At 44.0% G+C, this 576,716-nt stretch overlaps 2 protein-coding genes and 1 pseudogene across 14 annotated transcripts; 1 reads left to right on the forward strand and 2 right to left on the reverse strand.

Moving 5' to 3' along the window:
* Positions 1-35,067: 35,067 nt before the first annotated feature.
* Positions 35,068-268,549, reverse strand: LOC140190165 (tyrosine-protein kinase Fyn). Of its 10 annotated transcripts, XM_072246710.1 has the most exons (15): positions 268,372-268,549; positions 216,285-216,403; positions 174,300-174,358; positions 139,538-139,641; positions 90,251-90,520; positions 88,375-88,474; positions 82,362-82,460; positions 66,486-66,589; positions 60,963-61,112; positions 55,513-55,677; positions 53,605-53,784; positions 43,896-43,972; positions 43,641-43,794; positions 37,895-38,026; positions 35,068-36,832 (listed from the first exon to the last, which is right to left on the reverse strand). In XM_072246710.1, the coding sequence occupies exons 5-15, from the start codon at positions 90,507-90,509 to the stop codon at positions 36,624-36,626; spliced, it is 1,629 nt and encodes a 542-aa protein (XP_072102811.1). In that variant the 5' UTR covers positions 90,510-90,520; positions 139,538-139,641; positions 174,300-174,358; positions 216,285-216,403; positions 268,372-268,549; the 3' UTR covers positions 35,068-36,623. The 10 variants fall into 10 exon arrangements, with proteins under 10 accessions (XP_072102811.1, XP_072102787.1, XP_072102803.1 ...); XM_072246686.1 differs by lacking the exon at positions 216,285-216,403; XM_072246702.1 differs by lacking the exon at positions 139,538-139,641.
* Positions 268,550-367,279: 98,730 nt separating this feature from the next.
* thumpd2 (THUMP domain containing 2) lies at positions 367,280-412,297 on the reverse strand. 4 transcript variants are annotated; one of them, XM_072277618.1, is made up of 10 exons: positions 412,017-412,297; positions 400,722-400,854; positions 386,248-386,534; positions 380,396-380,473; positions 376,078-376,130; positions 375,770-375,857; positions 373,417-373,488; positions 371,272-371,386; positions 370,341-370,461; positions 367,280-368,514 (listed from the first exon to the last, which is right to left on the reverse strand). In XM_072277618.1, the coding sequence occupies exons 1-10, from the start codon at positions 412,227-412,229 to the stop codon at positions 368,199-368,201; spliced, it is 1,476 nt and encodes a 491-aa protein (XP_072133719.1). In that variant the 5' UTR covers positions 412,230-412,297; the 3' UTR covers positions 367,280-368,198. The 4 variants fall into 4 exon arrangements, with proteins under 4 accessions (XP_072133719.1, XP_072133718.1, XP_072133717.1 ...); XM_072277616.1 differs by having other exon boundaries at positions 367,284-368,514; positions 386,248-386,654; XM_072277617.1 differs by lacking the exon at positions 380,396-380,473 and having other exon boundaries at positions 386,248-386,654.
* A 108,238-nt stretch (positions 412,298-520,535) lies between these two features.
* On the forward strand, positions 520,536-522,791 carry LOC140210851 (uncharacterized; annotated as a pseudogene).
* The last annotated feature ends 53,925 nt before the right edge of the window (positions 522,792-576,716 follow it).

Raw genomic sequence — 576,716 nt, forward strand, 5'->3', positions numbered from 1 at the left:
ATTTTAGTAAACCTCCTCTGTACAGTCTCAATTTTATTGATATCTTTCCTATAATTGGGTGACCAGAACTGTACACAATACTCCAGATTTGGCCTTACCAATGCCTTATACAAATTCAACATTGCATCCCAACTCCTATACTCAATGCTCTGATTAATAAAGACCAGAAAACCAAAAACTTTCTTCACCACCCTATCCACATGAGATTCCACCTTCAGGGAACTATGCACCATTATTCCTAGATCCCTCTGTTCTAAAGCATTCTTTAATGCCCTACCATTTACCATGTATGTCCTATTTTGATTAGTTCTACCAAAATGTAGCACCTCACATTTTTCAGCATTAAACTCCATCTGCCATCTTTCAGCCCACTCTTCTAACTGTCCTAAATCTCTCTGCAAGTTTTGAAAACCTACCTCATCATCCACAACACCACCTATCTTAGTATCATCTGCATACCTACTAATCCAATTTACCACCCCATCATCCAGATCATTAATATATATTACAAACAGCATTGGACCCAGTACAGATCCCTGAGGCACACCGCTACACACCGTCCTCCAATCTGACCCACAGTTATCCACCACCACTCTCTGGCATCTCCCATCTAGCCACTGCTGAATCCATTTTACTACTTCCATATTAATGCCTAACGATTGAACCTTCCTAACTAACCTTCCGTGTGGAACCTTGTCAAAGGCCTTACTGAAGTCCATACAGACAACATCCACCATTTTACCCTCGTCAACTTTCTTAGTAACCTCTTCAAAAAATTCAATAAGATTTGTCAAACATGACCTTCCACGCACAAATCCGTATTGACTGTTCCTAATCAGACCCTGTCTATCCAGAAAATTATATATACCATCTCTAAGAATACGTTCCATCAATTTACCCACCATTGACGTCAAACTCACAGGCCGATAATTGCCAGGTTTACTCTTAGAACCCTTTTTAAACAATGGAACAACATGAGCAATACGCCAATCCTCCGGCATCATCCCCGTTTCTAATGACATTTGAAATATTTCTGTCAGAGCCCCTGCTATTTCTACACTAACTTCCCTCAAAGTCCTAGGGAATATTTTGTCCAGACCTGGGGACTTATCCACTTTTATATTCCTTAAAAGTGCCAGTACTTCCTCTTCTTTAATTGTCATACTTTCCATAACTACCCTACTTGTTTCCTTTACCTTACACAATTCAATATCCTTCTCCTTAGTGAATACCAAAGAAAAGAAATTGTTCAAAATCTCCCCCATCTCTTTTGGGTCCGCACATAGCCGTCCACTCTGATTCTCCAAGGATCCAATTTTATCCCTCACTATCCCTTTGCCACTAACATAACTGTAGAAACCCTTTGGATTTATTTTCACCTTACTTGCCAAAGCAGCCTCGTATCTTCTTTTAGCTTTTCTAATTTCTTTCTGTGTGAAGGCATTGTGATACAAAAGGACAAGCAATGATATGTAATTTGGCAACTTATTTTATAGTTTAAGAATAGAATATGAGTGCAGACACGAGGGACTGCAGCTGCTGGAACCTGAAACAACAAACAAATTACCAGAGGAACTCCATGCGTCCAGCAGGTTCGGTGGGGGTGTAGAGAGGGGAATTGTTAATGCTTCAAGTTGAGAACCTATATCAGAATATTAGTGTGATGCCTAAATGCAGGAATGACTTTTTGAGCAATTCTCATGCAGAAGGCAACCCCTGTTTCCCATCGATAGGTGAGAGTATACCAGTACTGTGCAAAAGTCTTAGGCACATATGTATAGCTAGGGCGTCCAAGACTTTGCACAGTACTGTAGTAATTTTATATATTGCACTGCACTGCTGCAAAACAAAAACAAATTTCATTGCATATGTGAGTGATGACAAACCTGATTCTGGTATGGGTCTCTATTGTGACTGGGAGTGGGAAAGGGGACAGGGAGAGGGGAATCAGTGGCTGGGTAAAGAGGGAGGGAGTGTGGAGGGAGCGGGAAGCAGCAGAGAGATGATCTGTAATGATCAATAAACCAATCGTTTGGAACCAAATGACCTTGCCTGGTGCCTCGGCTGGGTGTGTTTGCAACCACACCACACACCGCTCAAGCACTCCTTCCCGGCCATCTGCCCCACAATCCTCCTGTGGCGCTCCACCCTCGCCATTCCTAACATCCTTTGCTCCCACCAGATTTACAAACCCGCTCGCCACTCCATGTTGACTGTGGATCCAGCATTTTCCTGAATACTGAATACATTAGTATTCAGGAAAATCAGAGTTCCCTCTTTTCTCCTTAAATAGTGGAGTTACTTTTGCTGTCTTCCAGTCTGTTGGACACTTTATGGAATTTTAGAAGATGGCAACTACTATCTTCATAGCTACGTTTTTCAAAGCCTTGCAGAATTGGACATCAGATCCAGGGGATTTCTCTCATTTCAGTCCCGTTAACAGACATCCCACCCTGCAAAAACTCATTTCAGGGAGGTAGCACCCCCGCCCACCGCAACCCCATATTCCCCCCCCCAGCCCCCAGTCGACCTCCAAGGGTGTATGTAAACATAGAAACATAGAAAATAGGTGCAGGAGTAGGCCATTCGGCCCTTCGAGCCTGCACCGCCATTCAGTATGATCATGGCTGATCATCCAACTCAGAACCCTATACCTGCCTTCTCTCCATACCCCCTGATCCCTTTAGCCACAAGGGCCATATCTAACTCCCTCTTAAATATAGCCAATGAACTGGCCTCAACTGTTTCCTGTGGCAGAGAATTCCACAGATTCACCACTCTCTGTGTGAAGAAGTTTTTCCTCATCTCAGTCCTAAAAGGCTTCCCCTTTATCCTCAAACTGTGACCCCTCGTTCTGGACTTCCCCAACATTGGGAACAATCTTCCTGCATCTAGCCTGTCCGATCCCTTTAGGATTTTATACGTTTCAATAAGATCCCCCCTCAACCTTCTAAATTCCAATGAGTATAAGCCTAGCCGATCCAATCTTTCATCATATGAAAGTCCTGCCATCCCAGGAATCAATCTGGTGAACCTTCTTTGTACTCCCTCTATGGCAAGAATGTCTTTCCTCAGATTAGGGGACCAAAACTGCACACAATACTCCAGGTGTGGTCTCACCAAGGCCTTGTACAACTGCAGTAGTACCTCCCTGCTCCTGTACTTGAATCCTCTCGCTATAAATGCCAGCATACCATTTGCCTTTTTCACCGCCTGCTGTACCTGCATGTCCACTTTCAATGACTGGTGTATAATGACACCCAGGTCTCGTTGCACCTTCCCTTTCCTAATCGGCCACCATTCAGATAATAATCTGTTTTCCTGTTCTTGCCACCAAAGTGGATAACCTCACATTTATCCCCATTAAATTGCATCTGCCATGAATTTGCCCACTCACCTAACCTATCCAAGTCACCCTGCATCCTCTTAGCATCCTCCTCACAGCTAACACTGCCGCCCAGCTTTGTGTCATCTGCAAACTTGGAGATACTGCATTTAATTCCCTTGTCTAAGTCATTAATATATATTGTAAACAACTGGGGTCCCAGCACTGAGCCTTGCGGTACCCCACTAGTCACTGCCTGCCATTCTGAAAAGGTCCCGTTTATTCCCACTCTTTGCTTCCTGTCTGCCAACCAATTCTCTATCCACATCAATACCATACCCCCAATACTGTGTGCTTTAAGTTTGCACACTAATCTCCTGTGTGGGACCTTGTCAAAAGCCTTTTGAAAATCCAAATATACCACATCCACTTGTTCTCCCCATCCACTCTACTAGTTACATACTCAAAAAATTCTATGAGATTCATCAGACATGATTTTCCTTTCACAAATCCATGCTGACTTTGTCCGATCATTTCACCGCTTTCCAAATGTGCTGTTATCACATCTTTGATAACTGACTCTAGCATTTTCCCCACCACCGATGTTAGGCTAACTGGTCTATAATTCCCCGGTTTCTCTCTCCCTCCTTTTTTTAAAAGCGGGGTTACATTAGCCACCCTCCAATCCTCAGGAACTAGTCCAGAATCTAAAGAGTTTTGAAAAATTATCACTAATGCATCCACTATTTCTTGGGCTACTTCCTTAAGCACTCTGGGATGCAGACCATCTGGCCCTGGGGATTTATCTGCCTTTAATCCCTTCAATTTACCTAACACCACTTCCCTACTAACATGCATTTCCCTCAGTTCCTCCATCTCACTGGAGCCTCTGTCCCCTTCTATTTCCAGAAGATTATTTATGTCTTCCTTGGTGAAGACAGAACCAAAGTAGTTATTCAATTGGTCTGCCATGTCCTTGTTCCCCATAATCAATTCACCTGTTTCTGTCTGTAAGGGACCTACATTTGTCTTAACCAATCTTTTCCTTTTCACATATCTATAAAAGCTTTTACAGTCAGTTTTTATGTTCCCTGACAGTTTTCTCTCATAATCTCATAATGTAATACTTTGTTTAGTGATTTTGTCTGATCTGTAAACCAAGTTGGGTATATGCAGAAAATGTGACATTAAAATATGTGCTTATATTATATTATCATGTTTATTCTATTACAACTTTAAGCAAGTCTACAGGGAGTTTGGCCTCATCACGTAGGACATCAATAGCGTAGCTCCTTAGCAGCCAGCCAGCTAGTTTAAATAACGTTAGCCGTGCTGTAATGACACCTGTTAAACTCACCTCAACATGTCTTTTACATTTTAACCCACCATGGACAATAGAAATGTCTCTGTTGCAAACGGTGCAGCGAGCAACACTGTCATTATTTTTGAGGTCGACTGTAAAGCCCGCCCACAGAGAAAACTGATAAGTCTACTTAGCAGGGGTCCCCAACCATTTTTGCACCGCGGACCGGTTTAATATTGACAATATTCTTGTGGACCGGCCGACCGGGGGCGGGGGTGTTAATCACGACCAGAATATAGGTGATAAGTCAACTACAAGTCAGTTGTAAGTGACTAATACACTCAATTTCATTTCTAAAAGGGTTTATCTAATGAATTTAATATTCAACACACAGCGCATATTTTTCTCGCATGAATATAGTGATAAGTCAATAGCATCATAACATTTTAAGTAATGTTACGTACCCGTAACTGGGTTGCCAAACCAGCAGAAATGGATCACTCAGTTGGAGCCTGGATTACTAGAACTAAGAAAGTTTTATTAAAGAAACAAGCAACACAGTACTCTTATCGAAAGGATAATAAATGCAACAGTTCAGCAATGATAAACATACATGTACACAGAATTAGGATAACAGGATCAATCAAGCTCTATCGTTGTCTAGGGGTAAATGACCAATTTCAAAGTAACGCAAAGTTCAGTTCAGTTTGCAGTAATCGCTGCTGTGGCGATGGACAGTGGGGGGGAGGAGAGAGAGAGAGCAAAAACGAATAAATATTCAAAACAGCTTCCACACACACAGACCTTCGCAGTCAACTTTCGGGCAAGTCCTTTGTGATGTCATCTGAGGTCACCGACCGTGACCCCTCCGTTTCCAGATACGACCGTTTTTCTGCGCTGAACCTGGCACCCAGGCAAGGGTGGACACACACCAGGTTCCCACCGATCGTGCCTTTCCACCCTGTGCGTTTATGGCCCGGTACTTCCCACCGCTTGTGAGAGGCGCACCGCTTCCAGGGTCTTGTTGCCTCGGGTATCGTGTGTGTGTTGCCTTAGCGAACCTGTCCCTTTTTATCCCCCTGCTGGGGTATCGCCTGTCCATCACTTCAAACAGTTCAGGGTTCAAAGGGGGAGCCGCTCTTGACAGCTCTCCTTCCCCTTCATTACACATCTCCAAATGCTACTCCATTGTTTTCCTTATCTCTCTCTCTCCTGAAGAGAGGTGGCAGACCAACTGCTGATCACACAGGACAGCTAACATCTTATCTATGTCTATTCTTGTCACAGTAACGTTTGGATATTAAACACATGGCACATATTTTTCTGGTATGAACATATAAAATCATTGCAACACACCAATATCGCTGAATCAGTGGGAGCCCTGGGCTTGTTTTCCTGCAACAAGACGGTGCCATCGAGGGGTGATGGGAGACAGCGATACTCAAAGGGGGTTCCTTGTGTCCAGTCTATTCCGCAATTTAGTTTTTGTTGCACTCATTGCAGAAAGCACCGTTTCGCAGAGATATGTCGGAAATGGAAGCAGCGTTTTCAGTGCTTCCGTGGCTATCTCAGGATATTCAGCCTTGACTTTGATCCGGAATGCCAGCAGAGATGTTATGTCAAACATACCTTTCAGCCCGCTGTCATTTGGAAGCTCGAGGAGTTGATCTTCCCGCGCTGACATGGATGACACGTGTGTAATGACCTCGTGTGCGTTCAAGTTCACAGTGGGCGTGACAGGGAATGAGGAAACGAGCAGCTGACTCATATCGTTTCATATCGCCAAATCATATCGTTTCCTCGTGGCCTAGTGGTTGGGGACCTCTCTTCGCACAAAGAGAGACCAATCAGGATGCTCGATCTCCCTCTCAAAAAAATCAATTTCTGGGATATTGTATATCATTTCTGGGTGTCAGGGAGCCACTATCAATATGCAAGAGACTCCCAGAACTTCCGGGAGAGGTGGGATGTCTGCATTAATTTCTCCAAAACTAGATTTTTAATAATGCTAACTTCTGGCTCATGCCACCACATTGAAGAAAAACAGTGAAATTATACCTGTACATTAGCCAGTATTTACCTTTCAATCAACAATCCTGAAAACAATTGCCTGGCCAGGTTTCATGCTTTACTTGATACTACTACACTGACTACACTTTGAAGACAGTCCTTTGGCTGTGAAGTACTTTGGAACAAACAAGGTCATGATCCTACAATATAAATTACGAAGTCTGGAATCACTCAGCTGGTCAGTCAGGCAGGTCTAGAATAGGATTGAGAGAAAAACAGTTCGCTTTCAGTAGGAAGAAAGGTGGGGAGGTATAGGTAGGGAGTATCTCCAAAAGGGTGGATCCAGATGGGTTAATGGAGACAGTTAGCAGTACATTATAGTCATAAGCATACTTTATTGATCCCGGGGGAAATTGGTTTTTGTTACAGTTGCACCATAAATAATAAATAGTAATATGTAAATTATGCCAGTAAATTATGAAATAAGTCCAGGACCAGCCTATTGGCTCAGGGTGTCTGACCCTCCAAGGGAGGAGTTGTAAAGTTTGATGGCCTCAGGCAGGAATGACTTCCTATGACGCTCTGTGCTGCATCTCGGTGGAATGAGTCTCTGGCTGAATGTACTCCTGTGCCCAACCAGTACATTATGTAGTGGATGGGAGACATTGACCAAGATGGCATGCAACTTGGACAGCATCCTCTTTTCAGACACAACTGTGAGAGAGTCCAGTTCCCTCCCCACAACATCACTGGCCTTATGAATGAGTTTGTTGATTCTGTTGGTGTCTGCTACCCTCAGCCTGCTGCCCCAGCACACAACAGCAAATATGATCGCACTGGCCACCACAGACTTGTAGAACATCCTCAGCATCGTCTGGCAGATGTTAAAGAACCTCAGTCTCCTCAGGAAATAGAGACGGCTCTTTATTATCCTTTATTATCTGTATAATATGTTGTAAATGGCAAGGCTATGAACAACAGAATGTGTCCAATATACCAGATTACATCTATAAAATAGGTGTGACTGAGCAGAACTAGTCCGTTCTGAGGATACCTCCACACCAGACAGGATAAATCCGTAACCAAAGCTTCTTCTCTTCGTTTTGACCCTCCATCCACACTGAAACGACGTTTTCCTCCCCCGAAAATGGAGCTTTTCTAAAACTCTCTCCAGAGCGTTTAAATCTGAAAATGTCGGTTGGGTGTTGTAGTGTGTACAGGGTAACCGGAGGTTTTAAAAAACCTGTCGTCCCTTTCATCGGTGAAGAGACTATGGCTGTAGGAAATGTTTCCAGGGTGACCCCTCTGTGGGAGTGGGGAAGATGTTGGTGGGGCCACCCGGGGGTCTGTGTGTCCGTATGTGTAGCTATTGTAGTGGCCGTGAGGCTGGTATTGTGGTGGTGAAAAGTACTGGAGGGGAGCCATCATATTCCTCATCATTGCAAATCCCTCTGCAACAGAGTTGGTCAGTTTTTCAATGTTCATCGGCAGCCGGGTCATACTGTCCGTGAACTCCCTGCCAGTTGCCTCCATACGCTCCAGTATTTGTTTTTTTAGTTTTAAGTCCTCCTGTGCGAGAGCCAACAGCTGTCCGTCATTTGGCAATTTCCTTTTAAGTTTTTCTGGTCTGTAACAGGACAAACGCACACCCAGTACACCTTTTCCACTTCGCTTGTTTGCTCTGTGTCCTGCGCATGCCCAGTAGGAGGAGATTCGCCCAAATACCCGTTTTAATGTCCGATCTAGTGTGAACGTAGCCTGATATAGACAGAAAGAAAGAGGGCTACATAAAACTTGTAGAAATCAGTCCTGAAGATGGGTCTCGGCTCTAAACGTCAACAGGTTTATTCATTTCCATAGATGCTGCCTGATGTGCTGAGTTCCTCCAGCCTTTGTAGTGTATGTTGCTTTGAATCCAGAAGACAGCAACGTGCCCACGTGGACGATGAGGTGTTGTTCCACAAACTCGGATTGTGCCTCAGTACAATAGTGCACACTTCAGAGTGGGATTGGAATGGTAATTTAGTAAGTACAGACCTTCTTTCCTTAAATTAATAGAGAGGTTGTTGTTGATGCTCGACAACATTTATTTTCTATCACAACCGTCCCAACAAGAGATGTGAGAAAGCTGGCAATGAACAGAAGACTTGGTTTTATTACTATTTATTATTTATGGTGCAACTGTAACGAAAACCAATTTCCCCCGGGATCAATAAAGTATGACTATGACTAAGACTTGTATTAGGTGACATTAAAGCAGGCAACAGAAAGATCGGTGAACATATACTACTGCTGTTGTGATTTTGCTCACTGACGTGCTCCTAACCATGCTGAAGCCGGGGTTTCCAACCTTTTTTATGTCATTAACCAAGAGGTCCGCGGACCCCAGGTTGGCAACCCCCGTTCTAAAGCCAGTCCAGGATTGTGACAGATATGGCTCACCTTCAGTTCTTCTTGACCATGGGGCAATTTAGAAAATTAAGCTGTCAGCTCCCACAGCCCATGGTTGGGCCCATGCATACGCTTGGTGCCGTCTGTGAACGGCAGCAGAAAAGGCAGCAGGCTGTGCAGATTAATCAGAATCAGGTTTATTAGCCCTGACATATCCCGTGAAATTTGTTCCCTTGGGGTAGCAGTAACATAAAAATTAAGATGTAAAAATTACTATTAGCTACAATAAAAAATAACTGAATAGTGCAAAAGTGGATAGTGAGGTCACATTCATGGGTTTGCGGAGTGTTCAGAAATCTGATAATGGAGGAGAAAGAAGCTGTTCGTGAAATGTTAACTGTACCTCCTCCCTGATGTGAAGAGGGCATGTCCCAGTTGGTGAGGACCCCTCATGATGGATGGGGCTTTCCTGAGGTACCACTTTTCGGAGATGTCCTTGATGGCAGGGAGGTTTGTGCCTGTGATGGAGCGGTCTTGAGTCTAAAACCCTCTGCAGCCTTCGGATCATGTGCCAGGCAGTTAAAATGCTCTCCATGGAACCTCCGCAGAAATTTGCTGGTTATCGATGATATACCCAATTCAAACTCCTTATGAAGTGTAGCCCCTGGCATGCTTTCTTCGTGATTGCACCAATACTTTGGGCTCAGAGACGCTGGTACCGGGGAACTCCAAGCTCCTCGCCCTTTCCACTGCTGACCCCTGGTGTGAGTTCTCCTGGCTTTCCCTTCCTGAAGTTCACAATCAATTCCTTGGTCTTGCTGACACCGAGTGCAAGATTGTTGCTGTCACACCACCCAACCAGCAACAGCGACTGTTTGAGGAAGGAGTGATACCTCTCTCTTCCTCGCTAGTGAAAGGGAGAGCCTGAGGGATGTTGAACTGTTAGGATAAATAGTAGTTACTGATGGAGTGTAGACCATGGTCTCCCTTTGGGGCTTTGCTGTTACTTGCATGGTGGGAGGTAGGAGTGGTGATGCTAGAATAAGGGGGGAGGGGGTAGGGTTGATGCTGCATGCACATGGGAGGAGGACAGGGGGCTTTGGGGCTCCTAAGTTTTTTTTCCCCTGTCATTCATACTTTGGGGTTTTTCTTATGTATTGAGGATGTCTGTGGAGACGAAGAATTTCAGGTTGTTTATTGTATACATTCTCTGATACTAAATGGAACCATTGAACCCAACCTCAGTGGAAAGATCCTGCTCAGAAGAAAAACCCTATCGATAGTCCTCAAAATTTTGTACATCTCTATCAAATCTCCCCTCGTTCACTCACACTCCATGGGAAAAAAGCTATTCAATGTTGAAAGGCCTCGATAGCGTGGATGTGGAAAGTGTGCTTCCTGTGCTGGGGGAGCCCAAGACCAATTGGCACAGCCTCAGAAAAGAGGGACATTCTTTTAGAACCGAGATGAGGAGGAACTTCTTCAGCCAGAGAGTGGTGAATCTGTGGAATTTGTTGTCACAGGCAGCTGTGGAGGCCAGGTCATTGGGTATATTTGAGACAGAGGTTGATAGATACATGATTACTCAGGGCATGAAGGGATGCAGGGAAGAAGGCAGGAGATTGGGGCTGAGAGGGAAAATGGATTAGCCATGATGAAAGGGCAGAGACACTCAATGGGCCAAATGACCTAATTCTGCTCCTATATCTAACGGTCTTATAAAGTCCTAACATATTCAGCCTTTCCCTGTGACTGAAGTCCCATGTCCTGGCAACATCCTCTCTATGTGTCTTATTCAGTGAACATTTTCTACAACCTAAATGCAATTCTAGATAATCCTAAGTTTAAAAACATCTCTGAAGCTGACTGCGGCCGTGGGATTTCAATGTACAAAATCAGACAATTAAAAAAATGCTTTTCAGTTGCATTTCCAATATACTACTGACATTTTACTCCATGAAACGCGTAACATTCCACATTGACTTTCTGAATGACCTTTGCCGCTTTTGCTCAATACAGATTAAACATTTTTGTAGCTAAGTCCCTAAACACTGTAATCTTCTTGGAGAGGCAAGCATGACTTGATGACTTGGTATTCACTGACTCAATTGTGTTGTGTAACTAGCCTGCTGTTGGAATGACAACATTCAGACTAGTTCACTGCCAATGGTAAACGACGTATTTTATTGCACAAGACTGGACTCAGGGTGGAAGTATGGGATGAAGGAAACAACGAGGTTGTCTTTGCCTTTAGGATATATTGGAGTTGTTCATTGTTAGTGGAAAGAGCGTTCACCAGTAGTCAACCTCAACTAAATGACATCTCGTTGTCCGAGCAGGTGTATCTCTTCCTTATTTACAAGTCATGACTCCATGTCTCATAAAACTTTTGGAAAGAGAAGAATGCAGTACAAGTTTGAGCCAACTTAATGCCAGTCAAAGTTCAGGCTTCCAGATCCTTCCTTGTGATCTGTTTCATTTGTCACATGTCTACACATGCAAATGGTCCAGGCTTCATCCGTATAGCATTTGAAGATGAGAGAGTCACTACCCAAAAGTATGCAAAGGAGCCTGTCTGAGACAGGCAACAAACAATGGAAATCCAGATGCTGAAATTGTGAAAAGCACATTGAAAACAGGCAAGTATTTTTAAACCAGGAAGCTGCCAGGAAACCCAGATTAGAATGTTGGGTGCTGCTGTTTCCTGAAATACACTGCATCCTACAGTTCCAGCAATATTCCTCCCAGTCCAGGAAAATATGTGTGATACAAGCATTACACATACCTGCAAACCCAAAATAATAAAACCTTAGCCAATAAAAGGGATGACGTTGATCAGAAAACCTGTTTTTCCCCCTTCTTTCCAAGTTTATTGCTAACTAGCTGACTTCTATTTTAAGCAGTTTTTGTTTTTAATTTAAGGCACAGCAATTTTACAATACTTTGAAAACATATTGAGCTCCCAGTGCTCTGTTCACAGAAATGAGTACTACATCCGGGGATTTTGATCAATTTAACTGAGAATTTTTATTTCTGAATCACATGCTCTTTTCTTAGTCATCACCCCCCAAAAAATCAGGGAAAATTGTGCAGCATGTAAACCCAAACCAAACGTGTGTCGTTTTGCGACCTTAGTATTTTCAAAACAGTATCAGTCCATGAGCAGAGCTTAAACATCAGCAAAGATGTTCACGTGCACTGGAACAGGCACATAGGCTTTCAAATGTGATAAGCATCCATAATGTAATTTGGCACCTAATTGGAAGTTGCATGTGGATTAAATCTCTGCCTTCAGGTTACACAATAACAAAGGGACATGGGATGAAAACCGTTAGAAAATTACACGCATCTTCTCCTAATCTAAATACAGGGACACGGGCAGGACCGATGGGCCTGTTCACACACCTTTTAATATGTTTTTTATGCATCTTTTATTACCCATTTTCAATTGGCCCCAGAGCTGAGTGGATTGATAGATTAGTAGTTAACAACATTATTGATTTTATAGTCACGTGTAAACCAGGGAAGGTAAAGGTGATTGCGCTGGAGAGGAGTGCAGAGGGGATTCACTAAAATGGGATGCAGTGATCCAGTTATGAGGAGAGATGAGATGGGTTGGGTTGTTTTCCTTGGAATGGAGGGCTTGGGGTGAACCTGATGGAGACATGTGGAATTATAAGTGGAAATGATAGGGTGGATAGTAGGAAACTTTTGAAGCAACTAAAATTGCAGGAAAGGTGGGAGAGGGGTTGATGCTACAAAAAGGAAAGTGTTTGATAGGTCAAGGGTTGGATTGCCGTGAGTACAAGGCACAAGTGAGGTTATCCGGCTGGGAGCAGTTAGGGAAAGACATAATGTTATTACATTTATTGAAACAGGCAGTTAAGAGAGTGATAATACATTGAAAGTAATAGAGAAGTGGTGAAACGTAGGGCTGTGGAGTAGAACAAAAAATTAGGCTATGTTAATAGAGAAACAGTGAAGCAATTTCAGAGATAGGTGGCTTGTCCAGTCCTGATACAGTCTCTGACATTCAATTGACCCTGTTTTCATTCTCCTCTGACTGCCCTCACTTCACACCTTAACGATTGCAGGACTAAGTTCACTCTCTTTACCTGTCCCAATTAACTCATCAACCAGCGACCCTCATTAACATCTATCCTCCACATTTATCCTATCAGAGATAATTCCATGTCCTCCTTTGTTCTCCTGGCAATGTTATACTAATTTGTCTTCTCTCTCTTCAGTTCTGACGAGGGGTCTTTGAGCTGAAATATTAACTGTTTCTCTTTGCACAGATGCTGTCTGATCCATTGGGTGTTTTTGGCATTTTCCGTTTTAATTTCAGATTTATAGTCTGCACACTTCTGTTTTGATTTTCAAATATCAAACGTTTATGAATTGAAGAATACAAAAGGTATCACGGTTAATTTAAAAAGGAAATTAGGAAAGCAATATGCTGACAAACAAAAGTCAAAGGAAATCCCAAGATGTTTTCTAAGTATGTAACAAGCAAGAAAACAGTGTCTTAGACCATAAGACATAGGAGCAGAATTAGGCCGTTCACCCCTTTGAGTCTGCTCCACCATTTCATCATGGCTGATCCTGGATCCCACTCAACCCCATACACCTGCCTTCTCGCCATATCCGTTGATGCCCTGACCGATCAGGAAACTATCAACTTCTGCCTTAAGTTCCACCCACGGACTTGACCTCCACCACAGTCTGTGGCAGTGCATTCCACAGACTCACTACTCTCTGGCTAAAATAATTCCTCCTTACTTCTGTTCTAAAGGGTCACCCCTCAATTTTGAAGCTGTGCCCTCTAGTTCTGGATACCCCTGCCAAAGTAAACATCCTCCCCACATCCACCCTATCTAGTCCTTTCAACATCCGGCAGGTTTTAATGAGGTCCCCACGCATTCTTCTAAATTCCAGTGAGTACAGGCCCAGAGCAGCTTCTTGTATGTTAACCCCTTCATTCCCGGAATAATCCTTGTGAACCCCCTCTGGACTCTCCAATGACAACGCATCCTTTCTGAGATATGGGGCCCAAAACTGCTGACAGTACTCCAAGTGCGGCCTGACTAGTGTCTTATAAAGGCTCAGCGTTATCTCCTTGCTTTTATATTCTATTCCCATTGAAATAAATGCCAACATTGCATTCGCCTTCTTTACCACAGACTTAATCTGTAAATTAACTTTCTGGGAGTCTTGCACGAGGACTCCCAAGTCCCTCTGCACCTCTGATGTTTGAATGTTCTCCCCAGTTAGATAATGGCCTGCACTATTGTTCCTTTTACCAAAATGCATCATCATACATTTCCCAACACCATATTCCATCTGCTACATTTTTGCCCATTCTTCCAATCTAAGTCATGCAGCAATCGCATTGCTTCCTCAGCATTACCAACCCTCTTTGTATCATCCTCAAACTTTACCTTTACCATAAATCCATCAATTCCACTATCTAAATCATTGACAAACAGTGTGAAAAGTAGCGGTCCCAATACTGACCCCTGAGGAGTACCACTAGTCACTGGCAGCCCACCAGAAAAGGCCTCTTTTATTTCCGCTCGCTGCCTCCTGCCTGTCAACCATTCCGCTATCCATGCCAGTATCCTTCTTGTACCACCATAGGATTTTATCTTGTTAAGCAACCTCATGCATGGCACCTTCTCAAATGCCTTCTGAAAATCCAAGTAAATGCCATCCACTGCCTCTCCTTTGTCCACCCTGCTTGTTACTTCCTTGAAGAGCTCGAACAGATTTGTCAGGCAAGATTTCCTTTTACAGAAACCAAGCTGACTTTGATTTGTTTTATCATTAGTTTCCAAGTACCCCATAACCTCATCCTTAATAATAGACTCTAACACATTCCGAACCACTGATTTTAGGCTAACTGGCCTATAATTTCCTTTCTTTTGCCTTCCTCCCTTCTTAAAGAGTGGAGTGACATTTGCAATCTTCCAGTCCTCTGGGGTCATGCCAGAATCAAGTGATTTTTGAAAGATTATGACCAATGCATCTAAAAAGTATTGAAAAGGTATTCAGCCCCCACAACTATTTTCACATTTTACTGTCTCATTTCCTACATTTAAAATATATTGAAGTAGGATTACTTGAGGTAATCTGCAAAACAAAGTGCATCATTTCAAATCAAAAGAAAACTGTCAAAACCTGTCAACAATTTACTAAAAATTAAGTGGAAAAAGTGGAAAAAATATGAAACCTCAACCACACCGCCTAGGTCAGGCCATCCCTCTAAACTCAGTCACTGGAGAAGAATTGCACTTGTAAGAGAAGTTACTCTGACACAACAGTCACTCTGAGTGAGCTGCAGAAGTCTGTAGCTTCAACTGGAGATGAAGTTCATGGTTCCACCATCTTTAAAACCTTGCACAAAAAGGGTATTTACGGAAGAGTGGCAAGGAAAAAGCCCTGTCTTGAAAAAAAACATTTCCTTCCCAGTAAAGACTTTGCAAAGCATCACTTAGAAGATACTATAAAATGTGGAAGATTGTGGTCGGATAAGATTAAAGTGCAATTTTTTTGGCATCAACACCAAGCTGTATGTGTAGTGTAAATCTAATACTGTGCATCAGCCAGGTGAAGTATGATGGAGGTAGCATCATGCTATGGGGATACTCTACAGCAGCAGGGACTGGAAATCTGGTCAGGACTGATGGGAAGATGAACTACTAAATATAGAGAGATCCTGGATAAAAACCTGCAGACCTCTGCCAGAAAGCTTAAACTGGGAAGGAAGTTTGTCTTTCAGCAGAACAACAACCCAAACACACTGCCAGAGCAACCATGGAGTGGCTTCAAATGAAGAAGATTGATGTCCATTTGTGGCCCAGTCAGAGTTTGGCTTTAACTCGAACGTCTCTGGCAAGACCTCAAGAATGCTGTCCACTACTGCTCCCCAATTAACCTGGCTCCATCAGAACAACACAACAAAATGCTGGAGGAACTCAGCATTTATGGAAAGAAGTACAGTTGACATTTTGGGCCAAGGCCCCTTGGCAGGGCTCCATCACGTTGTGCAAAGCTAAAAGAGTCTTGTCCAAAAAGACTAATAGCTGCACAAGGTGGTTCAAAAAAGGACTGAGCAAGGGGGAACAAAGACTTTTGAACTGCTGACATTTCAGTTTTTGAATTTTTAGCTTTTCTGCTTTACAATTTTCCCTCTGTTTTGGGCTCTACAGTGAAAAAAGGAGCATGTGATTCACAAATAAAAATTCTTGGTTAAATTGATCAAAATCCCTGACTGTGATACTCATTTATGCGGACAAAAGGTTGGGGGCTGAATACTTTTACAAGCCATTGTATAAGAAAGAAACGAGTATCAGGTATCAAAAAGGTAATTCATGTGGAGGCAAGGATGTGGGGTAGTTATTATTGTATATTTTCCCAGTGCTTTTGCTGCTAAGATGGCTATGTGTGCAACAGCAGATGGATAAGCAGACTACAAGAGGAAACAGTTCTGTATTGTTTGAAGGTTGAGGTAGAAGTCCGTTATGAAAAACAGAACAACCACCATAGTCGTTCAACTGACTTCAGAGTCTCCCACATGCCTTCTGACAAATCTAGCTGAGATCTCATGTGAGTTTTTTTTCCAATAGTGGCTCTCTCTTAGCCACTCTCCCATAAAGATGCTACTGGTGAAGCACCCGGGCAGCAGTTGTTGTATGCACAGTCTCTCCCATCTCAGCCACTGAAGCTTGTAACTCCTCCAGAGTTGTCACTGGTCTCTCGGTGGCCTCCCTCACTAGTCCTCTTCTTGCACGGTCACTCAGTGTTTGAGGACAGCCTGCTCTAGGCAGAGTTACAACTGTGCCATACTCTTTCCATTTCTTGATAAATGACTTAACTGTACTCCAAAGGATATTCAGCGACTTGGAAATTTTCTTGTATCCATCTCCTGACTTGTGCTTTTCAATAACCTTTTTGTGGAGTTGCCTGGGGTGTTCTTTTGTCCTCAAGGTGTAGTTTTTGCCAGAATACTGACTCATCAGCAGTTGGACCTTCCAGATACAGGTGTATTTTTACTACAATCAATTGAAACACCTTGACTGCACACAGGTCTCCAAAAACAGATCTCCATTTAACTAGTTATATCAGCTCTGAAGCCAATTGGCTGCATCAGTGATGATTTGATGTGTCATATTAAAGAAGGGGGGGGTCAACACTTATGCAATCAATTATTTTGTGTTTTATTTTTGTAATTAATTTAGATCACTTTGTAGAGATTAGTTTTCATTTTGACATGAACGTGTCTTTTTCTGTTGATCAGTGTGAAAAAAAGGCAAATTAAATTCACTGTGATTCAATGTTGTAAAACAATAAATCATGAAAACCTCCAGGGTGGGGGGGGGGAAACTTTTTACAGGCACTGTACATATATATTAAATAAAAGTATGCATGCGGGAGATGGCCTTAACTGGTGTATTCACGTTGCAGTGAGAGAGAACAATGTGCAAGTGAAGACAACGGATCAATATGTAGTGCTAAGAGGGGGTCATTGCTTTAAAAGAAATAGATATATTACACTTCCTCCCCCTTTAGATTAATGCAAATAAAACTGTATATGTACAAAAAATTCAATTTCCCTTTCATAAACCCGAATTCCAAATAAATATCTTTCATAATAACTGTCCATAACTAACTTGGTGGCACTCTGTTTCTTTCAGGATAGCACCTCTGGACCTGTGGAGTGGTATCAGATTTGGCAGGTGTCTTGCCAATGACAACGTTCTCATTGCGCCTCTGGGCCTGTGGACTCACAATTTGTTCTGGTAAGCCATTTCTGGTGAAGACAGTCCTCAGAGTGGAGACGGTCTTTGCTGAGGTGGTTGACTTCACTGGTATAACCTCCAGCCACTTCGAATGAGCATCTACAGAAATCAGAAACATAGCGTTCAAGAATGGCCCAGCAAAGTCAATATGTACTCTGTTCCATGGCGGTGGCAGCCACTCCCACAGGTGTAATGGTGCTTGTGGGGATGCAATTTGAACTTTTTGGCATCCTGAACAGCTTTTGGCCAAGTCTTCAATCTGTTTATTTGTTCCAGGCCACACACGTAGCTCTGGGCGGGACTTTTCATCTTGACTGTACCCAGGTGTCCTTCATAAAGACTTTCTAACACTCTGGTATGTACTTGTAGTTTCGAGGGAACCACAACACGAGATCCACACATCAGCATTCTTTGACATACAAAGAGTTGATTTTGTCTCACTGAGAACTCTGGAAACATAGCGTTACCATAAACTGGCCATCCTTGCATGGTGATTTCATAGACTTCTAACAATGTTGGGTCATTCCTTGTTTCCCTTTGTATTTCCGAATTTGTTACTGGTAACTTGTTCACCAATGTGGTGTGCTCTACTTCGGCTGGGTCACAGTATGAAGACTTTTCTTCTTTAGTTGCCAACAGTGGAAGATGTGATGAGCCATCAGCATTGCTGTGTTGTTTGGTACCATAGGAGTGGATTCCTAGTAACAGTGCCCAGCATTGTAACCGGGTAGCAGTCATCACTGGAATTCCCTTCCTGGGATTGAAAATGGATGCAAGGGGCTGGTGATCTGTCACTAGGGTAAACCTTTGTCCATAGAGGTAGTGGTGGAACTTCTTTATTCCCCATACTAGACTAATGGCCTCTCGATTGATCTGTGCATAGTTGCATTCTGCAATCATCAGTGACCTTGAAGCAAATGCAATCGGGCATTCAGACCCATATTTCATAGTGTGTGATGTTACGTACCCCGTAACTGGGTTGCCAAACCAGCAGAAATGGACCACATAGTTGGAGTCTGGATTACTGGAACTAAGAAAGTTTTGTTAAAGAAATAAGTAACACAGTACTCTAATCATAAGGATATAAATGCAACAGGTTAGCAATGATAAAACACACACATGTACACAGGACTAGGATAATAGGAATCAATTAAGCTCTATCGCAGTCTAGGGGTAAAATGATCAGTCTCAAGTGATGCAGAGTTCAGTTCAGCTGAGTACAGTTCGCAGCAATCGCTGTTGTGCCGTTAGAGAGAGAGAGAGAGAGAGAGAGCGAATATGCAAATTTCTGATTCAAACAGACCTTTGATGTTCCTCGCAGTTAGCTTTCGGGCGAGCCCTTTTAATGCCTTCTGAGGTCACCGACTGTGACCCCTCTGTTCCGGATACGATCGTTCTTCCGCGGTGAACCCGGCACCCAGACAAGGGCGGACACACACACCAGGTTCCCGCCGATCGTACCTTTTCACCCTGTGCGTCTATGGTCGGTCCTGCGACCAGACCTCCAAACTCCCACCAACTTATGGGGGCACACTGCACTTCCAGGGTCTCATTATCGCGTGTTCTCGTGGTGTCTGTCTTGCCTTAGCGAACCTCTTCCTTTTATCTCCCTGCTGGGGTATCGCCTGTCCATCAAACTTCAAACAGTTCAGGTTCAAAGCAACCGGTCTATCAATACTTGGAACTGTGTCTCTTTTCGTTAATCTCTCTCCTCTCTCATTAATATTTTGAACGCTTCTCCCTTTTGTCTCTCTTATCTCTCCCATCAGCATCAATCTTCTGATAACTTGGTTTTTCGTCACACCCCTACCCTTCAAAGGATTTTTACCGGGTTAAAAATTATAGGCATGAATACATTATTAGATACACACTAATATACAGGGTCATCAGCTATTCGGCTAATACAGAGAATTTTAAGTTGTCAACAACTTGACAGACAGTCAGCAATCACATTTTCCGTTCCTTTTATATGTGTTATTTTAATATCAAATTCCTGTAGCAGCAGACTCCAACTTAGCAATCTTTTGTTTTTATCTTTCATAGTGGCCAAAAACACTAATGGGTTTGTGATCAGTGTAAATTACCAGTGGTTTTCGTGCCGGGCAAATATAAACCTCAAAATGTTGTAATGTTAGTATGATGGCCAGTAACTCTTTCTCCACAGTGGAATAATTTCTCTGATGGATATTAATTTTCTTAGAAAAATAAGCTACTGGGTGATCAACCTCCTCTTTGTCTGTCTATAACAGCACCGCCCCGGCTGTTTCGTCGCTAGCATCTGTTGCTAGGGAGAAGGGTTTTGAAAAGTCAGGCGCGTTCAGCACAGGATGGTGACACAGAATCGCCTTCAGACTCTCGAAGGCCTGTTGAAAAAGGTCGTCCCACACAAACTTCACATTCTTTGGCAAGAGCTTAGTAAGAGGGAGGGTAATATCCGCAAAGTTTTTGCAAAACTTCCGATAGTACCCCACCATCCCCAAGAACCTTCTCAGGGCTCTCTTGTCCGTCGGGATGGGAACTTCAGAGATAGCCTGCACCTTAGCCTGCATCGGAGCCAGCTGCCCCTGTCCTACCACAAATCCCAGATAAGTGACCCTCGCGTGGCCGAGTTCACTTTTTCCGAGGTTTACTGTCAGGTTGGCTTCAGACAGCCGTTTAAACAGTTCCTCTACTGTCACAATGTGTTCCTCCCACGTGTCACTCCAGACCACTAAATCATCAATATACGCTTCTGTGTTCCTTAATCCCTTTATCACTGAATTAATCATCCTCTGGAAGGTCCCTGGGGCATTTTTCATGCCAAAAGGTAAAACATTATACTTGTATAAACCGGAGGGAGTGACAAATGCTGAGATTTCTCTAGCCCGGTCGGTTAAAGGAATGCACCAGTACCCTTTTAGCAAATTGATCTTTGTGATGTACTTAGCTCTCCCCACTTTATCGATGCAATCGTCTACCCTTGGGATGGGGTAAGCATCAGTTTTTGTGATGGCGTTCACTTTTCTGTAATCTGTACAGAATCGGATGCTCCCATCGACTTTCGAGACAACCACGCAGGGGGACGCCCATTCCGACTTGGATGGCCTAATAATATCTGTGGCTAGCATGTGTTCAATTTCTTTCTCCACTAGCTTGCCCTTCTCCAAGTTCATCCTATAGGGGTGTTGTTTAATAGGCTGGTCTGAGCTGACAACAACATCATGTACCGTCCCTTTGCATCGCCTCGGGACATCGGGACATCGGGACATACATCTGCGTGCCGGTTAATTAGCTTTATCAACAGCCTGCTCTGTTCGGGGGTTAGGTGAGAGACCTTATCAGCAAAATTAGCCAAAACAGTAGAGTTCTCCAATCTGGTCGGCACCATATTTATCTTTTCAAACTGGGTTTTCCCCGTATCATTCGACACCCCAGTCTCAATAATTTTCGTGATAACACCAACTAGATCTGCTTTCTGATCGTGGTAAGCTTTTAACATGTTAATGTGTACCAACTGTGTGGGTTTACGCCTGTGCGGCGTTTCGATAACATAATTCAAAGGGTCTATCTTTTTAATTACCTTGTATGGACCGTGGAATCTCGCCTGGAGGGAGTTGGTTACCACTGGGAACAGAACTAAGACCCGATCGCCCACTTGGAACACTTGTTCGCGGGCACACCTATCATACTATTGTTTCATTTTAGTTTGGGAGTGTCGCAGATTTTCTTTGGCAAGGTCACAGATCCTTTCAAGCTTCTCACGAAATTTTAAAACATAATCAATCACATTAACTTGGACTGCCGGACTGGACCATTGCTCTTTCAGTAAGGTCAGGGGTCCTCTGGGCGATGACCGAAGACAAGCTCGAATGGGCTGAACCCCAATGACTCTTGAACCGTGTCCCTCACGGCAAATAACAAGAGGGGCAAAGCATCATCCCAGCCCCTAGCGTTCTCTTGACAGTAAATTTTAATCATGGTCTTTAATGTGGCGTGGAATCGTTCCAACGTTCCTTGGGACTCTGGGTGGTACGCGGAGGCCAAAATCTGCTTTGCTCCCATCTCATCCAACATCCGTTGGAATGTGTGATATGCAAAGACACTCCCCTGATCTGACTGGATTTCCCTGGGCAGCCCCACCGTAGTGAAAAATTTCACAAGTGCCTTTACCACTGCGGGAGCCTTGACGCTTGCCAGGGGCACAGCCTCCGGAAACCTGGTGGCGGCGCACATCATAGTCATCACATACTCTCGCCCACTCGCAGTTCTGGGCAGGGGACCGACAAAGTCCACAGTTATTCGGGAAAAATGTTCCCCGAAAGCGGGTATCGGTCGAAGGGACGCTTTTGGCAGGACCTGATTTGGCTTTCCTACCACCTGACATAAATGGCATCGCCTGCAATATTCAACAATATCTTTCCTCATGTTCGGCCAGTAAAACTCTTTCATAATTCTGTCGACTGTCTTCCTCACCCCAAAATGTCCACCGAGGGGTATCTTGTGGGCCAGGTTAAAAATCTCACCCCTATAAATTTTCGGCACCACCACCTGGTGTACAACCCCCCATTCCTCATCTGTGGGCACGGTACGTGGTCTCCATTTCCTCATGAGTACTCTCTCCTTCACATTATAGCCCACTGGCTCCCTTTTTAATTCTGCTTCAGAGAGAGCTGTCTCCGTCAAAACCATCAGCTCCTCGTCTTGCTCCTGTGCCTGTACAAATTCCTTCCTTGCTAACAATAAATCTACCTCAACTCCCTCACTTCCTCCCGTTTTACTATGCTCCTTCTTTTCACTTTCTAACCCCCCCCCCCCGGGTACATGGTTGGTAAAAACGTCTCAGCTAAATCTATATTCACTTCGGCAGCCTTTCTGGACACACGCCGAATCACTGCGCAAACGGGATAAACCTGTGAGTCCATGGGCGGGGCCTCAATGCTGGCAGGCTTTCTTGTCAGCTTTACTGCTGGATACACCTCTCCGCCGGCAAGGTCATTACCGAGTAAGACCTCCACGTCTTCCATCGGTAGTTCGGGCCTCACCCCGATTGTGTCCAGTCCGGAGACCAAGTCGCTTTTTAGGTGTATCTGGTGCAAAGGTACTGTTTCAGTCCCTTTCCCAATGCCTTTTATCACACTGACCTCCCCAGTCTCGGTCTCTGAACTAAAGTCTAAAACACTCCTTAAGATCAGTGACTGACAAGTTCCCGTGTCCCTCCAGATCTGCACTGGAACTGGGTTTGACCCCTCCTACACTGACACCAATCCTGCCAAAATAAACTTCTCGTGCCCTTCCTGAACTTTATCAGACCTCTTCTCCCCTAGCGGTTTGTTTGCCGGCTCAATACAGCCAGTCGGAGCTGTTTTTCCTTTCCCCGTCTCCTTCTTTGGGGCGAAGCACCTGGACACAAAGTGACCAGCTTTCCCACAATTATAGCATACGACCCCAGGAGACTTCCTACCAAACTGCTTCCTGTCTACCTTATCCCTCTCACTAGTCCCCGGCTTACTTTCTGACCTTTCTAGCGGACTCTCCCTGCCATCCTGACTACCCTTCTGGTAGCCTTTACTCGGGGCAAACTTCGTTTTATGTGTCAACGCATACTCACCCGCTAACTTAGCAGTTGCGGCTAAGGTGTCTGCCTCTTTCTCATCTAGGTAGGGTCTCATACCTTCAGGGACACAACCTATAAACTGCTCAATCAGTATTAGCTGTAGCAGTCTGTCATAATCCCCATTGACCCCTTTCGAGGCGCACCAACGTTCACAATATATCTGCATCTCACGGGCAAACTCTAAATACGTGCGGTCCCACTGCTTCCTCACATTCCGGAACCTCTGCCAGTATGCCTCCGGGACCAACTCATAAATCCTGAGTATGGCCTCTTTCACCACCTCATACCTCTGGGCATCTTCTGCGGACAAGTCCGAGTAAGGTTGTTGGTCTTTTCCTTTAAGTACACTCTGAAGCAAAACAGCCCACTTATCCCTCAGCCAGTCCTGACTTGCAGCAACTTTTTCAAAATGGAGAAAGTACCGATCAACATCGGTCTCGTCAAATGGGGGAACCAGCCTAACCTCCTGGGTCGCCCTGAACCCTCCACCTTGGTTCGGCATGGGCCCCTGCGCTAGCGTCATCCTTAACTTCTCCAGCTCAAATTCCCTTTCCCTCTGTTTCTCTCTAGCTTCTCATTCCAACTGCCTGTCCCTCTTTTCTCGCTCCAACTGTTTTATTCTCCCTTTGTGTTCTAACTGCTTCTCTTCTTGCTCCAGCTGCTTTACTCGGAACTGGTACTCGAGACTCAATTTTTCAATCTGCAGCTGTACTGCTTTTCCACCAGGTTTTCCCATTCTTTCCCTTTCTTTCTTTCGGGAATTTTAACCCAATCAATTTACCCAGTCCCAAATTTAGCATTCAAAATCCTGGACGAGAACCCCACTTATGTTACATACCCCGTAACTGGGTTGCCAAACCAGCAGAAATGGACCACTTAGTTGGAGTCTGGATTACTGGAACTAAGAAAGTTTTATTAAAGAAATAAGTAACACAGTACTCTAATCGTAAGGATATAAATGCAACAGGTTAGCAATGATAAAACACACATGTACACAGAACTAGGATAATAGGAATCAATCAAGCTCTATCGCAGTCTAGGGGTAAAATGATCAGTCTCAAGTGACGCAGAGTTCAGTTCAGCTGAGTACAGTTCGCAGCAATCGCTGTTGTGCCGTTGGAGAGAGAGAGAGAGCGAATATGCAAATTTCTGATTCAAACAGAGCTTTGATGTTCCTCGCATTTCGGGCGAGCCCTTTTAATGTCTTCTGAGGTCACCGACTGTGACCCCTCTGTTCCGGATACGATCGTTCTTCCGCAGTGAACCCGGCACCCAGGCAAGGGCGGACACACACACCAGGTTCCCGCCGATCGTACCTTTTCACCCTGTGCGTCTATGGTCGGTCCCGCGACCAGACCTCCAAACTCCCACCAACTTGTGGGGGCACACCGCACTTGCAGGGTCTCGTTATCTCGTGATCTCGTGGTGTCTGTCTTGCCTTAGCAAACCTGTTCCTTTTATTCCCCTGCTGGGGTATCGCCTGTCCATCAAACTTCAAACAGTTCAGGTTCAAAGTAACTGGTCTGTCAATACTCAGAACTGTGTCTCTTTTCGTTAATCTCTCTCGTCTCTCATTAACATTTTCAACGCTTCTCCCTTTTGTCTCTCTTATCTCTCTCATCAGCATCAATCTTCTGATAACTTGGTTTTTTCGTCACAGTGACAAAACAGCACCAGTGCCATAAGGGGACACATCACATGCCAGTCTGATGGGCAGGGATGGGTCATAACGGGTGAGCAGTTCATCTGATCTTATTAGTCTCTTTGTTTCCTTGAAAGCTTTTTCACATCTTTCCGATCATTCCCACTTTGCTCCCATCTGTAACAGTACATTCAATAGGTAATGTAACAATGTTTGGGAGAAACCAGTGGTACTAGTTTACAAGGCCCAAGTATGACCTGAGTTAAGACACATTTCCAGTTTGGGTGCCTGTAGTACTGCTTCAATCTTCTCTTGTGACTTACATAAGCCATGCTTGTCAATGACATGTCCATAATATGAGATTTTGTTCTTGAAAAACTCACATTTGTCTCTCTTGGCACACAGACCATATTCACTCAGCCTGGTAAGCAAGTTGCCAGTGTTCTGGAGGTTCTCTTCATCATTTTTGCCAGTAATGATGATGTCATCAAGATAACATTGTGTTCCAGGATATCTTTGAGTACTTGGTCCATTGCTCTTTGCCAAGTTGCTGGAGCTGAAGTGATGCCAAAAACGAGACGATTATACTGGGATAGTCCCAGTGTGAGCATTAATTGTGAGCAACTTCCTGCCTGACTCCATTTGCAGTTCGGCTTCTGGCAAGTCAATCTTTGAAAACTTCTCCCTGCCTGCCAAAGATGCAAAAATGTCTTCTATTCGTGGCAGGGGATACCGTGCAGCACACAGCACTGGGTTGATGCTCACCTTGAAATCTCCACATTATGCCAATGGCTCCCGCCTTCCCTTTCTTGATCACTGGGACAATGGACTTGGCTCAATCACTCCACTCAGTCTTGGAGGGAATTCCAGGTGCATCCAAGCTCTGCACTTCAGCACCCACTTTAGGACCTAGTGCATAAGATACTGGACGTGATTTATGCAGTCTTAGTGTTTTTGTTTCATCCAGCTCAATTCTGGCCTTCATGCTTTGAGTTTACCAATCACCTTCTCATTAGCATTAATCAGCCTTTAAGGCTGATTTATACTTGTGCGTCAACTGGAAGCCCGCAAACCCTACACAGAGCCTTCGCGGATCCCTACGCCGTAGCCTGATGCGCACCTCTCCCAAAACGTAATTATGCGTCGCGGCAATGCAGACCGCAACAACTGTGATTGGTCCACCTGGTAGCATCGCATTTCCTCCTACGCTGCAATAGCTTCCCATTGGGCGACTGAAGGGCAGGGAAGGAACTCTGGCTGCAATGCCTTCCATAAAGCTTTACAGACCTCTGAAATTATGGAGGACACATTTCACTTTTATGAAAAAAGACACTCGCTTTAAACTTGTTTACCCTGAGAAAGACTACCATGACCATGAAGCCTTGCGCGGGCAGGTGTGTGCGCATGCGCGACGTGCCCAAATTGCAGAGTGATGCAGACGCACCAACGCACAAGTATAAATGCTCACAACGCATGTAGGCCACTTGCGCAGGGTACGGTGTCCATTTGATGCACAAATATAAATCAGCCTTAAGTCTCTTGTTAGTGCCATTGCCTGTTGATGTCACACTGAGAGCTTTGATTTAGTGCTAGTCTAGTTGGATTTTTCTAAACCATTCACGTCCGAAAAGTGCTGGCCCTGTACTTTTCAATATATAAAGCTCTAACTGTTGTGTTTGGCCTCCATATGTCACATTTACTTTCAGTTTGCTTTTGAGAGACACTTTTTTGCCTGTGTAAGTCTTTAGCATTACTGAAGTCTTCGCTAATGGTATCTTAGAAAACAGTCTGTTGTAGTCAGCCTCTGGAATTATGGACAAAGCTGTCCCTGAATCCAGCTCCATTTTCAGTTTTATGCATCTAGTGTGATCCATATTATATTGCGTTCTGCTTCAGTAATACTATGCGGTTCTAGACATGACAGCTCACGTTTGTCAGACTCTATGTTGTCTGATTCTGTTTTACATTCGGTCACTTTGTGCATTTGCTTAATTTGTGTTTGAGATGTTTTACTTGGTTGTGCTTTTTATCTGCCACGTGACCATGTCTGTGACACTTCCTGTGGACTTTTTCAATGAACCAACAGTCATTTGCAATTTGGGAAGCTTTGCCACATCGATAACATCTTTGGCTTTTTGCATCATTCAGGAACTTTTTGTGCACTTCACATTCTAACCTCCTTTTCTGTAGTTCTGCGACATCCTTTGCTGCAATCTCTAACAATATTGTAATGGCCATTGCCTGTTCCAAGTTTAGGTCTCTTTCTGAGAGTAGCCTCAGTTGAATGCTTTGACTTTCTTGCTGCATACAAGCCTGTCCCTTAATGCATCAGAAAGTCCATCTCTAAAGTCACAGTACTGGGAAAGCTTGCACAATTCTGCAATGTATTCAGAAAGGCTTTCATCTTTTCACTGGTTTCTCTTGTAAAATCTAAGTCTCTCAGGTATTACCAGCCATTAGGGCTCAAGCAATTTTGTAAAATTGTAATAATTTCGTCAAACATCTTGCTTGTTGGCTTTTTAGGGGTTACTCAGTTGCGTGAGAGACTGTACGTTCTTGAACCCATTAAGTTAAGTAGTGTGGGGGCTTTCTTTTGCTCCTCTGCGTTGTTCACATCACAATACAGTTCAACCCTCTCGATACACGATTCCCAGCCTTCATTAGGGCTATCAAATTTATCAACTTTCCCGACTGAAGCCATTCACTTATTTTCACTTTAAATTCAGCGCGTCTTTCACTGTTACTACGCACTGTACTCACGCGTTGGTTAGTGTCTGTGACGGCCTTCTCACGCTGTTTACCTCTCGCTGTTTTGTCCTGTAACTGTCGGTACTGTTGGTGATATTCTCTGACATTTAGGTTCATACTAGTCGCCAATTTGTTGTGTTTGTGCAGATCGATTAGGTAAAAACACGCAGACAGGAGATGGCTTTAACTGATGTATTCACGTTGCAGGGAGAGGGATGGTGGATAGGGGAGAGGGAGAAAGGGGAGAGAAATGCGCATGTACGGACAATAGATCAATATGTATTGCTAAAGGGGGCATCGTTTTAAAAGAAATAGATCAATATATTAAGTAAGGCATCCATTAGTCTTGCAAGACTGGGCAAGACTGTGGTTAAGTGCCTTGCTCAAGGACACAACACGCTACCTCGGACTCGAACTCACGACCTTCAAGTCGCTAGTTGAATGCCTTAACCACTTGGTCATGTGCCCACAGGGTCAATACATTATACCATGACAAAACACAAATGTCAGAAATCTGAATTAAAGACCGAAAATGTAGCCAATGCTTAATAGGTTAGATTGCATTACTGATATTTATTTATTTATTTATTGAGATGAAGTGCAAGTAGGTCCTTTTGGACCTTCAAGCTGCTCCACGCAGCAACCTTCGATTTTACCCTAGCCTAATCATGGGACAATTTATAATGATGGCCTACGTGTTTGGAGTGTGGGAGGAAATTGGAGCACCTGGAGGAAACCCACACGCTCACAGGGAGAACGTACAAAGACCTTACAGACAGTGACGGGAATTGAACCTTGGGTCCCTGATACTGTGTGCTAACCACTACATGACCGTGTTGTCCTATTCTGATGAAGAGTCTCTGATCAGGAACGTATGCAACACTTGACCCAATTGTGTTTGGGAAGAGGATGCAAAGGGACCTCAAGGGATGGTTACAAGTTAACTGAGATGGAGAGAATATGGTTGATGGATTCTCTTGTTATGGTACCATCTACTTTGATACAGAAAAGTTCTTTTAAAAAATGAGACTGGGAAGTGTTTATGTTCAAGGGGACCCAGGTGTCCTTATACAACAAGTTACTGAAGGCCAACATGTGGGGTGAGCAAGTAATTAGGAAAGGGTAGTATATGTTGGTCTTTGTTACATAGAACACAGAAATCTCCAGCACATTACAGGCCCTTTGGCCCACAATGTTGTGCTGACCATGTGACCTAGTCTTTGTTATAGAGGATTTAATACAGATAACTTACTGCAATCACATAGGGTTCAGTGAGACTACATTATTGTGAATGTTTCCATCTCCTCACAAAGCACACATAGGCAATCCCTAGGGTTATTTCAGGGCTCTTTTGCTGAAAGCTATCTGTTAGCCATCTTCTCTGCCCAGTAACATCTGGGTTTATTGCTACCCCTATCATATTGTTCCAGTTACACTTGGGTAGTTATTTGTTTAATTGAACAATCACCCTAACACCACCCATATTTAAGTGGATGAAACACTTACTGTAACCAGACATCAATGAATACCATGAAATATTGTATGACTATCTCCACCTAGGAAAAATATGCTTTAGAAATGCATGGGGGAATTTCCATGTAAGTAGTTGGATTTCTGCAAGTCAGGCCATCTGTAACTGGGGAATTCCTGTACGTGGTACAGGTGGTCACAGAAGATTCAGGATGGCATTGATGGGCATGGGATGGAATTGATTACCAGGAAACAAGGAGAAAATGGGATTGCACTGAATGGTCTCCTCCTACACACAAGAGAATATGAAATTCACTTGATTGATTGTAGGGATGGTGGGTTTGCCATATGAGGAGAAATTAAGTGCATTAAAAGAATGAAGATGAGAAGATTCTCTGGATTTTAAAGTAATGAGATCTCACTGAAACATAATGCTGAGATAAATCCTAGGGTGCGCTGGGACACAGAACATTCTTAGAGGACTTAGCAGAGTGATTCTAGTAATGAGTTTACCAGGTTGAAGCCTCTGCACTCCAGAATGGGGTGGGGGAAAATGGACCAGTTTGGATAATTCTCCAATTAGAGGTTGGTGCCTTTCTGAAAATCTCAAGTCACCACCCTCTTCTGAAGTATGGAGCCTCAGTCATTGAGTCAGAACACAGCAACAAACAAAACACTGGAGGAACTGGTAGCATCTATGTAGGGAAATGGTCAGTCAACATTTTGGGTCAAGACCCTTCATCTGGATTGAAGTCTGCTGTGTTTTCATTTAAAGCAGAGCTCAAAATATTTCCGTTTATGAAGGAGGTCTAAGGATAGTGCCGGAAAATGACTCAGAGGTAAAAGATCTTGATGAGTGGTGGATCAGGCTTCGAGGGCCAAATGATCTATTCTTGCTTCTGTTTCACCTGTTCCTTCTGCTCCTAAAGGGATTCAAGTAGTTCGTGCCATTCCAGATGCTCCCAGTCCAACAGAGTGCAATAGAGTTGTACAGCACAGAAACAGCCTCGTTTAGTCCATAACCTCCATGACAACCTTTAAACTATCTACACCAGGGGTGACCAACCTGAGGTCCATGGACCCCTTGCTTAATGGTATTGATCCGTGGCATTAAAAAAAATGGTTGGGAACCCCTGATCTACACTGATACACCATTTGCCCCATACACACCATATCCTTCTATGTCTGTCTAAATGTCTCCTCAGATCCCCTTTAAAACTTCTATTTATCCTTCTAAGCCAATGGCCTCTAGTTTTTGATAGCTTAGGTAAAAGGTTAAGACCATCTACCCTATCGTCATCATTATGTGCCATGCCGTATGACGTGGACGAACATGGTCTTTCAACTGTCTTTAATCTGAGAAGTTCTAATAAGCTCTTCAAAACTTTTGCCTGTCCATCACTTGATGTATTTCATGAATGTCATGCGCCATCGACCACGACTTTTTCCTCCGTTCCATCAATTTTTTCCTGTCACTGCAAGATGTTTGAGCTTCCCTTACCCTGCCCGACATGTTTCTCTATCAGGTCATCTCTCAGCCTCTGGAGAAAACATGTCCAGCCAGCCTAGACTCTCCCCGTAATTCCAATCCAGACACCGTTCTGATGAATCTTCTTTACATTCTCTTCAGCCCTATCACGTGCTTCAAATAGTGTTGCAGAGTAGAACTAAACTATGCCATGAGCAAGCAAGTGTCTTACATTTTCTCAAAGAGTCTTGGAAAATGTCCTTGGACTGTTTCATAGTCATAGTCATACTTTATTGAGCCCGGGGGAAATTGGTTTTCATTAGAGTTGCTCCATAAATAATAGATAGTAATAAACCATAAATAATTAAATAGTAATATGTAAATTATGCCAGGAAATAAGTCCAGGACCAGCCTATTGGCTCAGGGTGTCTGACCCTCCGAGGGAGGAGTTGTAAAGTTTGATGGCCACAGGCAGGAATGACTTCCTATGACGCTCTGTGTTGCATCTCGGAGGAATGAGTCTCTGGCTGAATGTACTCCTGTGCCCACCCAGTACATTATGTAGTGGATGGAAGACATTGTCCAAGATGGCATGCAACTTGGACAGCATCCTCTTTTCAGACACCACCGTCAGAGAGTCCAGCTCCATCCCCACAACATCACTGGCCTTATGAATGAGTTTGTTGATTCTGTTGGTGTCTGCTACCCTCAGCCTGCTGCTCCAGCACACAACAGCAAACATGATAGCACTGGCCACCACAGACTCGTAGAACATCCTCAGCATCGTCTGGCAGATGTTAAAGGACCTCAGTCTCCTCAGGAAATAGAGATGGCTCTGACCCTTCTTGTAGACAGCCTCAGTGTTCTTTGACCAGTCCAGTTTATGCTCCTTTGTCTTAAGGTCTTAAAAGATTGGGGAAGAGGTCTCCAGCCTACTTTTTCCAGAACATTTACCAATTAGAGTAGATACCCATATTTCTTGAGATACTGTAAAGCATGGAATAAACCCCTCGAGCCATGTCACCTAGCAACCCCCTATTTAACCCTAGCATAATCATGGGACAACTTACAATGACCAGTTAACCTACCAACCAGTGTATCTTTGGACTGTGGGATGAAACTGGAGCACCCGGAGGAAACCCACACAGTCATGGGGAGAATATTCAAAATCCTTACAGGACAGTGGCAGGAATTGAACCCGGGTCACCTGTACTGTAAAACGCTGTGCTAACCACTATGCTATTCCCTCAATCCACATTAAAAGATCTGCTTAATTTTAACATGACTCCAGAGGGCACGTTGACAGAACCTTCAAAAGTAGGAAAACACATTGAGTTGCTTCTCTGGGTCGATTGCGATACCAATGAATGATGAGCCACAAAGAAAAGTGGGGTGACTGAATGCTTAGTGAGAGGAGGTTTTTGAAGGAGATGAAGGGATTCCATTTGGTACTCCCAAAGGGCAATAACTGGCACCCAGGAACGTACAACTCTGATGATTTGCTACCAATGCTCTCCATATTTAAAAGGTACATGATGTACATGCTGGAGCATATTCTGGAGTTAGGGTATATGGCAAATATTAATTACAGCACAACCAATCTTCAGACTTGAATGTGTATTGTAGATCGGATTTTAAATGCAGCTGTGAACAATGGTGTTCCTGGAACTGCAAACTGGGGTTGATTACAGACCAGGAAACACCCATTGACTTAATGTATGCATATACATGGATCCAGAGAGAGACAAGGCTGATTAACATTCATTTTAGGTGTCTGGTGTGTGGATGTGAAGAAGGAGGTGTTTGAAAATTACACATAACTCAAAGGAAGCATTGTAGATATGTTGTACAGTGCCTTTAAGTATTCACCCCCAGTGGAAGTTTTCATGTTTTATTGTTTTACAACATTGTATCACAGTGGATTTAATTTGTTATTTTTTTGACACTGATCAACAGAAAAAAAGACTCTTTCATGTCAAAGTGAAAACAGATCTCTACAAGATGATCTAAATTAATTACAAATATTAAACATAAAATAATTCATAGCATAAGTATTCACCCCCTTCAAGTCAGTATTTAGTAGATGCACCTTTGGCATCAATTACAGCCTTGAGTCTGTGTGGATAGGCTCTATCAGCTTTGCACATCTGGACACTGCAATTTTTCCCCTTTCTTCTTTACAAAACTGCTCAAGCTCTATCAAATTGCATGGGGATCATGAGTGAACAGCCCTTTTCAAGTCCAGCCACAAATTCTCAATTGGATTGAGGTCTGGATTCTGTCTTGGTCACTTCAGGATATACCTATGTAGCTTTGGCTTTATGCTTGATGTCATTGTCTTGCTGGAAAACAAATTTTCTCCCAAGTCACAGTTCTCTTGCAGACTGCATCAGGTTTTCCTTCAGGATTTCCCCATATTTTGCTGCACTCATTTTACCCTTCCAGGGCCTGTTACAGTGAAGCATCACCATACCATGATGCAGCAACCACCATGCTTCACGGTAGGAATGGTGTGTTTTTGATGATGTGTGGTGTTTGGCTTATGCCAAACATTGCATTTAGTCTGACGGCCAGAAAGCTCAATTGTTATTTCAACAGACCATAGAACCTTCTTCCAGCTGACTTCAGAATCTCCCACGTGCCTTTTGGCAAATTTTAGCTGAGATTTCATGCGAGTCCTTTTCAACAGTGGCTTCCTCTTTGCCACTCTCCCATTATGCTGTGGCTGGTGAATCACCCGGGCAACAGCTGTTGTTTGCGCAGTCTCTCCCATCTCAGTCACTGAAGTTTGTAACTCCTCCAGAGTTGTCACTGGTCTCTCGGTGGCCTCCCTCACTAGTCCCCTTCTTGCACGGTCACTCAGTGTTTGAGGACAGCCTGCTCTCGGCAGATTTACAGCTGTGCCATATTCTTTCCATTTCTTGATAAATGACTTGACTGTACTGCAACAGATATTCAGTGACTTGGAAATTTTCCTGTATCCATCTCCTGACTTGTGCTTTTCAATGACCTTTTCACAGAGTTACTTGGAGTTTTCTTTTGTCTTCATGGTGTAGTTTTTGCCAGGATACTGACTCACTGGCAGTTGGACCTTCCAGATACAGGTTTAATTTTACTACAATCAATTGAAACATCTTGACTGCACAGAGGTCTCCAAAAACAAATCTCCATTTAACTAATTATGTGATTTCTAAAACCAATTGGCTGCACCAGTGATGATTTGGTGTGTCATATTAAAGGGTGGGGGTGAATACCTATGCTATCAATTATTTTGCGTTTAATATTTGTAATTAATTTAGACCACTGTCGAGATCTGTTTTCACTTTGACTTGAATGGGTCTTTTACTGTTGATCAGTGTCAAAAAAGCGAAATTAAATCCACTGTGATTCAATATTGTAAAACAACATGCAAACTTCCAAGGGGAGGGGCGATACTTTTTATTGGCACTGTAACTCTATGATTGATCTTTAGTATATAAAAATGTCATGTAGTATTTACCCAGGCAAGCTTCTTCTTCCAAGAGCGCCTCTCTGGTGACCTTGCTCACAGTCACAACAGACAGAGCTGAGCAATGTGTAGCTGCAGACAATCTTACAATTCTGGATGGAGTCACAGAGGAGTTGCACAGCACAGACACTGGCATTTTGGCCCACCCTGACAATTTTGCTGACCTACATTATTCCCCTTTGGCCACATTCGGACAATGGAGTCCACAGCCAACATTTATAATTCTGAATGGTGATTGCAGGCAACTTGTCGTGCTCGAACAATGACTGCAGCAGATGAGATCATTAGAGTCTGGAGCCATTGTGCACATGCCTGAGTGTAGCCAAGAGGTGGACTGGAGAAAGAGATTGCAGTCAACCTGTAGGCCCTGAACAATAACTACGGCTGGCATGCAAGATTCCCAGTGGAGATAACAAGCAGATTGTGGTGTTATGAATGGAGATCACTGTTATAAATAGTGAATGGAGCCACCAGTGTCTGAGTACAGACTGGGGAACCATGCAGTCTTCTGAAAAGTAAGTGCAGGCAACTATGGTGAAAGATTATTGCAGTCACTGTCCTAAATTTATTCTTGCAGCTGTTCTGCAACTGAACTACTTCAAACCCTCATTCCAAATCACTGTACATCAGTTGTATATATCACTCACACAACAATAGGCTACACTCAATTAAAAATATCCTATCGTCACATATTAGGATGTTGCTGTAAAGAGCACATTAACTTTGGCCACAAATCAAGGCCGTGGTACTTGTATTTAATAGTATTGTGCACGTCTAATTTTGAACACAGGATGAACAACTCCAGATGTGGGCTGACCTGGATAAGATCTTTATTACATGGGTTTGAAAATGACCAGAACTGGATTAGGAAAATTGAATAGCTATGTAAAATGTCAACTAGTGCAGAAACTGTAAAATGCTTACACTTTAAATGGCAGCTGAAACATTAGATTCATTGTGAGTGTCGGAAGGGAGAAAAAAAATATTAATGCAGAGGCATCATCTGGTTAAAATGTACAAATACCAATAATCCAACGTTTGGACCACATGGCCAATTCAAGGAATGTAGTAACATCCAAAAACACATTTTGTGCATCTGCTATCAAAGTTATTGAGTGCATAGTCATTTTCTTAAAATAATTCTTTAGGATGTCATTGGCTGCACAGGAAGCAATCGGGAAATGCATTAATTACTGCAACATTACATGTATAAAGGCATTAAAAAAAATCAGCGTAACGTTAGACATAAAAGGACATTCTGGAACAGCTCTGTCATTTCATCCTTTGAAGCACGAGTGACCGTATTCTCATTTTACTGGTGCTAGTGGAGGTCCTTTGTTTTTCTCGGGTAAAGGATTAGACTCCCGTGCTCCTGGATGTCCAGTACTACAGTGAATTGTCAGACGTAGCAATGCACAGTTCTCACTGGGTGCTGTCTGTATGGCTGATCTCCAACCCCTGCCAGTCCTCAGTGCTGAGCCACAGGTTCCCCAGTGATGTGGGCAATACCATCACCCGGTGGGTCTGTTCCATGTTAACGTTTTGCCACGTGGATGGTGGCCTGATTCACGCTGCCCTGAAAGTTTCCCCATTTCTATGAACGGTGGGGGAAGGGGGAGACCAAGAGAACGGTACGGAGAACTTCTTAAAATAGATTTGCTCAGATGACAAAACATTACGTCACCACCTTTAAAAGGACATCTTGAAGTGGGAATCAAAAGAAAGCCGCACATTGGTGCAAAGGGGAATTGGCAGAAACAAAAAGGCAATTGCTTTTGGCATCATTTAAAGTTTCCCAAGTGGCTCTCAAACACGGCAAGGACTCTTAATGCCGAGGGTTCCTGGGACACGGGTGGTGAGGGACAGTAAACACCAGTCTCAGTTTCATTACTTTGCCGGATTCTCAGCTGCAAACGGCTTCTCTCCTCTGCCGTCACATTGAAAGTTTATGCAAAGGCTCCTCGAGAAGGTGACGGTGGTCCTGCTGCCAGTGCTCGCTCCGTGCCACCAGCTTTCATCAGTGGGCGAAGGCCGGCCACAATTCACTCCTCGAGAGGTTTATTAACAATGGAAGAATTCGTTTGAGCCAATAGGCAGAGGGGAGGGGAGGGAAGACAATATCTGAACAATAAGTAGCATTTTAGAGATGGTATTCCATCATTTTTAACAGTGATTATTATACAATACTAGCATTCGGACATATTCAAAAAAATAGCCTCGATAGTCTCAAGGTACCCATTCTGAAAGGGCTGGGGAGTTGGGACTTGACATTAGAAGACACCAGTTTCTGGAGAATGGCAGCCAAGACCCAGCTGCTCAATGTCTAATGGCAAGGGAACATAGCGAGGAACACCCAACAGATGGTCACAGGTTGTCTCCTGGCTGGTACTGAGGCTCGGTTGCAGTGAAGTAGTCCTCGAGGAAGGCCTGCAGGTACTCAAAGGTGGGCCTCTCCTCTGGGTCTTTCTTCCAACACTGAATCATGAGCTCATGAAGGGAGCTGGGACAATCCTGTGGAGATGCCATTCTGTATCCACGCTCGACCTGCTCCAGCACCTCACGGTTATTCATACCTGATACGGGACACAAGTGGTGGTCAGAACAAAAAGCAAATAAATTGGAAGTGTGGAATTAAGTCAAGTGTAATAAGGCAATGACTTCCCATGCGTGAACTTGGAGTATTTCCCTGTGAATGTTGCACCAAATCTGACAATTAGCAGAAATAGAATACCATTCCTATCATTCACAGGTTTTAGCTGTGTTCGAATCCATATCCTACAGCTGAAAATGCACCTTATCACCCTTAGCGATAGCAATATTAGATCTGCGTGAACCAATTACGTATTAACTTGTTGCATCTGGTAAGATGGTTGCGTTGAAAATCAGCCTGGCACCTTTAACAAGCATAAGATTTTTTGGGTTAACCTTCAGATCCTAAATCCAGCCGAAAGACTGGAAAGGGCTATTCAGTGGTTACCTTTGTACACTGGGAATGAACTTCGGAAATGCAAAACTTGCATGGTAAATCCATGGCTAAATTAAACTCTATGATCATCAGGAAGTGGAACTTTGACTTTTACAAAATGGATTGTTTATTGAAATGAGATGGATTCATATTTCTTTTGTTATTATTTCAAGGAAATCAATGCTTCATCCAACTATAACATGGGTTCTTTTGTTTTTAAAGGGCTATTGAGGTAGTTGAGTGGTGGGGTGGAGATGTGTCTCTAACTGACGAGGTATAAACTGCCCCTTCCCGCTGGTAGGCTGCAGGTCACTTTTGGGCACCTGCTTAGCCCCCCCCCACCAATCAGAGTCATGTGAAGCCATGGGAGCAGCTGGCGGACGATCGGAGGAGCAGGCGGTGCACATTGCGAGTCTTGGTTATGTGACCAGACAATCTCTACAATCTCTGAAGAGTACTGATAATGGCTGGGGTCAAACCTCTTGTAAAGACGCTGCCCAGAAGGTAAAGGCGAACCACTTTTGTAAAAAAAATTTACCAAGACCAATCATGGTCATGGGAAAGACCATGATCGCCCAAGTCATAAATAAATGGCACATTATGATGATGATGATGTTGTGTTGAAAGGCAAACATATTCCACAAGACCACTGTCTGTTTATAGTTCTTACCAGGGTATGGCACTCTCCCCTTCGTTACCAGCTCTGTCAGTAGAATGCCGAAGGACCAGACATCAGACTTGATTGTAAACCGGCCGTACAGAGCAGCTTCTGGCGCAGTCCATTTGATGGGAAACTTTGCACCTGAGTGAGGAAATTAATCTCTTTAATTTCCCCTTTTTTTTTAAAAAAAACAAACCACCTTCAGGACAAGCTGTTTCACAGAATATTGTTGCTTCCTCTTTGGTGGTCATTCTCTCTTCTCCCCATTCCATCAGGCAGAAGACATGAAAATGTGAATACACACACCACCAGGCTGAAGGGCAACTTCATTCTTACCATTACAAGACTCTTGTACAATAGAGACGAATTCTTGATCGTGGCCCCTACCCATTATTATCTACCCGCACTGAACTTTCTCTGTAACACCAGTTTTTGCATTCATTTCCCTTTGTACTACCGCAAAGTGTTTACTGTATTACCCTCAGCATTCAGTCCTTCCAGCAATGATGGTGCTCACTAATCCTGGAACTCCCTCCCAACAGACTGTCCTGCTGATGAAGGGACTTCCAATGGTTTAAGGTGGCTCACCACCATATTTTCTGGGACAATATATGAGAGAGGGAGAGAGAGAGTGGGAGGGAAGAAGAGGGGGGAGGGGGGAAGGGGGGGGGGAGAGAGAGAAAAAATGCCTGTTATGCTGCTGACATCAAGGACAGCAATGATAGTCCTCCATCTCTGTCTGTCCTTGGCCACCTTCTCTATAGTGCCCCAGGTGTTGCACATAGTTCATACATTCCAAAAAACAATTTTGGTCTTGATCCTGGCAGCGTTCAGGGCTTTCTTCATTGTGCCAGTAGCTTCCTCTCGGTTTTCAGTACTACCAGTCATGCAAGTCCCAGGTGGAAACTCAGAAGTATCATTGCTCACCGATATAGGATTCCTCATTGTTCGTCACTTTTTTTTTGACCAGTTGGGGTTGCTAGCACTCAGCTGAACCGCTGAACCTGAACACCAGTGGACCATTTTCAAGTCTGGCCTCTACCCTTTGACTTGTTTGACAAGGGTGACCCTACGAAGAGTAGCCAACATAGCCCTCCAGGTCATTGAGGCATGCAAGCCTCTAAACCCTATGACAAGGTTGTGGTCCTTTGGGAGGAGGACAGTAAGCTCTGGCCTTGTCAATTGCATCTAGGCTTCCAAAAACTCGTCCTGGCTGTCAACAGGTGAAGGGAGATGGTCTACTGGAAGTTGAGTAGATGTTGAAAACCAGGATGGAAGCAAGGTGAATCTACGGGAGCTGATACTCACATTTCAGGTGAACAAACTGACTAAAGTTCATCCATCTAAAACAGTTACTGATCCAGGGTTTTGATCAGAAATGCCGACAGTCCCTTCCCCTCCACGGATGCTGCTCGATCTGCTGACTTCCTCTGACACATTGCTTGTTGTGCTGTTCCCTCCTCTCTCTGGATCAGGGGCTGTCAATCTGTTTTAAGCCATGGACCCCAATCATTAACCAAGAGGTCCACAGAGCCATGGTTGGGAGCCTCTTCTCTATATCCTGCTGAAATCCTGTGTATTTCCAGCAGTTATCATCTTTCAGATTTCCTGATCCCTGGTGCTTTGACAGTCGGATGCAGTTAACTTTTCATCCAAGTCTATGCTGACAACTAATCACATTAATTTAGACCCCGTACCCTGACAGCACCAGTAAATTTACAACCAGTAATAATTATTGCTGACGAGTTGTGAGATAACTGACTTGTTATATGCTGTTGTATACTTGTTGACTGATGTATCTACTAATTTTCAACATCAGCAATTAGCTGTGATATCAGTATTAATAGAAAGTAGTTCGTTTGCAGTTTTGGTGCCTGATAATGGCATGGAAAGATTCTTCACTTGAAGAATTTCTGTACAGAAATAGTCTGGTCGCTGAAATTTAGGCAAAAGTTAACAGCTCAACATTGAAGTATGATAAATCTCAGATAGCGTGTCATTCAGAAATGAGACTTAATTAAGGTTGAGGATTCATCTAGGTGTATCTAGGGAAGCCTCTGCTCCCGCACCAGCAGGCACAGGAAGAGCTTCTTCCCTGAGGCTGTGACACTGCTGAACTTCTCATCACAGCGCTAAGCAGTATTGCATCCGTATTGTACTGTCTCAGTACTTTCATATTTGTGTGCTGTAGGACTTTTTTTTATTCGCAGTTATTTTATAAATAACACTAGTCTTTGCATTTCTGGTCAGATGCTAAATGCATTTCATTGGCTTTGTATCTGTACTCGGCACAATGACAATAAAGTTGAATCTAATCTAATCTAATCTAATCTAGTGTATTGAATATCCTCACAAAGGCAGCCCATAGCCATTTGCACATGAAATATTGCATATATCTTATCCTTGCAACTAGGAACCAAAATTACTAAATACTAAATGGGGAAGAAAGCTTTATAAAAATGTTGATAAAGAAAAAAGAACTGCATTTATATAATAATTTGCAAGTGTCATTCAGCAAGTTCCAGAGTGCTTTACAGCCAATGGAGTATTTTTGAGATACAGTCATTATTGTAATGTAGGAAATCTGGCAGTCAGTTCTCACACAGAAACAGCTACGAGCAGCCATGTGATAGCAATCAATCTGCTTTAGTGAAAAGAGTTAATGTATAACCTTTCCCCAAGACACCAGGGAGAGCTTCCTCGCTCTGCTGATAGACTCTAGAACCACTCAATTGTAACTGAGAGTACAGTATTGTCTGGATCTCAGTTTAAAAGTCTCATCTGAAAATGCAGCACGCTCTCATCACTCCGATGGAAGCTCGACCTCACTCAGAAACCTCCAGTCCGTTTACGCTGACAGAGCAGCTTCACCGGGATGACTGCAGTGGCCCAAGGCGGCAGCTTGTTCACCTTCACTTACACTGCGAGTGCGAGCCCCACTCTTCCTCGAGCGAGTTAATGCATCTGCCAAATCTCCAGCGCAGAAGAGGGGCTTTGCTCATTTGTCACGTTTGGTCTTGCTTAGCAGTTTCCTGTGTTCAGCCAATGATAATTTATTTTGCCTTTTCCAATTACGTTGGCCAAAGTCATGATTAAATGAAAATGCCCCACAAAACTGGGGAGCTAAATGCTGCACAAGTAATAAAGCACCTGGTAAAGCACTCACACTTTAATGCAATAACAGTGTTTAATTCACCAATAATTCTTCAAGTACTTAATTCAATGTTATATCCAAGGTTTAACAAATCAATATTTCTTTCACTGATATTAATCCAATATCAACTCACCCAAACTGCAAAAGTGATATTAAATTACATTTGATCACCCATGTAATCTTGTTATTTGAGCTTTATTCTTGTCTCTGGTTTCTTTTCACTGATCTAGTACTATACTGAAAATTCCAGGCGCCTAAGCAGTTTCATTTTATACAAGACACTGGTGAAGTGATCCTCCCTCAATACGTACAATGCTTCACCATACCGGTGACCGCTGCTGCCCATAAGGAGTTTGTACGTTCTCCCTGTGACCGCATGGGTTTCCTCCCACAGTCCAAGGCTGTGCCAGTTGGTTGGTTAATTGGTCATTATAAATTGTCCCGTGATTAGGTTAGGGTTAAATCTGGGGATTGTTGGGCGGTGTTGGTTGAAGGGCTGGAAGGGCCTATTTCACCAACTTTAGAGCCTCAGGCATCTTGGTGTCATGAACTTAATCCTGGAGGCAACGTGTAGGTGAGTAGAAGATTTGGGGTGGGGGTAGGAAAAGTAGCATCCACCATCAGGGAGCCTGACCATCCAGGTCATATTCTCTTCTTGCTTCTGCCATCAGAGAGGAGGTATAGGAGCTTTAGCTCCCTTACCGCCAGATTCAGAAACAGTTATTACCCTTCAGCAACACGGCTCCTGAACCAGCGTGGATAACTTCACTCACCTCAACACCAAGAGGATTCCATAACGATGGACTCACTTTCAAGGATTCCTCAGATTTGCTTGTCTGCCTATTTATTTATTTATTTATTTGCACAGTTTGTCTCAAACTAAACCCCCGCAACCCGGAAACAATCTCTCTTTACAAACAGCTTTTTAGCGAAAATATTGCTATATTACCATTATCCTAATTAGTATTACTTTTATAATGCTCACATTACAACAGTATTTGTGTATTTATTTTTGATTTTTCTTCGGGATCGACTGGGAAAGTCTCAAAGATCGACCTGTCGATCGTGATCGACGGGTTGGCGACCTCTAGTACATAGCAACATATATGTACTTTGATAATAAATTTACTTTGGACTTTGAGTTGATGGAAATGTGGGGGCAAAATAGTACAAATGTGATCAGTATGGACTTAGTGAGCCAAGGGTTCCGATTTTGTCCTGGATCATTCCGAACCCTGAAGATAATATTATATCCCAGGTTTAGTGTTACTCACCAGAGAGAGTTACGTCCCCCTTCTGTTTTAAAGGATTGAGTAGATTATTAAACTCCAACAGCAGATGGGGCTATGCTCATTTTAAAATGCATTTTTTTGTTGGGAGAAAAGTCCGAATGAGTTTTCAAGGTGGTGTAACAGACCTAGGTGAGGGCAGTGCAGTTGATGTTGTCCATATGTACTTCAGTAACATATCTGACAAGGTCCCATATGGGAATCTATCCAAAAGGTTAGAACCCACTAACCAGCTGGCAAACTGGATCTAAAGTTGGCTGTGTAATAGGAGACAGGGAGTGATGGTGGAGGACTGATTACAAGACCAGCAGCAGACCAAAATGATTATTGGCGCTGGGATTCCCATTGCTGTGCGTATCAGCATCTCGGACGTAAATGCAGGAAGTGTGGTTGGTAAATAATATTAATTGAGATTGAAAGGCACAGATGGGTGTGGAGCAAACCCAGAATGTAGACAGTCCTACCAGAGAAGGAGCAGTATGAACCTCCTTTGGGAATGTAGCTGAGCAAGTCAGCAGGAAGATAACATTCATAAGTTTAATGATAGTTATGAAGAAGACCAATAAATTTAAGATCCTGTCTTGAGAGAAGGCTAATTTTAATATAAGATAGGACCCGGCAAGGATTGATTGGGAGCAGCTACTTGCAGCTCAGTCTACTGCTGAGTAGTCCTGGTATTTTAAAACAGACACAACACCATGAGTTGAGGACTGATATGTTCCTATAGGCTCAAGAGGCCAACAAGTCCAAGGAACCCTGGATGTCAAGGAACATTGAGAGTTGGATAAAGGCAAAAGTTGTGACAACTAAAGAGAAATGAAAATGGCAAAGACCTTAAAAGTGTACAGAAAATACAGGGAGGATGGGATGTAGGAGGGCACAGAGATCATACGATGAGCACTGACAGGCAAGATAAAATAGAACTTTACCAAGTATTTCATAAATATATTAACAAGCAAGATGGGAATCAGGGGAAGTACAGTCAGCAAAGAGCAATTTGTGTGTGGAGGCAGAAGACATAACTGAGGTCTTAAATAAAATCTGCTCATCTGCATTCATTATGGAGAAGGACAATGTAGTTAGGGAATTCAGGGAGGGGATGGTGGAATTCTAGACCATGGTCACAGGGAGAACTTGCAAACTCCACACACAGGTCCAGGTTGAACCAGAGTCCTTGGAATTGAGAGGGAGAAGCACAAAGTGCTGAACTATCATGTCACTCCCCCAGAACAATGTTACTGCTTTAGATCAATTGTGATGTGGCACAAACTTTTCCTTAACTATAAAGAAACCTTATGCATAAACATCCCACCTTGACGAGCTGTGTACTCATTGTCTTCAATCAACCTCGCTAATCCAAAATCAGCAATCTTGCACACTAGATTGTCTCCAACCAGAATGTTGGCTGATCGCAGGTCCCTATGGATGTAGTTCATTCTCTCAATGTAGGCCATACCAGCGGCAACCTGGTCCACAGAAAAGAAATACAAATGTTAATTTAATTACATTGTGGAAACAGGAGCCAAATTTAAAAAAAAATCTGCTCTGGAGTTTGTTTGTTTCTCACCTGTGCTGCCATGTCTACAAGATTGGGCAACTTTAAAGCTCTTCCTTCCCCATCTTTTAGGAAATCTAACAGGCTTCCTGAAATTGCAAATTAATTACATTATTTCACAGATATTTTTAAAATACAACTTATGAAACAAGTTATATATTTTTACAATCAACTCATTCTTAGTGATAAATAATAAAGGCATTCGTTAGTCTTGCAAGACCATGGATCTGCGCCCGGAAAGTCTTCACTCTCCAGGGCGCAGGCCTGGGCAAGGTTGTATGGAAGACCGGCAGTTGCCCATGCTGAAAGTCTCCCCTCTCCACGACACCGGTGTTGTCCAAGGGAAGGGTAAGGGCTGATACAACTTGGCACCAGTGTTGTCACAGAGCAATGTGTGGTTAAGTGCCTTGCTCAAGGACACAACATGCTGCCTCAGCTGAGGCTCGAACTAGTGACCTTCAGATCACTAGACCGACGCCTTAACCACTTGGCCACGTGCCCACAACATCATTCCTAGTGATACTATTTAAAGTAAAAACAAGATACTGTACATTACACAGGCTACCCTCAGATACAGGGATTCACAACCTGCGTTCCATGGACCCCTTTGTTAATGGTATTGGTCCATGGCATAAAAACGGTTGGGAACCCTCACAAGATCACAGGTCCTGTTCACTCAATCGAAGGCATTGTGGAGCAGTTGATACTCATCATGGAGACTCCTGAGCTGTCCAGCATTCAGGGGTGACCAGGAACAGTTAATCAGTCATGTCACAGGCAAACGGTGGCTTCCATACCGAGGCCCTGAGTCAGTGCCTGTGCAGTATGAACAACACTAATGGTTTTTAATGTATCTGAAACATCAACTCCCTGTGATATTAACACTGAGGTTAGAATCACGGAATTCATACAGACACCAAATAATGGACTAAGATCCAGTCGTCAAATTCATGTTTTGGTATTTTAAAAAAAAAACACAATTTAATTTTTTAATAAGCCAATGTGGCTTTGATGGAAACATGGGCTCTGGTTGTCTACATCACTGCACCATTAATAATGAAGGGCTGTTGCTTTGATATGCTGTAGTTTCTAGCATGCCTTGGTTCATGAAAACATTTCCAATAAAAAACATGTTTTTTCTCACAACACACATCAAAGTTGCTGGTGAACGCAACAGGCCAAGCAGCATCTGTAGGAAGAGGTACAGTTGACGTTTCAGGCCGAGACCCTTCGTCAGGACTAACTGAAGGAAGAGTGAGTAAGGGATTTGAAAGTGGGAGGGGGAGGGAGAGATCCAAAATGATAGGAGAAGACGGGAGGGGGAGGGATAGAGCCAAGAGCTGGACAGGTGATAGGCAAAAGGGGATACGAGAGGATCATGGGACAGGAGGTCCGGGAAGAAAGACAAGGGGGGGACCCAGGGGATGGGCAAGAGGTATATTCAGAGGGACAGAGGGAGAAAAAAGAGAGTGAGAGAAAGAATGTGTGCATAAAAATGAGTAACAGATGGGGTACGAGGGGGAGGTGGGGCCTTAGCGGAAGTTAGAGAAGTCGATGTTCATGCCATCAGGTTGGAGGCTACCCAGACGGAATATAAGGTGTTGTTCCTCCAACCTGAGTGTGGCTTCATCTTTACAGTAGAGGAGGCCGTGGATAGACATGTCAGAATGGGAATGGGATGTGGAATTAAAATGTGTGGCCACTGGGAGATCCTGCTTTCTCTGGCGGACAGAGCGTACCTCACCTCCCCCACCTCCCCCTCGTACCCCGTCTGTTACTCATTTTTATGCACACATTCTTCCTCTCACTCTCCTTTTTCTCCCTCTGTCCCTCTGAATATACCTCTTGCCCATCCTCTGGGTCCCCCCCCCCACCTCCTTGTCTTTCTTCCCAGACCTCCTGTCCCATGATCCTCTTGTATCCCCTTTTGCCAATCACCTGTCCAGCTCTTGGCTCCATCCCTCCCCCTCCTGTCTTCTCCTATCATTTTGTATCTCCCCCTCCCCCTCCAACTTTCAAACCCCTTACTCACTCTTCCTTCAGTTAGTCCTGACGAAGGGTCTCGGCCTGAAATGTCCACTGCACCTCTTCCTACAGATGCTGCCTGGCCTGCTGCGTTCACCAGCAACTTTGATGTGTTTTGCTTGAATTTCCAGCATCTGCAGAATTCCTGTTGTTTATGTTTTTTCTCACTGTGGGATTGCTATTGCCTTGAATTCTATGATTTTTTTGCAAGCGCGTTAAGAGCTCAGGCCCATGTTGAATAATGGGCTACACAGCTCAGGAAAACAAGTCAAGATGATGTCAATGAGCCAGCTAGGGATGGACAATCAATGGCAACCTGGGAAGTATCACCCATCTCTTGGGGCGGCATGGCAGCGTAGTGGTCAGCACAGCGCTTTACGGTGCCAGGGACTCGGGTTCAATACCTGCCACTGTCTGTACCGAGTTTGTACTTTACCCCCAAAACCACATGGGTTTTCCCCCCACAGATCAAAGACATACCGGCTGATTGTTAACTGGTCATTGTAAATTGTCCTGTCATAAGGCTAGGGTTAAATTGGGGGTTGCTAGGCAGCACGGCGCAAAGGGCCAGAGGGGCCTACCCATGCTGTATGTCAATATATAAATAGATAAGTATCTCGTGTAATCAACTGGGATGGATGACATCCGACCTCAAGGTAGGAAATTACGTGATTGATCCCAAATTGTATAAAATAATTGCTATCAAATGATTGTTTTATAAATTGGGTGTAAATTATGCGGATCTAAGTAGGTTAAGCAAAATGTTTTGGCAAATGGTACAGATTTGTGTGTTTGTGGTTGGTGCCAGTGTCCGTGCAGTCTTGGCTATAAACAAGGGAAAGTCTGCAGATGCTGGAAATCCGAGCAGCACACATACAAAATGCTGGAGGAACTCAGCAGGCCAGGCAGCATCTGTGGAAAAGAGTACCGTCAACGTTTCGGGCCGAGACCCTTTGGCAGGACCGGGGGAAAAAAGTTGAGGAGTAGATTTAAAAGGTGGGAGGAGGGGAGAGAAACACCAGGTGATAGGTGAAACCTGGAGGGGGAGGGGTGAAGTAAAGAGCTGTGGGAAGTTGATTGGTGAAATGAGGTGAGAGAGGGAAAAGGGGATGGGAAAATGGAGAAGGTGATGGGGGAGCACTACTGGAAGTTTGAGAGATCGATGTTCATGCCATCAGGTTGGAGGCTACCCAAGCAGAATATGTTGTTCCTCCAACCCAAGTGTGGCCTCATCACGGCAGTGGAGGAGGCCATGGACGGACATATTGGAATGGGAAGTGGAATTAAAATGGGTGGCCACTGGGAGATCCTGCTTATTCTGGCAGACGGAGCGTAGATGCTCGGTGAAGCGGTCTCCCAATCTATGTCGGGTCTCATCGATATACAGGAGGCCACACTGGGAGCACCGAACACAGTATATGTCCCCAACAGACTCACGGGTGAAGTGTTGCCTCACCTGGACGGACTGCTTAGGGCTCTGGATGGTGGCGAGGGAGATGGTGTAGGGGCAACTGTAGTGCTTGTTCCGCTTGCAAGGATATGTGCCAGCAGGGAGATCAGTGGGGAGGGACGAATGGACAAGGGAGTTGCGCAGGGAGCGATCCCTGCGGAAAGCAGGGGATCAGGGAAAGATGTGCTTGGTGGTGGGATCCTGTTGGAGGTGGCGGAAGTTTCGGAGAGTTATGTGCTGGGCGTGGAGGCTGGTGGGGTGGTAGGTGAGGACAAGAGTAACCCTATATCCCTGTTAGGGTGGCAGGAGGATCCCATCCCCTTTTCCCTGTCTCATCTCACCTCACCAATCAACATCCCAGCTCATTACTTCATCCCTCCCCCTCCAGGTTTCACCTATCACCTGGCGTTTCTCTCTCCCCTCCCCCCACCTTTTAAATCTACTCCTCAGCTATTTTTTTCCCCAGTCTTATTGAAGGATTTTGGCCCAAAACGTCGACTGTACTTTTTTTCCCTAGATGCTGCCTGGCCTGCTGCTTTCCTCCAGCACTTTGCGAGTCTTGGCTATTGCCTGGTTATATTTCAGAGAGGCACACGAGGCTGCAATACTGGAATCCGCAGCGACAAACAACAGGCTGGAGGAGCCCAGCATCTGTAGGGTTTTAGACAAATGTTGACAATCCCTTTCCCTTCACAGGTCCTGCCCGTCCTGCTGGGCTCACCCAGGAGGTTATTACTGCTTACACTTTTCTCTACACTCGCTCATCACGTCGGGGTTCAGCAGATGAACCCCAGCAACAGGAAGTCCCTCCCCCCGTGCAGTTAGTTCTATGAGGGCAGTACCAGTGCTGCCCAGATTCACTCATAGCTAATCTTCTCCGAGCGGGGAGCAGTCAGGAAATCACTGACAGAATTATAAAGCAAAGCAAAGGCAGATTGAACACACTCTGGGTGGCAGACAAATGGAAAAAAATTGATTGTATGCCGTAATTTAGCAAACTGACAGTGCTTTTATTTGCTCATGTTGGATGGGAGGACATTTTGCTTTTTCTTTATTGAACTGAACAACCACAATTACTCCTGTGATGGGCTATAAAAAGTATTACTCATGCACATTGTGCATAAGGTCAGTTGCTTTCTCTCTGTTTTTATATATAAGTAAACAGCAGCAGACGAGGTAGCTCTCAAAACCCCTTCTTACCTGCTGCAGATTTAAAGACTATCTTTCTGCTGCAGTCTTTACAATCTGCTGACTTGAGCAGACTGTACTTGCAATTTCCTTTGTCAGGAGGGTGGGGAAAATATTTGTCCATTCTCTCATACAACTGGCTTTTCCACCTTCCTCCACTGGAAGAAGATAGCTTACTTCCACTGGCAAATGCCCAGCAACTGGTCCTGTTCAACAGTGTGGCTGTGTGGTGCTGCTTCAATGACGCAGGCTTGAATTTGACCTCTGCGTGCTGCTTGCCTGGAGTTTTTGCATGTCCTACCCGTGACCACATGGGACCCCCCTCCCCCAGCTCCACCCCCACCATGCTCTGGCTTCCACCCACATCCCAAAGATTTGTGGGTTGCTAGGTTCATTGACCACTTAAAATTACCCCTTATGTAGGCAAGTTTCAGGAGAAACAGGGAGAGTTGAGAGTTGAACTGGCTGAGCTCCAGCAAGATGGCGGCACGCCTAGTCGCAATAGCTTCTATAGGGTCAACCAAACTAGCTATTGTCTTTTTATGCGCTTTTTTCTATGATCGCAAGATCATGCTGGACACTTAGAACTTAAAATACAGCAGGTCTACCCCATCAGAGAATTGTTGTTTGGTGGAGAAACTGAAGGAGGTGGACTTGGTGCAGATCGTGCTGCTGCCTGTGTTGGAGGAGTCAATGCATGAAGACGGTGCACAGTCTTACAGCGAGAGATTAGTCTTAGTTTCTTTTCTTATGATCACAAGACCCCGTTGGACTTTGGTGGTGTGGAATGCTGCAAGTTTAATTCATTGGTTTATTGACAAACGACAGAGGGGAGGAGCTGTGTTCCTCGGTTGTAGCAAGGACTAGTCCTCAAGCTGCGACGTCACCTGTTTGCAGCCGCCCGGGGGGAGCATTGGGAGTCTGGCGTGCCACTGGAGTGCCAGAGGTGGTGTGATGCAGCACCCATGATGGAGCTGGTGCTGCCCCCTTGTGTTCACTGTGCAGGAAACAAGCTGTATTGTGTTCACTGCAGACTGCTGCAACATTAATGGACTAAGGGACTTGGGCAATATATTTTTTTGTGTGGTTGTATTTTACTGCTCTCTTATATACGCTTGCCATCTTATATATACTCTGTGCTGCGTTGACTGTTGGTACTGTATTTTGCATCTTGGCCCCAGAGTTTGGTTATACTCATGGGTATTCGTAATAGCTGAATAATAATTAAATTTGAACATGAGAGTGGATTACAGGGAAATAAGTGGGATTTATGGGATTGCTCTGAGGGCCAGTCGAGACTCGGTCTGCTGAATGGCCTACTCCTATACCGCAAGAAATTATGAGATAATTTGTTCCTTTTTTCATAAGGAATAACGGTGCAGAGTGGGCTTTGCAAATTGAATCAAAGGGCACCAAGCAAAACTCTAAGTTGACCAGGTGGAGATGTTACATCTGCGATCTAGGTTCAATCCCAAGAGGGCGAAGAGTTCAGCAAATAGAGCTCAAGCTCTGTGTTTGACTTAGTAAAATGAGGCAGCACAAAGGGGGTGTGTGACCGATGCCCGGATAATAACATGGGCTTCACCGGCTAAACCACCTGACTGCAGAAAGCCCCAAGGGGAGATAAAACAGGAAACAATAAGCAAAGAGGGAGCATGAGTTACTACCTCATAACTCCAATGTGCTGTGTGTAGGCAGAGTAGGTGAGGGCTTGTTGCTCCTATTGGTGGAGGAGTCAAGGATGAGGGCAGACACAAGTGAAGATATAGGCAAAAGAACCAAAAGTGGTCTCAGGAAATATTTATCCTGCAGTAAGCCGTCAGGGTCAGGAATGCATAAGTATGGACAATTGTCGAGGCAGATTAATTTTTTTGTATTGTGAAGAGGAGTTGGTTGAGGACTAGCTGAATTATTCTAACATGGAACAAGCACAGCTTTGACTGATAAACAGCCTTCCTTCCTTCCTTGTTGAAACCATTCACCAACACAGCCCCAGAATCTGGACTCCACCATTCAATAAGATATGGCTTCCTGATCTTGTCCTCAGCTTCACTTACTTCCTAACCTTTGGCTTCCGTGTAGATTAAAGTCTATCTTGGTCTGAAATACATTTTTGACGACTCCACCTGATCTGATTCCTGGGGTAGGAGACCCCAGGATTCTGGTCCAGTGATAACGTAGTTTGGTTGATGGATTTCTAGATCAGGGTAATGAGAAACCTGTAGGTGATGGAAGCTCCTGTGCACGTGCTGCCCTTTGTCATCCTGGTGCCTGAAGTCACAGTTTGGAGCAGCCTGGGCGAATAACTGCAGCTCGTTTTGAAGACAATACATACGGCTGCCACTGTGCACCAACAGGAGAGGGAGATGAAACGGACAGGCTACCATTCAGTCTGTTCTGCCCTGGATGATGCCAGTCTTCTTAAGAGAAAGCTGTCCAGGCATGTGGAAGGTACCCCGTCACCTCCTAAATGGTTCTTAGCAGATGCTCCAGGGTGACAGGTGTGAAGCGGGCTGAGAGGGACTTGATAAAGGTATGTAGACAGGTAGGAGGCAATGTTTCCACAAAGAAAAAATATCGAAGACTATTGTGCGAGGCAGCTGTGGAAACTGGCATATGTTCAGAGTAAGGGGACCATAAGATATAGGAGCAGTATTAGGCCATTTGGCCCACTGAGTCTGCTCTGCTACGGGTGATCCAATTTCCTCTCAGCCTCAATCGCTCACCTTCTCCCTGTAACCCTGACTAATTGAGAATCTATCAACCTTTGCCTTAAATATACCCCATTCCTTGGCCTCCTTAGCCGCCTGTGGTACGGAATTCCACAGATTCACCACCCTCTGGCTGAAGAAATACCTCCTCATCTCCATTCTAAATGGATGTGCCTCTATTTTGAAGCTGTGCCCTCTGATCCTAGCCTCCCCCACCATAGGGAACATCCTCACCAAATCCACTCTATCAAGATCTTTCAACATTTGATAGGTTTCAATGAGGACACCTCTCGTTCTTCTGAATTCCAGTGAGTACAGGCCTATAGCATCAACCTGTCCTCACAGGGAGGATTTGGAGGAAGAATATTCTTTTTCCCCCAACCAAAGGGTGGTTGAAATCTGGAACACACTGCTTGAGGAAGATGTGGAGAGTCTCACATCATTTAACAAGTATCCAGATAAACAGCTGAATTGTCAGGGCAAAGTAGGTGAATGGCCAGGTGCTGGTATATAGATAACAAAAGCTGGGTGCTTGATGTGGGCCAAAAGGCCTTGTTTGGAGTTTATATGACTCGATGAGATGAAGCACTTGCTACAGGATACATCGGCTCCAACCTGCTCTTACAGCAGACACACTTCTGTGGCTGAAGACACAAGAGTCTGCAGATGATGAAATCTGGAGACAAAAGGAAAACTGCTGGAGAACTCGGCAGACCAGGCAGCATCTGTGGGGTGGGGTGGGGTGGGGGTAATGGCAGTTAACGCTCCAGGTCAATGCTCTTCATCTGGACTGAAGAGAGAGAGACAAACAAAAAAGGTGGAAGGAAAGAGTGGAGCAAGAGCTGGAGTGTGATAGGTGGATCCAGGCGAGCAGGAGTGACAGGCAGACGGAGGGGAGAGTGGGAATAGCAGAGGGTGCAAGGTGATTGCTGGAGGGATCAGAAGGCTGCAGGTGATGGAATCTGATAGGAGAGGAAGGTGCAGCACAGAACCAGATAAGGGAGGTGGGGAGTCAGATGGGAACACTAGTGGGAGGAATGTGAGGGTGTTGGGCAGAAGTGAATGGAGGAGAGGATGCTACTGTTGAGTAGCATAGCTCCTTATCTTCAGCATGACGTACCATTCCATTCCCATAAATGCAGCTCACTTTCTTCACAAGGAACCAGTATGCCACCCGATTAGACTGTGAAATTTTGTGTTAGGTTATCTTGTCCACTCTCCTCCCCTATCAGATTCCTCCTTCTCCAGCTCTTCACCTTTCCCACCGAAATGGCTTCACCTATCATCTTCTAGCTAGCCTCCTTCCCCTCCACCCAACTTTTTATTCTGGCGTTCTCCCTCTTCTTTCCCAGTCATGAAGGAGGATCTCGGCCTGAAACATTGACTGTTAATTCATTTCCATAGATGCTGCCTGACCTGCTGAGTTCCTCCAGCGTTTTATGTGTGTTGATCTGTTGTTGCAGAACCATTTAAACTGCATACTTTGAGAACTTATCAAATTACTTTTGGACATTTTTTTGTAACAATGTGGACCTTGAGCATTCTGCAAACCTCAGGCAGCTTTTGCTGAAAGAGTCAGATGTCAGATATGACACCCTTTAATACAGATATTTCTTGATTTATATAATTCATTATAATACTATTTACTCTGAGCAGGTATTTTCAATTTACAAGGCTGTTTTACATTACAATGAATAGGTATCCAGTCTTCACCTGTGGAATACACTGTGACCAAAATGCATTTCACCCAACCTTTTAGACTTACAGAATTTCAGTTGAGGCATTTTGAAAGGATGGCAGTAATTTGTTACATGGTATTATCGCTGGAAGCTTGGAAGGAATTCTAGATCCTAAAAACCATTGGTGTGGAGAGACTACGGGGACAGGTGTGGGATACCACCCAGAATGACTGGACTTTGCACCAGCCAAAGTCTCCTCTCCTCTTCAGAAATCTGTGACAGGTTATAGTGAGATTGCTCCCCTCATTTATTGTATCAGCCATTTCAAAATTCAAGCAGTGAATTTAACACAATATTTCAGGTGTTCCCAACCTTTTTTATGCCATGAACTCCTACCATTGAGGGGTCTGTGACCCCCAGGTTGGGAGCCCCTGCGTTATTTCTATGGCTATATATTTATTTTAAGCTTAAGGTGCAATTATACAAAATGCAAACTTCAAGCCTCAAAGTTTTCTTACTCAACCATCGTCTACAATTAAATATATCAATCCAGGATGTGGAAGTGTATAAATTCAATGGGATAACTATCCTGGAACCATACAGAAAACAAGATGATTCACAAGCAATACAAATAAAACGACCACTTAACCGCACTCTGGCAACTTTACCTTTGCTCATGTATTCAGTGACGATGTAGATGGGTTCCTCCGAGACGACGGCGTAAAGCTGAACTAACTTATCATGCCGTAACTTCTTCATGATCTGAGCTTCCTCGAGGAACGACTCAGGAGACATCGTGCCGGGTTTCAGTGTCTTCACTGCAACTTTTGTGGTTCCATTCCATGTACCTTTGCCACACCACACACACAAAAGGAGCACTCACTTACAGAAAGTTAAAATAATTCAAAATAAAAAATGGAACTGATGAATTTACAATAGCCTTTTTTTAATGGTTAGCTTTAATATCAGGATGGGTGAGGCACAACCATTTATTCTGCATGCACATGGGGTTTTGAAAGAGTTTTTCAGCCATACTAACACATACTAACTAATAGCAATGTGCATGCATCATCTGAGTCAGATGTACAGCCATTTAGGATAATCATCCATTTTAGTTATCGGGATGAAGCTAAGAGTGGTTTTTTTGTTAAGCCAATATTACATGCTATTAAAACATTGTGTGTGGAATTGATCACAGGAAATAACCTTAGTGATGTCAATCCATTGGCAAACATCTCCGAAAATGTTGGCTTCAGCTGGGCTTCTACGCAGTCAGCGGGGCGCGCAGAGTTTGAGAGTCTGTTTTACATCAAGCAAGTGGGTGAGTGAAGTGCTAACCCACCACCTTACAGAAGCAAAACTGCTGAAGTTTGAAATTATTGAGGTGGGTTCCGTAGACTGCCGATGGTCAGGGATGTTGTGTATGGTTTGCCAAACTAAGGTGGGTACATACCAGTTTGGAGGGCAGAAGCAGCAATGAGCGCAGGCTGCAAATACCATCACCAGTTCGATGGTCTGGTGATTTTTTTTTAAAAGGGAACCTGATCTCTTGCATTCACCATTATTAGGACAAAGGAGCAGAAGGCCATTCAGCCCCTCTGATCTATCCTGCCTTTTCACACAAGCCAGTCTGCACCCCAACTCCTTTGATATTTCTGTCATATCTAGCAAACATTCTTTAGTCTCCTTCATGAAATTTTCATTGACCCTGAATCTCTACAGCTTTTTGAGGGTCAGTTCCTGATATCACCTGAAAAAGCCCATCTCTGTCATGTTTCCTTGCTCCAGACTCACTAAATGGTAGCTAGCTGGTTCGGTTGAAATAGAATGTTTCCGATAACCACTGTTCTCTGACATTTAATGGTCTGCATTAAATACCAATTCAGTAATAAGTAACTGCAGATGAGCTGCTACTCAAGACCGACCAGCACGCGGGGGTCATCTCTTGCGTAAAGGACTGTTCTGTGTTTTGAGTAAACCCCTACAAAGATCTGAAGATTACAGGAGAAAGCTTCTTGTCCACCTTACCATACCACACGTCGGCGAAACATCCCTGACCAAGCTTTTTCTCCAAGTTTAGGGACTCGCGTAAAATTTCCCATGAGTCTTTGGCTAATCCAACAGTTTGCGGAGTTGAGTTAATGCAAACCATTGTTAAGTTATAGCACAGGCCGTCAGCTGACTCTGAGGAGAATAGATGCAAGGGAAAAGGTCTTAAAATCCAATGAAGCTCATGCATCCAGGAGGATGGAAACTGAAGTGGTCAAGTGAAGCTCAAGGTAAAATAAAAACTGCAGGATTTCCCAAGGCACAGTCTTGCTCTCTGACTTTTAGGAAAGTGACCAACCAAACCTCTTCATTGCGAATATCTCTCTTGGAAATGATCCAATTGGCAGCTAGATATTTTTAATTGGGGCCGTCACGTTTTCTGGTTAAATTTACTACCCGGACATCAGACTGTGTGCACTTGGATCGACTTCACTGAACCCCTTCTGCCTTCCATCGCTCCCCGTGTTCAGTGTTGCTCCTCTCCCCAGGTGTCTGGGGATAGGCACAGAGTCATTCCGGTTTCATACCCATCCAGACTTCCCCAAACTGCCCATTTCCAAGCCTCTTGATGAGCTGCAGAGACTCCCGGGAGATCTCCCACACGTCTTTGGTTTTCACAGATAGGTCAGCAAGTCTTGGCATGCCCTTGTGGCAGGGGACGACCAAGCGGCAACACAGACCGGCAGCGCGCTCTGCAGGGGTGGGGCACAGGGTGTGGGAAGGGTTGGTGTGGAGTCACCGGTATGACAAAAAAAAATGCAGATAGCCACAGGGGAGAGAGATACACACACACACGAGAGAGAAAGAGAAGCGAGTAAGTTGTCCAGGCTCTGCGACATCAACAAGACCAATATGCAATGAGATAGATCACCTGTCACATTGTTTACATTATTTGGTCAGTGGGGTTTCATTCATGAAGGCTAACGAGCTGCTTAATGAACAGAAATTATACACGGTGCATGAACAAATTTCTACAGAATTACCATGGAGAGCATTCTGACTGGTTGCATTACCGCCTGGTACGCAGGCTGCAATGCATGGGATTGAAAACGGTTCAGAGGCTTGCAGACCCAGCCAGTTCCACCACGGGCATTGGCCTCCTCACCATTGAGGATATCTTCAGAAGCTGGTGCTTCAAGAAGCCAGCATTTACAAGGACCCTCACTGTCCTCTTCTCATTACTACCCTCAGGGAGGAGTTACAGAAGCCTGGGGACGCACGTTCAGGAATAGCTTCTTCTCCCCTGGCCTTTAGATTTCAGAATGGTCCATGAACACCACATCACTATTTTGCTTTCTTTTTGCACTATTTTCACGCATTTCTTGTAATTTATTTTTATGGAAATGACAGATTTCATGATGGAACTCAATGAAACTAAAGCTGATTCTGATTCTGAACCAGCAAAATGGACAATGTCTCCCATCCACTACATAATGTACTGGTTGGGCACGGGAGTATATTCAGCCAGAGACTCATTCCACCGAGATGCAACACAGAGTGTCATAGGAAGTCATTCCTGCCTGTGGCCATCAAACTTTACAACTCCTCCCTTGGAGGGTCAGACACCCTGAGCCAATAGGCTGGTCCTGGACTTATTTCATAATTTACTGGCATAATTTACATATTACTATTTAACTATTTATGGTTTTATCACTATTTAATTATTTAAGGTGCAACTGTAATGTAACGAAAACCAATTTCCCTCGGGATCAATAAAGTATGACTATGACTATGACTAAATAAAATAAACCTGATATGTCCTGAAGACATTTAACTAGTCCTGAAAGCTCTCTGGGAGACTGCATCAGACCAGAGGAACCGAAAACCATCCAGAAGCTATCTGGAAGGCCATCTGGCAACCAGTTAGGAGTTTAAATGCATCTTCCCTTTGGACAACAGAGTAGATCTGCAGCTGACAACAGACTGGGTCATAGAAAGAGGGGAAAGGCACATCGCATATTTCTAAGGCAGCAGATTTGGTTATATACGTGCTACATGGATTAGGGGGCACGTGCTACATGGATTAGGGGGCACGTGCTACATGGATTAGGGGGCACGTGCTATATGGAGAGGTTGGACAAACTTAAATTGTTTTCTCTGGAGGGGCAGAGGCCAAAGGGAGACCTGATAAAAGTTTCTAAAATTATGAGGGGCAGATACAGACCACTGGTTTCTTTCCCCCGTGGTCTCACTCTCTCATAGCAAAGGTGAGAGAGTGTAAGTCCAAAGGAGTTGGGCAGGGTACACTTTTATTTAATACACACAGAGTGTGCTGGGTGCCTGGAATTCATTGCCATGGGTGATCCTGGAGGCAGGTATTACAGAGGCATTGAAGGGCTCTTAGATGATCATGTAACTATGCAGAGAATGGAGGGATGTGGGCCATGTGCCAGCAGAAGAGATTAGGTGACGTTACTTTGGCGCAACATTGTGGGCCGAAGGGCTTGTTCCTCTGCTGTACTCTTCTGTGTTCTTAGTCTTATGCTGTGAGAGGGACGGTCCCCCGGGTCTGGTCTTCTGTTTCCAACAGATCATCTGAGCTATACAAAGAACGAGCAGAGGCTGGGAATCTAAAACAACAACAGAAAATGCTGGTATCACTCAGCTCAGGTAGCAACAACAGAAAGAGAAGCAGAATTAATGTTTCAGGCCTTTAAACTCTGCTTCTCCTTCACAGATGCTGCCCGACTTGCTGAGCGTTTCCCACATTTTCACAGCATCTCTTCAGAGACCATAGGGCAGGGGTTCCCAACCTGGGGTCCATGAACGCCCCGAGTTAACGGCGAGGCTCCGTGGCATAAGAAAGGTTAGGAACCCCTGCCGCAGGCGGCCATTACACCGGCATTCTAGCACGTCGCTGGTTGAAGAACCTTGCTGTGCACTCCACCATGACCAGCCCCACCCCCCCATTGCAACACTGGTCAAAAACAAACTGTCACGGAAAGGTACAATATAACATTGTCCGAAATCTAGGAACGCCGAAGTGGTTCAAAGAGCAAACATGTACTCTGTTCCTACACCGCACTGGCCCAAAGGCTCTGGTTTTCCCTCCCATAAGATGTGCAACTTCTTTTCATAGAAAGCACCATTAATCAAGGGAAAAAATGGTAGTTTTGTGTGATTTATCACAACGCCGTCCTTATCCCACCATCACACGTCAATCCTATGTATTTCTTTGCCAAAAGGAAGACACTTACCACAACACAAACAAAACAAGCAGCAGAACAGCAGGTGTAAACAGATCAATACACATTAAGCAAGGAGTCAACAGGATCACATTTGAAAAGCTCTCTGCAGTGATATTGATATGCAGCAGAGTTTAATTATCCATGACTTCAGATTAAAACATCGACGGTACACAACGCTGTTTGCGGTTAGCACTACGCTTTGCGGTACGGGTGACTAAGTTCAATCCCTGCTACAAACGTAAGGAGTTTGTACGATCTCCCCGTGTCCGTGTGGGTTTTCTCCGAGTGCTCCAGCTTCCTCCCACAATCCAACTACACACTGGCTGGTAGGTAAATTGGTCACCGTAAATTGTCCCGTGATTAGGCTAGGATTAAATCGGGGGTTGCTGGGGCTGGAAGTGTGTGTATATATATATATTTATTCAACCCATCCACTCAGCCCTGGCCACGGAGCAGGGGAGAGAGATGGACAGCTCAATCCATGGCCAAGATATAAACAGCGGCTTCCATCAGTCAAGGGAGCAGTCCATTGCTTGCAGTTATAGGCTTCCTGTGGGAAATCGTTGGAACTGCACTGATTAAGGGGCAAAAGCTCATTGAGCAGAAAGTCAAAAACACTCATTTTAATTAATAGGATGATTTTATTTTGTTCTAATTCATTCTCACTTAGAGTTTTCATCATTGGCAAGGCTTAGGATTATGGTTTGCTGGGCTATTTCGGAAGACAGTTAGGAGCCAACCACACTGGTGTGTCGAGTCACATACAGGACACAAGTGGGCAAGGAAGCCCGGTCTGATGAACCTGACTGAACCACATGAGAGATGTGGGCATACTGCAGCTTCTGATTCCAGACTCACTGTGAACTCCCCCTTGGTGGGACTTGAAACTGCTCTCCGGGCCTATCAGTCACTTGTCTGGCAACATCACACGGTGCTACCTTAGCCATCTGTAATGGGGCGTTGCATGCCAGAAGTTCCAGCATGGAAGGGAACAAAAACCAAACTGCTCTCCTGAAGGTGCTGGAGTCGGACTCCAGGGTGTCCTTGAAAACTCTGTCTGAGAGGCAGCTCCTGCAGTTTGAGTCTAGTTCACCAGAGGATTAAGAACCAAAGAACCAACTTATGAAGGAAACATCCAGCAAGTCACCTCACAGTAAAAAGGAGGCTAAATTAACTACCTCAGTACAAGAATTGGGACATCATGTTACAGCTGTACGAGACACTGGAAAAGCCGCATTTGGAGCACTGCATAGTTTCTAGTCATTAAAAGAATATCATTAAACTGGAAAGGGTCCATGGGCGATGTACGAGGATGTTACCAACACTGGAAGCTTGAATTATAAGGGGAGGCTGGACAGGCTTGGGCTACCTCCATGGAGCCGAGGAGACTGAGAGGTGATCTCTAAAGTTTATAAAATCATGAGGGGCACAGGTTTGTACAACCACATGCTTCTCCCTAGAGCAGGGGAGTCTAACACCGAAGGGCACAGGTTTAAAGTGAGAGGGAAAGACTTAAACGGCAATATTTTTATACAGAGGCTGGTATAGATATGGAACAAAAGGCTTAGAGAGCAAGGTTTCCCAACCTTTTTTATGCCATGGACCAATACCATTAAGCAAGCCGTCCATGGACCCCAGGTTTGCGACCCTGGTTTCGAGGGACATGGACCAGGTGCAGGCAAATGGACTAGCTCAATTAGGGAACTGGGCTGAAAGGCCTGACTTCTGTGACATACAGCTAGACGACTATGACTCCTACCCGATCCCTTTTCAAAGGCAATGCTCAGCAACTGGGGTTTTGGGCAATGAGAGTCTGGGAAGCCAGCAGTTGAGCTGCTGTTGTGGTCCTGGGTGACTAGTGCAGCGTGAAGGTCCTGGACTAGGCAGTTTGATCCAGCGTTCAACAGTACCCTCAGTTGGTCATGTCACTGCTCAAACATCAAATGATTTGCTGCTGTTGCTACATGAGGGGTTGCAATTGCAACAGCAGCGGTAAGGAATTATATAAAAGCAAACTATCACTTGTACCTGAAATCGGAAATGGGAAGTGAAGTTTATGGACAAACCTGGGTCAATGAAAGGCTACTTGTCTAAAACTTTAACTCCAATTCTCACCTCAGCTGCTGAGTACTTCCAGCATTTTCTGGATTTATTACTGTGATCAATGAATTTATTTATTTATTATTCACAGTGTGGAATAGGCCTTCCAGCCCTTTGAGTCCTGCTGCCCAGCGACCTTACCCTAATCAGGGGACGACTTACAATGATCAATTAACCTGGGTCTTTGGACTGTGGGGGGAAACAGGAGCACCTGGAGGAAGCCCACGCAGTCACAGAGGAAACTTACAAACTTCTTAGAGGACAACAGGGGGAACTGAACCTGGGTCGCTGGTACTGTGGTAAATGCTACAATACCATGCCGCCCCAGTGTGGCCGAGTAACATAAAGCACAGAAACGAGGCACTCAGCACACATAAACAGACCTGGATCAGATCAGACTATTACTTATTCCTTGACAGTTTTATGGAACAAGAATCCTCTTAGTGGTGAACTTCACATCCTGCACTGACTACTTACCCCACAGTACAAACATTAAATACACTGCATTTTAAATATTTATTAAAATAACACACTCATGATACTACTTGGCCAACTTTTACATCTTAGTAAGGTTTCACATTTCCAATAGACATTTTTTTTAAATTAAAGTTTTATCCACAAAAATATACAAGGAAATTTGGTTATATATTTAATTGTTACTGTTAATAACTCTCAGAATTACTGCTTACCGGCATAATGTTGAACCAGTTGTTGCAGGGTTTCAAACTGCGCCCGGGTCGTTATATAATACCCACCGCTGTCCAGTTTGCGAATCTTATAGTGTTTAACATGGTCTCCTTTCGTATCATCCCAGTCACGTATTGACAAAGAATAGGCACCTGCATGCATCAAACAAAGTGGTGTTAAGGCATAGTTCAGTGAAATATTCTTGTGCTTTTACAATCACGTCAAGCTACACAGTTAACCTGGCAATTTATCAAGTCAGAGTATTAATTTAGGTCAATCTTACTCCTCTTGGATGTGAGAAAAGTTAATAAGGTTAATGCGGTTACAACAGCAGCCATGTTTCCGATACACTTACATGACATGATGTCTAAAGAAGCACTACATATGAGTTATCAAACAAAACTGTTTGACATTGAGCCATGCAGGGAGATGGCCAAGAGCTTGATCAGAGAGATATTATGGAGATGACCAAGAGATTGATCAGAGGGATATTATGGAGATAATCATGAGGATGAGCAAAAGCTTGATCAGAGAGGTAAAATGGAATTTTGTAAAAAGAAAAAGTGCAGAGAACAGATTAAACTGTAGATGTTGGAATCTGAAACAAAGCAGAAATGCTGGAAAAGAACAGGGCCACTCAACAGTGTGTGTAGAAAGATGCCTGGTTTCTTTCCCTCAAGTTGTTTTTTCACTGGCTGAGTTCTTCCAGCACCTCAAAAGGGCAGAAGGGTTTACAGAAAGTAATTCCTTTAATCTCTCTGCCCTTAGCAGATGAAGGTAAAACCAGAGATGGTGCAGTAATTTATGAGCCCAGAACCAAAACAGAAGTATCTGGGGGCTGAAGGAGGGTGTGTGACCCTGGGGGGGGGCAGTGTCTGAAAACAGGTTACCACTGGCACTGTGGATAGAGCTTTGGCCTTTCCGCTCCGGAGATCTTGGTTCAATTCTGGCCTTGTGTTAGTGGTGTGGAGTTTTTCTGTAGTCTCCGTAGCTGTGTGGGTTTCCTCTCACATCCCAAAGCTGTGCTGGTAGGTTAGTTGGCCACCACAAGTTGCTCCAGTGAGGCGAGTGACAGAAGAATCAAGGTGGAGATGGACATGTCAGGGAGTATGGGTTACAGAGAAATAATGTTGGGATCCCCCTGGGAGATAGCATGGACACAATAGGCTGAATGGCCTCCCATGTCATAAGCAAAATATGAACTGTGAGAAATTCTCTGTCGATTCGCTGCGATAGTTGATGACTAACGTGACACTCATTTATGCTTGTAGGCATTTGGAAACATTGATTTCCACAGTCAAAATATTTCAAAAAATCATAAAATGAGAGAGTTTATTAATAACCAACTTTCATGTAGTTATTTTGCTGTTCCTATCAAAGTTCCTGCAGGTCCAAATAATAACTGTAGAGCCAAAAACCTCTTCAAATTACATTAAGAATATTGGTGTCATGACTTTGAAGAAATAAGAATCTAAGAAATAAGAAGAGGAGTCAGCATTTGGCCCTTCAAATGCCCTACATAATACCATACCCAATCCTGTGCCTTGACGACTTTTCTGTCTGATTCACAAACCCCGATCACCTAACTGCAACTAAATCAATCATAGTTTTGAAGGTCCTCGCCAACAGAGAGGACTTCCCTCCAATGCAGAGACCCTCCGCCTAACTGAGTTTATGCTCATTTCTATTCTAGATGACCAAGACCTTATCCTGAGACGATACCCCTAGTTTTCGACACCCAGCCTGTGGAAACAGTCCCTCAGCCTCTGCCCTATCAAAATAAAGAGATTAGAGTTAAATGTCCTGGGTATGACTCTAAACTGCAACTGGTGATGAGGCTCTGATTGGGGACTTTCAGAGCTTTGGGGAAAGTGGAGTTACCCCTTAGTCATTCATTGCTCCCAGGGCTGCTCTGACCTGGAACGGTAGCACCTGCAAGGTTACGAGTGAAGGCCAACAGCAGATCCGGCAGGTTCAGTAACTGAACTTATGACGGAGAAGGCGGATGAGCTACAACCTCAAACGTCAACGGTTATAGCACAGGCGGATGAACATTTGGGAAGAGAAATGGCGATTTCTTTAGTTCGCCCAACAGTAAGCAATAGCAAACCACCGTTGCTATTTGCTAAGAAAACCATGGTCAAACTCACAAAATGTATCACACAACAACAGCGTCAAGAGGATCTTCAAGACAATTCTGAAGATGCTTCGCTCGGTAAGGTTGATTCTGGTCAGCAGGGGATCCCCGACCATCATCAAGCTACTGCTCATAAAATTCAAGTAACACAAAAGAAAATTATTGCCACTTGGAACGTAAGAACCCTATATCAAGCAGGAAGATTGGACAATGTGATAAATGAAATGGAAAGACTAAAGATTAACATCATGGGAATTAGCGAAGTTCATTGGATAGGTGCTGGAACATGTCAGATTAGAAATAAAACACTAGTTTATTCTTGTGGAACATCTTATACTAATGGAATAGGAATTCTTATAGATGAAAACATGGCAAAAAGTGTTTTAGGACGTTGGGCAATATCAGAAAGAGTGCTCCTTGTTAGATTCAGAGGGCAACCATTTGATTTAGTAATTATACAGGTATATGTACCAACAACAGATGGAACAAATGAAGATATAGATAAATTCTATGAAGAGCTTGAACAAGCAAAGAATGGATGCAAATCTCAAGATATTGTTATTGTCATGGGAGATCTAAATGCTGAAGTAGGACAAGGTGCTGATGGAAATACCATAGGAAAATTTGGACTAGGGGAAAGAAATGAAAGAGGTGAGAAATGGGTAGAATGGTGCAAGATGAATAATCAGGTCATTATGAATACCTACTTTAAAAACCATTCAAGGCGCTTGTGGACCTGGAAATGTCCAGGTGATAACACTAGAAATCAAATTGGCTTTATTACTATAAACCAAAGATTTAGAAACTCAGTGACTCAATGCAAAACATATTCAGGTGTAGACTGTAATAGTGACCATAACTCAGTAGTATGTCATGTAAAAGTAAAACTTAAAAAACTAAAGAAGCCAAAACCTGAACAATCCCTTGACTACTTGCAATTAATTAAAAAAGAAAAATTAAGACAAAAATTTACAATTGAAGTAAGGAATAGATTTCAAAGTCTAGAAATAGAATCTGTTCAAGATGATAGCAATCATGTAGAAATGAAATTTAACTCTCTGAAAGATGCCTTGGTAGAATCATCAAAGTCAGTGATTTCTAAAAAAGAAAAAAGCACAAAGAATAAATGGATGACAGATGAAATCAAAAATCTAATGGAAGAAAGCAATTCCTATAGAATATAAGTCCTTAGATAAAAAAGTTAAAAGCTTTATGTCAAAAAGCCAAAGAAGAATGGTTAAACCAGGAATGTGAGCAAATAGAAAGAATCCCTATTACTGATCCAAAAAGGTTACATCAACAAATCAAGAATATTCTATCACTGGTAAAAAGCTCCTCTGTTTTTCAGGTGGATGTTTGAAAGCAAAGGATGGTACCATTATCATGGAAAAAGAGGAGATTATGAACAGGTGGACTGAGTATATTCAGGAATTGTTTGAAGACGATCAAGGCAAAAACCAGAAATTCAGAAAAACATTGAAGGTCCAAGTATTTTAAAATCTGAAGTTCGTAATGCAATAAATAAGATGGAGAAAGGAAAGGCAGCAGGTCCTGATGAATTAGTAATAGAACAAATTATTGCCCTTGAAGATTACGGAACTGAAAAACTTACTGATTTAATCAATGACATTTATGAGACTGAAATAATACCAGAAGAGATGAAAAAATCAGTATTTATCACTCTTCCTAAGAAACCTGGAGCAAGAGAATGTGAATTACATAGGACCATAAGTTTAATGAGTCATATCACCAAGATACTTCTAAGAATTTTGATGACAAGAGCTAAAAGTAAGATACAAGCTGAAATAGGCAAAGAACAATGTGCTTTTGTGAAAGACAAAGGTACAAGAAACGCAATATTAATGTTAACAATACGATAAGAACGAGCTATTCAAGTGCAAAAAGATTTGTTTGTTTGTTTGTTTTATCGACTACACAAAAGCATTTGATAAAGTGAAGCACAATAAGTTATTTGAAATATTACAGAAAACTCTAGATCTAGATTCGAAAGATCTCCGCCTAATCAGAAATCTGTACTGGGAACAAACTGCCGCTGTAAGAATAGATGGAGAAGTGAGTCAGTTTATGGAAATCAAGAGAGGCGTTAGACAAGGGTGTGCTTTCTCCCCTCATTTATTTAATGTGTACAGTGAAACAGTATTACAAAAAATAAAGAGACATTTTGGGAATCAAAGTTGGCGGTGAAAACATCAATAATTTCAGATATACAGATGACACTGTGTTAATTGCAAGAATGGAGGAAGAACCACAAAACTTAATTGATACAATTGTTGAAAAAAGTGCAAAAATGGGTCTATCAGTTGCAAAAAGACAGAATGTATGGTGATATCCAAAAAGAAGGAGAATCCTATCTGTGGGCTGAGAATAAATGGGGAAGACATAAAACAAGTACAGAACTTTTGCTACTTAGGAAGCTGGGTGACATCAGATGGCAGGTGCGACTTGGACACCAAAAGAAGAACAGGGATGGCAAAAGACACCTTTACGAGAATGAAGGGTATACTGACCAACACTAAACTAGGCATGACAACCCACCTCAGAGTACTGAAATGTTACATTTATCCAGTTATGTTATATGGCTCAGAATATTGGACAATATCTAGTAACATGAGGAAACAAATTGTAGCAGCAGAGATGTGGTTTTTGAGGAGGATGCAAAGAATATCATGGACGAAACAAATATCTAACGAGGATGTCATGAACAGAGCAAACACAAAAAGAGAAATAATGTATGAGATCATGAAAAGGCAACGTAACTTCATTGGACATGTGATTAGGAAAGAGGAGTTATGGGATGGTAATTATGGGAAAGTTTGAAGGGAAGAAAGCAAAAGGAAGACAAAGACAAAGACAAATGATGATGGAGACAACAGCCAGAGAACTGGAAGTGAATACCAACTAATTGATCCACTTGACCCGAAACAGGAGTGTGTGGGCCATGGCAGTCAAAGCTCAAACTGGGCACAGCACCTGATGATGATGATGAGAGTTCAAAGCAGTTGAGAACTCATTAAATGGCAGAGTGGCCTTAATGGCTACTTGTGTTCCTAACTGTGGGTTGGTATCCCACTCAGTGTTTCGAGACTATCCTGCTAGTGGCTGGGAAAGAGGTGAGTGTAAAGAGAACCATGTACTGATAGGACACTTGTGTGGAACATCACTGGGAATAAATTGTATTTAATTTACAACAATTACACATGGGAGATTTCTTAATGCTACACACCAGCAAGAATCTGGTCAGGAAATACAATCCTGCTCCATGACTCTTGAACTCGAAAGTAGAAGTTTTGTTTGGAGTAAAACGATTAGGAGGGTGTGGGGAATTGTGGAAGAGGGGCAAGGGGAGGGGTTGGCGGTAAGTCCTTACCTTTGGTGGTTTCACTTTCACGAATAAGGAATGTCCCTCTTGGGTTGCAGATGGACAGGAGTTGCCTCTCAGCTTCTTTGCGGCCAAGCTTGCCAAAGTACCACCTGTTGAAAGAGGGGATTTATTATAAGAAGTGGGAAAGTCTGTGCATGGTTCAATGCAGGAACTCCGAGGAGTAAACTCAGCCTCTTCATATCACACATAACTGTCCAAGGCAGGAGTGGAAAGCCTTTCCGTTTTGTTCTGCATTGAGTCCCACACCATCAGGTTCAGGAACATCTATTTTCCTACAACCATCAGATTCTTGAACCAACTTGCACAACCCCAACTCTACCCCAGCAATGGACCACCTCTTTGCACTGGCATAGACTTGTCTTTGCTAGTCTCTTTAATTTTTGCACTAAGGTTTAGCATTGGCAGTCTTTTTTTCCACTGAATGACGTTAACTTTTTTTTAATACAACTTGTGTATAATTTATATCCAGGGCATTGTCATTGGTGAAGACCATGAAACTACCAGGGTGGGGCAAAACTGATTGCAATGGCACAACAATGTAGCCGGAGAGCAGTATCATTGTACCATTGTGCAGTAATCTAGGATCAAGCCTGACTTCTGATGTTGTATGTTGGGAGTTCCCACATTCTCCGTGACTGTGTAGATTTATCCAGGGTGCTCTACCTCAAAGACGTGGATCAGGTACGTTAACTGACTGGTGTAAGGGATCCTGAGTGTGTTGGTGGGTGATAGGAGAATAGAGGGGAGTTAATGGGCAAGTGTGAGAAAAGTAAGTGAGGAAATGAGATTGATGTGCGGACTGGTACAGATGTGATGGGCCGAATAGCTTTTTATGTCATAAGGAACTGTTGATGTTCACAGATCTCCTTTATGGAAGGAACACCAGCATCACTTGGGTTGATTTTGTATATGACTCTGGGCTCACAGTGCCAGGCTGCCTTCTAAATGCCCCCAGAAAGGGGCAGATAGTGGTGACAACAAATGCAAACCTTGGCAGCACAGTGAACATTTCCTCACCGAATTCAAAATCAAAACAAACTTCAAGGAGGTGCCTTAAAAAACAGCCAGGAATCTGACACTGAAGGGTTGAAAGCGACTCCTTCTCCATAAAACTTACTGAAAAGATGCCAGCGGTCACCGATTCCAACCGATGGGGATGAAGCTACTGGTTGAAAATTATTTCCAGGTTAGCTTTCATCTCTAGCACCCCCTAACCAGGTTAGCTTTCTACTTGAAAACACTCATGACCAGGCTCGGGATAGCCTCTATCTTGCTGTTGTCCAACTCGTAAACAAACCTCTTGGACGTTAAAGGTGAGCTCTTGACCTGACAATCAAGCTCATCGTGGACCTTGTACCTTATTGTCTACCTGCAGTGCACTTTCCTGTAACCGTAACACAGTACACTGAGTTCTGGTATTGTCTACCTGCAGTGCACTTTCCTGTAACCGTAACACAGTACACTGAGTTCTGGTATTGTCTACCTGCAGTGCACTTTCCTGTAACCGTAACACAGTACACTGAGTTCTGGTATTGTCTACCTGCAGTGCACTTTCCTGTAACCGTAACACAGTACACTGAGTTCTGGTATTGTCTACCTGCAGTGCACTTTCCTGTAACCGTAACACAGTACACTGAGTTCTGGTATTGTCTACCTGCAGTGCACTTTCCTGTAACCGTAACACAGTACATTGAGTTCTGGTATTGTCTACCTGCAGTGCACTTTCCTGTAACCGTAACACAGTACATTGAGTTCTGGTATTGTCTACCTGCAGTGCACTTTCCTGTAACCGTAACACAGTACATTGAGTTCTGGTATTGTCTACCTGCAGTGCACTTTCCTGTAACCGTAACACAGTACACTGAGTTCTGGTATTGTCTACCTGCAGTGCACTTTCCTGTAACCGTAACACAGTACACTGAGTTCTGGTATTGTCTACCTGCAGTGCACTTTCCTGTAACCGTAACACAGTACACTGAGTTCTGGTATTGTCTACCTGCAGTGCACTTTCCTGTAACCGTAACACAGTACACTGAGTTCTGGTATTGTCTACCTGCAGTGCACTTTCCTGTAACCGTAACACAGTACACTGAGTTCTGGTATTGTCTACCTGCAGTGCACTTTCCTGTAACCGTAACACAGTACACTGAGTTCTGGTATTGTCTACCTGCAGTGCACTTTCCTGTAACCGTAACACAGTACATTGAGTTCTGGTATTGTCTACCTGCAGTGCACTTTCCTGTAACCGTAACACAGTACACTGAGTTCTGGTATTGTCTACCTGCAGTGCACTTTCCTGTAACCGTAACACAGTACACTGAGTTCTGGTATTGTCTACCTGCAGTGCACTTTCCTGTAACCGTAACACAGTACACTGAGTTCTGGTATTGTCTACCTGCAGTGCACTTTCCTGTAACCGTAACACAGTACACTGAGTTCTGGTATTGTCTACCTGCAGTGCACTTTCCTGTAACCGTAACACAGTACATTGAGTTCTGGTATTGTCTACCTGCAGTGCACTTTCCTGTAACCGTAACACAGTACATTGAGTTCTGGTATTGTCTACCTGCAGTGCACTTTCCTGTAACCGTAACACAGTACACTGAGTTCTGGTATTGTCTACCTGCAGTGCACTTTCCTGTAACCGTAACACAGTACACTGAGTTCTGGTATTGTCTACCTGCAGTGCACTTTCCTGTAACCGTAACACAGTACACTGAGTTCTGGTATTGTCTACCTGCAGTGCACTTTCCTGTAACCGTAACACAGTACACTGAGTTCTGGTATTGTCTACCTGCAGTGCACTTTCCTGTAACCGTAACACAGTACATTGAGTTCTGGTATTGTCTACCTGCAGTGCACTTTCCTGTAACCGTAACACAGTACATTGAGTTCTGGTATTGTCTACCTGCAGTGCACTTTCCTGTAACCGTAACACAGTACATTGAGTTCTGGTATTGTCTACCTGCAGTGCACTTTCCTGTAACCGTAACACAGTACACTGAGTTCTGGTATTGTCTACCTGCAGTGCACTTTCCTGTAACCGTAACACAGTACACTGAGTTCTGGTATTGTCTACCTGCAGTGCACTTTCCTGTAACCGTAACACAGTACACTGAGTTCTGGTATTGTCTACCTGCAGTGCACTTTCCTGTAACCGTAACACAGTACACTGAGTTCTGGTATTGTCTACCTGCAGTGCACTTTCCTGTAACCGTAACACAGTACACTGAGTTCTGGTATTGTCTACCTGCAGTGCACTTTCCTGTAACCGTAACACAGTACATTGAGTTCTGGTATTGTCTACCTGCAGTGCACTTTCCTGTAACCGTAACACAGTACACTGAGTTCTGGTATTGTTTTTCCCTTGTACTACCTTGTTGTACTTAAGTTTTGAAATGATTGTTCAATGGCATGCAAAGCTAAGTTTTTCCACCGTGTCTCGGTACCTGTGACAATAATTAACTAAGTCAGTTCCAGAATCCAGAAGGGGCTGCCTTGCTCGGATGTCCTGGGTCATCCGACCAAGGTGTGAGAGCAATCCCTTTGCAAAGGCACAAGTGCAGTGTGGGTGTACCTTGGCCTAGCACTACAACTGTTCACTGTCCAAACAACAGCACAATCCTTTTCTTTTTATTCACCCAAACACACCTTTGGACAGAAAGAAACACATACAGAATACTGTAGGGACTCAGCAAGGCAGGCAGCGTCTATAGAAATGAATAAGTAGTTGATGTCTCTGGCCGAGATGCTTTTTCAGGGCTGGAAAGGAAGGGGGAAGATGCCAAAAGGACAGCTAGAAGGAATAGGTGACGGCAGGAGGTTACGTAAGTGTTATATTTGTTCTTGATAAAAAATTTATTAAGACAATCACGGCTTCGAGCGCCACACTTCAGCGCGTGTTCGCAGTTCATCAACGTCACCTCCGGTTCTGGGTGAGTTGCCCTCATTGCACACTGGGAACTGAAACTCCTTATCATGTAGGCACATAACACAGAAATACAAAGGGCTGGAGAGGAAGGAATCTGATAGGAGAGCAGAGTTCATCACAGGAGAAAGGGAGGGAGGGGACCCAGGGGGGAGCTGATAGGCAGGTAAGAAGAGCTAAGAGGCCAGAGTGGGGAGGGAGGGAACTTTTTTTTTAAAGCAGGAAGGAGAAATTGATGTTCATGCCATCAGGTTGGAGGCTACCCAGGCAGAATACAAAGTGTTGCTTCTCCTCCTCGAGAGTGGCCTCATTGTGGAAAGGGAATCGGAATTAAAATGTTTGCCCATCCGGAAGTTCTGCTTTTGGTGGATGGAGTGGAGGTGCACGACGAAGCGGTCCCACAATTTACGACGGGTCTCACCAAGGCAGAGGAGGCCAAACTGGGAGCACCCCAAAAGATCCGCAGGTGAAGTGTTGCCTCACCTGGGAGGACTGTCTGGGGCCCTGAATGGAGGTGAGGGAGGAGGCTGATGGGGAAGGTGCAACACTTTGCCTGCTTGCAGGGATAAGAGCCAGGAGGGAGGTTAACAGGGAGAGACAAATGGACAAGGGACACATACAGGAAGGCTCAGTAACTTCCAATCCATGCACCTCATCAAAGCCAGTTTCATTCAAGAAAACTTTCTGCCCTTGCAGGAGCCTTGATCCGGATCAAGTTTATTGTCATGTGACTGTACAGGTATACAACCAAATGAAACAATGTTCCTTCAGACCATGGTGCACATAAAACAAAAATTACCATAAGATAATAAAATACAATTCAAAATGCATGCAGTGCTCAGCACAGGTAAACAGTAAACAGCTTGCTATCCTTGTGATGGGACCGCAGTAGAGATACCCTGCTTGCGGTGTCAGGGTATTCATTACTCACTTCCTGAGGGAAGAAGCTATTGCCCAGTCTGGCAGTCCTGATGCTCTTGCACCTCCCTCCTGACAGTAGTGGGTCAGAGAGATTGTGGGATGGATGGTATGAATCCTCAACTATGCTTTGAGCCCTCAGTCTGCAACGCTCCCCGTAAATGTCACAAACAGGAGCGGGGTGCAAATGATGCAGCCAGACAGGGAATTATCAGTGGTGCTCCTGTGGAAAGTCGAGAAAGGGGGCAGGGAGCCTTGTATGCCTCAGTCTCCTCATATAGTGTATTGCTGCTGAGCCTTCTTGACTAACGAGGAGGCGTTGTGAGTCCAGTTTAGATCGTCCATTGTGCGCACACCAAGAAACTCTTCGCTCTCTCCACGGCAGAGACATTGATGTGCAATGGAGAGTGGCCAACCTGTGCCTTCCTGAAGTCCACAATCATCTCTTTTGTCTTGTTTATGTTGAGACTCAGGTTGTTCTCGCACCGTTTGACAAGCCTCCCAACCTTCTCTGCACGCCAGCTCATCACTGTTGCTGATGAGGCTAACCACTGTATTATTATTAGCGAATATGATGCAGTTTGAGATGAATCTGGTAGTACAGGTGTGAGTCAGCAGCGGGCTCAGCACACAGCCCTGGGGGGCACCACTGTTCAGCGTGATGGAGGTTGAGATGTTGCTGCCAACTCGGACTGACTGAGGTCTTTCCATCAAGTCATCCACGACGAAGTTGCAGAGAGGGGTGTTGAGTTCCAACAGGGACAGTCCACCCACCGACCTCTGAGAGATGATAGTCCACCCACCGACCTCTGAGAGATGATAGTCTTAAATGCCAAGCCTCATCCTGGTGTATGAGGCATCGTTTTCTAGGTGGAACAGGTTAGAGTGGAGGGCTAAGGCTATGGCGTCATCAGTGTACTGCGTTGAGCAGCAGGCAGACTGGACAAGGTCCAATGTAACTGGAGGGTAGGATTTTATCCAATCAGCCACTCACAGCACTTCATGATTGTTGACAATAATTGTTTAGGCCAGTTCCTGTTGCTCTCTTGGGCATGAAATGATGGTGGCTGCCTTGAAGCCTGCAGGCACAATGGATCGTTCAAAGAGAGTTAAAGGTATCTCTTAAGGCCTCTGTTGACTGGGTTGCACAGTCCCTCAGCACCTGATCAGGTATGTTGTCTGGCTCCACAGTTTTGCATTGGTTTATCTTGGCCAGGATTCTCCTCACCTTGGCTGTGGCCGGTCAGAGTGCCTGTTCCTCAAGAGGAGAGTAGGCTTTCCTCGATGGCACATCATTTATTTCGTCAAATTATGCACAGGAGGCATTCAGCCTGTCAGGAAGGGTGGAGTGGCTGTTGCTGACATACAGGGTGGACTTATAATAGGTTATGGTCTGTATACCTAGCCACATGTGCCGTGCGTCCCTGGTGTCATAAAGGTGTCTGTGAATTTTCTGTGTGTACTCACGCCTTGCCTTCCTAATGGCACGGGTGATTGTGGCATACAGGAGTGAGATATGCCAGCTAGTGGAATGGTGCCGCAGCAACAACCTGGCACTCAACGTCAGTAAGATGAAAGAGCTGATCTTGGACTTCAGGAAGGGTAAGACAAAGGAACACATACCAATCCTCAGAGAGGGATCAGAAGTGGAGAGAGTGAGCAGCTTCAAGTTCCTGGGTGTCAAGATCTCTGAGGATCTAACCTGGTCCCAACATAGTGACGGAGTTATACAGAAGGCAAGACAGCGGCTATACTTTATTAGGAGTTTGAAGAGATTTGGCATGTCAACAAATACACTCAAAAACTTCTATAGTTATAGTGTGGAGAGCATTCTGACAGGCTGTATCACTGTCTGGTATGGAAGGGTTACTGCACAGGACCGAAAGAAGCTGCAGAAGGTTGTAAATCTAGTCAGCTCCATCTTGGGCACTAGCCTACAAAATACCCAGGACATCTTTAGGGAGTGGTGTCTCAGAAAGGCAGCATCCATTATTAAGGATATCCAGCACCCAGGGCATGCCCTTTTCTCACTTTTACCATCAGGTAGGAGATACAGAAGCCTGAAGGCACACACTCAGCGATTCAGGAACAGCTTCTTCCCCTCTACCATCCGATTCCTAAAAGGACCGTAAAGCTTTGGACACTACCTCACTTTTTTTTTTAAATATACAGTATTTCTGTTTTTGCACATTTTAAAAAATCTATTCAATATACATAATTGATTTACTTGTCTATTTATTAATTATAATTTTTATTTAATTCATTATTTTTTTCTCTCTGCTAGATTATGTATTGCATTGAACTGCTGCTGCTAAGTTACCAAATTTCACGTCGCATGCCGGTGATAATAAAGCTGATTCTGATGACCTTAGAGTATTCCCGTCCCTCAGTCTGAAGGCAGTGTCTCAACCGCTAAGCAGTGCACGAACCTATGCAGTCAGCCATGGTTTCTGGTTTTGCCTGGCAGTGTAGCGTTTAATCATAGGAACATCCTCAGTGTACTTTGCTATGTAGCCAGTCAGCGATCCCACATACTCATTGCTGATGAGATGATTGTAGGTAGTTGCCTCTCTGAATATGCTCCAGTCTGTGCTTTTGAAGCAGTCCTGTAGCGCTGAGGTGGCGTCTTTTGGACAGGTCTTGATCTCCCTGGGAACTGGTTTGGCTCGTCTGCATGCAGAGTGGCGATGTGGTCTGAGAATCTGAAGCAAGGGCAGGTTTGTAGACTCCACGAACGTTGGTATAAACCAAATCTAATATATCCTTTTTTGCACAGATTGTGTGTATTACTTTGATTTCCAGTACCTGCAGATTTTCCCTAGCTAACATATTCTCCCCACTGGTTGTGAAGTTGACATCCTGGTTGAACTTTGGCAGGACTGTTTTTAAGTTGGCATGATTGAAGTCCTCAACAGCAATGAAGACACCACTGGGGTGAGTGGTTTTTGAGGTCACAGATGGTGCTGTGGGCCTCCTGCAGCACCAGCCTGGGAGGATGCAAACGTCAATAACCACAATGGCAATGCGCCCTCTCAGTCAGCAGAAAGGCCTGCGCTTCACAATTAAAAACTGTTGGTACACTGTTTGGTACGTTGACCCCAGAGTAACACTGTTTTGTCTGGCTGTATTCATGTATGGTTGAATGACAATTAAACTTGAGCTTAACTTATACCCCTTCTCCCATTAGTTGTGTTCTTTGCGGACTCCTCCACTCCAGGGAAATTACTGAAGGTAACCTTACAATTAATACATGAGTCTCACTGCAAAGTGTCTAGAAAACACTATACTTTGTTGCATGAAAGTTGAGTATTTAGTGATATTTAAATCATACACAAATAATTTTACATTTATGAATTATAATTCCCACACAAAATATCGCAGAGTACAAGGAATTTTAAAACAACACTTTTCATGCTTGAAAAAAATATTTTGACGCTTCATTTTAGATTTACATGCAAATGACCATATACAACCCTGCCCACAGGAAAATTAATATCAGGGTTGCATATGCTGATATGTTTGTCCTTTGATAACAAGTTTACTTTGAACTTTATATTAAGTTCAAGATTCAATCATTACTCTTTCATTACTATTGAGAACACACTAACAGGAGAGCCTGGTTGACTAACCAGAGAGCCCATTAAACTGAGCCGAACAGCAGTTGACATTGGGAGTAAAAAGGGGAAGCTGCCACCACAGAAATACTGTGAGGTCTTTGTGGGAAACTTTCTTCATGGTTAATTGCCAGCATTACGGCTTCACCATTGACCTCAGATTCTGTGTCACAAATGAAGAACTGGAGTAGTAAAAGCTACAAAGTTTCCCTCCAATTTCAGGGCTTTTCCACGGATAGAATCAATGCACAAGTTCAGATAGCGGGGAGCACCAATGCCTAGTAGATGTGATAGCCTTGACAGAAACTAACACCTGTGCAGGCCTGTGCCTACCCAATTTCAGACACAATGCAATACGTGGCCTCGGCTTAAGAGTTAGCCTACCCTACTCCCAACAACAGAACTCAAAAGAGACACCCAGGAGACTCAGCGCTGAAAGCATTGCCATTAAAGGAGATGCAAGAGACTGTGAAACCACAATCTGTAGCACAAACAACCTGCTGGAGGAACTTAGCGGGTTGAGAAGCATCTGAGGGAGGAAAAGAATTGACAATATTTTATTCACTTATCTGTTGCCATAGAGTGTGGAATAGGTCCCCCAATTTATCCCCGGCCTAATCATGGAAGAATTTACAATGACCAATTAACCTACCAACTGGCACGTCGTTGGACTGTGGGAGAAAACCAGAGCACTGGGGAGAAAGCCGAGCGGTCATGCTGAGAACGTGCAAACTCCCTGCAGGCAGCAGCAGGAAATAAACCTGGGTCACCAGTACTGTAAAATGTTGAGCTAACCAGCAAGGGCTGAAACCCTGCAACAGGTTCAGATGCAGGGTTACAAGCTGAAATGCTGGCTCTTCCTCGCACCCCCCCCCCCCACTCCACCCCACAGACACTGCTCAACCCGCTGATTCCCTCCGGCACATTGCTCGTTGCTTTTTCCCCATTACTGGTGGACTCTTAAAACAATGAAAAGGTGGCTATTTAGCATGACTTAGTTGTGTACAAAATGGGTATATTACAAAAATAAATTACTCTTTTTATATAATGGACTGACAATGGAAAGTTTTCATTACATGAATCAGTCAATAACTTAGTTAAAGTCAACAAGCAGCAAAAATACAAGAAATTAGATCTACAAAGTCATTAGAAACTGAATTATCCAATAAGCATTATGAAACAACAAGGTCAATGCAAAGGCTGCAGGTTTATTGTACGAAAAACTGGAGACATGGATAATGCTGTGAGATGAACAATCTGCCCACAAGATGGCTCTAGGTACCAAAATATGGAGAACTGGGGAAAGTGATATTTTTACAATCACTGCAAGTGCCGAATGCGTATATTTTTGGATGGGTGCTGCTGTGCTGCTCATAAGACTGTGATTCATACACAAAAGCATCGGGGAGAGGGAGACTGGGATTTCAGAGGAATTGCTTCTGGCCAGTTGTGCAACTTCAGTTTAAGGTCTCAAAAGGGAAGTAACTTGGATACATTTTTTAAAAAAATCACACATAGAGTTTAGGAATTTGCCACAATTCAGTAACCTGGGTGGAACTCCTGGGTCAGCCTCGGCGTTGGAGATATTCAAATGAAAACTGGGTAAGGTGTATCTGTGTCCCTCTGTGTATATGTATTTTAAGGAGAAACCCTTACAAACAGTCCCTTTGTAACAAACTGGTTCTATTTTATTGCTGTCAATATGTCAGAAAGTACACATAAATCACTTGATAGAGTACCAAGTGGTTCCTGTAGTGTTGTAATGAATAGCATCAAACTTGAACAGTTACTGAAACGTGCAGAGGGAACAGTTCTGCTGTCGTCACATACATTGATCTTTCGAATTTAACGATGACAGGAGCTCGTTCATGCGTAGAGGTATCCATAAGTCCAGTGTTTATAACTTTGGGGCAGCCTATACTTGTATCTGGTAACCAGCCTGCCAGAGTAAACCTGTGTTTTTTCAGTCAGACATGTTCAGGAAAGTTACCTTAATCAGTAATTTTATCAGTACATAGAAGTCCCAATGAGAGAGAGTGCTATACTCGACCTCCTGTAAGGGAATGAGACAGTCCAGATGACAGAAATTTGTGTAGGGGAACACTTTGCAGCTAGTGATCACAGTGCCATTAGTTTCAAGGGAATTATGGAAAATAATGGGTCTGGCCCTCAGGTTGAGATTCTAAATTGGAGAAAGGCCAATTTTGGTGGTACCAGAAAGGATCTGGCAAGTGTGGATTGGAACAAAGGTGTATCTGATAAGAGGGAGGCCTTCAAGAGTGGAGGCCTGTGACTAGTGGTGTGCCACAGGGATCAGTGCTGGGTCCATTGTTATTTGTCATCTATATCAATGATCTGGATGATAATGTGGTAAATTGGATCAGCAAATTTGCAGATGACACCAAGATTAGGGATATAGTAAACAATAAGACAGACTATCAAAGCTTGCAGTGGGATCTGGAGCGGCTGGAAAAATGGGCTGAAAAATGGTAGATGGAATTTAATGTAGTCAAGTGTGAGGTGTTGCACTTTGGGAGGACCGACCGGGGTACACAATGAGCGGAGGACTTGAGTTATAAAGAAAAGATTGAACAGGTTAGAACTTCATTCCCTATAATGTAGAAGATTGAGGGGAGATTTGATACAGAAATACAAAATTATGAGGGGTATAGATAGGGTAAATGCAAAAGGGGTTTTTCCACTGAGGTTGGGTGAGACTGGATCTAGAAGTCACTGAAAAGTGAAATGTTTAAGGGGAACATGAAGGGGAATTTCTTCACACAGAGTGTGGTGAGAGTGTGGAATGAGCTGCTAGTGGAAGTTGTGGCTGCAGGTTCAACAATTTCAACATTTAGAGGATATTTGGATAGGTACCTGGATGGGAGGGCTATTGTCCGGGTGCAGGTTGATGGGATTCATAGTTCTGCATGGACTAGATGGGCTGAAGAGCCTGCTTCTGTGCTGAAGTGTTCAAAGACTCTATGACTTCTAAGTGTGTCATGTACGGGCCAAAACTAATTGAGACTCATTCACAATTTTAGAGGACAGCCAGTCAACTCAAAGAGAAGAAAATGTAAGAAGTTCTATGAGGTTTGTGACTGCAAGCCGCACAGCTGAATGAAACTCGCATTTTGAATGCCACGACCCTTTGCAACGCTCCTGATGCATTTGGTAGGTCCGCTCCCACTGTAAAAGGAGGATTTACTGGAAAACTTTAGTCTTGTAATGACAAATTAGGTCCTAATTCAACATTAAGTGATGGCATGGTAGTGTAGCAATTAGTGTGACACTATTACAGTGCCACTGACCCAGGTTTAGCTTCACCGCTGCCCGTAGGGAGTATGAATGCTCTCCCCATGACAGTGTGTGCTCCCTCTGGGTGCTCTAGTTTCCTTCTGCATTCTAATGAAGCATGAGTAAGTGGGTTAATTGGTCACATGGGCATAATTGGCCAACCTAGGCTCATTGTGCTGGAAGGGCCTGTAACCTCTGTATCCCTAAATTTAAAAAATCAATTAAAATTTCCCTGTTTGCTGGGAGAGGACAGGTCCAATTTACAGGATTTTAATCAGAGCTCCAGTCTACAGCAGGATTAGCCCAGGGACCCCAAACAGGTAGCAATTGGACTGAGATGCAGAGTTTCCAAAGGATCTCCTCCAAATCCCTGCTTCTGGAACAAACCACTTAGTATTCTAATGGATAACACTTAATTACTGTGTGAATACCACTGCCAGGGTGGTATGTGGCAGGGGGGAGGGTTGTTGCTTTGCTGCTGCTTGTACTTGTGCGTGGCAGGAGTGGCTTTCGGGCTCTAATGTTCCTACTGTCACTCATTCTTCGGGGCACTCTACTGTTTTCGTGGATGTCTGTGAAGAATAAGAATTTCAGGATGTATAATGATATTAAATGAAACTACTGAACTATTAAAACTATTGAAAATAACATGCTCAACCAGTGAACCAAGGCAATATTGTTTACTTCTTGCTTTCAGACAATAATATTATAATTGGCTTGTCCTAGATTATTTAATGCTGTCTGCGGAGAAAGCTTAGCAGCTGAAGATCGAGGGTAATGTGCTTAAACATCACGTGGATATCTGACAGGTAACAATTCTTTCAAAAAATGTGAAGATGCTTCCACACGGCCTCGGTACCACTGCAGCTAGCTGAGACATTCTGCTCTCACAGGAAATAGAGAGCTTGCTTTCACCATTCCCAAAAGCCACTGTTAGGCAACAGAAGGCAGCAGGAGATGGACGAGTGAACTCTTGTGTTCTCCACTGCCTGTCAAATGTCACTCTGCGATCATTTTTCTGTCATAAGGTTTGAGCTAGAAACTACCAAGTATCTCTGCGATACACACCATTATATATATTGTTTTTTTTAAAAGACACATCTCTAAATCTTTTAACAGTGAAATTATTTTTCTTTCTTTTGCACTGTCCAGCAATGACCAGATAGCCCTCATACTCAGCTGGGAAGGTCAATCCTAGTCACTGAACAGCATCAACTGCCCTTCCTGCCTACTGTCCAAGAGCAATGGACACAAAAAAAAACACAGTAGCATAGTGGTTAGCACAACGCCTTACAGTACAGGCGACTGGGGTTCAATTCCCACTGCTGCCTGTAAAGAGTTTGTACTTTCTGCCCGTGACCATGTGGGTTTCCTCCAGGTGCTCCGGTTTCCTCCCACAGTCCAAAGACTGGTAGGTTGGTAGGTTAAATGGCCAATGTAAATTGTCCTGTGATTAGGCTAGGGTTAAATTGGGGGGTTGCTAGGTGATGCAGCTCGAAGGTCTGGAAGGGCCTATTCTGTGCTGTATCCAAATCTAAAATAAATAAACAAACACACCAGGGCTTGAACTGAGCTCTTCACAGTTAGTTCCAACCATGGGAAACTGTGACCAGACACAAAAGAACAAAATTCACACCACATCTGATTAGTAAATCTAATGTGGAAGTAGAGGGACAATCATAAAACGCTGGAGGAGCTCAGCAGGTCAGGCAGCATCTCCGGGGAGAAATAAGGGGTCGACGTTTCAGGCCGAGACCCTTCACCCTTCATGCTGCCTGACCTGCTGAGTTCCTCCAGCATTTTGTGTGTGTCACTCCGGATACCCAGCATCTGCAGAATCTCTTGCATTTCTGAACTAGAGGGCATAGGTCAAAGGTGAGAGGAAAAAATTTAACGGGAACATGAGAGGCAAGTAACTCACACAGAGGGTGTTGAGTATACAGACTGAGGAGGAGGTGCTTGTGGCAGCTACAATTCTGTTTAAAAAGGCATTTAGACAGGTACATGGGTAGGAGAGATTTGGAGGGAAATAGGCCAAATGCAGGCAATTGGACTAACTTATGTTGGTTACCATGGACAGGAGGGGCTGATGGGCCTATTCCATTCTGTATTTTCCATGACTCTAATGATAAAGACTAATCATGCAAGATGACACTATACCACTAATAAAATACTTAATGTATGATAATGTAGCTTTCTGTTTGTGGCATTGAGGTATTGGTGCAAGGATAGTATCCACTCATAACAGCTCCTGAACCAGAATGCTTTGCTAGTCCATATCAGAGGGCGATGAAGAGTTGACTAAAGTTCTTGTACTCCAGTCAGGGCAAGGGCAACCGATCTCCAATGAGTGCAGCTTCAAAGACACTCAGGTGCTAGGTGTCACCCTCAGAGTCCACTTAATTGGAACCTCCCCCTCATCCCTCATCCCTCCCACCTCCTCCCCCACCACACGCAGTGTTTGCAGTGAGGCCCTTCAGCTCACTCCAACAGCAGTTCTCAGTTCTCAGGCTTCTACCACCAAGGACTGCAACAAGAAGCACATGGGAACACTGCCAACTGAAAGTCTGTTTAACAAGTCACAGGCCACCCTCACTTGGAAAGCTGGCACTCTTCCTTCTTCGCCAACAGATCCAAATCATGAAAACCCTACTCCACAGCTCCGCACATCAGAAGGGAAGCAGCAAGATCCACATCCAGCGATGAATAAAATTAGCTTTCCTGAAGGGTGGTTAAAATTTGTACTAGCTAATACATGAATATTTTAGCATGAATATATATGCATATAAATGCTTCGAGCTCAGTCACTGCAGCAAATTCAGCCAGCTACTTGCGGAAAGAAGAGGCTATTTTAAACAGTGCTCCTTATCCACACGCAGCAGCAGCGACACTCTTAAATTAAAGGTGACCCTTCGGAACTCAGTGCTCTTTGTATCTGACGTGCCTGACGTTCAGGTGAAAGCTCTGCTCCGAGGCTGGAAAACTGATTTTTTCTTGAGAAGATTTGGATCTTGCTCCCCGCCAGTATACTGAACACGCTTCGGCCTGTGCAGAGATTACTATTGCTTTTAATTAGCTAATGACTGGGGGGTAGCTGGGAGAGTAGAGGTCTTGATTTGATGCCTTGAGGACACTTCCCGTACAGAGCACAATGTTATAGATATTATGGTCAGTTTCAGGTTAGGATAGCATTATTCCTACAGGTATACCAATGACATTATTAGCAAACCTGTGTCCAATAAAGTGAGGAGTTAAATGTGATCATCTGCTTTAAGACATGGGGCAAAATGTGCTCAAATGTTAAATCTTTGACTGCCAGCTCACTCAGCACCCAAAGTAAATCTACCCTCTTGGTTAGGATTCCACTGTGACTTCTCACTCTCTGGATCACCAATACATCGTGTCTGCCGTCTCCACGCCTACAACGTCCTCGAGAACAGCCTGCTACAGCCTCATCAGGACACGGGCAGCCATTGCAGAGGAAAGCCCCTAACTCTAGGCCTCCCTCTGAGCTACACGCTACTCTGACTTGGAAATAGGTTGCCCGTATGTTATCACCTCTGGCTTAAGACCTTGAAACTCGCTGCGTAACCTCTCTGAGGAAGATGGACAGCGGTGCCTAAAGGTCCTGCCTCACCAACACCCCACCAACACCCCACCTCCTCAAGGGCAAAATCAGGCAAGTGGTGGCCTTGTCAGCAATGTCACCATCCCTCAGAAGAATAAACGCTTAACCCTGCTGTATAAATCATTCCCTGCAAATACTCCTAGGAGGGTTAATGAAAACGCATCCAGCTCAAGCTTTCTTTTGATAAAAAATAACAGTACAAGTTAAATTTCTGGCGTGGTATTTTATAACACAATATTTTGCCTTCTGTCAGCTTCATTAGCATTAGGGTTACACAACCTGCCTTGCCCAACTTCCACAAGAAACCCAGTGATTTTAATTTAAGTGGTCCTGTGAGATTTCTTTTTCCCTCCCAGCTGGCCTCTGGGCAAGGGTGGAGACTGACCCCCCCCCCACCTCCCCCCACACTCTAACAACCATGTCAGGTCAGTAACTGTGAAAGTGATGCATCGCCAGGTGTGAAGCAGATTAATACTTACTCCTCTGCTTGGATGGAATCAACTGGAGCCACGTAATTACTGGGAATGTATCCTGTGCCCCCAGTCTGCAAGGACCTGGCTTCCCACCAATCTCCCTCTCTGCAAAAAGACAGAAACACCGTCAACAAAGGAACAGATTGGAAGTACAGCTGACAGGAAGAATTCGATATACGATTATTGAATGATAACGCTGCTGATGAACTGATATGCAAATAAGAAAGCAGGTCTGACACGCAGCACCACAGCTGTTTGACAGTTGACTGCAGCAAACCTCATTCTCCCTCGTCTGTACCTTGATGGCAACTTCACTGTGATGGGCCTGCTGTCCAGCTTTAACTGCGGCCACACTCCCTGACGGGGGCTGGCCTGGATCTGGGGACATATGCAGCTGGATATTACACCAAGAAAAATCACAATGAGCAAAGAAGAGGAGGAGAGGCGTGACAGAGAGGCAGCAGGAAGCAGAAACTTATCCAGGGCTAGAGTAAAAAGCCAGTAATCCAACAAGGAGAACCTTTATCTTTCGGCACCTTAATCGATGGGTTTATGGGCTCAGCAGCTCCATCACGGGCACAACCTCCCTGTCATGTTCACGAGAAGGCAGCATCCATCAGTAAGGACCCTCCCCTTCCAGGACATGCCCTCTCCTCCTTGTGACCATTGCAGAGATAGTACAGCCTGAAGGTGAACACGCAAACTTTCGGGGACTGCTTCTTCTCCTCTGCCAGCAGATTTGTGAATGGCCTGTGAACACCAACTCCTAGGAGTACTCCTTTATTTGCTCGTGCAATTGACAATAATTTTATTTATTATTGAGATACAGAGCCGATTTGGCCCTTCGAGCCACCCCCCGCCCACACCCCCCAGCCATCAATCCCCCGATCTAATCCTCAATTAGGTTAGATCTAATTCTAACCTAATTACAGGGACAATTTACAAAGACCAATTAACCTACCAACTGACACGCCTTTGGTCTGTGGGAGAAAACTGGAGCAACCAGAAGAAACCCATGTGGTCACGGGGAGAAGATACAAACATCTTGTTTTTATTATAACCCATGCGGTCATGGGGAGAAGATACAAACTCCTTGTTTTATATAACCCATGTGGTCACAGGGAGAAGATACAAACTCTTTACGGGCAGTGGCGGGAATTGAACCCGGGTCACCTGTACTGTAAAGCGTCGTGCTAACGGCTATGCCAGCGTGCCACTTCTTCATATCTTTGTACTAAACCGCTGCTGCAAAACAATAAAATTTCACGCCTTACAAGTCAGTGTTAATGTATCTGACTCTGAAAGTCTAGATAATTCTTAAATATTGAAGGACTGTTTCCCTTCATCAACCACTTGAGCAGTGTATTCTGGATTCTGATCACTGTGTGGATGAAATGCTTCCTCCTTAGATCCCCTTCAAATCTCTCACTCAGAACATACACACTCCAGTTTTAATCACATCTTCAATCTCTGCTCCACAGCTGCTAACCTGTACTACTGACATGAACCTTCCAAAAAGGGTCACGGTACTCAAGCCTGAGCAAACAAAAGGAAATGAGGAGCACCAAATTAAATATTAACGCTGCCTGTTCCTGCAACTATTTCACACAGAGCCAATTAACCTTGGAAATCTGAAACGCAGAAGGCACTGGGAACACTCAGTAGGTCGGGCGGCACCCGTGGTGAGAGAAACTGAGGAAATGTTTCAGGTTAATCTTTCTGATTTTAGGCAATAAGCTTACTTTATCAGGGCTCGGATATTAAGAACGACACTGGTTTTCTAAGACGAAGAGTTTGGATAAATCTGACTGCATTTTAGTTTTGGGGCTTCATTACTTTTACTGACTGTGTGGACAGAGCCCTTCTTCACAGCTGCTTTTCCAGCGTGTAGTCCTGATCTTCCCGGTGCTTTTGGGATCAGGCAGCCTTGCTTGTAACCACCACTTACTCCCGAGGAAATTGGTAATTTAACTCCGCCCAAGGCCACCGTGCCTCTTCTTCCAAACTTCCCCATGTCCAGGCCACTTGTCTTTACTGTTCCACAACCTGCTCCCTGCTCCCTGCTCCTCTTCGGCGCAAACATGCTCCTCAACTTGAACCCAGCTGCCCACTGTCCTCCATTCGAAACATGCCCGACTGGCAAACCCTCCCCTGCGGAGCTGTGGTTTTCAGTGCAAACACTCATCTCCCTTCCCACCCACCAAAGTGCTTCAGACTTGGAGCTTGGCAGTTTCAGCAAAGACCATTAAGTCATCGCTAACTTATAACTCACACAGGAGGCTACTACACCAAATGTTCAACAGATTTCAGAAATCCTTTCATGCCCAGAAGCAAACCAAGTCAGCTGGTTTTGCTCAGGGTGTCTAGGCAACGTGATCACACATCTGGTGTTTGACAGATAAGCAGAAACAAGAGGGACAGTGTCCAACTCTTGCTATGCACTCCATCAATCCTGCCAAGTAATCCTGGCTGGTATGGGCCTCAAGGGCAGAGCACATAATCCCAGACTTTGAGCTGGTCACAGAAAAGGCAAGGGCTATGAATGGGGACCATACATCAAAGAACATAGATCATTTAACCTAGAGACCAGAGCAGTAGTGTTGATGAGGAAAGCTTATCCAGCACTGTGACACCACTATCAACAGCAAAAAAGACTTCTAATTCCTTTTGGTGTTGCTGTTTACAGCATTGCTCCGGGCAACCATGCAAACCCTTGCTTATCCCATGGTAGGTGCGGCAAGGGACCTGCGGGGACATCAGCCAGGAAGGCTCCTGTCTTCACAGTGCTGCACCATACAGCAGGGCTTCGTGAGCTGGCTCAGAGCTGACAAAACAGGGCTTGTGAACCAGAAATTCTTCCATAGTCACAGCCACACTCCATCCAATGGGCTTCAAACAGCCTCGCTTTTTTGCGTTCTTCAACTGGTGGGTGTAGGAAGTGGCCAACCACCGGTAGCAATGGCTCCCATCTTTACTCTCCAGGTGGACAGCTATCTGAAACCAAAGTCCCATCCTTCTCTTCCCCTTTACTCCAACCCTCTACCCATCTGTAAACATCAACCGAATTTCAGCTGTGATCACAAAAAAGTCCCCATGTTTATTTTGTTTATTTATTGAGATACAGTGTGGTAGGCTCTTCCAGCTGCCCAGCAACCCCCAATTTAACTCTAAGCTAACCACAGGCCAATTTACAATGAGCAATTAACCTACCAACCAGTACTTTGGACTGTGGGAGGAAACCAGATCACCCAGAGGAAACCCCTGCAGTCACGGAGAGAACGTACAAACTTCTTACAGAAAACGACAGGAATCTCACAAGCTGGCGGAGTAAACTTACTTCCCCCTTTGCTCTCTGCTCTAAGTTTTTAGCATTAAATTCTACATTTTATCTTCTTGGCTTTGGATTCCATAATCACTGAAAACAGCCTGGTTCTGCCTTCAAATAAGCTGCTGGGGAATCTAGCAGGAAGGCAACAAATCCAGATGAAAAGTCTCGACCCAAAACGTTGACTGTCCATTTCCCTCATCAGATGCTGCCTGACTGGCCGAGTTCCTCCAGCAGCTCATTCTCCAGCACCTGCAGTTTCTTAGGCTTATGTTTTGGCCATTTTACTTCCTTTGTTTTATTGCTCTATCAGCCATTAGATGTTGCAAAATGGCTCTTCTTCACAAGGCAGTGGATTCAAGCTCCTTTCCCCAGTGAAGGAGTGAGGTGGTCATCAGTGCAGTCGTTCGCCTGAGATCCGATGGCACTATTGTGAAGAAGTTTAGCCAGCAAGGACTGGTGATATGCACCGGCTGCTCATACGACCATCCACCACCTGCTCCCATGACCTTGATCTGTTGGGGGGGGGGGGGGAGGGCTAAGCAGGTACTACACCTTGCCCAAGGGTGACCTGCAGGCTAGCAGAGGGAAGGAGTGCCTTACACCCTCTCTGCTAGAGACACACGCCACTCCACCACCCCACCCCATCTATGCCTCTCATAATTCTCTAAATTCCGATCAGGTTTCCCCCCAGATCTGTGGAAAACAACCTAAGTTTGAGTAAACTACCTTTACAGCTCATACCCTCTAATCCAGGAAATCTCCTGGTCCATCCGCTTCTGTACCCTTTCCAAAGCCTCTACAGCCTTCTGATAATGCTGTGGCCACAATCACACACAATATTCCAGACACATTTGCCAAGAACAGTCATGATCATAGATCACGACTGCTTACGGCACACAACGACTCCGTGCAGCCTAACCCAAAGTTTACATGAGCATAAGAAACATTTTCCACCATCATGTGTACGACACCTACAACGAGATCACCTCTGACCTTTAACTTGCACCTACTCCACATCCCTTGATTCCCTCGGTAATCAAATGTCAATCTATCTCTGAAGGAAACTTGTCTGTTTATTTCCTCTATTGAGAATCTAACTGCCCAAATATATATTAACACATGCTGGGGGTGGAAGGAAGAATGAGAAGCCTCAGGCCCCCAATAAGTGAACAATTGCTGATACCAGGTTTCCCTAATACAATAAATTATGGAAGACTAAATACAAGTGTTTAGAAATAATTCAGAAAATGCTGGCAATCCTTAGCAGGTTAGGCAGCATCTGTGGACAGAGTAACAGGTTAACGCTTTAGGTCAATGACCCTTTGTCAGTTCTGATTCTGTGCATAACATCATCCTCAGCAGCACACACAAAGTGCTGGAGGAACTCAGCAAGTCAGGCAGCATCTAGGGAACTGAATAAACAGTCGAAGTTTCGGGCCGAGGCCCTTCTTCAGGGCTGGAAAGGAAGGGGGAAGCCGCCAGAATGAAAAGGTGGGGGGAGGGGATGGAGGCTAGCTGGAAGGTAATGGGTGAAGCCAGGTGGGTGGGAAAGGTAAAGGGCTGGAGAAGAAGGAATATGATAGGAGAAAGGGAAGGATGAGGTGCCCCAAGGGGAAGTGATGTGCAGGTAAGAAGAGGTGAGAGGCCAGAGTGGGGAATAGAAGGTGGGGGGGTGGGGGGGAGTGGAAATTTTTTTTACTGGAAGGAGAAATTGATAATCGTGCCATCAGGTTGGAGGCTACCCAAGATTATCGGTGACTCATCACCACCCTCTCACCACCCTGACCGTCAGGTAAATTAATGGCTGGTTTGCTGCAAGCATTGTCAACACATACTGTACACATTTTCATAAGCTTGGTGATGTTTTATGTGGAACCAGGCATTAATTAGGATGGGATTAATGACTTCTTAGTGCTGTCACAATAAGGGACGGGGAAAAGCACCGCTCAGTTTAGTCCACAGAGCCGACTGTTTTGGCACAGGCTTGGACACTGGAGAACCGCTGAAGGTTCAGGAGTCATTTCAGCTGCGGAGATGGATTAAAATAGAATTACACAAACCACAGTAAGGAGACTGACACTTTGTCTTGTACTCCACAAGTCTCCTCCGAATCTAACTACCTCCACTGCACTCCCCCCCCACCCCACCAAAACTCTCTACCGGTTAATCCCTCACGTTAATATCGATGCTTTCTCTGGCTGCACATTCCACATTTAAATTCCTTCCTTCTTGAAGTCAGGCTGCATGGCTGTTACCATGGTGACAGAGGACAAAGATTCCTTTCAATAGTTTATTTTAAAATATGGCACCGTGAATATAGACAGTGTATACTGTGCGTGTGTGAGTATAGAATATGTAATAACCAAAAGGGATCCTGGCTTCCCCACAGAGGAGAAATGCCGTCAATGGCCCCAGGAAATAATTTAAATTGCCCATCAGTGATGTGAAGGAAGTCACACACTCAAAGGCTTGAGCTGCGGATTCTGTGCAGTTAGACTGCGATTCCCTTACCTGCCGCTTTCATTACTCACCCTTTGCTCTCCCTTCCACAATCGTCTCCATTCACTCTCCCCTCTCCATCTTCCCTCGTCCACCCAACCCTCCCCTCCCGCCCATGCCACACTTTTCTCAGCCTCCCCTTCTCCCCTCAGACTCTATCCCCGCCTTATCCCTCTTTCACTCCATACTTACGTGTTATTAAGTATCTGAAACTTCTCCCCTTTCTGAAAGCTGAGGTCATCGTCTGTCCTGGCATCGTAGTCGTACAGAGCCACAAACAGAGTTACCCCTACTGTAGGCAGAAAGCAGAAAGGCATTCATCAGCACTATATCCCACTCATACATCAGGACTCTGTGGAACAGAAATTCATCCCCTGAAACAAACATATTGCCTTGTCGTGGTTTGGAGACTTGCATGCCTCAGTGACCCAGAGATCTATGTTGGCTGGAGTCTGGGCTTCATGTTTTGGCTCCTGGTAGGGTCATGACCCATGCCAAACAGGTCAAAGGTAGAGGCCAGACTAAGAGTGGTCCACCGGTCCCCCAGGTTTGGGGGTTCAGCAGAGGGCCAACAAACCTGACTGGTCAAACAAAACTGTTACGGAACAGCAACGAAAAATCCTTCTGCACCTGAGTGTGATGGTACCCCTAAACTTGAGTGGCTGACAGTAGTGAAAACCAAGAGGAAGCTGCTGGCAAAATGGAGGAGACCCTGAACGCCTCCAAGGACAGAGAGAGATGGAGAACCTTCAAGAATGCCCCAAACGCCAGCAGGTGTGAGGACAGTAAGTAGCTAAGATCCACATAGTAACATCAGCACAATGAGCTCTGTCTACGCGACTTAGGTCAACTTGGAGGAGAATCCTGCTCTTGCCCCCCCCCCACCCCAGTGAGAACAAAATTCAACTGCAGTACCCATGACGGCAGTCTCACTTTTAACAACGTGGTCAAAGGGCACCACCAGTTGACTTCCCTCGCTGGCGGTCTTCCACAAACCTTCCAAACTCGCACCACCCTCCTCATCATTTCAGCCGCTCACGTTGGGAGCTTCTCACACGGTCTGCAGTATGCACACCATCTGAGTGTGGATTCACAGACAAGGTTCAGAAAGAGCCCAGGATAGTTTGGAAATTCACTTTTGATGCACGTGTCTGAATTCTCTTGACATTAAAGGGCCATTGGATGCAAGCTGGGAGCTCTCTCACGACTGAGCTTGGCATGAGGGCAACATATCCCCTGGCTGTGTACTGCTCCACACAACGGTCCAGACCATGCACAGATACATATCTGAACTCAGCAGAAAGTTCTGATAACATCATTTTCAACCCTTTGGTCTCAATATACGAGTTAAAGATCAATTTAAATTTTGCTGTTGACAAAGTTCAGCAATATTATAAAGTATTGTAGATCAAACCCAAGGCACTAACTTGCATTTACATTTACTCTTCAATGCATTTCATGGGGGCTTTTGCATGGTGGAGTCATTATTGTGGATTCATTTGCAGGACGTAAGCTTTACGAGCAAGGTCAACACTTGTTGCCCATTACTAATGGGCTTCAGAGAAGAGCCACCCTCCCAAACTGCGGAGGTCTGGGAAATTATTCTTGAATTATGCGCTGGACTTGATGGGCCATTTCAGACTGAAGTTAAAAAGATTTGCTACATTGCCAGCTGCTCAATGAAGGACAACAGACTCACTTCCTCGAAGAGGTATCAATGCTTAAATTTATTTTTAAACAGTAGCTTAGAACTTCATGGTCGCCATTTCTAAGATGGGCTTTTAAACAAAAATCTGGGTTTATTTAATTCCCCAATTTAAGTGCTGCAGCTCGTGATGGGATGTGAACTAGTACGGTTGGATCAATAGCTCAGGTCTCTTAACTACAATCATGATTTGCATAAAAATCCCACTGGCTTCAGAGCAAAGTCCCTCTCTGGTGAGCATCACTGAAAGCAAGCCTGATTCTAGTGAAGGACAGATTCAATACGAGAGTTGGTATTAAACTACACATCAACTTTAAGAGGAAACAAAAGTATCAAAGAGAAAACAGCGAGTATTTTCCCTACCAGTTAATGACCCTCCGCCACGGGTCCGCAGTGTCCCGGTGTGGGAGGAGGTATGAACGCCTCCAAAGACCGTCAATGTTTGTCCGCTTGTCCCATGGAAACTGTTGTAATTGGGAATCCCCGTCACACTGAAGTTGGGGTAATGCTGAGGGGAAGGGTCAGGCCCATACCGATAGCCTGGGTTCTGGGGGATGGAACCAGCCCTCTCATCCACCGTTCCTTTAGTTGTCTCTTTGTCCTTGCATTGCACACAGCCCATTATCTAAACACCTGGAAAAGAGGCCAAAGACAAGTCTCAGTACACAACAGCATTTATGTAAATTGATAGCAACTGGTAGAGCACACTGCCATTTACACATCACTCCAACTACAGCAGGAATACTGGGACAGTATCTGTGCACAGCTGGAACCTGGCTTCAGGGCACAGCTGGAATAAAACACTTCCTTTCCACACTGGTTTGACTGCACTATTAGCGGGGCTAATGCTTTGCCGTTTTCTGCATCATTTCTCTTTGCATCAGTATAAGGGTCAAAACAATAGATTGTTCTCAGGTAGTGGATAATGTCCTTTCTCCAGGACATTAATGAACTTGACAGGCTTCTATAACAATCCAGCAGCTTTACAATCTACTAATATACTAATAACTGCGTTTCCCCCCCTCACTTCACAGTGATGCAATCACAACGAAGGCACACCAATGGATCTACATCAGGGGGTCCCAACCTTTTATATACCATTAACCGAGGGGTCCGCAGACTCCGGGTTGGGAACCCCAGGTCTGCATCAATAGCAGTCTGAAGAGGTTTTCTATGTCACTGAAGACTCTTACAGATCCCTATAGGTGTACAGTGTAGACTAGCATTCTGACCGGGTGCATCATAGTCTGGCATGGGCACTCTATTGCACAGGATCACAAAAGGCGACAGAAGGTTGTCGAGTCAGCCAGCTCCATCATCGGCACAACCACCCCACACCACCCAGGACATCTTCCAGAGGTGGTCCTCCAAGAAGGCAGAATTCATTACCCAGGGCCCTCAACATCTGGGACACACTCTCCTCACGTTACAATCATCAGAGAGAAAGCACAGGAGCCCGAAGATCCACATTCAATGATTCAGGAAAAGCTTCTTCCTCTCCACCATCAGATTTCTGAATGCTCCATGAACGCCATCTCGTTACTTGCTATTCTTTTGTTTGCACCATTTATTCTGTGATTCATGCCTTTGCATTATACTGCTGCCTCAAAACAACGAGTTGTGTGGCATAAGTTAGTGACAATAAATCTGATTCTGAGGTTTTATGAACTGAATTTAAATTCCCTTTACAGCACGCTGGGATTTGAATTCGCACCCTTATCACAGCTCAGGCCTCCGGATAATGGAACAAATAACAGATTGGTGTAATAAGTACTCGCACAGCTATTGCAGGTGCAGTTTGAAGATTAATCAATAGTTTATGGAAACTGGATACGAGTCCACAATCAGAAGGTCACAAGGTTGATGTGATGACAGTCCAGTCACTTTAACTGTGGCTGGAAGCCTGCCACATTCATAGTCCAATGAAATTTCAGACAATACCTACCCAAATGGAAGTGAACATCCAACACTTTCTACATACCTGGCCTGCACTTGCTCTTTCTCAACTCATCCCTGGAGACTTTGACCTCAAGGGATTTGGTTTACGGCATGCTCCCAAAGGATGAGGCAACTGATCGCACTGCTTTTTATGTAAATGTGCTACTAACTGACAAGATGAATTATTGCTTGGATTTTACAAACAGAAGCATGAAATTGAAGGAGCAATTCCATGTTATTTTTACACAAAACCACATTGGAAACTAAGTCATTGATCAGCTAGGGTAAATTAATGATAGTGGAGTTTGAAGAATAGCATCTTAAAAAACAGCTGACTGATATCAGGTCCTCCCTTAGCTTCCATTGCTCTGATGAAAACACATCCAATCTGTTCTCAGGACTGGAATGTTCCATGCTAACCAATCTCCTTGTTCATCTCCAGTGCATTTATGTCTTTTCTGCAGTGTGTCAACCAGAACTGCACACAGCACCAAGACCTTCCTGCTCATATATTCCATGTCCCAGATGACGGCAAGAATCCTGTACATCTACACCAGCTCGTGCACCTGTGCCGCCACCTTTGGAGATCTGTGACCTTGTAAATCGAGGTTTTCAGTCCTCCAAGGAACCCTGCCGTACATAGCAGAAGACCAACGTTTATTAAATCTGTCAGTTATTGGGATTAAATTTCATCTGCCTTTGCTCCATAGAATTTAGCAGCGGATCAATAGTGTGTTTTTTTTATTGAGATACAACGCAGAGCAAGCCTTTCCTGCCCTTTGAGCTGCACGGCCCAGCAATTCGCCTGATTTAATCCGAGCCTAATCACAGGACAACTTACAATGACCAATTAACCTACCAACCACTGGGAGGAAACTCGGAGGAAACCCACGCGGTCACGGGGAGATCGTACAAACTCCATACAGGCAGCGCCGGGTATTGAACCTGGGTTGCTGGTACTGTAAAGCGTTGTGCGAACCACCGCGCTACCGTGCCGCCCCGCAGCTCACTCGAAGACCATCCTTCTCAATACCAGCACCACTAGTTTTAGTGAAAGCCGGCCCTCATTCTCCAAACATACGGACTCTCGATCAGAGCCCTCTTGATGTCCTTAATGGTTAGTTTCAGGAAATGGGTCTTTAGACCTCTGAATGGTAATTAGCAGCTCATACAGGGAGATGCAGTGAAGCAAGGGGACATACAGTAAGTGGCAGAGTATAGAGTGGTGTAGGGAACAGAGGGCCTTCGGAGTACATGTCCACACATTTTTAGAGAGAGTGAGCCAAGCGAACAAGGCATGAGGGATGCTTCCCTCGATTAGGGAAGGCATACAACACAGAGCAGGGAGGTTAAAGTCCAAGGTAAATTTATTATCAAAGTACATATATGTCACCATATACATCCAGAGATTCATTTTCTTGCAGGTATATTCAGTAAGTCCATAATAACCATAATAGAATCAATGAAAGACCGCCCCAACTTGGGCGTTCAACCAGTGTGCAATAGACAACAAACTGTGCAAATACAAAAAGAAATACATAATAATAATAATAATAATAATAATAATAAATAAATAAGCAATAAATATTGAGAACATGAGATGCAGAGTCCTTGAGAGTGAGCCCAGAGGTTGCGGGAACATTTCAGTGATGGGACAAGTGAAGTTATCCTGCTTGGTTCAAGAGCCTGATGGTTGAGAGGTAATAATTAAGCATGCCGCCTGTGCTGAAGGAGATTGTGGAGGAGATGTTGTTGCGATCTGAACTGACTGGTAATGTACAGCCGCTATTTGTTCTGTTCACATTACAGGAAAGACATAGGTTCAAAAGGGATTAAATTTTATCTATCCATACAACTTAACAGCTGAATAATATCACCCTAAGACTATCAGGCTCCAAAAGGGCGACAATCATACCAATGCCCAAGGAGAACAGAGTAAGCTGCTTCAATGACTATCATCCAGTCGCACTCATGATGATGATCATGGCCAGGATCAACTCCCGCCTAAGCAAGGATCTGGACCCGCTGCAACTTGCCTATTGCCACAATGGGTCTACAGTGGACACAATCTTACTGGCTTTCCACTCAATCCTTGGATCACCTGAACAATAGCAATATCTACATCAGCTCGGCGCTCAACACCACCATCCCCTCAGTACTAAGCAACAACCTCCAAAGGGCTTGGTACCCTCCACAACTGGATCCTTGACTTCCTCGTTGGGGAGATCACACTCAGTGCAGATCAGAAATAACATCCCTTTCTCGCTGACGATCAACGCTGATGCACCTCAAGGACTCCACTGCTCTCCTCTCTCTATACCCACAACAGTGTGGCTGGGCATAGCTCAAATACCATCCATAAATTTGATGTTGACACAACTACGGCTGGCAGAATTTCAGATGGTGAAGAGGTGGGTGTACAGGAGTGAGACAGATCAGTTGGTTGAGTGGTGTTGCAACAACAACCTTGAACTCAACATCAATAAGGCCAACAACGTGGTCTTCAGGAAGGGAAGTCAAGGGAACACATAATAGTCCTCATCCAGAGATCAGCAGTGGAAAGTTCCCGGGTGTCAACATCTCTGAAGATCTATCCCTGGCCCAACATATTGATGCAATTACAAAGAAAGCATGACAGCAGCTAAATTTTATTAGGAGTTTGAGGAGGTTTGGAATGCTACCAAAGACTCTTGCAAATTTCTACAGATGTTCTGTAGAGAACATTCTAACTGGGTGCATCACCATCTGTTATGGAGGGGCCACTGCAAAGGATTGTTAAAAGCAGGACAAAGTTGCAAACTCAGCTAACTCATGCAGTATGACCCATAATCTAGTCCAGAAGATTGTAACCTCTTTTTATATACCGGGGTCCCCAAACATTTTTGCACCGCAAACCAGTTTAATATCGACAATATTCTTGCGGACTGGCTGACCGGGGGGGGGGGGGGGGTGTTCAAGTAGGGTTAAACTCACCTCAACATATCTTTTACAGTTAGGGTTGCCAACTTACTCACTCCCAAATAAGGGACAAAAGTAGCAGTCAAATACGGGACAGTGCTTACCCCGGGAAAGACTACCATGACCATGAAGCCTTGCACGGGCACCTGTGTGCGCATCCATGTACATGCCGATTTTTTTTCCCACAAATCGATTTTGACTTAATCTTCCCCACTACGCTGTACATACATTATTTCTATAGGCTGTGTATTTATCATATCATTCCTGCTTTTATTATATGTTAGCGTTATTTTAGGTTTTATGTGTTATTTGGTAGGTTATTTTTTGGGTCTGGGAACACTCAAAAGTTTTTCCCATATAAATTAATGATAATTGCTTCTGCACTTTACGCCATTTCGGCACGAAAGGTTTCATAGGAACGCTCTACCTTAGTGGGACAAGGGTGGTCCCGTATGGGATAAACCAATTTAGCCCAATATTCGGGATGTCCGGGCAAATACAGGACAATTGGCAGCCCTATGTTCAAGTTCAACAGTGCGTGACAGGGAATGAGGAAAGGTGCAACTGACTCATCGTTTCCTCACGGCCCGGTAGCACATGCTTTGCGGCCCGGTGATTGGGGACCGCTGTTTTATACCATGAACTCTTACTGGACCCCAGTTTGGGAACCCGTGCTCTAGACCATAACTGGACCATAATATAACCTTTCTAATGAACCTTTTGCAGTCCTCTGTACAGAAGCTTGCACCAAATTCAGTCACCACCCATCTTATCTCTTTTAAGGGGGTGAATCATTTTCTTTAAAGTGAGAAAATTAATCATCAGCCTCTAATTTTATTTGTTGGAGCTGAAACTCATTAGGAAACGACAGAATCTAATGGAGTGTGTAGATTGTGTTGGAGAGTGCAAAGCAATCTTGCTTGGCACATTAAAAAAAACTCTTCACTGTCTCAGTGTTTCTCTAATGTTTAATTATCACACAGAAAACTAAAAAATCAGCTGAAATTCTGCATAGCTTCCAAATACTATTCCACCTCTACAGCAATGCACTGCATCAATAGTGGATGGGCAGACTTCTGGCACAAATTAATCCCCATTTATCCCTGCCCTGGATTATATGGATGAACATCAGAAACATTAGGATGAGCATCAGTCCAATCAGGACGAACAAGGCTACATTAATGCGGCAAGAAGATTTAAGCAACCATTCCCGTTAAAAGCCACAACGTTACCTCAGCAGTACTGAGACTCTTTGTTACCAGGGACCAGAAAAGCACTGCTTACAAAGGTGCTGGCAGCCAGCAGAGCCACAAATTAATCAATGCCCTTGAGAGAGACTGAGGAGGAGAATTGGCTCACATACAATGCCATTTCCTGGTTTTAGAAGTAAACCTTAATCTGCCATTGCCTGCACTAGACCCAACAGAGGACCAAAAAAAAATCAGACAGTAAAATGGATTTTTTCCCCCAGCTTCCCTTTAATAGCACTGGGTATTTTTGCTTAAGGTATGAAGGTATTCTTTTACCGTTCTGGATGAGACCCCCACAGCTCATGTTGTTACGGTGCTTCTTATTGAAGCCAACCCTGCGTACATTCACTCACATAATTTAAATGCAGATCTGTAGGTTGAAGCAATTCTTTTGTCTCTTTCCAATAACTCACTCTGAGGCTGAATTTTGGAAAAGGTTGTGCGAGTTAATTCTGCTAGTAGGAGCACACTGAAATGCCTCCTTCAGAAAGTTGGCTCCAATTCCCTCAATGTTTCCATTGGCAACCATAGTTTTCCCTGCAGGAGGAAAGTTTTGTTACCAAGTCCCCTGCCGACAGCTTCCTGTTGAGTGGCCACTTTGTTGGGCTTCTATGCAGTTCACAGGACACAGGAACAGACAGTTTGGCCACTATGTACACCGGTTATGATTCTAATTTAAAGTAATCCCAACTGCCTTTACATGATCTCCATCCCTCCATCCCCTTTTAAATATTGCTATAGTATCTGCTTCCAGCATCAGCTCTGGCAACACATTCTGAGTTCTACCACTTCCTGGGTAAAAAATAAAACTTTTATTTATTTATTTATTGAGATACAGCACCACCCAGCCACTTAACCCTAGCCTAATCATGGGAGAATTTACAATGACCAATTAGCCTATTATCCGGTACATCTTTGGACTGTGGGAGGAAACCAGAGCACCTGGAGAAAACCCACGCATTTCACGAGGAGGACATAAAGACTCCTTACAGATGACATCGGTACTGAACTCTGACGCTCTGAGCTGTAATTGGGTTGTGCTAACCACTATGCTACTGTGATGCCCCCAACTTGCCCCCATACATCTCCTTTAAAGCTTCCCCCTCAAACCTTAAGCCTATGCTCTCTGGCATTTGGCATTTCCACCCTGGGAACAAGAGTGATTACTTACCCTACCTTTGCCTCTCAATTTTTTAAACCTCTATCAGGTATCTGTTGTCCAGAGAAATCAATCCAAGACTGTACAACCTTCTTTGTGGCTAATGCACTCCAATCCAGGCAACATCCTGCTGAATCTCTTCTGCACCTTCTTCCAAAGTCTCCCTATCTCTCCTATAAAGTGGTGACCAGAATTGCACACGATAACTGAAATGCAACTTCACTGAAGATTTATACAGCCGCAACATGATTTGCCAACTTTTATCACAAACAGGAGAAACTCTGCAGGCGCTGGAAATCCGAGCAACACACACAAAATTGCTTGAGGAACTCAGCAGGCCAGGCAGCGTCTATGGAAAAGAGTACAGTCGACGTTTCAGGCCCAAACTCAGTCCTGCCGAAAGGTCTCGGCCCGAAACGTCAACTGCACTCTTTTTTCACAGATGCTGCCTGACCTGCTGGATCCTCCTGCATTCTGTGTGTGTTGCCAACTTTTACACTCAATATCCTGAGTGATGAAGGTTAGCATGCCGTATACCTTCTTTACTGCCCTATCTAGTTGTGTTATCACTTCGAGCAAGCTATGGACCTGAACCTAAAGATCACTATATACATCAGTACTGCTTAGAGTCCTGACATTTACTGTATACTTACATCTCAAAACACTGGTTAGGTCACATCTAAAGTACTGCATATAATCCTGGTCGCCCCACTATAGGACGGATGTTGAGGTTTTGAAGAGGGTGCAGAAGATGTTTACCAGGACACTGCCTGGTTTAGAGGGCATCTGCTACCACGAGAGGCTGGACAAACTTGGGTTGTTTTCTCTGGAGCGTTTGACGCCTGGGGGGAGAGAGGTTTACAAGATCATGAGAGGAATAGATAGAGTGGATAGAGAGTATCTGTTTCCCAGGATTGAAATGTCTATTACCAGAGGGCACGCATTAAAGGTGAGAGGAGGTTGTGAGGGGTAAGTTTTTTTTAAACTCAGAGTGGTGGATGCCCAGAATGCACTGCCTGCTATGGTGGTAGAGGTAAATACATCAGAGGTTTTTAAGAGACATTGGGATAGGCACATGGATGTGAGGAAGATGGGGGGGGGGGGGATATGGACATGGTGTAGGTAGGAGGGATTAGTGTTTGGGTGTTTTTGATTTGTTTTTTTAGCTGGTTCAGCACAACACTGTGGGCTGAATGGCCTGTTCTGGGCTTCTATGCTCCATGTTCAGAGTGCAACAGCTCACTTGTCCAAGTCAAACTCCACCCACATTGCCAAATGATCTAATTTCTGCCATTTTATTTAACAATTTCTTTACTACCCAAACTTGCACCAATTTTTGAGTCATTCTGCAAATTACCACAATCAGCCCACCCACATTTTTTGTCCAAATCATCTTTTTTATGCCCTGGAACTCCATTAAGTGAGAGGTGTGTGGACTCCGGATTAGGAACCCCTGATCTATTATACTGTATCACAAGCAAGAGAGGTCCCAAGACTGATCGCTATAGAACACTACCTATAGACAGGCTTGCAGTCAGATTTATACCACTCCACCTTCTATGCTTAAAGCAACTTTGAATCCAATCTACGCAGTCACCTTGAATCTCATGTGCCCTAACTTTCTGGATTAGCCCAGTATAAGATCTTGTTGAATGCTTTACGAAGGTCCATGAATACGCCATCCACTACCCTTTCCTGATCAATCATCAGCTCATCTCCTGAAAAAACCTCATCGTTCATAATGACCCCATCACAAATCATGCTGACTATCTCTAACAAATCTATGCCTCTCCAAATGTGAGTAAATCTTATCTCTAAAAATCTTCTCCAATAGATATGGTTTTGGAAGATGAATGATCAGCTACACAGCGGCCTCAGAAAATTGTCTATGCACGTGTGCGCTCGCCTGCACACGTGCATATTCGTTCCTCTCTCTGACCTGGAGCTTGTTAGCAGCACTCTGCACCCTGACACAGTGGTGTCAAGAAAACAACCTCTCCCCCAATGTCGCAAAAACAAAGGAGCTGGTTGTGGACTACAGAGGAATGGAGACAGGCTAACCCTTATTGACATCAATGGATCTGGGGTTGAGAGGGTGAACAGCTTTAAGTTCCTCGGCATAAACATCACCGAGGATCTCACGTTGTCTGTACATACCGGCTGTGTGGTGAAAAAGGCACAATAGTGCCTTTTTCACTTCAGGCGGTTGAAGAAGTTTGGTATGGCCCCCCCAAATCCTAAGAACTTTCTACAGGGGCATAATTGAGAGCATCCTGACTGGCTGCATCACTGCCTGGTATGGGAACTGTACCTCCCTCAATCGCAGGACTCTGTAGCCCAGCATGTCTGTAGTTGTGAACTTCCCATGATTCAGGGCATTTACAAAGGCAGGTGTGTAAAAAGGACCCGAAGGATCACTGGGGACCAGAGTCACCCCAACCACAAACTCTTCCAGCTACTACCATCCGGGAAATGGTACCGCAGCATAAAAGCCAGGACGAACAGGCTCCGGGACAGTTTCTTCCAACAGGCCTTCAAACTGATTAATTCACGCTGACACAATTGTATTTCTATGTTATCTTGACTACCCTGTTGTACATAATATTTATTACAAATTACAATAATTGCACATTTAGACAGAGATGTAACGTAAAGACTTTTACTCATGTATATGAAGGATATAAGTAATGAAGTCAATTCAATTCAACCTAACATGCAACTCATTTTGGCGGGTTAAAAATGTCTATTCTGTTCCCTAAAAAGTTAATACAGAAATTCAACAGGACCGACACTTGAATACCATGGCTCTGAAAGAAGGTCAGACACCGTACTCACCCACTGATACTCCGAGGCCTAGCCACCTCCTACGGAGGAACAGTCAGGACTGTGTTGGAGTATTCTTCACTTGACTTGATGAGTGTAGCACCGACAATTTTCAAAAAACAATTCTAGCCAAGAAAAAGCTGCCTGTTTGATTGGTATCCCATCAATTATCATTCATGTCCTGGCATTCAAAGGCAGTGATGTAGAGCATTTACTAAATGCAGTCTGGTTATTTGGCCAGGATACTCCTAAAGCATCTGCCAAACCCACAGGCCCACCACTGATGACATAGGAACCAGGTGCATTGGTTTCTCTCCAACACCCACGCCATTTTGCCTTGGAAATGGACAATTGTTGCTGGGTTTAAGTCTGTGAATGGTGCTGTAATAGCAGGCGAGTGCCTTCACCTGGAATAGTGCAGCTCACCAGCAAATTCTTGAGGACAATAGGGATAGGCAACAAATGTAAAAGTACTCTTTCACCAATAAGCAGACTGAATTCCTGAGAAAGGATCAGAATTTGTTTCACCAAAAAAAAAGTGCAGAAGGCACCTTGGCTGGCATGGATGAGTTGGATCAAAGGGCCTGTTGTATAACTCTAAGACTCTAGAAATGCCAAAGTCTAGTGTACGCACTTACTTGGGCTGCTGACTTCTCTGTAGTTTGGTTAGTCCAGTCTGAACATGCCAGGCAACTTGTGTAGCTTCTGATCACACCTCGGTTCCAATTTCATTTGCAAACAAAAACATAAACCTTCCTTCAATGGTAATCTTACAACGATTTGCCTGCTACGTCACCATGTTCCAGAGCTGACAGCAGGATTGGGACAGGCGCAGAGTATCACTTTCTGCTACACTGCGTTAAGCATGGAAAAGTGGCCAGCTGACAACCGTCAATGGATCAGATACACGTCGTTAAGTAGGTTAAATTTGCAGACACACTGGGAAAGAGCTGAATGAAGAGCTATTACGAATTGCTAGCCCAGGCACAGTGGGCCAGATGGTCCCTTTCCCCATTGCATGACCAATTCAGCCAAAACAACTAAGTTGGATTCATTAATAACACTGAGAGTGCGATGGAAACTGGGCCCTTGTTTGAAGACTTCCAGATAACAATCTGCGTCTGCCCACCACGTGGTGATCTGTCTGCAAATGCTCAGTGACAAAACGCTAATGTCCCTTTGCCAGCAATATTTCTCAAAGCAAAACTGCAGCCTGTGATCTGCAACAGTGTGGTAAAATGTGTCGGAAATGTTGAAGTTCTAGAAGCACGAGAATAATTCTCAACATCCAGTTACCAGAAATGTGCTGCGTGACACTCGTATGGTTGCTGCTTTGCTGTGCTTGAAAATGCTGTTTCTTTCCGTAACACGCAAGCAATAACCTCACATTCAACAGAAAAAGCAAAGGTTAAAAAACACTATTTAAATGAGACCTGCTGAGATACAAATTTTATTAACTTGTGTTTCTAAGTGCAGAGTAATATTAAACCAAGGTACAGCACATGTTAAAAAGGGTATGTACATTTCGTTATGACACTCTAAATGCCAAAAACATTTAACACTATCTTAAAGGCTTGTCATACTTGAGTGGGCAGATGTAACAAGATAACAAAATTAATGACCAGTTAATCAGTTCTTGGCAGGCGTGACCCATGCATTGAACATTTGGTCAGATCATCAGAACCTCCTGGTGCCCCCTGTTATTCTAATACCACCATCACCTCACAACCCATCAGAACAAATGGATTAACTAAAAAGGAAAAACATGAAGACCAGTCACTCACAGCATACCAGGCACCCATCACCCACTGTGTGGACAAAAGCTCGCTCTGCACATCTCCTTTGAACATACATCCTCTCACCTTAAATTGCATTAGACAATTTGGCCCTGGGATAACGATACCAGCTGTCTACTCTATCCTCTACCTGTGCCATTCACAACGTTACAACTTTCCACCCCCAATCTCTGCCACTCCAGAGATTATGCAGGAGCTCCTCACAATGACAGCCGCCATTTCAGTAACTGTCTCCCTCTCCACTGGCAGGACCATACCAGATGACCCAGAGTAAAATATAGAGGGGTTGGTGGGTAGAGGGACAAAGTGGTGCACAATTTGGCACTGTAACAAAAGAATCAAAGAGAAATTGGTTAGTATAGGAGAGAAAACTACAGGGAAATGGGGAGGGGAAGTGGGATTGTCCTGGATCTAAGGGACTGAATGCCCACCTCCTGTGTTTTAATAAAAAAGACGGTCTGAAGTAGTAACTACCTCACATCCTCACCCTCACGCAGGCTGATCTGCAAGGGGGTAGCCCCTTAAAAGTTCAGCAAACTGAATTCAGCATTGTCTGACTGGGAGCCATTTCAGATTGGAATTCAATCGGATGAAGCAAATAGTCACTAGACACTGATGAGGAGAGAAACCCAGCAGGCAAGAGCAAGAGAGGGAACACAGAACGAAGGGAGGAGGACAGGCAAGTGGGCAATATTATCTAATATGCTTGTGAAATGCTTCCTTTGGACAAGCAGAGCCTTAAATATGTTTCATATTACACTGCACCGGGGAGAAATAACTAAGGGCTGGGAGATGACTGATGGGCTTGGGAGGAGGACCAAAGGGTAGAATGCAACATGGAGTGAGAGGGAAAACCAAGAGTTTTTGGGTCTGACCTTACAGATTGTAATGATGGCCCGATTAACTGAAATCTACCGTAACTTGAAGCAATGAAGGGAGATTGAGAAGTCTGCGTCTGCTCTCTGTGGAGAGTGAGGATGATGTTGAACTCACTGCAATTCCTAAGGGAACAGGCAGATTAACAGACCCAAAGCTGACCTGATGACCAATCTGAATGGCACTCGAGCAAGAGGAAGTAACTTTCTGATACCTGACCACTGATGACCAAAATCCTAGTCCAACGCAGCATGGCAAGACACTGACCAATATGTAACAGTGAATTGTTTTAGTATAGTTATACTTATTTATATAATCCCAAGTATTTCATCATGTAATGGATCTATAAAGAATCAATTCAACCAAAGGCCAAGATCCTTTAGACAGGATCTTTTAGATGTAACAAAAGAGCTGTGTTGCTTCAGGCAACCAGACTGCAGCTGCAGATGAAACATGAACAGGATAGATACATACAAAATATTTAATATATAACATTTTATACAAAATATAAAGCATCTTACATTCAGTCTGGGTACCTTCCAAACTGATGGCATGAACATCAATTTCTCCTTCCAGTGAACACAGTCCCCCCACCCCCAACAACCACTTCCTTTATTCCCTACTCTGACCTTTTACCTCTTCTCACCTGCCTGTCACCTCCCCCTGGGTCCTCTCCTCCTTCCCTTTCTCCTATGGTCCACTCTCTTCTCCTATCAGATTCCTTCCTCTCCAGCCCTCGACCTTTCCCACCCACCTTTTTATTCTGGCACCTTCCCTCTTCCTTGGCAGTCCTGAAGGAGGGTCTCGACTTGAACTGTCGACTGTTTATTCATTTCCCTAATTGCTGTCTGACCAGCTGAATTCATCCAGTATTTTGTGTGTGTTGCTTTGGATTTCCAGCATCTGCAGACTTTCTCCTCTTTAATATATATGCACATAATCCACTAATTATAATCGGAACACCAACCTTTATTTTTCCTTCATTTTATATATCCACGTATGCATACTCATGCATGTGTATGTAAAAGGAAATTAAAATAGATATTCTGATTATAGTTAGTGGATTGCAAACTCAAAGAACAATGAATTACTAAGTGATGAGAATGGGCTCTAGACTAGGTTATCTACATTTGGTTATCAGGTTTCTCTGCAGCCAATTAAACAAGAGCACCTACAATTGTTAACTAGCAAGATGATAACCAAATCACAAGAGCGTTTATTGAAGGAAATGTTCAGCATTTTCTACAAGATATTCCACAGCCACACTTGGGTGGGTGGAAACTGATATTATTTTCCATGCGTCCTGTCAATAGCACCAGCTCGTTGAATAATGATTTTAGTAAAGGGAGAGTGCATATAGTTTTTTTTAAAAAAAACACCTGCGGGGGCACACAATCTACCATACAAGTGCAAAAATATTTCAAAGAGAAGGAAGGAGAGGCTAAGATTTTCGGTTACAGAATATTGCACTACAACTTTCTGCAGTCTGATGGAGCAGCCAGTAAAACACGGCCACAGGGCAATCTCTGTTCCACCCACACTCTGCGAAGAAGAAAAAGGCACACGAGAAATAGTAGCTGAAGCTGGTCATAAAGCCTCTCGAGCTGAACAGAGCCATTAATTCCGGGGAGAGGGAGGAAAATTTTGAGGGGGGGGGGCTGAGGAGATGGGGATGTGTCGGTCTGCTTGACACAACATTTATTGGTCCCTAAAGCTCCTGTTAGTTACTAAAGGACAAAATATTCACAGCAAGGGTCGCAGGAATGAGAAACGCTGGCTCCCACCTTCAGATTCCCCTAATCTTCAATTTTGCTACTTGGAATAATATCAGCTCAGAACATGAGCAATACTGAATCACCCACAGTCCACTGAGAAACAAAATTCCAAAGAGTTTTTAAATGCAATTTTAATTTAACATTTTATGTATTTTTACTGTAAGTTACAGCTTTTATTATGTATTGCATTGCTCTGCTGCTGCACAACAACAAACTTCACGACACACGCCAGTGATATTGAACCTGATTGCAAGTTAACAGCCTTCTAATCTTTGTGGGACCCGGGCACCCGTTCACCTACTTTGTGTTAGACACGCTAGCCCAAGGAAGCAGTCCTTCCACTGAGAGGGACAGCAGACTAGATGTGGGTAGGATGTTTCCTGAGGCTGAGGAGTCTAGGAGCAAGGGGCATAGTTTCAGAATAAGGATTTAACCAAACTGGACTGAGATGAGGAGAATTTTTTTTTTAAAAACTGAAGAGTCAGGTGGACCCTGTTGAGTTTCCTTTATTACAGTGCTGTAACCAGTCAGTCACATTTATTCAGAACACAGATCAGTCAGTCTCCAGACCAGGGGTTCCCAACCTGAAATCCACAGACCCCTTGTTTAATGGTATTGGTCCATGACATAAAAAGGGTTGGGAACCCCTGCTCTAGACATTAAGGGGCCACCTCTCTGCACTGCCATGGACTTGTCTTCAATTACACCTTCATTTTTTCCTTTGCACTAAGATCTTGCTTTTGCAGGTTTTTTTCCCTCCCAATATATGGTATAATTTAATGCACAATTTGTGGACGATTTAGTCTGTGTGTTGTGTCTGTGCTGGCGCTGCCGCAAGTCTATCCATTGTATCTGTATCTGTTCCTCAATATGCTTGTGCCTGTGGCAATAAAGACTTCTGCTCTGGAAGAATGGTAGAACAGGTACAAAGGGCTGAATGGCCTACTCCGACCCCCTACTTCTTATGTCTGTATGTTCTGAACCCAAGGCCAGCCAAGTAGAAACATTTCAGTCATGATTCTGTTTGCAATTGGTAGGCAGGGGTTCAGCAAAATATGGGGGACTAGCAGGGATAGAGCTACTCCTGGGTTTCGTTGTATCCACAATGCCTGCCAAAAATGAGCAACCAAGATCGCATGCAAAGTCTGTGAGACGGTGCACGGCAGCCAGAGAACACAACACCAGATAGAGATCCAACCTCCAGTGAAGGGGAATGAGAGGCATGTGGAATGAGAGGATGTCTCACCAATGGGGCAAAGCTACTGGCTACTCCCTTTGTCCCGCCTGCCTCCCTAACCAATCCCGACAGCAGCAGCAAAATCTGGCCGTCATCACTCGGAGGAAAGCACAATATGTCAGAACTGTTGGATTGCGCCTCTCCATCGACACAGAATAAATAGTGTTCTGAGAGAAAGCACACATGGGAGTACTTTAATTTGAAATGCTGCCGTAGAGATTTAGTGAAGATCAAACAGTTACAAGCACCTAGTGCTCTTGGCCATCCTTTCCTATGCTTAGAATTGCTGGGAGATTCTACCGTTGGACTGCCAATTGCAATCAGAAAGATTAAAAAGATAATTATTTCAGTGTTTTGCAAATAGTGAATATTTCCAGCTTTATTGCTAATTGTGTACCCTCTCTGCAGAGGATAACAGCACTCCTTTCCTTCCAATTATAACCTGTCAAAGGAGAATTGAGTCATTTTGCACAAACCTCAAGAGATGCTGAGGGCGGGAACCAACCATTGCATCAGGTAGATGGTGCCAGAGTTTCATTTAACACACATACAAGGGCAAAGTTACATGCATCTGTGCATTACAGGCTTTCCACTCCTTAACTTGGATGGCCCACATACACTGGCCTTGTCAACAATACCACGATTAAATAGTTTTAAAAAAAGTCACAGGCACAAGTAATCAAAGATTAGCATCACAAACACTTGCTTTGCTGGGGCTCGTGTAATGTGGACTCCCACCATCTATCCTTGTTCATCAGAGAATGCGGAGATGGTTTAACACTCAATTTCTGAGTATATTGCTTCAGTGGGTTGTGATCGCTGTTGCTGTTTGTGGTGGCGGTGGTGTGCACGCAGAGGCGCAGGACAGTCGGGCCAACTAAAGGTCCATGGAGACCCAATCCCCATCAGTCAGGAGCAAACTGTCTCCTGCTGCTTCTCCAGGGATCCTGCTCTCGGAACCATTATCACGGGATGCGCCCTGATGGCCTGGGTCCTGCGCAACCCACTCTCAAATGCTCGATGGGTATATTGTTCAAAGAGATTACAGGGGGCATTAATGCTTTGTAAGGAGCATGATATCAGCTTGATATCAGGATGAATGTAAAAACATGCTGATTGCAGAGCATGTACTTCCTGCAGAAATGTTTATAAATAAATTCTATTTTTGAAATTTTACAAAAATCGTGTGACTATTCCCTCAGTCTACAGCTGAAATTACAACTAAAAATACAAGCCCAACACTAACACCGACTGCATCATACAGCCGCATTTTTCTGAGCAAAATAGTGTAGATTACAAGCTTGCAGGATCTGTCTGGTGCCACAAGTGACCATTAGGTACCATTCACGGGCATCAGCTGTTCCAGTGTAGAGTATGTAAGACACACACACACACACACACACACACACACACACACACACACACACACGTGTTTTTTTGCTTCATAGTATCTATAATTTTGTAGACAAACTCTGCAACTAATCTCTGTGCACAATAAGATCTCTAAAACAATGTAATAAAACATTTGGATTCTATACGTGGTGAGACTGGCTGATGGGCAAGTTTTGACCAGAGTTCAATGTTCAAAGTTCAACATATATTTATTATTGAAATACATACATGTCACCATATACAACCCCGAGATTCATTGCCTTGCGGGTGAAACAACCCGGTTTCCTTGGCTGTGCTAAGTCCAGGGAAGACAACCTCTGGCCCCGCAAAACTTTGTGAGATTGGGGTATGCTCGACCCCACCCCAATCCCCGGTTTGTGTGGATGCTGTGTCATTCGCTACCCTGTTACAAATTAATGCCACGTAATAACAGATGGTACACTGCATATGATTAAAGGAATTATATTTATGAATCTTAACTGAAGGGTTAGTAAAGAATAACAAAGAGAAAAGGGCCCATTCTAATTGAACAGTCAAATGTGCATAAGTTAGAGCTCATCTTGAACTTCTCTGTCACTCACGAGCTGGGCCGTCATCAATGTGAACGGCCACACCACCTTCCGAACGTCGCTCGCAATCCATTTTGAACAAATGGGTCTCCCGCCGGATCGTATGCTACGACCGGTTCTCCCCAGCGTCTTCTCTCTCCTCACCTCCCTTCAAACAAAAGCTCCAAGCCCAGCCTCAGTGTCCCTCACCAGAGAAACCTCCTCTTAATCCGACCATCCTATTTGGATGCACACATTTCTCCTCCCTCTCATCTTCAACAGAAACCCAAACAAGCATGGAAGCAGAACAGACTGCTCTTACAGAGCTGCCAAGATGAAATATATACAGCATAACAGTAAAATTATGAACCAGGGCATTACACGGGCATACTCAATAAATCCATCAGAGAATTATAACCATAACAGAATCAATGGAAGACCACTTGTGCATTCAACCAGTGTGAAAAAGACAAACTATAAAAAAATACAAAAAAGAAAGAAATAATAATTATGTCTTTCCTGATCTAGATTGTTACCGCATCTCTAATGACTGGATCTTACTAAGTGTAAACTCATAGCTGTTGATTGCTCATTATCACTTTGTTAAACAATTAGCTTTTGTCATCAGGGCGGCCATTTTATATTGTTGGCAGTTTTCAGTCAGTTAGAATCAATTTGTTGGAAGTTGAGGGAGTTTTGATCAGTGTTTGAATCTGCCTTTCATTCACAATGCTAAGTAGTACTGTCTTTTTACACCAGCTCCTTGCATACTGTAACGTGCTGGCGAACAATGAAAGCACCTTCAACTACAACTGCTCTGGGACTGGAATTATCTGTCTCTCTAGCTTGAGAGAACCAGCAAAACACTTGAGTAAGGGCAGAATAATAATAATAATAATAATAATAATAAATGAATAAGCAATAAGTACTGAGAACATGAAATTAAGAGCCCTTGAAAATGAGTCCATGGGTTGTGGGAACATTTCATTGATGGGGTGAGTGAAGTTATCGCTTGATGGTTGAGTGGTAATAACTGTTCCTGAACCTGGTGGTGCGAGTCCTGAGGCTCCTGACTGCAGTAGATAAACTGGGCGGTGGGGGTCCCTGGTGATGGATGTTGCTTTCCTACATCAACAAATTTCAATTATGTCCACTCTCAAGATGCAACTAGGGCCCTGGATTTAATACCAGCGTCAAGAGGAGGCAGTTCAAATGGTGTAGTGCACTCTCAGTACTACACTGGGGGGGGGGGGGGGGGTCAAGCTAAATTCTATCCTTGGGCTCCTGGAGTGGGGTTTGAACCCTTGACCTCCTGTCATCAAGACAAGACAATTTCACCACGGAGCTGTGGTTAGCTGATTAGCATTAAAAAAAAAGAACATTTTACTATTTATTTTCAATTTGCTTTGAACTCCTGATGGGAATAACGTCTTTAACATCATGTGAACCTCCTATGGTGCTCCTTAAAGATACAGGCAATTGCAAACTGAACACTCTCTGACTGGGTCAATCTGTGGATCACTTATGTCTGGAATGTAAGAGAGTCATCACGTGCTCAGACCAAACCCTGGCACATGATCTTCACTGCTCCTCGTACTTCCCACAAGCACCTCACCCTTGACACACTAAATGAAATAGGTTTTCCATCAACTGTGTTAACTATTAAATTATTAATAACACTGCCAACACAAAACACGGTGAGAATATATAACCAAGATTGCAACTGAAAATGTGAATAATGGCAAAATAAATCCCAAGGAGATTTCTGAACGAAATTTCCCATTAAACTTGTTAAATCTCAGAAGTGCACAGACTAAACAACGACTCTGTTGTGTATTTGATATTTCAGTGATATTTGAGTAATATTGTAAATATATCCATTTGATTAAGCATTCTTGTTTGTTTAAATAATACCTTGTAGGTTATATGTAAAAGCAAGCACATGACGTACGTTATCACGACATCACATGATGTGTATGTGCCTCGCTTAAAGTAAAAACCAAAGTATACACGTTTATCTCCCAGCTCCCTTGTTTTCCTTTCAATTAGGTTTTGTGTTTTGAAGTTACAAAACATACTGGACCCCATGACTGTTCCCATGACAACATCAGACTGCAACTTTTACGGTGCAAGTGCACACCATCAGACAGGAGAGAACATCTCAAAGACAAGGTCAAGTTCAATTTTATTGCCATTCAACTATACACATGTATACCGCCAAATGAGACAACGCACCGCCGGACAACGGTGCACAACGCTGCACAAGTACCTCACACACATAACACAAAGTAATATTACCGCAAATAAATTAACAAATAAGGTACATATACAAGTAAACAATATTACACTACTGGCACTTCAGAGGTGGTGAGACCTGGATGGTGGCTGTGCGTTCAGCAGTCTCACAGCCTGGGGATGAAGCTGTCTTGCCCTAATGCTATGGTAACGTCTCTTTAATTATTCTTGAAATACTGACTTCCTCCAAGCTTACTTCCTTTGATAACTGACCTAAATTATTGATTGGCAACAATCCCATCACTAACAAATCACCACCACTTTGCTTTGCAGGGAGCACACCATCCGGTGCTTCTCAGGAGCTTTAGCCTGGTGAGAAAGGGAGGCTTCAAAGGTTGTTTTGAGGGAATGAAGACAGGTAGAGATGTGAGGCTGAGTGAATCTGCTTGCTCGTGGCTTTGGCAGGTGGCGATCTCACTGTCAAGGTGGAGTAATTAGATAGCAGAGGTTTGTGGGGCTGGAGGAACAGCAGCAAAGGGAGAGCTGAGACAATGGAGAAGCAGGAGAAGTTTAAACCAGGCATGCTGTTCAACTGAGACCCCGAGCTGGGCAGCAAATCTCGGGGTGACATGGGGTTTAGTACAAGTTAGAAACGTGTATACACACACACTCGTCATAAGCGAAAGCAACCTGATGAGATTGGGAATCAGCATCACTGCTCAAAACTTTCTCACCTCTTTCCACCCCGACCTGTGGAGAAAGCCCACGGTATAACAAGCAAGCAATAAATATTCATTTGGACATGGGAATGCTTGCAAAGATAACAGGCTATCTGTAGCCAGGGCAATTTGCTATTAAAGATTTCACCAGCTGTTGACGCTACCAAGGCCTACTTTCAGATCTGGACCGAGGGTAGGGCAGGGGAAGACACAGGAGACTGCATAGTCCTGAAGTGGTCTGTGCTGTTGATCCACGAAGGTTCTGAATGGGCACTGTGACACCAAGATCAGCCAGACCACCTGATTTTGTCCAGTTTCCCCCCCCCCCATGCAATTTGCCCATTCCTTCACTCAGAAACAGGGAGTTGCACTGTCAATTTTTAATCATAATCCACATTTAGGACTGCAAAGATAATAATTAATTGTTTTAAGAGGTAACCAAGATAGATTATTTCAGCTGCTGGGTACTTCTAGCATTTTTGGGTTTCCCCTCGCCCCCCTTGTTCCAGATTACAGCACCAGCAATTTCTGGTCTCTACATTATTCCTTCCATGGATCACAGAGTGGTTACAACAGAGAAGGCCATTCAGTTTGCCATGCCTGTGCCAACTTTACACCAGAGCAATCACACATGTCCTATCTCAGCCGCCTGACGTTTGACAGTCTGGTACTGTAATGGGAATCGTTCTGCCTGATCTTAAGTACATCAGCTGCCCTGGTAGTCTCCTCTGTTCCAACCCCATCTTCACCACACAATTTGAATCTCTCAGTCCTGGAATAATTTCAGAGCATTTCTTTGGCACCCTTCCCAAAGCCTTTTATTTCTTTCCTAAAGAGTAGCTTCCAAGTACTCTAGCTGTAGCCAGTGTGTTATAAAGAATCACCATGGATTTCCTTCTTTTGCCCCAAATGCATTTCAACCACTTTCTCATCTTGCTATACCACTCTCACTGAATTTCACACATTCACCCCCCGCCCCGCCCCAAGATCCTTGCACACCTACAGGACTGCATCCTCTAGTCTATATTCTCCCACTTCACATTTCTATAATTCAGTTCCTCAGTTTTCACACTGAGATGATCTTTGGTGTTTGGTTCAGATCTCTGACGGTTTCCATAAAATCAGAGTACTGGCACAGGATTCTCACCTCATGCATCTTTCATGTGCAACCCCTGAGAGTCAAGAGTTGAAGCCTCTGCTGCTCCATGCAATCTCTTTGGCTCCGTCATCAGAGCACCAGGAAACCCGCTGTTAAAGCCACGCATGAAGCTGGAGCCAGAGATTATTGTGGCTCTCTTGCTGGCCACCACTGTTGCAAGTCTTTTTGTACTGCAGGCCACAAAACTTAATCGGTTAGCAAAGTCATAGTTTCCATCCATAATGTGGTTGGCGCACCAAAAGCAGCCTTTGCACCGTTTGCTAATTCTGCATGATGCTGCTTCATCTGCTTGGCCCCAAAACCACACGATTTTCACTGGCTGGACTGCTCTTCTCTTCTCCACTGGGTGAGGTGGCTTTCCCTTATTAAGTGCTGAATTAGAAAGAGGGTTTTATTATCACCGACCTATGTGGTGAAACTTCCTGTTTAACGGCAGCAGTACAGTACAAGGCATGAAAGTTAATACAAATAAGTGAAAAAGAGAGCAACGAGATCGTGTCCATGGACTGTTCAGAAACCTGATGGCGGAGCGGAAGGGGTTGTTCCTAATACATTGGGTGTGGCTCTGCAGGTTCCTGAAGATGGTGGTAATGTGAGGAGGACATGTCACGGATGGTGAGGGCCAGTAGAGATGGATGCTGCCCTGTTGAGGCATGGCCCTTTGGTGATGTCCTTCATGGCCGCAAGGGTTGTGTCTGTGATGGAACTGGCCAAGTCTACAGCTCACTGCAGACTCTTACGAACTTACAAGTTGGAGCTTCCATATGAGGCGGTGATGGCACAAGCCTTGGTATCATTAACTGTTTCTCTTCCAACACCCACCCTGACCCTCCAGACGAATGCGAGCTGTGGAGATCTGACACAAAAGAGGTCAGGCCCGGGGCAGGTCAGTGGGCATGAGGTGCAGGTAACCCACTCCTGCTCTCCTCACTGGAAGATTTTGCAGTTGTCTGATTACTGCCAGAACTTTGGAGTGAATTGCCCTAGATTAGATAGATTAGATAGATTATATACAGCCCTCAAGGAGGTGACGGCCAGCCTCCTTGATAAACCACTGCGGTCTTGCCGGTAATGGTGCTGTTGGGTAGGGAGCCCCAGGGTTTTGACCCAGCTTCAAAGAAAGACCAGTGACTAGAAAGGGAGCTGCATGCTGTGGTGTTCCCATGCACCTGTTGCCCTTGCCATACTTGGTGGCAGAGCTCTTTTGTGTTTAAGGCAGTGCAAGGGGTACCTCTCAAACAGGCTACTTTGACCTGGATGGTTTGGAGCATCTTGAAAATTAACGGAGCCGCACTCACCAGTTCCAGACTTGTAGAGTGGTGGAAAGGCTTTGGGGTGTCGGGGGCAAGTCACATGCTGTAGTAGTTTTGCTCTTGTAAGCACAGTATCCAGTTGAACTGAGGTGTTTACTGAGTCCCTCAGTATTGACGGGTGATTTGTCAATGATAATGCCATTGAGCTGGCCCTTGCTGGGGATAATCAGTGCCTGGCTTCTTTGTAAGACTTGGGACAACATTCAGGATTGGGCTAAGGGGTGGCGAACAATATTTGCACCAGAAAGACAATCATCTCCATCAGGTGAGAATCTAACCAACTACGTTCAACATGACAAGTAGAATTAAACACCATGAAATTGTCAGTGAATAAATCAGGTTCTGAAGACACGAGGTACATTGTCTACCATCGCAATGCCATTCAGCAATACTTTACTGAAAGTGATGTCAGCAGATAACATGACTTCTGTTATGATGTCAAATTCAAAATGGGCAGCCTGAAGAGTCAATAATATCTATTGAATTGAATTCTAGCTGAAATATAATTAGATCCTTTGGTGTTATGGAAAGAGGCACATAAGTACCTCAAACATAATACTGAGATCATGAGTACGATTGGGCCACGTGGTTACTTGCAACTTTTAACAAAGATCATGATATGACAAGTAACCTTCACTCCGCTTTCCATCTGCAATTCACATCCACCCTCTTCTCACATCACCACCACTGCTTTACAATATCCAAAGGCTCTGATTCCTCTGTCTATTGAGGAGCAAGCTTCAAAGTCCCACATTCCCCCAGTAAAAGATTTGCCTCACCTTCATTTTCAAACAGTGATTCCTAGTTCTTGGTTGCCTCATGAAAGGGAACATTCTTTTCACATCCAACCAATAATGCCCCTTAAATGTTTGAATCAAGCTCCCTCCACCACCTCCAATGATACAAGCTCAGACACCCTCACAAGCCAATCCACCCATTTCAGCATCAGTCTACTAAATCTTCGCAGGCTGCTTCCAACATACTGATATCCTTCCTTAAACTAGGAGATAAATTCTTGATGCATTATTGCAGACGTAGTCTCACTACTGCTCCATATAACTGAAGCATAGCTTCCATCCTTGTGTATTCAACTCCACCTGCAATACCGCTTTATATTTGTTTAGCTTTTCAATTCCCTTGCAGTACTTGCGCACCAGCCTTTCATGGAGCAGGAAAATGAGATCCTTGCCTGTCAGTGGCAAAAAGGGGAAGTTTCTAAAACAGTGTGTCAAAGGAAATATACAATTGGTAGCCTGTTTGCGCGCTGACTGACTCTATGTTTATATGGGGAAACAGTGTGCAAGGGCAGGTGGACCACGTATTGGCTTTAAGGTGATGGTGGTAGTAATATGAAGAGAGATAGGACACAGCCTCTGTGATGACAGAGCCGAAGACAACTGGAAAGCTGTGCTGTTAGCAGCTGTGTCAATAAAGGAGGATTTCATGGGCAAGCCTGGCTTGGAGAGGCCAGTCGGAATTGGAGGGGTGAGAGAGAAAAGAAAGTTAAGACCGAGTTCAATCTTTGTCTACAACTCACCTCCCCAAGTATCAGCGTGCACTTAGGCTGAGAAATCACTCTATTACAGAGATCCAACTATTCGCAAAAAGATTCCCTTCACTTCAGGGCCTGCACTGCCATTACTGCCCAGTTCCAACAGAGTGCTGGCACCCAGCTAAGCCTAGCAATGTCATTTTCTGAACATCCTTTCCGCCTACCACTCCCGCCTGACCCAGCATACAGAGGGGAAAGAAAAATGGAGAGGGAAAGAAAAGAGAAACCAGTTCACAGGAACAGGAAAATTGCTGTTGAACCCAGGCTGCATTTAAAATTGACCGCACTTATCTGAGGGACAATTGTTGTGGTGCATCTGGCTTAAAGCCAAAGGGTTAAAGGTCAGCTGGCACGGAAACACAATAGCACAAAGCCTGATAGAGGCCATTGCAATCAAAAGCTTCCTTTCTTTGGTAAATGAAAGGGTGGCTGGCCCACCCTCTGAGCCTTGGCCGAGGACCATGTTCCGAGAGCTGTGTGGGAGGTTGCTTTTGCAGTCCCCATTACCCACTGCAAAACAGCTCAGTCTGGGAGAGCCCGGCTGCTGCACAGATTTTAAGAGTGGGAGAGCACAGACCACAAGGCCGCTCAAAACCTCTCTGCCATCCATTAAGATGGTGGCCTCCGATCCTGCCTCGTCCTCCACGATGCAGAAATCTGACCTGAACGCTTGAAAGTTCAATGCCACAATTTACCGTGTCTGAACACATCACACCCACTGATGCTTAGTCGCCTCTTCACAGTGGTAAGCCAAAAGCACCACAAAAATCCATCCACAGAAATGCATCTCAGCAAACGTTGGCTGGGAATCTCCACACACTCCGCACACGAAGTCATAATACTGTTAGTGGTGAATGTCCTGTGACCTCTTACCTCTCAACTTCTCAGGATCGTGGCCTCTGCTGTGAACGTCTTTCCTGCAATGTGACGTTGTTATTTCCGATCACTATCAATACAATGCCCACTACTCCCTAAACCCACCCACTGACAGAATTCCCCACCAGTACTGGCTGAAGTCAAACACGAGGTCTGCCAGCAACAATCACAGACTGCACCACCAGACATAAATGGTTACCGTGGACTGGGGCCGTATGCTGGAGCAGAACCTCCACCTGCCCTTCCAGCTGTAGGTACAAGGTAAGAGAGGCCATTCAGCCCACTTTGTTCTGGCATCACATGACCATTGGTATTGCATAGATCACTTATGTCAGGGGTTCCCAACCTGGAGTCCACGGACACCTCAGTTAATGGTAGGGGTCCATGGCATAAAAATAGGTTGGGAGCCCTTGGTCTAATCCTTCCCTCCAACACAGCCATTCATTTTTCCATCATGTGCCTACGTAAGAGTTCCTTAAATGTCCCTGATGTATCGGCCATATTACAGACGCTCCCCTTTTCATAATACCAATGAATCCTACTTCACTGGGCAATGAAAGGGCTGCAGAACTAAACCACAAGTAAAACTCTTCCCAATGGACAGGAGAGGCCACTGTGACCCTCACCCTTAAATGGCTCCAAAGTAAGCCTGGGAAATCCCTCGTGAAGATCTCCGGAGGTTCAGGCATGCCAGGTTTCCTGTTACCATCTGATCAGTGGCCAGTGGCCAGTGACGTGCAAGAGCTAAGGAATAATATTAGCTGGACTATTCTTCCAGGAGCCAGTACAGATGCAATGGCTCGAACAGGCCTGAGAGTCGATGATTCTACATACTCCCCAGCAGCGAGGAATGCTTAACAACACTGCTGAGCACTGATGTCAGCCTGAGGGAGGAACCAGTTCATTTACCTCTGGAAATGATCCTGTAAACAATTATTGTATTGTACATGAGTGTTGTGATTTAAAGTGTGTCTCCGCCAAGTACTTACATCCGTCTCCACACTGTTCTCAATTTCATTTGAGTACTTCTGTCATGAAAAGTTAAATCAGCTTTTCCTGCCACATGCAAGATTTAGTTAATTATCGAATTCCTACAAATCACTTGGGCTGACATGATATCTCCTTTAGCCCATTATAAAGTGATAAAGATGCTGCACTATTCAGAGTCCTTTCCCTACATATGAAACACTAAATAGATAAATTGCATAACTTCCTCCTGTGTTAATGTGAAAAACCCCATTACAATGAGTGGGCTGGGGTAGTAATTTTTGTAAAACTGTGCCAACCAATTTTGTTTTAGCTCTAGCAGCATGAAAGGAAGGCTTTGTGTCATTCCTGGAATCAGCAGAGAGTGCGAGAAGGTGCCCTTTGCAAAACGCTTCCTCGGGGCAGATGCCAGACACTTCCAAAGAGCTTGGAGAGCTCAGAGCAGATTTCCAGACCGCAGGTTGCTCCCCTCTGATTCGCGGTTAAGCAATGGATTTGAAAAACAGAAATGCCACTAGAACTCGGCCAGTCAAGTAGCATCTGTGGAAAGAGAAAACAGGTCAAGTGCTTCTGAGGACGCCACGGACTCAGAATTAGAGCTGACTTGCCTTCCTACAGATGATGCTGACTGGCTGAGTTCTTAACGCGTTTCTGTTAACAGCATCTGTAGTTTTCTTTAAGACACAAGATGCTGGAGGAACTCAGCAGCTCAGGCACCATCTACGGAGGGAGGTGGACAGTCTCTGTTTTGGGTCAAAACCCTTCATTTGAACTGGATGACTTGAGATGCCAACGATTTCCTTCTATAGATGCTGCCTGCCCCAGAGTTCGTCCAGCATCTTAGCTATTACTTCTGATTCCAGTACCTGCAGTTGCACTTGCTTCAGGCAGAGAGCTGGACTGCACAACAGTGGCAGTAATGGAGGAAACATCACTCCATTTGTACGCAACAAGGCCCAACAAGCTGCATCGAGAAGGTGACTAATGTTACTGATCAATGCATGGCATAAAGCTTCATATTTTTACATATCCCATTAGAAGGGCCAATTATCAACCATAACTTTCATCAATACATTGAGATCTCTGGTGAATCACTGGCATTGACTCCTTACCTCCATGGGGGCCTTGACCAACATCATCACTAGGGGAGCAATTTCCTTGACATTTCTGCCAGCTCATCCTGTGTTCTGGATCACACCCTTTGCTCGCAGGGCCCGCTCTCACAGTATGTCACTCATCCTACCGTGTCCGAAAGCTCTTGGCAAAGCGGTCCCACTCACCTGCAGTGGTGCCTTTTAGCGTAGTTTTTACCTGCCATGCATCTTCCTGGAGGCACGAGGCCCACCTGGCAACGCTGGCTTTTCGAAACCGCTGCGCCATTAGCTCTCAACCCTGCTCACGTATAATATCACAGAAATTTGGTTTTCTAGCAGCTATCCAAGCTACCTCTCAATCTGGCCAAGGATCTGTTTAAACCATGCATTCCAGATTAAAGTCACTGATTAAACAATACTTTCCTTCTCTCCTTTATTGATCTTTTTTTAATCATCTTAAATCTCTGTTCTCAGCTTACTGATCCTCCTGAAGCAGTTTCACCACATTTATCTCTTTGAAACCTTTTATCAACTTCTGTTAAATCTCTTATTAACCCTCTGTATCCTAAGCAGTACTTCAGTGTCTTCTAATCCTTGGCAACACTCCAATAAAAGCTTGCGACCACCAGTGTGTTAAGTTGCATTTCTTGCTTGTACAGTGGATAAATGAGTTAACATTCAAAGCCCAGCCATGATGCAATTAAATGATTGATGACTTGCCCACTAAATCCCAAAACAGCAAGGAGACCTGGCAGGAGAGAATAGGGGCCCAGGTGAATTGCAAGAGGGGGACCTGGCGGGGTGAGAGACGAGGGTGGGGACCTGCGGGGGGAGAGAGAGAGAGAGAGAGAGACAGGAGTGGGGACCTGCGGGGGGGGGGGGGCGGGGGGAGGAGAGAGGGAGACCTGGCAGGGTGAGAGAGGACTGGACCTGGCGGGGAGATGCGGGCCAGGATTGGGAGTTGGGGATGGTGGTTTTTGAGGCTGATATGAAAAGTAAGTAAACATAAAGACTGGGCTGGGCGAGAGCACAACAAAGAACTACTTTTATTAAGGAGTTTTCAGAAGTGCTTGGATCCCAGAGGGAGTTAATACCGTACAATGCTTTGTCATAGATAGAGAGACAACGGGAGCTAGGAGTGATGGGCCGTGATCCAGAAGGCACATTGTGACTGTGGAAAGCTCACTCCGAACAATGATACCAACATAGGGCAAAGAATCAAGGCCAGGGAATCCCTAGCACTAACGCATTGAAATCCTTGCGGTTGACAATTGGTCCAAGATTCTAGAAGCTATCAGTAGCATTCTAAGACCGATCAGAAAGAATAATTGCTTAAGAAAGCTCAACCACTAGTTTATTGTCTTACATCGTGCAGGTTAGTAAAAGCAATTGGATCACTTTTATTCTTCCTCTTTTTGGTAAGACATCTGACATTGCACAAGATCTGACAGTACTCCAGTCTAACAGTCTAAAATTGTAATTACAAAAATAATGTACTGCAAGAAAAATAATCGGTGAAAGAAATTAAAACCCCCCTAAATCTTTGGAACTCGTTGCCACAAGCAGCTGTGGATGGAGTGTCACTGGGTATATTTAAGACAGAGGTTGATTAGTTCTTCATTAGTCAGGGCATGAAGGGATATGGAGAGAAGGTAGGAGACTGGGGCTGAGAGGGAAAATGATGAAATGACAGAGCAGGCTCGATGGGCCAAATGGCCTAATTCTGCTCCTATATCTTATGGTCTAACGTGCAGGTTGTTTTAACATTCCTGATATTGAAACCAAACCTCCTCTGATCATGATAAACACCTGCTGGTTTCTCTTCATCATCTCTATTACACAGGGAAGACCATTGGGATTATTTCCAGAATATTAGAATGTGGAAAAAGTGCTCAAATGATAAATTAGAGGTATCTTATTACAAACCTCACATTTAGTTTATGCGATTTCACAGCCACATTTATTTTATTAAAATGAGTGTTTGTATCCCAGATATTGGAAATTATTATGCAATTAAAATTCAGTTGAATATGCCTCACAGAACAACCTCTACTACTGGAATAAAGAAATTTCAATGGTGCTTTCACATACCTTACAGAATGTTCTAATGTGCTTCACAGGCCATTGAGTGTTTTTGAAGTATTGTCATTGTTGTAATGCAGGCAACTGGACAGAGCACATTCCCACAGCAAGCTCCCATGAACAACAATGTGGAAACGGAATATTGATTAAGGAATAAATACTGTGCAGGAAAGGCATTTTCCAGTGGATTTGTCATGGTGTTATGACAATCGGCTTCTATATATGGTAAAACAGAGGTCTTCAACTGCAAGAGGAAGGGGATTTGGAAGTTGTGGGGCACAAAGAACAAAATAGTTCCCTGTGCCAGGACCTGCTCAGCAACCACCTCTAGCGGGCCCAGTCTGAGCTACCCCTCACCTATTTCACTGTTCAACAGTCCTCCCTAATCGGATACAGTAGGGGAGAGGAGTGATCCATGAGGCAATCTGCATACCAGTCCACTCATGGGCTTCAAATGCTATGCCATCTGATCGACCGTGCAGCAGGGGCAGGAGGGCCTGTGGCAGAGAGGCAAGGAGGCCTGGAGAGTTAGAGAGAGGGAGTGCTAAATGAAGGAGGAGAAGAAGAGGCAAGAAAAGGGAAAGATGGAAAGAACAACCCGGCCACCAGAACAAAAGGAAACCTTTCACCCTTGTTCTCTGCTTTACCTTCATTAATAAGACCAGTCCTGGTCTCAATGGTTCCTCAGCCCCCTTCTCATTCAAAATAAAAATGATTAGCACGAGTGATGGCTTTACCCCGCCAATTCTTCTTAGAAACTTAAAACAGGTCATTCCTCATTCCCTTAACCTCCAAGGTCTACAGTCCTAAGGTGGCACGGTAGTGTAGTGGTTAGCACAATGCTTTACGATCCGGTTTCAATTCCCATCACTGCCTGTAAGGAGTTTGTATGTTCTACCTGTGACTGCGTGGGTTTCCTCTGGGTGCTCTGATTGGTAGGTTAATTGACTATTGTATGGAGTCCTGTGATCAGGCTGGGATTAAACTGAGAGATTGCTGAGCGGCGTGGCTCGAAGGTCTGGAGGAGCCTACTCCGCAATATATCTCAATAAATAAATGAATACACGAGCAAGCTACAAGATAATAAGCCATAACTGTGGCCAATCTGTTTCATTTGCCCCATCTACACTTTTTGACTTGTAGAGGCAAAATTAGTACTATGGAGGATATATTATTGAGCTGTCACAATTCACTGAAATTTCTCAGAAACAGCTCAGAGAAATACCTTCCCAAAGGAAATGGAGTCCAGAGATTGGATTAATCAGACTTCTGTGCCTCAGACTGTAGCCCTGTCCCATCTATCAAATGACCTTCAGGAAGAGATGGGAACCAAGAATTAACATTTCAGCTTAAAAAACCTCTTTCTCCCCACTAACACTGCCTGACCTGCTGAGAGCGTACGGTATTTCTACTCCTGTTTCACACTCCCAGCATCAGCAGTTGCTCTGATGCTGAGGTTCACACCAATGGGACAGTGAAGGTTCAGCTTAGGGAACACTCCTTGCAGAGTTGATAAAGGGCCTTGACCAGAAATACCGACGGTCCATTTTCCTCCATTGATGCTGCCTGACCCTCTGAACCCTTCCAGCATTTTGTTAATTATTCCAGAGACCAGCAACTCTTGGGCCTCCTTGCAAGAGTTCTGGATTAAAGTCGGCACAGGATATACCGGCCAGCTCTTTTACCACTTGGTCCCTGTTACGTGTGTGCAGTTGGACTCTCTGCACTGGCCGCGTTAAAGGTCAGCCACTGGACCCCAGGACATTAACCTCATCAAAGTCCCCACAAATGTACAGACTGCCTACAGAGAAACAGAGGGAGCTTTCACATTAACACACGACTTCCCCCTTCTGCGTAGAGTTTGCCGAGCTGATATGTGCAGTGTGGGTAATTAACATTGCAGAACCCGGTTTTCAGAGGCCAATATCTTGAGCTACATTTGGGTAAAAATGGCAAATTCCTGATAAAAATTATGACGGGGTGGTGAATTGACCCTGAGGGTTGGCCAATCATCATTTAATTAATAGTTTGCTTTAAAAATGGATTCAATTCCACTGTGGGCCTTGAACCCAGATCTCCATGTTACAGGTTCAGTAACTTAACTGCAGCATCACAACAACACATTCCTGATGGATCACCAAAATTAGATTACTTTCTCTGGAGCATCAAGGCTGAGAGGAGACCCGATAGAAGTATATAAAGTTATGAGAGGCAAACTTAAGATTTCCGCAGGGTAGAAATGTCAAATATGAGAGGGCGTGCATTTAAGGTGAGAAGGGGAAAGTCTACAGGGGATGTGTGGGGCAAGTATGCTTTAGGGGGGAGAAAAAGAGTGGTAGATGCCTGTAACAGGCTGCCAGGAGTGGTGGTGGAAGCTGACGTGACAGTGACATTCTAGAAGCTTTTAGAGCAGGGGTTCTCAATCATTTTTATGCCATGGAGCTTTACCATCAACTGCGGGGGCCCATGGACTCCCAGACTGGGAACCCCCATTATAGCTAAATAGTTAAATACACAGGGATACAGTTCACATGCAAGCAGGAGGGATTAGTTTCATTTGGCTGAGGGGCCTGTTCCTGTGCTCATCTGTTTTCCATTGATAGCAAATGGACAAGTAATGTTTTCTGTACCAGAGCTGGGCTGACTGAACAAAAGTAAACCAGGAGAGATTTGTGTTCATTCCATTTGATTTATAAGTGGACAGAATGCTGGTTCAACTACTTTTTAAAATATGCATTTATTGTTTATTTATTTATTGATAAATTGGCCCCTCAAGCTGCTCCGCCTGGCATTTCCCAGTTTACCTCCAGCCCAATCACACAAACATTTACAAACACCAAGTAATCGACCGATCGATAGGCCTTTGGAAAACAAGAGCATCTGGAGGAAACCCACGTGGCCACAGGGAGAACTTCCGGGCAGTGGCAGGAATTGAACCCCGGTCGCTGGTACTGTAGAGCGTTGTGCTAACCACTACACTACTGTGCTTCCCCCAGCCATACATTGTACCCTCTAAGCTGCATAATGTCTGCCTCCGGTGGTACCTGGTTCAGTCAAGCTGGAAATCAGAGATTTCTGAAGCAGCGTTCATGATGTTTAAAGTATTTTGTGATTAGTGGCTGATAGAACAAGCACAGTCGAGTGGCTTTGCTTGCAATAGTGACCTCTTTATTCTTTCTGCCAAACTGAGGCACCTCCCAATTATTTATAATTACTTATATAAATATTTCTGTGTTTAATTAACAAATAAAAGTGTTCAAGAAATTAATAAAACATAACACTGCTGCAATGCATGCACAATTTTTCTGCAGATTATCCCCATTTCCCAAAATTCCCAGAGACAATCCTGGTGGTTTGGCCTCAGCCGTCTTCTCTCACATCCATAGTGCCTATCTAAATGTCTCTTAAAGGCTTCTAATGAATCTGCCTCTACCAGTGCAGTCCAGGCATCCACCACGCTCCGAGTTAAAACTTATCCCTTACATCCCGTCGAACCTAACCCCCTCTCATCTTCAATGCATGCCCTCTTAGACTTCTTTATAAATCACGGTGAATTGTTGATAGCTCACATTAGCAGATTATAAATTAATCTGACAGACAATCTGAAATGCGATTTTGTTTGAACTTAATGATATCCAAGTAAAACATGAGAAAGTATGCTGTGGTTAATTAGACTGTGATAAATTACTGGTACAAACGTCAACATCAGTACTTGCACAGAGCTAGCAAAAGGTCTTCGGTTCACAACTCTGAGCAGCACGTTCATGCAAAACACTTGCTCCGAAGAAACACTTCAGCTACTGGAAAGAGTGAGTAATCTCACCTCGCAGAACTTGTCAACGGGATTCCTCACAACTTCCATTTAATAACAAGACACTTGCATCAATTCAGCCCCCAGACTAAATTCCTTTGCAGCCATTGTTATATTTTTATTTTACACTATTCTTTGCAACTGACTTCAAATGCTCGCAAGTGTGAAGATGGTATTTGGACGATTCTCTAGACTATAGGCAAGCCCTCTCAGTCATCCGGGAAACATGTGGTACATGGTGCAACTTTACCCATTACTGAGCACACCACCCAGATATCATCATCATGTGCTGTGCTGTTTGACCTGGGTGTTCACGGTCTACTGACCATGCTTGCTCTTGGCAAAATTTTTCTGCAGAAGTGGTTTGCCATTACCACCTTCTGGGCAGTGTCTTTACAAGACAGGTGACCCCAGCCATTATCAATACTCTGCAGAGATTGTCTGCCTGGCATCAGTGGTCACATAACCAGGACTTGTGACATGCCCCAGCTGCTCGTACGACCATCCACCACCTGCTCCCGTGGTTTCACGTGACCCTGATTTGGTGGGGTGGGGGGGGGGCTAAGCAGGCGCTACACCTTGCCCCAGGGTGACCTAGAGGAGGTAGAGACAAATCCAACCCCGTCACCCATGATATCAGAAATGCCAAAACCAGAGGACATATTTTTAAGGTTGGCACATGTGCCTGAGGGTGCACCGGGGTGGAGGGGGGGGGGAGATGTAGTTTAGAGGTGACATAAGGGGCAAGCTTTTTTCTTAAAAAACACAAGAGAGTGGTCAAATAGTAGAATAGAATGGAAAGTGATACGGAATGGTTCTGGAAGCAGGCAGTTTGGTGCAGCGTAAGAGGTTTTAGAAAGAGAATGGAGGTATACATATGATATACAGGAGGAGGACATTTAGTATAAGTTGGCATCAAGGTTGGCATAATATTGTGGGCCTAACGGCCAGCCCAGTGTTGTAATGTTCTTGGCTCTATGTTAAACGGTAAGATCAGCTAGAAAACATCATAGTAATGTTGCATTAAAGCCCTTGGGTCAGGCAGAGTGAACTCTGTTGACTTTGGTGAGAAGCACTTAACTCTGTCATGGGTGACAGACGAGGAAACGACAGACTGTTCATCATTTAACTCAACAAACATTAAATTGGAAAACCTTCTGCTCTGTAGCACTGACAACAGAACATTTCACACATGGCATAATAATAATAATGAGCTTAGTACAAAACATCCTCTCTCTCCTGCTGCCAGTGTGAATCCATTAACAACTTTGGTGATTGAAAGAGGGATCTGAACAGTCGTCAGACGTGAATCACCCCCATCAACCTGCGCACAGGGCAGCAGAAGGGTTAAGTACATCCAGGACTTAAAAAATGACCAAAGGGGGAGTCCCGGGACAGATCACTAGATGTACATATCAGCCAGTCCAGCCAAATCCAAAGGGAACAAAATATCAAAGGAGACCTTGTCTCCCTCACCTCCCCAAACCCTATTCTATGATTCAAGAGCTATATGCAAATGTATGGTGTTATGATCTGGTCACCCAAATTCCAAAGAGGTTAAATGCCAAGTTGTGTGCATTTCATGAAGCAAATTCACAGTGAGCCTTTGACAGTCATACTTGACACAATGCAGCTAAGGCACAAAGCCAGACTGCTTTACGAACAAGTGGGAAGTTCAGTATTTGACACAAGTGGGAAGGAGGTGCAGAGGGGGAAGGAAGCAATTAACCGGTTTAAAATAATCCAAGTGAATTAATTGCATGAAACTGCAATAGTGTAAACAGAAGTGCAACAGAGGGACACGATGGAGGAGGCAGGTTATCCATGCTCTGTAGTGGTGATGGTAGAGAGCTGTGTGATCCCAGGAACTCTTATCCGTATTAAGTGTTGGCAAGAGCAAGCTTGTCTCAGAGTTGCTGTAGGGTGAAACCTTAGAAGAGGGTAGGGGAAAGTCACCTACTTAGTTTGACACTGGTGCCAATCACAGCCCTGGGTTAGAGGAATGGTTTAATTTGTTAGTGGTCAGTGAGAGCAGCTCAGGTAGGCGATCAGGCAGTGAAGGAGTCTCATATTACCCATGAGTCATGCAGCACTTGCATAATCAAAGAGAGCAGTCCCACCATGGAGCAGGAGACCAGTCATGAGGGACAACGTGACAACAGTGGGCAGATGTCAGGGGAGGAGATGCTGCTCTCCGCTACAAGCACCGAAGAATGGGATGCCTGAAGGATATCATCCCACCAGGGCAGGAGAATGAGTTGGAAGGAAAGGGGTCAGGGCAGGATTCACTGCTGTGGTCCAATAAGGAAGTAACAGAAGTGGTGCGTGCAAGGTCGATTTCAACGTTTAAGCCAAGTTTGGATAGGTACATGGATAGTACAGATATAGAGGACTATGGTCCCAGTGCAGATCGATAGAGTAGGCAGTTTAAATGGTTTTGGTATGGACTAGATGGGCCGAAGGGCCTGTTTCTGTGCTGTACTCCTCCATGACTCTATGTCTAGAATTATGATGGTCCAGCCCACCAAACTGCATCCACCTTAAAGTTGTTCTCATGGTGATTTACGTCTGAACCTCCTGGCCCAATATGAAGCAACATTCCAGAGATTCCTGTGACAACCATGGACTTCAGTCTTCCCCTCAACTTGTCCTCCATACAGAAATTGTTCACTGTATTTTGTATTCACACTCATGCACAAATCACTCATTGCAACATGCAGATACCATAAGGAGCTAGCGCGAAACCATGGAGACTCAAGAGGGTGCAGACACTGGAACCCGGCAGCGTGCATTATTGACTGGCATTGGACTTCATTTCACTGTTGTGAAACAGTGCTGATATCAGGCAGCAAGACCAAGTCGACAGTCAATCTGGATGGAAGTAGATCAGAAATCTCTCCGTAGAGTACGAACATAGCAACAATGTCAGACATGGACACTTGCTATAAAGTTGCAGTCAAACTGAACTGGTTAGTGCCAAGCAGACAGGGGGAAGCATGCTGGACTTCAGGTCTGGAATGGTGGGCAGAGGAACGTGGGAAACAACTCTGGTTGTCTTTTAATTCAAGTAAATCTGGACGGCTGTGAAACATGATGCTTATTTGGTGCCTTCCTGGACAGTTTCAGTTAAAGCGGCTCTGGAAATATGTACTAAAGAGATGGTTGATGCTGCGAGTATAATCTATGCACTGAGGGACCAGGCACAGGGCTGGAAATGACATCAGGTGATAATATAACACAAATTCCAAAAGATGAATTTTATTCATTTTTCAGAAGTGCGATGTCAACACCAACACTTACTGCCCATGCAAATTGAGAGGTGAGCTCAGACAGCGACAAACCCTTTAGGGTGTGGAATCACAAAGGTCAGCCCAGAATGGCAGGTTTCCTCTTCTTAGAGGACTAATCCACCACTAACGATTGATTTCTTTTAAATTTGAGATAACCTGTATGAGCTTAGCTTGCGTAGATGCCATGGTGAGAATTCAACCATAGTCTCTGATGGTTAGTCTGGGCCTCAGGATTACTACTCTGGTTCTTTGAATGCGTCGTTATAAAGATACCTTTGGCAAAACAATAAACACCATAATATTCTCATGAAGTTCAAATGCTTAGGTAGAGTATCCTGTCACCATTGGCTAATCTCATCTCACCACTTCCACCCCGATACATTGGGAAATCCTCAAGCAATCGTTTTATTTTGCTTTCTTCTGGGATAATTTGTTCCAAATGCACATTCCCGGTTTACAACCAGCTTCTCAGTTACTACCCTTGGTCTTTGAACTCTAGTTTAACAAAAACGATCTGCTCGGTCAGCAAGGGTTGGGATGCGGGAGGAGGAAGGAGGACAGGCCAGCAGTTGGTTCATCCATAGCTGGGTCTTTGGAACCTCTGCTGCTAATACTTCACTTTCAGTTCTTTTATTTACTTGTAGGGAAAAGCTTGAGCATTTCCAGACATCATCTTTTACCATCTGCGGAAAGTAGAATTGGCAGGTAGATTGTAAAACTGGATTGACACCCACAATGTTGGAAGTCCTTGAGCTACCTATAATATTGCAAAGAATGCACAAGGATTCCTCATTGTTACAGATAAACATTTTTATTCATCTTCTTACAATAAACTTGCATATTTTGTTTTGAAAAGCCCATTACAACCTAACATTAGTCATCAGACAAGCCTCCAAATGAGTTTCTAGGTTTCTGTTTTTAGAGCCGAAAATATATTTTTTCCAAGTCATGCTGAGGTTGCTGGATAGAGGCAATTGCTACATTACAAGTTTGCTGCACACTCACTGGTAGATCTTCAGAAATTTAAATCCTCTAACTCGATGCCAGCATAGATACAATGCCGCTTGCTGTGCTATAAATGTTTACCAGCTTCCACATGCGCTCGCTCCTATCTCCCTATCTCATTCCCCTTCCACTGTGTGTGTGTGTGTGTGTGTGTGTGTGTGTGTGTGTGTGTGTGTGTGTGTGTACGCGCGCAAAAATGATTATCGAAAGATCATGAACAATGCATCCGTTATCTCATCAGCAACCTCTCAGGACTCTGGGATGTAGACCATCTTGTCCAGTGACTTATCCACCTTAAGACTTTTGAGCTTGCCAAGCACTTTTTTTCTTTGTAATTACAATGGCACTCCCTCCTGCTCCTGGACACCCAGTGGCCTCTGGCACACAGTTAGTATTTTCCACGGTGAAGACAGATGCTTAAGTTCATCTGCCATTTCTTTATTCCCCATTACTACCACACCAGCATCATTTTCCAGTGGTCTAATATCAACTTCCACCTCCTGTTTGCTCTTTATATAACTGAAATAAAATCTTTTAGTATCCTGATTTATATTATTGGCTGATTTGCCCTCATATTTCATCTTTTCCCTTCTTGTAGCTTTTTTAGTCGCCTTTTGTTGGATTTTAAGCTTCCCAATTATCCAACTTCCCACTCACTTTTGCTACCTTGTGTGCCCTCTCCTTGGCTTTTATGCAGTCCTTAACTTCCCTTGTCAGCCTCGGTTGCCTACCCCTACCATTTGAGAACAACTTCTTCTATGGGACATATCTATCCTGTGCCTTGTAATATATTTTCAGAATCTTCAGCCACCTCTGCTCTGCCTTCATCCCCACAAGTATTCTCCTCAAATCCACCTGGGCAAGCTCCTCTCTCATGCCTCTGTAATTCCCTTTATCCATTGCGATACTGATATACGTGACTTAAGCTTCTCCCTCTCAAACTGCAATATGAATTCAATCATATCATGATCACTGCCTCCCAAGGGTTCCTTTACGTTAAGCTCCCTAATAAGACCTGGGATATTATATATCTATACAGCGTTTCCTATCCTATTAAAGAGCAGCCACGCGAAAGTTACTCCTGAGGCAATGCAGCTACACATGGATTCTGCTTTGGTCTGATGTGCACAGGAGATTCTGCAGACGCTGGAAATCTTGAGCAACACCCACAAAATGATGGAGGAACTCAGCAGATCAGGCAGCATCTCTGGAGGGAAATGAACAGTTGGCGTTTTAAGCCGAGTCCTGATGAAGGGTTTCATCCCGAAATGTCAACTGGTCATTACCCTCCATTGCAGATGCTTGACCTGCTGAGTTCCTCCAACATTTTATACATGTGGCTCTGGAGCTGAGTCGCCATCTTCTATTTATTGCCCCTAATTTCACTGTCCCTCTCAGGTGGAAATTGTTCCCCACAGTCTCACACCAATTACTATAGCAACTCTAAATGTAAAGGCACTGAATCCCATTTTCAGTTTGAAGGTTCCACTTCAGTAATTTTTTTGAGCAAATGTACCTTCAACCCCCCGCCTATTTGTGATTTCAAGATGTGAATAGAAGCTCCATGGTGATTAATGAAAAAGACCACACATAGTGGTTGAAAACCAATCTGAAGGACTTTTATTGGTTCTGTTAAAAAGCATGCTTTGTTTGATGGAGTTGATGTGAAGTACAATTAATGGGCTTGATTAACTGCTTTTCCTTTGGGAATAAATGCACCAGAAGTTAAATAATTGAGGAAATGGAATCTAATAAAAGCAGAAGTGTATTGTTCTTGGGAATCCATTTCTCTGTGAACGTGTTCAATCCTCTTTTAATGATTTGTAGTTCCCAGGAATTAAAAATTAATCCCTTGTGCAGTGTTATAAGCAATGAAGGAGAAAAATCCAAAAGGCTTTAAAAATATTGATTGGATACTTTCAACGTTTCTGTTTAATCATCATCATCATGTGCCGAGTCGTATGATGTGGATGATCATGGCCTTCTATCTGCCTTTAAGCTGACGACTGAGCGAGGGATTGTTACCTGCGAGGAAAACCCCCTTCATGCTGTGGCTCTAGCCATCACCATGATTGTTCTTGGCAAGTGGTTTGCTATTGCCTTCTGGGCGGTGCCCTGACAATTCAGCTGGCCTCCGCCACGACCAATACTCTTCAAAGATTGCCTGCCTGGTCACATAACCAGGACTGGTGATATGCACCGGCTGCTCTTACACCATCCACCACCTGCACCCATGGCTTCACGTGACCCTGATCGGGGCGGGGGGGGAGGGGGGCTACACCTTTCCCAAGGGTGTCCTGCAGGCTAGCGGAGGGAAGGAGCACCTTACACCTCCTCTCCATCCCGCCACCCGGTTCAGTTTAATAGTTATAAAATGTTGGATAAACACAACCGGAAGGAACAAGTACTTGCTTGCTTTCCAATGGCAGAGGAAGGCAGTGCAGTGTGAGAGAGAGATTATGGTGCTGAATGCAGGAGGACAAGTGACAAAAGCATCATTACTTGCGTAGGTTATATGCACTGCGTTGTACACCTTGATCCAGAGGAACATTGTTTCTTTCGTTTGGCGGTATACATGTACTGTAATACATGTATGTAGTTGAATGGCAATAAGCTTGAAGTTGATTAAGATATTCAGAGATGTCACAAACATTTGCAAAAGACATTCACCACTCAATAACAATAGTCATAGAAAAGTACAGCACAGAAACAGGCCATTCAGCCCATCTAGTCTGCACTAGTCCCATTGACCCGCACCGTTGAAAATGGTGCCAACTTCTCCATAACTCAGTCCCTCAAAGTCCTGTAGGTCTTTCGAAAGTACAGGTCCCCATGGAAAAGCAGGTCTGGGAAAACCAACCCTACAGAGCTCATTATCATGGTGCCAAATGCCAACATTCAAAGCCAAAAACACCTCTGGCTGTCTGAGTCACCTTCCACAGGGCACAGACCACTTGGAGCAAACACCTGTCCCAGCAGAATGAAGCTGGTTGCATTTGGCGTAATTCAAGAAGTGAACTAAAGAACAGAATGGCAACAAAAATTGGTCACCATGGAACATAGAACAGTACAGCACAATACGGGCCCATTTACCTACATTTTTGTACCTTTTAACCTACTCAAACATTAATCTAACCTTTCCATATCGAACTCCGTTTTTCCTTTATCCACGTGCCTAAGAATTTCTTAAAAATCACTCAGGTATCGGCTTCTACCGCCATCCCCACAGCCAGTTCCACGCACTTACCAGTCTGTGTTAAAAACTTATCTCTGACATCCCCTCATACTTTCTTTCGGCATCTTAACATTACGCCCACTTGTATTAGCTATTGCCCCCTTGAGAAGGGGGTGCAGGCTGTCCACACTATCTATTCCTCTCATCATCTGATCTCAGGGGTTCCCTTGAGATCCTTTTTTTTTAATGCCATGGATCAATGCCATTAAGCAAGGGGTCCGCAGACCCCAGGTTAGGCATCCCCCATCTTATCTGAAGGTTGACATTTTCTTCCTATGGACTGTTGGATGGGGTAGGACAAGGAGACCCTGGAGTTACACTGCTGACTCTTCTGAAAGCAAATCCCGGCAACTGTTTCCTCTGCCATTGCTCGTGAACAAATTGGCTGTGGCCCAGGAATGCAACAGAAATGAGTCACTGAATTAAACTGAATGCTGATGTGCTGCAAAGGGCTACAGATATAACCATGACAATACACTAAAATTAACCCCATTTCCACAGCCATTGCTGTCAACACGATCAACAGCTCTTAATTTGAATTATCAATGTAACTTAAACTGTTAATATCCTGTCTAATTATATTAGAATACTTATTTTTGTAACTGCTGCATAATTTCTTTTAAGGAAAATGTGAATTTTTTCAAACTCCCTCCACAAACTAATCTAATCCACGCAGATGGACAAATTCCAGCGCTTCATTGTGATTCAGACTTCAACACAATCAAAGAATTGTTGGCAACATTCCTGGATGTTGGTTGCGACCATCTGCAGAGGATTTCTGGGGAAGGGCTGCAGTTCATGCTTAAGCCGTGCTTTCCAGTGCACAGACCGATTTGGAATTCACATTAACAAAAACCTTGTGCTGTTTAGTCACAGAAAAGATCTGCGCAATACATGAAAGAAAAAGAGACGTCACACTGGTATTTTGTGAATCTGACTGATCTGCCCTGTAACTTGGATGCACTATAAATAGTCCCCGAGAATGGACGGCAGTAGTTTGAGGTAAGAGTGTTCAGAGGAGATCGGAGAAAGAATCTTTCACCCAGGGTGAGTTTGGAATCTGTACGCACTGCCTAGTGGATAGGAAGATGCACAGACTCACAATATTTAAGCATTTAGGTGACTACTTGAATTGGCAAGTTGATGGCTACGGGTCAAATGCTGGTAAATGGGATGATGTTGATGGGTAATTGACAGTTGACATGAACGTTGTGGCCTTAGGGGACTGTTTCTGAGCTGTGTGACACCGTAGCTCTAAAAATGCACTGTATAATATACAGTAATTGTATATTTTATTAGGAGATTAGGGATTTAAAATATTCATAATATTGGATGTTAGACGCTGATATCCTTTTGCAGCGTGTTCCTTTCTAGGAAAGGTTACGCTCGAGCAAGGACAGCCACCTTAATGGATAATAGTAGCCAGATGTGTAAGTGAGGCCCCCATTAGACGCTGAGCCGAAAGAGACAAGGAACCTACCACTTTCCCACAGGGCCAACATCAGCACATTCCTAAATTCAATCGCTTCACAATCACTTGGCAGCTGCCAAGGCTTTGCAATTTCTCTTCCTAGACACCTTCAAATTTGCCTCTGAATGAGCTGGAGTCAAGTTGCCCTAACATTTCCTTGCACGACTCAGTGAATATATCTTCCATGATTATCTCTCCCACGTAGCAAGTTCAAGTTTGATTGTCATTCAACCATACATGAATACCCATGAATACAACCAAATGAAGCAGCGATACTCTAGGGCCAAGATGTAATACAGAGCACCAATAATATCAGCACAAGACACATAGAGCACATAAGGTATCAGTAAAATCCAGTCACGCAAAAAAAGATTGTCCAAGACCCCGACTCCATGAATGTTGCAGCAGTCTGCAGTCCGAATACAATACAGCTTGTCTTCTGCCAAATGAACACTAGGGGTAGTACTGACTCTAGCTTGGACACCACACCACACCACCTCCAGCGGAGCGCACTGACTCTGACACCTCTCTCTTGGGTGGCTGTAAACAGGTGACACCACGGCTTGAGGCCTAATCCTGGCTACAAAGACCAAGACCACACAGCTCCCTTGCCATCTGCCTCTGCTGTACGCCAATAAGTCAGCTAATACATTCCACATTAACAGGGTCTTGACATCAGAAGTGACTAAGATGATCTCTCGCTGTTAAACTGCACGCCGCCTTTACGCAGCGACCCCTCCGACGCAGGCAGCAGCATGATCCACACCAAGTCCAGCTCCTTCAGTTTCTCCACCAACGAGCAACTCGCTGATGGGACAGACCTGCAGTACTTTAAGATCCTAATGTCCAGCAGGCACATGAAGACTTTAGTGTTCCCGTGACAAGTTTCCTTTATAAATGTTATTGTCACAAAGCCTCACATTTAAAGTGTCCCAGTGATCCTTTAGATAATTCTGAAAATTGAAGATCTTCCAACAAACATCACATGTTGCTTGCTCTTACTTAACTTTCAGCTTGTTTCAATGTGATGAACTTCAATTCTGAACATGCATGACTAAGTCTTGATGTGCCAAAGTCGAGTGAATATCTTTGTTTTGTATGTTATCCATACAGATCATTTCATCCCATCAGTACAAGAGAAAATTAATAACAGAATGCAGAATATGGTGTTACTGTTACAGAGAAAGTGCAGTGCAGGTAAACAATAAGGTGCAAAGACCATGATCACCATACGATATAGGAGCAGAAGTAGGCCATTCAGCCCATCGAGTCTGCTCTGCCATGCAATCATGGGCTTCCAGTCAACCACACTCCCCTGCCTTCTCCCCATACCCTTTGATGCCCTGGCTAATCAAAAACCTACCTACCTCTACCTTAAATACACCCAATGACTTGGCCTCCACAGATTCATTCTCGTGAATTTTCTCTGGACCCTCTTCAATGTCAGTACATCCTTTCTAAACTAAGGAGCCCAAAACTGCATACAATACTCCAAGTGTGGTCTTACAAGTGCCTTATAGAGCCACATCACACCCCTGCTCTTATATTCTACATCCCTAGAAATGAATGCCAACATTGCATTTGCCTTCCTCACCACCGACTCAACCTGGAGGTTAACCTTTAGGGTATCCTGCACAAGTACTCCCAAGTCCCTTTGCACCTCTGCATTTTGAATTCCCTTCCCATCTAAATAATAGTCTGGCCATTTATTTCTTCTACCAAAGTGCATGACCATACACTTTCCAACACTGTATTTCATTTACCACTTCTTTGCCCGTTCCCCTAAACTATTTAAGTCTCTCTGCAGGCTCTCTATTTCCTCAGCACTACCCGCTCCTCCACCTATCTTTGTATCATTGGCAAACTTATCCATTAATCCCAGAGTCCAAATCATTGACATACATCGTAAAAAGCAGCGGTCCCAACACCGACCCCTGTAGAACTCCACTGGTAACTGGCAGCCAGCTAGAATAGGATCCCTTTATTCCCACTGTCTGTTATCTGCCAATCAGCCAATGCTCCACCCATGCTAGTAACTTCCGTGTAATTCCACGGGCTCTTATCTTGCTAAGCAGCCTCATGTGCGGCACCTTGTCAAAGGCCTCCTGAAAATCCAAGTATACCACGTCTACTACATCTCCTTTGTCTACCCTTCCTGTAATTTCCCTCAAAAAATTGCAGTAGGCTTGTCAGGCAGGATTTTCCTTTCAGGAAACCATGCTGGCTTTGGCTTATCTTGCCATGTGCCTCCAGGTACTCCGTAATCTCATCCCTAACATCGATTCCAACAACTTCCCAACCACTGATGTCAGGCTAACAGGTCAATAGCTTCCTTTCTGCTGCCTGATGACCATGAAGCTGAAGATCACAGAGAATGGGTGTTCAAGTTCATTGTCAAAGGCAAGTACCCACATGCACAGGTCCAATTAAAATTCTGCGACAGAGCATCAGAAATGCAGCAGTAACAAGGAAAAAAAGATATTTTTCCAAGAAAGAGCACAATTAGAACAGAAAAAAAGACCATTGCAATGCAAAGTGATCCAAGGGCTACACTCAGATACTGATTATGGTTGTGCAGGTTGGTTCAGGAACTGAATGGCTGAAAGGAGGTGAGTTTTCTAGTACTTGGTTGTGTGGGACTTCAGGTTTCTGTATCCCCTGCCCAGTGGTAGCTGCAAAGAGATGCCATGTCCTGGATGGTGATGTTCACACTAAACGCATGCCTGATACTAAAGCTCTGTATTTAGCCACAAAACAACACAAATAAAGAATATAATCATAGCAAGTATGACATCACCAGGAGTATTATCTGGTCACTGTTCTCACCATCGTCTTCCCACGGGAGCACCACGAAAGCTCTTCCATAAGACTAGAACCTGGTCCTCAAGCACCCTGTTCCAGTTGCTGACCACTCACCCATCATTCCACCCACAGCAAAGGCACCGTGCACCCCCTCACCCCGGGACATCTTCAATCCACCACACCAGAGTGGGTAGAACAGTGATTAGGTGATTGGACTGGCAGTCAGAATTCAGTATCACTGATGGAGAGACATGGGTTCCGCCCTCACCTTAGCATCCGTGAAGTTTAAATCCAAGTAATTAAATCTGGAACTGGGGAGCAATCTGTCTCCCTTTGCTAAAAGTATCCCTGAATGAAATGGGCTACTGTTTTACTCAAAATCTCATCATTTCACTAAAGGGAGGTAATCTACCCTCCACACCTGGTCTGGCCTACATGTGACTCCAGACCCAGCAAGACAGCCTCCTCAATTCAGCAGTAGTTATGGACAGACAGTTAAAGGAGGAAGATATTCAGCCCATTGAGCCTGTACCAGCAGTCAGCAGTTAATCTGCCAATTCTATTTTTGCTTTTTCCTTTAGTTCTATACAATATTTTTCTCAAGGCCGGAGAATGGCCAGACTAGTACAAACTGAAATGACCAGGCTGGTGCGAACAAGCTGCATCTCACACAAGAATGATCTCCTGTTTCCGACCTCTTTGGGAGCAGCCTTGCTCCTGCTAACAGGTGCAGTAATGACGCGGCGTAGACGGAAAGCGTGCCTGAACCGGAGAGGTTCGGCTGGGTGCCCTTGGCCAGTAAGCGAGGAAAGAGCGGAATGCGTGTTGTATCCGTCCGAGCAACGCGATTGAAGATGCCACATTCAGAGGCAGCCCATCAAACAGACCTCACTGACTGTGGCACAGTCACACGCTAGAATCACAACACAGGGCCTCAAGGCATACCACGCTGTGAACACAGGCATCCCTGTTTCCAAGCAGAACACTGTGCTCCATTCTGCATTACACTGCATGCTGGAGCGGTCAGACGGTTGTGTGCGCGTGACAGACAGCAGCAGCAGAAAATAGTAATCAACAATGAACAGAAGTGGTCAGAAGAATCAGACCGATGATTTACAGTACGGTAGGGTTGCACTTGCAAATGTTACTCAGGAACAATGGAGCTCCATTCATACTGACTAAGCCGAACGTTTCATTAAAGAGTTTCTGATCTACCCATCCCTTTTATACCAGCAATCGGAAACAGCCAAAGCTGTTTATCATTTTAAAGTATTTTACAGCGCCCGGAACCCTGCCTGCTGTAGGAAAATTTGCCCCTTGCTTCTTTCTGCACTGTTCCATCACTCCTTGCAGATTTACAGTCCTCATATTCAAGATCTCACTGTAGACAGTACCTGTTCTTCCGCAATTTCACACTCTAGTCTTCAGAACACCAATGCTCAGGGTTGCTCGGGGCTGTGAACTCAGCCAGCTCTATTACAGACACAAGTCTCCCAACCACTGAGGACGTTTTCAAGAGCTGGTGCCCAAGGAAGACCCTCACCATCTGGGAAATGCCCTCCTCTCGTTCTACTATCAAGGACGAGCTAAGGGAGCCATAAGCCTCATTCAGTAGTTCAGAAACAGGTTCTCTTCCTTTGCCGTCGGAGTTCTGAACAGTCCATAACTTCTTTTCTTAAAAGCACTATTTGCTTATTTTTGCAATTTACAGCCATTTTATGGATTTGCACTGTAACAATAGCACAAAACAACAAATTTCATGCTGTTTAAATCGGTGCTAATTTGATCTGACCTCCCCACGTCCTGGCTCCAGGCCACATACTTCCCAGTGATCACTGGAGGGTGTCCTTCCAGTTTGCCTTGATTCCTTATCTCCCTCACTGTCTCCAACAAGGCTGGCCTGATGCGAGAACTCTATCCATGCAACTAGATCTGGCCCCAACTGCAAATGACAGTCCCACCAGATGTCCAAAAGAAACACACAAAATGTGCTGGAGGAACTCAGCAGGTCAGGCGGCATCTATGGAAATGAAGTAACAGTTGACGTTCTGGGCCAAGACCCTGCTTCAGGACAGGAAGGGAAGGGGGAAGATGGCATATCCAGAGAGCCATGGCTAGGCTGCCCAAGGGGAGGACTGAGCGGACAGACAACTGCCTGTACATGCGAACCAAGAGCAGGAGCGGGATTTTCAGCCTGTGATACTGATGACTGATCCGATTGCAACTTCAACTCCACAGCCCCATCTGCCTTGTCAGCAGTTCACCTCCTGTGCTGTACCAGTATAACATTTTGACTCTTTTACATGCAGCCTAGTCCACCACGGACACAGCCTTCCCCAACACCGGCAGCACCTGCAGCGAAGCACTGTCTCAAGAAGGCGGCATCTATTTTCAAGGATCCCCACCATCCAAGGCCATGCCTTCATCTTGCTGATACCATCCTGCAGGAGGTACAGAGGCCTGATGTCCCACACCACCAAGTTCAGGACAACCCTTAGGTTTCTGAACTGACTTAGACAGCTCTAACCTTACTTTAGCAACTGAACTTGACGGACACATCATTCACTGCTGTCGACCTGCCTTCGATTTTATTTTGCATTAAGAATGTGCTCTTGTGCAGTCACAATATCCCCCAGTGCCTGGCATTATCTTACGTAGAACTTGCAGTATATTCTGGCTGTTGTCTGTGACTACTTGCCCGTGACGCTGCAGCAAGCTTTTCACTGTACGCTGCCTCACCATACTCGCTCACGTAGAGTTACAGACCAGTGCAGCACAGAAACAGGTCTGCCAGTCCCTACAGTTCAATTAACCTGCACTTGGACTATCTCCCTCCCATCCACACACTAATCTAAACCTCTCAAGGGCTGCGATCGAATGCGCATTCAGCACTTCTGCTGGCAAGCTCGTTCCAACTTCTGAGTGAAGTTCCCCCTCAAGTTCCCCTTAAACGTTCCGTCTTTCACCCTTAACCCATGACCACATGCCAATAAACTCGACTGATTAAGTGTCAACCAATTAAATGCCTTTATAACAAAAGGGGACCTCTCAAATGGTGACTGTGAGAGATTCTCCAAAGTCCAAGACGTGAACCTGTCCCTTTAATCAATCTGGTCACTCCAGACCAACACAACATACTGACCATCCAACCATAACTTGCCGACTACCCAACTTCCCTCTCAAGTACCATAACGCTACAAAGGGCAAACCAATTGCTGAATGAAAGCAGAAAAAATTGGAAACACTCAGCAGGTCAGGCAGCATCTGTGGAAGGACAAACAGAATTGACGTTTGAAATCAAAGACTCTCCGTCATAGAGTGTTACTTCAGAGTTCCGGCCCCAAATGTTTTAAAAATATGTTAGCCTTGCCTGTGACACCACAACCTATGAGCTGAGCAGATAAATATCAAGTCTTTTCACCTCTACTATAGTCACGAGGCTTTAAAATCCAAACTGCTTCCAACTACTATCAAATCTATAACATTGGATTTCAAGGCTGGGTCATTAGTTCCTTCTAGATAGATGAGGATCATGGTTCAGCTCAGACTCACAGTTACAGAAGTTTTCAGGTCCTCAAGGACATGAAGAACAATGGCTCCCAGTTCACGAGGGGCAAGTTCATGACTTGTTGTCTGAAAGTTGTACCAGTCACGGACACTGCAGTTATTGTTATTTAATTTGTGCATGATGCTGTAAGCCTCCCAGAAGACTTGTGCAGCTTTTCGTAGTTGCTAAGCAATAAAAATAAATTAAAGACAACATTCTTGCAGGATTCTTGACAAAATACAGCACAGATAAGCTCATACACCCTCAGAACCAAATAGCTTGACTGAGAAAAGGCACCACGGACCATAGAAGGAGTGAAGGGATACGGTATTGGCATGATGCATGGTCCCACTGAACGGCAGAACATTCTTAATCAGCTCTTAGGGTTCAGTTCCTACTGCTGTCTGCAATAAGTTTGCATGTTCTCCCCGTGACTGCGTGCACTTCCCCTGGGCACTACAGTTTCCTCCCATATTCCAAAGACGAATGGGTTAGGCTTTGTAAGTTGTAGGCATGCCACGTTGGCCATTGACGCAAAATGCGCCTTTCACCTTATGTTTCGATGTACGTGTGACAATAGAGCTAATCTTTATATTTATAGGTTCAAAGTACTCTTTGCTTCTGAGTGAATATTATTCCCAATGATTCCCAAATTAACAAACATTTATTTGTTCCTTTCCTCTGGAGAGCCTGAGCTAAGTACAAAGTCAAACCAATCACCTGCAGCAGATGGCCACCAAGCTTGATTGACATGCAAATCATCCAATTATCTCCATCCTAGTGAGCTATTGCATTTTCACTGCAGGCAGCCGGAACAATTATTTCTGTGAAGAATGAACAAGAAAATAGATCAGGAGAAAGTGTACTCGGAGAAGGAAGTTTGTGATGATGATATAACAGCAGGAGCACTAGGTAACTGCAGAAAAAGGACAGAAACTATATCCAGCCATCTTCACTTGAATACCTTTCCCCCCAAGTGCCAAGATTTCCATTTTCAAGATAATAATGTACACCTCAGCCACAGCTTCCTCTCTCAGATTCAAAGGGTAATGAATTCTTTTTGTACTCGTGCCATATTCTTCCACTTTTTTTCTGAACCGAAGAATTAGGCAGGTAGCCACACTTTATGGCCATTCAGTAAATTACAAATACCTGGGGATACGAATTGACAATAAACTGGACTGGTCAAAAAACACTGAGGCTATCTACAAGAAGAGTCAGAGCTGTCTCTATTTCCTGAGGAGACTGAGGTCCTTTAACATCCACCGGACGATGCTGAGGATGTTCTACGAGTCTGTGGTGGCCAGTGCTATCATGTTTGCTGTTGTGTGCTGGGGCAGCAGGCTGAGGGTAGCAGACACCAACAGAATCAACAAACTCATTCGTAAGGCCAGTGATGATGTGGGGATGGAACTGGATTCTCTCACGGTGGTGTCTGAAAAGAGGATGCTGTCCAACTTGCATGCCATCTTGGACAATGTCTCCCATCCACTACATAATGGACTGGTTGGGCACAGGAGTACATTCAGCCAGAGACTCATTCCACCGAGATGCAACACAGAGCGTCATAGGAAGTCATTCCTGCCTGTGGCCATCAAACTTTACAACTCCTCCCTTGGGGGGGTCAGACACACTGAGGCAATAGGCTGGTCCTGGACTTATTTCCTGGCATAATTTACATATTACTATTTAATTATTTAAGGTACAACTGTAACGAAACCCAATTTCCCTCAGGATCAATAAAGTATGACTATGACTAAATTCACTCAGCCTTTCCGAATACACAAAGCACAGTACATTGAGATAGTATACAAGGAAAAACAAAAAAAAAACAGAATAGTCTTATAGTTACAGGGGAAATGCAGAGCAGGCAATCAAATAAAGTGCCAGGGCCAGGAGAGGGTAGATTGAGAGATGAAGATTTCATTTTTACTGTTAAGATGTCTACTCAAGAGCCGTATAACAGTGAGGGTAGACACTGTCCTTGACCCTGGTGGCACATCTTTTCAGGCTTTTGAACCTTCTGCCCTACAGGTGGGAATGACCGGGATGGGAGGGATCCGTGATTGTGTTGGCTGTTTCCCGAGGCAGTGTGAAGTGTAGACAGAGTCCATGAGATGGAATTAAACCATCCGGCCCACTGAGCATTGCGGAGGAGAGGCTGGTTTACACGATGTATGGAGTGTGGTCACAAATACCTACAATTTCTTGCAGTCTTGTGGATGGGAATGTTCTGAAAGCTAGCAGAGACTTGCTTAATGGGCCAAAAGGGCCCCCCTTCTCTATTGTAAGAAAAAAATGACCTATTTATCCCTTCCAGTCTGACACAATCCATGCTAATACATTCTCCCCAAGGAGAAGGCCAGGGAATTTCAACACCAGTGCTTCTCCAATCACAAATTCTTCAAGGCAACTTTCCAGTTCACACAGATGTCGGGAGACTCCAGAATTGGTCAACACTGGATAAAGTTCCTTGGTTCGTTATTCTATTTTCCTAGAGCTTTGAACAGCTCAGACTGAAACATTCTTGGGTTGAAAGATTACAAGGTAATTTCAGTACTATTTCTTCAGCTCCTTGGAACATACCGTTCAGGATCCTTCACTGAGCACATTGTATCTGCATTAAAAGACTGACAAGGGCATGTGCCTCACCGTCACCTGTACCATGGGAATTGTCTCTCCCCCACACCCGCGTATCATCAATGCAAACTCTCCATCAGTACAGTGCAGCACACGACTTCTCCACATCAGAGGCTGTCCTGTTGAAACCAATCGCAAGTTGGCGGGGTCTTGGGAGGGATCCAGTGCAGTGCCCCTGAATCAGTGTTCTACCAACTGCACCACTCTGCTGTGTCTTTGTGCTCATTCCACAGTGCTTTCAGTCAGTTCTTATGTCACTTCTGCATGTGACAGCGGCCACACCCTGGGCAACGGCTTCGACAAACTGGCTAAACCAGGTGAGGGTAGCCGACGGGTCTCAAACCCTTGGTGAGATAGGGAGTTGGCTATCCCAGCATGTGAAGACAGACTCCGGCGGATTGAGCGGACGAGACCAATGGAAGGTCCAACGGTCAAGAAGACGGTCTCTGCAAGCGTCGTGGAACTGTAGAGCAGGACAAGACACAGAAGACATCCTGGTCATCCACTGTGCCTAGTCCCATCTCCAGCCATCTCGACTCTGTCTTGCCACTGGATCCAGGTGGGAATTGGGAAGAGAGAGTGAGGCTGACGCTGCACAACTCTCCCTCACTTAAATCCAAATCACGCGCTAGTCTCGACACCATCAAATGACATTGACCATGGATGAACACGTCACTTAGCATTAGATTCTTGCAGTCCAAGATCTCATAAGATAGTTTATATAACACTCATAAATATTTCCACTTTATATCTTCTTTAAAACATAACTCCTTTATCAACAGCTTTTTTTCTCACCAGTGCCAGTGTGGCTAGGAAGGAAATATTTTTATTTTTTTCAATGCAGAAATCAGCGCCATTAATAATTTAAGATGCATGCGATGGTTTTTAAGCACAAGCACTTACAGTACATTCCTACTTTAATTTCCCTGAAAATGATAAGGTCATCAAAATGTCGCTGGCACAGTGGTGTAGCGGTTTGTGCATCACTTTACCCTGCCAGCAATCTGGGCTCGATTCCCGCTGCTGTCTGCGAGGAGTTCGCAGGTTCTCCCCGTGACCACGTGGGTTTCCCTCCCACAGTCCAAAGATGTACCAGTTAGTAGGTTAATTGGTCAATGTAAACTGTCCTGTGGTTAGGCTAGGGTTAAATAGGTTGCTAAGCGGCAGGGCTCGAAGTTCTGGAAGGGCCTATTTTGCGTTGAATAAATAAATAAATAAGAGAGAAAGACAGAGACACAGAAATATATTTTAGAAATGCTGGGACTTAATAGTTTCCATATCCAGAAACCACCACCATGGTCAGTGTCTGCATTCTATGTCTCAGCAAGGAAGGGTGAAGCTAAGGTTTGGATCTGGTGGAATTTGATTATTTTCTATTTCATCAAAGCAGACTGGGAGATTCACTGGGTACTTAAGGAGCTTGAAGGAATAATCATTGCTGCTGAGTTGTTAATATTTGTTCATTACCAAAACATTATCATCTTTCTTGGCAGAAATCCAGCGTTTCAAAGAACTCCTAGATTAGCACTGATTTTATATTCTGTCCGTTTAGAATTAAGAAACAATAGAGGTGTGATTGCACTACTGGAACTGCTTGATGGGTGACCAATTGATGAGAAGGATGCTGGGGAGAAAATTGGTAGGGAAATTACAGAGGTGCGACAACCACACAATGATAACAGGGGAATTCAATGCTCAAAATGTAGACTGAGTGAGCAATAACTTCACTCAAGTGGAGGTGCTGTCGGTGTTCATGAAAACTCCTGGATCAGTACACCACTGACTCAGTGAGGAAGGGGTGGTGGCGGCCTCCTGGGGATTATATATTTGGAAAAGGTGACCACAAGGCTTGCAGGTAACCTTGGAAAATGACCCAGACCATTTCATGGTGAAAACAGCCAACTGCAGAAGAGCTGATTTCAATAAGCTGAGGAGACGACTTGACCTGAGTAAATGGGAATGGAGGGAAAACTGTAATTGAACTACAGGAGGACATCAGGATGGAGTAGTTTCACAAACAATTGAGGTACAATTCCATAAGGGTGCAGGATGGGAAAATGAAAGCAAAAACTCCATGGGTGATCAAAAAGGGACGGTAAAGTAGAACAGGTGAAAAAAAGAGAACAATGGTAATAAACCTGATTCAAACACCGAGCCTTCCCCATCCTTATTAATGCTTTGCACGTGGGCGTAAAGGGTACAGTTTGCAAATGCATAGTGGACGTGAAGCCCAGCGACAGTGTGAACTGTGAGCAGGACAGGAATAAACTACAGAGACGACAGACAGGTTGGTGGAGTGGGCAGATAGGCAGCCGATGAAAGGCAACACGGAGAGGCATCAACTGTCACATTTTGGCACAAAGATTGAAAAGAGGCAAGGTAAACTGGAAGTGGTTTTATAAAAATAGACAATGGGAACAGAGACCTGCATATTTGTGGGATAAAAGATACTTCCCTACCTGGCCCAGAGACATACAACATGGAACAGTACAGCACAGTACAGGCCCTTTGGCCCACGATGTTCTGCCCATCGTTTAACCTGCTGTAACTTCAATATAACCCTTCCCTCTTAAATAAACCATTTTCTTTCATCCACATGCCTAGCTCAGAGTCTTTTAAATGTCCCTAATTTATATACCTCTACCACAACCCCCTGCAGCACATTTCACTCTGTGTAAAAATCCCACCTCTCTCTTCCTTAAAGTTATGCCCCCTCATATTAGCCATTTCCACCAGTGGGCGGCGGGGGGCGGGAGTCTTTGGCTGTCTACTCTACCTCTGTCTTTTATTTTCTTATACAGCCTATCAAGTCGCCTCTCATTCTCCTTCGCCCTAGCTTGCTCAACCTATCGTCATAAAACATGCGCTCTAATCCAGGCAGCGTCCTGGTAAATTGCCTCTCCTCTGCACCCACTCTGAAGCTTTCATGCCTTTCCTATAATGAGTCCACCACAACTGAACACAATATTCCAAATGTGGTCTAATCAGAGTTTCACAGAACTGTCGCGGTTCTTGAACTCAATCCCCAGACCAGTGAAGCCCAACACACCATATGCCTTCTCAACAACCCTATTATCAAGTACTGCGGCTCTGAGGGATCTAAGGATCCCCCTGTTCCTGCACACTGTGAAGAATCCTACCATTAACCTTGTATTCTGCCTTCAAGGGTGATCTTCCAAAGTGAACCACTTCACACTTTTCCAGATAGAACTTAATCTGCCACTTCTCAGTCCAGCTCTGCATCCTACCAATGTTCCACTGTAAGCTACGGCTATACTTAACACCAACAGCTTCCGTGCTGCATGCAAACTTATTAATCCACCCTTCCACTTCCTCATCCAAGTCATTTATAAAAATCACAAAGAGCAGGAGTTCCAGAAGAGATCCCTGTGGAACACCAGTGGTCACTGACCTCCAAGCAGAATCCGCTCCACCTACTACCATCCTCTGTCTTCCGTGGACAAGCCAGTTCTGAATCCATGCAGCCAAGTTTCCCTGCATCCCGTGCCTCCTGACGGTCTGAATGAGCCAACCTTGTCCATTTGCACCTATCAGCACTGTACTCCTCTTCTCCCCCTTCCCTTCTGAGTCATAGATCCATACTCTGACCTACAGACCTGCTCGCTGAAGCTTTCCCCTGGTAGGCCATTTCCTTCCCTCCTCCCCAACAGCATCAATGCAGTATAGTTGTTAGTAAGGAGAATGGGGGTACTCCACACTATCTGCCTGTTCCCTTTCCCTCTCTTAACAGTCGCCCAGCTACTTGCCTCCTGCATCTTAGGTGTGACTACCTCCCTGTAGTTCTTATCTATCACCTCCTCATTCGCCCAAACGAACTGAAGGTCATCCAGCTCCAGTTCCCCAACACGGTCTGTAAGGTGCTGTGCCAAGGTGCATCTTTTGCAGACACAGCAATGCAGGAGATAGAGTCTCCCAGAGCTCTCTCACCTTGCACAAGGAGCACATCACTGACCTGGGATCCATTCTCACTACTCTAGACTAAGAAAGAGAACCCTGACAGAAACCTCAGCCCAGCCTCTGCCTCTTCTCACCAGAGCATCTGTTCACCACTCTAACCCTGTCCCACTCAAACAATGGCTGCTCCACTTAAATCTAACTTACTTTCATTAGCCCTTACCAAGTGCCCAATTATCTAAATAATCTTAAGCCCCATGGAATGTTCTAACAGGCCCTGCTCACTTTTTAAAACGTGACACTTAAACTCTACAATCAACTGTCTCTGCAATCTCAGTTTCTGCAGAGTCCCACTCGTTCTTTAAATGAGACATCACACACTCAAACCTTGACATAGAGTCTGGTCAGATTTCCAGTATCACCACCTTTCACTTCTGGTCACTGATGGCAAGGACTATTATCCCACTTGAGAAAGCACATTTTGACAACTTTGCCCTGATTTCTGAATACAGTAAAACTCTGATAACCCAGAGTTATCACAGAGTTTTTGTGATGCTGAACTGGCAGCTTTTACAGGTTGTTCAATGTTACTCCTTTTAATGCACCAACATGCTTATAATTCACTTTATTACGTCACATGGTATAACATATTTTAAATTTTGCATAGAACATAGAAATTTACAGCACATTACAGGCCCCTCAGCCCACAATGTTGCACCGACCATGTAACCTACTCTAGAGACTGCCTGGAATTCCCTAGCGCATAGCCGTCTATTTTTCTAAACTCCATGTACCTATCCAAGAGGCTCCTAAAAGACCCTATTGTATCCGCTTCCACTACCGCCACCGGCAGTTCATTCCACGCACCCACCGTTCTCTGTGTGCACACCTCTCTCCAATTTTAAAATATAGTTGGATTTAAAGGGAGCCTGGTGAATTTAAAAGTCTGTAGGAAACAGAGACTCAATGAGTCAGATGCTAAACCATCAGGTTTCCAAACAGTTGGAATTTAACTGTAAATTAACATATGCCTGATAGTAGCAATGTACATAGTACCTTACTCATTTTGCTGTAAATGAGCTACAGTTCTGGAACTGGACTAGTTAGATCCCTGTCACAGTATGGCAACCTGTTGAGATCTCTACAATACAGAAAGGCATGCTGGTATCAATCTTCTTTTGCTCTGTCTGGTGCAGATGATGTTTGGGTCAAAGGATTTTAGTTACATGGGAAAAATTGTTCTAAATAAAGCATGCCTGAAGGAGATTGAGGGGAAATTTAATTGCATACGTTAGATTGAGAGCTTTGGACAGTGAATATGAATGAAGCAGAGAGGTAAGTAGCTGGAGGCGCAAGGCAATTAGAGGGAGGTTGCTGGAAACTAAACGAAAATCACTCAGAGTTTGGTGTGGGTCTGAAACTTGCTGCCTGAAAGAATGATTTAGGTATAAACCTTTAACCTACTCAAGTATGCACCCAAGCAGTGACAGCATCACACCCTGAGGGCTGGGATCAGGATATAACCCTTTATTAACTGGGTTACATAGGGCAGCCAGAATGACCACATCCTGCACTATAAACGCCCGTAATTCTATGATAATTTCTGCGAGTAAGCAGTGGACAAGGCAGGTGATCACTCTCTGCTTAAATTAACTGCATCACATCCACCAAGGTGCTCAGGATTTAACTTACCAGGGTATTGACAACCTTAGGTCATTATTATTGTCAGTACATGGTGAGAGCCCACCTTCTCTCTCTCATTTGACCCAAAAATTAAAAACAAAAAATTTTGTTAAAATCTAGAGCAACACATATAGGTTCCTGAAACATTTCAGTTCGACCTGTCAGCCAGCCCCTTACAAGTCTGATGACTTTTTTTATACGTGCAGGGAGAGCCTCTCCATATAATGCGACCATGTAAAAAAAAAGGCTTCAGAAATATGCTTGTTGGAGGTGGGTGAGAGAGTTTTATTGCATCTATGTCAGGAGAAAGCATTTCAGAGCTTTGTAAATGTGATGAAAAGTAAATGAAGCTCAATCGTCACAAGTAGTAAAGGACTGCAGAAATTGAAATGGAGTATTCTGCAGATACTGGAAATACTCAGCTGGTCAGGCAGCTTCTGAGGAGGAGCAGCAGAACTGCGGCTCAGAACAGTGATCTTTTTATCAAACTTCAACTTTCTGAAGTTTGATCAGTACTCTTACAGAACTAACGGGGGTACAATTACCAATGGACCCTGCTGTACATCTTCTAAATGATGACTCCCCCTTTTCCCTTACGGAAAAAAACATGCAAAATCTGGCTGGTAGGCCTGACTGCAGCTAAGAAGATTGTAGTCCAGCGCTGGAAACCTCCCCATGATATTTCAAATACTCACTGGCTTCGGAGCTTTTTGGACATTTCTTACCTGGAACTTTCATCAGCAAGAGTAAATGATGCACGACCAAACACAATCTTAATGTGGACAAATTTGATATCTAACTTAAAAGATCTTTTGTTAAAATAGGAATGCTTTGTCTGTGTATGCACTACTACTTGGTTGTTTGGTGGAGGAGAGAGAGATGGAGGGAGAGAGGGGTAGAGGGGGGATGGCGATGAAGGTTGGGGAGGTGGCTGGGTTAAACAGTCAAATTGTAATTGGCAATTGGTTGTATTGAATGTAATTTGTTGGTGTTGTAATAAAAAAATTAGTAATAAAAAAAAGTTGAAAATGCAGGAGCCCGAGAGCTGAGGGTGTGAGGTGAGAGCGGGAAAGAAAATCCCTGGAACTTGTGAACCGAGGTGTCCTGCACAGCATTCACTTGGCCACCAAAGAGAGGATCATATCATGAAAGAATACCCACAAACTGTGTTTTCACCGGGGAGGCGGATTGACCGAAGATGGAGAATGGGGTTTCAAGTGTTATGGGAGGGGCTTAGTGCTCTAGAAGAAAGGGAGGAAAAGGTATGCCCCCAACCAGCTGCTATCCCATATGCTCATCTCTTGCACAGCTGAGGTCATTTGCGACAATCTCAATTAGAGGATAGTTATAAAGTCAAACATGGGTAGGCTGGGTAGTTCTGGGCAATTTATTTATATAACCACCAGTTAACCCACTCAGACCAATCCCAGATACAAATCATTTGAAAATGAAGCATGTTCAACCAGCTGAGGCAGCCTATCCAAAAAAAGAACTGCAGATGCTGGGTCTAAACTAGAAATGACTGAAAATACTCAGCAGGTGAGGCTGCATCTTCGGGCAGAGATGGGAAATACTCTGGAAAAAGTTTTATCGAGGGTCTTTCACCTGAAACCCTGTTTCTGTTTCTCTTGCCACAGATGTGTGCCCAGCACTTGCTGCTTTTACAGGATATCCTATGTGACAGTCCTGCATAGTTTTAAGCTTGAAACCCTGGCTGCTAAATTGGTTTCAACTGCACTGTTACGCTGCTGGGTGTAGGGCAGGAAACAGATATTGAAATTCAGCCCAAAGCTGGCATCTTGCGGCTTCCATTCTGTTGGCAAGAGGTCATTGTTCAGCTCAAGAGGGAAATATCCAACACAGATTTATTGACAACACAACCAAGTTTGCTTCACTGGAGGAAGAATCATACAACTGTGGCCAATGCTAACTGACTACAGTATGCTGACAGAGACAGAGACAGTCTGAGACAGCATGCCTTGCTTTCAATCACTGCCCCAATCCAAAAGCCTGCTGTAACACTTGCAACTCCATTGCTCACCTGCAGCCGCTTCTCCCTTTATAGTGTTCAAGTTTAATCGTCATTCAACCATTCATGAATACTCATGAGTACAGCCAAACAAGAGAGCATTACTCCAGGGCCAAGGTACAAAACACAGTACCAACAGTCATACACAGCACAAGGCACAGACAGCATATATAGAACAGCAGTATAGAACAGCAGTAAAGTACAGTCACACAGAGAAAAAGAATAGTCCAAGTTCCCGAGTCAATGAATGTTGCAGCAGTCTGCAGTCCAACACAACAATGTGTCGTGTATGGTGCATTACAGCTTTCTGTTGGAGTGGAGCTAATCTAGAGGACTTAGCGGGGAAACTGTTCAACCTGTGCTACTCCACTCCAGAACCGAGGTCACTCCCCCCTCATTAATTGTGCTGCAGTGTGTAAACAGAGCTTGTACACGTGTTCAGAAGCTGGCCTCTAAGTCACGTCCGCTCATTCACTGAAGCATACAAGAGGATTGCTCTTACACTCAAAGTCCACAAAACCTAGGTTAAAAGTTCAAAGTAAATTATCAAAGAACATCTGTGTCACATATACAACCCTGAAATTCATTTTCTTGCAGGTATTCACAGTAAATACATGCAACAATAGAATCAATAAAAGACGGCTGCTAACAGGATGGATGAACAACCAATGTGCAAAAGACAACTATGCAAGTACAAAACCAAAAAAATGATGATGATAATAATAACAAATAAATAAGCAATAAATATCAAGAACATGAGAAGTATCCTTGAAAGTGAGTCCATAGGCTGTGGGAACAGTTCAGTGATAGGGTGAGTGAAGTTGTCCCGCTCCCCCCCACCCCCAGTTCAAGAGCCTGATGTTCCTAAACCTGGTGGCATGGGTCCTGAGGCTCCTCCTTCCTGATGGCAGCAGTGAGAAAGAGCATGGCCTGGTTGGTAGGGATCCCTGATGATGGATGTGGCCTGGTCGGTACGGATCCCTGATGGTGGATGTGGCCTGGTCGGTATGGATCCCTGATGGTGGATGTGGCCTGGTCGGTAGGGATCCCTGATGGTGGATGTGGCCTGGTCGGTAGGGATCCCTGATGGTGCTTCCACTCTGCTCCCTCTGCACCATACTACACCTCAGCCCTTCTACTATCCTACGAAGTTCCACTTGAAGCTCACTTCTCATTTAGCCTCTGTCAAATGCATTTCTCAGCTGCTGAGAAAGCCAGGGCTTGTTCTGGCACACCTCTCCATGAAGGCAGGCATCAGTCATTTCCTTGAGTGTCTGAAGATAGACTTCAAACTTGGAGCAAAACAAATGGTTGACTGGGCAGCAACAACCCCTGTCCCCCATGATGCTTCTGAGACCTGGCTGTTTACAACAGGCATCTCAAGGTATTGGAGAGATACCACAAGCTGCATCTGCAAAATTCTCCAAATAAGTGAACTAACATCAATGTCTTCCCCCGGGCCACCGTTCCCCGCAAAGAAACATTAATTACGCTCAGTCAGCTCCATCGGGCCGGCCATCTTCTCAATGATTTGTATGCTCAATGTAAAGATGGCAGCACAAGCATAAAATGTGGTCATGATGATGTACAGGATACTGGCCTTCACTAGGTGCAGCAGAGGGTTCAAGAATAGAGAGAACTTTATAAAATGCTGGTGAGGCCACAACGGGAGGAGTGCAGCATCTCTGACCGTCACACTAATGGACAAACATGATGGCAGAGAAGAGCGTGCAGAAGAGATTCACTAGGGTGCTGCCTCAGATGGAATGTGTTATTAACATGGAGAGACTGGATAAGGCTGGGTTTCACCAGAGGAGACGGAGGGTGGAAAGGAGTTCCTAACTGAGGGATACAAAATTATGAGGGGCATAAACACTGTAGATTGTGAGAAGCCCTTCCCTATTGCAATATCAATAACTAGAGAGCACACATAGGCTAAAGTTAAAGTGATACATGGAAGCACTTTTATCCACCAAGAACGTAGTTGGGTTTTGGCTGTGAGAAATTATGAGAGAGACAGAGAGACACAGAGAGAGACACAGAGAGAGACAGAGAGACATGGATGAGTTTTCTTCTCAGGTTTTGAAAGCTAACTAGAAAGGACTTTCAGTAGCTTTGACAGCTTCAGCAGAAGTTAGGGAAGAGGCTTTGCCATCTGTCAAAGGTTCCCTCAGCTGGTTAAGAGCCAGGATGTGTTCTGACCCATCCACGTGACCCCATTATGTTCATCAAGCTACTGGTGTTGCCTTGTCATTGGTTCCAAAAGGATTTTTTAAAAACGTTGTTGGTTGTTCTTCAGAGAAAGGTACAAGCTTAGGTTAGGCAGATTAACTCTATCAGTGGCAAGACCTGCTCTGTGAAATCTGGACCACTGTCAAATCCCCGCGTTCCATTAATTAGGCTGAAGCAGGAAAGGTTTTGAGCAGTACTGAGTGGCTATTGCATCCTTGGCATATAAAGGGACCAACCACAGGTACAGAGGATTCATTGTAATGTTACAAGGATAAAGGGGATATGGCAATGAGTGAGGGACAAGACTCACTTGCATTAGAGTCAAGCAGGTTAAAAAGACATTGGGAACTCTTTATCATTAATCTCAGTACATAACAGAGCAGGGAGGTTAAATACACACTTAGTAAGCCACAGCTTGGGTACCGCATGCAGTTTTGGTTACCACATTACAACCAAATGTCACGGCAATGGAGAAGTTTATAAAAATGTTGCCAGGACTGTAGCTGTGAAGTAAGGTGTGAGAGACTGGGCTTGTTATCTTTGGAACAGAGGTAGCCCAGGGGAAACTTACTTCAGGTGTATGAAGTTAGCCAAGGTAAATTAAGAAAGACTTCCTCAAGCAGAGGGGTCAAATAGATCAAAAGTAGCTGGTGGAAGGAATAGAGTGGGAGATGGAAAATATTTTTCCACCTAGATGACAGTGTCTAGAACTGTGTTTCCCAAACTTTTTTTATGCCATGGAGCCTTACCATTAACCGAGGGGGTCCGTGGATCCCACGTTGGGAACCCCTGGTCTAGAAGACCACTGATTGAAACAGTTTTGGATGCAGGGCATGAGGGTTGTTCCTGAATAGCTACGACCTGTAGGCGTATGGACTTCATTCTGGAAGGGATAGTGGGATTAAGTCATGTACCTCAACAAAGGACTCTCATCACAAACTTTATTCTTAATATTTTCAGAATGGGGATTTTGTCCAGGTCCACGAAGAGCCCTGCTCTGGGGTACACAGGCATGGTGGTTGAAGTACTGGAATAGTAGTCAGCATTCTGAACCACCCATCTTGAGGCATGAGTTCAAGTCCCAGTGCGGGAGGTGGGGGATTAAAATTTGAGTTTAATTCAGTAAAACTGTGAGGTAAAAGCTGGGTTTGGAACTGGTGTACTGTTGTAAGCTCCCACCTAGTTCACAAACGTCACTCAGAGGGGGAAATCATTTGTCTTTCCCTATTCTGTCTGTGCTCCTGCTAATGTGGTCGATTTAGTCTGGGGTCCACTGGGGGCAGACAATAAATGCTGACTGTAATACTGAAGTCCACATCAGAGGCCTGGATAAATAAACGTGCATGCTGGGCTGGCCTCACTTCTGAGAGAGTCCATTATGAGAGGTTTCACGTTCACAGCATCATGAAGATTAAAACAGCAATGGGAAAAATAAAACTTTTCCCACAGAAACTGTAAATTGAAAACTGCCATAGTCAGAAAGAGATACAGCAGGAACAGGCATTTTGGCCCATCAAGGCTACACTGACGGTCAAGCACCCATCTTCACTAATCCTGAGCAACACGCACAAAATATTGGAGGAACTCAGCAGGTCAGGCAGCAGACAGTCGATGCTTCGAGCCAAGAACCTTCTTCAGTACTGAAAAGGAAGGGGGAAGATGCCAGAATAAAAAAGTGGGGGGGAGAGGAAGGAGAATAGCTAGAAGGTGATAGGTAAAGCCAGGAGTGGCAAGAAAGATAAAGGGCTGGAGAGGAAGGAACCTGATAGGAGAGGAGAGTGGAAGGGTGAAAAGGAAGGAGGAGGTGACAGACAGGTGAGAAGACATAAATAATCTTGGTTTATTTTATTCTCATATCGCATTCAGCTCTCCCTCCCCCAATTAGTCTTTTAGGATGTAGGTGGAAACTGGAGTTTCCCTGCCAGAATACACAAACTTCACACGGACAGCATGAACGGTCAGCATTACAGCAATCCTACCACCACTAGCATCAAAGCACATTTCTGAAATCAGTCAAGCAAAACGACAGAGGGAGAGGGGGGGAGATCTAACAGGAGACCATTCTCAGTTCATGATTCACCTGCAGGTGAACGACCATCTCTTGAGCTGTAGCCCACAGATCCTCTTGAGAAACCAGTCAGACAGATCTAGTGCACTCTACTGTGGAGCCGCTTCTTGGACAGACCCAGGTGGACAGAAGGTGGAAAACACCTGAATTCTGGATACCCCATCCTCATATAATATTAAATCACATCCAACATCAGAATCAGGTTTGATGTCACTGACGTAAGTCATGAAATATGCTGTTATGCAGCAGTACAGGACAATACATAATAACAAAACTATAAATTACACTGAGTATAGAAATATTGAAAAGTTAAATTCAATAAGGAGTACAAAAACAGAAGAAAATAGCAGTGAGGTGGTGTTCATGGGTTTACCTAAGCAATGTCTAAACTAGCTTTGCTTCTCTCTCTACTTTCAATATTATTATTTGTTATCAGTTTGGTGTGTTTTTGATGCCATTCAGTACAATACCATGGAGGCATGGCAAGTGAGGAAGAGTGCTAACTCGGTGCACAAGTTAAACTTCCGGGTGTGCTGTCTCCTTTAAGTTATGCAAGTGATTTCTACTGTTTGAAAAAAAACCACAGCTCAGGATAAATATTACCTGAAGCCTCCCCTCTGTGCGCCAGGAGTCATGGACAACTAAATTCATTCAGCGTCCTTACAGGGAAGTGCCAGCAACATGGACGCCGGCCTCCGCAGCCAACTCTCCAACCTATGCTCCAACGACCGAGACTCCCCACTGACTGGCACCTTAGCTCAGAGATCTATAGATGTAGGATTAATAGCCGGGTTATTGATCACTATAAAATGAAAAATATTCACGCCTTGATCCTCTTGCGCAGAATTCTTCTATAAAAAGGCCCTACTGTTCCATACTTGAAGAACAGATTGTCAGCAGCCTCATCTGACAGTAGATTGCATCAATGGTTCAGAATCTAGGAAATTATAATCACAAGAAAGTCTGCAGATGCTAGAAATGCAGAGCAACACACACAAAATGCTGGAGAAACTCAAGAGGTCCCAGCAGCATCTTCGGAAATTGGGCCAAGACCCTTCAGAATTGAAAATGAAAGGGGAAGATGCCAGAAATGATGTTGACTTTGAGATGTGGGGTGGGGCAGGAGAAATAAGATGTTTGATTAACTTAGTATTTCCTTTACAAGTTATGAAGGGGGCAATAATCAGCAATGGTAGCAACATCCTTTGCAGGCTCAAAGTACTTAACAAACGATTTTGTGCTTTATAAGACTGAGCATTTATTTAATACAGATCATATCCAAGTAGCAAGATAAGAGCACAGAAAGATAGGAACTGGTCTAGAAGACTCAGCCCTTCTAGTGGTTGAGTTCTGTTCATCTGCGCTACGTAAGCATTTGGTTGATACGTGCACTTCCCCTGATAAGGGCATGTGCACTTTCCCCAGTAAGGGCAAGTGTGCGAGGGCTGGAGGGAAGTTGCGGGCAAGAAGATAGCAGCCTTTATACACTGAACTATATTGGAGAAAGCAAAGTTGTTAAAACGAAAGAAAATCTTGTCTTCATTGCTTGAGCATTAAACGTGGTAGCAGAGGCTGGTTCCTAATTACAGGACCCCGCCAGCACTCGACGAGAGTAAGCCTTACGAAAGCTGGAAAAATGAAATTGGAACATGGACCCGCGTTACAGAGTCGAGAAGAAACAGCTGTGCTGCCGCTTTTGGGAACCACTAGAGAGAGACTGGGAAGGGAACGTCGGTGGAGGACTTGAACAAAGATGATGGTATGAATATGCTAATAAATACACCTGACTCAGCTTTTCTGAATAATGAAAAGGATCGGATTTATGAGGCATATTTAGACTGCGTCAAATTTTCCAGAGACTGTTCTAGAAATATGGAGTATATTATTGATTTTGAACAAAAGTACAGTTGCATACGCAAACACAAAATGGTACTTTCTGATGCAGTATTAACTTTTAAATTGTTGGATAATGCATGTCTAGACACAAGGACAGACAGCTAGTATTAACTGCACGCACAGAACTTATATTTGCATCTAGGAAATCGGCATTGAAGGGGATTTTTGGAGAAAAGGCTGCCAAGACAACAAACAACAGGAATTCTGCAGATGCTGGAAATTCAAGCAACACACATCAAAGTTGCTAGTGAACGCAGCAGGCCAGGCAGCATCTCTAGGAAGAAGATACAGTCGACATTTCAGGCCGAGACCCTTCGCCAGTCCTGACGAAGGGTCTCGGCCTGAAACGTCGACTGTACCTCTTCCTAGAGATGCTGCCTGGCCTGCTGCGTTCACCAGCAACTTTGATGTGTGTTGCCAAGACAACAGATGGAATTAGTTTGAGTCAGGAAATGGCATACTTCACTGAGCAGAAACGAGAGTTTAGCAAGAATAGGTCCCAGAGTGACCAGACGAGAGTACCATTACCTGGAACAAATCCACTAAACAAGCTTGGCAGGAGATCGAAATGTGCGGTTTGTCAAAATGCTTAAATGGGACAAGAAACTGTCCACACAGAACTGAACTGAAGAAAATAACATAGAAGACTGTCATATCACATTGATTGTGAAGGAATCACTTACTAATGCAGAGACATCTGAGGCAGAGATTTAAATGACAGAATCTCCAGGACCTGCTGTTATTGACAAGAGCATGCACATGCACAGTGTGTGGAGAAAAATGGCTTGAAAGCTATGTAAGTGAACAAAACCAGAATAACGTAAACTAGTGAACACGGATACACCTGGTAACAAAGCATTCAAATTTGGAGATGGAAAACTGTGCACTCTACCAAAAATGTGAAAATTCCCACAAGAGTAGGGCCGACAAAATGCTTCATCAAAATGGAGATGGTACCAGTGAACATTCTATTATGCTTGAGTAAATCTTCCCTAAAGAAAGTGGGAACAATATTGGATATGGAGAATGACCAAACAACGATGTTGCAAAAGCCAGTATCTCTTGAGCTCACCAGCTCTGGACATTACTGTGTGGACACTACAGATGAAGAAATCACGGAAAACCAATGTGAGAATGAAGTACCAACTGTAACACAAAACATGACCACAGATGATAAACACAAAAAGTGTTGCTCAGACTTCACAAGCAGACCTCAGGAGTTCAAGAAACAAAGATGCAGGTTATTTTTGCATTCTAAAGCAGATAATAGACAGCTGTGAGACATGCTAAAAGTTTGAAAAGCCCACGCCCAGGCCTATGGTTGGTCCGCCACTAGCATCTGAATACAATGAAACAGTAGCTGCAGACCTACCTGAACTCAAGCAAGGAGTGTGATATCTCTACATCACTGATGAGTTCACACATTTCAGTGCCGGTAGCAAAGTAAACACACAAAGACACTCAAAAGACAGTAAAAAACTTCATCAATTCCAGGATAAGTGTGCATGGCCCACCTCGGAAAGTATTCAGTGATAACGGTAGTGAATTTAATAATGATGATTTCAGAGATAATAAAACCTTGAAACAAAGACAACAGCGGCATATAGTCCTTGGAGTAATGGACTTCTAGAGTGACACAATCAAATACTTACTGAAGGTAAAGAAAAGCAATGAAACACAGCCCTGGACTGGGCCATTATGGTGAAGAATTCCAAGCACAATGTACACGGCTATAGCCCGTATCAACTTGTGTTCAGCCAGAATCCAAACCTTCCATCTGTAGTGGTTGACAGACCACCTGCTCTAGAGGGCACGACACGGAGTGAATGGGTTGGGAAATATACTTCAGTATCAAGGAAGCCCTTCACTGAAGCAGAGTGTTCAGAGAGAATTCGTGGCACACCAAGGGCACAGGTCACCCTACAGATGAGAAACATGAGACAGGGGTCAGAGTGCATTACAAAAGAGCAGACCGTACAGAATGGAAAGGTCCTGGAGTTGTCATTGGTCACGATGGAGTTGTGGTATTCGTGAGATAATGAAGGTGCATATGTGAGAGTGCATCATTCCAGACTACGTAAAGCACAAACTGAAGATCATCAGAACTCCGTGGAGAATGACACAAAAAAATGAAAAACACTTACCCCGCACACGGTCACATAGCACGGACAGGGGTGAGGAGAGTGCAGCTAAGGACCCAACAGAGTAGCTTGAACAGAAATCATCAAAAGTGCAAAGACAGCATGAAAGTCTCAGTCTTAAAAGAGGGCAAACTGTGAGACTTGTAGACCAAGCCACAGGTATCTCATACAAAGTTGAAGCAAAAGCCACTGGGAGAAGCAAAGGCTAGTACACCCTGCATTACCCAGAACCAGTTGCGGACGCTGGTACTGCAGAGTCAGTTGACATGTCACGTGCAGACAGACTTCATATTGAATCAAGTATAGATCAGGCTGGACCATCTGAAAAATGTTAAGATGAAGATATCCTAGTAACTAAGGAGGTGTCATTTGAACCTGCAAATCAGGATGAAATTAGTAGTTGGAGAAATGATAGAGTGTTTGAGGAAGTCAGAGACATTGGCCAAAAGACAGTGTCTGCAAGATGTGCATGTACTCTGAAAGAAACCCTGACAGGAATTATACCAAAAGTACGTCTGGTGGCTAGAGGTTTTGAGGAACTGAACGTAGAACTCTGAAAAGACTCACCAAGATGCGCATCAAAGTCTCCTCGACAACCTCTCTCAGTGATACATCAAAAGCATTGGCAAGCCCATTCCACAGACATAAAATCCACATTCTCACAGAGAATGGAGCTGTCAGGTGACATTTACATTCAACCCCTGTTTGAAGCCAGAAGTGAAGGAACACTGTGGAAACTCTAAAAGTGTATGGTCCAGCAGATGCGTCACTCAACTGGTATAAAAACATTGATGAAATAATGTTGAAAACAGGTGGAAAGATGCCACAAGTGGATCCAGCTGGTTTTTTTTTTTGACAGGCAAGATTCAGGATGTCATGAGATTGGAGTACTTGCCTGTCATGTGGACGACTTCATATGGGGAGGCTCACAAAACTTGGCTATAACAGTTATCCCTCAGCTGAAGTCAGCCTTTCTGGTTGGACCTGAGGAACATGACAGATTCTGCTACGTAGGGTTAGACATCCTTGCTGCTGATGGAACTGTACAACTGCACCAAGAAAGCTACATCAGGAATCTTCAGTCAATCAGCATGGAATCATCACATGCCACACAATGGGATGCACCCCTCAGTGAAGCTGGAGCTGAGCAACTCAAGTCAAAAAATTGGTCAGATTTTATGGAAGGCAAGACAGAGCCGACCTGATATCATGTTTGATGCCTGCAACTTGGCAACCAGCACAAAAACTGCCACAAGTACAAACTTTACATGAGGCAAACAAGATAGTGCGCAGAATTCTATCTGAAAAAGTAGTCTTGAAGTTTCAAAGGCTTGGAAAGGATAGCTCACTGAAGCTTGTTGTCTTCAGTGATGCCTCACTTGTAAATCTCTCTGATGGAGATCCTAAAGGAAGACATTTTACTGTACCAATGGGAGAAGAGGGAAGATTTTCCCTCACTGTTGCCAATCAAGAAGCATCCAAAGAGTTGTACGTAGTATGCTTTCAGGAGAAACTCTTGCAATGTCTGAAGGTCTTGACAATGCTGGTTATCTGGCCACACTCTATTCAGAGATTTTCTATGGTGAGCCAAAGAAGGACAGTCTACAGATAACTTGTGTCACAGATAACTATTCTTTGGTTGATGCTATCAAATCCACCAAGTCAGTGACAGAGAAGAGGCTTCACCTAGAGGTAAGAAGCTTCAAGGAACTCCTCTGAGCACATACAGTTCATCACATGCTATGGTCAACTACAAAGGAACAACTCGCTGACTGCCTGACAAAGAAGGAAGCAACAGCTCTTGTGCTGCTAAAGGCACTTAGTGAAAGCATTTGCTACCTTAAGAACTGTAGTAACATCAAGGGTCGAAACTGATTCCCATATCCTAATGGACATTGGAACTGTTTTTTGTTAAATATTTTTTAATATACAAACGTTTGTACATAAAAAGGATGGGAGATTGTTGAGTTCCATTCACTTGGGCTTCGTGAGCACTTAGTTGCCATGCGCACTTTCCCTATGCTCTCAGGCCTGGGAACTGCTGCCTCAGTTCACCCCAGTGCTTTAACTGGTCAAACCTCAGCTCCTTCTTCACACTTGGGCCCAAGCCCTGCTGCTTCAGCTCTGCCACTTCCAACTGCCTCCAAGTCTGCTCCAGCAGCCAAACATTGGCTCATTCCCCATTTTTCAACCCAGGCCCCGCTGCCTCGGTCTGGCCTGTATGTGCCAGGCCACAACCCCCCATCCTAGACCTTTGAGACTCCAGTTCAGACCGCAAAAACGCCATGCCATTCAAAAGCTCGACTCTGAAAGGGAAGTTACAGGCTACTGATTGAAGTGAAACAAATTATTAAGCGATCTGAAACAAATTAGAAGCTATCAGTTTTTCGGAATCAAACAAAGGGATGGTAAGTAGTCCACATTTTTCATTAAAGGTTTCTAAGTGGCACTTTATACATAAAAAGGGCAAAGTGGGTAGCTATGGAAAGAGTAGCTCCATTCGAGGACAAAGGAGGGATTTCATGCATAGAGTCAGGATGTGGGTGAACTCCTTAGCATTGGTATTCTCCAAGCAGGAGGAGAGGGATGATGGCGAGATTAGGGAGGAGTACAATGGCACTCGTGAGGTATCAATATTAAGAAGGCTGTGATATCTTGAAATACATTAAGATGCATTGGGTCTGATGGGATCTATCCCAGGATACAGAGGTGGAAAAAGTGAAGAGATTGCTGGAGCCTTCACAGAGATCTTTGTGTCCTCCAGCCATGGGTGGAGTGCTGGAAGACAAAAAAAAACAATAAAATCCCCTGTGTGTCTGTGTCAAACATTCTCTTTGCTTTTTTCCCCGAGGAGCCAATGAAGATGTTTGATGAGGGCAGGACCGTAGATGTTGTCCTGGTCAGAGTACTTTGGTAAGGCATTTGACAAGTTCTCTCCTTGTAAACTGGTCCAGGCGATTAAGTCACATGGTGATTTGAAAACTGGATCCAAAATTGCCTTGGTCATAAGACAGAGGATAGTGGTGGTGGCGGGGGTGGGTGCGGGAGGAGTGTTTTTCTAACTATTGATCACCAACCTCAAGGATTCGTACGAAGAGTTCTGTTGTCTGTAATGTAGGTGGTACAATTAGTTAGTTTGTTGAGGACTCAAAAAGTGGTGGCGTTGTTGATGGTGAAGAAGGTTGCCCACGGATATATCGGGAGATAGATCAGTCAGAAATTTGGGCAGAGAAATGGCAGATGGAGTTTTATCTGGACAAGTGCAAAGTTAGGAATCTCAGCAGCATTGATGTACACTGGGATCTTCAGATGCAAGTCCGTAGGTCCATGAAGGCAGCAGAACAAGTAGATAGGGAGATAAACGAGGCAGCGTGAGGCACACTTGCCTTCGTCTGTCAGAACGTTGGCAAGTCATGTTACAGCAACAGGAAGCTTGTTAGTCACATGTGAGTACCAACTGTGGAGGCCTGAGAAGGTGTAGATGTCCACCAAGATGTTGTCTGGTTTGCAGTGTATTACTGATGAGGAAAAGTTGGACAAATTCAGATCATTTTCTCTGCAGTGTCAGTGGCCAAGGGGCAACTCGATAGGAGTATGTAAAAAAGTTATGAAAGGCATACAGTACTGTGCAAAAGTCTAAGCTACTATAGATTTTTTCTTTGAAGCATGGTTTCAGATAGTATGGTCTCCATACAGCCCTGATCTCAACATCGAGCTGGATGAGATTACCTGGAGAGACAGGAGCAAGAGAGCCAAGTTTACTGAGGAACTGCTGCAAATTCTTCAAGATGCATTGAACAAACTACCAGCCAATTTTCTTAATAAAAATGTACCTAAGATAATTGATGCCATTTTAAAAGCAAAGAGTGGTCACCCCAAATATTAATTTGATTTAATTTTTTTTCCCTGCTTACTGCTCTTTATAGTAATTTTTTGATATTTAGAAACTTTTCATTTCATTATTTGGAAGGCATCTTCACTTTACAGAATTTTTTTATTTACAAGTTCCTAAGACTTCTACACATGGGATAGACAGTAGTGTTCTCTTCAGAGTGAAAATGCCAAATTCCAAATGGCATAGGTTTAAAGTGAAAAAGAGGAAAGTTTAAAGCAGATTTGAGGCAAGGTTTTTTTTTCTTTTCACATAGAATGATGGTTACCTGGAATGTGGCATCAGTAGATATGACAGCAATGCTTAATAGACATTTAGACAACGTATGAATAGGCAGGGAATAGACGGATATGGCAGATGGGAGTAGTTTCGATTAGCATCATGGTTGGCACAGATATGATGGGTCAAAAGACCTGTCCCCATACTATTCTGTTCTATGTTCTATTTTCCAAATGCCAATCAGGGGCATTTGAGTTTAGGAGCAGCACTTTGATCGCTAAATAACTATTTATGAAATATAGAGTTATACAAGCCTAGCTGCTTGATGGCCTAATTCTTCATTACAGCTGAGATCAAACACTAGCAATAGGCCGTCTCCCAGAAATCATATGACTTGCTCACTCCCTCGGGTTCATCTGAACCTAAGTGGCTGTTGTGTAATTTGGTCGGACATGCAGATGACCTCACCTCTTCACAGCACACACAATGGACAATCGATGCCATTGGCAAACACATGGAAAACAGCTGGATGATTTACTGGCCCAGCTGTTAAATGTCAACTTCAATTCGAGCAGGCGTTGACGTCTGGGTGTAAAAGCACACACAGCACTTATCTGAGCGCGTAGTCAGAGATGCAGCAAGTTCTCCTCAGGGTTATTAAATTACATCTGGGGGCTGGATAAAGCATAAAGTTGCTCCAGCACAGAGACCATTGTTTGGCCATCAAATCTCTGCCAGCTTCTAGCACAGCAATGTAATCAGTACCAATCATCTTGGACCTGCAGATTATTCCCTCTCAAGTACCGATCCATGATGCTCCTGACTGAATCTTTTCTACCAAATCTAAAGGAAGTTTCAGAAACACTGCTTTGTGTGTCTCATTACATTCCCCAGAACAGGGGTTCACAACCTGGGTTTCACAGATGCCTCAGTCAATGGTATTGGTCCATAGCACAAAAAAGGTTGGGAACCCCTGCCCTAGAATCATTTCAATGGGTACAGCTTCTCCCCCACCTGAACCAGAGAAGACTTGGTAACACTACTTGCACAACTACTCTGAACCATCTTTGACGCAAGACTAGTCGAGCTTTTCCAACTCTATACAAATAGATGGGATTACTTGAGGTTGACATTGTGGTCAGCACAGACATGATGGGCTGGAAGGCCTGTTCCTGTGCTGTTCAGTGCTCATTCTGCTTTTCTTCCAAAGACAATTCAGAAAGGGCATGAATGACGGCCAGTGTCAGCAGCTGAAAAAAGTACGGCTTCCCCAGCTCTCCTCAACTTCAGAAACTCATCTCCTCGGAAAACCCACCTATCTGCCACCTCCCACCAATCCCAAGTCCACCTGCCTTTCAGTGCTAGGAAAAGGTGAACGGGGACCTGCTTCTGGGCAAACTACTGGCCTCTAGAAAATGGCGGCTTCTGGGAATTTTCTAGGCTACCATCGGATCCTGACCCGGATCTGGGCCGTACTCTCCAAATATCTGGATCTGCATCTCAGTTTTTTTTTTGCACTACCTTACTTCCCATTTTTCTATTTTCTATTTATGATTTATAATTAAAATTTTTAATATTTTGCTATCGATTTGTAATCCAGGGAGCGGGAAGCGCAGAATCAAATATCGCTGTGATGACTGTACATCCTAGTATCAATTGTTTGGCGACAATAAAGTATAAAAGTATAAAGTATAAGGATGAAAGGATTTTCAACAGATTTTCCTTTCTCCTGTGGTTCACTCTCCTCTCCCATCAGATTCCTTCCTCTCAGCCCCTTGTCTTTCCTATCCATCACCTTGTAGCTTGACCTCCGACCCTCTCCCCCAACTTTTTGTTTTATTCTGGCGTCTTCCCACCTCCTTTCCAGTCCCGAAGAAGCATCTCGGTCTGAAATGTCAACTGTTCATTCGTTTCCATAGAAGCTGCATGGCCAGCTGACCTCCTCCAGCAACTTGTGTGTACTTCTACAGATTTTTCCTGATTCCCACAAGGTTTCTCCATTTCTCCGAGGGAATGAGAGTGGGGCAGGGCCAGATGATTTGAAGTCACAGTGGTCATGTACGAAACAGAGCAGAAAAGGGACTAAAGTGCTGTGACCAGATACCCAGATTTACCTACGCTGGTGGAGACAAGCAAACAGGCGAATACAGTGGGAGAACTCTGCTCTTTTCAAGACAATGCAAAAGATTGCTTACAAGCCTTCCTCAGGTATGAGCATTGGACTTTAGGATGGCCCACACAAACAAACGAGCAATTTGGAGACCGACAAATTGAATTTGAGGGCTGCCGGAGGCACCTTCTGCCAGATGGGACTGGGGCATTTCTCTCCTTATCCCACCCACCTCAAGCCACAATAGTCAGGGGCTGGGATGAGCCGGGCAGAACTGGGCATGCTCAGAAGACTCACTCTCTGGACAGTGAGGCTAGGTGGCAGCTTCTCCTCCTGTGCCCTCTCACTCTCCTATTACAGCTGGTTCTCTTTACTTCCTACTTACAATTAGCATGGCTTCTCAGGAATGGAACCCTGTCGTCACCTGGGGACTTCCATTGATCCGATTCATCTCCACAATTAAACCCATTTCAGAGTATTCAGCTGGTCATTTAGTTGCACGGCTTCCAACAGCTAAGCTTCAAATTCTTTTCCCATTGAGTTCCGTAATACTTGCAATTTTGACAATGTCCAAAACACACACAGGCAACGAGTACACATTCATTTTATGAGCTCGCTAATCACCCCCATGCTAAAGGCAGACAGACAAAGCAATAACGAAAGCAATTTTCTACCATGAAGACACAATTCAATTCACAGCACACTTCCAACTGAAATCCCCAGGAATTTATAATCGAGCAGAAGAAAATTGGACTCCAGGGCAAAAAACCTCGGCACAGCAACAAAATGGAGCAAAAAATAAATCAGTTGGTATTATATTCTAAAATTTCCGAAGTGGGGTTTCTCATGTTGTTCTCTCGGGCAACTGGTAGAATTTGCAGTAATTACTAGTGCTCGTTCAGCTCACATGACTAGCTTCCAGAGAGCTGCCAACTGTACAGTTTACGCAGAAATAAACGCAGGGCCTGTCGCAGGAAGTGAGCTTCCTCTTCAGCACGAAGAATGACTGCAATTTATAGTTTATTGGAACAAATTGGCCATGACGCAGCCCTAAGAGATTGTGTGATACGGTACTTAACCAAGTGCATCTGACCACACCGCAAACCTGTCATGCAGTGCCAAGCATTCAAGACCAAATTAGCCAGTTACACAAACAGAAACCCGTGGTGCTTTACCTGTGTAACCACTGACTGGTCGAAGAATTAGGCCATACATAACCAAGATATAAAAAGAATTTTCTTTATCCATTGAGCTGGTAGCATCTTGGGAGATGACTTTTTAAAAAAAAACTACTCCTTTACGAGACATTCATAACTTATCTCCAATTGTCCCAGTGAAGAATTAGTTATATTAGCAGTTCTAGACTCCTGTCCAGCCAATCTAGATCCTAAAATATAAATAATATACCTTCTGTCACAATCATTATGCTAACTTATTAGGTTAATTTCTACATTTATTTAACTATTTGTATTTATACTTCTCATCTGTTAAGCTGGATTTGTAATTTAAATCTCCAGATCAGGAATGGAAAAGCAGCAATCTGCACATTCTGGAAATGAAAACTGAAAGTGCTCGAAACACTCAGCCAGTCAGGCAGCACCTGTGGAGAGAGGAACAGTTTCAGAAGGATGAGTTTTCCTCAAAACTGGTCCTGCCAAACTGGAAAGGCTGGCTTTCTGAAATAGTTCAGTGCTACATCCCAAAGGCCGGAACATGCCTGGCTGGAAGGTGAGGCACTAATTCCTCAAAGATTAGACTGTGTTTCAAAGAAACAGTGCAGCGGTCGAAAGACAGAAGTCAGAAATGCAGAATTCAAGTGCAAGCTACACTTTTATGGGATGAATGGGGATATTCTGCACAGCAGTCACTTCACTTCGAATGAGTCGTTGCTTCTTCCTTGACAATTCTCCATCCCACTTTGACCTGTCTTTGATCTACACTCTCTCCACGAAGTCCAGTGTAAATGTGAGGAACACAGCAACTCAGTGCCTAGCCAAACACGATACACAGCTGCCAATGGATTCAACAACCAGATATCTAGTCTTTCCGAATGCTGAAACTCCATCAGTCTGTAACACCATTTCTGCTTCTACCTCCACAGATGCTGTCTAACCGGCACTGTGTTTTCTCCAAATCAGCAATCCAGGCCTCTGCACACTTGAGGAAATCTGCAGATGCTGGAATTTCAAGCAACACACATAAAAATTGCTGGTGAATGAGGCAGCCAGGCAGCATCTATAGGAAGAGGTACAGTCGACATTTCGGGCCGAGACCCTTCGTCATGACGTATGTGTTGCTCTGCACACTTGCTCAGTTCTTTGAACACTCAGCTACCCCAGTCGAGTGAATATACCAGAGTACCCACCACTGATGGGAACTAGGGGACTTTTCTATGAGGACCTTTAATGGTACATAGTGACTTCCACATGTTACTGAGCAGAACAGCAGCAGCAGGACAAGTCTGTAAGTGGGACGAGGAACAACCTGATTTACTCAGCACCAACTCCACACTCCGATCAGTAATGGAAGATCATCTTATTTTGCAGATGTTGAGATCTTGTCCGATCCATCATCCGGTCAAATTGCTTATCTGATGACATCAACCATAGACCAGCAGGGATTCCCAGGTCTGAGGTCCACAGTTCACAGACCCATTGGTTAATGGCAAGGTTCCACGGCATAAAAACAGGTTGGGAACCCTTGGACTACAGCCTTTACTGCTCTGTAGGCAATAATCGACCCTGTGGATGCCAGGTACCATTAACCTGAACCCACTCACAGTGCTGCTCAAAAGACAAGCAACATTCAGATTTCAACCTGGCCCGATGACAGTTAAAAACCCCTCTCTAGCAATGATTCAGGGTGACGTGATCTGAAGTGCCCTTGTGTCAAGTTTGAACGAGGTTAAACTGCACAATGAACTACTCTGCACCCACCACCTGGGTAACAGAGATTAAAATTACTGGGACTGAGACCGTGATAATTATGGATAAAACTGCAAAGTGTGATTCTCCCATTGAAACAATGCCCAAAAAGGATCAGCTGGAAGAAGTGTTATGAAAACTTGTGACACGACTGGTTTTTCAGCATTAAACAACCAGAGTAACTTTCCCCGAGTCAATCGCAAAGAATGCTATAGGTTATTCAATACCTATACCTGACGACAATACACTGATTGGCTAAATCTCAAATAATAATGAGGCAGCCTACAGAGAGGAAGTCATCAGCTTGGCACAGTGGTATTAAAACAACCTCTCCCTCAATGTTGCAAAATCAAAGGAGCTGGTTGTGGATTAGAGGAGGAATGGAGACGGGCTAAACCCTATAGACATCAATGGATCTGGGGTTGAGAGAGTGAACAGCTATAAATTCCTCAACATAAATATCACCAAGGATCTCATGTGGTCTGTACACACTAGCTGTGTGGTGAGAAAGGCACAACAGCACCTCTTTCACCTCAGACCATTGAAAAAGTTTGGTATGGGCCCCCAAATCCTAAGAACTTTCTATAGGGATACAACTGAGAGCATCCTGACTGGATGCATCACTGCCTGGTATGGGAACTGTACTTCCTTCAATCGCAGGACTCTGCAGAGAGTGGTGCGGACAGCCCAGCACATCTGTAGATGTGAACTTCCCACTATTCAGGACATTTACAGAGACAGGTGTGTAAAAAGGGCCTGTAAGATCATTGGGGACCTGAGTCACCCCGACCACAAACTGTTCCAGCTGCTACCATCCGGGAAACGGTACTGCAGCATAAAAACCAGGACCAACAGGCTCTGGGACAGCTTCTTCCACCAGGCCATCAGACTGATTAATTCACGCTGACACAACTGTATTTCTATGTTATATTGACTATCTTGTTATACATAATATTTATTATAAATTACTATAATTTCACATTGCACATTTGAATGGAGACGTAACGTAAAGCTTTTTACTCCTCATGTATATGAAGGATGTAAGTAATAAAGTCAATTCAATTCAATGATGTGCACTTTACAAGGGCAGAGATTTATTTTATACTACTGTTTGCACACTTGCCACCAAGTGAAACCTAACATCACAAATGGCTCCCCAACAAGATGAATGCCTTTTATGCAGGCTTTGAAAGGGAATCCCTGCAGCATCTGGTGACCCTGGTGATCTTTGTCTCGGAGGCTGATGTCAGATCATCTTTCAAGGGGGTCAGCCCTCGTGAGGTGCCAAGCCCTGATAGTGCCTGGCGGGCAGTGAGAACCTCTGCTAACTGACTGGTGGGAGCATTCCAGGGCATCTTTGATCTGTCACTGCTGCAGTTGGAGGTCCCCACCTGCTTCAAAAGGGCGACAGTCATACCAGTACCCAAGACGACCAGGGAGAGCTGCCTCAATGACCAGTGCCCAGGAGGCACTCACATCTACTGTGATGAAGTGCGTTGACAAGCTGGTCATGGCTAGAATTAACTCCTGATAAGCAAGAGCCTGGATCCAGTGGAATTTGCCACAACAGGTCTGCAGTGGATGCAATCTCACTGGCTCTTCTCTCAGCTTTGGATCACCTAGACAACAGCAATGCCTCCTTCAGGCTGCTATTTATTGATTACAGCTCATCACCCCATCAACATTAATAATCCAACTTCAAAGCCTCCACAACTGGATCCTTGACTTCCTCCTCGTGAGACCATAGTCAGTACAGATCGGAAATAACCATTTCCTCACTGAAAATCAACACCGGCGCACCTGAAGAATGAACACTTTGCCCGCTGCTCTACTCTCTCTACACCTGTGCTCGTGTGGCTTGGCACAGCTCAAACGCCGCCCATAAATTCGCCGCTGACACAGCTATTTCTGGCAGAGCCTCAGACGGTGACGAGGAGACGTACAGGAGCGAGATACGTCAGCAGCTTGAGTGGTGTCACATTAACCTTGCACTCAGTGTCAGTAAGACCAAGGAACTGATCGTGGGACGAGGAATTCAGAAGGACACATACCAGTCCTCACTGAGGGGTCAGGAGTGGAAAAGGTGAGCAGTTTCAAGTCCCTGGGTGTCAAAATCACTAAAGATCTACCCTGGACCCAACATATCGATGCAATCACAAAGAAGGCATGCTGGTGGTTATATTTCAGTCCAAGCTTAGGGAGAAATGGAGAGCATTCCGACTGGTTGCATCACCATCTGGCATGGCAGAGGATCAGAAAAAGCAGCAGAAAGTTGTAAACTCAGCCAGCTCCATCATGGGCACTGGCCTCCCCAGCACTGAGGACAACTTCAAAGTGCTGGCATCCATTGTTAAGGACCCCCATCACCCAGGACATGCCCCCTTCTCATTACTACCACCAGGGAGGTGGTACAGGAGCCTAAAAGCACACATACAACATTTTAGGAACAGATTCTTACCCTCTGCCATCAGATTTCTGAACAATCCATGAATCCAACCTATTTTGCACTGCTTTTGTTTCACTTATTTCTATTTTTCTATTTCTTATTGTAACTTCTATGAATTTGTGTTTTTTGTATATTGCACTGTACCACTCCATAAAACAAGAAGTTTTACAATGCACATCATTGATAATGAACCTGAGTGGAAAATGGTGAGAATCGCACTCTTAAGAGTGATGTGATATCAAATGTGAGAGAATGTGTTCCAACCACAGGCAAGGTGCAAACAACACATGCACCTACAACCCCTGCTCTCACCCTTTCTTCTCGTACACATTCACTGGCAGTCCAGCACACTCTTTCCACTGAATGCTGCAGAATGAAATGCACCAAATCTGGGGCTGGAAGTTGTGGGTGGGGGAGGGGGTGAATTAGTAGCCGTGGAATTGATTAGGGACTGATGGCGGAAGTTGCCAAGCTGCGTATGTGGCTGGTTGATAGACGACAAGACTCAAGACCGGATAAGTTACTGAACTGAAGGGAACGTTCTTGGCTGAACATCTTGGTTATGTCCAAATGCTGGGGAAATATAGAGCATCCCTGCACAATGTACCCCAACTACTGTTTACACACTAATAACAATGTCAGTGTGTGTGCAACCGATGCAGAGTCCGCAGCAGGCACCTGGGGTGACTCACTAACACAAGTGCTCCATTGAATATTGGGGTGGTGTGATTCAGCCCAAGACTTGTCGCCATCACTGTCTATTCAGAAACAAGCAATATTTGAACTCACATCCCTGAAAAGTTATTTATTTCTGAAAAGGTCTGAATTTCTAAACTAGCACTTCTGACAAGGCAGAGCAATATCACATCATAATACCGGTCACAGTTTATTTAAAAAATCACTCAATGGCATTGGTGAAAAGAGTATTAACAAACTGAATTAAGAAAAAAGAATGGCCTGCAATATAATGAAAGAAGGAACACTGTTCAGTTTTGAAATGTTCAAACAGAAACACTTATTTGAAAAACAAGACTTTTATCGATATTTACAGATGCGACAGTATGTTAGTAGGACAGTTAAAAATGTAACCAAGGCAAGTACATGTCTGATAGAGCTATTTAGAAAAGCATATAATTCAGACAACGGTAGTAGAATCATTTCAAGCGTGTATAAAGGTTTGTCAAATCTTAAAAACATGTTCCACTTCATACATTAGAACAAAATGGGCGAATGAAGGAGGGATAATAATATCTGAGGAAGAATGGACAATAATATGGAGGTATCAATGGAAGTGTACCAGTTCATAGAAATGGAGGGAGTTTGGGTGGAAAAACTTGATAAGATATTTTACTATACCCTCTTAGAAATCCCATTATGATAGTAACCTCCCTGTTTGCTGCAGAAATTGTGGAAATCAAAATGCAAACTATTATCATATTTTCTGGGACTGCCCTGTTATCAAAGACTGTTGGAGTGGGATACACAATGCCCTACAAGACATCTTTAAATGTGAAATACCCTTAGAGAGTAAGACCATATATTTTGGGTATATACCTCAAGAATAGTTGAAAAGAGATAAATATTTAATGAATATACTGCTGGTGGCTGGTAAAAAGACCCTGACCAGGAAACGGTTATCACAGGAGAGCCCAACTTTAAACGCATAGATGGAAATTACAATGGACATTTACAAAATGGAGAAGATAACAGCATCTGTTAATCATAAGTTGGAACAATTTGATTCATACTGGGAAAAATGGTTTAACTACATAACACCTCATAGGCCTGATTTTATTCTCACAAGTCAATGAATATGTTGTAAAAAAAAAATTACTCCCTACTTTGTACATAGTTTTCTTCTTTCGATTGTTCTTTCTTTCCTCTCCTTTCTATAAGTGTATACCTCAGATAAATATTATGTGGAGATTTTTACAAATATGACTATATGATATATATGTACAGTATCTGAAATACATCTTATGGAAATGTTTGTTTGATGATGAACTTCAATAAAAAATAAATTACAAAAAAAAGAGAAAAGAATGGCCCAAGGTAAATAATTTACATAAAGGTTAAGCAATAAGGAAATGTGATGACAGATTTTGATATGATCCAGCACCTCCTCTTGCACCAATACACCTTTGCTTCATCATAAGTAACATCAAGTTCCAGATATCACAAAGTTTAAGTCAATCAGCTCAAAGAACAGAAGAGCATTGTGGGAACTCTTCAGCAATGAGACAGGCTACAATCATTACACAAGGTTTAACTGACTGGTAACTTGAAGATAATAGATTTTTTTTAACCAAGTCAATCACACCCTTAATTAGCCACATTAAAAGCTGGCACAAATGCATACAATCTAAATACTTGAACTAAGCCCATGGAAGAAAACACCAAACAGACAATGTCTAAACCTGCACTCAGTCATGTTAAAGGACCAAAATAAAACATTTGTATTCTTCTCCCAGGTTGGTGCAGCCTTTCATTGATTCTACTAAAGATTTATTGAGTATGCCCACAAGAAAATGACATGGACTTTGATAATAAATTTTCTTTGAACTTTGGTGTCATAGCTTCAAGGTCCATCGCTACAGCATTGCTTCTAAATGAGGGCACTTTCAGCAATGTGAAGTCAAGATATTACACAGTGCTTCCTAACAGGAACTGTGGCTGTGTCTGACACAGAAATGGTTTATGTGGGCTGGTGAATCTGGGATTGCATCAATGACAGAATAGGCTCTAGAGGGTAATTAGCCTTCTGAAACCCCTGTTCGGATTTCAGCAAGATATTAAATTTTCTTGGGACAGATTGAACAATAGCTCCAGTTCCCACAGTGATGCTGTACGAGGGCCTAATTATGTGACCATGCTTGCTGAGGTTGCAAAGGTTGGCCATTAGCAAGTTGCAAGGAGCATACAAACTCTGTCAAGGGACAGTCAGGATATAAGTGAGCAAATGGAGGACAAATGAAGCATAACTAATAGGAAATATGAAGTATTCACTTTGGTAAGAATAGAAAAGTGAATTACAATAAGTCATTAAGGCCATTGGAATTTTAGTCTTGGTTGCAAGCAGGATGGGATACAAGTATTGCAACCATAAAGAGGCCACATACTGAGTACTACACAGTACTCTGCTGGCTTTAGAAAGCATGTATATACTTCATAGACATGAAAAAGGTTCACAATATTTAATGCTTGGGTTGAAGGGTGTTTATGTTTTCACAAACAATCAAGTAAAATGAGCCCCTATTCTCTATAAAGTTGGGAAGAATAACAAGTAATATTGAAACATACAAAATGGTGAGCGGCTTACCAGAGATGTTTCTCATAGAATTCTGCACTATCTCGGGAGAAAGAATTATGAACTTTTATTGAGATAAGGAGGCTTGTGAATCTAAAATATTCTACCCAGAGAGAGGTGGCGATCAAGTCAGTGCAAATTCAAACTTTAGATTAATCTAAAGTTTCAGACTGCAGTGGAGCTGAGCTATATTGGAAGCAGGCAGCAAAATGGAGCACACACCAGCATCAGTTGAGCATCTTATTGAATGACTGATAGTCTGGGCAGGCAGAATGGCGTATCCCTGCTTGTGCAGGCAGAATGGCGTATCCCTGCTTGTGCAATGGATACTAAAAAGTAGACATGGTTAGGGAGCCTTCCGGAGTTATGTGAATACAGCAGATATTAATTCAAACAAGAACCAAGCTTCAGTTCTTATTGTAAATAAGAATAAGAACTTTCAATTTTTGTAAATTGCAAGCAGTAAATTGAAGTTAAAACTACAGACCGCTCCGCAAACTAAGAGGTTGCATATGCAAGGGCCCAGACGATGGGGTTATGTTAATTGGCTCGCGTCAAACCAGGGAACTTGGCCCAGTTTATTGCCACCATTGTGACTTGAGTTCAGACTGGCAGACGAGATGGATGTTGTCACTTAGCATATCAAATATGGTCGCAGGTATAGGCAATCAATAATTTTTGTGTACTCATCATATTTATGAACTTAGAGACAGACCTGATAACATTGATTTTGGGTGCTTGGCTCTCTGTCATCAAAAGGTTTTAAAATATTTGTTAGTTTCTCCCAAAGGCGCTTGGGCCTTCAGAGGAGTCTTATCCATCCAAATGAGCTTCCATTATGTATTTCAAAGGAGCCATTTGTCAACCCAAAGTATTGAAGTAAACAATGTCCTTGTAACCATTGAAGCTGCATTGAATCACCTACTATTACCTTTGATCTTAAGGGTATAAAAATGTGATGTACCTTTGGGTGTGAGCCTCTGCCAAGTGTGTCTCCAGAAAGCTGGCTACCTGTTGTGCTGAGACTTCTATATCACCATTTTCAGTGTCTCTCTGGTGATTTCGATCAAAGCAGCAGTCTGCAGGAAGGGAGGTTTAGCTTGCGGCTAGAATGGACCCAAGTAACTTTGTGTGCTGTCCGAGTCTACAGATTGTGTTTTGTGATGTGGCTACAGGTTTTTCCATTGTACCTGTACCTCACCATGTTTGTGCTTGTGATTGTTAGAGTGAATTTTTTTGGGTAGATGATTTGTTTACGCTTAAATGACTTTGGCCACCAGACTTCTATTTGACAAAGTACTGTGGATTGAGTTCACAACAATGCGCTTCCTAAACAGGTGTGAATACCTGATGCTTCTGGTGCTGCAGTTTGACCTGATGCTGTAGTTTCAAAGACAGTATTATCTATACTTTATAAATATTAATTGTCTTCTATGTTAGCACGTAAAATGCCAAATAAATGTATTGTGGATTTAACTCGCATTCCTAAAGGCTGTGGGTAGCAACCCGGACATTTTGGTGTCGGAAGGAAAGGATGGAGTTAGGTGGTGTGATATTTTGTATGTAGCTTCAATAGGAAGCATTGTCTATGCATTGTCTATAACTTTTTAAGTAGCGATTGCCTTTGTGTCTAGCATTTAAATATCGAGCTCACATTGGACTAGCAGACCTTTCTACGGAAAGCGTCTCCATCTGTATGATGCCTGCTGTACTTTGGTGTGTCAAATAAAAAAGCTGCTTTGTACCTACCAGTGACTCTGTCCCTCTGCTGATTTCATCCACACTGTACAACACTGATCATAAACTCATCTTGACTTGACAGGGTAAGAGCCCTAGCCTCTTACTCTAGATATTCAGCACAACAAAAAACCAAAGTGAAATGGACCACAAGCTTACAGACATTGCAGAATGGGAAAACATAAATGACCAGCTCTCTCTTCCCTATGCACAGACAGGCAATATGACCAGGTTGCTACTTACCAAGGGCTCTCTAACATTCAGGATTTTACATTGCTTCACATACAAATATGATGGAAGACCTGTTGGAGAGAGAAGAGAGAATATACTTTAAAGGCTCCAAAGAAATGTTACATTACGTGTAGAAATTTATCTTTCTAAATTAAGGACTGGTTGAAGTAATTAATTCCAAGCACACTCAATGCAAGAAATCAGATTCACAGTTGCTGATGACCTGCTGGGTCTCATCTACATTCACAACCAGTGAGGGGTGTGAAGGTAGGATGGATGGGGAAATGGCTGGGATAGCATCTGAGGTTTGGAGCTTTGACCAAAGTCAATCGCACAGCAAACAGGCGCTGCCAGTAGCAAACACAGATTCTGTGCAGAGAGAGAGCAAGCGATCCTTGTTGCAATGGCCCTTCACTGCCAGCTGCTCACAGCTGTCAGGCAGTCAAGGGAACACTGCCTACTCCAGTTTCTCCGATCATCCCTGCAACCAACCCACTAATAACACAGACAACAAAAAATTGTCTTTCTAATTAGTACTGCTTCCTTTATTAACAATTCCGCAGATGCACAGTGGAAGGCATTCTGACTGGTTACATCACAGCCCGGTTAAAAAAAAACTCCAATGCATGAAAAAGCAACCGGCTGTGGAGCGTGGCAGGTCCAGGCAGTTTCATCACAGGTACAGCTCTTCCCACTGAGGACATCTTAAGATAAGATGTCTCAGGAAGGTAGCATCCAGCATCCTAGCCACACTCTTTTCTCCATGCTGTCAGGAGGCAGGAGCAACAGGAGCTTGAAGACCTTCACCTCAAAGTTCAACAACTTTCAGGTTTCTGAACCAGTCTGAAAATCCTTAACATTGCCTCCGATTGTTCATTCTCATTTTCTCTCTGTCTCTCTCCACACACACACACACACACACACAGAGCCACGTACAAGTTTCGTTACATTTATCCTGTTTATTTTGCACGTCTGTAATTTATGAGCATTTAAGATCAAGACAACTTACGCCTGCCTCATCTTATATGTGCTGCAAAAAGCTAATTTTCATGGCATTCATTCTGTGTACATATGCCAATGACAACAATAAGCTTGCACAAACTTGCTCAGTTTTCCTATCACTTGTCACTTGTGAGTTATCACTGGGATAGAGCACATGAAGTAAGACTACATTCACACATGAAGCAAAGGAAGCTCCATGATGCTATCCCATAAAGGAACTAGGTGAAAGGGTAGGCCATTTGGCACATTGAGACGGAGACAGCCATTTTCATCATGGCATAACGCTCTTGAACTTCTACTTCATTTCCTGTCCCTCTAATCCTTGAGATTGAACAACCAATGGTTGCGATAGAGAATTCCAAAATCTGTGGCCTTTCAAGAAATTTCTCCTCATTTCCTACTTGATCACTCATTGTTCAGATGTGACATTCTCTTAGCAACAAAACCCTCTCAAAATTCTTATAGTTCAAAAAGATCATCTCTCAAACTGATACAAGTAGAAGCTCATCTGACCTGCTTGCTGTGCAAGCGTATATCTTATGTGGACTCTATACGTTTGTAGAGACTCTTCCTACTCAACCCCCCCATGCAACAATGGCTATCATTTCATTTGCCTTTCAATAACTTGGTGCACCAGTTTGCTCAGCTTATGTTTCTAGTATAAAATCTCAATCTGGATAATCTGGCATCTTCTTCCACTTGACACAGTATTTGCTTTTCTCTTTATCGTTCCAGACTGGATCATGTTGCACTTCCCCACATTACACTCCACTTGCTTAATTTGAGTTCATTATTTACCTCCATCTGCCAATTTTCTGTGCACTTCCTGCCTTGTTGCAAGTTATATTAATAAAGGCTGTAAATGGCAGCAGTCCAGATCCAACCTTATAGCAAACCACTAGTTATCCTTAGCCAATCTCAGGGTAACCTATTTATTAGACTCATTTTCAGTTTAACCAATCATCTACCCCACAGTGCAATGCGCTTTTACCTTCTACTCTAGCTCAAATGTACCCCTATTAAATGCCTGTTGGAAATCCGCACACATTTATTGCTTCCCTTTTATCTGTCCTGTTCAAAAGATCCTCAAAAGAACTCTTAAAAGGTCTGTCAAATACAATTTCCCTTTCATAAAATCATGTTGGCTCTACATAATTGCACTACAATTTTCCAAGAGTCCTGCTATTATTTCCTCAATAGCCATTTCCAGCATTTCCCCACTACAGATTGGCATACAATTTCTTGCATTCCATCCCCCTCCTTCCTTAAGGATTTATACTTGTGGTCTTGCAGTACATGGGGTCTTCTCCAGAATTTAAGGAACTTTAGATAATCACATGCAGTACATCCACCATCTCTCAGCACCACTTTTTGTGAAGAGAACATTGATCATCAGCTGTGAGTAGTTCCATTACTTGCCCAGTACTTTAATTTTCTATTGTTAGTGATCGTTTTAAGTTCCAGCCTCTCTTTGTCCCTGAGCTTTCATCTTTTAATGGGATGCTTTTAATATCTTCTACCATGAAGATAAACACAAAACACATGTTCAAAGTCTCAGCCATTGTCAACATTAATTCCCATTCTCATCTTAAGTCACCAACAATTACTCGACAAACTGTTTTCCTTTTCATCTACTTGCAGAAGCTCTTTTTATTTGTTTCATATGTTTTTCAAATTAGATAATTTTTGAAGTTGGGGTTGGCACAGTAGTGATGTTAGCGTAATGCTATTCCAGCACAGGTGACCAAGATCTAGCGTGGCCACTGTTTGTAAGTTCTCCATCGGACTACGCGGGCTTGCTTTCCCTTCCAAAGATTAGATTAGATTATGAAGACATGCAGTCCGCTTTTATTGTCATTTAGTAATGCATGCATTAAGAAACGATACAGTATTCCTCCGGTGTGATATCACAGAAACACAGGACAGACCAAGACTGAAAAACTAACAAAAACTACATAATTATAACATATAGTTACAACAGTGCAACAATACCATAACTTGATGAAGAACAGGCCATGGCACAATAAAAAAGTTCAAAGTCTCTCGAATGTCCCACATCCCATGCAGACGGGAGAAGGAAGAAAACTCTCCCTGCCATGCTCGACCACAGTCTGACTCTGAGTCGTCCGAAAACTTCGAGCCTCCGATCAGCCCTCCGACACCAAGTACCAAGCACCATCTCTATCCGAACGCTTCGACCTCAGCCTCAGTCGCCAGCAGCAGGCAAAGCCGGGGATTTTGGGGCCTTCCCTCCGGAAGATTCTTGATCACACAGTAATAGCGGCAGCAAACCGGCATTTCAGAAATTTCTCCAGATGTTCCTCTGTGCTTTCACATCTGTCTCCATCAAATCAGAATTGTCCACGGCCCCTATTTAACAGATACGATATCATTTCACCAGAGAGCTGCGCACGCTGTGCCGTGCTGCCATCTTCTCCTCTCCAAAGATACACGTTAATTGAACACATGAGTGTAATTGGGCTGCGTGGGCTCACTGGGCCGGAAGGGCACGTTACCCTGCTGCATCTCCAAATAAATAAAGGCGATTTCATAGGTAAGAAGAGAGAATTGGCTAAAGTGAACTGGGTAAATAGATTCCCTCAAAATTCAAGCATCTCTGTTTGCAAAATACGAAGGAGAACACCTCACTCCAACATCTCGGCTTGGTTCTTCTCCATCCAATCGGACCACACACTGAAATCCAGAAGACCGATGAAATACACGCTGAGGGGTTGCTTTCCCCATTCCAAATCCTTTCAGCATTATACAACAGACTCTACTATTCTTAGTGAAGTGCTGAACCATGTGCTTAGCAGGGAGGAGGAGAGATATGGAAGTCAGCAGGGTGAAGGTGAAGGGTGGTTTTGCAGTCAAAGGGGTGCCCCCACTAAAATGCCACAAGTTAAACAAGACATAACAACATGATGAAATGTCTCCTCAGTGGGTGAACAGCAAGGCTGGTTACATGATTGAAACGGCTCTAATCTAGGATGAACAATCTGGGTGAGAGTGGCAGGGGAATACTGATAAAACAGAGCGAGACACTAGGTCAGCTACTGGGAGGAATGGACCACCATCCGTAGAGAAAGCTCGATCAACACTCACGTTGACGTTACTGACACCTAGAGGGAAAATGCACAGAAACCTAAGGCCCTGGTGCATTTCCCATAAGATCAGCACATATCCCAACAACGTAACTGAGAAAACTGGCTCCACCCAGGACAGACAACAGAGTTCAAATCCTATCTGAGGGAACAGAACACAAAATTCTTGGCTAACTCAAGGACTTCTGTGGTGACAGAGAGATCACCTTCTGTCCAGTGGGTTTATACCAGGTCCTATTTATTCATTGAAGTGGATGTAAAAGATCCCAAGGCACTGTAGAAAAAGAACAATGGTGATTTTCTCTATTGTGAATAAATAGTAGACTCCTAGTCTCCTATACCTTCTATTAGGTTGTGGGCTGATCTGTCAGTAACATCAATTCCAGATTTCTGTTTTCTTCCAAACTCATAGACCACAAAGGATAGGCAGCAACACCTCTGCCATGATTATCCTCAGTACCGATGCTCCACAGGTCACATCCTCAGCCTCTTACTCTACTCCCTAAACACTCATGACTGTGTGGCCAGATTCTGCTCCAAGCCTTTCTACAAGTTTGCAGGTGTTACCATTGCTGTGTGCCACATCTCAAACAATGATGAGCTGGAGTACAGGAAGGAGATAGACAGCCCACTGGCATGGTGTCATGACAACAGCCTTCCCTTCAAAGTCAACAGATGAGCTGGTCATTGACTTCAGAAAGACCTTACAAAGACATTTTGTGGACAAATATGTTCCCATAATAATTATTGAGAGTCTTCCCCAACCAGAAGCCATGAGTGAACAAAAAGATTCAAAATATTCTGAGGGCAGGCAAGTACAAGAGGTCCGGGTATGACCACAGAAAGTTCTCATTTGGGAAATGCAATTCCAGACTAAACTTGAATCACAGAGAGATGCCCGACAACTGTGTCAGGGCTTGGATGCCATCACCTCCTACAAAGTACAAACGTTTGTAAATCCAAGCAGTAGAAAGACAACGAGGTTTCTCCCTCAGAAGAGCTCAATGCCTCTTATGCTCACTTTGACTGACAGAACATGGAGGCAATTTCACGCATCCCCACAGACCCCAGCAACAGTGTAATCTCAGTCCCTGAGGCCGACGTGAGAGCATCCTTCAGGAGGGCAAATCCACAAAAACCATCTGGCCTGGACAACGTACTTGGCCGAGCACCGAACAGCCGTACTAATTAACAGGCTGGAGTGTTTGTGGGCATTTTCAAGGTCTCAAGTCAGCAGTGTAAATAGCCATCTGCTTCAAGCAGGCATCAATCGTACCTGTGCCCAGGAAGAACATGGAAGCCTGTCTCAATGACCATCATTTCAATGCACTTGCATCCACGGCTTCAAAAGGTTGATCAGGAGGCATATCAGCACCTGTCTGAGGAGCAACCTGGATCCACTTTAACTTTCCTACCATCACAACAGGTGAACTGCAGATCCCACTTCATTGGCTCTTCGCTCAGCTCTGGAGCATCCGGACAATGAAGATGATTACGTCGGGATGCTCTTCACTAACTATAGCTCAGCATTCAGCACCATCATCCCCTTGAAAGTCATGACTACGCTCCAAGACCTGGGCCTCAGTACCTTCCTGTGCAGTGGTATCCTCGGTTTCCTCACTTGCAGACCCCAGTTAGTTCAGATTGGCAGCAACGTCTCCTCCACATTCATCATCAGCACAGGCGCACCCCGAGGCTGTGTGCTTGGCCCCTGCTTTACTGGCTTAATATCCACGACTATGAGGCTAATTACAGCTCCAATGCCATATTTGTTTGCTGATGACGCCACTGTCATTGGCCAAATAGGAGGGAAAAAATCTCACTGAGTGCTGCCACAACAACCACCTTGCAAAACCAAAGAGCTGATTATTGACTACAGGAAGAGGAAGCCAGAGGTCTACAAGCCAGTCCTCATTAGAGGGTCAGAGGTGGAGAGGGTCAGTAGCCTTAAATTCATTGGTGCTAACATATCAGAGGATCCATCTTGGAAACAGCGCATTAGTTTCATTACAAAGAAGGCACAGCAGCACCTCTACTCTCTTAGAAACTCGCAGAGATTCAATGTCATCAAAAACTTCGCCGAACTTCTATCGATGCACAGTGGAGAGTACCATAACCGGGTGCGTCATGGCCTGGTATGTAAACACCAAAGCCCAGGAATAGAAAGTGGTGAATACAGCGCAGTCCATCACAGGCAGAGTCCCTACACCGTTAAGTACATTAACAAGGAGCGCGCCTCAAGAAAGCAGTACCCAGCAGCAAAAATGCCCACACCCAGACATTCTCTCTTCTCCTATCTATCGGGTAGAAGATAAAAAAAAAAGTCAGAAAGCACGTACCACCTCTTCTATCCCTCAATTATAGACTCTTGACCTTTTGTACGATCAGATGGACTGCACCTTTTCGGTACCATTTACAATTGCATTCTTATTGTATTGCCTTATTTTACCTCCATACACTGTGTAATGATTTGATTTGTAACAACTGCATGCAAGATTTTTACTGTATCTTGGTACAAATGACAATAACAAACCAATACCGATAATCTTGCTTGTCAAGAATCCTTCTACCCCCTTTAAAAATATTTTAAGATTCTGCTGCTACGATCGTTTGAAGAAAAGGGAGGTCCAATGACCTGCCACCCACAGAAATGTTGCTTTTTTGCTACAGCTGTCTTAAGTGGGCAAAATTCTTTTTGCTTAAACTACTATGATTCAACCGCACCAAAATAGATCTGGTCATTGTCACCTTGGGGAGGCATGGTAGTGTAGTGGGTAGCACAACACTTTACAGTACAAGCGACCCGGGTTCAATTCCCACCACAGTGTGAGGAGTTTTATGTTCTCCCCGTGACCGTGTGGGTTTCCTCTGGGTTCTCTGGTTTCCTCCCACAGTCCAAAGGTGTACTGGTTGGTTAGGTTGATTAGTCGTTGTAAATTGTCTCGTGTTTAGGTTAAGATTAAATCAGGGATTGCTGGGGGGCTCAGCTCAAAGGGCCAGAAGGGCCTAATCCATCCTGTATCTCAATCAATACACATTTGATTGTGGGATCTTGCTGTGTTCAAGTCTACTGAGTCAACTCAAGCACAGCAGTGCTAACATTTCTGACCATAAGATCAAAGTTGCTTGAATTTCCAGCATCTGCAGAATTCCTCGTATTTCTGACCATAAAGTCCTTTTCAACACCACAGGCATGGAAACAGATGTCTTTTGTTTTTGAAGAGGGATATCACACTGGAGTTTAATAAAAGTGCAGGTTTTTCCCAAGAAGTTCTTAATTTTTTAAAAAAAGAGCAGCTAGCGTGATCTGAGAGTGAACAATAGATAACTTACTTCCCATCAAAACATAACACTTTCTTGATGGCTTTTCTTTAAAACCGAACCTGCTTAATACTGAGCCAGCAGCTCCTGTCACTGAACTCCATCGCCTTGACACATTAAGGTGATCGCACCGAAGACAGTCAATATTAGGAAATGACAAAAAAAATGGTGGTCGTCACATGGCAAAGTCTCCAGGGTTTCCTTCATCCGTGACGTATATAGAAGACAGCAGCACAGCCTCGAGATTTAAGAGGAGGTTTCTATTCCGATTTACATTATAACAGTAATTCACTAGACGATGAAACAGCAATGTATTGGGGGGGGGGGGCCACGGGATCCGAGCAGATATTGCACAAAGAAAACCCCCAATCTTCATCTAATTCTCCGTCTACCCGCAGGGTAGGTGTAGGACCTGGTTTATCCCAGTTGTAAGAAAATATCAAACATTCAGCTTTGCCCATAAACAGAGTTGTCTAACTACAGCAATAAACTTCTCCATCAATTCATCTACCATAGACCCAGGGGCAAGACAAGGCCAACCACAGAGCTATGGGAGAGATTGATTCAGAGTGTATTTCTTCATCACAGCGTAGTAAATCTTTACAGATTCGTACCTCAGAGGGCCATGAATGCTCAGTGGTTGCTGCTTTCAAGACCAAGATCAATAGACTTTTTTTTCCCCCAGTTTCCAAAGAAAGCAGAGATCATCAAACCTGGTTTGGTGTATGAGAAGCAGTTATGGGGACTGCATATATTCAGTGGGGGCGGGGGTGGGGGGAAGTGAACACAACATTCTGACAGGGCAAGATTGCATGCAGAGAAGTCACCAGAGACTGGAGGTGCTGGAATCTGGAGCAGCAAACAGCCTGCTGGAGGAACTCAGCAGGTGCAGCAGAGTCTGTGAAAAGAGAGAAACTGTTGATGTTTCACACCGAAGACCCGTATTACGACTTCAGAGAGTCTGAGTGATGAGAGCATGGGGACATAACCTCACGTTTCAAGACAGGAGATTTTGGGCAAAGATAAGGGGAATTTCCCTTCCCCTCCCCCTCCAGTCAATTAAGTGGTGATTGTGTGGAAGTCACTACCACAAAGAGTTGGACGCCAAGTCACTGAATATGCTTAAGGGGAAAGACAAATTATAGATGAACAAGGTATGGAAAGCAAGCAGAGATAAAGATTAGAGAGAGATAATCAGCCAAGATACTCTTCAATAGCAGAACAGGCTGAATAGACTACTTGTGTTCCTATTTTTTTTGATGCAGGGTAATGTTAACAATGCACAGAGTCTGCTGGACCTCATTAAATGATGGAACAGACTTTTTGGGTCACGAGTCCCACTCCAGATACATCCTTAGATCTCTCAGGCCCTCAACATGACTGGGATTGCTGATATCGGGAAGCAAACTTTCCCTTCATCATAGATGATGGGGGCCAGAGGACTCGATACTCTAAATCGGCCATTCTCAACAGGGGCCATACGGTCCTCTTAGGGGGCCTGGCACATTTGAAGGGGGCCACTGACTGAAAACTGTGAGAAGGGGAGCCCCAAAGGTTTATGGGGGCCCTGGTAACTGAACCGATAAAATACCCAAGCAGCAACCTTCACTGGAGTCAATAGTTTCCCTCCTATTTGTAATATCTTTCCAACACACCGTTTGAATTCAGCGCACCTGGTAAATTCATTGCTTAAGCTCCTCCCACACAGCCTCACTTCAGAGTCAGTCGCGAATCAGACTGCACCGGGTCAACATATTCAATCAAGGGTTCTCGCATCTATTATCGCCAACCTTCAATCTCCGAAGATCAGCGTGTCTTGCTAGGCCTTTTTTAGCCTAGAAACTTTAACGTATGTGTGTTTGAATATATTATACGTTAAGGTAGGTTGTGAAAAGTGTTCATTACTGCACATGAAGTCACACAGTCTAAATCACATCAAGGTCACTTTCCTGTTTCAGCCCTGTTTCTTGTGGAGCTCTGTTCCCAGGCACTCTGCACTACAATTCCAAATTGTAAAGTATCTAGTCCCAAAGAAATGATATTAATTTGAACTAGGATTAAGATCTTACAACTGTTGGTCACCACAGATTGCTTGCTACGGCAGCACAGTGATTGGCATGATGTTATTACAACTCGGGGGGGGGGTCAGAGTTCAATTCCAGAACTGCTAAGAAAGTGTGTATGTTCTTCCTTTGTGCATGTGGGTTTCCTATTGTAAATTCTCCTGTGATTAGGCTAGGGTTAAACAGGTGGATGCGTGACAGGGTGGAGCTACCAAAGAGGGTGTAAGGCACTCCTTCCTTCAACTAGCCTGAAGGTCACCTTTGGGCAAGGTGTAGCATCTGCTTGGAGCCCCGATCAGGGTAACGTGCAGCCATGGGAGCAGCTGGTGGATGCTCGTATATCACAAGTCCTGGTTATGCCATCACTGGTGCCAGGTAGACAACCTCTGAAGAGTATTGATCATGGCTGGAGTCACCCATTTTGTAAAGACACTGGCCAGAAGGCAGCAATGGCAAATCACTTCAGAAGGAAAATTTGCCAAGAACAGCCATGACAAATGGAAAACCATGATCACCTATGTCAGCAACATGGCACATGATGGTGATGAAATAGATGGGTTTCTAGATGGCATGGCTTGTTGGGCTGGAAGCACTTATTCTGCACTAAATAGATAGATAAATAATTAAAACATATAAATGTTTCTTTTAAACAAGGAAGGGAGTTGGAGGTTTGATGTTAGTGTCACTTTCTTTTTTTGCAAGAGAAGGATTTGGGGTTTTTGATGTTCTTGCTGCCGTTTTTAGGGTAGGTGATCTGTTAGCTGGGGTTTAATGCTCTAGGTGCCTTTTTCTGTGTGAGCAATCAGTTAGCTTTTTGTGTGTGGGAGTGGGTTGGGGGTTTGGGGTTTGATGCTGCTGTTTTCCGTGTGGGCGGTCTGTTAAGATTTTTGTGCGGGGGAGGGGTGGGGGGGTTGGCATTTGCCAGTTTTGATTTTTTTTTTAATGTGAGGGTGGGGGTGGGTTGATGTCTTTTCTTTCAACAACTCCCACGGTTTTTTTTCTGTATTTCATGGCTATCTGGAGAAGACAAATATCAGAGTTGTATTGTACATGCATACTTGGACAATAAAATGAACCTTTGAAATCAGGGCCACTGGATTTTCAGATCTAACTTTGTAACAGTTGTTTGAGAGGTGGATTCTGCTAATAAAGCGAATACTTACTATCCATTTCCAGTTGCCCTTTGAAGTGGTGGCGAGTCTCCTTCTTCGACCGCCTTTCCAGTGACGGTTATTTCTCAGGATTGTTGGATGGTGGAACACCATCAGTTCAGTGTTAAATGCACAAGAAATAGTTACAGTGAATCATGGTGATAACCCATGGATGGGCAAAGTCTGGACTGTGACAGAGCAATTTGGAATTTATACTTTGACTGCATGTTAAACCTATATGTGCACCCCAATTCTCATCATCTCATTATTAAACAGGCAGTTTCTAGTGCAAGTGGAATTTTTTGATGTAGTACTCTAGCAGAGAGCTGGCTGGTGTCTACCACACAGCCTGGCTACATGAGAATGCGTGCACACTCAGGATTAATGAGTGCAGCAGGAGACGAAGCTTGCATCTTGCAGCCTATGGTCTGGCACTTGGCAGTGCTGGCCCCAGGAACCCACCGTGGTTACAGGCTACACGAAGGAAGCCGTTACCGCTGCTGCATTCCGACCTTGGTGCCAAGGTTGGGTGCGTCAGCCGAGCGGTAAACGAGCTCCACTTTGCAGCGTTTACTGGCCTCGCCTGCAGTCGTTCTTGCTGGGGCTCTGAAAAGAGAGCAAGCAGGCCGAGGGGTTCCTCCCTTGTGCTTCAGAGTTAATCTCGGTTCTGTGGTCAACATCACATGCTGAAAGTAAGCATTCATGGTATGTGCTTTATTGTGGCTGTCTATCTCTTTAATTGTCTCAAAATTAATTACATGCTGCAGCTGTATCAAATTTGGGTGCTCACTATTGAACGCTTGGTCAGCATCAACGTGCAGCGACATCTCTCTCTCACCTCGTGCTGTTAAAGTTCAGCGAGAGCATAATATCAGCATCACGTGCGGATATAATTGAGCGAAAAGATTAGGGGCAGAAAGGATGCTCCAGTTGTCTGAGGAATCGGGAACCAGGAGTCAATGTCTAGGGACAAGAGGTAGGCCACATAAGACAGAGGTGAGGAGATATTACTTCTACCACAGCTGGATGAACCAGTAACCATCATCATCAAGTGCTGCGCCATATGAGGTAGGTGATCATGGTCTTTAATTATGATTGTTCTTGGCAAACTTTTCTATAGAAAATGATTTGCTGTTCCTTCTTCAGGGCAGTGTCTTAACAAGACAGGTAACCACCTCCAGCTGTTGTTAATACTCTTCAGAGATTGTCTGCCTGACGTCAGTGGTTGCATAACCAGATGCTCATACGACCATACACCACCTGCTCCCATCACTTCACATGACCCTGATTGGGGGGCTAAGCAGTGGTTACACCTTACCCAAGGGTGACCTGCAGGCTAGCGGAGGGAAGGAGCACTTTATACCTCCTTTGATAGAGATATACACCTCCACCCCACTTATCCAAGAACCAGTGATATTCCCTATTATAGTTAAAAAACAAATCATTAAATATATTCAAGAAACAATTAGATAGTTCTGTCAGGGGTAGAGGGTTATGGGGAATCTGGATGATTAGCTACGACTACATTGGATCGTGGAGCATGCCCAAAGGGCTCCTCCTCCTCCTCCGATGTTCCAGGCTTCTATCTGCTATACTGAAGATAAAACTATCAAAAACTAATCCTCCGAGCCCATGACTCATCCTACTCTTCATAGCATTGCTAAAGGTGAGGAAATGCATTGAACTATTTCAACGGTTCTAAGCTCAGTGCACACATTTTCAAGCTCTTTCTATATTCTGCACACATCTCAACACCCACTCTCGGTTCGCCTTGCTTAAATTAAGAAGCAGACATGTTAAACACACAGAGGTTTGCAGGAATGGCTATTTACATGCTGACATTATTTTTCTTCTGCACTTTGAACCAAGTTTGTCTGCATAAGAGGTCAGTCCTTGCATCCTTCTCTTCATGTCGGCAGTCATTAGTTTTCCAAATACTGCCAATTCTGTGTCTAGATCTTACGTCAAACCCTCCACTGCCCCATCTGCCATTTTTTGACGAAACACAAGACTGTTATAAAAATGCTGGTTTACTTATATACCTCTCAAGCTCTTGAAAATTGATTGCTTACAACCAAAACCCATGAGTGGTTTTCTTATATGAAGTCCTTAATCACAACTCTGTAGGACTTACACCATTGAATTTCATCTCATTAACACAGGTAGGGAACAAGTCGGTCTCCCCAACCTTTTTTATGCCCTGGAGCCCCTACCATTAACCAAGGGCCCCACGGACTGCAGGTTGGGAATTTCTAGCTTAAAGGAAGCAAGGTTCACTTGGGCAACTCTAGACCTCACTGCAACCGCTTCAAGCCCTGTACGCCAACACGAGCATGCAAGAAGGTCTCAAAGCCCAGTGGTTAGTGGAAACAGTCAGTATCATTCAGGAACTGGACATACAGGAGGAAAAACTAATTTAACAGGCTATGTGCATAGAATAACAGTGAGCAGATCAGATGAAATGCTGTGCACAGGCAACTTGTAATGCTTGTGTATTAATAGCCGTCAAGCCAATAAATTCTAAATGCCTAAATTCTTGAATAGACTTGTTCTGGTTGCTAAATGTCTAACCCATTGTCCTGAGATGAAGCTCTCCATGTCTAGACATCACCCCATGGAAACAGCTTCTCAATATCTACTCTGTACATCTTTCACACAATATTTTAAGGCTCAATGTCTGTTGGACATTGGTGCTATTATTAAAGCTACATCTACAGGTCCTTTCGCAATCGAACAAACACACCGTGCCCTCATGGAACTCTACTTTGGTCTCCTGCTATTCTGCATGGGCTAGAACAGAAAGGGAGTGCCACAAGATTAATTCCCAGTTTAAATAATCTCAAGCACCCAGAAAGACAGAGCTGGGCCTCTACACGGACCCTCTCGGTTATTGGTAGAGGTCCATTGCAAAAAAAAAGTTTGGAAAACCTGATTTAGAGATTTTAGGTTTATACAATGAAAGGTTCAGATTGACTAATTTGCCCAAATATAAAGGCATCAGAATTTTTTTTTTGCTAACCAGGACTGGGTTAGGTGCTAGGAACCAGTTCTTTGCTCCGCAAAGTAGCAGACCTATGGAGATGGCTGACATCCATCAGACTGAAGACAAGCAGAGATTTAGTGTGGTTTGGAGCTTCTGGCTATAACTAGGGTGGAACAAATGAAATTGGATAGGCACCAGGAGAGTACGATTTATTGAGCTACTGGAGAAAGAGCAGGAGAACAGAACTGAACTGAAAGCCCCACCGGAAGCTGCTTTGAACTCAATGCACCGAATGGCCCCCTTCTAGACACAAAGGCTCTTCCGAGCCCATGATTTAATTCCTTCAAACGAGAGGTTAATGTTTCTTCTCAAGGACACAACCATTTGCATGAGTATACACGTTACTCTGTTAAGTGGGAGCTAAGCTGGTCCCTTGGGCTGGTATGCCCAGTGTCAGCACAGAAATGGGACCTTCGTCCCACTATTTTCAGGTCCATCTACACTAATCTGATTTGCCTGCATTCCTTCTGTATTCTTAAATGCCTTGCAGAGTTGAATTTCATAGCTCACAGAGAAACAATCAGTGGCCACTTCATTATGCACTTCCTGTACCTAACAGAGTGGCCACTGAGTATATGTTTCTGATCTCCTGCTGCTGTAGCCCATGAACTTCAAAGTTCGCTGTGCTGTGCATTCAGAGATTATATTCTGCACACCACTGTTGTAATGCATAGTTATTTGAGTTACTGTCACCTTCATGTAAGCCTGCACCACTCTGGCCATTTTCCTCTGACCTGTCTCACTAACTAGGCACTTTCACCCAGAGAACTGATACTCACTGGACGAAGGGTCAGGACGAAGGGTCTCGGCCTGAAACGTCGACTGCACCTCTTCCTAGAGATGCTGCCTGGCCTGCTGCGTTCACCAGCAACTTTGGTGTGTGTTGCTAGATTACATCTCATTCCATTCTGATGTTTGGTCTGAACAACTGAACCTCTTGACCATGTCTACATGCTCTTATGCACTGAGTTGTTGCTATGCGGCTGCATTCACGAGCAGGTGTACAGGTGCAGTTAATAAAGTGGCCTTGTCGTCACTTGGGGGTACATCAGACATTGAAAGAAGCAGCTTCAACGACTGGTGACCTTTATGTCTTTTTAATCGGGAGGGGCAGAAAGGGGTAGATTTGTAGGCGCAAGGTGTTAGGTTTGGATAACTTCATTTGCCCCATCATTGAAATGTTCCCACGACCTATGGGCTAACTTTCAAGGACTCTTCATCTCATGTACTCTATATTTATTGCTTATTTATTATTATTTTGTATTTACAGTTTGCTGCTTTTTCCCATACTGATGCAACACCCAAGTTGGTGTGGGGTTTCATTGATTCTATTATGGTTATTATTCTATTATGGATTTATAAAGTATGCCTACAAGAAATTGAATCTCAGGGTTGTATATGGTGACATACATGTACTTTGACAATAAACTTACATTGAACTTTGGTCTTCCTCTTGTAACTTACTAAGCTTACAAATGTATACACAGGCTCCCAATTAGACCATGTGAAACCCGCTGCAACAAAACACATACAATAGCAGATGACCATGAGATTACTGGCACAGCGCAAGAAATTCTACATTACCTTTAAATATATGAAGTTAATGGGAAAAGGCTGGAAAACAGTATGTAGGAAACTGGAACAATGGAATGTGGGGGAAAACAGAACACATTGGCTGCATTTTCTGTGGAAAATGTGCATAAAGTTCATTTAATGGGCTTGTTCATTAACAGCGAACTACACCGTGCGTATGGATGGTTAATGCTCTGAATGAGACCAACACACAGATACCACCTCAGCTCATATTTTTGCATGAATTTCAAGTGGGATACAAAAATCTGCTTGCAGAAGTAAATATAAGGACCAAAGCCCAGCTGGATGAATGGGAGGCTAAAAAGAAAGGAGTCAATGGAGATATGAAAACAGAGGATTGGTCAGATGTTGCAGTGGATGAGCAAACGAAGGCGAGATCAGATTGGAAAGGGAGCAATAGCAGGATTAATAAGAGAATATGCCAGTGAACTAAATTCATCTTCCCAAGATCAAGACATACAAACTAGAACAAAAGTGTCCAATGCTGTCTGAGCCATTTCCTGCAGCCTCAGAGTCAACTTCTACAACCATCACAGAGGAGATCCCAGAACCTGAGACTGCTTTCATAGAAACAAATCTCACCTGCCAAGCACAGTGATTCCCACTCGTTACAAAAGACGCTATCCCACAAGAATAAGAAATCTTTGGGCCCGAATGGGACAATTTAAAATTTATTATGCTGTGGATATCTGCAAAGCAGTTGTATTATACCACATACTGTGTTGAAATGCATTCTTTTATTGCGTTGAGAGTTTATAGCTAAGCAGGGAGGAATTAAGTGTATATAATATTTCAGTAATAATTGAGTAATCTTGTAAATACGTTGATTGATTACATATTCTTTGTTGTTTACATAATGTACAGAGAGTTACATGTACAAGTACGTAAATGACATATGTCATCTCAACAGCACTTGTTATGTGCATGCCTGAAGTAAAAGTGAAAACAAAACATACACAGTTTCTCCCAGCTCCACGTTTTTGTTTTTATGCTTTGGGGCTACAAAGCATAACACAAACGATGCATTTCACTAACGAGAGAATCTGCAGATTCTGGAAATCAAGGTAATACACGCAAAATGCTGGAGGAACTCAGCAGGCCAGGCAGCATCGATGGAAAGGAGTAAACAGTCGACGTTTCAGGCCGAGACCTTTCATCAGGACTGGAAAAGAGATGAAAGGTTAAGGTATGAAGATTGGGGGGGGGGGGGGGGGAGGAGAGGAAGTAGTACAAGGTGGTGGGTGATAGGTGAAACCAGGAGAGGGGAAGGGGTGAAGCTACGTAATCAACTGGCGAAAGAGATACGGGGCAGGAGAAAGGGGAATCTGATAGGAGAGGACAGAAGGCCATGGAAGAAAGGGAAGGGGGAGGAGCACCAGAGGGAGGTGATGGGTAGGTAAGGAGATGTGGTGAGAGGGAAATTAGAATAGAGAATGCTGAAGGAGAAGTGGGAGGTGGTGGGGGGGTGGTAAATTACTGGAAGCTTGAGAAACCGATGTTCATGCCATCAGGGTGTAGGCTACCCAGACAGAATATAAGGCGTGGCTCCTCCAATTTGAGTGTGGCCTCATCACAGCATTGGGGGAGGCCATGGACTGACATGCCAGAAAGGAAATGGGAAATAGAATTGAAATGGATGGCCACTGAGAGATCCTGCTTTTTCTGGCAGACGGAGCAAGGTACGCGGTGAAGCCGTCTCCCAATCTACGTCAGGTCTCACCGATGTGCATTTCACTGTATGTTTCAATGTACATGTGACAAGTAAAGCTCATCTTTAATTTCCTTAAGGGGAAATCTTGCTTGACAAATTTGTTGGAATTCTTTCAGGGTAGATAAAAGAGTCAGGCTGTTGTCTACTTCGATTTTCAAGTCCTTTGCTGCACACGCGACTGCTAAACAAGACTGGCTGGCAGTAAGCAAAGAGTAGGAATAAAAGAGCCTTTTCTGATTGGCCGCTGGTGACTAACGGTGCCCTGCAGGGGTTAGTGTTGGGTCTACTGCTGCTTGTATTACATTAATAACCTGATGGCTTTCTGGCCAATTCTGCAGATGATACAACAATAGGTGGAGGAGCAGATAGTGCTAAGGAAGCAGGGAGTCCGGAAGGAGGACCTGGACAGATTAGGAGAATGGGCAAAGAAGTGGTAGATAAAATGCCGAGGCTTTATAAGACCACACTTCTTTAGACCATGGACCAATACCACTGAGCAAGGTGTCTGTGGACACCTAGGTTGGGAATCCCTGACCTAGGACAATACTCTGATGTTGTGAAATGATCTGCTGGATGGCATGCTAAACAAGATTTTTCCATCGTACCCCAGTACGCGTGACAATCATAAGCCGATTTACCAATTATTTGATAAGCAGTTCATGGTGTCTGTCAAATAAAGACGAGCCACAGAGTGACACCAGAGTACACCATCAAAGACTTCAATCAGCTTCTAGGTTTCAAGGGCAGTCTCACAGGAGGAAGGGCTGCAGGAGATTTCTGCAAGTAATTCCAGAGCTTCGTATCTTAGCCGCCCAGGCTGTGGCCACTAATAGCCGGGTGAATAAATCTGTGGATGGTCACGCAGGCCAGAGTTGATAAGGTCATGCGGGGTGGAAACTCAAACCATTGACTGAAGCCAACCACAGCGGTTCACTGCTTAGAGAGGGATAAAACTCTGACTGAGATGGATCTACATTCCAGACCCAACAGAAGGACAGCATCCACAATGATATGCAGATGATGAACAACTTGAAGAGGATCCCATCCCACGAACTCAGCCTATGCAGCTGCTGCAGGAAGCAAATCACCAGGAGGACCCTCCATGCAAGCTACCTCTGTAGAGTTCAAAGGGTAAAAGGCAACACCCATGTCCAAGCACACATGGACAATTGACCACTCATCACGTAGGAGACTTGGAGTCACAGCAGAGACCATTTGTCTCAAAGTGCGACAAGTCTCCTTTGATCTTTTCCCTGGATTTGTTTCAAAGCGACCAACTGATCCTGTTTCACTGCAACCAACATGTGTCCTTCCCTCTAATCTTCAACCAGATGTGGGACCCACACACACTTCCACAGATGGGGCAGCAAGGTATGAGCGTAGGTGGCCATTTTCTGTGTACTTTCTGGAAGATGGTGACTTCGTTGACCTTTTAACACTTCACAATCATGTTGATTGGGTCAAGCAGGTGCTTTGGGAGATGCCTTCATCTACAGTTTAGCGTTTGGAGCCCAGAAGCCTCATGAATGAAATGTTGTCAGCATCATACCCCAAATGCTCCTCCTATTTAAGGTGATGGAGTCCCGTAAGTCAATGGCGATGTTGCATTTTCTCAGGGAGGGCTTGAGAACATCTGGGAATCATTTCCACTATCCACATGGCAATCACTACTCAGAATATCTAGAGACAGGCATGCATGTGACGTTGTGTGGTCAGTGATGTTAACCACGTGAAATTAGGACCTTGATTCTAAATATGCTAACATTGCTTTCCTTACACTTTGAGCACATTTGGGGAATTTTGCCGAGATGGTTTTGTCTCAGTTTCTCTCCAATGCTTCCAAGTGTCCATTGTAGGTAGCTCAAGGAGAGAAGTGTCAGAGTCAGACAGCAATGGAAAAGACTCTTTGGCCCATCACATCCACGCTATCTCTTGGATCTGGTGAATTTGATCTTCAGAAGTCAAGAATGAGGCACAGAACTCAGTGGTTACGAATGTTTTATTAAGGGTTACAAGAATGAACAAAGACAAACAGTAGTTATGGTCGTGTCATGCTCAGACTAAAGTTAAATACATTCCATTGATAAGATGTAACCTATCAAGTGGCCAGATGCATGTGGTGTGACACCTACTACCGATAAAGTAAGAAGCTTCTAGAAAATACAGAATCAGCTACAGTACACCGCAATTACTAGAAAATTCCCCAATGATTATATAAAAATGATATAAGCACAGAAAAGTTAAACTACAAAAAAATGCAAGATATCAATTCTCACCCTAATCCTACACCATCAAGCCCAGTTTTGTTTTTCCCATATTCTCAATGCCATACCCTAGATTCAACCTACACATAGGGGCAAATTTATTTTTTTTTTTATAGGCATCCGTTAGTCTCGTGAGACCACAGATTTGCGCATTGGAAGGTTTCCAGAGCGCAGGCCTGGGCAAGGTTGTATGGAAGACCGGCAGTTGCCCATGCTGCAAGTCTCCCCTCTCCACACCACCGATGTTGTCCAAGGGAAGGGCATTAGGACCCATACAGCTTGGCACCGGTGTCGTCGCAAAGCACTGTGTGGTTAAGTGCCTTGCTCAAGGACACAACACGCTGCCTCAGCCAAGGCTCGAACTAGCGACCTTCAGATCACTAGACAAATGCCTTAACCACTTGGCCATGCGCCAACACTAATTACAGTGGCAAATTACAGTGACCATTTAACCTACACATCTTTGGGATTTAGGAGAAAACCAGAGCATCCAGGAATGTCATGTGGTCAGAGGGAAACTCTCTATTTTAAAAAATACAGATATTTTTCCAGTACATGGATCATTTTCAATGACCCCCCCCCACCCCCAGCTCTAAAATGGAAGGATTGAAAGTACAGGTTCAATACCCCTTAGCTAAATCAGAATTTAAAAAAACACTGACATGATAACACAACTGGAAAATTTAACAAGGTGTTGGGAAGGTTCCTAGACAATGCACAGGTCTCAACGCACCACAAATAGTTCTGAGAAGTGACCTCACAAATGTAATGTACAGAAGTTAATGAAAATAGAAAAACACTGCACATAGCGAAAAATGAAGATCTTGATCGTGTATTGAAAGAGTGGATTCGTCTGCATTCAAGTGACAATTGCTGCTTAATGGTATGGTAACCTAATCATGAAACAAGCAAAGATCTATCACAACAGACTGAAAATCAAAGGCAATTGTGAATATTCAGCAGGCTGGTTGCAGAAATTTCAGAAAGGCACCCAAGTGCAATTGTGAAGAAAACATGGCAGTGCTTCTACTTCCTTAGGAGTCTGTGGAGATTCAGCATGACATCTAAAACTTTGACAAACTTCTAGAGATGTGTCGTGGAGAGTGTATTGACTGGCTGCATCATGGCCTGGTATGGAAACACCAATGCCTTTGAATGGAAAATCCTACAAAAGGTAGTGGATTCGGCCATACATCAACCATTGAGCACATCTACATGAAATGCTGTCGCAGGAAAGCAGGATCCATCATCACCACCCAGGCCGTGCTCTTTTCTTGCTGATGCCATCCGGAAGAAGGTACAAGTACCTCAGGACTGGCACCAAAGAACAGTTACTACCCCTGAACCATCAGGCTCATGAATAAAACTACACTCACTTGCCCATCCACTGAGATGTTCCCACAACCAATGATCTCACTTTACGGACTTTTTATCTTGTAATTTCATGTCCTCATTATTTATTGCTATTTATTTATATTTGTATTTGCACAGCTTGTTGTCTTCTGCACTTCGGTTGATTTTTCATTGATCCTGTTATAGTTACTATTCTATAGATTTGCTGAAATCCCCACAGGAAAACAAATCTCCGGCTTGTATACGGTGATGTACGTGTACTTTGATAATAAATTTACTTTGAACTTCAAAAAAGGTACGGCATTTTTTTTTTAAAGATTTAAAGATTTTAAAGGTATTAAAATTTTAAAGATAGAGCGTTGTTGATCACAAGCTTCAGGGAAATTCATTAATGTGTTTGCCAAGATCATCACTGATGAAAATCTAACACCAAAAAAGTCTACAATACGGATTGTTTTTATACCTTACATAAAACTTAAAAAAAGAAAAAATACAAATACATACAAATACAGTGTACTGTAATCTTTTAATCAAAACTTGGCATCGTAGGTGGAGACTGAAAGCCTGCCGTTGTTTGTTGTTCACTACCTGATTCAGGTATTCATTCTCCCAATGCTGTTGTGCTGCTTCTATTACCTTGCACACAATCTATTTCATTATATTAATGGTATGTAATAACTTTTACCATTAAGTACATATGCTCTATTGGTAAGCAGTCTTTGTCTTAAACTTTTTCCATCACACTCAAAGTCAGAGTTGGAAATGATGGCGACCCTAATATATCTCGTATATTGCACAATCTGAAATACTTTCGGTCCCACGCATTTCGGGTAAGGCGTACCCAACCTGTACTAATGAAAAGCCTTAAAGAAATATTGAGATATCACCGATGGCAGTGACTCACATTGTCCATTAAACAAACCTCTAGAAGAGATGCACTCAGCTCTTGCTCCTGCTTCAAAACTCTGGGGCCTTCGTCATTACAGCCAAGTGATTTGTTAATACTTAATTCTATGATTTATTTCTTTTAAATATATGGCTGGCTGATCTTAGCAGACATTGTGGATTCATCATCAAAAAAATCCAGGGCAGGGTATGGTTCACACAAATTAAATTCAACCTCACGAGAATTCACTGGACATTTTGGTCATTTTCCAAATCCTGACATTTCTATCTAAAAAGTCACTTAGGGTCCTCTCCTTTACACTCAGCCTGTCACAATCCATTTCACTTTCAACTCTCTCTTGCATTCTCTTCGTCTTTCTGGCTTAGGTTCATAAGAATGATCCCAGGAAGAAAAGGCTAGCATTTAACATCCCTGTACCTACACTCAATGGTGTCCGAATGGTGAGAGTGGGGGAGAATGGGGGGGGGGGGGGGGGAAGAGGAAAAATTTATTTAAACTACCAAACACTGAAAGAACTGGATAGAGTGAACATGGAGTGTGGATGGTTTCCAGTAGTGGGAGAGCCTAGGACCAGAGGACACAGCCTCAGAATAAAAGGGCATCCATTTAGAACTAAGATGAGAGAATTTCTTTAGCTAGAGGGTAGTGAATCTGCAGAATTTGTTGTCACAGAGGGCTGTGGAGGCTAAATCATTGGATGCACTTAAGGCAGAGACCGAATGACTCTTGATTGGTAAGGGCTTAAGGTTTACAGGGAGAAGACAAGAAAATGGGGTTGAAAAAGGAAAAGAAATTCAGTCATGATTGAAAAGGTAGAGACACACGATGGGCTAAATTGACTAATTCTGCTCCTTCACTTTATCACATTATGATCAGCTGAACCATCTCCTTCCAATGCTGCTCCTCTGGGGACACTGCAGCCAGTCGGACATTCCATGGCTTTCTGCCAATCACTCCACACATCATCATTCTTACTATCTCAGGCCTTTCAACTTCGACCAGATCCATCAGTGACTTGCATAACTCAAGTCCAACTCTGACCTGTGACTCACTGCGCAGCTCTCTAGTAAAACCACAATTACTCAGGACACCAGTGGTATGGGACGAAAGCCCAGACCCAGAAATGATAGCAGGCTTGCTTCCCAAAGACAGCAGTAAAGCAAAAGGATTTTCTGACAGGCTTTGTACTTTAACAAGCAAAAGTTTTACTTCATTGTTTCGTTAATACACCTCACATACTGACTAACATGCACTTCGGCGAAGAACAGCCTGCTGCCTGTATTGGCACAGTGCTAAACTGAACTAAACGGAATACAACTGGTTTGATGTTTGATATTCTGTGTGGTCTGGTCACTCTTTGTCGTTTGCGCAATGTGCTCTCCCCCCACCCTGGCACATTGGAGGTTTGAAGTTTTTCTGAACCGGTCCCATGGTGTTTTCTTTGTTTCATGGCTGTCCGCAGGAGGCTGAATCGCAGTTATATTCTGTATGCACACTTTGATAATAAATGTGCTTCCAATTAAATAATGCGGTGGTGTGATTCAGTTATTTACAGACAATAGTTACCGATGCAGTGGCCCAGACCAACAGCAGTCAGAATCGTATTGTATTTCTGCCTACTTTAGCCCTCTGCATCCATGCCAAATGTCAAACACCAACCAAAACATATTCCATTCTCATACTACTTCATTCCCTCCACATTCCCATCAAATTTCCACAGATTCTATCACCTACCTAATACACTAGTGGTAAATTAACCTTCTAATCCAGAACACCCACATGATACAGGGAGGACATGCAAACTCCACACAGACAGGACTGAACCTGAGTCTCTGGCACCAAGAGCCAGCTGCACCATCACACCCAGCCAGTGCACAGAAATCCAAGTTCCACACTTTGATAAAACACTGCCGACTTGCTGGACCATGCCAGAGGGCAGTTAAGAGCTACCTCACTGCTGTGGGACTGGAATCAAACGAAGAGGAAGGAAGGACGCCTGGTTTCCACCGCTGGAAAGATATCAGAGCTCATGCTGGGGTTTCACGACAACCCGGCAGTTTTGTGGCCACCGTTAACGAGACAAGTTTCTCCTCGTGAGCAGATCAGTGAGCACGGGCAAGTTGGACCAAAGGGCCAGTTCCATTTTGCAAAACCCCGTGATAAGCTTCTCCTCAAGACAGAAAAAGAAAACCCGAGATAACTTAATTAACTACGTACCAGTCCTGATGAAGGGTCTCGGCCTGAAACGTCAACTGTACCTCTTCCTAGAGCTGCTGCCTGGCCTGCTGCGTTCACCAGCAACTTTGATGTGTGTTGCTTGAATTTCCAGCATCTGCAGAATTCCTGTTGTTAACTACGTACATGGTGGGATTTGAACTGGTGCTTGGGTAGTTATTTCAGGCCCTGGATTATGAGTAATTTAGGCACAGTGGCACTGTTCCACAGCCAATACAAGACCTCATCATTGTGGAGTGTTAAAAGGTTAAAGAAATCACCGTGCTATAAAGAAAATTAATACCCAGCTGCGGTGCCCGCATCCACACTCTATAGGGTGGCTTGGTTAATGGCAAAGCTTGATGAGATGATGATATTTCTGGTGAATGCAGCAGAGAGGGGTACATTAGCTCATTAGTAATAACTTCTATCAATTCTTCGCTCCAAGTCATCTACCGTGGGGGTCTCACAGTCATCGATGTAATTGCTAATGACACACTGCCCCAGCGACAGCAGTTATTTTCGCACAGCAATTCTCCAGCCAGTGAGAACTCACTTATTGTACAATGCTCGCTTGCAGATTAGGAAGTTGCTGCCAGCTCCATCAGAGAGGCCTTTCTCGCGCAACCGGAGCTGGCGAACGCAGATGGAAACGTTCAACAGCAGAATTAGAATCGGACTCGCGGCAGGCCCTGAAGGAAGAGCTTGCAGTTCATGAAGCTGAGGCAGTTCCCACACGGAGCACGGCACTGGCTGCACCACTGAAACCCAGTGTTGCTTCACTGATAGCAAACAGCACCGAAGGACAGAAGGGCAGACAATGAAGCAAGGCTTCTTCTTCAAATACAGAGGTTCCCAGTATTGTGGAGGGCAACACACCTAGTTATATTCACTTGCTGACCACATGCAGAATGGTGAAACTCAGTCACTCTTCAAGTGAACTTTTCCTTCACTGTCTCTTTTCCTCTCTCCTGATCTCACCAGGTCCTCCTAATTCACTCCGGCCCTCATTACCTTTTCCTTCCCTCCTTTACGCACTCCATTTGCCCATCACCCAGTCATCCCAATAGCTCCCCACCTCCCCACTGTTCCAATGTCTTCTCCACCTTCATTCCTCGCCACACCTTCCTTTCCCATCAGTCTCCATCGGCTACACTCCTTTGTTGCCTCCAATCTTCCGGGATCTGCCACTATTCCCCAATCTCCCCTCCTCAACCGCATCCACCCATTACTAGCCAACTCTTACATCACCCCCTTCCCCTCCACCTCTTTAAACCAGTCGCCTGCCTTCCAACTTCCAGTCCAAACCCATGGGTCCAGCACCTCTCCCATAAATGCTGATTGACCTGCCAAACTCCTCCAGCACGTGCAGACACTGACATCTCCAAACCCAGTCACTCTATACCGATGTGGGGAGAGGCTTGCTTCTTGCTTCTGAAGCCCGTTTGGTCTTTTCATCGGGGGAGTTTGGTGGCGTTCACAGATACTTCCCTAGTTTCCTTTTGCTCTCGGTCACCACCACCGTTACAATCACCGGGATTCACTGGGAACCCACTGTCCAACATCACTTGGTGAACGGTAACCGATGCAGTCGCAAACATCTCATTACAGCAAGGCGGAAACCCAGGAGGGATACAGTGAACCGTCTGTCTGTGAAGATTGCCAAACTGTTCAAAAAGGCATTCATTTTAAAACACATACATGAAGTGATCCATATTTAAACCTCGAAGACCGGGATGGCAGAGTATAGGAGCAGGCCCTTCGACCCAATTCTTCCATGCCGACCCAAGTTGTCTAATTGAATTATAGGGTTAGAGTTGGTCATTCTGCTCCTCCAGGCCGGTCTCTTACAGCTACAAGGAATGATGGGCAAACATCAACAAGCACAGGCCAAAATCTGACACACATGTCAAGATTTATATGGAAAACATCCACAGAGTTATTGAGGCCACACTCCCACATTGACCATTGAGTCAGACTGTACGGCACAGCCAGCATTGTTTGACAGTGAAGACTAATCTACGACATAACACCCACAGCCTCTTGGAAAAGAGAATCGGTCACAGAATTTATTTATTTACTTAGCAATGCAGAGAAATAGGCCCTTCCAGCCACGTTCCCCCAGCAACAACCGACAAGCCCAATTAACCCTAACCTAATCACAGGACAACTTACAATGACCTATTAACCTACCTGGTAGGCCCTTGGACTTTGGGAAGGAATCAGATGACCCAGAGAAAACCCACACGTTCCACGGAGGACACAAGGAGATTCCTTCCAGGATTGAACTCAGAGCCCTGGGATGGCCCGAGCTGTAACAGCATCCCGCTTACCGCGAGGCGACCAAGGTGCCCCATTGTCTAACAGGAACTCCCCCCAAACTGAGGAGCCAGGTGATCAATTGAGTCTGTAGTTACACACAGGGATGAAGACCGAAGACCTTCCCCAAGAAGCGGGGTTTACTCCTGTACAGCAAACCAGTAACTTTGTAATTGCTACGAACAAAATTTCTGTTATTCTGGGTTTAGTCAATGAATGATTTTCTCTTGCTGCCTTGGTGGGATTTAAACTTTGATCTCTAGATTGAAAGCCACAGGATGGGGATACATGTCCAACAACAGAAATCACACTACCACATCATATACAATTACGTAGCAACAATGCTGGAGTTGCTCACGGCTTGAGGCTGCCTGTAGGAGACAAATCTCAAGCTTGTATAACGTATACATACTTTCACAATAAATGCACTTTGAAATTTGAGGTTGGCACAATCTGATTCAGAAACATCTAGCCCATGGAAATGGAAATACCATAGGAGCTTGCAAGGTAGTCGAGAAAATGGGACAAAGTAGGGGCTTTTCATAGAGCTAGCACAGACACATTAAGTCGGGTGGGTGGTCTCATTACACAGTTCTTAAAAGTCGAACATGAAATTTTCATTCCAGCCCTCCTTTTTAAAAAATTACTACATATGGCCATTTGGCCCATCAAATATATGCTAGCTCTTAGATCAATCCCACCAGTCCTATTCCACACTTGTTTCTCCGTAACCTATCCCATCTCACATTCTCATTTAGTCCTCTCTAACCAGGAGGAATTGATAGCAGCCAATCAACTGGCATATCTTTGGCATGTGGAGGGAACCCACGTGGTTACAGGGAAGTTGGGAGCATACTGAAAGGTATGGGAGCAGCACTAACTACTGCACCACACTTACACCCAAATTATACACTAGGTTATGCATCACAGATAACAATCTGCACCCAACATGCAATTACAAGCCACATGGTCTGGGGCCACTGGTCAAATTATGTTAGTTGAGTGCACTGAAAGCAAGGCCCATGTAAACAGTTCCATTATTCAGTCCAGCTTCAATGAAAACTCAGCAGATTACGACTCCCCTCTCGGCTGTCAGACCAACATACTGTGTTTGATCCAACTGACTCACACCCCTAATCATGGCCAGTGAGAGAAATTAATCTCCTGCCAAATTGCAGCATTTTTTTTGGTCCAGCCATCTGTTATTGATGGGGGTTGAGTAGGAGGATTACGTTGAGCAGGTTTCATTCAGCAGTCACAGAAAACAGTGCACAACACCATGATGATAAATCAGTCCTGTAATACCCCTCCATCCACTGTTCGATTTGTTTTGGCAACAACCCTTTGCTCCATTTTCTCCTGCCTTTTCCCATTGGTTGGTGCATTTTAAATTGCCGGTTATTTCACTGGAAGGAGGGAGGGAACATTGACTCAGACCATGAGAGGCCTGCGTCGGGCATTTTCATGCCTTACAAGGCGCAGATTGGAAGCCTGTGTGGGGCGCCACTCCTCGCTCAGACACTAGAGCAATGTGTGGTTAAGTGCCTTGCTCAAGGATACAAACACGCTGCCACAGCTAGCGACCTTCAGATCACTGGACGAACGCCTTAACCACTTGGCCACATGCCCAACACACTACTTATTTCACTACTCCACTTCAATCCAATTGCATTCATTCATTTATTGAGATGCAGTGCGGAGCATGCCACACTGCCCAGACTTAACCCTGGCCTAATCTCAGGACAATCTACAATGACCAATTAATCTACTAACCAGTATGACTTTGGACTGTGGGAGGAAACTGGAGCACCCGGAAGAAACCCACACGGTTACGAGAAGAACGTACAAACCCCTCACAGGCAGTGGGAATTGAAACCAGATCGCTGGTAACGTAAAGTGTTCTGCTAACCACTATGCTACTGTGTCACCCAGGTTCCCAAATAATGTTCAGCAGAGCAACATGGCAATTGGGAATTGGGCCTGGATACAAGAGTTCAAATCCCACCACTGCACCTGGGGAATTTTACTTCAGCGAAATAAAAAATTTGGATCGGTGACCATGGAACGTCCAGACTGTTCCAACAATCCATCTCGTTTAAAGTTCAAAGTTCAAAATTAATGATCAAAGTACATACATGTCACCACATACAACCCTGAGTTTCATTTTCTTGTGAGCATAATCAATAAATCCTTATAGAATAATAACCATAATAGAATCAATGAAAGACCACACCGATTTGGGCATCCAACCAGTGTGCAAAAGACACAAACTGTGCAAATACAAAAAAAATATAATAATAATAATAAGTAATATTGAGAACATGAGATGATGCGTCCTTCAAAGTGAGTCCATTGGTTATGGAAACAGTTCAGTGATGGGGTGAGTGAAGTTATCCCCTTTGGTTCAAGGGTAATAACTGTTCCTGAACCTGGTGGTGTGAGTCCTGAGGCTCCTGTACCTTCTTCCTGATGGCCCCAGCAAGAGCATATCCTGGGTGGTGGGGGTCCCTGATGCTGCTTTCCTGTGTAGATACTTTATACTTTATTGTCGCCAAACAGTTGATACTAGAACGTACAATCATCACAGTGATATTTGATTCTGTGCTTCCCGCTCCCTGGATTACAAATATTAAAATATTAAAAATTAGTAAATATTAAAAATTTTAATTAAAAATCATAAATAGAAAATAGAAAAATGGAAAGTAAGGTAGTGCAAAAAAAACGAGAGGCAGGTCTGGATATTTGGAGGGTACGGCCCAGATCCGGGTCAGGATCCGTTCAGCAGTCTTATCACAGTTGGAAAGAAGCTGTTCCCAAATCTGGCCGTATGAGTCTTTAAGCTCTGGAGGGAAGAGGGACGAAAAGTGTGTTGGCTGGGTGGGTCGGGTCCTTGATTATCCTGGCAGCACTGCTCCGACGGCGTGCGGTGTAAAGTGAGTCCACAGACGGAAGATTGGTTTGTGTGATGTGCTGGGCCATGTTCACGATCTTCTGCAGCTTCTTCCGGTCTTGGACAGGACAACTTCCATACCAGGTTGTGATGCACCCCAGAAGAATGCTTTCTACGGTGCATCTATAAAAATTAGTGAGGGTTTTAGGGGATGTGAGATGTGCTCAATGGTGAGGAGGGCTCTACCTGTGGTGGACTGGGCCGTATCCACTATTAGTGAGGAAGTCACCTGCTCTTATCCCATCGTTTGGTTGAACATTGTCATCAGTAACATCACCACCTCTGAACCTTCCTTCAAAATAACCCAGCAAACTAATCCCTCGGGGAAAAACTTTGAAGATCCTGGGCATGCATCAAGAATGGGATTGAGTGTGTAACCAAGGTGAAACCAAAGCTGGGGATGTGGGGAGCAGGGTGCTCCCTCTCGACTCTAAGAACCTACTTCTCAGACAAGATGATCGTGATGTGGCTGAACGTAGCACAGACAGACTCACGTCACTGCAGTCACATATGCAGCCTCCGACTGCATCTAGCAATCTGAAGTGGACTGTCTGCAGAAATCCACTGCACATGCTTCCAGAGCGGAGATCGATGTACTCACATTGCCTCTTTACCTTACAGCTACTTCGCGTGGCTGCATACAACTGCGCACAGAGACTGGGCATGTAAACACGAAGCGTCACTATGCGCTGAAGCTTCATCAGTCCCCAGTCCTGAAAACGGTGGGTCTGGCCACGCTGCCACAGCATGCTCCCCACGGCTAGATTATGACTACTGCCTGGCCTGCACTGAAGAGGTTATATACAAGGCACGACCTCTGATTGTGGAACGCAGGTAACGCACCATGGGGAGAGGAGACTGGGTCACATTGGATGGTTCCCTGACTGGACTATGGGCAACTTGGTGGGGAAACTAACTGAGCTGCTGCCTCACAACTCCAGTGAGACCAAATGTGTCAGTTTTCTCAGAGACATACCAGTAAAATTAAGCGGTAACTAAGTGATTCCTCATTGTAGGATAGTGGCAAAAAGAATCAAATGGAGTTGATGAACAAGCGAAGGAATAAGCTAGGATTAATGCACTTGATTAACAGCCGGTGGCGTAATGGCATCAGTACTGGACTTTGAGGTGGATGGTCCCGAGTTCCAATCCAGCCAGGTCCCATCCTGGGTAGCAGCAGTATCGGCACCTAGAGGCCTGGCGATCTACTTCCGTATCTTCCCCTGTGGACAACTACACTATCCACAGGGTCACCACGAGTCAATGATGACTCAATGGCATTCCAGCAGCAATGTACCTGATAGTCAGCACTGACACTTTGTCAAAGGGGTGTTTAACCCTACAATCATCTCTAATGGGAAGAGCCTCACCTGTCAGATCCTAACTGCATGGCTGGAACCTCCACACCACTGCACACTGGCCTCGAAGCAAGAGCGGCAGGAACCAGATTGGCATCCACCTCCATCCCAAAGGCACATTTGCCGAGGTCTGCAGAGGGATGCACTGGTTGTTGCTAGGGATCGCCTTATACACTGTGTAATGCAGGGCCCAAGCCCGATGGTCTGTTCCCAACGCGGCAGAGCAAAGCCAACTAACTGCTGCTAAATGATCATCAACTCGGTGAAAATTGCCCTGAGAATGATTGCACTCCAGTGCGAAAAGCATCCAGTTGAAAAGTGATAACCATTGGAGAGTGTCAAGGGCGACGGACATAATGGGCAACAGAAAAACAAGCCCCATTCCTCCCTCCCACCCACATACAGTCCTCTAACCCCAGGACAGGCCATCTTCAGCCTCCAGCAGGCTTGAGGATTCACAAACATTAGGCCTTCAACTTCCCTAGTGGAATTGCAGAGAGTTGCTGACTCGGGGCTCTGGTCATTGTGCCTCAATCCGTCTCCCCGATCGACTGTCGGGCCTCAAACTTTGGTACTGCCCCAGGACTCAATGATTACAAACAAGGACCTGAACTCCAGGCCTCAAAGCCCAGGCTCGCCGATGATAGGACCTGAACACTTGCCTGCATCTCAAACTCTGGTCCCGCTGATTCACATTCCTAGGGGTTCTGTAGTGGCCCTCATGCCATCATTCGATCGTGTCCGTATCACTGGCCTTTGAATGCAGAGCAAAGACTCCAGTTTGAATTCCCCCACATCCCTGTCCCTAAACTCTAACTTGATCCGTAAATCCCTTCTATCCCCAAAACCATCCCTACAAACCCCAAAATAACACAAAAAGAACACCAAGTCTGGGTTGTGACCTCAATGTTTATGAAGTACACTGCATTTTAGCTTTAAGAAAGGAACGACAATAAACACCAACCATTCCAATATCCTCGGTATCGCATGAATGGATTAAACAAAATACAAACTGCGTGCAATCACCTGTAAAGAAATGTTTGCTTTTTTCTCGTTGCCAAACCATCCAAGTGATGGAAACAAGCCGGGCTATAAACCGCTGGAGCAAGACAATTTGTGAGCTGCAAGGTAGGATTTTAAATCTACTTCTGGAGCACAAACAACTGGAAATTATTTACATGGATAACAAATGGCAAAGTTGCCATCTATCACCCACTCCCAAATGCTCCCGAGTTAACCACAGTACTGGCAAGTGTACGCATTTCCTTATGCGAGTAGCAGGCTTTCCCTCTAGGACTTTTGTAAACAGATGGGGTTTTAAGCAGGTCAGTGCTTTATTTACTCAGACCTGTTCACAACACTGATAATGCCAGCACTTATCGGCCATCCCTAATTGTCCCTGAACTGAAACAGATAAAGAATCATGACATAAACAGGAGAAAGTCTGCAGATGCTGGAAATCTAAAGCAACACACACAAGATGCTGGAGGAACTCAGCAGGTCAGGCAGCATCCATGGCAATGAATAAACAGTCAACGTTTCGGGCCGAGACCCTGCTTCAGGTCTTCCAGAGCCCTGATGAGGACGATGGATTTCCTTCACTGAAAGTCTCCAGTGAACCAGATGAATTTCAACAATCAGTTATTATTACCGAGATTAGGGCCTTACTCTTTGGAGAGGAGGAGGATGAGAGGAGACATGATAGAGGTGTACAAGGTAATAAGAGGAATAGATAGAATAGATAGATTGGATAGCCAGCGCCTCTTCCCCAGGGCATTTCTGTTCAACACAAGAGGACATGGCTTTAAGGTAAGGGGTGGGAAGTTCAAGGGGGATATTAGAGCAAGGTTTTTTACTCAGAGAGTGGTTGGTGCGTGGAATGCACTGCCTGAGTCAGTGGTGGAGGCAGATACACTAGTGAAGTTTAAGAGACTACTAGACAGGTATATGGAGGAATCTAAGGTGGGGACTTATACGGGAGGCAGAGTTTGAGGGTTGGCACAACATTGTGGGCCGAAGGGCCTGTACTGTGCTGTACTATTCTATGTTCTATATTAACTCTTCCCTTTCTTCTAAAATTCCACATTTGATAATTTGATTTTATACCCAACGGCTATTTCAATAGATACACCTGTACAACTGCAGATTAACGCAAATATCTAACCAGCCAAGCACGTGGCAGCAACTCAGAGCATTAAACTATGCAGTCATGGTCAAGAAGTTCAGTTGTTGCTCAGACCAAAGAGAATGGGGAAGAAATGTGATCCAAGTGACTTTGACCGTGGAATGATTGTTTGTGCTGACGGGCCAGTTTGTTTTTCCAAAAACTGCTGATCTTCTGCAAAACAGTCTTTAGGGTTTACAGAGAATGGTGCAAAAACAGCCCCTCCCCCCCCCAAAAAAAATCCAGTGAACAGTAGCTCTGTGGGCGAAAACACCTTGTTAATGTGAGAGGTCAGAGGACTGACAGCTGACAGGTAGGTGGCAGTAACTCAAATAACCAACAGTGGTGTGCAAAAGAGCATCAAAGGTCCAATTTAGTGTCCGAGAAGTGTATACAATATACACTCTGAGATGCTTTCTCTTCGCAAAACATCCATGAAAACAGCCAAGTGCCCCAAAGAATTAACTGACAGTTAAATGTGAGAACCCCAAAGTACCCAACCCACACGGCTTCCCCCCTCCCACTCGCAAGTAGCAGCCAGGCAACGTCAGTCCTCGAAATGACTGGGCCACAGCAGCAGAAGACCACAGCAGGTTTCACACACGTCAGCACAGAGCAGGAAGCTGAGGTGACAGTGGGCACAGGCTCACCAAGACCAGACAGCTGACAATTGCCCTGTCTGATGAACCTCCATTTCTGCTGCCACGCACAGACGGTAGGGTCAGCAGCTGACATAAATAACATCAGTGATGTGGGGGAATGTTCTTTTTGGCAAACAATAGGCCCCTCAGATGCAGCACTGGTTAAATGCCACATCCTGCCCGAGTCGTGTGCTCCCTTCCCTTAATGGCCACAGTACCCACCTTCTACTTCCAGCAAGGTAGCACACCATATCACAAAACACAAATCATCTTGAACATGACAAACGAGCTCCACACACTCCAATGGCCTCCACAGTCTCCAGATCTCAATGCAATGGAGCACCCTTGGCACGCGATGGAAGGGAAGATTTGGGGCACGAATGTGCGGCCGACAAATCTGCAGCACCTGCATGATGCCGTCATGTTGGCATGGACCAGAATCGCTCAGGATGGCTTCCAGCACCTTCATGAAGAATCCAAGCTGTTCTGGGAGCAAAGTGAGAGAGGTGGGGGTCCTACCCAGTACTAGGAAGGTGTACCTAATACAGAGGCCACTGAGTGTACACAGAGTCCCCAGCTATAGTGATGGGATTCAAAAACTTGTTTCTAGACCAGTGGTCCAGACCTTCAGTTGCAAACACAGTTTGTTAACCCCTGAGCCGACACACCTAGGTGTAAAAAGAATGGAAACAAAGCTCTCCAGCCTTCAAGCAGGGCATCTCCGAAGGCTGTATTGATTAAATAGACAATGTAATCCAGTATGAAGCTGGGAAGGGGGGGGCAGGTGGTGTGGTAGTGGTTGTGGGTCACCAGAATCGCAGAGTGCCTAGCCCCGCACCTGAAGGCAGCACTGTCCGGTAGGCCGAGATGGGAAACGCAGGTTCCCCGAGCTGCACTTGGTGACCAAGTTTGAGTGAGAGCCTCAGGTAGAGGCACTGGGGGCGTTTGGCAGCAAATTAATACCGATTCCTCTCACTAAGTGGTCTAGGCGCATGCTTCTGCTCCAAGGGCCCTCCCAGCCATCTGAGAAGCTGCAAGGATAGAAGCGGTTTATTTATTAATGGAGATACAGCATGGAAACCCACGCGGTCACGGGGAGAATGTACAAAGCCCTTACAAGCAGAGGCAGGAGTTGAACCCGAGTTGTTTGTACTGTAAAGGGTTGTGCTAACCACTACGATACTGTGCCATCCCTAGTTGCAAAAAAACACACACACACACACACACACACACACACACACACACACAAAGTGGAGGCACCCTAACTACAGCTTTATTGCCTTGCACGTTACTGCAATCGCTCACAGCTGCTGTCCAAACTCTCTGCTATTACACACAATCTCACAGTACGGGACCTCTGAATCTGAAAGCTGACTAACCCAAGTGTCACTCATACTTCCCTGCAATACCAGTTGGAGTTGTGGAGGCAGAACTGGGATTGCCTTGGGCAGCCACAACACCTTACAAAAAAAAAGGGCCACTGGTGATGTTGGAGGGATACCACAGGGACTCGGGTCCCAGCTAATGATGGCACTGTTTGTGTTCACTGACTCATAGAGCTGTTACAGGGGCAACAGGTTGCATGATCCTTTGAATTACTTGCCCAGCCTCCCTGCTAAACTTTTACTGTTTTGAGATTCTAGCGCGTGAGCGTGTGAACCCAAGGACTGTCCAACCTCAAGGTGGCGTTGCAAAAAGGACAGGGAGTTAATGTGCCCTGCTTCCGACTGAATTGGGAAACATTTGCCCTCGGAGATTAAAACATGAACAGACTGCTTTTCAGAAAAAGCATCCAATTTTAATTTTCAAGTGGTTTGGAGCACTGCCTTTAGATGTAACCCTGAGATTTCGGGAACGGATAACTGTTCGGTCTTGTATTATATTCTTCCCATTTCACTTATTCAATATCATTTCACATAATGTCCTTGATACAGGAAGTAGCTTGGTTCTTGGAGCACAGTTTCCCAAATACTGTTCCTTCTGATACAAATGGGCTCATTTTAGCTCCAATGACGAAAGCCCAAGAGCACTTCCAGGGAAAGTTTTGAAAGACAGACATGTTCTGCCCCTGCCTGTGTTTCCATCGCGAACCAGGTCTGTTCTAATGGTTAACAGCTCCACCCTTGGTGGCACGGGGCACAGAGGGAGGTGTACAATTGGGAAAATGGCTGCAGTGTGCACCATCTGCAAAGACACTGCAGTCCCCAATCCAATTTACTCCAACAGCAGCTCCCAAACCCACGGCCTCTGTCACTAAGAACAGCAGCAGGTAGGACCACCACCACCTGGGGGTCTTTCACTGTCCCATTGTTTGGTCGATTTAAATGCTGGCCCAGATAGACTGAAAAGAGAGTGGGCTAGTCGGGATGGGAGCTAATTTCACTCGTTCTCTGCAATGGTCACCTCCATAGCACTGAGGCTATGAAGACCACCCTGACTGCTGCGCTCCGTGCCCACTAATATAATGAATTGCTAAGCAAGGCTTTGGGCCTACTCCGGCCTGCTCCAGGGTTTGGATCCGAGGACTCAATTTTGGTTCGGAATGTTGCTCACTTCAATTGTTTGCATGATTTGTGTTTTTTTTTCCCTTTCCTTGCGCTTCGCATGTTGGCCTTTTATTTTTATTCTTTTTTGTCTTTAATTGAGTTCTTTCAGGTTTCTTGCTTTGTGGCAACCTGTGAGTAAGCTAAGCAAGGTTGTATAATTTATACGGTCTTCAATAATAAATGTACTTGAAGTCGCGCACTATAACAACCCTGAAATCCCTTATTATTGCCGAGTTTATATCCTGAAACTCCCCGCTCAACACAGATGTGGGAGTATCTTTACCAGAAAGACAGCAGTATTCTGCATGAGCCCCCAGATCCTAAGGACTTTCCACAGGGGCACGACTGAGAACATCACTGCCTGGTATGGGAACTGTACCTCCTCCATCGCAGGACTCTGCAGAGAGTGGTGCGGACAGCCCAGCGCATCCGTAGATGGGAACTTCCCACTATTCAGGACATTTACAAAAACAGGTGCACAAGAAGGGCCGAAGAATCATTGGGGACCCGAGTCATCCCAACCACAAACTCTTCCAGCTGCTGCCATCCGGGGAACGGTACCGTAGCATAAAAGCCAGGACCAACAGGCCCCAGGACAGCTTCTTCCACCAGGCCATCAGACTGATTAATTCACACTGACACAATTGTATTTCTTAGCAATATAGGCTGTTCTGCTGTACATCTGACTGTACATACTATTTATTACAAATTACTATAATTTGCACATTACACATTCAGACAGATGTAACGTAAAGATTTTTACTCCTCATGTATGTGAAGGATGCAAGAAATAAAGTCAATTCAGGTTCAATGGCAGTTTACCATCACCTTCAAAAGGCAAGTAGGTAGACGCAATATAATGTTGGCCTTGCCACCCACCCCTAAAAAACAAATTAATCACAGGACAACCATAGTACAGATGAGTCTGGTCTAGTCTATCCATGGGAAGCCAGCAGTAACAATACTGCATCCGTGGGAGGGGCTGGGAAAAAGGGAAAGATAAGAGTCATCACACTGCTGAGTGAGTGACCAGAGTTTGTCAAGTTAAGGTTTATAGGAAAGGGTAGCAGAAATCTCTCTCCAAGCAACCGTGCAGATAACTACGTGTACCGCAGAACCCTAAAAGTAGAACACCATTTTTTTTTTTAAAACGCAGAAAAATATGCAAAGGGGAGTATAGAGTTTATAGAGAAATTAGAATAAGTACTGCTAGAAATCTTAAAATTAAAAGAAACGCTGTAAATATTCAACCAGGGAGTCAGTATCTGTGGTTTGAGAAACAGAGTTGATGCTCCAGGTCTGATATTCCATACTGGAACTGGGCTAAGGGAGAGACGGAGCCGGGGGCAGCACATGGGTAGGCTCGAACCCTGCGCACAGCTCCGTACATGGCGAGTCCCAAATCCAAAGTCAAAAATAGATATTTGGGAAATAGAAGTGCAGAAGCATCCAAAACAGAAGCACAGGAGTACAGGACTCAGCAGGAAGGAAGTGGGATGATGATGGTCAGAAAGCATTTCCCACCACACTCAAACCAAAATGTGTTGAGACAGATTCTGCATTTTAAAAATACAGGATTTAATGCCAGGCACAATATGCGGTGCTGAGTCCGGTTTCTATCCCGCTGTTATAAGATGACTGGGCAGTCCCCTAGTACAGCAAGATGGATTATGGATGTTACAGTCTACCTCTCATTATTTTGTCATGGTCTGCCACCTTATTGCCTGCCTACACTGAATTTTCCCTGTAACTAACACTATATAGCATTCTGTTATCGTTTCCCTTTTCACTACCTCAATGACCTGTTATAATGAAGTGATCTAATCATTAAACACTACAGCACAGAAGCAGGCCCTTCAGCCCATCTAGTCCATACCCAAATCATTAAAATCCCATCGACCGTAGCCCTCCATACCCCTCCCACCAATGTACCTATCCAAATTTCTCTTAAATGTTGAAATCAACCTTGCATCCCTTGTGCTGGCAGCTCATTCCACAATCTCACCAACTTCTGAGTGAGGTAGTTCCTCCTCACGTTCCCCTTAAACATTTCACCTTTCACCCTTAACCCTCTAGACAAGACCTCTAGTTCTTGTCTCACCCAACTGCTGTGGAAAAAGCCTGCTTGCACTTACCCTCTCTGTATCCCTCCTAATTTTGTTTGCCTCTATCAAACCTTCCCTCATTCTTCTCTGTTCCAAGGATAAAGTCCTAACTGATTCAGCCTTTCCCTACAACTCTGGTCCTTGAGTCCCAGCAACATCCTTTTAAATTTTCTCTGCACTCTTTCAATCTTATTTACATCCTTCCTGTAGATAGGTGGCCAAAACTGGCTACAATACTCTAAATGAGGTCTCACCAACATCTTATAGAATTTGAACACAACATCTCATCTTCTGTACTCAATACATTGACTTATGAAGGACAATGTGCCAAAAGCTTTCTTTATGACCCTACCTACAGTGATGTCACTTCAAGGAATTTTGGATCTGTATTCCCAGATCCCTCTGTTCTACTACACTCCTCAGTGTCCTACCCTGATTGGCCTCCGCAAAGTCCAACACCTCACACTGTCTGCATTAAATCCCAACTGCTATTTTTCAGCCTATGCCAGATTCTACTGCAAATTTTGATAGTCTTCCTCAGTGTCCATTACACCCCCCCCCCCAAATCTTGGTATACATCTACAAATTTGCTAATCCAGCTAATCACATTATTATCTAGATCTTGATCCAAATGCAAACAGACACAGCATTAATCCCTGCAGCACGCTACTGGTCACAGGTCCCCAGTGAGAGGGGCAACCATCTACAACCGCTCTCTGGCTTTTTCCACAAAGCCGGTGTCTAATCTAATTTACTACCTCAACTTGAATGCGAGCAACTGAACCTTCCTGACTACCACCCATGTGGGACCTCGATAAAGGCCTTGCTGAAGCCCATGTAGACAACATCCACCGCCTGGCTTTCATCCACTTTCCTGGTAACTTCCTCGAAAACCTCCAAGATTGGTCAGACATGACTTAACATGCACAAAGCCACGTTAATTGTCTTTAATTATCCAAATACTATATATCTGGTCCCTTAGAACAGCGGTCCCCAACCACCGGGCCGCAAAGCATGTGCTACCGGGCCGCGAGGAAACGATATGATTTGGCAATAGGAGTCAGCTGCACCTTTCCTCATCCCGTCACGGCCACTGTTGAGCCATTACACATGCGAGGTCATTACCCGTGCGTCATCCATTTCAGCGCGGGAAGGAGATCAACTCCTCGAGCTTGCAAATGACAGCCGGCTGAAAAATATGTTTGACATAACATCTCTGCCGGCATTCTGGATCAAAGTCTTGGGTAAATATCCTGAGGTAGCCACGAAAGCACTGAAAACATTGCTTCCATTTCCGACATATCTCTGCAATGAATGCAACGAAAACTAAATTGCGGAATAGACTGGACATAAGGAACCTCCTTTGAGTATCACTGTCTCCCATCACCCCTCGATAGGACGGTCTTGTTGCAGGGAAACAAGCCCAGGGCTCCCACTGATTCAGCAATATTGGTGTGTTGCAATGATTTTATATGTTCATACGGGGAAAATATGTGCTGTGTGTTTAATATCCAAACGTTACTTAAAATGTTATGATGCTATTGACTTATATAACCATATAACAACTACAGCAGGGAAATAGGCGATCTCTGCCCTTCTAGTCCGTGCCGAACGCTACTCTCACCTAGTCCCACCAACCTGCGCTCAGCCCACAACCCTCCATTCCTTTCCTGTCCATATACCTATCCAATTTTTCTTTAAATGATAATATCCAACCTGCTTCTGCCACTTCTACTGGAAGTTCGTTCAACACTTACTTCAAGCTCCCTTGATAATTGACTTATCGCTATATTCATGCCAGGAAAATATGCGCTGAGTGTTTAATATTAAATTCATTAGATAAACCCTTTTAGAAACGAAATTGAGTGTATTAGCCACTTATCACCTATATTGCGTTCGTGATTTACACCCCCCCCCGACAGAATCGCCAAAACCGATTTGTAGAAAAAAAAATCAGCACATACACGCATGCGCAAATTACGCATGCACACTGGTGCCCGCGCAAGGCTTCAGGGTCATTGTAGTCTTTCTTGGGGTAAACCCAGTGTATTTGATGGCAACCCTATCCCCCCTCCTCCCACCGGCCGGTCCGCAAGAATATCGTTAATATGAAACCGGTCCACAGTGCGAAAAAGGTTGGGGACCCCTGCCTTAGAATACCTTCTAATAGCTTTCCCACTACTGATATCAAGCTCAGCAGCATCCAATTTCCTGCGTTATTCTTATAGCCTTTCTTAAACAACGGAACAACATTAGCTACCCTCCAATCTCCCATGCTGCCAAGTGTGCTGATAACCATAATATAATCTCTCCAGCTATCACAGAATTTCCATTTGCTCCTCCCTTCACCACTTTGGAAAGATCCAAGGCTTCTGTAGCCAGCTAAACCAGTCTTATCCAACTATTGAAGTCTGTCTGATGTTTTGAAGGACAGCCATGTTCTGCCCCTTGCCTTTGTTTCTGTCACAGAGCAGGGCTGTGACTCCACACTTAGCAGCACTGGGCACAGTGGTCTTGATGTGGACCTCTCTCACAGGTCAGGACTGTGCACTGTGGCGGGCAGTTGCAGGAAGTTCAGACACATTTTCCTGAGGGATGAGGAGACGGACACATCGTTCTGCACCCACAGAGGTGAGCCACTCTTTTTAAAGAAATTGTGGAACAGGATAACTAAAACTGGTTGTTTACAAGAGGAAAGAGCAGAACAAAAATGTTTACAAAGGGAAAGATGGGAGGAAATACAAACCCAAATGTAAACCTGACGTGGGAAGTTGTACAAATAACCAAATCCGCAGCACCGTTCAAAAGTTTTAGGCACATGTATATAGTGAAGGTTCCTAAGATTTTTGGACAGTACTGCATTTGCCAACATGGAGTGGACAGCAAGTTTGTAACTCTGGAAGGAGCAAAGGATGCTGGGGATGGCGAGGATGGAGCGCCACAGGAAGGGTGTGGCAGAGAAGGAGTGCCAGAGGCAGGGCACGGGTGGCACAGGTGCAGATGCACCCAGCCCTTAGACCCGAGGCACCAGACAAGGTCATTTGATTCGGAACAACTGGTTTAGTGATCATTACAGAACGTCTCTCTGGTGCTTCCTGCTCGCTCCCTTTTCCCTTCCCCTTTTCCCAACATTTCCTTCTCACTCAGCCCACAATAGAAACCCACATCAGAATCAGGTTTATCATCACTCATACATGTCATGAAATTTGTTTTTTTTTGTGGCAGCAGCACAGTGCAATGCACAAACTTACTACAGTACTGTTCAAAAGTGCCTAAGACTTGTGCATAATATTATACATTGGGGAAATAACTTGCCCAAGTTTCTGACTTCCATTATTTACAAAGAATACGAATCCACAAATCCAAAAAAAAGTACCAGTCAAGCTCCAGACATACAGAACTTTCTAGAGGCTGAGCTTCATGCTGCTCCGGTGACTAAAGCTCATCAGAAGAGAATCCTCACACCGCATCCATCCACAGGTCTGTCTCCAGCTTCAAGATGCAGGCTGAGGGTGGCGTGGGCTAGAATTGTCACATGGCTGTTGTGTCAGTGCCTCTCTGTTAACTCATCAGCCTCCCCCCATCTCTAAATCTGGTACTGTCGGGAAGGCTAAACCTTAAATAAACCCCTTGGCACCAGGACTACGATCAAGTTGTACTTTTCTAACATCCCATTTAAACTGTCAAGAGAGACACAAAGTGAAAAGTGGAGTGGGGGTGGGGGAAGAAAAGATGCTTTAACTCATTTGGTTTAAGTGTGATTTTTCCAACAGCACATTCCCATAATGAATTCACGTGCTTCTGCAGCAGACAAGCAAGGAGTTGTAAGACTTTTGCACCCCCCCTGCAGAGAAGCAGAACTCTTTCAAGAGGACCACACACATGAGACCTTCAACTTTTGTTAGATGTGAACTTTAACACCAAGCCCCAGCTAAGGGAGTGTCTGCCTTCTCCTTTTGACTATGGGACTTTCTTTTAAGTGCTCTGGTTTCCTCTTAAATCTCAGAAGATGTGCTACCAGGTTAATTGGCCACAGTGCAGAGAGGTGGCAGGAAGGGAAGGGATGGATGCGGTTTGAAAGACATACAAGAGTGCACAAGTCAGAGTCGTGCAGTACAGAAGCAGATGCTTTGTTCCACCATGTCCTTGTAGACCATCAGCACTCTCCTCTACACTAATCCCATTTACCAGCACTTGGTCCATTGCTTTCTTCATCTTTGCAATTCAATTGTTCGTTCAGAGTGGGAGAACGGAATTGATGGTATTGCCCCAAGCGCTAGCATAGACTCTAACCAAGTGGTTTCCTCCTGTATTGTAATGAAAATGACAACAGAAAATAGGTTAAGTACAATCTTTCCATTTTTTCCCCCCTGTACAATGCATTCTCAGTTCTGGCGAAAGATCATTTTCCATCCTGATAAGTGTCTGCGGCTACCGCGCCGTGGAGGAATTGCAGGCGCTCTTGCTTAACTTGTAACAGGACAAGTTACACCTATGACTGCACATTAACCACTGTCAATAAAAAAAAACAAATTTAATAGCACCAACGCTGATGGCCTTTTAAAGCCCAGAGCTCTAGAATCCAATCCCAAACTCACCCCATCTCATCAGTCCTTCAGACAGTCCTCACACCTGCAATCCTCCAAGATTTTGATAATCGTCCCAATATTTCCCGACATGGCGTGGTGTCAACTCTTGTTCAAGGAACAATAAAATAGAGCGGGGATAAGAGTTGGCCACCAGGCCCTCAGTTCCGCCCTGTCATTCAATATGATTGTAGCTAATCTCCTCCGCCTCAACTCCTCTCTGTGCCCCAGTTCCCCCAGCCCTCCATCCCGATCATTCAAAATTTATCTACTACATCCTCAAAGATCCTAATGATCCTGCCTCCACAACAATCCAGGACAGGAAATTCAGAGATTTACCAATCTTGCCTTGAAGAAATGAAGCACCTTTGCCAATGGAGGGTGCTATCTAAAACAGAGTCAGAGATATGGAAGGCTGTGGTCCAAATGCAGGTCGATGGGACTGGGCAGCATGGACTAGATGGGCCAAAAGGCCTGTTTATGTGCTGTAGTGTTCGATGACTCTATAACTCTTCTATAGAAAACACAGAAATAGGCCTTTCAGCCCAACTCATTCATGCCAACCAAGATGTCTATTTGAGCAAGATTTCCCCACATTTGGCCCGTCTATCCCTCAAGGTCGGCTGATGGCACAGTGATGTCAGCGTCGGACTGCGGAACTGAGGTTCCCGGGTTCGAATCCCGTCAGGCCGCTCCCGAGTACGCTTTCCGTCCGTGCCGGGTTGAGTGTTGAGCTCGCAACTCAACTTCGTAAAATAAAGAAAAATACTGCGAAATGTCTGTGTGAGGAGTGGCGCCCCACACAGCCTTCTGATCCGCGCCTTGTAAGGCATGAAAATGCCCAACGCTGGCCTCTCAGGCCTGAGTTGACATCATCATCGTCATCATATCCCTCTAAACCTTTCCAATCCATAAACCTGCCCAAAACACAGTAAATAGAAAATATCTAAGTAGAAGATGGTGCTGCCTGGCCACTGTTCCCGTTGACCAAAAAAAAAACATCTTAATCTTCCCGGCATCGCTATGAAAAACAGCAGTTATCACTACTTGGAGAGCAATTTACTTTCAAATTTCCATGTTGCAATGAGACTGTAGCAGTGTCATGCTGAATTCTCTCACTGCACAGCAAACGACAAAATCTTTATTCCATCCTCGGCCTCCTGCTGACTCACAACCCCCCATCAGCGTCAAAACGATCTTTCCTGCAGGAGCCCACGTTCACAGGAGATTGCTACTGGGATGCAGAGGCTGATTAAAAGCGCGGGTGAAGGGGCCAAAAAAGAAACAAAGAAACATGAACTGAAAGTGGGGAATGAAACAATTTAACAAATATGGAAGTTCAATTAACTAGGGAGCACGATAACATCTGACCGTAGGGCTGATGTTGAAATTAGGAGGAGAACTGAGACTGCTAAATGCACGTTCGAGCAAGATACTAAAGAATAACGTCATTTCTATGGGTACAAAGCTCAGTGTTGCGGTGCTACATTCATTCCCCACTAACACATGGAAGCGAGCTTTGGACAATATCAAAGCAAAATGAGAGAAGACTCGAAGCTGCAGAAGTGTGGTTTTTTTGGGAAGAATGATGAAAATATCGTGGAAGGACAGAGTAATAAATGGGGAAGTGTTGCAAAAAGCTGGAATAAGAAGAGCGCTGATATCATCAATCAGGAAATGGCAGCTGGAATTTCTGGGAAATGTACTGAAGAAAGAGAAGCTCAAATATCTTGCAGTGATGGGAAAACTTATTGGAGGAAAAAGTCGCAGTCGACGGCACATGACATTCATGAGTTACATCAACTGATGGACAGGCAAAAGTTTTGAAGAGCTTTTTAGAACTTCTCAGATTAAAGACAGACGGATGACCATGAGCACATGGTGATGATGAGGAGGCCCAACCAGTGACTGATGAAGCAGAAAGTGCCAGCATGCCAGCAGTCAGTCATCAAAGAGCACCTCCCCCTAATTCATCAGCTGCAGGAAGAAGCTCAGTCCAATGATTGGTGACCCATCAAAGGACACATGGATATTGCAGGACTGGACATTAGAGAACAAGAGCCCATTTGCTTCCACACCTAAACCAAACATGTTGCAATTTTCCCAGGGCTGGAGAAATCAAGAACTAGAGGGCACAGGTTTAAGGTGACAGGAGAGAGACTTAATGGGAACCCAAGGGGTACTTTTTCCCCACCAAGAGAGTAGTCTATAAATAGACTGAGCTGCCAGAAGCACCGGTTGAGGCAGGTGTATTTAAAGCAGACTAGGACAGTTGCATTGGTACAGAACATCTTGAGGGACATGGGCAAGATGTGGAGAAATGAGATTGGTTCAAATGGGATCCTTGGTGGTGGTGGACCCATGCTGTCCTGTTCTTTAAATCTGGGACAATAAACAATGGCCAATTAACCTGCCAGCATATGTTAGGGGCTGCAGCAAAGAGAGACATTTGGGGCAGGGCTTGTGTGAAAAGCATGCATTGGGTGGAGGTCAGAATCAGATTTATTATTATTGGCAAATCTCATGAAATGTCTTTTTTTGTGCAATCGCACAGCGCAAGACAAAAAAATTACATAAATAAATTGTTATAAGGTTACTGTTCATTTCAGAAGTTTGACAGCAGAGGGGATGAAGCAGTTTCTAAAACACTGTGCGAGTCACTATAGAAGGCGTCTTAAATGCAGATTCTGCAAACAAGCGTTTTGCTCCGCATGCCCTTCCTACCCTGACTTAACATTAGATTGGGACCGAATTATTAAACATCTATTGCTACCAGAAAGAGCAACTTATTCCTCAGTCTTGTCAAAATGAATTACAGTGCAGAAACCCAAGCTCCAGTTCAAACTGGAGTGCTTAACGTTTACACTGCAGTGGAATGGGTTGTGGTTAAACACACTTTCAAGTAAGCAGGTCTAAAACTACAGCAACAAAATTCAAAACCTATTTCTTTATATGAAGAAGGTATCTTTTGCAGTATCCTTTTTGCAGATGAAGGGAGAAAATATTAATGCTACCCACTGATTTAAAAAAAGGTGAAGGGAGAAGGTTTGGAAATGTATTACTGCAACATCTTTTGCTACAGGATTCAGAGGTTTCCTGTTTACAGCATTATGTTTTAGTCAGATGAAAGAACACAATTAAAAAAAAGACCAACACTCAATGTGCAGAGAGGAAACAAACAAATCAAATCACGCAAACAATAAAGCAAGCAACAGCGTTCAGAATGAAATTGAGTCCATAAACGTGAAGCCGGGAGGAGCCAGAGCAGGCCTGTCATCTCAGTTCCTCACCGCGAAGCTCACAGACACTAGGCCTGGAGCAGCCAGGGCTCGACACAGCCTCAGCGCCGAGGAGAGCCAAGTAAAACATCACAGAACAAAACTGTTCTACCCTCACTGCCAGTCCTTTCCAATCCATCTGGACTGGCACCTAATTTGTGCGGTTTTTGTGTAAAACCATCAGCAATGAAACAAAATTTAACCCTCACCAATGTCAAATTTTCCATACTCAAATGCAAGTTAAAAGTGATTTAGCAACAATCACAATTTTATGCGAGTGGTGGATCAGGAGGTAGAGCACCTGCTTGAGAATCAGAAGGTTGCAGGTTCAAGTCCCACTCCAGCAACTTGAGTCACTCCGCTCCAGGCACACTCTGCTGTGCAGTGCCAAAGGAGTCAGAGGCTACCAATCTGCAGCTAATCCAGTTCCCTCAGGCGAGGGGAAAATCTGCTACAGCAACAAGTTCAAAGAAGAATACAGATCGCTGATGGGTGGGAGTTATTTCCAGGTGTTCTGGAGAATATCTATCCCTCCACCCACTGACACAAAATTACTTGTTCATTGACATTCAATGACCATACTTAACTACAAATACATTGGATTCCGGTTAATTGGGACATGTCGGGACCACTACATTCTGGCCCAATTAAGTGGCTGCCCGAATTAGCAGAAGTTTCATGGAAATAGTGAAGAGAGAAAAATGAGTAACGGATTATGAAATACAGAACACATTAGAACGCTACCCAATAGTAGTGCAGTACTATAAAATTGTGCGTTAGCTCCTGATAGTTATTGATGGAGGGATTCGGGGGGCTACGGCAGTGTAGTGATTGGTGCGATGATATTACAGCTCAGGGGATCAGAGCGGAGTTCAATTCTGACATCATCTGTACGTACTCCCAGAGGCACGCGTAGGTTTTCTCCGGGTGCTCCGGTTTCGTCCCACAGTCCAAAGGCGTACTGGCTGCTAGGTTAACTGGCCATTGTAAATTGTTGCATGATTAAGCTAGGGTTCAATAAGGGGGTTGCCGGGTGTCCCAGCTCGAAGGGCCGGAAGAGCCTATCTCATGCTGTATCTTAATAAATAGGCTCATCCAGTATATGCAATGAACAAAATCAGCGCAGGCACCTAGTGCAGATAATGGACTGTCTTCATACAATCCTCCAAATCTTCATTTTCATTATAACATTCAAGATGAGTGTCAATACCTTCAAATTCTTCATTGTTCCCAACTTCTTTCATTTTCAGTCCTGTCCATTTCTTTCTGGATTGTCTTACTGCTTATTCTTCCAGTGGCAAAAATCACTGCTTTTTGAACACAAACACACGCAACTGACACTATTTAAAAACAGTTCGCTCCAAGCACAAGGTAGCGTCTAATGGCTGCACAAATGTGCACAACCGAGCCAAGTGAGAACCTGTTTGGCAAAAGTCTCCTGTCCCAATTAAGCAGCATAGTGTCCCAAATAAATGAAGAGAACCCCGGCTGTTTTCTTAATTGTTCTTTAAGAATCGTTCCAAATAAGCGGCTGTCCCGATTAACCGATGGCCTAGTGAATGGAATCCACTGTATATAATATTGCATCCACTGATGAAAACAATCTACCATTTCACATTACGGAAATAAAAATCAATGTATCTGAGGTTCTCAGCAGCTTCCAACAAGGAGTGCTCGCTTACACACAGGAATCAGTGGGTGGCAGTATCCTGGGAGAAGGTTACGAGTCCAGAGAGTTGAACACTATGGCAACACAAGCAAACAGACTAATATCTATTTAAATGCTTCAAAATGCTATATAAAAAAGGACATGGAATCTACTTGATAGTAGAGAAACTCTCTCACACATTTTATTTGGATAAAATTATTTATATGGAGTAGACTGATTGAAGAGCCTATTTCAATGTTCAGTGGCTCTTAGCTCTGTTGTTCCAACAGCCAATGCCAAAATGGGGTGGGGGGGGGAATAAAAGATGTCTGCTTGATATCTTACGCCACGCTTGGGGATTAGGAGCAGCAAGTGGCTGACTATTGCTGGGCCTCCCTACTGCTCAGAAGGCTGGGTGAGTGAGGACATTACAGAGTTAGCTCATTAATTGCTCCACTGCTGATCGTGACAAGCCACAAACTCGCACCCTCCCTCTGCTCCGAGATGCGGTGGCGGAACTCATCTTTTGATTGGATCGTGTGTCATTCTCACAATGGCATCTCCGCCTATTCCCTTTCAGGTGCCAGCACAGAGCTCAGATCCAAAGAATTGCTGACATTTCACAGAGAGCTCCCACCGCCACCAAACCCCAACTGTGCATCAGGTGCCAGCTGTTTGCTCAAGACTGGCAAGGTGGAAGACTGCCAGTGCAGGAGTTGGGGAGGGGGGGACAGAGGATATAATCTCACACTCTGACCCTGACACAGACAGTCTCATCTCTGCTTAGCGAGGGCACAGAATTCATTGCTTCACAACAGGGGAGAAATAAGTTCAAAGCTCCAGAAACGAACGAAATTCTCTTACGTCAACATTCAAACACTGAGAATAATTATCAATTTCAATCCCTGCTTTAATCCACAGCAGCAGAGGTTGGAATATCGACAGTAATTTCCCCAGGTTCTGAAGAAGATGGTGTTTGTAAACAAGTCATACAACAAAGAAAGAGTGCTGGATAAACTCAGGTCAGGCAGCATCTGTAGAAACGGTTTATGCTTCAGGTTCATGACCCTTCTGCTTCTCACTCCACAGAAGCAGACTGATCTGCTGAACAAGTTTCAGCATTTTGATTTTATCTCAGGTTCCCAGCGTCTGCGTCAATTGATTTCCACTTGGCCTGCAGCACGTAGTGGTGGGCACCAAGCAGTGACCCATGTCTCCTAGACACTGCTCCCACACAGAAGCAGAGAAGGAGTTGGGGGTGGGGTGGGGGGGAGAAGAGAAAGGTCTGCAGGAATCTTCTTGGTGTCTCCCCCAGCACAGCAAACACCTGCTGTTTGAACAGGATTTACCACACAGCAGAGAAGGCCCCACTACAGAACCTCACGTGCCATTACTTTACCAAACAACATCAAAACAGGCGTTAGATCTCGGCTACAAGTTCCCTCTCCTTCCATAGCAATGAGTGCTAACCACAAGTAGAAATGGGAGTGTTAGTGCAGTAGGGGTCCTGCTCCCACTGTGAGACCACACCTGAAGTACTGCGCCCAGATTCCTTGGTCTTGCCTCAGGGGTACCTTTACACTGAAGGTGGGTCAATTCCTGGGGTGAAGGAGTTGGCTTACGTGGAACATCTGAGCATGTTGGGCTGATGCCCACTGGAATTTGGAAGAATGAGGTGACCTATTGACACAGAGGGTCTGATTGCAAGAACCTCCCCCTTGTCGGGGGCATCTTGTAGGAAAGTGTGGGTGGGTGGGAGCATTCAAAGCAGACGAACAATTTGTTGTCAAGGCTTTGTGACTCTTTGGGATTCCCCACTCCAAACAGCAGAGGAAGCCAGAGCTATTGAAGTTATTCTACTAGACAGATTGTCAGCCTACAGGGGAGTCAGGGATTGCCGGCAATAGACAGGAAAACAGAGCAAAGGCATAGATCAAATCACACCATCTTCGAGAAGGGGAGCAAAAGGCTACTCCTTTACGTCCTTCCATTGTAAGAGTGGGCAGGGGGTGGCAGTGTGTTGGGCGAGAGTTGCTGTGGGTGGTTCCACAAGTGCTGGCCCACAAGAGCTCTCAGCTCATACTGCTTCAGTCTCTAAAAGTTTGAAAGTTTAGAAAGTGAAGCGCTCTCAACCCCAATCCCTTCCCATGCCCACGCAGAAACAACAGCAGCATCAAGGTCACAAGAGGATTATGCTTGCTAATGGTTAATAAATGGTGAGGTTTTAGCCACAAAGAATTAAGTTAATAAACTGCTAATGAGACCACTATACCATTTTATACATATTAAGTGCAGTTATATTTTCTCTCTCCACTCTTCCTGTTTTGAGTTTGCCTTTTCATTTTTGACACACTGCTCACACAACTCTCTGTATTTTACAGATTACACAACAGAGAACACCTTGCATCTTAATGGGGTTCAGGTTGTGGCTTCCTACTAGTAACACAAAACATTACCAGCGTCAGCTTCTGTTAGTCATCCCCACATTCTGCTTTATTACAGACAGGTACACGGGCAGTTCTACTCACAGCATGTGTTTTCATAAAGGAAATTACTATGAACATTGCAAACATTACAGTGCAATTACAATGGAGGAAAACTGATTAAATCCATGTTTGAAGGCAACTACCACCTGTTCTGATATAACGTGACCATCTATAGCATGAGGCTTCTTAGGAATGCAACTATTGTCTTACAGCATGACTACAGTCACAATTTGAAGGCAGATCTGGATGACTTCTAGGGTATTTCCTAAATGTTTTTAAAATGTGGTTTTATTTTATAATCTTGGCTTCAATCCACTTAATCTCGTTTAGCCCTGCCAATTCTCTTCTCCAACCACTCTACATTCCAAATATCCCCACTACTGGATCGATAGCATCACTTGCAGAAGACGAGCTCTGGAATTCCAGAAGACCTTAAGATATAGGAGCAGAATTAGGGCATTCACCCTATCAAGTCTGCTCCCAGAACCTTTGACAGCCTGACTAATCAAGAACCTATCAATCTCTGCTTTAAATCTGCCCAATGACTTGGCCTCCGCAACCATCTGTGGCAATGAACTCCACAGATTCACCACTCTCCAGCTATAGAAATCCCTCATCTCTCTAAAGGGAGGTCCTTTTAATCTGAGGCTGTGCCCTCTGGTCCTAGACTCTCCCATTACTGGAAACATCTTCCGCACGTTCACTCTATCCCGGCCTTTCAATATTCAGCAGGTTTCAATGAGATTCCACCTAACCACTCTTCTAAATTCCAGTGAGCACAGGCCCCGGAGCCATCAAATGCTCCCCATAGGTTAACCCTTTCATTTCCGGCTTCCTTCCCATTCCAGCTGGAAGCTACTTAATTTGCTTCCTCAAGTTGGCCCTTTGTTCGAGCTTTTCATCACATTCCCCAGCACTTCCCGACGTGTCAGGGAGTCAATTTCTGCACGAAAGTGATGCTTAACAGATTGATGATGCAGAGTTACTTTGTATGCAGCGGGTTGCCACTGACTCCAAATTAATTACACGTTCACCCTGTTGTAGGTTGAGATGTGATAGCGGAACAAAGATGGGGAGAGGGGACAGGTTAGGAAGCAAAAGGGGGGAAGCAGGGAGAAGTTTTATGGACATAAAATCAGTCTATGCATGCAAGCTATCTCATGTATTTATATTTATTGAATTTCTTATTATTGTGTTCCACTGGTGAATCGGCTTACTGATACAAGCCAGGGAATTCTGCATTTATCTTGGGAAGTCCCAGGCTGGGACACAGTAAGGAGATTAAGTTTTGTTAGTGCAAAACTATCTCCCTTTTCTTCCTGCTTCAGCTTTACTGGAAGATGCTCTGATCTTTGTCTCCGGTCCCCAAAGCCGAGGATGAATCTGCAGACGATGTAGATGTAAATGTCTATCGTGCATAATGTGAAATTAAGGCAAAACCATCAGTTCCTATCCCTGTATTAATCTTGCTGCCTGATACTTTGCTCTGTAACATGCCTGTGGACTGATTTGCATAAGAACATGGGTTGCAAAGTGTTTTGAGGTTAATGCTGAGTGCCTGAGCAAACATGCTGTCTGAACCTTGAGATGCAACTCAGCCTTGCTGACTAAATCCTGCATGCATCTCGGGGAATTCGTGTTAGGAAATAGACAGGGACAAGACCATTAATGCCTTTCAATTTGTACCTTGTAAGAATGTCCAATTGTGAAGTGAGACTTGTCTGCAAGTTTTCAAAACAGCAGTGTTTTCTCATTTTAAATGCTCATCTGCTGCCTGTTCACAGTTTACCCAGCTGAACAAGTTTCAATGTACTCTGTAATACCTTGAAGTAAAATAGCCTCTGTGATATTGGGTATAAATGATTTGGACCACTAGTTACAAAACTCTGCAGATGGAAAAGAGCCTTTCCAATCGTTAAATCAAGCTCCCATTTCTCCCTAGGAGTCTAAAAACAAAAAGTACTTTTAGGAAGCCACAAGATTTCTACACTTAAGGAACTGCATCCAAATGATTCCTTTGGAGAACATTCATCTGTTTAGTACCATCGGCAAGGCAAGGCAGATTAGTTGTACTCCAGTAAAATACTGATAACTGGTTAGCTTCTTCCACCAGGCCATCAGACTGATGAACTCCCGCTGATCTGAATGTAATCTATATTACATTGGCTGTTCTATTTATTATAAATTACTATGATTGCACATTTAGATGGAGACGTAACCTAAAGATTTTTATCGCTCATTTATGTGAAGGATGTAAGAAATAAAGTCAATTCAAATCCAAATTCAAATCTAGAGGCAAGGGTGCACGATTCACATCACGCATAACAGGAGACCATTCTGCACTCCACCCACACTTCCACCCACTGCATTACAAACAGACGATTCATTTTACTGCCCCCAGAGCCGATTTGCACAGCCAGACCCACACTTGGCTTTGGGTGACCTGCCAATAAAGGGTCTCAGTAACAAGGCAATCTTGCTCAAAAAACTTAATGGTGACCTCCCTTTGTTCCGTGAGTAGTTTAAGGCTTAGATCACAATGTACGTGTGCTTGATTTTGAGAAGGGAGAATGCATTCCAAAACCTTCACTAGGCCTAGAGCGCGGTTATTTCCCCTCACATTTCTGCATCTCATCTGCAAATTACCACTTCAGAGCAACCAGCAAGATTACTAACAAGGGTAGAAATAACAGAAGCAAAAAACAAAGGAGAAAAAAATCACTTGTACATTTTGATGCACCTGGCAAACTCCGTGCAGAGTTACTTTGGTAATTTACACTTGAACCTCAACTTGAGAAGAAGAAAAATTTTTTTTAAAAAGATGAAACAAACATCAGTGATGAGTTTAACAAAACCACCAAAACACATAGAATAACAGTGGTGCTCGCACAGGCAGGTTTTACTCCTGGGTTAGATCGATGACTCCTACATCAGCCAAGACCCAGTAATCTCAATCAATTTCCAGGAACTGGGTTAGCTGGCTCAGAACGTGTCTATTAAGAGCAACAGAGCACAAACTGCATTGCTAAAATTCAGCTGCCAGGGTCGGGTTTGTCTAAGTCAGCACCGAGATTATGAACTCTTGTCCTTTCTTGGGCCCCTGTTAGTATAGGACAGTATTTCTAGACCAGTGCTTCCATATTCCTCACTATTGATGTTACACTCAACAGAGAAGACATTATTCAGCTAACTGGAGCTAAAACAATAGTTCCACTATTTTCCCTGTATCCCTGATATTTATTCTCTCTCATTTATGTTTACCTGTACTGCACTCTCTCCAACACTAAATTCTGCGTTGTTTCTTTCCCGAGTCTCCTATCCTCAATCATGGAGGGAGGATTCAAACACTGTACACAGTCAGGACCAAGCCTGGGAATCTGAAACTGTGAGGCGGCAGCACCTTGCATCATGCATTATGTGATATAATGCTACAGAAATCTAACTGCATTTGCAAACTGTGCAGTCAACAGGGTAACCAACCCACACCCAAGTCTGTTGACAAAGACAAAAGACTGCAGATGCTGGAATCCCCAGCAGTAAATAAACTCACTGCCCAAAAGCAGAGAATGAGAGGGCAAAGACAAGCCGAAGTTTTGAGCACTAATGTAGGCTCGACCTGAAATGTGAACCATTTCTTTGCCTCCAGGTGCTGCCTGACCTGCTGAGTTCTTCCAAGAGGCTTTTGTTTGGCTCCATACGGGTGACCTGCTGAGATGCAAATAGTGACATTCACCACTTTTACAGTCATGAGTCTTTGCATCACTGCTGGGCTCCATTAGCCCTTAGCACAACACCAACCTCCCAGTAGGGGAGGGAGAAGCACGGGCAAGAGGCCATCACAATCCATAAAAGGTTTGTTTCAGTAAAACTTAAAAGGGTTTAGATACTGGAGCAACACACAAAACCCCAGCAGGTCAGACAGCATCTATGGAAATACATGAGCAGTCGACGTTTCGGGCAGAGATCTTTCATCAAGACTGGAAAGGAAGGGGAAAAATACCAGAATTAAAAGAAGTGTGGGGAGGGAATGGAGGATAGCTAGAAGTTGACAGGTGTGGCCAGCTGGGTGGGAAAGGTAAAGGGCTGGAGAGGAAGGAGTCTGATAGGAGAGGACCATAGGAGAAAGGGAAGAGGGGAGGGGGACCCAAGGGGGAGGTGACAGGCAGATGAGAAGAGGCAAGAGGCCAGAGTGGGGAAGGTTCTCTCTGAAAGATCTAATGAAGCGTCATCCTAATTATTCCAACTTTTGCCCACTGAGTCCATTAGCTCTTCATCGTTTGAACCTGACCCCATCACAACACAACCCTCTAGTGGCCAACGGCGACCTCGACAACCCCTAGCTTGTTGAGGCCCAATCTCTTCACCCCACACCCATCGTGACCAAAGGTCCCACCCTACGTAGGCTATGTTCATAAAAGCTTCAAAGAAAACGTATTATTGAGATACATTAGTGGAGATTCATTTTCTTGCATTCACAGTTTTTGCTGTCCCTCTCTGTACCTTTGTGGCACATCGGGCTGCAATGGCCGTTTCTTTAGCATTTGTTTGTTGCCTTACAAGGCTGAGTTGCTAGCTCGACGCTCAACCCAGCACCGATAAATGGAAAGCCTGAAAGGAGCTGCCCAGATTCGAACTCGGGACCACTCGTCTCGAAGCCCAGTGTGGATGCCACTACGCCACCGGCCGGCTGAGGCATTCACAGTAGGACAGAGAAAGACAATAGAATCAATGAAAAACCTACACACAATGACTGGCAAACAGCCAATGCACAAAAGAAGATAACCTGTGCAATACAAAAAGATAATAATAAGTAACTAATACTGAAAACATGAATTGTAGAGTTCTTGACAGTGCGTTCAGAGTTCAGTTGAGCGAAGTAATCACACCGGTTCAGCAGCAGGGCCTTTCCTGGATTCCCACCTCCCACAATCCCTGTAAGCAGATGGGAGGAGGACGATTGAGTGCACAAGACATTGTAACTCCCATTTAGCACCCACCATAAAAGCACTTTTCCAATATAAATGTACTTTTCCCAGCACTGGATTTAAAAGGCTTTCCTGCATTTTATACAAGACCACAAAAGAAAGAGTAGGCCTGACAGCCCATTTTTGCCCACTCCATCACTCACTAAAGTAATATTTTACCTCAGGGCCACTTTCCTGAATTAATCCCATAAATCTCCAGGATCTTTTGATCCTGGTCACGAATTCATAATGTGGTTTTGTGGACTGTACCAAGGGCCGTAGAATCACAGGATATGTATTCTCGAGCAAATGGAGAACATAACATCAGTCTGAAGCCACTGAAGTTTGTGCAATTTTCCGTGCAATTAAAGGAACGCAAAAGGGGCTTCAACAGCTTAAAACTAGAGGAATAGGTTCAGGTAAGGCAATCTGAGGAGCAACTTCTCTCTCTGTCCCCTGCTCCCACACACAGAGGGTGGTTGGTAAGTGGAACACAGACCTGAGGGGAAGGGGGGAGGTAGGGGCCTGTAGCATTTAGCATGCCAACAAGCACCTGAATCACCACTGCACAGAAGGCCACGAACTATCTCCTCCTCGGGTGCACAAACTCAGCCGGTGGATCAGCAGGCAATGAGTTTCATTTTGAGACTCCAGTCGCACTGGTATTTGTTGGAGGTACCATCGACTGCACCGGGAGCTGTTCACCTCCTGCAAAGTGACAGGACACCAGCCAGGAAATGATTTACAGTACTGTGCAATAGTCTTAGACACCTATATATAGCTAGGGTGCCTAAGACTTCTGCACAGTACTGTATTTGTTAACGTGAAGCGGAGAGCAAGTTGGTAAGTCTGGTGGGAGCACAGAATGTTGGGAACGGTGAGGGTGGAGCGTTGTGGGAGGCAGCGAAGGAGTGCCAGGAGAGGGGTTGATGTACATTCAGACACACCCAGCCCTGAGACACCAAGGCAAGGTCATTTGATTCTGAACAACTGGTTTATTGATCATTACAGAATGTTTCTCCAGTGCTTCCTGCTCTCTCCCCTCTCCCTTCCACTTTTCCTCAACCATGATTCTCCTCACTGCCTCCTTTCCACTCTCAGTCCACAAAAGAGACCCATATCAGAAATCAGGTTTATCCTCACTTACATCTGTCATGAATTTTTTTGTGGCAGTACAGGGCAATACATAAAATTGCTACAGTACTGTGCAAAAGTCTTAGGCATCCTAGCTACATATGCAGGAAGAGAAGATTTTACAAACTACATCATTACAAAATTCTTCAATGAGTTTATGAGCTGAATACTGATCAATATTATATTGGTAGTGAAAAGAGAAACTTCCGGAAACAGTGGGTCAGGCAGCACCAGTGGAGAGAGAAAAGTAGGTAACTTTTCAGGCTGGGAGCCTTCATCAGAATGGGAAAGGAAGTATAGTTTAAGTTGCAGAGTTGGTGTGGGATGGTAGCAACAAAGGATACAATGAGACTGTTTCACCTAAAATGAGAGTTAAGAGGCTCTTAGTGTAATGTTTCTCTAATGACCAAAAGGACGATTTCTTTCACTATTATTCTCCACTCCACACTAAACTGCAAAGGCTCTGGTGTTTCCTAAAGCCAAATAAGCTACTTAGATTTGCTTGGCTTCAAAACTTTACTAAAAAAAGCCAGTTAAGAAGGCAGAGCTTAGGAGGGCTAATGGCGCCTAACGGCAACTCCTTTGCTTGTATCTTTGGGAACAGCTCTATTTCCATCTTTAATAGCTCTATTTTTCCCTTTCAGGGTTCTTTTGAAGACCCTGACCTGGAGTTACACACTGACTACCATTCTTTGCAGGAATGGGATATGCTCTCGGGGTTTCACAACTGGCCGTTGTTCGGCACGCCAAGGACTCAGCCTAAGAGCTCCGTTCGCCTTCGGAGGGCCGAGATCTCATGGCTCTGGAGTCGGGCAGGTTGGAGGTCGGTGTCACGGCAGGAGACCAGTGTGTCATTGGGGGAGTTGGAAGATCTATGACTGTGTGCCCAGAGTGCTGAGATCTTTGGGCATAGAGCTCGGAAAAAGCAACGCATCGGACTTTTAACATCATAAACCAGCCGAGTTGTTTGTCTCCCCTCTTGCTGTGAAATGGAGGCACCTCTTTCTTCCTTATTAGGGAGAGAGAGAGATCCTGTGGTATGTTGAATCCCGGGTGAACAATGTAGTCTTTGGAGTACTGCAAGTCTGTGTCTTTGCTGTTGCCTTGCTCACGTTTGAGTGCTCAGTAGCGGGTGCCAATGCTTGAGGTGGGGGGGGAGGGAGAAGGGGGATTGCTGCTTGCTGCCGCTTACGCGCAGGAGGGAGGGGAGCTGTGGGGGGGGGGTACTTTGGGGCTCTAACATTTAACCGTCGTTCATTTTTTGGGGGCACTCCTCTGTTTTCGTGGATGGTTGCGAAGTAAAACCATTTCAGGGTGTACATTGCATACATTTCTCTGACATTAAATGTACCTTTGAAACCTCTCAAGTTACTTTGGATTAGGAATGCTACCCTGCTGAAAGATGGATCAAACCAGATATTTTCCCATTTGATCCAACTTGTGTTACTATGAATGGTAACTGCTATAAAGTTCAAATGCCGCATTACTGGGTGTGTAGGGGTGCCCAGCCCTCAGGTTTAAAATTATAAGGGACATTGATATTAATCAAAGAGTTAGAAAAGAAATCCTTGGAGTATAGGAGGAATCAAAAGGCTTTTATCTGCAGATGATGAACTATCCCCCACGGAGTAATCAGGCTATAATTAAGTTGAATTACATTGAAATTACAACAGAAGCAAGCTGAGCAGACCGTCAACCCACCCTGGTATTTATCATCGAGTACAGGTTGGGTGAGTCTGGGCATGCACTGTCCCACGTCTCTGATCTCATCTCCTGTAGGAACATTACAGGTACGAGCTCTACTACCCTCCCAAATACAGCAGTCCCGTCCACGGCAGCTGACACAACAGCATCCTCAAGGGGTAGCTGGACCTCGTGTCAGAAATAAATGGATGGCGAGATAGTTGAATGAGCTGGGAACTTCAGAAAAGTTAAAACCTGAGATTCAGGGAACAGTTTTCCAATCCAATTTCTTTATTCAAAAAAAAAAGGGAGACAAAGCAGGGAATAAGGTAACCCAGCATCAGTCATCAGGAAAACATCAGAACCTATTATTAAAGAAGCAGGGCACTTCAAGTTCAAGGTTTGCGAAAGCGAAATCACATCCGACCAATCCACTGGAGATTTAAATTAGTAACATGTGCAGATAAAGGGGAGACAATGGAGACACTGTATTTAGATTTCCAGAAGACATTTGAAAAGGTGCCATGAAGGTTATTACTACACAAAATAGAATCTTGTAGTGCAGGACGGAACATCAAGTTCACTGTCATTGCAACTGTACATGTGTATACCACCAAACAAAACAATGTTCCTGTGGACCAAAGTGCACAACACAGTAAATTGTAACTCACACACACATAACACAATTATTACTACAAGGTACATTTATGATACAAAGTTAAAAAGTGAACAGTGTGAAGCTACTGGCACTTCATATGTGGTGAGGGGTGGTGGCAGCGAGTTCAGTGGTCTCACAGCATGCGAGAAGGCATGTTCCATCTTAACAGTTCTTCTGCTATTGCTACAGTAGCTCCTGTTTGATGGTAGAGGGTCAAAGAGATTGTGGGACAGATGGGAGGGATCACTGAGAACCCTGAATACATAGTGCTCCTGATGAAGATCTCTCATGGGTGGAAGAGAGGCCCTGACGACCCTTTCAGCAGTCCACGCAATCCTTTGTAGGGACGAGGTCAGGTACCTTGGAAGTCTGATACCAGAAGGTGATACAGCTGGTCAAGACGCTCTCGATGGTGCTCCTGTAAAAATTGGTTAGAATGTGGGGCGTGGGGGAGCATATTGCTGAAGGTGAAGATTGTCTGAATAACAGGAGATAGTAGGCAATTCTGATTGGCAAGATGTAATACACTATTCCGATCCACAGAGAATGGTGAAAGAGCCTCAACTTTTGACATTTAATATAAATACCTTGGATGAAGGCACAAAAAGGTGTGACTGCTAAATTTACCAATGACACAAAAACACGTGAAATAAAGTTGTGAAGAGGGTGAATGGGGTTAGCAAGGTTATAGGTATGTTACACGAGTGGACAACAATCCGGAAAATGGAGTAAAATGCGTAGGAAAATGTGAAATTGTCGATTTTGGCTGTGTGTCTGAGAAGAGACTACAAGTGTTTGAAGTAAATAGTGAAATTGACATACTGGGAACTTCAGAAAATTAAAACCAATATTCAGGAAAGGTTTTATTGCAATAGTGACTTGGATCTACTCCAATTTGCCTTCCGGTGCAATGGGTCCACAGCAGATGCCATCTCATTCCTGGACTCTTCACTCAACTGTGAAACATCTGGACAGCCAAGATGCATACATCAGGATGCTCTTTATCAACCACAGCTCAGCATCCAATACTATCATCCCATCAAAACTAATCAGTAAACTCCAAGACCGCGGCCTTAATACCTCCTTATGCAACTGGATCCTCATTTCCTCACTTACAGACCCCAGTCAGTTTGGACTGGCAACACACCTCCTCCACAATCTCCATCAGCACAGGTTCACCACAGGGCTGTGTGCTTAGCCTCCTGCTGTACGCACTTTATACTTATGACTGTGTGGCTAAGCACAGCTCCAATGACATTCAAGTTTGCTGACACCACCACTGTTGTAGGCCAAATCAAAGGGGATGATGAATCAGCATATAGGAGGGAGATGGAAAATCTAGCTCAGTGGTGTCACAACATATACTTTATAGTTTTATACTTTATTGTCACCAAACAATTAATACTAGAACATACAATCATCACAGCGATATTTGATTCTGCACTTCCCGCTCCCTGGATTACAAATCGATAGTAAAGATGAAAAATGTAAATTATAAATCATAAATAGAAAATAGAAAAATGGAAAGTAAGGTAGTTCAACAAAACCGAGAGGCAGGCCCGGATATTTGGAGGGTACGGCCCAGATCCGGGTCAGGATCCGTTCAGCAGTCTTATCACAGTTGGAAAGGAGCTGTTCCCAAATCTGCCCATATGAGTCTTCAAGCTCCTGAACCTTCTCCCAGAGGGAAGAGGGATGAAAAGTGTGTTGGCTGAGTGGGTCGTGTCCTTGATTATCCTGGCAGCACTGCTCCGACAGCGTGCGGTGTAAGGTGAGTCCACGGACAGAAGATTGGTTTGTGTGATGTGCTGCACCGTGTTCGCGATCTTCTGCAGCTTCTTCCGGTCTTGGACAGGACAACTTCCATACCAGGTTGTGATGCACCCTACAAGAATGCTTTCTACGGTGCATCCATCCACATCCACCATTTATTCAATGTCAGGAAAACCACAGAGCTGATTATTAATTTCAGGAGGAAGAAACCAGAGGTCCATGAGCCAGTCCTCAAGGATCAGAGGTGAGAGGGTCAACAAGTTAAAATTTCTCAGTGCTATCATCTCAGAGGACCTGTCCTGGGCCCAGTGTGTAAGTGCAATTACAAAGGAAGTATGCCAGCATCTCTACTGCCTTAGGAGTTTGCAAAGGTTCAGCATAACATCTAAAACTTTGATAAAATTCTATAGGTGAGTAGTAAAGAGTATATTGACTGGCTGTATCACAGCCTACTATGGAAACACCAATGCCCTTGAACAGTGGAAAGCAGCATCCGTCACCAAGGACCATCTCTCTTCCTATTACTGCCATCAGGAAGAAGGTACAGGAGCCTCAAGACTCAGACCACCAGGTCCAGGAACAGTCGTTACCCCTCAACCACCAGGCTCTTGAACCAAACTACACTCACCCCAACACTGAACTGTTCCCACAACCTATTGACTCACTTTCAAGGATTCTTCAGCTCATGTTCTCGATTATTTATTGTTCATTTATTGCTATTATTTCATTTTGTATTTTCACAGTTTGTCATCTCTTACACCCTGGTTGAACACCCAAGTGGTGTGGTCTTTCATTGATATGATTATTCCATTATGGATTTATTAATTATGCTCACAAAAATGCATCTCGGGGCTTTGTGTGGTGACATACATGTACTTCGATAATAAACTTACTTTGAACTTCGTGTCATCTAACCGACAGAGCTCTGAGGAGTAGAGGGATCAGGGGGCCCAAGTGCATGTCTTGCACAAGGCTTATATGGAATTAATAAAGTAAACCAGCAGAATATCATTTATTACTAGTGGAGTTGTTCACAAAAGTAGGGAAGTTGTGCTTCAATTCTGCAGAGCATTGGTGGCATCATATCCAAAGTCCTGTGTGCCTTTAAGATAGATGCTTTATGAGTCAGAAGTAGTTCACAGAGGGTCTACTGGCCAATATGTGGAACGGACAGATGTCTCATAGATTAGATTAGATTAGATTAGGTTCAACTTTATTGTCATTGTGCCGAGTACAGATACGAAGCCAATGAAATGCAGTTAGCATCTGACCAGAAGTGCAAAAGAATAGTATTATTTACAAAATAACTGCGAATAAAAAGTGCTACAGCACACAAATATAAAAGTACTGAGACAGTACAATATGGGTGCAATAATGCTTAGCGCTGTGATGTGAGGTTCAGCAGGGTCACAGCCTCAGGGAAGAAGCTCTTCCTGTGCCTGCTGGTGCAGGAGCGGAGGCTCCTGTAGCGCCTACCGGATGGGAAGAGAGTAAAACTCCATGGTTAGGGTGAGATGCTTTTCGCTCTGCCCAGGCAGCGTTTATGGTAGATGTTCTCAATAGTGGGCAATTGGGTGCCAATAATCCACTGGGCAGTTTTCACCACATGCTGGAGTGCTTCGTGATCTGATACGGGACAATTGCCATACCACACTGAGATGCAGTTGGTGAGTATGTTCTCAGTGGTACAGCGGTAAAAGTCCGTCAGTATCCTGGGACAGAGGTGAGCTTCCTTCATGCTCCGCAGGAAATAAAGGCGCTGTTGTGCCTTTTTGATCAGGATGGAGGAGTTCAGGGACCAGGTGAGATCCTCGGAAATGTGGACACCAAGGAATTTGAAGCTTGATACACGCTCCATTACAGCTCCGTCGGTGTAGATGGAGACGTGAGTGTGGCTCCTAGCATGCCTGAAGTCCACAATGATCGCCTTGGTCTTCTGGGTGTTAAGGGCCAGGTTGTTATCAGCACACCACACAGCCAGATGCTGAACCTCGTCCCTGTAGGCTGTCTTGTCATCCCCTCTGATCAGGCCAACCACCGTGGTGTCGTCTGCGAACTTGATTATGGAGCTAGAACACTGTTCAGGAACGCAGTCATAGGTGAAAAGGGAGTACAGAAGAGGGCTCAGCACACAGCCTTGAGGCACGCCGGTGTTCAGGGTGAGAGTGGAGGAGGAGAGGTTGTCTAACTTAACTGATTGGGGTCTGTCAGAAAGGCCAAGGTCCAATTACAGAGGAATGAGCTGATACCAAGCTGGCGAAGTTTGGCGATCAGCTTGGAGGGGATCACAGTATTGAATGCTGAATTAAAGTCAATGAACAGTATTCTGACGTAAGAGTTGGGGCTGTCCAGGTGGGTCAGGGCAGAGTGAAGTGCCGTGGAGATGGCATCCTCTGATGACCTGTTGGTGCGATAGGCAAATTGATGGGGGTCCAGGGTGGTGGGCAGACAGCATTTCAGATGTGATAGAACCAGTCTCTCAAAGCACTTTGCAATGATGGGGGTGAGTGTAATTGGGCGGAAGTCATTCAGGCCCGTGGCAGTGGAATGCTTCGGCACTGGCACGTTGGTGGTGATCTTGAAGCTTGTGGGGCCAACTGCCTGGGCCAGGGACAGATTGAAAATATCTGTGAAGACCCTGGCTAACTACCCTGCACAGACTCAGAGCACACCGCCAGGTATTCCATCTGGACCAGCTGCCTTCCGTACATTCACCCTGCTCAGGGTGGCGCAGACATCGGAGGTGGAAAGTGAGTGAGGCAGTTCACCAGGTGGGAGATCTGCTTTGAGGGTGACCTCCTTTCTCAGTCAAAGCGACCGTAGATGTAATTGAGCTCAACAGGGAGGGAGGCAGAGCTGGAAGGGGGCACAGTACTAGGTGGTTTGAAGTCTGTAATGACCTGTGTGCCATGCCACATGTGCCGGGGGTCCGAGCAGTTGAAATGCTCCTCGATTCTCTCTTTGTATATGTGTTTAGCCTGAGAGATTCCCCTCCTCAGGTTGGCCCTGGCTGAGCTATAATCCTCCCAGTCTCCAGACGTGAAGGCTGAATCTCTGGCATTGAGAAGGAGGCGAACTTCTCTGTTCATCCATAGTTTCTGCTTGGGGAAGACTTTTATTTGTTTTTGTGATGTCACTCTATCTACACACTTGTTCATGTGCTCAAGGACAGAGTTGGTATATAAATCAATGTTAACCTGAGAGTCTGTGTTGGCATGGGCAGCAAACATGCTCCGGTCTGTGTGCTGGAATTGGTGCTGAAGAGCAGAGTCAGCACCCTCCAGCCAGATCTTAATAGTCTTCATTGTGGGTTTCACATGTTCAATGACCGGGCTGTACTTGGGAAGCAGAAACAATGAAAGATGGTCAGACTGACCCAGGTGGGGGAGGGTAGTGGCTTTGTAAGCGTCAGCCACATTTGTGTAGACATGATCTAAGGTTTTACTTCCCCTTGTGGTGCATGATACATTTTGGTAAAATCTTGGAAGCATGGTACGTAGGTTGTAATGATTAAAGTCCCCAGTGACAATAATGGCTCCGTCTGGATGTAATGTCTGCAGCTTGCTAACAGCAGCACTGAGGTCTCTCATGGCTACTTTAGCATTAGCATCCGGTGGCACATAAACTGCGACAGCAATGATGCGTATAAACTCTCGTGGTTGATAAAATGGTCTGCACTTAATAATCAGGTATTCCAGGTCAGCAGAGCAATAAGTGTCAGCAACGGTAGAGTTAGTCTACCATGATCAAGTCACATAGATGCATAAACCACCTCCCCTACTTTTACCTGTCGCTTTTGCAGCTCTGTCAGCCCTGAAGACCGAGTTCCCTTCCAGTTCCACCATGTTGTTTGGGACATCACTGTTTAGCCACGTCTCCGTAAAACACATGACGTTGCAATCCATAAGCCTTCTTGTGTGAGGGTCCAAGTCCTTAGTTCGTCCAGCTTGGTCGTCAGAGACCGAACATTGGTGAGAAAGATGCTAGGTAGCGCTGGCCAGTGTGGATTTAGCCTTAGCCTAGCACGCAGACCTCCACGCTTCCCCCGTCTTTGATTACAGTCTCAACGCCGGTGCCGGCCCTTCCGGTCGGAGTGAGTTGAATGCAGGTTCGCGGTGTCCTTACTAACTCCGGAGGTAGTTGGTCGAAGTTGAATGGATAGTCCAAAACTGTGCTGGTGCATCGGTAGTTAATGACCAAAAGTGACTGTTTGCTGTGAGTGTAATTTGCATTGCCGAATCGAGCGAACATGCAGGAAACAAGCAGATAAATTAACACTATTTTTCGAAATCTGGTAAGACACTGAGCCTCACAATACACACTTGCCGCCGCCATCTCATAGGTGAAAAGCTTACATTTGCTGCCATTTGGAAGAATGAGTGGAGACTTGATTGAGATGCACAAGATTCTAAGGCAGGGATACCCAACTTGGGGTCCATGAACCCCTAGGTTAATGGGAGGGGTACATGACATCAAGAAAGGTTGTGAACCCCTGTCCTAAGGGGATTTGATAGTGTGGTGGTGGAGGAAAGGGTCTTCTCTTCTTGTAAGGTAACCTAGAACAAGGGACACACATTCAAAACCCAGAAGTAGCAACAGCTTTTCTCTCATCCGGTGGGACGCAGGAGATTCTCTACAATACAGGGGTGTCAGGGGAAAGTCTCTTCATTTGCCCGTACAGAGGCAGCACAAGCTCAAATGCCACCAAGAACACAGCCACCCATTGACTCATTCCCTTCACCACTGGGGAGCAGTGACTGCACTGCATATCGTCTGCAGAATGCCCAGGCCACCGAGAACCCAGTTTCCACCAGGGTAATGAAGCCCATCACCATTCACATACTGGGGGGGGGGGGGTGCTATGGTGATCATGTAATGGGCCCTTACTTTTGCTTTAATACATTACATGCAGCTCAAAAAGTGCATGTTTTTAAATCAAAATTTTTAAAAATGTGACATTATGCATCAGACTCCCAGTAAAAACTTGTGCTTTATACTGCTTGAAATAAAGCACAAGCTTTTTAAAAATGATCATTTATACCTTATAATGCCAAATTTTAAAACCATTCAAACCTCAGTTTTAAAAAAAAGAATTCAGCCTCTTTCTCAGCTCATTTCACCATCTTATGAACATCACTAACTTCCATTAAATGGTTGTTCAATTATCTATTAAATTGAGACCTGCATTTTGCTCATTATCCAGACCACTGATGTACACATGCAGCTCCAGAACAAAACCTTTTACCCCTTTCCTGCTACTTGGGAAAAAAAATCTTCAAATTCCAACCGTTTCCTCAGAAAGAGTTTGAAAATCAAACTTGCTACTCTTCCCTGCTTCCACATCCCATAAATCAACTGGAGGAGTTCCTTGTGTGTTGACTTGACAACAACATACTTGAAAAGACTAGGCATACAAATTGCAGTTTGCCATATCTCTGTCACTATCGTATTTACTTCAGAGATTCGAAGTTCCCAGTTTTAAGTCCCATGACAGCCATGCGCATAAGGGGCTGCCCCTATTTGGAACAGGCAATATAGACACAGACAACACCTTAGTTTAAAGATCCTAAGGCACTATTTCCAAGCAGAACCGGGAGTTCACATCTCTCCAAGCCAATATTTATTCTTCACTCAACATTACTAAAAATAGATAAGTATTAAGTAGCTATTTGTGGGCGAAGTTAGCTGCTGGATTTCCTAAAAACACCTGAATAGTTCATCAGTTGCAAAGCATTTCAAGAAGTGTCAAAATGCAGGTCTTTCAGATTGGATACCTCATGTATCAACAGGAAAATTGTTGACTAGGATAAAGGAAGGAGCGTCACACATTGAAACAAAAGTTTAGGATCTCAAAGTTAAGTAAAATGTATCATCAGAATACATACGCGTCACCACATACAACTCAGATGCTTTCTTTTCATGCAGGCATATTTGGCAAATCTATAGAACAGTAAACAATAAATATAGAAGCATAGAAAACCTATAGCACAATACAGGCCCTTCGGCCCAGTGTTGTGCCGAACATGTTCCTACGTAGAAATTACTAGGCCTGATGGTTGAGGTGTGGCAACTATTCTTGAACCTGTTGGTGCAAGTCCTGAGACACCTGTACCTTCTAGCTGATGGCAGCTGTGAGGAAAGAGCATCGTCTGGGTGGTGAGGATCTTTGATGATGGTTGCTGCTTTTCTATGGCAACGTTTCATGTAGATATGCTCCATGGTTGGGAGGGTTTTACCCGTGATGTACTGTCTTCCAGCCACTTGAAGAGGTAATGACCAGTTTTGATTAGATATTTTCCAAAGTCTCACAGCAGATACTGTACACACCAGTGTAACCCTTAGAGTAGGTTTTACAGCCTTACCCTTTGGAATTGGACCACTAAACTAGGCAAGGTGATGCTTTTGGCTTCTCTGACAAAAGATCCCATTGGTAATAATACTGACAAGAAAGAGAGGGGCAATGTGGCCTAGTTGATATTAACCAGCCAATTAAAAAGCAAATTAACCGATCTCCACTCTCACAATCTCTGCAGCTGCAAGAACAAAATTAAAATCAACAGTAACAGGCTAATTAGCCTCTTGTGCCTGCTCCAGTGTCTACAGATAATCCTTCTCCATAGTGCCACTTCCCAAGTCTAGCCCAACATCCAGAAATACATTCGGTGACTGAGCAACAAAAGATTTCCGAAGGCTCTCCACCCTTTGGGAAGAGGTATCTTTTCTCACCTGTCATAATGTCGGTTTTTGTGCTGTCTCCCTAAGCCTTTTCTATCCGTGTACCTGCCAAAATATCCTTTAAACTTTGTAACTGCATCTACCAATTCATCTGGTGTTTCATACCCACTACCCTTGGATGAAAATGTTGTCCACTGGGTTCCCCTCATTGTAAATGTAATGTCCTCTAGTTTCCCACTCCCCTTCTTTGGTGGGGGGGGGGTGCGGTGGAGGACAAAGAGTGGTCGGCACCTTATCTTTGCTGCACACGATTTTGTAACCCTCTGTAAGGTCAGTTCTCAGCCACCTGCACTCCTGGGAAAAACACCACAACCTACTGAGTCGCTCCTTTCAACACAAGCCTTCCATCCCAGTTGCCTCCCTGTGACTCATTTCTGCACTTTTCCAGCTTAAAGACATCCTGCCTATAGATAGGAGTCTAGAACTGGTCAGAATAATGTCTCACCAATCACTTACACAGTTGTAAATGGCATCCCAGCTCTTGCACTCAAAGCCCTGACCAATGTCGAGTGCGGCTGACTCATTCAGAGGCTGTGGACTTGACCATGCAGACAAATGGGGCACCAAAACTGCCCTGCTGAAGTTCATCAAGAACCACAGACAAGTCCTGATGCCCAAATATAAATTGTGTCCTGGGACAGACAGCACACTGAATAGCCCCACAACCTGTGATAGCATCTTCCTCCTATTTGTCTCCAGTTCTCTCCAGTACCAGAGTGAGCGACAATTTCTGCTGCAGGATTTGGATCAGAGTCAGGGCTGAAAAAAAAACGAATGCACGGTCACTGTGGCCAACTAGTCCAATTCTAGAATTTTAATTCTCACCCTTGTTTACTGTTGGCTGCGCTGGGAGATTCCTCAGAGTAATCCCAGATACTACTTTCCTCTTCTGAACGTGGAGGGTCTTTCTAAATTCAGCATATTAATATGTTCCTTCTCTCCCCCACCTCAGGTTTGGCTTTGCCAAGGTTCCACCTCTTAGCTTTGCAAGATCTTTGAACTTGCTAGTGCTAAAATGCCATGATATACAATCATTGAACAGAAATGCCTCCTCCAGTACTGAAGCTGAAAATGCTCTTTTTTTAAAAAACCTTTATTACATTCTTTAGTTGGGTTTGAATAATTGTCACTGTGCCAGATTCCTGTCCGAAAGGCAGGCTTTTCCTTACCCGGTTACAATTTCTTCTCCAATCCAAACACACAATACTTTTGAAGGCCAGATATATGATCCACCAAGCAGGAAAAGACAGGTCTACAACTGCTGGTTTCTGATTGAAAACAAGCATTCTTCTGACACCATGTAGCAAACTGAACATGCCAGAGATTCTCCTATCCATTACTTCCTGGTCCAAGACCAGTGGCTGACATGCTATGGAATCTCACCTCAATAAAAAAAATCAGTCTTTCAGAGCTGGTTTTAAAACAAACTTTAGGTTTTCTTTTTAAAAAAGCACGATGGAATACACAAGACACCTCAATTTATAGGCTATCCTTGACCAAATATAAACATACAGCTCTCTAACTGAATGGAACGAAAGCAAAGGCCGAGATTAGAAGAGGCTCTGAAAATCAGAATTAATATCACTGGCATATGCTGTGAAATTTGTTAACTTTATGGCAGCAGTAGAATGAAATACATGATAAATAAATATAGAGAACTAAAACTAAGTAACATTAAGTAGATATACATGGCGGTTGTTGTCAGATCTGGGCCTGGACGAAAGGAGTGAAAAACAAGCAGCTCGTAGGATGGGGGAAGAGGCAGAACGAGCCTCTTGTTGGATTTGGAGTAGGCGAGAGGAGGGAAGCTGGAAGCCAGGAGCAGATGGGCAGTGATTTGGCCACCAGTGCCGGCCCACCAACTGGAGAGTGTCGAGGGTAAGGGCCGAAACACTCGGTGAAGGTTGGGAACCACCTGATGACATCTGCTCCTGGCTGAAGGCTACGGTTACCTTATAAGGTAACTGGAGAATGCACCCTAACAGGTGTATGTAACAAGTAACAAGTGTCTATTAAATAGTGAAGTTAAAATAAGAAGTGCAAGAAAAAAAACAGAAATAATTAATAGTAGTGAGGTAGTGTTCATAGGTTCAATGTCCATTTAGAAATCTGATGGCAGAGGGGAAGAAGCTGTTACTGAATCGTGAGTGTGTGCCTTCAGGCTTCTGTACCTCCTTCTTGATGGTAACAGTGAGAAGAGAGTATGTCCTGGGTGTTGGGGTCCTGAATGATGGATGCTGCCTTCCTAAGGCACCGCTCCTTGAAGATGTCTTTGATACTACAGAGACTAGTACCCATGATGGAGCTGACTAATCTTACAAGATTCTGCAACCTATTTCGATCTCGTGCAGTAGCCCCTCACCCCCATACCAGACGGTGATGCAGCCAGTCAGAATGCTCTCCACGGTACATCTGTAGAAGTTTTGAGTTGACAAGCAAATCTCCTCACAGAATCCTGCGTCAGAGTAGCTTGGGGGAGTACCTGGTGGATTTTGTAGACGGTGCGTACTGCAGCCACAGTGTACTGGAGGAAAGGACTATCTGGGCGGGATATCAATCAGGCTACCCAATGTGCCTTACAGATGCAGAAACTGGTTCATTGTTGCCCAAAGCCACATAGCTCCTTAGGGCACCTCAAAGGAAAGACATGATCCAGTCTGCTTTAATGGTTGTTATGCAGTAATTCAGCATGAAAACACGAATATGGAGATGAAATACAGCCGAAATAAGAGAAGCAGCCCCTTCAGATAATCAGAAGCTGCAACCATGCTGGCTCCGTATGTACATGATACACTGACTGGTATTGTTCCCATTGTGATTAGTCACTATGGTACAACAACCCACGTCTGCTTGGGTCAGAACACTCTTCTCCCTTCGCGAGAGGGCCACTTCTTCCCTGGTCTTCCCTGCATTTATCCGGGGAAAGTTTCAGCTCATCCAGTCGGAGATGGACAAACTATCTGCTGTTTTGGACGGCTGGTAAAGAGACGGAGCCAAGCATCCACAACGGACATGTGAGAATTGTGTTTTTGGATCGTGAAAGTCAGACATGCAGGTGGGTCCTGGGGATGGGTGGGGGATGGGGAAAGAGGGAGCAGGGGTGGTGATGGAGGTGCAAGAATGGAACAGTCAGCCTGTCGTAGAAGCCTACAGACCCTTCCATTGAGCTGATTAGTCTCTGCACCAACTGAGCTTTGTACGTGAACACACACAAGACCATGGATGCTAGAATCTGGTGCAGAGGGAAAAAAAGAACTGCTAGAGGAAGTCAGCAAGTGTCAGGCAGCATCTGTGGAGGGGAACTGAACAGTCAATGTTTTAGGTTGAAATCCTTCACCAGGATTGAGTGCATCCAAGCTGAAATGATGATTGTCCATTTCCCTCCACAGATGCTGCCTGAGCTGCTGAGTTCCCTATTAGGGAGTATTCTGAAGCTAAGTGAACATAGCAGGTATTCACTCAAGAACCAGCCTTCAGTACTTATTGTACAGTTAATTTCAGGCAGGCCCAAAGACTAAGAGAGATGGTTCATAAAATGATGACTATGAGACATGTGCATATGCATCCGCCAAGTATTAAGACAATGAGGTTGTGTTAATTGGCCTACATTAAACCAGCTAACTATGGGCTTAAGTAATTTGCACCATTACAAGTTCAGGGAATCCTGCAATTAGTTTGTCCCAAAGGTATTTGAACATTCAGAGGTGCCTTCCACAACAAATATGCAATTCAAAGGAAGCACTGTCAACCCAAAATATTGAAGCAAACAATGTCATTGTAACTACTGAAAGTGTTTTGAATCATCCAGGGCCACTTTTGATGTTAAGAACATAAAAATTCAATGTACTTTTGAGTTTGGGAGAGAGACACTGCCCAAAAGACAGCAATGACAAACGGCTTCTGTAGAAAAAATTACAAAGACCTAAATTCTTCCCTTTCACCTCAACCCTATGCTCGCTTGTCTTTAACCATTCTGACTCTCCACGGCTTTACAATTTCATACATTTGCCAAGTCAGCCTTCAAACCCCTCTGCTCCAATGCAGTCAGTCGCAAAGGCGACTCCATTCAATGAAGAGTCCAGGTTACAAGAACAACATAAAGTGGCCCAGAAACAGTGGTCACTGTGTCTCACTGCAGGCAACGTCAATTTTCAAACATGTGACACATTCGGTCTTAGCACCAAGGGACTTAGGTACTCGATATATCCAGACTGAACAGTGGATTTACAGGGAAAGAACAGGTGCAGGAAGAGAACAAGAAACAAATAGGCAAGAGACTACTTTGGCCTGTAAACACTGAAATCAAGCCTCAGGAGTGAGTGGCTAGGAAGAGTGTGATTAGACTTGCAAATTTCTCAGCTGACCATTCATCAAAGGCAGGGCCTCCACTACCACGGCCCTTTGCATTTCTTACCGTCACAGCAGCTGGCAGTTCTGCAACTTCAGCACTTGGGTTTCTGTAGACTGTAAATCACACACAGCAACAGAAGTCAGCCGGCAACCGGCCCGGCATTTATCTCCTCCAGCAAGTCACAGCACAAATCCCACCGGTCTGTTTCCACCTCTTATCAAATGCTGACAGATTCCTGCTTCAGTCACAGCTGCAAGCCACGAACCTGCCCTGTGCAAAAGCCTCCCTACACCAATCGCTTGAATTGAACTTATCGTCAAGTAGACTTTGCTTTGCGAGCCCAATTCAACTGTCCTTGATGCCACAACTGCTACAAACACATAGGCTTTGAGATTTTAAACACAGAGTTAAGATTCACTTGCAAGGGAGGGTTTACATCTGGCTTGTGCAGGGCCACCTTGCTCCCCGCTGCATCACGACATCTAGAGCAGAATCGGGAGAAATTTCTTTACTTTAATGTTGAACACGTGGAATTTTCTATCACAGAAGGTCATGGCGGACAAATCAGTCTAAACATTCAAGGAGACAGGTAAACTTTGACAGCAGAAGATCTGAATTTGGAGAGGAGGTGGGAAGAGGGTAATTAAGTGACAGTTAGCCACAATGGCATTGAGTGTTAGAAGAGGTTTGAAAAGCCGAATGCCCCATTTCTATTCCTATTTTGTAGGCTTCTATTTGCCAGAGAACTAGACTCTTCTGAAGCACAGCCAATGTTATCACACAGACGAGCACAAAACAGCGTACAGATGAAGAAGACACACCAGAGAGTCTGGAGCAACAAATTGCAGGGAGAACTCAGCAGATCAAGTCCAGATGGAAGTCTTCAATCAAAAACACTGACTGTCCATTTTCTTCTGTAGATACTACATGACCTGCTGAGTATTGTAAAACTAATTACTAGGTGAGGGAACTGTTAGGTTCTGTAACTCCAAAATGAATCCAAAAAAAAAACACTGGAGCCGGGAATTTGGGTCTACTTAGTTTTCTCTTAGAGAGGTGCTCACATACTTCTTACATACAACCTATAATGAATTATGTAAACATCGAATGCTTAATCAAACCATATAGTTTTTTTTAGGCATCTGTTAGTCTCGTGAGACCATGGATTTTCGCCTTGTAAGGTTTCCAGGGCACAGTCCTGGGCAAGGTTTATGGAAGACTGGCAGTTGCCCATGCTGCAAATCTCCCCTCTCCACACCACCGATGTTGTCCAAGGGAAGGGTATTAGGACCCATACAGCTTGACACCGGTGTCGTCGCAGAGCAACGTGTGGTTAAGTGCCTCAGCCAAGGTTCGAACTAGCAACCTTCAGATCACTAGATGAATGCCTTAACCACTTGGCCATGCGCCAACACAAACCATATATTTACAATATCAAATATCACTGAAATATCCAATACACTACTCTCCTCCCTGCTTAGCTATAAATTCTAACTGAACACAGTAAATTTTAAGTTATCCCATTCAGACCTAAAGATTTAATCGCCGCGGAGGATTTATTACTCGTGAAGATGATGTCTTTCCTGCTTGGCAGGTGAGACTAGTGGCTGTGAAAATGTCTGGTTCTGGGACATCCTCCATAGCAGTTGACTCTGGGATTACAAGTATTTCGGACAGCTCCGGACACACTGGCATCCCAAACAATGCACGGCAAGGGCAAGCTGCTCAATCAGCTGATCTATCCCAAACCACCAAAGCCTTGAGCCAACCCGTTCATTTTGACCACGCCTAGATGACTAGCATGGACCTCGTCCAATGCTTCAGCTCTCAGCTTGGATGGTGCAAAAACTCTCAATCTACATGAGGCAACCACGTCACGGGCAAGTTCATCCCGGTGCTGGTAAAAACGAGGGAACTGGAATTTCTGCTGTGCATTCCAGCCATTTTGGGTGGCCATATAGAACTGAGACAGTGTGGGGCTGTTCTGGTTTGCCTTTGGATCATCTCTGCCGCAGTACAGCAACGTTAGATTTGCATTAGGGAGAGTACGTCAAGGGGGAATGTCCTCTTTTGTAAATTGTTCAGCTATTTCCTTTTCCAAAGGTAAACAGGGCCATCCATCAGAATTTCCATGATTAGTTGTTCTCAAGTTCGATCTTGCAATTGTGTCCTCTAAGAAACAGAGCCCCTCTCTGCATTCATGCTGCTGCTGTTAGTGGAACACCCTCTATTGGATTGAAAATGGACACCAGCGGCTGATGATCAGTAACGAAGGCAAACTCTCTCCCAAATATTTAACACCCCAAACCAGACTCAAGGCCTGTCAACCTGCGCGAAATTTTTCTCTGCAGCGGTAAGGGAACATGATGCAAAGGCTATGGGGCGTTCACTTCCATCACTCATAACATGTGACATGACTGCACCTATACCATAAGGCAATGCATCACAAGCAAATCTCAATGGACGTAGTGAACCATAATGTGCAAGTATCGTGTTTGGTGCCACCATTTTCTTCGCCTTTTGGAAAGGCGCCTCACACTGCTTTGTCCATTGCTATTTCTTCCTGATCTGTAGTAACGAGTTTATGGGGTAGAACACAGTAGCCAGGTTTGGCAGGAACCTGTTATAGTAATTGACAAATCCCAAAAAGGACCACAGCTGTGGCACGTTCATTGGCCTTGGGACACCACCACTGCTTGAACTTTCTCAGCACACTTGTGTAATCCTTATGCATCAACGGTGTGACCACAGCAAGTGATGCTTGGTTTAAAGAATTCACATTTGTTTAGCCTATAATCTTCTAATCTTTGTAATACTCAAGATGTGCGAGAAGTTGAATTTTTATTAGTTTGCCACTCACTTCAGGTGCAAGCCATATTGTTAGCTTTCACATTGTAAAATTCAAGGTTACATGGTTGGTATCACCCTCATCATTATCAGAATTTTCCATCAACAGCATACAAATTAGCGCTCTTTCTTGAAACTGAAACTTGGTTTTATTAGATTTTTCTCTTGCCTGTGCTGTGCTTTTATTCTTGCCTGCCTGACGTACGCTTTGTATGTGCCCTACTTTGTAGCATTTTCTGCCAGACTTCCTAACCAGATTACCACAATCTGTGCGGATTGGAAATAACATCTCCACCTCGCTGACAATCAACACTGGCGCACCACAGGAATATGTGCTTAGCCCACCGCTCTAGTCTCTCTATGGCCTTGACCGTAGGACTAGGCATGGCTCAAATGCCATCTATAAATTTGCTGATGATACAACTATAGTTGATAGAATCTCAGATGGTATTATCTTGCTCTTGTACACCCTCTCATCACCATTTAGTTGAGTGGTGTCATAGCAACAACCTTGCACTCAACAATGACAAGATCAAAGAACTGACTGTGGATTTCAGAAAGGGTATAACAAGGAAACACATACCAATCCTCATAGAGGGATCAGAAGTGGAGAGAGTGAGCAATTTCAAGCTCCTGGGTGTCAAGGTCTGAGGTCCTAACCTGGTTGCAACATATTGATGCAGTTATAAAGAAGGTAAGACAGCATCTATATTTCATTAGGAGTTTGAGAAGATTTGGTTTGTCACATAGAACAGTTGAAAACTTCAGTAGATGTACCATGCATTCTGACTGGCTGCATCACCGTCTGGTATGGGGGGGGGCGAGGGGCTACTGCACAGGCTTGAAGCATGATGCAGAAAGTTGTAAGATTAGTCAGCTCCATCATGGGTGTTAGCATCCATAGTACCCAAGACATCTTCAAGGAGCAGTGCCCCACAAAGGCAGTGTCCATCATTAAGGAACCCCACCACCCAGGACATACCCTCTTCTCATTGTTACTGTCAAGGAGGAGGTGCAACCTGAAGGCACACACTCAGCATGGAACAGCTTCTTCCTCTCTGCCATCTGATTTTTAAATGGCCATTGAACACATGAACACTACATGAATACTTTTTTATAAATTAATTTCTGTTTTCACTATATATGAAACACAAGTAAATTTTTTAAAGTATGATGTACATACACACACACACACACATACTTGCTGTAATTCATCTATTTTCTACAATTATCATGTATTGCATTGTACCGCTGTCACAAAATTGACAAATTTCACAACATGTACTGAATTTCACAACATGTACTCGGTTCTGATTCTGAAGCCACACACAAAATGCTGGAGGAACTCGGCCGGCCAGGCAGCCTGTATGAAAAAGAGTAAACAGTCAGTGTCTTGGGCCAAGAGTCTTCAACAGGGCTGGTGAAAAAAAAAAGATGCCCCTGATTCTGACATTTAATTTTAAATCTGCATTGGTCTCATGTATGCAAGGCCCTGCTATAATAGTAACACATTTTTGTTCAGCCAGGCAGGTTTTTACTTAGACATTGCAATTTTGTTCATGATCACTTTCATTCCTGACTACAAATCAATTGCGTCTTTGACTACTGTTTCCATTGTTACAGCAATTCCAACTGCTCTTTTAAAATGTGATTTGTGCTCCAGTTAGGAGCCATTTTTGAATGCTTCTTTAAGGTTCCACAAACTAAATAATTTCTCAGTACATCATTAAGCCCATCACTGAACTGACAATGCTTGGACAATTTCTTCACTTCAGACTTGCAAGCTGAAATGGACTCCCCTTCCTTTAGATTCAACTTTTGAAATCTAAAGCGTTCTGCAATCAACAATAGTTTCAGTTCTAAACATCCCTGCATTACATTCATGATGTCGGCAAAGCTCATTTCATCTGATATGATTGGAGCAGTTAAACCCTTAAGCAAATTGTGTGCTTTCCCAACGATTACAGTCAGCAAAACTGGACCTAATTTCTTATCGGTCATTCTATTTGCTTTAAAATACTGCTCAATTCATTCAGTATACATTGTCCAGTTATCTGTTGTGCAAGCAAACACATCTATCTTTCAGATGTACCCAGCCATTTCTGTTTGTTTATTTATTATCAATTATCACCCAATACTCACTGTTTATGAACCTGTTTAGTACGTTTTCTGCCTTTTTTAAAAAAAACTCAAACGTTTCTCTCCCCCTTCCAAAGAAAAATGTTCTGCGCTTCAGCAAATAGGTAGTCATCTGGGGTTGGTTTCAAAACTTCCTCGTCACCACTGTTATATTTTGTAACTCTAAAACTAATCAGAAGAACAACACAGGAGCGGGGATATGGGTTGACTTACTTTTATTCTAATGAGGCGGTCACATATGACCTGGTGGCATAATGATGTATGCCATATACGTAATTCTTACATACAACCAAAAATGAATTTTCTAAACAAACAAGAAATGCTGAATCAAGCTATACATTTACAATATTACTCATATATTACTGAAATATTATAAACACTACAGGAACTCTTTTTAAAATGCTAGAGCCTCAGCTCCCTCTGGGGCCCCAACAAAGCATCAAACCAGATCAAGAACACCTGGAGCCAGAGGAACAGACTGCTTAGCACTCCCACACATTCCATCTCATGGACATTTCTACACCTCAAACCTGCTTGCACATTACATAATGTTACCTGTGGAGTGTGGAGGAGACCGAATCAAGGTGTATGAAATTAAGGGTCTACATAAAGTTGGCAGTATCCAGCACTTCCCAATTATTTATTGTAGCCACTCCCGGAAACTTGCAAGTGCAAGAACAAATAACCACACAACACAATGATACAACTGGATTGAAAACACTGTCTGAAAAGGCCAATGCAAGTACAAGTTTGTTGTTGTAAATCCTCTTGCACATGCTTGGAATACTTTTCAACCCCCAAGACTAAAGTCTTCTTTTATCTGATTAAACAATTGCACAAAACACAGACTAGAAACTGAAGCAAATGTTGTTTTGCAAAGCTGACTAAGGTCTCCAGTGTCACACAATGGTGGTCACAGTTCCTCTGCATTTTGTGATAAGACTCAAGGCCAGGCATTGTCTTACAAAACATACAAATGCTTAATGGCAAATGCAATTCAGTGGAGTCTGGTTAATTGGGACACATCGGGACCAGTACATTTTGGCCCAATCAAGTGGCTGCCCCAGTTAGCCAAAGTTTCATGGAGATTAGTCAAAAGGGTATAAAAAGGCAAACTACCATTTAACTAACAAATTATGTATTTAAATGAAATACAGAACAAATTAGAACACTACTAATACTATAAAACTATTAGTTCCTAATTGACACTGGAGAAATTCATCCAGTGTATGCTGTCGTGTTCTGCTCATTAACTGTCAGTGAACAACATCAGCCCAAACATCTAGTGTAGATAGTGGACTGCCTTCATAGTAACACTTCTGATGATTGCATCCTCCAAATCTTCATTTTCATTGTAACATTCAAGATGATTGCTGACGCCTTCAAATTCTTCATAGTTCCTAACTAGTGAAATCATTTCATTTTCACTCCCAGCCATTTCTGGCATCCAAAGCCTGAACGCTTGACACCACAGTGAGCAAAATAGTTCCCGATTGTCTTTCTGCTGATTTCTCACCATCTATCAGTTACAAGTATCAATGCTTTTTGAAAATAAATACATGCAACTGACGCTATTTAAAAACTGATTGCTCTAAGTATGGTGTACAGTCTAACAGCTGTACAAGTTAATATGACTGACACTAGTTAGAAATTGTTCGGCAACAGTCTCCTGTCCCAATTAAGTGGTATAGTGTCCCAAATAAACAGAGGAAATCCCAGCTATTTTCTCGAGTAATTTTTGTTCTTTAAGAATTGTCCCAAATAAGTGGCTGCCCAATTAACTGATGGCTAATTAACTGAATCTACTGCAACTTTAAGCAACAAAGGGAGATTGCGAAGTCTACATCTGCTCTCTGTGGAAAGCGAGGGTGATGTTGAGCTCACTGCAATTCCTAAGGGAACAGGCAGATTAAGAGATCCACTTGTGTGGATAATTAAACACAGACCCAAAACTGACCTGATGACTAATCTAAATGGCACTCAAGTAAGAGGAAAAAACCTCCTGATACCTGACCATTGATGACCAAAATCCTAGTCCAACACAGTGTGGCAAGACACTGTCCAACATATATTTATTTCTATAATCCCAAATACGTGATCATGTATCTAAAGAATCAATCCCATCGGATAACCAGGCTGCAGCTACAGATAAAATATAAGCAACAGGTTATGTTTCAGAGCACTGCATAATCTAGGACCAACCTGGTGTCCACAGATCCCTTGTTTAGTGGTCAGGGTCCATGGCATAAAAAATATTGGAACCCCTGGACTAAGGGACGCATGAGGGCATGGAAAGTTTCCATTCAGCAGTTTTATGCAGCGAGTGGTGCATCGTCATTATCACATGCAGTGTTGTATGACGCAGGTGATCATGGTCTTCCACCTCTCTTTAATCTGAGAAGTTCCAATAAGCAATTCAAAACTTCTGCCTGTCCACCCCCTGATGTAGCTCATGAATATCATATGCAGTCGACTGCAACTTTTCTTCCATCAGTTTTTCCCACCACTGCAAGATGTTCCAGCTACTCTTTCCTCAGTACATGTCTCAGGAATCCCATCTGCCATTTCCTGATTGATGACATCAGCTCTCTTGTTATTCTGGCTTTTCACAACACTTCTTCATTTGTTATTCTGTCCTTCCATGATATTTTCATTATTCTTCCCAAAAAAAACACATTTCTGCAGCTTCGGGTCTTCCCGCATTTTGCTCTGATATTGTTCAATGTTCATTTCCATGCGTTAGTGCGGAATGAATGTAGCACCACAACATTCTCAGAGGTGCACATGACACAAAATGACAGGGAAGGAAAACTCTTTCAAGCAGAGCTTCGCAAGCCTCTTGCAGTGTTGCAAAGCACTTTACAACCAATGAACCCTTTCGACGTGCAGTCAGTGATGCCTAGGCAGATAATGGAAGTAAAACCAGTGGTGAAAAAAGTCAAGAGAGGAGATCAAATGTTGTCTTTTGAGATTCACCTCAAATGGAATGAAGAGACTTTGGAGATTTTGAACCAAAGCTTCATAACCAAAAGATTTCGTATTTTCACATTTTAAATTTTTCCTTGCGACACAAAGGAGGTGATTGAGCCCAATGAGTCTATGCCGACTTTCACAGCAACTTCAATTCCATACCTCCATTTATTTCTCCTTGTAAGCCGTGCACTCATCTTAAATACTAACTCTTGACCAAGATTTTGTCCCATCCAAGTTTCAATGCATGTGAATGATGCTCAAAGTGAGGTATCTTGTTGAAACAAAAACGTATCCAAGGAGCAGAACCCAACTCAGACAGATTAACCTTTCTAAAGCTTGTGAGACAACAAGTTTATCTGGAAAGACTTTAGTAATCCCCAAAGTAATTGTCCACAACAATAATTCCTTGCATTAGAGATAAAGTTACCCTTATTATGCCTTGAAATCTTTACTGGCTGTTTTACAAAGTTATCCAGAAAATCAACCCATTGGGACAAAGGTGAAGGTTTACTAAAATGTCTGACTTTTTAAAACAAAACATATAGAAATACAGTGATGTTAGGCTGGGGGTGAGGGAGAAAACGGGGGGAAAAAACAAGCTTGTATCAAAAATTAAGTTCTTTCAACTACAGTTATTAAACAGATCATTGCGCTCTTTTATTTGGGGCTTGGGAAAGCCAAAGGTTGAGGTCTCAAAAGTACCGCTGGTTGAGATGCGGAGGCGACCAGAAAGAGAGAAAAAAACCCCAGCCTGCCACCAGAAGCAAGCAAGCAGCAGAATGATGTCAAAACATCGGACTGGTACCATCTGCAGGCAGGACACATCCTCATTCAAGCTGACAAACTGGGCTGAGGTAGTACGAAATGGGGGGGGGGGGGGGGAGGGCGCGGTGGGATTTCTACCCAGTGAGTACCGGAGGTCAAAGTGAGCCTTCGATCATACCAAATCCTGCATCCTGGAAACTGTTGCACCTAATTTAAACCCACATCCTGCATCAGCAATCTCACTTCAGCAAAAGTTAACATTTCAAAGGCCACAGCCCTGTGGTAAGAACATCCGGGTTGCATTTCTAAAGTACTCTGTGATAGCTTTCAACCGAAATGTGTGGGGCCCCTCTGGGCACTGTGAAAAGGTGGTCAGAGTTAAAGTTCGAAACAACTGAGTGAAAGCATGGGTACAATTTAAAGATAATAAATAGCTCACAGAAAGCTGTATTCTTACAGAAGATTCGACATATCAAATTATCACGAGATGTTTCTGAAAAGTGCAGTGAAAGTGACCTGACACCATCACACAAGGGCAGAGGACTGAGTTTGGCTTTCAGAAAGACAGGGAGCTGGTAAACTCAAACATTAGAGTGTTAAAAGATGCTACAGTTAAAGTAGGACAAAGAGGTTGTCAGAGGGTGACAAAGAATGGAAGAGTGCAGATTCCCCTCCGAAGTCTGTGGCTGGGGGAATTGACCAAGTCATGGACAGCCAAGGCCAGGGTAGCAGTTCAAAGAAGGGTGAGAATCTTAAAGTGGAGGTTGGATTAACCAGGCTCAGCAAACAGAGAGGGGAAGGAAGAGAAGTGTGCGAGTCCGAGGATGTAGGCATGCCACAGGGTGATTGAGTTGGAGGGGGAGAGAGTGTGGGAAGCAGAACTTTGGAAAAACATGTCTGAAGGTAACGTATGGAAACAGCTGAGGGAGGCCATGAATATGGAAACAAATGGTGTATTGTGCCGTCTGAGAGGCATGGGGAGTCTGGTTTAGTTCCAAAGGTAGATCTAAGAGACCAAAAATCGAGAGGGTGAGTGCACGACAGTCACACATCAGCCTCATACAGCCTTTCTGCATCACTATTCTCTCACTGCCCTCTTAAAAGCATGCTGACATTCAAACTGAAGCTCTGGTGAGCAAAGCCCACACAGAGTCTGAACAGCCAACCACACCAGGCCCAGGAGGAGAGACCTATTAGTTGGGGTTCTCTGTCAGGCCATGGCATTTCATTCCCAACTGAACTCTGCCATTAGGAATTTGTGGAGATTTGGCATGTCACCATTTCTACAGATGTACTGTGGAGCACATTCTAACTGGCTACATCACCATTTGGTAGGATGGGTGGGATAGGGGGCTACTAAATAGGATTGAAATAAACTGCAGAGAGTTGTAAACTTAGTCAGCTCCATCATGGGCACCAGCCTCCATAGTATCCAGGACATCTTCAAGGAGGTGGCATTCATCATTAAGGACCCCCATCACCCAGGGCATACCCTCTTCTCATTGCTACCATCAGGAAGGAGGTACAGAAACCTGAAGACACACACTCCCGATTTCTGAATCGACCTATGAACACAACCTTACTAATTTTATTTTTACTTTTGCACTACTTAACTATTTAATATATACTTACTGTAATTCACATTTTTTCTATTATTATGTATTGATTTCTACTGCTACTGCAAAGAAAACAAATTTCATAACGTATGTCGGTGATATTAAACCTGATTCTGATTCCAAGGGAGCCATCTGTGTACACCCCTCTCCCCTTGCTCAGGGAGAGTGCAGAGGCATCCAAACACACCCAGGAGGTTAATGCTAACATGCTGGTATCTGGGACTGGAGCACGTGAACAAAAATAGGACCTCAGTGTGCAGGTGCCATCTTAAATTCTTGCGCATTGAACTGATCGTCCTGGCTTTAACAGAATTCCAGACAAGCAGAGGATGACTCACAGTCCAAACTTGATCGCAGCCTCTAGGCAAAAGACAAACTGTGTTTAAAGCTGCCCCATTGAAGAGCTGGGAAGAGAATGTGGTTAAGAAGCTACGTCGAGTAGTAAAAGCAGCTCTCAAATCTACATAGGCCTTAACATAGTACCTTAACTTCAGTGATTCAGTCTCTCCCTCAGTGTCATACACATGAAAACAGGTCCTTGGGCCCAAGTCAACAATAATCAAACACCATCTGCACTAATCTTAGATCAATCCCATTTGATTTCCAACACAAAAAGAATCCGCCATTTATTTACATTTGGGGCAATTTACAATTATGTTTTGAAACTCCAAGACACAAAACTAACTGAAAGCAAAAACGTGGAGCCAGAAATAACATGTCTTAGTTTCATTTTTTACTTTACTGAAAAATACACTTATGATGTAGTGGTATGATGACGTATGCCATTCATGTACTTTTATATATAATCTGTAATGAATTATGTAAACAAAGAATGCTTAACCAAACAATATTACTGAAATATTAAATACACAACAGTGACCAATTAACTTGCCAATGCATGTCTTAGGGATGCGGTTGGAAATTGGAGCACCTAGGAAAAAGCCACACAGTTGTACAGACGGTGCTGGAAATCAAAATTGAACCCAGGCCTTTGGAGCCACAAGCCAGCAGCTCTACTGTGTCAATGAGCCACCTCCTCCCTCCACACTATGGATCTCTATCTCCATCAGCTGCCCCATTTCACCAGAAAGCAGAATCACAAAACCACAATTCAGTCCCAGACAACTTTTTGTAAAAGTTCCATATCACCACACATGACTCAAACCAATTCTACAATTCCCAGACAGCTAACCCATCATCTGTTCAAACTAAAACCTCTCCGCTTATTAAAAAAAAATCCAACTAATCAGATCCAAAATTCTTTGCAGATGAAGGACGCAATGGGAAAGGACCAGGGTTTGTTTTAAACAAGCAATGTGCATTTGAGTAGCAAACTTAATTCAGCAAACCACCCCACAGCCTTGACCACAGGAACATTCAAAGTTCAAAGCACGTTTATTATCAAAATATGTATCCATTACACAACCTTGAAATACATCTCCTTACAGGCAGGCACAAAACAAAGAAACCCAAAAAGTACCATTAAAACAAGACTGTCAAACAACTAATGTGCAGAGAGAAAAAAAATCATGTAAACAATAAAAGTAAGTAAATAGCATTCAGAATGAAAGTGAGTCTACGGACACAAAGCCAGGCATCACTACGGCCGAAGCAGGCCACAGCCTCAGTTCAGCACAGAGCCGAGTAAACATTGCAGAACAAAATTTAAACAAAATTTCTTAAACGAACTTTAAAATTTGGCATCATGATCTGCACAGACATCACAGAACAGCACAGCAAGAGGGCCTCAGGCTCCTTTAAAGTCTTTCCCCTCTCACCTTAAACCTACCCTCCTACTTTTAGGTTCCCTTTCCCTGGGAAAGGGAGAGTGTACAAATACCTTAACAATGACCCTCAAGATTTTATACACCTCAGTCTCCTAAATTCCATGGGATAGTGTTAAAGCCTCCGATGGAATGAATAAATTCAGAGTGGAGCAGAAGCTGAGCAGGATTTCTCGGGCCAGCGCAGGTTTCAGAGACAAAAGGATGGAGGGTGGATAGATTGGACAGCCAAGGCGGATGGCAAACGTGGACAAGTTGGAGGTTAGCTCAGAATGACCTCAGGTTTTCAAATATACCTGCAGGAGCAGTTCAAAGCCCCAGAAAATCCACCACCATTTGCTCCAAGCTTAAAAATGCAGTTTGACTTGATAGATAAATTGCAAGACAAGGTAACTTCCATAACGGAGTAAATCTTTTTCCAATGCAGAATCGCAGGAGGCAGCAGATGGAGTTTGCATATTTATGTGGCACTTACGAACATCTACGGCTCTCTGACTGAATTTTTACAAGTCCCGCGGCTTCACGTTGTGCCACGGTTAGCTATTTCAGCTCGGGGCATTCTGCAGTACGGAGTTCAATTCCAGTGCTGATCCGTAAGGAGTCTCTGTACGTCCTCCCCGTGGAATGTGTGCTTTTTCTTCAGGTGCTCCACTTTCCTCCCACAGACAAAAACATTCCAGGTAGGTTAACTGGTCATTGTAAATTGTCCTGTAATTAAGTTAGAATTAAACAAGTTTGCCAGGGGGTTGCTGTATCGCCAAATAAAAGATAAATAAGTGGTCCCAGCAATTTACCAAGCAATGAAGGACAGATTTCCTTCATTGAAAACCTTGAATAATTTATTCCAGATCCATCAAAAGATTGATGTTACATTTCTAGCCTTTCATAACCAAGGTAAAGCAACTCCCAAATGGATGAAGAACATATTCTCCATTCTTCACTTTGAGGTAAAATTTAAAAGTAATATGGCAAGCACGCCCCAGTTTAGAATTAAACAAGTCCTGATTCAAGATCTCAACAATTCCTCTACCTCCCCTACTCCCTCCCACCTTCTTGGTACTGCTTGACCTGCTGAATTCCTCCTACAGTTTGTTTATTTCCACTAGAAAAATCAAAGCCAGCATTTATTGCACATCCCTAATTGCCTTTGAGGATGGTGAATTACCTCCTTTGCCATCCTTGAAGTGTGGCTGCTCGCACAATGGTGTTAGGAGGGAGGTTCAGGGTCTTGACCCACCGATGCAGGAACAGCAAACCATTCTTGAGTCAGGATGGTGTGTGGCCTGGAGAACAGTTCCCAGTGTTCACACACTTTTGCTGGTTCCGTGGTGAAATTTTTCCAGAGGAGTATGGAGACTGGCCCCTCAGCCTGGTAATGTATTCAGACCATCAAGCCCCCATTTTCATCAACCTCATTCCAACCTAGCCACATTCTCACAGCTCCCCGCAGACTCAGCCAGGCAACCGGGGCAACCTACAGCGGCCGATGAGCCTAGCAAACCCGCATGTCTTTGTGATGTGGGAGGAAAGCAGGGGCCTGCAGCTGAGTTTATGCAAGATGGCTGAGTTGATTGATTGATGAAGCTTGTTCAAAGAGCCGCATCTTACACTGGCTGATTGTTTTTGTCTTTACAGCTTCCTGCTCCTACCCACGACACGGACTCTTACCAACGAGAGGACGTGCTGTTGTGACTGCTGCACCAACTCCTACCAGGGCAATGCGTGGCTATGAATAGGGTGAGAGAATGACTTCAAGGAGCGATGCTTCAACAAGCCGGCATCCATCATGAAGGGCTCCCATCACCCAGAACATGCCCTCTTCTCATTGCTACCATCAGGTAGGAGATACAGAAGCCATAGGGCGCACACTCAGTGATTCAGAAACAGCTTCTTCCCCTCAGCCATCCGATTCCTAAATGGACATTGAACCCATGAACACTACCTCACTACTTCTATTTTTAATTTTTGTACTATTTATTTAACTATTTAATATATAAATATACCTACTGAAATTCACATTTTTTTCTATTATGTATTGCATTGTACTGTTACCACAAAGACAACAAATTTCACGTCAGTGATGTTAAACCCGTTTCTAATTGCTGACACTTGTAGTCGAAGGCCCTGCAGTAAGGCTTGAGCCAGGGAGGAAGTATTGGGAGACTGAAGCTGGAGAAACACACCCACAGGCACTGGAAAGAGATGAGAGATGAGGGAGATCATTACTCAGAAGACGAAAGAAAACAGATTTAAATGTTTGATACAGCATCGTAATTGGTGGCAGGAAAATCCCTCACTGGTAGTAATATTTATACAACGAAGGCCAGGACGCAGAAACAGTGAAGAATGGGCCATTCATCACTTTGAACCTGACGAATCTGTTGAGTCAGGAATATCCGTGGCAGACAACTGTTGCTGAGCGAAAGGAGACAGGAGATTCACCAGGATTGAAATTTTGTAGGAATGAGTGAAGATTGGATAGAGTAGGGCTGTTCTCTTTGGGGGGGGGGGGTTGAAAGGAGTTAGGAAGACAGTTGTTTGTAAAAAAACCAGTGCATAAAATCAGGTGAGGCTCAAGAGCAAATAGGAAAGGCTCAGCTTCCGCTGAGGTAAGTGGTTAAAACCCAAATAACATAGACTTAAAATAGCTGGATGCATTAGTGGAAAAGTGAAGAAACATTTTTTGACACAGGTGGGGTGGGAGTTTGAAACTAGAGGCAGACACTCTCAATAAATTTACAATTTACTTAGATGTATGTTGTGTATTTAACATTTCAATAATATTGGAGTAATCTTTTACATGTATTGTTTGATTAGGCATTCTTGTTTGTTTAAATAATTAAGCATTATATGTTAAAAATATGTTAGAACACAAGAAATAGGAGCAGGAGTCGGCCATCTGGCCCATTGAGCCTGCTCTGCCATTCAATAAGATCATGGCTGATCTGACCATGGACTCATCTCCACCTACCTGCCTTTTCCCCATAACCCTTAATTCCCCTACCTTGCAAAAATGTCAATTGCTTACATCATCCTGCTATGTGATATATGCCCATCTCGCTTAAAGTAAGGAATGAACTAGACCCATATCTTTGGACTCCTGTGTTTCCTGTGAATTAATTTAATTCTCTGAAGTTACAAAACCACAATGTGCACACGAAGAGCCTCGAGCTGCAGGGCAAAGGAGGTGGAAGGCGTTCCTTCCCCCTGTTAGCTTACAGGTCACCCTGGGGCAAGGTGTAGCACCTGCTTAACCTCCCATCCCCGGATCAGGGTCACGTGATCACAGGTCCTGGTTATGTTGACTACCGACGTCAAGCAGACAGCCTCTGAAGAGTATTGGTAATGGCTGGGGTCACCTGTCTTGTAAAGACACTGCCCAGAAGGCAATGGCAAACCACTTCTGTAGAAAAATTAGTCAAGAACAATTATGGTTGAAAACCATGATTGGCCATCCATATGACATGGCACAGAATGATGATGGTGATATGATAAGGATATCAAGGATTGGATTCTCCTCACATTCCGTATTATCATAACTCTTACTCCAGCCAGAGGCCTGGCTACATTCCTTGTACTCGGCTGTAATACCGTGAACACAAGAACACACTATAGGAGAGGGCACAAGTCAATTGCCCCAGCACTCAACATGATCAAGGCTGGCCTGCACCAGGCGTCAGCTCCTCCTCCATGTCAATCCAAATGTCCACTGCTTCAACCTTTCACGAATTAATCTCCCTCATCTTTAAATACAGCTGGTGATCTAGCATCCAGAGCTCCTCTGGGGTAGGGATTTCCAGAGATTCAACAGGCTCTGCAAGAAGAAATTCCTGCACAGCCCAGTCTTTAAAATGTCTTGCAGCTAAGTCTCTCATTTGAGACTCTCCCACTCGTGGTAGCATCTCAACATCCACTCCCTTCCGTTCCCTTAGGAACTTTTATTTTTCAATAAGATCATTTCTCATTCTTTTAAGCACCGCATAATGGCTTAAGGCCAGTTTAAAGGAGCCCCAGCTAAGTACCAATGAGAGAATTTTTTTAAAACACCAAAGCACATCTGCTGTGGACTCAATATTACTGATCTATAGCCGATGGGAACATGAAGCTAACAATCTATACTCAGCTCCTTCAAGACCACTACAGCAACGAGAGCCAAGACCTTCATACCAATCATTTGGATCTGACATAGCACTGTCTCCAGGGATGAAGAAGTCCAACAACTGAGCAATCCAATAAAATCAGCTGATGTAAAGGCTGGTCACAAATGCACACGTGCACCATTTTAAATCTGATTTCTAAATCCAGCTTTGACTTGCAGACCTCCGATTTGGCAAGCCACAGTTTCACTTTGTAAGCAATGAATTCAAACCAACTCCAACATCTCAATTAAAGATTGGCACTCTCAAGATAATTTTATATTTAAAAAAAAATAAAATAACCGCAGATATTGGAAATCTGAAATAAAAAATGCCAAATACACTCAGCTGACAGGCAGCATCCATAGAGACAGAAATAGAGTTAATAATTCACAAACAGGAGAATATCTGCAGATGCTGGAATTCCGAGCAACACACACACACAATGCTGGAGGAACTCAGCAGGCGAGGCAGCATCTATGGAAAAAAGCGCAGTCAACGTTTTGGGCCGAAATGCTTCGGCAGGACTTTGTCCTGAAACGTTGACTGTACTTTTTTCCTATAGATGCTGCCTGTCCTGCTGAGTTCTTCCAGCATTTCATGTCTGTAACTAGAGTTAATAATTCTCTGTACTGAAAAGCTTCTTCAACGCCCCCCCCCCCAACCACTTCCTTTCAAGTTCTGATGAAGGGTGTCGGCCCGAGATGCCGACTGTTTATTCCTCTCCATAGATGCTGCCTGATCTGCCGAGCTCCTCCAGCATTTTGTCTGTTGCTTTGTGTCAATAATCAACTTGAAACATCAAATTAAATCAAAAGTCTGAGGTGCAAAGGGAATTTGGAGTCCTCACGCAGGAGCCCCAAAGGTTAATTTGCAGGTTGAATCGCCGGTGAGGAAGGTGAATACAATGTTAACGTTGATTTCAAGAGGAGTAGAATATAAAAGCAATGATATAATACTGAGACTCTATAAAAGCACTAGTCAGACCACATTCTGGAGGATTGTGAGCAGTTTTAGGCCCACAATTTAAGAAAAGATGAGCTGACATTGGAGACGATTCAAAGGCAGTTCACAAAAATGATTCTGGGAATGAAAAGCTTATTATATGAGCAGTGATTCAAGGCTCTGGGCCTGTACTTGCTGGAATTTAGACAACTGAGGGGAATCTCATTGAAACCTATTGAATGTTGAAAGGCGTAGATAGAGTGGATGTGAAGAGGATGTTTCCTATGGTGGTGGAGTTTAGGACCAGAGGACACAGCCTCAGAATAGAGGGATGTCCACTTAGAACAGAGGTGAGCACAAATTTCTTTAGCCATAGGGTGGAAAATCTGTGGAATTCATTGCACAGGTGGCTGTGGAGACCAAGTCACTGGGTATATTTAAAGCCAATGTTGGTTGGTTCTTGATTAGTCAGGGTGTGAAAGGTTATGGGGATTAGGTGGGAGATTGAGATTGAGAGTGAAATGGATCAGCAACGAAAAAATGGTGGAGCAGTCTTGATGGGCTGAATGGCTTAATTCTGCTCCTATGTCTTATGGAATTTGAGCTGGTGTCAAAATCTACTCATTTTTAAATGTTGAGTTCTCAGAGTTAGAGTTATACGGAACGGGAGTAGTCTCTTCAGCCTAACACATCCACGCTGACCAAGATATCTATCGAAGTTAGTCCCATTTGACTATGTTTGGCCCACTGCAAGGATTAGTGGAAATACCGCTCATTTCTTTGAAGTAAGGGAAGACAAGAGGGCCAAGGGATGGAACAACAGTTACAAATTTCTTTCACTCCTCCAAACAAGACAAAATTCCTGTGGCTTTCTTCTACGCAGTAAATTTCCACGGTTTTGTAAATGGAAGTCCTGAACTTCCATTTAATGAGAGATTGAGAAATACTTCATTGCAAAACACCAACATCGTTAAAAACTTCCTGCTCCAATTAACCAGTGAATCTGTGCAAACATAATGGGTGCAGTACTCTTAAGACATGGCTTCTATGTCATGCAGTCTTCAGTACTCTACAGCACAGATAGTGGGAAATACTTCCCCAAAGTTCTAAAACTTGAAGCCATAAATATTGATTGAGAAGCAAGAGGTTTAGAGGTCATCAAGAAGAATTTTTTTTCCCCACACTGGTGGTCAGAACGTGGAATGCACTGCCCAAGAGCTTGATGTAGGCAGGTATTTAAGTATCAAGCACTTGAGTCATCAATACATAGAAATCAATGGACAAAGAGCCGATAAATATCAAATATAGGTATCGGACGGTTAGCATGGATGTGATTAGCTGAGTGGCTGCAAGACTAAATATAGGTGTAGCATTGCAGAAAGCAACAAAGGCTGTGTTGCTGGTTTACTAAGATGTTCCTTGGAATAAGAACATACAAGTGCATAGAATGATTTGTTTTATGGGAGGCACTTGCATGAAGGAGGATGGAGAAGTTGGAAATAAACTCAGGCCAGAACAAGGGTTCCCAACCTGCAGTCTGCGGACCCCTTGCTTAATGGTATTGGCTCATGGCATAAAAAAAGGTTGGGAACCCCTGGTCTAGAATTTAGTAGACTCAGATGACCAACAGTCCAAAGATGCGCTAGGCATCCTGCAAGTGTCACTATACTTCCGACACCAACATAGGATGCCCGCAACTTACTAATCAATGTGTCTTTGGAATGTGGGAGGAAATCAGACTGCCCGGATCAAAGGAAGAACCTATAAACTGCTTAGACAGCAGTGGGAATTCAATCCTGACCACTGGTATTGTGCTAGCCATTACCAAATCTACGCTAGATGCAAGAGATTTTGGTAAAAGAACAGGAGAATGTTTCAACATGATTACCAAGGCAGTGGAGTCCACATTGAAGGATGTTGGAAGATGTGTGTGAATGGATCACAGAAACCACAAGGGACATGGCTGCTGATTGTATGGAAGACTACCAATAACCAAATCACAAAAAGAGTAGCATTGGCAGCATGGTGGCTAACACAAGGCTCTACAATGCCAGCGATCTAGGATTCAATTCCCAATGCCATCTGTTAGGAGATTATAGGTTCTTCCTGTGATCATGTGGGTTTCCTCCGGACGACCTGGTTTCCTCCCACATTCCAAAGACATATGGGTTAGGAAGCTGTGGGCCTCCTACGTCGGTGCTGAAAGTATAGCAACACTTGCAGGCTGCCCCAGCACATCCTCAGACTGTTGGTCGTCTACACAAAGGACACCTTTCACAGTGCGTTTCAATGTTTCAATGAACATGTGACAAATGAATCTAATCTTCATCAATACAAACTTGTTGGACAGAACACCCTTCATGTAACACAAGCAGTCTGGAATTTACATGTGTTTCTACTCGTGTCTCCCCCAACTTACTGGGTTTGAGACAAATGAGGACTGAGAGGCCAAACGTGGAGACCTGTCTGCTCTCTGATAAACAGAAAGATGGTGTTATTTTGAAATTATCACAGGTGTACAAGATGATGAGAGGCATTGATCGTGTGGATATCCAGAGGCTTTTTCCCAGGGCTGAAATGGCTAACATGAGGAGGCATAGTTTTAAGGTGCTTGGAAATAGGTACCGAGGGGACGTCAGGGGTAAGGTTTTTTAAAAAACAGAGAATGGTGGGTGTGTGGAATGCACTGCCAGAGGCGGTGGTGGAAGCTGATACAATAGGGTCTTTTACGAGCCTCTTAGGCACGTGGAGCTTAGAAAAATAGAGGGTTATGCGGTAGGGAAATTCTAGGCAGTTTCTAGAGAAGGTTACATGGTCGGCACAACATTGTGGGCCGAAGGGCCTGTAACGTGCTGTAGATTTCTATGTCCTGTGTACCCTGGACAATTGCTTAGAACCAACATGACTGAAAGATCACCACATCACAATTGTTGTAATATTGCTTCTGGTTTTGGCAGACTACATTTCAAGAATGATGCTTCATCAGTTGTGAAGGGTCTCAAAACATTCTTAAATTGATACAATTAATGTTATATAAACACATCTTCCTTTAATATTGAATGTAGTAGGCATAGCAATGCAAGCATACAACAAAGGTCTAGTTATAATGGCCATTTCCCTAGACATAGATAATCAGTACTAAGCAGCAACCAACAACTTCAATAAACCACTCGATCCCAAATTGCTTTTTATTCTGATTTAACACCAATTGTTTGTATCATCAGTGTTACACTGAAATATATAACCAGTAAGGTTAGCTTCATTGTCCTTTTACAGATAAAGCACTAAATGTTCAGCAGCTAATTTATACATTAGGAAAACCATTTCAACACACATTTCAAGTTCTCTGTGGGATGTATAAAGGTCTCATGGCAAATGATATCACACTGAGAATAATTTATGTGCATATTGATTAGGTGGAGTCCAATGTATTTCTCTTTAGCTACACCTTTCCCAGTAATCCTTCAGAAATGCTAATTTACAGCTATTAACCGACTGACAAGCAATACACAAATTCACCCACGCAATTGCACAAAGTAGAAATCCAATAAAAGACCCACTTCACATTGGGCAGGGTGTCTACTTAGAGGATTCAAGAGGAACTTAATTGGAAACAAACAAGTAGATAGATTTGGGGTGTGTGTGTGTGTGTGTGTGTGTGTGTGTGTGTGTGTGTGTGGGGGGGGGGGGTTGGAAATCTTTCCCTGAAGCAGAGACAGTAAACAAAACCAGGACCAACATTTGGAGAGTCACAACCTGTGGGATCTACGGACCAATAACTAGAAAGTGAGAGTGATCTGAACACTTTGGCCTTGTAACCATGCAAGCTAACTCAGCTCTTTAAGTGCATTTCCAGTGCCTACAGTCAAGAAGCACAGACACAGGTTCATCAGGCCACTATACACATCAACTTCCTTCTATTCCAAGGGTTTTCCAACTTTTTTCCCCCTCCTGCCATGAACCAATACCATTGACCAAGAGCTCTGCGGATCCTTGGCTGGGAACCCCCTGTACCATTCCCATCTACCAGTACCTGGCCAGCAGCCTTGCTGATTCAAATGCTTCTCCAGATACTCCAGATAGTGGAATTCCAGGCTCCACTATCTTCCCAGGAAGTGTGTTTCCCATTCCAGACACCAGGGAGAACCTTTGCTCCTAGATCCCCTCCAACCCTTTTACTTATTCATCCTAAACCAATGCCCTCTGGTTTTGAACTATAGAAGAAAATTACGACTATGCACCCCATAATTTCGAACATCCCTGTTGTCCCCGCAGAAGGTACGACAGCCTGAAAGCGTATACTACCAGGCTGAAGGGCAGCGTCTACCCGAATGCTAAGACTACTGGACGGACCTCTTGTACCACAAAAAGGACCACTGACCTCGATCTACCTCATCATAGCCTTGCACTTTGTTGTCCGCCTCTATTCTGTCACTGCTTGCCCTATTGATGAAATTTTCTTTATGAACGACGTGCAAAACGAAGTTTTTATTCATTGAGACAGTAACAGACCAATCTTCTCCTCAGCCTGGTTTGCTCCAAGAAAAATACAAACCCTAAATCATATAAAGTTTGGGCTTTAAAAACAAGCGCAACTTTTTTTTTAACCGAAAGACTCCAATGAAAAGCAACGCGAGCGAGGCTGGATGACCGGAGCCCGCCGCTGTAGGGTGACGGCACAAGGGCTGCTCATTATCGGCCAGGGGCCAGGGTCCGGGGCAGCAGTGCGGAGAGGCATTCCCTCCGGAGAGGCGGGAAAGGACCGTCAAAGCGGCGTTCACACGAGAACCATCAATTATTTTAATACTGAGTACACGTCAAACGGACTGAGATCACCACGAACAACAAAAGCTCGTACCCAACCCCGGACTAAAATAAATCAAAACTGTTAGGGAAGGGGAAAGCACGAAGCCTGAGAGACAATGGCTTGAAACAAAATGTGTCAATTGGGAGATACGGGGATGCAGTCAAAAGCTAAACAAAATGTCAAATTGGGAGCAACCAGGAACACCACAAACCCGTTTTGAATAATACAAGTTAACACAAAAGGAATCTCTGCTGGGCTGACAGCGAGAGCGAGGGGGGGAAATCGTGCAGGCTTTCGCGGGTGGGCTGGGAAACAATGTAGCAAATCGCTGTTTTCAACATGAATGTATCCGCAGGTTGATCATCTGTAAAGTTTGGAGACTTCACGCTGCCGCTGCAAGCATGCCGTCGCCTCCGAGCCGATGTTCTCAGCATCGAAGGAACCTCAGAAAAATAACGGGGCTGCTAGGCAGAGCGAGTGAGGATAAGATCAACCGAACACAACTTGATGCCCGTCGCCACCCTTCTGTCAATCGGGGAGGGAGAGCAGTGTGGGTGTTATTTATTTATTTATTTATAACGGTACCCAAAACCTCAGAATAACACGGCACAACAACAACAACAACAGATCACCTTTTGTCCAAAAACATTCACATGGAAGTTGCGATGCATAATTGCGTAACGCCGAGGGGTGGGGGGATTAACAAAAACACAGTATTTCTAATTTTAAACGAGACACGCAGTAAAATCTGCTAGGTGTAATGCCAAATGCATGTAGAGTGTGGCTGCCTGGTGTGAGCAATCTGGTGCAGATTCTCTCTCTCTCACACACACACACACACATTCCGAACCTCTGTCCATCTCACCAACAATTCCCCTGCCCAAAACATTCAATGCCAAACTTCGAATTAAACAACAAAGTCGTTGGTATAAAAATACAATTAAAACAATTTCCTGTTCTTGCTTACCTGAAGAGCCTTGGGGCTTGCATTCACATCTCCCTTTGCAAATCCCCTCCCTTACTCTGACGCCCACCCTTTGCGCTTCCTTTATGTTGAACCTCCAGCTTCGCCCCGACTCACTCTTTGTGCTGGGGGCGAGAGCTCTTACGTCATTAGGCTCACCCTCTCACACGAACTCCGCCGCTCGGCGTGCAACCTAAACTGATGAAAGTCCGGAAGTGTCGTCACTGCGGAAAGAAACAAATGGATGACGTCATAATGGTAATCGAACGGGGCTGGGTTCTGAGTCTTCCCTCGTGGCGGGAGATGATGCTTTAAGTCATCCCTGGATGGAGATATTGCTGGGGCTTTGGAAAAATTAAAATGCGAACTTAAAACCGTGTGTTAGATTGCCATTCTGACATTACTTGGCCGTTGCATTTAATACATTATACTTATTGAAATGTATTTTGGCATTGTTTGACTTATATAGTTTTAATGGACTAGAAATTCACAAAATAAATCTTCGATGTTTTCAGCCCGCTTCAGCCTCCATGGATGTTGCTTGACCTAAATTGTAGATGTTTAAAAGCGCGATGGCAAGAGTTCAGGATTAGATTCAAAGATTCAACGCACATTTATTATCAAAGAATGTATAAATTATACACCTTGAAATTTGACTGCTTATAGGCAGGTACAGAGCAAGAATCCTGAATAACCCAATATTTAAAAGACCAAAAGTACTACTGTACCGAAAGAGAGAGAGAGAGACAACAGATGTAAGCCAACGGCATGTCCCTGTTGACGTTAAAATTAGGGAAACGTGGTTATTAAAGAATATTGTGGGTTTAATCAGGAAAAAGGACAAGACACATTAGGCACAGGAAAGTGGTATTGATATAACTTCATAGGGTATATCGTCAAGTTTATTGTAGAGTCAAACTTCCACAGGATATAAAGGCCATGAAAATGAGCTTTCTGCAGTTGCAGCACAGTAGATTACAAACATACTGTAAATTCACCAACCCCTCTAACAAACCTCCGCAGATGTATTGTTGGGAGCATCCCCATCGGTTGTATGGTGATCTGGTAATGCAATTCAAATGTGCAGAAATGTAAGAAACTGCAGGAGGTAGTAGACTCAGCACAAAGGCTCATCCCTCCCCACCTTTGTGAGTATCTACATGAGGTGCTGTCTCCAGAGGCAACATCAAAGACCCTCACCATTTGGGCTATGCCATCTTCTCACAGCCACCATCAAGCAGGGAGTGCAGAAGCCTGGAGTTCTACCTCACCAGGTTGAAGAGCAGCTACTGCACCCACACAACCCTAATCACCTTAGTATGCAACACTTCAACCAATTTGCACTACAATGGCTTTCTAAAAAATCTTCTTTCTTAATGCTGTATAATTTATATTTAATTCACATTTTTGTCATGAATGCTTGTATCAGATGCTCTATGTCTGTGATGCAGGTGCAAGTAAGTTTTTCATTGTACCTCTGAATACATGTACATCTATTCATGTGACGACAAACAAGTCGCATCTGGAATTTCCAGTTGGTGGACGATTTTCCTCCACGCCGCTCTGACATGTTGGGAAATCATGTACTCAGCAGGTTACAGCAGTAGTTTGCCTTTGCCTTCTGCCGGGTGAGTTTAAAGAGATCACCAACTCTTGCAGTGGATGACCAGGATGCCTAGGTGCCTCCGTTGTGCGCTTAGCACTCCACCACGCCTGCTGGCCTGCCTTCTTGACTGTTGGACCATTAATCAGTCTCTTCCGCTCAATCCGCCAGGGCCAGACTTCACACGCTGGAATAGACAAATCCCCTACCTCACCAAGGGTCGAAGACCCGTCGGCTACTCTCACTTGGTTTAGCCCGTCTGCCGAGACGGTTTACCGGGGTGTGGCTGCTGCTTGTGTTACAGCTACTTGGAGCCACAAGTGAGAGCTGTGCGCCAGGAGGGGACCAAAGGTGGACGAGCTGTCCTGAAAAGGGCATGGCAGGCCCACCCACCAGAGGTGCTACCCCTCCCTAGACACCCCATATACCCCAATGTGAATTATACATAACGTATATGACAAAAATATATACAATGACATTAGTGCATTGAAAAAGAGATTTGGACAAACGCCGTGCTTTGGTTTTTCAGGTCAGTTCGAGAACCAAATGGCAGTGGGGAAGAGTTGTTGAACCTTGAGATGTTGGTCTTCAGGTTCCTGTACTTCCTGTCTGATGGCAGCATTGAGAAGAGTGCATGGCTCACACACTGAGAGTCCTGGATGATGGTTATCACCTTTCTAAGATATTGCATGCCACAGACATTCTCAACAGTGGGGAGAACTGTAAGCATGGTGGAATTGACTGAGTCCACTACTGTCTGTACTTGCTTGCAATCTTGTTCTTTGGAGTTTCTGGATCAGGCCATGATGCAAGCGGACAGACTGCTTTCGGGTGTCTGCCTGTAGAAGTTTGTCAGTGGTACGCCCAATCGCCTTAACCGCTAATGAAGTAGGAAGTCTTGTACACCTTCGTCACGGTTTGCGCCTCTGTCCTGGGCCCAGGGTAGGTGTTGATACCCAGGAACTTGGAGGTGCTCACCCTTTCCACCACACACACCTTTCAGTGATATAGGAGAAAATTTGAAAGAAACTAGGAGGGCATAAATGGGCCATGAAATGACCTTGCCACGTAGGACTTATCATAAAATCTTTTATCAGTATATTAAAAAATTGGAATTGGTTTATTATCACATATGCCAAGATACAGTCAAAAACTAACCTTTGCAAGCTCACGATACAAATCATTTCAAAGGTTATGTACATTGAGGTAAAACAAAGAAAAACAAAATGCAGAATATAGTGTTACAGTTACAGTTGCTGAAACAGGTGCAGTGCAGGTAGACAATAAGGTGCAAGATAGGTTAGATCTCAATATCAACAGTTCATCATTAATATTTATTTATTTATTGGGATACAGTGAGGAATCGGCCCTTCTGGCCCTTCGAGCCACGGCATTGAACAATCACCCAATTTAATCCTAGCCTAATGACGGGATAATTTACAATGACCGATTAACCTACCAACCTTTGGACTATGGGCAGAAAACAGAGCATCCAGAGGAAACCTACACTGTCATGGGGGAGTGTATGAACTCCTTACAGACGGTGGTGGGAATTGAACCCGGGTCACTGCTCCTGTGAAGCGCTGTGTTAAACACTACGCTACCGTAGTGTTTAGCACAGTGTATACCTTCTTGATGTATATGAAGTAAGTTCCAGGGTTGCAAGGCAATGAGTAAGAGGCGGTCCTTGAGCCTGATGGTGCACGTTCTGGAGCGTTTGTGTCTTCTGCACGATGGAAGGGTTTAAGGCTTTAGAGCTGATATATACCCACGAATTGATGGGGTCTATCCCAGGATGTCAAAGGAAGATTGGGGCACCGCTTCGTCGAGCACCTCCGCTCCGTCCGCCACAACAGACAGGATCTCCTGGTAGCCACCCACTTCAACTCCACTTCACATTCCCGTTCGGACATGTCCATACATGGCCTCCTCTACTGACGTGATGAAGCCAAACTCAGGTTGGAGGAGCAACACCTCACATACCGTCTAGGTAGTCTCCAGCCCCTTGACACGAGCATTGAATTCTCCAACTTCCGGTAATTCCCTCCCCCTCCCTTCCCCATCCCTATTTCACTCTGCCCCCTCCCCCAGCTGTCTATCACCTCCCTCATTGTCCTGCCTCCTTCTACTACCCATTGTGTTTTCCCCTATTCCTTCTTCACCTTTCCTGCCTATCCCCTCCCTGCCTCCCTTCCCCCACTCCTTTATCTTTCCCCTTACTGGTTTTTCACCTGGAACCTACAAGCCTTCTCCTTCCCACCCTCCCCCCACCTTCTTTATAGGGCCTCTGCCCCTTCCCTCTTCAGTCTTGACGAAGGGTTTCAGCCCGAAACGTTGACTGATCATTTCCACGGATGCTGCCCAACCTGCTGGGTTCCTCCAGCGTGTTGTGCGTGAAGATTGCTGGAGTTCTGATGGAGAATTTGTATCTCTATTAGCCATGTGTGAGGAACCAGAAGATTTGGAGATTGTCCCCTTGTTCAAAAAGAGCAGTAGGGAGTAGAGAGGATATCCCAGATGGGTGGGGGGCTTGATTATGTTGGCTGCTGTTCCAAAGCAGTGAGAAGAGTAGAGAAAGACCACGGGGCGATGCTGGCTTGTGTGTTATGCTGTGCTGTGCCCATAGGTCTCTGCAGTTTCTTGCAGTCCTGGGTAAAGCAGTTGCCATACCCAGACATCCCACCTTTCCCGGAAGTTCCCGGAGTCTCCCGCATATTAATAGTGGCTCCCTGATGCCCGCAAATTATATACAATATCCCGGAAATCAATTTTTTTGAGAGCGAGTGAGAGAGAGAGAGAGAGAGAGAGAGAGCGTGCAATGGCAGAATGTTCCAAAAAAAGAAAATATAAAACATACATCACCCCAGACTACACTAAAGTGTACCCCTGCCTAATAGGGGTCAAAATAATGACAGTGTTGCTCGCTGCACTGTTTGCAACAGTGACTTTTCTATTGCCCATGGTGGGTTAAGACTGTAAAAGACATGTTGAGGTGAGTTTAACAGGTGTCACTCATTCATCAGCATAGCTAACGTTATTTAAAACTAGCTGGCCAGCTGCTAAGGAGCTACTCTATTGCAGACATCCCACCCCTCCTGGAAGTTCTGGGAGTCTCCCGCAAGTTGATGGTGCTACCTCCCTGAAATGAGTTTTTGCAGGGAGGGATGTCTGCATACCAAGCTCTGCTGCATCCATACTGGATGCTTTTTATGGTGAGTCTATAAAAGTTGTTGAGAATCAACAGGGACATGTCAAATTTTCTCAGCATCCTGAGGAAGTAGAGACGCTGTTGTGCTTCCTTGGCCAGAGAGTTTATGTGGTTAGACCAGGACAGGCGATCGGTGATGCTTACACCCGGGAACTTGAAGGTTTCAACTATTTTCACATATTAGAATCAAGATGCCAGTGAAAGAAGGAGCAGGTTGCCTAAGGGACCAAGTAGATACTAAAAGCAAGGATATAATGCTGAGCTTCTGTAAGGCAGACCACATATGGAAGTATTGTGAGAAGTTTTAGACCCCTTATCTAAGGAAGGATGTGCTGGAATTGGAGAGGGCTCAGAGGAGGATTACAAAAATTATTCTGGGAATGAAAGGGTTAATGTATGAGGCGTCTTTGAATGCTCTGGGCCTGCACTCACTGGAGTTTAGAAGTACGAGTGAGGATCTCATTGAAACTTATTAAATATTGAAAGGCCTAGATAGGGAAGATGTGGAGGGGATGTTTCCTAAAGTGAAGAGTCTAAGGACATCACAGCACAAGGACATCCCTTTAGAACAGAGATTTTGAGGAATTTCTTTAGCCCACAGGTTTCCATCTGGAGTTCATGGACCCCTTGCTTAATGGTATTAGTTGGGAACCCCTGCTTTAGCAGAGGGGGGTGAATCGGTGGAACTCATTGCCATAGATGCCTGTGGAAGCCAAGTCATTGGGTGTACTTGGAGCAGACGGTGATAGGTTCTTGATTAGTAAGGATGTCAAAGGGTACAGGGAGAAGGTGGGAGAATGGGATTGAGAAGGATAATAAATCAGTCATAATGGAATGGGAGAGAAGTCTCAGTGGGCTGAATGGCCTCATTGATCTTGTGGTCTAATCTTTCTGTCGAGTCAGAAGATATGAGTAAGGTCTGAATCGTTGTTATCAATATTTAGCAGGATGTGGAGATTGAAGAGTTATGGGGGAATATACTGGAGGATATCTGCATCAAGTAAGAGGAAATATAAGAATTACTGATACTCTTCAGGGCTGATATATACACAGAGCTTGATGGGATCTACCTCAGGATGTCAAAGGAAGATTGCTGGAGTTCTGATGGAGAATTTGTGTCTCTATTAGCCACGTGTGAGGAACCAAAAGATTTGGGGATCGATAAAGTTGTCCCCTTGTTCAAAAAGAGTATTAAAGATAAGTCTGGAAACCCCAGGCCCAAGAGCCTGTGGTAGGGAAGTTGTTGGAGAAGATTTTGAGGATTTATGTTCATTTGGAAAGGAAAGATCTGATTTGGGGGAGTCAGCATGGCACATGCAGGGTTGATCACACCTCACAAATCTGCTGTTCCCACTGTATGAGAAGTTGGTCAGAATGCGTTTGGAGTATCGTGTACAGTTCGGGTCACCCCAGAAGTATGCGGTAGCAATAGGGAAAGGGAGCAAAAAAAAAAAATTCACTGTGCTGTTGTCTGGAATGGAGAGCTGTAGTGGTAAGGACAGTTTGGATAGATTGGGTTTATTCCCTTGGAAGATAAGAGGTTGAAAGGTAACGTAGTAGATTTTGTATGATTGGCAGAAGGTGGTAGAAGCTGACACAATGTTCAGAAGGCGCTTGGACAGGTACTTGGGTAGGAAAGGCATATAGGCCTAATGCAGATAAATGGATTGGCCCAGAGAGACATCAGCTGACAGCTCCATTTCTGTGCTGTACAGTTCCATGGTTCTTCAGTTATTCCAATAATGAATGGGGATCTATTTCATTACAGGGATAGGTATCCTATTTGTATTTATCGTAATGCAACACTCTTCATTTCACTAATTAATGTTTAAAGTGCACGTTGTACCTTTCATTAGTGCAAAGTGAACACAATACAGTGCAGATCTGAGTCCTAAAGTGGAAATAGGAAAGAGAGTTCCAGGAAGAACAGGATGTAAAATGGTCGCAGCCTGGTATCTCACCGTAAGGAAAGCTTTTGGCACATTGGCCTTCATAAATCAAAGTACTGAAGTTCATAAATCAAAGTAAGATGTTGGCAAGGCCTAATTTGGAGTATTCTGTGCCATCTTGGTCACCTACGTACAGGAAAGATGTAAATAAGGTTGAAAGAGTACAGAGGAAATTTACAAGCATGTTGCCAGGACTGGAAGAACTGAGTTATAAGGAAAGATTGAACAGGCTTGGACTTTATTCCTTGGAACATAGAAGATTGAGAGGAGATTTGATAGAGGTGTACATAATTCTGAGGGGTATGTATAAGGTGAATACAAGCAGACTTTTTCCACTGAGGTTGGGTGGGACTACAACTAGAGGTCATGGGTTAATGGTGAAAGGTGAAAAGTTCAAGGGTACATGAGTGGAAACGTCTTCACTCAGAGGGTCATGAGAGTGTGGGACAAGTGGCCAGCGCAAGTGGTGCACGCGAGCCTGGTTTCAGTATTTAAGGGAAGTTGGGTAGGTACATGGATGGTAGTGGAATGGAGGGCTATGGTCCCGGTGCAGGTCAATTGGAGTAGGCAACTTATTGGTTCAGCATGGAATAGATGGGCAAAGGGCCTGTTTCTGAGCTGTACTTTTCTATGACTTTAATGCCAGAAAAACAATGTGGATACTGAATTAGACTGTGAAAACACAAACAACTCTAACCTGCGGTAGCTTGGTGCTGGGAGTGTGTCAAAGATGGCACTACATTCAGTGATCAGCTGAGAGAGCAATGATGTTGTGGAGATGTTGAGAAAATACAAGCAAACGTGTAAACCGACACTCAACAGGTTTCTAAAAGACACAGCTGATGAGAATACAGAGTCAGCAGCATTCCTTTGTGAATCAGAGTGAAAGGATGGGACTTTTTTCAACAATCACGTCAGAGAGTAAAAGTACGGAAAAGATCAGATTGGCAGATCCACTGATAAGAGACCAAGGGTAAGAACCAGTCGGGCTTGTTGACGATTTCCATTCAAGGTTTCAAGACAGTACCACTGAATACCTAGTGACAAACTGATTGGGGCTCAGTGTTCACTTTGCTGGGGAAGGGGGGAGTTGTAGATGCCGCCGGGACACAGTGAGATATGACAACCCAGTGAGCCATTCTCTGGGAAAGAAGCAGGGGTGATGGAGTTAGGAAACAGATAAAAGAAGGAAGACTAGATTGAACAAATACCGTGGAGAAAATCAAAAGGAAAAGAAAAGAAAGTCCTACATACTGATCAAACTGTAGATTATGTAGATCACATACCGTCTAGGTAGTCTCCAGCCCTTTGGTATGAACATCGAATTCTCCAACTTCCAGTAATTCCCTCCCCCTCCCTTCCCCTATCCCTATTTCACTCTGCCCCCTCCCCCAGCTGCCCATCACCTCCCTCATGGTTCCGCTTCCTTCCACTATCCATTGTGTCTTCCCCTATTCCTTCTTCACCTTTCCTGCCTATCCCCTCCCTGCTCCCCCTCAGCCACCCCTTTATGTTTCCCCTTACTGGTTTTTCACCCAGAACCTACCAGCCTTCTCCTTCCCTCCCTCCCCCCACCTTCTTTATAGGGCCTCTGCCCCTTCCCTCTTCAGTCCTGACGAAGGGTTCCAGCCTGAAACGTTGACTGATCGTTTCCACGGATGCTGCCCGACCTGCTGAGTTCCCCCGACATGTTGTGACTGTAGATTATGTGGTAGGTCAATATTTGGGGAAATAACTGAAAGTGAAAGTGAGCAGAGAAAGAATGAAAATAATAGAACTGAACACACAAAGCTCGAGAAAGGTCATAGGCTGAGGATGTACAACATGGAGGCGTGCATTACAACTTTGGCATTCTCTTGTTTTTGCGTAATCTTTTCTTTCTCTCTTCACTGCCTTGTATAATTTATGCAGAATTTATGGTCTGTGTGTTATCTGTACCTATGTCGGCTGCAAACAAGCATTTCATTGTACATGTACCTGACCATACTTCTGCACATGACAATTGTCGTGGCTATCCCTCGAGGTCGAGGATGATGGTCTTCGTTCTGAAGAAGTGGCCCACAGAGCGAAGACGCCTGTGCGTGTATTTGTTTAACGTGTACTTGATGTTGCACTCCAAGAAGCACACGATACTTCACAAATCAACCAACTGGTTCCAATGGCATGGAAACCACAACAGCTGGAGCTGATGGATTTGTTGCAGCCTTCATCAGACTTCACAGCCATTGAGTTCAAAGTAACTTTGTCCGCCTGTTCCACCGTTGAGGTCTTGGTTGGATTGTTCTTTGTCAGGGACCCCACCCTCGACCTTACCGCCATGGGTGACCCTACCAGGAGCATAGCTCCAGACGGCATCACTCTCAGGATCACAGGACCACACAAGCTTCTCCACCGCGACAAGGTGACAATCCACAGAGAAACACATGACAATAAACTCAGCTTGACACCTCTACCGATGTGGCTGTCACCAGGGAAATGAAGTCCCCCCTGCCATCCAGGTCAGTGAAAGGATGAGCAGTGACTCCATAAGCACAAGCTGGACACAGGGCCATAGAGTGACTTCAAAGTAGGATAACTACGGCAAAAGATCTCCCTCCAAAACCCTAGGGACATGACTATCTGATGGGAAATGTCATGAAACAAAGTAGGTGGTATGCAGAGTGTCATCTCCTTCATAGCTTTGAACAACCCAATTGAGAGAGGACATCAGGCATAGCATAGCAGTTAGCACAACGCTATTACTGCTCGAGGTGTTCCAAGATTTGGAGTTCAATTCTAGCGGCCTCCGTAAGGAGTCTGTATATTCCACCCCCCCCCCCATAGAACATGTGGGTATTCCTTGAGTGCTCCGGTTTCCTCCCACAGTCCAAAGACCCTCCTGGGTAGGTTAATTGGTTATTCTAAATTATCCCACGATTCAGTTTGAGTGAAATCAGGGTTGCTGGGGCAACGTGGCTCAAAAGGCTGGCAGGGCCTGCTCCACGCTATAGTGTTAAATAAGTAGGTCAATAGATAGACAAATAAATAAATAAATAGATAAATACAAACGTTTGTAGATACATAAATAGACAAGTAAATAAAAAATGAATGAATGAATGAATAAATGGATAAGAAGAGAGAAGGAAGTTAACTGCACATTCTTTATTACAGAAATGAAAGCACCTGTTGTCCTGGGTGTGAGAAAGGGCCATCGTTGAAGAGACGACACTAAGCACCAACTGCAAGATACCAGCTGAGAAACTCCCTCCAATAAGACGGGCACCAGTGCAAATCCAAATGTATCCAGACTGTAATGATGAAGTGGTTGAATACTTTGACAATTTTGAATCTCGGGTTCAATATCACAAATGACCTGACTTGGTCCAACCAAGCAGAGTTCACTGCCAAGAAGGCCCACCAGTGCCTTTACTTCTTGAGAAAACTAAAGAAATTTGGCCTGTCCCCTAAAACCCTCACTAATTTTTATAGGTGCACCGTAGAAAACATTCTTCTAGGGTGCATCACGACCTGGTATGGAAGTTGTCCTGTCCAAGACCGAAAGAAGCTGCAGAAGATCGTGAACACGGCGCAGCACATCACACAAACCAATCTTCTGTCCGTGGACTCACTTTACACCGCACGCTGTCGGAGCCGTGCGGCCAGGATAATCAAGGACACAACCCACCCAGCCAACAACTTTTCGTCCCTCTTCCCTCCGGGAGAAGGTTCAGGAGCTTGAAGACTCGTACGGCCAGATTTGGGAACAGCTTATTTCCAACTGTGATAAGACTGCTGAACAGATCCTGATCCGGATCTGGGCCTTACCCTCCAAATATCCGGACCTGCCTCTTGATTTTTTTGCACTACCTTACTTTCCATTTTTCTATTTTCTATTTATGATTTATAATTTAAATTTTTAGTATTTACTAATTTTAACTATTTTTAATATTTTTAATATTTAATATTTGTAATCCAGGGAGTGTGAAGCGCAGAATCAAATATCGCTGTGATGATTGTACGTTCTAGTACCAATTGTTTGGCGACAATAAAGTATAAAGTATAAAGTATAAAGTATCTCACATTAGTGTTAAGCTCCATGTAAAGCCAGTGACACACCCTCCACTGCTGTTCTGATAAGGGGTCTTCAACTTGAAATATTGTTTCTTGCTTCCCCTTCTGCAGATGGTGCCTGAACTGCTGAGTGCTATCTGACTTTATTTCAGATTTTCATCTTTTAGTATGTTGTATTGAATTTTGAGGTATAGTGGAAGCTTGATGTGGTGGTCCAGAACGTGGAGCAGAATAGCACAAATTACTGAAGCTACTGACTGTGTGAAGTCCATTTGGAGAGAAGGTCTTTTTGATGAGTAAGTTTGGGACAAAGAGGAACCATGACCCAACTCTTCAAGTCCGGGACAAATCATGCCAAAGTTGGCAGGGGCCATCAGTTTTAGCAAACCTGATGCCAGGGATAGGTACTAGAATGTGGAGCTTGATAACATTTAAGCCTCTATTTGTTTGATGCAAGATCCAACATCTACCTATTAGCCTTAGGGTAAACTAGGCATTGCTTTGGCAGAGAATGGAAGAGATGTTCAGAGGATGTGAAGGAGCATAGACACAGCAGATCTTTAGAATGGGTGACAAACCCACGATTGTCATTACCATTGTTGTCGTGTGAATAAAGTCACTAGAGAGAAGTACTGGTAGATATGAAGTGGTCTCTTTATTTGGCAAAATGAAACACTGTAGGCATCATACTGACATTTTGGAGGAAAAGGCCTACTCGACCCAACAATACACAGCATTTTATGCACTAAAGATCAAAGGACAACTCCATATTTACAATGCATCCACAATGCTTCCTTTAAACTACACACAACCTTCACACCTCCCGCTTCGCACCCACATCACAGACATCGAAATTTAAAACCAGTGTTGGCTGGTTCCCATTAGCTGTGTTTCACAGCTCTTAGGAACCCACTGTCCAGAGCTGCTTTTTACATTTAATCTAAAGTCCATATTCATATTTGAAGCTTGGTGGCTGAAGTTAGTTGCTGAGGGCCGGCTGGTGGCGCAATGACATCGGCGCCGGACCCGGGAGCGGAGGTTCCCGGGTTTGAAACCAGTCAGGTCTGCTCCCGAGTACGCTTTCCATCCGTGCCGGGTTGACTGTCGAGATCGCAACTCGACCTCGTAAAATAAAGGGAAAAATACTGCGAAAATGTCAGTGTGAGGAGTGGCGCGCCACACAGTCTCTCTCTCTCTCTCTCTTTCTCCGCGCCTTGTAAAAAGCCATGAAAAAGACATCATCACGGACGGATGCATGCACACGCAGACGCACACGCACAGACGCGCATGCACGCAGGCACTCGTCAAAAAAAAAGAAGTCAGTTGCTCAAGTTATTTGCTATATGTGCTCACCCCCCATAATGCCCTAACACTGTGAAGGGAATGGAAGGACCTTGGAAGAATAGGCTCCAGCTAAGTGTTGCCAAGTGCATCGTAAAGGAGAAAGAACGTCAGTCTTTGGAATGGCGGATGCATTGGATGGAGTTACAGCAAGTTCAGCTACTACTGAGATGGAAACATTAAAGGACAGGAAAGAACTGCCAATTTTCTTAGGTAAATTCGGTCCATAATTTTTCACTCCTTGCATATTGGACCATAGGACAAAGCTGAGAGAACTTGTCACTGAAGATGTCAAGTCACTTTGTCAAAATCCTACAAAAGAGCGGGTGTGTATCAAGATGAACCTGCGATACTACCATAGGAAATAAACTTTGAACAAAATTCCATGGGTGAGAACAGAAAGGGAAATAATGAAAATCACAAAACCTGGGAAACATGTTGGGAAACTAAGTGGGTTATGTTGTCGTCAGCCCAGTAAGTCCATGTTAACTGTCAAGCACATTAGTACCAATTCTACACTAATTCCAATTTGCTTTTCACCGTATTCCCATCACACTCTCTCCAACTCTTCTCCGCTCAAAACAGAAAAGGGGCATCTAGATTTATGAAACAGAAATAGACATAGACATAGACATAGACATACTTTATTGATCCCGTGGGAAATTGAGTTTCGTTACAGCTGCACCACCCAAGAAAAGAGCATAAATATAGAAATACAAAAACCACAAACAATCAAACAACAATATGCAAACTATGCCAGATGGAAATAAGTCCAGGACCAGCCTATTGGCTCAGGGTGTCTGACCCACCACGGGAGGAGCTGCAAAGTTCAATGGCCACAGGCAGGAACAACCTCCCGTGACGCCCAGTGTTGTATCTCGGTGGAATATGGCCGGAGTCCAACAGCAAAAAATTCAATATCCGGTCTACAAACACGTTCCTCGATCGTAATATGACCCGGATTGCACCATCCATTGTTAACCAGAACAGCAAGACCCCAACTCCTTCATGCTTACTGCTCTCAGTGAACTTCCGGTCAGCCCGAACGATAATGATAATGATAGATTGATGATAGTTTTTGAGATTATTACTAGAAGGAAAGAAGAGACCACACCAACTGATGTGGTATATTTTGACTCAGAAGGTTTTATTAGGTGCCACACAAGATATTATACAAAATATGAGCTTAGAGTATAGGGGTTAAAATACTGGTATGGACTGAGGAAAAGATAATTGCTGGAAAACGGAGAGAAAGAATAATTGGGTCATTTTTAGTTGGGAAGTGGTGACAAGGGGAGTGCTAAAGGCATCAACCTCAGAGACCCACTGTTGATGTCAGTGATTTGGGTGAGTGGATCAAGTGATAGTCGGTTTGTTGATGGGCAGGGACAATATGATGTGAAAAATAGGTTATCAGCTCTAGTAGGAAAGACAGCGGGTGATGAAACGTTTTAAGGTGTTGGTGTTCAGAGTGACCTTGCATGCAGGTACAGTGAGCAGTAAAGAAAACAAATGGTATGTTTGTATCAGATGCAAGCAGGTTTGAGCATAAGTTAGAGACATCTTGTTCCAATTATACATATAGGGACTGGGTGTAACAGCATCTGGAATATTGTGTGCAGGCTTGATTTCCATATCAAAGGAAGAATATACTTGCAAGAGAGGGAGTACAACGAAAGTTCACTGAAGCGATTTCTGGACTGACTGGTTTATCATAAGAGATTTTAAACAGTCTCGGGCGTTTACTGGGGAATTTGGAAGAATGAGAAATGATCTCATCGAAGCACAAACATTTATGGAGATATAAAGAGACACAGAGTTGGTGTTTCATCTGGCTCTTCATGTTTAGGACCAGGGGTGGACTACGTTCAAAACAGAGATTGCTAGTTTGTAGGTGTTAAAGGGTTTAGAGGAAAGTGGCATTAAGGTGAAAGATCAGCCATGAATTTGTTGAATAGTGTATTTGCAATGAAGGGCTAAATGCTTTCATTTCCTATGTGCTAATGCAGGCCACTGCTTCGCCTGTCTTGGCCGACATAGACCTTCATATTTTGCTCAAAATTGTGGTCAAGCTGAGGTTGCGGCTCAGTTTTAGTTGTTTATTGGTGTTTTTTTGGGTTAGTGGGGATGGTTTTGAGGATAGAGAGAGGAGTTAGGGGACAGGTTAGGGTTTTCCAATCTCCATCAGTACAGATGCACCACAAGACTGTGTGCTTAGCTCCCTGCTCCACTCACTTTTTACTTATGACTGTGAAGTAGAGCGCAACTCTAATGCCATGTTCAAGTTTGCTACTGACTCCACTGTCGTCTGCCAAATCAAAGGTGGTGACGTTTCACCATATAGGAAGGAGATTGAAAATCTGGCTGAGTGGTGTCACAACAGCAACCTCTCACTCAATGTCAGCAAGACCAAGGAGCTGATTATTGACTTCAGGAGGAGGAAATGAGAGGTCCATGAGCTAGTCCTCATTGGGGGAATCAGAGGTGGAGAGTGTTGTGTATTTAATGTTTCAGTAATATCTGAATCATATTGTAAATATATTACTCCTCCTCATCTTGGACACCTTGTGCTGGTTCTCTGCCTGCCCTGGATCTTTCTGTCTCGAATTGCCGGCGAGACAGCAACCAGCTTAACTTCAGCACTCCTAACTCCTCCTCAAATCTTACCCCCTCTGGACACACTGCCTCCACTCTTTCCACACCAATTCCAACCCTACCATCAAACCCGCAGACAAAGGGGATGCTGTTGTAGTGTGGCTGACAGTCCCATACCCTTGCTGAGGCCAGATAGCAACTCTCAGACACTTTCTCTTACCTACCCCCTTGAAGAAGACCCCACTCTGGACCACCAGAAAACTGGCTCCAACCCCATCACTTACCTCATCAACTCTGGAGAACTCCCATTCACAGTTCCCTTACCCCACACTGCTCGCTTCTACCTCCTACCCAAGATCCACAAACATGACTGTCTGGGTAGGCCCATTGTCTCTGCCTGCTCCTGCCCCACTGAACTCGTGTCCTCATACCTCGACTCCATTCTATCCCCGTTGGTTCAGTTCCTTCCCACCAACATCTGCGACACATCTCATGCTCTTGATCTCCTCAGTAACTTTCAGTTCCCTGACCCTGACTGTCACAGTTTCACCATGGATGTCAGTCCCCCATCAAAAAGGCCTTAACGCTCTCCACTTCTTTCTCAATAAAAGAACCAACCAGTTCCCATCCACCACCATCCTACTACGCCTGACAGAACTGTTCAACAATTTTTCCTTCAGCTCCTCCCACTTTCTCCAGACTCAAAGGGTAGCCATGGAATTCAGCATGGCCCCCAGCTATGTTTGCCTTTTTTCCTGGCTACGTAGAACAGCCTATGCTCCAAGCCTTCCCCGATAATGCTCCCCAACTCTTCCTGCATTACATTGACGACTGCATTGGTACTACTCCAATTCAATTCGATCCAAGTTTAATTGTCACGCAATTGGACTTGCAGCATTCCACATTAACAATGTCCAAAGGGGTCTTGCGATCACGAGAAAAGTGACTAAGGTGATCACTCGCTACTAGACTGCATGCTTCCCTCGCACACCGATCCCTTGGATGCCTCTCTGTCGCAGGCAGCGGCACGATCCGCTGCCTGAATTTTGCGATCATAAAAAGATGCGTTCAAAAAAGGACAGTAGCACCCCCTGTTGACCCTGTAGAAGCGGCTGTGATCGAATGTGCCACCATCTTACTGGAAGGATCACCCTGCCTGGCAATCTTAATAAGCTCATCAATTTTACCAACTTTGCCTCCAACTTCCACCCTGCCCTTAAATGTGTCCTGCCAAAGGGTTTTGACCCGAAACGTTGACTGTACTTTTTTCCATAGATGCTGCCTGGCCTGTTGAGTTCCTCCAGCATTTTGTGTGTGTTGCTCGGATTTCCAGCTTCTGCAGATTTTCTCTCGCTTGCCAATTTTATCAACTTTACCTCCAGCTTCCATCCTGCCCTTAAATGAACTTGGTCCATTTCTGACACCTCCCTCCCCTTTCTTGATCTCTCTGTCTCCATCTCTGGAGACAAACTGTTGATCGAGATCTTGAATAAAACTTGTGATTCCCACGACTATCTTGACTATACTGTTTCCCGCAATGTGTCCTGTAAAAATGATATTCCCTTTTCTCAGTTCCACGTCTGTTCCCAGAATGAGGTTTTCCTTTTCAGGACATCAGAGATGTCCTCCTCTACAAAGAATGGTGTTTCCCTTCCTCCACCATTGATGCTGCTTTCACTCACATCTCCTCCATTTCCCGAAACTCTGCGTGCACCCCATCTTCCCGCCACCTTAACAGTGATAGAGTTCCTCTTGTCCTTACCTACCACCCCATGAGCCTCTACATCCAACACATCATCCCCCACAACTTCTGCTATCTCCAAAGGGATCCTACCCTAAACATATCTTTCCCTCTCACCACCCTCTGCTGTATGCAGGGATCACTCCCTCCGTGATTCGCTTGTCCATTCATCCCACCCCACTAATCTCTCACCCGGCACTTAACCCTGTAAGTGAGAAAAGCTACACCTGCCCATTCACCTTCTCCCTCACCTCCGTTCAGAGTCCCAGACAGTCCTGCTAGGTGAGGTAGTGAACCTGCTGGTGTAATCTATCGTGCTCCCGATGCAGCCTCCTCTACATGGTGAGATCGGTGAGATCGGTGAGACCCATCAAAACTGGGGACTGCTTTGCTGGGTTCCTCCACTCCATCTGCAAAAAGTGGAGCTTCCCACTGGCCAAACATTTTAACTCTGATCCCCATTTCTGTTCTGACATGTCAGTCCATGGCCTCCTCTTGTACCACAACGAGGCCACCGTCAGGGTGGAGGAGCAACACATGATATTCTGTCTGGGTAACCTCCAAACTGATGGCATGAATATCGATTTCTCCTCCTTCCCCCTCCCCTCTTCTTCTATTTTCCACTCTGGCTTGTTAACTCTTGCTACCTGCCTATCACCTCCTCCTGGGACCCCTTCTCTTGTCCTTTCTCCTATGGTCAACTCTCCTCTCCTATCAGATTCCTTCTTCTCCAGCTCTTTATCTTTCTCACACACCTGACTTCACCTATCACCTTCTAGCCATCCTTCTTCCCATCACCCCACTTTTTAATTCTGGTATCTTCCTTCTTCCTTTCCAGTTGTGAAGACGGGTCTTGGCCTAAAACATCGACTGTTTGTTCTTTTTCATAGATGCTGCCTGACCTGTTGAGTACCTCCAACATTTTGTGGGTGTTGTAAATATATTGTTTGATTAAGTATGCTTGTTCTTTTAAATAATTAATTATGGGTTATGTGTAATATGTGAATTGCATACATCGTGACACTACCACGTGATATGTGCATGCCTCACTTAGAGTAAAAACGAAGTTGGACTTGCATTCTGGATTTCCCATCTTTTCCTTCCAATTCGTTTTATGATTTGAAGTTACAAAACATAGCAGTGGTGACGAGGAAATTTTAACTGAACCCGAGATGACTACCTACCTGTTGGAGTTCAGCACGAGGTTCGAGTTAAAAAAAAAGCACAGTGAGAAACGGATGAGCTTAAAAAAAACATTGCTGCATGTTTTTTTTTCTCGTGGCAAGGGGACAACATCGGCCGAGTTAAAAAAGGCTGAAAACGGATGAATTCATGGGTTCATAGACAGAGAGTACTGGGTGATAATAAAAAAGGCACTTATCTGCATTCTGTTCATGAAAAATCTGATCATGACGAGAGTGATACAAGTTCGGACAGCCTTGAGATTTACAATGTGAAAACTAACCAGAGGAAAACAATATGGCGTACACCAAAATGACAAATCAATGAAAATGGAATTGAACACTGGCTCGGCCATTTCAGTCATTCCACAAAATGAGTTTCAACGGCCTTTCAAGATACTGAACTGAAGCCTGCAGATATCCAACTAAGAACTTATACTGGAAAAAAGATAACTCCTGTGGAAATGACATTTGTGACACTGAAATGCAACAACCAACAAGCCACGTTGGGCTTCTGTGTAGTTAAAACAGGAAGGCCACTGTTGCGGGGCCGTGATTGGCTGAGACAACCTCAACTTGATTGGAGATCCATCCACCATCTGCATCAGAATCAGGTTTACTATCACCAGCATGTGTCTTGAAATTTGTTAACTTAGCAGCAGCAGTTCAAGGCAATACATAATATAGAAGAAAAATAATAATAATAATAAATAAGTACCATTTGTAAATCAATTACTGTATATATATATCGAATAAATTAAAAATTGTGCAAAAACAGGAATAGTATGTATTAAAAAGTGAGGTAATGTTCAAGGGTTCAATGTCCATTTAGGAATTGGATGGTAGAGGGGAAGAAGCTGTTCCTGAATTGCTGAGTGTGTACCTTCAGGCTTCTGTACGTCCTGCCAGATAGTAACAGTGAGAAAAGGGCATGCCCTGGGTGCTGGGGGTCCTTAATAATGGACACTGCCACGTCCCCTGCAGTAGCGGCAGCTGACAGTGAACTAGGAAGGATACTGGATGATGCCACAGCAGTGTTTGAGGATGGCACTGGAAAACTCAGACATATTAAGGGTAACATAGCGTTAAATGGAAATAGCACACTCAAAGATGAAAAGCCCATCCAGCTCCTTATACCATCCATGATAAAGTAGCTAGTGAGCAATACTGCATGGAGGCTGAAGGAATTCTTTCCACGGCCACCTCCAGTGGTCCCACTAGTTATGGAGAATGTTTGTCAATATCTGTGGTGATTTTAAGTTAACCGTCAACCCAGTATTGAAAGTAGATCAATACCCTTTGCCCAGGATAGAGGATATCTTTGGAGTAACACTGCAGCAAAATGAACTTAGCTGAGGCCTGCCTACAGGTGGAAATGGAAGAAGAGTCCAAGGTGTTTTTCACCATAAACACTTACAAAGGGCTTTATGACTATAATAGGCTTAGATTATGAGAACACTCAGTCCTCTTTTATTGTCATTTAGAAATGCATACATGCATTAAGGAATGATACAATGTTTCTCTGGAGTGATATCACAGAAAACAGGACAAATTAAAGACTAACACTGACAGAACCACATAATTATAACATATAGTTACAGCAGTGCAAAACAATACCATAATTTGATGAAGAACAAACCATGGGCACGGTAAAAAAAAGTCTCAAAGTCTCCGAGTCGATCGACTCCCGAGTCCCCTATAGCAGGTGGCAAAAGAGAGAATCTCGCTGCCATAAACCTCCAGGCACCGCCAACTTGCCGATGCCTTGGAAGCAGCCGACCCCAGCCGACACTGAGTCCGTCCATCCGAAAACTTTGAGCCTCCGACCAGCCCCTCTGATACAGCCTCCCAAGCGCCATCCTCTGCCGAGCGCCTTCGACCTTGCCCCGGCCACTGAAACAAGCAAAACTGAGGATTCGGGCCTTCTGCTCTGGAGATTCCGGTTACCACACAGTAGCAGCGGCAGCGAAGCAGGTATTTCAGAAGTTTTCCAGATGTTCCTCCGTACTCTTACGTCCGTCTCCATCAAATCAGAATTGTGCACAGTCCCCTACTTGACAGATTACAGATATCATTCACCGGAGAGGCCGCGCCGCCATCTTCTCCTCCTTATACCTGGAGTAGCATCTGCACCTGCACTCCAGCAGAAAGCTTTGGACCAGGTGCAGCAAGGCTATCGAGTTACCCAGTGTTACCTGAATGACATCGGTGTTACCGGTAGGAATGACAAGGAACATCTCAAAAATCTCGAGACTGTTAAGAAGCTTAGAAAATTACAGGCACAGAGCATGATGCAACAAGTATGAATTCTTCAAACCAAGCATCACTTACTGTGGTTACACTATTGATACACAAGGATTACACAAGTGTGCTGAGAAAATTCAAGCAGTGCCCCAAGGCCAAAGGTCATGCCACAGTTGTGGTCCTTTACAAGACTTGTCACTTACTATAACAAATTCCTGCCGAACCTGGCTACTGTGCTCCACCCCTTGAATTCATTACTACATTCTGGGAAGAAATGGTAATGGACAAAGCAGTGTGAGGTGGCTTACCAAAATATTATGGAAATGATGATGTCAGACAGTGTACTCTCATGTTATGATTCATACCAACCAGTGAAGCTTGCCACGTACTGTTTCAGATGTCAACAGTCCAGAAGAAAGCTTGCAGAGCTGTCAGAACTACTTCCTGCAGTCTTCACAAACACGAGGAAATCTGCAAATGCTGGAATTTCAAGCAACGCACATAAAAGTTGCTGGTGAACGCAGCAGGCCAGGCAGCATCTCTAGGAAGAGGTATAGTCAACGTTTCAGGCCGAGACCCTTCGTCAGGACTAACTGAAAGAAGAGCTGGTAAGGGATGTGGGCCACTGGGCCTCACATTTTAATTCCACGTCCCATTCCCATTCTGATATGTCTATCCACGGCCTCCTCTACTGTAAAGATGAAGCCACACTCAGGTTGGAGGAACAACACCTTATATTCTGCCTGGGTAGCCTCCAACTTGATGGCATGAACATTGACTTCTCAGACTTCCGCTAATGCCCCACCTCCCCCTCGTACCCCATCTGATATTTATTTATATACACACATTCTTTTTCTCTCTCTCCTTTCTCTCCCTCTGTCCCTCTCACTATACCCCTTGTCCATCCTCTGGGTTTCACTCCCTCCCCCTTTTCTTTCTCCCTGGGCCTCCTGTCCCATGATCCTCTCATATCCCTTTTGCCAATCAATTGTCCAGCTCTTGGCTCCATCCCTCCCCCTCCTGTCTTCTCCTATCATTTTGGATCTCCCCTTCCCCTTCCCACTTTCAAATCTCTTACTAGTTCTTCCTTCAGTTAGTCCTGATGAAGGGTCTCGGCCCGAAACATCAACTGTACCTCTTCCTAGAGATGCTGCCTGGCCTGCTGCGTTCTCCTGCAGTCTTCATACCAGCACGGAGCAGGCCTCAGAACCTGATATTGTTTCACAGCCACAAGTCTCTCCCACCAAGCAGAGTCACCCCCCCCACCACCAAGCCCCTTGTCACAAAAGTAAAAAGTCCTCCACAGCAATTAATTTTTTAGCCCTGAATTGGAAAATTTTAAATTTACTATGCTGTGGATGTCTATATTGTAGTCGTATTGTGTAATGTACTGTGTGTGTGTATAGGTTGTGGTGCATTCTATATTGTGTGGAAATTCATAGCTAAGCAGGAAGGAGTGTGTGTATTTAGTATTTTAGTAATATTGTATATATATTGGTTGAATAAGCAATCTTGTTCATTTCTGTTTCAATATTTTTATTAATCTCCACATAGAAGAATACAGAGTACATGAAGATATATATTATGAATCAAAAAAAGACAGAATAGTACCAAATACATTATATTTAAGTCACACTTACAATCGCAGTACCCCATATCCATAATGAAACACATAAATTAAATTAAATTGTAATATTGAAATGTGATAGTTTATTATAGAGAAAATCTAAACCCCCTACCAAGATTGAAGCTGTTTGGTAAAGAAAGAAAGACGGAAAAAAATCCTTACCACATAGTGATTTATGTCATTAGCCAACATCTGTACTTTAACGCCAATCAAAGATTTTGAAAATAGTTCAGAGATGGTCCCCACAATGTTTGAGAGTCTTGGTTAGAATCAGAAATTGAACAATGGATCTTCTCTAAATTTAAGCGTGACATAACATCGCATAACCATTGAGCGTGGTTAGGCAGGGCAACATCCTTCTACTTAAGCAATACCACCCTCCCAGCTATAAGAGAAATAAAAACCATTATATGCAAATCCGTTGTCTCCAAAGTTAGGCCTTTTTCTCCAACAATACCAAACAAGGCAGTCAAAGGGTTAGGCTTAAAATTTACTTTAAAAAGTTCAGAAGAAGTTTGGAATACTTCCTTCCAGTATTTTTCAAGACTCGGACATGTCCAAAACATATGAATTCGTGAAGCCTCTCCATTGTTACATCTATCACAATAGGGAGATATGTCCGGATAAAAATGAGATAGTTTGTCTTTGGACATGTGGGCCCTATGGACCACTTTAAATTGTAGGAGGGAGTGGCGAGCACATAATGATGAAGTGTTAACTAATTTAAAAATTTCATTCCAAGTCTCCTCAGAAATTGAAATCTGTAAATCTTGTTTCCAGGCATTTTTAATTTTGTCTAAGGGAGCCTCTCTCATTCCCAACCACATGCAATAAATATTGGATATTGAACCATCATGAAAAGGTTTCAAATTAGAAATTACATCTAATAAGTTCTTATCAGGACTCATAGGAAATGTATGTAATTGAGATCGCAGAAAGTCTCTAATTTGTAGATATCGAAAAAAATGGGTTTTTGGTGAGCTATATTTAACTGACAATTGCCAAACAAAAAGAGACTTCCTCCAACAAACAGATCCTAATACATAATCTATCCCATTCTTTAAAAACTACATCGGTCATGGAAGGTTTAAAAAAACAATTAGAAAAGATGGGATTAGGAAGAGAAAATCTCAATAAACCAAAGTATTTTCTAAATTGCAACCAAAATATTCTTATCAGATAACAAAGTTAGATTAAAATGCCAAAATCTATTTATTTGAGGGAGACCAGGGAGAATTAAAGATAAAAACACAGGAGCATGATCTGAAACAGCAATCTCTTTATATTCACAGGATCCAACTAATGGAATCATTTGGCTATCAATAAAAAAATAATCAATCCTGGAATATGGATGGTAGACATGAGAAAAAAATGAGTACTCCCTATCTTCTGGATATAAAAAAATCCCAAGCATCAACAATATCGCATTTCATTAGAAAGGATTGAATGAATAAAGCTGATTTATTGAGGGTAGCTGGTTTGGAAGATGACTGATCTAAAACTGGGTCTAACCAGCAATTAAAGTCTCCTCCCAACACTAATGAATAAAGACTTAAACCTGACAAGAATGAAAAAAGATGCTCAAAGAATCCATTAACTTATTATCTAATTTTCCTGACACTATGTTTATTTAAATAATTTATTATGAGTTATATGTAAAACTACATAACTTGCATACAGATGATGCTACCACGTCACGTGCACACCTTGCTTAAAGTAAAAACTAAGTTAAACTCACATTCCTGGCTCCTTTGTTTTCCTTTCCATTAGTTTTTATGTTTTGGAGTTGCAAAACATAACAGAGAGGGTGATTAACTTTAAACTCCTCAGTGTTATCATTTCAGGGGATCTGTCCTGGGCCCAGCACACAAGTGCCATTACGAAGATAGCTCAACAGCGCATCTACTTTCTTTGAAGTTTGCAAAGATTCGACATGACATCAAAAAATTTCCAAACCTCTATAGGCATGTGGTGGAGGCTATAGTGACTGGTTACATCACGGTCTGGTGTGGAAACACCATGCTGTTGGATGGAGAAACCTACAAAAAGCAGCAGATACAGCCCAGTACACCCTCCCCATCATTGAGCACATCCACGCGGAGCGCTGTCTCAGGAAGGCAGCATCCATCATCAAGGACGTCTCCACCATGCAGGCCATGCTTTCTTCTCTCTGCTGCCATCAGGAAAAAGTACAGGAACCTCAGGACTCACACCATCAGGTTCAGGAATAGTTATTACCCCTCACCCATCAGGCTCTTGAACCAGAGGGAATAACTTCACTCAACTTTACCTGCCCCATCACTGAATTGTTCTTGCAACCTATGGAGTCACTTTTTAGTACTCTTCATTTCATGTTCTTGATATTTACTTGTTTTTTTTTAGTTCCAGCTGGTAAAACCTGAAGTACAGGCATAGCCAAGTACATTCATTTCTCAATTGTTAGGAATTTTCCAACTATTCGGTTAATTCCAGGGATGGCGGGACTGTCATATGTCGAAAGATTGGAGCGACTTGGCTTGTATACTTTGGAATTTAGAGGCTGAGAGGGGATCTTATTGAAACATATAAAATTTTTAAGGGATAGGACACGCTGGAGGCAGGAAGCATGTTCCCGCTGATGGGTGAGTCCAGAACCAGAGGGCACAGTTTAAGAATAAGGGGTAGGCCATTTAGAACGGAGTTGAGGAAAAACTTTTTCACCCAGAGAGTGGTGGATATATGGAATGCTCTGCCCCAGAAGGCAGTGGAGGCCAAGTCCCTGGATACTTTCAAGAAAGAGATGGATAGAGCTCTTAAAGATAGTGGAATCAAAGGTTATGGGGATAAGGCAGGAACTGGATACTGATTGTGGATGATCAGCCATGATCACAGTGAATGGCGGTGCTGGCTCAAAGGGCCGAATGGCCTACTCCTGCACCTATTGTCTATTCTAATGGTATTTATTATTGTGGCTTTCTGAAGATTTACATAGATATTGCTGTATAGCTCTAATTGTTTAATGCTATTGTGTGTTGCCTTTGGGATGACACTAGTCACAGATATTACAATTGGGGCAATTGTTCATATTCAATAGTCTTCCAATTTTCTCTTTTAATTCAGCATATTTCTGGTGCTTTTCACTTATTGATTTCTGTATGCTGTGGGTGTTTGGAATGGCTATATCTATTAAGTAAGTTGCAATTGCTTGTTTTTCCTGTATAATTATAACCAGGTGCTTATTATGGATTGTCCTATCTGTAATAATAAATCAGTTGTAATATCATGTATGGAACTCTGACTCTAAACTGGATCAGGCTTGTACTTATAGTAAGGTATGATTTCTTCTATGAGTTTATATTTTAAAGCAACATTAAAATATTTGCCACTTGACAATGTCTGTGTAAGTAATCAGATTGTGTTAAACCACTGCAGGATCCTATAGTGTGTTGGATTGCTTCTGGTTTCTCTTGGCATTTTCTGCATTTATTGTCTTCAATTTGTTGGTCTTTTATTATGTATTTATGATAATTTTTTGTGTTAACCATGTGGTCCTGTAATGCCAAAAGGAACCCCACTTTTTCTGAGAAGCGGTTTCCAACTCTGAGCCAGGCGTTCAACGCTTCCTTGTTGACATCTAGTCTGCTCAGATCATGGGGATGTCTTCCATGGAGAGTCATGCTCTTCCATTGGTTAACTTGCTCTTCAATAGTGATAATTTCTTCATTTTTCTGGGTTGTGCTCTCATTTAAGCTTAGTGGTGTATACTTCTTATCAAAATTGCATATGCTCACATGGAGTGCTGAATCCTGTTTTCTTTTTTTTTGTAATTTTTAAAAATTGGATTTCATCATCAAACAAACATTTCCATAAGATGTATTTCAGATACTGTACCTATATATCATATAATCAAATTTGTCACAAATCTTCACATAATATTTATCTGAGGTATACACTTATAGAAAGAAGAGGAAAGAAAGAACAATCGAAAGAAGAAAACTATGTACAGACTAGGGAGTGATTTTTTTTTTACAACATATTCATTGACTTGTGAGAATAAAATCAGGACTATGAGGTGTTATGTAGTTAAACTATTTTTCCAGTATAAATAAAATTGTTCCAACTTATGATTAACAGATGCTGTTATCTTTTCCATTTTGTAAATGTCCATTGTAATTTCCATCCATACATTTAAAGTTGGGCTCTCCTGTGATAGCCATTTCCTGGTAAAGGTCTTTTTACCAGCCGCCAGCAGTTCAATCATTAAATATTTCTCTCTTCTCAACCATTCTTGAGGTATAAACCCAAAATATATGGTCTTACTTTCTAAGGGTATTTCACATTTAAAGATGTATTGTAGGGCATTATGTATCCCACTCCAATAGTCTTTGATAATGGGGCATTCCCAGAAAATACGATAATGGTTTGTATTTTGATTTCCATAATTTCTCCAGCAAACAGGGAGGTTATTATCATAATGGGATTTCTGAGAGGGTGTAATAAAATATCTTATCAAGTTTTTTCACCTGAACTCCCTCCATTTCTGTGAACTAGTACACTTCCACTGATACCTCTGTATTATTGTCCAGTCTTCCTCAGATACTATTATCCCTCCTTCCTTCTCCCATTTTGTTTTAATGTATGAAGTCGAATGTGTCTTAAGATTTGACAAACTCTTATACACGCTTGAAATGATTTTACTACCGTTGTCTGAATTATATACTTTTCCATATAGCTCTATCAGACATGTACAAACGTTTGCACTTGCCTTGGTTACATTTTTAACCGTCCTATTTACATACTGTCGCATCTGTAAATACCGGTAAAAGTCTTGTTTTTCTAATAAGTGTTTCTCTTTGAGCATTTCAAAACTGAACAGTGTTCCTTCTTTCATTATATTGCTAATAGCTGTTATTCCTTTAGCTGTCTAGTCCTTAAATCTAGCATCCAGTTTATTCGGCGTAAAATCCGAATCATATGCACACCATTTAAAAATTGCAATGTCTCTCTCTAGTTTATATTCTCTTATAATAGTTTTCCATATTTTAAGAGTCCATTTCACCCATGGGTTGTCAATATTATTTATATAACTCTGTAGGTTGTTATCAGCCAAAATTGCCTGTATGGGGATGGAAAGTATCCCCTCCTCAAGGTCTTTCCATTGAGTATCATATGATGGGTTGCACCAGCGTATCACAGCTCTCAACTGTGCTGCAAAATAATAATCTCCAAGAGAAGGTAGGCCCCATCCCCCCTTTTCCTTGGCTAATTGCAAAGTTTTGAGATGAACCCTAGGCCTTTTACCTTGCCATAGATATCTTGATAGCATCTTGTTCCATTCATCATCCTATTATTGATTTTGGTTAATCTCTATTGGTAGGGTCTGAAAGAGATATAGTAGTCTGGGCAGTATATTCATTTTAATAGATTCAATCCTTGAACTGAGACTAAGAAAAGGAATTAGGTTCCACCTTGTTATATCTTCCTTAATTTTTTTATATATAGGCTGATAATTGCATTCTGATAATTTTGCCAAATCTTTTCGCATAATGATGCCCAAATATTTGATGGACTCTGTTTGCCATGCCCAAAGATACCTACTTTCAATTTCTCTTAGTGGGCTATAGTTATATGAAAGTAGTTGGGTCTTATCTATGTTGATCTTGTATCCTGATAATTGGCCATATTGTTCTAAGGATTGCATCAATTTAGGTAAAGAGTCTGTTGGTTGCCCTAGATAGATCAAAATATCATCTGCGTAAAAGGCCAATTTATGCTCTGTCCCTTTAATAGTAATTCCCCTGATATCTTCATTTTGTCTGATGTATTGAGCTAATGGTTCCAGATATAATGCCAAGAGTAGCGGTGATCATGCACAACCCTGTCTCGTGTCCCTTCCTAGGGTAAAACTATTGGATAAATATCCATTGATTTTAATCCTGGCAGTAGGATTGTCATATAGTGCCTGTATAGTTTTAATAATTGTATCATGTAGACCAAATCTATGTAAAACTCTATAAAGAAAATTCCAATTAACCGAATCAAACGCCTTTTCAGCGTCCATGCTTATCACTATTGCTTCAATTTTATTTTATTATATGATCCATAATGTGAAATGTCCTTCATATATTGTCTTGTGTTTGGCGTTGCTGTATGAAACCTGTCTGATCATTATGTATCAGTGTGGGTAGAAACTCTTCTAATCGTTTGGCCATGATGGAGGTAAATATTCTATAATCCACATTAAGAACAGATATTGGTCTAAATGACCCACATTCCATTTTATCCTTGCCTTCTTTCGGTACAGCTGAGATTATTGCCTCCTTCCAGCTGGGTGGCATTTACACCTTTCTCAGCGCCCAGTTCAGTGTGGGGAGTAAAACAGGGATTAACTCACTTCTAAACTCTTTATACCACTCTGCCGTATATCCATCTGATCCTGGTGACTTGCTTAATTTAAGCCTACTAATTGCAGTTTTTAATTCAACTTCAGTTATGTTAGCAATCGTCTTTCTATTTTGTTCTTTGCTTAAAGTGGGTAACTCTAAAGAATTCAGGAAGGTGTCAATTTGGGTTAAGTTTCCCCCTGGAACTTTGGAATATAGAGTTTTGCAAAACATTTCAAAAGCTTCATGAATTTCACTTAGCTTATTTTTTATCTCTTATGTTCTTGGATCCCTAATCTTTTTTTCAGTTTCCATACCAGTATTTTCATAGATTTAGATCCACTTTCATAGTGTCTCTGTTTCAGAAACATTAATTTTTTTCTAATTTCTTGTGTAGCCAAACTATTAATTTCATTCCTAAATTTTTCATTTCCCCTAGTGTATCCTGTGCCAAACTCAATTTGTGTTTTTTTTTCTAGTTCCTTCAGCTTATTTTGTAATTCCTCTAATATTTTATTCCTTAATTTTTTCTTATATGAAGATATTGCTATAATTTTCTCTCTTAAGACAGCCTTCAGAGTATCCCATAGAATGGGAGGTGAAACCTCTCCATTATCATTGAATTCTCAGTAAAGACCAATTTCTTTTTTAAATTTTTCCTTAAAATAGGGATCATTGAGTAGACTTGCATTTAGTTTCCAAATAGTATTTTTTGGTTGTAGGTCAAAATCAACAGATAAATATATAGGTGCATGGTCACTTACATCTATTGTCCCAATTCCATAGGTGACTATTTTGTCTCTATCTTTTCCAAATGTTATGAAATAGTCTATTCTTGTATATACAGAATGGGGAGCAGAATAATGAGTGTAATCCCTTCTGTCAGGGAAAATGTCCCTCCATCCATCAATTAGACCAACATCCTCAAAAAGAGTGTTAACTTTCTTATGTAAGGACTTTGTTTCATAAGTTTTTCTATTGAAAGAGTCTAACTTTGGTTGTAATTGTAAATTTAAGTCTCCCCCACATATCAAGAGACCTTCTGTTTCCGTTACCATAATATTAGTAATTTTCTGGAAGAAACTAATATCACTTCCTGGGGGTGCATATATATTCAATAAAGTAACTGGATTTCCATCTATATTCCCCCTTACCAGAATATATCTGCCCTCCTTATCTCCCATTTCGAATACTTTTTCAAAATTTAGCTTGCTTGGGATGAGAATAGCAACTCCTCTTCGATGTCCTGACTTATATGAGGAGAAAAACAAATTAGTGAAGCCCATTCTCTTTAATTTTCTATACTCATTATCACTTAAGTGAATTTCCTGTAAATATACTACATGGGCTTGTTCTTTCTTCATTTTTGATAGAATTTTACTGCGCTTGACTGGATTCAACAGCCCATTGACATTAAAAGAAATGAATTTTACTTTGTCCTTAGCCATGTGTATTTATCTGTTAGTATATCATTGAAATTTGCAGAATATAATTTAATCGATCTACTCCCTGAACAAATAAGAGCTGAATCCTGTTTTCATTGATGAAAATATATCCTTCGAAGTTTCATCTAACTTGTGTAATTTTTTTATGTCTGTTATTCCTCTTGCTCCTTCTGTCCTAGGTAGTGTTAAGCTAAGTGCGTTCGAGTGTACATAGTGCTTTCTAAGATGACATTTCAGTTCTTACATTTCTTTGTAACTTTTCCAGATCTGTTTTCGACCAAGGTATTATGCTAAAAGAACGTGTTAGTATATACTGTATAGTAAAAGTGTTTATTTCCTTTGTAATACTTTTACTAATAAGCTCTGTTTGGAAGATTTTCTTAAGCCTTGAGGTAAATTCTGTTGGAAGTTTTCCCTTTATTCCATGATGATCTGTTTTCTTTGCCTGTTGATATCCCAAATACTAACATGTTTCATATTTACCATCGGTTGTCTGTTTTGTATTCTATTAGCTCGACCGCACCTTCCTTTATATTTAATGCTCTGCACTTATGTAGCCTAAAGTTCATGTTTACACCTTTAGAAAGTAGTTCTACTATTTAAATTAATTGCTTTAGCTTTACTAATGAAGGAGCATATACCTTGACATTGTCTGTGTATATGTGGTATCGAGGTAAAATTCATTTTGCTATTTCTCACTTGATATCCTATTTTCATCCCATTCAGTAAATGAGAGAGTGGGGTTTAAGCTTGGCAAAACTATAGAGGACTTTGAGAGTTGTCCTGGAAAATGCCTCGGTTAATTTTGATAATGTGATAATTCTGATGATAATAACATTAACATTATTATTATATTCATTTTGTATTTACAGTTTTTTGTCTTTTAAACATTGGCTGTTTGTCTGTCCTGTCAGTTGTGGTCTTTCATTGATTCTATCGAGTTTCTTGAATTTACTGTGAATGCCTGCAAGAGAATGAACCTCGGGATACATATGGTGTGTTACGTAACCGGCAACAATGAATATTAATCGAGACAGGTTTTATAAAAACAACCGAACATTTAATAAAACAACAGAAATTCTGCAGATGCTGGAAATTCAAGCAACACACATCAAAGTTGCTAGTGAACGCAGCAGGCCAGGCAGCATCTCTAGGAAAAGGTACAGTCAACGTTTCAGGCCGAGACCCTTGGTCAGGACTAACTGAAGGAAGAGTGAGTAAGAGATTTGAAAGTGGGAGGGGGAGGAGGAGATCCAAAATGATAGGAGAAGACAGGAGGGGGAGGAATAGAGCCAAGAGCTGGACAGGTGATTGGCAAAAGGGATATGAGAGGATCATGGGACAGGAGGTCCGGGAAGAAAGACAAGGATGGGGGGACCCAGAGGATAGGCAAGGGGTATATTCAGAGGGACAGAGGGAGAAAAAGGAGAGTGAGAGAAAGAATGTGTGTATAAAAATAAGTAACAGATGGGGTACGAGGGGGAGGTGGGGCATTAGCGGAAGTTAGAGAAGTCGATGTTCATGCCATCAGGTTGGAGGCTACCCAGACGGAATATAAGGTGTTGTTCCTCCATTTATTAAACATTTATTAAACATGTATAAATGATAAGGAGAAAAAACAAAGGAAAACTTTGACCGGAGGTTAAACAGGTACCCAGCCGTTTCATCAACTCCACTCGGCTCTGGTTCTTAAAGCGTTAACTGCGAAAACAGTTCTTAAAGCGATAACTTTGAAAGTCCAACAGTTTTACGCATTCAATTGGGAGAGACTTCTCTGGAGAACAATTTCTTCACCAACGCACCTTTACTGCTGGTTCTGTCCACAGGATTCCTGATGCCGAAAATAAACAGTTTAAATCGACTGACCTTAAATTCCTTTTAGAGAGAGAGCACCTTTGTGCATGAACTCATTGCGCTTTTACAAGAGTTATCTCAATGCAGCTTCTCTTCAACGAAGACTCAATGAAGTCGATCCTTTATTAAACTGCCAAATGATGCCGACTTCTCTCGATCCTTCACTTCGACGAATTCTTCACTCTCCCTTCAAAACTGTCGGAATTGAGTAAATTGGCACTTCCAGCCGCAAATTCCCAGTTCAATAATACAAATCTTGTAAGAGAACGCACCTTCCGTTTTATAAATGAAACTGCGTCACAAAAACAAACACGCAACAGAAATGGAGGGACAACACATTCTACCCGGAAATCTACAAACTCAAAATCCTACTACGTCACCTGAGTCGACCCCTATATAGTCACGGGGCACATGTCATCACGTGACCTCACAATGGCGGGAAAATCACATCAGGTGACCTCCAAAAGACCATTACAGCATTCTCACAAAAAAAAACAGATCTCCTTGAGCATGTAACAGGTGACATATATGTAGTTTGATAATAAATTTACTTTGAACTTTAAGGACAGAAATGTGGAGGAATTTGAGGACAGGCTGAACTTGTAAGTCTCCACTTGGCATTTGAAGTATAGTGACATAGTCATCAGACATCAGCGGACCTGGTCAGATGCTGGGCCGGAAGACCAGTGTGAATAAACACTGGTGGCTCCCCCGGGGGTCAGCGAGTGAATGGTGGGGTTCTAGAGTTAGAGTTTCACGCTGGCAGGAAGGATGAGTTCCGACGACCCCTGGGTTTTTGATTGGGTGAGACTGCAGTTCGAGGCTAGTGTTCTGGAGTTCAGGACCTGGTACTCAGTGATCAGCAGGTCCTGTTGTCAAACTGTGGATTGAAGTCTTGGGGTCTAATCAGAAATTGAGAAGTCAAGGCCTGTTGGCCAGAGACTAGGGTCCGCGAATCTTGCATGTCCTCTGGGGTAGATGAAGGTCCAATGCCTGCGTGTCTGAGCCTAAACCCAAGACTACTGGAGACTAGAGGCTGAAGTAGGTGAACTTCCTTATTGTCAGAGGACTCTGTGTGTGTGTGGGTGGAAGGGAGGAGCAGGGCTTGCTTGGTTGTTGTTGTTGTTTTGTTGTTTGTTATGTTCTGTTTTGTTGAGCTCTATGTTCTGCTGAACATGCTGTGCTGTGTACCGGAACGTGTGTTGACACTTGCAGGCTGCCCTCAGCACACCCTTAGGTGTGCTGGCTGTCAATGCAACTGAAGCATTCTACTGAATGTGTTGATGAACACGTGAAAAATAAACATGAATTTTGAGTCTTGAATATTTTTGTTAACTTTCCTGTAGACTTCTGCGCATTCTGAAGTGTTTCAATTTCCTATTTATAATGTGGTCTCCAAAGATGTACCAAGTACACTCAGAAGGATCAATAAGTTTCAGCATAACTTACTTTCTTTTAATTCTTTTCCTTCTCAAGATAAATCTCAGTAGCTTGGTTTGTTGGCTTTTAATTTTGACCTGGCTATCTAGCGGCGTAGCCTTTATAGCACTGGAGAATGGCAACTCTTTGCAAGCTGCTCTCAGTCAGAGTATTCATTACAGTTGTTATAATAATTCTACCCTTTCCAGTTCTGTAACTTTAACATACATACTGCCGGGATCAAGGGCAGTTTCTATTGTACTGTTATAAAACTCTTGAGCAGACCTCTTGTACAATGAAGTTGTACTCTTGATTTCTCAGTCTATGTCACCATTGCCCTTGTATCTTATTTGTCTGCCTGCAGTGACCTTGTAACTGTAACACCTTATTCTGCAATCTGTTATTAATTTTTCCTTTTGCACAATACACTTATCTTTGGAATGATCTGTTGAATGACATGCAGGGTAGAGCTCTTCACTGTATATTGGTACATGTTGACAATAATAAATTAGTTTCTGATATTTGTACTCTGAGATCCCCTGTTCAAAAATTCAAAGTACGTTGATTATCAAAGTACGTATGCAATATCCAAGCCTGAGATTCATCTTCCGATAGACAGCCACAGAACAAGGGAACACCAGGGAACCCATTCAAAGAAAACATCAAACACTGAACATATGTAAAAAAAAAGAACAGATCGTGCAAATGGCAAAAAACGAGTGAGAAACACAGAATATAAAACATCAAACCACAGTCATTGAAAGTCTAGGAATGTTGAGCTTAGTCCAGTTCAGTTCAGCTTAGCGCTGTGTTGTTCGTTGACTGCAGGCAGCAGAGCCAGTACACTCCGATCACATATAGCATGAAATGCAGAGTCCAATCCACAAATCATGTCGATTAAACCTTGTCTTGTCCAAAACCCAATACTCCAGCACCATCCTCCGGCAGAATCGAGTGAGAGAGAGAGAGAGAGAGAGAGAGAGAGAGAGAGAGAGAGAGAGAGAGAGACCAGTCAAATGCAGGCACCTTCCAGTGGCAGTAGTGAGTGAGCGGGAGATCGAGAACGGTTCATCTACACAACCTAGACTTGCGCATTCTGAGTGATGAGCAACCCCCTGTTTTCGCTATGAAAGGATATTATTTACATTTATCCATGATGACCTTCATTGCTAATCATCTAACAGGTTTATTAATTTCCTCCTACAATTTGTTGCAGTCCTCTTCAATGTTGAATGTCTCTCTCAGCCCAACTCTAGATTTAGAATCATCCATAAATCCAGAAATCATGTCAAAGTCTAAATTATTAATATACATCATGAATTATGTGAGTGTATTGGTGTCATTAACCAGTAAGTTATATAATGATGATTATTTGCAAGAGGCTGAGGTCTGAATTGCCTCTATTCCTCATGTTCTTTTGTATTGAGTCGTGAAGCCATGGGTAAGGCTTTGGCAGTAAACCCTGAGGAAAATTCCTATATTGCATTCAATGCCGAATGGCGCCTCCTGTGTTGCCGCTGGTGCCAAACTGTATCGGTCTCTGCACTAACCAACCCTTCCACAAGCATATCACTCCCCTCCAGTTCAGGTGGATTCATCAACTGCATGGAGGGGGAGCCTGCTGCATGGGCAACAGCTTTCTCTCCATATCACAGAGATCGCTGGGACACAATATCCTTGGTCAATGGAGGGTCTCGTATGTCCTTCCGTTTGTTCGATAACAATTCTCCACGTCTCCCTTTGGCCTTTTATTAGGTCAGCTTGAGGAACATCACCTCACCTTCTGACCTCGGGAATCAACATTGAATTGAGCAATTCAATTCGCCACTCGGACTGTATTTCACATTTTGTTTTTGTTTTCTTCGCCCCTTTTCTGGTATTTTAGATTTGATTCATCATTGCTAAAAAGTGGGTTATGATCTTTAATTTTGCAGAACAGTATTCCGCTACCCTCAGCCTTTCACTTCCTGTCTTTGTATGTGGGCTTCACAACATCTTTCCCTGCAACCACTCCACCAGGAACTCTGGTTAAAACCCACCCCTCTTGTGCTGCATTAACCAACCCTTCCACAAGCATATCAGTCCCCTCCAGTTCAGGTGCAAACCATCCCATCTATACAGTTTTCACCTTCCCTGGAAGAGAGCCCGATGATTCAAAACCCTGAAGCACTCCCAATGATTCAAAGCTCTGCACCATTTCCTTAGCTACATGTAAAACTGTATGATCTTCCTACTTCTGGCCTCACGAGCACATGACAAGGGTGTCCCTTCTGGAGGTCCTGTCCTTTAATGTAGAACTCACTTTGCAGGATCACGTCACCCTTCCTACCTATATCATTCATACCGACGTAGACCACAACGTCTGGTTGCTCACTCTCTGATGTAAGAATGGTATGGACTCAATCCGAGATGTCCTTGATCCTGGCACCTGGAAGACAACATCCAGTAATCTCATTCTCATCCATAGAACCTCCCGTCTGTTTCCTTAACCAATGAATCCCATATCACTACCTCTTGCCTCTTTCCCCCTCACCCCTCCCTTTCTGAGCCTCAGAGCCTGACTCAATGCCAGAGAGCTGGTCCCTGTGGTGTTTCTCTGCTGGGTCCTCCCTACCCTCCCCCACAACAGTATCCAGAATTATATACTTGTTATGGAGGAGAAAGGCCACCGGAGGAACCCTTCCTACGCTGCCCTTCGCTCTCCTGATGGCCACCCAGTTACCTGTGCCCTGCACATCGGGTATAACTTCCTCCCTGTATTGCCTGTCAATCACCCCATCAGCCTCCCAAATGATCCAGAGTTCATCCAGCTCCAGCTCCAGTTCCCTAACAGTCTGTACACTGTCTACATGGGCTTGTAAGACCTTTAAGGAGGTCCCAGGTGGGAGGTTGGTCAAGAAAGGTCAGTCACTTGGCATTCAGGATGAGGTAGTAAATTGGATTCAGCACTGGATTCGCAGGAGAGGCCAAAGCGTGGTAGCAGGTGTTTGCCTCTCTGACTGGAGACCTGTGACCAGTATTATGATGCAGGGATGGTTGCTAGGTCCACTGTTGTTTTTTTAGATTAGGTTATGAGGACATGCAGTCCTCTTTTATTGTCATTTAGTAATGCATGCATTAAGAAATGATACAATGTTTTTCCAGAATGATATCACGGAAACACATGACAAACCGACTTAAAAACTAACAAAAACCACATAATTATAACATATAGTTACAACAGTGCAAGACAATACTGTAATTTGATAAAGAACAGACCATGGCACGGTAAAAGTCTCAAAGTCTCTCGAAAGTCCCATCATCTCACGCAGACGGCGGTAAACCTCCAGTGCCGCAAACTTGCCAATGCAGCATACTGGAAGCATCTGACCACTGTCCAACTCCGAGTCCATCCAAAAACTTCGAGCCTCTGACCAGCTCTCCGACACCGAGCACCGAGCACCATCTCTGCCAAGTGCTTCGACCCTGGCTCCGGCAACAGGCAATAGGCAAAGCCGAGGATTTGGAGCCTTCGTCTCCGGAAATTCTCGATCGCACAGTAGCAGCGGCAGTGAAGTGGGCATTTCAGAAGTTACTCCAGGTGTTCCTCCGTGCTTCTCACGGCTGTCTCCATCAAATCCAGATTGTGCACAGCCCCCTAGTTAACACATATCGATATTCATTCGGAACGGCCGCGCGCGCTGCATCGCGCCGCCATCTTCTCCTCCCTCCTCCCTTTGTCATCTATATCAACGATCTGGATGATAATGTAGTTAACTGGATCAGCAAATTTGCGGATGACACCAAGGTTAGGGGTGTAGTGGACAGCGAGGAGGGCGATGAAAGCTTGCAACAGGAATTGGTCCAGCTGGAAAAATGTGCTGAAAAATGGCAGATGGAATTTAATGTCGGCAAGTGTGAGGTGTTGCACTTTGGAAGGACAAACCACAGTGGGCTTAGTCGGTGAATGCGAGGGCACTGACATGTGCGGTAGAACTGATGGGTCTGGGAATACAGATCCAAGATTCCTTGAAAGTGGTGTCACAGGTAGATAGGATCACAAGGAGAGCTTTTGGCACATTGGCCTTCATAAATCGAAGTACTGAGTACAGGAGCTGGAATGTTATGTTGAAATTGTTTAAGATGTTGGTGAGGGCTCATTTAGAGTATTGTGAGCCCGTCTGCCTACAGGAAAGATATCAATAAGATTGAAAGAGTACAGAGAAAATGTACAAGAAAGTTGCTGGGGCTCGAACACCTGACTTTATTCCCTGGAGTGTAGAGTGTAAGATTAAGGGGAGATTTGATAGAGGTATACAAAATTATGAGGGTGATAGGCAGAGTAAATACAAGCAAGCTTCCTCTCCTGATGTTGGGTGAGATTAGAATTAGAGGTCATTAGTTAAGGGTGAAAGCTGATATGTTTAATGGGAACACGAGGGGGATCTGCTTCACATGGAGGGTGAGGAGGGTATGGTACAAGCTGCCTGTGTAAGTGGGGGATGTGGGTTTGATTTCAACAGTTGGATAAGTACTTGGATGGGAGGGGTACGGAGAGCTATGGCGAAGGTGCAGGTCGATGGCACTAAGCAGAATAATAATAATGGGCCGAGGGGTCTATTTCTGTGCTACAATGCTCTACGACTCTTTATTCATTTACTGAGATACGGGCCTTCTAGCCCCTCAAACTTCACCGCCCAGCAACACCCGATTTATTTATGGGACAATTTATAATGACCAATTAACCTACCAACCGGCACGTCTTTGGACTGTGGGAGGAAACTGGAGCACCCGGAGGAAACCCACGCGGTCACGGGCAGAACATAGAAATTCCTTACAGAGAGTGGCGGGATAAGGACCCTAGTCGCTGATTCTGTAAAGCGTTGTGCTAATCGCTATGCCACCCCTATAAATGGAAAGTTTACATAAGTCAGGTCATCTGTAAGCCCAAGGACCCCGCCCCCCCTGCTTGTAATTTGTCTTAGACATGTATTTTCCCAACAAGCAATCTGCTGGAAGAACTCTGTGTCTCAAGCAGCATCTGTGGGAGGAGAGGAATTGTAGATGTTTCAGGTCGAAACCTTGTTCTTTGATTATGTTCTTATCAAGACTTGCTACTACATCCACATATTCTTCCTTCTCTTTGACTATCTTTATCTTCACATCTGACCCATCAAGTTAATGCTGGCTCTCACAGCACCCTCATCTGTCCAATTCCCCTCATTCCCTCCGACCTATTCTCCTTCACAAGTTCATCAGCCCACCCTCTCACCTGCAATTCACCGCAGACACTCCACCCTCCAGCAGGATGACTTTGGGATATGGGAGGAAGGGAAGCTAGCCAGGAAAGTCTGTGCAGACAAAGGGAGAATGAGCAAATTCCAATCAATGTACGGTCCACTTCATAATTCAAGTTTCTGAAAGAGAATGGGGGATGGTGGAAATGGAAAGAATAGTGTTGCCTCAACCTAATGGGTCCAAAGGCTGGTGAAGGTGAAAGCCAATGGAGAGCCTGGGGAGCCAGGAATATTTCTGCTTGTATTGTCAGTTGTGAAAGCCCTGTTCTGATTTAAACTGACAAGCGGAAAAAATGAGGTCATGTTTCAACCAGTACACTTGCATTAACCAACACCATTCCCCCCACCCCCCACCTCCAGTTCCAATATGAGAACGTTCCGGAGCTACAGCTCAAAGGATGCTCTGTTCTTTCCAAAGGCAAAACCACAATGTTTGTCCTTAGTTTCTGAGATTGAATGTTCTGGCATTAGGCAGAACAGTGGTTGGATTTCCCCAGAATGATTGCTGGCCAGTCTCTAATTGTATCGCTTTGGGAGAAAACACAGCATCGTGCCATGTTGTAATAGCAATAAAATTTTCTTGCTCGCTCCACACCCAAGTCATCTCAGTCCAGCGTAGATCGAACTAATTTCAGGAGAGGAGTAATTCTGCAGCAAATGCCATGATTGTACTATCAGATTCTGTTATACGAGTTGCTGCAGAGTGTAAGTGAGCCCAGCAGAATTAATATTAACCACTTCTTTTTTTTTTCACTGTGCATCTTGTTGTAGTTAGTGCTCCAGACAGCTGGAAATGTCAACTGCAGTACAAATCACCCGTGTTGCAAATCTTCTGTAGTACAACCATCTACAGTGTTGCAAATCTGCAGTACACGCCAACTGCAGTGCATATCAACTACAGTACACACCAATAGGGGTGTATGGGGTGTCCCGGGAGGGGTAGCACCTCTGCTGAAGGGGCTTGCCGTGCCCATTCTGGGGCAGCTCGCTCACCTTTGGTCACTCGGACACTCAGCTCTCACCTGTGGCTCCAAGTAGCTACTTGCATGCGACAGCGACCACCTCCCGTTACACTGCTTGGACAGATGGGGTAAACCAGGTGAGGGTAGCCGGTGGTCTCATACCCCGGTGAGACTGGGATGTGCCTGCACTAGCAAGCGAAATCAGCTCCGGCGGACTGGGCGGATGAGATCAACAGGTGAGATCTATCGGTCAGGAAGCTGGTTCTGCAATGCTTCGTGGAGAGAGGAGGGCACGGCAAGACACAGACGACGTCATGGTCATCTGCTGCAACCAGGGAAGAGCCCAGTTTGTGACGCTCGTTCGTAACACTGGACCTGGACTTCTGAGGTCGAGGGTGCAGAACTGCCCCAGTGCGACAGCTCTTCCACTTTAAAAACTCTCCCGCAGGGGCTTCTTGCTATCGTTGGACCCGATGGACAGCCGCAACACACCAACAGTAGTACTCACAAACTGCAGTGCGTATCAACCGCAGGACACACCAGATGCAGCACAAATCAGCTGTTACAAGTCTGCAGGACAGGCCAATGGCAAAACTAACCAACTGCAGTACAAACCTTCCGCAGTACACGTCCACTGCAAAGCAGATCTTCTGTAGTATAAACCTCCTGCCGTGCAGACCAAGTACAGTACAAATGTGTGCTACCTCCCAGCCTAGAGATGGCTTTCCAACGGAAATCTCGCTTCATGGAAGTTCTTCACCTTTACAGTATATTAGGGAACTGAGGTGAAGAATGTTACCCAGAGCACTGCCGTGCAATAGTGTTTTTTTATCGAGGTTTACAGTCTCCCAGGGCACCTGCCATTTCTGTAGCCTTATGTGGTCAATGTTCTATGTCTAAGTGGAGTGAGAGATGGTGTAGTATTTGAAGGGATTGTTTCTCAAGTACTGGCTGCACTTCAGTTCCATCTCTTGATCGTTGCCGTTGCTGTTGTCTTGTTTATCTAGATGAGCTACGTCGGTGCTGGAACTCCCCCCAGCACGTCCTTGTGCGTGTTGGCTGTTAACTCAAAGGACTCATTTCACTGTATGGTTCCACGTACATGGGATAGACAAATCAGTATCTTTGGGCTCCTGGTGTAGAAGGGTGCGAATCAGTCAGGGCATCTCCTGGTTTGTCTGCTCCAAGGCCCATCCAACCCAGCCATTCACAGGTCCAGGCGGAGGGCTTTCGAGGGTTCTGCCTGCCCCGCCTCTGAGAAATGTCTGTGCCCGGATGTGAGGGGCTGGATAAACCTGGGTTGTCTTTGGAGCTGCAGAGGCCGAGGGGAGGTCTGAGAAGAGATTTATAAGATTACGAGAGGAATAGGCAGGGAGACAGGGAGTATCTGTTTCCCAGGGTTGAAACGCATGCACTCCATGCATTGAAGGTGAGAGGGGTACGCTTAAGGGGGATGTGAGGAGTGAGAATTTTACTCAGAGAGTGGTGTGTGCCTGAAATCCGCTGCCTGGTATGGTGGCAGGGACAAGTGCATTAGATATGTTCAGGTGGGCACACGGATGTGAAAGGGATGGCGGGTTATGGACGTTGTGTAGGAGGGAGGGATTAGTGTTTGGGTGTTTTTGATTTGCTTTTTAGCTGGTTCAGCACAACACTGTGGGCCGAAGGGCCTGTTCTCTTCTATGTCCCATGCTCTGCTATGTGTTCTATGACCTTGGTGAAAGAGCACACAATGTCCACTGGTTCTCTGGAGACCTTCCTGTACCACTGAGCACCACATTGGCTGGAGTGAGTCCTGCCCAAGCATGATTATGCTTCAATCTGAGAACCATGCAAATAATCTGATGAAAATTATGTCAATGTATAAATGAACCTATTTAAAAAACCAGTACAAACCAACTGCAATACATGTCAAATGCGATACACATCGAACTGCAGTAGAAACCTCCTGCAGTACTCAAGTGATCAGCACTGAGAACAGCTGTTCGAGCCACAGTACCAACTGCTGTATGAACCTAATGCAGTGCATACCAACCACTTATACAGTACAGACTAATCATACTGGAAGCTTCATGCAGTACAAGCCTTCTGTGATACTCACCCACTGCAGTACTCTTCGACTGCAGTATACAGCTGCAGTACTGACCTTACCCAGTACTCACTGACTTCGGTGCAAGGCTGCAGTAGAAATCCTCCACAGTATGAATCGTGAGAGCTGGGATATTTAAAGCCATTGCATTAAAAATTCAGTACGTTACAAACAAAACTGGAGGGAAGGCTGGCATTGTTAGTAGCCTCACGTCAATGCGACTGTCAGCAGCTTCCCCTGGGGCGGGGAAGGGCACCTGCTGTGTTCACTTGCTCCGACCCTCAGGTGAGTCTTGACCACAGCTTAACCAATTTCTGAAATCGCACATCTCCGGGTCGGAGAGTCAAGGAGCACTTAGGGATGGGTAATAAATTCCGACTGCGGCAGTGACAATGCAGAATAAAAACAATCAATTGTTCTTACCTGTGAGCGCAACATGGATGGTCATTGGCAGTAAAACATCAGGGACAGTTACGGTATGGATAGCAACAAACTTTGCCAAACACTCTACAAGGTGGGACTGATTCCTGTTGGGCACTGGGAACACACAGGCGGGAGACACTGGAGCAGGGATAGCGAATGTTCTGCTGGTGGAACACCGCAGGTCAGGCGGCATCTGTGCAGGGGAGAGGAATTGTCACTCTTTCAGATTGAAATCCCTGCATCATGTCCGACCTCCTGTTCCTCTGCCAGTTCCCCATACCCTCACTTCACTGATAGAATATAGAACAGGAACAGGCCCTCCGGCCCTTGATGACTGTGCCAATCATAATGCCAAGTTAAACTGGTCCCATCTGTCCGCACACGATCCACATCCCCCCCTTCTCTGTCTCAATGGCTCGTGAATGCCCCTGTTTCCATCACCAGTCCTGGGGACCCATTCCAGGCATCTACCACTTACAGTCATAGAGTCATTGAAAAGTACAGCATAGAAACAGGCCCTTTGGCCCATCTAGTCCATGCCAAAAGCATTTAGCCTGAACACTCCCATTGACCTGCACCGGGACCATTGCCCTCTATACCCCTAACATCCATGTACCTACCCAAACTCTGCATAAACATTGAAATCAAGCTCGCATGCTCCGCATGTTGGCAGTTCATTCCACACTCTCACAACTCTCTTCATGTTCCTCTTAAACTTTTCACCTTTCACCCTTAACCTATGATCTCTGGTTGTAGTCCCACCCAACCTCTGCGGAAAAAGCCTGCTTGCATTTACTTTATCTATCTTTTTTTAAGTTAAAGTCTGTCTCGAGCCTTGTGACCCATCAGGCCGGTGCTTATGCCGCATTCTGTGGCATGAAGCGACTGAGAGTACGAGACTCCCCCCCCAGTCTATCGGATGCCAGTCTATCGCGAGGTTAACCCCCAGCATTTGCCGGTACCCTGGAGCAGTGTGTGGTTAAGTGCCTTGTTCAAAGACACAACACGCTGCCCCGACCAAGACTCGATCCCATGACCTTCAGATCGTGAGCCCAACGCCCTAACAACTTGGCCATGCACCACACTACCTTATCTATACCCCTCATAATTTTGTATACCTCTATCAAATCTCCTCTCAATCCTTTATGTTTTAAAGAATAAAGTCCTAACCTATTGAACCTTTCCTTATAACTCAGGTCCTCCAGACCTGGCAACATCCTTGTAAATTTTCTCTGTACTCTTTCAACCTTATTTACATCTTCCCTGTAGGTAGGCAACAAAAGCTGCACACAATACTCCAAATTAGGCTTCACTGGCATCTTAGACAACCACAACATAACATCCCATCTCCTGTACTCAATACGTTGATCTATGGAAGCCAAAAGCTTTCTTTATGACCCTTTCTACCTGTGATACCACTTTCTATGAATTATGGACCAGTATTTCCAGATCCCTTTGTTCTATCACACTCCTTAGTACCCTACTGTTCACTGTGTAAGGCCTACCCTGGTTGGTCTCTCCAAAATGCAACACTTCGCACTAGTCTGCATTAAATTCCATCTGCCATTTTTCAGCCCATTTTTCTAGCTGATGCAGATCCCTCTGTAAGCCATGATAGCCTTCTACCCGCCCCCCCCCCCAATCTTGGTATCATCTGCAAATTTGCTAATCCAGTTAACCACTTTATAGAACATAGAGCATAGAACATCATAGGATCAGACCATTCGGCTTGTAATGTTGTGCCAAACCAGCTAAAATTTATCTGGGTTAAACTTCATCTGCCATTTCTCAGCCAATATCTGGAACTGATCTATATTGTGCTGTATTATTTACCAGTCTTCTGTATTATTTACCAGTCTTCTACACTATCTACTACTCCACTGATCTTGGAATCATCCACAAATTTACTAACCCACCCATCTATAATTTTATCCAGGTCATTTATATACATTAGAAACAGCAGAGGTCCCAGCACAGATCCTTGTGGAACTCCACTAATTACAGACCTCCAGCTCGAATAAATCCTTTCAACCACAACCCTCTGTCTTCTGTGTGGAAGCCAGTTCTGAATCTAAACAGCCAATTCTCCATGGACCACGTGCATCTTTATCTTCTTGATCAGCCTCTGATGAGGGACTATGTCAACCACCTAAAATCCATGTAGACAACATCCATACCATCGATCCAGGTGACAAACAACAATGGACCCAGTACTGGTCCCTGTGGCACTACACCCATCACAGACTTCCAGTCAGAGAGGCAACCATCTGCTACCACTTGCTGGCTTCTCCCACAAAGCCAATGTCTAACCCACTTTACTGCCTTATCTTGAATACCAAGCAAACGAACCTTCTTGACCAACCACCCATGCGGGACCTTGTCAAATGCCTTGTTAAAATACAAGTAGACAACATCCACTGCCTTGCCTCCATCTACATTCCTGGTAACTTCCTTGAAAAAGCTCTGTAAGAATTGGCTAGACATGACCTACCATGTACGAAGTTATGTCACCATATACTAGAGGTTCATTTTCTTGCAGGCATTTACAGTAGAACAAAGAAGTACAATAGAATCAATAAAAAACTATGCACAAATACCCACAAACAACCAATGTTCAAAAGAAGACGATCTTTGCGAATACAATAAAAACAAACAGTAATAATAATAATAATGTAAATAAATAAATAGATAGATAAGTAAGCAAATAAATAAATAATGTTGAGTACATGAGCTGTAGAATCCTTGAAAGTGAGCGTGTTGGTTATTCAGTGTTGAGTGGAGTGAAGTTATCCCCTTTGGTTCAGGAGCCTGATGGTTGAGGGGTAATAACTGTTCCTGAACCTGGTGGTGAGAGTCCTGAGGCTCCTGTACCACCTTCCTGACGGCAGCAGCGTTGAGAGAGCATGGCCTGGGTGGTGGTGGTCCTTGATGACGGAAGCTAGCTGCTTTCTGATGGCAGTGCTCCTTGTAGACGTGCTAGGTGTTGGGGAGACTTTTCCTCGCCACATCCCGGTCTGGGTCCACTATGTTTTATGGGTTTTTCTGTTGTTGGACATTGGTGTTTCCATACCAGGCTTGTGATGCAACAGTCAGGATATTCTTTTAAGAAATTTGTCAAAGTTTTAGATGGCATTGCTAAGAAAGCAGAAGCAAAGCCTTGCCTCCTTTGTAATGGCACTTACGTGCTGGTCTCAGGACCAATCAAATGCAAGCTGGCACCAGCACCCAACAGCGACATGTTGGAGACAGCTCACAAAACAACGAGGGACGCTTCTTCTTCCAGATATATTTCTTCTGAACTGCGATCAACTACAGCCTGCTATTTCCCTTTAAAGGATGCACTTCTGAGCTGACCAAACAGCCCTGTGCTTTTGCGATTTGGCATGGAGGAGAGCAGAGAGAGATTCTATGGCGGTGTCTGCCGTTGCTGGGGGTGGCTGTGTCAATCCCCGGTGGCAGAGCGCAAACCTGCCTTCGGCTCCATTACTCTGCCTCGATTAAGGCGTCGAGCGGGATTAAAATCATCGGTAACAAGAGTGGAAAATGACCGGGCGCTCGGCACCGTCTGCCTGCGTTTGACCGGTCTCCTGCTCTTCTTGCTGCTGCTGTCGGGCAGGAGGTGTAGGAGTCGTGGGCCCCACTCCACCAGGTTCAGTTGGCCTGCAGCCATCGGACTCCTGGACTGGCTTCACTCACGTCAGCGCTGAACGGGCTCGGGGACTCTGCAATTCACGATTCATGTGTTTCCGTTTACTTTTATGAATAGATGCATGATTTGCTCAAGGCACGTTAATGCTGAACTGACTCTGCAGCTGTGGCCTGCAACCAACAGCACAGCACAAAATTGACTCCATCAAGCTCCTGGACTGGCTTCACTCACCTCTTAGCCTAGGGTGAGGACTCACTTTTGGGGACTCTGCGGTTAATGTTCACTGTGTTATTTGTTTCTTTTTATCGTTTGCACAATTTGTTCAATTTTTCACACATTGGGTGTTTTTTGAGTGGGGATTTTCTTTAATCGAGTTCTGTTCTGTTTTGTTGTTTTGTCGCTGCCTGCAAGAAGACAAATCTCATGGCTGTATTCTGTATACATATAGTAGTTTGATATTAAATATACCTTGAACTTTGAACTTTGAAATCCTCTGATACGATAATACCAAGGAATTTAAAGTTACTGACCCTCTCCACCTCTGATTCCCTCCGGTGACAAATGATATCGTATCCGTTAAATAGGGACCATGGACAATTCTGATTTGATGGAGGCAGCCATGAAAGCACAGGGGAACATCTGGAGAAATTTCTGAAATGCTAGTTCACTGCTGTTGTTACTGCATGGCCGGGAATCTTCCGGAGGGAAGGCCTCAAAATCCCCGGCTTTGCCTGCTGTTGGCGACTGAGATTGAGGTCGAATCGTTCGGACAGAGATGGCGCTCAGTACTCAGTGTCGGAGAGCTGATCGGAGGCTCGAAGTTTTCAGATGACTCAGAGTCGGACTGTGTTCGGGCATGACAGGGAGAGTTTTTCTTCCTTCTCCCGTCTGCGTGAGATGTGGGACATTTGAGAGACTTTGAACTTTTTACTGTGCTCATGGACTTCTTCATGAAGTTATGGTATTGTTGCACTGTTGTAACTATATGTTATAATTATGTGGTTTTGTTGGTTTTTCAGTCTTGGTCTGTCCTGTGTTTTGTGATATCACACCGGAGGAAATATTGTATCATTTCTTAATGCATGCATTACTAAATGACAATAAAAGAGTACTGCGTGTCTTCATAATCTAAAAAAAATGAGGACTGGCTCAATAATCTCTGGTTTCCTCCTCCTGTAGTCAACAGTCAGTTCTTTGGCTTTGCTGATGTTGAGTGAGAGGTTGTTACAGTTTATTCTGTTCTCAACTCCTCTTCTGTGCCAGTTCCTCATAACCCTTGATCTTTCAAATAGTGATCTACCTCCATCATAAGTATATCTAATGATCTGGTTTTCACCACCCTGGAGATTCACTCCCTCTAAGTGAAGAAAGTTCGACTCACCTCCGTTTTAAATGTCCAGTCCGTTATTTTGTCGTACTGTCCTCTTGTTTGTCACTTTTCCAACATTTACCCTTCCAAGTCTCCTGTATATTCGAATGAGGTCACTCCTCATTCCTTTAACCTCCAAGGCCTGCAGGGTGGGATGGTAGCACAGTGGTTACCACAACGCTTTACAGTGCAGGCGACCAAGGTTCAATTCCCGCCGCAGTCTGTAATGAGTTTGTATGTTCTCCCCTGTGACCACATGGGTTTCCTTTGGGTTCTCTGGTTTCCTCCAAAATCCAAAGACATCCTGGTTGGTAGGTTAATTGGTCATTGTAAACTACCCCAGGATTAGGCTAGGATGAAAGCAGGGGTTGCTGGGAGGCAAGGCTCAAAGGACCTGCAGGGCCTATTCAGCGCTCTATCTCAATAAATAAATAAAATTAACTCCCTGCCATCACTTGATCCTCTCCTTCTAGGAATTAGACTGGGGGTAAATCCCCTTTAAACTGCCCCTAAAGCTACTGCATCTATTTTTAGGCAAGGGGACAAAATCTGCAGTGTGGTCTTGCCAGCATCCTGTACAACTATCACAAAAACAGCATTCAGCATTTGGAGCCCAAAATGATCTGGGCATTAACAGACTGTCACCAATGCTGTGACAGTAATCAAAAGCTGTCAACATCAGGAGGAGCCTTATGTAGATAACCCCCCCCCCCCGGCATCACTACCAGTGACAGATTTGCCCCTTGAGAGCACAGTAGAAAAGTGAGCTGGATATACAGTGGTGGAGGAGTGATAATCATATCAGACAAGCAGTGGGATGCAACCATTTCCACGTTACTTTGGAAGACATCAGATTAAGAGATTTGGCACCTGGAAGTGCGTCCTCCCACAGAGCCGTAGCACAGGGTCTGAAAAACAGAACGCAGCGCCCACAAAGCACAGTGTGCAGTTGCTGGGAGCGTTAATGGAGCAGAAGATTTCACCCTGCAAAAGGCCAGTGAAATGCCCAAGAAAAGGAATTGCTATCGCTCCCAGAAATGGGAAGGTGGTTGTTGACAGGGAAAGAGGCCATGAATGCAGTAGGCTTAAAGATGTGGCTTTAACTTCTAAACCACTTCTAAACGGGCTAAGAGAACATTAATGCTTTCACAGTCTTATTCACAGGCACACTAGAGCCAGGTGTAATGATTAAGACAATCCTAAAACCAAAAAGCTGCTTTGTTTCAGCACATTAAATGAGCATTGGCCTCTCAGCGTACTGTAAGGGATAACATTCTCAGAGGACGTCACTGGGCAGTGAAATGCAATACCTCATGTTAACATTTGGATCCCCCCCTACCCCCCCACATCACCCCTACCCAACATCTCAGTCTCATTTTATATAAACTTTGTGATTAGAAGCTGACCATTTGGTAAAGTTTCTCACTGATAGCACACATCATCATTATAATGTGCCATGTCGTATGATGTGGGCAATGATAGATAGATAGCTACATTATTAATCTCAAAAGAAATTACAGTGTCACAGTAACATTACAAGTGCGCAGATATACAAATATTAGAAGAGAAGTAAGAATTTTTAAAAAAAATTACCTTAAAAATAAGTTGTGCAAGATTTACAAGTCAAAGATTTCAAAATTTCCAAGTTCACACTGATGAGACATTAGTGCAAGAATTTCCGTAATGTTATAGAGTAACGGGTGCACATTCACACCATCCAGATAAGAAGTGATGGTGGTATTGCACAGTATTGAATAGGGTGTCTGCAATAGTAGGATGTGGTAAACAGAGTTAAACAGAGCTCTGGTAAACAAGGGTCTAACAGGAGGGGGTCAACACATCCCTGGCTATAGGCTGATCCATTATAGACCCTAATGGCCGAGGGTAAGAATGACCTCATATAGCACTCTTTGGAGCAGTGCATTTGTCTTAATCTATTACTGTAAGTACTCTGGATTTTCCAGAGGGTCCTTTGTTCTACCACAGCCTCCAGTATGTCCAGTCTCATGACCACGATAGTTCTTGGGAATTTTTTCTATGGAAGTGGTTTGCCATTGCCTTGTTCTGGGCAGCGCCATTACAAGACAGGTGACCCCAGCCATTGTCAACACTCTTCAGAGATTGCCTGGTATCAGTTGTCACATAATGAGGACTGGTGACATGCACCGGCTGCTCCCATGGCTTCATGTGACCCTGATCTGGGGGGAGGGATGGGGGATGGGGGGGTGTTAAGCAGGTGCTACACTTTGCCCAAGGGTGACCTGGAGGGTAGTAGAGGGAAGGAGCACCTTACACCTCCTTTGGTAAAGACACATCTCCACCCCTGCAACCAACACAGCATACAACATATTGATAAAAAGCAATAGCCAACAATCTACTGTTGCTAATTTCGTGGAGGTCACCAATCACTCACTTAAATTAGGAGGAGAGAAGCTTTGAGATGTTTTATTTATTGTAAAGCAGATGATTAAACATCTGGTATCTGTAACCATAAAAACCCACTTGGTTTACTAATGTCCTTCAGGGGTGTATATATCTTTCTCTTCTGACTTAGAGATGACTGTAGACCCAACAATGAGGTTAGCACTTAAGCTCCTCTTCATTTCAGGGACAATCAGGGATGCACAGTAAACACTGTCATTGCCAGGAACATTCTCACACTCTGAATAGATGACTAAAAAAATATATATGAATGGACTCCGATATTTCTTCAAAGTGAGGCAAAGGGTGGAAGTAAGTACATGTTTGGCACAGCATTGTGGGCTGAAGGGCCTGTATTGCACTGTAGGTTTTCTATGTTTCTATGTTTCTGCGTCCATCAACTGTGAAGCTGGGGACTTGCAGCTGATCTTCTAACCGGTCAAGGACTCAAGAGATGGCTGATGCTGGAATCTGGAGCAACCAACAACCTGTTGGATGAACTCAGCAGGTTGAGCAGCATCAGAGGGGTGATGGTGGTGGGAAAAGGGATTGTTGATGTTTCAGGTCAAAACCATGTGTCAGGACTCATGTGAGCAACTGTCTGTTGTTCCTCTAACCAACTGCATTGTTTGGATGATATTTTATACTTACATTAAGGAAAATATGACAACTAAGGAGCAGGTAGGCCCACTTAAGGATAATGGAGGGGATTTGTTCTTGGAAGGAGCTGAGGTACTAAATGAATACTTTGCACCAGTGTTTACTGAAGAGAAGGATTTGGAAGATAGTGAAAACAGAATGAGAGATGCTGATGTGTGCTGATATTTTGAGATTAAGGAGGAAGTGGTGGTGCTGGATCTTCTAAAAAGCATTAAGGTGGCTAAGTCCCCATTGCACTTATCCCAGAATACTGAAAGAAACAAGTGAGGAGGTTTCCGGACCTTTGACAATGATCTTTGTGTCTTGACTAGCAATAGGTGAGGTCCAAGAGGACAAGAGAGTAGCAAAAGTTGTGCCTTTGCTCAAGAAAGGAAATTGGGATAATCCAGGTAATAACAAACCAGCGAGCCTCACATCCATGGTAGTGAAGCTATCAGAGAGTATACTGAGAGATGGGATTTATGTGCATTAGGAAGGGCATGGGCTGTTTAGGGACAGTCAGCAATGCTTTATGCTGGGCAGGTCATGCCTTGCAAACTTGATTGAGTTTGTTGAGGAGGTGATAGAGGTGCTTGAAGAGGGTAAGGCAGTGGATGTTACCTATACGGACTGGTAAGGCATTTGGTAAGGTCCCTAATGGTAAGCTGATTCAGAAGATAAAAATGTAAGAGATTCAGACTGAATTACAAGCTTGGATTCAGAACTGGTTTGTCCATAGAAGTCAGAGAGTTGGAAAGTTGTTATTCTAGCTGGAGGTCAGTGACCAGTTGTGCTCCACAAGTCTCGGTGCTGAGACTTCTGTTGTTTGTGATATTTATAAATGATTTGGATAAAAATGTAGATTGGTGCATTAGCATATTTGCGGATGACACCAAGATTGGTGGAGTTGTGGACAGGGTAAAGGACTGTCAAAGGACATAGTGGCATATCGATCAGTTACAGGCATGGGCAGTGAAGTGGCAGATGGAGTTTGATCCAGGCAATTGTGATGTTTTGCATTTTGAGAGGTCATATGAAAGAAGGAAGTATATAGTTATTATGGGTGGCGGTGTGGAGATACGTCTCTACCAAAGCAGGTGTAAGGTGCTCCTTTCCTCAGCAAGTCTGCAGGTTACCTTTCGGAAAGGTGTAGCACCTGTTTAACTGCCCCCCACCCCTTCCAGTCAGGGTTAAGTGAAGCCATGGGAGCAGGTGGTGGATGGTTGTACGAGCAGCTGGAGCATATCACAGGTCCTGGTTATGTGAACACTGGCGCCAGGCAGACAATCTCTGAAGAGTATTGATATTGGTTGGGGTCACCCATCTAGTAAGGACACGGCCCAGAAGAAGGCAAAGGCAAACCACTTCTGTAGAAAAATTTGCCAAGGACAATTATGGTCATGGAAAGACCAATGTCGCCCACATCACATGACACAGAACATAGCGAATGAACAATACAGTTATTGGGAGGCCCCTTATAGAATTAAGGTACAGAGGGATCCTGGAGGTCCAGAAGCATAGTTCACTGAAAGTGCCTATGCAAGTGGATAAGACTGTGAAGAGGTTGTATTCATTGGTACGGATGTTGAGTGTAAGGTTAAGGAAGTCATGCCACATCTATATGAACCTTCAGTCAGATTGTACATGGAGTATTGCATGCAGTTCTAGTTGTCTCATTATAGGGAGGATGTGGCGACTGTGGAGCGGGTGTAGAAGAGGTTTACCAGGATGCTGCCTGGATTAGAGGGTATGAGCTACAAGGAAAGGTTGGGTTGTTCTCCCAAGAGAATCGATGGCTAAGGGGAGACCTGATAGAGGTTTCTAAAATGATGGGAGGCAGAGATGCGTAAACAGTCAGACTCTTCTTTCCAGGGTAGAAACCCCAAACACCAGAGGGCATGCAGGGGGAAGTTTAAAGTCAGTGTGACAGGCAAGCTTCTTTTTTTAATGCAGTGAATAGGAAGTGCCTGGAGGTAAACGTGGAATCAGGCCATTTGGTGGAGTTTGAAAGGCTTTTAGATAAGACACACAAATATGAACGGAGTGGAGGAATGTGGATGATACACAGGAGGAGATCATTAAGTATAAATTGCCATCGAGATTGGCACAACATCAAGGGACCAAAGACCTGTCCGGTGCCCTATGGTTCAAAGTTCTATGTTCTAGCTGTTTAACATCTGTTTGTTGCTGGGTGTCAAGGATCTCAGGTTGACAAGGCTAAGTGTATTGCCTATTCTCAAAGTCAAGTCCCTGTGTTCTCCCTGACCACCTCAGATTCTTTCTTCTCAGACCAGCTTCTTCCCTTCCATCATCAGTTTTCTATATAGTCCATGAACTCATGCATTATTCCTTACTGTTCCCTTCTTCTGTACTATTTGCATTATTTATTCATAGTAATTTATAGAAATTTTATCACTTTACACTGTACTGCTGCCGCAAGACAGCAAATTTCATTTCAGACGTGAGATTCTGGAGATGCGGGATTTCTTGAGCAACGCACACAAAATACTGGACAAACTTGGCAAGTCAGACGGCACCTATGGAGGGAAATAAATATTTCAGGCCGAAGCCCTTCATCAGGGCTGGAAAGGAAGGGGACAGAAACCAGAGCAAGGAGGTGGGGGGAGGAGGAGGGACAAGCTGATAGGTGGTAAGTGAGACCAAGTGAGGGGAACATGGGTTAGGCTGGGCAGGGGGGAATGAAGTGAGAAGCTGGGAGGTGATAGGTGGAAGTGGTAAAGGCTGAAGAAGAAGGAATCTATAAGAAGAGGATAGTGGATCATGGAAAACAAAGGAAAGGAGGAGGGGGACCGGAGGGAGGTGATGGCATGAACGTGTAACCAGAAGTGGTTACAGAAGTTACCAATTCATAAAGACTTCAGGGTTACGGATGTATTTCCTGAAGGATTGGATGAGGGCAGATGTAAAGGAAATGAAGGAGATCTGGGTGAGGGCAGCACTGATGGTGGTGGAAAGAAAGCCCCATTTTTTGAAAAAGAAAGGGTATCCGAAATGCTCTGGAATGGAAAGGCAGATAGTAAGAAACTTATTCTCACACCAGAGCTTCATGGAAGTGCCTGAAGATGTAGATTACCCAGCATGGAAGCAAGCCCCTTGGTCCAACTAATCCATGCCAACCAAGTTACCCAGTTGTCTATGACCCAACGAGCAAAGGATTAAAGTGAGGAATGAGAGGTTTTAAAGGGATCTGAGGGTGACTATTTTCACCCCGAATGTGGTTGGAATCTCAAACCACACAACTGAGGAGTGTAGAGGCAGCTTTGAGACTAGTTCTATACTGTCCAGATCTTGCCTGCTCATCGCAGTGGCGTTGACAGGTCTGATCCAACAAAGCTTTCGGACGATGGAGAAACTGAGATCGGAGAGGGGGAGCACGGCCTGCAATAGTTTTTAGTTTTGTCTGTGCAGGAAGGCTCATGAGTGTGACATGGGGTCAGAATGCAATCCAGGGCCCTTCATTCACCCAGTTAGCAATCATATCTGAGATTCCTACTCTAATCTAGAGATGTGTGAACAATGTTAATGAGTTCATTCAGTGCTCTCTAAAATCATTGTACAGAACGTTTCCACTGGCAGGGTTTGATGATAGTGAAGTCCACTGAATAATATAGCCAGAAATGCCTACTAAACAATCCTATGCAATCCAGAGAAAAGCTATCTGTTTCAGTACACTATACTAACCAACCTGGAGAAAAGCCATCAGTTTACATTACACTATTGATCATATTGTAAACCAATTACTCATGTAACCAATATAGTGCTGAGGATAATATGGGATGAAGAACAGACTTCAGATTAACATTTGCCCAATTGACAGACAAAATTAAAGATAATGATATTGAAAAGGCTCTCAATCTGTTTGACATTAGCCTGCCATAGAAAGATAATTGAATTTTATGACCTTTTGCTGATATGTAAAATCAGAAGTACTTCCAAACTTGGTATAACCTGTATCCCAACTGTTACCCCTGTAGAATGGATTAGTGAGTGCATGTGTGTTTGTTTGTGTGATTTTCTGGTTGTTTATATAATATGTCATTGAAGGGTAGCACATACTGTAGACCCATAGAGTCATACAGCACAGAAACAGGCCCTTCAGCCCAACACATCCATGTTGACCAAGATGTCCATCTAGGCAAATCCCATTTGTCTGCATTTGACCATGTCTCTCAAAACCAGGTGTTCCCAATCTTTTTTTATGCCATGGACCTAGTTGGGAAACCCTGTCTTAAAGCTTTCTTATTTTAAATGTTCTTATTTTACCTGCCTCAATCACTTTTATCACATAATAAACATTAATGTGGCAGAAGAAATGTCTTGCATTAACATCACACATGTATAGCACTTCTTTGCAAATGGAGGAGATGGTAGGGTTGAAGGAAGAGAGCCCTGTAAATGGCCTGAACTGGTGGGACATTAGCATGTCACAACTAATACAACCCGGCTTATAATTCACTTATTGGAAGGTTAGAGTGTGAAGTCTGGAGTATTGCATACAGTTCTGTTTGCCCATTATAGGAAGGATGTTGAGGCTTTGTAGGAAGTGCAGAAGAGATTCATCAGGATGCTGCCTGGTTTAGAGAGCATGTGCTATCATGAGAGGCTGGATACACTTCAGTTGTTTTCTCCGGAGCACCGGAGGCTGAGGGATTTCTGATAGAGGCTTATAAGATTATGAGAGGCATAAAATAGAGTAGACAGGAGTATCTTTTTCCCAGAGTAGAAATATCCAATACCAGAGGGTATGTATTGAAGATGAGAGATGGTAGGTTCAAAGGGGATGTGAGGGGTAAGTTTTTTACTCAGAGAGTTGAGGATACCTGGAATGGTGGTAGAGACAAATACATTAGATGCTTTTAAGAGATGTTTAGATAAGCAGTTGAATATGAGGAAGATGGAGGAACATGGACATTGTGTAGGTAGGAGGGATTAGTTTTTGAGTTTTGTACAATTTACTTTTTAGCTGGTTCCGGTTCAGCACAACATTGAGGGCTGAATGGCCTGTTTCTGTGCTGTGCTCTTCTATGCTGAAGTTAATAAAAATGGAGCTCGATCTGCTAGGAACTCTGCTTCATTAACTTTGACACCTGATGACGTTAGACAAGACTGACATCAAAGAGGTAAATGTCTTGGCAACATGGGTCTGTGAAGAATCAATTTTAATTAGGTGGGGTTTTCTCTGCATTTAAGATCAGAGTTTGCCTAATCTCTTTAGCTGCAATTCCTCTTTGTTCGTTAGAAGACCCTCTTGATCTTCTCTAAATGTTAAAGCAGCACAGGCATACAGCTGTTTGAGTTGCCGCTTCACACTTCCTGCAAACCAGGTTCAATCTGAACCTTCTGTGCTGTCTGTGTGGAGTTTGCACGTTCACTCGGCTCCAATTTTCTCCCACATCCAAATGACAAAGAGGTTAATTGACTGCTGTAAATTGCCACTAGTGTGTGGGAAAACAGTGGAATCTGTGAGGAATTGGTGGGATTGTGGGGAGAACAAACAGGATTAATATAGGATTAGTGTAAATGGGTGTTTGATGGTTGCCATGGACACAATGGGCAAAGGACCTGTTTCCTTGCTGTGTGACGCATTGACTCGATAACCTTTATCTGGCAGATTTGGGAATACTTTTATCCATGTACAATATACTCCAGGAAAACTCCAAGTTTATAAAGGTCAGGTTATGCACTGTACTTGTACTGCTGTCGCAAAACAATTTTCAAGTCAGCATTCATAAACTTGATTCAGATTCTGATTCTATACCAATCAGTTACGGACGAAGATAACCATGAAACCTAATCAGTTCAATAAACATAAAAAGAGATTCTGGAGCTTGCTGTGTGTAAATTGGCTCTTGCACAGCTGCAGGAGTCACACTTACATATTAATGCAATGGCTATAAATCGCTCTGGAATATGTTGAGGGCAGACAAGATTCCATATAAATCTGTGTCATTTAAAACACTGCAGTCACTAGAAATACAAATTTTTTTAAAAAGCTCTCAATAGTTGGGAAGCAGTTGAGTGTTTCTGTTTACTGTGAAGTTGATTTCCATTTTTTATAGTACAATGACTTTCAATGATGCATTTCTACAGAATACTCAACATGTAAAACATTTGAAGATGTAACAGTAGCTGATCTGAAGCTCTCAGGCAGATGCTTGATACATGCAAGAGTACTTTACAGCAGTCTGAGTATTTTACAATGTTGTGGGAAACAGTGCATGAAATTTCTGTGCAGCATATTCCTGGTGGTGTATGGGGTGTCCAGGGAGGGGTAGCACCTCTGGTGGAGGGGCTTGGTGTGTCTGTTCATTCTGGAGCTCACTCACCTTTGGTCCCCACCGGGCACTCAGCTGTCACCTGTGGCTCCATGTAGCTGTTGGCATATTGTACGACAGTGGACATACCCCACTACACCACTTCACTAGGCGGGCTAAACCAGTTGCGAGTAGCCAATGGTCTCATACCTCGGTCCTGTCTAGCATGTCCTAGCACAAGAAGTTGAACCTTGTAGTCAGCTCTGAGTGGGAGAGATCCAACAGGAAGGCAGCTCTGCATCGCATTGTGGAGAGTGAAGGGCGTGACGAGGCACAGGAAAGGTCATGGTTACCCACTACAACCAAGGAAAACCCCAGTTGTGATGCTAGTTCAGGGGTTGAGAGTAGAAATACCCCTGTACAATGGCTTTTCTATTTTAAAAACTCTCCTGCACAGCTTTCCTATCATCTTCAGTCACAACAGACAGCCACCATTCCTGTCAATGGCACTGAGGTATCCATAAGATAAGGTTTTAATTGTTTAAGTTGTCTGAGATAAAGGACAATGGGGATTGGGTCAGCTTTTCCCAAAATTAGCACCTCCATCACCAAGAAGGACAACAGCCACAGGCATGGGAACATCACCAACCTACAGGTTCAAAGTTCAAAGTTCACATGCCATCTTGGCCTGGAAACATATCGCTGTCCCTTCAATGTCACTGGATCTAAATCCTAGGATTTCATCCGTGCTATCCACTAAAGCGCACTTTGTTAGCACCTTCACTGGCGGTTCTCTGCATTCAGACCGGTAATGGCCCAGGGACACAGTTCAATGACAATTAAGGATGAGCAATGAACGCGGCCTGGCCAATGATCCCAAAAGCCTGATAAGTGAATTAAAAAGAGTAGCATGTTGAAGGGGAATTCAGCAGCAAGAGCTTCATCAATTCAAGGAGCGCCTGGAACTTTCCCAGAGGGACAGAAAGATCAAGGTTGGTATAAGGACAAGGTCATATTATCCCAGTGGAACTATTAACCATCAACTCAAAGATTCCAATGTATTCATTGAACTGGCTTTTTAATCAAATCCTAGTCTGGCCACATCAATTTGCAGCAGCCTCAGCCAACACCAGTCCCAACCGTACACTTGTCACACCTGACAGGACTGAATTCCAGCAATGTACGGGGATGATCTTACAACCCCTGTTAATCAGTTTATACGGTGGAAGTTGCAATAAAGCAAGGGTTAAAGACATTGATAGCCTGGGGCAGTCGTAGTCAAGTGAGACCACTGGAGACATCTCTGCTTACTACAGACTTGGCAATGTGTACTCAAGCCAAACGAGTGAGCCCTCTGCAGTGAGAATTTTCCAGAAATGTCTTCCTAAAACAGTGTCCCTTTACATAATGGCAGGTGCCGGAAGCAGGCAAGATAAGAGTACCAGAGGGATCTGAAACATACCCATCAACTGAGGCTCTATTGTCTTTCACAGTATCATCAGTTGACTGATTGAAGTTTCAATTGACTTTAATACCTCTTTTGTGAATGGCGATTGATCTTGGAATAGGGAATTCAAACACGTACAACTTACAATGATCAATATCCATAACAGATAAGCCAATTTTGTATAAAAATAGTAGTTTTTGAGAATGTGATTAAACACATTGATGAAGGTAGAGCAGTAGATGTAGTGTATATTGATTTCAGCAAGGCATTTGATAAGGTACCCCATGCAAGGCTTATTGAGAAAGTAAGGAGACATGGAATCCAAGAGGACCTTGCTTTGTATATCCAGAATTGGCTTGCCACAGAAGGCAAAGAGTGGTTGTAGACGGGTCATATTCTGCATGGAGGTCGGTGACCAGTGGTGGGCCTCAGGGATCTGTTCTGGGAACCCTTCTCCATGATTTTTATAAATGACCTGGATGAGGAAGTGGAGGGTTGGGTTAGTAAGTTTGCTGATGACACAAAGGTTGGGAGTGTTGTGGATAGTGTGGAGGGCTGTCAGAGGTTACAGTGGGACATTGATAGGATGCAAAACTGGGCTGAGAAGTAGCAGATGGACTTCAACCCAGATAAGTGTGAGGTGGTTCATTTTGGTAGGTCAATTATGATGGCAGAATATAGTATTAATGGTAAGACTCTTGGCCGTGTGGAGGATCAGAGGGATCTTGGGGTCCAGGTCCATAGGACACTCAAAGCTGCTACGCAGATTGACTGTGTGGTTAAGAAGGAATACAGTGTATTGGCCTTCATCAAATGTGGGATTGAGTTCAAGAGCTGAGAGGTAATGTTACAGCTATATAGGATCCTGGTCCGACCCCACTTGGAGTACTGTGCTCATTTTTGGTCACCTCACTACAGGAAGGATGTAGAAGCTATAGAAAGGGTGCAGAGGAGATTTACAAGGAGGTTGCCTGGATTGGGGAGCATGCCTTATGAGAATAGGTTGAGTGAACTTGGCCTTTTCTCCTTGGAGCGATGGAGGATGAGAGGTGACCTGATAGAGGTGTATGAGATGATGAGAGGCATTGATCATGTGGATAGTCAGAGGCTTTTTCCCAGGGCTGAAATGACTAACACGGGAGGGCACAGGTTTAAGGTGCTTGGAAGCAGGTACAGAGGAGATGTCAGGGGTAAGTTTTTTATTCAGAGTGGTGAGTGCGTGGAATGGGCTGGCGGCGATGGTGGTGGAGGCGGATGCGATAGGGTCTTTTAAGAGACTCCCGGACAGGTACATGGAGCTTAGAAAAATAGAGGGCTATGGGTAACCCTAGGTAATTTCTAAAGTAAGTACATGTTTGGCACAGCATTGTGAGCCAAAGGGCCTGTATTGTGCTGTAGGTTTTCTATGTTTCTATGTTTTTTCTGTTAAGAGTTCAGAACAGTGTGGGTGACAGGGGCCCATGCTGATTTCCTTATTCTTGAGTTGTAAGAGTGCACGTGTCCTGGGCCCAGTTAGTTACTTTATTTTATTATCAGTGATGGCATTTACTTTGACAGTGGAGTAACCCTTCCTTTCCCACCGTAACCCTTTCATCACCACCTTTGCTCAATGTTCACTTCTAATTGGTGAATTTGCTGCCAATGAAGCCACTGGTGGGGGACTCTTTCGTCTGTTTTGCCATTGGTGATGGGGCAGGCTTCAGCTTCAGTCAGGTATTGGTGAACGTCCGAGCCAATGGTCAGTAACTACTTGAGTGGACAGGATGGCAATGGCTAATATGAGAGGGGATTGGAGGAAAGTGCAGGGGCGATGTCAGAGGTATGTTTTTTACACAGAGTGGTAATGCTTGGAATGGACTGCTGGGTGCAGTGATGGAGGCAGATAAATAAAGGATATTTAAGAGTCACATGGGTGAAAGAAAAATGGAGGGTTATGTGGGAGGGAAGAGTTAGATTGACCTTGGAGTAGGCTCAAAGGCTGGCACAACATTGTGGGCCGAAGGGCCTGTGCTGTGCTGTACTGTTCTGTGATTTGTGTTCTACTTACGTTCTAATCCAAGTCATTTATATATTTGATAGAGAATAATGATCCCTGCACTGATCTCTGGGGTAAATGAATCATTACCGACTTCCAGCCAGAGAAAGCGCCCCACACCAACTACCTACCACCACGACTACCCTCTGCCTCCTAAGGCCAATCTGATTTAGTGGTGTTGACGTTGAATTATATATTGGCTAGGATATGGGGGAGCTCCATGCTCTTCATCCACGTCGGCCCTGGGATCTTTAACATTTACCTAATCCACAAGGCAGGTCGTCCGGCAGTTCAACTCGCCATCAGCTAAACCTCAGCCTAAGCTTCTGTGCCCAAGTCTCTACCCTGAGTCCTGAGCCCATGGCCTTCCGACTCACAGCATAAGGATATACCAACAGTTGACACTGAGTCCAGTGTCCAATCCTAGTGTGTACTCGGGAAGCTGGATTCCTTCAAGTAGGAAGGAAGGAGATATTATCTCACCATGTGTTCTTTGGGCAATCTTCACACTATATATTTACACTTGTTTTTTTTTAACACAGATAGCCTTTGCAGGCAAAAACAAAATTTTCAGTTATTTAATATTGTAACTACTTATAAATATGTAGCTTGGCAAAATCAGTTAAATTGCAAATGAATTCTAGATAAGATTAATATGGGTTGAAATTCAGTACACGTTAACCATTGCCTTACAACCATCGGAACTCAGAGTGTGTCAGTGCTGTTGTGGATAGAGCTGTTGCCTCACAAATCCAGAGACCTGGGTTCAATCCTGACCTCAGACACTGTCTGTGTAGAGTTTGCAAATGCGCACAAGTGTGTGTGTGTTCATATTTGTATGAATGTGTTTGATAGTCTATTTTTTGTGCCTGCATATCTGTGCACACACATCTTTATGTGTATTTCTCTATGCATAATTATGGGTGTACTTATGTTTGTGTTGCTCACACATAGAAGCAGTAGCCTTAAAACAACAATAATTACTATAGGTGGCAGAGTGGCACAACTGGTAGAGTTGCTGCCTTATTAGCCCTGACCTTGGGCCTGGTCTGTGACCAGACCACCTGAGTTTCCTCCAGTGTTCCATATTCCTCCCACATCCCAAAGGTTTGTTAATTTTCCACTGTAAGTTGCCCCTGATGTGTGGTGAGCAGTAGAACCTGAGGGGGGAAATCAGAACTGTGGAGTAACACAACAGGAAAACAGGCCATTCGGCCCAACTTGTCCATGCTAGCCATGGGGCCTACCAAGCCAATTGCATGCTTATCGGTGGTCTTCTTCTTTCTTTCTTCCCAAGCCTTATAGGGTCACCAGGCCGGTGCTTATGCCGGTTTCCATGGCGTGAAGCGATTGACAGTATGAGACTCCCCCCACCCCCAGGATAGGACGCCAGTCTATTGTGAGGTTAACCCCCAGCATTTGCCGGTACCCATTTTTAGCTGGGTGGACTGGAGCAGTGTGAGGTTAAGTGCCTTGCTCAAAGACACAACACGCTTCCTCGGCTGGTGCTCGAACTCAGGACCTTCAGATCGCTAGTCCAACGCCTTAACCACTTGGCCACACGCCACACATGTTTATAGGTGGTTGATGGGAATGTGGGGATGGTGAAATGGGGTTAGTGTAGGATTAGTTGTAAATGAAGGCTTGATAGTCTGTGAGGTAGGCTGAAGGCCTGTATCTGGGCTGTGTGACTCTATGACCTCTATGACCCCCGCAAACATTAGGGACCGTATGTTACACACAGCACTTCTGTGCTCTGTGAGCCGGCCTGAAAGATGCAGCACAGGGCACAGTGGGTAGTGCTGTGCCTCACGGTCTCAGGTGCTCTCTGTGCGGACCTTGCTTGTTTCTCCAGGTGGTCTCCTTTCCTCCCATGTCCCAAAAATCTGCGGTTTGGTATATTAATTGACCACTGTAAATCCAATCCCTACACCCCCAGAGTGTAGGTGAGCAGCAGATCCTGATGAGAATGTGGGGGCGGGAGTGCTGGGAAATAAAGATCGGTGTAAATGGGTGGTTGATGGCTGGCACAAACTCAATGGGCTAAATGGTCTGTTTCTTTGCTGTATCAGTACTTTTTCACTCTAGTTTACACTTACAGATGAACACTCATTGTGAAAATAGGATGACCTTTGTGAAAACTACGCATGGAAAATCATAGAACAATGCAACACAGGAACAAGCCAGTTGGCCCACAAAGTTGTGATGAGCTAATTATGCTAATGACATCTAATCACTTCAACTTGCACATGGTCTACAGTAAATCTCTCCATCCTCAGCATATTCATGTGCCTAAGAGGTTCCTAAACACTACTGTTGTATCTGTCTCCACTACCAGCCCTGGCGGTGTTCTAAGCACCATTATTCTGTGTGTAAAAAATCTTGCCCCTCACATCCCCTTTGATCCTTCCCATCCTGACTTAAATACATGGCTGCTCAAATGTTATCATATCATCGAGTATTAGGAGGAAGCTCTGAAATGTAAGAGCTGGGAGCCCCCAACAAGTTACCAGGACTCGAGGGACCACTGTTCCCTCTAAGCTGAGTGGATGCACAGCTACGCAGTGACAGAAATGCTCCCGAGCACATAGCTTTCATTGCCATGCAGCTGGAATTTTCTTTTATTTACTCTTAATATAATTCTGAAATTATGGTAATATAATATAAAAGGAGAAGAAGATGGCGGTGCGATGCAGCACACGCAGCCTCTCCGGTGTAATGATATCATATTTGTTAAATAGGGGCCGTGCACAATTCTGATTTGATGGAGACAGATGTGAGAAGCACGGAGGAACATCTGGAGAAACTTCTGAAATGCCCGGTTTGCTGCCACTTCTACTGTGCGATCGAGAATCTCTGGAGGGAAGGCCCCAAATCCTCGGCCTTGCCTGTTGCTGGCGGCCGGGGTTGGGGTCGAAGTGCTCGGCAGAGATGGTGCTCGATGCTCGGTGTCAGAGGGCTGGTCGGAGGCTTGAAGTTTTCGGATGACTCAGAGTTGGACTGTGGTCGGGTGCTTCCAGGATGCTGCATCGACAAGTTTGTGGCACTGGAAGCTCATGGCAAGGAGAGTTTTTCTTCCTGCTCCCATCTGTGTGAGATGATGGGACTTTCGAGAGACTTTGAACTTTTTTTTACCATGCCCATGGTCTGTTCTTCATCAAATTACGGTATTGCTTGCACTGTTGTAACTATATGTTATAATTATGTGTTTTTTGTCAGTTTTTCAGTCTTGGTCTGTCTTGTGTTTCTGTGATATCACACCGGAGGAACATTGTATCATTTCTTAATGCATGCATTACTAAATGACAATAAAAGAGGACTGCGTGTCCTCATAATCTAATCTAATCTAATATAAAATCAAAAGTATGCGATTTTTCAATTTTCGTTCTAAATATTCATAGCATACATATTTTTAAAAAACATTTAAAGTACCATGCAGTTTTCAGGCTGTGTAAAAATTTCCTGCTCAGAGCAATGGGTGCCCCGTGCAGCTGTAAAAAAAATTAGAGGGAATGCTGCAAGGGACTTTTCTAGAGCTCCTGTCTCGCTGGTCTCAGGTGATGGCTGCTGCACATAATGTCAGGGGTTGTTCATGCACCAGCTGCGGCCTCTGACCTGTGACCTGAGAGGGCATGGGGGCTGATTCGTGGAAGTTGCCAGTGATGGTCATACAAAGCAAACTTTTCCTGGGAGCTTGGTGTAGTTTAGCAATTCACCTGAATCTGTGAGATAACTGGGAACTGAATCATCGGATTTTAAATCACAGGACTTCAAAACCTGAAATAGTTTTGTTTTCTAAAAGAGGGAGATTTTCATTGAAGATCTATAATTTAAGAGGATAATTTTACCGTTCCATTTTTAGCTCCACAGTAAGATAAATCTTTTGATGATCCACTTTTAGCTACATAGAATGGCGCAGAAAAAGAAAGGCATTTAGGATTTAATCCAACACACCAATAGCAATTAATGCCGCAGTAATTAAAGGGACAGTTTTAACCCTCTCAATGCCAAAGGTTCTCAGAATCATCAGTTCTGTGGACTTTTACACCACTGGATCCAATTCAGTCAGCAGGGACAAAGGAGTGCACCATAATTCAGATGGAAAGATATATGTGTGTTCCTTTAATATTATGGGATAAATGTGTACGCCACCATCTACAACCTCACATTTTGTGCAGTTCTTTGGGTGATTATTGATTGGGGCTGGAGGACACGTACCAGTTGCTTTTGCCTCCAAACGGGGATGGCGTCAGTAATTGTCCCATTTGCAGTTCACAGCTCTGTCAAGTGTGATCTTGCTTATCCTATGGTGACTTAGAGGCCATCTGGAGATGCTTGTGAGAGACCTTAATGATATGCTGAATCTTTTGAGAAAGCAGAAATGCTAGAATGCATTCTTCATGGTTACATTTACTGTAAGTGCTGGGCCTGGGATTGAACATGCTACGATAGCAAGTGTTATACTGTCGTATTTACAATAATGGACATTTTGTTTATGAAAAACAATTACAAACCCTTACAGTCAGTTTGAGCTTTGATTGGTTGTGGTAAACCATATATATATATATGTTGTAATTGGGTTACCTGTCTGGACACGCCCCTCTGCTGACTGCTCCTGTGGGTCCTCCCACAGAGCCCTGAATAAGGCGATTGTGCCACTGCCCCTCCTCTCAGTCCAGGGGCAGATACTCAGCATGGTCGAGGTCACATTTTACTGCTAATAAAAGCCTTTCAGTACTTACTGTACTTCCAGTCTTTTGGAGTAATTGATAGTGCATCATTGGTTGTGGTCTGCTGCGAGTCTAACTGAGCGATCACAGATCAATGGGGTTAGTTTATATGGAGCCACACACTCTCATTGTTGATTCCAGGTGGCTGCACAAGTTGCCAAATTCTTCTCACCAGCTACCTGCAGAGAAAGGTTATTATTTGCTAACTGTGTTTCAGTTGAACATGGCGGAGCGCATACCACACACCCCCAATGAAGTTAGCGTCTGGGCAGTGAGAATTGGGATACTTTAACCCATTCATCGCTTGTCACAAGCTTTTATTCAGCATCATCTGTTCAGCCTTTTGGACAGGACCATATCTCTCTTCCTAATGCTTCCTCAAGTAGTCCGTTCAGCTTGTGGTGCAATTACGTATAAGCAGGTAGACACAGTAGTAAGCTGTTCAGCCCCTTGTGCCCGTTCCCTTCAGTCTTCCACAGTGCTACCTTCTTTCATCAACCTTTTATGCTTCAATTCTCCTGATTTCTAAAGACCTGCTGATCTTAAATGGATTCATCCATACCCCTCAGACAAAGATTCATCACTCTCTGTGTGAAGAAATTTATTCTCATCTCTGCCCCAGATAACCATTCCCCTTACTCCAAGACTGTCAGCCCTGGTTCTAGCCATTTAAGTCACTTCAAATCTCTCCTTTATGTAGAAGTGTATTCCAGATCAACCCCATTCTCCTGCCAGTAGGATGGTAGGTTTAGGACTTCTTTTTGAGGCTTAACAACCCATTTTCTTGTCCTTTCTTGAGGCTGACAGTCAACCTCTGCCTCCTCTCTTCGTGGTCCTACTTGTAACGATCTCCCTTTTTTTTCAGTTGGCCATGAGCAAAGCTTCTCTTATCAGAGATGATATTGCATCAGAACAGGCCACTCAGCCCATCTGCTTCATCCCAATCTTTCTGATCCAGGTGAGCCTGCTCCCCCCTTTTTTTATCAGCATAGCCTCCTACCTCCTTGCTCCTTGTGCAAATGCCCCATAACACACCCGTGCAGCAGTGCAGAAGCCTGGAATCTCAAACCACCAGGTTCAAGAACAGCTACTTCTCTTCAGCCTTTTGTTCATGAATCAACTGGCAAAACTCCAATCACAACCTCAGTACAGCAACACCATGTCCACTTTGATCACTTTGTACTAAAATGGACTTCTGCTCAAACTCGAAGTTCAGGGCTCAAAGTACATTTATTATCTTCTCCATGGATTGTCACCTTGTCGTGGTGGAGAAGCTTGTGTGGTCCTGTGATCCTGAGAGTGATGCCGTCTGGAGCTATGCTCCTGGTAGGGTCACCCACGGCGGTAAGGTCGAGGGTGAGGTCCCTGACAAAGAACAATCCAGCCAAGACCTCAACGGTGGAACAGGCGGACAAAGTTACTTCGAACTCAATGGCTGTGAAGACGGATGAAGGCTGCAACAAATCCATCAGCTCCAGTCGTTGTGGTTTCCATGCCATTGGAATCAGTTGGTTGATTTGTGAAGTTTTGTGTCCTTCTTGGAGTGCAACATCAAGTACACGTTAAACAAATACACGCACAGGCGTCTTCGCTCTGTACGGAACAAAGCCAATCATCCTCGACCTCGAGGGATAGCCACGATGATGACATTTATTATCTAAAAATATATTATACAACCTTATGATTCGTCTCCTTACAGGCAGCCACGAAACAAAGAAACCCAAAAGAAACCATTGGAAAAAAGACCATCGAACACCCAATGTACAGAGAGAGAATAAACAATCATGCAAACTACAAATGCAAGCAAATAGTATTCTGAACTGAAGTCCACACCGAGTCCATCCCCAGAACCTTAGTTCAGTGCAGAGCAGCCAGCTGTACCTTTCCGTCCCTTGCCTCAGGCCCCGACACCCTGACCTTTTCAACCTGGCCTGGTGCCTAAATCGCTGCCCGAACATTGGGTTCAGTTGCTGTGATGTGCTCTGGGGTCTGGAGCCCGCCGCCTCGATTCGGCCTCTACCTGACCTTTCCGATTTGGCCCACTGCCTAAGTTGATTGAACCTTGGGTCTTCCTTGCTCTTCGCAACTGCCTCCTCTCAGCTCAGTTCTGCCACGTCAAGTTGCCTCCAAGTCCAAAGGGAAGTTACAGGCTACTGTTTGTGACGATCGTTGACCAGAAAAAGAATAATTAACAAAGTATTTAGTTGTTTCCTTTACTTCGTTGGCCACCAGCCAGTAGTCTCTGAGATTCACCAGTGCCATCTTAAAATTGGGTTCTTTCTTGTAGAAATTGGGTATAATTGTGTTTAGTATGTTTCCCTCGTGAACACTGCCAATGCGATGCTATGTATGCACCTGTGACGCTGCTGCAGGAAAGGTTTTCATTGCACCTCTGCATGTGACATAAACTCGACCTTGACTTTGACATTCTCACCGCCCTCTGGGCAAAGGCAGTCTCCGTCATTCAGTGAGGCTGCAGGGAGAAACCTGTGTCCTTCAGGCACAGTCTGTGGGCAGGTCTGGAGAGACAAGAGGGTGCAAATGCTGGAATCTGGAGTAAAAAAATTCAAACTGTTGGAGGAACTCAGCAGATCAGGCAGCATCCGTGGAGACAAACGGATAGCTGACATTTTGGGCTGAGGTCCTGCATCTAAACCCATGCACGCTCTAGGAGTAACTTTCCCTTCGTTGCTCTTGTCAGCAAGCTGTCTGAGGACTCTCACAGTCAATAAAGAGCACTGTGGTGTTGTTGGAAACAGTTCGAACAGTGGGGAGCCTGTACTGATATCAGCTCTTATTAATTAGAGAAGCTGGGTGGTGTCCCGGGGTGCACCTGGAAATGTGTAGGGCCCAGTCTGATGAACGTATTTGTACAGGGATTCGACGTATACTGTCCATTGCGATAACACTTCCCACCCTCCGATGCTGCCTGACTTGGTAAGTGTTTCAAGGGTTTTTCTGAGTGACCTTCCTTCCTGACCTTATCCATTTCCTCCGTTGAAGCAGGTGAGCCCTTGTAGCCTGCCCACACTGGTCCTTCACCCTTGGACAGGTTGGGGAATAGCAAAGATCCATTAACCATGGAAAGGGCCTCAATCGAGCACAATCCTATCCTTACCCACACATCAATTCTAACAGGTTTCCCAGGAAGAGAATCCTGGATGACCTTCCCCCACACCCCAGGTTTGTTGTGCCAGCCCCGTGGCTGCATTAGTTAAAAAAACAAACCGCCAGAGGGACACAGTGCCAGGGCCCAGGTCCAAGAGCGAAGGGCGAACCAAGGTTTGGATGGCTTAAGCACCCGGCCTGATCAACAAGGTCAGGGTGTCAGGGCCAGAAGCAAGGGATGGACCGGTGTTCAGCTCGCTGCTCCACGAGGTTTACTCGTCTCTGTGCTGAACTGAGGCCGCGGCCTGCGACTAACGGGCTCCTGGATCGGCTGCAGTGATGACCGGCTTCGCGGCCGTGGACTCACCTTCGTGAACTTCAGCTGTTTGCTCAATTTTGTTGTTTGCACAATTTGTTTTTATTTCCTGCTCATTGGTGGTTTGATGGTCTTCTTTTCCTTAATGGGTTCTATTGGGTTTCTCTGTTTTGTGGCTGCCCGTAATGAGACAAATCTCAAGGTTGTTTACAGTACAGATACTTTGATAGTTAACATACTTTGATTTTGACTTTGTTCTACTTCAGTGCCGTTGTCCTGCATTAACACAATATCCATCGATTCCCTTTATATCTGAAAACTGATTGAATATACTCAGTGATTAAGCATTCGCTGTCCTCTTGAGTAGAAAATTTCAAAACTTCACTCTTATGTTTAGTAACTTCAAAACATTAAACATTTTTAAAGGAAGATACGGGGAGTCCGGGAATAAGGGTCTTGTTCGAGTTTAAGCGAGGTGCGCAAGTATCACGCAGTAGTGTGATGACGTATGCAATTCATGTATTTATATGTATTTAAATGAATGAGAATGCTTAATCAACAATATATAGGTACAAGATTACTCAAATATTATTGAAATATCAAATACACAACATTTGCCACTGAATTAACATAGAAACTGCTTTTCATTTTTGTCCTCAGTGAATGCCCAGGATCTTATTTTGAGAGTGTAACCACTGGTTCTAGATATCCCAGCCAAGGGCAACAGCAAATCTACATTGGATCCATTAAGTAGGGGAAGAAATTTCTAAGTTTCAACTAGATCTCCTCTCATACTTCTAAACTCTAGAGTCCAGACCTTGTGCATTCAATCTCTCTTCATGGAACAAATTCGCTGTCTTTGGAACCTTCCTGATGAACCTTCACTGGGTTCCATCATGAAAGCCAGCCGCCCTTCTGTAGATTCTGTCTAAATTTCCTGCTGCCTTGGGAAAGGAGCCAGTCTAACCTAGGACCCCTCCCATTCAGTCATTCTCTTTTCTCCCTCCTCCGACCAAGTGGAAGATGCAAAATCTTGAGAACATGTACCATCAGGATCAAGGGCAGCTTCTGTCCTACTGTTGTCAGACTCTGGAATGGAGATCTCATAAGATAAGCTTGAACTCCTGAGCTCCCGATCTACTTGTCATCTCTCTTGCACCTTATTGTTACCTGCACTGTACTTTCTTTGGAACTGTAGAGCTATATTCTACATTTTGTTATTGATTTTCCTTTTGAACTACCTTGATTCCTTATGGTTGTCATAGCCAGGGGGTGGTAGTGGGGACAAGCTCCCACCATCTATTAATTGCTCCCAATGGCGTGCGTCTCAAACCTCTGACAACCAAGTCCCGTTCCCGGCCTTCACATGTGGTAAGCCTGGTGGAACTGTTTCCACTAACAGGAGAAGGGGCAAAGATGGGTTAACGGAGCCTTAAAATTTATTGCTTTGGGCAGATAGGGCTTGTCAGCTATGGTTGGCAGTTCATCTAGGAGAAGGAAAACTCCGGTCTCAAACCTCCACTGCCTTACAGCTATGGGGGCGGCTTCGGGCGTAAACTCCGAGGAAAAATCTGGAGCTGAAGTCCTAAGGCAGTCTTATATTGAGTTCAACGCTGACTGGCAACTCTGGCAATGCTGCTGGTACTGAACTGAATCAGTCTCTGCTGTTTGTTTGGATTCATCAGCCGTGTGGAGAGGGGAGCATGCTATGTGGGCAACAGCTTGTTCACCATGTTGTATTGCCCAGGCTTGTGTAGCTAGACAGATAGGACACAACACCCATGTCGACCCTGACCGACAGAGGCCTCATGATGATGTAACTATGAAAATGGACAAAGGAGAGCCAGTGGATGTAGTGTACCTGGACTTTCAGAAAGCCGTTGATAAAGTCTCACATAGGAGATTAGTGGGAAAAATTAGGGCACATGGTTCTGGGGACAGAGCACTGACATGGATTGAAAATTGGCTGGCTGACAGAAAACAAAGAGTAGCGATTAACGGCTCCCTTTCGGAATGGCAGGCGGTGACCAGTGGGGTACCGCAGGGTTCAGTGCTGGGACCGCAGCTGTTTATAATATATATATTAATGATTTAGATGAGGGAATTAAAAGTAACATTAGCAAATTTGCCGATGACACAAAGCTGGGTGGCAGTGAGAAATGTGAGGAGGATGTTATGAGAATGCAGGGTGACTTGGACAGGCTGGGTGAGTGGGCAGATGCATGGCAGATGCAGTTTAATGTGGATAAATGTGAGATTATCCACTTTGGTGGTAAAAACAGGAAGGCAGATTATTATCTAAATGGAGTCAAGTTAGGAAAAGGGGAAGTACAACGAGATCTAGGTGTTCTTGTACATCAGTCACTGAAAGCAAGCATGCAGGTACAGCAGGCAGTGAAGAAAGCTAATGGCATGCTGGCCTTCATAACAAGGGGAACTGAGTATAAGAGCAAAGAGGTCCTTCTGCAGCTGTACAGGGCCCTGGTGAGACCACACCTGGAGTACTGTGTACAGTTTTGGTCTCCAAATTTGAGGAAGGACATTCTTGCTATTGAGGGAGTGCAGCGTAGGTTCACAAGGTTAATTCCCGGGATGGTGGGACTGTCATATGTCGAAAGATTGGAGCGACTGGGCTTGTGTACTCTGGAACATAGAAGGTTGAGAGGGGATCTTATTGAAACATATAAGATTATTAAGAGATTGGACACGCTGGAGGCAGGAAGCATGTTCCCACTGATGGGTGAGTTCAGAACTAGAGGCCACAGTTTAAGAATAAGGGGTAGGCCATTTAGAACGGAGTTGAGGAAAAACTTTTTCACCCAGAGAGTGGTGGATGTATGGAATGCTCTGCCCCAGAAGGCTGTGGAGGCCAAGTCTCTGGATGCTTTCAAGAAAGAGATGGATAGAGCTCTTAAAGATAGCAGAATCAAAGGTTATGGGGATAAGGCAGGAACTGGATACTGATTGTGGATGATCAGCCATGATCACAGTGAATGGCGGTGTTGGCTTGAAGGGCCGAATGGCCTACTCCTGCACCTATTGTCTATTGTCTATGACCTTGATGTAGTTATGTATGGAATGATCTGTCTGGATGGATTGTAAACAAAACTTTTCACTGTGTTTCAGTACATGTGACAATAGAAACCAATTACCAATTATTTATTCAACCAACACACACAAAAAATGCTGGTGAACGCAGCATCTATAGGAAGAGGTACAGTCGATGTTTTGGGCCAAGACCCTTCATCAGGACTAACTGAAAGAAGAGCTAGTAAGAGATCTGAAAATGGCAGGAGGAGGGGGTGATCCGAAATGATAGGAGGTGGAGGGATGGAGCTAAGAGCTGGAAAGTTGATTGGCAAAAGGGATCATGGGATGGGAGGCCTAGGGAGAAAGAAAGGGGGAGGGGAGCCCAGAGGATGGGCAAGGAGTTATAGTGAGAGGGAGAGAGGGAGAAAAAAGAGAGGGAAAAAAGGGAAAAGAACAAACAAACAAACAAATAAATAACAAACAACAGGAATTCTGCAGATGCTGGAAATTCAAGCAACACACATCAAAGTTGTTGGTGAACGCAGCAGGCCAGGCAGCATCTCTAGGAAGAGGTGCAGTAAATAAATAGGGATGGGGTACGAGGGGGAGGTGGGGCATTAACGGAAGTTAGGGAAGTCAATGTTCATGCCATCAGCTTGGAGGCTACCCAGACAGAGTATAAGGTGTTGTTTCTCCAACCCAAGTGTGGCTTTTATTCACAGGAATGAGAAGAAATTCCATTGAAATATATAAAATTCTCAGGGGATTTGACTGGTTGATGTTTCCCTTGTCTGAGATGTTTAGAATCAGCAGCCAAAATCACAACTTCAAAGTTTGGTTATTTGGGCCAGAGATGAGAAGAAATTTCTTCATCCAGTGGGCTGAGAATCATTAGAACTTCCTAATGAAGAGGGATTTGGTGGTTCAGTCACTGAATATATTCAATAGATCTGCAGACACTGAGGGGCTCAGTTACTGAGATGGACCAGCTTTGATAGCACAGCAAATGACCTTATTCTTGCTTCTATTTCTTGTGTTTTTGATGTTCCAGCATTAATACGGAGACATATGAGGAGACAATAGAGCTATGCAGAAAATGCTGGAGGAACTCAGTAGGTCAGGCAGCACTTGTGAAGGAAATTGGACAATCAATGTTTTAGGTGACGACCCTTCACCTGGACTGAAAGATTGAGGGGAGATAGCCAGTGAAAGAGGTGAAGCAAGAGCTGGCATATGCCAGCCGGAAGCTAGTGAGGAGGGCCGATTGGCAGATAGGGGAAAAGAGAGTGGAAATCATGGCAGAAGCTGGGAGATGGTAGGGGGAGGCAACAAATGTTGGAATTTCTTGGGATAGGAAAGTGGAACATGGAATCAAGTGAGCTGCTCTCAGAAGGTCTATTAGTAACCAAACCTATAAGTAAGAACTACTAATAGCATTGGCCCTCGCACCTTATTTGCCTTCCTGCACTGTACTATAACACCACATTCTGCATTCCGTTGTACCTCTTTGATGTACTTAGTATGTATGGAATGGTCTGTCTGGATGGTATGCAAAACATGTGATGTATGACAATAATAAACTAATTATCAATTACCTCCGTGTGGTTATATCCTTCATTAGATAAGGAGTCAAGTGCACAGCAAGTCATGTCTTACTAACGTAATGGAGCGTTTTGACGAGGGTGATTGTTGAAGGTAGAGCTGTGGATATTGCCTACATGGATTTTTGTGGGGTGTTTGAGAAGGTCCTTTGTGGAAGGCTCATCGGGAAGATTAGGACACAGGGGACCCGTGGTGATTTGGCCGTTTGGATTCAGAACTGGCTCGCCCATGGAAGACAGAAGGTAGTGGTTGAAGGAACTTATTCTAGTTGGAGATCTGTGATTAGTGGTATTCCACGGGGATCTGTACTGGGACCTCTGCTATTTATGATGTATATAAATGACCTGGATGAAAATGCAAATGATATGAAGGTTGGTGGTGTTGTGGATAGTGTAGAAGACTGGCAAAGAATACAACAGGAAATCGATCATTTGCAGATATGGGCAGAGAAATAACAGATGGTGTTTAACTCGGCCAAATGTGAAGTGTTTCACCTTGTAAGGACCCAGTACACTGGTAGGGGCAAGACCCTAAACAGTGTTGTTGATGAGCAGGGGGATCTTGAGGTCCAAGTTCATTGCTCTTTGAAAGTGGCGACGCAGGTTGATAGGGTGGTTAGGAAGGCACATAGCATGCTTGTCTTTATTAGTTGAGACACTGAGTTCAAAAGTCAGGATGTTATGTTGCAGCATTATAAAACTCTAGTCAGCCTAATCTGGAGTATTGTACAGTACACAGTTCTGGTCGCGCCATTATAGGACGAGTGTGGAGGCTTTGGAGAGTGGAGCAGAACAGGTTAACCAGGATGCTGCCTCGATTAAAGGTCATGTGTTACAACGAGAGGCTGGACGGACAAACTTGGTTGCAACACGCATCAAAGTTGCTGGTGAACGCAGCAGGCCAGGCAGCATCTCTAGGAAGAGGTACAGTCGACGTTTCAGGCCGAGACCCTTCGTCAGGACTAACTGAAGGAAGAGTTAGTAAGGGATTTGAAAGTGGGAGGGGGAGGGGGAGATCCAAAATGATAGGAGAAGACAGGAGGGGGAGGGATGGAGCCAAGAGCTGGACAGGTGATTGGCAAAGGGGATATGAAAGGATCATGGGACAGGGGGCCCAGGGAGAAAGACAAGGGGGAGGGGGGGTAAAACCCAGAGGATGGGCAAGGGGTATAGTCAGAGGAACAGAGGGAGAAAAAGGAGAGTGAGAGAAAGAATGTGTGTAAAAAATAAATAACGGATGGGGTACGAGGGGGAGGTGGGGCATTAGCGGAAGTTAGAGAAGTCAATGTTCATGCCATCAGGTTGGAGGCTACCCAGACAGAATATAAGGTGTTGTTCCTCCAACCTGAGTGTGGCTTCATCTCTACAGAAGAGGAGGCTGTGGATAGACAAACTTGGTTGTTTTCTCTGGAGCGGCAGTAATAGAGGGGAGATCTGATAGAAGTTTATAAAATTATGAGAGGCACTGGTAGACAGACGGCATCTTTCTCCCAGGGTCGAAATGTCTAATATCAGGCGGCATACATCTGAGGTGAGAGGGGGTTAACTTCAAAGGAGATGTGAAGAGCCAGTTTTTTACACAGAGAGCGGTGGGAATCTGGAACGTGCTGCCCGGGAAACATTACAGACTTCTAAGAAATGTTTAGGTAGATGCATGAATTTGAGGAATATGGAAGGATATGGCAAAAGAGATCAGCTTATTTAGCCATTTGATTTCTAATGTAATTGGTTCAGCACAACATTGCGGGCTGAAGGGCCTGTTCCTGTTCTGTACCGATTCTATGTTCTGTGTAACAGGTGGATGGCCTTCACAATGTCTCAGCCCTCTTTGCCTCCCTTTCTTGCACGTTAATGGCTCCCAGAGGCAGCTTTAAAAACAGAACGAAAAGGAATCCCAGGCCATTTTGTGAATGAATTGCAGATGTGTTTCCAGAAAGGCAGGTCCAGAAAACAGAGAAACAGTATTTAATTTATTCACATTTACTGAATGTTATCGGTGAGCAATATGTCCTCCATTGCTTTTTGCTTGTTGCACTCAGACAACAAACTAGAAATTACTGACACATTTTCTGCAGCCATCTTGGGCCATCTTGGAAACCAATAATTTTGTGCATAATAACAGGGTAAGGGTTTCTCTGAGGTCTGCAGGGAAGTGTTTGTGTGGTTACGCAGAGTGTCCCCTTAGCAGAGATCCAATGTCCTCCCATGACTCATCACCACTGTTGCAAGCAGGAGCGTGCACGGTCCCAGGGAGAAGCAGGGCACGCAAGGGCAAAACTGACAGCAACAAAATTCATTTCGTACAGAGCCTCCAACGGCTGCTTTAGAGGAGCATTGTTTTAACCTGAGCCAGGAGGAGTTAATAGAACTGGTGACCAAACGTTCGGGCAGAGAGGTAAGTCTTCAAGGAGAACAAGAGGGAGGGCTTTGACAGCTTGGATAGTGAGAATATCCGGGGAAGTTCAAGAGGAAAGGGCTGTGTGATGGCAGTGGGTCATCAACCTTTTTTGGACCATGACCACTTTTGCATCGTCAGAGCAGAACTTCGGGAAAGGGGTCAAGGAGAAAAAATAAAATGATGTGCCCCAGCACACTTACAGAAGAGTCACAGATGTAAAGTTAATACAAAACTGCCGAACCACATCAAACCCAACAACTTGAATATACGTGGAGGTTTTAAGGTTGTAAGCCTTGTGGAAGGCTAGAATTGGGTTACAGGATGGAGAGGTTTCACAAACCCTCAGAAAGCAGCTCCAGACTCCTCTAACAATGCAAGACTAGCCAGAATTTGCTGATAACACTTAGATTAGGCATGCATATGATATGACTTTCAATGAAAGAAATGGAACTCATTTAGACCTGTGGGATACTGGCAGAGAACAGAAATGTGTGAAATCCTGATGTTAACTCTGCCCCTCTCTCCACAGATGCTGCCTGACCTGATGAGTGTTTGCAGCATTTTCCATCTTATTGAAAACTGTTTCTCTGGGATTGGAGTATCACTGGCAAGGCCAGCATTTATAGCTCATGGCTACTTGCCCAGGAGAAGGTGGCAGTGAATCTCCCTCCTGAACCAGCTGCAGCACCTCTGGTGAAGGCAGTGCCGTCAGGTGCAGAGTCCAAGCATGTAGATACAGTGACAATGAAGGACTGACGATATACGTCTGGTAAGGTGGCCGGGCGCTGGGACGCAGCGGCCTCTCCGGGTCCAGCCAGTGGCGTAATTGTTTGAGCTTTGCTGCTTTCTTACGATAGCAAGACACGCTGGATGTTGAGAATGCCAAGTGCTGCAGGTCTGCCTCAGCAGCGAGTTGCTGGGTAGCAGAGGAGCTGTGCAGCACAGGGTTGTCGTGTGCCCTATCACTGCCTGCTGCAGCCATCCAGAGAAGCAGGTGGTGGAAGCAGTGCGCAGCCTGACAAAGGTGCAAATGTTTTCCTTGTGATCACGAGACCCTGTTGGACAGTACTGCGACTCAGGTCCATTGGTTTATCGGTGAGACTGACAGTGAGGGAGCTGCAGGGCCTCAGCTGTTGCATTGACCAGGCCCTTGCGCCCCAGCGTCACCTGTTACAGGCAGCCAGGGGAGGGGGCGCCGGAGGCGGAGTACGAGGGAACCGAGGCACCACGGGAGGGAGCCGAGGCATCATGGGAGAGAACTGAGGCACCACGGGAGGGAACCGAGGCATCATGGGAGAGAACTGAGGCACCACGGGAGGGAACCGAGGCACAGCAGGAGGGAACCGAGGCGGAGCGGGAGGGAGCTGAGGCATCATGGGAGAGAACTGAGGCACCACGGGAGGGAACTGAGGCACAGCAGGAGGGAACCGAGGCGGAGCGGGAGGGAGCCGAGGCACAGCGGGAGGGAGCCGAGGCATCATGGGAGAGAACTGAGGCACCACGGTAGGGAACCGAGGCACAGCAGGAGGGAACCAAGGCGGAGCGGGAGGGAGCTGAGGCATCATGGGAGAGAGCCGAGGCACAGTGGGAGAGAACCAAGGCACCACGGGAGGGTACCGAGGCACAGCGGGAGGGAATCGAGGCACCGCGGGAGGGAACTGAGGCACAGCGGGAGGGAATTGAGGCAGAGCGGGAGAGAACCGAGGCACCGCGGGAGGGAACCGAGGCACAGCGGGGAGGGAACCGAGGCACAGCAGGAGGGAACCGAGGCACGGCGGGAGGGAACCGAGGCACAACAGGAGGGAACTGAGGTGGGGCGGGAGGGAACTGAGGCACAGCGGGAGGGAACTGAGGCACAGCGGGAGGGAACTGAGGCACAGCTGGAGAGAGCCGAGGCACAGCGAGAGCGAACCGAGGCACCGCGGGAGGGAGCTAAGGCACAGCGGGAGGGAACCGAGGCACCGTGGGACGGAGCCGAGGCACCGCAGGAGGGAGCCGAGGCACGGCGGGAGGAACCGAGGCGGGGCGGGAGGGAATTGAGGCGGAGCGGGAGAGAACCGAGGCATCGCGGGAGGGAACCGAGGCACAGCAGGAGGGAACTGAGGTGGGGTGGGAGGGAACTGAGGCACAGCAGGAGGGAGCTGAGGCACAGCTGGAGAGAACCGAGGCACAGCGGGAGGGAACCGAGGCACAGTGGGAGGGAACCGAGGCACAACGGGAGGAACCGAGGCGGGCGGGAGGGAACTGAGGCACCACGAGAGGGAGCTGAGGCACAGCGGGAGGGAACCGAGGCACGGCGGGAGGGAACCGAGGCACAGCGGGAGGGAACTGAGGTGAGGTGGGAGGGAACTGAGGCACAGCAGGAGGGAGCTGAGGCACAGCTGGAGAGAACCGAGGCACAGCGGGAGGGAACCGAGGCACAACGGGAGGAACCGAGGCGGGGCGGGAGGGAATTGAGGCACCACGAGAGGGAGCTGAGGCACAGTGGGAGGGAACTGAGGTGGGGTGGGAGGGAACTGAGGCACAGCAGGAGGGAGCTGAGGCACAGCTGGAGAGAACCGAGGCACAGCGGGAGGGAACCGAGGCACAGCGGGAGGGAGCCGAGGCACCGCGGGGGGGAACCAAGGCGGGGTGAGAGGGAGCTGAGGCACAGCGCACCGCTATCCGTGCTCGGTTAGAGGCCGGCTCTTCCCACTGGAGCTGCTCCCCAGTGTTCGCTCCGTGGAAGACAAGTTGGATAGTTTGTGTCTGACCCAGCACGAGACAAGCTGACCGGCATTCATCTGCTGAAGCAGCCGAGTGAGGAACAGCTATGTACTCCAGGCCAGCAGCATCTTCAGGCATGCCACACAGGGACTTGGGTTGACATTATTTTTTTGTGACTATTTGTGCTGTATATACAGTGTTTTCACCCTGGCTCTGCAGGAACTCTGTTTCATTTAGCTGTATACATGCGTATGATTGAATGACATTCAAACTTGAACTGGATATTTCCAAGTCGTGGTGATGCGTGGCCTGGAGGACAACCTGCAGGTGGCAGTGTTAATCTGCATCTGATGGGTCTGGATCGGATGCCGGAATTCCCTGGTGTGATGGTCAAAGCTGCAGACACTGTACTCTGCTGGTGGAGGAGGGAATGAATGCGGAGGGTGGGTGATTGTCTCTTTGTCTGAATGGGGTTACAGTCTTCAAGCAGCTGGAACAATTGCTTAGAATCTCACATACTGAGCAACTATAAAAATAATTGCTAACTCTTTTTACACTAGAGACATAATGCACGCAATTTATACCCTGGAAGGTATCATTATCTTGTCTGAACCAATTTGACAAAATGAGAAAGGAAATTTTGATTTCTTCCCTCTGACTAACATAAATCCCATGTTCAGAGCCATCTGGTTGGCCTGTACTCCTGACCACCAGAACCCACACCCAACCCTTGGGAACTGTGTGCTTACGTCAATTTTAACCCACGCCTGCAGACTTCATAGTGAAGAAAATCTTACAGCATTGTAAAATAGAGAGAAGTTAGTACATACAACATTGAACACGGCTCAGAAACAATCCTTTCAGCACATGTTTTGTACTGAACTAATTAATTAAGCTAATCCCTTCTTTTTAACACAAGGTCCATACCTTTCCATTCTCTGCACATCTGCATGCCTAGCTAAGAGACATTTAAATGCCTTTCACATCAAAGTTGCTGGTGAACGCAGCAGGCCAGACAGCATCTCTATGAAGAGGTACAGTCAACGTTTCGGGCCCAGACCCTTCGTCAGGACTAACTGAAGGAAGAGCTAGTAAGAGATTTGAAAGTGGGAGGGGGAGGGGGAGATCCAAAATGATAGGAGAAGACAGGAGAGGGAGGGATGGAGCCAAGAGCTGGACAGGTGATTGGCAAAAGCGATATGAGGGGATCATGGGACAGGAGGCCCAGGGAGAAGGAAAAGGGGGAGGGGGGAAAAAGACCCAGAGGATGGGCAAGGGGTATAGTCAGAGGGACAGAGGGAGAAAAAGGAGAGAGAGAGAGAGAGAAAGAATGTGTGTATATAAATAAATAACAGATGGGGTATGAGGGGGAGGTGGGGCATTAACGGAAGTTAGAGAAGGCAATGTTCATGCCATCAGGTTGGAGGCTACCCAGACGGAATATAAGATGTTGTTCCTCCAACCTGAGCGTGGCTTCATCTTTAAAGTAGAGGAGACCGTGGATAGACATGTCAGAATGGGAATGGGATGTGGAATTAAAATGTGTGGCCACTGGGAGATCCTGCTTTCTCTGGTGGACAGAGCGTAGGTTTTCAGCAAAATGATCTCCCAGTCTGCGTCGGGTCTCGCCAATATATAGAAGGCCACATCGGGAGCACCGGACGCAGTATATCACCCCAGCCGACTCACAGGTGAAGTGTTGCCTCACCTGGAAAGACTGTCTGGGGCCCTGAATGGTGGTAAGGGAGGATGTGTAAGGGCATGTGTAGCACTTGTTCCGCTTACAAGGATAAGTGCCAGGAGGGAGATCAGTGGGGAGGGATGGGGGGGATGAATGGACAAGGGAGTCGCGTAGGGAGCGATCCCTGCGGAAAGCAGAGAGAGGGGAGGAGGGAAAGATGTGCTTAGTGGTGGGATCCCGCTGGAGGTGGCGGAAGTTACGGAGAATAATATGTTGGACCCGGATGCTGGTGGAGTGGTAGGTGAGGACAAGGGGAACCCTATTCCTAGTGGGGTGGCGGGTGGATGGAGTGAGAGCAGATGTGCGTGAAATGGGGGAGATGCGTTTGAGAGCAGCGTTGATGATGGAGGAAGGGAAACCTCTTTCTTTAAAAAAGGAGGACATCTCCCTCGTCCTGGAATGAAAAGCCTCATCCTGAGAGCAGATGCGGCGGAGACGGAGGAATTGCGAGAAGGGGATGACATTTTTGCAAGAGACAGGGTGAGAAGAGGAATAGTGCAGATAGCTGTGAGAGTCAGTAGGCTTATAGTAGACATCAGTAGATAAGCTGTCTCCAGTGATAGAGACAGAAAGATCTAGAAAGGGGAGGGAGGTGTTGGAACTGGACCAGGTAAACTTGAGGGCAGGGTGAAAGCTGGAGGCAAAGTTAATGAAGTCAACGAGCAACAACACCTTATATTCCGTCTGGGTAGCCTCCAACCTGATGGCATGAATATTGACTTCTCTAACTTCCGCTAATGCCCCACCTCCCCCTCGTACCCCATCCGTTATTTATTTATATACACACATTCTTTCTCTCTCTCTCCTTTTTCTCCCTCTGTCCCTCTGACTATACCCCTTGCCCATCCTCTGGGTCTTTTTCCCCGCTCCCCCTTTTCCTTCTCCCTGGGCCTCCTGTCCCATGATCCTCTCATATCCCTTTTGCCAATCACCTGTCCAGCTCTTGGCTCCATCCCTCCCCCTCCTGTCTTCTCCTATCATTTTGGATCTCCCCTCCCCCTCCAACTTTCAAATCTCTTACTCACTCTTCCTTCAGTTAGTCCTGATGAAGGGTCTCGGCCCGAAACATCGACTGTACCTCTTCCTAGAGATGCTGCCTGGCCTGCTGCGTCCACCAGCAACTTTGATGTGTGTTGCTTGAATTTCCAGCATCTGCAGAATTCCTTGTGTTTACGTTTTTAAATGCCTTTGTCAGTTTTGCCTCCACTACCGCTCCTGGCAGTACATTCCAGGCACCCATCACCATCTCTTTAAAAAACCTGCATTGCACATCACCTTACACTCCCACCTCCCTGACCTAAATGGACATCACTCTAATATCAGACATTTCGACCCTGGGAGGTCAAACCAAGTAATGAATCTACAACTGGTGATGGAGGTGTGGTTACAGTTTGTTTGGGGGTGTGGTGCAGGGGCAGGATTTAAAATGAAGAGTTTATTATGGGGGGGGGGGCAGGGGTTTAAAGAGGCCAAGAGCTTACACACTCAATTCCAAACAAAGTGGTGCTGTCAAAGTGAAAGCTGCATTAAAGCGAAAGAAAACAATGTCACAAACGTTTCCGGGTGCCTTAGGTGACTTTGATAAATTTGTTTTGGAGGAGTTTTGTTGATCCCTGTCCCCTGTTTTTCAATGCGAGTCCCACTCCTTCCTCACCCTGCCCACATCAGCTCTCTGGTCCAAGAAGACACAGTTCCTAATTAATCATGGAACCATCAGCTTTTATTAGTCCAAGTAATCTTGAAATGGTGTTGTCAACATCCAAACCTTATTTGCAAAATGCTGGAAGTACTCAGCAGGCCAGACAGTATCCCTGGAAAAGAGTGAACGGTCAATGTTTGGTCTCGGCCCTGAACATCGACTGTTTACTCTTTTCCATAGATGCTGCCTGGCTTGCTGAGTTTTGTGTGTGTTACTTCGATTTCCAGCATCAGCAGATTTTCTCTAGTTTGTGATTCAAACCTTACTCTTCGGAATGGTGCTGTGAGTAAGCTTTTCATTGCACCCGTGCATACATGCACTTGTGCTGATGACAATAAACTTGACTTTGACTTTGACATTGACGTTGACGTTGTCCTCATTGGCACCCAACCTTCTGCAGCCTGAAACACAGTCTCCCTTCTGCATCTTCCCTTGGGGGTTTATCTCAAGGCCACCCTCAGCTCAGGACCATTGCAGACAGATACCACCGATCTCTCCCATTATGCTGCCTTATGGACGTCATCCAAACCCCATGCCGAGGGACATGCAAACATATAGACCTCAGAAGGTGTAGGCCACTCAGCCCATCAAACCTCGCCATGTGGCTGACTTCACATTTCTACATCATACTCAGCTTTTCAGATCTCTGCCACTACCTATCCTGCCACAAGAAGTTGCAGTTGCTGGGACCTAGAACAACACAACAAATGCTGGAGGCAGTTTCTCTGGAGGGACGGTTGACATTCTGGGTTGAAACTCAAAGACTGAAAGATAAGGGGGAAACCAGCATCGCCATTACCGTGTTGTATGATGTGGGTGAACATGGTCCTGCTTCTGTTTTTAATCTGATTGTCGCCAGTGGGGAAGATCCCCTTTATATTGATGTTCTTATTCTTTTCTCTATCCATGACCATGATTGTTCTTGGTAAAATTTTCTACAAAAGTGGTTTGCCATTGCCTTCTTTGGGACAGTGTCTTTACAAGATAGGTGACCGCAGCCATTATCAATACTCTTCAGAGACTGTCTGCTTGGCGTCAGTGGTCACATAACCAGGACTTGTGACGTGCACCAGCTACTCGTACGACCATCGACCACCTGCTCCCATGGCTTCACATGACCCTAACTGGGGAAGAGTGGGGGGCGAAGCAGGTGCTACGCCTTGCCCAAGGATGACCTGCAGGCTAGTGGAGGGAAGGAGCGTCTTACACCTTCGGTAGAGACATACCTCCACCCTGCCACCTGAGAGGAGATAGCCTGTATAAAAAGGTAGAGGGAAGGCGTGGAGCAAGAGCTGGAGGATGATAGGTGGGTCCAAGTGAGGGGTATGGTAGACAGTTGGAGAGAGGGAAGGGACTGGGAATGACTTCAGAAGCTGGAAGGTGATAAGCGGAAGTGACAAAGGGCTGAAGATGATGGAATCCGACAAGAGGGGACAGTGGACCGTGGATAAAGAGAGGGAGGTGAGGAGGGGAACTGGCGGGAGGAATGTGTGGGTAATGGATAGACGGAGAGCTTCCTTCACAACCTACACTAATACCTATCCTGGTCATCAGCAAATTTAGCAACTATCAGTCCCTTTATCAGATATATTTAAAAAAAACTGATGCCCTGGCACTGATCACTGCGGTACACCAGTCATTGACTTTCCTATTAGATAAAAAACCTTTTATCTTTTGTTCTTGGGATGGCAGGGTGGAGATACCAAAGGAGGTGTAGGCGTTGTTTCCCTCTGCTAGACTGCTGGTCACCTTTGGGCAAGGTGGAACACCTGCTTAGCCAACCCCAGCCACTGATCGAGGTCATTTGAAGCCATGGGAGCCGCTGGTGGATGGTCGTATGAGCAGGTAGTGCACATCATAAGTCCTGGTTATGCGACCACTGACACCAGGCAGACAGTCTCTGAAGGGTATTGATAATGGCTGGGGTCACCCCTCTTGTAAAGACACTGCCCAAGAAGGCAATGGAAAACCACTTCTGTAGAAAAATTCGCCAAGAGCATTCATGGTCGTGGAAAGACCATGATCACCCATGTCATACGACACGCCACATATAATGAAGGAATGAGTATCTTACCCTTACATCATGAGCTTTCATTAACCTTTGATGCTGCACCTTACCAAATGACATTTCAAAATCTAGATACAGCACGTCCTCCACTTCCCAGTTATCCACAGCATACGTTACCTCTCCAAAGAATCCGAACAAATGGGTTTTTATAAAGGCATGGCCTGCAGGTCATATGGGAAGGAAAAGGGCAGAAACACTGATCTGCACTGCAGCTTCAGACTGCTCTCACGTGCTTACAGAGGTCTATTGATTTCATAGTAACACGTCCACCCCCAGCCCTGCCCATGAGTGGAATGTCCATTTAAGAGCCAGTTACTAAGACAGCATATCCTGTGTCCCATTGCTGAAAACTGCAAGAGCTTGCAACACGATGATAGGGAATGCTTCACTACTGCTGACAGTGCCAGGCTCAGCTTAGAGCAGTCCTGTGAAGCTCTTCCTCAACACCGCTCTCAGGCCCTCAAATCTGGATGACTCATTCTCTGCGCTACCCATGGCAAGGGTGAACCATGCTGAACGTTGGAGCAATTTCTAGCCCAAGGAGCGGCAAGGTCTTGTAGAGGAGAGCTAAAGTCTTCTTTGGCAGACAAGGTAAGGGGAATCCTGAGGGCTTTTACAGATATATTGAGAGAAAAAGATAGCAGGGGACAAAATTAATCCACTTGACTACCAAGGTGGTCATCTATGTATGTAACCGAAAAAGGTGAGAAATCTTAAATTGGCTTTTTGGGAAATGAACACAGAGTCTATAGGACTGAGGCAAAACAGCAGTGAGATAATGGGCCATATCAGGGTTACAGAAGGTGTTTTCTGTCTTGAGGCAAATTCAGTCCCCAGTGCCTGACAAGGTGTCCCCTAGGTCTTTGAGGGAGTCTAGTGCAGAAATTTCAGGTGCTCTGGCAGAGGTATTTAAAACATCCTTAGCCGTGGGTGAAGTGCCAGAGGACTGGAGAAGAGCCAATGCTGTTCTGTTGTTCAAGAAAGGCTCTAAAATAAGCTTAGAAATTATAGGAGAGACTGATGTTAGTAGTAGATAAATGATGAACATTTTCTAAGGGACCAGATATATAAGTATTTGGATAGTCAAGGACTGATAGGGGTAGTCAACATGGCTTCATGCGTGGAAGGTCATATTAACCCAATTTTATAGAGTTTCCAAGGAGGTTGATAGATGTTAGCCAGACCTTTGACAAGGTCCTCTTGAGAGTTTGTCCCAGAAGTTTCAGTCACTTGACATTCAGGATGAATTAGTAAATAGTATCCAACATTGGTTTTGTGGGAGAAGCCAGGGAGTGGTAGCAGAGGGTTACCTCTCTGACTGGAGGCCTGTGACTAGTGGTGTGCTGCAGGGATCGGTGCTGGGTCCATTGCTTGTGATTTATAATCAATGATCTGGATGATAATGTGGTTAACTGGATCAGCAAATTTGCAGATGACACCAGCATTGGGGGTGAAATGGACAGTGTAGAAGGCTGTCATGGCTTGCAGAGGGATCTGCATCAGCTGGAAAAATGGGCTGAAATGGAATTTAATGCAATCTTGGACAGGTATGTGGATGAGAGATGTATGGAAGGATATGGTCCATGTGCAGGTCAGTGGGACTAGGCAGAAAAATAGTTCAGCACAGCCAAGAAGGGCCAAAAGGCCTGTTTCTGTGCTGCAATGTTCTATGGCTCTAAGTGTGGGGTTTTGCACTTTGGTAGGACCAGCCAGGGTAGGTGTTACTCAGTGAACAGCAGGGCACTGAGAAGTGTGGTAGAATAAAGGGATCTGGGAATACAGGTCCATAATTAATTGAAAGTGGTATCACAGGTAGATAAGGCCATAAAGTGAGCTTCTGGCCACCATAAATCAAAGTATGGCGTACAGGAGATGGGATATAATGTTGAGGTTTTATAAGATGCTGTCGAGGCCTAAATTGGAGAATTGTGTGCAGTTCTGGTCCCCTACCTACAGGAAGGATATCAATAAGATTGAAAGGGTACAGAGAAAATGTACGAGGATTTTGCTGGGACTTAAGGACCTGAGCATTTACATCCACTGTGATGAAGTGCTTTGAGAGGTTGGTGATGAAACATATCAACTCCTGCCCGAGAAGCGACTTGGATCCGCTCCAATGTGCAGATGCTGTTTCACTGACTCTTCACTCAGCTCTGGAACATTTGGATGGTGAAGATGCAAGCATCAGGATGCTCTACATTGACGACAGTTTGGCAGTCAATATTACCATCTCCTCAAAGCTAAGTAATAAGCTACAAGACGTATGCCTTAATACCACCTCATTCAAATGGACCCTTAAGTTCCTTACTTGCTGAATCGAGTCAGTGTGGATTGGCAACAACATCTTCTCCGCAATCTCCATCAGCCCCCTGCTCTACTTGTTTTGCACTTACGACTGTGTGCCTAAGCAAAGCTCCAATGGCGTATTTAAGTTTGCTGACGACACCACTGTCATAGGCTGAGTCAAAGGTAGTGTGAATCGGCATATAGGAGGGAGATTGAAAATCTGATTTAGTGGTGTCATAACAACAACCTCTCACTCAATGTCAGCAAGACAAGTAGCTGATTATTGGCTTCAGGAGAAGGAAACGGGGGCTCCCTGAACCAGTCCTCATCAGGGATTAAAGATGGAGAAGGTCGGCAACTTTAAATTCCTCAGTGTTACCATTTAAGAGGATCTGTCCTGGGATCAGTACGTAAACGCCATTACAATCAAAGCACGGCGAAAATTCAGCATATCATCTAAAGCTTTGACAAACTTCTTATGGATGTGCAGCGGAGGGTGCATTGACTGGCTGCACCGCGACTTGGTATGGGAACGCCAATGCCCTTGAATGGAAAAGCTGACATATAAACTGACAGGATACTGGAGCTCAAAGACAGTCCTCTGAGAGGGGCTGCCTGTAAGGAGTTTGTAGCTTCTCCCCGTGACCGCTTGGGTTTCCTCCCACAGTCCAAAGTCGTACTGGTTGGCAGGTTAATTGGTCATTGTAAGTTGTCCCGTGATTAGGCTAGGGTTAAATAGAGGGGTTGCTGGGCGGTGCGGCTCGGAAAGCCAGAAGGGCCTACTCCACGCTATATCCAAATAAAAACAATTTTACAATGTTAGCAGGTTTATCAGTAAGCAGTGTGGGAATGTAAAGGTTAAGCTACTGGATCAGCAGGGAGATTACTGTATCACTGAGCCGGAGACATGAGTGGCTGCTGAAAACATATTCAGGTAATTAAATAAATCTGGAAGTAAAATAATAATCATAAAGCTACTGGATTGTTGAAAAAACCCATCAGGTTTATTGATATCCTGCTATCCTTACTCGATCTGGCTTAACTCCAGACTCAGCACCCTGACTGAGGCTGAACTCCTTCCTGAGCCCAGCGACTATTGGAGATGATCGATCAATGCCCGCATTCATGGGAACACCCTGATTCCGTGACTGGGAGATACAAACAAATGGTGAATTGCCAATGAAAAGCTGCTTCACTGACGTGAACAGCATTGAGCTGGACGAAGCTCACAGGGATATCGGAGGACAGTGTTTTATAGGGGTGTGGAGGAAATAGGAAAAGCAGAAATGTAATTAGTTAAAAGGCTGGCTGGAGCACAAGATGGATATTTGTTGATTGTCTGTGATAGAATGTGCTGTGATTCGTTAGGAGGACAGCAAGAAATATTTGTCCAAACAGGGAACTATATTAACCTTCCTGTATAAAAATACGCAAGTGAAACACCCTGGTTTCCTCAACTGCGTAAGTCTTGGGAAGATAATCTGCGGCCCCACCAAACCTGTGAGCCCACCCCAAACCCCCGGTTTGTGTGGATGCTGCGTGATTCGTTACCCTGCTACAAATGAGCGCCACGAAATGACAGACAGGACACCGCATACAATTAAAAGATTTAGCTTTATAATTCTTAATTTGACTAAAGGGTTTGTAACGAAAAAAAAGGGCCTAGTTTAATTAAACAACCTAATGTGCACCAGTTGGAGCTCACAGTTTTCCCCAGGACACCAATCCTCAATCGATCTCACCCCGGGCTTCGTCAAATCACAGTCCCAATCCGGTTCGAATCCTACGACCTCTCCTCCCCGGCATCTTCCCTCTTCCTCTCCCTTGAACCAAAAAAAATCCCCCAAGCCCAACCTTAGTGATAAACCTCCCCTTCAATTCGACCATCCTAATTGGACGGCACACATTTCTCCTCATCTCTTATCTTCAACAATAACCCAAATATAAGCTGCAAACAAACAGCTCGCATAGAGCGGCACAGAATGAAATACATGCAGCATAACAGCAAAAAATATGAACCAGGGCATTACACAAGTGTTTGGGAAGAGATTTAAAAATAGAAATGATGGAGAGCAGGAGCTCAGCTTAATCTCGTGCCTGAACTGAGATGGGAACTTCAGGACGGTAGAGAACTGTTCTGGTTTCCTTGGGTTGGTACGAGGGCCATAAGGGTCAGTGGAATCAATTGTAGGGGAACATAATTAGCATAGACTACTTTGCATTTTCTGTTAGTGCAGTGGTCTGCTAAAGTTTGGCATTAGTTTGTGTCCAGCAGGGCTGCAGGATGTGGGAGGAGACAAAGTCCCAACAGTGATATTCATCTGCTTGAGTTTCATTATCTTGGCGACAGCTATAAAGCGGGAGGCACAAAAAAAGTTGTCCAGACGGGCTGGAACTTAGCAAAACAAATTGGAGGGAGATAAGAGACAATGGACTCTCTTTGGAAATATCTCCGGTTAACACCCAAGGCCACTAGAGCTGGCTGTTGCCATAGTAATCAAGATAACAGGATGAGGCCTACCCATGAGAGCACCGGACTTAGAGGAGGGAACGGGGTCCCTCTGTGGGGTCAGGAAGTCAGAATGAATTACCCCAACGTGGACTTGTTCAGGGAAGAAACAAGTTATGGATATGTAAATTGTCTCAAGCGTGGTTAAAAGGGATGGTTTTGAACCTATGGGAAAGAGCAGGGCAGGAGTCTGGGTTGTTGGCTCCGAGCCATCTCTCCTGTACATGACGAACCATTCACTCAATAAAGACCTTCACTTGGAATTGGAATTAGTTTATTGGTGTTGAATATACTGAAATACAGTGAAAAACTTTGCCATCCATACAGATCATTCTATACATAAATATACCAAGATAATACAAAAGGAAAAAAATCACAAATGCATAATCATAATGTTACAGTAACTGAGAAAATCATCATCACTATGTGCCATGTCGTATGACATAGATAATCATGGTCTCATGACCATGATGGCACTTGGCACATTTTTCTACTGAAGTGGTTTGCCATTGCCTTCTTCTACACAACGGCAAAGTACTTCAGCTATTATCAATACTCTTCAGAAACTGTCTGCCTGGTGTCAGCGGTCACATAACCAGGACCTGTGATATGCACCAACTGCTCATACAACCATCCACCACCTGCTTCCATGGCTTCACGTGACCCTTATTGAGGGGCTAAGCAGGTGCTACACCTTGCCCAAGGGTGACCTATAGACTAGCGGAGGGAAGGAGCACCTTACTTCTCCTTTGGTAGAGATGCATCTCCACCCTGCCAGATGCACCGCAGGTAGACAAAATAAAATGGAAAATCCATGACAAGGTGGACTTAGAGATGCAGAGTTCATCGTATAAGTGGCCCATTCAATAGTCTTATAACAGTGGGAGATGCAGAGTTCATCGTATAAGTGGCCCATTCAATAGTCTTATAACAGTGGGACAGAAGCTGTCCTTGAGCCTGCTGATATGTGTTCTCAGCAATTGCGTCAATGGAAGGGAGAGAAGAGTGAATGACTGGAGTGAGAGGCGTGTTTGATTATGCAGACTGTATTGTGACAGACCATGTTGAGTCTGTTTATTGAATCTCTGCAACATCACCAACCCCTCTTACGGAAGGAGACCTGAAGGAATGAATTATTCAAGTTATATTAGGAATGGGGATTTTCTTGAGCCCTGGAGAGACTGCAGATTCAAAGAGAATATCATTGTAATTCACATGGCCCGTGGAACAATCCGGGAGATATGGTTCAGAGATCAGTGTTTGGTGACCTCTAGTGCTTTATTCAGCTCATTACAAGAGATCACAGCGTCAGGAAGAAATGGAAACAGATTTGTGTTTCAGATTGAACATTTTCTGTTCCAGCATTTTCTCTTTTATTTCAGAATTCCAGCATTTGCAATTTTATTTTTTTTTATTTTCATAAGTGGAAGCTAACCTTCTATTGGAATAGAGAAATACAAGGAAAAAGTTCAAAGTAAATTTATTATCAAAGTACATACAGTATATGTCAAAGTATACAACCCTGAGATTCATTTTCTTGTGGGCATTCTCAATAAATCCAATAACCATAATATAATCAATGAAAGATGGCACTGAAAGACAGGCAGCGTGCCAAAGACAAAAAAACTGTGCAAATACAAAATGAAAGAAGAAGAAAGAAATAATAAAAATAAACAAATGCCAAGAGCATGAGGTGATGAGTCCTTAGGTTGTGGGAACAGTACAATGACAGGGCAAGTGAAGTTGAGTGAAGTTATCCGCACTGGTTCAAGAGCCTGATGGTTGAGGAATAAAAACTGTTCCTGAACCTAGTGGTGTGGGGAAAGTAGTATTGATCTGATATAAATAACAGAAAATTCTCCAAAGACATGTTAGAAGTTTATCTTCATAGTTCAAGGATACAATGAGAAGTTATATTGCAAAATTACAAATCTCTAGTTGGGCTGTTTTGGAACTGTATGCTCTTTAAGAAGAATATTGTTGTACTGGAAAGAGTGCAGAGGAGATTCATCAGGAAATTGTACGGGCCCTGGCAAAGGTATTTGAAATATCCATAGCCACAGGTGACATTCCGGAGAAATGGAGGGTAACTTATGTTTTTCTGTTGTTCACGAGAAGTTCAAAGAACAAGCTGGGAAATTATAGACCAGTGAGTCTGACGCCAGTAGTGGGTAAATTATTGGAGGGTATTATAAGAGATCAGTTATACACTTAGTAGCCACTGTGTTAGTTACACCTGCTCATTACAGACAGCCATGTGACAGCAACTCTGCATAAAAGCATGCAGACTTGGTCAAGAGGTTCAGTTGTTCAGAGATCAGAATAGGGAAGAAATGTGATCTAAGTGCCTTTGAATGTGGAATGATTGTTGGTGCCAGGCAGGGGGGTTTGAGTATCTCAGAAACTGCTGATCCTCTGGAATTTTCCTGCATAACAATCTCTAGAGTTCATAGAGAATGGCGTGAAAAGAAAATTAAAAAACATCCAGTGAGCGGAAGTTCTGTGGGTGAAAATGCCTTGTTAATCAGAGAGGTCAGGGGAGAATGGCCAGGCTGGTTCAAGCTAACAGGGAGATGACAGTAACTCACATAACAACATGTTACAAAAGTGGTGTGCCGAAGAGCATCTCTGAACACATACAGGTCGAACCCTGAAGTGGATGGGCTACAGTAGAATGCACTCATTGGCACTTCATTCATTACCAGAGATACCGAATAAAGTAGCCACTGAGTGAATAGGCATTAGGATAGACAGGGCCTAGTCAGGGCTAGTCAACTTGGCTTTGTGCATGGTATGCCATATTTTACATCACTCACCTTATGTATACTCTGCTGTCTCTTTATGCACTTACAATCAATGTATATAAGCTATCTTAAGTATTTATATTTATTGTGTATTCTATTAGTATTATTGTTGCCACCTTTATATTTTGTTCTGTTTTTGTGCTGCATTGGATCCAGAGTAACAATTACTTTGTTTTCCTTACACTTGTGTACAGGAAATGACATTAAACAGGAAAGTTGATAAAGGAAAAGTAGTGGATGTTGTCTACATGAAATTTAACAAAGTCCTGCAGAAGGTTCTGTTGCTTAGCGTTCAGGATGAGGTAGTAAACTGGATTATCTCCTTCTCCTTCTACCCTAGGCCAGGAACTTATCAGTCATCCCTGATGAGTTATTAACTCAAACTTTCTGCATAATCATTCAGAGTTGACCTGCATGTGCATGTAACGAGAGCTCTATAACTCATCTCCTTCTACCTTAGGCCACAAACTTATCAATCACCCCCGCTGTGGACACTTTCTGGAGGTGTATGCTCCACGACCGCTGGACTAAGTGTGTAAATGTCGGAGGGGACTATGTTGAAAAATAAATGTGCTGGGTTTTCTAAAATCGACTCCTTCTGCCTTAGGCAACAAATTTATCAATCACTCCTTGTAATTGCATTTGCCTTCCTCACCACCGACTCAACCTGCAAAACTTTAGGGAATCCTCCATGAGGACTCCCAAGTCCCTTTGCACCTCAAATTTTTTGAATTTCCTCATCATTTAAAAACTAGTCTTTGATTTTAGCCCTTCTACTGAAATGCATGAGCATACACTTCCTGGCACTGTATTCCATCTGCCACTTCTTTGCTCATTTTTCTAATCTGTCTAACTCCTTCTGCAGCACTATATGCTCCTCCACTTATTTTCCTATCATCTGAAAACTTGGTCACAAAACCATTAATTCCATCATCTAAATCATTGACATTCAACATAAAAAGAAGTTGGACCAACACCAACCACAGCCGAACACCGCAAGTAATTGGCAGTCAATCAAAAAAAGCTCCCTTTATTCCCACTGTTTGCCTCCTGCTAATGCTCTGTCCATGCTAGTATCTTTCCTGTAATATCATGGACTCTTGTTTTGCTAAGCAGCCTCATGTGTGGCACCTTGACAGAGGCCTTCTGAAAATCCAAGTATACGACATCCACTGATTCTCCCTTGTCTATCCTGCTTGTTATTTCATCAAACTTTCAACAGATTTGTTGGGCAAGATTTACCTTTAAGATAACCATGCTGACTTTGGACTGTTTTTCACGTGTCTCCATATACTCAGAAACCTCATCCTTAATGATCGACACCAACATCTCAAGCATTGAGGTTAGTCTAACTGGCCTATAATTTCCTTTCATCTATCCTCCTCCCTTCTTGAAGAGTGGAATGACATTTGCAATTTCCTAGTCCTCTAGAACAATGCCAAGATCTAGTGATTATTGAAAGATCGCTACTAATGCCTCCACAATCTCTTCAGTTACCTCTTTCAGAACCCTGGGGTGTACACCAGTTGGTCTGGGCGACTTATCTACCTTCAGACCTTTCAGCTTCCAAAGCAACTACTCCCTAGTAAAAGCAACTGCACTCACTTCTGCTCCTGGTACTCACAACCTTCCAGAATACTGCTAGTGTCTTCCACAGTGAAGACTGATGTAAAATACTTATTCAGTTTGTCTGCCATTTCACTGTCCCCCTTCACTACCTCTCCAGCATCATTTTCCAGTGGTCTGATATTTACTCTTGCCTCTCTTACTCATTATATCTTTGAAAAAAATGTTGGTATCTTCTTTGATATTATTGGCTAGCTTACCTTCATATTTGATGTTTTCTCTCCTTATTGCTTTTATATCTGCCTTTGTTGATTTTTAAAAGGTTCCCCATCCCCTAACTTCCCACTAATTTTTGCTCTATTATATGCCCTCTCTTTTGCTTTACATTGGCTTTGATTTCCCTAGTCAGCCATGGTTGTGTCATCCTCCCTTTAGAATACTACTTCTTCTTTGGAATGTATCTACCCTGTGCTTTCCAAATTGCTCCCAGACACTCCAGCCATTGCTCCTCTGCCATCATCCCTGCTATTGTCCCCTTCCTATCAACTTTGGCCAGCTCCTCTCTTATGCCTCTGCAATTCCCTTCACTCCACTGTATTCTGATACATCTGATTTCTCTCTCTCATATTGCAGAGTGACTTCTATCATATTATCATCACTTCCTCCTAAGGGTTTCTTTATCTTAAGTCCCCTAATCAAATCTGGTTCATTACACAACACCCAATCCAGAATAGCTGATCCCCTAGTGGGCTCAACCACAAGCTGCTCTAAAAAACTAATTGGTGGGAATTCTACAATATCTTGGGATCCAAAATCTGCACCAACCTGATTTTACCAATCTACCTTCATATTGAAATCCCCCATGGCTATCCGTACATTGCACTTTTGGCACACCTTTTCTACCTCCCATTGTTGATTTGTAACCCACATCTTTACAACTGCTTGGAGGCCTGAATATAGCTCCCATCAGGGTATTTTTTTTTTACCCTTGCAGTTTCTTAACTCAATGCCCACAATTCCACATCTTCCAATTTTCTTCCTCAGGATTTGATTTCATTTTTTACCAACAGACCTACACTACCCTTCTGCCTACCTGCCTGTTCTTTCGATATAATGTATATCCTTGTATGTTCAGCTCACAAGTAAAATCTTCTTTCAGCCATGACTCAGTGATGCCCACGTCATACCTGCCAATCTCTAACTGTGCTCCAAGATCATGTCTTATTTCATACACTGCATGCATTCAAACATCTTCACTCTAGAATTCATCACCCTTTTTGATTTTGCCCCCGAATCACTGCAACTCATCCCGCTGACTGCAATTTGCCCTATCATCTGCCTGTCCTTCCTGACAGTCTCACTACACACTCTCTGCTTGTAAACCAACTGCCCCATTCTCAGCCTGATAGCTCAGTTTCCCATCCCCCTGCCAAACAGGCTTAAACACTCCCTAACAGTTCTAGCAAACCTGCTTGCAAGGCTATCAGTCCCCTCAGGTTTGGGTGTAACCTGTCCCTTTTGTACAGGTGGTACCTTCTCCAGAAGAGGTCCCAATGACACAGATATCTGAAACCCTGCCCACTGCATCAGTTCCTCAGTCACTCATTCATCTGCTAAATCATTTATTCTTACCCTCACTGGTGTGTGGCACAGACAGCAATAAAAAGATTACTACCCTGGAGGTCCTGCTTTTCAGCTTTCTACCTAGCTCCGTAAATTCTCTCTTCAGGATCTCCTCTTCTACCTATGTCATTGGTGTCTATATGTACCAAGACTTCTGACTGTTCACCCTTACCTTTTAGAATCCTGTGGACCTGATCCAGGACATTCCTGACCATGGTACCTGGGAGGCAACATAACATTCACAGAATTTTGTGCCTACTCCTCTAATTATGGAATCCCCTGTCATTACTGCAGTGCTCTTCTACCCCCTTCCCTTCTGAACCACAGTGCTAGAAACCCGATCGCTGCGGTTTCTCCCTGACAGGTCACCCCCTCAACGGTATTCACAGTAGTATATTTATTACTGAAAGGGCTACAGGGGAACTCTGCACTGGCTGCCCACTTCTTTTTCCTCTCCTGACAGTTACCCACATACCTGCCTCCTGCATCTTAGGAGTAACTGCCTCCTTGTAGCTCCGATCTATCCCCTTCTCAGTTTCTGAATGAGCTGAAAGTCATAAAGCTGCAGCTCCAGTTCCTTAACACATTCTCCGAGGAGCTGCAGCTCAGTCACCTGGCGCAGATGTGATTATCCATGAGGTAGGGGCAAAGGGGATGTCAAGGGTAACGGATGTCTTTGATTATACTGGTGCTTCACCAAGGCAGTGTCAAGTGTAGAAAGAGTTCATGAGGGGAGGCTGCTTTCCATAATGTACTGAGCTGTTTCCACAACTCTCTACAGTATCTTGCAGCCTTGAGCAGCGCATTGCCATACCAAGTCATGATGTATCCGGATGGAATGTTTTCTATGATGCATCAATAAAAACTGGTGAGGGTTAAAACAGACGTGCAACATTTCTTTTGTTTTCTGGCGAAATAGAAGGGATGCTAAGGTTTCTTGGCTGTGGTACCTACATGGTTCAAAGGTTCATTTTATTGTCAAACTATGCATGTATAATACAACTCTGATATTCATCTTCTCCAGATAGCCATGAAATACAGAATGACCATGGGAATTTATTGAAAGAAAAGACATCAACTCCTACACCCCCAGTGCAAAAAGGACAAAGAAACAAAACTTGCAAATCCCAATATCCCCCAGCAAAACAGCAACAATAGCATTAAATCCAAAACTCCTTCCCACCGAAAAAGAGACAATAACAATCATAGAAAAGAACAGCAATAGCCTCAACCGCCCCCACACAAAAAAAAGATCACCCACCAATCAACTCCAAAAAAGAAAACACTGAAAAACTGGAGACCAATATAAAGTACAGTCTAATAATCACATAAATCCCAGAATATCAAAAACATCATTTTGTTAGCATGCGATGAGATCAGCCATATGAACTCAGTCTTTCTGTGAAGAGTGACTGCCATGCTGGGTCCGACTGCCGCCAACCGGGTCCGAACGCCACCAGCATGAACGCTGGTAGCCTCTGTTGGGAGTGATAACTGACCCCCTCTGCATTCACTTTGATGCCTCAGTCTTCCTTGCTGCTTTGAGATGGAGTCGTTCATGGCTCCATGCCGTCTCTGATCTTCTCCACGAGGCAGCTGTCTCTACACATACGAGCACCAAATAATTCGATCGAGTTCCAAACTGCACGTCACAGGCTCCAATAATAACACAAACAAGACTAAAAGAACCAGCAGGAGGCATAGAAAAAGTAATTGGAGAGATTGGCTATCTGAAGATGTCGCCTGAGTAATCGTTGCTCACTGGAGCCATCTTGACTGAAAGCATGGGCCAGGGCAGGCTATCAGTTCTGTTCACTCCTAAGAATTTGAAGCTCTCAATCCTCCCAACCTCAGCAGCATTGATGCAAATAGGATCATGCGCACTATCCCCCTCCTGAAGTCAATGACCTGCTCTTTTGCGGTTTTTTTACACTGAGGAAAACATTGTTGTCACAACACCATGTCACTAGATTATCTCCTTTCTTTACTCTAACTTATTGTTATTTGAGATATGACCCCCTGTGGCATCGGATATCAGATTATGTGGAATGATGTGAAGCCATCCACTTTGGCAGAAAAATTGGAAAGGTAGAGAATACTTTAGTACTGAAAGATTTAACAGAGTTCGTGTTTAAGTGACACATGTATCCTTGAAGACAAACCACTTATAAGAAACATGCAGGTACAGTAAGCAATTGTGAAAGCAAATCGTACATTGGCCTTTATTGTGAGAGCATTTGTGTACAGGGACGGAGACCATTTCCCAATTATATAATAAACTGTTGAGACTGCATTTGTTTAGTTCTCAGCTTGTTGTATCAAGAGAGATTAAGCAGACTGGGTCATTTTACTCAGTGACAGAGAATGATCTCATTATGTAGTGTAAAAGGCACTCTTGAGGTTACTGTCTAATAAGGGTTTGGCCATTCAAAATGAAACAAAGTGCAGGGGATCTGGAATTCTCTACCCAAGATAGGTATGCAAACTATATTTTATTCATTATTCAAGATAGAAATCAACACAATAGCGTAGTGGTTCGTGCAATGCAATTACAGCTTGGGGCGTTGGAGTTTGGAGTTCAATCCCAGCATACTCTGTAAGGAGAATCTATACATCCTTCCCATAGAATGTGTGGGTTTCCTCCTACAGTAGTCCAAAGACATACCAGGTAGATTAATTGGTCATTGTAAACTGTCCCATAATTAGGTTAGGGTTAAATCAGTGTTGTTAGGAACTGCTCTGCAGTGTGGCTCCGAGGGCCAGAAGGGCCTAGTTCACATAGTATCTCTAAATAAAAGTGCCAAGATCTTATTGGATGAAATAGCCAGCCTGAGAGGTTGAATGACTGGCACCTGCTCCTATTTATTTTGTTCTAAAATTAAGTAACAGACAATGATACTGACAAAGTGCCCTTTTGCTTTTAGCTGTTTTTTTTAGTGAGCTCTACAAAGAATAGTTATATTCTGTAAAAGTGACCAACCCAGTACTTCTGCATCAATGAAGGCAGTCTTCAAAATAACGAGCATACCTTTCAATGTATCTGAGGACAAACCTTTCCATTTTCTGTGAACCACAGGGTTGGTGAGAACAACTCTGACATCCATATGACGATCCAATTCTGTGCACATACTTGGGAGGAAAGCTGACCAGCTGCTTTTTCATTGGCTACATGGAACAGTCCGTGTTCCAAACCTTCACTGCTAATGCTCCCCAATTCTTTCTGTGCCACATTGACAACTGCATTGGTGCTGCTTAATATTAATCAATACTGAGCTCATCAATTTCATCAACTTTGCCTCCAACTTACCCCCTACCCTTAAATTCCTTTGGTCCATTTTCAACATCTCTCTTCCCTTCCTTGATGTCTCTGTCTACACCTCTAGAGACAGACAAGTGATATCTTTTATAAATCTACTGACTCTCACAGGTACCTTGACTATACTTCTTCCCACCGTCACTTGTAAAAATGGCATTTCCTTTTCTCAGTTCCTCCGTCTCCACCTCATCTGTACCCAGGATGAGGCTTTCCTTTACAGAACATCAGAGGGATGTCCTCCTCCTTCAAAGAACAGGATTTCCCTTCCTCAACCATTCACGCTGCCCTCACTGGCATCTCCTTCATTTCCCAAAAATCCACCCTCATCCCATCTTCCCGCCACCTTAACAGGGATTGAATTCCTCTTGTCCTTACCTGCCACCCCATGAGCTCCGCATCCAGAACATCATTCTTTTTAACTTCTGTCACCTTCAACAGGATCCTACCACCAAACAATTTACTTCCCCCACTCTCCTCTTTCCACAGGGATTGCTCCCTGTGATTTCCTTGACCATTCGTCCCTCCCTACTGATCTCATTCCTGGCACTTAGCCACACAAACAGATGAAATAATAGATCTGCCTATTCACTTCCTCCCTACATTTCATTCAGGGCCCCAAACAGTCCTTTCAGGTGACTCGCTTCATCAGCAAGTCTGCAGGATCATCTACTGTATCAGGTGCTACCACCTCAACATTGGTGAGACCCGAAGTAGATTGAGGAACCACTTTGTTGAGCACCTTTGATCCATCAGCAACCATCAACATTTCCTGGTGGCCAACCATTTTAATTCCAGTTCTGACACATCGGTCCATGGTCTCCTCATCTGCTGAGTCCACTTTCAGGTTGGAAGAACACCTCATATTCCATCTGGCTACCCTCCAACCTGACTGAACAAACATCGATTTCTCTAACTTCAGGTAATTTCTCCTCCCTCCTACTTATCTTTTCCCAATCCATCTCTCCCTTATTTCTTCTCTTCACCTGCCTATCATCTCTCTCTGCCACCCTCTTTCTTCCCTTTCTCCCATGGACCACTCTCCTTTCCTATTGGATTTCTTCTTCAGCCTATCACCTATCCACCTTTTCCTCTGTTTCTAATCTCATCCCTCCTTCCCCACCCATGTACCTTCCCCCTCACCTGGCTTGACTTATGACTTTCTTGCTTGTATTCCTTCCCCTCCACCCACCTTCTTATTCTGGCTTCTTACCCCTTTCTTTCTAATCCTGATGAAGTCTTGGACTCTTTATTCCTCTCCATATTTGCTGCCTGACCTGCTGAGTTCCTCCAGCATTTTGTGTGTTTTACTTTAGATTTCTAGCATTTGCAGAATCTCTTACTTTTGTGGGAATGAGAGCCTTGATATTTTCAATTAATTCTTCTCTGGAGAGAACTGTGCAGAAGACGAAACTTTGCAAAAGATACAAAGTCTGAAGGTAATAAATCTTGCAGGTCTGATAGTGCATTCATTAATATGACCTATGTGTACAGGATATGTTATCTGTGTATTTATAAAGCTATCACCTTGGACAAGCCAGAGCAGTAGGGAAGGAGATAGGGTGTTGCAGAGAACTATATTCAAAGTCTGGGTTGCCATTTCTCTTACAATGTGTATTCTGTGCTCAAGCCCAGGAGTATGAGGTATCCTACAATTCCTTAATACATATGATCAAATTGATTGGGTAGGAATATAAAATGATTTAAACAATTGAACACAATATACAGATAACAATATAAAAGATCATATACCAAGCATGAAATGTAATTTCACAGTAAGCCTGTACCAAAAACACTGAAGCATTTTGACTTATTTCCACGAAGCATGCAATGCACGAGCAGAACTGCTTCCAAAGACACTGATTCAATGTAGAGCATGCTCAGTACCAGAAGACATTAATTTCACTAAACACAAGAGAACCTGCAGATACTGGTGAAGGGTCTCGGCCCAAAATGTCGACTGTTCATTCCCCTCATAGATGCTGCCTTATTTGCTGAGTTCCTCCAGCATCTTCTGTGTGTTGTACATTAATCTGACTGTCTCCCTAATGTCAAGGCTGCAGAATATGCTGCTTTCAATGCAAAGATATTACAGGACACCATTACTATATTTTTCCCTCAATGTGAAACCTTAATTTACAAATCATCAACAGGAACCTGTTTGGATGCTGTTGTGCCAGACAAAACCTAGTGGCCTTTGTAATGAAAAGAACAAATAAACATGCTATAAAATCTTCACTCCTTTATTCTTAAAATACTAAGTGCTAAAAATAAAGTGCATTAAAATTGTACAAATGTCTGACATAATGAAAGCATACCATATAATTGTGATAACATGTCCTGCTGTTCATAAACAGAGGGAATCATTTATTTCAGGAAATATAAGTTGATTCAATAGGTTTTCTCTTCATTCACAAAGAAATCTGCAGTGTTCAATGCAGTTCTTATATTCTGTCCTCTTACTGGTTGTGACTATCTACATCAATATACTAACAAATATGTAATCTCTTAGACTGCCAGCAGTTCAAGGAACATTTACCAACAGAGCTCTAAAATTTCAGCTTCTGTGTTAAGATATTGGAACAGCATCAGAGAAAACTAAAAAATATAACAATTATTTAGATTCAATCTGTTTGAATAGCATTTTCTCACCCTATACCCCACTTTGTAACTGCAACTCTGTTGTTAATAGAGTACAATATTGGGACTGTTGACTGAACATGCCTGTAAATGGCTGTACTTTCAATGGTACGTTTTAAATCATTGTCACCAGATAAAATTGGCAGATCCAATTGAGGTTAAAATCATAGCAGCATGCCATGTTACCTTCCATTTCACTTTGTACCATAAGCAATCTTAACAGGTGAAAGTCAGAACATTACATGAGGTCATATTCCCTACCAACTTCAGATTTGACTTCTTAATTCTGATTGATGTTGAACACTATTTTAACAGAGCTCACAGCCATCACCTGCATATTTATTGTTCATATGGACATCTGGCTAAAATTTGCTGTGATGGTTCCAAGAAATTACTAATTTTATCTTTTTGAAAACCTCTGCTCACTCTGGATTCTTGCATTGTGCATAACAAATTGAAATATATTCTGTCTATGCCATTGTTTTCACTCATGTTATAGAGATTTTCTTGTACTTGTGTATAGCGGCTTCTGTAACACCAAGACTGACCGGGAAGATACCCTTTGGTATCAGAGAGGCTAAAACTTCCAGTTTAACTTCAGAGTGCTCATTTTCAGCTACTGCTAAGTCCTTCACATTTTCAATTGGTTCTGGACTTTGCTTTGTTGGCAAAGGATTTCCATCCTCCTGGACAGCATATTTTCCTTTATTAGTCTGGTGACTCTTTGGTTTCTGCCATTGCTGTATATCCAGTGAGAGTTCTTGGCTAAGTAGTAGCACAAGGGTCCCATCTCCACGTAGTACCCTATTAAAAAATATAACTAAAGGTATTAGAGAATTGGCTATAATCATTGATAATTTTAGAAGACTCATCTCAAGGAAACAGAACTGAGGTCTATTTGGTTCCATTTGTTGGGAATACGGTACTATTATGGCTATATTGCTGAACCTGGGTTCACAGAGCTCCGCACCTTTGATCTACAAGTAAGTTAAAATCCCAACATGGCACCTGGCAAATTAAAGTAACTAAATTACTCTAATTAAAATAAAAGCTAGTATTAGAAATGGTGACTGTGAAAGTACCTGAATGTCACAAAATCCATTTGATTTACTAATGTCCTTCAGGCAAAGAAATTTGCAAAAATTGCCCAGCGTTTCTATGTTTCTTTACGACAAAAGGGAGGACATTTCAGCCTAACAAGCCCATGTTAGATCATAGAAAACTCCCATTTCCTTCTCTGTAATCTATTCTATACCACCTCCCCTACCTATATTCTAATAACCTGCAGATTCTACCACTCACTCTCAAATTGGGGCAATTAACCTACTAACCTGCATGATTTTGGGAGATGGGAAGAAACCAAGAGAAACAAACAAACCATATAGGCAGCACTGGAGGTCAGGATTGAACCTGGGATGGTGAAGCCCAGAGACAACAGCTCTACCAAATGCACTACTGTGCCATGATTTACATTTGCCTCCATAAGTACCAACATAACTGCCCTAGCAAATTATATTGTGCAAGGACGACAAACTGCAGCTTTAATAATGACATCCATAACCTGTGAATGAATGCAAAATGGCAGACCATTCTCTATCACTAATTCCCATGAACACTTTTCCTTGCTGCTAGTTGCATTGAAGTTATTAATAGCAGCACCTCCACTAACATTCAAAGTTCTGATAGGAGAGAATAATTTGCATGGAAAACACAGCTTTTTGGATGCTTGCCAATTCTTTGAAGAACCAATATTTTGGGTGAAAAGCATACAAGCTACAGAAGGCACTACACAAGCTCACCAAGGTTATTCTGACAGCCCCTTCATCACTTGTGACCTTTCACCACCACAACATCACAAGGTAATTATAAGCAAGTTCCCCAGTGAATCACATCTACCCTGCAGCAGCTTCACAAGTATTACAGATGGTAAAAGAGGACTAATTCACCAAGGTGTCAGTAATAAGAAAACGGCAGAAAAGTGCATTTAAATAACTAAGTCTGCAGTCAAATAACAAAAAAAACCAAGCTGAGTCTATGTGCTAGCATGTTTTTCATTTTTGTTTATAACTTATAACATCCTAAATCTAAATTAGTTACAGATCAGGATTTATATGCTGCTGATGAGACAGATTTTATGTTGTACATGAAATTGTTCACCTATTTAAATAAAATAAGTTTTCCAAAAAATTAGGTTGCACATTATTATTTATTTCAGTTCTATGCAATAGTGCCATGTCAGCACTAAGGCAAAGACAGCATTACCAGGGGACAAAGACTAGCTTGAATGCTTCCATTAAAATAAGAAGTACAGACTTAAAAGGTTCAGAATTGGTAGGAACCTTCATGCTACAATGCCTCAGGGTTAGGCATGACCACAAACAGTGACCCAAATAATGTCTTACAAACAATGGAGGAAAGGTTACGGGGAGAGAAACTAATTTGAACTCCCAGCAAACAAAATGAAGGCAAAATAAGTACTCGAGGAAACAGCTGATAGCTTTGAAGATATCCCTTAAATGTGATAAAATATGAAGTAGATTGTTTATACATCTGGAAGATTGAAGAATTTATTTCCTTCCTAGCCATATCAAATTTTCAATTTCAACAGAACAGTTGAAGAAATAACATACCTCACCATCTCCTTGAGGATACAGGGCATCATTGCTTTTGTGTCCTGAGTAATTTTAAATTTTTGCCCAAATGGAATATCACAGATGACCACATCAATACTTTCTGTAAGTAAAGGTAATTCTGCAACACACAAATCAGTCGTCAGAGTTACAAATTTTAAGCATTACAAATACATCATTTTGTAATGCACCAATATTGTATAAAGTAATTCATTTTTCTATATATTACTAATACTTTTTTTAACATCCTTTAAAAAAACTGATACAAAACATTAAAAATCAACTTTGTATTCTGCCTTCATTAATTTGGAACAAGATTTCTTTAAGCAATGATAAGGTTGAGTCTTATTAACTGTCCCTGTGAAAGGAAAAATACTTTGAGACACAACTACAATATCATATATAATTTAAGCTACTTTACACAGGCAAGATTACTGAAGTTATTTATCACATCTAAGCTGACACCAAATGTACATTTAATAATGCTCTTAAGGCTGCGACTTATAATTAGAAATTACTGTTGTGGATTTATTATATATTGTTTAATTTCACAGTGGCAATTACCACCATATGATAGGGCTGTAAATATATTAGTTCCATGGAATTTTTCCAAAAACAATTCCCTCTCCCACTAGTTAATATTTAAAAATTTGAGGAAAGTCAAAGGTACTTCCACATATTTAATCCTCAATGAAATTTAAATCAACCCTCGGTCAGGTTGCACTAGAAATAAGAGCAAGATAACTGCATCTAAAAAGACAGGAAGCAGCAACCATCTAAGAATAGAATTTAAGACTACTTAGAGGTTTCCACAGATACAATTTGACCAATGTTGCATAAAATATTTCTTCTGTTAACCATTCACATTCATTAATATGACGGATAATAACAAATGTCCACTGCTGCTTTGATTCTTAGAACTCCTTATTACCTGTGACAGAAGCTCTTGTTAGGTCAATGTTGCTCTCTAGTTTTGCAAAACACACATTAACAGATGCCATCTGCAGTTGTATGGCTGTATTGTCTATTCCATGATAATATGCATTCTGAGGGAAACAAGAAAAAGATAAGGTAGCTACCCTGAGAGAATAAAAAAGCTCATTTGATAAAGAGGTTAGAGTTACACTGAGATTACTAACAAGATAAAAACATTTCCTTTAGGTTGGGGCTGCATGATATATTGCAGTGGTTAGCACAATGTTTTACAGAACCAGTGACCTGGGTTCAATTCCCGCCACTGCCTGTAAGGAGTCTGTACGTTCTCCCCATGACTGCGTTTCCTCCCACAGTCCAAAGAGGTACCGATTGGTAAGTCAGTCAGTCATTGTAAACTGTCAACTAGTTAGGCTAGGATTAAATTGGGGGATTCTAGGTGGTGTGAAACAGAAATATTATTTACAAGCTATCTAAAAGTACAAATGAATGGTTAGAACGATATGCTCAATGATTTTCCCTCCAGATGGATAAACATCTGGTCTATAATCAGCACTTTGTTGTAATACAAGATCTTCAGGGGAATGACTCCTGTTTGAGAGAGCTGTTCAGTGAAGAGGGATCGAGTATGATTGGGCTATGCACACTAGAGTTTTAAAGAATGAAAGTATGTCTAATTACAGGATATGCAAGGAAATGGCAGAGAAAATGTTATTTTCTTTGAATGGAAAATCTGGAACCTGCAGACATAAAACTTAGATTAAGGGGTTGCTGTCTGGAACTGAGATGAGAAAAAACTTACCTACGCAGTAGCTTGTAAGTTTTTAGAACTCTATCTCAAGAGCTGTGAATGCTCAGCTGTTAATGAGATTCAAGGCTGAAATGGTATAACTTCTGGAACTGATGGCTAGCAGATAAGTAAGGCAGAAGATAAACCATGACTTTTAGTGAATGACAGAGAAGGCTGCCTGTTGAGCAAAACAATACGTGCAGTTCGGCAATAATTTGAGGATACACTATGTAAAATCATGGCAGGATGTTAATGAAAAGTGGGCCAAAAGGTGGCAGATGGAGTTTAATGCTGATAAATGTGAGATGTTACATTTTGATAGCACTAATCAAAATAGGACATACATAGTAAATGGTAGGGCATTGAAGAATGCAGTAGAACAGAGGGATCTAGGAATAATAGTGCATAGTTCCCTGAAGGTGGAATCTCATGTGGATAGGGTGGTGAAGAAAGCTTTTGGTATGCTGGCCTTTATAAATCAGAGCATTGAGTATAGGAGTTGGAATGTAATGTTGAAATTGTACAAAACATTGGTGAGGCCAAATTTGGAGTATTGTGTACAGTTTTGGTCACCGAATTATAGGAAAGATGTCAACAAAATAGAGAGAATACAGAGAAGATCTACTAGAATATTACCTGGGTTTCATCACCTAAGTTACAGAGAAAGGTTGAACAAGTTGGGTCTTTATTCTATGCAACGTAGAAGGTTGAGGGGGGACTTGATAGAGGTATTTAAAATTTATGAGGGGGATAGATAGAGTTGATGTGGATAGGCTTTTTCCATTGAGAGTGGGGGAGATTCAAACAAGAGGACATGAGTTGACAGTTAAAGGGTAAAAGTTTAGGGGTAACATGAGGGGGAACTTCTTTACTCAGAGAGTGGTAGCTGTGTGGAATGAGCTTCCAGCAGAAGTGGTTGAGGCAGGTTCGGAAGGGCCGAGATGGCCTGTTTCCATGCTGTACTTGTTATATGATAAGATAAAAGACAAATAATTTGAATCGCCACATACATCTAGATTTAGAACACAATAGTGCAACTCTATAGAGCTTTAACATTCTTTCAGCTGACACAAGAAAAATGAAGCAATCTTCACTGTGTGAGATGAGTACATCCACTCATTTGTTTTGCATCTCTTGGAAGTGATTTTTATCAGACTTTTAATTTTTTTTGCAGTAGCTGCAAAGGGCACAGCAGCTTTTAATAATTGCAAAACATTATTTAAAGGTGCACATGAATGTAATACTTGCAAAGCAATGTGATTTTTGATACTGTCAGAAGAATGTTAAATCTTGCCTTCTCTATTACAGAACTGTGTTGCAATCTGTAAGCAAGCTGAGTGGGAAGTTACTTACAGGCCACTCTTTGGCAGCTTCCAGCAAAATGGTCCCTAACCCACACATTGGGTCAAGCACAAGTGAGCCAACCTAGAAATAAATATAAGTGAATTGTACGTTCAATCACAGCATGGCTGTCTCTCAAATCTTAAATTATAATGAGTAAAATCTGATCCTATAGTTCAGCAACTGCATGTTAGAAAAAACTGGCTAGAACATTTCACTTTATTTCACTACTTTGCACATTGTGGATTTTTAGTAAAGGAATCTGAAAACAAAAATCAGTGAACATGCTTGGGAATGGCATCCTTCTTTTTCAACTTTTTAAAGTGTACTTATTATCTAGCATACAAGATCTTTGGAAATTATTTCCTCTCCAAAGTTAAAGGATTCTTCAAAACCAATTAGATCACAAAATGTCTAAACACTTGCAAGGTTAACGTCCAGCTCATACAATTACATATTTAGAATCAGAGTTGTATAGCACAGAGATGGGTCCTTGAGGCCAACTTATCTATGCTGCTCGTTGTGTCTATCTACACTAATCCCATTAGGCCTATATCCCTTTATTCATTCCTATACAAGTACCTGTCCAAATACCTTTGTACCCTTCTCCATCACTTTCTCTGGCAATTTGTTCTACATACTTACCAGCATGTGCGTGGGAAAATTTGTCTCTTCGATCTCCTTTAAAGTTTTCCCCTCTCACATTAAACCAATATCCCCTAGCTTTAGACTCTTCCTCTCCTCCCCCCCACCACACCCAGGAAAAAGACCACCCACCCTATCTATGCATTTCATAAACCTCTATAATAGGGGTTTACAGACCCCATTTTAACAAATTTCACGACATATGCTGGTGATATTAAACCTGATTCTGATTCTTAATGGAATTGTTCCATGGCATAAAAAAGATTGGGAACCCTAGCTCTATAAGGTCATACCTCAGCAACCTACTAGAAAGCCTAATGTAATCCATAAAAGCTTCAGCCTGTCTATCCATCACTCTCATGCCTTGTTGCTGACATTTTTCAACTCTTGGCTTAGCTATTGTACATGGATTAAACCAAATTAACTTTGCACTAATTCCTTCTATACTTAAAAAATTTTTAAAAGTAATTCCTCAGAGATGACATCAGAACACTGAGAGCATATCGAGTCATATCTGTCTTAAAATCCACTTATATTTAATTATGTCAAAACAGACTTTAAATAGCACCCAATAAATGATCATGGAACATAAAATTTTATAAGATAGTATACTGACTCCAAAGATGACACTTCAGTACAGATTACACCAGGTACAAGAGGAACAATTTTAAAGTTTTGCTAAAACAAACTAAACTACCCGAGTTGATGATGGGACTTAGTATTTTCACAATACTTAAGCAGAATATGGATGAGTGCTTGAATCACCAAAACACAGAAGTCTATAGACCAAGTGCTGAAAACAGGAATTAACATAGATGGTTGCCATGGATATGATGGGCTGCAAGTCCTATTTCCATACTGTTTGACCCAAAACATGAAGCTATAATAAACAGTGAAGGAGATGGGATACAAATTAGCTTGACGTGGTAAACGAGGAGGAAGCATGGAGAAGCAATATACTGTAAGTTACACAGAAAAAAGAATGCATGAATAAAAAGATTTGGGAGATTCATAAAGATTTCATATAGATTACACTTTAAAAAGAAATAGAGACAATAAAAACAAAAAAAAAAGATATACTAAACTTGCATAAGACCCATTAGCAGGAGTATTTTTTTCATTTTTCAACAGTATATTTTAGAAGATGACTAAAAGTAGTTGCAGAGGAGTTTTGCTAGAATGGTATTGCAATATGGTCATTGATTATATGCCAAGAAATGATTTTTATGTTCCTAGGAGGAAGCTTACAAGAATTAAAATTGTACACACAATGTTACAGGTATACATAGTTTGGATACAAATAAATAAGACTACTTGTGCTTGGTTCAGTAATCTGAAGACAGGCTGAAAGTCGAAAGAATGAGAGTGGACGATTTGTCCTTCTTCTGAATGTAGCAATACTTTATGATTTTGATTGTATTACATTTCAATAAAGTAAGCGCAAATTCACAGTAATTTAGAAGAGGAATGACTATATGCCAAATGAAAATACTGTATTGTTACGGTAAAAAAAAACAGGGAACAGAGACTAATTCAATTAATCTTAAGAATCACCTGTACAGAGATAATGGACTGAATAGCCTCATTCTCTGTGATTCATGGTTCTATAATTTCATTTTAGTATTGGATTACCTATGTATATTTACCCTTCAAATTGCAATTGCTTTGTATGCCTATCATTCAACATATAAACAGAAATTCTAATTACTGGATTACCTACCTGAATATCACTAAGAGAAGCCATGGCCCATGCCACTGTAGATCTCAGTCCTGTACTTTTAATATAATCCCTGCTGGCTAAAGGAAGTCTAGAAATACAAAGACTTATTTTGAACCGTGTGGGTCATTAGTGCAGAAAAAAGAGATAAATGCAAATACATAATTATACTATTCTCCTATAATTTTCTTTAAAAGCTATTAAGATATAACTACACTTTTGTGCAAATGACATTTTATAAATTTGTATGCATATTAAATATTCCTGATTTTCAGAACAGTTTTAATTGATTAGTAGTAGAAAATGTCTACCTTAGAATAGGAATTCCAACCACACAATGATTGTCATTGAAATGAATGTAGATCTGCAAAAAGAGATGAAATATAGCTTAGCTGGTGCGATAACATGCTCAGCCTCATTTGGTTCTGAGAAGCCATAGCATGACAATCCTTTAAAACCCTGAACTAAAAATATCCCAACTCCAATTTATTATTCATGATGTTACACTTGGGATGGCCAGTGTGGGGTGGGGACAACCCGTATAGGAGGTCTTGATGATCCAGTGGAATTAGTGAAGCAGGTTAGGGCAGCAGGAGTTAAATGGATCAGTGCATAGTTATAATCCATGCTCATTTTAAATTTAAAATTTATATTGCCATCACTTTTACATTTCATCCAGTTGGGCTGTTGGAATGTTAAACACAAAAGATCAAAGCACTCATTAGGTATACACTTATGGTCTGAGGTCAAGTGAGGTTAGAGAAATGAACTGGCTGAAGCAGGTTTAAGTGGAGTGTTGTTTAGGAATAATGTGAAGCATGCATGTTAAAGCAGAACCTTGGTTAGGCCTAGTTTCACATTTTGGACTAAAGAGGCAGGCAGATCTCACAAAGTCGTATTTGAAATCTTGATGTTCTTAGGGCCCATATGACTAAGGATAAGTTGTCTCGTTTTTAGTTAGATATATCTCTGTATGGTGATAAATGTAATAATGGAGAAGCTTCACTCATTCATATGTTTTGGACATGTCTGAGTCTTGGAAAATATTGGAAAGAAGTATTCCAAACCTTTTCCATACTTTTTAAAGTAAATTTCAAGCCTAATCCTTTGACTGCTTTACTTGGTATTGTTGGAGGAAAGGATATTATTTTGGAGCCATCTGATTTGCACATTTTTGCTTTTATGTCTCTTATGGCCAGAAGGACGTTCTTGCTTAAATGGAAAGATGTGGCCCCTCCTATTCACGCCAATGGTTATGTGATGTCATGTCATGTTTAAATTTAGAGAAGATTCGATGTTCAATCTTTGAATCTAATCAAGACTTTCAAACATTGTGGGGCCCTTTTCTGAATTATTTTAAAAACCTTTGATTTGCTGTTAAAGCACAGATGATGACTAATAATCTTTTTTCTTTTTTTTCTACTAATCAGCTTCGGTCTTGGTAGTGGGTTAGTTTTTTTATATAATAAAATTATTATTTTTTAATGTTATGAACTAATTGACTTGTACGAATATAGGGTAAGGAGTCTTTATATTCGATTTAGCTTAATGTATTTACATTTTTTTTCCTGTACTCTGTATTCATATATATATATATATATATAAAAATAAATATATTGAAAGGAAGAAATCTTGATGTTTTCATAAATAGTCTTGAGAACATAAGAAACAGAAGCAGGGGAAGGGCATTTGGCATGTCCTGTCTGTTCTATATCTGCCTTTAATATTTGAGCCACTTTTCTACACCAAGCCACTATCGCTCAAGTCCCTTAATATCAAAAAATATATTGATCTCTGTCTTGAATATACTCTGCAAATGAAGCCACAACGATCCTGGAAAAGAGAATTCTAAAGACTTATCATTCTCCAGATGAACAATTTTTTTCCCTCAGTAGTGTACTAAACGGTTGAACCTTTATTTTGAGAAGTGAGCCCCAGTTTTAGACAACACATTTGGAATGAAGAGATGGGAGGAAGGAATGTAAGCTTAGAGAGAGAGAAAAGTAATGAAATCACTGAAGTTAACCTTTCACCCCCTCCCCCCCCCCCCCGCAGTCTATAAGAGATTCAATCATAAAAAAGATCTAGATTTGGACTACAGTGCATAGAAACAGAAAATCTTGTCACCAGCATCGAAGTTACCAGCTCTGTAGAACACAAAATGCTGACAGTGGCCAATACAGGAAATAACTTTTCCATAAAATTGGAAATACCCAAGAGTGTTTGCTTCTAAAAGGTTAATCAATCTTGGTTCATCCTTTTCCACTTACATCCACCATAATTCACATATTCTCAATCTCAATAGCTTTCAATTCCTTGTCACTGACTACCTCATTTTCACAACGGATGCTACATCCACCAAAAGCAGAATTCCCCAACAGTCAACCATATTCTTATCCCCACTTCCTATTCTAACATGTCAGTCCATGGCCTCCTCTTTTGTCATGATGAGGCCACTCTCAGGGTGGAGGAATAACACCTCATTTCCCATCTGGGCAGCCTCCGACCTGATAGCATGAACATTAATTTCTCCTTCCAATATTTTTTCCACCCCCCCACTCTTTTTCTATTCACTACTCTTCTCCTCATCTACCCATCATCTCGCTCTGGTGCCCCTCCTTCTTCCTTTTCTTCTACGGCCCACCATCCTCTCCTATCTGATTCTTTCCCACCTATCTGGCTTCACCAATCACCTTCTAGATAATCCTCCTTCCCTTCCCCACTTCCTTTCCAGTCCTGAAAACAGGTCTTTGCCTTAAAATTCAACTGTTCATTCATTTCCATAGATGCTGCTTAACTTGCTGAGTTCCTCCAGCATTTTGTGTGTGTTGCTCTGGGTCTTCTGCATCTGAAGAACCTCTTGTGTTTATGTTAATCAATCTTTGTTACACACAATGTACTTGGGTGTTCCCAGTACATTTCCACTCAACTTCAACAGATATCACTACTGAGACATGAATCTGAATTTCTGCTATTCAAGTGCATTTTTATTCTGACATGGGAATCCTTGCTGTGACATTGGGCATGAAAAAGTATTTCATTTTTTGGCCATTATATGCTTCAACTCAGATGCATACATTTAATAATATTCTAAACTTGTTCAGCTAAAATTAGGATAGTAAATTATTAAAGCATACATTCTGCTTTTGCAGATAGATTTTACTCTCCACAATGTCTCAAATTTCACAGTTACATGTAATAAAGATAGAAAGTCTTAATTTATGTAAACTAAGGCAGAGAGATAGTCATTGATCAGTTCTGATGGAAAGTCATCAACCTAAAACATTAACTTCGTTCTTTCTCTATAGATGCTGCCTGACCAGCTAAGTATTTTCAACATTATCTGATTTTGTTTGAGAGTCCATTTGAAGTTTTAATTTTACTTTCTATTAACAATTACAAGCCATCTTTTCAAAGTGATTTAATTTTTGTTCAAGCACCATAAACTCCAGGGCCAATAAATTTGACATTGTCAAATTGTATTCTTTTGAGCAATCATGAAAGATTCTAATTACAAATCACAGATCATTCCTAACTGATGATACTGTATTTCCCCACTGTACTTCACAAAGTGCAACAACTGTAGCATAGCCGTTGTTGTGACTCTATTATAGTGTGGGGCATTCTGGAGCTTGGTGTTGAAATTTGGCACTGCCTGCAAGGAATTTGTATGTTTTCCCTGTGATCAGAGTGCGTTTCCTCCGGGTACTCCAGTTTCCTCCACAGTCCAAAGACATACCAGTTAGTAGGTTAATTGGCCACTGAAAATTGTCCTAGGATTAGAGTGGGGTTAAATAGGTGGGTTGTGGACAGCATGGCTCATTGGGCTGGAAAGGCCTGTTTTCTGAATAAGATAAAAATAAACTAATAAATAAATACATTTTAAAACAGGTAAGACAGGAGTTGTTTTCATTGGAACAGAGTAGACTTACCTGAGCTGTATAAAATTTTGACAAGTCTAATAATAGAAAGGACCTATTATCCTTAGCAGAATGGTTCAAAAGCCAGGGGGAATTGTTCTAAAATAATTAGTAGAAATATTAGAGGGAAGATTAGGACATTTTTCCTTCAACTCTAGGGTGATGGCCAAAGCTCAATGTTCAAAGGAACAGAAGAGACAGAAACCCTCATCACATTTGAAAAGGTGTATTTGGCTGCATAATTGAAGAGAAGGAACCTACAAGGTTTCTGACTTTTTGCTGGAAAATAATATTAGGCTAATAGTTCCTTTCCAAACGGCACAGAAAAGGTGTTCTGAATCACTTCCTTTTGTGTCATTAACATACAATGACTTTAAAATTCTAACGTTTTCTCAAATTATTATGTTTTCCACTCCATGAAATCTACTGTGGTATTTTTACTGTGACTTAACCTAGAGAACATATGCAAAACAGTTAATGTGTTTACCTTCAGACAGGATTCTTCAAACTCAAATAGGAGGTTCTTTGTTGCTATAATAAACACTTTCAATTATATCATTATAATTATTCTTAAATAGTCAAAAATAGTTCAAATAATGAAAAAGAGGGTCATACAAAAAAGTAAAAGTAGATGTGACACTTCTGCATAAAGTTTTCTTTGAAGTCTAAACTTTTGCACATCTTAGCCATTATCACAAGTCCACCAAACCTCCAGCATGGGGTTCCTCAATTCAGCTTTCCAACCAAATTCTCTGCTGAGTGCAATCCCAATTGCTTTCCCTAGCTCCTGTGGAAAAACAATTGATTCCTGTGAGTAATTAATATATTTCCCTATTTCCAAAGAGACAAAATTTTTAGCTACTGTAAACTTCACTTTCTACTATTATGAAAATGTATTAAACCATGATGTCTTGAGTGAATGAAGATAACTTCATGGAAACTTTTATATGGGAGATTTAATAACTTGGATGAAATTCACATTGCGGTAACTTCATGGATTCTTAAGTATTGGAATATTTTCTTAAATGTCCTTTCAGTATTTCAGTTCTAAACGATCCTGTTTAAAGATATACTCTATTGAGCTTCACCAATCTGGCTCAAAGGTGATACATTCCACAGATTTGTCACTCTCTAGCTAAAGAAGTTCCTCATCTCTGCTCTGAAAGGATGCCCCTCTACTCTGAGGCTGTCTCCTTTGGTCTTAGACTCCTGTACCATAGGAAACATCCTCTCCACATCCACTCTACCAAGGCCTTTCAATATCCGATAGTTTCAATGCAATCATCTCTCATTCATCTGAATACCAGTGAGTAGAGGCCCAGAGCTATCAAACACTCCTAATATGACAAGCCTTTCAATCCCAGAATTATCTTCCTTTTCTCTCCAATGTCAGCACATCTTTTCTTAGATAAGGGCCAAAAACTGCTCACAATACTCCAAGTGAGGCATCATCAGTGCTTTATAAAGCCTCAACATTAGCCTTGCTTTTATATTCTAGTCCTCTCAAAATCAATGCTAACATTGTATTTGCTTTCCTCATCACTGATTCAACCTGCAAATGAACCTCTAGGGAGTCCTGCACGTGGATCCCAAGTTCCTTTGCACCTCAAATTTCTAATTTCCTCTCTATTTAGAAAATAGTCTATGCTTTTATTTCTTCTACCAAAGTGCACGGCCATACATTTCCCGACACTGTATTCCATTTGCCACATCTTTGCCCATTCTCCTAATCTGTCAGTCCTTCTGTAGCCTTTCTACTTCCTCAAATCTACCCGTTGCTTCACCTACCTTTGTATAGTCTGCAAACTTGACCACAAAGCCATCAATTCCATCATCCAACACTAACATGTAATGTAAAAAGCAGTTCCAACACAGACCCCTGTAGAACACCACTAGTCACTGGAAGCCAGCTGGAAAAGGCTCTGTTTATTCCCACTCTTTGCCTCTTGCCAAGCAGCCAATGCTCTATCCATGCTAGTATCTTCCCCGTAATAACATAGGCTTTTAACTTAAGCAGTCTCCTGTGTGTCACCTTGTTAAAAGCCTTCTGAAAATCCCAGTACACAATATCTAGCGATTCTCCTTTGTCTATCCTGCTTGTTATTGCTTCAAGGAATTCCAACAGATTTGTCAGGTAAGATTTTGCTTCAGGAAACTATGCTGACTATGGCCTATTTTATTATGGGCCTCCAAGTACCCCAAAACCACTTCCTTAACAAATGACTCCAGCATCTTCCCAACCATTTCCTTTCTCCCGTCTCTCTCCCTTCTTGAAAAGTGGAGCGACATTTGCAATTTTACATTCCTCCAGAAACATGCCAGCATCAATTGACTCTTGAAAAATCATTACTAATGCCTCCACAATCTCTTCAGCTACCTCTTTCAGAACCCTGGGGTGTACACCATCTGGTCCAGGTGACTTATCTACCTTCAGACCTTTCAGTTTCCAAGAACCTTCTCCTTAGTAATGGCAACTTCACATACTTCTGCCCCATGACACTCTTGAACTTCCAGCATAATGCTGAAGTTTTCCACAGTGAAAACTGATGCAAAATACTTACTCAGTTCAACTGCCATTTCCCTATCCCCCATCACTACCTCTCTTGCATCATTTTCCAACTGTCTGATATCTACTCTCGCCTCTCTTTTACGTTTTTGTACCTGAAGAAACTTTTGGTATCCTCTTTAGTATTATTGGCTGGCTTACCTTCGTATTCCATCTTTTCCTTCCTTATGACTTTTTTAGTTGCCTTCTGTTGGTTTTTAAAAGCTTTCCAATCCTCTAACCGCACTATTTTTTGCTTTACTATATTTTGGTAGAAGAAATAAAAGCATAGACTATTTTCTATTTTGCTTTATTATATGTATTTGGCTTTTATGTTGGTTTTAACTTCTCTTGTCAGCCACAGTTGTCTCATCCTGCTTTTAGAATACTTCTTCCGCTTTGAGATCTTCTTCCTCTCTGGCCCAAGATGACACCGTGTACGGCAGCTATGTTGTGTACTCCGAATTGGCATTGTAATTTTATGCTTTTCTCTCTACTTCTTTCTGCACTTCTCTTACAAGAAGCTGAAAGTCACATCAGGTTTGATCAATTGACTCTTTTGAACATTGGAAAGGCTGCATTCAATCATAATGTGCCACCCTTCTACCACTGGAAACCCCTGCTTACACAAACCATGGGAGGTTCATTCACCACACCAGCATTACTGAGGAAGCGTCATTGGAGGCGAGGAAGAAGAGCTGGCGTCTTGGTTAGGTTAAGATGGCGCGCAAATCAACTGCCACTCCCTAGCAAACTCCTGGACAACAAGCTGTGTGAGCTGAGAGCCAGAATATCCTACCAACAGGAAACAAAGCACTGTAACATCTCATGCTTTACCAAAACCTGGTTGTCAGAAGAAATACCAGACCAAGCCATTGAACCCATCAAGTTCTCGGTGTTCTGAGCGGACAGGTCTAAAGACTTCTCTAGGAAAAGTAAAGGTGGGGGAATATGTTTCATGGTGAACAATGCTTGGTGCGATCCAGGTGGCACACACACCTTCAAATCCTTTTGCTCCCCTGATCTGGAGTACCTTATGCTGCTATGTCGACCTTTCTGGTTGCCTATAGAATTCACGCTTGCTATTATTACAGCTATGTACATTCCACCATAGGCCAATACCAACCTGATTCTCAATCAACTTTGTGAAACTATCAATATCCATGAAACCACACACCCAAAGGCTGCTTTCACCATCACTGGAGACTTTAACCACAGTTTACCCGAAGTTCTGCCAACACATCAAGGTGAGCACATGGCAAGGAAGCATACTTGATCACTACTACTCTCCCTTCTGCAATGCCAATGCCTACAAAGCATTTCTCTGCCCTCCATCCTTCCAACTTGCTCCTACCCACCTATAGGCAGAAATTGAAGCACGAAGTGGCCATAGTGAAAACTATCCACTGCTGGTCCAACCGATCAGTCTCAATGTTACAAGACTGCTTTGACAGCGGCACCTGGGAGGTACTTCGAGATGAGAACATCTCCGAATACACAGAGGTGGTCACAAGCTTCATTCGCAAGTGCACTGAAGACATTGTTCCCCAAAAATCAGTCCGGGTCTACCCAAACCAGAAGCCTTGGATAAGTAGTTCAGTGCGTGTTGCTCTCAGTGCAAAGGATAAAGCCTTTGCCTCTGGAGACCAACAGGAGCTCAAGAGATGCCACTATTACTTATGTAGAGCAAGGTGGCCAAACAGCAACACAGGGACAAAATCCAGTCACAACTCTTGTGACAATGACACGCAGCGTAAAGCAAGGACTGCACACCATCACAGACTTCAAGAGGAAACGCAGCATTACAGCCAACATTGCCGTCTCGTTCTCGGATGAGCTAAATGTTTTTATTTACACTCTATTCAAGACTGATAGCACTGAACCCCCGAGGAGAGCCGTCGATGAGACCTGCACCTTGGTCATTTCCACGGCTGAGGTATATAGAACATTCCAATGTGTCAACAGCCACAAGGCAGTGGGCCGGACGGCATCCCAGGACGTGTTCTCAAAGTGTGTGCTGAACAGCTGGCTGGTGTGTTTACGGACATTTTTATTCCTTCCCTCTCCCAGTGTGTAGTGCCCCCGTTTCAAATGGTCCATCATTGTCCCTGTACCTAAGAAAACCAAGGTAGTATGCCTGAACAATTGGCGCCCTGTCACACCCACCTCTATTATAAGCGAGTGCTTTGAGAGTCTGGTTAAAGACTAAATCTGCAGCACACCGGACCCACTATAATTTGCCCACCGATAGAACCAGTCTACCGATGACGCCATAGTCACAGCTGGAGAAAAGGGATGCATACATTACAGTGCTGTTCCTGGACTACATTTCAACATTCAAAACCATAATTTCCTTCAGACTTGACAGGAAGCTCAGAGAACTAGGCCTGCACCCTACCTTGTGCAGCTGGATCCTCAACTTCCTATCTGATTGCCAACAGGTGGTAAGGATACAATGATCTCTGTTAAGATCCCAGCAATTTCCTCTCTCAGTAACCTGGGACAGATCCCACCAGGCCCTGAGGATTTATCACCTTAATGTTCTTCTAGAAACCTAACACTTCCTCCTCACTTCTGCAGCAGATCAAGGTGGCAGTTCTCTAGTTTTATGTCAAGGAAAATCAAGGTTGGGTAATAAACACAGAACTTACCAGTGACATCCCTATCCTATGTATGAATAAAACCAAACAAAATACAAAACATCCACAATACTATTTATTCAATGAAAAAAATAGCTTGATTGAAATTTGCAACAGATTTATTTTACATATCACACGACATTTGATAATTCAATATGAGGAGATTATAGCATCATAATCTGTGGACAATATTCATGAATCGTTAGAAAACGTGTTTCAAAATATAAAACTGTAATTTTTATAGTGTTTTCAAAGTGATTAAATCACTCATTCGCAAACTATATATTGAGTTTTTTAAAAAACTACCAGAAAATGATACAAACTGAATTTAAAATTAGTGGTGATGGAATGATGGATTTTTTTTTCAGTATTTCCAATCTGCTCTTGTTTATGTTCTCTGATCAGAGACCAAAAACAATTCTACACTATGGTGACTAGTAGATGTCTTGCTTTCAGAAGGTTACATGGTATTATTTTACAGAATTTCAAAGAAGGTTAATACTCTGTCAATAACTAATATCTTGAACTCATTAATCTACCAACAAGTTCCACACAGTGGATTTTCTATACTCCGATGCCATTGTGTCTAACGTACCATTAACAGCAAGGTCAAATGATATAATGGAAGAATGATGTATGAGTGAATCTACTAACTTCAAATGGTACAGTTGATGATTTACTCACCTAATCAAATCATTCATACCTGGTATCTTATATTAGCAAGCTATCTGAAATGGCCATTGGGAATCATTGAATACCATGCTGATCATCAAGCTGTCTATCTATTAGAATGATTTCAATGGGGCTGTGATTTATTTTTAATGTTTAATTATGCTCATGAATAGCAGTTCTTCCATTAATAGCTTTAATTGTGCTTTTAATGATATGCTTTTGCGATCAACATCAAGCACTGAAAGTGGATAGAGGCAACTCCCCCAACAATCAGATAACTGGCTTACTGTTGTTGACTTTTAAGACTCAAACAGTGCATAACTGGGTGAGGTGTTGAGTGCCACTCTTATCCATGGATCAGTAAAAAGTCAACAACTTCGAGAGAAAAAGAGAAGAAAGCAAAAATAAATGAATATAAAATACCATACCTGCTTACTTTACACCATTATTCGGTTTGGAACTGTTTCGTTATTTAAGAAATTAACACCAGTACAAGCAGAAAAATCCTAATGTCATCACAAGAACTTATTCAGATACATGCAGATATTTGACATAGTAAAGGATTTAAAAATAACATTGCTACCCAAGTTACAAATCTACCTCAGTTTGAAAACCTGCAATACACACAGCATTTCTCTTTGAAGCTTTGCTTAAAAATTTGAGTGTCTTAAATACAGAAGTAGCATTAAAAAAAATAGAATTTACCTGTGATGTAAATTTTTTAGCAATCTTCCCACTACAGCGACATGATACTCTGAAAGGCATGTAGGATACAGCACTTTCACTCTTGGGATTATGCAGCTTTGCAGGTGAAGATGTCTGTACCACCACATTATTTTGCGTGCTTTTTTGATTTACTGAATGAAGATCATGGTGTCCTGTTAGACTTACATCAACAGCAATGGCATAAGGTATATCCAGTTCCAATTTTGGTTTTTTTCTTCTTTGGCTGTCATTCTGTTGTGTTGACTGTTCTCTCCTAGTTTCTGTAACTTCCAAAGTACATTCATGTTCTTTACCAATATTCCAAAGAGACTTCCATTTGGAAACAACATCCAGCCATTTATTCGGTTCTCCAATCACATACTTCTGAATTGTATTAATTCCCTTACCTAGGAATTCAAAGAAAAATCTTGTTCACTTTTTTCCTTGTGAAGTATACAGCCAAACTGAAATGTAGCAAGTTATAAATCCAATAAAAACATTAATGAACTGAAATAACCAAGACTGGTGAAACACAAATTCCTCAACTTGCAAGTTTAAAGAAATACTGTGAAAATACTATGTCATCATATGCCTTAATACCTCTAATTCACTTAGATTTAAGTAACCCTCACCTATATACGTTTAAAAGATAGCATTGTTTTCTACGTGTTGATGCTAGAAGCTACCAGAAACTCCAATTACCAAACCCTACAGAGCACACTACCATTTATTTCACTCAGGCTACTACTGAGTTTCAGTAAAAGTCACATACCTTAGAAAACTACAACAGGGAATATTTTTACCAGTGTAGCTGTTAATCTAATTCTGCCTTCACTTACTGATATTCAAAGAACACCAGATAATAATCAAAAAGCATGAATGATTAATCTCTTGTTAATTCAGATCATGATTAGCTAACTCAGCAACTATCAGCGATCAATTTGCTGCCAAATAGATATGGTTCAACCAACTGATCTAGATCAATGGGATATATCAATTTGAAAAATAAATCTGCTTTCCAACTTGAAAATTGTCAAATTAAAACTGGAATATTCCTGAACTCTTCTGATTTTGTGTTTTATATTCTGTATTTTTCTCTTTTTTTGCTGCCGTTTGAACAATTTTTTTGGGATTGCATGGGGGGGGGGGGTTGATGTTGTTTCCATGGTTTTCTTTGTTTCGCGGCTGTCTGTGGGGAAGATGAATTTCAGGGTTGTATACTACATACATACTTCGATAATAAATGTACTTTGAATTTTAAAAAGACACAACCACATCATGGCATTTCATAGGATGTTTTCATATGTTTCAGGATGCTGGTGTTGACAAGGCCAGCAGTTATTACCCATCCCGGCTGTTCTTGAGGAGGTTAGATGAATCACGTCGGTGTGATGAACGTACTCTGACATCAGTTTGGTAGGGAGTTTCAAGATTCTAACCCATCAACAATGAAGAAACATGGTGAAATTAGTTGTTTTGCGGCAGCAGTACATTGCAATACGTAAGAATAAAAAAGTATAATAATATATTTAAAAAATCCAATTAACTCAGTACTGAAAAAAAATATTGAGGTAGTGTACATGGGTTCATTGTCCATTGAGAAATCGGAAAGTAGAGGGGAAGAAGCTGTTTCTAAAATGTTGAGTGTGTGTCTTCAAAGTCCAAAGTAAATTTATTATCGAAGTACATACATGTCACCATAGACAATCCTGAGATTCACTTTCTTGTGGGTATTCACAATAAATTCCTTAATGATGTATGCCACCTTTTTGAGGCATGCCTTTTCAAGGTGTCCTCAATGCTGGGCAGGCCAGCGCACATGATGGAGCCGGCTGAGTTTGTAACTTTCTGCAGCTTTTTCTGATCTTGTGTTGTCACCCCTCCACACCATATCGGTGATGCAGTCGGTTAGTAAGCTCTCCACTGTACATCTGTAGAAATTTGAGTCTTCGGGGTCAAACCAATTCTCCTCAAACTTCTAGTGAAAAATAGCTTTTGTTGTGGCTTCTTTGTAATTGCATCAAAATGTTGGGCCCAGGATAGATCCTCAGAGATGTTGGCACTGAGGAATTTGGAACTGTTCACCCTTTCCACTGCTGATCCCTTGATGAGGACTAGTGGGTGTTCCCGCGACATCCCTTTCCTAAAGCACACAATCAATTCCTTGGTCTTGTTAATACTGAGTGCAAGGTTGTCACTGCAAAACCATTCAACCAATTGATTATATCACTCCTGTATGCCTCTCCTTGTCACCATCTAAAATTTCACCAACAATAGTTGTCATCAGCAAATTTATAGATGGTGTTTGAGCTGTGCCTAGCCACAGTCGAGGTTGTAGAAAGAGTACAGCAGTAAGCTAAGTACACATCATTGAGGTATGCCAATGCTGATTGTCAGAGGGCTGATATTATTTCTATCTGCATTGACTGTGGTCTCCCATTGAGGACATCAAAGGTCCAGTTGCAGAGGGAAGTACAGAGGCCCAGGTTTTGGAGCTTATTGATTAGTAAAGAGGTGTTAAACTTGTTGAGGAACCTATAATGGCAGTGTTCCCATGTGCCTGCTGCCTTTAGCTCTCCACGATGTTAGAGGTCATATGAGAATAGGAGAGTAACTGCAGTTCATTTGCTGCAACTAAACTATTCCAGTGGATGTAGGAATGAATGTTTAGACTGCTTGATGAAGTGCCAATCTAGCAGATGTTTTGTCTTGGATGGGGTTGATAATTTGTGGATGTACAAGCTGCACTCATCTAGTCAAGTGAACATTATGTGAATAATCAGAAATCAAATAGAGATCTAAATTTTGGAATCCAAATTCAAACTTACTTTGAAACTTTTTTGTTATAATTGTGTTTAATTTAATCATACTAATTACATACCGAGTAGATAGGATGGCAATTACTATTACAAAATGAACCTTTGATTTATTCCAGCCCAGTGAAGAGATCAATAGTCAATTACACAATCCCAAGTTTTGGGGTCTCGATGTCATGCTTACCAGAAATTCATTAGTCCTGTATGCCATCAGCTTCATCATGGATTTGAAAGCATACCTAATCATATAGCACAGTATTTATGCTTTGTTTACTGGCAATTCAATACATTAGCAATGGAGAGTAGCTTGTGAGTTTACAGAGATTTACTAACTTTAATTCTTTCTCATTCTACAATAACAATTCCATATACACTCCATAAATTCCTCCTCTAAGATATTGTCACTAATTCAGTTGATGTGTAGTTAAGAACCACCCACAAATTACAGCTGTATCCTTATTTTCTACACCTCTAATTACATGCTTAATATCACTCCTACAGTTTGCAGGGCATGTTTTTTCTGCCCAGTAGTAATTCTTAGCTCTGCCCATACAGATGCCACATTATCTGAGCTAACATGCTTCTTCACCTATGCATTAACCTCTTCTTTACGTAGCAACACTCTCCTAACTCCTTTTCCTTTTTGTCTTTCCTTCCTAAATTATTGGAAAATCTCTCCATTGATAGCTATTAGGAATTAATACACAGTTTTACAGTACTGTAGTAATAGAGGTAGCAATCTAATTTGTTCTTTATTTCATTTAAATACATAACTTGTTGCTCAGTAAAACAGTAGTTTGCCTTTTTAAAATTATTTCCATAAAACTTCAGCTAATTGGGGCAGCTGGTTAATTGGGTCAAAATATACTGGTCTCGATGTGTCCCAATTAACTGGAATGTGCTATATTCCACAGTACAGGTGTCCCCTGCTTTACGAAAGTTCACTTTACACCACTCCGCTTTTATGAAAGACCTACATTAGTACCTGTTTTCGCTAACTGAAAGAAATCTGAAGAGGATTTTCGCTTTTACAAAAAAAGGCGCCCACTTTAAACTTGCGTTTACCCCGAGAAAGACTACCATGACCGGGAAGCCTTGCGCAGGCAGGTGTGTGCGCATGTGTGTACATGCCAATTTTTTTCTACAAATCGGTTTTGGCTAAATCTTCCCAATTCTGATAAGTGAAATTACACTGTACATACATGATTTCTACTTTATATAGGCTGTGTATTTATCATATCATTCCTGCTTTTACTATATGTTAGTGTTATTTTAGATTTATGTGCTATCTGGTATGATTTGGTAGGTTATCTTATGGGTCTGGGAGCACACAAAAATTTTTCCCAATAAATTAATGGTAATTGCTTCTTCGCTTTATGCCATTTTGGCTTACGAAAGGTTTCAAAGGAACGCTCTTTCGGATAGCGGGGGAAACCTGTATTCCACAATCAGTAGCTCTGGCTCTATATAGATTGCAGTTGATCATTAGCTACATCTTTGATACTCTAACTGCACAAATGTGTACTAATGACAGTGAACATGTTGCTGATCGCCCATGTAGCCTGAATGAAGCATGCCAACATTTAGAATTCTCCTGCCATGATTTATCCTTCAATTGCTTTAAACTGAATTGTGTCCAAATAACACTAGGGCCTTATTTCACTATTAACACTCCCCAAGACAAAAACCATGTAAACTCCTTGTTTCTGTAACCCCACCATTTTTAAACTCCTGGGGTCTCTATTGCTCCTCCTTTTAAGCTTCAATTGCTTTCAAAAAGGCAATTAGGAATGTATTAGGGTTGAGGAATCAAAAACTGCATAGTATAAGTTTAAAGTGAGAGGGGAAAGATTTAAAAGGAACCTGAGTAGTTAGTTACTGCCTGTTAGGTTGCTGACATTTAGGGAAGCAATGAAGGTCCTCCATCGCTGCCTGTCCTTGGCCATCTTCTCTATTGTGCTCCAAGTGTGGAATGGCAGCAGTTTGGCAAGGTCATTCTCTGTCATACACCAGCTTTCTGACCCATACATCGCAGCTCTGGAACAGTTTTATCTTGGTGTGGATGCTGTACTTGGTAGATCCCCATATGTTGCTTATTGATCTGAAGACGTTTCTAGTTTTGCTGAGTCTGCACTGAATGTGGTCCTTGGTCCCTTCCATTCTGCCAAATGATGCTGCCCAGGTAGATGAATCTGCCCGTGCTGGGTAAGCTGATGCCATATGCCTTGACGGGAGGAAGAGACTCTGTCAGGAACATGAGGGGCAATCTGTTTCACGCAGTAGGTAGTGCATATATGTCAGAAGAAGTGACAAAGGCATGTACATTTACAGCTATTAAAAAACATTAGGACAGTTATGTGGATAGGAAAGATTCAGAGGGATATGAGTGAAACCTGGGCAAGTTGGACTGGCTTAGATGGGAATTTTGGTCAGTGTAGACCAAGTGGGTTAGACCAAGTGTAGACCAAGTAGACCAGTGTAGACCATTTGTAGGTTCCAGGGAAGAGCTTGGTCTGGAGAAACGCAGACAGATAGATACCTTATGGGAATCTTTTTACCTGTCATACCTATAAACTAACCTTTTCTGTAAGGAAGAGTGAAGAATAATTATTGCAATTACATAGTATATAGAGTTTTTGGTCCATCTGTCTACATAAGGACACACGGGGCTTAGACAGGATGCAATATCTCTGGGATTGGAAAGCTTTCTTACAAAGAAAAATAGGATGGCCTTACAGTCCCTAGAGTTGAGTAAGAGAGGTGATTGCATTGAAATACATAAAATTCTTGAGGGCTTAGAAAGATGAATATTAAAAGGTTCTTTCTTTTCCCAAGCTGAAGAGTGTAGAAGGGTCAATAACAGGATAAAATATGTATCCATTTAGGGCCAAGATTTTAATCATTCTATTCACTTAGCTTGCTGCAAGTTTTTGGAACTGACCTAAAGACCATGGATGCTTAGTCATTCAGTGCAGTTAAGAGAGAGAGATAGCTTTATTCAGCATTGAGCTCATGAAGACATACAGTGACTGGAAAATAATGATCTTAATTGAGCAAATTCAAGGGATGTTATTGTTTTATTCAAATGTCTCTTTCATATACTTGCCCTATATTAAATTGAATGGTCCTATCTGGTCATTCTATGCTAAGATATTAACATTTATTATCATCCGATGATTCATAGAAACATTGAGCTTAACTAAGAAAAAGCCATCCTTTCTCAAAATATACTTGCCATTTAAGGTATTACTCTGCTTCTCCACTTTGTGTCCATGATCCTCATAGTTTTACAATTATTTAGCTTAATTTAATGACGTACTTACTATTATTTTGACTACTGTATTCCTTGAACATGTTTTCTATCAGTTAGATCTGTGGAGGTTAGTATATAAAACAGTTCACAAATTTCTTTAATTTCAGTGTTTACTTGTAGCTAATTCATCTACCCCATGTTATTTCAGTTCATGCAACACACATCAAAGTTGCTGGTGAACGCAGCAGGCCAGGAAGAGGTACAGTTGACATTTCGGGCCGAGACCCTTCATCAGGACTAACTGAAAGAAGAGCTAGTAAGAAATTTGAAAGTGGGAGGGGGAGGGATGGAGTCAAGAGCTGGACAGGTGATTGGCAAAAGGGGTACGAGAGGATCATGGGACAGGAGGCCCAGGGAGAAGGAAAAGGGGGAGGGGGGGAAACCCAGAGGATGGGCAAAGGGTATAGTGAGAGGGACAGAGGGAGAAAAAGGAAAGAGAGAGAAAGAATGGGTGTATATAAATAAATAACGGATGGGGTACAAGGGGGAGGTGGGGGATTAGCAGAGGTTTGAGAAGTCAATGTTCATGCCATCAGGTTGGAGGCTACCCAGACAGAATATAAGGTGTTGTTCCTCCAACCTGAGTGTGGCTTCATCTTTATAGTAGAGGAGGCCGTGGATAGACATGTCAGAATGGGAATGGGACGTGGAATTAAAATGTGTGGCCACTGGGAGATCCTGCTTTCTCTGGCGGACAGAGCGTAGGTGTTCAGCGAAACAATCTCCCAGTCTGTGTTGGGTCTCGCCAATATATAGAAGGCCACATCGGGAGCACCGGACACAGTATATCACCCCAGCCGACTCACAGGTAAAGTATCGCCTCACCTGGAAGGACAGTCTGGGCCCCTGAATGGTGGTAAGGGAAGAAGTGTAAGGGCATGTGTAGCACTTGTTCCGCTTACAAGGATAAGGGCCAGGAGGGAGATTGGTGGGGAGGGATGGGGGGGGACAAATGGACAAGGGAGTCGCATAGGGAGCGATCCCTGCGGAAGGCGGGGGGGGGAGGGAAAGATGTGCTTAGTGGTGGGATCCCGTTGGAGGTGGCGGAAGTTAAGGAGAATAATATGTTGGACCCGGAGGCTGGTGGGGTGGTAGGTGAGGACAAGGGGAACCCTATTCCTAATGGGGTGATGGGAGGATGGAGTGAGAGCAGATATGCGTGAAATGGGGGAGATGCGTTTGAGAGCAGAGTTGATGGTGGAGGAAGGGAAGCCCCTTTCTTTAAAAAAGGAAGACATCTCCCTCGTCCTGGAATGAAAAGCCTCATCCTGAGAGCAGATGCGGCGGAGACGGAGGAATTGCGAGAAGGGGATGGCATTTTTGCAAGAGACAGGGTGAGAAGAGGAATAGTCCAGATAACTGTGAGAGTCAGTAGGCTTATAGTAGACATCAGTAGATAAGTTGTCTCCAGAGATAGAGACAGAAAGATCTAGAAAGGGGAGGGAGGTGTCGGAAATGGACCAGGTAAACTTGAGGGCAGGGTGAAAGTTGGAGGCAAAGTTAATGAAGTCAACGAGCTCAGCATGCGTGCAGGAAGCAGCGCCAATGCAGTAGTCGATGTAGCAAAGGAAAGTGGGGGATAGATACCAGAATAGGTTTGGAACATAGATTGTTCCACAAAGTCAACAAAAAGGCAGGCATAGCTAGGACCCATACGGGTGCCCATAGCTACACCTTTAGTTTGGAGGAAGTGGGAGGAGCCAAAGGAGAAATTATTAAGAGTAAGGACTAATTCCGCTAGACGGAGCAGAGTAGTGGTAGAGGGGAACTAGTTAGGTCTGGAATCCAAAAAGAAGTGGAGAGCTTTGAGACCTTCCTGATGGGGGATGGAAGTATAAAGGGACTGGACATCCATGGTGAAAATAAAGCGGTGGGGGCCAGGGAACTTAAAATCATCGAAAAGTTTAAGAGTGTGAGAAATGTCACGAACATAGGCAGGAAGGGATTGAACAAGGGGGGATAAAACCGTGTCGAGGTTCATATTTACTTCCCCCCCTTTGTTTCACCACCATTGTTCACAACTGTATACATTATTATTCAGATTAATTTACTTATCACAAGTACATCAAAAGAGACAGTAAAATGTACCATTTGCGCTAATGACCAATACAATCAAGGATGGGCTGGGGCAGCCCACAAGCGTTGCCAACATAGCATGCCCACCATGTTCAGCATAACAACACTTCAAGAAAACAACAACAGCAAAACAAGCCTCTTTGCCACCCTCCTACCCATCCACCCACTCATATACACAGACAGGCCTCTAAACCCAGAACAGACTCCTCTGGGCTTCTGACCACCAATCCTTGGCCCAAGACTCTCAGAATTGCAGGCATTGGGCTTCCAAGCTCCAGTCACTGGCCAGGACTTGCAGACGTCAGGCCTTGAACTCTGAACATGCCAGCCCAGGGGTGGAGAGCGTCAGCAACTTTAAAGAGTGTCACTGTTTTAGAGGACCTGTCCTGGACCCATCATATAAATATAATTGCAAAGAAAGCATGACAGCACCTCTACTTCCTCAGGAGTCTGCAGAAATTCAGCATTTCATCACAGTTCTTGGCAAACTTCTGTAAATGTGTGGTGGAAAGTGTGCTGACTAGCTGCATTGTGGCCTGGTATGGGAACACCACTGCCTTTGAGCTGAAAATCCTATGAAAGGTAGTGGATTCAGCCCAGTATACCACAGGTAAAACCCTCCCAACCATTGAGCACATCTACATGAAGCATTCTTGTAGTAAAGCAGCATCCATCACCAAAAACCCTCACAACCCAGGCCATGTTCTTTTCAAGCTGGTGCCATCAGGTAGAAGGTACAAGTGCCTCAGGCCTTACACCACTAGGTTCAAGAACAGTTACTACCCCATTGTCTTGTTATTTCATACTCTCATTATTTATTGCTATTTATTTATATTTGCATTTGCACAGTTTGTTGTTCATTGATCCTGTTTACAGTTACTGTTCTATAGATTTGTTAAGTATGCCCGAAGGAAAAAGAATCTCAGGATTATATGCAGTGACATGTATGTACTCTGATTATAAATTTTAATTTGAAATTTCAATCTTTAGGCATGCTGGCCCAGGGTCTTCGAACTTCAGGCCTCAACTCTCAAACTTGTTGACTTTGATCTTTGACCTTCAGGCTTTGACCTCTGGACTTACCTGAAGGTTAAAGATCAAAATCGGCTTCAACTTCTGGTTGCCAATCCTTAGACTCGTTCTCTTGCTTTTGCCGATCTCTGGGTATCAACCCTAGCACTTGTCAATCATGTGACGTGACTTTGACCTTTAGATTTACATGGGCCTCACCATGCAGCTTGCTGACCCAGGAGGTCACTGGCCCTCATACTTCCTGCCACCCAAACCTCCGACCCTGGGACTTACCAACTTGCGTATTGACTGTACGCTGTTCTGCTCTTTTGATTAACTATAAATGAACAAAATCAGCACAGTCAACTAGTGCAAATAATGGACTGCCTGCATACAATGCATTCAATGATTGCATCCCCCAAGTCTTAATTTTCATTGTAATATTTAAGATGATTGTCAATACCTTCAAATTCTTCATAGTTCCTAACTTGTTGAGGTAGTGAAATTGTTCCATTTTCACTCCTGATTGTTTCTGGCACCTCCAAGCCTGAATGCTTGAAACAGTTCTGATTTATCTTCCTGCTTATTTCTTACCAACTATCCCAGTGACAAAAATCACTGCTCTTTGAACACAAACACAACTGACACTATTTTAAAAATTGTTCGCTCTAACAGCCATAAAAAGTGACAGACACTATTTAGATACAACAATCTCCTGTTCCAATTAAGCAACATGGCTCTCAAACAAGTGAAGGGAATCCTAGCTATTTTCTTGATTTGTTTTTGTTCTATATGAGTTGTCCCAAATAACTGACTGTTCCTATTAACCGAAGGCCCAATTAACGGAATACACTGTGTTACATCTAAAATATGTAAATGAAAAGTGTATTGGGGTAATAAGCATAATGTCCAACAGTGTTAAAAAAACAATGCCTTGTCTGGCACCAAAGTGACACTGATGCAGAAAATTATTTTCAAATATGAATGCGTACATATATCATATTTTTTTGCAGGTGTCTTATGTCAGAAATTAGAATCAGAATCACAGCAAGAGGCCATTCAGCCCATCATGTCTGTGCTGGTCAACATTGATCTAGCAGCAGAATTGTACTCTACTACAATCTGTAACCTCATGGCCCAGCATATCTCCCTCTCTAACATTACCACCAGGCCAGGGGATCAACCCTGGTTCAATGTAGAGCGCAGGAGGGCATGCTGAGAACAACACCAGGCATACCTCAATATGAGGTGTCACTGTGATGAAGCCACAATACAGGATTACTTACATGCCAAACACCATAAGCAGCAAGTACTACACAGAGCTAAGTGGTCCAACAACCAGTGGATCAGATCTAATCTCTGGAGTCCTGCCACATCCATCCGTGAACGGTGATGGACAGTCAAACAACTCACTGGAGGAGGAGGCTCCACAAATATCCCCATCCTCAATGATAGAGCAGCCCAGCACACCTGTGCAAAAGATAAGGCTGAGGCATTTGCAACAATCTCCAGTCAGAAGTGCCAAGTGGATTATCCAGCTTGGCCTCCTCCAGAAGTCCTCAGTATCCCAGATGTCAGTATGCAGCCAAGCCCATTCACTCCACGTGATATCAAGAAACAGCTGAAAGCACTGGATACCTCAAAGGCTATGGGCCCAGACAAAACCCCGGCAATAGTCTTGAAGACTTGTGCTCCAGAACTTGCCACGCCACTAGCCAAGCTGTTTCAGTACAGCTACAACACCGACATCTCCCTGACAATATGGAAAATTGCCCAAGTATGTCCTGTACACAAGAAACAGGACAAGTCCAACCCAGCCAATTACCGCCCTATAAGCCTTCTTTCAATCACCAGCAAAGTAACGGAAGGGGTCATCAACAGTGATAACATGCAGCACCTACTCGGCAATAACCTGCTTATGACGAAGGGTCTCGGCCTGAAATGTCGACTGTACCTCTTCCTAGAGATGCTGCCTGGCCTGCTGCGTTCGCCAGCAACTTTGATGTGTGTTACCTGCTTATGAATCCCCAGTTTGGGTTCCGTCAAGATCACTCAGCTCCTGACCTCATCACCTCCTTGGTCCAAGTTAGGGCCAGAGAGCTAAATACCAGAAGTGAGGTGAGAGTGATAGTCCTCCACATCAAGGCAACATTTAACTGAGTATGGCATCAAGGTGCCCTAGCTAAAATGGAGTCAAAGGGAATTAGGGGGAAAACCCTCTGCTGGCTGGAATCATACTTAACACAAGGGAAGATGGTTGTGGTGGTTGGAGGTCAATCATCTCATCTTCAGGAGATTCTGCAGGAGTTCCTCAGGGAAATGTTCTAGGACCAACCATCTTCAGCTCCTTCATCAATGACCTTCCTTCCGTCATAAGGTCAGAAGTGGGGAAGTTTGTAGATGACTGCACAATGTTCTGCACCATTTGTGACTCCTCAGATAGTGAAGCAGTTCATATCCAAATGCAGCAGGACCTGGAACATATCCAGGCTTGAGCTGACAAGTGGCAAGTAATACCTCCACCATCGATGAATAGTTGTAGCAGTGTGTACCATCTACAAGATGCACTGCAACAACACACCAAAGTTCCTAAGGCAGCAACTTCCAGACCCACGACCACTACCATCTAAAGGATGAGAACAGCAGATACCTGGGAACACCACTATTTGGTAATCCCCCTCCAAGTCATTCACCATCCTGACTTGGAAACATATCGCCATTCCTTCATTGTCGCTGGGTCAAAATCATGGAATTCCCTCCCTAACAGCATTGTGGGTGTACCTTCACCTCAGGGACTGCAGCGCTTGAAGAAAGCAGCTCATCACCAGCTTCTCAAGGGAAGCTAGAGATAGGCAATGAATGCTGCTTTAGCTGGCAACACCCACATCCTGTAAATTAAAAAAAAATAAAAATAACCTACCCAATGTAATCCCCCATATTCCCTCACTAGTTTCTTATTACTTCAGTTATCTTCAAATATAGCCCCAAGATCTACCACAATTTCAGATACCACGTTCCTATGATTGGGAAAAAAAAATTAGGCTGGACATGTTTTCACATTAATGACTGATTAGTAATCTCTTTACTAATCCATCTTTTAATAGGAAAATAAATTCAGCCTAACTAATCTATTCGAGTCACGCATAATTTTAAACCTCACAATTAAATTTCACCTCCATTAATTATTGAATGCATAGCTGAGTGCTTTCTTAGAACTGTAGAATATTTGTTTATTATGGAATATATATAAGATGTTAACTTTTTCTTAATAAAAATATTGAAGTGTGAAAAAAAAGAAATTTCACCTCAGCCTTCTCTCTTCCAAAGAAAACAACTGCAGCCTCTCCTTCACAGCTACAATCTTCCAGTCCTGGCTACAAAATAATAAATTTCTTCTACATTGTCACCAAAACAATCACATTTGTTAAAGCATATTTCTGTAAGATATTAAATTAGGTAATGTAACCCACCAAATTAATGCTAGTTCTTAGAGTAAGACTATCAATTACACTCTCCCACTTATTTCTTTGTTACCAGGGAGGATTGGACAGCTAGTCAGAGCCTCTGTTATTGGGTGATTTGGATGCCTCGGGTGTATTTCATCAGGGCCAAATGCTCTATATTTTAATATATTTATCTCACTTAATGTTTCACACTCATTCACTTCAACTAGAATGAAATTCATCTGCAAGACTCCATCTTCTGTGAAACAACTAGACTGAGACATATTTAGACAAGGGAAACATGTGAATTTCCCCAAGTACTTCAGATCATAAAAATAAATAAAAATAATTTACATTTCCAAGCATTTGTATGCTGTTCACTTGTTAAAAGCAAACCAGAAAATATTTTGCATAAAAATATTGTCAACTAGATTGTGAATGAAGAAAATACTTTAAGGACAGTATTCTCTCATAACTCAGTATATATTCTTGACCATCTCTAAAAAGCTTCCTCAATAATAAGATCACATGTTTGAGAAATACCAACACTGTTCAAAGGGCCATAGTTTGGGTGAGATGTTAAATTGAGGCCACGTCTGCATTTTAAATGGATGTAAGAAATCCCTTGATTGTTTTGTTTTTTGAAATCAAGCAAGGAAGTTACTCCCAGAATCCTGGCCAATACTTGCCCCTCATGGGCCAATTAAAAATTAGTCAATGCAGAGCAGGGATTCCCAACCGGGGGTCCATGGACCCCTTGCTTAATGGTATTGGTCCATGGCATAAAAAAAGTTGGGAACCCCTGTTGCTGAGCAACTGAAGATCTGACTTTCACCTCGACCTTGACCAGCATCATTATCACTCATTCATCTATTTGCAACATCTGGAAGGTCATCATTTATCAAAAGCTTTCCTGGAACAGCAAGGTCAACATCAGGGCTTCAAAAATAGGAACAGAGGATGGACAATTAGAATAAGTGGTTCACTCCACTCAAAGGCTTGGCATTATTTACAAGCACTAGAGGGAACATATTTTCCTTCCTTTGATTGCTGCAGGTAGAATTATACTTTCAATTCAATACTTTCTAATTTGGCTAAAAAATTGATTGATGTTTGAAGAATAGGCAACCATGACTGAATTTCCGATCGCTACCTGGCACTAACGGGATTCAATTTTTACTTGCCACTTGACAATCCAATCCTATAGTTGAAATGGGCTGCTTCATTATCAGAAAAGTTTCATATGTCACCTAATAATGTCAGTAAATAGCACAAACACTGGAAAAAAAACAGTAGGTCACCAGTAGCTGTTGAAGGGCATGTGACAAATGACCTCTAATAACTGCCATTGTCTTCCTTTGCAGAATGATAAAGTTGTGGCCACCAGAGGGCATTTTTCTATTTTAGAATTAGCATTCTCAGTTTTTGTGGGGCTACTGAAATCACCTTCAACAAAAGGTTGTCCTGACATCGAGGTAAGCTACTCTTTCCTATTCCAAGATGATTAGGCTTCGCATACATACCTGGATCAAATGTATGGGGCAAAGTCAGGTTGTGGGTGAGCTGGTATTATTCCTGAATTCCTGCGATCATTACACTCTTACAGAAAATTGACAGAACAGTACTTCACCAAAGTAAATGCATTTTCCTACATTTGTTATACCCAGATAATCGACCACATTATCTACAATGCCAAAATCTACTTTATATATTGCAACAAAAACTATTTAGAAAAAAATGCACAAACAAACCACGTCTATTTTCACAGAACCACAGATAATGTTAGAAACAAACGTTAAAGATATTTTATAGCACCTTTGTGTCTTGGCACCTGGATTGGGGGCAGCTTTTTCACCAGTAAAAATAGTCGCTCTGCACATTTCAGACTCTTCAGCTGTTTTAAATCTGTCTCAACTGTAAAGAACACTTTGCCTGATATCTGTTCCACCTATAAGCATAAGGGAGGAGGAATACAAAGTCAGTATACTTTTGCCTACAGACCATTTTTGTTGTATTTCCCTGTTTTTCTTTTGCTTCAAAACAACTTTATTTTAAAATACCTTAAATTTACAGGTTTCGTGGTCTATAGCGTAATGCTCTTGAATATCTACTGGTTGCGGTAGGCCCGTGGGAAACCAGAGGATGCTACATATACATTCCCCAGGACACCAAAGTACGAATACAAACTTGGAAGAGGGGCAGGCAGATACCCGAGTCACCCTGCTCACCCAGGCTATTTAACAGTGTATCTCCATGATGCCATACTAAATTAATTGCAAAGATTCTACAAGCTTCTACAAAACAGATACATTTGCACACATATTAACAACTTAATACAATAGTGATAAGTACATAAGACAAAAAGTTAGTTGCAAAAGTCTGTTTGAGGGAAATTTCAAATTATAGTGTATTCAAAGGCTGCAAGAACTCTTCAAAACTCATGTAATTCATAAGTGCACTGATGTAATCCTACAACTTGCATGCAACTAATTGTTTAAATATTCAAAAGTCATTTAAAACATAACAATAGGTTAGTACAGAACTCTCATGAGGAGCTTCAAATCAACCTTTTGAATGGTATTAGACAGCCCAGTGACCCGTTGGGGCACCCTTTGAGAGAAAGGTAGTGCAGCCTTGACCATAGTGTCCCCCTTCCCTTTCCACGCAGCATAATTAGGCTATTTTTTTTTTACCTTAATGCTGGATAGAAGATATGAAGCAGTAACACCAAAGGATGCTGATTATTCCTGATGATGTGGTTGGCGCTCTCCTAAATGGACGTGATATAGTCACCGCTGTCTTTTGACTGCAGCAAAGGGTTTTATGGGTATCTCAAAGTACGTCATTACAATAAGATTTAATTATCTCTTATTGATGGGTGGCAGTTAGATCTGTCCCAATCCTGCACATGCTGATGGTGATTAGCAGAATGTGACCCCTCGAAATAGAGCTGCCCTGACCTTCTGCTCTGGTAGGTGTCGCTGCTGAGGCTGGCCGTGTGCATGCGTCGGGCTGTCGCGACCCAATTTCCATGATGGCCAATCAGCTCTCTGGTGAAAGGGAGTCTGTTGATTTTTGTGAATGAGCAATTTTATATGAATATATAACCCTGAACTTTGCCTGTATTCTGTAAGTTAGCACATTTTAATTCGATTTAGCCAAAAAAAGTGCAGCTGTAAAGCACCGTTTGCGCTAATTGGAGGTCACAAACAGACAGACAGAGCATGAGCGTTTTAGTAGTAGACAGATGTATCAACCATTTCTCAATAAACCAATCTTCTTGGATGAGGAACATTTACTTCACAGTCCAAATGAGGTACCTATCAAGTTATAAGCATTCATCACTTTTAACAGAAATAGGTTTCAACACGTGATGACAGGAAAATCAGTGGTTACATGTAGTTTTATTTTCCTGCAGCTTTACTTCATTAATGTCAAATTTGATTCCAACTCAAAATTATGCTCTCAGTTATCTACATTCTCAGAATTTCAAACTATATAAACAATGTAATTTCATTAAACTGTAAGGTCATGATTGGACTGGTTTCAATCCATGGGAGTTTCATCAGGATATTGTCTGATTCGGGAATTTCTGCTAAAAGGAGAAACTGGACAGGCTGGGTTTCAGTAGACTGTAAAGGAACCTAATAAAAGGTATACAAAATTGTGAGGGACATGGATGGGGTAGATAGTAGGACCTTTTCCCCCACTAAAGTACAGAGATCTCAAGGCCCACACCACCAGGTTCAGGAACAACCATCAGGCTCTTGAACTGGTGTGGATACCTACTCTGAACGATATTACAACCTACAGACTCACTTTCAACTGTCCTTAGTATTTTTTTTATTTGCATAGTTTACCATTGTTTGCACTTTGGTTGTTTATCAGACTTTTATATATAGATAAAGTGGATAGAAATTGGCAGGTATGACGTGATCTTCAGAGTCATGATTGAAAGCAGATCACAGCTGGGAGCTTAACATTCAAGATACATATTGTAGGAAAAGCACCAGTAGGTGGGCAGAGGTTTTTTTTGGTTAAAAAAATCAAATCCTTCAAAAGAAGTAAATAGGATCAGAAGATATAGAAACCTTGTAGGTAGAGTTAAAAACCTGAAAGGGTAATAAGATCCCAAAAAAAGTTACTTACAGGCTTCTGAACGGTAGCCAGGATGTGGATACAAATTACCATGGGAGACAGAAAAGGCATGCAAACGGGACAATATTACTCTGGTCATAAGGATTTCAATATATAGGAAGATTGGCAAAAATCAGGTTCCTTCAAGATAAGGAATCTGTAGAATGTGTACAAGATGGCTTCTTAGCGATACAGACAAAATGCTGGAGGAATTCAGCAAGTCAGGGAACATCAATGGAGAGAAATAAACAGTTTAAGTTATAGGCTGAAAAAGAACCATAAAAATGGAATTCTAGTCAGTAGTAGGTTGGTAGTCATACTTTATTGATCCCGGGAGAAATTGGATTTTCATTACAGTTGCTGCACAAATAATAAATAGTAATAAAACCATAAATAGTTAAATAGTAATATGTAAATTATGCCAGGAAATAAGTCCAGGACCAGCCTATTGGGTCAGGGTGTCTGACCCTCCAAGGGAGGAGTTGTAGAGTTTGATGGCCACAGGCAGGAATGATTTCCTATGACGCTCTGTGCTGCATCTTGGTGGAATGAGTCTCTGGCTGAATGTACTCCTGTGTCCACCCAGTACATTATGTAGTGGATGGGAGACATTGTCCAAGATGGCATGCAACTTGGACAGCATCCTCTTTTCAGACACCACTGTCAGAGAGTCCAGTTCCATCCCCACAACATCACTGGCCTTACGAATGAGTTTGTTGATTCTGTTGGTGTCTGCTACCTTCAGCCTGCTGCCCCAGCACACAACAGCAAACATGATAGCACTGGCCACCACAGACTTGTCCGGCAGATGTTAAAGGACCTCAGTCTCCTCAGGAAATAGAGACGGCTCTGACCCTTCTTGCAGACAGCCTCAGTGTTTTTTGACCAGTCCAGTTTATTGTCAAGTCATATCCCCAGGTATTTGTAATCCTCCACCATGTCCACACTGACCCCCTGGATGGAAACAGGGGTCACCGGTACCTTAGCTCTCCTCAGGTCTACCACCAGCTCTTTAGTCTTTTTCACATTAACCTGCAGATAATTCTGCTCACACCATGTGACAAAGTTTCCTACCGTAGCCCTGTACTCAGCCTCATCTCCCTTGCTGATGCATCCAACTATGGCAGAGTCATCAGAAAACTTCTGAAGATGACAAGACTCTGTGCAGTAGTTGAAGTCCGAGGTGTAAATGGTGAAGAGAAAGGGAGAGAAGACAATCCCCTGTGGAGCCCCAGTGCTGCTGATCACTCTGTCGTACACACACTGTTGCAAGCACACGTACTGTGGTCTGCCAGTCAGGTAATGAAGAATCCATGACACCAGGAAAGCATCCACCTGCGTCGTTGTCAGCTTCTCCCCCAGCAGAGCAGGGCGGATGGTATTGAACGCACTGGAGAAGTCAAAAAACATGACCGTCACAGTGCTCGCTGGCTTGTCCAGGTGGGCGTAGACACTGTTCAGCAGGTAGACGATGGCATCCTCAACTCCTAGTCAGGGCTGGTAGGTGAACTGGAGGGGATCTAAGTGTGGCCTGACAATAGGCCGGTGCAGCTCCAGAACAAGTCTCTCCAGGGTCTTCATGATGTGGGAGGTCAATGCCGCCGGTCTGTAGTCATTGAGGCCGCTGGGGTGTGGCGTCTTCGGCACAGGGACGAGGCAGGACGTCTTCCACAGCACAGGAACCCTCCGGAGCCTCAGGTTCAGGTTGAATACATGGCAAAGTACGCCACATAGCTGAGGGGCACAGGCTTTGAGCACCCTGGTACTGACGCCATCTGGTCCTGCAGCTTTGCTTGGGTTGAGACGTTTCAGCTGTCTTCTCACCTGTTCAGCTGTGAAGCCAACTGTGGTGGTTTCGTGTGGGGAAGGGGTATAGTCATGAGAGCAGGGTGGGGGACTGTGAGGAGGGGTAGGACGGGAGAGTGGAATATGTGTTGGTTGGGGGCAGACAACAGATGACTCATGTGGGGAATTGCCAGGGGCCACAATGTCAAATCTGTTAAAGAACAGGTTAAGTTCGTTGGCCCTGTCCACACTGCCTTCAGCTCCTCTGTTGCTAGTTTGCCGGAACCCAGGCAAACTTCTGTGAGAGTCTTTTTAGGTCAATAAAATAAAATAGTATTTTACAATTTACCACCTAACTTTATTGAATGTCTCTGAGCAAACATGTCTGTCCATGGCATCCTCTACTGCGAAGATAAGGCCGAACTCATATGGAAAGAGAAACACCTCAAAAACAGCATAAAAGCAAAAGACAGGGCATACAACAGAGCAAAAACTAGTGGGAAGCCAGAGGATTAGGACGCTTATAAAAACCAACAGAAGGCAACTAAACAAGCAATAAGGAGTGAAAAGATGAAAAATTAAAATAAACTAGCCAACAATATAAGAGGATACCAAAGTATTTTCAGTTATATAAAGAGTGAAAGAGAGACAAGAATGGACATCGGACCACTAGAAATTGATGCTGGAGAGGTAATAATGGGGAACAAAGAAATGGTGGACGAACTGAATAGGTATTTTATATAAATCTTCACTCTGGAAGACACTAACAGTATGTCAGAAATTCAGGAGCATCTGCAAGCAGAAGTTATGTGCAGTTGCTATTAATAAGGAGAACGTATTTAGGAAGCTGTAAGATCTAACGATGGACTACATCCTAGGGTTTTGAAAAAGATAGGTGAAGATTGTGGAGACATTATTAATGATCTTTTAAAAATCACCGTATTCTGGAATGGTTCCAGAGGACTGAAAAATTGCAAGTATCACTCCACTCTTTAAGAAGGGAGGGAAGCAAAAGACAGGTCAGTTAGCCTGACTTCAGTGCATGGAGAGATGTTAGAATCTATTGTTAAGGATTAGGTTTCAGCATACTTGGAGGGACAGGATAAAAAAAGGCCAAAGACAGCATGGGTTCCTTAAGGGGAAAACTTGCCTGACAAATCTGGCTGCAAATCTTTGAAGAAATAACAGGCAGAATAGACAAAAGAGAATCAGTAAATGTTCCTTACTTGGATTTTCAGAAGACATTTGGCACATGAGGCTCCTAAACAAGATAAAGAGTCCATGGTATGACATGAAAGATATTAGCATGGACAGAAGGCAAAGAGTGGGAATAAAGGGGAGATTTCTGGTTGACTGATTATGAACAGTGTTGTTCCATAGAGGTCGGTATTTGGCCCATTACATTTCACGTTTATATGTCAGTGATTTAGAGGATGAAACTGATGGCTTTGTGGCCAAGTTTGCAGATGATACAAAGGTAGGTGGAGGGGCAGTGTTCAGGAAGTAAGAAATAGGACTTGAACCGATTGGGATAATGGGCAAAGAAATGGCAGGTGAAATAGCGTAAGGAAGTATATGGTCATACACTTTGGCAGAAGGAATAAAGGTGTACACTATTTTCTAAATTGGGAGTAAATTGAGAAATTGGAAGTGCAAAGGGACTAGTGAATTGTGACTGACAGCACTCAGTGAAAGCACTCCTCGCACACACAAACAATGCCTTGTCATTCTGCTGTTGTTGCCCTGAATGTACACACTTCAATATCTTCCCCGGCATATTCTCAAAATAGGCCCTAAAACAAGATGGTGTGCTCAGGTTGGCTTTGTGGTGCCTTTCCTGCCAAACACAACAGCATATTCCATTTCTTTAGTAATGGGGATGTGTACATGTGTATATGTTATTTGTATTTCAATGGACTCAGGGCCTCAAGCTGTGAGGCTACTTGATTTTCAGTCACTGGAGGAGAGGCCTCCAACAGATTGTGCTCTACTGGGGGCGGTGCAGCGCAGTTGCGGTGAATGAAGATTTAAATTGGACTGAGGGGTCTGGACTATATACATTTGTCTAGTTGGGTTTTTACTAATATTCTATATATGCTTGTATATGTGAGGACTGGGTGGGGAGGTGGGGCCTCAGGACTCTTATTACGTGATTGTGATCTTGTGCATGCTTACTGTATGTGACTGTTGGTAATGTGCTTTTGCACCTTAACCCCATCGTAACACTGTCTCACTAAGCTGTATTCACGAGTATTCATATACTGTTTGGTTAAATGACAATCTAATGAAATTTTGGTTAAATGAAATGAAATTTAACTCTCTAAAGGATGCCCTGGTAGAATCCGCAAAGTCAGTGATTCCTAAAGAAGAAAAAAAGCACAAAGAGTAAATGGATGACAGATAAAATCAAAAATCTAATAGAAGAAAGCAATTCCTATAGAATATAAGCCCTTAGATAAAAAATTTAAAAGCTTATGTCAAAAAGCCAAAGAAGAATGGTTAAACCAGGAATGTGAGCAAATAGAAAGAATCCCTATTACTGATCCAAAAAGATTACATCAACAAATCAAGAATATCACTGGTAAAAAGCTCCTCTGTTCTTCAGGTGGATGTTTGAAAGTAAAGGACGGTACCATTATCATGGAAAAAGATCAGATTATGAACAGGTGGACTGAGTATATTCAGGAATTGTTTGAAGACGATCGAGGTGAAAAACCAGTAACTAAGAGAAACACTGAAGGTCCAAGTATTTTAAAATCTGAAGTTTGTAATGCAATAAATAAGATGAAGAAAGGAAAGGCAGCAGGTCCTGATGAATTAGTAATAGAACAAATTGTCGTCTTTGAAGATTATGGAACTGAAAAACTTACTGATTTAATCAATGACATTTATGAGACTGGAATAATACCAGAAGAGATGAAAAAATCTGTATTCATCACTCTTCCTTAGAAACCTGGAGCAAGAGAATGTGAATTACATAGGACCATAAGTTTAATGAGTCATATCACCAAGATACTTCTCAGAATTTTGATGACAAGAGCTAAAAGTAAGATACAAGCTGAAATAGATAAAGAACAATGTGGTTTTGTGAAAGACAAAGGTACAAGAAATGCAATATTGATGGCAAGGATCAGAATGAGCCATTCAAGGGCAAAAAGATTTGTTTGTTTTATCGACTACACAAAAGCATTTGATAAAGTGAAGCACAATAAGTTATTTGAAATATTACAGAAAACTCTAGATCTAGATTCGAAAGATCTCCGCCTAATCAGAAATCTGTACTGGGAACAAACTGCCACTGTAAGAATGGATGGAGAAGTGAGTCAGTTTACGAAAATCAAGAGAGGTGTTAGACAAGAGTATGTTTTCTCCCCTGATTTATTTAATGTGTACAGTGAAACAATATTACAAAAAATGAGAGACATCTTGGGAATCAAAGTTGGCAGTGAAAACATCAATAATTTCAGATATACAGATGACACTGTGTTAATTGCAAATACGGAGGAAGAACTACAAAATTTAATTGATATAATTGTTGAAGAAAGTGCAAAAATGGGTCTACAATAGCAAAAAGACAGAATGTATGGTGATATCCAAAAAGAAGGAGAATCCTATCTGCAGGCTGAGAATAAACGGGGAAGACATAAAACAAGTACAGAATTTTGCTACTTAGGAAGCTGGGTGACATCAGATGGTAGGTGCAACATGGACATCAAAAGAAGAACAGGGATGGCAAAAGAACACCTTCACAAGAATGAAGGGTATACTGACCAATACTAAACTAGGCATGACAACCCGCCTCAGAGTACTGAAATGTTACGTTTATCCAGTTATGTTAAATGGCTCAGAATGTTGGACAATATCTAGTAACATGAGGAAATGAATTGAAGCAGCAGAGATGTGGTTTTTGAGGAGGATGCAAAGAATATCATGGATGAAACGAATATCTAACAAGGATGTCATGAACAGAGCAAACACAAAAAGAGAAATAATGTATGAGATCATGAAAAGGCAACGTAACTTCATTGGACATGTGATTAGGAAAGAGGAGTTAGAATGCATGGTAATTATGGGAAATATTGAAGGGAAGAAAGCAAAAGGAAAGCAAAGACAAATGATGATGGAGACAGCAACCAGAGAACTGGAAATGAATACCAATGAATTGATCCACTTGACCCGAAACATGAGTGTGTGGGCTATGGCAGTCATGATGATGATGATGATGATGATGAAATGACAATTAAACCTGAATCAAATTGAATCCTGGAATTAAGGTCGATTCTTCTGTTTATTTTGTAAAATGATTGTAATTACGTTGTGGAATGCATCATATTCTAATTCATGTGTAGTCTTAAGTAAACTTTGTTGGTAAGTAAAGATGGTAAGTAAAGATTCCAGTTACCTTAAAAAAATCTTCGCACTCAGTGGGAGAGGGATATGGGAGCTGCCAGATCACACCGAATAAAGAAAGTATGAAGCTAATATTGTGTTTTCTGGTACATACTTTTCTGTAAATATTGGCAGTTTTCTTTTCACTATCTTCATTAATTTATGTAAGTTTGATTTATGACGCGACTCCAGCCATTTTCCCTTTGGTCATAACCCAGATATCTAACAGACGTCTTAGTGCAGGATTCCCTAAAGGTTTATTTGCAAGTTGAGTCAGTAGTAAGGAAGGCAAATGCAAAGTGAGCATTCATTTTGAGAGGATTAGAATATTAAATCACGGTTGAAATATTAAGGCATTGGTCAGACCACATGTCAAAGTACATTTTTTCTCAAAATATTCTGAGCAGTTTAGGCCCCTTATCCAAGGATGTGCTAGCATCGGAGAGGTCCAGAGGAGGTTTATGAGAATGATCACAAGGATGAAAGGGTTAATGTATGAGGAGCATTTGAATGTTCTGAGCCTGTACTCACTGGAGTTTCGAAAAATGAGGGAGGAGCTCATTTGAAACCTACCAAATATTTAAGGGCCTAGATAGAGGCAACGTGTAGAGGAGGCTTTCAATAGTGGTAGAGTCTAGGAACAGAGGGCACAGCTCAGAATTAAAAAAAATCTCTTTTGAATGGAGAAAGGAAGAATTTCTTTAGCCATAGATTGGCGAATCAGTGGAATTCATTGTTGCAGATGCTGTGGAGGGCAAGTCATTGGGGTATGTTTAACGTGGAGGTTGATTGGTTTTGATAGGTAAGGGTGTCATAGATTACAGGGAGAAGTCAGGGAAATGAAATTGATACGATTAATTAATCAGTCACTATGGAATGGCTGAGCAGAAACAATGGGCCTAATGGCCTACTCCTGCCTTATGGCCTCACAGTTTTTTGTAAAATTCTATTGCATTTCTTTTTTTCTTGTAAATGTCTGTAAGAAAATTAATCTCAAGGTAATACATAGAAACATTTATTTGATAATAAATTTACTTTGAACTTTAAAAATCAGGAGGAATAGATTTAGAGTAAGATGCAAGAGGTTTAGAGAGGGAATACTTTTCTTACCCAGAGGGTGGTTGAAACATGTTTCTTGTGGGTAGTGGAGGCAGATATTCTCACAACAACTAAACACTTGAAATGTCAAGGCACAGAGGCTATGCAGCACACACTGATAAATGGGATGACTACTGACAGGTACTTGATAGTCCGTATGAACATCACTGGATGCTTCTTGCTTTTCTATACTACTCCAAGGCTCTGCAAGCTTAAGAGCTGTGTAAATAGCCATTTTTATTGCTGGTTTGTATGGCTGATCCAAATCTTGTGAACAGGTTAAACCGAAATCTTGTGAAACTTCACAGTGAAGACAGAGAAAGAAAAGAGACGAGGGTCAAGGAAAAATCAGAATGGTGGGAAATAGGAGGATAGGGAGGAGATCATATAAAAGGAGAGGATGAAAAACTAAAGAATCTGTGCAATCCATGCAGAGGGATGGATAAGCCCAGCCAGGGTTCAACTTAAAAGATAAAAAAGACACCTCCTGTGGGCAGAGTGGAAATAAAAGTTGGAGCAGGATTGATTAGGACCCATCATTGTTTGAAATGATCTGGATTTTATGGTTTACATTGTTTTTGACTTCAATTTGATTCAATACAGCACTGGCAGAGAATCATTAGTAATAACTTCTCTTCCTGTGTCCAGCAGGATAGCTAAATGGGCACACGTCCTTTTATTGCATGTCTGTTTCATCCTGTCCATGAGTGGCATCCTACAGGCACAAATGGGATTACAGTGCAGCTGAAACATGGCTGAAAATAGAAGACAGTGTTGGGTAATTCAAATCGCCAAGTATTGAGAAAAAAAATAAGGTTTAAAAAAAAAGGCAGGGCAGTACTGATTAAGGAAGACATAATCTAAAGAGAGATGTCGCTGATGTTTTAAGGACAAAACAAATCAGGGTAAATTTCAGAAACAAGAAGGTTGTCATCACAGAGTTGGTGGTTTGTGGAAAGTCACTACATAGTGAGAGGAAGTTATAGAGAAAAATTGGTATGAAAGTTCCAGAAAACAGCAAAAAAAAAATCCAAGTAGTGATATTGGGAAACATGAACTACAAAGATATTAAGGAGAGGGACGGTAGGGATTTTTGTAATATGATCAGGAAAACTTACTTGAACAAAAGATGTTTGACGCTGTGGAATAAGATAGGACGGACCAAGAGGAAGGCGCTTTGCAGACAGTGCCATTGTATTATACGCAGTTAGTGAAGAAACTAGCTGCAGTGTAAATTACTAATTCAAGATAAGTAGAATTGTAAAGACTAAAGTTGTAATTTATTTGCTTATCAACAGTGTATACTCGAATTATGTGGCTGGTATTTTTTTTATACATTCATTGTGAGCAACAGACACAAAATGCTGGATATTTTGTGTGTGTTGCTCTGGGTTTCCAGCACCTGCACATTTTCTGATATCTAACATTATGTTGTATTTACATGCCGAGTAATCTATGGGAGCTATAGCGATGAAGAGACAGAAACCAGTGATTAGAAGGGGAGACCCAACATTGACTGGCAGAAGCACAATGGGCCGAATAGCTCCCATTGCGGTCAGTTTCTGCGAGTGCCGATACTGATCGAAACACGGACTCGGGATCACAGCACGGGCCCGGTCAACGCCGCTGTGGCCCTAACCCCCGTTCATCGGGGAGCTCAGAGGCCGGGGCCCGGTGCGGGAGGCCTGCCGCCTCACTCACCTCGTTGGTGCCCAGCTTGGCGCGCACTTCCTCGGCCAGAAAGCGCTCCAGTCCCCGGCTGACCGTGCAAAAGTAGCGGCCCGCAGCACTCGGGGACCCGACCATCAGCCGAGCCGGTTCCTCGGGACAAAGCATGGGCGGCGATCGGCGCTGGCCCGCGGGAGGGCGGTTGCCAGGGAAACAGACCGGATCTCCCGTGACCAACCGGTGCATGCGGTTACCGGGAGCGCGGGCAACCGTGTTTGAAATTCAACCGCCCACCGGAGCGTACGCGCGCCGGCAACCGGCAGACAGAAAGGACGGAAGGGGGCTGTGGTCATCTACACTGGGGAGGGATCAGCGGGCTGAAGGACCATTTCTGTGCTCCTATTTCAGTTTCTGTGCTGCTGACACGGGGCTGGGAATTGAGCTGCACTAGTGAGAAACTGAGAGCAATGCACCAGTGGGGAGCCGCACTGTTTGCACTGGAGCGGAAGGATGGGGTTGCACTGAGGAGAGGAAAGGAGGGTCAAATAAAAAGGGATGGAGATTACAGAAGGGTTTTCTATAACCTTTTGATATTCATTATTTACAGGGGAAATAGGAAGCTATGAAGTATCTATGTAACACTGTTATTAAAATATTTGGAAGTACAGGACCACCAACAGCAGACTAATTAATTTAACTTCATTGGAGGGCGAAATTAATCAGAACTTGATGCATCTTTGCACTAAAAAAAAGTAGGCCAGCAGCTTCCTTAAAAGCAAATCACATTTGATCAACTTGTGACTTTTTTGATGATGATAGCTGAAACGACTGCTGAAAGGAGTGCATTAAATATCTAATTGGATTTTCAGCAGACATTTGATTTAAAAAAAAGACCGATTAGTAAATTGTGGCTCAATACAGTTAGTGGTAGCAAGGATAATTGGCAAAGGCAGAAATTAGAATAAATGGTTGTTTTTTTGACTGAGAATAGTGAACTGTGATGTTCTCCAAGGGTAAATGCTAGAGCAACTGAGGATTTCAGTATTTACAAGTAACATAAATAGCTGAGATGCGGTTGACCATGTGGAGGGTAATAATGGACTACAAGAGGCTGGCAGAACAGATTAATCCGTGGAGCTGAAATTTAGTGCAGTGTGGATAGCATATTTTTCGAGAAAAAAGAGACAATGCAGACTAATATTAAACATTATATAATGAAATAAACATTATTCATAATAAATATATTTATGAGAATAAACATTGCATGCCTTTTCATTCTTTACATTCAAAGTCAATGCTTTCAGTACCGTTCTATGACATTCCTACATACTCCTACAGAGCTAAGGAACTGCAAGGGTAAAAAGACCCCCATGTGAGTTGTATATAAACCCCCAAACAGTAGCAAGGTTGCGGTCTACAAATTACAATGGGAGATAGAAAATACATGCCAAAAAGCCAATGTTACAATAGTCAAGGGGAATTTCAATATGCAGGTAGATTGGGAAAATCAGGTTGGTGCTAGATTCCAGAAGGGGGAATTTCTAGTGTGCCTATAAGATGGCTTTTTAGAGCAGCTCATGGTTGAGTCCACTAAGGGATCTGCTATTCTGTATCGGGTGTTGTGCAATAAACTGGAATTGGTTAGTGAGCTTAAGGTAAAAGAGCCCTTATGGGAAAGTGATCATAGTATGATTGAATTCACCCTGAAATTTGAGGAGAAGCTAAAGTCAGATGTATCAGTCTAACAGTGGATTGAAGGGAATTACAGAGGCAAGAGAAAAGAGATGGCCGAAATTGATTAGAAAGGAACACTGGTAGTGATGATGGCAGAGCAGCAGTGGCCAAAAATTCTGGAAGCAATTTGGAAGACACAGGATATATACTTCCCACAGAGGAAAAAGTATTCTAAAGGCAAGTTGACACAACCTTGGCTAACAAGAGAAATCAACGCCAATATAAAAGCCACAGAGAGAGCATACAGTATAAGAGAGCCAAGAATTAGTGGGAAGTTAGAGGATTGGGAAGCTTTTAAAAACCAACAGAAGGCAACTAAAAAAGTCATTAAGAAGGTAAAGATGGAATACGAAGGTAAGTATTATTAAAGAGGATACCAAAGTTTCTTCAGGCACATGAAATGTAAAAGAGAGGTGAGAGTGAATATTGGACTGCTGGAAAACAATGCTGGAGAGGTTATAATGGGGTAAGGAAATGACGGCTGAACTGAATGAGTATTTTGCATCAGTCTTCACTGTGGAAGACAGGAGCAGTATGGTGGAAGTTCCAGTTGTCAGGGGTCATGAAGTGCGTTAAGTTACCATAACTAGAGAGAAGGTTCTTGGGAAACTGAAAGGTCTGATGTCACCTGGAGCAGATTATGTACACCCCAGGTTCTGAAAGAGGTGGCTGAAGAGATTGTGGAGGCATTAGTAATGATCTCTCAAGAATTACTAGATTCTGGAATGGTTCCGGAAGACCGGAAAATTGCAAATTTCACTCCACTCCACACAAGAAGGGAGAGAGGCAGAAGAAAGGAAACTATAGGGCAAATAGTCTGACCTCAGTGGGAAGATGTTGGAGTTGATTGTTAAGGATATGATTTCAGGGTACTTGGAGACACATGATAAAATAAACTGTGGTCAGCATGGTCTCTTCAAGGGAAAATCTCGCTTGTCAAATCTGTTGGAATTCCTTGAAGAAATAACAAGCAGGATAGACAAAGGAGAATTGGTGAATGTTGTGTACTTGGATTTTCAGAAGCCACACATAAGGCTGTTTAACAAGCTACAAGTCCATGGTATTTCTGGTAGAAATGGTTAAAACTCATGTATGATGGGATACTTGACCATTCTGGAGCAGCTGGGCTTAAGATTGCTGACACGTGTCAGGAATAACCTTGAACAATAAGCGCAGTATCAGGAACTCCAATAAACAAGATACAAGGCACCTGGAGTCGGGAGGGAGGATGCCTCTGGGGATAAATTAGAAGTCCTGATAACAGGAAGCAGGAAGAATTGTTAGACTCACGCTGAGAGATAATTGACATGTCTTTTAAACGATTGATCATGTACTGACCGTGAGATATCAAACAAAGTTATGTGAAGTTGTTTGTCTTGCTGTATAAATATGAGCTCTGTACAACCTAAAAATCAGAGTTCTGGTGGCGGTGGAGACTGCTGCAGGTTCTCCATGATATCATGCTAATAAACTCTTAAAATGAAACTCGAAGTCACTCTAGGTGTTAATAGTTAGTGTTTTCCATGATAGTGTTACAAGAAAGGTTCTAGCATGGATAAAGTAGTGGCTGATTGGCAAATGGCAAAGAGTGGGAATAAAGGGAGATTTTTCTGGCTGCCTGTGACTAGTGGTGTTCCATAGGTGTCTGTGTTGGGACTCATTCTTTTTACATTATACATCAATGATTTAGATGACGGAATTGATGGCTTTGTTGCAAAGTTTGCAGACAATATGAAGATAGGTGGAAGGGCAGGTAGTTTCAAGGAAGTAGAAAGGCTACAGAAGGACTCAGACAGATTAGAAGAATGGGCAAAGAAATAGTAGATGGAATACAATGTTGGGAAGTGTACAGTCATGCACTTTAGTAGAAAAAATGAAATGGAGAGAAAATACAAAAAATTGAGATGCAAAGGGACTTGGGAATCCTTGTGCAGGATTCCCTAAAGGTTATTTTGCAGGGTGAGTCTGTCGTGACGAAGGCAAACACGACTGTTAGCATTCATTTCAAGTGAACGATAATATAAAAGCAAGGATGTAATGTTGAGACTTTATAAAGCATTGGTGAGGCCTCATTGGATTATTATGAGTAGTTTTGTGACCGTTACTTTAGAAAGGATATACTGAAACTGGAGAGGTTTCAAAGGAGGTTCACAAAAATGATTCCAGGATTGAATGGCTTGTCATATAAGAACGCTTGATAGCTCTGGGCCTGTAGTCACTAGAGGTCAGAAGAATGAGGGATGACATCATTGAAACCTAACGAATGGTGAAAGGCCTTGATGGAGTAGATGGGGAGAGGATTGTTTCCTATGAAAGGAAAATCTAAGACCAGAGGGCAATGCCTCAGAATAGAGGGGTGCCCTTTTAGAATGGAGATGTGGAGGAATTTCTTTAGCCAGAGAGTGGTGAATCTGTGGAATTCTTCGCCACAGGCAGCTGTGGAGGCCAAGTCTTTATATTTAAGACAAAGGTTGAAAGATTCTTGATTGATTAGGGCATGAAGGGATACGGGGAGAAGATGAGAGATTGGGGCTAAGAGGAAAATTGGATCAGCCGTGATGAAATGGTGCAGCAGACTTAGTGGGGCAAATGGCCTAATTCTGCTCCTATATTTTATGGTCTTATATCTATCAATAACTCTGCTGCCGCTCATTAGGCCCTATTGTGGTACCCAATTTCAATAAATGAGGGGCTTCCCAACCCAACCCAGCTCCTCCCTCTCCAGTAGCAGAAGAACCCTCCACAGTGGTCCTTACCTGCCGAGCCCATGTGTGAGTTGCACTAAGCTCCGGTGACAACAAATTTGTGTATTTGCAGTTTGTTGTCTTTTGCACACTGGTTGGGCAGTTTTGCCCAATGCCGGCCCCCTAGGCCTGAGTCAACATAGTAGTAGTAATGTGCACCCAAGTTGGTGCAATCTTTCATTTATTCTATTATTGTTATTATTCTATTATGGATTGATTGAGCAAGTTCGCAAGAAGATGAACCTCAGGGTTGTACATGGTGACATATATGTACTTTGATAATAAATTTACTTTGAATGTTGAGCAGTGAGTCCCTCAGCATGTATTCCTGCAGCCTGGAAAGTGAGGTCTGGTGATGAGGCATTTTGACAGATAGTCTGGACAGTCTGCTGAGGGAACCACCCTACTGTGTCCAGCAAGTCCTTCTCCTGCAGGGACTGCATGACTTTCTGTGCCGGCCAGTGCTGGATGGGTCAAAGGTCAGGAAGAACTTTTCCATGAGGGACAGGTAGTGTGGCAACGTCCAGCTGACTGCGATGTTGCAAGACAATGGGGCCAGACCCATCCTTTGCAACACTGGGGAGAGGTAGAACTTTGGCTCATAGTGGTACTCAGTGCTTACAGATTTAGGGTCCACACACAATCTGATGCAGCCACACATGAACGTGGTCAGCAGAGTGAGGGTGATATTCGGTATGTCTTTGTCCCCGTTGTCCAGGGACTTGTGCATTGTGACCTATTGGGTGATTCCCAAGCTGGAACAGTAGGGGTGAGGCCACTCTTCAACAAGTACAGCAGCTCTGAGAGCACCACACACCTGTTGGCCAGCTTCTTCCCCGTTATTGAGAGGGAGAGCTCTCCTCACAGCCCCAATTTCTGTTTTATCTTCCCAATCCACTCCAGCCAATTCTTGTTGCAAGCCTCAGCCCCTCTGAAACAGATCCCCAGCACTTTCACATAATCAGGCCTGATGGTGAAGGGGACACTGGATCAGTTGGGCCAGTTGCTGAAGAGCACGACCTCAATCTTCATGTGGTCAACCCTGGCCCCTGATACCAACCAACTCAAACTGGTCACATGCTGATCAATCTGTGAACTGATTTCAGGTCTGAGCAGAAGACGGTGATGTTGTCCATATACTGGGAGGTTTCACTTAGGTGCCTCCACAGCTGGGCAGCATCACCTCCTTTGGCTTTCGTCCTTCCTGATGGCTTTGGCAAAGATGGCTACAGCATACAAACCAAACAAGGGAGAGTGGGCAGCCCTGCCTGACTTTAGACTTGATGGTGAAGCTGTTTCCCATCCATTCATTTGAACTGTACTACAGATGTCCCTGTAGAGCAGTTGGATCCAATTCCTGATTTCCTCCCCAAAGCCTAATTTGGAGGGTATGGATAACTTGTCAAAGGTTTTCTCCTGGTCTGCAGAAGTTGCTATAACTCTGGAGTTTACACAGTTCCCTCTGACCCTGCCTTGGTTTCTGAACCATTCTGCGAATGAAGAACCCCTTGTGTCTCCTCGGTCGCTTCTCACCAGTGAACAGGTTTCAGGTTTCAAACTGAGGTTTCAAGGTTCTCCAACCTGCCTAGTCCTTCCCTAGTTCCTTAATGTTCTCTGGGGTCAGCAGTTTAACGTTCAGATTCCGCATATCCCTGTCTGCCTTCTGGATCTCCCGCAGGTGACAGGAGACAGTGGTCAGCGGTCAGAGACACCGACGTGATGTTAATGGATCTGACCATGACGGGCTCTGACACGGAGGGGAAGCTGATTTGGGAGCGGGCTGAACCGGGTGTGTTGCGGCCGTGCTCCGCCCGCCAGTGTGCCGAGGGCTATTTTAACCGTTTCTAGCATAAATCTGGAGGCGCTGTCCAGTGTGCAGTCCGCACTATCGGATCGCCCAGCCGCATCGATGGGAACTGCTTGAGGACAACCAGCCACTCGCCCCGCACGGGTGAGCCGCAGTTGGCCGAAATTAGCCAGAGCGGAGTGTTTTCGTCCATTACATCTGCCACAAGAAGGCGCCCACCAACCACCTCCCTGATGTGGATGATTAAGAAATTGTCTCCCCATCGCGGAATATCCAGGCCGGAACCGCGTCAATCATTATTCAGTAGCCCCCCCCCCACCTCTCCGGCCACACAGACCATCCATGAAGCTACCTCCGGTAGCGGTGGAGGTGTGATACCCCGACCTCCTGTAAAAGTGTCACACCGGCCTTGACCTTGCCCAGGTACAGGTATTGTAAGACGCTGAGACATCGCAGCGTTCTCTTCACAAGTTACAGCCCACTTCACTCATTCTGAGCCGCACAGCCTTGGTGAACTTGTTATGTGGACCCGGGTACTGAGGATGAACTTCATCGGGTGCGGCGATGTTGGTGGGTGTGCCTGGGAGGAGGTTGGTCACTGCTCCTCCTCCGACATCCTGCTCTTGTGGAGCCGCACCATCCACCTCTCTAAGTTGTGGGGGAGGGTGGGACGGCTCCTGTGCTGACCTGGTCGCCCGGAGCTGGGGAGTGATGCCCCCGCCCTCTCCCCGTCTTCCCGGACTGGGGTTTTGCTCAGCAGAATTCCTTCCCTATCCGTAATTGGGCCTTGGCACTTTCCCACCATTTTCCCCTCTTGTTCGGCGGTCCTTCTGTCTGCGTGGCTGGCTTCATCCTCTGACAAGGGGGTCGCTGGCCTCTGTCTGCTGCCCGGCCCTTTTCTTCACATTCCATTTATTCTCGGCAGCCCGTTGTCTTTGGGGTGACATCTTCTGGGACTTCGTCCTCTTCACCACTGCCATTTCTCTTCTTGTCCCTCTGCCCTTCCCCTCCTCCGTGGACATCGTCATCTTATGGAGGGGCCTGGGTTGTTTTTTTTTTTGGCGGGGTGGTCAGCCTTTCCTCAGCCGCAGTCTGTGTTTGGGTGTGTGGTGACCTTCCTGTTTGCACTTCATGCAGATCACTGCACTCCATTGGGCCACAACATGGCCAGACTTGTTGCAGTTATGACACAGACTGGGTTGACTGGCACGCCTGGCGTGATGGTGGTGCCCTCCAGTGGCAAAAACTGAGGGAAGGTGGATGATGAACCCACCCTCAGCTTGACCGCTACCTGTGGCATCTTGTGCTGCTGGGGCCCATCCACTTCAAGGTTCAAAGTGTTGTGCTCTACTGCACACCACTGTTGTAACATGTGTTTTTTTGAGTTACTGTCACCTTCCTGTCAGCTTGAACCAGTCGGGCCATTCTCCATTCTCTGATTACCAAAAGCATTTTTGCCTACAGAACTGCCACTCACTGGATTTTTTTTGTTTTTTTCTGCACCATTCTCTGCAAAGTCCATAAGACCATAAGACATAGGAGCGGAATTAGGCCATTTGGCCCATCGAGTCTGCTCCGCCATTCAATCATGGCTGATCCTTTTTTCTTCTCCTCAACCCCAGTTCCCAGCCTTCTCCCCGTAAAGTCTAGACTAGAGGCTGTTGTGTGTGAAAATCCCAGGGGGTCAGCAGTTTCTGAGATACTCAAACCACCCTGTCTGGCACCAACAATCATTTTACAGTCAAAGTTAGATCAGATTCCTCCCCCCTTCGAATGTTTGGTCTGAACAGCACCTGAACCTCTGACCATGTCTGTGTGTTTTTATGCATTGTGCTGCCACATGATTGGCTGATTATATATTTGTAATAACAAGCAAGTGTACTGGTGTACCTCTGAGTGTACAACCTTGAGACTCATTTCTTGCAGACACTTATAGGTAAAAAAAATACAGAATTTTGTGAAAAACTATACATAAACAGACAAAGACTGACAAACAACCACGGTACAAAAGAAGACAAACCATGTAAGTAATAAAAAATACTGAGAACCTGAGTTGTAAAGTGTCATTGAAAGTGAGTCTGTGGGTAATAGTATCAGTTAAGAGTAGTGGTGAGTGAAGTTACTCATGCTGGTTCATGAGCCTGTTGGCTGTAGGGCAATAGCTGTTTCTGAACTTGGTGGTGTGGGAACTAAGATTTCTGTAGTTCTTGCCCAGTGACATTGCTGGACAAGAGTATGGCCTGATAGTGAGGGTCTTTGATTGATGCTGCTTTCTTGTGAAATCATTCTCTCTAAGTTTACTCAATAGTGGGGAGGGCTTTGTCTGTGGTGGACTGGGCTGGTATCTACCACTCTCATTAACCTTTTCTGTTCCTGGGCATTGGTGTTTCCATATCAGGCTGTGATACAACCAGTTAGGATACTCCCCATGATCGTTAGACAAGATAAGTGAGCTGTCCCCATTGGTAGATTGTTCAAGGAACAGGAGACACTGGTTTAAAATGGTGGGCAAAAAAAGCACGCGGGGGGGGTTAAAAAGATGTTTTTGAATATGTAGAGCACTTAAGACTTTGGGCGTACAGTATATGAAAAAATAGTACGCAAACCTATTTGGAAAGGGTGATAAAATTTCACCGGCAGGATTGGTTTACAAATTAAAAGGGGTTGATGAGTCAAATGGCTGCCTTTGATTCTGTGACAATTTCATGATGCAGATTCATTCTTATTACACTAATTAGAATTATCCAAAGCTGTTTTTTTTTAATGCAGCTAGAAGAGGATGTTGCAACAATGTTGAATTTGAGGCTAATCGATTATTTGGAAAAAGTTTGGAGGTGAATAAATTATTGAGCTCATGTCATGAGACGTGCCCATTACAATGCTGGATACGAGCTCGTGAGTACTTTTTAAAAGAAAATGACGAGGGATGAACAGGATAGTACCAGGTCTTTCCACCCATGATACCTGTGCCAAAAATAATGCCAGCTTATACTATTCCTCCTGTCTCCACATGATTTAGATCCTTCCATTCCATATATATTCTCTGGATGACGACCAAGAACTTTACATTTTCAAGGAAATAGGATTGAATAAATAATGAAGTATGACAGGTCCTTAATGTGGTACCAGTTTTTAATAATGGACTTACGAAGGCTGTAAATTTTAAGCCTTTGCGGCTGACATCAATGATAATTAGACTGGTCTATCAAAGGCAAGGCATTAAAGCTAATAATGTTTATAAGACCATAAGATATAGGAGCAGAACTAGGCTATTTCGCCCATTGAGTCTGCTCTGCCATTTCCTCATGGCTGATCTATTTTTCCTCTCAGCCCCAGTCTCCTGCCTTCTCCCCATATCCCTTTATGCCCTGACCAGTCAAGAATCTATCAACCTCTGCCTTACATATACATAAAGACTTGGCCTTCACAGCTGCCTGAGGCAAAGAATTCCACAGATTCACCACTCTCTGGCTAAAGAAATTCCTCCTCATCTCCATTCTAAAAGGACACCCCTCTATTCTGAGGCTGTGTCCTCTGGTCTTAGACTCTCCCACCATAGGAAACATCCTCTCCACATTCACTCTATCAAGGTCTTACACCATTTGATAGGTTTCGATTAAGTCACCCCTCATTCTTCTGAATTCCAGTAAATACAGGCCCAGAGCCATCAAACACTTTTCGTATGAGAAGCCGTTTAAACATGGAATCATTTTCATGAACCTAGTTTGAACCCTTTCCAGGTTCAGCACATCCTCTCTAAGACAAGGGGCCCAAATCTGCTCACAATACTCCAAGTGAGGCCTCACCAGTGCTTTATAAAGTCTCAACATTACATCCTTGCTTTTATATTCTAGTTCTCTATGCTAACATCGCATTTGCCTTCCTCACAACAAATTAACCTTTAGGGAATCCTGTACAAGCACCCCCAAGTCCCTTTGTGTCTCAGTTTTTTGTATTTTTCTCTCCATTTAGAAAATAATCAACTCTGTCATTTCTTCTACCGAAGTGCATGACCATACACTTCCCAACACTATATTCCATCTGTCACTTCTTTGCCCATTCTCCTAATCTGTCTAAATCCTTCTGTAGAAACCCCCTCAACACTACCTGTCCCTCAACCTATCTTCGCATGATTTGCAAACTTTGCAACGAAGCCATCAATTCCATCATCAAAATCATTAACATATAACATAAAAAGAATCGTTCCCAACACAGTCCTCTGTGAAATGCGACCAGTCACCAGCAGCATAGAAGGCTCCCTTTATTCCCATTCTTTGCCTCCTGCCAGTCAATTATTGCTTTATCCATGCTAGAATTTTCTCTGTAACACCATGAGCTCGTAGCTTGGTAAGCAGTCTCATGTCTGGCACTTTGTCAAAGGCCTAATGAAAATCCAAGTACACAACATCAACCAATTCTCCTTCGTCTATCCTGTTTGTTATTTCTTCAAGGAATTCCAACAGATTTGTCAGGCAGAATTTTCCCTTGAGGAGACCACAGTCTATTTTATCATGTGCCGTGAAACCATATCCTTAACAATCAACTCCAACATCTTCCCACTGTGGTCAGGCTATTTGGCCTATAGTTTTCTTTCTTCTGCCTGTCTCCCTTGTTAAAGAGTGGAGTGACATTTTCAATTTTCCAGTCTTCTGGAACCATTCCAGAATCTAGTGATTCTTGAAAGGTCGTTATTAATGCCTCCACAATCTCTTCATCCACCTCTTTCAGAGCCCTGGGGTGTACACCTTCTGGTCCAGATGACTAATCTACCTTCAGACCTTTCAGTTTCCCAGGAACCTTCTCCCTAGTAATGGTAACTTCACACATTCATGACCCCTGATGCCTGGAACTTCCACCATCCTGCTGGTGTCTCCCACAGTGAAGACTGGTGCAAAGTACTTACTCAGTTCGGTCGCAATTTCCTTGACACCCCTATTGCTACCTCTCCGCCATAGTTTTCCAGTGGTTCAATACTCACTCTTGCCTCTCTTTTACACTTAATGTATCTGAAGAAACTTTTGGTATTCTCTTCTATATTATTGGCTATTTTTATGTGAGAGATTGTGCATTATAGTATAGAATTTCTGAGGACGTGGCCAAATAAAAGATGAGGCTGTGCAGTTGGTATTATGTACCATGACTTTTAAAAGGTATTCTACAAAGGCCTGACCGGAGATTGGAAGCAAGCCAAGTAGCATTGAAATTTAATTTAGGACACTCTGGAGCCATTGAGTACGTTACAGCGTGGCCACTGATATCATGTCGGAAACTGACCAGTTGATTTGCACATTGCAAGCTGCCATGAAGAGTAAAATGATTACGTATAGAAAATCTGCTAATGGTGTTCTTCAGTAAAAGATAACTTGGCTTGGACTCGTGGCATAACAAAATGAAATTACAAGATGTTCTATATCCATCTAGAGAGCAAACTTGGCCTTGCTAAGCATCTCCTCAGAAACAGCATCTCTGGCAATGCAGCACCTCAGTAAAATTACGTTAGAGAGCCAGCTGAATTTTTGGTTGCACGTCACTTGGATAGATCTCAGAACCTTCTAATACATTCCTTGAGCCATTATGTTTGCTTCACTATTCCCATGGTCTCAGTAATGAATAGAGCCATATTTGATCACTCTCCTGTACCATTCCTCAACTACACTTCCTCAACTATTGGAGGGTCAGACACCCTGAGCCAATAGGCTGGTCCTGGACTTATTTCATAATTTACTGGCATAATTTACATATTACTATTTAACTAATTATGGTTTTATTACTATTTATTATTTATGGTGCAACTGTAAAGAAAACCAATTTCCCCTGGGATCAATAAAGTATGACTATGACTATAAACATTTTCTTCTCTTTCCACCCTAGAGTATGCATGTTAACAATTCATCTACCTCTGTAGTTCCATAATTTCAATTGTCAAGCCTTGGCCTTACAATGACATTAATTTTCTCAATTCATCGTGCTCAACTACACCCTTTTACTGCTGGTGTTCCTCTTCAGCTAATTACTGTCTTAACCTGACTGCTTCTTCACCACAGCCCTCATTTCCATACTTTTAAGTCCTATGAGTGCATACAAATAGTTCTGACAAACATCTGCTTTAGGCACTCATTTCCATGTTTGGTTGGTGTCATAAATCTCTAATCGGTTCTGCTCTAATTTCCTGTGACAGCACACTAATTTAGGATCGCTTTGGAATACCAAGTTAAATCCTTGTTACTTCTCTCAACAGCAAATCATCTTTTTTAAAACTTGTTACCATATCCTCTACTCTGACAACTTTCACATTCTTGCTGGGGACTTCAATCAGGCTAGCTTGAAGAAATCGCTGCCCAATTACCACCAGCATCAGAGGACCCAACATACTCGACCGTTGCTTCACTACCATCAAGAATGCCTATCGTTTCATCCATTGATCATGTTTCATGAAATCTGACCATCTGGCAGTCTTCCTCCTACCTGTATATGGACAGATACTAAATATCAAAGCACCAGAGGTAAGGACAACAAAGGAGGCAGTGGAGTGGCTACTGGACCGCTTTGGGTCGGTGGACTTAGCCATGTTCCGGGTCTCATTAGGGACCTGAATGAATACACTACGGTTATCATGGACTTTATAAAGAGATGTGCCCCCACAAAATGATTCTGAATCTTCCCCAACCAGAATCCTGGATGAAATAAGAGAGTCACAATCAGCTAAGAACTAGATTGGTTTTGTTTAAGATTGGTGACCTGGGAAGGTACATGAGATCCAGGTATGACCTCCAGAAGGCCTTCTCATGTGCAAAGTGGTGATTCCAGATTAAACTAGAATCATAGAGGGATGCTTGAAAACTGTGACAGGGCTTGAATGCCATCACCTCCTACAGAGTAAAACTGAGCAATGTAAAAGACAAAAAGGTTTTGCTCCCAGATGAGCTCAAAAGCTTTTATGCTTGCTTTAATTGACAGAATGTGGAGAGATCTTCATGAACTCTCACAGTCTCTGATGAACCTGTGACTTCAGTCTCTGAGGCCAACGTGAGAGCATCCTTCAGGGGGATGAATCCATGGAAGTCAACTGGCCCAGAATGTGTACCTGGCCCAGTACTGGACACCTGTGCTAATCAGCTGGCTGGAGTATTTGTAGATATCGCCACCCTCTTGCTTCAGCAGTCTGAGGTACCCACCTGCTCCAAGAAGGCATTAATGTTACTGGTGCCCAAGAAGAATGTGGTAACCTGCCTCAATGACTCTCATTCAATAGCACTTACATTGACTGTGGTGAAGTGCTTTGAAGTGCTTGGTCAAGAAGCATATCAACTCCTCCCTGAGGATCGACCTGGATCTACTCCAATTTGCCTACCGTCACAACAGGTCAACCGCAGATGCCATTTCATTGACTCTTCACTCAGCTCAGGAACATCTGGAATATGAAGATGCATACATCAGGATGCTCTTCATTGACAAAAGCTCAGCACTCAACCCTATCATTGTCTCGAGACTCAACACTAAGCTCCAAGACCTGGGCCCTGATAATTCCCTGTGCAACTGGATATTTAATTTCATCACTGGCAGACCCCTGTTAGTGTGGATTGGCAATAGTACTTCCTCCACACTCACCATCAGCACAGGTGCACCACAGGGCTGTGTGCTTAGCCCCCTGCTTTACTCATTTTATGCCTAATATTGGGTGGCTAAGTACAGTTCAATCTCATGTTTAAGTGTGCTGATGACATCACTGCTTTTGGCAGAACCTTGCTACTACCTCTGGGCAGGAGGTATAGGAGCCTTGGGTCCCGTACCACCAGGTTTAGGACCAGTTATTACCCTTCAACCATCAGGTTTTTGAGCCAGTGTGGATAACTTCATTCACTTCAACACTGAACTGACTCCAAAATTATAGACTCACTTTCAAGGACTCTACAATTCAGTCTTACTTATTTACTTTAAAAAAAGTATTTGCAGGATTTATCTTCTTTTGCACATTGTTTTAGTCAGTCTTAGTTATTATAGTTCTAAAATTTCTACAAGAAAATGAATCTCAAGATAGTATATGGTAAAATACACGTACATTGTTAATAAATTTACTATGAACTCTTGCCTCCACCAGTTAATGAGAGGAGCAGTTGGACTTCTTTATCACGAAGAACAGCCATCAGCTGTTATTTCATTCCCTCCTCTTCCTTGGGATTCCTGGGCCAACACTGTAGGTTCCCCAGTTCCAGATTCAAGTTACATCTTTCTCATTTTTGTTTAGCCCTTGTGGAAACCAAGGGGGAATGTTCCACACGTTGGAGTCATAGCCAGCACGATGAAGGATTCTTGTTATCAATTAAATTAGTTCATCTCAGAACACTGCTGAACAATGTCTTCAATCACTTTATTCACTTCATCAATGACTTGCCCTTTGTCATCAGAGCAGTAGGGCTATTTATTGATAATTGAACATGTTTATTTCCACTCAGAATGCCTCTGATAATGAAACGTGCTTACATGCAGGAAGACCTGGATCATGTTTAAGCTTGGCCTGATTAATGCTAAGTCACATTAGCAGTGAGCAAGAGCCATTCAATGACTGTCTCCAAGACTCAATAATATCATCATCATCATTATGTGCCATGTCGTATGGCATGGGCGATCATGGTCTCCACGACCATCATTGTTCTTGGCAAACTTTTCTACAGAAGTGGTTTGCCATTGTCTTTTTCTGGGCCAGTGTCTTTACAAAACAGGTGACCCCAGCAATTATCAATACTCTTCAGAAATTGTCAGTCTGTTGTCAGTGGTCACATAATCAGGACTTGTGATATGCACCCGCTGCTGATACAACCATCCACCACCTGCTCCCATGGCTTTATGTGGCCCTGATCAGGGAGCTAAGCAGGTACTGCACCTTTCCCAAGGGTGACTTGCAGACTAGTGGAGGGAATGAGTGCCTTACATCTCTTTTGGTAGAGGCATATCTCTACCGGCCACCTGAAATGAAGGATATAAACCTTTAATAACTTAAAAGTCAATTAAATCACCCTTAAACCCTTATTTTCCAGGGAATGCATCTTAAAATTATGCACAACTCCTCCTCTCCTCCTAATGTAATCCTAGCATTGCAGCACCTCATCAAAACTTATTCAACAATGCTTCCCTGAACCGTGGCACCTATCATCCAGAAATCCAAGACACTGGGTGCCTGTAATTGTCAAAGCTTTCAATTTCCTCTGTAAGTCAAATACCATCGTGACTTGGAAATATTTCCCTGATCTTTAATTTTCAAATGGTCAAGATCCTAATGTTCCTTGCCTAACAGCAATGCAGGCTCCACAACTTTCTTGTGATCAGTTAATACAGGGACATGAATTTAAGTAACTCTGAAATTCTCTGAGTAGAGAATTTCAGTGATTCATCACCCTTTGTGAGAAGAAATGTCAATGGACCTCAGTTTTAAATGACTGCCCCTTGTCTTGCAACTGTCTCGCTTTGCGATTTTCGCATTGGTGAAAGTATCTCAACATCTATCCTGTTAGATGTTCATAGGATTTTATATTTCAATAAAATCACCCCTCATTCTTCTAAACTCTGAAAATATTGACCTAGTTTCTTTACTGATAGGATATCCCTTGCTCCTCAGGAATTAGCCTTGTGAATCACTTTAAGATAGCCTCCAATGCCAGTACAGTGGATTCCGGTTAATTGGTCCATCAGTCAATTGGGGCAGCCATTTATTTGGGACAACTCTTAAAGAACAAAAACTAATGGAGAGGATAGGCAGGATTCCCTTCACTTATTTTGAACACTATGCTACTTAACTGGGACAGGAGACTGTAACCAAACAGTTTCTAACTGAAAAAGGATCTAGTGTTTTCCTGGTGTACATGACAAATAAACTCTTCTTGGGCTTCCAGCCAGGTACAGGTATCAATTTTAAGTGACATTTTGATGACGAACTCTGCCACCTTTATCAGGGATGATGCCTGGGCGTGTCTTGTCTGGTGGTACGTATACACCCGTTGTCTGACTCTCCTGATCGGTTAGTCCCCATCCAATCAGGTTTCTGCTGTCCCACCATATTTACAATCAAATTCCAGACCTTCATCTTCGGTAAAATACTTTTTCTCTATTTCAATAGCTTCCTTCACCAGGTGCTCTCAAAAGCCATTGGTGTGGCACAGTAGTTTTGTGCTGTCGAAGAATCCGATGGCCATGCGAATGCATTGTTCTAATTCTATGGAAACTGGATGGAGATCTCAGATATGGCATCTATCGTAAACCCCTCTCACATGGACTTATACCTCCACAAGAGCAGCCACCATCACGCCTCCCAACATAGAGCAGTTCTTTCCACTTTGATGAACCGTGCAAGAATTATTTAAGACCCAGAGTCTCTGCGAGGAACTAAGATGATTGCACATGACATTCCTACAGAATGGCTATAAGGTGAAGGAAATCAGTCAGGACCTTAAAAGGGCCGACAGAAAAAACAGGAAACCTAACAACAAGGACGAACCTGTCGCTACCGCTTGTCTCCCCTATATTTCCAAGGTTTCTGGAAGGATTGCCAGGATCCTGAAGAAATACTGGATTGATACCATCCGCAAACCCGTAAGGAAGCTCAAATTGCAGCGTATGCAGATCAGAGATGACCTGGGACTCAGAACGGCTGGTGTTTACGGGATTCCCTGTGAATGCAGAGCAGTATATATTGACCAGACAGGGTGCACAGTGGGAGCCCGCAGCAAATAGCACAGGAGGTGTATCCATTTGGGTTACCCAGTGAAATCGGCAGTAACAGAACACTGCATTCACAATGGCCGTAGGATTGCCTTTGACGGTACAAAACTACTGTGCCACGCCAATGGTTTTTGCGACCACCTGGCAAAGGAAGCCGTTGAAATAAAACTAGACAAAAAGAACTTTAACAAAGACGAAGGTCTTGCTCTAAGTAAGAGCTGGAATTTGATTACAAACAAGGTGGAACAGCAAAAACCTGTTTGGATGAGGACTAAGCAATCAGGAGGGACGGATGACAGGGGTATATTACCATTGGACTAGACATCCCTGATGAATATGGCAGAGTTTGTCATTGAAACATCAGTTAAAATTGATACCTGTGCCTGGCTGGAAGCCAGAGAAAAGTTTATGAGTTTCTAACTAGTGTAGGTCACTTGCATTTGTGTGGCCATTAAATACTACACTGTGCTTAGAGTAAACAATTTCTAAATAGCATCAGTTGCGTGCTTTTGCTCAAAAAGCGGATTTTTGTCACTGATAGTTGGTGAGAAATAAAAACTAAGACAATTCAGAACTGTTTTTCTCACCACGATTTCAAGCATTTAGGCTTGGAAATGCCAGAAACGGCCAGAGAGTGAAAACAAAATGATTTCACTACTTCAACAAATTAGGTATCAACAGTCACCTTGAATGTTACAAAGAAAATGAAGATTTGGAGGATGCAATCCAGACAGTCCATTATTTACACTAGGTGTCAGTGCTGATTTTGTTTATTTACAGTCACTCAAAAGAACACAGCTGCATACACTGGATGAACTGGAGAACTGGATGGGTGCCATGTGGCGTAGCAGTTAGCACGATGCTATTACAGCTCGGGGCCTTGGATTTTGGAGTTCAATTTCAGCATCCTCTGCAAAGACTGCACTCACACTGATCGAGTGCGCTAGCACTCCGCTGCCCCTGAGAAAACTCTAAGAGAAAAATGCAAGCACCAACTACTACGAGGAGAAGCTCTGAGACGAGATGAGGGACAATGATCGATTACATTTCCCGCTGGTTAAAGTGTCGAGGAAGATTGAAACATCGAGGCAAACGCAGAGGAGAGTGAGCGGTTCTCGGAGAGGCCCCGTCGAAAGTGCTGGTTTGTGCTGCTTCCCTCTGAGAAGCCACTGGTTTGTGTTGCTCCCCTCTGTGAGGCCGCTGGGTCCCGATGCTCTCGGAGATGTTATCGAAATTCTGAGATTTATGGATTGGACTGTAGTTCAAACCAACTGTGGTTCATTTTGGCCTCTTCCAGTTCTACGTTTTCTTTCATGTTCTCGCCCATTCTTTTGTTTTGCTCGCAAACAACAGGAATTCTGCAGATGCTGGAAATTCAAGCAACACACATCAAAGTTGCTGGTGAACGCAGCAGGCCAGGCAGCATCTCTAGGAAGAGGTACAGTCGATGTTTCAGGCCAAGACCCTTCATCAGGACTGACAGGAGTCTCGGCCTGAAACGTCGACTGTACCTCTTCCTAGAGATGCTGCCTGGCCTGCTGCGTTCACCAGCAACTTTGATGTGTGTTGCTTTTGTTTTGCTGATTGGCAGGCTGGGGGGTAAGGGGTTTGTTGTTCTGATCTGCTATTTTTTGTGCGAGGGAGGGGTTAAGAGGGTTTGAGGTTTGTGAGTTTTTGTTTCTTTTTCCTTTCATGCCGAGGGGGATTACAACGAGGGGGTGGGGGGTGATTGATGCCTTTCTTCCAACTACTTCTCAGGTTTTCCGTATATTATGGCTATCTGGAGAAGACATACCTCAGAGTTGTATTCTGCATATCTACTTTGATAATAAACTGAGCCTCTGAACCTTTGAACATCTTCCCCATGGAATGTCTGGGGTTTTTTTTTGAATTGACTTTATTTCTTACATCCTTCACATACATGAGGAGTAAAAATCTTTATGTTATGTCTCTGTCTAAATGTGCAATGTGCAATCATAGTAATTTATAATAAATAGTATAATATAATAAATGTCAATGTAACATAGAAATACACTCAAATCAGTGTGAGTTAATCAGTCTGATGGCCTGGTGAAAGAATCTGTCCCGGAGCCTGTTGGTCCTGGCTTTTATGCTGCAGTACCGTTTCCCAGATGGTAGCAGCTGGAGTAGATCGTGGTTGGAGTGACTTGGGGCCCCAATGATCCTTCGGGCCCTTTTCTCACACCTGTCTTTGTAAGTGTCCTGAATCAAGGGAAGTTCACAACTACAGATTCACTGGGCTGTCTGCACCACTCTCTGCAGAATCCTGTGATTAAGGCAGGTACAGTTCCCATACCAGGCAGTGGTGCAGCCAGTCAGGATGCTCTCAATTGTACCCCTGTTGAAAGTTCTTAGGATCAGGGGGCCCATACCAAACTTCCTCAACCGTCTGATGTGAAAGAGGTGCTGTTGTGCCTTTTTCACCACACAGCTGGTGTGTACAGATGACGTGAGGTCCTCAGTGATGTGGATGCCAAGGAACTTAAAGCTGTTCACCCTCTCAACCCCAGATCCATTGATGTCAATAGGGGTTAGCCCGTCTCCATTCCTCCTGTAATCCACAACCACCTCTTTTGTTTTTGCGACATAGAGGGAGAGGTTGTTTTCTTGACACCACTGTGTCAGAGAGATGACTTCTTCCCTGTAAGCCACCTCGTTATTGTTTGGGATTAGGCCAATCAATGTAGTGTTATCGGCAAATTTAATTAAGAGCTGTGGGTGACGACACAGGTATACAAGGAGTAAAGGAGGGGACTTACTACACAGCCCTGAGGGGCTCCTGTTTTTGAGAATCAGAGGGGTGGAGGTGAGGGAGCCCACTCTTACCACCTACCGGCGATCTGACAGGAAGTCCAGGATCCAGCTGCACAAGGCAGGGTCAAGGCCGAAGTCTCTGAGCTTCCTGTCGAGCCTGGGGGAAATTATGGTGTTGAATGCTGAACCGTAGTCCAAGAACAGCATTCTCACATAAGCATCACTCTTCTCCAGATATGTAAGGACGGTGAGTAGAGCTGTGACTATTGCGTGGTCTGTCGATTGGTTGTGTCAGTAGGTGAATTATAGAGGGCCCAGTTTGGATGATAGCGAGCTGCAGATGTAGTCCTTGACCAGCCTCTTAAAGCATTTGCTTATTATTGAGGTGAGTGCAACAGGACGCCAGTCTTTCAGATATGTTACCTTGGTCTTTTTTGGTACAAGGACAATGGTGGATGACTTGAAGCAGGCAGGCACTCTACACTGGGAGAAGGAGAGATTAAAAATTTCCCCAGGTTCTCCAGATTCCTCCCACAGCCCAAAGATGTATTGGTAAGTTAATTGGTTAATGTACGTTGGTCTGTGATTAGATTAAGTTTCAGTCAGGGTTGTCCAGTTTGCTGGGGCAGTGTGGATCGAAGATCCTACTCCGCACTGTATCTCTAAATAAATATTAAAAAAAATTCTCTGTGGATAATTATTAGGAACTAATACAAAGTTTTATAGTATGTAGAGGTGATTGTAGTGTTTTAATTTGTTCTGTATGTCATTTAAATGCATAAATTGTGACTCATTTAAACGATACTTTGCCTTTTTTATATCTTTTAACTATCTTCATGAAACTTCAGTTAACTGGTCCAAAGCATCTGTCTCAATTAAGCAGAATCCACTGTATATCCTTTTGTAAGCAAGGGGATCAAATTACGCGCAGTATCTCAGCTGTGGGTTCATCAACACCTTGTGTAATTGTATTGATTCCTCCCTATTTCTAAACCTTTATTTTAGTCCCCTTGAGATAAAGGTCAGAGTGTCGTTTGTCTTCTTTACTACTTGCGTACTTCCCTGTATTTTTTTGTGACGCATGCACCAGGACACCTAAATCCCTTTGTCCTTTACTCATTTTTAATCTCTCTCCAATGAGAAAATATTTGATTCCTCTTGCCAAAGTGCATGACTTAACCCTTTACTATTTGAAATCCCATTTGCCGAGTTTCGGTGACAATTCATCCAGCCTAATTGTAACATTTTACTTTGCACTCTGTGTTATTGCTTTTCCTTCTACTACCTCACTGTTCTGATATGATGGAATGCTCTATATGGATCCATGCAGAACAAAATTTTTCACTGCACCCCACCCCAATTCATGTAACAATAATAAACCAGTTTATCACTTTATACCCCTTTGCAAAGTCGTGATATGTCCTTCATCTATGTTTGTACCAGTGGCAAAAACTCATACTTTGCCCCATCTCTAGGTCATTAAAATAAATGCTGTGGATTACGATTAATTGGGGCAGATGTTTATTTGGGACAACTTTTAAAGAACAAAAAACTAATCGACAAAATCGTCATGATTCTCCATTTATTTGGGACACTATGCCACTTAATTAGGGCAGGAGACTGTTGTTGACCTGTTTCTGACTAGTGTCAGTCATATGTATTTGCGTGGCCATTAGAGACTACATTGTGCTTAAAGTGAACAATTTTTAAATAGAGGTGTGTGTGTGCGTATAGAAGTTTTGAGGCCATGATCACCCAGCGTCAGCTGCAGTGGCTGGGGCACGTGATAAGGATGCCCCCATTTTGGCTACCCCGCAGAGTGTTATACGGCCAGCTACATCATGGTCGACGCTCAGCTGGAGGGCCGAAGAAGCGCTGTAAGGGTCAGATGAAGAATGCTTTAAGGAAGTGCAAGATCAGACCCAAGGACCTGGAGGATGCTGCTGCTGACCGTACCACTTGGCGACAGCTGTGTAGGGACAGGGTTCGTATTCTGGAGATGGGAAGAACAACTAGAAGACAACAGAAAAGAGCCAGGAGAAATGCAGCCATGGTTACCATCACTACCACCACCACCACTACCACATATACATGTCCCACCTGCAATAGAGCTTGTGGGTCCAGGATAGGAATGTATAGTCATCAAAGATCTCACTGTTAAAGGAGTGGACGTCGTCATCGGATTTTGATGGACAACCAAAGAAGAAGAGTGTGTGTGTTCAAAAAGCAGGGGTCTTTCTCTCTGATAGTTGGTGAGAAATAAGCAGTAAGACAATTCAGAACTGTTTTGCCCCCTGCATTTTCCAGCTTTCAGACTTGGAAATGCCAGAAATAGCTAGGAGTGAAAAGGAAATAATTTCACTACCGTAGCAAGTTAGGAATAATGAAGAATTTGAAGGTATCAACAATCATCTTGAATGTTACAATGAAAATGAAGATTTGGAGAATGCAATTGTTGAAAGGATTATATGAAGGCAGCCCATTATCTACACTAGGTGTCTGATGTTGTTCATTTACAGTCAATCAAAAGAACACAGCAGTGTTCACCGGATTAATTCCTCTGTTGATAGCTATTAGGAACTAATACACAGTTTTATAGTACTGTAATAGTATTGACAGTGCTCTAATTTGTTCTGTTTTTCATTTAAATATATATTCTGTTACTCAGTTAAATGGTAGTTGGTCTTTTTTATACCTTTTTAACCCTAGCCCTAAACTTCAGCTAACTGTGGCAATTGCTTAATTGGGAAATTGTACTGGTCTCAATGTATCGCAATTAACTAGAATCCACTGTAATAAGGGTCAAGAACTGATGCTAGATTGATTAAAGGCCCAACTGGTCCACACCAATCAAGATTCCTTTCTAAGCTAATCCCATTTCCTTGGACACAGCACCAGCTACATCCTTTCAGCCTGAAAAAGACGTATTGATTCTGAATCCCTGTCTTCTAAGTGATAACCGATTTCCAATCTATGCTACTCATTTTCCCCAGTACTGTGAGCTTTTATCTTGTGACAATACCACTTACGTGCATTGTCTCAACCAGTTCTTGTCCCATGGAACTTACTTATTCTTCCCTTGACTTTATTCTTTTACCCCCTTGTCCAGATTCTTCCCACTTAGATCCATGATGCCTTTGTTGCTCTCTGATACTTTCCAGTTTCCTAGTTCTAACCAGTACATCTTCACCATCTCTCTACTCCTACATCTCACCAATCTTTCTACTCTTATATCCATACCTGGATAGTCTGAGGGCTATTCACCTCTTTTAACGGACTAGTATCTCACCACCAATTCCTTCATTTTCTCTGCCGAGCTTGCTCTTACATCAAACAAGTTCCTTAATTCCATTCACTTCCTCCAAATTAAGGGATACCTATGGGAATGCATGTAAACTCAGTCATGTCATTTTGTTTGAGGGGTATGTGACTTTGTTTTCATCCTGCTTAGTGCCTCTCCCTCTACTTTTCCAGTGCAAGATGATGATCGTGATGCTGCTCCCTGTTCTCATTCAGAACTCAACAATTTCATTCCCTTTGTTGCCAGTTTCCATTTGAGATTACGGTCCCACGGTCCAAATTGCATTCTTCCTTCCCTTCTCAATCTTCATTTCAGGAATGTGATAATGACCAACATTCATTACAAGCCCACACACTCCCATGACTATCTAGATTACACCTGCTCAGACTGGTTGTTATTTAACTTTCTTACATGAACCTTTTAACATTTATCCTAAAAAAAATTGCTGAAGTGACTGCATTATTGTGATGTAGAATAGTGAGAATAACTAACCTTATCAAAATGCAGTATAAGGGTCATTTGAAATGTAATTTTAGTGCACATATATGCATTTCCATTTATATAGACTTTAAAGTGTACAATTAAAATTTACATCATAAAGCGTAGTGTGTAATTATCCAGACTAGCTGGGTCTTAACAATAATTACATTCTAAAGTAGTTTGTCTCCAATGAATTATTGCTAAATAAGAGCTGGTAATATTGCAATGGTACAGCAAGCATTTTTTATTTCAGTTTTGGTTTACATTTCGCTCACCGCAGGTCATAATAACTTATTAGGTTATCATATTCATTCGAGAACAGATGTTAATCATTCGGCAATTTATAGTATGCGGATTTTGCTAATAATAGTCAACATTGGACAAGTTAGGTAATTCAGCTTTTCAGGCTACCCTGTTATTGTACAGAATCATAGCTGATCAAACTGATGTCCTTTACATGACTGTTTCCCTTTATTGCAGGGGTTCCCAACCTGGGGTCCACAGACCCCTTGGTTAATAGAAACATAGAAACACAGAAAATAGGTGCAGGAGTAGGCCATTCGGCCCTTCGAGCCTGCACCGCCATTTATTATGATCATGGCTGATCATCCAACTCAGAACCTCGCCCCAGCCTTCCCTCCATACCCCCTGACCCCTGTAGCCACAAGGGCCATATCTAACTCCCTCTTAAATATAGCCAATGAACTGGCCTCAACTGTTTCCTGTGGCAGAGAATTCCACAGATTCACCACTCTCTGTGTGAAGAAGTTTTTCCTAATCTCGGTCCTAAAAGGCTTCCCCTTTATCCTCAAACTGTGGCCCCTCGTTCTGGACTTCCCCAACATCGGGAACAATCTTCCTGCATCTAGCCTGTCCAATCCCTTTAGGATTTTATACGTTTCAATCAGATCCCCCCTCAATCTTCTAAATTCCAACGAGTACAAGCCCAGTTCATCCAGTCCTTCTTCATATGAAAGTCCTGTCATCCCAGGAATCAATCTGGTGAACCTTCTTTGTACTCCCTCTATGGCAAGGATGTTTTTCCTCAGACTAGGAGACCAAAACTGCACACAATACTCCAGGTGTGGTCTCACCAAGGCCTTGTACAACTGCAATAGTACCTCCCTGCTCCTGTACTCGAATCCTCTCACTATAAATGCCAGCATACCATTTGCCTTTTTCACCGCCTGCTGTACCTGCATGCCCACTTTCAATGACTGGTGTATAATGACACCCAGGTCTCATTGCACCTCCCCTTTTCCTAATCGGCCACCATTCAGATAATAATCTGTTTTCCTATTTGTGCCACCAAAGTGGATAACTTCACATTTATCCACATTAAATTGCATCTGCCATGAATTTGCCCACTCACCCAACCTATCCAAGTCACCCTGCATCCTCTTAGCATCCTCCTCACAGCTAACACTGCCACCCAGCTTCGTGTCATCCGCAAACTTGGAGATGCTGCATTTAATTCCCTCATCCAAGTCATTAATATATATTGTAAACAACTGGGGTCCCAGCACTGAGCCTTGCGGTACCCCACTAGTCACCGCCTGCCATTCTGAAAAGGTCCCGTTTATTCCCACTCTTTGCTTCCTGTCTGCTAACCAATCCTCCATCCACATCAATACCTTACCCCCAATACCACACTAATCTCCTGTGTGGGACCTTGTCAAAAGCCTTTTGAAAATCCAAATATACCACATCTACTGGTTCTCCCCTATCCACTCTACTAGTTACATCCTCAAAAAATTCTATGAGATTCGTCAGACATGATTTTCCTTTCACAAATCCATGCTGACTTTGTCTGATGATTTCACCGCTTTCCAAATGTGCTGTTATCACATCTTTGATAACTGACTCCAGCAGTTTCCCCACCACCGACGTTAGGCTAACCGGTCTATAATTCCCTGGTTTCTCTCTCCCTCCTTTTTTAAAAAGTGGGGTTACATTAGCCACCCTCCAATCCTCAGGAACTATTCCAGAATCTAACGAGTTTTGAAAAATTATCACTAATGCATCCACTATTTCTTGGGCTACTTCCTTAAGCACTCTCGGATGCAGACCATCTGGCCCTGGGGATTTATCTGCCTTCAATCCCTTCAATTTACCTAACACCACTTCCCTACTAACATGTATTTCACTCAGTTCCTCCATCTCACTGGACCCTCTGTCCCCTACTATTTCTGGAAGATTATTTATGTCCTCCTTAGTGAAGACAGAACCAAAGTAATTATTCAATTGGTCTGCCATGTCCTTGCTCCCCATAATCAATTCACCTGTTTCTGTCTGTAGGGGACCTACATTTGTCTTTACCAGTCTTTTCCTTTTTACATATCTATAAAAGCCTTTACAGTCAGTTTTTATGTTCCCTGCCAGTTTTCTCTCATAATCTTTTTTCCCCTTCTTAATTAAGCCCTTTGTCCACCTCTGCTGAACTCTGAATTTCTCCCAGTCCTCAGGTGAGCCACTTTCTCTGGCTAATTTGTATGCTTCTTCTTTGGAATTGATACTATCCCTAATTTCTCTTGTCAGCCACGGGTGCACTACCTTCCTTGATTTATTCTTTTGCCAAACTGGGATGAACAATTGTTGTAGTTCATCCATGCAACCTTTAAATGCTTGCCATTGCATATCCACCGTCAATCCTTTAAGTGTCATTTGCCAGTCTATTTTAGCTAATTCACGTCTCGTACCTTCAAAGTTACCCCTCTTTAAGTTCAGAACCATTGTTTCTGAATTAACTATGTCACTCTCCATTTTAATGAAGAATTCCACCATATTATGGTCACTCTTACCCAAGAGGCCTCTCACGACAAGATTGCTAATTAACCTTTCCTCATTGCTCAAAACCCAGTCCAGAATAGCCTGCTCTCTAGTTGCTTCCTCGACATGTTGGTTCAAAAAACCAGCCCGCAAACAATCCAAGAAATCCTCTTCCTCAGCACCTTTACCAATTTGGTTCACCCAATCTACATGTAGATTGAAGTCACCCATTATAACTGCTGTTCCTTTATTGCACACATTTCTAATTTCCTGTTTAATACCATCTCCGACCTCACTACTACTGTTAGGTGGCCTGTACACAACTCCCACCAGCGTCTTCTGCCCCTTAGTGTTACGCAGCTCCACCCATATCGATTCCACATCTTCCCGGCTTATGTCCTTCCTTTCTATTGCGTTAATCTCTTCTTTAACCAGCAACGCCACCCCACCTCCCCTTCCTTCATGTCTATCCCTCCTGAATATTGAATATCCCTGAACATTGAGCTCCCATCCTCTGGAGCCATGTCTCTGTGATCCCAACTATATCATAATCATTAATAACAATCTGCACTTTCAATTCATCCACCTTATTACGAATGCTCCTTACATTGACACACAAAGCCTTCAGGCGCTCTTTTACAACTCTCTTAGCCCTTATACAATTATGTTGAAAAGTGGTGGGATTCTGTGGCTTAAAAGTGGTTAGGAACCCCTACTTTATAGCAATACATAACAAAAATCAAATTTAAAAAATGCCGATTTGGTGAAAGTTGATTGACCTGACGCTTTCTCTGCATCTCTCTACATGGATGCTACCAGTCCTGCTAAGTATTTCTAGTGTTTTCTATTTTAATTTAAGATTTATAACTAAAAGTACCAATATTATATGGAAAAACTGTTGAGGATAATGAAAGTTATGACAATAGCACTGAAAAATATTGATGTAACTCAAGACTGCAAAAGGTACAATGTTGTGACGGCAGCCGGGGGAAATTAGAATAAGTACTAAATTCTAGGCATAATCTTGGAATGACTGGAGGTGATCACATTTGTCAGACCTGAAGAGAGAAAGGGAAAAGTGAGAAACAATACATCAGTCAGACCAACACTGGTAATGGTATTGATAAAGAAACATACACAAAATGCTGGAGGAACTCAGCAGGTCAGCCAACATCTATGGAATGAACAAACAATCAACGTTTCGGGCCGAGACCCTCTTAAAGGTCCTGAAGAAGGGTCTCAGCCTGAAATGTCGATGAGTCCTGAAGAAGGGTCCCGGCTCAGAACGTCGACTGTTCGTTCATTCCACAGATGCTGCCTGACCTACTGATTTCCGGCATCATTTTGTGTGTGTTGCTTTGGATTTGCAGCATCTGAAGAATCTATTGTGTTTATGATATTGATAAACTCTGCAGACTATAACGAACTATCAATTAAATACTAGCTTAACAAGATACAGCATTATAATAGGCATATGGATGAACTTATTAAAGGAAAATGTTTAACAAGCTGCTTTAAGCAGTATGGCTTAAGAAATGCCATGGATCTTACGTACAGGTATATAGATTTTGACTCAGCTGTGTGATGGCATTGAAGGGGATCTGGCAGCTTAGACAGTTGGCTGAAGAATGGAATTATGTAGCAATAATGGAAATTTTGCAGACAGGAGGAATGTAAACTGGAGAAGCAAATCATAAACAGAAGAGGTGCTGAAGGTGCTGGAAACCCAGATCAACACACAGAAAAGGCTGGAGGAATTCAGCAAGAGAGACAGCATCTGTGGAGAGGAATAAACAGACAATGCTGAGCTCCTCCAGCTTTTTGTGTGTGTGTTGCTATGTAAACTGGAGACATTGTGAGGGACAGTGCTGCAGAAGTAATGCCTTTAAACCCACACTTTTATTGTTGGTTGACGGCATTCATCTATGTGAGATCATGCATATTAAACTTCCAAATTTTATTGAGACCACACCATAAACTGTGAGCATATCACCAAATAAGTATCTAATGGAAATACAGAGTCTACCACAATTGCCCCAAGTAATGCTGTTGGCCAGTTAACATTTCCACAGGCTTGTTAAATCATTAAAACCACATTGATCATCATCCCTACCTACAGTCAATATCTCCATTCTTTTCTATCACCAGCTGTAGTTTCTCACTTCTCAGTTTGAATCATTCAGATCCTTTTGAGTAACATCCTTAAAATGTCTCCTTGAGTACTCCGTTGACACTTGGCTTGGACCACCTTCTGCTTGGCGATTAGGTGAAGCTATTCATCCTATGAGTATATCTGAACCAGCAATATCTTCATTGCTTGATGAATGCAGTGATACTTAACAGTTTTGCTTTGCAGATTACAGTTGTACTGGAAATTTTTCCCTTCAGCAAGATGCCAAGAATATGGCACAAACATCAGAAGCGGAAATTGCTAAAAAAAAAATTTCAAGGAGGCTGATTTTGGTTCTGCTTTAGTGCCAACTTTGGATTTCCATTACAGTTCATTGTGTGATATACATAGTATGTCCAACCCATTGCCCCGCCATCCAGGCCATGTCTCTTCTCGCTGCTGCTGTCAGGAAGGAGTTACAGGAGCCTCAGGCCCCGCTCTACCAGGTTCACAAACTGTTATTTCCCCTCAACCATCAGGCTCTTGAACCAGAAGGGATAATTTCACTCAACCCAGATAGGCTGGGGGCTCCTCTGTCCGCGAGACTGCCCCCAACTGCTGTGCTTCATGCCTGTGAACTTTGCAGCCGTTTGGTCTGTTAATATGATGAACCAAATACCAAGGCTTTGGGCCTACTTCTGGGCTGCTCCAGGGATTTGGATTGAAGGACTCAATCTGATTCGGAATATTGCTGCTGGCTTCTATTGTTTGCATGATTTGTTCATTTTCTCTTTCTCTGTGTGCATTGGGGCCTGGTCTTTATGTTTTTTTTAAATTGGGTTCTTTTTGGGTTCCTTGCTTTGTGGCCGCCTGTAATCAAACAAATCTCAAGGTGGGATAATTTATACACACTTAGATAATAAATGTCCTTTGAACTTCTCTTACCTCAACACCGAACTGTTTACAGTACCTATGGACTCTTTTTTTAAGGGCTCTGCAGCTCACATTCTAGATACTTATTGCTTATTTCTTTCTTTATTATAGTTTGTTTTCTTTTTTGTATTTGTACAGTTTGCACATTGGTTGTTTGTCTATCTTTGTTGTATGTGGGTTTTCGTTGATTCTGTTGTGTTTCTTCGTGTTTACTGTGAATGCTGGCATGAAAATGAATCTCAGTGTCTCAGTATGTGGTAATATATATGTACTTTGATAATAAATTTATTTTGAACTTTAATGAATATAACTCAAAGGAAAGATGTGATTGCACTAGAGGGTGCAGTCATTTACAAGCATTGTGCCATTAATGGGAAATTATTGCCAGCGGCACAGTGGCATTAGTACCAGACTTTGGTCCTGGATTTGAATCCAGCCAGCTCCTTGCACACCTTCCATCCATGCTGGATTGAGAATCAAGCTAGCAACTTGGCCTTGTTCAGAAAAAAACAGACAAATGCGAAGGAAATAGTGTGATTGCCCCCGATGCGCCACAAGGCACAGAAAGGAACAACACTGCTATGAGTAATATTTTGATAAGCATATATTGGTTCCTTTGGGCACTGAGAGATTTAATTGAAATGCATCAAATTATGAGCAGTCCAGATAGAATAATTTTTCCTTATCAGCGCAGTCAACGTGAAACAGAGATATGAGGTGGTTCTGTGGAACGGTTAGAGGGGAGATGAGGAAAAATCTTTTCAACTGTGGGGTGCTAGAGGTCTGGAACTGATAGAGATAGAGGCAATTATTTTATTTAAGAAGTACATGGATACTTATTTGTAGAGTGATGACCTGTAGGGCTGAAGACCTGGTGCTGGAATTTGAGATTAGACTGGGAAACTCTTCTTTGTCTGCCATGGACGCGAGGAATGGACCTCTGTTATAAAGTGTTTATGACTATAATTCTATGAGATACCTTCAAAGTGATAAACACTTTTGTTTTTAATTTTCCAACTATTTGTGTCTGATGTTCCCATAGAAGGTGTTTAGGAAACTGGCAACCGTACAATGATGAATCTGTAATCTCAGAAGCTTCATACTTCAAAAGTAAGTGTCTATACCATTTTGTCTTGAACCCATGAATATAGATAAAGGCCAAGTACTTGGCCAATTGTTTGACAGTAGGACTTAATCCATGTGGTTTAGTTTTGGTACTTGTATGTTAAAGTGATATTTGTGACTTGACTGTGAAGTATTTAGATACTTTGGATACTATAAGTAATTTTTAACCAATTTTCTTTCAGTTGAATACTTGCAGGAGCTGTCTAAAAGTTACTTTTAACATGGACAAAAGGAAGCGCATAACCCAACTAGAATCTGTTAACACCGAATCAAAGGTAGTGACAACTCAGCATCTACTGCAGGAAGGAGTTTGAAAATCTGGTTGAAGGGTGGCACAGCAACAACCTCTCACTCAACGTCAGGAAAACCAAAGAGCTGATTATCGACTACAGGAAGAGGAGGAGGACTACTGGAGGTCCAGGAACTACTCCTCATGAAAGGATCAGAGGTAGAGAGGGTCATTAACTTTAAATTCCTTGGTGTTATCATACCAGAGGATTTGTCCTGGGACCAGCATGTAAATACTATTACAAAGAAAGCACAACAGTGCCTCTAGGAGTTTCTTAGAAGTTTGTGCAGATTCAGCATATCATTTAAAACTTTGACAAACTTCTATAGATGCACAATGGAGAGTATCCTGACTGGTTGCATCCTGACCTGATTTGGGAACACTAATGCCCAAAACTGGAAAAACTTGCAAGAAGTGGTGGATACAGCCCAACCCATCACTGGAATACTCCCCCCTCCTCCCATTGATTGAGAACATCTACAAGGACCACTGCTGCAGGAAAGCAGCATTCATCATCAAGGTCCCCTCCCATCCGGGCCATGCTCTCTACTTGCTGCTGCTATCGGGAAGGAGGTACAAGAGCCTTAGCTCCTACACCACCAAGTTCAGGCACAGTTATTACCCTACAACCAGCGTGGATATCTACACTCACTTCAACTGATTTCCACAACCTATGGACTCACATTGAAGACTCTACGACTCATGTTCTCTGTATTATTTATTTACCAATCAATCAGTCAATCTATTTATTTGTTTGTTTTATATTTGCACAAATTGTCTTCTTTTGTACATTGACTGCCAGTCTTTGTGTGTAGTTTTTCATTATCCTATTGTATTTCTTCGTTCACAGTGAATGTCTGCAAGGAAATGAATCTCAAGGTAGTGTATGGCAACTTTATAATTTGAACATAGAACAAACGTATTTGAAATTCAAGTCCATATTAAGTCTCAGAGAAAATTGCCATTGTTGGTTCTCTGTCTGTCTGTTTCTCTTTCTCTCTCTCTCTCTCTCTCTCTCTCTCCTCTCTTGACCTCTCTTTCTACTTCATTCCAACTTCCTAACTCTACCTCTGTGTCTGTCTGTCTGTCTGTCTCTCTGTACTTCTTTCTACTTACATGTAACCTATCCTTTTTCACATACTCTTTAACTCCTGCCCAGCTCTCCTGCTGCCCAGCTACACTGGGGACAATTTACAGTAGCCAATTAATTTGCTATCAAGATATTGGAGGAAACCAGACGACCTAGAGGAAAGCTGCACAGTTGCAAGAAGAGCATGCAAACTCCACACAGTCAGCACCCCATGTCAGGATTGCACCCAGGTTGCTGGTTCTGTGAAACATCCTCAGTAACCGCTGCACTATAAACACTCATGAACGTTTCTCAGGGATATTAGACTTTGGTCAGCACGAGGAGGGCATCACACAGTGCAGTTACTGATAGTTTGTTAGTGAAATGATCCATGAGCTTTTCTGGGTGCCGTGGTAGCATAGTGGTTAGTAGGAAACTACTACAGCCTGTGGCGTTCTGGAGTGCGGAGTTTGAATCCAGCGCAGTTCCATAAGGCGTCTCTGTACGTCTTCCTCATGGAATGCGTGGGCTTTCCCCAGGTGCTCCAGTTTCCTCCCACAATTAACAGGTAGGTTAAGTGGTCAGTGTAAATTGTGCCGTGATTAGGTCAGGGTTAAATCAGGGTTGTGGGGTTGCTGGGGCGACGGGCTAGAAAGGCCTACTTCGCATTATTGCTAAATAAAATAAATAAATTTGATCAAAAATCCTCTGAAGATGGGTAATCCTTCTTTAAAATTTTAGATGCATGAGTCAAGAGTTTGTATTCAATATCCGACAATGTAATTTAAAGTTAACATTAAGGCATGAACAGATTTTCCATTATAATGTCATTATGGAATGTCTAATAGCTGAACCTACAGAAATGATGATGATAGATATATAAAAGTCCATAAGTTTACCATGATTGCTTGTGCCTCTTACTGCATTTCCTTGGGCATTATATTGTTGTGGAAGCATTCAAATCATTAATAATTCCTTTTGTTTAAGAGGCAGACACCAATAACTGAAACCCAGATTTCACCAGTGTGTTCTGATTAAGAGTCAGAGGAACTGGAGGGAGCAATAATTCTATCTATCACACTGTCTCCAGTGGGTTTGAGCAGGTCATTTCCATAAATCTCAGAGTAGTCGGGTTTGATTGCAAGAGAAGTGCACAGCGTGCAAGGGCAATTACCTCTGCCTGGGTGTCCTCTGGAGCTTGGACGTGGATGGATAGTTGAGTGTTTCAGATGGCTATAAGCAAGATGTAAATTTTCAGACTGCTGGAGCTCGCCAGATTTGAAATGACAATTGCTGTCTAAGGTCAGAGAAATGAAATGAGAGAAAAAAAATAGGTGGGTAGAGCCTTTTTAACCCTTGAAATGCTGGTGTGCTTTTAGAGGTGCAGAGTGAATTCTGGATTCCCATCTGCAGTGAAACAATTGACAGTGGTTCCTTAAGGCTACTGAATTTTTCAGCGAACTACGTAAATGCTATGAATATAAAGCAGTATCGAAATGACAGGTGTGATAAGTAGGTGCTGTTTAGTGAGTAATCTAACAAAGAGCAAAAATAACAATCAATTCCATCAGCCAGATGATACAGAATGTATCTTCTACATCTTCCTAGTTGGATGCGTATGATTAGGCTCAAGAGCAGCTTTTGTCTACTTGTTATAAGACTCGAGAGGGACCTCCTATACAATAGAAATGAATTTCTGATCTCTCAGTCACCCTCATCATTGTCTTTGCCCCTTCTTGCTACCTGCGTTGCACTTGCTCTATAATTGTCACACTATACTCTGCAATCTGCTAATGCCTTCTCCTTTTGTGGTGCTTTGATGTAATAAGGAATGATCTGTGTGGATGACGAACAGACAGAGTTTTTCACTGTATCTCTGTATATGAGAGAATAATAAACCAACCAGCAATTGCTAATTTGTGAGGAGGAGGCAGGTGTATGGAGTTGAGTGGGATCCGGGATCAGCCATGATGGAATGGCGGAGCAAACTTGATGAGCTGAATGGCCTAATTCTGCTCCTATGTCTTGTGGTCTAATTTTCAAATCAGGACACCCCAAATACAGATCGTATGGATTCTGTAACATTGAATGCCCAAGACCTCAGCAACCACAGTACAGCAAGTGTTGTAATATCCTTGGCACTTAAACCAAGAAATAAACATGCCCCCTGACCTTTCCCCTCTGCCTGAGACACCTACGGTGCTATGGTCATTTTTGTGGTTGCAGTCCCCAAGCAAACATCACAGAACCAAGCGCTGATCGGAGTGTGAGGCTTCTTATGAACTAACAGCATACTCTTTATTGTGTCTGTCTGATAGTCATCCATTCCCTTTCAATGGGATGAACATCAAATTCTCCAGCTTCATGTAATCCACTCCCATCAGTACATCCAGATTCTTTCTTTTTTCGTTCTCCTTCACTATCCCTCCCCTCTTTGCCATGTGTAGACTCATCATCCTGCTTCACCAGGTTCCATCCCATATACCTGTCTACCTGGGTTTCTTCTCCCTTAGTTCACTCTTCATATCCTCTCTCCTGTTTGCTTCCATCTGCACATCATCTCCCTCTGTTACCTGGTCCCACCTATCACCCACCAACCTCTGTTTCTACCCTTCTCCCACCTGGCTCTATCTACATAAATTTTCTGTTTTTTTTTCACCATCTCCAGTGAGCCTCTGTCTCAAAGCACAAAATGACCCCCTTGTTCACTTCACTGGCTCCATCTGCTCATCGTTCCCCCTTATTCTGGTTTCACCCAACAACTCTAACTCATTCTTCCCTCTCACTTCTGTGTACTGGCTACCTAGCCTCTACACACTCAGTCTGGGATCGTGAACCCAAAACATCGATCATCCCTTTGCCTCCACAGATGCTGCTTGACCCAAAACCTTCTGAAGATGCAAAATCCAACAAAGGACACTCAGATTACATAACATACAGCAACACAGTTGTATAACATATTAAACTGAGAACAACTGGGGCAGAAAACAATATAGCTTTCAATGGAAGTCTTTGTAATAAAGGAATACATCGAGCTGTATGTGGAGTCAGGGAAGTATGATCAGTTATGAATTATTCCAGCAACAAGTTATCACATAGATCATTGATAATCTACTTCCATATTGCTATTCTTGATTCTATAGCCCCCTAGTTAAACTATGAAAACAGGAGATAACTTGAACATTGTACTTCATAGGCCGCTGCATATTGCCACCCATGGGAACCTTTCACATTTCAATGAAGTGCATCTGTCTAAATGTAAATTATAAAAGATGTCAGAGCTGAGACCATTCCAAGTGATTGAGAGGGCAAACTGATCAGGCAAGCAGGGGGGAAATATTTCCTAGTTCAGTTACTGATAAGACAATAAAATTAAAACTTGACCAATGCATTCAGGAGTGTCTTTGATTCTACTTAAAATTTAAATGAATTATATATTATTGAACAGAGTAATTCTAAACCTACCAATATGTCATCATCATCATCGTTGTGTGCTGTGTCATAAGATATAGGTGATCGTGGTCTTTCCATGACCATGATTGTTCTTGGCAAATTTTTCTACAGAAGTGGTTTGCCATTGCCACCATCTGGGCAGTGTCTTTACAAGACGAGGCTCCAGCCACTATCAATACTTCTCAGAGATTGTCTCCCTGCTGTCGGTGGTCGCATAACCAGGACTTGCGATATTAACCAGCTGCTCATACGACAGTCTACCACCTGCTCCCATGGCTTCATGTGACCCTGATCGGGGGAGGGGGGCTAATCAGGTGCTAGACCTTGCCCAAGGGTGACCTGCAGGCTAGCAGAGGGACGGAGCACCTTACACTTCCTTTGGTAGAGATGTACCCCGAAATGTTTATTTATTAACCTAATGGTTTACATGTGTCTGTGTGGGCAAGTGCGTATGTTCAAGACCTGGTGGAATCAATATCACACAAAATTCAATCATTGCAGGAAGCTGTATTGGCGTTGCACAGAACGCAGTCAGGTTAACCTCAATAATTGCACCTGATGTTTGACTACACATTCAGCATTCTGAACAGGATAATGAAAAAGCTACTGTGTGCAAAGGGGAGAATTGTGCTTGTATGGAAAGAGATTGGTTTTATGTGAAAAGAGATTACACTACACATTCACTTAAAGCCATGAACATATGTGACTTTGCATTTCTGAACCGTACTACAAGCTGGGAGTTGCAGTGCGCTGAAAATTCAAGTTTAATGTAAATGTATTGTCAAGGTTCATACATGTTACCAAATACTACCTGGGGATTAATTTTCTTGCAGGGATTTACAGGAAATAAGTACAATAGAATTTCCCAGAAAAGCTATATACTGTGTAAGCAAAGACTGACAAATAACCAATGCGCAAACAAAGACAAACTGCAAATGAAGAAATAATACTGAGAACAGGAGTTGTAAAGAGTCCTTGGAAAATATTTAAAACACATGAACGTCTGCAGATGCTGGAAATCCAAAGCAACGCAGACAAGATGCTGGGGGAACTCAGCAGGTCAGGCAGCATCTATGGAAATGAATAAACAGTCAACAAACATTTGTCTTCTTGTGCACATTGGTAGGTTGTCAGTTTTTGGATGTTTAAATATAGTTATTTTGTGCAATTCTATTGTACATTTTTCCTGTAAGTGCCTGCAAGTAAACGAATCTCAAGGTAGTATATGGTAACATACAGGTATAGATTTACTTTAAACTTGAATTTTACAACTTATAGTTGAGATGTGCAGGGTCACGTACTGCATGCTGATGGCTTCAAGTGAATATGGAGTGCAATCTCTTTTCACATTCAGCGTCCTCTGTAAAAAAGTTTGTACAGTCTTCCTGTCCCTGGGTTCTCCAGTTTCCTTCCACAGTCTGAAGGCGTATCAATTAATAGGTTAATTGGTCATTGTAAATTGTCCTGCGATTAGGCAGGGGTTAAATAGGTCGCTGGGGTGGTGCAGCTCATGAATCTAATAACTGGTATTCCTTAGACTGTGGGAGGAAACCGGAAATCCCAGAGGAAACCCATGTGGTCACGGGGAGAACATACAAACTCCTTACAGATGGCGCTGGAACTGAACTCCAAATTCTGGAACACCCTGAGCTGTAACAGTGTCACCGCTAGTGGGCTCTGGTCTTGGCTGCAGGTCGGTGGGATGAGGCAGATTAATAGTTTGGTCCAAATGGGCTGAAGGGCCTGTTTCTGTGCGGTGCTGTTCTTTGGCTCTATGACAGAAATAATTTCACTGGGAGGTTTCTTAGGAGATTCATGAGGAAGTTGCAAGTTCTGAACATCTGTGCTTGCGGTATCAGGAAGGATCAGGTCGACTGTTTGTGTTCCTTGCAGGAGAGGAGACTGGGAGAAGACTTAACTGAAGTGAATAAAATTATGTGGGGCGGTGAGGCCCACAGAGCTCATACTCAAGAGGTGGTTCCCAGCATTCACACTTGAACGGTACTTGCCAGTGAACTTGAAGAGCTGCAATCTACACCTAGTGCCGAAAGGTGGGACTGGTTGCATTATGGTCTGGTAAGAACATTTGAAAGCGCAGGGATGTCAGAAGCCGCAAAGAATAGAGCACTCAGCCCAATACATCACTGCCACAACCCTGCCCACCATTGGTAATACCCTCATGAAGGCAAGAAGGCAATACCCAAAGATCTAAAGATCCCAACCCATCCAGCTACCATTGCTCAGAAAGTACAGAAGCCTGAAGCCCGACACTGTCAGATTCAAGAACAGCTGATTCCCTTCAGTTATTCCGTTCTTGAACCAACAGCACGACCTCAGTCATGACTGTACAACAACCCTATGACCACCTTGAGCACTTTGAACTAAAGTGGAGTTCTTTTGTTCGAATTGTAGAAATAATGTATAATATGAGGGAGGCACGGTAGCATAGTGGTTAGCACAATGCTTTACAGTATTAGCGACCCAAGTTCAATTGCCACTGCTCTCTGTTCAGAGTTTGTACGTTCTCCCTGTGACCATGTGGGTCCTCCCACAGTCCAAAGACATATCAGTTTGTAAGTTAATTGGTCATTGTAAATCGTCTCGTGATTTGGCTAGGATTAAATCCGGGGTTGCTGGGCAGTGTGGCCTGATGGGCCAGAAGGGACTACGTGCTCTATCTCAATCAATCAATCAATCAATCAATCAATAAATAAATAAATAAAATCTATTTTTCTTCTGAATACTTCTTACCCGATGTTGCTGCAAAGTTTTCATTGTCCCTATGCATACATGTACTCATGCATGTTCAAAGTAAATTTATTATTAAAGTACATACATATCACTATAAACAACTCTGAGATTCATTTTCTATGACAGATCTGACAATGAACTTGACTTTGATTTTGATTAGGTTGCACTTCTTTGACCAGCATAGAGATGGTGGGCTGAGTATTTTCCTGCGGTCCGTTAGACTTTCTGTGGTGGCAGTAGGGATTCTCAAAGTGTAATGTACCTTAAGGTCCAAAGCAACTTCCAGCCAGTGTTCAATTAAAGATTAAATTAATACTGTGCCGGATCTTGCTGGTGGGTAATTCCATGATTTCAATAAATACTACTTTTAAAGTGTAAACTGGCCAACAAAGTTTAAGGCATAGCAGAATAAACCTTAAAATATTATAAATGAAAATCAAGAGTAAAAATGGAGGTCTGAAGTAAAGACAGAAAATGCTGCAAACATTGAAGGGATCAGGAATCAGGGGGGCCTGTGCAGCCTGCGTTAGCAACTCCACATTGCTGCCTGATCTCCCCCATGCTCCCAGCATTTTCCATTCAAACTCCCAAATTTGTAAATTGGCTTACGATGTTTTGCACAAATGGCATCTCATCCTTCATCATCCCATTGGTTAAAGATCTTCTGCTGCTTTTGTCCATTTGCTGCCTGGTAAGCTCCCTGAGGAGAGTTTGGTAAAAATTTGGCACACTATTAATAGTTCGGTAATTGCCACATAATGTTAGTTGGTCTCTCCAGGTCAGAGGAAGGAAGATGTCACTCAGGCTAATTCCCCTGGGAACAAACAGTTCTTAGAGGTATTCTGAAAAAAGTCGAATTTCAATACTTTTCGATCTTTCTTACCCCTGACCTAAAACACTCCTTTTCTGCTCTTTATTTTTCAGTTCCTGACTGGCTGAATCAAAGGTGGTGACGAATCAGCATATAGGAGGGAGATTGAAAATCTGGCTGAGTGATGCCAATTCAACAACCTCTCACTCAATGTCAGCAAGACCAAGGAGCTGATTATTGACTTTAGGAGAAGGAAACCTGAGGTTCATGAGCCAGTCCTCATTGGAGGATCAAAGGTAGAGAGGGTCAGCAACTTAAAATTCCCCAGTGTTATTATTTCAGAGGACCTGTCCTGGGCCTGGCATGTAAGTGGAATTATGAAGAAAGCACAGCATTGCCTCTACGTCCTTAGGAGAAGATTTGGCATGACATGTAAAACATTGTCTAAATTCTATAGATGTGTAGTGAAGAGAATATTGGCTGGCTCCGTCACAGCCTGGTATGGAAACACCAATACCCTTGAACAGAAAATCCTACAAAAAGTAGTGGATATGGCCTCTCCTCCACTGAGCATATCTACATGAAACGTCGTTGCAGGAAAGCAGTATCCATCCCCAGGGACCCCACCACCTAGGACATGTTCTTTTTTTGCTGCTGCCGTCAGGAAGGAGGTCTAGGAGCCTCAGGACTCACACCACCAGGTTCAGGAACAGTTATTACCCCTCAACCATCAGGATCTTGAATCAAAGGGGATAACTTCACTCCACTTCACTTACCCCATCAGTGAAATGTTCCCACAACCAATGGACTCACTTTCAAGGACTCTTCATCTCATGTTCTCAATATTTATTGCTTATTTATTTATTATTATTATTTATCTCTTTTTGTATTTACACAGTTTGTTGCCTTTTGCATGCTGGCTGAAAGCCTATGTTGGTGTGGCCTTTCATTAATTCTGTTATGGTTATGAAACTTTGACTCTCTTGACTATACCCACGCTAATAATCCACATTCTCCATTTTTCACTCTTCCGGCATCCTTAAATCTCTTTTGTGATTCTCCCAATTCAGTAAGGCCCCAGGAACCCTGTTGTCCACACCACGGTTTCCATATGAGGCGTGACCATTCCAACAGGATGTGGTTCAGTATAATTCTTCCTGCCGCCAGACTGAAAGTTGTCATTGTGGATAATTGCTCACTCTTTTGGCATCCGCTACTGATTATCATAAAGTCTGTGATGTCAGTCTCTTTCACCTCTCAGCTCCAGTGGCCTCGAGTGGTGTCAACAGTCAACGGGTGGCAGAGACATTGACAAGTGTTGATAGGCATCTGTGGGAGGTCAGGTTGCATAGAATTAAGACAGACAGAAATGCTGGCATTGACCTGATAGGCTGAATGGCCTCTTCCTGTGCTATGAGAAATATGAGTCAGGGTAACCATTCACCCTTCATACCCTCTTCCCTCTATTCTGTTATTCTCCCAGAAATGTGATCTTCAGCTCATCTGCTGTCCCCAGGAATTAATATATCAGTGTATTGAGCAACCGGGGAAAATGTCCCAGGGACATGAAAAAATATTGCTTTCATTTCCATTGAGTTCTTCAGCTTATTGGTTATAGAAATGACAGTAATGAGGAATAAAGGTAGTGCAGGCAGCTGGTCACGATACTAAACCAGTGATCCAAAGACAGAAGCTTAAATCCCACTAAACCAGCTGAGGCCAGCTGAGGTACTTAAATTCAAGCAATTAGATCAATCTGGAATTAAAAGCTACTACTAATTATGTTGAATGTAGACCATGGCAAACTTAGGATGGGGAAATCATGAAGTAAGAATTAATTTAACATTTCTTTTTACATTCCTCAGAAATTATTAATTTATCCTGAAAAGGCCAAACTGGGAATTTGGAGCAGTGATATTAATTAGCGTTTATCACCAGGCATTTATCAATTTTGAGAGCACTGTATTTCGGTTGTTTTTTTTTCAAAATAAAATAATTAGAAGTTTTAATGAGTAGGTTTCCCTGAGCTGTTTGATCTCCTACTTCTGGAATGCTCTCTCAGCTTGTCGTAACAGCTAGGTGGTTGAATGACCTGTCTGGTCCTTTTAAGAAAGAAAATCTGCCATTATTACTTGATCTGGTGAACTTCTGACTTCTAATTTCTAGCTTCCCTCTCAGGTCCATCCGTACATGATCAGGGACCCCCCCTGACCATCCAGACCATTCTTCTCAATGTTGCCATCAAGCAGGAGGTCCTGGAGAATTAAGACCCACAACCCAAAGTACATCAACAACTTCTCCCCCACTGCCTTCGGTTTCTTGAACAGACCTGTAAAACCCTAACACTACCCCAAACTATATTTCCAAGCAAGAAAAAAATCTGCAGACGCTGGAAATCCAAGCAACACACACAAGATGCTGGAGGAACTCAGCAGGCCGGGCAGCACCTATGGAAAGGAGTGAATAATTGATGTTTTGGGCTGGGACCCCTCAGCAGGACTTCTTTTTTCTCCAGTTCTGATGAAGGGTCTCGGTGTGAAACGTCGACTGTTTACTCTTCTCCATAGATGTTGCCTGGCCCTCTGAGTTCCTCCAGCATTTTGTGTGTGTTGCAAAGATGATATTTTTTCTCTTTTAACATGTACTAATGGGCAACATGGTAGCGTAGTGGTTGATTTAAAGCTTTACAGTGGCAGTGGCTTGGGTTCAGTTCCTGGCTGGCACAGTAGTATTATGGCTAGTGCAATGCTTTACAGTGCCGGCGATCCGGAATTGATTTCCGCTCTGTCTGTAAGGAGTTTGTATGTTCTCCCCGTGACTGCGCGGGTTTCCTCCATGTGCTCTGATTTCCTTCCACATCCCAAAGACAGGTGGGTTAGAAAATTAATTGGTCACATGGGTGCACTTGGGCTGCATAGGCTCGTTGGGCTGTTACTACATTGAGGAAAAACTTTTTCCACCCAGAGAGTGGTGGATATATGGAATGCTCTGTCCCAGAGGGCAGTGGAGGCCAAGTCTCTGGATGTTTTCAAGAAAGAGATGGATAGAGCTCTTAAAGATAGCGGAATCAAAGGTTATGGGGATAGGGCAGGAACTGGATACTGATTGTGGATGATCAGCCATGATCGCAGTGAATGGCGGTGCTGGCTCAAAGGGCCGAATGGCCTACTCCTGCACCTATTGTCTGTTATCTGTAAATCATGTTTTGACATTTATTTTACCATCTAAGTATGGATAATGTATTTGTAAATACAAATGGTATGTTAATATTACATTTACATTAATTTATGCCATAATGTTCCGTGCTGCTATTGAAAAAATGCTCATTTTATCTTACTTTATCTTAGAAAGGATATGCTGACACCGGAGAGGGTTCAAAGGTTCACGGCTATGATTCTAGGATTGACGGCTTGTCATATGAAGAGTGTTTGGTGGCTTTGGACTATATTCACTGGAATTTAGAAGAATGAGGGGTGACCTAATTGAAAGCAATCAAATGCTGAAAGGCTTTGACAGAGTGGATGTGGAGAAGATGTTTCCTGTTGTGGGAGAGTCTAGGACCAGTGGACATGGCCTTAGAATAGAGAGGTGTCCTCTTAAAACAGAAATGAGGAGGAATTTTCTTTAGCCAGAGAGTGCTGAATCTGTGGAATTTGTTGCTATAGGCAGATACGGAGACCCAGTCTTTACAGATATTTAAGACAGAGGTAGATAGATTCTTGATTGATCAGGGCATGAGGGATATGGGGAGAAGGCGGGAGATTGGGGCTGAGAGGGAAAATGGATCAGCCATGATGAAATGGCGGAGCAGACTCAATGGGCCAAATGGCCTATTTCTGCTGCTATATCTTACAGTCTTATGGTCTTACTTTCTGGAATTTTTGCCATGTATGTCTTCGTTAATAAACAAACTCGAACTTGAAGTGACCTTGTAAGCTACTTGGTTCAGGAGGCAAATCAGGATAGACAATAATATTGGCATTACCAGTGAATAAGTAATTGGAATTTTGAAGGAGAAGGGAGTTCATACAATGAAAATTCCAAGCATATTGTTGTGTGTTCATTATAATATAGACAGAGGCTATTCAGCCCATCCTGGCTCCCAGCAAAACAATCCTTTCTATCCAATTCCCCTATGCCTTATTCCTCAACAGTCCTGAAAATTATTCTCTCATATGCCACCAACATCCTCCTTTGATTTTTTTTTTTGCCGCTAACATATACCAATGGATCATTTATAGCAGCCAATTAATCTACTAGCACGTCATTGAGATGTGGGAGGGAAATGGAGCAATCAGCAGGTGTCCACATGGTTGCAGGGGGAGTGTGCAAACTCGACACTGGCAGCATTCAAGGTCAGAATTAAGCCCAGGTCTCTGGAGCTGTGAGACACCAGTACAAACTAGAGTGAGAAACCCTACCATGGAGGACAAACAATATTAGGGAGGGTGAACAATGAATTTGATCTGTCTCTTCAATTTTGTTTTAGCAGTAAGAAAAAAGTCATCCTAAGATCATTGCAAAATTCAGAAAGGGATTGCAAGACATTGCAATTAGTTTAGCATGAGCTATTTCTCTATTTATACACCTCAAAGATATTCACTTGCCCTGGGAATTCAGAGCAATGAAAATTAATTAGTGTTACGCATCATCAAGCATTTGCTTATTCAGTAGTGATTTTTAAAAAAAATAATGAGCTAAGTTTGAATGAAGTGTTTCTCTGGGCTATTTGATCTCACTGTTCTGGACTGGTCACTCAGCATCATCCTGTAATAGCTTTAATATCTATTCAAATAATCAGTTTGGACTTTAGCATCAAATCCTAACAACTGTAAAAGCATCAGACTACATATTTGATGGTGAGATTCAAACCCATGGATTGAGAACTTCCAGATGAGTTGAGCTAATGCAGGAAGAATAAAGTATTTGACCAGTTCCGTGCAGGATTCATGAATTAGATGGATTTGACATTATAACCAAGAGTGCAATGGATTACACTTTTTATGTGCCAGTTTGTTTGTTATGTGCCATGACATATGATGTTGGCGTTGTCCTTTGCAAATTTTTCTACAGAAGTGGTTTGCCATTGCCTTCTTCTGGGCAGTGCCTTTACAAGACAGGTGACCCAAGCCATTATCAATAGTCTTCAGAGATTGTCTGCCTGGCATCAGTGGTCACATAACCAGCACTGATGATATACATCAGCTGCTCATACGACCACCCACCACCTGCTCCCATGGCTTCCCGTGACCCTGATCGTGAGGGGGATGGGGGGTGGGCTGAGCAGGTGCAACACCTTGCCCAAGGGTGACCTGCAGGGTAGCGGAGGGAAGGAGCAGCTTACATCACCTTTGGTAGAATCGTTTCACCAGCCCGCCACGCAACATGTGCCAGTAGCCTATTTAAATTAAGGAATTGCGTCCCTTCGTAAAGATAATTAATCTTAAAACTGTAAAAGAAACTAGAGAAAATCTGCTGATGCTGGAAATAAAGGCAATACACACAAAATGCTGGAGGAACTCAGCAGACCAGGCAGCATCTATGGAAAAGAGTAAACAGTCAATGTTTCTGGCCAAAATATTGACTGTTTACTCTTTTCCATCGATACTGCCTGGCCTGCTGAGTTCCTCCAGCATTTTGTGTGTAATCTTAAAACGGTGTTTCTTTGAAGAAACTACAGGTTAATTAGATAAGGAGGAACTGGTGGAGGCGCTAATATTTAGACTTCCAAAAGACATTTGATAAGGTGCCTCATCTAAGGTCTTTGCAGAAAATGATTTATGGTGTAGATGATAAATGACTTGTGTGGATAGAATGGGGCAGCATGGGAGCTTAGGGGTTAGTACAATGCTTTACAGTACTAGCGACCCAGATTCATTTCCTGCTGCTTTCTGTAAGGAGTTTGTACGTTCTCCCCGTAACCAAGTGGGTTTCCTCTGTGTGCTCTGGTTTCCCCCCATAGTCCAAAGATGTACTGGTTGGTAAGTTGATTGGTCATTGTAAATTGCCCTGTGAATAGGCTAGGATTGAATTGAGGATTGGTGAGTCGTGTGGCTCGAAGGGCCAGAAGGGCCTATTCTGAGCTCTATCTCAATAAATAAGCAAGTTAATAAATAATATTGGCTGACCAAGAGGAAAACAAAGAGTGAGCATAAATAAATCTTTTTTTTTTCTCTTTGGCATGATGTAACCACTGATCTGCCAGAGGTTCTGGGTCTAAAGTTTTTCCAATATCTATGAAAGACTTGGGCAAAGGCACTGAAACCATGGTTATTAAATTTTGCTGATAGCACAAAGATAGTCAGGAAAGTTGTGTAGTGAACAGAAAAGGCTCCAAAGGGTTATAGACAAGTTAAACGAGTGGGCAAAACCTGGTCAATAGAGTATAATGTACGAAAATATAAAAACGTCCAGCTTGGCAAGAAGAACAGATAGAAGACATAGACCTAAATGTTGAGAAATTTCAGAGCTTGAAGATCCTGAGGGATCTGAATTTCTTAGTGCACAGCTCCAAAAAGACTAACATGCTTGTACAGCAGATAAGAAGTAAGGTAAACATAATTTGCTAAGGGAATTGGATATTAATTAGATTAGTTTATGAGGACACGCAGTCTTCTTTTATTGTCATTTAGTAATACATGCATTAAGAAATGATACAATGTTCCTCCAGAAAGATATCACAGAAACACAAGACAAACCAAGACTGAAAAACTGACAAAAACCACATAATTATAACATATAGTTACAACAGTGCAAATCAATACCGTAATTTGATGAAGAACAGACCATGGGCACGGTAAAAAAAAGTCTCAAAGTCTCTTGAAAGTCCCATCATCTCACGCAGACGGTAGAAGGAAGAGAAACTCTCTTCCTGCCATGAGCTTCCAGCGCTGCAAACTTGCCGATGCAGCATCCTAGAAGCACCCGACCACAGCTGACTCTTGAGTCCGTCCGAAAACCTCGAGCCTCTGACCAGCCCTCCGACACCAAGCACCAAGTACCATCTCTGCTGAACACTTCGAACCCGGCCCTGGCAACAGGCAATAGGCAAAGCCGAGGATTTGGGGCCTTCGCCTCCGGAGATTATCGATCGCACAGTAGCAGTGGCAGCAAAGCAGGCATTTCAGAAGTTTCTCTGGATGTTCCTCTGTGCTTCTCACGTCTGTCTCCATCAAATCAGGATTGTGCACGGCATTCAACCTCATAAATACAATATCATTTCGGAGCGGCCGCACGCGCTGCATCGCACCGCCATCTTCTCCTCCCCTGCCCCAATGATGCTTCAATCATGAAGGGAATTGGTGAGATCACATCTGGAGTTCCATACACAATGCTGGTTTATGAAAATGTCACCCCTCCCGGTACACCCCCCTCTTACTTGCACAGCTCATGACTTGGAAATCTGTCACGGATCCTTTAATAAAATATGAAACAACATAATTAAAGGTTTACCAGACTGGTTCCAGGGTTGGCAGGTTTGAGGAGAGATTGAATAGATTGGGACTGCATCCCATAAAAGCCAGAAGAATAAAGCAGAATCTCAGTGAAAACATTCAGAATTCCTAAGGGCTTGACAGACAAGATACAGAGAGCATGCTTCCCTTTGTGATGACAGATTTGGGACCTGGAGCACAGTTTCAGAATAAGAAGTAGGTTATTTCAGATTGAGATGAGGAGGAATTTCTTCATGCAGTAGGAGATAAACCTTTGGAACTCTCTAGTCTGGAGGGCTGTGAAGATTCAGTTGTTGTGCTCATTCAATAGATTTCTAGGCATTACGGAATATGGTGATTGTGCTGGATAATGAGGTAGAAGCTTAGCCATGACTTTAATAAATTGTGCAGCAAACTCATTGGCCAAAATATCCTAATCCTGGTGCTATTTTGAATGCTCTTGTGTTCTTATGAGAGTAGTTGTGACAGGAACTAGAGTGGGTCAAGAAAGTAGCTCCTTCTACTAACTTTCCCAGGCTAATTGTATAGGGGCAGTAAAAGGTGATCTTGCTGGGGCACCCACATCCATTGAAAAATAAAAATAGTGTATTCTGTTATTTGAGCTGCTTAATATTAATACCAATTGCATTAATACCAGGTGGTAGACAAATGTCACCATCATGAAGCTACATTAGGAAAAAATAATTTAATAAATAGGTTCCTCATCTTCTTTGGATTTGCAAGACAGTGGCTTAAATCTAAAAAGGTAATTGGCTTGTATCTAGTCAAAGGAATTGTCCACAATAAGCTCACGTCAGTAATCCCAAGTGATGGAAACATCTTTTCGTGTGTTCCCTGATGACACACAGGAGTTTGCAGCTATTTACTTTGGAGGGACGCAGTAACTTGGAGAGGTGTTGAGATGTAGCAGCTAGTTGTGCTGGATGCTCAACCTTGATAAATTGGTAAATTGGTTACTTATCAACACATACAGTACCGATATAAAGTGAAAAGCATTGTTTTGCATGTCATCTATACAAATCATTTAATTACATCAGTGCCTTGAGGTAGTACTGGGGAAAACAATAACAGAATCCTCACAATGCGCTGGAGGAACTCAGCAGGTCAGTCAGCATCAGTTGAAAAGATTAGTCGATGTTTCGGGCCGAAACTCTTTGTCAGGACTGAAGGAAGAACTTTGGGGAGGGTTTGAAGAATGCCGGTAGTTGAAAAAAACAGTAATTTTTAAGACAAAGGGGTGGGGCAGGGGAAACAGGGAGGTGATTGGCAGGAGAACAGTGCGAAGTAGTAGAAAGAGGTGCAACTATGAGGGAGGTGATGTGAAATAGGGATGGGGGGGGAAGGAATTACCGGAAGTTGGAGGTGTTGCTCCTCCAACCTGAGTTTAGCCTCATCATGGCAGTAGAGGAAGCTATGTATGGACATATCTGAATGGGAATGGAAATCAGAGTTGAAGTGGGTGGCTACAGGGAGATCCTGTCTGTTGTGGCGGACAGAATGGAGGTGCTCGACGAAGCGGTCCCCCAAACTGCGTCGGGTTTCATCGATGTAGAGGAGGCCGCACTGGGAGCACCGGATGCTTCCCATTCCCATTCAGATATGTCCATACATGGCCTCCTCTACTGCCATGATGAGGCTAAACTCAGGTTGGAGGAGCAACACCTCATATACCATCTAGGTAGTCTCCAGCCCCTTGGTATGAACATAGAATTCTCCAACTTCCGGTAATTCCCTCCCCCTCCCTTCCCCTGTCCCTATTTCACATCACCTCCCTCACAGTTCTGCCTCCTTCTATTACTGCGCATTGTTCTCCTGCCAATCACCTCCCTGCTTCCCCTCCCCCACCCCTTTGTCTCTCAAATTACTGTTTTTTTCAACTACCGGCATTCTTCAAACCCTCCCCAAAGTTCTTCCTTCAGTCCTGACGAAGGGTTTCGGCCCGAAACATCGACTAATCTTTTCAACTGATGCTGACTGACCTGCTGAGTTCCTCCAGTGCATTGTGAGTGTTCCTTTGACAACAGCATCTGCAGATTATTTTGTGTTAACAATAGCAGAATGCAGAATATAGTGTTATAATTGCCGGACAATAAGATGCAAGGCCATAGTGAGGTAGATTGTGAGATCCAGAGTCCATCTTATCGTACAAGAGGACCATTCAGTAGTCTTTTAATGGTGGGATAGAAGCTGTCCCTTATACTAGAGGTGCGTGTTTCCAAGATTTGTATCTTCTGCCGGATGGGAGGGTGTAGAAGAGAGAATATCCAAGATGGGTGGGGTCTTTGATTACATTGGCTGCTTTATCAAGGCAGCGAGAAGTATAGACAGAATCCATGGGTGGGGGGAAACACTGGTTTCCTTGGTGTGCTGAGCTGTGCCCACAACTATCTGCCAACTCTTGCAGTCTTGGGCTGAGCAGTTACTATACCAAGTTCTGATGCATTTGGATAGAAAGCTTTATTTTTATTTTATTTAAAGATAGAGCACAGAATAGGCCCATACAGCCCTTCGAACCATGCTGCCCAACAACCTCGATTTAACCTTAACTCAATCATGGTACAACTTACAATGATCAATTAACCTACCTGGTACGTCTTTGGACTACAGGAGGAAAGTGGAACACTTGGGGAAACCCACACATTCCACAGGGAGGACGTACAGAGGCTCCTTGCACAGGATACCTGGATTGAGTTCCAAACTCTGATGCCCCAAACTGTAATAGCATCGTGCTAATCACTATGCTACTGGGGTGCCCTTTCTGTGGCATATCTATAAAATATGCTTTTAATAGTTTAATATTGTCTGTTTCATGTATTCTATTCTCAGTAACTGGATGAATGAGATATACTGTATATGAAACAGTCAAATGCAATATTATTATTTTTGTTGGGCTAAGTCTTCTGTTAAGATGATCAGGTAATACATATGCTTTTGGTTTCTGAATTCATTCGGGTGTAAATCTTCAAACTAATGTCATGATGATCAAATCAATTTCTTTAAAAGTGACACTCAACCAGATCGAAGGGCGAGTAGGTGTGTTTGGGATTGACAGGTGAAGAGCTGACTTCAAGATGAAACGGCCAGCTACTGGAGAACTCCATGGGTTAATCAGAGTCTGTAGAGGGAAATGGGTAGTTGATGTTCTGGCTTGAGACCGTTCATCTGGATCGAAAGTAAAGGGGAGAGCGGCTGTACAAAGAGAAGGAGCTGGCAAGAAGATGGCCAAAGAGCCAGAGAGTAGCAGGAATCATAGGCAGGGTAGTGAAAGTGAATCTCACAGATCTTTCAAGAGCCTCTTAGATAGATACATGGAGCTTAGAAAAATAGAGAGCTATGTGCCAGGGAAATTCTAGGCAGGTTCTAGAGTAGGTTACATGGTCGGTACAACATTGTGGGCCGAAGGGCCTGTAATGTGCTGTAGATTTCTATGTTCTATGTTCTATCTCCTGTCGAAGAGAGGAGGACAAGTGGACATACCTTGAATGGACCATGGTAATTCTTAGTCTTAGTCAGAAATGGTTAGATATTGGACTATGCTTTCCAATTTTGTCAGTTTAAAGTTGCATGAAAGCACAGGTATATTTAATTATCACCAAATCAAATGATTACACAGCCAAATGTAGCCTTTTTTATCAAATCAATCTGGTAGAATTATTGAAGCAGTTTAATGGCAATCAATTTAATTGTCCACTCCTTTTTCACTCCAAATGAAAGATGGATGATCTTAAACACAAGCTGGATCTTCAAACATAAATCACGTGAAGAAAAATGCATCTACATTACCCAGCCTACTGGGCTGGAAATTATTGGCACCCTGGGAGATATGTGAACGTTGAGATCCACAAGCTTCACAGGAGGGTTTTATACAATATCTCCAGTAGTAAATTTCTATTTTGCCCAAGACCCAGAGCAGGCGATGGACTGGAGTGGTGATTCAGTAGTGCAAGCGGTAAGGAACGCACTGGACAGAGTGGACCTTATACAGGTGTATAAAGTAACGAGGGCATAGATAGGGTAAATGCACACTGTCTTTTTCCCTGGGAAAAGATGTCGAAAACTAGATGGCCTCGGTTTAAGGTGAGCGGGAAAGGTTTAAATTGATCCTGACCGGCAGCTTCTTCTTCACACAGAGGGCAGTGCTTGCATGGAACCAGCTGCCAGAGAAGGTGGTTGAGGCAGGCACGATAATGACATTTAATTTAATGACAGACAGCTAAAGCAGGGGTTCCCGGTCTTTTTTTTTAATGTCATGGATCCTTACCGGTTCCCGAGGCATTCCGTGGACCCCAGGTTGAGAGGACTATGGTCAAACATGGGCAAATGGAACAAGTTTAGATGTGTGTCTTGGTTGGCAGGGATGAATTGGGCTGACAACCCACACAAAACACTGGGGGGAGTTCAGTGGCCAGGCAGCATCAGTTGGTGTTGCAAGCCGAGACTCTTCAGCAGTCCTGCGCTCTGTGGGTGTTGCCCGGATTTCCAGCTTCTGCAGATTTTCTCTTGTTTATGACTTGGGCAGAATAGCTTTATTGTGTGCTGTATTACTTATAAGGTAATTCTGCTGTCAGAGGCTGGGAGTGCCGTTGGGTGTTAGAATGCCACAGAATGGGTTAGCAGCTGCTGGGAGTGACGGGGGTGGCGTTGGTAAAGAAGGTCAGATACAGATACAATCAGGAGCTGGGGGGCATGGCAAGGGAAATTAGTAACGGGTAGTATCAGAGATGCAAGGTGTTGGTTGCAGGTGGTTTATGGGAGTGGACGTTTTGTTGCGGGGGGGGGAGCTTTTAGGAATATTGAGAATACCTGAATATGTGGCGTGGGAGGATTGTTTCACCGGATGGCACTGAGAGTGATTCCGAGAACCTAGCTGGAAGACACTAAACGCCCCTGACTCGGGGTTAGTGGTGGTCCCTTTAAGGACGAAGCATGCCTCATTACGGCCACCCCTCCCTGCTGGAGAACAGAGTGAGCGTCCTCCACTCTCCAACCAAGCCCCGCTAATGCATACAAGTACTTCGCAAATGGTGGCAGGACAAGTATTTCACACTGTTTGGTGTCTTGGGCTGACCATCACCCACCCCTGCAGGTATGTGTTGTATAACCAGGGACTCTGATCCAATATGGACCAGTGCCCTACACTCACACAAGGTCTCTAATTGCTTTTAATGGTTTGCTTCTTTGTGCCAGAAAATTTCCATGCAGGCTAATTTGTTTTACTGATATTAATCAATGGAAATACATGCTCTCCCCATTAAAGACAAAGAGAGCACTGAGCAAAACCAAAAATAAATTAGGTATCAGAAAGGTTATTTGTGTCGAGGTGAATGTCCTGCTGACAAGGTGGATGGAATGTGACCCAGAGTATGTTGCTGAACGTGTTCTTGTTAAACTCCACGGGCACTGAGCAAAATGGCAAATAAAAGATCAGTCAGTGTCATCGAGGCATTGACTCTTAGAGCACCACAGCACAGAAACAGGCCCTTTGGTTCATGTAGTCTGTGCCAAACTGTTATCCAGCCCCGTCCCATCGACCTGCACCTGGACCATAGTCCTAGGTACCCCTCCCGTCCATGTACCGATCCAGACTGCTCCTAAACGCTTGGACTCTTCCCCCTCTGCCATCACATCTCTGAATGGCCTTTCAACTCATCAACACTACCTCACCACTTTTTTTTTGCGCTACTTATTTAATTTAATATATATTCCTTACTGTAACTCATGATCTTTATGATTATATATTGCAATGTACTGCTGCTGCATAACAAGTTTGATTACATATGCTGGTGATATTAAAACCGATTCTGATTCTGAAATGTGTGGAATTATTTATTGGATATATGCACTCCAGTTAGTTATTCCATTTCAGTTCATTTTATCATTGTTATTGTTGATGTAGTGAATTAAATTTTAATTTAAAAATGGATATTCAAAGATATAACATTTTGATTTAAAAACATCTTACCATGTTAATGCAGTTATTGGCAATTTTTCTCAAAAAGAGTTCTGATCTGCAGCCAATAGAGGGCACTACTATGTAGGCAGTCAAACACAATCTCTTCTGTAAACCTGCAATATGGAACAACATCCAGGACACAATGCCTCAAAAAGGCAGCATCCATCATTAAGGACCCCCATCACCCAGGACATGTCCTCTTCTCGTTGCTACCATCAGGGAGGAGGTACAGGAGGCTGAAGACATACACTCAATGAGTCAGTAACAGCTTCTTCCCCTCTGACATCAGATTTCTGAATGGACACTGAACCCACAGACAATGCCTCACTACTTCTCTTTCCTCTATTTGTGCACCACTTATTTAATCTAACTTTTTAAAATATATATGTATATACTTACAGTAATTTACAGTTTTTATTATTACGTAATGCAAAACAACAAATTTTACGACATATACATATTAAACCTGATTCTGACTCTGAAAACAAAAACACACCAAGATTTGTAACAATATTGGGGGTGGGGGGGCAGCTTGGAACTTCATTCTTTGTTGAATAGGTGTGTGCATCCTATAGTTTAATCCATTCTTCTTCACATTACATTCATCTGGCAGTCTGTCGTGATCCTTGGACAAATGTGAATGTGCAGATTGAGTACACATCAGGTACCCCTGCAAGTGATTAAATAACTAACCTCCTCCCTCAGCTCCATTTAGGGCTCCAAACAGTCCTCCCAGCTGAGGAAACCCTTCACCTGCAAACCTGTTGGGGTTGTTCTTTGTATCCGGTGCTCCCAATGCGACCTCCTCTACATTACTGAGACCCACTATACATTGGAAGACTGCTTTGTCAAGCACCTCCACTCCATCCGCCAAAAGCGGAACTTCCCGGTGGCCAACCATTTTAATTCCAATCCCCGTTCCTGTTCTGACATGTTGGTCCAGGGCCTTCTCCTTTGACATGATGAGGCTACTGTGAGGGTAGAGAAGCAACACCTCATGTTCCGGCTAGGTAGCCTGATGGAATGAACATCAATTTCTCCTTCTGGTGATTTCATTTATCTCCATCCCCTTCTATTCCACACTCTGGCCTCTTAACTCTTCATCTCACCTGCCTGTCACCTTCCCTTAGCTCTCCTTCTTCTGCTCTTTCTCCCATGGTCCACTTTCCTCTCCTGTCAGAACCCTCCCTCTCCAGCCATTAACCTTTCCAGCATTTTCTGTGTGTTGCTCTGGATTTCCAGCATCTGCAGAATCTCTGGTGTTTATACTAATAAATGTACCATTAATGATCGCCCTGTTACAACATCACAGAATGTCAAGCAATTCTTTTACTCTGCCATTTTCTCTGCTGGAGGTGAGGGTATGATTGAAGAACATCAGCAAATTTTAAACTGTCCCTTTCACACCCCTTCCTGTCAAAGCGTGGACATCATCAACAACATCATCATCATCTTCATCATCATCAATATCATCATCATCATCATAATCATCATCAACATCATCATCTTCATCATCGTCATAATCATCATCAATATCATCATCATCATCATCATTATGTACTGTGTTATATCACATGGACGATCCTGGTTTTCCATGACTATGATTGTTCTCGGCAAGCTTTTCTACAGAAGTGGTTTGCCATTGCCTTCTTCTGGGCAGTGTCTTTACTAAACGGGTGACCCCAGCCATTATCAAGCCTGGCGTCAGCGGTCACATAATCAGGACTTGCAATATGCACCAGCTGCTCGTACGACCATTCCCCCCGCCCCATAGCTTCATGTGACCCTGATAGGGTTGGAGGGAGCTAAGCAGGTGCTGGACTTGGTCCAAGGGTGACCGGCAGGCTAGCGGAGGGAAGGAGTGCCTTTCAATTCCTTTGGTAAAGACGTATCTCCAGCCTGCCACCCAACATGCTGTACACAGTCAAATATTCACCATTATTCCTTGAATTATATCTAGTTTGAGAAACAGAAATGTTGGGAATACTTTGCAAGTCAGGTAGCACCTTAGGAAAAAAAGCAGATTTAACATTTCAAGTAGACGGTCCTTCATCAGAGCCAGAGAGGGAAGGGAGCAAAGATGTTTTAGGTTGCAGAGATGAGGAGGGGATATCTGAGATGTGACAGAATGGACCAGCATCAGCAGTTAAGGAGAGAAAAGAAATCAAAGGTAATGTTGGAACTGTGGGATGCACAGCAGCGAGTAAAAACAAACAAACTGCCAGGGAAACTCAGCAAGTCAAGCAGTGTCTATGGAGGCAAGGGTTTTGCATTGAGACTCCACCGCAGGATGCTGCTAGGCATCTGAAACAGAGGCGGAAGCTGGAAATACACAGCAGGTCAGGCAGCATCTGTGGAGAGAGAAAAACAATGTGTTAACTTAGTGTGAGCTGCCAACTTTCCTACCAATCGGGAAATGAAACTGGCACCAACTTTAGTGAATTATTGTGGGTTTTCAGTTCCTGGGATTTACAGGATTACTTAACACTCTGCTGTTTAGAATGTACATAAATGACTTTGATGAAATCCTCATTGATTGGGTTAATAAGGTTGCAAATGACACAAAGATAGGTGCATTGAGGATAATGTAGAAGATTGACAAATACTGTAACGTGATACGGATCAGTTGCTGATACGAGCGGATAAATTTATTCCGGAGACACAGAGTCAGGGTTGTACAGAACAGAAATGGCCTTTCAGCACCACTCTCCTGTTGACCAAAGCTAATCCTGTTTGTCTGCACTTGGCCTTTATCCCCCTAAACGTCTCTTTTCCAGGTACTCATCCAAGTACATTTGGACGTCTTTTAAATGTCATTATTGCACCTTCCTTAACGACTTTTTCTGACAGCTCATTGCATAGAGTGAGTGAGTGGACTGAGCTGCCAGCTCAAGTGGTGTACGCAAGCTCAATTTCAACATTGAAGAGAAGTTTGGATAGGTACTTGGATAGTAGGGATAGGGAAGGCTATGGTCCAACTGCAGGTCGTTGGGAGTAGGCAGTTTAAATGGTTTTGGCATGGACTAGATGGGCCAAATGGCCTGTTTCTGTGCTGTTCTTCTCTGTGACTCTATAGAAAGTGTAAGATATTGCACTTTGAAAGATCAAATGTAATAGGGAAAGTACACAGCTAATGGCAGGACCCTGAACAACAATGATGTACAGAAGGATCTGGGATAAATATTTATAGCTCCCCGGAAATGGCCACAGAGGGTGATAGGGTGGTAAAAAGACATAGGACATATTGTTTTTAGTTGAGGCAATGAGTTCAAAAAGTGAGGATGATGTGGCTTTATTAAACTCTGGTTAGGCTGGATCTGGAGAACTGCATTCAGTTCTGAGCACCCCAGTACAGGAAGGGCGTGGAAGCTTTGGAGAGGGTGCAGAAGGGAACTATCAGGATGCTGCCTAGATTAGAGGGTGTGTGCAATAGGGAAGGGTTGGACATGCCTGGGTTGTTTTCCCTGAAGCACTGGGGGCTGAGGGGAGACCAGGTAAAAGTTTATAAAACTATGAGAGTCATGGATAGAGAGCAGGTACCTTTTCCCAGGGTTGAACGTCTAATGATCAAGCAGGTACGTGTTTAAGTTGAGGGGAGAAAGTTCAAAGGAGGTGCACAGGGTAATTTTCTTTCACACAAAGTGGTGGGTTCCTGGAACACACTGTCAGGGTGATGGTGAATCTGGAGAAATGGAACAATATGGACCATGTGAAGGCAGAATGGGTGAGTTTAATTAGGTTGTATTAGTTTAATTAGTTTGGCACAATGTTGTGAGCTGAAGGTCCTGTTCTTGTGCAGTATTTATTTATTTTGTTTATTTATTTATGTACCTATTTATTTATCTATTTACTTATTGGGATACAGCGTATAACAGACCCTTCCAGCCCTTTGAGCCATGTCGTCCAGCATCCCCCAATTTACCATATAACCATATAACAATTACAGCATGGAAACAGGCCATCTCGGCCCTTCTAGTCTGTGCCGAACTCTTATGCTCACCTAGTCCCACCGACCTGCACTCAGCCCATAACCCTCCATTCCTTTCCTGTCCATATCGCTATGAAGCCGAGCCTAATCACGGGACAATTCCCAATGACCAATTAACCTACTAACCGGTACGTCTTTGGACTGTGGGAGGAAACCGGAGCACCCGGAGGAAGCCCATGCAGCCAGAGGAAGAATGTGTAAACTCCTTATAGGCAGTGGCAGGAATTGAACCCAGGTCACCTGTACCGTAAAGCCTTGTGCTAACCACAGCGCCACCATGCCACACTTAGGTTGGCACAACGTTGTGGGCCAAAGGGACTGTCCTTGCGTTGTACTGCTCTATGTTCTATGTAAAGACAAGGGATTCTGCAGATGCTGGAAACCCAAAGCAACACACACACACACACACACACACACACACACAAAAATGAATAAACACTCGGTGTTTCGGGCCGAGAATCTTCATCAGGACTGGAAAGGAAGGGAGGAGATGCCAGAATAAGAAGGCGGGGGGGGGGGAGGGAAGGAGGGCAAGCTAGAAGTTGATAGGTGAAATTATCTGGGTGGGGAAGTTGGGGGGGGGGAGGTGATAGGTGGAAAAGGTAAAGGGCTGGAAAAGAAGCAATCTGATAGAAGATGAAAATGGACCATGGGAGAAAGGGAAGGAGGAGAGGCACCAGGGAGAGGTTGTAGGCAGGTGAGGGGAAGAGATAAAAGCCAGAGAGGGGAATGAAGAAGAGGGAAGAGGGAGGGGAAATGTTACCTGAAGTTGGAGAAATTTCTATCAGATTGGAGGCTACTGAGACGGAATATGAGGTGTTGCTCCTCCAACCTGAGAGTGTCCTCATCATGGCAGAAGAGGAGGCCACGGACTGACATTTCAGAATGGGAACGTGGATAGGAATAAAAGTGGCTGGCCAGCGAGAAACCCCCTGGTTTGCACATGGAGCAGAAGTGCTCAACGAAGGATGTAGAGGAGGCCGCATTCAATAGCAACTCACCTGGAAGGACTGTTTAGGGACTTGATTTGAGATGAAGGAGGAGGTGAATGGGCATGTGTAGCCCATCTGCCGCTTGCAGGGATAAGTGCCAGGAAGGAACTTACTGGGGAAAGACAAATGGACGGGAATCACTGGGGTGGGGGTGATGCGATCCCTGTTGACAGTGAAGACTGGCGGGGGAGGGGGAGGGGAAGGTGTGGGAATCAGTAGGTTTATAAATTGCAAACCTGTGAGAGAAAAAGCCTCTTTCCATCTCCACCATAAATGAGTGACCTGTTATTCTGAAATCTTCGCCCAAATTTGGTAATACCTCCATGACGTGGAAGGAAAGTGGAGCACTGGGAGTTCTTGGAGGATGGAGGCTTAGAGGAACAGATCGGCAAACAAAGATAAGAATTTTAAAATGAAGCGTATTTTAATCAGGAATCAGTATTGATGAGTGAATACAGAGATGATGGGTGAACTGGACCTGGACTCGTTAGGACATGTGCAGCAGAGTTTTGGATGAGCTTCCTTGCAGAGAGAGTAGAAGATGGAAGGGCTTTGGAACGAAAATGGACCAGATGATTGCTTCTGAGGCAAATGTGCTCAGTCAAGAGCTGATTACAGGAATATTCTATCTTCATTGTTTGCTTCTGTTCTGAAAGTTATTCATGATTTTTTTAAAAAAGAAAGCAGGTGTAAATGCCGGGATTCTGATGTCCCCCCTAGTGCGGTAACAACAGTTCACCACTATTCCCATTTTCTTCTCCACTTGCCAAAATTGGCTCCATTTCACTGCAATTTCTTTAATCCACTACAACCTTGCTGAGGAGACTATCATGTGGAATTTCCAATACCACTTGAAGCTCCAGATTTACATCAATCAAACTACCTCATTAATCCATTCCACTGTATCAACAAGGAGCTCAAGTTAATCAAGCAGGTGTCGTTGCTGGTGCAGTAAGAATGCCATACAGTGACATCAGTCCACTGAACCCTCTCCCTCTGAAAGTCACCCCACTGATGTTTGTTGCATGTGGACCAATGACATTGACCATGACTCTCACTTCTCAAGATTCCCTGTGTGGCATACTACTGTTCATAGAATATAGAACATAGAATAGTACAGCACAGTACAGGCCTTTCGGCCCACAATGTTGTCCTCAAACCCTGCCTCCCATATAAGCCCCCACCTTAAATTCCTCCATATACCTGTCTAGTAGTCTCTTAAACTTCTCACACATCGTTCTGCAAAGATTTTTTTTTTCACGGATCCTTCTAGTTCGGGGGTTCCCAACCTTTTTTATGCCATGGGCCGATACCATTAAGTGAGGAATCTGTGGACCTCAGGTTGGGAACCTTTGTTCTAGCTGGTTCGTCTTTGCAAACTGGAGTTGTATTTGCTTTCAGCCGTACTCTGGCCAGCACTTCCTAGGGTACAGAAACCCATCCTAAGGTCTGATCTCACTCAATTGCAGCATAAGTTGTTAAAATTAAATGAGATCAGATCTCAGGTTGGTCTTCCTGGGGTGTATAGTAGGGAACCATCTTGACTTGGCATTGATTTGAATGTTGCTTGAGCAAAGAAAGGACAACTGTGGAAAGTCTGGAGGGTTGTCAGAGGTTAGAGCTGGATATCGATAGGATGCAGATCTGGGCTGAGAAGTGGCAGATGGACATCAACCCAGGTAAGTGTGAAGTAGTTCATGTTGGTAGGTTCAATTTGAAGACAGAATATAAATGGTCTGACTCTTGGCAGTGTGGAAGATCAGAGATATCTTGGGATCCATGTGGACAGGACACTCAAAGCTGCTGTGCAGGTTGTCAGTGTTGTTAAGAAGGCATATGGTGTTTTGGCATTCATCAACCATGGGACTGAGTTCAAGAGCCGTGAGGTAATGTTACAGCTCTATATAGACCTTAGTTAGACCCCCTTTGGTATACTGTGTTCAGTTCTGGTCACCTCACTACAGGAAGGATGGAGATACTATAGAGAGAGTGCAGAGGAGACTTACAAGGATGTTGCCTGGATTGGAGGGCATACATTATGAGAATAGGTTGAATGTACTTGGCCTTTTATCCTTGGAGTGACGGGGAATGAGAGGTGACCTGATAGAGGTGTATAAGATGATGGGGGGCATTGATCGTGTGGATAGCCAGAGGCTTTTTCCCAGGGCTGAAATGGCTAACGTGAGGAGGCATAGTTTTAAGGTGCTTGGGAATAGGTACCGAGGGGATGTCAGGGGTAAGTTTTTCACACAGAGAGTGGTGGGTGCATGAAGTGCATTGCCGGGGGCAGTGGTGGAAGCAGATACAATAGGGGCTTTTAAAAGCCTCTTAGATAAGTTCATGGAGCTTAGAAAAATAGAGGGCTATGCGCTGGGGAAATTCTAGGCAGTTTCTAGAGTAGGTTACATGGTCGGCACAACATTGTATGTCCTATGTTCTAACAATCCAACCTTCATTTAAGCCAGTGCTTGCTTTCCATTTAGTGGGCAATGCCTACTTTCCTTGCTATCCCTTAACTTTATGGAAGATGCCTGGAAAGCTTTGCTGGGGTGTTGGTGGAAGCGCACAATATAATGGCATTTAAGAGGAATAGTTAAATTTAGGGCATTGACCCGGCCTTCACTGGTGAAAAGAATATAATCAGAGATGACCACGAGATCAAAGTAAGCCTTCCTGGAGTATTGGATGGCCCAGAAGAAATTACAAAGTTGGGAAGAGACAAGCCATGGATAAATAAGATATAAACATACTTGGCAGTAAAGTAATGGGTATTCTCTCTGAGGCAATGTGTTGTAACTTAAATTTATCTTCAGTGAGAATGATCTGAAAATAAGAAATGAGAAATGAACCAATATTGAATCCTTAAACCTAATTTTCTCCTTCTGCCTCTCAGAGCATATATTGCTGGAAGGAAGCTAAATCCCAGAAGAGCTTCCTCAGCTACTAGCTTACGTAAAGTTTACACAACTAATTAGAAGTATTTCTTTAACCCTGACAAGTTAAGCTTTGTAATGCCTTTGTTGTTTAAATTTTGACGGCATTTGTGTTGTTGTTTGGCTGATTTCCATCAAGTCATTCCAAATGTTGTGATTGATCTTATTTTGTGCAATCCATAAATAGTAATAGAGAATATTTGATGTACTATTGTGGAGTTTAAAAGAAAATGTGTTGCCAGAAGGCTTTCAAGGTTTCATCATATTTCTCGTTTTTAATTCATTAGATCATTAACTATTTTAAAACCCCAGTTAAATATGCATATGATGATTATATTTAAAGCAACACAAGAAACACTGACAATGAATGGCAGAAAGCTAGCAGGTTAACATTATAGGAGTTTTCCATCCATGCACCAGTAAATTAGCCAAGTGTTTCTTTCCACAAATCAAATTATCCTTTCTCTACCTTATAAAATGTGCTATTTTTCCAAAGTAATTTATTGGCTGTGAACCAAAAAATAGGCTGCTGGGGGGTGCAGTGGGTCAAAGGAATGGCTGATGCTTCAAACTGAGACCCTGCATCATGAATGGGAAATGTAGGTGAGAGGTAGTCAGTGTGAAGAGGTGAGAAGGAGAGGCGAGTCAGGGGATGGGCAGATGGAAGCAGGTTCAGGACGGGATCGTTCGATTGTTATATGACCTGGGTGATCGTGGTCTTTCCATTGACTTCTTCTGTTGTGGCAGTTAATTATACTATTCCAATGTCACTCATTTAGCCACCCACACATGGGAGGAGTTCTCATACTATACAAGCAGCATTATCAATAAAGCTGAGTGGAGTACCCTGCACTCTGGCATGCTCACGTGCTCCGCACCATTCCTCAATAGTGAGCATAATACAATGTCAGGTGTGGTTGATCATCGATGAATTGGTGCTACAGACCACATGAGATCCCCAACAAGCAAGAATTTACAGTAAGATTATTCTTTTTCGTATATATTTACGAAAAATATCTATCAACCTAAACCATCTATGCTAGTTGCTAAATGAGGCTGAGCTGGGAACTGGCCAGGGTTGTAAGGCAACAGCTTCAAACTGCACTAGCTTGGGGAAGTACACAGGGACAAAGACACAGCAGAGAACTCATTCAAACTCTCAGGGAGAGACAAGAAGACTTTTGTAGTCCAAATAAGTAAAATAGTAAATAGACAAACAAACAGGAAAATGAAGCAAATACCTGCAGCACCTACGTCTACTTACCCAACAAGAGACATTCGATTCCTCTGAACTAGGGGACTTTGAGAGATGGCTCAGAAACTTAAGGAATTTAGGATTACAAGCCATCGCACTCCGGCTTCAGAAGAGCATCAAGTAGGCACACTGATATACTCCGTGGGTGACAAAGCAGATGACATCATGGGTGGATTAGGACTGACAGATACTCAGATAAAGAAGTACAAAACAGTGCAGGACAATTTCAAAGAATATTTCACAGGAAAGCGAAATGCGATATATGAGAGGCCAAAGTTCATCTCCAGAAAACAGGAGCCAGGTGAAAGTGTAAATGACTTCATCACAGCATTATACGCCGTCAGAGAACTGTACATGTGGAAACCTGAGAAATGAGTTCATTAGAGACTGGATTGTTGTGGGGCTACTAGACATCAAATTGTCAGAGAGACTTCAGTTGCTGGCAAATCTCACGCTAGTGAAAGCTATTGCCATGGTCAGGTAGAGTGAGAATGTTTGTCAGCAACAGGCAGAACTCAGGCATGAAAACGATACTGAGGTAAAGCTTGAAGCTGTACAAAAAAGAAGGGTACAAGCAAGGTGCAGTTAGAAAGACTGTGGAAAGAGGTGACAGTAGGGCTCAGCTCAGACAACACAGACAAGCGAATCAAAGAGCAGGTAAAATATCCAACTGCAAGAGATGTGAACAAGTCTCCATTCCATGTCAAAGAGCCCTGCCCAGCAAAAGAGTTGAAATGTCACCAGTGCAATAGAGTTGACCATTATAAAAGCCAGTGTCACTCAACACCAGTTCTTCAGTAGGTCAAAGAAGACCATGATTCAGATAATGAGAGAACTTTCCTTGGGGCTCTAGATTCAAATAAACAAGGGTGGTGTACTACCGTTCAGTTGCAAAATGAGACAGTCACATTTGAAATGGACACTGGAGCAGATGCCACAGCCCCGAATGTCTGTTCACAAAACTGGGGAAGAAAACAGGCATTGTGCTAAACCCAACAAAGGAAGTGCTGATGGATCCAGGGAAACATAAGCTCAGTGTGAAAGGAATGTTTGCTACTTCCACCCATAAAAATGAGAAATGAGAGGATGCTTATGTTGTTCAGAATCTCTTCTCACCACTACTGGGACGACATGGCATTTAGAAGCTGGACCTCATTGCAAAGTTGGATTTGCTAAACAATGTTCAGTGGCAGGAGAAGTACTTGGAGTTGTTCACAGGCCTGGGGGTTACTGAAAAAAGAGTACCTTATCCAGGAGTGACACCCTACTCTCTGATCACAGCGAGGTGTATACCAGTCCCATTGATGAACAAAGTCAAAGCTGAACTTGAGAGAATGGAGACACTTGACATCATAACTAGAGTGAATGAACATACTGACTGGTGTGCAGGCATTGTTCCTGTTCCCAAGCTAAAGGTCGCAGAGAAGATCTGTGTTGATCTAACAAAATTGAATAATGCAGTGAGGCTGGAGAAGTTTATTTTGTCCTCTGTTAAACACAGATTGGGTATGCTAGGTGGAGCAAAATTCTTCACCAGACTAGATGCAAACTCAGCATTCTGGCAGATCCATTTAGCTCCTGAGTCTCAGAAGCTCACAACCTTTATCACATCATATAGATGCCATGCCTTCAAGAGACTCCCTTTTGGCATCTCATCAGCCCCAGAGCTCTTTTAGATGAGGATGAACCAAAGTTTGGAAGGACTGGAAGTTTTAGTCTATCACATGGACAATATACGCATCTTTGGAAGCTCAGTGAGGAACATGACACAGGAGTGGAAGCTGCCTTGAGAAACTGAAGCAGGCTGGATTCACTCTGAACAAAAAGAAATGCGAATCTGCAAAGTTGGAGGTGAAGTTCTAAGGCCACCAGCTGTCCTCAGAGGGAGTGCAACCAGATTCAGACAAACTGGCAGGAGTTCGGAACATAGAACAACCTACGAATGTATCAGAGATCTACAGTTTCCTTAGCATGGTAAACCATCTGGGAAAGTTTATTCCAGATTTGGCAGAGAAAATAAACCCATTACGTGATCTCCTCTCTCAGAGAAATATTTGGACCTGGGACGCATCATAGGAGAAGACATTCTCATCACTTAAAGCTGGGCTTCTCTCTCTACCAATATATTGATGTTCTTTGATCTGAACAAAGCAACCGACGTCTCAGCAGGTGCCTTTTCCTTTGGTCTAGGGAGTGCTCATGCAAGTCTGCAGTGGTTATGGAATCTGATGGAATATGCACCAAGAGCCCTGACTCCCACTGATTAGCATTACGCACAAATCAAAAAGGAGACACTGGCTCTCGTGTGGGCTTGTGAACACTTCAGCTGCTACTTGTCGACGATGCCACGCAAAAGTGAGTGAATGGAAGCTGAATTTGCCCTCGTGGAAGATACCAACATCGACTTAGCTCAGGTACTCGAAAGCTTTGCTGCATCACAGAGTGAACTCTATGAAATTTGTGCTGAGTTGAAGAGGACAACATCTGCAGCAAGGTCATGCAGTACTGTGAGCAAGGATGGCCAGCTGTCCCTAAAGGAGCTCATGAACTCAGACCTTACTGGCTTGAAAGAGACACACTCACCATTCTTGATGGTTTGCTGCTAAAGGGCTCCAGACTCATCATTCCTGCTTGTATGCACACCAAAATCATCAGTCAAATCCACCAAGGACACCAAGGCTTCGAAAAAGGGCAAAGCAGTTTGTGTGGTGAGCCAGGTCTGAGCACACAGCTGGGAGATTATGTAGAGCAATGTGTAGCATGCGGAAAACTGTACAAAAATCATGCTGAGCCCCTCTGTCCCACAGAATTCTCGGACTTTCCATGGCAAATTGCTCGCACAGACATTTTCGAGCTAAAAAGAGACAAATATCTTCTCACTGTGGATTACTACTCATGAAATGTTGAGGTGCCCAAGCTGCTCTCTACATCCTCAGCAGCAGCTACACAGCACCTGAAAGCTGTGTTCGCTCACCATGGACTACCAGAGACACTTGTGTCAAACAATGGTCCACAATTCAGCTAGTCAGAATTCAAAGCCTTTGCTAGAGACTGTGAGTTCAAACACAAGACAGACAGTCTACTGTACCCACAGACAAATGGAGAAGTGGAAAGAGAACGGCAAACTTTTAAGAGTCTCTTACTGAAGGCAAAAGACCCCTATAGGGAACTGCTGGCTTATCGCCCCATACCTCTTGTGAATGGTTACAGTCCACCAGAGCTGTCAGTGGGCCGGAGACTGAGAATAAGCCTGCCTATTCTTCCTTCCCTTCTCCAATCTCACTTACCGGACTTAGACAAAGTGAGAAGTTTTGAGACAACACAGCGTGAGAAAACAAAGAGCATACATGATCTGAGACACGGAGCAAAATCTTTGTTGCCACTCGGGAGTGGTGAAGCTGTTTGGGTTTTGGACCAACTCACCAAAGGGACAATCGTCCGGCAGCGTGCACCACGATCGGCTGTGATCAGAACATCACAAGGTGTAAACAGGCAGATGATGTGCACGCCTCAGAAGCCCACAAAAGGTAGAGAAAGAAATAGATTGGCATGATCCTTTTGACGAGGTGGATGAATCAATTCAAGAACCTCCATCCGCTCCAACACTTCCAGGAACCTATACTAGATCCGGTCGTTTATCTGTCCCACCACTGAGATATACTCCATAGCCTAATAGCTTCGGGCAGGTGACCAAAGAGGCAGAATAACCCTCTCACTTTGTCGGAGTATTCAGGTAGTCTACCCTGACCTCCAATAGATTCAGTGTTTTTTGAAAAGAGTTTTAATGTTGAAAACATTTCACAAAATGAGACTGTTCTTAAAAATAAGGAATTGGTGAAAAAAGGAGGAAAACAAAGAGAATGAGAGACCATTAAAAACAAAGAGAAAGGCAGTTATAGTGTTGGCAATTCCTTTTATGTCTATGTAAGAAGCATAAGTTTCGCGCTACGGGTAAAGTGAACTGAATCGTTCAATTTCAGCAACTATAATTTCAATGCTGTTCTATAGACAAGAAGTCTATAACTTTTTTCTTTCTTTCTTTGCAAGAAGAGGAGATATTGCGATAGTTAATTATGCTATTCCTATTCCGCTCAGTTGAGCACTCCCACAGGGGACGAATTCACATATTATACAAGCAACGTTATCAATAACATTCAGTGGAGTATCCTGCGTGGCTGGCAGCCAGGAGTGATCTGCACTATCCCTCTATAACGAACACAACCGTTCTTGTCAATTTCTTCTGCAGAAGTGGTTTGCCATTGCCTTCTTCTGGGCAGTGTCTTTACAAGATGGGTGGCTCCAGCCATTATCAATACACTTCAGAGATTGTCTGCCTGGCATCAGTGGTCACATAACCAGGACTTGTGATATGCACCATCCACCACCTGCTCCCATAGGTTCACGGGAACGCTGATCAGGGGGCTAAGAAGGTGCCACACCTTGTCCAAAGGCCACCTGCAGGCTAGTGGAGGGAAGGAGTGCCCTACATGTCCTTTAGTAGAGACATATCTCCACCCCATCATCCATCAGGAAGGGACAGGAAAGGTAAACTGCGTGAGAATAAACTCAGACAGGTAGTAGGTATGGGGGTGGTGGGCAGATGGAACCAGGTGGGAGAGAGTGATGAGCCCAGGTATCGGAGGGGGCAGGGGGCGAAGAGAGGGTGGAAAGGTAGATAAAGGGAAAGCAAACCTGGGTGCACTGGTGGAGAGTGGGAAAGTGTTAACTGATATTCGTAAAAATCAATGTTAATTGGATGTGAAGTTCTTTGAGAGAATCCTGGTGTTATAATTTTTAATTAAATTCCTATTCTCAAAATAATTTCTTGATTCACGACCAAAGGCAAAGACTTTAACTTTTTTCTCAGTCTTGCCAACTGACGGGAAAGTTTGCTAGAAGTCAGCAATTAGAAATCATAGAAACCATAGAAAAACCACAGCACAGAAACAGGCCTTTTGGCCCTTCTTGGCTGTGCCAAACTATTTTCTGCCTAGTTCTACTGACCTGCACACGGACCATATCCCTCCATACACCTCCCATCCATATATCTGTCCAATTTATTCTTAAATGTTAAAAAATAACCTGCATTTACCACTTCATCTGGTAGCTCATTCCACACTCCCACCACTCTCTGTGTGAAGAAGCCTCCCCTAATATTCCCTTTAAACTTTTCCCCCCTCACCCTTAACCCATGTCCTCTGGTTTTTTTCTCCCCTAGCCTCAGTGGAAAAAGCCTGCTTGCATTCACTCTATCTATACCCATCAAAATTTTATATACCTCTATCAAACCTCCCCTCATTCTTCTACGCTCCAGGGAATAAAGTCCTAACCTATTTAACCTTTCTCTGTAACTGAGTTTCTCAAGTCCCAGCAACATCCTTGTAAACCTTCTCTGCACTCTTTCAACCTTATTTATATCCTTCCTGTAATTTGGTGACCAAAACTGAACACAATACTCCAGATTCGGCCTCACCAATGCCTTATACAACCTCACCATAACATTCCAGCTCTTATACTCAATACTTTGATTAATAAAGGCCAATGTACTAAAAGCTCTCTTTACAACCCTATCTACCTGTGACGGCACTTTTAGGGAATTTTGTATCTGTATTCCCAGATCCTTCTGTTCTACTGCACTCCTCAGTGCCTTACCATTTACCCTGTATGTTCTACCTTGGTTTGTCTTTCCAAAGTACAATACCTCACACTTGTCTGTATTAAATTCCATCTGCCATTTTTCAGCCCATTTTTCCAGCTGGTCCAAATCCCTCTGCAAGCTTTGAAAACCTTCCTCACTGTCCACTACACCTCTAATCTTTGTATCATCAGCAAATTTGCTGATCCAGTTTACCACATTATCATCCAGATCATTGATATAGATGACAAATAACAATGGACCCAGCACTGATCCCTGTGGCACACCACTAGTCACAGGCCTCCACTCTGAGAAGCAATTCTCTACCACTTCTATCAAAATTCAAGAACAGGTTAAAATAGTGGTTAGAAGAAAAAGAGTGTGCACAGAACATATTCCAATGAACCTGGTAGAATTTATTTACTTACTGAGGTACAGTGTGGATCAGTCCTTCCCAGCTACGTCAACCAGCAACCCCTGATCTAATCCTAGCCCAATCACGGGACAGCTTTCAACAATCAATTAACCTACCAACCGGTATGTCTTTGGACCGTGGGAGGGAACCGGAGCAGCTGAAGGAAACCTACATGTCACCGGGAGAACATACAAGCTCCTTCCCGGCAGCGACGGGAATTGAACCTGGGTCACCTGCACTGTAACGTGTCGTGCTAACTACTACACTGTAGAGTTGAACTACCTCTGTTTGAAATTTCTGTTGTAATCTAATGTAATGAAATTACTCCATCTAAATCTCATCACAGAACGTTACAATTCCAGTTTGAGTAGTAATGTGGGGGGACTATGTTGCTAAGCTCGCTGGGACTATAAATGTACAGAAGTAAGTGTGAATCCTTCAGTGGTTTGTTTTCTAAGATGTTAACAGCACACACTACAAAGGAAATTGTGGCCTCCGTTAGGTCATAATTTACACCACTGTTTACATGGAAGAACAAAGCAAGTGAAGAAGAGAGGTTGATAGCACTCTCAGATCAACGTGGAGCTGGCTGAAGGTGTAGACGGTGGATGGGATGCTGTTCCTGTTTGACCTCCTGGTAAGCACCACATGCTCCGTGCTGATCACCATATGCTGCTCCGATATTTTTATATACTTTTGACACATTTTAATAGGTCAAATACTCATTAAGTAATAGCAAAATGGGTAAGTGTGCTCAGATATTTATAAGATCCCATCTGTTACATCTTCAGAGTGTGGAGCTGGCAGTGAAGTGATGTGCGACAAGCTTCTGACGAACACTGACACTGAAAGACTTTGTAACAACACCCACAGGTGTCCAGGGGTAGGTTTAGAGGAGGACACTGTATGGTGTGATTTGATAGAGGAAGACAGGTGGATTATAGTAACATAAGACATAGAAGCAGGTGTAGGTCATTTAATTCCTTGTACCTGCTCCACCAGATATTAAAAGAATTTATCTTGGTCCAGCCACATGAATACTGTGACCAGGAAAACATGCCAATGCCTATACTTCCTCAGGAAATTTAGTATTATCCCCAATAATTCTTACAATTTATTACAGATGCATTCTAGTATGCACCTGATCTAAGTTCATCAGAGCTTGATATTACAACTGCTCTGCCCAAGTCCATCACAAATTACGGAGTCCGTCAGTCCATCATGCAAAACAACCTCCTCTCCATGGACTCTGTCTGCACTTCTTGCTGCCTTGGGAAAACAACTAACATAATCAAGGTCTCTTTGAACGCTGGTCTTTCTTCTCCACTCTCCCATTGGGCAGAAGGTACAGAGGCCTGAGAACTCTTACCACTCGGCTCAAGGACAGCTTCTATCCTGCTGGTATCAGACTCTTGGACAGACATCTCGTACGCTAGAAGACGAACTCTTGACCTCTGATCTCCCAATCTACCTTGTTGGGGATCTTGAACTTTATTTGTCCACTCACACTGCACTCCCTCTGTAACTGCCACACCTCATTCTTTATTCTGATTTTCTGTCTTTTACCTTGGGTATAGTTGGAATGGTCTGTGTGCATAACACACAGGCAAAAGCTCTTCACTTTATCCCAGAACACATGACAATAACAGACCAATAGTCAAGGCTGATCTTCTGCCTCAGATTCACTTTCCCTTCACATCTAAGAGTTTTGATCTCAATCTTGTACACATTCGGCAAAAGAGCCTTCACAGTCCTCTTGGTTGGAGAGTTCCACAGACACACCAGTCGTTGAGTGAAGGTATTTTTCACATCCTCTATGTCTTAATCCTTCCTTGAGACTATGAATCTAGCGAAAACATCAATTCTACCTCCGTTTGTTCATTATGCGCCATGTCGTAAGACCTGGATGATCATGGTCTATTCTTGGCAAATTTTTCTGCAGAAGAGGTTTTCCATTGCCACCTTCTGGGCAGTGTCTTTACAAGATGGGTGACCCCAGCCATTATCAATACTCTTCAGAGATTGTCTGCCTGGCATAACCAGGACTTGTGATGAGCACCAGCTGCTCACACGACCGTCCACCACCGGCTCCCATGGCTTCGCGTGACCCCGATCAGGGGGCTAAGCAGGTGCTACACCTGGCCTTGCAGGTTGATGAAGGGATGGAGCACCTTCCATCTCCTTTGGCAAAGATGTATCTCCACCCCACTACCCATCAATTCTACCATGCATCGCCCTTAAAGGATTTTGTATGTTTAAATTAGATCTCTGTTGACCATAAAGAAAAGGGATTAATGCAAGGTCTGTGTAAATGAGTGGTTGATGGTTGAAATGGACTCAGTAGGCTTTAGGGCTGTCGCTCTCCTGTGTACCATTCTGATTCTCCAAGTATGGAACAATGGAACGGGTTCTCAGATTGTGGGTAGATGGTTTACACAAGCAGAGACCACTGATGACATGTGCACCAACAAAGTTAGGACCCTTCTCACCACACAGCCACCTAGAGTAGCCTCAGCCAGCAGGGGGCAGTGCTGATCTCCACCAGGGAAATTCCAGCTCAAAGGCTTTCCTACTGTGACTCTGCATTCAGGCACGGGGCTGGAGTTCTATCTCTGACAGAAGCTGCTTGCTCCTGATCCTGGACAGATCTCCTGATAAACCAGGTGAGTGCAGGAATATTTCTCAGTGTATGTGTTCAGTAGACTGGAATTCATACAGCACAGAAACAGGCCCTTTGGTCCAACTTGTCTATGCCGACCATATATGCAGCTGAGCTAGTCCCATTTATCCTTGCTAAGTCCATACCTCTTCGAATATTTTCTATGAATTTTCCAGTTTAAATATTATGTTAAACATTGTAATTGTATCCACTTCTACAGTTTCCTCTGACAGTTCATTCCATATATCCACAACCCTTTGAGTGACAAAGTTTCCTCTCAAGTCCCTTTTAAATATTTCTCCTCTTACCTCAAATATATCTCCACAGGTTTTAGGTCCATTTCTCAGCCTATTCACCAGGGAAAAATGTTCCAGCTTATCTAACTTCTCTTCATAACTTGTACTCTCCAGGACTGTAACATTCCTGGGAACCTTTTCTGCACCTTTTCCTGTCAGGAAATGTAGAGCAGGTTTGACCCAAAGGTAGAGCAGTGGAGAGGATTTAGTGGTGAGCAATAACTAATAGTCAACAAGCCACGAGGGGCCACAAAGCAAGAGAGGATAGGTACGAAGTACTACAGGCAACAATAACTGAGGGCTGGGAGTAACTGGTTGAGGCTGGCTGGTTTGATGAGTCAACAAGGATTGTAAGTGAGAGTTGGGTTTAAATAGGCTGCAGGTGATGTGTTGGAAGTGAGTGGCGGGTGACTCCTTGTTAGCTGGGTGGAGACTGCATGTTCAGGCCTGACACTGTCCAGCTTAATGATTTCCTGTAGTGAGTGACCACATCTACATACAATATTTTAAGTGGTGGTCTTACCGATGACCTGTACAATTCTTCAGTTGCTTCAGAATCAAGATACAGCAATGATTGAGAGAGGTCATGGGAGGCAGGAAGGGGGAGTTGTTTCAGCGAGAGGAGTAAAAGATTGCAGGGGAGAGTTCGTTGATTGTGAGGGAGGCAGATTTTGTACATGAATCAGCCGATCACCAGGGAGGAGAGGGACTGGTGCAGGTGATATCAAATAAAAGAAAAGCTGTCGATGCTGGAAATCTTAAATAAAATCGGAAGTGCTGGAAACACTAAATGGATCAGGCAGCATCTGTGGAAAGAGAAATGTAGTTAATATTTCAGGTCAAATACCCTTTGTCAAAATTAGGAAGGAGAGAAAAGAATGTGAAACTGGAGTGAGGGTGGGGGAAGGGGAGGACTCAGAGGATAGAGGGATGCAGACCACGTGATGGGATTAATTTAGATTAACACCATATCGTGCAGATATAGTGGGCCAGTGGGCCTGTTCCTCTTCCTGTGTAAAACCAGGCTGACCATGGTGATAAGCTGTGAACAAGGTTATCAGGTCAATGTATACATGGAAGCAGTTATAGCGTGAGGAGATAGGAAAAAATAATCAAAGAATGAAGAAGTTGTAGCAGGTCAAGTTGTGAATGATCTCCTCTTCCAGACAGAAAAAATAAGAAAGCACAGACAAACATGTTGAGCCAATATCACAATGGATGACTGATACAGATTGAGGAATGTTTCCTGATTACTGTAGAATTCAATATTGACTCCAGAAGCCTGTAAGGTGCCCTCTCACCTGACTTCAGTACTCCTATCCACCTGGATAACACCCCCTGGCAATTCTAGCCTCTATAGATCTATTCATTGTGAACTACCAACCTGACTTGATGTTTGCTCTCTGCTCTTGTGCTTAAACCTGGCCTCTTATGAAAATGCTGCACTCCATTCACTAACTACCAGCCTGCATATTGATGTGAGTCGTGCAGTGGCAATCCTGCCTCTATTTCTCAGCGCCCAGGCGCCAGCCCTCGTGCTCCTGCTCGTCCCTTTGAATCACGACCCTACGTTGATCATCAAGCCGTGAGGTCATGGATACCATTTCCTGGAGAGATCTTCCCAGCACAGATTCCAGTTTTGTAGTGTTTCAACCCCACACAGCCCATTCCTACCTCCTGCCCAAAACCCACAAACAGGACTGCGCTGACAGACCCCGGCAAGTTCCTATCCCACTAAACCGATTTCTTCCTATCCTAACTCTATCATTTCTCCTCTGGTTCGCAATTATATCCATTATATCCTGCCCTTGCTATTTTGATGATTTCAATACCTTTATCATCTCTCCTTCATCACTTCTGAGGAGGGGCCTTTGACCTGGAATATGAATTTTCTTTCTCCTACCACGGATGCTGCTTGACTTGCTGAGCCAGAGTGTCAAGGAGCCATATAGCACAGATACAAACACTTCAGCCCAGCCATCTGCCCTTGGCCCATATCCCGCTGAGCTGTGCCCTGCATTTAACTATACAAGTGCTTTTTAAATAATATGTACCTGCCTCAGCCACTTCCTCTGGCAGCTGGTTCCACATACTCAACACCCTATGCCTGCAAAGATGGCCTCTTCAATTTTTTAAATCTTTCCCCTCTCACCATAAATCTACACCCCACTAGATTCTCCTTTGGTCCAAGGAATAAAGACCTGGCCTGGCCCTCCTCTCCCTCTTGTCCTGGCAACATCCTCACGAATCCTTTCTGCACTCTTTCCTGGTTAACCATGAATCTCCTATCACAGAGTGACCAAAATAGAGGACCAAGCACAGCCTCACTAATGACTTACACAATTTCAACATGAAGTCCCAACTCCTGTACTCAGTACCATCACTGCTCAAGGACAGTGTGCTAAACACCCTTTTCGCCAAACTGTCTATCTGCCATGCCACTTTCTACAAACCGTGCACATGATTCCTAGGTCTTCCTTTGCCAAGAAGCTACCATAGTGCATTAACATTTATAGTGTAAGTCCGACACTAGTTCGACTTTCCAAAGTGTATCACTTCACACCTATCTGTATTGAAATCCATTTGCCCCTCTTTGGCCCGATTCCCTAACCGATCAACATCCCCTCGTAATCAGTGATAACCTTCTTCATTATCAGCAACAGCTCCTACTTTCATGTCATCCACAAACTTCCTGACCAAGGCCCAGCATTCACATCCAAATCATTTACATTCTGTAAACAACAAATAGATGTTTTGTAGGATATTCTGATTTTATTTTGGACCAGATGAGATTACTGGTGTGGGGGGGTGGGGGGGGGGTAGAGATTTTTGACAGAGGGCAGATCTGACAATGACAGGGATTGGGTGAGGGTGCTGCGGGAGGCAGGGGTGGGGATGCCAGCTAATTGGGAATCAAAAATAGCTTCAGATGCTGGGTATCTGATATAACATCTATTGTATGAAACACTCAACAGGTTTGACAAAAGGGCCCCTAGCCCGAAATGTTATCCCCACATGTCTTCCTGTAGATACAATTTTCCATCCTTCTGTTTGTATTTAATCTAATTGGGGTTGGAGAGGAGGAGACAGGCTCATTGCAGGGTAGGAGGGATTCGGGTCCCAGTGTAACACAGCCCAGAAAAAGACCCTTTGGCTCTTCTCGTCTATGGTGACCTACGTGCCCATCTAAGCTTATCCCATTTCTCTGCTTTTTGGCCCATAACCCTCCAAACCTTTCCTATTGATGTAGTTATCCAAATGTTGTTTAAATGTTGCTGTCCTACCTGCCTGCCTCCACTACTTGCTCTTGAAGCTCGTTCCATTTACCCAGCATCCCAAATGTAAAGAACCAGCCCTTGGGTCCCTTTTCAATTACCCCTCTGGGCAGAGCTAACAATGATGCCAGAGGGCAAGCTCTCAGCTCATCAGTGAAACAGTTAAATTCTCCCTATTCTAATGTCTCTATTTTCCTTTTCAGGGTGGCTGGGGTCCTATCAGGATCTTGATCTGCAGCGGCACTCAAAACTGTGGTTCTACACGACAGTGTGTCCCCATTCTTGGAGCTCGCCAGCCGGCCGTGTTTCAGTACATCCAGTCAGCCTTTGCGGCCCCTGTGGACATGAATTCTCATCGGTGTCGTAGACTGAAGTGTAGCCGGGAGCCAGAACATCGGAGACAGCGTGAGCAGCTGTCAGATCTCTCTCTCGATGGCGGGGGAGAATTTGCTGCTGATTCTCGAGTTGGGGAACTCATTTGGGGGCGTTGCTGTTGCTTGCATGGTGGGTGGTGGGAATGCTGATGCGTTATGCTAGAATAAGTGGGGGGAGGGGAGGGGTTGATACTGCTGCTTCTGCATGAGAGGAGGCAGGGGGCTTTGCTGTTCTTGCATTTTTTCTCTTCATTCATTCTTTGGAGATTTTCTTCTGTTTTGAGGATGTCTGCAGAGAGTAAGAATTTCAGGTTGTACAATGTATAATTCTCTGATATTAAATGGAAACATCGAACCTCAAACCTATGCCCTCTGGTATTTGCTTCCCCTTCTCTGTGAAAATAAGACTGTGTGCATTCACCCACTCCATGACCTTCATGATTTGGCACACCTCTATAAGATCACCCGTCAGTCTCCTACGTTGATGAGAGTGGGGTGGGAAGATAACAGCACGATGTTTGATTTTGGGCTCCAGTCAATTAATCCTGCTCCACAAGCACAATCCCTCTTGGATCAGCTGTTGGAAGCCCTAGGAATCTGATCTGAAGCTGTTAAATGTCCAAACTTCTTAAATCAAATCCCCTCCTCCCATCACCTTTTTATCCTCTTCTGCCTATTATGGTGGTGCACCTCGACACAGGAGAATGGTTTGGTAATTTAAATACTCCTGCTACCCGCACCCCCCTCATCACACTTGGGTTAAACCTTCACAGTCTGCGTTGTGTACTCTGTGACCTCAAGAGTCAAACTCAGTGCCCGTCGATGAGGATGAAACAACATGAAATAAAGCTTACTACAGCCACACAACACATAAACTCTTCTCCAGCTTTCAGCTGGGCCCAGGTGCTGATTTTAACCAACGTTTTGACGACAAACTCCGCCATCTGCATCAGGGATGATGCCTGGGCATGTCAACTCCAGTGGTATATATACTCACCTCCAATCATCCGTCCCTCCTGGTTAGTCCTGAACCAATCAAGTTTCTGCTGTCCTATCTTGTTTAAAATTGTATTCTAGAAAACAAGAATTTCAACAAAGGCAAAAGTCTAGCTCCAAGTAGGGACTGGAATACAATTTTACACAAAGTGGGATAGCGGAAACCTGATTGGTTGAGGACTAACCAATCAGGAGAGATGGACGATGGGAGCTAAGTAACCATAGGACTCGACGTGCCTCGACATCATCCCTGATGAAGATGTCATCGAAACGGTTAAAATTAACACTTGTACCGTGAAGTGTTTATTCATCACATATATGTTGGGAAAGCACTAGATACTTTTTTTTACAGCCACACAACTTTCAGGGGGTCAGCTGGGCGATAATCTTTCCTTCACAACGTGTCCTGTAGGTGACCGAAATCCTGTCTCAATGGAATTGCGGGTGTTCATTCTGCTTCTCCCGGAAAGAGCTAGTGCTGCGTCAGCCCTCAAATTCCTTGTACTTGAAAACCTCCCAGGATGTCAGGTTGTGAGTCGCTGTGAGTTTAAAGCTGGTTTCGATCTGTTAACAGTGTTTGACCATTGTTGGGGCTGACAGTTACGAAAGCAGGTGGACTTTTGTTTGGATTAGACTGTGCACAGATCAAAGTCACAAGTTTAGCGAACAGATTTCCAATTGTTGTTATTCAGTTCTAATTTTGAGGGTAGGATATCAGATTCCAAGCATCGGGCCACAGTGGTTTCTGCTTTCTACTAGCTTAACCAGGAGAAAGGGAAAATACATGGCAAATGAGTTTTAATACGGGACAAGAATATTTGAGGTTTTACATCTTGGCAGAAAATTCAATGGCAGAGTTCTAACGGGTATTCATGAAAAAAGAAACCTGGGTGTACAAGTGCATAACGTTTTGAAACTGGTAGAACATGATTAGTCAAACATCCGAGATCCTGCTCTTGATAAGGTGTGCAAAGGTAAGGAGATAATCTAGATCTTTATAAAACAGGGATATGCAGAACAGGAGTATTGCATTCAATCCTGCTCACTATATTTAGAAAGCATTGGAGGGTACTAGAGAAGAAGATTCGAAGAAGGAGTCTGAGAGTCTGAGTGGGAGTGCCGAGAAAGACATTTTTGAAATTTTCGTTATGTTTTTTTCTCCAACGGCGTTCTGAGAGGGGGGACTGCGCAGGCGTGTGACGTTGGGCTGTGCAGCGCGGCAGATTTAAAAGGAACAGAGCCTCATAGAACGGGCAGCGTAGTTTGTGGGCTGCGGAGTGAGCCGGGAGCAGAGTGAAGACTTAAGGGCTTCGGCTCAACGGGCTTAGGCGGAAACAGGCGAGGAAGGTTTGGCATTCATTTTCTGTTGTTATTTGAGGAGAGGGGCAGTATGAGCGTGAGGGCAGCTTGCTGTTCTCGGTGTCGGATGTGGGAGGCCCTGGAGTCTCCAAGCCTCCCGGACGTCTACATCTGCGCCAAGTGCATCGAGATGCAGCTCCTAAGGGACCGCGTTATGGAACTGGAGCTGCAGCTCGATGACCTTCGTCTGGTCAGGGAGAGTGAGGAGGTGATAGAGAGGAGTTGCAGGCAGGTGGTCACGCCGGGGCCACGGGAGGCAGACAAGTGGGTCACGGTTAGGAGGGGGGAAAAAGTCAGGTAATAGGGAGTACCCCGGTGGCTGTGCCCCTTAACAACAGGTACTCCTGTTTGAGTACTGTTGGGGGGGACAGCTTTCCCGGGGGAAGCGACAGTGGCCGTGCCTCCGGCACAGAGTCTGGCCCTGTAGTTCAGAAGGGTAGGGCAAGGAAGAGGAGGGCAGTTGTGATAGGGGACTCGATAGTAAGGGGGTCAGATAGGCGATTCTGTGGATGCAGTCCAGAGACCCGGATGGTAGTTTGCCTCCCTGGTGCCAGGGTCCGGGATATTTCTGATCGTGTCCAAGATATCCTGAAGTGGGAGGGTGAGGAGCCAGAGGTCGTGGTACATATAGGTACCAATGACATAGGTAGGAAAAGGGATGAGGTCCTGAAAGGAGAATATAGGGAGCTAGGAAGGGAGTTGAGAAAAAGGACCGCAAAGGTAGTAATCTCGGGATTACTGCCTGTGCCACGCGACAGTGAGAGTAGGAATGCGATGAGTTGGAGGATAAATGCGTGGCTGAGGGATTGGAGCAGGGGGCAGGGATTCAAGTTTTTGGATCATTGGGACCTCTTTTGGCGCAGGCGTGACCTGTACAAAAAGGACGGGTTGCACTTGAATCCTAGGGGGACCAATATCCTGGCAGGGAGATTAGCGGGGGCTACTGAGGTGACTTTAAACTAGAATGGTTGGGGGATAGTTCACAACAGGGGGATGGGAACCAGTGCAGAGAGACAGAGGGGTGTAAAGTGAGGGTAGAAGCAAAAAGTACTAAGGAGAAAAGTAAAAGTGGCAGGCCGACAAATCCAGGGCAAGCATTAAAAAGGGCCACTTTTCAGCATAATTGTATAAGGGCTAAGAGAGTTGTAAAAGAGCGCCTGAAGGCTTTGTGTGTCAATGCAAGGAGCATTCGTAATAAGGTGGATGAATTGAAAGTGCAGATTGTTATTAATGATTATGATATAGTTGGGATCACAGAGACATGGCTCCAGGGTGACCAGGGATGTGAGCTCAACGTTCAGGGATATTCAATATTCAGGAGGGATAGACAGGAAGGAAGGGGAGGTGGGGTGGCGTTGCTGGTTAAAAAAGAGATTAACGCAATAGAAAGGAAGGACATAAGCCGGGAAGATGTGGAATCGATATGGGTAGAACTGCGTAACACTAAGGGGCAGAAGACGCTGGTGGGAGTTGTGTACAGGCCACCTAACAGTAGTAGTGAGGTCGGAGATGGTATTAAACAGGAAATTAGAAATGTGTGCAATAAAGGAACAGCAGTTATAATGGGTGACTTCAATCTACATGTAGATTGGGTGAACCAAATTGGTAAAGGTGCTGAGGAAGAGGATTTCTTGGATTGTATGCGGGATGGTTTTTTGAACCAACATGTCGAGGAACCAACTAGAGAGCAGGCTATTCTGGACTGGGTTTTGAGCAATGAGGAAGGGTTAATTAGCAATCTTGTCGTGAGAGGCCCCTTGGGTAAGAGTGACCATAATATGGTGGAATTCTTCATTAAGATGGAGAGTGGCATAGTTAATTCAGAAACAAAGGTTCTGAACTTAAAGAGGGGTAACTTTGAAGGTATGAGACGTGAATTAGCTAAGATAGACTGGCAAATGACACTTAAAGGATTGACGGTGGGTATGCAATGGCAAGCATTTAAAGGTTGCATGGATGAACTACAACAATTGTTCATCCCAGTTTGGCAAAAGAATAAATCAAGGAAGGTAGTGCACCCGTGGCTGACAAGAGAAATTAGGGATAGTATCAATTCCAAAGAAGAAGCATACAAATTAGCCAGAGAAAGTGGCTCACCTGAGGACTGGGAGAAATTCAGAGTTCAGCAGAGGAGGACAAAGGGCTTAATTAGGAAGGGGAAAAAAGATTATGAGAGAAAACTGGCAGGGAACATAAAACGGACTGTAAAAGCTTTTATAGATATGTAAAAAGGAAAAGACTGGTAAAGACAAATGTAGGTCCCCTACAGACAGAAACAGGTGAATTGATTATGGGGAGCAAGGACATGGCAGACCAATTGAATAATTACTTTGGTTCTGTCTTCACGAAGGAGGACATAAATAATCTTCCAGAAATAGTAGGGGACAGAGGGTCCAGTGAGATGGAGGAACTGAGCGAAATACATGTTAGTAGGGAAGTGGTGTTAGGTAAATTGAAGGGATTGAAGGCAGATAAATCCCCAGGGCCAGATGGTCTGCATCCTAGAGTGCTTAAGGAAGTAGCCCAAGAAATAGTGGATGCATTAGTGATAATTTTTCAAAACTCGTTAGATTCTGGACTAGTTCCTGAGGATTGGAGGGTGGCTAATGTAACTCCGCTTTTTAAAAAAGGAGGGAGAGAGAAACCGGGGAATTATAGATCGGTTAGCCTAACGTCGGTGGTGGGGAAACTGCTGGAGTCAGTTATCAAGGATGTGATAACAGCACATTTGGAAAGCGGTGAAATGATCGGACAAAGTCAGCATGGATTTGTGAAAGGAAAATCATGTCTGACGAATCTCATAGAATTTTTTGAGGATGTAACTAGTAGAGTGGATAGGGGAGAACCAGTAGATGTGGTATATTTGGATTTTCAAAAGGCTTTTGACAAGGTCCCACACAGGAGATTAGTGTGCAAACTTAAAGCACACGGTATTGGGGGTAAGGTATTGGTGTGGGTGGAGAATTGGTTAGCAGACAGGAAGCAAAGAGTGGGAATAAGCGGGACCTTTTCAGAATGGCAGGCGGTGACTAGTGGGGTACCGCAAGGCTCAGCGCTGGGACCCCAGTTGTTTACAATATATATTAATGACTTGGATGAGGGAATTAAATGCAGCATCTCCAAGTTTGCGGATGACACGAAGCTGGGTTGCAGTGTTAGCTGTGAGGAGGATGCTAAGAGGATGCAGGGTGACTTGGATAGGTTGGGTGAGTGGGCAAATTCATGGCAGATACAATTTAATGTGGATAAATGTGAAGTTATCCACTTTGGTGACAAAAATAGGAAAACAGATTATTATCTGAATGGTGGCCGATTAGGAAAAGGGGAGGTGCAACGAGACCTGGGTGTCATTATACACCAGTCATTGAAAGTGGGCATGCAGGTACAGCAGGCGGTGAAAAAGGCAAATGGTATGCTGGCATTTATAGCGAGAGGATTCGAGTACAGGAGCAGGGAGGTACTACTGCAGTTGTACAAGGCCTTGGTGAGACCACACCTGGAGTATTGTGTGCAGTTTTGGTCTCCTAGTCTGAGGAAAGACATCCTTGCCATAGAGGGAGTACAAAGAAGGTTCACCAGATTGATTCCTGGGATGGCAGGACTTTCATATGAAGAAAGACTGGATGAACTGGGCTTGTACTCGTTGGAATTTAGAAGATTGAGGGGGGATCTGATTGAAACGTATAAAATCTTAAAGGGATTGGACAGGCTAGATGCAGGAAGATTGTTCCCGATGTTGGGGAAGTCCAGAATGAGGGGCCACAGTTTGAGGATAGAGGGGAATCCTTTTAGGACCGAGATTAGGAAAAACTTCTTCACACAGAGAGTGGTGAATCTGTGGAATTCTCTGCCCAGGATACAGTTGAGGCCAGTTCATTGGCTATATTTAAGAGGGAGTTAGATATGGCCCTTGTGGCTAGGGGGATCAGAGGGTATGGAGGGAAGGCTGGGGCGGGGTTCTGAGTTGGATGATCAGCCATGATCATAATAAATGGCGGTGCAGGCTCGAAGGGCCAAATGGCCTACTCCTGTACCTATTTTCTATGTTTCTATGTTTCTAAGTTCTAGCAACTAATGGATTCAAGTTATCAAACCAAATCAAGGTTTTTGTCAGAGGCTCAAGAGGCTGCCGATGCTGGAATCTGGAGCAAGACCCAAGATGCTGGAGGAATTCAATGGATCAGACGGCGTCAGTGGAGGGACAGTCCACAGATCTTGGGTCAGGACCAGTCCAGGTAAAGGGCCTCTACCTGAAATGTTGCCTGTTCATGTCCCTCCACAGATCCTGCCTGACCTGTTGAGTACCACCAGCATCTCATGTGCTGCTGGAGCTTATTGCCATGTGTACAAGTACGGTGAGGTATTGGGACAATGAAAAACCTGCTTGCTGCAGCATCACAGTCAAGTAGATTCAGGCCAGAGAAGCTGGGGTTGTTCTCCCTGCAGCGGTGAATGTGGAGAGGAAGTTTTGTAGAGGCTTTGAAATGATGAAGAGGGAGAAGCTGTTCTCATAAGCAGATGTTTCAAGAACCAGACATCCAATTCGAAATGGGGGGATGCTGGGATTTTATACACGGTGTGGTTATGATGTCAGACTCGTGCAGTGAGTCAAGGCTTTCAGCCGTGAAAGCGATTGAAGTACTTGGCCCCCTCTGTATCCAGACAACTGTATGAATTCCAAGCCAAAACTAAGACCTCACGTTGTTCTGGAACATTCTCTGTCTTAGTCACATGGCCCTCCCATCATGCTCGAGGATCCTCATCGGAGTCAAAGGGCACCTTCACTTTCAAATTGCCTTAACATTTTTTCCAATAAGATACATTATTCCCAGTGTTTGTGAGTGTCATTATTCGTTGGACTGGATAGAATTTGGGTATAGTTATACAACTACAGAAGATGTATCCTCCAACACTTAAAGCAAAAGCTGCAGATACTGGTAAACCAAAAACAGAAGCAGAAAAATCTGGAAGAACTCAGCATTTTGTATTTCTTATGGAAGTCAATGCAACGTTGTGAGCTGGAGGACCTGTACTGACACAACATAGTGAGCTGAAGGACCTGTACTGAGACAGCGTTGTGAGCTGAAGGACCTGTACTGAGACAGCGTTGTGAGCTGAAGGACCTGTACTGTTCTAAGTTCAGATCGGGTGACAAACAGAACAGCTTTCCTGGCAACTTTGGTCTTCACAAAGATACGTCTCTATCAAAGGAGGTATAAGACACTCCTTCCCTCCACTAGCCTGCAGGTCACCCTTGGGCAAGGTGTGGCACCTGCTTAGCACTCCCCTCCCTCCAACTGATCAGGGTCACATAAAGCCATGGGAGCAGGTGGTGAATGGTTGTATGAGCAGCTGGTGCATATCACAAGTTATGTGACCACTGACACCAGGCAGACAATCTCTGAAGAGTATTGATATTGGCTGGGGTCACTCATCTTGTAAAGACATAGCCCAGAAGGCAATAGTAAACCACTTATAAGAAAAAATTGCCAAGAACAATCATGGTCATGATAAATCATGATTGTCTATGTCATATGTCAAGGTACATAACAAATGAACGAACTGATGGCCAATCCCAGAACTTACCAATGGACCAGCTTACTGTGAATGCAATTGAAATGGAGATATTGATTTTTTTTTGTGAATAGATATGTGACTCCCACAAGGAGGCATACATATATGTACACAAACACAAATGCACATACACATGCATAGATACATGCAGACATACACCTGTACACACACATGCGTGCGAGACCCCATGTCTGCATGGACATATGCAAGTACTATATATCAATGTACACATATACAAATCAAGGGCAATGTTGCGTTCTCCTTAATTGCTGTGCATTTAACATCTCTGTAATATTTGAGTAATTTTGTGTATATATATAGGTTGATTAAGCATTGTGCTCATTTAAATAATTCATTACCTGTTATATGTAAGAATACTTGAATTGCATGCATCATAACGCTACCACATGATAAGTGTGTTCCTCACTTTAAGTAAAGAATGGAGTTAGACTCGCATTCCCAGCTCTCTTGTTTTTCTTCCATTAGTTGAATGTTTTGAAGTTACAAAATATAACATTATTCAGCAGCAAGCTTCCAGAGATGCCTGGCAGAAGGTGGTGGCATGTGGGGTAAACAGAGCAATAACTGGTGCTGCTGAAGTGAGAAAGTTTGTTTCCTTGTGAGTGACCAGCAAACTTCCTTCATCAGAACCAATTCCTGGCAACACGCAGATGGACCAAACAACACAGTCCAGGCTTCAGGTCGATGATTCAACATTAGAACTGGGAGAATTAAGGAACAAATGATGCTTCAAGCTCCAGGGAAAGAAGATAAGGCTGAGGGTGGGGAAGAAAATGTGGAGGGTGGGGAAGGGAAGTAGCACAGCTGTTGGTGCTGGGTGAAAGAGAGAGGTAAAAGTTAGTGAAATAACAAAGAGTAGATCTGGTGGGGGAGGGGTGTGCATGGTTAAAACAGAAAGTGGTGGAAATACATAGCAGGTCAGAAAGCATCTGCAGTGATGCTTCCTATCAGTGAAAATAAAAGTGCTGCTCAAACTTGTTCAGTGTACCTGTGATCGGTTTCACTTTCCACACATTGTTCTCTGCCTGGTAAAGGCAGCAGCACTGGCAGCTCAGTCCAGATGGTTGCCCTCATTTACACATTCCACGTGTCACAGAACTCCTTGTGCTTTGCATAAGTTAGAGGCTGTTCACATTGTCACGGCGTGAGCTGGCAAACGGCTGAACCCAGGTTTGGAGGAACAGCAGACTCCCATGCAGAGACAGAAACAAGAATTTACACATAGGTATTCCAACAGAACATCGGTGGCTCAGCCGAGCATCCCCGCGCGAAGTAACATTCTCAGAACAAGGACCCCGTGATTAACACTAAACAGGTATCTGCTTGAATAATACAAGAAACACGGAATCACCAAGCCTATCAAAATAAACTTAACAAGCTTAAACAGAACATACCAAGAGACTGCATTACAAAGAGCGAATCGCTCCAGAAAAACACAAGGAACTCTAAACGATTAAAGAATTGTCATTAAACAACAATTAACCAATTCTGGTGTTCTAAAAACCATGGAGCCCAATGCTCTCTGGCGCCCCACACAGGCCCAAGTAACTCATTACACACATCTTAATGCCCTATAAGACAAGCTTCCTACTCACCGCCACTGTTCCGTACTCCTCCACCTGAAGACTTCCACAGTTCATCATTACAAATAATTGATACACCTGAGCAGGGGCAAACCTTCACTTTCATTACATACTACGGAGGCGTTGGGAACCCTCGGCAACACTCAACTGAGACCATAAGTTAAGGTGACAGATCCGAGACACTCTGTCAGAAATAGAAATTGGTAATTGCTTATTAATTTATTCTTGTCACATGTACCAAGGCAAATGAAAAACTATTTTGCACATCATCTGTACGGATCATCTCACAACATCAGTGCATTGAGGTGGGGCAAGGGAAAAGCGACAACAGAATGTAAGCCAATACACTCAAAGTGCTGGAGGAACTCAGCAGGTCACACAACACTTATGGAAATTAATAATCAGTCCAGGTTTTGGGCCGAGACCCTTCATCAGGACTGGAAAGGAAGGGGGAAGACACCAGAATAAAAAGATGGGGAGAAGGGAAGCTAGAAGGTGACAGATGAAGCCAGGTGGGTAGGAAAGATAAAGGGCTGGAGGGAAAGGAATCTGATAAGAGAGGAGAATGGACCGTAGGAGAAAGGGAAGCAGGAGGGGACCCAAGGGGAGGTGAGAAGAGGTAAGAGGCCAGAGTGGGGAAGAGAAGAGGGGATGGGGAGGGAAATCTTTTTTAACCAGAAGGAGAAGTCAACATCCATGCCATCAGGTTAGCTAGGCAGATAGAATATAAAATGTTGCTCTTCCATCCTGAGGGTGGCCTCATCTTGACACAAGAGGACGTCGTGGACCGACATGTTGGAATGGGAATGGGAATCGATTGAAATTGAAATGCTTGGAAGTTCAGTTTTTGGCAGATGGAGCGGAGGTGCTCAGCTAAGTGATTCCCCCAGTTTATGACGGGTCTTCCTGTTGTAGAGGAGGCAGCATCAGGATCGCCAGACACAATGGACAACCCCAGCGGATTTGTAGGTGAAGTGTTGCCTCACCTGGAAAACTGTTTGGGGCCCTGAATGGAGGTGAGGGAGGCGGTGAATGGGGAGGTGTAGCATTTTGGCTGTTTGCAGGGATAAGTGCTGGGAGGGAGAGTAGTGGGGAGGGACATATGGACAAGGGAAACATGGTGGGAGTGACCCCTGCAGAAAATCGAGGGGCCAGGGAGGTAAAGATATGCATAGGTTATGATCTCTTTGGAGATGACGGGAGTTGCAGAGGATGACTTTTCAGACACAGAGGCTCATGGGGTGGTAGGCAAGGACAAGAGGAACTCTCTCACTGTTATGGCGGTGGGAAAATGGGGTGAGTACAGATATTCGAGAAGTGGAGAAGATGTGGGCAGCATCAATGGTGGAGGAAGGGAAACCCCATTCTTTGAAGAAAGAAGACATCTCTGATGTTTTGGAAAGGAAAGCTTCATTCTGGGAACAGATGTACTAGAGCTAAAGGGGCTGGGAAAAGGGAATATTTAACATTTTTACAGGAGACAGGGTAGGAAGAGGTTTAGTCAAGATAACCATGGGAATCGGTAGGTTTATAAAATAAGTCAGTTGACAGTTTGTCTCCACAGATGGAGACAGAGAGATCAAGGAAGGGGAGGGAGGTGTCAGAAATGGACCAAGTAAACTTCAGGGCAGGGTGGAAGTTAGAGACAAAGTTGATGAAATCGATGAGATCTGCATGGGTGCGTGAAGCAGCACCAATGCAGTCATCGATGTAGCACCGAACAGAATGCCAAAGGTGGTGCTGCAGTTACAGCAAGAATGCAGTGCAGGCAGACATTAAGTTGTGAGGTCATGGTGATGTAGATTGTGAAGTTAAGAGTCTATCTTACCATACAAGATATGCACTCAATTACCTATAGACCTTAGACTTTTCTCACTCTTACAGTTTTTTATATTCTGTGTTTTTTGGTCAATCTTTCTCCTTTTTTTGTGTGTGCATGGGGAGGTGGATTTGGGAGTTGATAGGCCTGTGTTGTTTTTGTTCTTTTTTGTGTGGGGAGGAGAGGTTTGGGGGTTGATGATTGTGCTGCCTTTCTTTTCTTCCTTGGTTTCATGGCTACCTGGAGAAGAATTACAGAGTTGCATATTTTTATATTAAATGAACCTTTGAACCTTTATATCTGCCAGGTAGCTGTCCCTGAGCCTGGTGGTATGTTCTTTCAGGCTTATGTATCTTCAGTCCAATGGGAGGAGTGTGGGGCAGAAAGGTCTTTGACTCTTTTAGCTACTTTACTGAGGCAGCAAGGAGTGTAGACAGGGTCCATAAGACTATAAGACATAGGAGGAGAATTAGGCCATTCAGCCCATCGAGTCCGTGGAGGGGAGGCCGGTTTTCGTGCAGACTGAACTCTATTGACAACACTGTGGGGAGAAAAAATGGGTCAGGGTGGGACTTATGTAAAAGAGGTTGCTTGATGGTCAGCATGGACTTGCAGTTCTGAAGGACCAGCTTATGTCTTGCTCTGGGACTCAGTGGAAATTTCCCAGTGCATACACTTGCGAGCTGGTTACTCTCTGTGATCACAGCCAGAAAGAATGGTGAGAACCGGTATTTCTAAAAGTATATTGTCACTCGGACACCAGGAAATTCTCCAGAGGAGGTAGGTTTTAGTTATTCACTTGATAATTAACAAGTATAGTGTCTGGGTTGTGGGCAAGGAATTGGGTTCCTCTACTCCATGGTGCCTCCAGATTCACTTGGCTAGCCTCTCCACCCCACTCAGGCCAAAGAAGGAGCCCAGACTGAGATACTAAGGGGCAGACTCTGCAGAGGACACCTCTCAAACTATGGACTGGAGTATCTTCCCACTGGGGCTGCATGAGTGGCAATGCATTATATGAAAAAGGTCTACTGTAAAACTACCACATAGAGCACCAGCAACACTGACTACATAGACCAAATGACAGAAAGAACATGAAGAGCTTTGCACCGTTACTGCAACTCAGAGAGCCCTCAGTCACGTTACGCTGGTCTGAACAAAGAGGCCACCTTATAATCATAATCCCTCTTCAGCAGCCAACATTAAAAGCACCCAACAAGATGTCATAAAGTATGTGCTTGATAATTCATTCAATAGTGTCAGATGCTGTTTGATACCCAACACTTAACCCACCAACCCACACATCTCAGAGACCTACCTGTGTGCTAGGAGGTTAATTGCGCATTATAAATTACCACTACTTTTATCTGAGTGGTAGAATCTGGGGGAGTAAATTGGAATGCAGGAAGTTTAAAAAAGTGGGATTTATGTGGTATAAATCAGTGGTTGCTGGTCAGTACGGACGTGGTGAGCTGGAAGCCTTGTTTCGATGCGGTATCTCTCTCTGACTCTAAAACATAGTACCTCGTGTGTAAACTTCCCAGCTCTCGTACCCAGGGTGTGACCCTGACCTCTATGCTTTCTGCGTGGAGTTTGCACCCTTTCGCCAAGCGACTTTCCACGTTTCCTCCAGGTGTTCTGGTTTCCTCTCAAATCCCAAAATCGTGCAGGATGGGAAGTCAGTTGACCACTGTAAGTTGCCCCTGGTGAGTAGGTGAGTGGTGGAATCTTTCGGTGGGGAGTTGATATGAATATGGGTGAATAAAATGGGTGGAATTTGTGTAAAAGGGAGGCTTCCTGGCTAGCACCCTTGGTGAGCTGAAGCGTCTGATTCCCTGCTTTGTTTCTTTATGCCTCTATTTGCAACAATATATTACTTCTGTTTTCCTGGTTTGAAGAATACACCTCACGATGCTCTGACACCTCGTCAGAGCTGTAAACTGGGGTTATCGGATGTTTCAACATCAGACACCGTCACTCAGACGACCCAGCCATGGTTGATCAATCCACAACTTGTGTTCAGGTAGCGTGAGGAGCAGATCCCCGCGGACTCGCTCTCTTCATCCAGAGCCATCTTGAGGCTTTCTCGGCTGCCCCGGTGATGTTGCCAGTGGCTCCCTGCCTCCTTGTACCAGCGAGAGGCTCTGTGAAGAGACTGCCCAGCGAAGCTCTGGCAGACCAGTTCAACGGGCATGCACTTTGCCCTCCACCCCTGCCTCCAACAGTGGCTGACCAGTCCCTCATACTGGCAATCTTCCTCGCGTGGGCCCCTCCAGACACTCCTCCCACAGCGCTGTCATCCAGCAGGATGATGAAGGTCCTTAAATCTGAACCGTGAACTCTGTCTCTCCGTCCACGGACATGGCCCGAGCTGCTGAGAGTTAACACCATTCTCAGTTTTCATTTCAGATTTGCAACATCTGCATGTTTTTGACATTCACACTAACTCTCCCTTTGAAAAGGAGATGAGACATTTTCTAAGACTTCCAAGTCTTTTGATGATAGCAGATTAGAGATCAACCCAGCATCATAAAGTGACTGACAGTACCAAAGGCTTCAAAGATTCAAAGTAAATTTATTATCAAGGTACGTATGCAGTATACAACCCTGAGATTCGACTTCACACTGACAGGCATGAAACAAAGAAACATCATGGATCCTGTCAAAAAAACATCAAACACCCAACGCACAAAAAATGGAACAAATCGCGCAAAGGGCAAAAAGTGAGTGAATAACACACAGAATATTAAACTTCAAATAGCAGAGTCCTTGAAACAGTCTAGGAATGTCCGTTTAGCTCAGATCAGTTCAATTTAGCACTGCATCGTTCGTTGACTGCAGGCTGCAGAGCCAGTCTGCCCCGATCAGAATTGTGCAAAATAACAATAATAAAAGGTGTAACCAGAAACTAGAAACACATATAACATGAACCGCAGAGCCTAATCCACAAACCACACTGATCAAACCGCCCCCCCAAGACCCGAAACGCCTGTGCCTTCCTCCGGCAGAGGTGAGTGAGAGGGAGCGGGAGACCGGTCAAACGCAAATAGGTGGCGCTGAGCACCCGCTCGTCAGCTTTGTGAGTCTTTATTCTGACGTTTACGCCAAGTGCTGATCTGGCAGCAGCTTCCACCTTGAGGACTACACGATCACTGCAGGCTTTCCTAATTCTGGCGAAGCCTGCACATGTTCCAATCTCACCATGGCATCTGGGGAATTTAAACTCATATCTCTTCATAAAACCAGAGGAAAAAGCTTAAACTCATATCTCTTCAGAAAACCAGAGGAAAAAGCCCAGTGATGATTACTATGATTAGCCATCTGGTTCACTTGGGGAAAGGAGATCTGCCTTCTACCTCAAGCAAAAAAACAAAATCTGCTTGCGGAACTCAGCGGGTGAAGTAGCAGCAGGTGATGTTTCTAGGCGAGACCCTTCACCTGGACCAGGGGTTTCTAATGTTTTTCATGCCATGGACCAATACCATTAAGCAAGGGATGAGTGGACCCAGGTGGGGAACCCCTGCTCTAGACTGAAGGAGTAGAGGGGAGATAGTCAATGTCAAGAGGTGGAGCAAGAGCTGGAAAGCAATGGGTGGATCCATTTGAGAAGGAGTGATTGGCAGATGTGGGAGGGAAAAGTAGAGATAGTGATTGAAGCTGGGCGGCATCAAAATGCTGCAGATGATGGAATCTGATTGGTGAAGAAAATGGAGGAATTTGGTGCCTGTTTTGTTCCATTCTCCACCTTCCCTTCCCATCAGATTCACCTGTAGTTTGTCAGCTTCTTCCCTCACCTCCTCTTTATACTGGCTATATGCCCATCCTCTTTGAGTCCAGATGTAAGGTTCTCAGCCTGAAATGTGGCCTGGCCGTTCTCCTCCACAATGCCAGCTGTGGCACTGAGTTCAGATTATTCTTTCACTCCAGGGTCTAGCATTGACAGCCTCTGATATCTGCCATCTTACCTATAGCAACACACACAAAATGGCAGAGAAACTCAGCAGGTCAGGCAGCATCTGTGGAAGTGAATAAACAGTTGATATTTTGGGCCAAGACCCTTCATCAGGACTGGCCTACAGCAATGTTGCTGACCTTAGATTGCTCTTAACAAGCCAAGCAGTTAGAGATGTGCAATAAACAGTGGTCTCGCCACTGACATTCGCATCCCATCCATGAATTAAAAATAATCCTAGCACGACCTCTATCTTTTTGTGTAGACATCATATTAGGAGTGTATTAATTCCATAGTGTTGAAAAAAATTCATTAGGGTGAGCAGTGGTTATACTCACTCCTCATTTCATCAAAGCTTCTTTGCAGTAACCCTCCAAGAGGACCACAAACTTGTCATAGGGTTTGGAGGCTTGCTTGCCTCATTGACCCAGCTATGTGCTTTGGCTCTCGGTAGGGTCGCCCATGCTGAACAGGTCAAAGGGTAGAGGTCAGACTAAGAGTGGTCCACCGGTCCTCCAGGTTCGGGGGTTCAGCTCAGGGCTAAGCACCCTGAGTGGTCAAAAAAAAATTGTCACGGGAACAACAATGAAGTATCCTTCTACACCTGTGTGTGATGGTATTCCTGAGTCTCCACCTGGGACTCGCATGGCTGACAGTAGTGAAAATCGAGAAGCTGAAGTGAGGACCCTGAACCACATCCGAGGCACAATAGAGAAGATGGTCAAGGACAGAGGCTGCCTAAGCACCAGCGGTGTAATGTGCAGCCAACTAAACTATACAATAATCCTTAGGTGCCGATTCCTGATGAAAAACTGCAGAAAAGTTCAAAGAGTACCCCTCTACCAGCTTGAATGACTTTTCCTCTGTGTCTTTGTAACTTACAGTATGTATAGAAATGAATAGGCACCTCTTAGCATTCAACATGTAAGTGTAATTTTGCAATCAGTTTCCTGCCTCTGAAACTGCTATGCAGTGATATTTACACTTGAGCAGTTACATTTCAGAAACATGCATAATATATATTTTTGGGCAATTAATAATTAAACTGTTCAAAATGCAAAACGTCAGTAGGCGGTTGATGTTAATTTATTTTTCATTTTTACTGTTGCAGCACAAAATATTTGTTTCTTCATTCTCACTAACCTGTAGCTAATATGCGGAAAGGATTCAATTTATTGTGACACTAGCAGTTACTGAGGCTGTTGAGCACGCACAGTTGGAGGTCTGAGCCCTGCTGATCTGAGAGGCTGCTCAGTTAACGCAGCAACGTTGTCCCAGCGGGGGAGAAATCGGAGACAAGTATCAGTATTAGCCCCTCCTTGACTACCTGCAAGGCACCGTCATGTTACTGGGTGGGAGGACCCTTGACAAACGCCACTGTAAGCAGGGATCCAAGATCTTACAGGGATAAGAGAAACTCGTGATGTCCTGCAGATTTAAAGAGGAGCTCGGTCGTGGGCCTTGGGGGATAAGCGTACATTTGATACAGAAAGCTTGAATATTACTTACGTGCACATTACAAAAACAATCACTGCTCTCTGAATACTGTGGATCATCAATTTCAGTCGCAAGACATTAAAAACAATATGTTGATGTACTGTAGAGATCGAGAGATTTGCATTTCTATAATATTTACTGTCACATCTTCATCCTAAAGTGCTTCACAGCCAATGAAATGTTTGACGAAGCAAAATGATTGTTACAAAGTGAGAAATACAACAGCCAGGTTGTGTACGACAAGCGATAATCCAATTATCCTGGACAACATGTGTTTAAGTCATACTTGAGGGATAAATATTGGCCTCGGCAAAAAATATAATTTGCCTGGTTTTGGAAATTTAAAAAAAATTGTAGATGTCGGAAATCTAAAACAAAAACTGAAGACGCTAGAAACACTCAGCAGGTCGGGTAGCATCTGTGGGAAGAGAAACAGAGTTAGCGTTCCAGGATGATGATTCATTTTAATGTGTAATTTATACAGAAATAGAGAAGAAGAAACTGACAAAGCATCTCTCAACTGAAACATTAATTTGCTTCTTTCTCTGTGGATGCTGTCTGACTGTGAGGTGGAGCTAAGATGTCACAAGAGGGCGGCTTCTTTGAACTCATCTCTTACTAACCCTTCCTTCAGTTAGTCCTGACGAAGGGTCTCGGCCTGAAACGTCGACTGTACCTCTTCCTACAGATGCTGCCTGGCCTGCTGCGTTCACCAGCAACTTCGATGTGTGTTGCGAGACAGCTTTAATTTTTTTCTCTTTGATGTCTCCTATTTTCTTTTTCAAAGTGGATGGGGTTCTGCTGGAGTCCATGATCTGCTTGTACAGCTGCACTCAAACTGTGGTTCTTTATGGCGGTGGCTCCTGCTCCCGGAGTTCACTGACTAGCTGTTTTCAAAACCCCCAGGGTGTGGCCTGGAAGACGTGTGCCTTCAGGGTGAGGCTCTGCAGCCGCGTGGACGGGCTGATTCCATGCTGGCGTCATGGAAGAATGGAACGTGTTGACAGTGGATGTGGCTGTCAAAGGCCTCTGTACTCGGGCGTTCACCTCCTCTCTCTCTCTTTCTCTAGATGGTGGTGGAGAGCTTGCTGCCGATTCTCAAGTCAGAGAAACCTGGAATAAAAGCGATGCGGCAGACTGTAACATGGTAACAGCGACCGTTTGCTTCATTGGTCTCCCCTCTCTCGGTGGAAAGGGTGACTCCTCTCTGTCCCTTGGTAGTGAGAGAGAGAGAGAGAGAGCCTGTGGTATGTCAGATTGTCAGGTAAACAGTAGTTTCTGTTTGACAGCAGATCATGTCTTCTCTTCGGGGGTTTGCTATTACTTGCTTGGTGGGTAGTGGGTGCTGATCCTTCCTGCTGAAGCATGTCGATGCTTTGCTGCAGCTTGTGTGAGGGAGGTGGGAGGCGGGGCCTCAGGGTTCTAATGTTTTTCTGTCATTCATTCTTTGGGGTTCTCTTCTGTTTTTGTGGATATCTGTGAGGAGTAAGAATTTCAGGTTGTATACAATATGCTTCCTCTGATATTATTAAATGGAACTATTGAACCATTGAACTTTCCGGGTGTTTCCAGCATTTTCTGTTTAAGTTCCCTGCTTTGAAGTGGTTTCTTTCCACCCGACAGAGCAGATGCCATTTTTGTGTTTTTTAGTCTCTCCCTGTTTCTGTGACAGTGTAATACAGTTCTTTTTTTATCGCCAATTCTCGGAGGTAGTGTAGTGGAACTGCTTGTTGGAACAATGCAGTACAATTATCTCAAAAGCAACAGCAGCAAATAAGCAAGAATGCATGATAATCTCAATCACAGCAGTTGAGCAATTGTAAGTTAGAAATTTAAAAACAAAATATTTGGACGCTGGAAATCTAAAATAAATACTCAGCAGACCAGGCAACACCTTTGGAAAGGGAAGCAGTCCTAATGCTTTCCTTCACCATTAACACTGCCCTCAGCTGCATCTCTTCCATTCTGTGCACGTCTGCCCTCACCCCGTCCTCCCACCACCACACCAGCCTCCGTGTCCAGCACATAATTCTCCACAACTTCCACCATCTCCAATAGGATCCCACCACCAAGCACATCTTTTCTTCCCCTCTCCCCACCACTTTCTGCTTTCCGCAGCGATCACTCCCTACGCATCTCTCTTGTCCATTCATCCCTCCACCACCGATCTCCCTCCTGGCACTTATCCTTGCAAGTGGAACAAGTGCCACACCTGTCCCTACACCACCTCCCTCACTACCATTCAGGGCCCCAAGAATCCTTCCAAGTGAGGAGACATTTCACTCCTGAGTCTGTTGGGGTCATCTACTGTATCTGGTGCTCCCAGTGTGGCCTCCGCTACATCAGTGAGACCCGATGTAGATTGGGAGACCGCTTCACTGTGCACCCACGCTCTATCAGCCAGAAGAAGTGGGATTTCCCAGTGGCCACCACCCCTTTCAATTCTACTTCCCATTCCCATTCCAACATCTCAGTCCATGACCTCCTCGAAGCTGTGATGAGGCCACAATCAGGGTGGAGGAGCCACACCTTATATTCTGTCCTGGTAGCTTTCAACCTGATGGCATGAACATCGATTTCTCAAACTTTCAGTAATGCCTCCCCCCGCATCTCCTTCCCCATTCCCATTTCCCTCTCTCAACTTAACTCCTTACCTGCCCATCACCTCCGTCCAGTGTTCCTCCCTCTTCCCTTTCTTCCATGGTCTATCATATCAGATTTCCCCTTCTTCAGCCCTATATCTCTTTCACCAATTGACTTGCCAGCTCTTGACTTCATCCCTCCCCGCCTCTTGGTTTCACCTATCACCTACCACCTTGCACTTCTTTCTCCCCTCCCCCCACCTTCTTACTCTGACCTCTCGTCTTTTTTCTCCAGTCCTGATGAAGGGTCTCGGCCTGGGCATCGACAGTTTACTCTTTTCCATAGATGCTGCCTGGCCTGCTGAATTCTTCAAGCATTCTGTATGTGGTCCTTGGAAAGAGATTATTTTTACCTTCATTTTGTAGCAGTGGGAGAATCTTAAATCTGTGTGCAGCGAGAGCTCTTGCTGCAAGGAACTCCATTTATCACAAGTAGTCAGGTCACAAAGTGCCACAGATCAGTAAAGCTGTCATACAAGCACAGAGATGTGTTAATGTTTCTGTTTAGGAATTTCAATTTACTGCATTACAAAAAACTACTCAGGCATGCATTTGTGATTATAATTTCAGTTTTCTTCTGGGTTTGTTATAAATTTTACATTAATTTTAGTAATGGTTAGCTGCGCAGAAGCAATAAGCGGGTTAATAGTTCAGATCAGGGCTTCTCAACAGGATTTTGAGAAACGTGTTTTGTGAGACCCAGCAAAAACTGAATTGCAATTAAGGCCTGAACTGCTCATTGCCGGGATCAGTGGGCTGTGATATTCCCCCATTAACTTTAATGGGGTGAAGGAAATTGGTCGGCACCCTTCCCAGCTTTAACGAGTCAGCAAATCAACATGCTGACAGCAGTATTATGTTCAGTTAGACAGCAGGAACCAAACCTCCACAAAGAGACGTTCAGGACCCATGCTGAAAACAGGTATAATTCCCTTAACAAATACGGGCACGTTCAAGGCTCCCTTTTCAAAATCCATCCCCACTGAACAGCAGTTGTGTTGATTAATATGGAACCTAAACTTCCTGTAAGTTTGATGTTGTGGTCAAAGACCCCCACCAACTCTTAAAGCCATCCCCTCCTATGCCCCTTCCTCTCTCGATCATCACCCCTCCAGCTCCAAAACGCAACCAGATCTGTCCAGTTTCGGATTTGGCACTTTCCTTCCCCAATGACCCCCCGCCTTTCTCCCATCACCACTGGTGAGACCTCATTTGGAATACTGTGTGCAGTTTTGGGCCCCCTATCTTAGAAGGGATGTACTGATGTTGGAGAGAGTTCAGAGAAGATTTACGAGGATGATTCCTGGAATGCAGGGGCTAACATATGAGGAGCGTTTGTCAGCTCTTGGACTGTATTCATTAGAGTATAGAAGAATAAGAGGGGATCTCATAGAAACATTTCGAATGTTGAAATGGGTTGGACAGAGTAGATGTGGAAAGGCTGTTTCCCTTGGTGGGTGAGACCAGGACAAGAGGCCACAGTCTTAGAATTAGAGGGTACCCAGTTAAAACAGAGATGAGGGGAAATTTTTTTAGCCGGAGGGTCGTGGATTTATGGAATTCGTTGCCACATACAGCTGTGGAGGCCCAATCATTGAGAGTGTTTAAGGAGGAGATTGACAGGTATCTAATTAGTCAGGGTATCAAGGGATATGGGGAAAAAGCTGGAAATTGGAACTAGATGGGAGAATAGTTTAGCTCATGGTGGAGTGGCGGAGCAGACTCGATGGGCCGAATGGCCTACTTCTGCTCCTTTGTCTTGTGATCTTGTGATGACCATGACAGATCAGTATCCAACTGAAATCACCAGTGACTGAATCAGGGCTCACTCTCACTCTCAGTTCCCGCTAGTTTCTGGCTGGGCCTTTCTTGCATCAAGGGGATTTTAACCGTGGGCTTTAGAGTGGCAATGCCAGTTAGGTGTTGGGCAGCAGGTTACATTCTCGCTACTCCCATCGGGCAGGAGATTAAGGAGCCTTGGGTCCCACTCTACCAGTTATAACCCTTCAACCATCAGGCTTCTGAACCGGCGTGGATAACGTCACTCACCTCAGCACTGTACTGATTCTGCAACCTATGACCTCACTTTCAAGGACTCATTAAATGACTTATTATTATTGTTCTTTATTTGAAAAGTTGTTTTGCACATTACAAACAAGAGAAAATCTGCAGCTGCTGGAAATCCAAGTGAAACCCCCTGGATTCCTTGGCTGTGTCGGTCTAGGGAAAACACTCTTTGGTCCCGCTAAACCCATGAGATTGAGATGGCTCGTCCCACCCCCCACCCACCCAAACCCTGGTTTCTGTGTAATTCGCTACCCTGTTACAAATTAATGCCACGAGATAACAGACGGTACACCGCATACAATTAAAGGAATTATATTTATGAATCTTAACTTAATTAAAGGGTTAGTAAAAAATAACAAAAAGAAAGGGGCTCATTTTAATTAAACAGTGAAACGTGCACAAGTTGGAGCTTATCTTGAACTTCTCTCTCACTCACGCTCTGGGCCCTCGGTCAACGCGAAAGCACACACCACCTTCCAAACATCGCTCGTAATCCATCTTGAACAAACAGGTCTCCCACCGGATCATATTCTGCAACCGGTTCTCCCCAGCACCTTCTCTCCTCATCTCCCGCCAAACAAAACCCAAGACCAACCTTATTGTCCCTCACCAAGAAAACCTCCGCCTGACTGGATGGCACACATTCCACATCATCCCTTATCTTCAGCAATAACCCAGACAGGCTGAAAGCAGAACAGAGCTGCTCTGCTCTTACAGAGCTGCTAAATGAAATACCTACAGCATGATATTAAAGATGTGAGCCAGGGCATTACACAAGCAACACATACAAGATGCTGGAGGAACTCAGCAGGCCAGGCAGCATCTATGGAAAAATGTACAGTCGGCCTGTTGGGCTGAGACCCTTCGGCAGGACAGGAGAAAAAAAAAGAGTCCAGTCATGCTGAAGGGTCTCGGCCTGAAACGTCGACTGTACTTTTTTCCACAGATGCTGCCTGGCCTGCTGAGTTCCTCCAGCAACTTGTGTGTGTTCTTTTGCACATTGGTTGTTTATCAGTCTTTTGTTTATGTATAGTTTTTCAGTAATCCTATTGTATTTCTTTGTTTTCCTGTAAATGCTTGCAAGAAAATGAATCTCAAGGTAGTATATGGTGACATTTATGTACTTTGATGATCAATAGTATTTACTTTGACCTCTGAACCTTGTTCACCAAAGGTGTGTTGAAAGTGCAATTGAAGTGTAGTGATGTAGAGAGAGTCTTCAAGTTTGCTTCAATATCTAAGGAGCTATGCGCTGACCATGAAAAAGTTCACAAGAACGATACCAGGAATGAAAGGCTAAACATTAAAGGAAGGTTTGAGGTCTCTAGGCCTCTACTGAATGGAGTTTAGAAGGATGAGGTGAAGCTTCAAAGTCAAAGTCTGTCCCGAGCTGGTACCCATTCTCAGCTGGGTGGACTAGAGCAGTGTGTGGTTAAGTGCCTTGCTCAAAGGCACAACACGCAGCCTTGGCCAAGACTTGAACCCACAACCTTCAGATCATGAGCCCAATGCCCTGACCACTTGGCCACGCGCCACACTCTCATTGAAGCCTAATGGATACCAAAAGGCCTGACAGAATGGATGTGGAGAGAATGTTTCCATTAGTAGGGAACAACCAGAGAATAAAAAGATATCCCTGTAAAATTGACATAAGGAGGAATTGATTCTGCCAAAGGGCGATAAATCTGGACAGTGGACAGTGGAGTCCAAGTCATTGTGTGTATTTACGGCAGAGATTGATAGGTTCTTGATTGGTCTGGGGATTAAGAATTACAGGGAGGAAGTGTAAATGGGGCACTCATATGCATTTAGCTGTGCAACCTGTGCATCCTCGATAGTGCGGTTTAGTTTGCAGGTAATTGCCTTTTGTTCTGCAGCCCACCTCCCAGCCCCTGCACCACTCCACTTCGTACAGAGTCCTTTGATCATTGTTCAGTCTAAAACAACAGCACTGTGAATACAAAATTCCTAAGTAGCTCAGAGTATGATCCATCCTGGCAGCGTAAAGCTGTTCTGCAGAATTTTGATTAGGTGTTTATCAGTGTAAATCATCCTCATGCACAGATAGTCGAAATAAAGAGCAGCTTTACCTTGTGCCTGAAGGTCAGACACCAATGGCTTGATCCAGTAAAGTTTGTAAAAGTTATTGAAGTCTTCACTGATGTAATGTTCCTGGGAGTGAAAAGCAAAATGGAGAGTGGAGAACTGGTAGACCCATAGCTATGCCAACAGTTTCTTTTGGTATAATATCCTGCATTATCAGAGGGAATTCAGCATGATCAGAAAAGGAGATGTTTAGACAGATGACTATAGTGGTCAGTGAGGTAGGTTTACAGCAGAGTCCTACTGGGGACTTAGAGAGGCTTAGGGGGAAGTTACAGAATGTTTAGGCAGCAGGAACTGACATGTACATTTTTTACTCATGGCAAAGAAATGAAATTCAAAGGGTCAAAGGTTCCAAGGTTCATTTTTATTAACAAAGTATGTTCACAGAATAGAACTCTTGAGATTCGTCTTATACTTTATACTTTATTGTCGCCAAACAATTGGTACTAGAACATACAATCATCATAGCGATATTTGATTCTGCACTTCACACTCCCAGGATTACATTTTCTTCTCCAGATAACCATGAAATACAGAAAAATTATGGAAGTTATTGAAAGAAAAGACACCAATGAAAAAGGAAAACAAAACTCATAAACCCCAAACCTCAAACCCCCAACCCCTGCCTCGCACAAAAACTAACAGATCGCCCACCCAGACACGGCAGCAAAAAACATCAGACCCTTAACCCCAACCCCTCCCATGCAAAAAAACAGTGACAATAACATCAACAACCCCCCACCCCAACTCCTTTGCATGCAAAAATCAAACAGATCACGCATACGGGTAAAACAGCAACAAGAACATCAGAACCGAAATCCCCAACCCCTCCCTCACACAAAAAAAGTAACGTATCGCCCACCCGCCAATCAGCAACAAAAAGGAAAACACAGAAACCTGAAGGAGACCAATATAAACTACAGTCAACACCGATAATCACATATGTCTCGGAATTTCAAAACATCCTCCGTCAGCATCGAGGAGACTGACAGCTCGAACTCAGTCCTTCCGAGGAGAGCGACCGCCAACCCCCGGCCTTCCAAGCTCCGGCCGATGCGACCTCTTAGCCTACAGCCCGACCTGGCCTCCTCCCATGAAGAGCGACCCGCGGACCCATCTTCCTGTGAAGAGCGACCGCAGACCCAGCCTTCTCCACATCCGCCTCGATATTTCGATCTTGCTTGACGCTCTGATTGGCGAGGAATAGAGTCGACCATGGCCCCGCGCCCCGTCTCTGGTCTTCTGCTCCAGACAGCCTGTGCTCAAGGTCCTCCCCTCGAACTTTCCTGGGGACAGCAGAGTGCTAGATCACTCGATCGTACTCCAAACTGTAAGTCACAGGCTCCAACAGTTTCCGAAACACAATGAAGATAAAAAGAATAAGTAGAAGGAGTAAAAGAAAGTGAAATAATTGACTATCTGGAGTAAAATCAGAATGGACTGGAATTGAGCTGGTAAATATACTGAATAACTCCACCACGGACAATCTCAAACCCATCTGTGAAAGGAGGAAGGTTGGGCATAGGACTAGCAACCGTGTCCCATAATGCCTAGAACTACAGAGTTGCCAACAAAAGATCCAGTCCCTGGGAGAGGAAGGATCTTCGCCTGGAAGACATAGGACATTGTGTGGTGAAGGCCGCAGGTTCACGGAAGCCACAGGAGCAATCATCTGGGATCCCCACCACTGGAACGTGGAACATAAAGGCCATGTGTGAAAGTGGAGCAGCAGTAGAAGTGGTGGCCAAAAATGAAGAACGATGGTCTGGGCTTGCTCGGCATCAGCGACACAAGAGGGACACGGTGTGGGTAGAGGCAGCCGATGCCGGAGGAACTACTGCTGTATTCAAGGCATGAGGAAGATGATGCCCCACACACACACAAGGAGTGACACTCACGCTATCAAAAATGGCACAGGAGGCATTGATAGGATCGGAAGCCCTTGGTCCCTGCATCCTCTTGGCATCGTTCAGAAGAAGGAATCAAGATGATCACCAGTGTTAAGTAGCAACTGACAACAGCGATGAAGAAACCAAGGGCACTTTCTACACCAGATTCCAGAGCATCCTAGAAGTGTATCCTGAGAGATTTCATGCAAAAATGGGTCAGGTAACACCAGCTATGAAGACATGATGGGAGCACATAGACTGGGTATAATGAACAAAACTGGAGAGCACTTTGACGACATGTGTGCATTGAATGACATGGTCATTGGAGGTAGCATTTTACCCCCACACAAGAATTCACAAGATCACCTAACAGACCACATAACAGAGAAGCAAATGGAACATACCTGTATATCCAAGAAATTCAGGATGTCATTGAGGAGAGGGGCAGGTGCCACATCTGACCACCAGCTCTTGATGGGGAGCAGAAACTCAAACTGATGAGGATGAGGAAGAATTGGATGAATCAGCATCAATGAAGCAGAGATTCAATGTTAACCTTTTGACTCCAGAAACATTCTAATTGGTCCTTAGAATGTTCCCTCTAAGGTGTGTGCACGCACATGTCTTTTACTACTAGCACACAAAAGTTCCTCACCCTCTACCTCATTGGCATGTTAAAAATATTTCACAAGTGTACACAATCACATTTCCTTTTCCGGTTTCTGATGTGGACAGTGTTGACAACGTAGAGCTTGCGATGATTTGTCTGCAGATTTTCGAACTGGCTTACTTAGAGTGTTTTTATTGAAGAAATTATTTATTCACTATGTCAAATTCCAAAGAACCCAAGGGTGTGATGCACAAAAGAACTGTTAGTTCATTTAAAGTGGAATGGTTTAACGAAACAGTAGAAACTGCTACACCAAAAGCTCATGAAGTCAGGAACGTGCAGCTACAAGAAATATTTATGTACAATACAGAAACTGGTGTTATCTGTCTGTATTGTCACGATGAAAAAGTTGCTGGAGATTTGGAAGTGGAAGCGGAATAACATTTGGAAACTAGATATCTTAAAAGTGTCATTTAGCAAACAAATCACATACTGTGCCGAAGACGCCGCGCCCCAGCAGCCTCAATGACTACAGACGGGTGGCATTGACCTCCCACATAATGAAGACCCTGGAGAGACTTGTTCTGGAGCTGCTCCGGCCTATGGTCAGGCCACACTTAGATCCCCTCCAGTTCGCCCACCAGCCCCGACTAGGAGTTGAGGATGCCATCATCTACCTGCTGAACCATGTCTATGCCCACCTGCACAAGCCAGCGAGCACTGTGAGGGTCATGTTTTTTGACTTCTCCAGTGCGTTCAACACCATCCGCCCTGCTCTGCTGGGGGAGAAGCTGACAGTGATGCAGGTGGATGCTTCCCTGGTAACATGGATTCTTGATTACCTGACTGGCAGACCACAGTACGTGTGCTTGCAACAGTGTGTGTACGACAGAGTGATCAGCAGCACTGGGGCTCCACAGGGGATTGTCTTGTCTCCCTTTCTCTTCACCATTTACACCTCGGACTTCAACTACTGCACAGAGTCTTGTCATCTTCAGAAGTTTTGTGATGACTCTGCCATAGTTAGATGCTACAGCAGTGGAGATGAGGCTGAGTACAGGGCTATGGTAGGAAACTCTGTCACATGGTGTGAGCAGAATTATCTGCAGGTTAATGTGAAAAAGACTAAGGAGCTGGTGGTGGACCTGAGGAGGGCTAAGGCACCAGTCACCCCTGTTTCCATCCAGGGTGTCAGTGTGGACATGGTGGAGGATTACAAATACCTGGGGATATGAATTGACAATAAACTGGACTGGTCAAAGAACACTGAGGCTGTCTACAGGAAGAGTCAGAGCCGTCTCTATTTCCTGAGGAGACTGAGGTCCTTTAACATCTGTCGGACGATGCTGAGGATGTTCTACGAGTCTGTGGTGGCCAGTGCTATCATGTTTGCTGTTGTGTGCTGGGGCAGCAGGCTGAGGGTAGCAGACACCAACAGAATCAACAAACTCATTCGTAAGGCCAGTGATGTTGTGGGGATGGAACTGGACTCTCTCACAGTGGTGTCTGAAAAGAGGATGCTGTCCAAGTTGCATGCCACCTTGGACAATGTCTCCCATCCACTACATAATGGACTGGTTGGGCACAGGAGTACATTCAGCCAGAGACTCATTCCTCCGAGATGCAACACTGAGCATCATAGGAAGTCATTCCTGCCTGTGGCCATCAAACTTTACAACTCCTCCCTTGGAGGGTCAGACACCCTGAGCCGATAGGCTGGTCCTGGACTTATTTCCTGGCATAATTTACATATTACTATTTAATTATTTATGGTTTTATATTGCTTTATTTATACTCTATTCTTGGTTGGTGCAACTGTAACGAAAACCAACTTCCCTCGGGATCAATAAAGTATGACTATGACTGTGACTATGACTATACTGACAGCGTGCAAAAGCTCCGGTGAGAAAATCCTTCATTATCTGCTACAGACCTGCTATGTATGTTTTGTGACAGTGCAGATGAATGAGAGCAAAAACCGTCAAACAGAGGAGATCGAAGTGTTTATTGACAGTGTTTTGCTAGCTGTTAATATGAATACCTCTACACATAAAATTCAGTGCACATATATTGTTGTCACTGGTAAAAATTGCTCAGAACAAGATTATTGTGCACACAGGTCATTACAAATTAGAGGAAACATTGGACCTCAGTAACAAGTTCCAAGTGCTTCAAGAACTGCTTGAGAAAGAGGGTCTACACGATGAAGGGCAGAAGGTTAAGGAGCCAATAGTCTCAACATGTCAAGAAATACTAGACAATAAGATCATAAGATATAGGAACAGAATTAGGCCATTTGGCCCATCGAGTCTGCTCCACCATTTTATCATGGCTGATCCAATTTCCCTCTCAACCCCAAGCTGCTGCCTTCTCCCCGTATCCCTTCATGCCCTGGCCAATCAAGAATCTATCAACCTCTGCCTTAATATACATAAAGACTTGGCTCCACAGCTGCCTGTGGCAAAGAATTCTAGAGAATCACCACTCCCCGGCTAAAGATATTCCTTATCTCCATTCTTATCCCTTTATTCATTTTATCTATCTATCTATCTACCTATCTATTTATTTATGTATGTATGTATTTATTCTGAGGCTGTGCCCTCTGGTTTTAGACACACCCACCATAGGATACATCCTTTCCACATTCACTCTTTGCCAAAAAGAACGAGCAAGAAGAATTGCTCTCTGCTGAGGCAAGATTGAGGTGAGGAGACGGAAGAAGAAGTAGTGGATACAGTCCAGTCCATCACGGGTAGAGCCCTCCCCACCACTGAGCACATCTGCAATGAGTGCTGTCGCAGGAAAGCAGCATTCATCATCAAGAACCCCGCCACCATCCAGACTGTGCTGTCTTTTCACTGCTGCCATCAGGAAGGAGACACAGAAGCCTCAGGTCCTGCAGCACCAGATTAAGGAGCAGTTATTACCCCTCAACCATCAGGCCCTCGAACTAGAGAGGATAACTTCACAAGCCCTATCACTGAACTTTTCCCACAACCTATGGACTCACTTTCAAGCACTCTTCATCTCATATTCTCAATATTTATTACTTGCCTGTTTGTTTGTTTCTTTCTTTTTTCTCTTTGTTTTTATATCTGTACAGTTTGTTGTTTTTACATGGTGGTGGTTGTCCATCTGGTTGGGTGCGTTCTTTCATTGATTCTATTGTGTTTCTTGTATTTACTGTGATTGCCTGCAAGAAAATTAATCTCAGGATTGTTATTGGTGACATAAATGTATTTTGATAATAAATTTACTGTGAACTTTGAAAGCAGTCACGAATATCAGCAGGACTAGAGCGGGAGAGGCGGACGCACAGGAAGAGCATGCAAAGGCTCACGGGGCTGTTGGTCCCTGATCTTCTCCACAGACAAGTGTAGGCAAGTGCAGATATACAGATGGCCTGGTAAAAGAGGCAGAACAAGCAGTGGGGCGTGGAAACATGAGGAAACTGTACACCACCAGCAAGAAGCAGCCCTGCAAGTGCAGTGAGCCTCAGAGGATGAGAATGGAAAGACCTGAGTGGAAACACAGTAGCTGCTGAACAGGTGGGCTGAACGCTTTAAAGATCTGCTGAACAGACCCAGACCTCTAAGCCCACCTGACAATTCTCCAGTCAATGCTGACCTGCCTATAAACTGCGACAAACCCACCAGAGAGGAGATCAAGAAAACAAAAAAGCTACTAAGGAACGGTAAAGCAGCTGCCGCAGACGGCATTCCTCGGAGAAGCTCTCAAGGCAGCCCTGCACACTACAGCAGGGGTGCTGTACCCTCTCTTTCAGAAGATCTGGAAAGCAGAGCAAGTACGAACAGAGTGGAAAGAGAGAGGCCTTAGAAACTGCTCCAACTAGGGAGGCATCCCACTCTTGCCAGTCCCAGGAAGTGCCTTCTATAGGATACTACCACAGAGGATGAAGGATTCTATAGACTCTAAACTGAGTTCGATAAGAAGGTCGGAGACTTTGGCCTTCACCCTACCTTGTGTAGCTGGATCCTGGACTTCCTGTCAAGTCGCTGGCAGGTGGTAAGGGTGGGCTCCCTCACCTCTGTCCCTCTGACCCTCAACACAGGTGCCCCTCAGGGCTGTGTCCTAAGCCCCCTCCTTTACTCTCTGTGTACCCATGACAGTGTCGCCACCCGCAGCTCCAATCTGCTAATTAAATTTGATGACAATACTACACTGATTGGCCTTATCTCAAACAATAATGAGGCAGCCTACAGAGAAGAAGTCATCACCCTGACACAGTGGTGTCAAGAAAATAACCTCTCCCTCAATGTTGCAAAAACATAGGAGCTGGTTGTGGACTACAGGAGGAATGGAGACAGGTTAACCTCTATTGACATCAATGGACGCAGGGTTGAGAGGGTGAACAGCTTTAAGTTCCTTGGCATACACAATACCGAAGATCTCATGTGGTCTGTACATACTGGCCATGTGGTGAGAAAAGCACAACAGCACCTCTTTCACCTCAGACAGTTGCAGAAGTTTGGCATGAGTCCCCAGATCCTAAGGACTTCCCACAGGGGCACCATTAAGAGCATCCTGACTGGCTGCATCACTGACTGGTATGGGAAATGTCATCATCATCAGGTGCCATGCCCAGTTTGAGCTTTGACTGCCATGGCCCACACACTCCTGTATCGGGTCAAGTGGATCAATTCATTGGTATTCATTTCCAGTTCTCTGGCTGCTGTCTCCATCATCATTTGTCTTTGTCTTCCTCTTGCTTTCTTCCCTTCAATCTTTCCCATAATTACCGTGCATTCTAACTCCTCTTTCCTAATCACATGTCCAATGCAGTTACGTTGCCTTTTCATGATCTAATACATTATTTCTCTTTTTGTGCTTGCTCTGTTCATGATATCCTCATTAGATATTCATTTCATCCATGATATTCTTTGCATCCTCCTCAAAAACCACATCTCTGCTGCTTCAATTTGCTTCCTCATGTTACTAGAAATTGTCCAACATTCTGAGCCATTTAACATAACTGGATAAATGTAACATTTCAGTACTCTGAGGCGGGTTGTTGTGCCTAGTTTAGTGTTGGTCAGTATACTCTTCATTCTCATAAAGGTGTCTTTTGCCATCCCTGTTCTTCTTTTGATGTCCATGTCGCACCTGCCATCTGATGTCACCCAGCTTCCCAAGTAGCAAAAGTTCTGTACTTGTTTTATGTCTTCCCCGTTGATTCTCAGCCTGCAGATAGGATTCTCCTTCTTTTTGGATATCACCATACATTCTGTCTTTTTGCAATTGATAGATAGACCCATTTTTGCACTTTCTTTCACAATTATATCAATTAAGTTTTGTAGTTCTTCCTCCGTACTTGCAACTAACACAGTGTTATCCGCATATCTGAATTTATTGATGTTTTCACCGCCAACTTTGATTCCCAAGATGTCTCTTATTTTCTGTAATATTGTTTCACTGTACACATTAAATAAATCAGGGGAGAAAACACACCCTTGTCTAACGCCTCTCTTGATTTTCGTAAACTGACTCACTTCTCCATCTATTCTTACAGCGGCAGTTTGTTCCCAGTAGAGATTTCTGATTAGGTGGAGGTCTTTCGAATCTAGATTTAGAGTTTCCTGTAATATTTCGCATAACTTATCGTGCTTCACTTTATCAAATGCTTTTGTGTAGTTGATAAAACAAACAAACAAGTCTTTTTGCACTTGAATAGCTGGTTCTGATAGTATCCTGAACATCAATATTGCATTTCTTGTACCTTTGTCTTTCACAAAACCACATTGTTCTTTACCTATTTCAGCTTGTATCTTACTTTTAGCTCTTGTCATCAAAATTCTTAGAAGTATCTTGCTGATATGACTCATTAAACTTATGGTCCTATGTAATTCACATTCTATTGCTCCAGTTTTCTTAGGAAGAGTGATAAATACTGATTTTTTCATCTCTTCTGGTATTATTTCAGTCTCATAAATATCATTGATTAAATCAGTAAGTTTTTCAATTCCATAATCTTCAAGGGTGATAATTTGTTCTATTACGAATTCATCAGGACTTGCTGCCTTTCCTTTCATCTTATTTAGTGCATTACGAACTTCAGATTTTAAAATACTTTTGGAACTTCAGTGTTTTTCTTAATTTCTGGTTTACCGTCTCGATCGTCTTCAAACAATTCCTGAATGTACTCAGTCCATCTGTTCATAATCTGATCTTTTTCCATGATAATGGTACCGTCTTTTGCTTTCAAACATCCACCTGAAGAACAGAGGAGCTTTTTACCAGTGATATTCTTGATTTGTTGATGTAACCTTTTTGGATCAGTAATAGGGATTCTTTCTATTTGTTCACATTCCCGGTTTAACCATTCTTCTTTGGCTTTTTTGACATAAGCTTTTAACTTTTTTATTTAAGGACTTATATTCTATAGGATTTGCTTTCTTCTGTCTCTTTTCTTCCATTAGATTTTTGATTTCATCTGTCATCCATTCATTCTTTGTGCTTTTTTCTTTTTTAGGAATCATTGATTTTGCTGATTCTACCAAGGCATCCTTTAGAGAGTTAAATTTCATTTCTACATGATTGCTATCATCTTCAACAGATTCTATTTCTAGACTTTGAAATCTATTCCTTTCCTCAATTGTCTTAAGTTTTCTTCTTTAATTAATTGCAAGTAGTCAAGGGATTGTTCAGATTTTTGCTTCTTTAGTTTTTTAAGTTTTACTTTTACATGACATACTACTGGGTTATGGTCACTATTACAGTCTGCACCTGGATATGTTTTGCATTGAGTCACTGAGTTTCTAAATCTTTGGTTTATAGTAATAAAGTCAGTTTGATTTCTAGTGTTATCACCTGGACATTTCCAGGTCCACAAGCGCCTTGAATGGTTTTTAAAGTAGGTATTCATAATGACCTGATTATTCATCTTGCACCATTCTACCCATTTCTCACCTCTTTCATTTCTTTCCCCTCGTTCAAATTTTCCTGTGATATTTCCATCAGCACCTTGTCCTACTTTAGCATTTAGATCTCCCATGACAATAACAATATCTTGAGATTTGCATCCATTCTTTGCTTGTTCAAGCTCTTCATAGAATTTATCTATATCTTCATTTGTTCCATCTGTTGTTGGTGCATATACCTGTATAATTACTAAATCAAATGGTTGTCCTCTGAATCTAACAAGGAGTATTCTTTCTGATATTGCCTAATGTCCTAAAACACTTTTTGCCATGTTTTCATCTATAAGAATTCCTACTCCATTAGCATGGGATGTTCCACAAGAATAAATTAGTGTTTTATTTCTGTTCTGACATGTTCCAGCATCTATCCAACGAACTTTGCTAATTCCCATGATGTTAATCTTTAGTCTTTGCATTTCATTTATCACATTGTCCAATCTTCCTGCTTAATATAGGGTTCTTACGTTCCAAGTGGCAATAATTTTCTTCTGTGTTACTTGAATTTTATGAGCAGTAGCTTGATGACGGTCGGGGATCCCCTGCTGACCAGAATCAACCCTACCGAGCGAAGCATCTTCAGAGTTGTGTTGAAGATCCTCTTGAAGCTGTTGTTGTGCGATACATTTTGAGTTTGACCATAGTTTTCTGAGCAAATAGATTCTAGGAAAACTAGTATCTAGCAACGGTGGTTTGCTGTTGCCTTCTGTTAGACGAACTAAAGAAATCGCCATTTCTCTTCCCAAATGTTCATCCGCTTGTACTATAGCCGTTGACATTTGAAGTCGTAGCTCATCCGCCTTCTCCGTCATAAGTTCAGTTACTGAACCTGCCGGATCTGCCGTTGGCCTTCGCTCGTTTCCTGAACAGGAACCCTTGCAGGTGCTACCGTTCCGGGTCAGAGCGGCCCTGGGAACAATGAATGACTAAGGTGTAACTCAACTTTCCCCAAAGCTCTGAAAATCCCCAATCACAGCCTCATCACCGGTTGCAGTTTAGAGTCATTCCCAGGATTTATGAGAACTGTACTTCCCTCAATCGCAGGGCTCTGCAGAGAGTGGTGCGGACAGCTAGCGCATCTGTAGATGTGAACTTTCCACTATTCAGGACGTTTGCAAAGACAGGTGTGTAAAAAGGGCCCGAAGGATCATTGGAGACCCAAGTCACCCCAACCACAAACTGTTCCAGATGCTACTATCTGGGAAACGGTACCACAGCATAAAAGCCTGGACCTACAGGCCCCGGGACAGTTTCTTCCACCCAGCCATCAGACTGATTACTTCACGCTGACACAATTGTATTTCTAAGCTATATTGACTGTCCTGTTGTACATACTATTTATTACAAATTACTATAAATTGTGCATTGCACATTTAGATGGAGGCATAACATAAAGATTTTTTCTCCTCATGTATGTGAAGGATGTAAGTAATAAAGTCAATTCAATTCAAAGAGATGAACAAGCTGCCTTCCACAAGAACAGATCATGTACGGACCAAATGGCCATAGATGAGCAGTCACCTGAGCGAAATTCATCTCTGTATGTCAACTTTGCTGATTATGAAAAAACTTTCAACAGTGCAGACAGAGGGGCCCTGTGCAAAATCCTGAGGCACTATGGAGTACCAAGCAAGATGATCCAGAACTTGTACAAGGGAATGTCCTGGAGAGTCAGCCGTGGCGAGCAGCTCACCGGCAGCTTTCAGGTGAAGACAGGAGTCAGACAAGGCTGCCTGATAGCCCCTTTCCTGTTCCTCCTGGTCATAGACTGGATCATGAGGCCACAGGATATAGGAGCAGAATTAGGCCATTTGGCCCATCTTGTCTGCTCCGCCATTTCACCATGGCAGATCCAATTTCCTCTCAACCCCAATCTCCTGCCTTCTCCCCCATATCCCCTCATGCCTCGACCAACAAGAATCTATCAACCTCTACCTTAAATATACATAAAGACTTGGCCTCCACAGCTGCCTGTGACAAAGGATTCCACAGATTCACCACTCTTTGGCTAAAGAAATTGCTCCTCATCTGCATTCTAAAAGGACACCCCTTTATTCTGAGGCTGTACCCTCTGGTCTTAGACTCTCCCACTATTGGAAAGACCCTCTCCCCATCCATTCTATCAAGGTCTTTCACTATTTGCTAGGATTCAATGAGTTCACATCTCATTCTTCTGAATTCCAGTGAATACAACCCTAGAGCCTTCAGATGCTCTTCATATGACAAGCTGTTCAACCCTGGAATCATTTTCGTGAACCTCCTTTGAACCCTCTCCAGTTTCAGCACATCCCTTCTAAGATAAGAGGCCCACAACTGCTCACAATACTCCAAGTGAGGCTTCACCAGTGCTTTATAAAGCCTCATCATTACATCCTTGATTTTATAGTCTAGTCCTCTTGAAATGAATGCTAACATTGCACTTTCCTTCCTCTCTACAGACTCAACCTGCAAATTAACCTTCAGGGAATCCTGCACAAGGACTCCCAAGTCCCTTTTTACCTCAGTTTTTTTTGTATTTTCTCTCCATTTAGAAAATAGTCAACCCTTTCATTTCTTCTGCCAAAGTGCATGACCAAACACTTCCTGACACTGTACTCCATCTGCCATTTCTTAGCCCATTCTCCTAATCTGTCTAATCCCTTCTGTAGCCTCTCTACTTCTTCAAAACTAGCTCCCCTCCATCTATCTACATATTGTCTGCAAACTTTGCAACAAGGCTATCAATTCCATCATCCAAGTCATATAATGTAAAAAGAATTGGTCCCAACATAGACCCCTGTGGAACATCACTAGTCATCGGTAGCCAACCAGAAAAGGCTCCCTTCATTCGTGCTCTTTGCCTCCTGCCAAACAGTCACTGCTTCATCCATGCTAGAATCTTTCCTGTAATACCATGGGCTTGCAGCTTGTTAAGCAGCTTATGTGTGGTCTTTTGAAAATCCAAGTACACAACATCAAACAATTCCCCTTTGTCCATCCTGCTTGTTATTTCTTCAAAGAATTCCTTGAGGAAGCCATACTGACTATGGCCTATTTTACCATGTGACTCCAAATACCTATGGACCTCATCCGTAATAATCATGAAGCCATCTACAGTACAGAAAATGAATGGGATCTATTGGACCCTATGGAAACTACTGGAAGACCTGGACTTTGCTGATGATATCGCTCTCCTGTCCCATACCAACAACAAGGTGCAGGGAGAAACAACAGGCCCAGCAACCACATCAGTGCAAGTTGGCCTTAACATCCATAAAGGGAAAACTAAAGTGCTCAAGATCAAGTCAACCTGTGTTGACCCGTCACTCTTGACGGAAGTCCACTTGAGGAGGTAGAAACTAGGTAGTGATGTTGACAGACAGGAGGACACCAATGCTGATGTCAAGACAAGGATTGGCAAAGTTAGTGCAGCTTTCATCCAACTCAAGAACATCTGGTGCTCCAAGGAGCTGTCACTGCATACGGAGATTAGACTTTCAACTCCAACATGAATTCATTTCTTCTGTACAGGTCAGAGACTTGGAGGACAACAAAGACAATCATTAGGAAAGTGTAGACCTTTATTAATGGCTGTCTGAGAAAAAATCCTCTGGAACCACCGGCCAGAAGTTACTGGCAGCACCGATCAATGGCAGAGGACACACCAGCTATCGGCAGAAGAATAATTAATGGGAAGAAGGCAGGGATGGACAGGACACGTGATGCGTAAGCCCAGTACCAGCATCACTGTGGAAACACCAAGGTATAATCGCCAGGGAAAGTGGAAGAGATGCTAACCAAAGATACCTGCTGACGCGACCTCGAAGCTGACATCACGAGGGTAGGATACACCTGGGGACAGCATGAAAGACTGACCCCAAGACAGAGGATTCTGCCAAGCTGCTGTTAGCAGTAGGTGAATGGGTCTAACTAACTAACTAACTAACCCAATGATTCAATCACTGAAATGTCATCATAAAGTCTTAGTGTTATTCAGCACAGAAGCAGGCCTTTCCTAAATCACCCAATTACGCTGGCTTTCTGAGCTGGTCCCATTTGCCTGCATTTGACTCATATGCCTCTAAACTGTTTCTATCATTGTATCTCTCTGAATATCTTTTTAACATTGCAATTTGCCTCCTCTGGTGGCCCTTTCCACACATCCACCATCCTCTGTGTGAAACGATCTTCTTGGGTGCCTTCTAAATCTTTCCCCTCTCACTGTAAGCCTCTAGGTTCAGCCTCCCTTGACCTGGGAAAAAAATTGTGACCATTCTCCTTATGTTTGCCCCTCGTGTCTCAAAGGTTTCAAAGGTACATTTAACGTCAGAGAAATGTATACAATATACATCTGGAATTGCTTTTTCTTCGAAAACACCCATGAAAACAGAGGAGTGCCCCAAATAATGAATGACAGTTAAACGTTAGAACCCCAAAGTACCCCCCAGCTCCCCTCCCTCCCGCGTGTAAGCAGCAGCAAGCAACGGACCCCCCTACCCCCACCGGCAAAAAAGGCATCGGCACCCTCCACCGAGCACTCAAGCATGAGCAAAGCGACAGCAAAGACACAGACTTGCAGTGCTCCGAACACTTTGCGTTTCACCCGGTATTCGACATACCATCGGCTCTCTTCTCCCTAATGAGGTTTATCATTCTCGCACTTCAAAGTGCTGGCGAACCCCATACTGGAAGCTGGCCTCTCACAATGGGAGAAGATGAGGTTCCTGAGCACGTGAAAAAGGGCCACTGTCAATCACTGATTGTGTTGATAATTTAAATGCAAGAACCTTTTTGAATTTGCAGGTGACCCAAACGGAGTGGGATTGTCAGCAGAGAGGAGAACTGCAATGAGATTCCACCATAGCACCACACCGTGATGATGCTTGGTGAACATTGGCCTCTCATCCCTCCTTGTGAAAGGAACTCAGCTGGGCGACTGAGTGAACCCATCACCTTGACCGTCTGATGAACGACCCTGCAGCGTATGGGAGACGCAGCAAGCTGTCTGATGCTGCTTGTGTAGTCATTCCCTGGGCTCATCCTTTCTACCTCCTCCGCTCCAGCCTCCAGCTCGGACAGAAACTGAGAGAAGTGTCATTCTGGGAGTGCAACCGGTGCTCCTGCTGTGACCTCCTCCTCGTCGGTGAGGCCGGATGCAGACTGGGGATTGCTTTGTTGAACACCTTCACGCAGTCCGCCCTGCTAGCCAGGATCTCCTGGTGGGCAACCATATCGGTTCCACCCCCCACTCCCACACTGACATATCTGCCCATAGCTTCCTCCACTGCCAGGCCCTGGTCAAATGAAAATTAGAGGAGCATTACCTCATATTCCACCTGGGTTGTCTCCAACTTCAATTCGATTCCAGTTTAATTGTCGCTTAATCACAGTATATGAATACTCATGAATAGAGCCAAGTGAGACAGTGTTACGATGGGGTTAAGGTGCAAAAACACATTACCAACAGTCACACACAGTAAGCACACACAAGATCACAATCACGGAATAAGAGTCCCGAGGCCCCACCTCCCTCCTCCCCCGTGCATCGCCGTGGCTCGATACAGATAAGTTAACAAACCCATATCAAAAATCAGTAAAAATACGACGCAGAATATGCCTGTACATATACAGTCCAGGCCCCCAGCCAACCTGTCGCCTGACCCCCAATGCCCAGTAGGCAACACCCTGGCATTGAGGTCTAGTCCTCTCCCCAGCACCCGGCACCCGGCACCCAGCTCCCGGCTCCCGCAAGGTGAATCCATGGCTTTGAGGGCCAGTCACCACAACTGCACTATGCTCCCCCCCCCGGTAGAGCGTGATGGCTCGTAGACCTCTCCTCCGGTGGCTGAAAAGCAAGTGACCTTGCAGCTTGAGGCCGAAGTCTATTGAGTGCTGCTAAAAAATCTGCAGGTGGCCACAACAGAGCTCGTCTTCAGCCGAGCGAAACCCTGGGAGGGCGGCTCCGACTCCATTCTGAATACCGCGCTTCACCGCCCCCGGTGAAGTGCCATGGCTTTGTCCCTTTACTCCAACCGAGGACTTGCTATGCCCCTGCTCACATCCAATAAATCAGCGAGTCGAACTCGTACCAGATTAACAATGTCCAAAGGAGTCCTAGTATCACAAGAAAAGCGGCCAAGATGACCACTCGCTATTTGACCATGAGCCTCCATCGACTCGGACAGCAGGACCTTCCACAGCTCCATTGTTATCTCTGCAGGCAGGCAACCCGCTGATTGTGCAGGCCTGCAATCTTTTGAATTCTTAACGTATAGCAGGGTCTTACGATCATTGGATGTACATTTAACTTGGCAGTACGAGAATAGAATTCTCAAACCTCTGATTACTCTTTCCCCTCTGTCCCCTTTCCCCAACTCCTCTTCTTCCTCTCTCCTCCTGATCCAGCTGGCACCCATCACCCCATGTCTTCCATCTATCACCTCCCTATCACCTATCATCTATTACCTATCACCTATCACCTCCCTATCACCTATCATCTATTACCTATCACCTATCACCTATCATCTATTACCTATCACCTATCACCTCCCTATCACCTATCACCTATCACCTATCACCTCCCTATCACCTATCATCTATCACCTATCACCTATCACCTCCCTATCACCTATCATCTATTACCTATCACCTATCACCTTCCTATCACCTATTATCTATTACCTATCACCTATCACCTTCCTATCACCTATCATCTATTACCTATCACCTATCACCTATCATCTATTACCTATCACCTATCACCTATCACCTCCCTATCACCTATCATCTATTACCTATCACCTATCACCTATCATCTATTACCTATCACCTATCACCTCCCTATCACCTATCATCTATCACCTATCAATTATCACCTATCATCTTCCACCTATCACCTCCCAGTTGCTGACATCATTCCTGCCGTCATCTGCCTATCACTCCTCACTCACCTATAACATGCCAGCTCCTCCTGTGCACTCCCCCCTTTATTTCCGGTGCTAATGTAGGGCCCCCACCCAAAATGTCAACTGTTTATTTCCATTCCTTCAGAATGTTCCATTTGCCATCACTGTTACTGCGAGTAAAGATCTTATTTGTGTCATGTATGTTTTCTAAAGTTTAATTTGTTAAATATAAGTTTTAATTTCAATGCAGACAATGGAGACAAGCGAATGCTGGGATAAGGAACAAACATCACGAGCAAAGGCTGAACGGAAAATGGAACAGAGACAAGGGAGCAAAGACAGCAGGGCATGAATTAGCCTCCAGCACTGCCACCGTTGCCACATTGCAATTTACTTAAAGGTCAAACAAAAAAAAGGTGACACGCATGTCCTTCCAAGCTGGATTTTATGTCCCAGTGAAAGCAAAATTAATAACCATTTTTCTACAGGAAATGACAGATGCCAAATGTGATTAAAAGGCTTGTTTGCTGTTTGGCTGAAACTAATCCACAGTCTGATGTGATCATTTATAACGTCCCAGGTTCATGATGGTTTTAGCATTGTGGCTGTGAAGGGGGGAATGACCTCTGCCCTGTTGTCACTGGCTGGGCCCAGGGTTTCTGCCAGCTGTATGAATTGTGATCTGATCTGAACCATATCAGCTGGTGTAACTCGTCTCCTGATGTGGTTACTGACGATCCCAGATATTGACCATCTATTTCCCTTCACAGATGCTGCCTGACCCTCTTGGGTATTGCTCCAAGTTCCCTTTTGACAGTAGGTCTCCCCAGCAGCCGCTCCTGCCAAAAAACAAGCAAAGCCAGCTGACAGGAACTGCGGAACTCAGCAGCAAATGAACGCACCCCAGAATAAACGTAAAGACAAGAAGTTTAGAAAGGAATAAGAATTTGACTTCAAGTAACACAGGGACAAATTTGAAAAGGGCAATGAATACAGGACTACAGATTTAAATGAACATAGTATATGGAGCTTAACATCCAAGGACATACACTGCATCAAAAGCACAGGCAGGTAGGCAGAGGAGGCTGGGTGGCTCTGGTGCTAGAATACGAAATCAACTCCTTAAAAGGGGGTGGCAGAGGATCAGAAGATTGAGAATCCTTGTGGATAGACTTAAGAAACTGCAAGGGCAAAAAAGTCCAGGTGGGAGTTATACAGAGGCCTCCAAACAGTAATCAGGATGTGGGTTACAAATTGCCTTGAGAGATTGAAAAGGCCCATAACAAGGACAATGTTATGATCATGATGGAGGATTTCAGTATGCAGGTAGATTGGGAAAATTCAGTTGCTGCTGGATCCCAAGAGAAGGAATTTGTAGAGTGCCTATGAGATGGCATTTTAGAGCAGCTTGTGTGGTCGAGCCCACTAGGGTATCAGCTATTACTCTTCACAGACATCCACAAAACGAGAAGCCCTAAAGAATGAATGATAGAAATATCAGAACACCGAAGCACCCTCCTCTGACCTGTGCCAGCAGGAGCACCGACTTCCCCACACCCCCACCAACCATGCAGGAAATAGCAAAAGCCCCCAAAGAAAGCTTGGTCCAGAGCCCATCAGAAACCCAACACTTTGTTATCTCAGACAGGAGAGGGAGGTCACTCCTACAGCAACGTGAGTGGAGACCAGCAACTCACTGTTCCAATCTTACAATCCTTTGTGTCACTACTCAAAGCCCCTTCGTCTTGGGGACCATTAGGCTCTCACTCTCCATCAATGGAGAGGGAGGGAGGGAGAGGGATCGCTCAACTACAGGGACCTTCCTCTGAGAGTAGCACACTCTGCCTGCTGTCTTGACGTTACGTTCTCCCATGCAATTCAGTCAGTGAAATTGAGGAGGAACCGAGTCGTCTATGGGTCCACTCCCCGAAGGCACACGTCTTTCAGGCTGAAAACCCTCCGCTTACGCAGAACCATAGTTTGAACCGTAGATCATGGACTCCGACAGAACCCCTACCACCTTGAAAAGAAAGAAAAGGCGTAAGAGAAAAAGAACAAGCTGTTTTGTAGATGAACTGGAAGCAGTCACCTGAGTCTGCAAAAACCTTGTCTTCCAATCAAGATAGCACCTGCACACAAGGTTGTAATCTTCTGGATAGATCACGAAACCATATATTTCACTTCTTTTACGTCTTTTACATTGGTTTTTCATCTTGGATGTGATTCTGGAACAGTCGGAGCCTGCAATTTGCAATTTGCAGTTCGGAGGACGTTTGGGTGTTTCAATGCTCCGCAGTCTCCAAGGACATTCTGGGAGGCAGAGGCAGTGTGTGAGAACTTAGTGGCGAAAACATTGTGAGCCGATGTTCAACTCCATTTCGCTGATTTAAGATTCCATTGTTCACCAATTAAAGCAACGAAGGAGATTGATACGCCAGCTGCCTGCCTTTATATCATTGGCGAGATCACTCAGCCATGGAGAGGTGAATCTGCCTTTATATTGCTGGTGGGATCACTCAGCCATGGAGAGGTGAATCTGCCTTTTTATCATTGGCGAGATCACTCAGCCATGGAGAGGTGAATCTGCATTTTATTGCTGGTGGGATCACTCAGCTATGGAGAGGTGAATGTGCCTTTTTATTGCTGGTGGGATCACTCAGCCATGGAGAGGTGAATCTGCATTTTATTGCTGGTGGGATCACTCAGCCATGGAGAGGTGAATCTACCTTTTTATTGCTGGTGGGATCACTCAGCTATGGAGAGGTGAAACGGCCTTTTTATTGCTGGTGGGATCAATCTGCTATGGAGAGGTGAAACTGCCTTTTTATTGCTGGTGGGATCACTCTGCCATGGAGAGGTGAATCTGCTTTTTATTGCTGGTGGGATCACTCAGCCATGGAGAGGTGAATCTGCCTTTTTATTGCTGGTGGGATCACTCAGCCATGGAGAGGTGAATATGCTTTTTATTGCTGGTGGGATCACTCAGCCATGGAGAGGTGAATCTCTTTTATATTGCTTGTGGGATCACTCACCATGGACAGGTGAATCTGCCTTTTTATTGCTGGTGGGATCACTCAGCCATGGGAAGGTGAAACTGCCTTTTTATTGCTGGTGGGATCACTCTGCCATGGAGAGGTGAATCTGCTTTTTATTGCTGGTGGGATCACTCAGCCATGGAGAGGTGAATCTGCCTTTTTATTGCTGGTGGGATCACTCAGCCATGGAGAGGTGAATATGCTTTTTATTGCTGGTGGGATCACTCAGCCATGGAGAGGTGAATCTCTTTTATATTGCTTGTGGGATCACTCACCATGGACAGGTGAATCTGCCTTTTTATTGCTGGTGGGATCACTCAGCCATGGAGAGGTGAATCTGCTTTTTCTTGCTGGTGTGATCACTCAGCCATGGAGAGGTGAATCTGCTTTTTACTGCTGGTCGGATCACTCAGCCATGGACAGGTGAATCTGCCTTTTTATTGCTGGTGGGATCACTCAGCCATGGAGAGGTGAATCTGCCTTTTTATTGCTGGTGGGATCACTCAGCCATGGAGAGGTGAATCTGCCTTTTTATTACTGGTGGGATCACTCAGCCATGGAGAGCTTAATCTGCTGTTTATTGCTGGTGGGTTCATTCAGCCATGGCGAGGTGAATCTGTTCTTTATTGCTTGTCGGATCACTCAGCCATGGAGAGGTGGATCTGTGTTTTATTGCTGGTGGGATCACTCAGCCATGGAGAGGTGAATCTGCCTTTTTACTGCTGGTGGGATCAATCTGCATTGGAGAGGTGAATCTGCCTTTTTATTGCTGGTGGGTTCACTCAGCCATGGGGAGGTGAAACTGCCTTTTTATTGCTGGTGGGATCATTCAGTCATGGAGAGGTGAATATGCTTTTTATTGCTGGTGGGATCACTCAGCCATGGAGAGGTGAATCTGCTTTTTATTTCTCGTGGGATCACTCAGACATGGAGAGGTGAATCTGCCTTTTTATTGCTAGTGGGATCACTCAGCCATGGAGAGGTGAATCTGTTTTTTATTGCTGGTGGGATCACTCAGCCACGGAGATGTGAATCTGCTTTTTATTGCTGGTGGGATCACTCAGCCATGGAGAGGTGAATCTGCCTTTTTACTGCTGGAGGGATCACTCAGCCATGGAGAGGTGAATCTGCTTTTTATTGCTGGTGGGATCACTCAGCTATGGAGAGGTGAAACTGCCTTTTTATTGCTGGTGGGATCAATCTGCATTGGAGAGGTGAATCTGCCTTTTTATTGCTGGTGGGTTCACTCAGCCATGGGGAGGTGAAACTGCCTTTTTATTGCTGGTGGGATCATTCAGTCATGGAGAGGTGAATATGCTTTTTATTGCTGGTGGGATCACTCAGCCATGGAGAGGTGAATCTGCTTTTTATTTCTCGTGGGATCACTCAGACATGGAGAGGTGAATCTGCCTTTTTATTGCTAGTGGGATCACTCAGCCATGGAGAGGTGAATCTGTTTTTTATTGCTGGTGGGATCACTCAGCCACGGAGATGTGAATCTGCTTTTTATTGCTGGTGGGATCACTCAGCCATGGAGAGGTGAATCTGCCTTTTTATTGCTGGTGGGATCACTCAGCCATGGAGAGGTGAATCTGCTTTTTATTGCTGGTGGGATCACTCAGCCATGGAGAGGTGAATCTGCTTTTTATTCCTGGTGGGATCACTCAGCTATGGAGAGGTGAATCTGCTTTTTATTGCTCGTGGGATCACTCAGCTATGGAGAGGTGAATCTGCCTTTTTATTGCTGGTGGGATCAATCTGCTCTGGAGAGGTGAATCTGCCTTTTTATTGCTGGTGGGAGCACTGAGCCATGGAGAGGTGAATCTGCTTTTTATTGCTGGTGGGATCACTCAGCTATGGAGCGGTAAATCTGTCTTTTTATTGCTGGTGGGATCACTCAGCTATGCAGAGGTGAATCTGCCTTTTTATTGCTGGTGGGATCAATCTGCTATGGAGAGGTGAATCTGCCTTTTTATTGCTGGTGGGTTCACACAGCCATGGAGAGGTGAACCTGCCTTTTTATTGCTGGTGGGATCACTCAGCCATGGAGAGGTGAATCTGCTTTTGATTGATGGTGAGATCATCCAGCTATGGAGAGGTGAATCTGCCTTTTTACTACAGGTGGGATCACTCAGCCATGGAGAGGTGAATCTGCTGTTTATTGCTGGCGGGATCACTCAGCTATGCAGAGGTGAATCTGACTTTTTATTGCTGGTGGGATCACTCAGCCATGGAGAGGTGAATCTGCCTTTTTATTGCTGGTGGGATCACTCAGCCATGGAGAGGTGAATCTGCTTTTTATTGCTGTTGGGATCACTCAACCATGGAGAAGTGATTCTGCCTTTTTATTACTGGTGGGTTCACTCAGCAATGGAGAGGTGAAACTGCCTTTTTATTGCTGAATGGATCACTCAGCCATGGAGAGGTGAATGTGCTTTTTATTCCTGGTTGGATCACTCCGCCATGGAGAGGTGAATCTGCTTTTTATTCCTGGTTGGATCACTCAGCCATGGAGAGGTGAATCTGCCTTTTTACTGCTGGAGGGATCACTCAGCCATGGAGAGGTGAATCTGCTTTTTATTGCTGGTGGGATCACTCAGCTATGGAGAGGTGAAAATGCCTTTTTATTGCTGGTGGGATCAATCTGCTATGGAGAGGTGAATCTGCCTTTTTATTGCTGGTGGGTTCACTCAGCCATGGGGAGGTGAAACTGCCTTTTTATTGCTGGTGGGATCACTCTGCCATGGAGAAGTGAATCTGCTTTTTATTGCTGGTGGGATCACTCAGCCATGGAGAGGTGAATCTGCCTTTTTATTGCTGGTGGGATCACTCAGCCATGGAGAGGTGAATCTGCCTTTTTATTGCTGGTGGGATCACTCAGCCATGGAGAGGTGAATCTGCTTTTTATTGCTGGTGGGATCACTCAGCCATGGAGAGGTGAATCTGCTTTTCATTGCTGGTGGGATCACTCAGCCATGGAGAGGTGAATATGCTTTTTATTGCTGGTGGGATCACTCAGCCATGGAGAGGTGAATCTCTTTTATATTGCTTGTGGGATCACTCACCATGGACAGGTGAATCTGCCTTTTTATTGCTGGTGGGTTCACTCAGCCATGGGGAGGTGAAACTGCCTTTTTATTGCTGGTGGGATCACTCTGCCATGGAGAAGTGAATCTGCTTTTTATTGCTGGTGGGATCACTCAGCCATGGAGAGGTGAATCTGCCTTTTTATTGCTGGTGGGATCACTCAGCCATGGAGAGGTGAATCTGCCTTTTTATTGCTGGTGGGATCACTCAGCCATGGAGAGGTGAATCTGCTTTTTATTGCTGGTGGGATCACTCAGCCATGGAGAGGTGAATCTGCTTTTTATTGCTGGTGGGATCACTCAGCCATGGAGAGGTGAATATGCTTTTTATTGCTGGTGGGATCACTCAGCCATGGAGAGGTGAATCTCTTTTATATTGCTTGTGGGATCACTCACCATGGACAGGTGAATCTGCCTTTTTATTGCTGGTGGGATCACTCAGCCATGGAGAGGTGAATCTGCTTTTTATTGCTGGTGGGATCACTCAGCCATGGAGAGGTGAATCTGCCTTTTTATTGCTGGTGGGATCACTCAGCCATGGAGAGGTGAATCTGCCTTTTTATTGCTGGTGGGATCACTCAGCCATGGAGAGGTGAATCTGCTTTTTATTGCTCGTGGGATCACTCAGCTATGGAGAGGTGAATCTGCCTTTTTATTGCTGGTGGGATCAATCTGCTCTGGAGAGGTGAATCTGCCTTTTTATTGCTGGTGGGAGCACTGAGCCATGGAGAGGTGAATCTGCTTTTTATTGCTGGTGGGATCACTCAGCTATGGAGCGGTAAATCTGTCTTTTTATTGCTGGTGGGATCACTCAGCTATGCAGAGGTGAATCTGCCTTTTTATTGCTGGTGGGATCAATCTGCTATGGAGAGGTGAATCTGCCTTTTTATTGCTGGTGGGTTCACACAGCCATGGAGAGGTGAACCTGCCTTTTTATTGCTGGTGGGATCACTCATCCATGGAGAGGTGAATCTGCTTTTGTTTGCTGGTGAGATCATCCAGCTATGGAGAGGTGAATCTGCCTTTTTACTACAGGTGGGATCACTCAGCCATGGAGAGGTGAATCTGCTGTTTATTGCTGGTGGGATCACTCAGCTATGGAGAGGTGAATCTGCCTCTTTATTGCTGGTGGGATCACTCAGCCATGGAGAGGTGAATCTGCCTTTTTATTGCTGGTGGGATCACTCAGCCATGGAGAGGTGAATCTGCTTTTTATTGCTGTTGGGATCACTCAACCATGGAGAAGTGAATCTGCCTTTTTATTACTGGTGGGTTCACTCAGCAATGGAGAGGTGAAACTGCCTTTTTATTGCTGAATGGATCACTCAGCCATGGAGAGGTGAATGTGCTTTTTATTCCTGGTTGGATCACTCCGCCATGGAGAGGTGAATCTGCTTTTTATTCCTGGTTGGATCACTCAGCCATGGAGCGGTAAATCTGCCTTTTTTTTGCTGGTGGGATCACTCAGCCATGGAGAGTTGAATCTGCTTTTTGTTGCTGGTGGGAACACTCAGCTATGGAGAGGTGAATCTGCCTTTTTATTGCTGGTGGGATCACGCAGCCATGGAGAGGGGAATCTGTTTTCTATTTCTGGTGGGATCATTCAGCCATAGAGAGGTGAATCTGCTTTTTATTGCTGGTGAGATCACTCAACCATGGAGAAGTGAATCTGCCTTTTTATTGCTGGTGGGATCAATCAGCCATGGAGAGGTGAATCTGTTTTTTATTGCTTGTGGGATCACTCAGCCATGGAGAGGTGAATCTATTTTTCATTGCTGGTGGGATCACTCAGCCATGGAGAGGTGAATATGCTTTTTATTGCTGTGGGATCACTCAGCCATGGAGAGGTTAATCTGCTTTTTATTGCTGGTGGGATCACTCAGCCATGGCGAGGTGAATCTGTTCTTTATTGCTTGTCGGATCACTCAGCCATGGAGAGGTGGATCTGTGTTTTATTGCTGGTGGGATCACTCAGCCATGGAGATGTGAATCTGCCTTTTTACTGCTGGTGGGATCACTCAGCCATGGAGAGGTGAATCTGCTTTTTATTGCTGGTGGGATCACTCAGCTATGGAGAGGTGAAACTGCCTTTTTATTGCTGGTGGGATCAATCTGCTATGGAGAGGTGAATCTGCCTTTTTATTGCTGGTGGGTTCACTCAGCCATGGGGAGGTGAAACTGCCTTTTTATTGCTGGTGGGATCACTCTGCCATGGAGAAGTGAATCTGCTTTTTATTGCTGGTGGGATCACTCAGCCATGGAGAGGTGGATCTGTGTTTTATTGCTGTGTGGGATCACTCAGCCATGGAGATGTGAATCTGCCTTTTTACTGCTGGTGGGATCACTCAGCCATGGAGAGGTGAACCTGCCTTTTTATTGCTGGTGGGATCAATCTGCTATGGAGAGGTGAATCTGCCTTTTTATTGCTGGTGGGTTCACTCAGCCATGGGGAGGTGAAACTGCCTTTTTATTGCTCGTGGGATCACTCTGCCATGGAGAGGTGAATCTGCTTTTTATTGCTGGTGGGATCACTCAGCAATGGAGAGGTGAATCTGCCTTTTTATAGCTGGTGGGATCACTCAGCCATTGAGAGGTGAATCTGCCTTTTTATTTCTGGTGGGATCACTCAGCCATGGAGAGGTGAATCTGCTTTTTTTTGCTGGTGGGATCACTCAGCCATGGAGAGGTGAATCTGCTTTTTATTGCTGGTGGGATCACTCAGCCATGGAGAGGTGAATATGCTTTTTATTGCTGGTGGGATCACTCAGCCATGGAGAGGTGAATCTCTTTTATATTGCTTGTGGGATCACTCACCATGGACAGGTGAATCTGCCTTTTTATTGCTGGTGGGATCACTCAGCCATGGAGAGGTGAATCTGCCTTTTTATTGCTGGTGGGATCACTCAGCCATGGAGAGGTGAATCTGCCTTTTTATTACTGGTGGGATCACTCAGCCATGGAGAGGTTAATCTGCTGTTTATTGCTGGTGGGTTCATTCAGCCATGGAGAGGTGAATCTGTTTTTTATTGCTGGTGGGATCACTCAGCCATTGTGAGGTGAATCTGCTTTTTATTGCTGGTGGGATCACTCAGCCATTGAGAGGTGAATCTGCTTTTTATTGCTTGTGGGATCACTCACCCATGGAGAGGTGATCTGCCTTTTTATTGCTGGTGGGATCACTCAGCTATGGAGAGGTGAATCTGCCTTTTTATTGCTAGTGGGATCACTCAGCCATGGAGAGGTTAATCTGCCTATTTATTACTGGTGGGGTTCACTCAGCCATGGAGAGCTGAAGCTGCCTTTTTATTTTTGATGAGATCACTCAGCCATGGAGAGGTGAATGTGCTTTTTATTGCTGATGCGATCACTCAGCTATGGAGAGGTGAATCTGCTTTTTTATTGCTGGTGGGATCACTCAGCTATGGAGAGGTGAATCTGATGTTTACTGCTGGTCGGATCACTCAGCGATGGAGAGGTGAATCTTCCTTTTTATTGCTGGTGGAATCAATCTGCTCTGGAGAGGTGAATCTCCCTTTTTATGGCTGATTGGATCACTCAGTCATGGAGAGGTGAATCTGCTTTTTATTGCTGGTGGGATCAATCTGCTATGCAGAGGTGAATCTGCCTTTTTATTGCTGGTGGGATCACTCAGCTATGCAGAGGTGAACCTGCCTTTTCATTGCTGGTGGGATCACTCAGCCATGGAGAGATGAATCTGCTTTTTATTGCTGATGGGATCACTCAGCTATGGAGAGGTGAATCTGCCTTTTTATTTCTGGTGGGATCACTCAGCTATGGAGAGGTGAATCTGCTTTTGATTGCTGGTGGGATCACTCAGCCATGGAGAGGTGAATCTGCTTTTTATTGCTGGCGGGATCACTCAGCCATGGAGAGGTGAATCTGCCTTTTTATTGCTGGTGGGATCACTCAGCCATGGAGAAGTGAACCTGCCTCTTTATTGATTGTCGGATCACTCAGACATGGAGAGGTGAATCTGCTTTTTATTGCTTCTGGGATAACTCAGCCATGGAGAGATGAATCTGCCTTTTTTTTGCTGGTGGGATCACTCAGCCATGGAGAGGTGAATCTGCTTTTTATTGCTAGTGGGATCACCCAGCTATGGAGAGGTGAATCTGCTTTATATTGCTTCTGGGGTCACTCAGCCATGGAGGGGTTAATCTGCTTTTAATTGCTGGTGGGATCACTCAGCTATGGAGCGGTAAATCTGCCTTTTTATTGCTGGTGGGATCAATCTGCTATGGAGAGGTGAACCTGCCTTTTTATTGCTGGTGGGATCACTCAGTTATGGAGAGATGAATCTGCTTTTTATTGCTGATGGGATCACTCAGCTATGGAGAGGTGAACCTGCCTTTTTATTGCTGGTGGGATCACTCAGCCATGGAGAGATGAATCTGTTTTTTATTGCTGGTGGGATCACTCAGCTGTGGAGAGGTGAATCTGCCTTTTTATTGCTGGTGGGATCACTCAGCTATGGAGAGGTTAATGTGCTTTTTATTGCTGGTGGGATCAGTCAGCCATGGAGAGGTGAATCTGTTTTTTATTGCTGGTGGGATCACTCAGCCATGGAGAGGTGAATCTGCCTTTTTATTGCAGATGGGATCACTCAGCCATGGAGAGGTGAAACTTCTTTTTTATTGCTGGTGCGATCACTCTGCTCTGGAGCGGTGAATCTGCCTTTTTTTTGCTGGTGGGATCACTCAACCATTGAGAGGTGAATCTGCCTTTTTATTGCTGGTGCGATCACTCAGCCATGGAGAGGTGAACCTGCGTTTTTTTTGCCGGTGGGATCACTCAGCCATGGAGAGGTTAATCTGCTTTTTATTGCTGGTGGGATCACTCAGCCATGGAGAAGTGAATCTGCTTTTTATTGCTGGTGGGATCACTCAGCCTTGGAGAGGTTAATCTGCTTTTTATTGCTGGTGGGATCACGCAGACATGGAGAGGTGAATCTGCCTTTTTATTGCTGGTGGGATCACCCAGTCATGGAGAGTTGAATCTGCTTTTTATTGCTGGTGGGATCACTCTGCTATGGAGAGGTGAATCTGCTTTTTATTGCTGGTGGGTTCACTCAGCCATGGAGAGGTGAATCTGCTTTTTATTGCTCGTGGGATCACTCAGCCATGGAGAGGTGAATCTGCTTTATATTGCTTCTGGGATCACTCAGCCATGGAGAGGTGAATCTGCTTTTGATTGCCTGTGAGATCATCCAGCTAGGGAGAGGTGAATCTGCTTTTTATTGCTGGTGGGATCACTCAGCCATGGAGAGGTTAATCTGCTTTTTATTGCTGGTGGGATCACTCAGCTATGGAGTGGTGAATCTGCTTTTTATTGCTTCTGGGATCACTCAGCCATGGAGAGGTTAATCTGCTTTTTATTGCTGGTGGGATCACTCAGCCATGGAGAGGTGAATCTGTTTTTTATTGCTGGTGGGATCACTCAGCTATGGAGAGGTGAATCTGCCTTTTTATTTCTGGTGGGATCACTCAGCTATGGAGAGGTGAATCTGCCTTTTTTTTGCTGGTGGGATCACTCAGCTATGGAGAGGTTAATGTGCTTTTTATTGCTGGTGGGATCAGTCAGCCATGGAGAGGTGAATCTGTTTTTTATTGCTGATGGGATCACTCAGCCATGGAGAGGTGAATCTGCTTTTTCTTGCTGGTGGGATCACTCTGCTATGGAGCGGTGAATCTGCCTTTTTTTTGCTGGTGGGATCACTCAACCACGGAGAGGTGAATCTGCCTTTTTATTGCTGGTGTGATCACTCAGCCATGGAGAGGTGAACCTGCCTTTTTATTGCTGGTGGGATCACTCAGCCATGGAGAGGTGAATCTGCTTTTTATTGCTGGTGGGATCACTCAGCCATGGAGAGGTGAATCTGACTTTTTATTGCTGGTGGGATCACTCAGCCATGGAGAGGTGAATCTGCTGTTTATTGCTGGTGGGATTACTCAGCCATGGAGAGGTGAATCTGCCTTTTTATCATTGGCGAGATCACTCAGCCATGGAGAGGTGAATCTGCTTTTTATTGCTGGTGGGATCACTCAGCCATGGAGCGGTAAATCTGCCTTTTTATTGCTGGTGGGATCACTCAGGCATGGAGAGGTGAATCTGCCTTTTTATTACTGGTGGGATCACTCAGCCATGGAGAGGTGAATCTGCCTTTTTATTGCTGGTGGGAGCACTGAGCCATGGAGAGGTGAATCTGCTTTTTATTGCTGGTGGGATCACTCAGCTATGGAGCGGTAAATCTGTCTTTTTATTGCTGGTGGGATCACTCAGCTATGCAGAGGTGAATCTGCCTTTTTATTGCTGGTGGGATCAATCTGCTATGGAGAGGTGAATCTGCCTTTTTATTGCTGGTGGGTTCACACAGCCATGGAGAGGTGAACCTGCCTTTTTATTGCTGGTGGGATCACTCATCCATGGAGAGGTGAATCTGCTTTTGTTTGCTGGTGAGATCATCCAGCTATGGAGAGGTGAATCTGCCTTTTTACTACAGGTGGGATCACTCAGCCATGGAGAGGTGAATCTGCTGTTTATTGCTGGTGGGATCACTCAGCTATGGAGAGGTGAATCTGCCTCTTTATTGCTGGTGGGATCACTCAGCCATGGAGAGGTGAATCTGCCTTTTTATTGCTGGTGGGATCACTCAGCCATGGAGAGGTGAATCTGCTTTTTATTGCTGTTGGGATCACTCAACCATGGAGAAGTGAATCTGCCTTTTTATTACTGGTGGGTTCACTCAGCAATGGAGAGGTGAAACTGCCTTTTTATTGCTGAATGGATCACTCAGCCATGGAGAGGTGAATGTGCTTTTTATTCCTGGTTGGATCACTCCGCCATGGAGAGGTGAATCTGCTTTTTATTCCTGGTTGGATCACTCAGCCATGGAGCGGTAAATCTGCCTTTTTTTTGCTGGTGGGATCACTCAGCCATGGAGAGTTGAATCTGCTTTTTGTTGCTGGTGGGAACACTCAGCTATGGAGAGGTGAATCTGCCTTTTTATTGCTGGTGGGATCACGCAGCCATGGAGAGGGGAATCTGTTTTCTATTTCTGGTGGGATCATTCAGCCATAGAGAGGTGAATCTGCTTTTTATTGCTGGTGAGATCACTCAACCATGGAGAAGTGAATCTGCCTTTTTATTGCTGGTGGGATCAATCAGCCATGGAGAGGTGAATCTGTTTTTTATTGCTTGTGGGATCACTCAGCCATGGAGAGGTGAATCTATTTTTCATTGCTGGTGGGATCACTCAGCCATGGAGAGGTGAATATGCTTTTTATTGCTGTGGGATCACTCAGCCATGGAGAGGTTAATCTGCTTTTTATTGCTGGTGGGATCACTCAGCCATGGCGAGGTGAATCTGTTCTTTATTGCTTGTCGGATCACTCAGCCATGGAGAGGTGGATCTGTGTTTTATTGCTGGTGGGATCACTCAGCCATGGAGATGTGAATCTGCCTTTTTACTGCTGGTGGGATCACTCAGCCATGGAGAGGTGAATCTGCTTTTTATTGCTGGTGGGATCACTCAGCTATGGAGAGGTGAAACTGCCTTTTTATTGCTGGTGGGATCAATCTGCTATGGAGAGGTGAATCTGCCTTTTTATTGCTGGTGGGTTCACACAGCCATGGAGAGGTGAACCTGCCTTTTTATTGCTGGTGGGATCACTCATCCATGGAGAGGTGAATCTGCTTTTGTTTGCTGGTGAGATCATCCAGCTATGGAGAGGTGAATCTGCCTTTTTACTACAGGTGGGATCACTCAGCCATGGAGAGGTGAATCTGCTGTTTATTGCTGGTGGGATCACTCAGCCATGGAGAGGTGAATCTGCCTTTTTATTGCTGGTGGGATCACTCAGCCATGGAGAGGTGAATCTGCTTTTTATTGCTGTTGGGATCACTCAACCATGGAGAAGTGAATCTGCCTTTTTATTACTGGTGGGTTCACTCAGCAATGGAGAGGTGAAACTGCCTTTTTATTGCTGAATGGATCACTCAGCCATGGAGAGGTGAATGTGCTTTTTATTCCTGGTTGGATCACTCCGCCATGGAGAGGTGAATCTGCTTTTTATTCCTGGTTGGATCACTCAGCCATGGAGCGGTAAATCTGCCTTTTTTTTGCTGGTGGGATCACTCAGCCATGGAGAGTTGAATCTGCTTTTTGTTGCTGGTGGGAACACTCAGCTATGGAGAGGTGAATCTGCCTTTTTATTGCTGGTGGGATCACGCAGCCATGGAGAGGGGAATCTGTTTTCTATTTCTGGTGGGATCATTCAGCCATAGAGAGGTGAATCTGCTTTTTATTGCTGGTGAGATCACTCAACCATGGAGAAGTGAATCTGCCTTTTTATTGCTGGTGGGATCAATCAGCCATGGAGAGGTGAATCTGTTTTTTATTGCTTGTGGGATCACTCAGCCATGGAGAGGTGAATCTATTTTTCATTGCTGGTGGGATCACTCAGCCATGGAGAGGTGAATATGCTTTTTATTGCTGTGGGATCACTCAGCCATGGAGAGGTTAATCTGCTTTTTATTGCTGGTGGGATCACTCAGCCATGGCGAGGTGAATCTGTTCTTTATTGCTTGTCGGATCACTCAGCCATGGAGAGGTGGATCTGTGTTTTATTGCTGGTGGGATCACTCAGCCATGGAGATGTGAATCTGCCTTTTTACTGCTGGTGGGATCACTCAGCCATGGAGAGGTGAATCTGCTTTTTATTGCTGGTGGGATCACTCAGCTATGGAGAGGTGAAACTGCCTTTTTATTGCTGGTGGGATCAATCTGCTATGGAGAGGTGAATCTGCCTTTTTATTGCTGGTGGGTTCACTCAGCCATGGGGAGGTGAAACTGCCTTTTTATTGCTGGTGGGATCACTCTGCCATGGAGAAGTGAATCTGCTTTTTATTGCTGGTGGGATCACTCAGCCATGGAGAGGTGGATCTGTGTTTTATTGCTGTGTGGGATCACTCAGCCATGGAGATGTGAATCTGCCTTTTTACTGCTGGTGGGATCACTCAGCCATGGAGAGGTGAACCTGCCTTTTTATTGCTGGTGGGATCAATCTGCTATGGAGAGGTGAATCTGCCTTTTTATTGCTGGTGGGTTCACTCAGCCATGGGGAGGTGAAACTGCCTTTTTATTGCTCGTGGGATCACTCTGCCATGGAGAGGTGAATCTGCTTTTTATTGCTGGTGGGATCACTCAGCAATGGAGAGGTGAATCTGCCTTTTTATAGCTGGTGGGATCACTCAGCCATTGAGAGGTGAATCTGCCTTTTTATTTCTGGTGGGATCACTCAGCCATGGAGAGGTGAATCTGCTTTTTTTTGCTGGTGGGATCACTCAGCCATGGAGAGGTGAATCTGCTTTTTATTGCTGGTGGGATCACTCAGCCATGGAGAGGTGAATATGCTTTTTATTGCTGGTGGGATCACTCAGCCATGGAGAGGTGAATCTCTTTTATATTGCTTGTGGGATCACTCACCATGGACAGGTGAATCTGCCTTTTTATTGCTGGTGGGATCACTCAGCCATGGAGAGGTGAATCTGCCTTTTTATTGCTGGTGGGATCACTCAGCCATGGAGAGGTGAATCTGCCTTTTTATTACTGGTGGGATCACTCAGCCATGGAGAGGTTAATCTGCTGTTTATTGCTGGTGGGTTCATTCAGCCATGGAGAGGTGAATCTGTTTTTTATTGCTGGTGGGATCACTCAGCCATTGTGAGGTGAATCTGCTTTTTATTGCTGGTGGGATCACTCAGCCATTGAGAGGTGAATCTGCTTTTTATTGCTTGTGGGATCACTCACCCATGGAGAGGTGATCTGCCTTTTTATTGCTGGTGGGATCACTCAGCTATGGAGAGGTGAATCTGCCTTTTTATTGCTAGTGGGATCACTCAGCCATGGAGAGGTTAATCTGCCTATTTATTACTGGTGGGGTTCACTCAGCCATGGAGAGCTGAAGCTGCCTTTTTATTTTTGATGAGATCACTCAGCCATGGAGAGGTGAATGTGCTTTTTATTGCTGATGCGATCACTCAGCTATGGAGAGGTGAATCTGCTTTTTTATTGCTGGTGGGATCACTCAGCTATGGAGAGGTGAATCTGATGTTTACTGCTGGTCGGATCACTCAGCGATGGAGAGGTGAATCTTCCTTTTTATTGCTGGTGGAATCAATCTGCTCTGGAGAGGTGAATCTCCCTTTTTATGGCTGATTGGATCACTCAGTCATGGAGAGGTGAATCTGCTTTTTATTGCTGGTGGGATCAATCTGCTATGCAGAGGTGAATCTGCCTTTTTATTGCTGGTGGGATCACTCAGCTATGCAGAGGTGAACCTGCCTTTTCATTGCTGGTGGGATCACTCAGCCATGGAGAGATGAATCTGCTTTTTATTGCTGATGGGATCACTCAGCTATGGAGAGGTGAATCTGCCTTTTTATTTCTGGTGGGATCACTCAGCTATGGAGAGGTGAATCTGCTTTTGATTGCTGGTGGGATCACTCAGCCATGGAGAGGTGAATCTGCTTTTTATTGCTGGCGGGATCACTCAGCCATGGAGAGGTGAATCTGCCTTTTTATTGCTGGTGGGATCACTCAGCCATGGAGAAGTGAACCTGCCTCTTTATTGATTGTCGGATCACTCAGACATGGAGAGGTGAATCTGCTTTTTATTGCTTCTGGGATAACTCAGCCATGGAGAGATGAATCTGCCTTTTTTTTGCTGGTGGGATCACTCAGCCATGGAGAGGTGAATCTGCTTTTTATTGCTAGTGGGATCACCCAGCTATGGAGAGGTGAATCTGCTTTATATTGCTTCTGGGGTCACTCAGCCATGGAGGGGTTAATCTGCTTTTAATTGCTGGTGGGATCACTCAGCTATGGAGCGGTAAATCTGCCTTTTTATTGCTGGTGGGATCAATCTGCTATGGAGAGGTGAACCTGCCTTTTTATTGCTGGTGGGATCACTCAGTTATGGAGAGATGAATCTGCTTTTTATTGCTGATGGGATCACTCAGCTATGGAGAGGTGAACCTGCCTTTTTATTGCTGGTGGGATCACTCAGCCATGGAGAGATGAATCTGTTTTTTATTGCTGGTGGGATCACTCAGCTGTGGAGAGGTGAATCTGCCTTTTTATTGCTGGTGGGATCACTCAGCTATGGAGAGGTTAATGTGCTTTTTATTGCTGGTGGGATCAGTCAGCCATGGAGAGGTGAATCTGTTTTTTATTGCTGGTGGGATCACTCAGCCATGGAGAGGTGAATCTGCCTTTTTATTGCAGATGGGATCACTCAGCCATGGAGAGGTGAAACTTCTTTTTTATTGCTGGTGCGATCACTCTGCTCTGGAGCGGTGAATCTGCCTTTTTTTTGCTGGTGGGATCACTCAACCATTGAGAGGTGAATCTGCCTTTTTATTGCTGGTGCGATCACTCAGCCATGGAGAGGTGAACCTGCGTTTTTTTTGCCGGTGGGATCACTCAGCCATGGAGAGGTTAATCTGCTTTTTATTGCTGGTGGGATCACTCAGCCATGGAGAAGTGAATCTGCTTTTTATTGCTGGTGGGATCACTCAGCCTTGGAGAGGTTAATCTGCTTTTTATTGCTGGTGGGATCACGCAGACATGGAGAGGTGAATCTGCCTTTTTATTGCTGGTGGGATCACCCAGTCATGGAGAGTTGAATCTGCTTTTTATTGCTGGTGGGATCACTCTGCTATGGAGAGGTGAATCTGCTTTTTATTGCTGGTGGGTTCACTCAGCCATGGAGAGGTGAATCTGCTTTTTATTGCTCGTGGGATCACTCAGCCATGGAGAGGTGAATCTGCTTTATATTGCTTCTGGGATCACTCAGCCATGGAGAGGTGAATCTGCTTTTGATTGCCTGTGAGATCATCCAGCTAGGGAGAGGTGAATCTGCTTTTTATTGCTGGTGGGATCACTCAGCCATGGAGAGGTTAATCTGCTTTTTATTGCTGGTGGGATCACTCAGCTATGGAGTGGTGAATCTGCTTTTTATTGCTTCTGGGATCACTCAGCCATGGAGAGGTTAATCTGCTTTTTATTGCTGGTGGGATCACTCAGCCATGGAGAGGTGAATCTGTTTTTTATTGCTGGTGGGATCACTCAGCTATGGAGAGGTGAATCTGCCTTTTTATTTCTGGTGGGATCACTCAGCTATGGAGAGGTGAATCTGCCTTTTTTTTGCTGGTGGGATCACTCAGCTATGGAGAGGTTAATGTGCTTTTTATTGCTGGTGGGATCAGTCAGCCATGGAGAGGTGAATCTGTTTTTTATTGCTGATGGGATCACTCAGCCATGGAGAGGTGAATCTGCTTTTTCTTGCTGGTGGGATCACTCTGCTATGGAGCGGTGAATCTGCCTTTTTTTTGCTGGTGGGATCACTCAACCACGGAGAGGTGAATCTGCCTTTTTATTGCTGGTGTGATCACTCAGCCATGGAGAGGTGAACCTGCCTTTTTATTGCTGGTGGGATCACTCAGCCATGGAGAGGTGAATCTGCTTTTTATTGCTGGTGGGATCACTCAGCCATGGAGAGGTGAATCTGACTTTTTATTGCTGGTGGGATCACTCAGCCATGGAGAGGTGAATCTGCTGTTTATTGCTGGTGGGATTACTCAGCCATGGAGAGGTGAATCTGCCTTTTTATCATTGGCGAGATCACTCAGCCATGGAGAGGTGAATCTGCTTTTTATTGCTGGTGGGATCACTCAGCCATGGAGCGGTAAATCTGCCTTTTTATTGCTGGTGGGATCACTCAGGCATGGAGAGGTGAATCTGCCTTTTTATTACTGGTGGGATCACTCAGCCATGGAGAGGTGAATCTGCCTTTTTATTGCTGGTGGGAGCACTGAGCCATGGAGAGGTGAATCTGCTTTTTATTGCTGGTGGGATCACTCAGCTATGGAGCGGTAAATCTGTCTTTTTATTGCTGGTGGGATCACTCAGCTATGCAGAGGTGAATCTGCCTTTTTATTGCTGGTGGGATCAATCTGCTATGGAGAGGTGAATCTGCCTTTTTATTGCTGGTGGGTTCACACAGCCATGGAGAGGTGAACCTGCCTTTTTATTGCTGGTGGGATCACTCATCCATGGAGAGGTGAATCTGCTTTTGTTTGCTGGTGAGATCATCCAGCTATGGAGAGGTGAATCTGCCTTTTTACTACAGGTGGGATCACTCAGCCATGGAGAGGTGAATCTGCTGTTTATTGCTGGTGGGATCACTCAGCTATGGAGAGGTGAATCTGCCTCTTTATTGCTGGTGGGATCACTCAGCCATGGAGAGGTGAATCTGCCTTTTTATTGCTGGTGGGATCACTCAGCCATGGAGAGGTGAATCTGCTTTTTATTGCTGTTGGGATCACTCAACCATGGAGAAGTGAATCTGCCTTTTTATTACTGGTGGGTTCACTCAGCAATGGAGAGGTGAAACTGCCTTTTTATTGCTGAATGGATCACTCAGCCATGGAGAGGTGAATGTGCTTTTTATTCCTGGTTGGATCACTCCGCCATGGAGAGGTGAATCTGCTTTTTATTCCTGGTTGGATCACTCAGCCATGGAGCGGTAAATCTGCCTTTTTTTTGCTGGTGGGATCACTCAGCCATGGAGAGTTGAATCTGCTTTTTGTTGCTGGTGGGAACACTCAGCTATGGAGAGGTGAATCTGCCTTTTTATTGCTGGTGGGATCACGCAGCCATGGAGAGGGGAATCTGTTTTCTATTTCTGGTGGGATCATTCAGCCATAGAGAGGTGAATCTGCTTTTTATTGCTGGTGAGATCACTCAACCATGGAGAAGTGAATCTGCCTTTTTATTGCTGGTGGGATCAATCAGCCATGGAGAGGTGAATCTGTTTTTTATTGCTTGTGGGATCACTCAGCCATGGAGAGGTGAATCTATTTTTCATTGCTGGTGGGATCACTCAGCCATGGAGAGGTGAATATGCTTTTTATTGCTGTGGGATCACTCAGCCATGGAGAGGTTAATCTGCTTTTTATTGCTGGTGGGATCACTCAGCCATGGCGAGGTGAATCTGTTCTTTATTGCTTGTCGGATCACTCAGCCATGGAGAGGTGGATCTGTGTTTTATTGCTGGTGGGATCACTCAGCCATGGAGATGTGAATCTGCCTTTTTACTGCTGGTGGGATCACTCAGCCATGGAGAGGTGAATCTGCTTTTTATTGCTGGTGGGATCACTCAGCTATGGAGAGGTGAAACTGCCTTTTTATTGCTGGTGGGATCAATCTGCTATGGAGAGGTGAATCTGCCTTTTTATTGCTGGTGGGTTCACTCAGCCATGGGGAGGTGAAACTGCCTTTTTATTGCTGGTGGGATCACTCTGCCATGGAGAAGTGAATCTGCTTTTTATTGCTGGTGGGATCACTCAGCCATGGAGAGGTGGATCTGTGTTTTATTGCTGTGTGGGATCACTCAGCCATGGAGATGTGAATCTGCCTTTTTACTGCTGGTGGGATCACTCAGCCATGGAGAGGTGAACCTGCCTTTTTATTGCTGGTGGGATCAATCTGCTATGGAGAGGTGAATCTGCCTTTTTATTGCTGGTGGGTTCACTCAGCCATGGGGAGGTGAAACTGCCTTTTTATTGCTCGTGGGATCACTCTGCCATGGAGAGGTGAATCTGCTTTTTATTGCTGGTGGGATCACTCAGCAATGGAGAGGTGAATCTGCCTTTTTATAGCTGGTGGGATCACTCAGCCATTGAGAGGTGAATCTGCCTTTTTATTTCTGGTGGGATCACTCAGCCATGGAGAGGTGAATCTGCTTTTTTTTGCTGGTGGGATCACTCAGCCATGGAGAGGTGAATCTGCTTTTTATTGCTGGTGGGATCACTCAGCCATGGAGAGGTGAATATGCTTTTTATTGCTGGTGGGATCACTCAGCCATGGAGAGGTGAATCTCTTTTATATTGCTTGTGGGATCACTCACCATGGACAGGTGAATCTGCCTTTTTATTGCTGGTGGGATCACTCAGCCATGGAGAGGTGAATCTGCCTTTTTATTGCTGGTGGGATCACTCAGCCATGGAGAGGTGAATCTGCCTTTTTATTACTGGTGGGATCACTCAGCCATGGAGAGGTTAATCTGCTGTTTATTGCTGGTGGGTTCATTCAGCCATGGAGAGGTGAATCTGTTTTTTATTGCTGGTGGGATCACTCAGCCATTGTGAGGTGAATCTGCTTTTTATTGCTGGTGGGATCACTCAGCCATTGAGAGGTGAATCTGCTTTTTATTGCTTGTGGGATCACTCACCCATGGAGAGGTGATCTGCCTTTTTATTGCTGGTGGGATCACTCAGCTATGGAGAGGTGAATCTGCCTTTTTATTGCTAGTGGGATCACTCAGCCATGGAGAGGTTAATCTGCCTATTTATTACTGGTGGGGTTCACTCAGCCATGGAGAGCTGAAGCTGCCTTTTTATTTTTGATGAGATCACTCAGCCATGGAGAGGTGAATGTGCTTTTTATTGCTGATGCGATCACTCAGCTATGGAGAGGTGAATCTGCTTTTTTATTGCTGGTGGGATCACTCAGCTATGGAGAGGTGAATCTGATGTTTACTGCTGGTCGGATCACTCAGCGATGGAGAGGTGAATCTTCCTTTTTATTGCTGGTGGAATCAATCTGCTCTGGAGAGGTGAATCTCCCTTTTTATGGCTGATTGGATCACTCAGTCATGGAGAGGTGAATCTGCTTTTTATTGCTGGTGGGATCAATCTGCTATGCAGAGGTGAATCTGCCTTTTTATTGCTGGTGGGATCACTCAGCTATGCAGAGGTGAACCTGCCTTTTTATTGCTGGTGGGATCACTCAGCCATGGAGAGATGAATCTGCTTTTTATTGCTGATGGGATCACTCAGCTATGGAGAGGTGAATCTGCCTTTTTATTTCTGGTGGGATCACTCAGCTATGGAGAGGTGAATCTGCTTTTGATTGCTGGTGGGATCACTCAGCCATGGAGAGGTGAATCTGCTTTTTATTGCTGGCGGGATCACTCAGCCATGGAGAGGTGAATCTGCCTTTTTATTGCTGGTGGGATCACTCAGCCATGGAGAAGTGAACCTGCCTCTTTATTGATTGTCGGATCACTCAGACATGGAGAGGTGAATCTGCTTTTTATTGCTTCTGGGATAACTCAGCCATGGAGAGATGAATCTGCCTTTTTTTTGCTGGTGGGATCACTCAGCCATGGAGAGGTGAATCTGCTTTTTATTGCTAGTGGGATCACCCAGCTATGGAGAGGTGAATCTGCTTTATATTGCTTCTGGGGTCACTCAGCCATGGAGGGGTTAATCTGCTTTTAATTGCTGGTGGGATCACTCAGCTATGGAGCGGTAAATCTGCCTTTTTATTGCTGGTGGGATCAATCTGCTATGGAGAGGTGAACCTGCCTTTTTATTGCTGGTGGGATCACTCAGTTATGGAGAGATGAATCTGCTTTTTATTGCTGATGGGATCACTCAGCTATGGAGAGGTGAACCTGCCTTTTTATTGCTGGTGGGATCACTCAGCCATGGAGAGATGAATCTGTTTTTTATTGCTGGTGGGATCACTCAGCTGTGGAGAGGTGAATCTGCCTTTTTATTGCTGGTGGGATCACTCAGCTATGGAGAGGTTAATGTGCTTTTTATTGCTGGTGGGATCAGTCAGCCATGGAGAGGTGAATCTGTTTTTTATTGCTGGTGGGATCACTCAGCCATGGAGAGGTGAATCTGCCTTTTTATTGCAGATGGGATCACTCAGCCATGGAGAGGTGAAACTTCTTTTTTATTGCTGGTGCGATCACTCTGCTCTGGAGCGGTGAATCTGCCTTTTTTTTGCTGGTGGGATCACTCAACCATTGAGAGGTGAATCTGCCTTTTTATTGCTGGTGCGATCACTCAGCCATGGAGAGGTGAACCTGCGTTTTTTTTGCCGGTGGGATCACTCAGCCATGGAGAGGTTAATCTGCTTTTTATTGCTGGTGGGATCACTCAGCCATGGAGAAGTGAATCTGCTTTTTATTGCTGGTGGGATCACTCAGCCTTGGAGAGGTTAATCTGCTTTTTATTGCTGGTGGGATCACGCAGACATGGAGAGGTGAATCTGCCTTTTTATTGCTGGTGGGATCACCCAGTCATGGAGAGTTGAATCTGCTTTTTATTGCTGGTGGGATCACTCTGCTATGGAGAGGTGAATCTGCTTTTTATTGCTGGTGGGTTCACTCAGCCATGGAGAGGTGAATCTGCTTTTTATTGCTCGTGGGATCACTCAGCCATGGAGAGGTGAATCTGCTTTATATTGCTTCTGGGATCACTCAGCCATGGAGAGGTGAATCTGCTTTTGATTGCCTGTGAGATCATCCAGCTAGGGAGAGGTGAATCTGCTTTTTATTGCTGGTGGGATCACTCAGCCATGGAGAGGTTAATCTGCTTTTTATTGCTGGTGGGATCACTCAGCTATGGAGTGGTGAATCTGCTTTTTATTGCTTCTGGGATCACTCAGCCATGGAGAGGTTAATCTGCTTTTTATTGCTGGTGGGATCACTCAGCCATGGAGAGGTGAATCTGTTTTTTATTGCTGGTGGGATCACTCAGCTATGGAGAGGTGAATCTGCCTTTTTATTTCTGGTGGGATCACTCAGCTATGGAGAGGTGAATCTGCCTTTTTTTTGCTGGTGGGATCACTCAGCTATGGAGAGGTTAATGTGCTTTTTATTGCTGGTGGGATCAGTCAGCCATGGAGAGGTGAATCTGTTTTTTATTGCTGATGGGATCACTCAGCCATGGAGAGGTGAATCTGCTTTTTCTTGCTGGTGGGATCACTCTGCTATGGAGCGGTGAATCTGCCTTTTTTTTGCTGGTGGGATCACTCAACCACGGAGAGGTGAATCTGCCTTTTTATTGCTGGTGTGATCACTCAGCCATGGAGAGGTGAACCTGCCTTTTTATTGCTGGTGGGATCACTCAGCCATGGAGAGGTGAATCTGCTTTTTATTGCTGGTGGGATCACTCAGCCATGGAGAGGTGAATCTGACTTTTTATTGCTGGTGGGATCACTCAGCCATGGAGAGGTGAATCTGCTGTTTATTGCTGGTGGGATTACTCAGCCATGGAGAGGTGAATCTGCCTTTTTATCATTGGCGAGATCACTCAGCCATGGAGAGGTGAATCTGCTTTTTATTGCTGGTGGGATCACTCAGCCATGGAGCGGTAAATCTGCCTTTTTATTGCTGGTGGGATCACTCAGGCATGGAGAGGTGAATCTGCCTTTTTATTACTGGTGGGATCACTCAGCCATGGAGAGGTGAATCTGCCTTTTTATTGCTGGTGGGATCACTCAGCCACGGAAGGTGCATCTGCCTTTTTATTGCTGGTGGGATCACTCAGCCATGGAGAGGTGAATCTGCTTTTTATTGCTGGTTGGATCACTCAGCCATGGAGAGGTTAATCTGCTTTTCATTGCTGGTGGGATCACTCAGCTATGGAGCAGTAAATCTGCCTTTTTATTGCTGGTGGGATCACTCAGCTTTGCAGAGGTGAACCTGCCTTTTTATTGCTGGTGGGATCACTCAGCCATGGAGAGATGAATCTGCTTTTTATTGCTGATGGGATCACTCAGCTATGGAGAGGTGAATCTGCCTTTTTATTTCTGGTGGGATCACTCAGCTATGGAGAGGTGAATCTGCTTTTGATTGCTGGTGGGATCACTCAGCCATGGAGAGGTGAATCTGCTTTTTATAGCTGGCGGGATCACTCAGCCATGGAGAGGTGAATCTGCCTTTTTATTGCTGGTGGGATCACTCAGCCATGGAGAAGTGATCCTGCCTCTTTCTTGCTTGTCGGATCACTCAGACATGGAGAGGTGAATCTGCTTTTTATTGCTTCTGGGATAACTCAGCCATGGAGAGGTGAATCTGCCTTTTTATTGCTGGTGGGATCACTCAGCCATGGAGAGGTGAATCTGCCTTTTTATTGCTGGTGGGATCACTCTGCTATGGAGAGGTGAATCTGCTTTTTTTTGCTGGTGGGATCACTCAGCCATGGAGAGGTGAATCTGCTTTTTATTGCTAGTGGGATCACCCAGCTATGGAGAGGTGAATCTGCTTTATATTGCTTCTGGGATCACTCAGCCATGGAGGGGTTAATCTGCTTTTTATTGCTGGTGGGATCTCTCAGCTATGGAGCGGTGAATCTGCCTTTTTATTGCTGGTGGGATCACTCAGCCATGGAGAGGTGAATCTGCCTTTTTATTGCTGATGGGATCACTCAGCCATGGACAGGTGAAACTTCTTTTTTATTGCTGGTGCGATCACTCTGCTATGGAGCGGTGAATCTGCCTTTTTTTTGCTGGTGGGATCACTCAACCAATGAGAGGTGAATCTGCCTTTTTATTGCTGGTGCGATCACTCAGCCATGGAGAGGTGAACCCGCCTTTTTATTGCCGGTGGGATCACTCGCCATGGAGAGGTTAATCTGCTTTTTATTGCTGGTGGGATCACGCAGACATGGAGAGGTGAATCTGCCTTTTTATTGCTGGTGGGATCACCCAGTCATGGAGAGTTGAATCTGCTTTTTATTGCTGGTGGGATCACTGTGCTATGGAGAGATGAATCTGCTTTTTATTGCTGGTGGGATCACTGTGCTATGGAGAGGTGAATCTGCTTTTTATTGCTGGTGGGATCACTCAGCCATGGAGAGGTGAATCTGCTTTTAATTGCTCGTGGGATCACTCAGCCATGGAGAGGTGAATCTGCTTTATATTGCTTCTGGGATCACTCAGCCATGGAGAGGTGAATCTGCTTTTGATTGCCTGTGAGATCATCCAGCTAGGGAGAGGTGAATCTGCTTTTTATTGCTGGTGGGATCACTCAGCCCTCGAGAGGTTAATCTGCTTTTTATTGCTGGTGGGATCACTCAGCTATGGAGAGGTGAATCTGCTTTTTATTGCTTCTGGGATCACTCAGCCATGGAGAGGTTAATCTGCTTTTTATTGCTGGTGGGATCACTCAGCCATGGAGAGGTGAATCTGCTGTTTATTGCTGGTGGGATCACTCAGCCATGGAGAGGTGAATCTGCCTTTTTATCATTGGCGAGATCACTCAGCCATGGAGAGGTGAATCTGCTTTTTATTGCTGGTGGGATCACTCAGCCATGGAGCGGTAAATCTGCCTTTTTATTGCTGGTGGGATCACTCAGGCATGGAGAGGTGAATCTGCCTTTTTATTACTGGTGGGATCACTCAGCCATGGAGAGGTGAATCTGCCTTTTTATTGCTGGTGGGATCACTCAGCCACGGAAGGTGCATCTGCCTTTTTATTGCTGGTGGGATCACTCAGCCATAGAGAGGTGAATCTGCTTTTTATTGCTGGTTGGATCACTCAGCCATGGAGAGGTTAATCTGCTTTTCATTGCTTGTGGGATCACTCAGCTATAGAGCAGTAAATCTGCCTTTTTATTGCTGGTTTGATCACTCAGCTATGCAGAGGTGAATCCGCCTTTTTATTGCTGGTGGGATCGCTCAGCTATGGAGCGGTAAATCTGCCTTTTTATTGCTGGTGGGATCACTCAGCTATGCAGAGGTGAACCTGCCTTTTTATTGCTGGTGGGATCACTCAGCCATGGAGAGATGAATCTGCTTTTTATTGCTGATGGGATCACTCAGCTATGGAGAGGTGAATCTGCCTTTTTATTTCTGGTGGGATCACTCAGCAATGGAGAGGTGAATCTGCTTTTGATTGCTGGTGGGATCACTCAGCCATGGAGAGGTGAATCTGCTTTTTATTGCTGGCGGGATCACTCAGCCATGGAGAGGTGAATCTGCCTTTTTATTGCTGGTGGGATCACTCAGCCATGCAGAAGTGATCCTGCCTCTTTATTGCTTGTCGGATCACTCAGACATGGAGAGGTGAATCTGCTTTTTATTGCTTCTGGGATAACTCAGCCATGGAGAGGTGAATCTGCCTTTTTATTGCTGGTGGGATCACTCAGCCATGGAGAGGTGAATCTGCCTTTTTATTGCTGGTGGGATCACTCTGCTATGGAGAGGTGAATCTGCTTTTTTTTGCTGGTGGGATCACTCAGCCATGGAGAGGTGAATCTGCTTTTTATTGCTAGTGGGATCACCCAGCTATGGAGAGGTGAATCTGCTTTATATTGCTTCTGGGATCACTCAGCCATGGAGGGGTTAATGTGCTTTTTATTGCTGGTGGGATCACTCAGCCATTGTGAGGTGAATCTGCTTTTTATTGCTGGTGGGATCACTCAGCCATTGAGAGGTGAATCTGCTTTTTATTGCTTGTGGGATCACTCACCCATGGAGAGGTGATCTGCCTTTTTATTGCTGGTGGGATCACTCAGCTATGGAGAGGTGAATCTGCCTTTTTATTGCTAGTGGGATCACTCAGCCATGGAGAGGTTAATCTGCCTATTTATTACTGGTGGGGTTCACTCAGCCATGGAGAGCTGAAGCTGCCTTTTTATTTTTGATGAGATCACTCAGCCATGGAGAGGTGAATGTGCTTTTTATTGCTGATGCGATCACTCAGCTATGGAGAGGTGAATCTGCTTTTTTATTGCTGGTGGGATCACTCAGCTATGGAGAGGTGAATCTGATGTTTACTGCTGGTCGGATCACTCAGCGATGGAGAGGTGAATCTTCCTTTTTATTGCTGGTGGAATCAATCTGCTCTGGAGAGGTGAATCTCCCTTTTTATGGCTGATTGGATCACTCAGTCATGGAGAGGTGAATCTGCTTTTTATTGCTGGTGGGATCAATCTGCTATGCAGAGGTGAATCTGCCTTTTTATTGCTGGTGGGATCACTCAGCTATGCAGAGGTGAACCTGCCTTTTTATTGCTGGTGGGATCACTCAGCCATGGAGAGATGAATCTGCTTTTTATTGCTGATGGGATCACTCAGCTATGGAGAGGTGAATCTGCCTTTTTATTTCTGGTGGGATCACTCAGCTATGGAGAGGTGAATCTGCTTTTGATTGCTGGTGGGATCACTCAGCCATGGAGAGGTGAATCTGCTTTTTATTGCTGGCGGGATCACTCAGCCATGGAGAGGTGAATCTGCCTTTTTATTGCTGGTGGGATCACTCAGCCATGGAGAAGTGAACCTGCCTCTTTATTGATTGTCGGATCACTCAGACATGGAGAGGTGAATCTGCTTTTTATTGCTTCTGGGATAACTCAGCCATGGAGAGATGAATCTGCCTTTTTTTTGCTGGTGGGATCACTCAGCCATGGAGAGGTGAATCTGCTTTTTATTGCTAGTGGGATCACCCAGCTATGGAGAGGTGAATCTGCTTTATATTGCTTCTGGGGTCACTCAGCCATGGAGGGGTTAATCTGCTTTTAATTGCTGGTGGGATCACTCAGCTATGGAGCGGTAAATCTGCCTTTTTATTGCTGGTGGGATCAATCTGCTATGGAGAGGTGAACCTGCCTTTTTATTGCTGGTGGGATCACTCAGTTATGGAGAGATGAATCTGCTTTTTATTGCTGATGGGATCACTCAGCTATGGAGAGGTGAACCTGCCTTTTTATTGCTGGTGGGATCACTCAGCCATGGAGAGATGAATCTGTTTTTTATTGCTGGTGGGATCACTCAGCTGTGGAGAGGTGAATCTGCCTTTTTATTGCTGGTGGGATCACTCAGCTATGGAGAGGTTAATGTGCTTTTTATTGCTGGTGGGATCAGTCAGCCATGGAGAGGTGAATCTGTTTTTTATTGCTGGTGGGATCACTCAGCCATGGAGAGGTGAATCTGCCTTTTTATTGCAGATGGGATCACTCAGCCATGGAGAGGTGAAACTTCTTTTTTATTGCTGGTGCGATCACTCTGCTCTGGAGCGGTGAATCTGCCTTTTTTTTGCTGGTGGGATCACTCAACCATTGAGAGGTGAATCTGCCTTTTTATTGCTGGTGCGATCACTCAGCCATGGAGAGGTGAACCTGCGTTTTTTTTGCCGGTGGGATCACTCAGCCATGGAGAGGTTAATCTGCTTTTTATTGCTGGTGGGATCACTCAGCCATGGAGAAGTGAATCTGCTTTTTATTGCTGGTGGGATCACTCAGCCTTGGAGAGGTTAATCTGCTTTTTATTGCTGGTGGGATCACGCAGACATGGAGAGGTGAATCTGCCTTTTTATTGCTGGTGGGATCACCCAGTCATGGAGAGTTGAATCTGCTTTTTATTGCTGGTGGGATCACTCTGCTATGGAGAGGTGAATCTGCTTTTTATTGCTGGTGGGTTCACTCAGCCATGGAGAGGTGAATCTGCTTTTTATTGCTCGTGGGATCACTCAGCCATGGAGAGGTGAATCTGCTTTATATTGCTTCTGGGATCACTCAGCCATGGAGAGGTGAATCTGCTTTTGATTGCCTGTGAGATCATCCAGCTAGGGAGAGGTGAATCTGCTTTTTATTGCTGGTGGGATCACTCAGCCATGGAGAGGTTAATCTGCTTTTTATTGCTGGTGGGATCACTCAGCTATGGAGTGGTGAATCTGCTTTTTATTGCTTCTGGGATCACTCAGCCATGGAGAGGTTAATCTGCTTTTTATTGCTGGTGGGATCACTCAGCCATGGAGAGGTGAATCTGTTTTTTATTGCTGGTGGGATCACTCAGCTATGGAGAGGTGAATCTGCCTTTTTATTTCTGGTGGGATCACTCAGCTATGGAGAGGTGAATCTGCCTTTTTTTTGCTGGTGGGATCACTCAGCTATGGAGAGGTTAATGTGCTTTTTATTGCTGGTGGGATCAGTCAGCCATGGAGAGGTGAATCTGTTTTTTATTGCTGATGGGATCACTCAGCCATGGAGAGGTGAATCTGCTTTTTCTTGCTGGTGGGATCACTCTGCTATGGAGCGGTGAATCTGCCTTTTTTTTGCTGGTGGGATCACTCAACCACGGAGAGGTGAATCTGCCTTTTTATTGCTGGTGTGATCACTCAGCCATGGAGAGGTGAACCTGCCTTTTTATTGCTGGTGGGATCACTCAGCCATGGAGAGGTGAATCTGCTTTTTATTGCTGGTGGGATCACTCAGCCATGGAGAGGTGAATCTGACTTTTTATTGCTGGTGGGATCACTCAGCCATGGAGAGGTGAATCTGCTGTTTATTGCTGGTGGGATTACTCAGCCATGGAGAGGTGAATCTGCCTTTTTATCATTGGCGAGATCACTCAGCCATGGAGAGGTGAATCTGCTTTTTATTGCTGGTGGGATCACTCAGCCATGGAGCGGTAAATCTGCCTTTTTATTGCTGGTGGGATCACTCAGGCATGGAGAGGTGAATCTGCCTTTTTATTACTGGTGGGATCACTCAGCCATGGAGAGGTGAATCTGCCTTTTTATTGCTGGTGGGATCACTCAGCCACGGAAGGTGCATCTGCCTTTTTATTGCTGGTGGGATCACTCAGCCATGGAGAGGTGAATCTGCTTTTTATTGCTGGTTGGATCACTCAGCCATGGAGAGGTTAATCTGCTTTTCATTGCTGGTGGGATCACTCAGCTATGGAGCAGTAAATCTGCCTTTTTATTGCTGGTGGGATCACTCAGCTTTGCAGAGGTGAACCTGCCTTTTTATTGCTGGTGGGATCACTCAGCCATGGAGAGATGAATCTGCTTTTTATTGCTGATGGGATCACTCAGCTATGGAGAGGTGAATCTGCCTTTTTATTTCTGGTGGGATCACTCAGCTATGGAGAGGTGAATCTGCTTTTGATTGCTGGTGGGATCACTCAGCCATGGAGAGGTGAATCTGCTTTTTATAGCTGGCGGGATCACTCAGCCATGGAGAGGTGAATCTGCCTTTTTATTGCTGGTGGGATCACTCAGCCATGGAGAAGTGATCCTGCCTCTTTCTTGCTTGTCGGATCACTCAGACATGGAGAGGTGAATCTGCTTTTTATTGCTTCTGGGATAACTCAGCCATGGAGAGGTGAATCTGCCTTTTTATTGCTGGTGGGATCACTCAGCCATGGAGAGGTGAATCTGCCTTTTTATTGCTGGTGGGATCACTCTGCTATGGAGAGGTGAATCTGCTTTTTTTTGCTGGTGGGATCACTCAGCCATGGAGAGGTGAATCTGCTTTTTATTGCTAGTGGGATCACCCAGCTATGGAGAGGTGAATCTGCTTTATATTGCTTCTGGGATCACTCAGCCATGGAGGGGTTAATCTGCTTTTTATTGCTGGTGGGATCTCTCAGCTATGGAGCGGTGAATCTGCCTTTTTATTGCTGGTGGGATCACTCAGCCATGGAGAGGTGAATCTGCCTTTTTATTGCTGATGGGATCACTCAGCCATGGACAGGTGAAACTTCTTTTTTATTGCTGGTGCGATCACTCTGCTATGGAGCGGTGAATCTGCTTTTTTTTGCTGGTGGGATCACTCAACCAATGAGAGGTGAATCTGCCTTTTTATTGCTGGTGCGATCACTCAGCCATGGAGAGGTGAACCCGCCTTTTTATTGCCGGTGGGATCACTCGCCATGGAGAGGTTAATCTGCTTTTTATTGCTGGTGGGATCACGCAGACATGGAGAGGTGAATCTGCCTTTTTATTGCTGGTGGGATCACCCAGTCATGGAGAGTTGAATCTGCTTTTTATTGCTGGTGGGATCACTGTGCTATGGAGAGATGAATCTGCTTTTTATTGCTGGTGGGATCACTGTGCTATGGAGAGGTGAATCTGCTTTTTATTGCTGGTGGGATCACTCAGCCATGGAGAGGTGAATCTGCTTTTAATTGCTCGTGGGATCACTCAGCCATGGAGAGGTGAATCTGCTTTATATTGCTTCTGGGATCACTCAGCCATGGAGAGGTGAATCTGCTTTTGATTGCCTGTGAGATCATCCAGCTAGGGAGAGGTGAATCTGCTTTTTATTGCTGGTGGGATCACTCAGCCCTCGAGAGGTTAATCTGCTTTTTATTGCTGGTGGGATCACTCAGCTATGGAGAGGTGAATCTGCTTTTTATTGCTTCTGGGATCACTCAGCCATGGAGAGGTTAATCTGCTTTTTATTGCTGGTGGGATCACTCAGCCATGGAGAGGTGAATCTGCTGTTTATTGCTGGTGGGATCACTCAGCCATGGAGAGGTGAATCTGCCTTTTTATCATTGGCGAGATCACTCAGCCATGGAGAGGTGAATCTGCTTTTTATTGCTGGTGGGATCACTCAGCCATGGAGCGGTAAATCTGCCTTTTTATTGCTGGTGGGATCACTCAGGCATGGAGAGGTGAATCTGCCTTTTTATTACTGGTGGGATCACTCAGCCATGGAGAGGTGAATCTGCCTTTTTATTGCTGGTGGGATCACTCAGCCACGGAAGGTGCATCTGCCTTTTTATTGCTGGTGGGATCACTCAGCCATAGAGAGGTGAATCTGCTTTTTATTGCTGGTTGGATCACTCAGCCATGGAGAGGTTAATCTGCTTTTCATTGCTTGTGGGATCACTCAGCTATAGAGCAGTAAATCTGCCTTTTTATTGCTGGTTTGATCACTCAGCTATGCAGAGGTGAATCCGCCTTTTTATTGCTGGTGGGATCGCTCAGCTATGGAGCGGTAAATCTGCCTTTTTATTGCTGGTGGGATCACTCAGCTATGCAGAGGTGAACCTGCCTTTTTATTGCTGGTGGGATCACTCAGCCATGGAGAGATGAATCTGCTTTTTATTGCTGATGGGATCACTCAGCTATGGAGAGGTGAATCTGCCTTTTTATTTCTGGTGGGATCACTCAGCAATGGAGAGGTGAATCTGCTTTTGATTGCTGGTGGGATCACTCAGCCATGGAGAGGTGAATCTGCTTTTTATTGCTGGCGGGATCACTCAGCCATGGAGAGGTGAATCTGCCTTTTTATTGCTGGTGGGATCACTCAGCCATGCAGAAGTGATCCTGCCTCTTTATTGCTTGTCGGATCACTCAGACATGGAGAGGTGAATCTGCTTTTTATTGCTTCTGGGATAACTCAGCCATGGAGAGGTGAATCTGCCTTTTTATTGCTGGTGGGATCACTCAGCCATGGAGAGGTGAATCTGCCTTTTTATTGCTGGTGGGATCACTCTGCTATGGAGAGGTGAATCTGCTTTTTTTTGCTGGTGGGATCACTCAGCCATGGAGAGGTGAATCTGCTTTTTATTGCTAGTGGGATCACCCAGCTATGGAGAGGTGAATCTGCTTTATATTGCTTCTGGGATCACTCAGCCATGGAGGGGTTAATGTGCTTTTTATTGCTGGTGGGATCACTCAGCTATGGAGCGGTAAATCTGCCTATTTATTTCAGGTGGGATCAATCTGCTATGGAGAGGTGAACCTGCCTTTTTATTGCTGGTGGGATCACTCAGTTATGCAGAGATGAATCTGCTTTTTATTGCTGATGGGATCACTCAGCTGTGGAGAGGTGAACCTGCCTTTTTATTGCTGGTGGGATCACGCAGCCATGGAGAGATGAATCTGTTTTTTATTGCTGGTGGGATCACTCAGCTATGGAGAGGTGAATCTGCCTTTTTATTTCTGGTGGGATCACTCAGCTATGGAGAGGTTAATCTGCTTTTTATTGCTGGTGGGATCAGTCAGCCATGGAGAGGTGAATCTGCTTTTTATTGCTGGTGGGATCACTCAGCCATGGAGAGGTTAATCTGCTTTTTATTGCTGGTGGGATCACGCAGACATGGAGAGGTGAATCTGCCTTTTTATTACTGGTGGGATCACCCAGTCATGGAGAGTTGAATCTGCTTTTTATTGCTGGTGGGATCACTCTGCTATGGAGAGGTGAATCTGCTTTTTATTGCTGGTGGGATCACTCAGCCATGGAGAGGTGAATCTGCTTTTTATTGCTCGTGGGATCACTCAGCCATGGAGAGGTGAATCTGCTTTATATTGCTTCTGGGATCACTCAGGCATGGAGAGGTGAATCTGCTTTTGATTGCCTGTGAGATCATCCAGCTAGGGAGAGGTGAATCTGCTTTTTATTGCTGGTGGGATCACTCAGCCATGGAGAGGTTAATCTGCTTTTTATTGCTGGTGGGATCACTCAGCTATGGAGAGGTGAATCTGCTTTTTATTGCTTCTGGGATCACTCAGCCATGGAGAGGTTAGTCTGCTTTTTATTGCTGGTGGGATCACTCAGCCATGGAGAGGTGAATCTGTTTTTTATTGCTGGTGGGATCACTCAGCTATGGAGAGGTGAATCTGCCTTTTTATTGCTGGTGGGATCACTCAGCTATGGAGAGGTTAATGTGCTTTTTATTGCTGGTGGGATCAGTCAGCCATGGAGAGGCGAATCTGTTTTTTATTGCTGGTGGGATCACTCAGCCATGGAGAGATGAATCTGCCTTTTTATTGCTGATGGGATCATTCAGCCATGGAGAGGTGAAACTGCTTTTTATTGCTGGTGGGATCACTCTGCTATGGAGCGGTGAATCTGCCTTTTTTTTTGCTGGTGGGATCACTCAACCATGGAGAGGTGAATCTGCCTTTTTATTGCTGGTGTGATCACTCAGCCATGGAGAGGTGAAGCTGCCTTTTTATTGCTGGTTGGATCACCCAGTCATGGAGAGTTGAATCTGCTTTTTATTGCTGGTGGGATCACTCTGCTATGGAGAGGTGAATCTGCTTTTTATTGCTGGTGGGATCACTCAGCCATGGAGAGGTGAATCTGCTTTTTATTGCTCGTGGGATCACTCAGCCATGGAGAGGTGAATCTGCTTTATATTGCTTCTGGGATCACTCAGGCATGGAGAGGTGAATCTGCTTTTGATTGCCTGTGAGATCATCCAGCTAGGGAGAGGTGAATCTGCTTTTTATTGCTGGTGGGATCACTCAGCCATGGAGAGGTTAATCTGCTTTTTATTGCTGGTGGGATCACTCAGCTATGGAGAGGTGAATCTGCTTTTTATTGCTTCTGGGATCACTCAGCCATGGAGAGGTTAATCTGCTTTTTGTTGCTGGTGGGATCACTCAGCCATGGAGAGGTGAATCTGTTTTTTATTGCTGGTGGGATCACTCAGCTATGGAGAGGTGAATCTGCCTTTTTATTGCTGGTGGGATCACTCAGCTATGGAGAGGTTAATGTGCTTTTTATTGCTGGTGGGATCAGTCAGCCATGGAGAGGTGAATCTGTTTTTTATTGCTGGTGGGATCACTCAGCCATGGAGAGATGAATCTGCCTTTTTATTGCTGATGGGATCATTCAGCCATGGAGAGGTGAAACTGCTTTTTATTGCTGGTGGGATCACTCTGCTATGGAGCGGTGAATCTGCCTTTTTTTTGCTGGTGGGATCACTCAACCATGGAGAGGTGAATCTGCCTTTTTATTGCTGGTGTGATCACTCAGCCATGGAGAGGTGAACCTGCCTTTTTATTGCTGGTGGGATCACTCAGCCATGGAGAGGTGAATCTGCTTTTTATTGCTTCTGGGATCACTCAGCCATGGAGAGGTGAATCTGCTTTTGATTGCTCGTGGGATCACTCAACCATGGAGAGGTGAATCTGCTTTATATTGCTTCTGGGATCACTCAGCCATGGAGAGGTGAATCTGCTTTTGATTACCTGGGAGATCATCCAGCTAGGGAGAGGTGAATCTGCCTTTTTATTGCTGGTGGGATCACTCAGTTATGGAGAGATGAATCTGCTTTTTATTGCTGATGGGATCACTCAGCTATGGAGAGGTGAACCTGCCTTTTTATTGCTGGTGGGATCACTCAGCAATGGAGAGATGAATCTGTTTTTTATTGCTGGTGGGATCACTCAGCTATGGAGAGTTGAATCTGCCTTTTTATTGCTGGTGGGATCACTCAGCTATGGAGAGGTTAATGTGCTTTTTATTGCTGGTGGGATCACTCAGCCATGGAGAGGTGAATCTGCTTTATATTGCTTCTGGGATCACTCAGGCATGGAGAGGTGAATCTGCTTTTGATTGCCTGTGAGATAATCCAGCTAGGGAGAGGTGAATCTGCTTTTTATTGCTGGTGGGATCACTCAGCCATGGAGAGGTTAATCTGCTTTTTATTGCTGGTGGGATCACTCAGCTATGGAGAGGTGAATCTGCTTTTTATTGCTTCTGGGATCACTCAGCCATGGAGAGGTTAATCTGCTTTTTATTGCTGGTGGGATCACTCAGCCATGGAGAGGTGAATCTGTTTTTTATTGCTGGTGGGATCACTCAGCTATGGAGAGGTGAATCTGCCTTTTTATTGCTGGTGGGATCACTCAGCCATGGAGAGGTGAAACTTCATTTTTATTGCTGGTGCGATAACTCTGCTATGGAGCGGTGAATCTGCCTTTTTTTTGCTGGTGGGATCACTCAACCATTGAGAGGTGAATCTGCCTTTTTATTGCTGGTGCGATCACTCAGCCATGGAGAGGTGAACCTGCCTTTTTATTGCTGGTGGGATCACTCAGCGATGGAGAGGTTAATCTGCTTTTTATTGCTGGTGGGATCACTCAGCTATGCAGAGGTGAATCTGCTTTTTATTGCTGGTGGGATCACTCAGCCATGGAGAGGTTAATCTGCTTTTTATTGCTGGTGGGATCACGCAGACATGGAGAGGTGAATCTGCCTTTTTATTGCTGGTGGGATCACCCAGTCATGGAGAGTTGAATCTGCTTTTTATTGCTGGTGGGATCACTCTGCTATGGAGAGGTGAATCTGCTTTTTATTGCTGGTGGGATCACTCAGGCATGGAGAGGTGAATCTGCTTTTTATTGCTCGTGGGATCACTCAGCCATGGAGAGGTGAATCTGCTTTATATTGCTTCTGGGATCACTCAGCCATGGAGAGGTGAATCTGCTTTTGATTGCCTGTGAGATCATCCAGCTAGGGAGAGGTGAATCTGCTTTTTATTGCTGGTGGGATCACTCAGCCATGGAGAGGTTAATCTGCTTTTTATTGCTGGTGGGATCACTCAGCTATGGAGAGGTGAATCTGCTTTTTATTGCTTCTGGGATCACTCAGCCATGGAGAGGTTAATCTGCTTTTTATTGCTGGTGGGATCACTCAGCCATGGAGAGGTGAATCTGTTTTTTATTGCTGGTGGGATCACTCAGCTATGGAGAGGTGAATCTGCCTTTTTATTGCTGGTGGGATCACTCAGCTATGGAGAGGTTAATGTGCTTTTTATTGCTGATGGGATCACTCAGCCATGGAGAGATGAATCTGCCTTTTTATTGCTGATGGGATCATTCAGCCATGGAGAGGTGAAACTGCTTTTTATTGCTGGTGGGATCACTCAGCCATGGAGAGGTGAATCTGCTTTTTATTGCTGGTGGGATCACTCAGCCATGGAGAGGTTAATCTGCTTTTTATTGCTGGTGGGATCACGCAGACATGGAGAGGTGAATCTGCCTTTTTATTGCTGGTGGGATCACCCAGTCATGGAGAGTTGAATCTGCTTTTTATTGCTGGTGGGATCACTCTGCTATGGAGAGGTGAATCTGCTTTTTATAGCTGGTGGGATCACTCAGGCATGGAGAGGTGAATCTGCTTTTTATTGCTCGTGGGATCACTCAGCCATGGAGAGGTGAATCTGCTTTATATTGCTTCTGGGATCACTCAGCCATGGAGAGGTGAATCTGCTTTTGATTGCCTGTGAGATCATCCAGCTAGGGAGAGGTGAATCTGCTTTTAATTGCTGGTGGGATCACTCAGCCATGGAGAGGTTAATCTGCTTTTTATTGCTGGTGGGATCACTCAGCTATGGAGAGGTGAATCTGCTTTTTATTGCTTCTGGGATCACTCAGCCATGGAGAGGTTAATCTGCTTTTTATTGCTGGTGGGATCACTCAGCCATGGAGAGGTGAATCTGTTTTTTATTGCTGGTGGGATCACTCAGCTATGGAGAGGTGAATCTGCCTTTTTATTGCTGGTGGGATCACTCAGCTATGGAGAGGTTAATGTGCTTTTTATTGCTGGTGGGATCAGTCAGCCATGGAGAGGTGAATCTGTTTTTTATTGCTGGTGGGATCACTCAGCCATGGAGAGATGAATCTGCCTTTTTATTGCTGATGGGATCATTCAGCCATGGAGAGGTGAAACTGCTTTTTATTGCTGGTGGGATCACTCTGCTATGGAGCGGTGAATCAGCCTTTTTTTTGCTGGTGGGATCACTCAACCATGGAGAGGTGAATCTGCCTTTTTATTGCTGGTGTGATCACTCAGCCATGGAGAGGTGAAGCTGCCTTTTTATTGCTGGTGGGATCACCCAGTCATGGAGAGTTGAATCTGCTTTTTATTGCTGGTGGGATCACTCTGCTATGGAGAGGTGAATCTGCTTTTTATTGCTGGTGGGATCACTCAGCCATGGAGAGGTGAATCTGCTTTTTATTGCTCGTGGGATCACTCAGCCATGGAGAGGTGAATCTGCTTTATATTGCTTCTGGGATCACTCAGGCATGGAGAGGTGAATCTGCTTTTGATTGCCTGTGAGATCATCCAGCTAGGGAGAGGTGAATCTGCTTTTTATTGCTGGTGGGATCACTCAGCCATGGAGAGATTAATCTGCTTTTTATTGCTGGTGGGATCACTCAGCTATGGAGAGGTGAATCTTCTTTTTATTGCTTCTGGGATCACTCAGCCATGGAGAGGTTAATCTGCTTTTTATTGCTGGTGGGATCACTCAGCCATGGAGAGGTGAATCTGTTTTTTATTGCTGGTGGGATCACTCAGCTATGGAGAGGTGAATCTGCCTTTTTATTGCTGGTGGGATCACTCAGCTATGGAGAGGTTAATGTGCTTTTTATTGCTGGTGGGATCAGTCAGCCATGGAGAGGTGAATCTGTTTTTTATTGCTGGTGGGATCACTCAGCCATGGAGAGATGAATCTGCCTTTTTATTGCTGATGGGATCATTCAGCCATGGAGAGGTGAAACTGCTTTTTATTGCTGGTGGGATCACTCTGCTATGGAGCGGTGAATCTGCCTTTTTTTTGCTGGTGGGATCACTCAACCATGGAGAGGTGAATCTGCCTTTTTATTGCTGGTGTGATCACTCAGCCATGGAGAGGTGAACCTGCCTTTTTATTGCTGGTGGGATCACTCAGCCATGGAGAGGTGAATCTGCTTTTTATTGCTTCTGGGATCACTCAGCCATGGAGAAGTGAATCTGCTTTTGATTGCTCGTGGGATCACTCAACCATGGAGAGGTGAATCTGCTTTATATTGCTTCTGGGATCACTCAGCCATGGAGAGGTGAATCTGCTTTTGATTACCTGTGAGATCATCCAGCTAGGGAGAGGTGAATCTGCCTTTTTATTGCTGGTGGGATCACTCAGTTATGGAGAGATGAATCTGCTTTTTATTGCTGATGGGATCACTCAGCTATGGAGAGGTGAACCTGCCATTTTATTGCTGGTGGGATCACTCAGCCATGGAGAGATGAATCTGTTTTTTATTGCTGGTGGGATCACTCAGCTATGGAGAGGTGAATCTGCTTTTTATTGCTGCTGGGATCACTCAGCCATGGAGAGGTTAATCTGCTTTTTATTGCTGGTGGGATCACGCAGACATGGAGAGGTGAATCTGCCTTTTTATTGCTGGTGGGATCACCCAGTCATGGAGAGTTGAATCTGCTTTTTATTGCTGGTGGGATCACTCTGCTATGGAGAGGTGAATCTGCTTTTTATTGGTGGTGGGATCACTCAGCCATGGAGAGGTGAATCTGCTTTATATTGCTTCTGGGATCACTCAGCCATGGAGAGGTGAATCTGCTTTTGATTGCCTGTGAGATCATCCAGCTAGGGAGAGGTGAATCTGCTTTTTATTGCTGGTGGGATCACTCAGCCATGGAGAGGTTAATCTGCTTTTTATTGCTGGTGGGATCACTCAGCTATGGAGAGGTGAATCTGCTTTTTATTGCTTCTGGGATCACTCAGCCATGGAGAGGTTAATCTGCTTTTTATTGCTGGTGGGATCACTCAGCCATGGAGAGGTGAATCTGTTTTTTATTGCTGGTGGGATCACTCAGCTATGGAGAGGTGAATCTGCCTTTTTATTGCTGGTGGGATCACTCAGCTATGGAGAGGTCAATCTGCCTTTTTTTTGCTGGTGGGATCACTCAGCCATGGAGAGGTTAATCTGCTTTTTATTGCTGGTGGGATCACTCAGCCATGGAGAGGTGAATCTGTTTTTTATTGCTGGTGGGATCACTCAGCTATGGAGAGGTGAATCTGCCTTTTTATTGCTGGTGGGATCACTCAGCTATGGAGAGGTTAATGTGCTTTTTATTGCTGGTGGGATCAGTCAGCCATGGAGAGGTGAATCTGTTTTTTATTGCTGGTGGGATCACTCAGCCATGGAGAGATGAATCTGCCTTTTTATTGCTGATGGGATCTTTCAGCCATGGAGAGGTGAAACTGCTTTTTATTGCTGGTGGGATCACTCTGCTATGGAGCGGTGAATCAGCCTTTTTTTTGCTGGTGGGATCACTCAACCATGGAGAGGTGAATCTGCCTTTTTATTGCTGGTGTGATCACTCAGCCATGGAGAGGTGAAGCTGCCTTTTTATTGCTGGTGGGATCACCCAGTCATGGAGAGTTGAATCTGCTTTTTATTGCTGGTGGGATCACTCTGCTATGGAGAGGTGAATCTGCTTTTTATTGCTGGTGGGATCACTCAGCCATGGAGAGGTGAATCTGCTTTTTATTGCTCGTGGGATCACTCAGCCATGGAGAGGTGAATCTGCTTTATATTGCTTCTGGGATCACTCAGGCATGGAGAGGTGAATCTGCTTTTGATTGCCTGTGAGATCATCCAGCTAGGGAGAGGTGAATCTGCTTTTTATTGCTGGTGGGATCACTCAGCCATGGAGAGATTAATCTGCTTTTTATTGCTGGTGGGATCACTCAGCTATGGAGAGGTGAATCTTCTTTTTATTGCTTCTGGGATCACTCAGCCATGGAGAGGTTAATCTGCTTTTTATTGCTGGTGGGATCACTCAGCCATGGAGAGGTGAATCTGTTTTTTATTGCTGGTGGGATCACTCAGCTATGGAGAGGTGAATCTGCCTTTTTATTGCTGGTGGGATCACTCAGCTATGGAGAGGTTAATGTGCTTTTTATTGCTGGTGGGATCAGTCAGCCATGGAGAGGTGAATCTGTTTTTTATTGCTGGTGGGATCACTCAGCCATGGAGAGATGAATCTGCCTTTTTATTGCTGATGGGATCATTCAGCCATGGAGAGGTGAAACTGCTTTTTATTGCTGGTGGGATCACTCTGCTATGGAGCGGTGAATCTGCCTTTTTTTTGCTGGTGGGATCACTCAACCATGGAGAGGTGAATCTGCCTTTTTATTGCTGGTGTGATCACTCAGCCATGGAGAGGTGAACCTGCCTTTTTATTGCTGGTGGGATCACTCAGCCATGGAGAGGTGAATCTGCTTTTTATTGCTTCTGGGATCACTCAGCCATGGAGAGGTGAATCTGCTTTTGATTACCTGTGAGATCATCCAGCTAGGGAGAGGTGAATCTGCCTTTTTATTGCTGGTGGGATCACTCAGTTATGGAGAGATGAATCTGCTTTTTATTGCTGATGGGATCACTCAGCTATGGAGAGGTGAACCTGCCTTTTTATTGCTGGTGGGATCACTCAGCCATGGAGAGATGAATCTGTTTTTTATTGCTGGTGGGATCACTCAGCTATGGAGAGGTGAATCTGCTTTTTATTGCTGGTGGGATCACTCAGCCATGGAGAGGTTAATCTGCTTTTTATTGCTGGTGGGATCACGCAGACATGGAGAGGTGAATCTGCCTTTTTATTGCTGGTGGGATCACCCAGTCATGGAGAGTTGAATCTGCTTTTTATTGCTGGTGGGATCACTCTGCTATGGAGAGGTGAATCTGCTTTTTATTGGTGGTGGGATCACTCAGCCATGGAGAGGTGAATCTGCTTTATATTGCTTCTGGGATCACTCAGCCATGGAGAGGTGAATCTGCTTTTGATTGCCTGTGAGATCATCCAGCTAGGGAGAGGTGAATCTGCTTTTTATTGCTGGTGGGATCACTCAGCCATGGAGAGGTTAATCTGCTTTTTATTGCTGGTGGGATCACTCAGCTATGGAGAGGTGAATCTGCTTTTTATTGCTTCTGGGATCACTCAGCCATGGAGAGGTTAATCTGCTTTTTATTGCTGGTGGGATCACTCAGCCATGGAGAGGTGAATCTGTTTTTTATTGCTGGTGGGATCACTCAGCTATGGAGAGGTGAATCTGCCTTTTTATTGCTGGTGGGATCACTCAGCTATGGAGAGGTCAATCTGCCTTTTTTTTGCTGGTGGGATCACTCAGCCATGGAGAGGTTAATCTGCTTTTTATTGCTGGTGGGATCACTCAGCCATGGAGAGGTGAATCTGTTTTTTATTGCTGGTGGGATCACTCAGCTATGGAGAGGTGAATCTGCCTTTTTATTGCTGGTGGGATCACTCAGCTATGGAGAGGTTAATGTGCTTTTTATTGCTGGTGGGATCAGTCAGCCATGGAGAGGTGAATCTGTTTTTTATTGCTGGTGGGATCACTCAGCCATGGAGAGATGAATCTGCCTTTTTATTGCTGATGGGATCTTTCAGCCATGGAGAGGTGAAACTGCTTTTTATTGCTGGTGGGATCACTCTGCTATGCAGCGGTGAATCAGCCTTTTTTTTGCTGGTGGGATCACTCAACCATGGAGAGGTGAATCTGCCTTTTTATTGCTGGTGTGATCACTCAGCCATGGAGAGGTGAAGCTGCCTTTTTATTGCTGGTGGGATCACCCAGTCATGGAGAGTTGAATCTGCTTTTTATTGCTGGTGGGATCACTCTGCTATGGAGAGGTGAATCTGCTTTTTATTGCTGGTGGGATCACTCAGCCATGGAGAGGTGAATCTGCTTTTTATTGCTCGTGGGATCACTCAGCCATGGAGAGGTGAATCTCCTTTATATTGCTTCTGGGATCACTCAGCCATGGAGAGGTTTATCTGCTTTTTATTGCTGGTGGGATCACTCAGCCATGGAGAGGTGAATCTGTTTTTTATTGCTGGTGGGATCACTCAGCTATGGAGAGGTGAATCTGCCTTTTTATTGCTGGTGGGATCACTCAGCTATGGAGAGGTTAATGTGCTTTTTATTGCTGGTGGGATCAGTCAGCCATGGAGAGGTGAATCTGTTTTTTATTGCTGGTGGGATCACTCAGCCATGGAGAGATGAATCTGCCTTTTTATTGCTGATGGGATCATTCAGCCATGGAGAGGTGAAACTGCTTTTTATTGCTGGTGGGATCACTCTGCTATGGAGCGGTGAATCTGCCTTTTTTTTGCTGGTGGGATCACTCAACCATGGAGAGGTGAATCTGCCTTTTTATTGCTGGTGTGATCACTCAGCCATGGAGAGGTGAACCTGCCTTTTTATTGCTGGTGGGATCACTCAGCCATGGAGAGGTGAATCTGCTTTTTATTGCTTCTGGGATCACTCAGCCATGGAGAAGTGAATCTGCTTTTGATTGCTCGTGGGATCACTCAGCCATGGAGAGGTGAATCTGCTTTTGATTACCTGTGAGATCATCCAGCTAGGGAGAGGTGAATCTGCCTTTTTATTGCTGGTGGGATCACTCAGTTATGGAGAGATGAATCTGCTTTTTATTGCTGATGGGATCACTCAGCTATGGAGAGGTGAACCTGCCTTTTTATTGCTGGTGGGATCACTCAGCCATGGAGAGATGAATCTGTTTTTTATTGCTGGTGGGATCACTCAGCTATGGAGAGGTGAATCTGCTTTTTATTGCTGGTGGGATCACTCAGCCATGGAGAGGTTAATCTGCTTTTTATTGCTGGTGGGATCACGCAGACATGGAGAGGTGAATCTGCCTTTTTATTGCTGGTGGGATCACCCAGTCATGGAGAGTTGAATCTGCTTTTTATTGCTGGTGGGATCACTCTGCTATGGAGAGGTGAATCTGCTTTTTATTGCTGGTGGGATCACTCAGCCATGGAGAGGTGAATCTGCTTTATATTGCTTCTGGGATCACTCAGCCATGGAGAGGTGAATCTGCTTTTGATTGCCTGTGAGATCATCCAGCTAGGGAGAGGTGAATCTGCTTTTTATTGCTGGTGGGATCACTCAGCCATGGAGAGGTTAATCTGCTTTTTATTGCTGGTGGGATCACTCAGCTATGGAGAGGTGAATCTGCTTTTTATTGCTTCTGGGATCACTCAGCCATGGAGAGGTTAATCTGCTTTTTATTGCTGGTGGGATCACTCAGCCATGGAGAGGTGAATCTGTTTTTTATTGCTGGTGGGATCACTCAGCTATGGAGAGGTGAATCTGCCTTTTTATTGCTGGTGGGATCACTCAGCTATGGAGAGGTCAATCTGCCTTTTTTTTGCTGGTGGGATCACTCAGCCATGGAGAGGTTAATCTGCTTTTTATTGCTGGTGGGATCACTCAGCTATGGAGAGGTGAATCTGCCTTTTTATTGCTGGTGGGATCACTCAACTATGGAGAGGTTAATGTGCTTTTTATTGCTGGTGGGATCAGTCAGCCATGGAGAGGTGAATCTGTTTTTTATTGCTGGTGGGATCACTCAGCCATGGAGAGATGAATCTGCCTTTTTATTGCTGATGGGATCTTTCAGCCATGGAGAGGTGAATCTGCTTTATATTGCTTCTGGGATCACTCAGCCATGGAGAAGTGAATCTGCTTTTGATTGCTCGTGGGATCACTCAACCATGGAGAGGTGAATCTGCTTTATATTGCTTCTGGGATCACTCAGCCATGGAGAGGTGAATCTGCTTTTGATTACCTGTGAGATCATCCAGCTAGGGAGAGGTGAATCTGCCCTTTTATTGCTGGTGGGATCACTCAGTTATGGAGAGATGAATCTGCTTTTTATTGCTGATGGGATCACTGAGCTATGGAGAGGTGAACCTGCCTTTTTATTGCTGGTGGGATCACTCAGCCATGGAGAGATGAATCTGTTTTTTATTGCTGGTGGGATCACTCAGCTATGGAGAGGTGAATCTGCTTTTTATTGCTGGTGGGATCACTCAGCCATGGAGAGGTTAATCTGCTTTTTATTGCTGGTGGGATCACGCAGACATGGAGAGGTGAATCTGCCTTTTTATTGCTGGTGGGATCACCCAGTCATGGAGAGTTGAATCTGCTTTTTATTGCTGGTGGGATCACTCTGCTATGGAGAGGTGAATCTGCTTTTTATTGCTGGTGGGATCACTCAGCCATGGAGAGGTGAATCTGCTTTATATTGCTTATGGGATCACTCAGCCATGGAGAGGTGAATCTGCTTTTGATTGCCTGTGAGATCATCCAGCTAGGGAGAGGTGAATCTGCTTTTTATTGCTGGTGGGATCACTCAGCCATGGAGAGGTTAATCTGCTTTTTATTGCTGGTGGGATCACTCAGCAATGGAGAGGTGAATCTGCTTTTTATTGCTTCTGGGATCACTCAGCCATGGAGAGGTGAATCTGTTTTTTATTGCTGGTGGGATCACTCAGCTATGGAGAGGTGAATCTGCCTTTTTATTGCTGGTGGGATCACTCAGCTATGGAGAGGTCAATCTGCCTTTTTTTTGCTGGTGGGATCACTCAGCCATGGAGAGGTTAATCTGCTTTTTATTGCTGGTGGGATCACTCAGCCATGGAGAGGTGAATCTGTTTTTTATTGCTGGTGGGATCACTCAGCTATGGAGAGGTGAATCTGCCTTTTTATTGCTGGTGGGATCACTCAGCTATGGAGAGGTTAATGTGCTTTTTATTGCTGGTGGGATCAGTCAGCCATGGAGACGTGAATCTGTTTTTTATTGCTGGTGGGATCACTCAGCCATGGAGAGATGAATCTGCCTTTTTATTGCTGATGGGATCTTTCAGCCATGGAGAGGTGAAACTGCTTTTTATTGCTGGTGGGATCACTCTGCTATGCAGCGGTGAATCAGCCTTTTTTTTGCTGGTGGGATCACTCAACCATGGAGAGGTGAATCTGCCTTTTTATTGCTGGTGTGATCACTCAGCCATGGAGAGGTGAAGCTGCCTTTTTATTGCTGGTGGGATCACCCAGTCATGGAGAGTTGAATCTGCTTTTTATTGCTGGTGGGATCACTCTGCTATGGAGAGGTGAATCTGCTTTTTATTGCTGGTGGGATCACTCAGCCATGGAGAGGTGAATCTGCTTTTTATTGCTCGTGGGATCACTCAGCCATGGAGAGGTGAATCTGCTTTATATTGCTTCTGGGATCACTCAGGCATGGAGAGGTGAATCTGCTTTTGATTGCCTGTGAGATCATCCAGGTAGGGAGAGGTGAATCTGCTTTTTATTGCTGGTGGGATCACTCAGCCATGGAGAGGTTAATCTGCTTTTTATTGCTGGTGGGATCACTCAGCTATGGAGAGGTGAATCTGCTTTTTATTGCTTCTGGGATCACTCAGCCATGGAGAGGTTAATCTGCTTTTTATTGCTGGTGGGATCACTCAGCCATGGAGAGGTGAATCTGTTTTTTATTGCTGGTGGGATCACTCAGCTATGGAGAGGTGAATCTGCCTTTTTATTGCTGGTGGGATCACTCAGCTATGGAGAGGTTAATGTGCTTTTTATTGCTGGTGGGATCAGTCAGCCATGGAGAGGTGAATCTGTTTTTTATTGCTGGTGGGATCACTCAGCCATGGAGAGATGAATCTGCCTTTTTATTGCTGATGGGATCATTCAGCCATGGAGAGGTGAAACTGCTTTTTATTGCTGGTGGGATCACTCTGCTATGGAGCGGTGAATCTGCCTTTTTTTTGCTGGTGGGATCACTCAACCATGGAGAGGTGAATCTGCCTTTTTATTGCTGGTGTGATCACTCAGCCATGGAGAGGTGAACCTGCCTTTTTATTGCTGGTGGGATCACTCAGCCATGGAGAGGTGAATCTGCTTTTTATTGCTTCTGGGATCACTCAGCCATGGAGAAGTGAATCTGCTTTTGATTGCTCGTGGGATCACTCAACCATGGAGAGGTGAATCTGCTTTATATTGCTTCTGGGATCACTCAGCCATGGAGAGGTGAATCTGCTTTATATTGCTTCTGGGATCACTCAGCCATGGAGAGGTGAATCTGCTTTTGATTGCCTGTGAGATCATCCAGCTAGGGAGAGGTGAATCTGCTTTTTATTGCTGGTGGGATCACTCAGCCATGGAGATGTTAATCTGCTTTTTATTGCTGGTGGGATCACTCAGCTATGGAGAGGTGAATCTGCTTTTTATTGCTTCTGGGATCACTCAGCCATGGAGAGGTTAATCTGCTTTTTATTGCTGGTGGGATCACTCAGCCATGGGGAGGTGAATCTGTTTTTTATTGCTGGTGGGATCACTCAGCTATGGAGAGGTGAATCTGCCTTTTTATTGCTGGTGGGATCACTCAGCTATGGAGAGGTCAATCTGCCTTTTTTTTGCTGGTGGGATCACTCAGCCATGGAGAGGTTAATCTGCTTTTTATTGCTGGTGGGATCACTCAGCCATGGAGAGGTGAATCTGTTTTTTATTGCTGGTGGGATCACTCAGCTATGGAGAGGTGAATCTGCCTTTTTATTGCTGGTGGGATCACTCAGCTATGGAGAGGTTAATGTGCTTTTTATTGCTGGTGGGATCAGTCAGCCATGGAGAGGTGAATCTGTTTTTTATTGCTGGTGGGATCACTCAGCCATGGAGAGATGAATCTGCCTTTTTATTGCTGATGGGATCTTTCAGCCATGGAGAGGTGAAACTGCTTTTTATTGCTGGTGGGATCACTCTGCTATGCAGCGGTGAATCAGCCTTTTTTTGCTGGTGGGATCACTCAACCATGGAGAGGTGAATCTGCCTTTTTATTGCTGGTGTGATCACTCAGCCATGGAGAGGTGAAGCTGCCTTTTTATTGCTGGTGGGATCACCCAGTCATGGAGAGTTGAATCTGCTTTTTATTGCTGGTGGGATCACTCTGCTATGGAGAGGTGAATCTGCTTTTTATTGCTGGTGGGATCACTCAGCCATGGAGAGGTGAATCTGCTTTTTATTGCTCGTGGGATCACTCAGCCATGGAGAGGTGAATCTGCTTTATATTGCTTCTGGGATCACTCAGGCATGGAGAGGTGAATCTGCTTTTGATTGCCTGTGAGATCATCCAGGTAGGGAGTGGTGAATCTGCTTTTTATTGCTGGTGGGATCACTCAGCCATGGAGAGGTTAATCTGCTTTTTATTGCTGGTGGGATCACTCAGCTATGGAGAGGTGAATCTGCTTTTTATTGCTTCTGGGATCACTCAGCCATGGAGAGGTTAATCTGCTTTTTATTGCTGGTGGGATCACTCAGCCATGGAGAGGTGAATCTGTTTTTTATTGCTGGTGGGATCACTCAGCTATGGAGAGGTGAATCTGCCTTTTTATTGCTGGTGGGATCACTCAGCTATGGAGAGGTTAATGTGCTTTTTATTGCTGGTGGGATCAGTCAGCCATGGAGAGGTGAATCTGTTTTTTATTGCTGGTGGGATCACTCAGCCATGGAGAGATGAATCTGCCTTTTTATTGCTGATGGGATCATTCAGCCATGGAGAGGTGAAACTGCTTTTTATTGCTGGTGGGATCACTCTGCTATGGAGCGGTGAATCTGCCTTTTTTTTGCTGGTGGGATCACTCAACCATGGAGAGGTGAATCTGCCTTTTTATTGCTGGTGTGATCACTCAGCCATGGAGAGGTGAACCTGCCTATTTATTGCTGGTGGGATCACTCAGCCATGGAGAGGTGAATCTGCTTTTTATTGCTTCTGGGATCACTCAGCCATGGAGAAGTGAATCTGCTTTTGATTGCTCGTGGGATCACTCAACCATGGAGAGGTGAATCTGCTTTATATTGCTTCTGGGATCACTCAGCCATGGAGAGGTGAATCTGCTTTTGATTACCTGTGAGATCATCCAGCTAGGGAGAGGTGAATCTGCCTTTTTATTGCTGGTGGGATCACTCAGTTATGGAGAGATGAATCTGCTTTTTATTGCTGATGGGATCACTCAGCTATGGAGAGGTGAACCTGTCTTTTTATTGCTGGTGGGATCACCCAGTCATGGAGAGTTGTATCTGCTTTTTATTGCTGATGGGATCACTCTGCTATGGAGAGGTGAATCTGCTTTTTATTGCTGGTGGGATCACTCAGCCATGGAGAGGTGAATCTGCTTTTTATTGCTCGTGGGATCACTCAGCCATGGAGAGGTGAATCTGCTTTATATTGCTTCTGGGATCACTCAGCCATGGAGAGGTGAATCTGCTTTTGATTGCCTGTGAGATCATCCAGCTAGGGAGAGGTGAATCTGCTTTTTATTGCTGGTGGGATCACTCAGCCATGGAGAGGTTAATCTGCTTTTTATTGCTGGTGGGATCACTCAGCTATGGAGAGGTGAATCTGCTTTTTATTGCTTCTGGGATCACTCAGCCATGGAGAGGTTAATCTGCTTTTTATTGCTGGTGGGATCACTCAGCCATGGAGAGGTGAATCTGTTTTTTATTGCTGGTGGGATCACTCAGCTATGGAGAGGTGAATCTGCCTTTTTATTGCTGGTGGGATCACTCAGCTATGGAGAGGTCAATCTGCCTTTTTTTTGCTGGTGGGATCACTCAGCTATGGAGAGGTTAATGTGCTTTTTATTGCTGGTGGGATCAGTCAGCCATGGAGAGGTGAATCTGTTTTTTATTGCTGGTGGGATCACTCAGCCATGGAGAGATGAATCTGCCTTTTTATTGCTGATGGGATCATTCAGCCATGGAGAGGTGAAACTGCTTTTTATTGCTGGTGGGATCACTCTGCTATGGAGCGGTGAATCTGCCTTTTTTTTGCTGGTGGGATCACTCAACCATGGAGAGGTGAATCTGCCTTTTTATTGCTGGTGTGATCACTCAGCCATGGAGAGGTGAACCTACCCTTTTATTGCTGGTGGGATCACTCAGCCATGGAGAGGTGAATCTGCTTTTTATTGCTTCTGTGATCACTCAGCCATGGAGAGGTGAATCTGCTTTTGATTGCTCGTGGGATCACTCAACCATGGAGAGGTGAATCTGCTTTATATTGCTTCTGGGATCACTCAGCCATGGAGAGGTGAATCTGCTTTTGATTACCTGTGAGATCATCCAGCTAGGGAGAGGTGAATAAGCCTTTTTATTGCTGGTGGGATCATTCAGCCATGCAGAGGTTAATCTCCTTTTTATTGCTGGTGGGATCACTCAGCTATGGAGAGGTGAATCTGCTTTTTATTGCTTCTGGGATCACTCAGCCATGGAGAGGTTAATCTGCTTTTTATTGCTGGTGGGATCACTCAGCCATGGAGAGGTGAATCTGTTTTTTATTGCTGGTGGGATCACTCAGCTATGGAGAGGTGAATCTGCCTTTTTATTGCTGGTGGGATCACTCAGCCATGGAGAGGTGAATCTGCTTTTTATTACTGGTGGGTTCACTCAGCCATGGAGAGGTCAATCTGCATTTTATTGCTGGTGGGATCACGCAGACATGGACAGGTGAATCTGCCTTTTTATTGCTGGTGGGATCACCCAGTCATGGAGAGTTGAAT

This window comes from Mobula birostris, chromosome 2 (genome assembly GCF_030028105.1).
Source record: "Mobula birostris isolate sMobBir1 chromosome 2, sMobBir1.hap1, whole genome shotgun sequence".
Classification (NCBI taxonomy): Eukaryota; Metazoa; Chordata; class Chondrichthyes; order Myliobatiformes; family Myliobatidae; genus Mobula; species Mobula birostris.

Excerpts from the sequence above, each read along its gene's own strand:
- LOC140190165 (XM_072246720.1), bottom strand. The coding sequence starts at position 90,509 with ATGGGCTGTGTGCAATGCAAGGACAAAGAGACAACTAAAGGAACGGTG. Across the intron at positions 53,785-55,512 it reads GTTTGGGGAAGTCTGGATGG|GTACATGGAATGGAACCACA; the intron begins GTATGAAACCGG and ends GGTGTGGCAAAG. Across the intron at positions 43,795-43,895 it reads TTGTAGACATGGCAGCACAG|GTTGCCGCTGGTATGGCCTA; the intron begins GTGAGAAACAAA and ends TCTGTGGACCAG.
- thumpd2 (XM_072277616.1), bottom strand. The coding sequence starts at position 412,229 with ATGCACCGGTTGGTCACGGGAGATCCGGTCTGTTTCCCTGGCAACCGC. Across the intron at positions 376,131-380,395 it reads TGAGGAACCCCATGCTGGAG|ATCTACATTCATTTCAATGA; the intron begins GTTTGGTGGACT and ends CTCTTTTTGCAG. Across the intron at positions 373,489-375,769 it reads CTTCTCTTAGTGATATTCAG|GTTGGCTCACTTGTGCTTGA; the intron begins GTAGGTAATCCA and ends ATTTATTTCTAG.